We start from the raw sequence: 566,562 nt of genomic DNA, 5'->3' as shown, positions 1-566,562 counted from the left end.
TTGGGGAAAAAAATGGGTTTATTTTCGTGGCGCCACTAGGACTAATTCTAGGGATGGCACAAAATGCGGGACAGCTGCTTAGGAGTGCGGGGCGGCGTAATCCTGCGCCCTCTGTTTACCAGTGTGAAAGGAGAAGGTGGTGCGCAACGGTGATGCCAATAGGCCCTCGAGGGATTTGAATTGACCCTCAGTCCTTGTGTCTGAAATCCATCATTCTACATAGACACAGGGACTTGAGCTGAATGAATAATTAGTATGGTTTAGGGAATTCAATGCAACAAGTATTTATTGAGTGCACTGTGAACACACAGTGTTCAGGACCAGGTGCTGGAAGAGGAGGGAAAGGAGGGGGGGAGAAAACATGCAACGTTTTGTGAAATGGTTCTCGTCCCCAGAAGCTTTCAGTAGTGGAAGAGAAACGAAATACACTTAGGAAATAGTGAGAAAATAGGACAATGTCTAAATTTTAAAACCACAGACTGAATATAGATCAGACTTGTGGCCTCAGCATGGGACATGGGTCGGATGGGTACTGGAGAGGCACAGAGACCATCAAAAGGCAGCTAGCTGGCCCAGGGAGAGATGATGAGGGTCTGCGTTAGGGCTGAGGCAGAGGAAAGGACAGAACAATGACGCTGATGCAGTGCCAGCAGGGGTAGTGACTGATATGTTAAAAGCAAACTCTTACTTTGACAGTATAGATTTCTCCAGATGTTTCTGAAAACATATTTTTGTAGGAGTGAAATGCTAAGGTCCTTTTCAGTTCTAAAACAACCTGTTTGTTCTAAGCCAATTTCAATGTCACCGACTCTACCAAACGTTCTGTAAGTAAAATCAAATATAGGACTTCTCATTAGGATAGTTCCAAAATGATGGTATTATCACAGAAAATAAATTTAAATCTTCCTGACATTTATACTTAAGCTGAATACACTTATGTGTACAGAATAGAAATATGGAGAAGAATAAGAATAAAGGAGATAATATTTTAGTGATTAAATTTATCTTCTCAACATAAACCCTATTTCTAAAAAATGTTTCAGGAAAACATTACTTGTGTTTTTAGGGGTCTCCTCCTAGTCCAGATGAAAGGAAGATTATGCATTCATACTCTTTGGAAGTTGGAGACATAGGATTATCTTTGAGCTATGCTGTGAGCCAAAGTGGCCTGTGTCACTTCCAGGAGGAGGCTTTTCAGAGCGGGCACATGATTCCCCAGCCTCCCCTTCTCCTGCCACACTCACCAAGGAGACCACAAGCTCAGATGGAGCCTCCACAGCCTGGATGGTGGACGCAGCTTGTGAGGACAGTTGCTCTGAAAGTCACCCCGGAACTCAATGGATGTTGCCTGAGTAAAAAGCAACTTTTGCTGTGTTAAGTCACGAGATTTTGGGGTTGTTTGTTACCACAGTGTAGTCTATCCTATCTTGATTAGATTGGATAGGTGGTTGATTTTTCCTTCAATTTTTAATGAAAATAATTTTGAATCTGGGTTAGTTAGTTCATTGGTTAGAGAATAGTTCTAAGAAGGCCAAAGCACAGGTTAATCTTAGGCAGATCAGTTAGCTCCACGGAGAGAAAAGCTGTTTCAGGAACCTATGAGTCTCAGACCTTGTGTCCCTTCTCAGAGCCCCTTGATTGCCTGCCACACTGATGGCAGCATCACCAGCCCCAAACTGCTGGCACTCTACCAAGATCCCCAGGCATGGTTTTCACATCTCACATACCAAGACTTATTTGCACCAAGTCTCATTTTCACTTCTGGAACTTGAATGAAATGATACACCATGAAGCTTGAACTTGCTTTCTGACAGCCTCTGAGCACCTGGTGATGCCACTCAGATGCAGTGGAATGATTTCTGCATGGGGTAAATCTTGACCATTGGGCAGCAGGAGATGGCCAGAGTGAAGAAGAAACAATTTTCTCTTCCTTTCTGCCTTCAATACAATACACAGAGGCCTGGATTTTTCTTGTAACATTTCCAGAGGACATCCTACCTGAGCAGTCTGCTGTTTTCTTTATGGCTTGAAAGATTTGCACACCTTGGTGATGCATCACATCATATGACTTCTCATTTTTTTGGTCTCATCTCCTTTTTCCTCACCCTTAACACCCTGGACTTGCACCTTCCAAAAAGGTGGCAGCACCTTCATCCTTCTTTGGGCTCTATAGAGATCCAGAATGAAGATGATGAATCACAGATTTCACCCCAAACTCTGAACAACGAGTTCACAAAATTAAGGCAGGGGATCTACACAAGGGACATAAATTAGAAAAGTTGGACAGTTGAAGAAGCCCCTTATATTTTGTTTCATCTTCCATCTCTGACTTCCACTTGTATATTTTTGCTTCTTTCTGAAATGAATGCATTTCAGAAGTTTCTATAGTAAGAAGTTCTCAGGGTTTTGTTTTTTTTTTCTGGTCAGAAGAATGTCTTCATTTTTTTCTTTTTTCTTAAAAAATAATTTTTTGCTGGGTACAGTTCTAAGTTGACAGCTATTTTCTGTTAGCAGTTTGAAGATCTTGTTCTATTGTCTTCTGGTTTACATTCTTGCTGTTGGTAAGTCCTCTGACAGTCGTTAACAGGTAACCTTCTTTTAGCCTCTCACTACTTTTACATTCTTTTTGTCTTTGGTGTTCTGCAGTTTTACTACAGGGTGTCTAGGTATAGATTATTTTTTATTTATCTTGCTAAGCATTTATTAACACTTCCTTGATCTAAGGAATTTGAAAATTCGTATGTACAATCTTTTTGAGTAATACCTCTCCTCTGATAGGAGGAGATTCTTTGCTGTTTTTTTTTTTTTTTGTCTTTAAGGAGCAGAATTTTGTTGATACATTATATTGGTACATATTTATGGGGCACAGGTAAGATTTTGTTACATTCATGGAATCTGTAATGACCAAGTCAGGGTATTTAGGGTATCAGTCACCCAAGTATTTATCATTTCTATATGTTGGGTACATTTCAAGTCTTCTAGCTATTTGAAAAATACAATACACTGTTGTTAACTTTAGTCACTCTGCTATCAGAGAGATTCATTAGAATTTATTCCTTCTCTCTAACTGTATCTTTGTACCCATTAAGCAGCTTCAGGAGGAGATCCTTTGAAACCAACACTCCTGGTCTCTCTCTGTCTATTCTCTCTCCTCCCTGGGGTGAGGAGATGACCTATTCAACAGTGAGGTTGGGGAGGGTATCTGAGCATGCTCAGCTAAGTCTGCGGTCCTCTTCCTCTTTGGGAGTTGGCTGCAGGGCGTACACTTTTCTCTGTGTTCCTCTTTGCTTAAGGTTTTCAGGGCACATCCTATGGAGGATGGGAGACAGGGGATGGGGCTTCAGTTGTCAAGTGCTGCCAGTGATGGGTTGGGGAAATTTGCTGAATTCTGAAGTTCAGTGTTAGGAAGGCTACAATTAATGCCTATTTATTCACTAGTTACATCAGTAATAAACCTGGCATTTTTATCTCCATCTGCCCAAATCTAAAGTACCTTTAAAAAAATAAGCTTTTAATTTTTTTTCTGAGACAGGATCTTCCTCTGCCACCCACACTGGAGTACAGTGGCACTATCACAGCTCACTGTGGCCTTGATCTCCCGAACTCAAGCGATCCTCCCACCTCAGCCTCCCAAGTAGCTGGAACTACAGGCCTGCACCATTATGCCTGGCTAATTTTTTTTTTTTTTTTTTTTTTTTTTTTACTTTTAGTAGAGACAATGTCTTGCTATGTTGCCCAGGCTGGTCTCAAAATCCTGAGCTCAAGCAATCCTTCAGCCTCAGCTGCCCAAAGAACTGGGATTATAGACGTGAGCCACTACACCTGGCCAATGTGCATTTTTAATAGGTTCCAAACATGGTGGAGAATGGAGTGTCATTTATTGACCATCCTCATAGACTCCAGTATCCCTGAGCCCTTCCAGTCTCTTATTTTGGAATTCTAATTAAGATGTCAGACATTCTGTTTCCCATGTCTGTTAACTTCCATTTTATATCTCTCATATTTCTGTCTCTACCTTTTTTCATTCTGGGCAAATGTATTTCAGTTTCCTAAATCTCTCTTTAGCCATGTAGAATCTATTGTATAATCCTTCCTTTTTTGATGATATCTGTTTTCTTGCTCATGTTTTCCATTTCTTTTTTCCCCTTTCTTTTAACACTTTAAACTATCTGATGTTGTAGATTAGCAGTCCCCAAACTTTTTGGCACCAGGGACTGGTTTTGTGGAAGACAATCTTTCCACAGACAGGGCAGTTGGGGCGGGGTGATGGTTTCAGGATGATTCAAGTGCGTTATATTTATTGTGCACCTTATTTCTATTATTATTACATTGTAATATATAATGAAACAAATTATACATCTCATCATAATGTAGAATCAGTGGGAGCCCTGAGCTTGTTTTTCTGCAATGAGACAGTCCCATCTGGGGGTGATGGGAGACAGTGACAGATCAACAGGCATTAGATTCTTATAAGGAGCAGACAGCCTAGATCCCTCGCGTTCACAGTTCACAACAGGGCTCGCCCTCCTATGAGAATCTAATGCTACTGCTGATCTGACAGGAGGCAGAACTCAGGTGGTAATGCTCATTCACCTGCTGGTTACCTCTTGCTGTGCAGTGGCCCAAGTGTTGGGGACCCCTATCATAGGTGACCTATTTTGATTTCTTTTTTTTGAGACAGAGTCTCACTCTGTCACCCAGGCTGGAGTGCAATGGCAACATGTTGGCTCACTGCAACCTTTTTCTCCTGGGCTCAAGCAATTCTCCTGCCTCAGCCTCCTGAGTGGCTGGGATTACAGGCACCCACCACCATGCCCAGCTAATTTTTGTATTTTTAGTAGAGATGGGGTTTCACCATGTTGGCCAGGATGGTCTCAAACTCCTGACCTCAGGTGATCTGCCCACCTCGGCCTCCCAAAGTGCTGGGATTACAGGCGTGAGCCACTGCACCTGACCATTTGATTATTTTTTTATTGACTCTTGCCTAGGGATGTCTTGTTTTCTTAGGCCTTTTACAATTTCATGAGGTGATCTTAAATTTGGCTGGACTTCATTTGTGGGATTCCTGAGAGACCTGGATTAAGAATATGCCTTCTAGAGGCAATTGATGTTTGCTTCTACCTGTCACCATGCATATTACAAACCTGGAGGCACCTCAGTAAAATTTTCAGCTTATACCCTCTTGAGCTACAAAGATAATGCAAAACCCAGCCACAAATTCAGTTTTTTTTTGTTTTTTTTTTTTGTTTTTTTTTTTTTTTAGATGGTGTCTCATTCTTGTTGCCCAGGCTGGAGTGCAGTCACATGATCTCAGCTCACTGCAACCTCTGCCTCCCGGGTTCAAGTGATTCTTCTGCCTCAGCCTCCCGAGTATCTGGGATTACAGGCACCAACCACCACGCCCGGGTAATTTTTTGTATTTTTAGTAGAGACAGGGTTTCGCCATGTTGGCCAGCCTCGTCTCGAACTTCCGACCTCAGGTGATCTGCCTGCCTCAGCCTCCCAAAGTGCTGGGATTACAGGCGTAAGCCACCACGCCTGGCCCACAAATTCAGTTTTAGGGGAGACTTTTTTTCTAGACAGCTTCAATGCACACTGACAAAAATTCCCTCAATGTGTCCCTTCGCTTTGAGCAGTTTTCCTGTAGATACTCTTTCACTGAGGCTTTTTGACTATGTCAACATTATATGAGGGTCTCTGTTCCAACTCCTACCTTTCTAAGGGCCTGAGGCTTTAACTTTACTCCTTACACCATTAAACCCCAAAGTCTGGGTTACAAACATTAGAACATTTCCAAAGGATGTCTACAGCTTCAGAGTCAGCTCTTCACTAAGTTTTCCAGCTTCAGTTTCATTTTGGTATCATTTCACTACCATTTTTGTGAAGATTTTGCCTTTCAGAGGAGTTTTGACATATTTTATTCAGCATTTCTAAATGTCTTACAGTGGGATATTTTCTCAGGCTCTTTTGTTCATGATATTGCCCAAAACAGAAATCTCCTATGTGCTAAACAAATTGAACACAGAAAAATAAAATGGATTGATGTAGCACCATGGCACCTGGTATAGTGGAGTTCTGTCAGGCTTTGTGGCCACCCTGCATTGTTTCAACATCTTATGTTTGGGCCTCTTCCCACATTACGGACTTGCACTTTCCAAGTCGGAAGTCAGGATTCATTTCTCCAGATTCCAGTGCAGATGTAGGGGGCAGGCATGCCTCCTAGACTCTGCCCATCGGGTGGACCAAGTACATTAGAGCTGATGTATCCAAGCCTTATATTGATAAGACTTACATTTGGAAAGAAGCAACAGGAAGAGCAGGAACACATGGGACCCATGTTTTGGCAGACAGAGTGACAGTGTGTCTGCTTTTCTAGAGAGCAGAGGCAGAGATTCTGATGTACAGTGCCCAGCATCACCAGTGGGCTCTGCAGTGCTGCTCTGTGTGGTCTTTGCAGATTCAGTCCTATGATGAGTGATACACTTGACTGTGTAGCTTCCAGTCCTGACCTTCTGGACTTCCCAGGGAGTGTGTGATACCTAACATCCCATAGTATAGTCTCTTTCTGCTTAACCTAGCTAAGCAGGTGACTGTGTTTTCAATTATGGACTCTGACTGATAGCCTGTGGATATAGCAATGTACAGAGGTTTAATTATGACAATTAATTCCACACACTACATGCAGAAATCAGTATCATTATATATAGCCCCAGCTCACTGAAATCTGTGTGCTAATAAGGAGGTTTACAAACTCAGATTACTGAATAAATTTGGTATTATATTTAGAACAGGAAAATAATTTAGGATTCAAAAATATACGTTTCTTATCAACAATTTTGTGTGTGTGTGTGTGTGTGTGTGTGTGTGTGTGTGTGTTTCGGGTTTGGTTTGATCTCATCTGTGGTTTAGTTAAAATAAGAAATGAATATTTGGTTCCAGTTGGGATTTTATGTAAGTTCCTGCCAATGTTATTATTACAAAGGTATAAAGAGGTCAGCATTGTAGAGATAAATAATCACACTGATTTTCCACATGATATCCCATGATGCCCATGATACATAAAGACAACACATCTCATTTCCATTCCCATTTCACCTCTGCTCCCTCTGCTTGGAATTTCCTCCCCTTATGTCTCCACGAACTTAAGATTACGGCTGTCCTTTAAAGCTCCCTTTTAATGCCACTTCCTCCATCAAACCTATCTTTCATCAAAGCAGAAAGAATTAACATCTCTTTACTCTGGACTTGCAAAGCACTTCATGGGTTCTACTTAATATTTCTGTGTATGTCTGGAACTTGAGCACCACCCTCTTCTTGTGGAAGGTGGTACAGTCGAACGAGAGTGCCCCTCCAGTTGTTGATCAGTCGGCTCCCAGAGTGGCTCTCTTCATTTCCTAGGCTCTGTCATCCAGGACTGTGCTGGTGAAGGAAGGTGGGAGGTGGGGTGGAGTGGGAAGACGATCTGATCCACGTCTTCTCAGGTCAAACACACAACCAGAATCATGAAGAATATAAAAACAGCTCTTCATTTCTGCTGATCATCCAAAGCCTTCTAATCCAAATGCTTATGATCCCAGTGGTTAGTCTACTTTGTCTTTTAATTTGCTCAAGGGCACAGGCCTTGGGATCTGCCACAGAGCAACAGCTTTGAGTGGCAGGGCCCCTTCCCTGGATCTTCCTCCTCTTCCCTCCCACTACACTTATTTTAATCCTTTCTCTCCATAGCACCCACCCGAAGTCCTGATTCTTCTTGTGTCTAAACGTCGTCAGGACACCTTATCAATTACTTTCTGTTTCAACTCTTTCTCCTCTTGAAATGTGAGGTGGAGAGGAGAACTTTGGGTGCTGAAGTAGAAGAAAGGAGAAGTCCCAGGAGACTGACCATCACTTGGAATATTTAAAATTATCATAAGATCTCTCAGAAAGCAGATGTTAACCTCCTACTGATGTATCTCCTGTTATCTTATGAGAAAAGGCTGGACCTTTCCAAGACCTAGGTGTCACAACCAAAAAACCCTTCCTCTATTATTGTAGCCTTGTGAGATTTACTCTTTGGAAAGAGGAAAGGATGGTGAGCAAGAAGGAAAAAAACTCATCCTTCCATATATCACCTCTCTGGCTAGAAATTAAGCATTTTGAGAGAATGAGCTGTTTTGTACACATTTCTTAGTTCTTTGCCACAGTAGATCAACATGTATTTATTTAGTGGACAGACAAACTATAGAGGGAATCTAGCAGGAAAAATTTCATGTTCTGATGTTTGGCAGTGTATATCTGATGTCTTAGACATCAGTCCCCTGTTGTCTAGGACTTTTTTTTTTTTTTTTTTTTTTTTGAGATGGAGTCTCGCTCTGTCGCCCAGGCTGGAGTGCAGTGGCGTGATCTTGGCTCACTGCAACCTCTGCCTCCCAGGTTCACACCATTCTCCTGCCTCAGCTTCCTGAGTAGCTCAGACCACAGGCACCCGCCACCAAGCCCGGCCAATTTTTTGTATTTTTTGTAGAGACGGGGTTTCACTGTGTTAGCCAGGATGGTCTCCATCTCCTGACCTTGTGATCCACCCACCTTGGCTGGGATTACAGGCATGAGCCACCATGCCCGGCCGTCTAGGACTTTTTTTTAAGCACAGGCAAGTTCTGGCATGTCATAAATCATCAAGAACTTTACACCCACCTAAGGCACCCACTATTGTTGCCTAACAGGACACAGAAGGCCCACAACCTTTATTTGTCTGCTGCAACCCAGCAGGGCCACCCCTGGTAAGGGTGTGAAGTAAGGAAGTTTGGTCTTGGCCCTCGGGCTCCTCTGTTTGGTCCTCCAATCCCCAGGAATCTCCCCTCCCCATCTTCCCCAGTCAGCACTTTCCTATGCTCTAATATTTTTGCAAAACAGGAAAAGGTCTCATATCATATATATTTTGACTGAAATTGCTCTAGGTAAAATAACTAAATGATTCAATAAATTGTAGGTGCTTTCTTTGAGACACTGAAAAAGAGTGACAGCCTAGATGAAAGGAGATTCTAGGGCCACAGGGCTTTCTCTGAGAATGTGGAAATCGCACTGGATGCAGGAGATTCAACAGAAACTGCTTCATAAGCCCACCCAAGGCTCCCAATGCAGAGACACTGTCCCTGGTTTTCCTGCTCAGGCAACAGCAGCAGCAGGGCTGTCTGGCACATGATGGTAATGATGTGGGAAAACCTCTGCAGCTTTTGGGAGTGTTTGCCTCTAGGACTCTCAGTGGGGCTTGGAGTTTAACAACTGCTTGTGGGTGTTCAGAGTTAAATACCATTGCACTTGTCACTCATGCCCTTGTTTACCCCCAAGGCTGATAAGACTTGGGAAATCAATGTGTGTGTACACCTTAAATGAATGGTGAGTTTTCAAGGCCAGCTAGCCTAATTTTCATCCTTCTGTTTTTATTTTTTTTTATTTATTTATTTTTTTTTTTTGAGACGGAGTCTTGCTCTGTCACCCAGGCTGGAGTGCAGTGGCTTGGTCTCAGCTCACTGCAACCTCTGCCTCCTTGGTTCAAGCAATTCTCCTGCCTCAGCCTCCCAAGTAGCTGGGACTACAGGTGCATGCCACTGCACCTGGTTAATTTTTGTATTTTTAATAGAGACGGGGTTTCGCCATGCTGGACAGGCTGGTCTTGAACTCCTGATCTCAGTTGATCCACCCCCCTAGGCCTCTGAATGTGCTGGAATTACAGGCATGAGCCACCATGCCCAGCCTCATAATTTTCACCCTTCTAAAGCCAGTGCCTAACACAGTGCCTGGCACCATAGATATTTGCAGTAAAAAATGACTGAAGGAATGTATGGATGAATGAATGAGTAAATAAATAGCACATCTTAGATTTTTCTGGTCCCCTGAAAGAAGAAGTAAACAAACAAAAAATAAAGTTGAGGGGGAAGGAGGCAAGATAGCTAATGAAGAGGGCTGAAAAATTTCCTGAACACTCTAAGTGATTTTATGTGCTCATTCATGCCAACAAAAATTCAGAATTGCCTCCTACAGCCCTCTTTTCCCACATTTCAAGGTCTGGTGGTATTCGTGTGGTCCTAGGGCTTTCTCTGCACCACCTCTGTGTGTTCTGTGAGGAGGCTTTATTCCCTGGAAGCCAGCTGGGAGTGGAAGCAGATCTTAGTGAAAGATGAACACTAACTCTCTCTAATCCCATTGCAGCCCTTCCGCCATTATACATTTACTGACCAATGTCTATGGGACAGAAAGCAAATGAGTTTCTCAAAGAGCCAATAGTCTGACTCATATATGTAGCAGATCCAAGGTAGTCTTCATGATTCATGAAGATCAGGATGGATCCTAGTAAGTACAGTGAAGTGGGGGAGGCGGAGGACACATGGAATGGAAATGCAGGGGACTCGCATCTGGAATGGATTTTATAACCGTACTGTATCTAGAGAATGTACACACCCAACATAACAATACCAGTTAAGTCTCCACCTGGCCCCCTACACTGGAGTCCATTCACCAGCCTTCTCTGACTTTCTGTGCCTCAGGAAGTTGACCCCTATGGGCTGAAACACCTGCACTCCCTGACCACCTGACTTCCAGTTGGGTTGGCCAATGGGAGGCGCCAACAAGGAGGAAAGAGAAGTTGGAGTTTTCCCACACCCTTTCCTGCTCTTGTGCTCTATCTTGACTGCAGCTGTTTTTCCATGGCTGCTGCTCTCTCCAGGGGACCCCTTCTCTACAGCTGCAGCTCTCATTGGACCCCTTGTCCCTTCTGGTCTAGGAGAGCAACAGCTTCCTGCAGTTCCTAGCCTCTAGGTGCCTCAACATCCCTATTGGCTTCCTTGACCTTGCCTACACTTCCTAAGTGGTCCCTCTATTGAAGTCTCTAGTTGAGCCATCTGAGTGACATCCTGCTTCCTGCCAGTTAACCGACTGGTAGAGAGGTGAACATACAGAAGTCATGTGAAGAGTCATTTTCCACTAAAAACAAGTTCTTACATCGTACTCGTTTTTTGTTATTCAACAAGATGTTCCTGACTTTTCAAAACCTTTCTGCCCAACTTGTTTCCATGAGCTTGTTTCATGGCAGCACCAGTGCTGACATCACATAGCACATGCCTGCCTCACGGTGGATGTTCTGAGAGCTCCTGCCAGCTCAGGGGGCTCAGATCCCTGGGCTGAAGGTACAATAATTGCATTGTGCAGGGGTCCAAGCCAGGTGCTCCCACATCTCAGGGCAGCACACAGAAGAGATGGCTTATTATTAATTCCCAGCCCTTCTCAGAGCTCCAGGTTGCACTCCAGGACCAGCCACAAGCATAGTACGATTTGGGGTGCAAAGAGACGGGTTCTCTGACTGTCCTTGGCATTTTCTTTACATACTTGCTGAAATTCCTAGAAGCCACTAGATTTTTTTTTCATAAGGTTCACATGGCCTAGCAAGGGAAAGCATCAGTGTTGATGGGGCTCAGGACATGCTAGTCCAAAATATTCTAAGCTGAAGGAATTTGAGAAAACAGCATGTGCAGGAAAGTCTCTCTAACCTTCCCCAATCTTCTCCATAAAACGTAGGAAGGATTTTCTCACCTTCCCCTGAAGCAGGTCATAAAACCTTCACATGAGAGGTGAACGGTTCCCTCCCTACACCCAGGGGAAAGGAGCATCCTTGTCCCTGGAGACACAGGGACATGGAGGGGAATCTGAACAACAAGGCTTGCTAAGTTTTCCCCAGTTTTGTCACCATTAATAGTTCCCTTTTGTCCTCCTCTCATATTTCTCCACGATTGTCCGTGCTTCATCAAACCTAGCATGAAAATATTCAGGCTTACCTGTTTCCTCATTTCCTGATGAGGGCTCCTGTGTCATGTAAAATTTATGTTAAATACATTGTTTTTGACCTTTCTTTTTTTTTAATCTGTTTTTTGTTACAGGGGCCTCAGCCATGAATCTAAGTTGGGTCAAGAAAAAGATATTTTTCCTCCCTTACAGTATGAGTGTGTGTGACTGCCTTTTCAGTGAGGGTGTAAATGGTGGTATCTGATCCTGCCCTGTAAGGAAGTGGGAGCACATATGGCTCTGAGACCCTGCCAGGTGGAAAGCACATAGAGGAAAGAAAGCTCCCTTTGAGGAATGGTCCCTGTGAAGACTTCCCCTTAAGAGAAGTTACCCCTGAGGAGAATTACTCCTGAGGAGTGCTCCCTCTGAGGAGAGACTCTGTCAAAAAAGAAAAAAAAAGAAAAAAAAAAAAGAAGAAGAACTTGACGTGTGAAGCATGCAGGAGCTGTGCTGAGTACAACATCCATGTGTCTTGTTTCGGTGGCTATCTTGGGTCTCAGTCCACCTGGAACAATGGACGGGTTGTTGACTAGCTGCCTTGCGGTAATCTCAAGGAGTGCTCCTCCTAAGGAGTGTTCCCCCCTGAGGAATGCTCCCCCTGAGGAGTGCTCCCCTGAGGAGTGTTTCCCTTGAGGAGAGTTACCCCTAAGAGTGTTCCCTCTGAGGAGAGTTCCCCTGAGATGTGCTCCCGCTGAGGAGTGCTCCCCTGAGAAGTGCCCCTGAGAAGTGCTTCCCTGAAGGGTATTCCCTCTGAGGAGAGGTCCCCCTGAGAAGTGTTTCCCCTGAGGAGTGCTCCCCCAAGGAGTGCTCCCACTGATCAAGACTCCGTTAGCCTTTCCAGCACAGATTCTCCTCTGAGCTCCAGGTTGAGGAAAGAGTCCCTTCTCTGGAAGGGGGGACTTTCTGGCTTTAAAAAGGACAGATTTCTCTTCTAACATCTAGGCAGCTCTTGGAGGCTACTAGTGGAGGGCTCCATGGGATTGACAGCTACTTAGGAGGGCACCAGGCCAGCTGCCCTGCATGCCACAGCCTCATTTCCTCTGCTATGGGGCTCTAAGGCCCAGTATATTCTGAGCAGGGCTGGCCACAGGCAGAGCTGTGTACGGGGTGGGTTGCCCCAACTCCCTTCCCCACATTAATCTCCTGCCCCTTTCTACCATTTCTATGCCTTCAGCACCCTTGCCAAAATGCTCTTCCTTCCATACAAAAAGGGCTGCACTCAGCTTTATTCATAATAACCAATTCTTAAAAGCAACCAAGATATCCTTCAGTAGGTGAATGTGTAACCGAGCACGGGTCTGGCTGCTTTGCCACTTGCAAGGTCCAATGACAAGAGTGAGATATGGTAGAAAGAAAGTGACTTTATTAACCAAAACTAGTAAAGCAGAAGTGAAAGTGACCAGATCCCCATCCAAAGTAATCACTTTAAATTTCTGGGGAGAAAACAAGAGTTTAAAAAAGGGAACTTGGCCAGGCATAGAGGCTCATGCCTGTAGTCCCAGCACTTTGGGAGGCCGAGGAGGGCAGATCACAAGGTCAAGAAATCAAGACCATCCTGGCCAACATGATGAAACCCCTCTCTACTAAAAATAAAAAAATTAGCTGGGTGTGGTGGCGCTTGCTTGTAACCCCAGCTACTCGGGAGGCTGAGGCAGGAGAATCACTTGAACCCAGGAGGTGGAGGCTGCAGTGAACCAACATCACGCCACTGCACTCCAGCCTGGCGACAGAACAAATTCTGTAAAAAAAAAAAAAAAAAAAATAAGAGGAACTTGACATGTGAAGCATGCAGGAGTTGTGCTGAGTACAAGATCCATGTGTCTTGTTTGGTTGCTATCTTGGGTCTCAGTCCACCTGGAACAATGGCCGGGTTGTTGACTAGCTGCCTTGAGGTAATCTCTGGAATTTTGCAGCTGGGTCTCCAGGCTTGGTCTTTCTGTCTCAAGATTAGCCCTTGGAAGGCAGCTTTTGATAATTTTTAGATCATACTATATTAAATCCCTGTGTATTCCATAAAAAAAAGATTAGCCCCTGGAACTTCTAAGTAAGAACATATTTAGATACTAGCATACAGTTAGATAAATGCAAAAGGAGTATATGGTGGGAAAGGGTGGGACATAGAGTCTACCTTAAGCTTACAGGAAAAGGCTTCTGCAGTTTGCTTCAAGGTTGTATTTAAAGACTAGGGAGAAAAGAGAAAGGGGACATTTAAAAAAAATGCATTTTGAAGTTAAGCTATTTGGTTACAAATGGATAAATAAACTATAGTAACATCCAGACAATGGAATATTATTCAATGTTAAAAACAAATGAGCCACCGCACCATGAAAAGACATGGAGAAATATTAAATCCGTATTACTAAGCAAAAGAAGCTAATATGAAAAAGTTACATACCATATGACATTCTGGAAAAGGCTAAACTATGGAGAAGTCGAAAAGATCAGTGGTTACCTGAGGTTAGGGGGAAGGAGGGATGAACAGGCAGAGCACAGAGGATTTTCAGGGCAGTGAAACTACTCTGTATGGTCTAATAGTGGATACATCTCATTATGTATTTGTCCAAACCCACAGAATGCACATAAAGAGTGAACCCTAATGTAAACTTTGGATGACAATGATGTGTCAGTGTGGGTTCATCATTGTAACGAATGTACCACTCTGGTGGGGGATGTGGATAATTCAGGAGGCTATGACTTTATGAAGGAAGTGGGTACATAGGAAATCTCTGTATCTTCCTCTCAATTTTGCTGTGAACCTAAAACTGCTCTAAAAAATAAAGTTGTTGTTGTTGTTGTTTTTAAGCTGCACTCTTCTGTGATGATTTGCATTTTAACAGTATTCAAACTCTTAAACCAGAGGTGAGCAGCCTTCTTTGCATACCATTTATTTTCCATGAAATGAAAATGCAAGGAAAACAACATAGATTCTCAAGACTTGGAATACTTGCTTTACTGAATAAAAGAAATGTCAATGAGGAAACTGTCATGGCTTTTTAGTCACTAACAAGTTAGTATCTGGACATTCATCCTGAAAATCATTCACCAGTCTGGTGGTTCTTCCATGTAGATCTCAGTCCTCAAGTTGCTCATCACTGCTTCATGCTGAAAAACATAATGTTTTTGTTTGTTTGTTTGTTTGTTCGTGACAGGGTCTGGCTCTGTTACTCAGGCCGGAGTGTGGTGGTATAATCATGGCTCACTGCAACCTCTGCCTCCTTGGCTCAAGCAATCCTCCCACCTCAGCCTCCTGAGTAGCTGGGACCACAGGTACATGCCACTACGCCCGTCTAATATTTTTGCATTTTTAGTAGAGATGGGGTTTCACCATGTTGCCCAGGCTGGTCTTGAACTCCTGGACTCAAGTGATCTGCCCTCCTCAGTCTCCCAAAGTGCTGGGATTACAGGCATGAGCCACGGCATCCAACGCAACATGAAGCTTTAATAGTGGCATTTCGGCTGGGCGCGGTGGCTCACGCCTCAGCACTTTGGGAGGCCGAGGCAGGCGGATCATGAGGTCAGGATATCGAGACCATCCTTGCTAACACGGTGAAACCCCATCTCTACTAAAAATACAAAAAAAAAAAAAAAAATTAGCCTGGTGTTGTGGCGGGCACCTGTAGTCCCAGCTACTCGGGAGGCTGAGGCAGGAGAATGGCGTGAACCTGGGAAGCGGAGCTTGCAGTGAGTCAAGATCGCGCCACTGCACTCCAGCCTGGGTGACAGAGCAAGACTCTGTCTCAAAAAAAAAAAAAAAATAGTGGAATTTCAGGCCAGGCACAGTAGCTCATGCCTGTAATCCCAGCACTTTGGGAGGCTGAGGTGGGCAGTTCAGGAGGTCACGAGATCGAGACCTTCCTGGCTAACACGGTGAAACCCCATCTCTACTAAAAATACAAAAATTAGCCAGATGTGGTGGTGTGCGCCTATAATGCCAGCTACTCAGGAGGCTGAGGCAGGAAAATCACTTGAACCCAGGAGGCAGAGGTTACAGTGAGCCGAGATCGCGCCACTGCACTCCAGACTGGGTGGCAGAGCGAGACTCCATCTAAAAATAATAATAATAATAATAAATAAATAAATAGTGGAATTTCAGTTATCAGCCAGTGGTATGGAGCCACTTAGGGGGCAGCAGGATTTACTAATCTCTCAGAAATCACACCAGTGGGCTCTCCTTGGACCTGGTCCTGAGACACAGATCTTTGTGAAGCATAGATGGAGATTTTCTTCCACATCCCTAACTAAAGCTTCTAAGAAAATCCTGCCCCTGAGAGGTAAGTGATATGACACACTGCTGACAAGTGCACTAGTCCCTAAGTAGCAGGAATTTCTGTTCTTTTGCTCCTCCTTGCTTTCTTAGAGAAATGTGTTTTTATGGTGTAACCAACAGTCACAGCTGAATCCCTTTATCAGCTCTGCAAGGGCAGGTGATGACACAGTGACCAATCTAGGTCACAGGCACCTTGTCTCTTCCTGTCCAGGTTTGCCTCTCCTAATGGACTTATTGGTGTGGGGTTCATTTATTCATTGGAACACTCACTGGGTCTGTAACAGTCTTACCTCAGGTAACTCTGGTGGCACTGGGCTATTGCTGATGTTAGTACTCTGTTTTATTTTTTTGTTGTTGTTGTTGTTTATTTATTTTGTTTTTGTATTTGTTTTTGTTTTTTTAGACAGTCTTGCTCTGTCATCCAGGCTGAAGTACAGTAGTATGATCTTGGCTCACTACAGCCTCAACCTCCCAGGCTCAAGTAGTCTTACCACCTCAGTCTCTCAAGTAGCTGGGACTAAAGGCATGGATGCACCACCATGCCCAGCTTATTTATTTATTTGTTTATTTTTTGTAGACACCAGGTCTCACTATGTTGCCTAGGCTGGTCTTGAACTCCTGGGCTCAAGTCATCCTCCTAGCCTGGCTTCCCAAAGTGTTGGGATTATAGGCATAAGCTACCACACCAATCTTAATGTTAGTACTATTTTTTTTTTAATTTCAGTTTATTTTGTTTATTTATTTATTTCTATAGGTTTTTGGGAAACAGGCAATATTTGGTTACATAAATAAATTCTTTAGTGGTGATTTCTGAGAATTTGGTGCACATATCACCCAAGCAGTGTACACCGCACCCAATGTGTAGTCTTTTATCCCTCACCCACCTCCCACGCTTTCCCCTGAGTCCCCAAAGTCCATTGTATTTTTCCTGTGCCTTTGTGTCCTCACAGCTCAGCTCCCACATATGAGCGAGAACATACAATGTTTGGTTTTCCATTCCTGAGTTATTTTACTTAGAATAATGGTCTCCAATTCCATCCAGGTTGCTACAAATGCCATTATTTCATTCCTTTTCATGGCTGAGCAGTATTCCATGGCATACATATATCTACTCGCTGATTGATGGGCATTTGGGCTGGTTCCATATTTTTGCAATTGCAAATTATGCTGCTATAAACATGTGTGTGCAAGTATCTTTTTTGTATAATGACTTATTTTCCTCTCAGCAGATACTCAGGAGTGGGACTGCTGAATCAAATGGTAGCTCTACCTTTAGTTCTTTAAGGAATCTCCACACTGTTCTCAATAGTGGTTGTACTAGTTTATACTCCCACCAACATTGTAAAAATGTCCCCTTTTCACTACATCTATGCCAACATCTATTACTTTTGGATTTTTTTATTATGGCCATTCTTGCAGGAGTGAGATGGTATCGCATTGTGGTTTTGATTTGCATGTCCCTGATAATTAGTGATATTGAGTACTTTTTCTTGTATTTGTTGGCCATTTGTATATCTTCTTTTGAGCATTGTCTATTCATGTCCTTAGCCCACTTTTTGATGGGATTGTTTTTTTCTTGCTGATTTGTTTAAGTTCCTTGTAGATTCTGGATATTAGTCCTTTGTTGGATATATAGATTGCAAAGATTTTCTCCTACTCTGTGGATTGTCTTTTTACTCTGCTGATTATTTCTGTTGCTGTGCAGAAGCTTTTTAGTTTAGTTAAGTCTCATCTGTTTATCTTTGTTTTTGTTGTGTTTGCTTTTGGGTTCTTGGTCATGAAGTCATTGCCTAAGCCAATATCTAGAAGAGTTTTTCCAACGTTACATTTTAGAACTTTTATGGTTTCAGGTCTTAGATTTAAGTCGTTGGTCCATCTTGAGTTGATTTTTGTATAAGATGAAAGATGAGGATCCAGTTTCATTCTTCTACATGTGGCTAGCCAATTATCACAGCATCATTTGTTGAATAGGGTGTCTTTTTCTCACTTTATGTTTTTGTTTCCTTTGTTGAAGATCAGTTGACTGTAAGTATTTGGCTTTATTTCTGAGTTCTCTATTCTGTTCCATTGGTCTATATGTCTGTTTTTATACCAGTGCCATGCTGTTTTGGTGACTATGGTCTCATAGTATAGTTTGAAGTCGGGTAATGTAATGCCTCCAGATTTGTTCTTTTTGCTTAGTCTTGCTTTGGCTATGAGTCTTTTTTGGGTCATGAATTTTAGGATTTTTTTTTCTAGTTCTGCAAAGAATGATGGTGGTATCTTGATGGGAATTGCATTGAATTTGTAGATTGCTTTTGGCAGTATGGCCATTTTCTTTTTTTCTTTCTTTTTCTTTTTTTTTTTTTTTTTTTTTGAGACAGAGTCTCGCTCTGTCACCCAGGCTGGAGTGCAGTGGCGTGATCTCGGCTCACTGCAAGCTCCGCCTCCCGGGTTCATGCCATTCTCCTGCCTCAGCCTCTGGAGTAGCTGGGACTACAGGCGCCCACCACCACGCCCGGCTAATTTTTTGTATTTTTAGCAGAAACAGGGTTTCACCATGTTAGCCAGGAGGGTCTCGATCTCCTGACCTCGTGATCTGCCCGCCTCGGCCTCCCAAAGTGCTGGGATTACAGGTGTGAGCCACCACGCCCAGCCCATGAGCCACCAAGCCCGGCTGGGTCTATGATTTCTTTAAGCATTGTTTTGTAGTTTTCCTTGTAGAGGTATTTTACCTCCTTGGTTAAGTATATTCCTAAGTATTTTTTTTTTCTTCAGTTATTGTAAAAGAGATTAAGTACTTGATTTGACTTTCAGCTTGGTCGCTGTTGGTGTATAACAGGGCTACTGAGTTGTGTACATTAATTTTGTATCCAGAAACTTTACTGAATTCATTCACCAGTTCTAGAAGCTTTTTGGATGAGTCTTTAGAATTTTCTAGGTATACGATCATGTCACAATCAAACAGTAACAGTTTGACTTCCTCTTTAACAATTTGAATGCCCTTTATTTCTTTCTCTGGTCTGATTGCTCTGGCTAGGACTTCCAGTACTATGTTGAATAGAAGTGGTAAATGTGGGCATCCTTGTCTTGTTCCAGTTCCCAGGGGAAATGCTTTCAACTTTTCTCCATTCAGTATAATGTTGGCTGTGGGTCTGTCATAGATGGTTTTTATTACCTTAAGGTGTATCCCTTCTATGCTGATTTTGCTGAGGGTTTTAATCATAAAGTGATGCTGGATTTTGTCAAATGCTTTTTCTGCATCTATTGAGATTATTGTGTGAATTTTGGTTTTAATTCTGTTTATATGGTATATTACATTTATTGACTTGTGGATGTTAAATCATCCCTGTGTCCCTGTATGAAACCCACTTGATCATGGTGGATCATCTTTTTGATAGGCTGTTGGATTAGGTTAGCTAGTATTTAGTTGAGAATTTTTGCATCTATGTTCATCAGGGATATTGGTCTGTAGTTTTCTTTTTTTGTTATATCCTTTCCTGGTTTTGATATTAGGGTGATAGTGGCTTCATAGGATGATTCAGAGAGGACTCCCTCTTTCTCCATCTTTTGGAGTAGTGTCAGTAGGCTTGGTAGCAATTCTTTGAAAGTCTGATATAATTCAGCCATGAACCGGTCTGGTCCTGGACTTTTTTTTGTTGGTAACTTTTTAATTACCATTTCAATCTCACTGCTTGTGTCTGTTCAGAGTTTCTATTTCTTCCTGATTTAATCTAGGAGGATTGTATATTTCCAGGAATTTATCCATCTCCTCTAGGTTTTCTAGTTTATGCATGTAAAAGTGTTCATAGTAGCCTTGAATAATCTTGTATTTCTGTGGTATCAGTCGTAATATCTCCTGTTTTGTTTCTAATTGAGCTTATTTGGATCTTCTCTCTTCTTTTCTTGGTTAATCTCACTAACGGCCTATCAATTCTATTTATCATTTCAAAGAACCAGATTTTGTTCTATTGATCTTTTGTATTATTTCTTGTTTCAATTTCATTTAGTTCTGCTCTGATCTAGATTATTACTTTTCCTCTACTGGGTTTGGATTTGTTTTGTTCTTGTTTCTCTAGCTCCTTGAGGTGTGACCTTAGATTGTCTATTTGTGCTCTTTCAGACTTTTTGATGTAGGCATTTAATACTATGAACTTTTCTCTTAGCACTACCTTTGCTGCATCCCACAGGTTTTTATAGGTTGTGTCACTATTATTATTCAGTTCAAAGAATTTTTTAATTTCCATCTTGGTTTCGTTGTTGACCCAATGATCATTCAGGAGCTGGTTATTTAATTTCCAAGTATTTGCATGGTTTTGAGGCTTCCTTTTGGAGTTGATTTCTGATTTTATTACACTCCAGTCTGAGAGAGTACTTGCTATAATTTCTTTTTTTTTTTTAATTTGTTGAGACTTGTTTTGTGGCCTTCCATATGGTCTATCTTGGAGAATGTTCCATGTGCTGATGAATAGAATGCATTATGATGAATAGAATATATTTTGGAGTTGTTGGGTAGAATGTTCTGTAAATAATCTCTTAAGTCCATGTGTTCTAGAGTATAGTTTAAGTCCATTGTTTCTTTGTTGACTTTCTGTCTTGATGACCTGTCTAGTGCTGTCAGTGGAGTACTGAAGTTCCCCACTACTATTGTGTTGCTGTCTATCTCATTTCTTAGGTCTAGAAGTAATTGTTTTATAAATTTGGGAGTTCCAGTGTCAGGTGCATACATATTTCGGATTGTGATATTCTCCTGTTGGACTAGTACTTTTATGATTACATAATGTCCCTCTTTTTCTTTTTTAACTGCTGTTGCTTTAAAGTTTGTTTGTTTGTTTGTTTGATATAAGAATAGCTACTCCTGCTTGCTTTTGGTGTCCATTTGCATGGAATATCTTTTTCCACCCCTTTACCTTAAGTTTATGTGAGTCCTTATGTGTCAGATGAGTCTCTTGAAGACAGCAGATACATGGCTGGTGAATTCTACATCATTCTGCCATTCCGTATTTTTTAAGTGGAACATTCAGGCCACTTACATTCAATGTTAATATTGAGATGTGAAGTACTATTCTCTTCATGGTGCTATTTGTTGCCTGAATACCTTGGTGTGTGTGTGTTGTTGTTGTATTATAGGTGCTGTGAGATTTATGCTTTAAGGAGGTTCTATTTTGGTGTACTTTGAAGATTTTTTTCAAGATTTAGAGCTCCTTTTAAGCAGTTCTTGTAGTGCTGGCTTGTTAGTGGTGAATTCTCTCAGCATTCGTTCATCTGAAAAAGACTGTATCTTTCCTTCATTTATGCAGCTTAGTTTCACTGGATACAAAATTCTTGGCTGATAATTGTTTTGTTTAAACAGGCTAGGAAGATAGGCTCCCAATCCCTTCTAGTTTGTAGGGTCTCTGCTAAGAAATCTGCTGTTAATCTGATAGGTTTTCTTTTATAGGTTACTTGATTCTTTCTTTTGCCTCACAGCTCTTAAGATTTTTTTCCTTCATCTTGACTTTAGATAACTTGATTACTATGTGCCTAGGCAATGATCTTTTTGTGAAGAATTTCCCAGGTGTTCTTTGAGCTTTTTGTATTTGGATGCTTAGATCTCTAGCAAGGCCAGAGAAGTTTTCATCAATTATTCCTCAAATATGTTTTCCAAACTTTTATATTTCTCTTCTTCCTCAGGAACACCAATTATTCTTAGGTTTGCACATTTAACATAATTCCAGACTTCTTGGAGGCTTTGTTCATTTTTTAAAAATTCTTCTTTTTTTTTTGGATTGGGTTAATTCAAAAGCCTTGTCTTTGAGCTCTGAAGTTCTTCCAGTTGTTTGATTCTATTGCTGAGACTTTCCAGTACATTTTGCAATTCTCTAAGTGTGTCCTTCATTTCCAGAAGCTGTGATTTTTTTTTATTTGTGCTATTTCACTGGAGATTTTCCACTCTTCTATATCTTTTTTTTTTTCCATATCTTTAAGTTGGACTTCACCTTTCTTTGATGCCTCCTTGATTGTCTAAATAGTCAACCTTCTGAATTCTTTTTTTGGCAATTCAGAGGTTTCGTCTTGGTTTGGATCCATTGCTGGTGAGCTGATATGATCTTTTGGCAGTGTTAAAGAACCTTGTTTTGTCATTTACCAGAATTGTTTTTCTGGTTCCTTCTCATTTGGGTAGACTATGTCAGAGGGAAGATTAGAGACTCAAGGGCCGTTGTTCAGATTCTTTTGTCCCACAGGGTGCTCCCTTGATGCAATGCTCTCCCCTTTCCCCTAGGGATGGGGTTTCCTGAGAGCTGAACTGCAGTGACTATTTTTCTTCTGGACCTAGCCACTCAGTGGAGTTACCAGGCTCCAGGCTGGGGAGTGTCTGCAAAGAGTCCTGTGATGTGATCCATCTTCAGGTCTCTCAGCTGTGGATACCAGCACCTACTCTGGTGGAGGTAGCAGGGGAGTAAAGTGTACTCTGTGAGGGTCCTTGGTTGTACTTTTGTTAAGTGCGCTGGTTTTGTGTTGGTTGGCTTCCAGCTAGGAGGTGGAGATTTCAACAACACATCAGCTGCGGTTTTATAGGGAGGATACAAGCTTGCCCTAGGGTCAGGTGGTGGGCAGGGCCATAGAGCTACCAAGGGATTATGTCCTTTGTCTTTGGCTACCAGGGCAGGCACAGAAAGACCATCAGATGAGGGCAGGGTTAGGTGTCTGAGCTCAGACTCTCCTTGGACAAGGCTTGCTGTGACTGCTGTAGGGGATGGGGATGTGATTTTCAGCCAATGGAGTTATGTTCCCAGGGGGATTATTGCTGCCTCTGCTACGTCACACAGGTCTCCAGGGAAGTGGGGAAAAACCAGCAGCCACAGGCCTTACCCAGCTCCCATGCAGCCCACAGCTTAAAAGGCTGGTCTTACTCCCACCGTGCCCCACGACAGCACAAGTTTATTTCCAGGCAGCCAGTGAGTAAGGCTGAGAACTTGCCCCAGGCTACAAGCCTCTCAGTTAAGAAAGCAAGAAGATTCACTGTTCCTAGGCTGTCCCATGGAGGCTGCAGCGGCAATCCACCTCTTTTTAAGGGTCTGTGGATTCTCTCATCTTTGCTGGTATGTTTCTGTGGCAGTTCTTGGAACAAAATTCAGGATGTGGGCTTCCATACGCTGCTCTGTTCATCAGTGTGGGATCTACAAGTTAGTCCTGCCTCCTATACGCCATTTGCCTTGGTTTTCCCCAATGTCAGTACTCTTAAAGCTAGCTTTGCTTCCAAGGCATCCTATAACATTAACCTTGATGCCCTTGACCTTGAGACAGGAGTAAATGAAGCAGCTAGTCTCTGTGGACTGCTCTCTCTGACAGGAGGAAACCCACTTCTTGAAAGCTCCTCCTCCTCCTCCTTCTTTTTGAGATGGAGTCTTGCTCTGTCACCCAGGCTGGAGTGCAGTGGCACGATCTTGGCTCACCACAACCTCTGCCTCCTGGGTTCAAGCGATTCTCCTGCCTCAGCCTCCTGAGTAGCTGGGACTACAGGCGCGTGCCACCATGCCAGGCTAATTTTTGTATTTTTAGTACAGATGGGGTTTCACTATGTTGGCCAGGCTGGTCTTGAACTCCTGACCTCATGATCCACCCCCCTCGGCCTCCCAAAGTGCTGGGATTACAGGCATAAGCCACCGCGCCCAGCCTCTTCTTAAGCCCCCTGAAGGTTAATGGGCAGCCTGCTAATGGTGAGGGTGGAAGAAGATTCAAACATTCAAAGTGATGTCTTTTTTTTTCTGGGAATTGTTTCTCTATTTTCTCCAAGCCACTTCATGCAGCGATCATGTAGTGTGAGTGGGGAACCTGCCTCAGGTCCCTGGGCTGTTTTCTGGCTGCTATCTGCCCTGCTTCTCATGGATGGTCCCAGTCATCAGCTTCCCAGCACATACAACCCTGTGCCAGTTCTCAGATGAGTCCTGACCAGCCCCATTTTCATACTTCAGCTCAGGGATCTGGTTCCTAAGGCAGACCCCTTGCTCCCAACCAGTCACACCCAGGCAAATATATTGTTTAAAAATATTTATTCAGCATCTACTATGTTTCAGGCACCATGCTAAGTACTGGCAATTCTGAAGCGAACAAGACAGACCTAGGACATAGCCCAACCTAGAAGGCAGGCACTAGGCAAGTAACTGCTCTGAAATGTCAGGATGGTTGTAAAAGGGGCCAGACATCAGGGTGCTATGGGGAATTCAGGAATCAGCCCAGCTAGTGCTCTATTCTAAGTGTTAGGAAGATGTTGAGGGTTTTAAGTAAAAAGAATGATGTTTAAGCTGAGATCTGAAGAATACATAGTAGTTAGCTAAATAAGGCAGTAAGGATGGCATGGGCATAGGGCCAGAAAGAGAGAAAGTGGCATATTTAAAGAACCAAATAAAGTTGACTATGCCTGGAACTTAGACATGGGGGTAGGCATGCAGAGCGCTGCCACAGGAGAGGCATGCAGGGGCCAGGCTGGAAGTGCTTCAAACGATGGCAGTAAAAAGTTGGTCCTTTTTCTTTGGAGAAATAGAAATAAGACGGATTTTAAGCAATGCTGTGTTTTTTTTTTAATAAGTTTTTTTTTTATTAAAGACAAGTGTTTCTTCACTGCTATAATAGAGAGCAGAAGATACCTTGTTGTGATGTTACAGAAATTCCTGAGCACCAAGCTCTTCACAGTCACATTCTTATAAGCCAAATATCAACTTCATGCCACACAAATATACCATAAAATTCGTGATCAGGAAATGAAATTAAGAGAACAAAAATCTAAGTATTGTTTTTAGTGATAACCCTCATGTTCTTTTTCCTAGTTCTGCCATTATTGCAAGACTCTGGTTCTATAATATTTGTATGGATGGTTTTTGCTTACTTTTGGCTTCTCCTTCTAATTGTCTGCAGAATGTCTAATTTGTCCTGGAATAGTCAATAGACTTACCCACCCAATTACACACTCCAAGGAAGTTACAAAAATCGAACCTGGAGTCTAGTGGACCCTTAACCCAGATTTCTCCAACAGTGGTAACTTATTTACCAGCATTACAATATCAAAACCAGGAAATAGGTATTGGTGCAATACTATTAACTAAATCACAAATTTTAATTTGGTTTTCACATGAACTGCCCTCTCTCTCTATCTCTCTCTCTCTCTTTGTGTGTGTGTGTGTGTGTAGTTCTATGCAATTTAATCCCACATATACATTCATGTAACCACCACAATCAAGATACTGAACTGGTCCATCACCATAAAGGAGCTCCCGCATGCTACTCCTTTCTATTTGCTTTCCCTTGGCAACTACTGATTAGCAGTATTGTTTTTAAGGTGTCTTCTTGTTGCTGGGTACTCTTTTAATCTGTTGTCTCTAGTTGCTAATAAAATTCCATGTAAATGGCTGGGCGCGGTGGTTCATGCCTGTAATCCCAGCACTTTGGGAGGCCAGGGCGGGCGGATCATGAGGTCAGGAGATCGAGACCATCCTGGCTAACACCGTGAAACCCTGTCTCTTGCAGTGACCTGAGATTGCACCACTGCACTCCAGCCTGGGCAACAGAGCGAGACTCCGCCTCAAAACAACAACAACAACAACAACAACAACAACAACAACAAAACATTCCATGCAAGTACCAAATTTTACTTATCCATTCTCCTGGTCATGACCTAGAGTACCTACAATTCTTTACAAGAACAGACATTATGGGTCCGTGTGGGTACTTCTCTAAGATGTGTTAATGTATAGCCAGGAGTGAATTTTTTGATGCCAAATGCTGTACGATTTGTTCATTTGACTCAGCAGTGCCAGATGCTCAAAATGTATCCCTTTGACCAGAGTCTATTTAATACATAGCAAGAGTGGATGGGGCCAGGCACAATAACTCAGTTCTATAATCCCAGTACTTTTGGGAAGCTAAGGCAGAGGATCGCTCGAGCCCAGAAGGTTGAGACCAGCCTGGCGACATAGGGAGACCCCGTCTCTACAAATAATGATAATTTAAAAATTAGCCAGATGTGGCATGCACCTGTGGTCCCAGCTACTTGGGAGGCTGAGGTGGGAGGATCACCTGAGCTGAGGAGGTCGAGGCTGCAGTGATTGTGCCACTGTGCTCCAGCCTGGGTGACACAGCAAACCTCAGTTTCAAAAAAAAAAAAAAAAAAAAAGAGTGGATGGAAAACGTAGTCTTAACTTCACAACCATGTGTCCAGGTAAACTTTCATCATTAGAAGGGGGCCTGTTAGCAATGATGGCAAGAGCTTCTATTCCTAGCCTGTTAAGGCTTTTGAGTAAATATTTGGTTTTACCCCTTCCATCCATGCATACGTTAATATAATCATGATTTTTCTCCTTTAGACTATTAATGTTGTAATTTTATTGGTAGGTTATTTTTATGTTGCCATTTCCTTACATTGCTGGGATAAACTCCACTTCATCATGATATGTTTTTAAAAATATAGTGTTGAATTTGTTTGTTAATATTTCATCTAGAATTTTTGCATCTACATTTATATGTCAGAAGGGCTTGTACTTTTATTTTATTTATTTATTTATTTTTTTGAGACGGAGTCTCCCTCTATCCCCCAGGCTGGATTGCAGTGGCACGATCTCGGCTCACTGCAAGCTTCACCTCCTGGGTTCATGCCATTCTCTTGCCTCAGCCTCCCGAGTAGCTGGGACTACAGCGGCCCACCACCATGCCAGGCTAATTTTTTGTACTTTGTTTTTTTTAGTAGAGACAGGGTTTCACCGTGTTAGCCAGGATAGTCTCGATCTCCTGACCTCGTGATCTGCCCGCCTCAACCTCCCAAAGTGCTGGGGATTATAGGCGTGAGCCATCGCTCCCAGCCAGTACTTTTAAAAATGTATTAATTTATTACATTTTAATTATTAATTAAATTTGTATTGTATAATTATTACAATATTAATTATTAATTTTAAAACCTCTGCTGTGTCTGTGGTTATTTCCCCATTTGCATTCAGTTTTTAAATTTGTACTTTCTACCTCTTTTTTTTTCACTTTAGTAGCCTTGTCACATCTATCTTATTAATCTTTCTGAAACACCAGTTTAAGGTTTTATTAATCTTCTCTGTTTTGTTGTTGTTTTTCTCTAGGTCATTGATATCTGTTCTATCTTTGTTATTATTTCTTTCTTTCTGTTTCTTTGCTTGTCCCTTCCCTGTATTCTTGAGTATTACTCTTTGTTTTCAATCTGTCTTATATCTTGATAAATGTAATTAAAGCTATACATCTGTCTCTAAAACCTACTGTAGATGTGGTCTTCAAATTTTGAAGTGTTTTCATTACCAGTTTTATATATTTATTAGCTTCATTTGTTATTATTATTTTATTATCAGAACTTTCATTTTACTGTTAGACCAACTATTAATAATTGTTTTCTGGGTTTTCTAGAAATAATGCATTTCTAGAAAAAAATTCTATTTCTAGAAATAACATAGTTTTGGAAAAATGTTCTCTAGTAATCTAACAGTTTTTTCACTATGCTTTTGAAAAATATTTTATAATTTTAATTCATTATGATTGAAAAATATATTCTTGATAACATTCATTCATTAGACTTTCTTGTAACTTTCTTTGTGGATTAATATATGATTAATTTTTAAAATTGTTTCATATATGCCCAAAAAGATTGTGTGTTTTCTGTTGGATATAAATAAAGCTTATTAATTAAAATACTCAGATTTCTATATCACTGCTTTTTCTCTGCTAAACCTATTCATTTCTGAAGACTCCATTTCCTCCTCAATAATTTTTTTGTGTTAAAACTTCCAATTAAAATGATTAATTTATTTATTTGCTATGAAGTTCTGTCGATTACCTTATTTTTTTGTTGCAATATTGTCAGGTGCATATGTGTTTGCTCTACTATTCTTTCAACAAGTATGGTTTCCTTTTTTGTCCTTTGAATTTTTCTATTAGATATTAAGATTGTTGCTTCAGCTTTCTTTTGGATCATATTTTCTTTATTTTCAAACTTTTTGTATTCTTTTGTTGTAAAGTTGTCTTCTGTAAACAGTATATTGTTGGATCTTTCAAAATGCTCAATTTGAGATGTTCTCTTTTGATTGGTTGTTTAACCTATTTACATTTCTCATAATCACTTTATATTATTACTTATTTCTTCCATTTTATTTCATGTTTTTCATTACTGATACTTTTTTTTCTTTTCTAATTTTACTCTTCACTGAGTAGATACGATTTTCTTTTGCTGGTTTAAAAGAACGTATTTTATTTTTGTTTTTATGGTCTTTGCTCTTAAGACATATTTGTTTATTTATTCATCCTGACTTACTAAACTTATAAATACCTATTTCTTTCCTCCAATAAGGCAAGTAGTTTAGCATGTTCTCTTATGTCTCTGGACTCTTCTTTCTCTCTCCCCCACCAATACATATAACAACAACAACAATAACACACACACAACTGATATGGTCTAGACAGAATTTAGTTCTGGGTTTTTATGAATATGGTTTTTAATTTGTGTTTTCATCACACTTTGATTTTTTAAGATAACAATTAATTTGCCAAATTATTTAATCACCCTAACTTCACATTTCTATACAACATCTGTTGTATTTATTTTCCTCTAATTTGAATATTTCTTCCAAGGGTTTTTCAAAGTAAGTTTTTGTATGACATAGGTTCTGAGATTTTGTATACCAGAAACTATGGTTGTTAAGTCCAGAATTTTTAAATTGTATCTTCATGTTTCATGTCAATTTGTCTGTATGTAAAATTCAATGTACAGTAGACCCTTTGAAAACTTGAGTGTGAACTGCAGGGGTCCACTTATATGCAGATTTTTTTCAACCAAATTAGATAAAAAATATGGTATTTGTGGGATATGAAACCCACACATACAGGCAGCCGACTTTTCATATACATGGGTGGGTTCTACAGGGCCAACTGCAGGACTTGAGCATGTGCAGACGTGGATATATATATGGGGGTTCTGGAACCAATCCCCCACATAAACCTAGGGATGACTGCACAACACTTTAAAAATATTACTTCTTTGTCTTCTTGCATCCAGCATTGTTACTGAGAGGTCTCAGGTCAATCTAATGCTTGTTCTTTTGTATGTTTTTCTCTCTGAAAACATTCTAAAAATTTCTTGCAGTCTTTGATGATTCTAATTCTCAGTAAAATGTCTAATTTTGGGGTTTTCTCTCTCTCTCTCTTTGGCTCTATATTATAGGCTCAATTTTCAACTTTATGTTTTTCTCCCTATGGAATCTCTATTATCTGAATACTGATATTTTTATCCTTCATATCCCTATTGTTTCTTTTCTTTTTTTAAAGAAAAGCTGTTTTACTTTCCCCTGCATTCTTGCATAGGTCTTTGCAATGATCTTGCAGGTTCCTAATTCAGTCCTTAGCTGTATCTATCCTGATTCATACTTCAGCTATTATGCATTTTGTTTCAACAGTTATATTTTTCATACCTGATATTTCTTCTTGGTTGTTCTTGCATCATATTGCTAACATCCTCCCTGATCAAGTTTTTGACAAGCCAATGAACCAGCTTGTACTGCTGGTACCTTCCTCCACAACTGTAAACTACAGAACTATAGCAGAGAAAAGCTACAAAAGAGAAATAATCATGGACATGATAAACTAACATATAATTGAGAACCCTCTGAGAAGACTGAAGGCTCTTTTGAACCAGAATGTGAGCAAGCACATGTTGGGGGATGGGTGTCTGCAAACTGGGGCAGAGAAGGAAAGGACAGGGGAGAGCTGGTAAACTCTCTACTTGTTCACTCCCGTCCTGCCTCATCACCACAGCAATCATCAGCAACAGTGTAGTTGGTCCAGTGGTGGAAAAGGGGATATGAGAAGAGGTAATCTGAAGACAGTGCAAAAAGAAAGAAAAGGAAAAGTCTATACAGCCGATTCTCACTATTCATGGTAGTTATGCTCTGTAAAGTTATTGCAAACACTGACTTAGCAAACTGAAACATTGCTCCCAGGGGAAATACAGGGTTAGATTCCTGTGAGCCTTAACACTGAGTGAGTAAACAGTGAGTCAACTGATCAATACAAAACCTAATTTTATGTGTGTTTCTGTTTAAAGACATCTTATTTGAGATATATTGTTGATGCATTAACATTGAACTCATGGCCACCAGCACTATGACTCATGCCTCAGAAAAGCTTGTATAACACATGTTTTCTCTATAAGCCACATGCATAGTTGATAGTTTGCCTAGAATACTAAGCTGAAAATTCCCCAGAATTTGAAAGCATCGCTTTGTTGTCTTCTAGCTTCCAGTATAGTTGTTGAGAAATCCAGTGCTATTCTAATTCTTTCTAATTCTTGATACTTGGTATGGTGTCTCTCTCTGTCTCTCTCTCCACTGCCTTTTTTCTTCTTCCTTCCCCTTACCCCTTTTCCTCTCTCCCCTTCTAATCTTTGTCCCAGTGTTCTGAAGTTTTACAATCATATATCTTGGTGTGAATACATTTTCTTTCATGGTGCTAGGTCCTTGGTAAGCACTTTAAAAAAATAGACTTTATTTTTCAGAACAGTTTTAGATTTACAGCATAATTCAGAGGAAGTTATAGAAATTTCCCATATCCCCCCTATCTCCGCCAACACACATAGCCTTCCCCATTATCAACATCCCCAACCAAGACTGGTGCATTTTTTAACAATCGATAAGTCTACATTGACAAATCATTATCACCTAAAGCCCATAGTTTACAATAAGGTTCACTCTTGACGTACATTCTGAGTTTGAACAAATGTGTAAAGGCAAGTATCCACCATTATAGTATCAATCAAAGTATTCTCAAATCTCTGAAAAGTATCTGTCTCCTGCTATGTATCCCTTCCTGCCATCTGACACCTAGCGACCACTAATCTTTTTACCGTTGCCACAGTTTTGCCTTTTCCAGAGTGTCATATAGTTGGAATCATATGGTATGTGTAGACATTTTAGATTGGCTCCTTTCACTTAGTAATATGCATCTAAGTCTTCCATGTCTTTTCATGGCTTGATAGCTAACTTTTTTTTTTTTTTTTTTTGAGATGGAGTCTCACTCTGTCATCCAGGCTGGAGTGCAGTAGTGCAATCTCGGCTCACTGCAATCTCTACCTCCTGGGTTCAAGTGATTCTCCTGTCTCAGCCTCCCGAGTAGCTGGGACTAAGGTGCATGCCACCATGCCTGGCTAATTTTTGCATTTTTAGAAGAGAGACGGTTTCACCATGTTGGCCAGGCTGGTCTGGAACTCCTGACCTCAAGTGATCCACCTGCCTCGGCCTGCCAAAGTGCTAGGCTTACAGGTGTGAGCCACCATGCCTGGCCGATAGCTCACTTTTTTCACACTGACTAATATTTCGTTGTTTGGATGTACCACAGTTTATTTATCCGTTCACTTACTGAAGGACACCTTGGTTGCTTCCAAGTGGTGTCATTATAAATAAAGGTGCTCTGGGCATGTGTGGGCAGTCTTTTGTAGGAACAAGTTTTCAACTTCTTTCGGTAAATACCAAGGAATATGACTGCTGGATTGTATGGGGAAAGTATGTACAGTTTTATAAGAAACTGCCAAACTGTCTTTAAAAGTGGCTGTACCATTTGCATTCCCACCAGCAATGTTTGAGAGTTCCTGTTGCTCCACATCCTCACTGGCATTTAGTGTTGTCAGTATTCTGGACTTTGGCCATTCTAATAGGTATGTAGCGGTATTCTCATTGTTGTTTTAATTTGCATTTTTCCTGATGACATATGATATAGAGCATCTCTTTGTGTGCTTAGGTGTTTGCCATCTGTATATCTCCTTTGGTGAGGTGTCTGTCAAGGTCTTTGGTCATTTTTAATCTGGTTGCTTGTTTTCTTATTGTTGAGTTTTAAGAGTTCTTTGTATATTTTGAATAATAATCCTTTAACTGGCATGTCTTTTGCAAATAATTTCTCATAGCCTGTGGCTTGTCTTTTCATTTTCTTGACTGTCTTTCACAGAGCAAAAAAATGTTAATTTAATTTAATTTAATTTAATTTAATTTTCAGACAAGGTCTTGCTCTGTCGCCCAGGTTGGAGTGCAGTGGCATGATCACGGCTCATGGCAACCTCTGCCTCCCTAGCTGAGGTGGTCCTCCTACCACAGCCTCCCTAGTAGCTGGGACTACAGGTGTGTACCACCCTGCTGGGCTAGTTTTTTAAGAAAATTTTTATAGAAACAGGGTCTTACTATATTGCCCAGGCTGGTATCAAACTCCTAGGCTCAAACAATCTTCCCGCCTTGACCTCCCAAAGTGCTGGGATTACAGGCGTGATCCACTAAACCTACCCAAGAAAATTTTAACCTTAATGACGTCTAGCTTATTAATTTTTTCTTTCATGGATCTTGCCTTAGATGTTGTATCTAAAGAGTCACTGCCAAGACCAAGGTCCTCCAGGTTTTCTCCGATTATCTTCTAGGCATTTTATAATTTTGCATCTAATATTTAGGTCTGGAGATGTTCTTCGCCGACAGTCACCGCGGTTTCCTGCTTCACCTGTGCTTGGAGGGAACTGGCGCTTTTCCCGTGCCCCAGCGGCTGGCGGCTCAGAGCCAGAGCTTCCACCTCCTCACCGTGCGCTGGGACCGCCCTGAGGCCCCCGGTCAACCTGGCGCTCCAGCCTCCTCCATCTACCTGTCCACATCTGATGCTTTCACCGCCATAACGTAGCTTTGAGGAATTTTGCCAAAAACTTATTTCTTCACTAATCTCATGAGGAGAGGGAGCCCGCTGAGAAACCGATGAAGCTGCAGAAACAACGAAGGGGCGGAGTCTTCCTTCAGGAGTCAAGACACCAGGCGGAGAACCGGCTGAATGCGATGGAGTGTGTCTTACACTTGGAAAACACGTGAATCGGTCACTATTGGAACTGCGTAAAAACGGCTCCCGCTTGTGTCACCTTATTGAGACACATTACCTCAATGAACCAGTGAAATCCATCAAAGAATTGGGTGTCCACGTGACCAACTTGTGCAGGACGAGAGCCGGGCATCTGGCCTGGCAGAATCTCTGGGAGAGAGGGATAATGACAGCTAAGCCTTAGGCTCGTTTCCTGTAGCCACGGGGTGACCTCTCTGGACCGAAGCAGTGCCTGCACGGTGGGGTTTCCTTTACCTTTTCTGTAAGTTATGCCAAAACATCCACTTAAGTTCTTTGATTTGTACTATTCCTTAAAATAAATAAATTTAGTATCCAGGCCACCAAATTTAGGTCTGTAATTAATTTGAGTTGATTTTTATGAAGGCTGTTAAATCTGTGTCTAGATTCATTTTTCTCTTTGTGTATGTGGATGTCAAGTTGTTCCAGCATTATTTGTTGAAGAGACCATTCTTTCTCCATTGTTTGGCTTTTGCTCCTTTGTCAAATCAGGGGTGTCCAATCCTTTGGCTTCCCTGGGCCACACTGGAAGAAGAAGAATGGGGTCACACATAAAATACACTAACACTAACAACAGTTGATGAGTACAGAAAAAAAATCTCATAATGTTTTAAGAAAGTTGGCAAATTTGTGTCGGGCCACATTCAAAGCCATCCTGAGCTGCATGGTGCCCGCGGGCTGAGGGTTGGACAAGCTTGGACAAGACGATGAAATTTATATGGGTTTCTCTGGCTCTCTATTCTGTTCCATTTGATCTATTTGTCTCTTCTTTCACCAATACCATACTATTTTGATTACTGTAGCTTTATAGTACATCTTGAAGTGGGGCAGTTTGGTTCTCCAATTTTGTTCTCCTTCAATATTATATTGGCTATTCTGGGACTTCTGCCTCTCTATATAAACTTGAGAATCACTTTAATATCCACAAAATAGTTCGCAGGGATTTTTTTTTTTTTTTTTTGAGATGGAGTCTCACTCTGTCTCCCAGGCTGGAGTGCAGTGGCACAATCTTGGCTCACTGCAGTATCCACTTCCCAGGTTCCAGCGATTCTCCTGCCTCAGCCTCCCAAGTAGCTGGGATTACAGGTGCACACCACCATGCCCGGCTAATTTTTGTACTTTTTGTAGAGACGGGGTTTCACCATGTTGGCCAGGCTGCTCTCAAACTCGTAACCTCAAGTGATCTGCCCACCTCAGCCTCCCAAAATGCTGGAATTACAGGCAAGAGCCACCAAACCCAGCCCAATTTGCTGAGATTTTGACCAGGATTACACGGAATCTACAGATTGAGTTGGGAAGAATTAATATCTTGGCAACATTGAGTCTTCCTATCCATGAACATAAAATAGCTCTCCATTTATTTGGTTCTTCCTTTATTTTGTTCATTAGAGTTTTGTAGTTTTCTTCATGTAAATCTATACCTAAGTATTTCATTTTTTGAGTGCTAATGTAAATGGTATTATGTCTTTAATTTCAAATTGCACTTGTTCATTGTTGGTATACGGGAAACTGATGGACTTTTTAATATTAACCTTGTAAGAATTATTTAATACAACCTTGCTATTAATATAATCCCTTATTAGTTCCAGTATTATTTTGTTGTTGATTCTTTCAGATTTTCTACACAAACGATCATGTCATCTACAAAGATAGTTTTATTTATTTCTTCCCAACCTGCATACATTTTATTTCCTTTTCTTGTATTATTGCACTAGCTAAGACTTCTAATATGATGTTGAGAAACAGTGGTGAGAGGAAACATCCTGATTCCTGATCTTACTGGAAAGTTTAGAGTTTCTCATTGTTAAGTAAAATGTTAGGTGCATGTCTTTTTTGTAGATTTTTTTTTAATCAAGTTGAGGAAGTTTCCCTCTCTTCCCAGTTACCAAAAGTTTTTTTGATAAACAGGTGTTGATAAACAGGAGTCAAATTCTTTTTTTGTATCTACTTATAGGATCATGTGATTTTTCTTCATTAGCTTGTGGATATGATAGATTATACTAATTGATTTACAAATGTTGAACCAGCTTTGCATACCTGAGATTAATCCCACTTGGTTGTAATGTATAGTCCTTTTTATACATTGTCAGTCAAATTTGATTTGTTAATATTTTTTGAAAAATTTTGCATCTGTATCTGTGAGAGTTGTTGGCCTGTAGTTTCTTTTTTGTAATGTCATTGTCTGGTAGGCAATTAAAAAGATCAGAATTTTCCCTTGTTTCCTCATCCTTTTGTTCTGTGTTGCTATAAATAAACCAGAAAGATGCCATGTACTTAAGTAATGTCCTGGCATTTTTTCTTCAGGAAAACCCTGCTTATGAAGCCAGGGAAGTGACAGAAGGCTGGTGACTCAATCTAGGATTTGCGAGGTGGCCTCACAGGTCTGTTCTTTAGCTTTAAATACCTCTGGTGTAGGATTTTATCATCCATTTGTTCCATGTGAGGCAACATTATGAAACTGACTCAGATGAATCAAACTCATAGCAGACTAAGTCACCTTACAGAGTGCTTATTTATCAATTTATAATGAGCTGTGTGTCTTTCCAATAACTAGCCCATTTATATGTGCCATCCAGGATATTCCTTCTTGAGTATCATGCCAGAAATAAAGCTCACAGTTTTCAGATGCATTCTGTACACAAGGATATATTTGTTACATTACATACATTATTTCCATTTAGTCCTCACTCTAACCTTGTGAGGTGTTATCCTCATTTAGCAGATGAGAAAATCAGTGTTTACAGAAGCTGAATAAATTACTCAAGCTTACAAATCCAGTGAGAGAGAGAGTCAGAACTTCCTGGCTTCGATACCTGTGAGTCTTCTACTACATTGAACTTCATGGGCACAGAACTGGACACAGAGATGGTCTCACACAAGATTCACGTTACAGTGGAGTTCAAGAGTTAGGAAAGGTCTCCCCCAGGAAATGACTTTCTGTCTGAACTCTGAAAGAAGAATGTGGACAGGTGAAGAGCCAGGTGAAAAGTGTGGGCAGTGGGAACAGCATGTATAATAGGAACAGCATGTACAGTGGTCCTGAGGTGGCAAACTTATTGGTGAACTTGAGTCACCAAGTCACTGCAACCCACTGAGCATGGGTAAGGAGCCTAACATTAGAAAATTAGCAAAGGAAAAGGAGCAGGAGGACTGAGATGAAATTTCCCAGTTTACAGTTGAGACCCTTTTGGAGCTAAGCTGGTCCAGCTGCTAGTATTAGACTATTATTTAGGGTGGGCAGATAGGCTATCAGAAACCTCTAAATTTTCTGTCTTCATATAAACCTCTGCGATGTTCCAGTGCCTTAAATTATGTGGATATTTTTTCCAACATGGTTGGCCTTCTTATTGGAGATTTGCTTGTGGGGGAATAGCTAACTGGGCTACAACTGTTTATTTTTCTTACAATACTGCATTATCTATAGTCTCCAAGGTTGTCTACAACTTGAATGCCCATTGGAATCAGCTGGAGAGGTTGTTTAAAAATATGTTTATTTGGCCCCCAACCTGACTGACAGAAGTGTCAGCATTTTTTTTTTTTTCACAAGCTCTACAAGCTATTCCTACGCAGCTGGCCTGACTACTTCTCAGAATGTCCATGCTCTGGGGCAGGTTCAGTGGGATGTCACACAGTGTCAGACAGGTGGGTGACAGCAGCACAAATCTTAAGCAAGGTTCGTGTTTCCCACCTAATGGTGGTGCAGGGCAGAGAATCTGTCTTATCTTCCCTGGATAAGGAGGACAAGCATGTTGTGTATGTTCACTTCCCTTCCTTTCATCAGGACTGGGCTCACCCATTGAATCAATTGGCTAATGATAGCTTCAATAAAGTGCTGGCAGCGATATTGAGAAATGGTCATTGTACTCAAAAAGCTTCTTTACTATGCATTTCATCAATTCTAAAATGCACTAACATAAAATAACATTTTTTCACATTTTAATATCTCAGGAATGGGATTGTGACTGAAAGTTGACTGTATCTTAGTATTTGTTACAATGCAACTGAGAAGTGTTCTTCTCTTTCTTAGTGGCATGTAAAAGAATGATGCCACTTAAAATCAATGCCATCTTCAAATTAGTTAAATATAGTTGTTAAAAAAGAAAAAGAAATACAAAAAGTTGAAAACAGTAGTTGAAAAATCAATGACATCTTCAAATCAGTTAAATACAGTAGTTGAAAAAGAAACTACATGTTTGTGTAAACAGAAAGCCAAATGAGCCTTGCTCATGCTGTTGCCTCTACATGGGTAATTCTGTACCTCTGCTTCACCAGTTCAATTAATCTATTACAACGCAACCCAAACGTCCCTCCTCTAGGAAGCCCTCTTTGTCACCCCAGTCTTACCACTCAGTCTGGGTTCAAAGTCCTTCCTCTGGGTTCATGCACTTGCCTCTGACCTATATTTATCATACTGCATTGCATTTGTCCCATGGTTGGTCCGTTTCTTGCCTACCAGGTGGTGAGCTCCTTGAAAGCAGAGATGCAATTGTACACCTCTGTTTTCCTAGTGCCTAGCACAGAGCCTGACACATAGTAGAAGTTCAATAAATGTTCGTTGAATGAATGAACGATGAAGGATTGAATAGGGTGTATGTGTTTTGTACCATATGTAATGCCACAGGAGTTCAGAAGAAAGGCAGAGCCCAGGGCTGAATAGACCAGGGAAGATTTTCTTAAGGGAATGGCGTATGAGCTGTTCTGGTGAGATAGCCAATGAAATCACTCATGGGTATCATGAAGAATGAGAAAGGGGCAGAGCTAGGACCCTCATCTCTCTCTCTCTCTCTCTCTCTCTCTCCTTTTTTTTTTTAGACGGAGTTTTGCTCTTTTGCCCAGGCTAGAGCGAAGTGACACGATCTCACCTCACTGCAACCTCCACACCCCAGGGTTCAAGCAATTATTCTGCCTCAACCTCCCGAGTAGCTGGGGTTATAGGTGCGTGCCACGATGCCCGGCTAATTTTTTTTTTTTTTTTTTTAAGTAGAGAAGGGGTTTCACCATGTTGGCCAGGCTGGTCTCAAACTCCTGACCTCAGGTGATCTACCTGCTTTGGCCTCCCAAAGTGTTAGGATTACTGGCACGAGCCACCATGCCCGGCCAGAGCCCTCATCTCTCTACTGGGTAGATCCTGTGGCAATTGTTACCTAGCTGGATTTTGTGTTTGAATTTTGGGAGGCGATGAGGTTTCATTCATCATTGCCCTTAGTAATTAACTCTGGTTGCTGGAAAAATAGACTCTCAGATTCAGAGGAAAAAGTAGTTCAATCCTCAGTGAGCTGTCACAGGAAGTCCTGAATGTACTTAGTTTTTGTGGTTTAGCCCTCAGAGCTTCCTGCCAGAGTGTAACAAGGTTTAGCAAGTCTAAGAAGCCAAGGAGAAGGCGGGCAGACAGGACCACAGACAAGGCACCAGCATTTCAAAGCAGGTGCCTTCTCACCACCTATTGTTTTAGAACTCTAACTGAAAACTATTTTTTTCTCCCCACTTCCCTCAAAGTACAGCTGCATGACTGCTAGCTGGGGATGGGGTCTGACCTTTTAATCATAGTCATTTAAGACACTTAAGATTTGATTCAACTGAGTTGTCTCTTAGCCTATCTTTTTGTATGTCATCTGATGAGTTCATGACACCTCCAGTATCCATAGATTCCCTTGTTTTGAAGGATGACAGTACAGGTCATTATGACCGTGTCTGAACAGTCAAGAAAGTAAGACCTAAAATGTTAAGTTTTCTGGTGACTCCTGTTAACGTTTGTGCATGGAGGCTTTAATTCATTATGGAAATCTACAAATAGGTTGTTGGACCCAGCTTTGCAGCTGAGACCTGGGGAGCATGTTCGGGTCATTCTGGTGAGGACTAAGGAGGTCTCAGCCGGATTGAGTTGACTGAATTTGATCCTGCTGTCACACCAGCGAGGCTCTTTCTTATTCGGCAGCTTCCTCTCCTCGACACTGGGATCCTTCACACAATGAGCAGACACGGGTCTAGTCAAAGCTTTTATTTCACTTTTACTCACAGGATGGTGGGCAAGTGTCCACCAGGGCACATAAGAAACTCCAGAGTCTCTTAAGCAGATAGGCTGCTTGTAGTGAGACCCAGGCACACCAATCACTTGATTTATCGCATCTACACATGACCTGAGAGGGGACAAGAAATCTCTAAGATTTCTGTGCTCGGTCCTCTACCATTCTTGCAATCACACTTATATTGCTTCTCCTTACTGGTGTGATGGAGCTCTCTGAGGAGACCAAAAACTCCAGATGTTGACCACATGGCTGAGTTCGAAGATGCAGAGGTGGCTGTGGCCCACAGCCTCAGGAGGTGACAATGTTCTGCACACAGAAAACACCTCATGGAAGTACGGATATGCACATCAGGAGGGCAGAAATCCACAGTGCTTTTTATTGAAAAAGACAGTTTCTATCTTTTTTAATTAGAGGAAGGGGACAATGAGTTTTCTGCTGCCCCATGGGGAGGTTTTGGCTGAACTCGAGGTCTGGGGAGGGGCGGGCCTTTCTGCTGGTGAACTTGTGTGCCCGACGGAGCAGGAGGCCTCTTCTGAGGCTGGTGCTGAACACGGTGTCCAGGAGGCGGGGGACGATGACTAGGTGCCTGGGAACGATGACCAGGTGGTGGAGGAGGATGTTGGGAAGTTGCTGGATTCTGAGGGGTTGAAGCTGGAATTTGGTGGGGCTTCCGGCCCCTTTCTTCAGTAGCTACTCTGTGGGCTCTTGTCTCCAGCTCCTCATCTGCAACAACAAAACCTCAATAGAGTTCATCTTGGCCAGGTGAAATCAATGTAAATATTGAGTACCTTTTATATGCAAGGCGCCATGCTAGCTGCTTTGGGGGATGCAATGAGGAAGCAGAAGTTGCCCCTACTATCTGAGAACTCTAAGCTTGTAGGAGAGAAAGAAGTGCTCACCATAAGGTAGAGTGAAAGCCTAGGACAAGAGAACTCAAGGAATCAGCAGGAAGAAGACACATGGGTGGAGGGCTTTGTGCCTGGGGCTCCCATGATCAGAGAGAGCACGCAGACCTGGAACCCTACCTCTGTGCTGACCTAGAAATTGTTCCCTGAGAGCAAGAACCTCATGGTTAGAGCGCATGGGAAGGGGTTATGAGCAGTCATGGAGGATATTAGTAACTACATTCCTTCTGAGGCATTTCTATGTTAGATCTGCCTTTCCCCCAATTCTACTGTCATGCAATCCACCTTCCGGCAAGAGGTTGGAACACATGCAAGGAACTTTTTGTCCTTAGAAATTTACTCGCTTCTCAGAAATTCAAGACCTATGTTCTTGGCCTTAGGAGGGAAAGAACTCCTCCTCTCCTCACCCTTCAGGATTTTCTTCTTTGTGTGACTTCAGTCCATGAAAGCAGGCCTACAGCTACTCGTAATGTAGTTTTTCCTGTACTCTTAAAATCACAGGGAATCTGTGAAGGTGCCCAGCTGCTAGAGGCCTGGAGCACCCTGCTGGCCCCTCTGGACTCCTTTAGGCTGTAAGTTAGGTATTTCAGTCCCTGCACCCAAGGCCGTCTTTGCAGTGGCTCCAGAGGGAGGTAGGAAGAGAAGTTTTTCCCTGGGGTGAAATAATTACCTCTTTTTTTTTTTTTTTTTGAGTTGAAGTTTCACTCTTGTTGCCCAGGCTAGAGTGCAATGGTGCGATCTTGGCTCACTGCAGCCTCTGCCTCCCAGGTTCAAACAATTCTCCTGCCTCGGCCTCCTGAGTAGCTGGGATTACAGGCGTTCACCACCACGCCCGGCTAATATTGTATTTTTAGTAGAGATGGCGTTTCTCCATGTTGGTCAGGCTGGTCTCGAACTCCCGACCAGGTGATCTGCCTGCCTTGGCCTCCCAAAGTGCTGGGATTACAGGTATGAGCCACCGCACCCAGCTGAAATAATTACCTCTTACATCTTTATGGAGATGTGTGGCTGGGGAAGCACAAGCCCTCTCTAAGCATCACCCTGTAACTTCCGGATGTTGATTCAAACCAGATGGCCTCCTCTGACTACATGAAATGTGAGCATCAGATGGCTTTGAGTGTAGAGTCAAAGTTAGACAATGTGATTTTGATACCTAAATGGCTCGTGTGCTCTAAGCACAAAGAGGAAAGGGCCTCCAGAAAGGACAAAACACATCCTCTATGCCATCTTCCGTGCCCTGCAGTCATTGCTTAGGTTATGTCCAGTAGACTGTGGAGAGGGCTCTAACCCCTGGCCCTAGTTCTGAATTATGGGGCAGTGGGTGGTCCTTCTTCATCTCCTATGTGGCAAGCTTGCACTGGCCATTGGTTTACTACTCTGTTCACCCACTATTTTTGTTTTTTATTTGTTTTGTTTTTTTGAGACAGGGCCTTGCTCTGTTGCCCAGACTGGAGTGCAGTGTGTGATCGTATCTCACTGCATTCTTGATCTCCCGGGCTGAAATGATTCACCCACCTCAGCCTCCTGACTAGCTGGGACTACAGGCATACACCAATGCACCCACCTAATTTTTAAGTTTTTTTTTTAAAGTAGAGACCAGGTCTCACTATATTGCCCAGGCTGGTCCCAAACTCCTGAGCTCAAATGATCCTCCTGCCTCGGCCTCCCAAAGTGCTGAGATTACAGATATGAGCCACCACACTTGGCCCATACACCATTTGGTTCATTTGTCCTTCCAACATTTATTCCTCATCTTCCAAGTGTTAAGTGTCATTGTGACTTAGACACAAATTGTCCTCAGGAAGCCTAAAATCAAGTAAGAGGCAAACAAGAACTGAAAATCGCAATGTCAATTTCTGTGAAGAGCCCAGGGCCACCAGAAAGTGTAGACAGAGGCACATGAGCTCTGGTAGGAGGAATGGGGTGTAGCCACATGGCTGAGACTGCAGGCAGGGTTGGACAGACAAGGTTGGCTACGGCTCTGTGCACCCTGCCTGGTTCAAGCAGGACAGTGGGTCCTCAGCCTACCCACTCCAGCAGCTGCAGCTGGCGCCTAAATGTGTGCTCCCAGGAATTCCTCCAGGCTCATTGTCCTTCTCCCTTGTTTGCATCTCCTGGTTACTCAACCCAGGGCATGACTGGAATGAGGCAAGCGAGGCTGACAGGCATGCAGTTTAAAGACACACCAACTTTCAGGTTGTGCAAGGGCAGGCCAGCCTCCTTAAATTCTATGCCTTAAATTCTGGGCTCCTTGCCTCGGCCTAGGCCTGAGTCAACCTACTGGCCATAGGATTTAAGGCAAATAATTGAACCTCACTGAACTTAAGCTTCCTCATCTGTGTTGTTATCTATCTCCTAAGATCACTCTGAAAGCTGGATGCACTAATAGACATAAAACACAGAGACTAACGACTTTTTTATCAGCATGAGCTAACCATCATTCTTCTCAGCCTGGTGATGGCAGAGATTGCCTTGTCTTGGGGTGACAAGTGAGGTCCACCTTGGAAGAAGATATGGTCTTTGACCATTAGTCAATGGAGAAGGAGCATGGAGAGGAGCATGGAGAACAGCCAGAGCTGGGCACAGAGGAGGATAAGCCAGGCATGCCTAAGGGCCCTGCCAGCGATTCTGCTGTGCTGTGGTGGAAAGTGTGGGACAGTCGTGGTGGGAAGAATGGGACTAAGTTCAGGATGATGTTTCGGGGCCTGGGCTGGGGGTAGTGACGTGATGGGACGTGGGGCTGAGGGACCGCAGCCTGATGGGGAGGCAGAAGGAGAACTGAGGAAGAAATCTGAGGTAAAGAAGCCAAATCCAGAGGGCACGGGGCCCAAGGCCACCGGTGCCTGGGGAAGTTTGGACCACCTCCCTGGGCAGCACTGGAAGCAGCTGGTGTGGCTGTGCCTGCCGGTTCTAGGGAGAGACCAAGTCCTGCTGTGAACGTGAATTGCAGAGAACCCCAGGGCCTGTTCCCTTGGCTGCAAGTCCCGCCAATGGCTGACACCCTCATCTGTGCCCCCCACAGTGACCCCGGGTTGGCCATTCTCTGAAGTGTTCTGCCTTGGGTGGCCTGGATGCTCCCTAAGCCGGCTCCCCACTTGCAAGCATAACCTTTTCATTGCTGATAGATTGTCAGACAGGCCTGATCTGAGGAAAAACTCTCAACCCTAACACATCCCTCGAACAGAGAATTAGCAAAGGGGGCACAGGCACCCTGCTTTAGAACAGCTGTTTTCCTGTGACTACCTGATGACCTGAATGATTTTCCCTGTGTTTCTAGGAGCTTGGTCCTGAACTCACCTTGGGCCACCCATAGATAGGACATTTATTCCTAGAAACGGTGTTTTGGAGCTAACCTTTCTGCCTATGTAGAGAAGTGTGGCTCATTCAAAAGATGTTCACATTAGCCTGTCACCAAGTAGGCCTCAGTGGTGGATTCCAATGAGGCCAACTGGATTCAGTGTCTCAAAGCTCCCACATTGTCACCACTAAGAATTTGTTTTTCAAAAATCAAGCTAACCACAAAATGAAACAAGCTATAACCGCTGACTACAACCCTGACATTCCGAAACTACCTATTTCCATCATTTTCTCTGCAGATTCAAGGTGTCATCCCCATGAGCTGTTTCATGGGGATTTTGCTGGGGCCTGCGGTGGGACAAAAGAGGGGGAGCTTACCATTTCTCCGACTCCTCTGTTTTTTCCTTTTGGTGATATAGAAAACGAGCAGTGCCACAAAGACCATCAAGAGGCTGCCTCCTCCACATATGCCAATGATGAGATAGATGTCCAGACCTTTCTCTGCAAAAGGAAGAGAAGTGGGATGGCTGGGAGGGGTCCAGGCAGAGAGCCCATTACTCTGGCCAAGGATGCTGCCTCCTGCATCAAGCAGATAGAAGAGCTTGTTGGGACCTTTCACCCCATAACTCCCAGGCTCACAGAGGGTGGTGAGTGGTGTCAACCCTGGAAGGACCCAAGGTCCTTGGGAAGCTCCCTCTGCAGGCTCTTTGGGAAACTGCTCTCAGGGGCTAGAAATGCCTGATTGTTCATGCACCAAGGCCGGCCTGCCCACTGCCCCCGTCATGGAAAGCATCACGAAATTTTAGATCCGAGGATCTTAGAGATACTCTAAATGCAACCTCTAGCTTCAAACATGAGGCCCTGAGAGGGAGAATGAGTTGCCCGAAGCCACACAATATCTGTTCCTGAGCATTTCCCTTAAGCAGCCCCTTGTCTCGGTGTTTCTGCACTGTTGATCCTGCTCTCGTCTCTGGCTACCCCCACTGCACCATGATTCCTTCTCACTGTCTCTACCAGGCAGTTTCCAAACACTCAGGGTAAATATTTCACTTGTCCAGCCCAGCACTCTGACCTCACGGCCAGCACCCTCTCACAGAGTTTCCCTGGAGCCACGAGAGAAACCCGGGTGCACAGTGCGTTAGTAACAGCAGTGGGCTTAGTCTTCAGTTGCTGGACCTTCAGTCACTGTAATGCAATGAGGAAAACAGTGACTTTGGTGTTAAGGGAAATGGGTTTGGTCTAGGCTTTTTTAGGCAGGAGCTGTGTGAACTTTGGAGAGTTACTTCACCTCTCTGAGCCTGTTTCCTTCTTTGTAAAGTGGAGATAATGAAACCTACATCATAGGGTGGCTGTTGGAAGTCAATCAGATAATGGATATGAAAGTGCTTTGTAAACTGTAAAACAACACAAATGTGAGGTCTTGCTCTTACTAGTGTTCTCGCACTGGTGTTTCTGGGAGCTGTTTCCCAGCAACAGGGGAAACAGGAGGGGTTCTAGGGCTGTCTGCCCTTTGTGAGTCAATAGCAGTTAGAAAAGCAGCAGTGGGGCTCGGGTCAGGGGACGGGGTCATCTGAAGAACAAACTGGAACTTGGCCCAGCATCACAAAAGAAATGCTTCTCCAGGCAAAAACATACCAGGGAGACACTGTTATACATGAAGCCCAGGATGGGCCCCAAGGAGAGGGTCAGAGGCTCAGAAACCAAGTTTAACAGATCATCAAACTGTGGTGGTTTATTCATCTTGGCTTTCTTTCCTCGAGTCTCTCTCTGACCCATTCTTTGCCTGCCAGTTACACAACTCTCTAAGCTCTACTGATGAAGAGGCCTCCACCAGAGAAGCAGACATAATCTTAAACCATTGAAATTGGGTCAGTAAAGGATTCAGGGCCCTTTAGGCCCTGCTGGCTTGGACGAGGGGCAGGAGATACCAGAGGCCACTTCCTGCTGAGCTTGAGAACTTTTCAGATTTGACCCGGGGTGGGGCAGGGCAGGCCTGAAATGCTTTGGGGAGCACATGGCTAAGTCATGCAGCCACCAGCTCCATCTTCCCTCCAAGTCATCGGGTAGGGTGGCCACAATTTTATCTTGGGCACATGCAGGAATGTAGGCAATGCCTTACACAGCCTGCTCTCCAGTTTGTCCAGGGTGGTGCCCTGGGGCACCTGGTAGTACTTTTGGTGGGGAATGTTCCATCATGTTTCAGAAGCAGCGGTGGCACTGTCAGTCAAAAATATGCCCTCCCAGTTCCTAAATCCAGGCATACTATCTTCCAACAGTATCTCTTGGAGATCACATGCCCATGAGTTTATGTGACAAATTATTTTTGTGCATCTGAATCTGTTCCTTCCTCCTAGTATTTTGATTTTAAGTATGTAAACACTCACCTAATCTGAGCCAAATGGTCAGACTCTGACCATTGCTCCTCTCTGCCTTGGCCTTTCAGAATAAAACTTCCAAATCCCTTTTCGGGTCTTCAAGAGCAGCTCCTCCACCCTAATCTCTCCCCAGGTATTCTTCCCATCTCCCTAGTGGTCCTTCTCGCAATGAGCTTCTGCTCTGCACCATAGAGTAAGGGACATAAGTGTTCCAGCCTTCAAACCTTGGCTGCTCCCAAGGTCCTCCCTCTCTCCCTCCTTCCATCCCTAATACACACACATATTTATACTTGTGGGCTCCAGTTAAAATAAACATGAAAAGTAGGGTTGCCAGATATAATGCAAAACACCCAGTTAAATTTGAATTTCAGATAAACAATGAAAAATTTCTTGCATAAGTATGTTCCATGCAATATCTGAAACGTACTTATGCTGTATTTTTATTTGCTATATCTGGCAACTCTAATCAAAGATCTCCCGAGGCCACTGCAGTGACTCATGCCTATAATCCCAGCACTTTGGGAGGCTGAGGTGGGAGGATAGTTTGAGCACAGGAGTTCGAGACCAGCCTGGGCAACAGAGTGAGACCTTATCTCTACAAAATTTTAAAAATTAGCTGGGTGTGGTGGCATGCTCCTGTAATCTCAGCTACTGGGGAGGCTGAGGTGGGAGGATTGCTTGAGCCTGGGAGGTGGAGGCTGCTGAGAGCTATGATCATACTACCACACTCCAGCCTTGGCAACAGAGCAAAACCCTGTCTCAAAAAAAGTTGCGAAGTCAAGGAGAGGCAACTTCACTTACTGTGCCTTAGTGATGGGGGAATGTGGGAGGATGACTGGTGGGAAAACCGGGGGTGAAGTGATGCTGGTCAAGTTGGTGATTGGCAGACTCTCAGATGCCTTCAATGACCCCTGCTTCCTGGTATTCTCACCTATGTGCAATCCCCTCTGATTGAATGTGGGCTAGACTTATTAACTTGCTTCTAATGAACAGAACACAGCAGAAGTGATTGGGATATTACTCCTGAGATTAAGTTACAAAAAGACCACGACTTTTGTCCTGGGCACTTATTCCTGCTCTTTCTTAGAGGGCTCTGAGGGAAGCTAGCTGCCATATTGTGAGGCAGCCCAACGGCCCACATGAATGAACTTGGAAGTGGATCCAAGAGCCTACTCATCTAATAGTCTGTGAACATGGTGCTTATTTTCTTTGTGGGCCAGGAAGCTGAAGCCTAGAGAGGGGAAGAAACTCTGTCAAGATTCTCTGGCTAAATTTGGACAGACCCAAACTAGAAGTCCAGACCTCTACTCCCAGGCGAGAGCTTGGGCACTATAGAAGGCTGCCTCTCAGAAATACTTCTGGAGGTCACATCAGGCTGGGACACTGGGGATCCATTATGGTCTTGGAGTTTTGAGATTTTCTGGAGCTAGTCCCCAAGCCTTGCCGTCCTGTTGTGTGCCAGGAGTGTTGCCTTGCTGTCCACAGTCCTCTTTGGCCTCAAGGGCTCCATTCCCCCATGACCCTGCCCCCCAGGGTTTCTGCAGCCTTTCTACCTTTACTCCTGATGGGAGGTGCTGACCACTAACCATCTTTAGGGGAGCAGTTGGAATCATGTCACTAACTAGCCAAGGGACCTTGGGCAAGTCAGTTTCCCTCTCTGGAAAATGGGGCTTTGCATGAGATACTCTCTACAGCTCCTCCTTCTTCAGTTTTGCAATTCTTTCTCCTAGAAGAGGATCTTTAAAATTTCTTGTGGTCAAATTGTGCTCAGTGGGAGGACTCCCAGGATGGAAAACCATAGAACACCACCTCCCCTGATGCTTCCCTTGAAGGTTTCCAGGAGGAAGAGATATGCTTTCATGCCTCATCCTGAGCCAGGGCTGCCTCCCAGCATGAGCACCTGTGACCTGGAGCAGCATGCCTCTGCCTACTGAGGGCCTGGCAGGCTGTGTTTGTGAAGTGATGCCCGCCACGCACCTGGACAGCTGACAGGCTCGACACTGGATTCCTTGCTGACTTTGTTCCCTGCTGTGCACTTGAATTTTGCACTCAGGCTGGTGGTCCACTTGTGTGTGATGACCCTCTGAGAAAGTTTTAGATGTTTCCCATCTTGATACAGGTTTAATTCGGGGTCAGTTCCATTCATTACCTCACAGGTCAGGGTTGTGTTGATACAAGTCCAGGAGATCTTTGGTTTTGAGACCCTCTCTAAAAAGAAAGTAAAGATTCAGTTCAATTTAGGCAATTTTCTGATTTTAATAAACATATCTATTTATACAGTGGGGGATGGAGTCAGTTAGGGACAAGGGAACAATGTCAAAGACCTCTAGCAACTTTTGGAAATTATTTTATTTTATTTTATTTACAAAGAGCATTCAGAAAAAAATTATTTCTGATGACATTCACAGATACATTATGCCACTAAATAGTGTATCATATGTAATGTTTATATGCTGTCTTATACCTTAAAATGCTTTCACATATATGACATCACTTAACCCTAACAGACAGGCTGATGTTTTTCTTCCCATTTACAGACAAAATGTTCAAGGCTCTGAGAGGTCCAGTAGGTGGTCTTGGGGCACCACCTAAAACATGGCAGTCAGGGTTTAGGAGTATGGGTAAGAAAGTGCCTCCAGAGTTTGAGAAAGGCAATGCTTTAACAGCAGCCAGGAACCCCATCCTGGAGGAATCACCACATTGACATGTGACTGGGGACCTTGGATACCTCTGCCCCCACCAAGTTCCTGGAGCAGTGGGCCAGGTGGGTATATGTGAGTGTGTGGGTGTCCAAGGAGCTCAAAGCTCTAGGGAAAAAGAGCACCTGCCTGGGAACCAGAGACTTGATTCTGCCTTTTCCCAGCCCAGAGCTGCTCAGTTGCTCACAGGGTCTACGCTGGCCCTCCTCAGAGCATCAGAAAAGGATCAGAAAAACATACCCTACCTGTCACAAAAGGAGCAACATGTGGCAAAGCCCTGGGCAGATCGTTAGGCACTGACATTATTAGTGGTAATTCATGCATTCGATAATCACAAACCTCTTGCCTCTCCCGCACAGAGATTGCACCACAAAAGGAAAATGCCTAGGCCTAGCATTAGATGGCTCAGGTCTACATCTTAGCCCCATCACTTCCTAGCTGTGTGAACTTTTCCTTTTCCTCGTCTTCTGTTTTTTTTTTTTCTCATTCTTTACTTTGTTCCCCCCAGACTTGCCACTTTTCCCTCTCAGTTTCTCTCCATTCATAATATAGATGGACTAGCTTATTTTTCAATGATTCCCTCCCACTCTGACTTCCAGACACCAATATTTTCCCCATGGAACACCATAGTCAAACTTCATTTATGTCCCGATATATATAGGCATGCAGAAATTAAATTAAAAGTTTTCTTCTCATCCCAAGATTCTGCGTTACTGAGAAGGAAGAAAATGGAAATTATCAACATTCAGCAACAGAGTTAGTACATAGTCTAGAGGTTGGGTCACGAAGTTTGCCCGTCTCTTCAGAATGGAAATATTTTTTTTCTACTTATAACAGCAACACAGTAACATGATTGTGGTGATGGTTGCAAAACTCTGAATATACTAAAGGCCGTTTTAGTGTATGGACAAATTGAATGATAGGTGAATTATCTCAATGAAGCTGTTTAGAAAAAAAAGAAAAGGTCATCATCCTTGCCAAAAAGACCTCTGAGTTTGAATCCTGACTTTGCTCCTGTCAAGCAATGAGACCTTGGACAAGCTGCTTCTGACTAGGTCTCTGTTTTCTTATATATAACAAGGAGATAATAACAACTAGGTCTCAGTATTGTTGGGCGCTTTAAATAAGATCATGTAAGCAAGCACTTGACCCCTAACTGGTAGCCATTATTTCCGCCGCAATGCTAAATGTGACCCAAATGTGAAAACACCAACATGGTCCCCCATGTAGGGCTCACACTCAAAACAGGACACTCGAGTTCTGTGCTGTTTGGAGTCCTGAGATCTGTGGTTTCCAGAGCCCATAATCAGAGGCTCTTTTCAGCGCCATGCTCAACCCCACTACATTTCTACAAGGTGCTCTCCACTCAAGGTTGCAGGACTAGGGTGTGGAAAGTTGTCACTTCAGGGGAGCTGACAGTGTCTGGGATTGCTGGAGTGGGCAATCTGACACTATCTGGGATTGCTGGTAGGCCCAGGTGCTGAAGATGGGGCTGGAGACAGAGAGGAAGAAGGTGGGGTCCCTGCTTCTGGCGACATTTTCTGTGTGAAGCACAGAAATGCTTATTTGCTCACTGAATGGCTGGCCTGTGCTCATGCTGGGGTTCCTGTCTTCCTCCCCAAGCCAGCTTCCTCTTTTCCCTTCTTATCACTCCCTGCCCAGCATCCGTGGGCTTTCAACTCCAATCATTGTACAAGCTGATAAAATATTTTTAAAAGTTTAAAGCAGATTAAAAATTACCCACAACGCCACCACTCAAAGTCAATAATGAATAATATTTTCATGTATATCTTTAGCAGATATTTTCTATTTATATGTATATATATAAATAATATAATATTTCAGCTGGGAGAGGTGGCTCATGCCTGTAATCCAGCACTTTGGGAGGCTAAGGTGGGCGGATCTCTTGAGGCCAGGAGTTCAAGAGTAGCCTGGCCAACATGGTGAAATACATCTCTACTAAAAATATGAAGATTAGCCAGGTGTGTTGGCATGCGCCTCTAATCCAAACTACTCAGGAGGCTGAGGCATGAGAATTGCTTGAACCCAAGAGGCAGAGGCTGCAGTGAGCCAATATTTCACCACTGCACTCCAGGCTGGACGACAGAGTGAGACCCTGTCTCTTTCTGTCTGCCTCTCTCTCTCTCTCTCTCTCTCTATATATATATATGTAATATTTTAAAAATTAAAACTAATTTATGTGATCTTACAGTCTGCCTTTTCCCCTTTATTGTGAAATTATATTATGAAGTTCTTTTCTTAATGAACATCAATAAATGCATATATGCATCTTTTTAAAGGATGCATTCTTAATTTAACTGATTAATAAGTTTCTAACTGCTGACTGTTCTAGTATTTCGCTAACATGAATAATGCAGTGATGGGCACCCTTGTGGAGTAGTACCTCCGTATACATTCACTAAGATAGCGTCTTAGAACTGATCCAACCTAAGGCCTTCCATGGATGAGAACTCCTTAATTCTGAGTTGCTGGGATTAACCCCTTCCCTACTAGCATCTGCTTCTAAGGGGCCCTCCATTGCCTCTTCAGCCTGCAGCAGCAACTCCCTCATGAAGGAAATGCAGGCACAACTACTGGAGTTTGAGAAGTTTGGAGGCCGGGTGCGTGGTTCACACCTGTAATCCCAGCACTTTGGGAGGCCGATGCAGGCGGATCCCCTGAGGTCAGGAGTTTGAGACCAGCCTGACCAACATGGCGAAACCCCGTCTCTACTAAAAATACAAAAATTAGCCGGACGTGGTGGTACATGCCTGTAATCCCAGCTACTTGGGAGGCTGAGGCAGGAGAATCGCTTGAACCTGGGAGGCAGAGGCTGCAGTGAGCTGAGATCATGCCAGTGCACTCCAGCCTGGGCAACAGAGCAAGATGCCATCTCAATTAAAAAAAAAAAAAAAAAAAGAGAAGCTTGGAGAAACAAAGAGATGTGGGAGGGCATTAGCACTGAGAAAACAGGCATTGTGCCCCAGGCACTGCAGGACACTTGTACACACCTTGTCTCACTGAATATCCCTTGAAGTTGTCATTGGAAAAGCAGACTCACAGCAGATAGGGAATTTGCCCAAGGCCATGGTCACCTTAAGTCTGGTAATAGTGACCAACTACAAGTTGAATCAAGATGTTGTATGACATTGACGTGCACACACATAAAGCAAGTCACTGTCTTTCGGCTAAAGGGTGAAGGGTTTCTTTTTGGGGCAATGAAAATGTTGATTGTGGTGATGGTTACAAAACTCTGAATATACTGAAGGCCATTTTAGTATATGGACAAATTGAATGGTAGATGAATTATCTCAATGAAGCTGCTTGGAAAAAAAAAGAAAAGGTCGTCATTCTTGCCAAAAAGACCTCTGAGTTTGAATCCTGACTTTGCTCCTGTCAAGCAATGAGACCTTGGACAAGCTGCTTCTGACTAGGTCTCTGTTTTCTTATATATAACAAGGAGATAATAACAACTAGGTCTCAGTATTGTTGGGCGCTTTAAATAAGATCATGTAAGCAAGCACTTGACCCCTAACTGGTAGCCATTATTTCCGCCGCAATGCTAAATGCGACCCAAATGTGAAAACACCAGCATGGTCCCCCGCGTAGGGCTCACACTCAAAACAGGACACTCGAGTTTTGTGCTGTTTGGAGTCCTGAGATCTGTGGTTTCCAGAGCCCATAATCAGAGGCCCTTTTCAGCGCCATGCTCAACCCCACTACATTTCTACAAGGTGCTCTCCACTCAAGGTTGCAGGACTAGGGTGTGGAAAGTTGTCACTTCAGGGGAGCTGACAGTGTCTGGGATTGCTGGAGTGGGCAATCTGACACTATCTGGGATTGCTGGTAGGCCCAGGTGCTGAAGATGGGGCTGGAGACAGAGAGGAAGAAGGTGGGGTCCCTGCTTCTGGTGATATTTTCTGTGTGAAGCACAGAAATGCTTATTTGCTCACTGAATGGCTGGCCTGTGCTCATGCTGGGGTTCCTGTCTGCCTCCCCAAGTCAAGCGCAGCTTCTTCTTTTCCCTTCTTGTCACTACTTCCCCAGCATCCCCCCGGGCTTTCAACTTCAATGGCATTTCGATTCCACTTTCTCTACCTTCTCTCCCTTGCCTAAGCCACCTTTCTCTATGCCTGACCCTTATTATCCTCATTCTTCCTATTTTAGAGGCACCCTTTGGTCTAGGCCAGTGGCGATTGACTTTGGCAGCTCATTAGAATCCCCCAGGGAGCTTTAGAACCTAATGATACCCAGGCCGCATGCAAAAAAAATCTGATTTAATTGGTCCTCACTCCACTTGGATTACAGCAGCAGCTTTCTAACTAGTCTCCCTAACCCCATCCTCAATATCCACTCCTGTCCTCCCAGTACAGGCAGAGATATACAAAGCCACACCTTGTGCATCTTCTACACATATCAGCAAAAATCACCTGCCACCTTGTATCACTCTGACAAGCAGATCCAAAATAAGGGCTGTTCATCCTTAAATATGTTGTTTCCAGCCCTTTTCTGCCATATAACTCCTCCTTCAGGGCAGCCTGGCTTGAAATGGGCTCTGTCGATGAAAGGCCCGCTGCTCTCCAGTCAGCCTCTTCTTCTCGCCCCACTCTTAGCTCGCCGATTCATCAGCAACCTGGAACAGTTGCCTTTTCCCTCGGCCTACCTGTGTCCCCCTCCCGATTAATGCCACCTTAATCCAGGTTCTTCACCCAACCCCACATTCCTGTAACCACCTGAAGACAGAGTTGTAGGCAGGTAGACTTGAGGGTCTATCAGATGTGTGGATCCCATTCCCGCATTGGACCACAGTCTCCACTGGGGCAGGAGACATGCATCTGGTTTCCTGTATAGCCCCCCTGGAGGCAGAGGTCAGCGCTGGGGAATATTAGAAATGCTATTTTCCAACTTGCCAAATAGCACCCACACTGAAATAAAGCAATTAAGGGAATGAACACTTACCTTGAATCTTCAAATCAAATATTTTTTCCAACACATTTTTTCCTTTTGTATCATATATTGATACCTTGTAGATATCCTGATCATCGGTCTTCAGATGCTTAATTTTCAGAGTTCCATTTTTAAATAGCTTATATGTATCTTTTTCCTTGAAAGTCTCTTTCTCTTTTCTGAATTGTGCAATCTTTTTCTTGTCTGAAGTTTTTTCCCATTTTATATCGTCAATATCATCACTCATTTGAAAACTAGGAATGTCCAAGTTGATGTCCTGACCCAAGGCACCCCAGGTTTCCAAGGCATTCGTAATCTCTTTGGAGACTGCACCTATAAAAAGCAAAAGAGTTACTGAGAGTCACTTTCAGGGAAAGCTGGGTTGGGACTTCTTTGACTCTTATGCTTACCTTTGGAAGAAACATTGAAAATCAGAAGGAAGCTGGCTACAAATTTACATGGAAAGCTCATCTTAGGGGTTGGTTTCCTCTTTTGATTCTGAGCTCTTCATGCAAAAGGAACTGAAGTGAGACTGGTGGAGTCCACACCCCGAGAGCTTAACCACGTGCCTCTCTTTACATCTTTTACAGTAACATAAAACATAATACACATACACAGAGAGCAAGAGCGCGCACAAGCCAGCCCTTCTGATGTGCTCCTTTGCCAAAGCAGATGTGTTTATGAGTGTGTGTTTTCTTGCTGCATTTTAATTCTCACACAAAAAAATTGGGAAGGATAGGTTTTCTCATCTCAGTGAAAGAGAAAAGGAACAGAGAGGCTAAGTAGATCACTAAGGATCACTCTTTTGTAAACAAGAAGCCAAATTCAACCACACAGCCTTTTATCCACTTAGGTATACTGTCCCTAACAAGACCACATAGAAATATAGGTAAATGTTCACAAGCCAATAGCAGAATGCAAACATTTATCCCATATGATTATATTGAAAAATGTAGACCCATAAAATGATGAGGAAATTGATTTTTTTGTTTCTCCAAAGATATTTTTCATGTTCTAAAATCGTTTTTGTGGTGAAAAGAAAGAAATTGAATATCAGCTGTAAATGCTTGCAATCCCCAAATCCTATGTTCGGCATACATTTTACAACTCTAGTGAAATTCACAGTTAGATAAATAAAAACTTATTCCAAAACAAAGAAGCATAGAGACTATGAAATATAATTAAACTACCAAAACAAAGGAGTCAAAAGCATTTAAAGTGATTAACATTATAGGTGGTTAAGAAAAAGGAGAGATTAGGAGAAAAAATAAATGAGAGGGAACAGGGAGAGAAAAAAAGAACAGAAATTTGTGACACAAGGAAACAGACAGTGATGCAGAGACGGGTGTGCCCTGAAAAGATGCCTAAAAAGAGAAATAACCATGACAGACTTCCAAAGCACATTTTCAGGGTTATAATTCTTTAGGTCACAGTGAGTAAAAATTGCAAAAGTGGTGCTCGTTTTCTTTTTCAACTTTAAGTACAAATATGGATATTATCTGTCAGAAAGTTGCCAAGGAAATGAAATTAAGTCAAAGCAGTTGTTTGCTGTTACTGGGTAAAAGAAAGCCAAATATTTACCTCATGGTTGTATGAGCGTCATCCACAATAATGAACTACAGTTGGATTAAAGTTTTAAATGCAAAAATACTATAATAATGCTAAAAGGAGGCCGGGGGTGGTGGATCACAGCTATAATCCCAGCACTCTGGGAGGTCGAGGCGGACCTCCTCACCTGAGGTCAGGAGTTCAAGACCAGCCTGGCCAACATGGTGAAACCCATCTCTACTAAAAATACAAAAATTAGCCAGGTGTGGTGATGTGCGCCTGTAATCCCAGCTACTCAGGAGGCTGAGGCAGGCAAATTGCTTGAATCTGGGAAGCGGAGGTTGCAGTGAGCCAGGATTGTGCCACTGCACTCCAGCCTGGGGAGCAGAGTGAGACTCTGTCTCAAAATAAATAACTAAATAAATAAAATAATAACAATAATGCTAAAAGGACAATATAGAAAGATATTCCTATAGTTTGAGTATGGAAGGCCTGGCTACATATAACATATAATCCAAAGTAAGAAAGAAAAGATGAACACAACTGATGATATAAAGAAGTAAGATTTACATGCAGATGAAGAAATAAGGAACAAAATGAAAAGGCGTGACAAAATATTTGCAATATATATAAAATTATTAATATTCAAAATATTCTTACCAATAATTCTTACCAATCAATACAAAGTAGTTTTTAAAATGGGCAAATGATATAAATGATCAGCTTGCAGAAGAAATATTTCGCAGAAGAAATATCAAACCTACAAGAGGAGTCTAATGTGACCAAAAATATATGTATATATCTTAGCTATAAAATACCATTTTTCACCATCAGATTGGTAAAATTAGAAAAGATGATAATTTACATTATTAACATGAGTGTGTGGAGAAATGAACCCTCATACAACATCAGAGGGAATGTAAATCAATACCTTCTGGGGAAAGGAATTTATCATTTCCACCAAACTTTAAAATTTATGTCTTTTTCTCACCTAGTGATTTTAATTTGAGAAATCTATCCCACAGAAATGATTGCACAGATGTTTTAAAATTCTGTTCAAGGACGTTTGTTGTAGCATTTTTGTAATAAAAAATTGCAAACAACTAAAATTATGGTATATCCATATTATGAAATATTGTATAACCATCAAAATAGTATAACATAGGCCTAAAAGTAAGACATGGAAAGATGCTTTTGGTAAATCACATGAAAAGAGCACATTGCAAAACAATATCTATAGGATTAGTCCTTTTTATATATGATACTATGTTTATACTATGCTATGGGTATACCAGTATACCATAGCATACTATGTTGTTATTAAGGTATGTGTTGGAAAAAAGCCTGAAAGGGTTGATGCTGAATTTTTTTACAGTGCTTGTCTTTCAGGTATTAGATTGTGAGAGAACTGAAATGAAATTTTCACTTCTTACCTTTGTAAACCAAAAAGAATTTGAGACAGATCTCAATCAATTTAGAAGTTTATTTCATCAACATTAGGGACAAAAAGGAACACAGAACCACAGGAAAAATCTGTGGTTTGTGCCTTTTTCTCAAGATTATTTCAAAACCTTCAGTTAAGGGGAAAAGCTGGCCAGAGGGGAAGGAGGGAGGGTACAGTCACATTACTGAATCCATATGTTGCAAGAGAAAAAAAGTAGGTAGGGGAATGGTCAATTTGTATTCTTCTCATGCTCAGTAAATTGGCACTTTCTTAAGATAAGGTGAACATAGAGTAGCTACCCGTGGAGACAGCAGCTTTTTATCTGTAACTCTCTGCTTAGGAACTCAAGGAAAGGCAGTTTCTTGTGTGACTCAACTTTCAGCTTAATTTTTCCTTTTGGCATAATGAATTGGGGTCCCAGGATTTTATGTTTCTTTCACATTTTATTTATTTCTGTGAAGTTTAAAATTTTGGAAATAAGCACCTTTTTTGTTAATAAAAAATGTCTTTTTAAGAAAGGATGCTTAGGGCACACGTATTTTTTCAAAAGTATCGCCAACCCAGAGGAGCAGCATGGAGCTTCCTGTTTGTGAGTGGCTGACCCACCAGCTGCCATCCAACTCCAGTGTGTCAAGGCCTGGTGGAGAGAAGGTGGCGCCAGCCATCCTCTGACCCATCTCAGCTTTGGAGGGCGCTTGTCCTCTCTTCCTCACACTTTCCTCATGGAGCATGTGAAGAGCAGCTTTCTGTTCCTCTATTTGAAACATTAATTTTGCTCCTCTAAAACTAATTCAATTCTGAGTGATGAGCATGGCTTCAAGGGCAGAAACAATGAAAAAGAAAGAGGTCAGTAGATTTGACTCTGTAAAATGTGAAAACTTTCTATGTAAAAAGCCATAAAAAAATTAAAGACAACGTACTAAAAGGAGCAAATTACTTGCAAGATACATGACAAAGGCATAACAATTTTTTTTTAATTTTAGAGACAGGGTCTTGCTCTGTTGCTCAAGATGGAGTGCAGTGGTATGACCACAGCACCACAGCATACTGCAGCCTTGACCTCCTGAGCTCAAGTGATCCTCCTGCTTCAGCCTCCTGAGTAGCTGGGACTACAGACATGTGGCACCATGCCTGGCTAATTTTTTTATTTTTTGTAGAGACGGGGGGTCTCACTATGTTGCCCAGGCTCATCTTGAACTCCTGGGCTCAAGTGATCCTCCCACCTTGGCCTCCCAAAGTGTTGGGATGACAGGTGTGGGCCACCGTGCCTGGCCAACATTAAATTTTTAGTATTAAATTTTTCTTGTAAACATAGAAAAGATAGACACCTTAAAACTAAAATGGGTCAAAGTCATAAAAGGAGCAATCCACAAAAGAAAAATTTTATTTCTATTTATTAATAAAGAAATGTCAGTTTTAACATAGATGCATTTTTCATCTTCATTTGAAAAATGAAAACATAGTGTTGATGATGGTGTAAATGGGCATTCTTGTATATGGCCAGGAGAATTGCAAGTAGGTATAGTTTCTGGTGGGCAATTTGTCAGTGTGAATTAGAGTATCAAACATTTGTGGATTTCTAACAAATCCACAAGGATGATTTTATCATAAGGAAATAATGAAGGCTATGTACTAGACTTGGCTATAAATTTATATGCTGCAGTATTTTAAAGACAAAATTGGAAACAATTTAAATGTCTAAGAGAAGGAAATTGGTTAAGTAAATCATGATATAGACAAGCTGTGGAATATGACAAAAACAGGTCCCAATTGTAGGAGAGGTGAAAAGTAATCTTTTTCCTCTTCTTGTCTTAGGTTCTCTGGCTGGAGCCCTGTAAACCAGACTGGGAAAAGACAGGTTAAGAAGGGAAAGGCACATTGAAGTTGATTAAGATGTGTATCCCTCATAAACATGGGAGCACCCAGTGGTGAGTAACCCAAAGGGATGTTAGAACTTGGACTTATAGAGTATATTAGACTAAACAAAGAAAAAGCGATTTGGGGCTTCTAGGTTGGGGAGGCAAGTTACCCAATGACCAGGAAAAGTGTGCCAAACAACAAGATGTGTTTAGTAAGGTTTGTTATGCAGATTGAAGCCAATGCCTTCTCCATTGATAAGAGTTGTTAAGAGTCCTCCTCTTCCTGATACAGGAGAGGGAGATACCTTTTACAAACGGCTATTTTCTTCAGAAATTGTAAATTTTCTTTACAAAAGAAAAATATTGTGCCATGTTTTTAAAGCTTTTACTGCCTCTGCTGGTTCATGATGGCCTTTTGCTCAAAAAAAAACCATATGTTAAAAAGGCATGTTTTAGGGTGGCACTGAAGTAGGAGGTGGAACTTGACTCTGGAGGTGGGGCTTGGACACTGGACCAAATTGAGGACTAGCTAAAACAGAGATAGGTGGAAGCAGCTTTCCATAAAACATGCTCACCAGTGTGCCATGTCAGTTTACTGTTGCCATGGCAATAACCAACTTCTACCACCTTTTTCCATGGCAATGACCTGGCGACCCAGAAGTTACCACCCTTTTCCTAGAAATTTCTGCATAATCTGCCCTTTAATTTGCATATAATTAAAATGGGTATAAATAGGACTGCAGAACTGCCTTTAAGCTGATACTCTGGGCACACTGCCTGTGGTGTATACTTGCTCTGCAAGGAGCAGTACCTCTGCTGCTGCTTCAATAAAAGTTGCTGTCAAACACCACCAGCTCGCCCTTGATTCTTTCCTGAGTGAAGCCAAGAATACTCCAGGCTAAGCCCCAATGGGGCTTACCTGTCCTACATCAGCATCTTCTGGTACCCTTCACAGTCAACAATATAGTCCCATTTTATTTCTCAAAAAGCGTGTGTTGGGTGCATCTCTTGCAGAATGTCCCCAGGGTGTTGGTCCCTGTGTGGTGGGATAATAGCTACTATTCTGCCCTCCTTGCTTGCTGTTGCTATTCTAATATATCTAAATTGAACACGTATTGTCCTTCAATTGAATTATGTTTAATTCTAAGTGGACCTGTCACTTCGGTAAATGTTCTGAGTGCTGAGGCAGGTGCAGTCCCTGCCTCTGAGTGTTTGCATTTCAGGGGACCATCTACTCGGTTGCTCATTCCAGCTCCTCCCTTGCCACTCTTGCTGCACTGTACAGGTTAGCTCTTGCTCTGTCTTCATTGATTCTTTTTCTTACCTAAACTCACACTCCTGGGGAAGTAGGCTACAGGGAAGAGAATAAGAAGCAGAGAAGGAAGAAAATATTCTTGGAGGTCTTACTTTAGGTTGACCTCTTATTCCCTGATTAGTAAAATATTGATGGTCTTGACTTCTACCTCCCTTTCCCTTTGTCAAAGGAGAGCCTTAACAAGGCTCAGGTCAAGTCAGGACTGTTAGAAATAAGTGCTCAGTGCCACAAGGAAAAACCAGCACTTAGACAGAAAATTTCTCAGCAAGGCACATTTACTTCTGCAGATGGGTGCTGCCTGTGTCCCTCTGATTGTACGAGCACACTAAGCGGGGTAGCACAGGGGTTTTTATCCCTAATGCAGTTCCTGTTTCTGTGTCCTTTCCCCACTGGCTGGAGTCAGACCGCACAGTCTAAGCTGACTCAATTGGCTAGTGTTTGAAATTGAATAAGGCCAATTAGGCAGGAAGGGAGAGGCTGTCCATTACCAACTAGGTGAAAAGAGTTGTTTAAAGAGTAAGAGGTTTGCCAGTTACAGATTAAGCAGAGAAACAAGTGCTCGTTACAGATTAAGCAGAGTACGAAGTGCTCATTACAGATTAAGAAAGACCAAGGAAGCTTAGAAGAGGAACTTATTATTTTTGGCAAATTTCCCCCTCTTGACTTTATAGTTCTCCCTCTTCACATTTCCTTAACATATCCTGACTTTGTTGCTCCTCTTAGTCATTTAGGAGTAGGAACTTATCTGAGTAGGGTGGGGGAGAATCGAGGGGTTTTCATGAGGGCTTTTTCTATAAGCCTTTGCACTAATCAACAAATACAAGGTATGATGCAGCAACCTACAAGAGTGAGTACACCTATAACAATTGCAAGAGGGGTAAAGATTGAGGTTATGAGTCTCTTCCATTTTCCAAACCATTTTCCCATGAGACCAGAGAAGGGGTCATCTATTCCAGAATTTAGCTAATTCATTTGTTAGGGTGGTAAGGCCCTGTAAGGCTTTTGTAATTGTTCCATCAGGGGCTGTGTTGTTAGGGATAAAAGTATAGCATTGGACCCCAATCATGACACAGACCCCACCTTTCTCAGTCAATATCATGTCCAGGGCTATTCTATTTTCCCGGACCATTTGGGTGGTAGGGCCTAATTGTTCAGCTATTCCTTTAATGGTATCCCTAGCATAATTGACAAACTGCTGTTGATTATAGTAAATGTAATTTATCCAGTCTACATTTTTGTTTACATTTACCCATGAGAACAATATAGATTCAAATCCTGCAGCTATTTGATTTCAAGTTTTAAATTCATTTGGCACTCTTGTGGAACTCTGATGGCATCTATATAAATGTGAGAGTCAAAGGACCCGTGGGGGGATGGTACTTCTTTTTTGCAATTGTCTTTTTTGCTTTGTTGATGAAATGTCAGGATAAAAGGGATGGCCAATTGAATTAGGGTGCAAGTGCCGATCCAGTCACTTGGCAGAGTACCTAGTAGTGGTCCACTGCAGTACTACCATACATCTGCTCTGGGATGAACAAGGGCAGAGTGATTGGTTAGCTCCTGAAAAGGCTTAGGCTTACTGCATCCCGCTAAATTCGGCATGCTTTATTGCCCCAGGCTGTGGGGTTTTGGAAGAGAGCTACCATACAGCTCATACCCTGTTGGTTGGAGGATCATCCAAGTGGAAAGGGGATAATTTGGGTCCCTGGCCTTCCCGTTGCACAAGTGTAACAATCGCTTTTGTTTAGTGTGTGAATGGAATATCTAATCAATTCTAGCCAGGCATTTGCATCTTGGTACTCCATTTCAATAGCTAGGATTTGTTTTAAATCTTTAACTTCTACAATGGCTACTTTGGTGTTGCTATTGGGTAGGGAGAGACTGGTAGTTTGATTAGAAGGTTTAGGAGAGGGAGGAGGGGATGAGGGGGTGACGAAACGCATTTCAAAAAATCCTATAGAGTCTGCCCCTGCGACCTCTGCTCCTATACCATAGAAATGACTTAATGAAGGGGAGGAATTTTGGGAAGTTGTGATAGTAATGGAAATTTGTACTGGATTACATTGGTTTTGCTGGCAGTTGGTGGGGGCTTCATTTGGTGAAAGGAATGTATGGTTTTTGGACACACAGAGAGTTGTTGGGGAGGTCCAACCATGATTTTTGGTAGTCCATAGAATTTTGGACAAGCTACGGCAGAGAAACTCTGTTTTCGGAGTACAAGATTCCCAGTTAACAGAGTTTTCTTTATAATATCCCAAGTCTAAGGGAACTGCCCAGTTAATTGAATCTGCCCAATCTGATAATTTCCAAGAATGGCAAAGATACTTTTCTGAAGTAGAGAACTGCCTTTGACTTTGCAAGTCTCCACAAGGTATAACAAGACAAGCATCAAAAGTAATGATTTGGGGTGACTTTGACCTGGTTACATTAATAATGAGATGTGGGGTAGCTAAGGGAAAGAGAAGAGGAAAAAGGGACAGTCAGATTAGGCTTTTTTCTTTAACATTACTCTGGTGGGGGTTGGTCCTGGGGTGACGGTCCATGACTTTTTTTTCTTCTAAGATTTTTGCTTTAAATCCTTCTTCTTTCACTCCTGAGATCAGGAGTTCTTCTTGTGAACAAAGTACACCAGATGGAGGATAACAAAGAGAGGAGTGAGCTGCCCCTGAGTCGATTAAAAAGGCAATGAGCTCGGGTTTGGGTCCCACCTCTAAATTTATCAATGGCTCTTGGTGGAACTCGAGATAAAAGAAACAGAGCCCCTGACCCCCCTATTCTTCCTCGAAGGCCATAGGTGGGATGACTTCCTTTTCTTTTTCCCATTCAGGACATTCCATTTCGAAGTGACCTATTCTTCCACATTTGAAACATTTGTTCTGCTCTCTTTCTCTCCTTATTTTTAAATTCCCTTGCTTTGCTTTTTCATACCCTTTATATGCCTAGCGAGTGGGGGCTTAAGTTGTTTACAGGTTTTGGCCCCTTGGGTACTTTGTTGTAGAGTGGAGAGCTGATTTTTGCCTTTTGCTTTTGCTTTTCTTCATCCGTTCTTACATATGTTTTTTTGGGCCTCCCTCAAAAGTTCCTCTATAGGCCGATCTTTCCAGTTCTCTATTTTTTTTGTAATTTCTTTGTGATACCTGGCCAACTATTAGTGACAAAATGGAGCTTTAACATCACCTGCCCAAGGGGATCCTCTATGTCTAAGCCTGCATATTTTCTCATCTGTTCCTTTAGTCTGTTTAAAAACTCCATGGGCCCTTCATCTTTCCCCTGCTGTATATTAAATGCTAGTGAAATATTTGGGGTTTGAGGCATTGATTCCCAAATCCCTTTAACTATCATCTCCCTAAGGTCTTCCATGTTTTTTCGGTGGGTTGCATTATCATTATCCCATTGGGGGTCTTGGGCTGGAAATTTTTGTTCTACTGCAGGGATATTTTGACTGGGAGGATGTGCATGCTCCCAGACTATCATAGCAGCCCTGTGGATCATGTTTATTCCCCTCCACCACCCAAAAAAGAGAATACTTAAGATGGACATTAGCCCAAGTATATACTTGTGGTCCTAAAAATTGGTCAATTTGATCCACAACCCCAAAAGGATCATCTAATGGTGATTTAAGTTCCCTCTTCAGGTTTCTGACCTCTGAACTAGTTAAGGGGGCATTTTCAGAGCCAATTCCCCTCCTCCAAGTGGTACTTCTCTTAAGGGAAAAAGGGTTGGGGCAGACTCCTTTGAGGAGGAGGGGAAAGGGAAGTTTCGAATATCCTTTTTACATTGTTCTATTTCACATTGAAGCTTTCCTAGGACAGGGCATTCAGACTGGGAATGGCCCCAAGAGTCAGGATTATAAGGGGAGGGAACAACGTGAGCAGGGGAAGGGTTTGGGGTGGTTACATCTGCTTGAGGAGGAGGCAAAGTTGGTGGTGTTTAGCAGAGGAAGGTGGTCTAAAGGATCCCATGTGTTAATGGACTGTTTGGGGTAGGGGTCTCAATTTCTTTAGGGGAGGTAGTTTCTGGCTTATTTCCTGTAGCTTTTAGAGGGTAGAAGAGGACAGGCCCCTGCCCCCAGCACAGGGCATAGTCTATTTCCTCTTGGGAGACAGGACTTTTATCATTGACATATTCTATTAAAAGTTGACAAATCCAATCCTCATTTGACCCAAACCTTGGTGAGAAAACTGAAGATTTGAGAATAGGTTTTTTTGGTCCAAATAAAGCAACAATATTTGGTCCAAATAAATCAACAATATTTATCATTTTCTGCTTCTTCTTATGTTTGGTCCTTTCATTATCCCTCCAATATTTTAACATGAGACCTAGAGGGCTATCAGAGGGAATTTTATTGTCTGTCTTGTCCTTTATATTCCCTGTCCTGCTTAGGGTATTTCCCATCCTGGAAGTTGTAGGCATTTCCCTGAGTTTCCTGACTGTGTGTGGCTCATTCTCTCTTACTAGAGATTTCTTGCACTCTTTCTCTGGAGGCTCAGCAACCCCCTCCCCCCCAACCACTGGAAGTTTCTTGAACTCCTTTGCTTTCCCTTTGTCCTTCTTTGGCTGTTTCTCTCCTGGGAATTTAGGTCCTTCTTAGCATTGATGGGTCGGTATAAACCCCTGACAGGAAAGCCACCTTAAGCCATGTGACGTGACCACAGAACAGCAAATCCAGACTCCACACTCGCTTTGCACTTAATTGTGCATCTTATTCACACACTTTCAACCTCCAGGACATCCCAACCACCAAGGAAGTACTTCACCACCCCCGCAGCTTTTCTTACCTTGGTCTATGCACAGAATTACCTGGTCACTGCAGTATCTGTAGGCCTTTTCCTCCCATGTTGCTGAGAGTCTGGGTTTATTCGTCACGCCAGGTGGGTCTCGATCCCTCACTCCTGAGGCAGCTGCAATGAGGCAGTGGGATGCGTCTCCTCACAAGAGATGATCGGAGACCCTTCCCCTGAGGAGAATGGGATCCTAGATGAGCCCCCAAGTTGTTAGAAGCAAGTGCTCAGTGCCACAAGGAAAAACCAGCACTTAGATAGAAAATTTCTCAGCAAGGCACATTTACTTTGCAGAAGGGTGCTGCCTGCATCCCTCCAATCACAAGAGCACACCAAGTCAGCTAGGGCAGGGATTTTTATCCCTAAAACAGTTCCTGTTTCTGTGTCCTTTCCCCATTGGCTGGAGTTGGGCACAGTCTAAGCTGACCTGATTGGCTAGTGTTTGAAATTGAATAAGGTCAGTTAGGCAGGAAGGGAGAGGCTGTCCATTACCAACTAGGTGGGAAGGGTTGTTTACAGAATAAGACATTTGCTCTTTACAGATTAAGCAGAGAAACAAGTGCTCATTACTGATTAAGAAAGACCATGGAAGCTTTGAAGAGGAACTTGTTATTTCTGGCAGGACTATGGTCAAAATTGCCATTTCTGTATTTCACACTTACCTGAATTTTTTGAACTGTGAGATTTTGGAAGAGAAAGAAATTCCAAATAGGATTACATCCCCTCACATTTCAGTGGAGGACTCTAAGCCCTGAGAGGTTCTGGGTTGTGCCTGTCCCCTTCCTCCACACTTTCATCACCTAATCCCTAGCCCTTTGGACCTGTGCTCCAAACTCGGAGACACTGCTTGCTTCTTCCTGAGACCTCACTGTCACTTTTTGCCTTGCACACCTCACTTGTCCTTAGTTGCAGTAATCCCTGCGTCCCACCTCACCTTCCTGCCTAACTTCCATCTCCTCTCTTTGGTGCCTCCACTTGCACCCTCATTACACCTTCCCACAGACTCAGGGTAGAAACACAAAAAAGGAGTAAAGTGTCTAGCATTTTTTTTTTTTTTGAGATGGAGTCTTGCTCTGTTGCACAGGCTGGAGTTCAGTGGCACAATCTCAGCTCACTGCAACCTCCCTCTCCTGGGTTCAAGCGATTCTCCTGCCTCAGCCTCCTGAGTGGCTGGGACTACAGGTGCACACCACCACACCCAGCTAATTTTTGTATTTTTAGTGGAGATGGGGGTTTCACCATATTGGCCAGGCTGGTCTTGAACTACTGACCTCATGATCCACCAGCCTCAGCCTTCCAAAGTGCTGGGATTACAGGCATGAGCCACCATGCCCAGCTGCATTTTTACCAAAAACTGACATTTGAGTGCCTCCCATCCCGTCCTGGCCCCAGGCACCTGCTCAGACCATGATGAGCTTTGGTGGCTCTGAGGCACTGCTGGGTGCTGAACGGCAGCAGCAGCCTCCACTACACGCTGACCCTAAAGGGCAGCACAAGCAGAAGGCGCTCGGCTGCTGGATCCTCCAGCGGGTTCCACTCATGGACACGGATGTCCATGAGCTCCATGTCAGCCTCGCCCAGCCACTTCGGGGGCGCCTGCCGCCTTGAGCACTGACTGGCTGGACACGCTGACCAATGGGATGGGAGGGCTGAGTGGTGGCGGCAGCCACAGCGCACAGTGAGAAGGAGCAGCTGCAGGTGCTGAAGGACTGCTTCACAGGCTAGAGCGACAAGGTGCGGCAACTAGACGTGCACAACTGCAGCCTGGAGGGTGAGGCGGTGGTGCTGCGATAGCAGCAGGCAGGCTGCACCACCGTGGGTGAGCTGTATGAACTCGAGGTCTGCGGGATGCGCCCCACGGTGCTGTGCCTGGGCATGGTGCGCAGTCTGCTGCGCCTGGAGCAGGAGCACCTGCTCCAGGACTTCCACATGTGCACCGGTGCCTCCATGATGAGGCCCAGCAGCACAAAGAGGTCAAGGCTTGTGCTGTTGGCGGCTTCTTGCAGGAGGCCGAGGCGGCGGGCGTGGAACTGCAGAAGAAGGCGCAGGCACTGCAAGAGGAGTGTAGCTACCTGTGGCACCGCCAGCAGGAGCAGGTGGGCGAGCTGCTCGGCCAGATGCAGGGCTGCGGCGCCTCGCAGGCGCAGGCGCAGGTGCAGGCCGCGGAGGGGACGCCCTCAAGTGTGACGTGATGTCACGGCGTCTGCACTGCATGAGATCTGCGGCAGCTTGAAGGCCATGCGGTGCAGAGCACGCTGCAGTTTGAGGAGTGGTTCCAAGTGAGGATGGACCGACTGTCTGAGGCAGCCAAGGTGAACACAGACTCCATGTGCTGAGTGCAGGAGGAGATAACTGAGTATCAGCGTCAGCTTCCGGCCGAGACCACAGAGCTGGAGGCACTGAAGAGCACCATCGACTCACTGGACAGGCAGTGTTCTGAGCTGGAGGACCGTCATCAGGCCGACATTGCCTCCTACCAGGAAGCCACTCAGCAGCTGGACGCTGGAACACCAAGTGAGAAATGGCGGCCCAGCTGCGAGAGTACTACCAGGACCTGCTCAATGTCAAGATGGCTCTGGATATAGAGATAGCCCCTTACAGAAAACTCCTGGAAGGTGAGGAATGTCAGACTGGCTTTGGCCCAATTCCTTTCTCACTTCCAGAAGGACTCCTCCAAATGCCCTCCATGTCCACTCACATAAAGGTCTAAAGCAAAGAGAAGATCAAAGTGGTAGAGAAGTCTGAGAAAGAAACTGTGATTGTGGAGGAACAGACAGAGGAGACCCAAGTGACTGAAAAAGTGACTGAAGAAGAGGAGAAAGAGGCCAAAGAGGAGGAGGTCAAGGAGGAAGAAGGGGGTGAAGAAGAGGAGGCAAAAGGGGGAGAAGAAGAAGCAAAGTCTCCCCTAGCAGAAGAGGCCACATCCCCAGAGAAGGAAGCCAAGTCCCCAGTGAAGGAAGAGGCAAAGTCACCGGCTGAGGCCAAGTCCCCAGAGAAGGAGGAAGCAAAATCCCCAGCTGAGGTGAAGTCTTCTGGGAAGGCCAAGTCCCCAACAAAGGAAGAGGCAAAGTCACTGGCTAAGGCCAAGTCCCCACAGAAAGAGGAAGCAAAATCTCCAGCTGAGATCAAGTCCCCCCGGGAAGGCCAAGTCCCCAGCAAAGGAAGAGGCAAAGTCACTGGCTGAGGCCAAGTCTCCAAAGAAGGCCAAGTCCCCAGTGAAGGAAGAAGCAAAGTCCCCTGAGAAGGCCAAGACTCTTGATGTGAAGTCTCCAGAAGCCAACACTCCAGCAAAGGAGGAAGCAAGGCCCTCTGCAGATAAATCCCCCAAAAAGGCCAAAAGCCCTGTCAAAGAGGAGGTCAAGTTCCCAGAGAAGGTGAAGTCTCCCCTGAAAGAGGATGCCAAGGCCCCCGAGAAGGAGATCCCAAAGAAGGAAGAGGTGAAGTCCCCAGTGAAGGAGGAGGAGAAGCCCCAGGACGTAAAAGTCAAAGAGCCTGCAAAGAAGGCAGAGGAAGAGAAAGCTACCGCCACGCCAAAAACAGAGAAGGAGAGCAAGAAAGAGGAGTCATCCAACAAGGAGGCTCCAAAGCCCGAGGTGGAGGAGAAGGAAGCTGCCATCGAAAAGCCCAAAGAATCCAAAGTTGAAGCCAAGAAGGAAGAGGCTGAAGATAAGAAAAAAGCAGCCACCTTAGAGAAGGAGGCTCCTGCCAAGGTGGAGGTGAAGGAAGACGCTAAACCCAAAGAGAAGACAGAGATGGCCAAGAAGGAACCAGATGATGCCAAGGCCAAGGAACCCAGAAAACCAGCAGAGAGGGAGGAGGCGGCAGCAGCAATGGAGAAAAAAGATACCAAGGAGGAGAAGGCCACTGAGTTCAAGAAGCCTGAGGAGAAACCCAAGACCCAAAGCCAAAGACGACCCTCTCAAAGGAGCTCAGTGAACCTAAGGCGGAAAAGGCTGAAAAATCCTCCAGCACAGACCAAAAAGACAGCAGGCCTCCAGAGAAGGCCACAGAAGACAAGGCTGCCAAGGGGAAGTAAGGCAGGGAGAAAGGAATGTCTGGAGCAGCCAAAGAAACTCAAAAGGGTCCTGGAGCTCAAGGATCAGAGTAATGCAATTTTTACTTTTTATGTAAGAAGAAACTGCTTAGATGACAGGGCCTCCCTCTTCAAACAGGAACTTCATTAGCAATATGTTAGCAAAAGAGGGCAATCCCAGCCTCCTGCCCCCACACCCTCCCGAGGCGATGGACAATTATGTTATGATAGCTTATGTAGCCGAATGTGATACATGCCAAATGCCATACGTAAATACTTGACTATAAAAACTGCCCCCCTCCTTTCCAAATAAGTGCATTTATTGCCTCTATGTGCAACTGACAGATGACCACAAGCAGTTAGAAACACATTATGCTTGAGATGTCTTAACCTGTTCCCAAATGCCTTCTGTTTTCCAAAGGAGTGGTCAAGCCCTTGCCCAGAGACCTCTATTCTGGAAGAGTGGTCCAGGTGGGGCCGGGCACTGGGCACTGAATTATGCCAGGGCGCACTTTCCACCTGTGTCCAGTTTCAATTGCTTCTGTGCAATAAAACAAAGTGCTTATAAAACGACAAAAAGAAAAAAAACTGATATTTGCCAGGGCTTCAGTGATGATCAGAAAGGCCACACTGTGTGTCTGTGGCCAGGTCCTATTGATGTTTATCTTGGTTGTATCTAGATGATCACAGCAGAATTTCAGTATCAGTATCAGCAGCAAAATCAGATTCCACAAACATTGTCACTGCCAGGCAAAGAGGTGAGTGTTCTCACAAAAGCAGCCTAATGTTATCGGCCACCAATGCATGCACCATGGCAGCAGATGTACTCTTTTCCAGCCAAAAAGTCTGTCTCTGAGAGCTTGTTCCTTTGTCAGGTGTTATCTCCTCCAAGGCAAAAACTGAGTTTTCTTTTCCTCTTGGGCTTCCCACCCACAAAGCAGAGAGGACAGAATCGGCCCACAGTGCCAGTTCCTGTGTGAAGCCTGGGTTCCGGATATGAAAGTCACTGACCTTGGAATTCCCCCAAGCGTTAAACACCTCTGAGAGAAGGGGTACATGCTTGTTGCTAGCTGTATAATCATGTGCTTTAAGGGAAAAGAGCTTTGAGCCACCACATGCTAGAAACACGAATTTAGGCATGTCATTTCATGTCTTTGCGTCTCGGTTTCCACATTTGTAAAAGAAGACAAATGCTTTGTTCTCAAGCCTATTGTGAGGTCAAATGAAGTGACGTGTGTCCAGGGTCTAGCACGATGCCTGGCCCTAGGAGATGCTCAACAAATGTCAGCTTTCTTCCCAGATTGCCTCTATGTTCCTGATAATGAGGCCAACTTAAGAGAATAAAAGAGACAAAATAGAGAAGTTTCACCTTCGGAAGTAAGTCAGGAGAACTCAAGCTCAGGGCTTGAAGACTTCGTAGCAGAGAAGTCGTGAACTGTAGATTGAGAAGAACTAGGAAACTTTATATGATTCCTTAGGTATGCGTTACTTTTCTCTGCTTTTTATTTTTGTTTTTGTTACCCTCCTCTTCCTAGTTATTTCTCAGGATTGCCTAAGTATAAAGCCAGCAGGGCCTGTGAGATTGTGATCTAAGAAGCTGTGATGTAGGGAGCAGGGGGAGACAGAGCCCTTTCTCAGCTGTTGGGCTTGGGATATGAGCCCCAGAACACTAAGGAGGTGGCGCCTGCTGCCCAGAGTAGAGGAAGATAGACTGAGGCCCTAGCTCTGAACAGAAAGGGTGGGAGACATCGGCTCGCCTAGGCCAGGAGAGCGGCCACCATGGCTAAGTAGTAGGAAGTCTATGCAGCTCTCCAGCAAACTGCAAGAGCCCAAAAAGTGCTGGTTGTATGAATAACTGAACAAGCAAGGTGAAAGAAGTGATGATGTAATGGAATTCAAGCTAAAAAAAGAAACCCAGGCTTAAAATGCAAATTCTAACTTTTTCCTATTTAGTATCTGTGTGATCTTCAAAGTAACCTCTTTGGGCCTCAGTTTTGTCATGTCTGAAATGGTGAGGTGCAGCCAGGTGCCGTGGCTCACGCCTGTAATCCCAACACTTTGGGAGGTCAAGGCAAGTGGATCGCTTGAGGCCAGAGTTCAAGACCAGCCTGGGCAACATAGTGAGACCCTGTCTCTATAAAAATGAAAATTTAAAAAAAAAAATGATGATCTGTGGGAAGGAGTTACAATCTGGCCTGCTCACTTATACTCAAAAGTTTGTGGTGAAGACTAGATGAGGTCACCAAGAAAACACCTACACCGAATGCCGGAAATTTCAGGACAGCATCGTGATGGTGAGGGTGGCCGTAAAAAACATCTGGGGAAAATCACTCAAGGGAAGACTTCTGGGGTTTGGTTCAGCCCTGGCCAGATCCCACTCCAGGAGAGAGGGCAATCTCTTCAGTCAGATGAGCTGATCATCTCAGGGCAACCCAGCGAATGTATCCCTTTCTGGCAGTTTCCAGGGTAGCTTTTTTCAAAGGACCGTGGGCCAAAGTCCCTGCCTGCTGCTGCCACCCTCTGGCAGCAACCTGAGCCACACTCTTGTCAATTTCACTGGTTAGAACATCTTTTACACATTCGTTTACATTTGCATAGTGTTTTCCAGTTTACACTTCTTCCCCCCTCAAGAATGATATTCTTTTATCCAAACAATATCCTTGTGGCATACACATTTTTGTAGTTGAAGAAACCAAGGCTTGGGAAAGGTAAATGGTTTGTCTAAGGAGACTTAGCAAGGAGATGAGACCAGGCTCTCTGATTCCAAGACCTGTGTTCTTTTCACTGTCATAGGGGCATGTCAGTTAGTTCTACTTCTGTTGTTGCACTTCTCAAACTCTGACAGAATCGGATATGAACATGGAGTTCTCCAGACCTCCTCTCTCACCCCATCCCTCCAACACATCCCCAAATTCTCCAGACCCCATCTGTATCTGCAGCTGCCTATGAGTGAAGGGAGGTAAGGACTACAGATATGAACAAGGCAGAGCAGCACCTGCTCTTCTCTGGGATTCAGACAGATGAAGGAGATGAGACAGATACCCAGGGACCTCAGGACCTGGGAGAAATGCACATGGAATTCACCAGAGGCCAAAGGGACTCCAGCTAGGTGGTACCTGAGCTGGTCCTGAAGAGACAAACAGGTTGTAAGTTCACAAAGAGGTAGATGCAGGACCTTCCAGGCAGAGGAAATGGCAGAAGCCAGGCTTCAGTGCACTGAACCGGGGAATACCTGCTCCGGTTGAGCAGAGGAGGGAGGCAGGTGGTGAAGCTGGAGAGGGAAGTTGGAGGAGATCTCGGCAGGATGGAATTCATACTGTTTTCTAAAGGCAACAATAAACCAGCCATCCTGCATGTCTCCCATTTATTCACTTAACAAATATTTATTGTGATAGGCATATACTCTGTTTGTTTCTCGGGATAAAAGCAAAAGCATAACTTTGTTACAGAGTATTCATTTATTTCTGCAATGGATATTGACTGCCTGCTTTCCTTGTGCCAGGTATTCTTCTAGGCCCTGGGGGATGTATTTCTGTGCATACTGAACATACACTCTAGTGGGAAAGGCATAATAAACAACAAAAATGAGTAAAATAGAAGTATTTAGATAGTGACAAGTATTCAAGAGAAAAATAAAGTAGAAAAAGAGTCATGCAAATTGGAGACATGGGTGGGGATTTGCCCTTTTGGAGAGCATGGCCACAAAGGACTGATGGAGGAGGTGGCTCTGAGTAAAGGCCTAAAGCAGCGGTTTCCAACCTTCTTGGCACTAGGGGCCAGTTTCATGGAAGACAATTTTTCCATGGACCGGGGCACTGGGGTAGAATGGCTTCAGGATGAAACTGTTCCACCTCCCATCATCAGGCATTAAACTCTCATAAGGAGCGCAACCTAGATTCTTCAAACTCACAATTTACAATAGGGCTCGCGCTCCTAGGAGAATCTAATGCTGTGGCCCAGTTCCTAACAGGCCATGGACCGGTACCAGTCTGCAGCCAGGGCTTGGGAACTCCCGGCCTAAAGGAATTGTGAATTGAGGGAGACAGCCAGGCAAATATACAAGGAGGGACAGTTCAGGCAGGGGGAACTGCAGGAACAAAGGCCCTGAGATGGGACCATATCTGGTGTGTGGGGGGCCAAAGGAGGAGACCAGCATTGCTGGGGAGTGAGTGAGGGAAGGTGGAAGGAGAGGAGGCCGGAGAGGCCCAGGAGGGACAGGGAGGTCGAGTAGGAGGTCCCAGCAGGCCTTGTTCAGAGTGGCAGCGAGTCAGTGCTGACTGCTGTAGAGTCTGGTTCTTTCTGCAGGGTTTTAACAATGGACAAGGAGTTTTTTCTGCAGTCTGGCCCTATAGATTTGATGAGGTGTGGGTGGTCCAGCCAGGAGGCCTGGAAGGTCTAGTTCTTGGAATGTACCCAGGGCCCTTTTAACGCTCAGCATTCACCTGGCTGTGTGCTGTGATTCCTCCTGCTGCAACCATCCCACACACACTCAGGGGCATGAAACGGCTGTCTTGTTACATTCACAGAACCTGTGGGCCCGGCTCTTCACTGCTCTACTGTTTCTGGAGCGATGCGGGGAAGACTTTAATGGCCCGGGTGATGCAAATGGCTGAGCGCTGGGTGGGCTGGCGCTGGGAGTGGTGCCTCCAAGAGAGTGGCCTCACTTGCATGCCTGGGGCCTGTGCCTGGAGGCTGGAGTACAGTCAACCAGAGCACCCCACAAGGCCTCTCCATGAGACTGGGCTCCTTACAATGTGGAAGCTTCCTGCTTAGGAGTATCCAGAAAAGGGGCCACAGCGAGCATCCCAAAAGCTGCAGGTGGAGTGGGCCTGGCCCCTTCTGACCCCGCCTTGGGAGGCCATAGCGTCCTCCCACAGCACTCGCTTGGTCAGAGAGGTCACAGAGCCCAGATTTTAGCAGAGGAGACGTTGACCCCACCTCTTTTTTTTTTTTTTTTTTTGAGATGGAGTCTCCCTCTGTCACCCAGGCTGGAGTGCAGTGGCTCAATCTCGGCTCACTGCAAGCTCTGCCTCCTGGGTTCAGGCCATTCTCCTGCCTCAGCCTCCTGAGTAGCTGGGACTACAGGCGCCCACCACCACGCCTGGCTATTTTTTGTATTTTTAGTAGAGACAGGGTTTCACTGTGTTAGCCAGGATGGTCTTGATCTCCTGACCTCGTGATCCGCCCGTCTCGGCCTCCCAGCGTGCTGGGATTACAGGAGTGAGCCACCATGCCCGGCCAACCCCACCTCTTGATGGGAGTGTGTAAAGGAATTGGTAGCCTCTTAAAAACACCACTACAAGCCGAGTTCACACCTGTAATCCTAACCCTTTGGGAGGCCAAGTTGCAAGGATCACTTGGGCCCAGGAGTTTGAAACCAGCTGGGGCAACAAAGCAAGATCCCATCTCTACAAAAATAAATAAATAAATAAATAAAAATAAATAAAATAGGAAGAAGACTCAAGCAACCTCTAATGCTGTGCCCACATGAAGAGGCATACTACCTGGATGTCTCTGGGCCTCAGATAAAAAAACAAGCTCTGCAGAAGGTTCCTAGAAAGGGGGCTATATCCTTGCCCCCCTTCCACAGTATGCTATGTCTGTAAACATGTAACTAATCCCCCATGGGGGACAGGGCAGTGTTGTGTGCCACACTTGTGCCAAATATGTATTAATAAACTCTGGACCATATTGGCAGCTTTGTGGTTTTCCATAGTCTTTTGCAGCCTGCAAAACATTTTCCGATTAGAAGCCCCCGCTGTTTTATCTATTACATGTGACACTGAATAAGCCTCTGCATATCCACTGGGGGTTGGTAAGTAACATCAGAGCGTGCAGCGAGGGGAAAGGAATTAAAAAGGGAGCTAATGTCATCCGTGGGGAATAGCTGAGGAAGGAAAAAACCACTCTGGAAGAGAGGGGTTGCAGAAGGATTTTTTGCAATGTATTATGACCACTCAAGGCAGGCACACACATGTGTCTGTTGTCCCAGCCCCAACATGTAAAATGAAACTCCAAAGAATGTGATACCATGGGGTAGCTGGGAGGGTGGGGGCAAGGAGGGAGATTTTTATCTCACAAAGCAGATTTTATTTTCTGAGAGCCATATGCTTGATTTTCTTTTTCCCAAAAAGCCCACAGTCTCATGTGGAAAAGATTTAGAATTTTATTGGCTTTCAGGGAAGAGGGAATTAGAAATGTTAGATAAGTAGATATCACATGGGAACAGGATTTCATAGCACTCCCCCAGGCCTGTGGGTGAATGCCACACTATGAAGCTGCAGAACTATGGACAGAAATGCAAAACTGAGATGTGGCAAGAGCTGTGGGCTGGGGACAAGATGTGGGCTCCAGTCCCTGCTTTGCTGCTTAACTCCACCAAACCACTTCACTTTTCCTGAAATATGGGGGGAAGGCAATATTTGCCCTGTTGATATTGTAAAACCAATGTAAGTATGTAAGAGGGCCCTGAATGTGGTGTCTTGGCATTCAAAAGGGACAGTCACATGTCAGGTATTGTTATCTATGAGGATGTAACCTACAACCCAACCTAAGCTAAGGTACTCATTGGTCCACTTTTTAAGCAAACATATTAATTAAATGTTGTGTGAGAATACTTTGTAAGTGGCAGAAACTCAACTGAAAATACTTCATGCAAAAATAGGAAAATGATTAGCTCATGTGTTAATTCATCCAATCAGTAAGTTGACAGCACTCTGCTGAGTACCTCACTTGCCAGCTGCTGTTCTAGGAGCTGGATATATAGCAGCAAACTAAGCAGCCCAAGGTTCTCATAGGGTGCATGTTCTAAAGGGTAGATACAGATAACAACAACCACATATACACTGAGAAATAAAAATGAAATCCCGAGTCCCCCAACCAACTGAATGGTCCCCCGCCTGGCCAAAGAGTCCTCAAAGAAACCTTAAAAACTGACTTCCCAGCCATGACAGAGTGGGAAGTCGGACACATCTCCTTACACTCCCTTCTGCTAACTACTATTAGGGTTTTTTCCCTAAGGGTTAAACAGAAACCAGCCCTGTTTCAGTACAACAACTGATCAGAGTCCCTTCCTCATTAGACACCACTGACCATGGGGTGGTTTGGGCCAGTCTACAGAGGCTGCACACAGAGGGCCTTTGTGTCCCCTGCTTCACCTTTTGACATATAGAGCCTAACTGTAATACATTTAAATGTTGAGTTTCCACCCTAGAGCGAACACGGGATGCGTGTTTTACACATTAGCCTGCTATGCATGCCCACAACTCCCCTTTGCTACTATTTATAGCTCTTCCTATAACCTGTTGATTATGTATATTTGACCACCCTCTTCAGCATAAATCCCTGTCTTAGTCTTCCCACCCTTAAGTCCTTGCTTCTGGCTTCTGGCCAGAGGCTACACTTCCAGCCTGTCAGAATGGTCACCTGCAGAGAAGTACAGCTCTCCTTTCCAAATTTATGAACCTTGTGATTCTTCAGTTGACAGTATATAATTTTTTCAGGTGGTTGTAAGTGCTACAAATAAGATAAAGCAAGGCAAGGGGATACAGAGTTATAAGAAAGTGCTATTTTAGGAAGGAGGGGTCAAGGATGGCCTAACTGAAAAGGTAGCAATAGAGCAGCACCCTGAAAGAAAGAGAGAACAAACCGTGCAGCTATCTGGTGGAAGAGCATTCCAGGGAGATAGATCAGCAAGTGCAAAGGCCCTGAAGTGGAAGCTAAAATGCTAGTGAGGATACAGTGGGCTGAGCGAGGGCTAGAGTGGTAAGAGAGGAGGACAGCGGGAGCAGCCAGGCCATGCAGGGCCTGAGAGTCATGGTGAGGATCTTGGAGTTGGATGGGGAGCTGTTAGAGGGTTCTGAGCAGAGCAGTAGTGTGATCCGACTTACGGTTTTAAAAGGATCTCCTGGGCCACTTGTGGAAGCAGTGAGACCAGTGTGAGGGCTACTGCAGTAGTCTGAGCAAGAGGACTAGGAAGGTAGCAGCAGACATAGAAGGAATTGGATTCTGAATATTCTCAAAGGCAGTGCTGGTGGGATCTGCTTATGGATTGGATGTAGAATGTGGGTGCATAACAAAGGTGTAGGAGTGGTTCAGGCACAGCTGGATCCATGCACTTGAATAATAAAATTGGGACTCTTCATCTTTCCATATCTCTTGTCTCTGCTTTCTTCTGCATTGGCTTCATTTTCAGGTAGCCTCTTCCCATACAGTGGGGAAGATGGCTTCCAGCACCTGGCTCAACTCTGGGAGTGTTCTCAGAAGAGCAAGGAAGTTTTTTGTTCCCAAAGACTTCAATAAATGTCCTCTCTAGCCTCATTGGCTTGAACTGGGTCATGTGCTCAGCCTGAACCAATGAGAATAACAGGGAGGTGGGGGAGTGGGGTGGAATTACACTGACTGGGTTAGGCATAAGCCACAGCCTTCATTCCTAGAGTTCTGGGTAGTTGGCATCCCTTAAGTAAATGAGGAGATGTGGTGATGGAAAGAAAGCCAAAGGTGGTTATTGAGAGAATGGGGCTGGGTGTAAGTTGGCCACCACAATGTCCAGTGCATCCAGAGAAAGTTTAATGAAGGGCATCTAGCGTGAATGAAAAGGAGGGTACTCATAAAAATGCAATTTGGTGACCTATTACCTGTGAAGGCTGAGGGAGAAAGGAGGCTGTAGATGGTTCCAGAATAATCTAGGCAATGATGTTAATAGAAATGGAGACTATAGGATCCAAAGTATGCGTGGGTTGCAAAGGAGTGAGATGACTTCAATTTTATGACATAAGAGAGACAGACACAGAAATGACGAACCACAAGTCAGGGCAGAGCAAAATAGGCATTAAATGAGAAGAATAAGCAAAACGCTCAGGGGAAACTATAGCTGTGGTGCCTGCAGGTCATAGATAGAGGGACGGACATTGCCTCTGGCTGTCAACAAATCAAAAGTGAAGTTTGAAGGTCTTGGACTAGGAGCACTTAATTATCCATGGCTCTCAACGCCTTGAGGTCCCTAGCATCTTTGCTGTTGTTTGCTTCACCTCCAGTCTGTGTACCAGAGCTGCTAACAGGGAGCCCATCTCACTGCATGGTTTCCCTTCTTCCTTCTTGCCCCAGGCACAGTCTTCTGTTCAAGCAGTGAAACAGCAAGGGAAAGAGTTACCTGCCGCTGAGGGGCAAAGAGCACTTTGTCTGGCTGCAGATGGAAGACTGGACAACCTGGGTGATTTGGTTTCAGGGGAGGAGCCTGTGGAAAGGAGGGGAAGCCCAGCCGAGGACTTTTTTTTTTTTTTTTTGAGACAGGGTCTCACTCTGTTGCCCAGGCTGGAGTGCAGTGGAGTGATCACAGTGCACTGCAGCCTCCACCTCCTGGGTTCAAGTGATTCTCCTGTCTCAGACTCCCGAGTTGCTGGGATTACAGGTGTGCGCCACCACGGCTGGCTAATTTTTGTATTTTTAGTAGAGACAGGGTTTCACCATGTTGGCCAGGGCTGGTCTCAAACTCTTGGCCTCAAGTGATCCGCCCACCTCAGCCTCCCAAAGTGCCGGGATTACAGGCATGAGCCACCGTGCCCGGCCCCAGCCCAGGACTCCTAAAGGAGAGGCAAAATCTAATCAGCACAACTTCTCCCAAAGACTGGTAGGAAATCTATGGAGAAAGAAATACTCTCCTGTCTGCTGAGAAAAAGGGAAAGAATTAAACGAGGATATGCTGCATCAGTTAAAGCTTCCCAGGAAAAGATAAGGGTGGCGAAAAATCAGAATTAGATCACGCCAGCCAAAGCAAATAAGGAGAATAAGATGTGCTTTTACAAATATCAGGAGGAAAGAAGATTATGGAGAGGAAATAAGACTTAATTAATGCAGAGGACCATGAAATTAATGATGACCACAAATGACTAAAATATCCAATTCATTTTTTGTTAGCCTTTAACTAGGAAAACAAAGGAAAGAAATTGAGCAATTAAAGAGTAAGGACCAAAAAAAAAAAGTAAGAACAACTTGAGAGAAGAGTTAAGTAGACGCTGGCAGGGAGGAGGTCTCTGCACCCTGTGGTCCTCAAACTCTGCAGGCAACTTCCTGGGACGCCATGGGCTCAGGGAACAGCCCAGCCCCTCATTGGCACTGGGCTGGTGGGCAGGATGCCTGAAATTCTGAGCGCAACCAATTGACAGAACTTCCCCACTTTCTGGGGAAAGACAGTGAGCGAGGAGGGGAGAATGGGAAGGAGAGCCAGGCCAGGGTCTTCAGAGAATGGTGACCTTGGAGCCATCGTGACTGCTCCAGGATAAACAGAGAGGCAGGTTCCACTGGGCTTCCGCATCACCCCTCCCTTCCCATTCCTTCTCTCTGCTTCTGCCTCCAGTGCTCACCACCCTGTGTTTGGTGCACATCTGTTGAGCTCTTCCCTATGAAAAGCACACCAACAAGATTGTCATCTTCATGAGAAATGGAAGGAAATACAGAGCATGCTGAGGGAACTAAAATGGCTTGTCCTTTTTTTGCTTGAGGGGAGATCACGTTGATTTCTGTAACTTGCAACCAAAAGTCCTTACTCATACAGCCCTGTTCTACAACAGGCACTGGGGATACAAAGATGTGAGATTCAGTGCTGCTCTCAGTGAACTCACAGCCCAGGAAGGAGACATACACACACACACACACACACACACACACACATCTTTGCAATATGGTGTGGTGCACACAATAATGGTGGATGTATGGACAAGGTGCCTTGCCAGCTCAGAGGAGGAGTGAGCAGCGCTGCTCCAGTAGGCCAGTGAAGAAGGCTTCTAAGAGTTTCTTGTGCTTGCTCCTGAAGGATGACTAGAATTTTGACAACTGGCAAAGGTGCACTCTTTAGACAGCAGGAAGCCCATGCGCAGAGGCCAAGAGGCACCAATAGCCTGTAGTATCCAGCATGTAAATCATTCCTTTTTCTTTCTAAATCTTTCCAGCTAAACCCTCTGCCTGCCTAATATTCCCTCATAATTCAGATATTTCTTGCTAGAGAGAGAGTTGTAGGAATAGGTTCAACTTTTGGCTAACATCAAGGATTAGGCCACTCTCATCTCCCTTAATTGCATTACAAAAGAAAACTGAAATGTGAGGACAGTGCTTACCCAAAGCAATAGGTAATGCTGGTGGCCTTTCTGACAGTGACTGGCTACAGGGAGTAGCTGGGGAAGTACATGGGCTCAGGGAAGGCAGGGCCAAGGAGGCCAAGTCCTATTCTCTATCTCAGCAGCAATGGGAAGCTGCTGAGAGGTCTAAGTAGCAGGTGACAGGGTAGGTTCGAATTTTTAAAAAATTACTCAGGTTTCGATGTGTATATAAATTGGAGTGGGCCATGTGATGTGAATACAGGTCCAGGTGACAGATGAGCCTGGGGCTCAGATTAGTGCAGAGGCGGTGAAGATGGAAAAGAAAATGGGCAGGATGTAGTGATGAGCTGAATATGATGGTGTGGAGTCAGGGTATGGAGAGGAAGGTATCAAAAGGGACACCTTGGGGTTTGGAATCACGTGTCTGGATGGGGATGCACTAACCAGGATGGAAAGCCCTAGAAGAGGACCCGTGGTGAGCCTTACCCAACCCTCAGCTCCCCTTGTTCTTGCATGTAGACCTGCCCAAGGGCCATTGGAGGTACCAGTGCTGCCACCATCACCCTGATTGACCCAGAAACTGATACTTTGATAATCAACAGGCCATGTCATGTCCAGCTCCCCCAATGGAGGGACGTGGCACTGTCAGACAATGTGGCCTTGGTGTTTTAACTTTGGTCATTCTGTATTGTGTTTGCTAACTTTTGGGGATGGGGGTGGGGAGGAGGAGAGGCTAACAATTAAGATAAAAGAACTGAAAGGAGCTTCGACTTGGCAAAAACATATTGAAGAGTTACATGATCAATCAATCATAAAGCGTTGAAATTGGAAGGAAACTTAGTAAAAAAAAAATCTTTTCCAGAGCAGTTTTGACAGTAGTTCAAATACCCTCTGCTTTAGTGTTTCCAATCCTAACAGCAAACTGTCTCAAAAAGCAGCCGGTTCCATTGTCAGAGGACTCTGATAGAAGGAGACAGGGTTTTCTTGTATTGAGTTGAAATTTATCTCTGAGCAACTTCCACTCATTTGTCTTGGTTCCATTCTCTGGAGGGAGAGTAGGTCAACATCCCTTTTAAAATGTGGTGCCCAGAAAGCAACATAAGACTCCAAATGTGGTCTGATTTAGTTAAAGCCCTGTAGGGAATTTAGAGGGGGAAGAAAAATAAAGCCACTGAGTTAACCAGCTTTAAAAAATGACAGTCATAGAAAGCTCCCATAAGTGGAACCTTAGAATCATAAACTAAAGAGAGCCTTTGAAAATACCCAGCTGGTTCATTTCCTTGCAGAGGAAAATCACACCTAAACCTGTCTAACCCAGAGATACTGACCTATTTTTTAAGATCTCTAAAAGCAAGTGTTCCACTGATGTTTATTGCAGAGAGATTTCTTACAAATCAATCATTATAAAATATCTTCAAATCACTGTTTTCTAGTAGACTAATTTGTTTTTACATTTTCCTCTTTCTCTTGCTATTATCTTTCCTACCACATAAATTGTCTTCCTAATGAAGCCGCTTATTGTATCATATTCTGGGAGTGCATGTTCATCTGCTCCTGTAGTGTTTCAGTTCCTACTGCATTAATTAACTGCGCTTCCTCTATTATTTTCCTCTTTTTTGCATGCGATCCATGGCATTTATCCTTATATTGTTGCATAATGCTTTGTGCGATGGATGTGTTCTCAAAATTGTGTGCGAATCTAATCTCTGTAAATTGAGTCTCTTCAATTAGAAGTGCCTTCCAAATGCATTTCAGATGTTCATTATTTAAAGTCACTCTGTGGGAGGTGGCTTGGTAGAACAGGAAACACAGGACCTTTGGGTCTTCCTCTTACAAGCTGTGTGACCTTTACTGGTGACTTTATCTACCTGAGCCCCAGTTTCTAATCCATGAAATGGGGACAAAAATGCCTTCTCTCAATATGTTGTTGTGGACAATAAGTAAGCTAAGAAAAAATTACTGCAACTTAAAAAATAGATGTCTTCTTGTCTTTAAAGCAAAGAGTCCTTTTTAAAGAAAATAATACTCTCAAAAATCTATTTTGCAAGTTCAGATGTTTTTGCATCACATGTTCTTAAAGGAGAACACAAGCATATTTTGACTTTACTGTCTGGCTGTGGCAGCTTTCTACCAAACTTCTTGGATTCATGCCTCTAGAACCGTGTCTTGTCTGGGCTGACTTTCTCATCTGCAGAGGTGAACATGTGCAGCGTTCATGGCCATCTTGCTGTGTCCCTGCTTTTATCACTATGCTTGAGTTCTTGAAGCTTAAGTTACATCCCTTCTGTTTTCATTATCATTTAAATATCTCTTTCTGAATATCCTAACCTGCTCGTTTCCATGTTATTTGGATCCTTTTTGTTTCCCCAAGAATCACCCATCTCTCCTACCTGACTCTGAGTTCCACAGGCCAGGAGTAGTGCATGAATGAATGGCTAATGACCCTCATTGAGAAATTCTTTCTATAGCCTGACACATGGAGCAATTCACTTCAACTCTCTGAGATTCCATTTTCTCATCTGTAATATTAGGATATACAATGATATCAGTGGTTTCCAGGAGGCTGGGGTACCTTCTCCTTGGGGGTCTACAATGATAGCAATGGAGCAATGTTTTTAAAAGCTCAAAAGAAAGTGCATGTGTTGCCAGTTAAGGCTATGTTGCCTAATATGAACACTGTCTCTTGCTCTGGTTGAATGATGTCAACTCTGCAGGTATCATAGATAAAATCATGTTGCTTAGCATGTGTATCCATCAAGATTCTTGGCTGCATGCAATAGAAACCAAGTCTAGTTGACTTAAGCAGAAAATAATTGCTTTGGGAAAATGTCTGCCAGCTCCAGAGCAAATGAAAAGACAGGAAGACCAGACTCTGGATATGCGCAGTAGCCAGGAAAAGCTGAGCAATGAAGAGCTCAGCCAAGGTCACACCACAGAAGCGGCATGGTTGGGATACCACTGGACACCAGACACCGACCCACTGGAACCACCAGGACATGGGATGTCACTGCCCAGTGGACTGCATTCCAAACCATGGTTGCTGCTTTGTGTTACTTGCTCCAGATGCAAAGTCCCAGGTGAGACCATCCAGTTGGCAAATTTTTTTTTTTTTTTTTTTTTTTTGAGACAGAGTTTTGCTCTTGTTGTGCAGGCTGGAGTGCAATGGCACGATCTCGGCTCACCGCAACCTCTGCCTCCCGGGTTTGAGTGATTCTCCTGCCTCAGCCTCCCGAGTAGCTGGGATTACAGGCATGCACCACCATGCCCGGCTAATTTTTTGTATTTTTAGTAGACACCGGGTTTCACTATGTTGCCCAGGCTGGTCTCAAATGCCTGACCTCGTGATCCACCCACCTTGGCCTCCCAAAGGGCTGGTATTACAGGCGTGAGCCACCGTGCCCGGCAGAGTTGGTAAATCTTAAGCCTTGTGTGCCCTTGTCCAGCTGCTGAAGGACAGGGACAACAAGTATTAGGCCATCAGAGGCTCTATTTTATTAGGAGAATTCCCCAAATATAAGAAGGAGATCAGCTGCTGGACAGCCCACAAAACGAAACAAAGCAAAATCCACTATGGTTGCTAAATGTTTATTTTTTGTTTATTTATTGATATATTTTTTTGAGACAGGGTCTTACTCTATTGCTTAGGCTGCGGTGCAGTGGTGCAATCATAGCTCACTGTAACCTCAAACTCCTGGGTCAAGCAATCCTCCTGACTCGGTCTCCCAAGTAGCTAGGATTAGGACCATAGGCATGCATCACCACACCCAGGTTATTAAATGTTTTTTATGACCAAAAACACCAACAAAACTTAACTGACGGTAGAAACACAATATTTTGGAACACGAGATCAATGGAAGAAAAAAATAATGAACAGGTTTAACGATTAAAAAAAAAAAGACTGACTGGAACAGGTATCTCTAATGTTGTTCACAGACTTAGACGCCCCCTGCAGGCAGGATGAAGGAATAAAGACTGGACTGATTTTCTCAAGCCCTTTCTTTCATTGACTATATGCCATAATAACCTGGACTTGTAGAATTAATCACTGCTTAGAAATAACTAGCTCATAGCTGCTACACATAAGAGAAAACAAAAGTAATAAACATGGTATGGAGGTCCTATGGTTTGAATGTGTCCCACAAAGTTCATGTGTTAGAAACTTAATCCCCAAACCAACATTATTGGGAGGTGGGACCTTTAAGAGGCTCTGCCCTCGTGAATAGATTAATGCTTTTCTCGCAGAAGCGTGTTCCTGGATAAAAGGATAAGTTTGGACTGCTTCCTGGTCTCTCTCGTGTCCATGCTTTCTTGCCCTTCCACCTTCCACCATGGGATGTCACGGCAAGAAGCCTTTCACCAGATGAAGGCCCCTGTACCTTGTACTTCCCAGGCTTTAGAACTGCAAGAAATAAATCTCTGTTCTTTATAAATTACCCAGTCTCAGGTATTCTGTTATAGCAGTACAAAACAGACCAAAACAAGTGGTTTCTTTTATATAAAAGAAATCTGAAGGCGGGCAGGCCCAGGTTGGTACCGTGATTTCATGGTGTCCATGAACCCAGGCCTCTTTTGTTTTTGCTCTGCCATCATTAGTAGTACAGGGCTCCCATCCTCAAAGACACTTCCTTAAGGCTGCTGGAGCTCCAGCCATCATGTCTGAATTCCACATAGGAAGTAGGAGGAAAGGTGAAGGGACAAAAGACAAGAGAGAAGATATAAACTGTCTGACCCCTCTTAAGACTTCCTGAAAGTCCTGAAATGTACATTTAGATTTAACAATGTCTGCTTGCATCTTATTGACCACCCTTAACTGTAAGATAGCCTGGGAGTTGCGGTCTTTTATTAGGGCACATGGTCACTCAAACATTGTGTGAGCAACTAGCAGTCTTCACTTCCCCAGGGAAGTCTCAAAAGTAGTGAGAAGTTTGGTTTAGAGGCCTTTGACTCTCCCTCTGCTCCAACTTTGTCCTCCCCTGAGTCAACTTTATGTGATATCACTTAGGACAAGGGAAGCTTCCAGGGAAGACACCAGCACTGAGGTCTTAGGACCACCTCTCTGCAATGTCTAGAGAGTGGTATGAGCCCTTTGAGGAGCTTCCTAGGAAATAACCAAACACTGAACATTTATTGAGCATTAACCTTCTGCCAGGCACTGTGTGAAGTGCTTTATCTCCACCCTGTTACCCCATCCTCACAACTGCTCCTCGAGGTAGGCACAATTGTGCCCATCCTGAAAATGAGGGAGCCAAGGATACGTGGCCATAACTTGCCTGATTACAGTTAGTGAGTAGGGACCAGGATGGAAACGTGTGTTTATCTGACTTCTGAGCCAGGATCTTAACCAACACGCTGCAGCTGTGCTGTCCCATACAGTGTCACTGGTCACACGTAGCTGTGTACACTTAGATTTAAATTAATTAAAGCAAAGTCAAATTTAAAATTCAGCTCTTCAACCATGCTGCCAACATTTCAAGAGCTCAGTAGTCGTGTGTGGCTAGTGGTTACCATCTTGGGCAGCAAAGCTATAGAACATTTTCAACATCACAGAAAGTTCTATTGGACAATGCTGTGCCAGAGGAATGGATCATTATTGACTTTCATTCGTCATCACAAATGGGATGATGAGAAACTTTTTTCTTGCCCTAGCCTCTTTTCCTGTTTTCCAGTTGTCTTGTCTTCATATATTATACAGCCCAGCCATACAAAGAGACAGAAGAAATTCTGAAGAAGCAAATACCAACCGAAGTTGAAAGTGGCCGCTTGTGATATTTCTACTGCGACAATACTTTCCACTCTGGGGTAGGGGACCATTGTGGAGGGCAGGGCAGGCTTGGTGGGGAGGATGTTCCCTGGTGTCTGCAGTCAGCTCAGCTCACAGGGTGAGCACTAGATGGCATGAATTCCTGAGCACAAAACCCTCTTATTTTTTAATTCTGTTGTTTAGCTTTTCTCTCCTTTCCCTACTTCGACACATGCCAAATGTGTTTCAGTTTAAACCTGCACTTTTAAAAGGTTGCAAAGCTCCCAGCTGCTGCAAAGTCAGGTTTTTCAGAACACATTTGCATCTTTTCTCAGTTGCTGCCTTAATTACACATAATAAAGGTATTTAGTTATAGACAAATAGCTGATGAGCCCGAACTATAATGAAAAGGTCTTGCCAAAAGCCATTTCCCTTGTCAAGAGAGAACTTGCTCAAAGACAGTGGGAAGCTGTGATTCATTCTTATGCCACAAGTGTTACTACAAGAAATTCAGTTCACTGGGAGTGGCTGGCACACAAACTTCAAGCAGTGACAAAGTCCAGAGTTCTCAGCTGTTTTCTGCAGCCACCACTGATGCCTTGACTAGAAATGTGTGATGAGAGAAGACCAACACCATTTGTGACTGGTTTAACAGGAGTCAGCAAACTTTGCAGCTGACCACCTATTTTTGTTAATAAAGTTTTATTGGAACACAGTCATGCTCATTCATTTACACAGTCACGCTCATGATTTATGGCTGCTTTCATGAGACAACAGTAGAGGTGAGTAGTTGCAGCAGACGCCATATGGCCTGCCAAGCCTAAAGTACTTAATAGATGACCCTTTCCAGACAAAGTTTATTGGCCCCTGGCTTAGAAGGTAGGAGTTGGACTAAATTGGAGTTCTCAGCCCTATCTCTGTAGGAGGGCTGGCACTGACCTTTCCCCTCTCACCTGGCCAAGATGACCATCTCTCCCCTGCATGACAGCCCTACCTTCTTTCTGCCTACCTGTCTACCTCCTGGCCTCCTGCATTCTATTCTCCTCAGCACAGCCAGAGCACGCCCCTTTGGAACATAAGCCATTTCATGTCACTCCCTTACTCAAAGCCCTTCAAGTGCTTCCCATTTCACAAAGAGTAAAATCCAAAGGCCTTCAAGTGGCCTGCAGGGCCCTATATCAGCTTCCCCGGCCATCCTAGCCTTCTCACTGAGCCTCAAACTGGCAGGCACTGTCTCCACTCAGAGGCAGAGGTGGCTCACTTGCCACCAAAAATGCCCATCATAGTGTGCCCTTGCTGCTGGAGGCAGCTGCCTAGCAAGATGCCTCAGCATTCAGGTGTGGCTGAGGAGTGGTTCTCCACAGCAGAACATGACGCGAAGTGGTGCTAGTCACTCCTACTGGGGGTGTGGGGAGGGGGTGTCTTAGGAACCATCTGTGCCTTCTCTACTCCCCATCTGCCCACTTACTGGGGAGGAGTTTGGGACCCTTGGAAATGCGAAAGCCACAAGATGGAAGTTGTTTGGATGTCTGGACCCAAATGAAGACTGCTGTCCATCAACCAGCAACATCATGTTGAACTGGAGCATGAGCAAGAAGTAAACATTTACTGTGCTGTGCTCTTATTGTGAAGTTTGGGGATGTGTTTGTCATGACAGTTAGTAGTACTGTAACTCACATAGGGCCTTTGTTCCTGCTGTTCCCTTTGCCTGAAATGCTCTTCTGCAAATACTTGCATGACTTTTCACTTCCTTCAGGTCTCTGTTCTGATGGCATCTTATCCGAGCAATTTCCGCAGATTACCCCATATAAAATAGAAGCTCACCCACCCCAGCATTCCTCTCTGCCTGACCCTCTTTTCCTTTTCCTTTTAGCACACATCGCTTGGCACAGACTTTACCAGCTCGTGGCTCGGTGCCTGAGTTGTTTGCTGTCTTTCTCCCTCCACTAGAATGTAAGTTCCATGAAGGCTGCCATCTGGTCAGGGTGTTTCCACATGCCCCCACCACTTAGTATGGTGGCTGTCACAGTGTGGGGGTGCCATAAATGTTTGATGGACACATAAAGAAATGAGTGAACAGACCAGCAATCTGGCTGTCTTCCTGATTATGTACACAAGGATGAATGGGGAAAATAGCAAGGTTTGGGGTAGGCGGTAGGGAGGAGAGAAGAAAGCAGAATGACACAAGTGGGGTGATTTTTTTGCAGTTTTTAATATTAGGTATTATTTGATGCCAGAGACAATACATGCACCAGCCATAGGGGGCCCCAACTGTCAAGGTGCTGCAAGTCCATGAAGGTGTGAGACTGGGAAACAGGTGGCACACACTGGGAGCATGGCTATGTGTTCTGCAGGGATCTCTGAGGCTCAGGGATGAGCATCATGATTAGCCTGTGGGTCAGGGAAAGCTAGGCAACCCCTAGGAGGAGTCGGCAAGAAGGAGAATCCAGAAGAGGCACTCCTGGCATCATGAAGAGCAGGTGAATTTCCACAGCCTGGTGAGTTGGAGGAGCCCTGAGCAGTTTGATACAGCATGAACCTAGAGGAAGGTGGCGGGGAAGGGAGGGGAGGCAGACAGGCCTGTGGGGCCCAGATCATGAACAGACTTGTTTGTTATACTAGGAAGTTTGAACTGTATGCTGAAGGCAATGGGAACCAAGCAAAAGAGGTTCAAGCAGGCCGATGGCATAATCAGATGTGCATTTTATGAGGCTCTTTCTGGCAGCAGCCTGTAAAAAAGATATGCATGGAAGTGAGATTAGAGGCCAGGTGAGGCAAATATATCAAGATGTCCTAGGGGTGGTCCAGGAACCCAGCACCAAATGGCTTTGAGACAATGCAAACCATGTGGCCTAGCTCTAGCCATGGGAGCCTGGGAAGCTGTTTTCACTTTCTTTCTCCCTGTGCCAGGTGAGGGGGTGGGTGCCATCTAGATCTAGTTTCATAAAACCTTGGGCTCCAGGAGAAGGCAAAGATTTCACGCAATGACATCTTGAAACCCTGATTGGGCTTCATGTTCTGCCTTTTTTCACCAACCAGGGGGGTTCCTATGGGGATGGTGGAGCCCTGAGGAACTGTTACCAGAAGCCAGTGCTGAGGCATAGGCCAAGGACCTTGAGGTCCAACTGAAAGGGAGGATATTTGGGAGGCCCAGGTGCCAGGTCGATCATGTTTTAAATGAAGTGTCTAGGGCCTTAGCATCTGAGGGGTGGCCAGAGAGGGGACTTTCAGGGTATGTAGACAAGGCAGCTGCATTTCAGCTGATTGGGGTTGGCATTCTCCAGGAGAATCAGCTGAAATGCAGCTGACTGGGGTGCATCCTTCCCAGGAGAGGCCAAGGAAGAGAGGGGAGATGTCAGGAATGGGTATCTGTAGCAACCCAAATGTCAACAGGAGATCTTTTTTTTTTTTTTTTTAATTTTTTTTTTTTTTATTATACTCTAAGTTTTAGGGTACATGTGCACATTGTGCAGGTTAGTTACATATGTATACATGTGCCATGCTGGTGCGCTGCACCCACTAACGTGTCATCTAGCATTAGATATATCTCCCAATGCTATCCCTCCCCCCTCCCCCGACCCCACCACAGTCCCCAGAGTGTGATATTCCCCTTCCTGTGTCCATGTGATCTCATTGTTCAATTCCCACCTATGAGTGAGAATATGCGGTGTTTGGTTTTTTGTTCTTGCGATAGTTTACTGAGAATGATGGTTTCCAATTTCATCCATGTCCCTACAAAGGACATGAACTCATCATTTTTTATGGCTGCATAGTATTCCATGGTGTATATGTGCCACATTTTCTTAATCCAGTCTATCATTGTTGGACATTTGGGTTGGTTCCAAGTCTTTGCTATTGTGAATAGTGCCGCAATAAACATACGTGTGCATGTGTCTTTATAGCAGCATGATTTATAGTCCTTTGGGTATATACCCAGTAATGGGATGGCTGGGTCAAATGGTATTTCTAGTTCTAGATCCCTGAGGAATCGCCACACTGACTTCCACAATGGTTGAACTAGTTTACAGTCCCACCAACAGTGTAAAAGTGTTCCTATTTCTCCACATCCTCTCCAGCACCTGTTGTTTCCTGACTTTTTAATGATTGCCATTCTAACTGGTGTGAGATGATATCTCATAGTGGTTTTGATTTGCATTTCTCTGATGGCCAGTGATGATGAGCATTTCTTCATGTGTTTTTTGGCTGCATAAATGTCTTCTTTTGAGAAGTGTCTGTTCATGTCCTTCGCCCACTTTTTGATGGGGTTGTTTGTTTTTTTCTTGTAAATTTGTTTGAGTTCATTGTAGATTCTGGATATTAGCCCTTTGTCAGATGAGTAGGTTGCGAAAATTTTCTCCCATGTTGTAGGTTGCCTGTTCACTCTGATGGTAGTTTCTTTTGCTGTGCAGAAGCTCTTTAGTTTAATTAGATCCCATTTGTCAATTTTGGCTTTTGTTGCCATTGCTTTTGGTGTTTTGGACATGAAGTCCTTGCCCACGCCTATGTCCTGAATGGTAATGCCTAGGTTTTCTTCTAGGGTTTTTATGGTTTTAGGTCTAACGTTTAAATCTTTAATCCATCTTGAATTGATTTTTGTATAAGGTGTAAGGAAGGGATCCAGTTTCAGCTTTCTACATATGGCTAGCCAGTTTTCCCAGCACCATTTGTTAAATAGGGAATCCTTTCCCCATTGCTTGTTTTTCTCAGGTTTGTCAAAGATCAGATAGTTGTAGATATGCGGCATTATTTCTGAGGGCTCTGTTCTGTTCCATTGATCTATATCTCTGTTTTGGTACCAGTACCATGCTGTTTTGGTTACTGTAGCCTTGTAGTATAGTTTGAAGTCAGGTAGTGTGATGCCTCCAGCTTTGTTCTTTTGGCTTAGGATTGACTTGGCGATGCGGGCTCTTTTTTGGTTCCATATGAACTTTAAAGTAGTTTTTTCCAATTCTGTGAAGAAAGTCATTGGTAGCTTGATGGGGATGGCATTGAATCTGTAAATTACCTTGGGCAGTATGGCCATTTTCACGATATTGATTCTTCCTACCCATGAGCATGGAATGTTCTTCCATTTGTTTGTGTCCTCTTTTATTTCCTTGAGCAGTGGTTTGTAGTTCTCCTTGAAGAGGTCCTTCACATCCCTTGTAAGTTGGATTCCTAGGTATTTTATTCTCTTTGAAGCAATTGTGAATGGGAGTTCACTCATGATTTGGCTCTCTGTTTGTCGTCAACAGGAGATCTTCTGAGACTCTTGGTTTGCTCCCAGATGCTTGGTAGCTTCCATGTGGCAGTGTCTACACAGCAACAGAACTCTTGATAATTTTCCCCAAGCTCACCCACCCATGTAGCATTTGTTGAGAATTCCAGGAATGGGAGAAAGGATGGAGTGGGGTCTCTCAGGGTATGTAAAACATACTTGGAGCTGAGCAGTGGGTGAACTCTAGGGGTCTGGCTTCCAACAATGAGTCATAAAAACTGGGAGAAGGTCAAGATTCAAGATAGCCCTTGTTTCTCATATGGTTTATGCAAAGCTCCTGTGCTGTGAGAGAACATTCTGCATTCAAGGAGTTTACAGACATTTAGGGTGGCTGGAGTGAGAAGTACAAGGAGGTGGGTGTATGAGCGAGGTTGAGAACAGAGGCCAAGTCAAACAGAGCTTTGTAAATCATGTCAAATATTTGAACAAATGTCTGAAACAGGTGCCCATAACTGGCTTTTACAGGTTCCCTGTGGCTCTCGTTATACATGAGTGGCATGGAGATTTCAGTTAGAAGCTTAGAAGGGCTGGGGTTCAATGTGATGCTTTGATATATGTATATATCGTGGAATGACTATATTAAGCTAATTAACGTATCTGTTGCCTGACATACTTATCATCTTGCACAATGAGAACATTTAAAGTCTACTCTTTCAGCAATTTTGAAGTTTATAATATATTATTACTAACTATGGTCACCATGCTGTGCCATGCTGAGACCATCTCAAAAACATCTTCCTCTTGTATAATTGAAACTTTGTACCCTTTGATCAACACTACTTGTTCCCCACCCCACTGCACTCCTCAGCCTTTTGTAGCCACCATTCTACTCTACTTCTAGAAATTCAACTTTTTTAGATTCCACATATAAGTGAGATCATGCTGTATGTGCTTTTCTGTGCCTGTTTTATTTCATTTAGCATTATATTATCCAGGTTCACCCATGTTGTCACAAATGACAGAATTTCCTTCTTTTCAAAGGCTGAATAGTATTCTGTTGCATATATTGTGTATGCATACCACATATTCTTTATCCATTCACTGGTTGATAGACACTTAGATTGATTCCATGTCTTGGTTATTGTGAATGATACTGCAATGAGAAGGAGAGTGCAGATATCTCTTCAACAGACTGATTTTAATTTCTTTGGATATATACCCGGAAGTTGGATGACTAGGTCATCTGTTCATTCTAATTTCCGTTTTTTGAGAAAGCTCCATACTGTTTTCCATAATGGCTGTACTATTTTACATTTCCACGGTCAGTGTACAAGGGTTCCTTTTTTTCCACATCCTCACCAACATTTCTCTTTTGTCTTTCTTATAATGGCCTGTTAGAAACAGGTGTGAAGTGATAGCACATTGTGGTTTTAATTTGCATTTCCCTGCTGTTGGCCATTTGTACATCTTCTGTTGAGAAATGTCTATTCAGGTCCTTTTTCCACTTAAAATATTGGATTGTTTTCTTGTTATTGAGTTGTTTGAGTTCCTTATATGTTTTGGATATTAACTCCTTAACAGATGAATTGTTTGCAAATATTTTCTCCCTGTTTATGTGTTGCCTCTTTATTCTGTTAGTTGGTTCCTTTGCTGTGTAGAAACTATTTAGCTTGTATTTCTGGTGCTACAGAAATACAGAGGATCATAAGAAATGACTATGAACAATTATTTGCCAAAAAATTGGATTTTTATGAAATCCAATCTAGATGAAATGGATAAATTTCTAGACACATACAACCTGCCAAAACTGAATCATGAAGAAATAGAAAATCTGAATAGATCAATAATTAGTAAGGAGATTGAATCAGTAATAAAAAGCTCCCCATCAAAAAACAGCCTAGGACTGGATGGCTTCATAGCTGAATTCTACCTAATATTTAAAGAAGAAAAATATCAATTCTTCTCAAACTCTTCCAAAAAATTGAAGCAGAGGGAATACTTTCAAATTCATTTCTCAAGCCTGCCTTTACCCTGGTATTAAATCCAGACAAGGACACTACAAGAAAATAAAATTACAGGCCAATATCCCTGATGAACATAGACGAAAAAATTGTCAACAAAATAGTAGCAAATTGGATTCAACAGCACATAAAAGGATCATGCACCATGATCAAGTGAGATTTACCCTTGGGGTGCAAAGGTGGTTCAGCATACACAAATCAATAAATGTGATACACCATATTAACAGAATGAAGGGCAAAAACCATCATCTCAATATAGAAAAAAAATTTGATAAAATTCAACATCCTTTCATGATTAAAACTCTCAACAGAAGAAATGTACCTCAACACAATAAAGGCCACATATGACAAGGCTACAGCTAACATCATACTCAGTAGTGAAAAGCTGAGAGTTTTTCTTCTAAGCTCAGGAATAAGGCAAGGACGTCACTCCTGATACTTCTGTTCAACATAGTGCTAGAAGTTCTAGCCAGAGCAATTAGGCAAGCAAAAGATACAAAAGGCATCTAAATAGGAAAGGACGATGTGAAATTGCCTCTATTGGCTGGCAATCTGGTCTTAGAGAAAATCCTAAAGACTGCCAAAAATTGTTAGAACTGATAAACAAATTTTTCAAAGTTTCAAGATACAAAATCAACATAGAAAAATCAGTAGTGTTTCTATACACTAACAACAAATTTTCTAAAAAAGCAATCAAGAGGGCCGGGAGCAGTGGCTAATGCCTGTAATCCCAGCACTTTGAGAGGTCAAGGTGGGCAGATCACAAGGTCAAGAGTTCGAGACCAGCCTGGGCAACATGGTGAAACCCCATCTCTACTAAAAATACAAAAATTAGCCTGGCATAGTGGTGGTGCATGGCTGTAATCCCAGCTACTCGGGAGGCTGAGGCAGGAGAATTGCTTGAACCCGGGAGGCGGGGGTTGCAGTGAGCGGAGATCGTGCCACTGCACTCCAGCCTGGGCGACAGAGCAAGACTCTGCCTCGGTGGGGGGGCAGTGAGGGAGGGAAGCAATTAAGAAAATCCCGGCTCTCTGCTCCTCCCATTCCACAGACAGCTGCATCTTCTCGTGTAGCGCCAGCTGCATCCCTGAGACATCATGGTGAAGGTGAAGCCTGGAGTCAATGGATTAGGCTGTATTGGGTGCGTGGTCACCAGGGCTGCTTTTAACTCTGGTAAAGTGGATATTGTCGCCATCAATGATGCCTTCAATGACCTCAACTACATGGTCTACATGTTCCAGTATGATTTCACCCATGGCGAATTCCATGGCACTGTCAAAGCTGAGAACAGGAAGCTTGTCATCAATAGAGATCCCATCACCATCTTCCAGGAGCTAGATTCCACCAGAATCAAATGGGGTGATGCTGGCACTGGGTATGTTGTGAAGTCCACTGACATCTTCATCATGGAGAAGGCTGGGGCTCATTTGCAGGGGGAGCCAAAGGGGTCATCATCTCTGCCCCCTCTGCTGATGCCCCCATGTTCATGATGGGCTTGAACCATGAGAAGTAGGACAACAGCCCCAAGATAGTCAGCAATGCTTCCTGTGCCATCAACTGCTTAGCACCCCAGGCCAAGATCATCCATGACAACTTTGGTACTGTGGAGGGACTCGTGACCACAGTCCACACCATCACTGCCACCCAGAAAACTGTGGATGGCCCCTCCAGGAAACTGTGTCATAACAGCCGCAGGGCTCTCCAGAACATCATCCTTGCCTCTACCGGCACTGCCAAGCCTGTGGGCAAGGTCATCCCTGAGCTGAATGGGAAGCTCACTGGCATGGCCTTCTGAGTCCCCACTGACAATGTGTTGGCCAGGAACCTGACCTGCTGTCTGGAAAAACCTGCCACATATGATGACATCAAGAAGGTGGTGAAGCAGCATCAGAGGGCCCCCTCAAGGGCATCCTGGCCTACACTGAGCACCAGGCTGTCTCCTCCGACTTCAACAGTGACACCCACTCCTCCACCTTTGATACTGGGGCTGGCATTGCCCTCAATGACCACTTTGTCAAGCTTATTTCCTGTTATGACAATGAATTTGGCTACAGCAACAGGGTGGTGGACTTCATGGCCCACATGGCCTCCAAGGAGTAAGACCCCCAGACCACCAGCCCCAGTGACAGCATGAGAGGAAGAGAGAGGCCCTCACTGCTGGGGAGTTTCTGCTGCACTCAGTCCCCCATTGCACTGAGAATCTCCCCTCTTCACAATTTCCATGCAGATCCTCTGAAGAGGGAGGGGCCTAGGGAGCCCCATCTTGTCACGTACTATCAATAAAGTCCCCTGTGCTCAGGAAAAAAAAAAAATCCCATTTACAATAGCATTGAAAAGAAAAGTTCATTTCTGCTCCTGTTGTCAGCAGCTGTGGCTCTGCTCTGCATGTCTTCTTGTTCCAGGATCCAGCTGTAAAGCAGACCCATCCTGGACACACCGTTTTGTGGCCGAGGGAGAAGAGGGCCCGCAGACCCACGTGGTGCTTCTTCAAGCCACTGCTCACCAGGTGGCACAGGTCACTTCTGCTTACACCCTATTAGCCAAAGCAAGGCCCCTGTCCAGGCCTGAGGGAGTGGGGAGAGGACCTACGCCTCTCCCATAGGCCACAAAGGGAGGGTAAGGGATAACTGGGGACAAGAATAGGATTTGCCACACTCCTTGTTTTTAAATGTTAGCAACTGAATTGAAAGTATCATAAATGCTGGGCAGAGCCAACTAAAACACAAGAAACCATGAGCCATGGATGTACAACCTCTAATTTAAAAAGTCAGAAATGGAGTGAAAGCCTTGTTCTCTTCCTTGAGACACACACACTACCTCAGTCTCCTGAGTTTAACAGTCCTCTCAAAAAGGAAAAGTGGTTACTTTGCCTTTAACATTATGGGTGAATCTATACTAGTTCCTAGTGTAACCCAGCACCCCTGTTTTTCTAGAGGTGATTTAATTGTTTTTTTCCTTCTCTCTCTCTTCTTTTCTCATCTCCCTGGCCCCCTTAGCCCTTCAGAAATGCAAATATAACCATTCTCCTCCCCATCACCTGGCTTTCCCTACAGGGCAAGTTTTTCTAACTGTGTGCTCCAAGACGGATCTCTCCTTGAGAGCTGGCAGTCGATTTGCAGACCAAAGCACACCCACCAAGGAATTTTCACATCCAGAGGTTGCCTCGGAACTTCCATCTTCCCAGGGTTGCCTCAGGACTTTCATCCACCAGGAGGGGAAATCGAAAGCACACCCGCTTGGCCACTTTTTCAACTTACTTCTGCCCAGGAAGCGCCAACTCATCATCAAGCTAGGAGGGAGACCCCCTGCCCTTGCTCATTTCCTCCCTTACCTTATAAAAATCCCTGCTTTCTGCTCCCAAAGTGAAGCAGCACATTTTAAGGCAGGACCCTTTGTGCCCCTTCCCCAAGCTAACTTTGGAATCAATTTGCTTTTTTTTCTATCAGACCTTGCTCTTGTTAACTGGACTCCACATACAGCGAGCAACTAACCTGCATTTTAGTTACACTGGTAATCACTACTTCCTTTTGTAGGTGCTCATAAATTCTCTTTAAACAATTTATTCATAAATATGACCAGAATCTAGGTCATTTGCCGTTCTGTAATCTCCAGAACTCAACTTCTATTTCTTGCACTTAGGACATTTGCCTGGGTCCAGTGCTATGGCACCATTTTTGCTCACTACAGTCCCACAAAGATTATTGATAGAACTGAGCAATGCATTTGCAAGATCTCTTAGCACCCAAGGGTAAAATGTTTTTGGGCCAAGAAACTTGACACCACTTCCAATTGCATGAAGCTCTTTTACACTCCCTTAACTACTTTTTTATCCTGGACCCTATCATTGTCTTTAAGAACCATATGGGTAGAATCTGGAAGAAACTGCCATTCAAACCAGCATTACTTTTTGTTCAGAAAGAAGATGGTGAATTACTCAGGGTTGTCCAGAGGGACAGAACAAATAGGATACATATATATAAGATACATATACATTTGTATATATACACATATATATACATGTATCCTATTGGTTCTGTCCCTCTGGAGAACCCTGAGTAATTGTATATGTGTGTGTATATATGTATGTGAGTTTATTAGGGAGAATTGGCTCACACAATTACAAAGGCAAAGTCCCACAATAGGGCTTGCAAGCTGGAGAATCAGAAAAACCAGTAGCTTGTCTCAGTCCAAGACCTAAGCCTCAAAACCAGGAAAGCTGACAGTGCAGCTCCCAGTCTGAGACTGAAGGGCTGACAGCACCCCAGAGGTCACTGGTACAAGTCCCAGAGTCCAAAAGCCGAAGAACCTGGAGTCAGATGCCCAAAGGCAGAAGGAGAAAAGGAGGCCTGCTCTAGAAGGGAGAGAGAAAGAGAAAGCCCCAGCAAGCTGCATATGCCCCTTCTGCCTGCTTTCTTCTGCCTGCTTTCTTCTGCCTGCTTTTTTCTGCCTGCTTTGTTCTGCTGTGCTGGCAGCCAACCAGACAGTGCCCATCCACAGTGAGGGCGGGTCTTCCTCTCCCACTCCACTTACTCATATGTCAGTCTTCTCTAGAAACACCCTCACAGACACACCCAGAAAAAGTGCTTCACCAACCATCTAGGCATCCCTCAAGCCCATCAAGTTGACACCTAATATTAACCATTACAGAATTCATCTGAACAGTCAGCCCTTGGGTCACACTTCATGGGTATTTTTGTTACACACATATGCCTGGAACAAGTGCCCAGTGTGCTCTTTGGAACAATTATAAAGTCATCATTATTCTGGATGATGATTTTAGGTTTGGATGATAAATGTTTTGTTTTGGTTGTGTATGTTTTTGGATATGGTCAAGCCTGAGCTAAGTCTCTATAATTTTCTTGCTTTCCAGGAAGGAGTGAAATATTTCTTAACTCGGTAGGAATGTAGTGAATTACAGTGTTTGCTTATCCTTGCAGAGTGGAGAGTGTTTTTTGCCAGAGCAATTGTTTGCAATACCAGCCAGCCCAGAGGACTACAGAAGGACATTCAGGCAGAATATTCACCTCTCCCTAGAAGACAGCCTATAAAAGAGAACTAAGTGTGTTCAATGGACAGTTTCTGCCCTTCAAGTGGCATTATTGAAGTATAATGACCCCAAAGCCCTTGAGACTATTGTGTTCTGATGGGGCTGTTGTACTGGGTGCCACAGGATGAGATCATAGGCCTGGAGTGAGGGCTGGGTTTCCTGGGAGAATAGATGTCCCATCATTGGTCACCAGGGAGGAGCAGGTGTTGGGCAGAAATAAGTGCAGGGAGGCAGCTTGAGAATCCCTTCCCCTTTCTGGGTCTTGGGTGGGGTGGGGCTGGGATTCTAGGCAGAGCAGACCTGATTTGAGGGCACTTGCACTGTGTGCAGTTGTGCTGGCTCATGCCACATGACAGGATAGGAGCCCTGTAGGAAGACAGTGCAGCTTTGTCCAACAGAGTGTGGCCAAGCTGTGCACCCAAGGGCTGCCCTTGCTGGGAGAAAGGCACGCCTTCTTCTTGACACAAAGGTACCACCTACTAACCGAACCCTTACCTGACAAGGACCTGCCCACCAAGTGGGATCTCTGTCTTCTAATGTATCTGCCTGCCTTGCAGGTGGGGAGAGGGGACACATTTTTCTATTTTTTTCAGCCTGGTGAAGCTTTTTCTGCCCACAAAGACATCTTCTGCATGCCAAGCCATCAGCCTGCTTAAGGTGGGTACATTTTCATCACCGGGCATTTCTAAATCTGAGTCTGAGGATCCTGAAATTCACAACATCTTTTAATTGTTGTTAGTTATTATCCGCCTTGTTCTTTCTTTCTTTAGCTTTTTAAAAATTAAAATAGCGACAGCATCTCGCTATGTTGCCCAGGCTGGTCTCGAACTCCCAGGCTCGAGCAGTCCAGTCATCCTGGTCTCCCAAGTGTTGGGATTACAGGCATGAGCCACCTTGTCCAGCCCTTTCTTTCACTTTTGAATGTTTATTATACACTTGTTAAAGAGTCAGAGATTTACTGAGCTCCTACTGCCTACCAAACCTGTTTTAGACCTTGGGGTTACATAAGTGGGGGTGTGGGTGGGGTACAAAAATTCCTGCACTTGTGCAGCTTGTGTATTAGAGAGAGGATTGTGCTCTGGGGACTCAGGGAATGCTGTGTCCTGTGCTTAGGATGGAAAGCAAAGGGAAGTCCGGCATCCCTCATCCCAGGTGCTGGCAGCAGCAGAGCTGGCTAGCTATGCCCTGCAAAGGGTCCGTATCCTGAGTGTCATTAGCATCAGGGGATGATTTGGGGTAGTGAACAAGCATTTGCAGCTCCGCACCCAGAGAGAATCTCAGAAATATCTGAGGAACCCTTTGCGAGGGCTAAATTCTGGTGGGGTATTTAATGGGTGTGTGAAGTCTGCTCAGAGCAATTTTATGTGGCTTTGTTTCCCTCTAATCAGCACTAATTCTGCCCTTTCCAGTCTGAAGATGGGTCTTCTTGACTGAGAACCAGGATGTAAAGTACAATTTGAGGAGTTCTGCCTGTGTTGTTTTGTTTTGTTTTGAGACAGAGTCTCGCTCTGTTGCCCAGGCTGGAGTGCAGTGGTGCAATGTTGGCTCACTGCAACCTCCTCCTCCTGAATTTAAGCGATTCTCCCGCCTCAGCCTCCTGAGTAGCTGGGACTACAGGCATGCATCAGCACACCTGGCTAATTTTTTTTTATTTTTAGTAGAGACAGGATTTCTCTGTGTTGGCCAGGCTGGTCTCCTGACCTCAGGTGATCCACCTGCCTCAGCCTCCCAACATTCTGGGATTACAGGTATGAGCCACCGCACACAGCCTGAATTCTGCCTTCTTGCTATCATCTGTTAACAAAATACAATTAGCCCCAATTAGCCTCCCTTTTCTCTTGAGCTGTCTTCTCATTGAGAGTCTCTTTTCTGAATACTTCTGAACTCTGCTTTCCGAATGGGTTCTGCCTGAGCCCCGGATACCACCAACTTTGCAAAAACTGGCTCCTCTTAGGGTCCCTATCACTTCCACTTCTGCAGAGCACTTAGGTACAGGGTAGCAGTCCCTCTCATTTCTTTCTTTAAACTATGAAAGATGAAATTGTCAGCATGAGGAGAATTTATCAGACACCCAGGGTCTAGAAGAAGGAGATTCCCAGCTATCCCCACTCGATCTTGCCTCCGTGCCAGCGTTGTCAAATGTGTTGTCAGAAGGCCTGCTCATGCCTTTGAGCCCCGAGGGCAGAGCCACCTGCTTGTGGACAAGCAGGAAGAAAAGCCACAGCTCAGCAGCAGACAGCCATCTGGTGAAATTCCATGCGCAACTTTGTGTCTGCTGGCTCCTGCCCCTCCGTCCATCCACCCCAGCAGACCCCTTCTGGTTTCTAGCCTCTGTTCCTAGGTCCTCCTCTACCTGTGTCTGCCCACTTTTACAACTCTCTTTCTAGATTTGACTCACCTGTGTCACCTGGTTTCTGCTCTTTGATTGACCTTGAACCCATATTTGTCTACTCTTGAGTCAATCCATTTTGCTTCCAGTCCCTGAGCCCAGATGTGCCCACTCCTGGAACTGCCTACCAGGGTCAGCCAGTTGCTGCTGCCTGACTCTTGGCTTTCTATGTCTCCAGGCCCTGATTTTCCCTGCTAGTGAGCTGCATGTGGCTCTCTGCCCCAACCCAGCATGTGGACTGTGATTCTCAGGAGCGTGGCTTCCAGGCCTTAAATCTGGCTGCACAACCTCTTGTGCAGACCACAGTCCCCCTTCCCTCTCTCTCCTTACCTTCTCCATTACTCTCTCTACTAATGGTTTGTGGGTTTTCATGCAGGAGCTCTCATGATGGTCTCCTCCACTCCATTCCCTCCTAGCTCTGTCTTTTGAGAAAGGAATGCTGTTCCATTGCTGCCATCCCAGCTGCCTGGGCTCAGAGAACCAGCACAGGCACAAGGGCTTTCCTGAGCTATGATCTCAAGGTCACTTGTATCAGTGCCTATACTCTGTTGCCTGTGGTGCAGACATCCAAGACTGCAAAGTTTTATTCTCCCTGGTTTATTTTATTTCCTGTGAATTACTGGAGATTTCCTCCATTCTTCTTGTGGTTTCTATTTCTTTTCTTTTATCAGGCTCTATAATTTTGCTGCTGTAGCCAGTGCGTTGTTTTGTACATTCTCGGTTTTAAAAAAATGATGGAAATTCAATTCCAATAAGCGCCAATGGTAGAGAGGATTTGTGGGCTCCTGTAACCAAAACAAGAAGGGCAGAAACAGGGTTGGACATCAGTGGCCACTAGAACCAGAAGCTGGAGGCTCTCGGGACACGCTCTCCTCACCCTTTTTTCCTGCGTGCTGCAGGCAGCTCTATGCTCTCTGGCTGGCTTTCCTCTCAGGCTGGAGGCATGGATGCCAGCAGTTCCCATCTCACATGTTTCCAGTTTTGCATCCAACAGGGCAGGACTTGCTTCTTGGTTCAAAACACCTTTGAAAGCACCTGGTTAGGCCAAGTACGGTGGCTCATGCCTGCAATCCCAGCACTTTGGGAGGGCAAGGAGGGTGGATCACCTGAGGTGGGGAGTTCGAGACCAGCCTGACCAACATGGAGAAACCCTGTCTCTACTAAAAAGACAAAATTAGCCAGGCGTGATGGCACATGCGTGTAATCCCAGCTACTCGGGAGGCTGAGGCAGGAGAATCGCTTGAACCTGGGAGGCAGAGGTTGCAGTGAGCTGAGATTGCACCATTGCACTCCAGCCTGGGCAACAAGAGCAAAACTCCATTTCAAAGAAAAAAAAAAGCACTTGGTTAATATCTTGGAATATTAGGTCATCTTACAGTCCAAGGGAAAATGAGAGAAGCCCTTACAGAGCCTCATCATTGGGGGGATGTTCCTAAGTGAAAGGATGTCAGTGCCAGAAAGAAGGAGTCTTGGCAGATGATAAATGTCCACTGCAGACCAAGATTAAATACATCCTGGCTCTGACCATCTCTCATCTCTTTCCCTCTAAGTGCTCTTCCCCAAGTTAGGAGAAATCTTCTTTTCCAGAAGTCTTCCTGTTTGACAACTTGGTTATGGAGAATGTGACCCCAGTACACAAAGATTTCTGTGGGTAAAATGTGGAAGGAATATATATTGACAACAATGGTGGTGAAAAGAGAGAGGGAGAGGAGGATCAGAGTACACTGTAGTTTTCACATGCCGCTCAGCAAATCTAGACCAAGTCTCTAGCAACATTTTCATTGACATAAGCTAACTCAAGCACATCTTTGGGCTTTCATTATAACTGTGAGTGGATACCTGTTATAGAGACAGGCGGTTAGCGCTAGAGCAATGGTTTTCAGAGTTTCAGATGCAGCAGAACAGTCTTTATTTATCACAAAGAAAATAGCATGAACTTTAATATGTAGAACAGATCAGACCAGTTATACTGTAATTGAAGTTTCCCTTCTGCTACCCTCCACAGGAACCTGAGCTCCACAGGACTCAATGAAAAAGCAACTGTAACAGAAGAGATAGGTAAGTTATGTTCTCTGTTTACTTTGTTTATGTCTGAATTTACTTTGAAACGCTTCAGCACTGGCAGTGTGATTTGCTGTATATGTTATTTAGATGTAATCTGCACCCAAGGGATGATAACTTACTGTAATTGGGAATGCATACTCCAGGGATGGTTAGCTAATATTTACCAAAGCAGCAGACAACAGAGAAAATGAGAGCCAAGTGAAAGGAGAAATCCCTTATAAAATCATCAGATCTTGTCAGACTTATTTACCACCATGAGAACAGTATGGGGGAAATCACCGCCATGATTCAATTATCTCCCCCCAGGTCCCTCCTACAACATGTGGGAATTATGGGAGCTGCAATTCAAGATGAGATTTGGGTAGAGACATAGCCAAAACGTATCACCTGATAACAAGGTTAAGAAGGGGAAGAGGCAACATCCTCACCTGCTCAAGGTTGGATCCAACTTTTGTGGGGCCTGAGGCTTACATACCTTCAGGGTCTTCTTTGGAAAAGAAATATTAAAAATTATAAATACAAAATTATCTATGAAAATGAATGTTTATACAGAATGAGAAAAAATGACTTCAAATTTTTTTTTTTTGAGATGGAGTCTCTGTTGCCCAGGCTGGAGTGCAATGGCATGATCTCAGCTCACTGCAACCTCCACCTCCAGGGTTCAAGATATTCTCCTGCCTCAGCCTCCCTAGTAGCTGTGATTACAGGCATGCACCACCATGCCTGGGTAATTTTTGTATTTTTAGTAGAGACGGGGTTTCACCATGTTGGCAGCTGGTCTTGAACTCCTGACCTCAGGTGATCCACCCGCCTCGCCCTCCCAAAGTGCTGGGATTACAGGCGTGAGCCACTGTGCCTGGCCGATGACTTCAAATTTTAAAAAGTTTACAAATACCACAAAAATCCCCCAAATAACACAGTATTTCTATTAACTAATGGTTGATATGGCTGTGTAATATATTTTCTTATGTTTTTTGCTGCTTCCTCTTCGATGGCCTCTTCATGTCACCAGCATGTTGTAATACTTTCTATAGAGAGAATAAAATAATTTGGTGCTTCCTCTAACTTGGTTGATCAAAATTTTTCCCATGTTAATTTTTAAGATTCATAAAACATGCAACTTCAATAGACAAGTTCACTCTTTGTAGTTCTTCCACAAGGTTGTGCACTATAAACAGAAAAATTCTGATGAATTTAGTTTTGCATAATATCTTCACAAAAGAAAACATCATGGAGTGTTTATAATTGTATACACTGCATATAGAGCACACTCCTGACAGAATGTCCTTTACTAGAAATGGATGAGAACAGAATCCTCCACTTAGAATTGTTTATGTCTTAATGGAAAGACACTTCCAGAGATTAGTTTCTGGCTTTGCACAATTAAAACCTTGTTTCTTCCCCACTCCCTGTAAGGATCCAGTGCTGGGTGCCACAGCATAGGTTCATGTTCATAGGTACTCTGGTTCTGTATCTTCCTGTTATATCACTTGGTAAGTTTGCCCCGTGGGTGGTAAGAATATTCCTGCACAGGACAGCTAGGAATAAGTTAACTATACATGGAAATGTCTGCAAACCACATAAATACCTCCCACTAAACCTCAGCTAAATGTATCACCAACTCAACTTTCCTTGACTAGATCCCCAAAATGCTTACAGTCACTCCCCACCACCTGAAAGGGGAGACTGGCTGAAAGAAATTCATAATGGAAAGAGAGAGTGCCTTATTCCATTGTGGTTCAAATCTGTCCCTTGCAAAATTTATAAAACCATCTACCATATAAACAGATGGCTGGGGACTCTCCCAGGGCCTTGGAAGTGGTCCATCGCATGAGAGCTCTGATATTTAGCTTCATTTGTTTCATAATACAATGCCTCTCCACCAAACTATAGAGGGTCACCAATATTTACCTTGGGAACAGCCAGTTGAATTAGGTGGGTTTGCAACAAAGGGAATAAACGGAAGACAGGCTTTTTCTATTTATAAGCTTCTGCTTATAATCATCAGCAAAACAGTCACACATAAAATGACTGCCAAAAACTTAACAAAACTACATGGCCAAAAGTGCAATTTAATGTAGTAGAAATGAAATACAAATTACAACAAAGGGCGGGTGAATAAAGAGGGTGGATGGATTAATCATAGGAGGTTTTCTGGAAAAGATGAGTTTGAAATAGCTTTTGTAAGGAGTGAGGCATAGAAAGAAAGGAGAAAATGCATTTGAGGAAGGCCTGAAAGGTCTAAATACACTGAAGAACATCAAATTGTATATAGGGATCAGCTGAAAATTGACTGGAAAGGTGTGTTCATGAAAAACAGCATAAAATTAAATTTTAATAAGACTGTTTATGGTCAGAACGAAGTAACTAGCGCACATCTAGTCCACCAAGTGTCAGCAACTAGAAAACTACACAAAAATATTAATATCTGAAATAGTTATTTTCAGTTATTGAACAATAGGCATTTCAGGCGTGAGATCTCAGAGAGATGAGAAACAAGTGAGGTGAGCCCTGCCATAGCCCTAGCCTTTTATTTCAATGCATTTTCTGGACCAGTTGCAGGAAAGGGGAATTCAATCAGAGTATGGCAGTCTCATTGACTCAAAAAGTCAGAGACTGGAGTTCAGGAAGGCTGAGGCAGCTGGATGGAACTTGTGAGACAGAGTAGCAGAGTGAAAGAGCAACACAGAATAAGTTCCAGAAATCTGCAGAGGATCCTCTTGAATCTTTGGCTAAATAATAAGATGTATATGTTTAAAGTGAAACTCCATAAACCCTGGGAAATAATAAATGATTAAGGAAAGATAAATTATGGGGAACTATAAACTGAGCAACTACCAGAGCTTGCACAGGATTGGGAGATACTTGAGATCAGGCCAGCCAGAAGGGAAAGACCTCATTGGGTACTTGATGCATTCAGGTGAAATCCCAGAAACAGTATGTCTTACTAGTAGGGCTAAACTAGTCCTAGAGCAAAGGATACTCTAGACTCTTTCTAAAAAAGCCTCAAAGGGATAAAGCTGATCTGAAATTAATTTATTGCAAGAACAAAAATCAATAAGTTTTAAAGAAACACAAGAAAATTTAGGCAAACAATGGAATATTCACAATTGCCAGTATCCAGTCAAAATTATTAGACATGCCATAAGCAAGAAGTGTAACCCATAATGAAAGGGAAAATCAGACAATAGAAGCAGATCTAGAAATGACAAAGATGGAATTAGCAAACAAGGGCTTTAAAACAATGATTATAAATTTGTTCAAGCAATTAAGGGAAAACAGGAACATAATAAATAAGTAAATGGAAATCATTAAAAGAAACAGGCCAGGCACGGTGACTCACACCTGTAATCCCAGAACTTTGGAAGGTTGAGGCAGGTGGATCACCTAAGATCAGGTGTTCAAGGCCAGCCTGGCCAACATGGTAAAACCCGTCTCTACTAAAAACAGAAAAAATTAGCTGGGTGTGGTGGCAGGCCCCTGTAATCCCAGCTACTTGGGAGGCTGAGGCAGGAGAATCGCTGGAACCTGGGAGGCAGAGGTTGCAGTGAGCTGAGATTGCGCCATTGCACTCCAACCTGGGCAGTAACAGTGAAACTCCATCTCAAAAAAAAAAAAAAAAAAAAAAGAAAAAGAAACAAATCAGCCATCTAAAGCTAAAAAATACCCCAATATCTAAAATAAAAAGCCCACTAGGCAGATTTAAAAGCAGATTCTACATTATAGAAGAAAAAAATTAATAAAAGACACATTATATAAACCCTAGAGCAAACTATTAAAAAGGTTATAGCTAATAAGACAATAGTGAAAATAAAATGAAAAAATAAACTTTTTAACTCAAAAGAAGGGAGAGAGAAAGGAAAACAAAACAAAGAAAAAAATGAAACCAATAAGTCAATAGTTAACTGATTTAACACAGCCATATCAAGAATTGTATTAGGTAAAAATGGACCAAAATCATCTATTAAAAGGTATTATTATACTTGGTAGAAAAGTATAGTAGGACCAAAATCATCTATTAAGAGATACTATTATACTTGGTAGAAAAGCAACATCCAACTATATGTTTTCTACAAGGCTTAGTTTTTTAATACAAAGATACATACAGGTAAAAGTTAAAGAACAGAAGATATACCTGGCAAATATTAATTATAAAGCTAGAGTGGCCACTTTGAAATCTGACAAAGTAGACTTCATAAGAAATATTTCCAGGCTGGGCGCGGTGGCTCACGCCTGTAATCCCAGCACTTTGGGAGGCCGAGGTGGGCAGATCAGGAGGTCAGGAGATTGAGACCATCCTGGCTAACACGGTGAAACCCCGTCTCTACTAAAAATACAAAAAATTAGCTGGGCATGGTGGTGGGTGCCTGTAGTCCCAGCTACTCGGGAGGCTGAGGCAGGAGAATGGCGTGAACCCGGGAGGCAGAGCTTGCAGTGAGCTGAGATCGCGCCACTGCACTCCAGCCTGGGCGACAAAGCAAGACTCCATCTCAAAAAAAAAAAAAAAAAAAAAAAAAAGAAATACTTCCAGATTAAAGGGAAATATTTCATCATGAAAAAAGGGTCAATTGATCAAGAATACTTACAATATTCAATGTATGAGCACCTAACAACAAAGTTTGAACATACACAAAGAAAAAACTGGCAGAACTGAAAGAAAAAACACACAAATACAAAAGTATAGTTTGAGATTTTTAATAACCCCCTCTCAGTAGTTGATAGAACAAAATTTAAAACAAGAAAGTAAAAACTATCTTCTGATTTTTGTAGTCCCTCCCCAACCAAACTCCCAATACTATGCCAGTCATCAATTCCAAGCTAATGTTTGATGAATGAAAAAAATCCTCAAAATAAGCTTTGTTTTCCATTAAAGAGAAAACAACCCCTAAAAATAAAAAATAAACTTCTACTAGCAAGATGGATAAAGAAAGAAAAAGCAAAAACACAAAAATAAATATTAATAATAAAAGAAGGGACATCATTATAAGTCTTATAGACATTAAAAAATAAAAAGGGGATATTATGAACCACTTATGCCAACAAATTAAAAAGTTTAGTTGAAATGGATAATTCCTTTGAAAACATGAATAACTCAAATTGACACTAGAAGAAATAGAAAATTTCAACAATTCTATGTTAAGCCTAAATAAATTGGATTTATAACTTAAAATCTTCTGACAAAGTGGACTCTGGGCCTAGATAGATTAAATAATGAATTCTATCAAACATTTAAAAAGGAAATAATACCAATCTTAAGCAAAATCTTTCAGAAAATAGAGGGGGAAGAAATACTTCCCAACTCATTTTATGAAGTCACCATTATTCTAATAACAAAACCAGACAAAGACATTAAAAGAAAATTATAGTCTAATTCCTTATGAACATAGCATAGATAAAAAATTCTTAACAAACTATTAGCAACTAGAATCCAGAAATACAATTAAAATGATAATACATCATGACTGAATGGAGTTTATTCCAGGCATGCAAGGTTATTTAACATTTGAAAATCAATCATTGTCATTCATCACATTAATAGAATAAAAAAGAAAAATCCTATGATCATTTACAACAATGCAGAAAAATCATCTGATGAAATTCAGTGCCTTGTTATGATTTTTAAAACTCAGTAAACTAGGAATAAAAGACAACCATCTTAACCTAATAAAGGAATCAATGAGAAACCTGAGCAAATACTGTAAATTAATATTGGAAGACTCAACATTTTCCCATTGATATTGAGATCCAGGCAAGAATGTTTGTTTTTTCTCTTCTATTCAACATTAATATTGGTGTCCCACCAGTAAAATAAGACCAAAAAAAAAAAAAAATCTTACAGATTAGAAAAACAGAAGTTAAACTTTTTTTATTCACATAGTACACAATTTTCTTTTCTTTTCTTTTTTCTTTTCTTCTTTTAGTTAATAGAGATGAGGTCTTGCTGTGTTGCCCAGGTTGGTCTCAAACTCATGGCCTCAAGCAGTCCTCCCACCTCAGCCTACCAAAGAGCTAAGATTACAAGCATGAGCCACCATGCCCAGCCATGTACATAATTTTCTATCTAGAAAATACAAGTCTACCCTGAATGGCTACTACATTAATAAGTGAATTTAGTAAGGTTGTAGAATACAAAGTCAACATAAAAAATAAATTGTATTTCTGTATACAAGCAACAAATAAGTGAGACATTAAAATGTAAAACATCATTTACAATAGCATCAGAAATAGATAATATTTTGGAATTAATTTAACTAAGCATGTATAGGACCTATGCTAAAAACTACAAAAAAACTACTGAAAGAAATTAAAGACATTTAAAAAATGGAGACACATAACTGTTTGTGAATTGGAAAACTCAATATTGTTATGCTGTCCATTCTCATCACATTGATATATAGATTATATGCAACCCCAATCAAAATCCCAGCAGGCATTTTTTCTTTAAGCAATTGTAATACTGAACCTAAAATTTGTAAGAAATTAAAATAGCCTATGTTAGCCAAAACAATTTTGAAAAAGAAGTTCAAAACTGAAGGACTTAATTTGATTTCAAGACTTACTTTAAAGCTACAGTAATCAAGAAGTATTGCCTCTGGCTGCTTCCTCATTATGATGGTAGAGTTGAGTAGTTGTAACAGGAACCATATGGCCCAGAAGGCCTAAAATCCTATCTGGCCTTTCACAGAAAGAGTTTGCTGACCTCTGTGATACATGATGCTCATGTGTAAGACACTCCTATCTATAATTCCTGGCCTACCTGGTATTATTCCACCACTTTCTCTGTTACTCATTATAGCATATTAAAGTGCAGATGAGGGAAAATAATTTTAGAAATAATATTTAATCCCTTCTAATTTATTTAAAATCAAAATTGTTCATAGATTTTGGCACTTTATGGTTAATAATATGTTATTTGCAATATCCCTTACAACTGTATACAAAGCCATAGTGGAAAACCAGTCCTACCAGGATGAAGATAATTACACATTAAATTTGTATTCTATGTAAATATGTATATGAGGCATTATAAGCATTATTTGACCCATTTTTTAAATGAGGAGGCTGACTGGCAAATGCATCTATTAGAGCCTGCAGAAAGTGAGGAAGGCATGGTTAGGAAAAACAGACCAATTGGACAGTGGAATTAATAGGTTCAAATTGGTGATAGATTGGACATAGGTAATGAAGACAAGAAAGTATTGGAAAAGTAATTTTGAGAGTTGTTGTGAATCTGGGTTTTTAGACAGGGTTGCCATTGACCTGGTAGGAAAATTGTGAAAAAACATTTATTTCGCCACTGAGAGCAGGTTGATTATGAGTTCCATTTCTAATTGCTTAAAGTGGTGCTTTCCAAATTAATGGATTTACAAAGTACCTGGTCATCTTGTTAGAATGCAGATTCTGATTCAGTAGTTTTGTGACAAGGCCCAAGATTCTGCATTTCCAATAAGCTTCCAGGTGATTCTGATGTGACTGGTTCAGGAACCACACTTTTTTAGAAAGGCATTAAATGTGACTAAAGGAAATCCAAGTGTAGATTTCTTCTGGAAGGTAAGAGGAGGGTCCTGACAGGGAATACTGTTTATGCAGTTGGAAAGAACCTATTTGTCTTCTCTAGAGGCAAGATACATAACTAAGGGCCTGTAATCTTGAGGAGATTCTCAGTGCAGAGAAGAGAAGGATCCAGAACAATCAAGGAGACAGAATAAGAGCTATCAGAAAACTAGAAGAACCAGGAGCATTTAGCATCATTAAGGAATCCTATGGAATATTGAATTTCAAGGAGTCAATCAATGAATTCCAACATGCAACTCATTCATCACACAATCTTTCCTGGCCCCCTTTCTTTGCCTCCTTTGGTCTTTTTTCCAGCGCTCTCTAGAATGTAGTAGATGCTTACTGGACTGTCTGTCCAAAGCTTCCCCACTCCTTTTTTTTTTTTTAGGAAAGCCTCCCATCATCAATATGACTACCATAAGAGCTGCCATGTTTTTATGTGACTCTCTGTCCTCTTCCTACAGTTGATTGGTCCAGGCATGGACACCTGATCCCAGCTCAACCAATCATAAATTTCTTCTCTGGGATTATTCAAACTAGGATTCTACAGAGACAAAAGTTGTCAGGTGCAAAACAGTCTTTATAATAGGAAAAGTCGTTTGGCACAAAATCTACTAGTCCTAATATGCAGCCATGTTAGGAGCCAATAGAGAGAAAAAGTAAAGACAGGTGATGGAAGACAGTCCTAGAAGTGTTCCAGTTTTTGTTCCAACTGTTCCCAAGCCCAATTACTTTCGTTCCTTTCCCATGATTTGGTTATTCAATGTTCCCTTCAGTGACCCAGAAAACTCCCCCTGTTGCCTAAGTGAGTTTGAGTCACTTGCAACAGAATCCTGACTAATACATGGCAAACTTTATCCCCACTCATTTTGTCTTATACACCATCTTCCTTTGGGCCCCTGCACCCTGTTGACTGCAGCTTTCCCAGGTTTTTCCTCAGAATGACACCAGGCCAAAACCAGCTGCTGGGCAAGGACCATAAACCCCACTGTCGGTCTTGGTGGATGTTAATGTGTCACTGAACACCAATGTACCAAATCGATGTATTCATGGCAACAGCCGAAAAGAGCCCACAAAAGTCTAATCTTTGGCACACTGGGGGCTTCACTGGCAGATTGTTAAGACCCTGGGGGCAAAACTTAATTTGCATAAGTATTTGCAATGCACAATTTCCTTTTTATTCATTTACACTAAATTAAATTCATTTTGGAATCCCCAAAGTTATTGCTGTTGACTTCTCTCCCCTTACTTTATGTTCTAGGTATATTTCCCCAAAACTGAAAGCCATTTTCATCTCTTGTTTTCTGGATGCCTCAGATCCCAAGTGAGGTTTTATCCCTCCACAGTTCTTTAAGATTAGCAAATTAAATTAACTCCTTAACTGCTGGGAAATTTAAAAAACAAAAAAACTGCTGTTTTGCAAAAATGCAAATATTATTAGAACGCCCTACTCTCTTCCCTACCCCCAACACACACACACACACACACACACACACACACACACACACACACTGGCACGCACACAGGCCTGGCTGCGCTCGAGAAGCCCACTTCCACCACCCCTTCTGCAGACAGAAATGCTGGCATTCGTAAGCTGTCACACTGAGGAAGACAGCAGCTGTGTTATTCCATGATTTATAGAACAGATTTGCATTTCCTTGCCTTTGAAGCTTGCCTATAATCTGACACATAAATATTTGAAAGACAGGATGGTGGAAACAGACCTAAGCAGCTTAATCGAACACTCGGCAGGTAGAGGACTTGGGCTGGTGTTCATTTCAAACACCCCCTTGCCCTGAGGCCTCTTGGTGTGTGTGTACAAAATTGAAATTCGGTGTTCAAACCCAAACCTACAGTCACAATTCCACTTGAAGGAAAAGTCAGAAGAATGCCCCTCTGAAAGCAGGTTTTGTTTCGTCTGGTCTCCTGAGGCAAAAGCCCAGTAGTCTTCCTTAAATTCTGCTCCAGGAAGCAGGAAGCAGGGAGTATAAGTGTCTCAACCACTCCAGAAGCCCCAAGTGTGCTCATGCAGGGACAGGAGCTCTGCCCTGCCTCACAGAGGCCCTGAGGCCACAGAGAGGCACTTTCACCAGTGAGGAGGCACATTCCTGTCCTGGAGACCAGTCATAGCTCTGGCTGCCCCAGAGAACCAGGATTCCCTGGAAGGGGATCAGGCAAGCCTTCGATTTTCCATGCATCCACCTTCATGCAGCTTTTCCCAAAATATCGTACGGAGAACACTTTTTGAAGTTCATGTTAAATGGCCACAGTCACACTGCTTTTTTTTTTTTTTTTTTGAGACAGAGTCTCGCTCTGTCACCCAGGCTGGAGTGCAGTGGGGCGATCTCAGCTCACTGCAAGCTCCGCCTCCCGGGTTCATGCCATTCTCCTGCCTCAGCCTCCTGAGTAGCTGGGACTACAGGCACCTGCTACCACGCCCAGCTAATTTTTTGTATTTTTTTTTTTTAGTAGAGACAGGGTTTCACCGTGTTAGCAAGGATGGTTTCGATCTCCTGACTTCGTGATCCGCCCCGCTCAGCCTCCCAAAATGCTGGGATTACAAGCATGAGCCACCACACCCGGCCAACAGTCACAGTGCTTTTTTAGCCCATTATAAGCTGTAAGTCCTGCAGGAAAAATAACAGTCTAAGTTGATTTAATCTGATTATTTAAATGAAAAATACGCACTTTCATTTTCACAGTAGTTCTATTAATATACTATTGGAGAATTAAAAAAAAGAAAATTGGCCAGGCATGGTGGCTCATGCCTGTAATCCCAGCACTTTGGGAGGCTGAAGTGGGCAGATCACCTGAGGTCGGAAGTTTGAAACCAGCCTGACCAACATGGAGAAACCCATCTCTACTAAGAATACAAAATTAGCTGGGCGTGGTGGCAGGCACCTGTAATCCCAGCTACTCGGGAGGCTGAGGCAGTAGAATTGCTTGAACCCGGGAGGCAGAGGTTGTGGTGAGCCGAGATTGCGCCATCGCCCTCCAGTCTGGGCAAAAGGAGCAAAACTCCATCTCACAAAAAAAAAGGAAAATTATGCCCTAGTCTGATTCAATAAATATGTGTTGATCCCGCATATGTGCTCAAGGAGGCTAGCCACAAAGGTGTCTTCACACTCAAGACAGCCCAAGAATGCCACTCATGGCCTAGGTGTCTTATCAGAAGTTCTACAAGGTAGAGGGTGGGCAGGGGAACAGAAAGAAGAGGCTCTTGAATGTAAAGGACCTTTTATAAAATTCAAAAGGGACAAGGGCAGAAGGCACATTGAATGGAGACCCAGACTGAAAGTCAGGAAACAGGGTCAGTCTAGCTCTGCCATGAGGTGCATGTTCTTGGTCCAACCACTTCACCTCTCTGGGCCTCTGTTTTCTCATCTGCAAAATGAAGCAGTTGACCTAATAGCCTCCAAAGTTTCTTTCATGCTGATATTCTATAGCAGGCTGGGGCTAAATTTAGATTTAGATTTGTCCAAATGATGGAATGACCTCTTTTCCCATCACTTCCCAGATGTCTACCTGGATTCTGGAGCTCCAGGAAAGAACCCCCCTGTGTTCACAATGGCGGTCCCTGGTGCCTGCAGAACTTAGGACAGGGAATTGGGGAGGTGGGGTGGTTAGGGACAAAACCCAAATATGGACTCCTTAAGAGAAATTTCAACCTTAAAAAGAAAGGAATCTGTCCCAGGCAGCAGCACAGTTGCAATTCAGAGGAAGCTGCGGTTCCGAGTGTAGGGTGGTGGACTCTACTGTAATCAGCCCACCCTAATCAGCCACCCTGAAGTCAAGCAGACATCTGGGGTGTCTCACCAATCTCCCAGCCCCTAGAATGCCAAACAACCCTGCTCTGAGGCCCTGTAATATTATCACATGGGGGTCAGGGAGCTACTCTCCTTCAATACTTCCAAGCAAACTGCCTAGAGCCAAAAGTCCAGGAAGACTAAGCACTTTGCAGATTTGAGTGAGAAATCCCCAGGGACTTCCATAGAAACTGGGAGTCTCAGAAATACCTACCAGGTTGGTTTCCTGAGGCAGTGAGCCAGGGAAGGAGGACTGATGGTGATGTTGCCTCATTTGGATACTCCATGAGCCTACGCAAGTTTCACAAAAGCTTCAAAGGAAAACAAAATATCAAATGAATCCAGTAACAACATTCTGGGGAAAAGGCTACCTGGAAGAGGGACAAAAAGGGATGAGTTTCCAGAGGAAGCCTAGGGAGGATGCCTGATGTCACTGCTGACAGAGGAAGCAGGAGGACTCAGCGCTCTCTGGACTGACCAGGCTGTGATGGGTGTGGCAGGCCAGAACTGGACAGGATCATTAAAACCCTCGGAGAGGTTTTCACTGCAAGAAAGAAGAGCTACCAGGCCTGGAGGGGAATAAGATTGGGGACCCAGGCTGCCAGTGAACTTATGCCCACCCAGAAACTCAGCCGCAGAAAAGTGGTAGGGATTATTACACCAAACTGAGAATTACAGTCTCTGCCTCCTCAGCCCCTGGCAGAGCTGCCACACATGGCAGCAGCACTGTCCTGCCTCCAGGTGAAATAGGAGCCACTGGGATCACCCACCACGCTGCAGGAGCTATGAGGCGTACAGGAGCATGGGGAAGGGATATCAACACACATAAACAAAGTAGTTCCATCCTTGCCTTATGTCTGTCTTTTTTATACCTCCGTAGATGTGGCCAACAAAATTGCTCCATAAATTGGACACTGCCCAAAGAAGTCTTTAACGCCATTCCTGGGTTCTTTGTCAAAACCATGGTGGCTTTTCCTGTCTTCACAGAGCTAAGCCCATTGTTTTGTGGTCCCTGCAGCTGTACCTCTGACCTGGGTGGAGCTGCATGTCTAGGCAGGAGAGGCTTGGGAAGCTAGAGTTGTTGCTGGTGATCTGTTTTCAGCTTGGGGCAGGAGCCAGGCTGGGTGCCAGAAGCAACTTTTGATTAGTCATTAGGCACAGACTTTGCTTCAGCCACACAGCCACCTCATTCCTGCCTCAGGGCCTTTGCACTTGCTGTTGGCTCTGCTTGGAGTCCTCTCTCTTGATCTGCACTGGACTTGTTGCTCCCTACTTCATCAAATGTTACCTTCTCAGAGGACCTTCCATGTCCGCCTCCAGTGCAGGCCCTGTTCACACTCTGTCCACTGCTCTGCTGATTTCCTTATGATAGTTACGGCACTCTACAAGGATCTTGTTTATTTGTTTACATGGCCACCGTCTCTTTCCCTACGGGAACGTCTGGAACCTTAGCTCCACCAGGGTCATCTGAAGGCTCCCAGGGTGACCCACACAGACCAGACCCCAGCCTGCACCCCAGGAGGCTCCTGCTCCCCACATACACAGAGCTCACCTCAGCCTTACCTCGCAGATGAGGAAGACTTTGGTGCCCACACAAATGCCCATGTGTGCCACGGCCCAGACAGCAGTGTTCATGCCTGCGAGAGGTCAGGGCAAGCCTATCAGTCCCATGCTGAGATGCGAGGCCCTGGACGCCTCCCCACCTCAGAGGGTGAAGGGGGGAGGCCTGGACACCCTCTCCATCTCAAAGGGCAGGGGGTGAGGGGAAGGTCTGGCAGGGGAGGGATCTTGTCTCTCATGTTCACTACTGTCCACAACCTCCAGCACAATGCTGGGTATATGATAGATAATATCTGTTGAATGAATAAATGAATAAATGCACACAGCAGCAAGCTGTGTGGCTGCTTATCCAATATAACTGTATCCCTGCGCTTCTCCCTTCCTAACATAACTTCAGTCTGCTTGGCAACATGTCCTATTCATGACCACGTGTTTGCCCTAAGCTGTTCATAGTATTCCCTCTTTCCCTGTGCTAATAACTGATTTTTCAAAAGGACCCATGACTTAGTTCTGACCAAAACCATGAGCAGAAGTCTACTAGGTAGGGCCGGGGGTTCTAAAAGAGGTTTTCCCCTTTGTAAAAAGAGAAGCAGGCACTGTCATATTATCTGGATTAGATCTGCTTAGTACAGCTGTGCCTCACTTCTCACTCTGAGGAGAGTTACCGTGAGGAAAAGTGCAACCCGATGAAGATAGCTAGGGTGCGAGCTGGAAGAAACTGGGTCTTCTATGACATTACTGAAGAACTAAATTAACCATCTCTGGAGCTTGCATACCTCTGGATTTCTTGTTATGGAGCATAATAAATTTTCCTATTATTAAGCCATTGTGAGTTGCATCTTTTGTTACTTACAGCCAAAGGCATTTGAACGATAGAGACTATGGCATACACTGTCCCTTAGTCCTGGTGGCTGCCACTGGCCTGTAGAATAGAGCCACGGCTTTTATCCACCAGATATACTGTAGGTAAACATGAATTAATGAATTAGTTTTTTCTTTACTTCATTCATACACCCAACAAACTTCATTGAAAACTTATGTGTGCGGGCACTGCACTAGGAGGAGAGATCAGAAAGGCAAGCTGCCAACCCCGAAGAAGCTCAGAGTCCAGTGGGAGGAAGACTTATCAACAGAGAATGACAATCTAGCATGGACACATTACAACAGAGGCATGCAGAGGTGCCACAGCAGCGGCGAAGAGCAGCAGGGACATGGCTTGAAAGAGGACAGGCAGGAGGGTAGCTAAGTTGGTTTCACAAGAGGTTGTGTCTGAGCTGAGTCTTGAATGAAAAGCAGGAGACGCCCAGGAGGACCAGCTAGCCAAGAGTCTCTCAGGCAGCAGGAACAACAATATCCCACATCGCAGAGTAGGCAAGACCACTTTTTACAATGGGCCAGGCACTGTGCTAAGTGATTACACAGACACTGCGCCCTCAGATCCTTAACAATATGCACACAAGGTAAATATGGTTATCCCATTTTATAATATGGAAACGGAGGCTTCAAAGGGTCAAGGAACTTGTCCAAGGTCACATAGCCAGAAAGTGGCAGAGCCAGGCTTTGAACCTAGATCATTCAGAGCCCACATTCTGTTTACCACCCTAGCACTCCTCCTACACTAGTGGACCCTGTTAGGGAGGTGCAGTCTGTAGAGCAACCCAGTGTCCTGCCCATAAAAGAAAGCACACCTCCGTAGGCAGGTGAGAGAAGAGACTGAGCACACAGGTAGGAAAAGGTGTACTCTGAGAGGGCTAGTGTTTAGGTGGGTGGGCAATGGAGAGAGCAGGCAGAAAAGAGAGAATGTGGGTGGTCTGAAAACACCCGTTTCTCTTCTGTTCTGTTTATTTTAACTTGAATGGCTTTACTCAGTGTCACCATCTTCTAACCTTTCTCCTTCAAATCACTCTTACAGTTAAATTAGCCTGAAAATTTACCAGCCCACAAATTTTTGTTAACCAGCCTGCCACAAATATTATACAGATAGCAGAATAAATAAAATTCATTGGTAGTTGCTACTAGCCTCCCTGAAATGGTAACTGGCCCCGGGCCCACAGGGACTCAGCTTTGAGAAGACTGCCTTAAATAATGAACAGGCAGATGAAACAAACAGTCAGTCTCTGGGCACTGCATGGCACTGCAAGTTGGCACCCCAGGTCCTGCAGACACCCTCGGTTTGCAGGCTGTCTTTTTCATGAAACAAAGGGGGTATCACAGACACCCATCATCACCATAAAATAATGGCACCAGCTAATTTCCTGAGGCTTCAAGCTCAGCAGGGAAGGATATAATATTGCAAGCCAGCAGAAGCCAAGCAAGTGGTGATACAGTAGTTCTGTTTTACATTACATTAAATGTTACTATTTCTGAAGGGAATATCTGCGGAGCACTGGTGTAACCCATAGCAACCAGCTAATAAATTGTAACTTACACTGGCTCAGCTTATTGTAGGGGTGGAGAACAGCAAGAAAAAAACGACTAAAAAAAAAGGCAAATGCTGGCAAAAATGCCACATTTTTTTCCCTCTTACTACCTCCTCTACACACACACACAAACATGCATACACACACACACACATACACACACACACACCACAAATACAGGCTGCATCAGCATTCTCTAGCAAAATTACTTAAGGTGAAGTGGGACAATTAGCAGTCAGGATTTTAGAATTCTTGACCTTCTTGTTGATCTATACATACAATGTCTCTTTTAAAGCTCAGAAGTTGTACTTTAAGTGTTGCCAGCACTGGGCCCTGCCCTCCACCAGCGTGACCCTTGGCATCATTTTGCAGCCTGTATTGAGGATGACAGTCCTCTGCATCCAGCCTGCACGTGGAACTAAGCCTAAGCCATTTAGTTCACTGTTTTTCCTTCTGTCTACAAATAGCTCATGCCTAATTGCCCCCCTACTTCAAATTCACAGCAGGGTGGTGAGCCTGGCTCTCTGCTACATTGAGCCTACTCTTTGACCTCAACCATGATAGATTCCTTCCATCCATTAATTCTTGTTCCCTGAGCCATTCAGTCTTTTACACATTCAATCAGTCTCTCTGAAGTGTGGGCATTGGATGTGTATTTACAGGGAATTATTCATGGGGCACTTTGTGGCCTTCAGACAGTATGTTCATCTATTTGGGTTGATTGCACATGCACACCTACTATCTGTCCATGTGAATAGTGCTAAACTTAATGAAAGTGCCCTGTATCCTGAAATGCACACCACTTAGCCACCAAGGGGGAAGTGACCAGCACTCAGAGCACCTGAGTAAGCGTTACTGGGCATCTTCCTTCTGTTTAGCCATCTCTGAACTGTGTACAGAAGAGGAGAGCCAGGGAGTCCATCAAGACTTAGACAACAGGGGCTCTTCCTGTCTCTTCCCCGAGGACACAAGTGAGGGACTTAGAATCAAGCACCCATGATCAAGAACCATCTCGGGCATTTGCTAGCTGAGTGTCATTTGGCAAAATCATTTTACTTCTGGGGACTTTGTTTCCTCATCTGCAATGTGAGAACATTGAGAGTATCAGTTAGGATGCACTTGGCTGCAGGAAACAGAAAACCCAACTCACAGTGCTTTAAAAAGGAGAGAAATAGAGTTTCTCATGTGACAGTGGATAGGGCAGGCTGGAGCCTCAGTTTCTATTTCTCTATGCTTCTCTTTTCAGCTGGTTCCTTTCATCCCCATGTTCTCTACCCCAGAGCTTGTCTTACCACTGCAGTGACACTGTTTGGGAAGAGATTGCCTGTTGGTCTCTCCACCTAGATCTGATCCCTTCATTCATTTATGAAAGCCCTGGCTTCTGGACCAGTGGCTGGCATGTGGTCTGGATGAAAGGATGGGTGAATGAACAAGTGAATGATTCTAAGCAGTCTTACTTCTTGGACAATGAAAAGGAAATTTGGGGAAAATCAAAAGCTGCAACATGTGCAAAAATGCTCTATAAACTGTAAAATGCTACTAGACATTAGGAAATGTTATGATTATTAACGATTACAATCATGAATCTTCATGCTATGAGAGCAGCCTCTTGGATGCTCCTGTCAGCCATAAGCACACCATACTGGCAGTGGGGTTTTTGATGAGACAATGGAAGAAAGATGGTTTTTCCAGGAAAAATAGATGACTTTTGCCCCTAAAAACAGTTTTAACATCCACAGTGTGACTATTAATTACAAAGGTCAAAAGGTATCTTTACAATGGAGAGATCTGATGGATATCTCCTTAACCAAATAACTGAGCATCATAAACATGAAGGGCCTCCTGATATGTGCAGCAGGAAGCACACAGTAACGCCTGCAGAGTGTTCTTGCCTCAAGCATTTAGCCTAAATATCATCACGAGGAAACCATCAGCAAAATCTAGATTGTGTGATGTTCAACAAGACAACCAGTGAGCTCTAATAATGCCAGTGTTGTTTGGGCGTGGTGGCTCATGCCTGTAATCCTAGCACTTTGGGAGGCTGAGGCAGGAGGATTGCTTGAGCTCAGGAGTTCAAGACCAGCCTGGGCAACATAATGAGACCCTGTCTCTAGAGAAAACAAAGAAATTAGCTGGGCATGGTGGTGTGGGCCTGCGGTCCCAGCTATTCGGGAAGCTGAGGTGGGAGAACTGCTTGAGTCCAGGAGGTCAAGGCTGCAGCGCACTCCAGCCTGAGCAACAGGGTCTCAAAATAAAAAAAAAAATTAAATTAAAGTACATGCCAGTATCCTTAACACAAAATAAATAGTAAATAGAGGCAGGAAGATTCTTTTAGGTTGAGGGAAACTAAGAAGATATAACAATCAATTTTCAATGAGTAAAGTTGAGTGGATCCTGGATTATTAAAATGCTATAAAACAGATATTTTGAGATAGCTGGACTATATATCAAAGAATGCTATTGCATTAATGCTAAATTATTTTAGCGTGATAATATTTTAGAAGTGTGTTATTTTTATTTATTTATTTATTTTGAGACAGAGTCTCAATCTGTCGCCCAGGCTGGAGTGCAGTGGCGTGATCTCAGCTCACTTCAACCTACGCCTCCCAGGCTCAAGTGATTCTCCTGCCTTAGCCTCCTGAGTAGCTGGGATTACAGGCACGCGCCACCACGCCCGGCTAATTTTTGTATTTTTAGTAGGGATGGGGTTTCACCATGTTGCCCAGGCTGTTCTCGAACTCTTGACCTCAAATGATCCACCCGCCACAGCCTCCCAAAGTGCTGGGATTACAGGCGCGAGCCACCAAGCCTGGCCTTGTTTTGCTTTTTGAGACAGAGTCTTGCTCTGTCTCCCAGGCTGGAGTGCAGTGGCGTGACCTTGGCTCACTGCAACCTCCACCTCCTGGGTTCAAGCGATTCTCCTGCCTCAGCCTCCTGAGTAGCTGGGATTACAGGCACCCATTACAACGATCAGCTAGTAATTTTTGTATTTTTTGTAGAGACGGGGTTCTACCATGTTGGCCAGGCTGGTCTTGAACTCCTGATCTCAAGTGATCCATCTGCCTCAGCCTCCCAAAGTCCTGGGATTACAGGTATGAGCCACCGTGCCCAGCCTGCATTTGTTTTTCGACTTCTACCTAGGCCAAACTGGGGAGCCTAGGATAACATATCAGAGTACACATATTTGTCAGGATTGCATCATTCTTTCAAAAACATTAACTGGTCCCCTGCTGTGTGTTCCTACTGTGTCTCCTCCCTCTCCCCCTTTCCTTCTCCCTCCCAGTCTTCTTTTCTCTCTTCACTGTCTTCCCACCAGTGATCTCAAAGGCCCCCGCATTTAAATGACTGTTGTCCCTGCCCTCCAGCCCTGCATATCCTAGATAAGACATCCTTTGAGCAGAAAGAAGGAGAAGAAATGCCGGTTATTTCTTCCCTATCATGTGAACATCACATACACACACACACACACACACACACACACACACACACACACACCTGAGGCTTGGACAAAAAAGGACAGATTAAAGTTAAGCCTTAGTGAATCAAGTCCACATTAGAGGCAGTATTTGGGACAGGGTCCCAAGGGGCTCTGAATTATGAAAGGCTGGTTCTGGCCCTGGCTGATAAAATGCAGAGCAGAACAAGCCTGGGATGCTAGGCCATCTGGCAGAGTTTCCAGACAGGGCAGGTCCCTGCTGCTTCCTGTCCCTGGGGCTGGATGTGGCCAGCAGGACCTGCCAGCCATTGGCAAGTGGCCCTTCACCCCCTGGAGTGTCTAGTCCTGACTGTGCTCATCTCCAGATGTGCACACCTCTGTGGTATTTGGCCATCTTGTGAATTCATTCCTCAAGCATTTATTCCTCTAATATGATCCTTGTTCCCCAAGCAGGGCCAGACTTCTCCACAGGCAGAATGGGGAGGGGATTATGGTGATAAGGAAGACTTTTTGGACCCCACCCTACTGCACGCTGCCTAAAGTTTAGAACGGGCATGTCTTAGGCACACAACACTTTTAGGGGTCCAGAAAAAGGTTTTACTTGTTTTAATGTCAGAAGAAAAATAATAAACTTTTGGAGGTCAAAGATTATAGTCTTCCTTATACCAATGTAGTCATAAACTAGAATCTTTAGTATTTTTTATGGAGAAAGTCCTGCTCACTCCTGGTACTCCCCAGGACACAGTGCCTAGGGCCGAGGAAGATCATGTGACCCTGGGGACAGGTTGTTGGTTCTGCTTCCCCAAACCCAGAGTGGCTAGAACCTCAGCCCCAGGGAAAAAATGAAGACCAGATGCCTAAGGACCTCTGCCCATGTCCCTTTACTCTGCTCGTGGCAACTTCTCCAGCTTCTCTCCCTGAAACAAGACAAATAAAGACAATGTAATGAGTTCTTCACAAAACTAAATTCATACCAATTGAAGGACACTTCATTTTTGCCTGATATTATGTCCATTTTATTTATTTTTTTCTTTTTGGTTTGAAAATGTCCTTTCTTCTATAAAATTATAATGATGGTGGATGATATTCTCAATAAACATTATTTCACAAATGTAACAGTTGATAACCTTCTCTTAGTCCTGGCAACCCCGACCGCCAATTCCACAGACAATTTGCTGCTCTACGAAACCCCACACTCTGAGAAGCACTGGCTTAGATACTTTGAGTCTATCTTCCAGGCTTACCGCTAACAGTTGTGGAAACCTAGCATGTTGGGAGGCCGACCCAGGAGGATTGCTTGAGCCCGGGAGTTTTGAGGTTACAGTGAGCTATGATCGCACTACTGCACTCTAGCCTGAGTAACAGAGTGAGACACTGCCTCTCAGAAAAAAAACTTACCTCTTATGACATCCTCTCTGAAGCCCTCTCTAACCCCAGAGCTCTGGAGGGCCCTGCATCACTTCCACCTTAATACTCACTTTCTGTTTGCTCGTTAGCATTTCTTGGCTGTCTCCCCTCCTAGACATCTCTGGAAGACAGGACTGTACCTTACTTCTTCGTGTCGCCTCTCCTTAGCATGGTGCCTGCCACACAGTAGCTGCTCAATCAATCTTTGTTGAATGAATAAATATACTAATTCCCAGAAAAATTAAGTTAATGGATAGAGTATCTTCAGCTTTTAGTTTTCTCTCTCTAAATTTTTATTAAATCTTTGGCACCTGTTATTCCTTGTCCACTGGCCAGTGCTAGCAGATGACAGAATTAGCAAGTAACAAATGAATATTAATGGACACAGACATAGCCAACAGTGCTTAGTTTGACAGTTTTTTTCTATGGACAGGTGTTTGGGCTTACGGTTGTGGTTTTATATTATGTGTTAGTGTCTGTAAGTTTAATTAAATTTAACTTTTCTTTCCCCCCGAGACAGAGTCTTGCTCTGTTGCCCAGGCTGGAGTGCAGTGGCACAGTCTCGGCTCACTGCAACCTCTGCCTCCTGGGTTCAAGCAATTCTCCTGCCTCAGCCTCCCAACTGGCTGGGATTATAGGCATGTGCCACCAAGCCTGGCTAATTTTTGTATTCTTAGTAGTGACAGGGTTTCACCATGTTGGCCAGGCTGGTCTCAAACTCTTGACCTCATGATCTGCCAGCCTCGGCCTCCCAGAGTGCTGGGATTACAGGCGTGAGCCACCATGCCTGGCCCAAATTTAACATTTTTAAGCAATTTAAGCACAAAGTAGCTAAATATGTAATTTTGTGCTAATTCATAGGCAGTATTTTGGATTTAAATACATCAGTATTTCACGATGTTCTGCAAAGGGTACCATCACTGATTGGAGGAGTCCCACTGTATGAAAATGTTGAAGGTCTGAGTGTGGTGGTTCAGGCCTGTAATCTCAGCACTTAGGGAGGCCCAGGTGGGAGGATTGCTGGAGCACAGGAGTTCGAGACCAGCCTGGGCAATATAGCAAGACCTTGTCTCAACCAAAAAAATAAATTAAAAGAAAATTAGCCAAGTATGGTGGAATGCATCTGTAATCCCAGATACTCCTGAGGCTGAGGTGGGAGGATCGCCTGAGCTGAGATTGAGGCTGCAGTGAGTTATGATTTGCACCACTGCACTCCAGCATGGGCAGCAGAGCAAGACCATGTCTCCAAAAAAAAAAAAAAAAAAAGTGTTGGAGACCAGAGAAATAGAACTACTGTCCTCGTGCAAATTTGGACTCTGGGGGAAGATTTAAATTGGAATGAGGGCTCTCTGAAGTTCCAGGGAGCCTAAATGAAGTGGGTGGGACACAGAGAAAAGGGCTGAAGAGGCTTGCCTGAGGCCAAGGCAGATTCTCTGTCTTGATGCTGCCTCTCATTCCTTGGGTCTAAGAATGTAATTCTCTCGTGTTTATTCTTGCTGAGGCTTCAGATGTGTTCATATTAAACATCTGCATATACTGAGGGTGTGGTAAATGACTAAAATGATTAGTTATTGTTGGATAAAAAAGAAATGCCTTCAGTCCCCCTGCTAAAGATGACTTTTCCCAGACTCAGCTCTGGCCATGTTACTTTCCTATTAAAATAAATAAATAAATAAATCTCTAGGGGCTGCCATTTCCAACCTAAGCAAACCTACATTTCTTGGCCTACCATTTAAGGCCTCTCAAATCCTGACCCAATGTAACTTTCCAACATTATTTTCATTACCCCCCTCCGCACTCTGTAAGTCAGCCAAACCAATCTTACCACGAAGTTTTCCAGACCAGTCCACTTTCTTGCCTGTATGTTTATTATTATTGTTCCTTATTTATTTATTTTCTTTCTTTTTTTTTTTTTTTTCTGGAGACAGAGTCTCACTTTGTCACCTAGGCTGGAGTGCCGTGGCATGATCTCAGCTCACTGCAACCTCCACCTCCCGGATTCAAGTGATTCTCGTGCCTCAGCCTCCTTAGTAGCTGAGATTACAGGCGTGCACCACCACATCTGGCTAATTTTTGTATTTTTAGTAGAGACGGGGTTTCACCATGTTGTCCAGGCTGGTCTCGAACTCCAGGCCTCAAGTGATTCACCTGTCTCAGCCTCCCAAAATGCTGGGATTACAGGCATGAGCCACCTTGCCAGGCCTACTGTTCCCTATTTTCTAGTCCTTACTTCCTTGATCGACACTACCCCAGTTTCTCCAAATGGATGTTATCACTATCTTCTTTGACTTCCTATATCTCTTTCAAGGCACTAAACATATTCTGCTTTCTAAAATAGTAATTTTGATATTTTTATTATCCCCAGTTTACAATGCACACACATATATATTTGTCATAAGATATTCATGGTGAGGAAGTTTTATTCTTCTGTGTCTAATACTGTGCCTGGTACATTGTTCCCATTGTGTCTATATTGCACTGAATTGAATTTGTGTTCTCAATGGTCCCAAGCTGAATTCTGCATCCATTTTGCTGATGATCTATGCATCACATTTATTCCCACTGTAAATCACAGATGAACCAACAAAAAAAGGCATAGTCAATAAGGAAAATATATAACAATATTTCTTTTTTTTTTTTTTTTTTTTTTTTTGAGATAGAGTCTTGCTCTGTCGCCCAGGCCAGAGTGCAGTGGCGCAATCTCGGCTCACTGCAAGCTCCGCCTCCAGGGTTCACGCCATTCTCCTGCCTCAGCCTCTCCGAGTAGCTGGGACTACAGGCGTCCGCCACCACTCCTGGCTAATTTTTTGTATTTTTAGTAGAGACGGGGTTTCACCATGGTCTGGATCTCCTGACCTCGTGATCCGCCTGCCTCGGCCTTCCAAAGTGCTGGGATTACAACCGTGAGCCACCGCGACCGGCCTACAATATTTCACGTATTAAGAAGTCTGCAGGCAGGCAGGCTCCAGGATTGAATTCAGTGGTTCAGGGACTCATTACAGAACTGCCTTCTTCAGCCTGTGGGCCACGCTTAGTCCTGGTAAAACATGGCTGCTGCAGATCCAGTTTCAACACATAGAGCAAAGAAAAGAAACAGAAGAAACATTCCTTCCATGATTCTGTTGTTATCAGAAAGGAAAATCTTTTCTAAGAGACAACCGGCAGATGTCCTGTCACATATTATTGGTCAGAATTGTAACACAGGTTTGTACCTAAAAGAATTGCTGGCCAAGAAAATAAAACTATCTTGATTGGCTCACACTAACCAAGATTAACAGCCTTGGTCAGGGAAAAGACTCAGATTCCCCTAAGCACATGACCACCACATGAACAAAAGAGAAAGTAAGAAATGGCTTTGTTTAGGCATAATAGTGCCAGCCAAGATCTCATGACATTACAGGCTATATCAAGCCTGGGCCCATCAGAACAGGAGTCTTGAGCTCTTGGATGTAATGAGTAAGTTGGGAGCCCTTGCCTCCTACAGGAAGATAATAACAATGGATACTGTTCATTTCTAGACGAGAATTTCTTATCTTCTTTCTCCTCAACGTTCCAACAACCCTCCCCCATCCTCAAGCTCAGCCAATGACCTTGCTGAGAAAACATAAGCAAAAAAATTTTATATTCTTCTATCTACATGTGCCCACCAACTTATGTCAGTGCCCACATATTCTGCCTTTCCTCTCACATTATATAAGATTCATCCTTGCTCCCAGCTAAAGCCAATGCCTTCAACAGGTCCCATTCCCACTCATCTATTCAAGGATATCATCCAGCAAATCTTTGTTCTGTATTCTTCATCACTTGATTTTCCTCTCTCTACTAGATCTTTCATATCTATAAATAATATGCTCTCAATCTTAAAACCTGTCTCTTAACCACAGATGCTTTTACCACTGTGGACCCATTTCCCCATTTTTCTTTATATGAGAATTCCTTAAAAGGGTTATCTATAGCCCTGGCTTTAATTCTTCTCCTCTCATTCTTTAACTCCTCCTAAGCGGGCTTCCACACTTCGGACTCTAGTAAAATTGTTTCTCTCAATGTAACCAAAGACATGCCTCGACTAAATCCAATGATTAATTCTCAGTCCTCATCTTAGTTGATTAGGTAGCAGTATCCAACACAATTGCTTACTCGTTCCTCCCAGAAACACATTCTGTACTTCGTTTCCAGGACACCAAACATGCCTGGTTTTCCTTCTGTTGCACTGGCTCGTCCTTTTTCACTTTTAGGGATTCCTCTTCCTTTCTAAATGTTATGCTTCCCCAGGGCTCAGTCCTTAAACTTCTCTACCTTTACTCACTTCCTTGCTGTTTTTATCAGTCTCATGACTTTATCATCTATATGCTCATAATTCCTGAACTGTCTTTTCAGCCTGGACATCTTCCCTAGATTCTAGACTCAGGCATCCAACAGCCTACTTGACATCCTAATCTGAATGTGCACAAGGCATCTCAAATTTAACATGATTGTACCAGTTACATATTGCTACATAATTAAACTCTGAAGTTTAGTGGCAATTTAGTCTGAGCTCAGCTAGGTGGCTCTTCTGTTCTTGCCTTGGGTCATTCACGTCACTGAAGTCTTTTGGAGCTTTACTGGATGGTTTAAGATGTCCTTGCTTATGTGTCTAGATATTAGTTGAGGCTATTGACCAGGGCATTTTGGCTGTCCTCCATATGGTTCTTCAGTAGGATTCCTTTTAAGGCCAAGGCAGCATTCTAAGAGGGCAAGCCCCAGTATATAAGGCCCAGTACATGACTCACTGGGGGCTATTAAGGTAATAATCTCTCACAATGTCCAAAACATAATTCATAACATCTACCACCCACTCCATCTCATCCCCACCCCCAAATTTGCTCCACTTACAGTTTTCCTCATCTTAGCAAATAGCCACTCCATCCTTTCCATTGCTCAGGCCAAAAACCTCAGAGACATTTTTGAACTCCTCTCTAATTTTCACACTTCCTGTTAAATCCATCACCAAACTCTGACAGCTCTTCCTTAAAAATTATATCCTGAATCCAACCCCTTATCACTACCTCCTTCTCCACTACCTAGTCCAAGCCACCACCATCTTTCACCTGGCTTATTGCACTGACCTTTAACTGGTTTCCCTACTGACACTCTTGATCCCCATAGCCTATTTGCAGCACAGCAGCCAGAGCAATCCTCTGAAAACATGAATCAGATTCTATCATTCCTCTCCTTAAAACTCCCCAGAGTTTTCAATGGCTAACAAGTTCCTACATGATTGCACTCCGTGCTGCACTTCCCCTCCTGTGCGCACGCACCATTGCCTTTCCTGCCCCACTTCCTACTGCTCTCCCTCCCTCACTGAGCTCCAGCCCACCAACCTCCTAGATATTTCTCAATCTTGCTGGGTGTACTCCTGGCTCAGGGCCTTGCAACTTGCAGTTCCCTCTGCCCAGAATGCTCTTCCCTTCAACATTTGCGTGCTTGGCTCCTTCACCTCCTTTAGGTCTTTAATCAAAAAATCACATTTGCAGGGAGTCTGTGCTGCTCTGTTTAAAACTGCAACCCCTCTTCTCCTAGCACTCCTTTATCCCCTTTCTGGCTTTATTTTCCTCCTTTCACTTTTCATCATCTGATGTGCTATATATTTATTTACTTGTTTATTGTCTGTCTCCCCCTACTAGAATGTTAACTCCATGAGGGCAAGATTTTCTTCTTGTCTCTTTTGTTCACTCAGCACCTGGAATACAGCCTGGCATGTAGTAGGTGTATAATTCACTGAGCATTTACTATGTGCTATATATTTCACCTAGTGTATTATTCCTGTATTCCTCACACTAACCCCAATATCTACAATATGGGGAAAAAGCACTACTATATCTCCTTATATAAAGCAGGTGCTATTATCTTCATTTTGCCAATGAGGAAACCAAGGCTGGCTATGTCACCCAGGCTGGAGTGCAGTGGCATGATCATAGCTCACTGAAGCCTTGACTTCCTGGGCTCAAGCCATCCGACTAGCTAGGATGATAGGCACATGCCACTAACTTTAAATTTTTGGGAAGGATGAGTTCTCACTATGTTGCTGAGACTGGTCTTGAACTCTTGAGCTCAAGGGATTCTCTTGCCTCGGCCTCCCAAAGTGCTAGAATTACAGTCATGAGGCACCACACCCTGCCTGAGCTCTAAACTAGTAAGCTGAACTATCATTTGTCTTTTTTACATTATCTTTTGCCCCAGAGGAAGGGCTGGCAGCTCTGTGGCCTTCTGATCAGCATCTTTGTGTGGTGCGACTTCTGACCGCCTTTCTGTGGTTCCATTGCTGACTTGAGTCAACAGTTATGAAAGAAAAGGAGGAGAAGGAGGAGGAAAAAGAAGGGGAAGAGATAGAGAAGAAAGAACTGGAAGAGAAAGATGGAAGAGGTGGTGGGGTGATGGGGTCAGGAACCATCAGCTGCCTCTCGTTCTATGGTACAGTACTGGACTGCACGGCCAGTACCCAGGGAAGGGGGACTCTGTGTGCCCCCCTCCTTGTCCCCAGCTCACAGTGCTCCTTTCAAATCCCACTATTATGTCTGTCCTTTTATTCTCTCATGCTAAAGACTGGATTCCCAGGCAGAAAACAAGCTTTTTAATAAGCAGCAGTTGCTGAACTTTTGGAAGAAATATAACTCCATCCCAGCTCCACTCCTAGGTGGCTTTGTTCCTTCCCTTCCCCCACAGCTGTCCTCAGGCAAGATTAGGCCCCACTCAGATCTGGAGTGGGGCTCAGAAAGGGCTGCAAACCCCCATCCCTACACAGGCTGAAATGGCTCTGCGGTGGGTGAGGATGAAAGGGAACCACTGACTGTCTGACATCTGGTGGCCAGAAGCAGGCTGGGGGAACCACTGCTGAATCTCACAAGTCGGCCATTGTTGCAATGGAGGCTACTTTGGTTCTGTGGCTGAAGCATACGCACACACATGTTTAAAGAAAAAAAAATGTTTTTAAACAGTCTAGGACCAAGACAGATGGCTGTGGCTGATAGTTTCTGGAGAAAAATAGCAACTCCTGTGTTTGGGTTATCATATGATAGGTCACAAAGAAAAGGGGCTTTGTTCTATGATTGGTTTCTCTAGTCAATTAAATGTTTAATATCGGCCACGAGGTTCCTGCTGTTTAAGTAGAGATACTTCAGATAAATTTCACAGACGTGTGTGGATGCTTAAAGTTCTCTCTTTGTTCTTTCTCTCTTTACTTCTGTTCCTTCCTTCTTTCTACTCCCTTTATTTTCCTCTCTCTTCCCCTTATTCTCCTTTATTTTTTCTTTCTCTTTTCTCTCTCTCTCCTTTGTTCTCTCTTCTCTCCTTTCTCTCTTCCTTCTTTCTTTTTTCCTTTCTTTCCCTTCTGGTCCTCCCTTTATTCCTTCCTTTCCCCAATTTTTCTTCTCTGGTTCATCCTCTCTCTTCCTAGCTGTCTCATTTTTATGTTCCTCTGTATTCCTTCTTCTATAAATAGCATATTATAAGTGAGGGGAAAAGGGGGAAGATGCGGGGGTCATGGACTATAGTAGAAATTACACATGACTATGAAAGATAAGTGTTAACATTCATGTGTGATAATTTGTGCTGTGAACTTAAGGTACATCTGTGGGACCCTAAATACTGTCAGCATCACCCAAGCTAGGAGGAAATGCTGCTTCAGGGTAAGTCCTAAGGGCTGGGCATGGGATTTGTGTATGGCACAAAAGAGGGTAATCAGTAACTAAGGCTCTTGGGTACAAGTAGCTACAAAAATTTTGAACTCTTACTTTTTGTGTGAACCATCCATCTAAAGCAGCTAGAGAGCGAGGCAGATGCCATGGCTAGAGTCACCCAAATGAAAGCTCATGAAATGTCCCCAACACTGGTTGCTATAGCTTTCCTCTAGGGGCTGGAGATCTGCTCTGTGAGATTGAGTGTATAGTCTGGTGTATTTGTTCATTTGACGACTCCTTCATCCATTCCATAAAGCTTTAGTTGAGGCTAGGTGCAATGGCTCATGCTTATAATCCCAACTCTTTGGGAGGCCAAGGTGAGAGGATTGCTTGAGCCCAGGAGTTCAAGACCAGCCCTAGCAACATAGTGAGACACTATCTCTACAAAAAAATTTAAAAATTAACTGGGTTTTGTGGTGCATGCCTGTAGTTGCAGCTACTTGGGAGTCTGAGGTAGGAGGATCACTTGAGCCCAGGAGGTTGAGGCTGCAGTGAGATCACACCCCATGTCCAATCCAATCCACTGCACTCCACTCCTGGGTAACAGAGCAAGACCCTGTCTCCAAAAAAAAAAAAAAAAAAAGCTTTAGTTGAGTGCCTGCTATGTGCCAGGCATAGTGTAGGGAGCAGAAGACATAGTCATATCAGGCAGCCTCTGACCTCAAGAAACTCAGTAGGTAAAACATACATTAAAAAAAAACCTAAGTAAAAAATAACCTAAGTGGAAAAGTGCTACCCTGGAGGGAGGTCTATACTAAACACAGAGCTTTCATAGATGATTAACTCAATTCTGGAAGGACAGGAGGAGGGATACTTCTTAGAGAAACTTATGCTTCAGTTGTTCCTACAAGAAGGGTGGGAGTTTGCCAAGTTGACGGGCAGCAGAAGGAGGAAGGGCATACTGGCAAACTACCTAGCACATGCAAAGGCACGTCCAGGAAGCCATAGATAACTGGTAAGAGCAGGATATAGTAGGATCAAAAGCATAGAGAAAATGGAGAAAGATCAAGAGGGGTTGGAAGGCCCTTGTAACCCATTTTAAGGAGTCTGAACCTTCTTTAAGCAATTGGCAGCCCCAGAAGTGTCACCTCTACACTTTAGTAAGATGCATACTTTAGACTAACAGATGGGCAGGGACTGAGATCATCACCTGGGAGACAGGTGGGAGACTATGACAATAGTCTAGAGAGAGGTGATGAAGGTTTGATCTAGGGCAGAAGCCATGAAAATAGAAAGAAACTGACAGCTTCCAAAGAAGTTAGGGAGGTAGAATTGCCAGTCCCTAGTTACCAATTGAATGTGGAAGTGAGAAGTCTAAAATTGATCCAAAGGCTTTGGCTTATATGATTGAGTGAAAAGTGGTATCATCAACTAAGATAGGAAATTGAGGAGGAAAAAAACAGTTTAGAGGGGAAAATAATAAGCTGAGTTTGGGGCATGTTCAGTATAAGGTCTGGTGACATTGAGGTGGAACATTTCAGAAGGCAGTTGGCTCTGTAGATGTAAAACACAGAAAAAAGGCTTGGGCTGAAAATGCCAACTAAAGAGCTGTCTACTGATAGAAGGAAAAACCATGTGGGTTGGGGGAGAATGGGGTCATACGGAAAGTACATGGAGGTGAAGAGCTATGCCAAGCTTTCTGTCACACCCCGTGTCTAGTTCAATTCACTGTATATTCTGAATTCATTTCCCACCACCTCCATCATCACCACCTTACTCTAAGCCTCCATCATCTCTCACTTGGACCATTCAGTAACCTATTAATTGGTTTCCTTGCTTCTATTTTTGCTTCCTTACAGCCTATTTTCTATACAAAAGCCAAACTGACTTTTATAAAATTAAGTAAATTAAGTCATACCACTTCACTGCTCCAATGGCTTCCCTTGACACACAGACTACAACCTAAAATCCCTTGAGACCCACATGATCTGACCTTCACCTTTACCTTCCTCTCGGAACTCACCTCCCACCTCTAACTCTTGCTCCCTCTGCTCCTGCCAGAGAGTTTCTATCTTTTTAGCATGCCAAGCTTATTCCTGCCCCAGGGCCTTTGTACTTGCTCTCTTCTTGGCCTGGAATGTTCTTGCCCCAGATCTTAATATGATTTTGAGTTTCTGCACAAATTTTCAAGTCTGAATTTTATGTCTTTGAAGAGGCAGCCTCTGACCTCAAGAAACAAGCAAGCCTAGTTGTTTTATTGGCTGCGTTGGATAATGTCAATATCTCAGGGTTTTGTGGGCCTTCCTGGTTATACGTGGCTACATGCTAGAAATTCCATTTAGAAATAATTTGCAGCTCAGAGTGATAGGGTTTTCCTCTTGATTCTGCCAGGTACCTGGCACTGCTTCTTGTCTAGAACCACTTTAACCCAAGTTCTAGGCTCAAGGTCTCTTGTACTATCCAGGTGACTTGAATCAAGTTGCAAGTCTGAGTAAGAACTGGTTTATTTCTGCTTCACATTTACCCAGAAGATGCAGCTCCTAAGGGGCCCCAGCTTCAAGTACAGAGTCCCCATCTTCTTCCTGGGCTTTGAGGTTCATTCCCCTTGACTTATGACGTCAAAAGACAGCTTGGTTTTGCAGATATTTATTCCAATTCATGGACGTCCGCATGGCAACAGTGGCTTTAAGTGATGGTCCTCCCCTTCTCCTAGTTTTTGCCTGGCAATTCCTCACCACTTTAATAACTATTTTTTCACATTATTTAAATTTTTTCTAGGTATTTTAGTTGATCTCAGAGGGAACATCAGTATAAATGTCCTGGGCTGATATTAAAAGCAGGAGTTGGCCGGGCGCAGTGGCTCACGCCTGTAATCCCAGCACTTTGGGAGGTCGAGGTGGGTGGATCATAAGGTCAGGCATTTGAGAACGGCCTGGCCAACATAGCGAAACCCTGTCTCTACTAAAAATACAAAAAAATTAGCTGGGCATGGTGGCGGGCACCTGTAATCCCAGCTACTGGGGAGGCTGAGGCAGGAGAATCACTTGAACCTGGGAGGCAGAGGTTGCAGTGAGCCGAGATCACACCACTACACTCCAGCCTGGGCGACAGTGCGAGACTCTGTCTCAAAAAAAAAAAAAAATAAAACAAGACTCCTTCTTCCCTCTTCTCTCAGATCTTCCATGATTCTTTCTTTCATTCAGATCTCTGTGCAAGTAGTATTTCTTCAGAGATGCCATTCTGACCACCCCATCAAAAATAGCCACCTCCAAAATTAGCCAGGTGTGGTGGTGTCAGCATAGCACAGTTACTTGGGAAGCTAAGGCAGGAGGATCACTTGAGTCCAGGAGTTCTAGGCTGCAGTGAACTACGATTGTACCACTGCATTCCAGCCTGGGCGGCAAAGCAAGACCCTAGCTTTAAAAAAACAAAAACAAAAAAAACCCCAGCCACCTCCATTCCTATGATCTCTGCTTCATTTTTCTTCATAGCATTTATCACATCTGCAAATGATTGCATATTTGTCTGCTTACTTGTTTATTGTCTTTCCAACTAGAACGTATTCATTCAACAAATATTTGTTGATCACATCCTATGTGCTAGGCATTATTCTAGGCATTGGACCAACACCAGAGAACAAGACAGACCAGATTCCAGCCCACAGACAGCTTACATACCCAGGGGAAGATGACCATAAACAGAGAAACTAATAAAGAATGTAAACTCATGAGGATAGGAAACTTGCCTGCTTTCTTTACCACCCCAGGGCATAGAACAGTGCTATATGTTAACTGAATTTATTAAGCTTTTGTCCTGACGTTATTTTTCAGTATTATTGAATCCCTGGTATTTTGACTGTATTGTTGGTATACTGCTTTTTCCCTCTGAAATATGTAGCATTTCAAGCATGTTAAGGGTTAAACACACTTGCATGTCAGCCTGGAAATATAATCACCATTTATTATATTACTGTTATGGGAAAATATGTTCTGAGTTCCAAATAATTAACTTCCAAGTGAACTTTTGGAAACTGACAGCCAAATTCATATATATTTGGGTGAGATTTGCCAATGTCTTTGCACTCTTTTACAGGGAGAGGCAACATGCCAGCCAGATCAGGCCAGACAGCCCTGGCGACTAGTGGGGTAACAGATGTCTCAGAAAAAACATCCCATCTACAAGGCTCCATTCTGCTGTAATATCATGGTTGTTTGGATTCTTAGAATCTCAGATATATGGTGACACACTTTTCCTTGTGCAAGGACAGACGCTCTGTGATCAAACTAACATCTTTTCATTGGAGAGGCCAAGTCAAATTCTTAGAGTCCTCCACCTGGACCACAGCATGGTTGAAAGTGGCAGCCAGCCCAGGCAGACAGCCCAGCTGCCCTGGGACGTTGAGAGAGAAAGATTGGGGGTCAGCCAATCTAATTCAGAAAAGCTACTCCAACGTGACAAGCGTCATGGCTTTCAGCCTACCCACAGGTTTGGGTTCTTTAAATTCTTTAGCAAAGGGAGGGAGGCCATACAGGGAAGAGCATGGGCCAAGAGCCAGAGCTGGATGTAAGGAGATGCAGATGCAAGGCTATTGAGTTAAGAAAAAAATCAGGATTTGCTGAGATTTTGGAAAAGACGAATGGAGAGTCATTAAATGCTCAAGGTTTGGGGCTGGGAAAGATCGGGAGCCTGTTGACCGTGGTGAGAACTAAGTTCAGAATGGAATACTGGTAGAAGAGATGAGCTCCTCTGATTCTTTTGATCTGGGGTCAAGCTATGCAGTTGAGGGAATTCTCAATCCCAATCAAAAATGGACTTGGACAGAGGGGATGGGATCATGAATCTGTGAAAATCCATCATAAAATTTTGACCTGAAAGATCCCTTTTAAAAGTCTTCTTAGACTAGTCTCAGACATATGTTCAGAAATAGGATCTTCTAAATGGGGCCTGGGAATCTGCACTTTAAATGCTTTGTGAGTAACTCATGCACAGCCAGTTTGGGACTTTCTCACTAGTCTAATCAACCTCTTTTCTTTTCTTTTTTTTCGAGACAGAGTTTCGCTCTTGTCACCCAGGCTGGAGTACAATGGCGCAATCTCGGCTCACTGCAACCTCCGCCTCCTGGGTTCAAGCGATTTTCCTGCCTCAGCCTCCCAAGTAGCTGGGATTGCAGGTGCCTGCCACCATGCTCAGCTAATTTTTTGTATTTTTAGTAGAGACAGGGTTTCACCATGTTGGCCAGGCTGGTCTCGAACTCCTGACCTCAGGTGATCCACCCGCCTCAGCCTCCCAAAGTGCTGGAATTACCGGCATGAGCCACCGTGCCTGGTCATCATCCTCATTTTACAGAAGAAACTTAGGTCCAGAGAGGTCAAAACACAGCATAAGCAGCAACTGGAAGCTAGAATTTCTGACTCCTGGTTTCCTCTCCTTAGACCATGTAAAGTACATGATTAGTGAAGAGAATAGCTAATGAACACTGAGAACTAAATACCAGGCATTTTGCTAAGTTCTTTCCATATGTCAACTTATTTAATCCTTCCAGCCTCCCTTCGAGGGCAGGTGGTATTTGTTATCCCCTTTTACAAATGAGGAACCCAGAGTAAGAGAGGTTAAGTAACTTGACTGGGGAGTTAGGTGTCAATAAGTGCAGATCTGGGACACAAGCCCAGGCGTTCTTCTTCAGATTCGCTCTTCGCCGTCATCCAAGAAAATAAGCTAACACAGCACAGGGGTTTTGTGAGGAAAGAAGAACGTTAGCTGAATACAATCTTATTTCCCCCTGTGGGATAAAGTCATCTTCGAAGCTCCATCGGGGGCGGGGGCGCAAATCCAGACCCTTCTCTAACGCTAGATGGCGCATCTCAGGTTCTGAACACCCACCTGTGGATAAAGCCTTTGGGGACTACCCACTGGCTACCCTGATCTCAAGATATCATAGTCAATTCTCTCTCTCTCTCTCTCTCTCTTTTTTTAAAGACAGATGGTGGGGGCTGGGCGCTGTGGCTCACACCTGTAATCCCAGCACTTTGGGAGGCCGAGGTGGGTGGATCACCTGAGGTCAGGAGTTCGAGACCAGCCTGACCAACACGGTGAAACCCCATCTCTACTAAAAATACAAAAAAAAATTAGCCAGGCATGGTGGTGAGTGCCTGTAATCCCAGCTATTCAGGAGGCTGAGGCAGGAGAATCACTTGAACCCGGGAGGTGGAGATTGCAGTGAGCCGAGATTGCACCACTGGACTCCAGTCTGGGTGACAGAGTGAGACTCCGTCTCAAAAAAAAAAAAAAAAAAGACAGATGGTGTCCTGTGTAAATTATTCCTAGTCTTCGGCTCTGGGGATCCTTGCCTGTGTAGGAGGGTAATCACCCAGAAGAAAGCTGGCTCTCGGGAGAATTGTTGAGTGGGACACTTTTAGCTCCAACTTGGCTGTTTTGTGAGGTAGGGAGGTTTGCTCTTTTCATTTGGCATTTTGAAGTACATTAAGTACAATTAACATCAGTTGCTTGTGAGTACACAGTATCAGCCTATCCTTAGACAAAATGCCTTGGCTTCAATCTTCTTTCAAGTGATGAAGGATAACTTGGCTAACACCCTTCATTTTTTTCCCCTTAAAACATGTAACTCTATGCCATTTGTGGTTTTATATTAGCCTTTTGGTTATAGCTATTGGTAGGTCTAGAAACCTCAAACTGATATAACCACTTGGCCATATCTTATCCACGAAAAAATTTTGTGTTGGCCCCCCCAAAGTGTTTAATTAGTTAATTAATTAGTTAATTTGTTTGCCCTCTCAACCCAGCTTTTCCTCACTCTAGGAAGAACTAGAAAGAGAGGGATTAATTTATTTTTGAAACACTAGTTTCCAATGAGCAAAATTAAGAATAATTTTTTTTTAATGTGGATTTCCTGATTCTCTTAAAAAGTAGGAAAATCAGGCAACACCACACCTTCCTTCCCAGCAGCAACACTTTGCTGAAGCTGTGCGTGCTCTTTCAGGCTGTGCTCTGGGTGCACAGGCCCCAGTACTCCCTGGCACTGTGCTTCAGCTCGGCTTCTGCAGGCTTCTGCATTTAACTCCCTGATGGACAAGATCAAGGAGTCTTCCAAAATGTCCAAAATAAACAACTGATTCCAGGCCGGTGCAGTAGAGGTTTCAAAATTCAAATGCAGAATGTTTTGAAGCAAGCTGGAATGTTCAGCCCGGGCACCAGACATTGCTGACTGGGGACTTCGGTGCACTCCTCTCCTTTGACATCTCTCCTTCCCTTAGGACTCTCTCTTTCTCTCTCTCTCTCTCTCTTTCTTTCTTTCTTTCTCTCTCTCTTTCTTTCTTTTCTTTCTTTCTCCTTCCTTCCTTCCTTCCTTCCTTCCTTCCTTCCTTCCTTCCTTCCTTCCTTCCTTCTCTCCCTCCCTCCCTTCCTTCCTTCCTTTCTTTCTCTCTGTCTTTCTTTCTGACAGAGTTTCGCTCTTGTTGCCCAGGCTGGAGCTTGTTGCCCAGGCTGGAGTGCAATGGCACGATCTTGGCTCACTGCAACCTCTTCCTCCCGGGTTCAAGAGACTCTCCTGCCTCAGCCTCCTGAGTAGCTGGGATTACAGGCATGCACCACCATGGCCGGCTAATTTTTTGTATTTTTAGTACAGACAGGGTTTCTCTATGTTGGTCAGGCTGGTCTTGAACTCCCAATCTCAGGTGATCTGCCCACCTCAGCTACCCAAAGTGCTGGGATTATAGGGGTGAGCCACTGTACCCAGCCTCCAATTCACTTCTCTGCCTGCTGATGAACTCCTGAAGGGGCCACCATCACATCACTGTTCAGGACTCATTTAATCGTTTCTATGTCTGGAGGGCAGAGGCATTCTTTTAAATTATACTTTTGTCTCCCCATCCAACACTTTGCACAGTTCTTTGCATATCGTAGATGTGGAAATTAGAAAGAATGCCATGCTGGGAATCAGCCATAACACATCTGGGTGGTGATGGAAGTCAAGGGTTGAAAGATCATCCAGAAGGATGCAAGGGGCCAAGTAGTATGAAGAGGGGCAGGTTGAGATTGAAAGAACGAGTAATAGAGAAGGGATAATTGAGTATAGGGGTTCAAGGATGAAGGCCTAGGCAGAGGCCTCAGAAAGTACAGTCTTGCACCTTGATGGGGGTACACCTTGGTGGGGGTCAGAGAGTTCCAAAGCAGGCTGAGATGCCCCTTCTGGAAGATTCCTTGACTCTTCTCTTTCTCTCCCCCTCCATATTCAGTTCTTCAGAGAATTTCATTGACTCTGCTTTCTAAATGCTTTCAGACTCCACCCATTTCCACAACCTGCATCAGCACCACCCTAGTTTAAGCTGTGATCATCTCTCACCTGCGCAATGGAAAGAACCTCCCATCCAGTGTCCCTTGTCCACCCCTACCATCTGATGCTCTATTCTTACCCAGCAGCCAGAGTGAGCCAAGCTCCTCAGGTTAGAAGGTCCTACTAGATTTGGCCTCTTTGACCTCTCTGATCACATTCCTCCTTCTCCTTCTGTTTTATGCCATTTCAGACACACTAACACACCTTTAATTTTCTGAACATGTTATGGGGCTTTGCACTTGCTGTTCCCTGCACTTGGAATCTTCTTACTCCAGAAATCTCCAGCGCTCACACACTCCCTGTAATCAGGTCTCGCTCAAATGTCACTTCCTCTGAGGGGTCTTTTCTGACCACCTCACCTAGCAAAGAGTCCTTCTTCCCACTGGAACCCCCAAACATACACACTATTTCTTTTCCTTTCTGTTTTTTATTTGTTTGTTTGTTTGTTTTGGAGATACTCTCGCTCTGTTGCCCAGGCTGGACTGCAGTGGTGTGATCTCAGCTCGTTGCAACCTCTGCCTCCCAGGTTCAAGCGATTCTCATGCCTCAGCCTCCCAAGTAGCTGGGACCACAAGTGTGCACCACCACGGCTGGCTAATTTTTGTATTTTTTGTAGAGACAGGGTTTCGCCATGTTGGCCAGGCTGGTCTCGAACTCCTGACATCAAGTGATCCCCCTGCCTTGGCCTCCCAAGGTGCTGGGATTATAGGCATGAGCCACTGTGCCCGCCCACACATTTCTATACTCCACTTTTCTTCAGAACACGTTACATTATATTATATACTTGTTTCATTGTCTGTGTTTCCCACCAGAATGTAAGCTTCATGAGAGCAGAGACTTTTCTTAACACGTAGTAGGTGCTCAATAAATAAATGAAGGAGTCTAGCAAATGGGAACTGAGAGCTGCCAGAGTCACGGGTGTCTCTGGGAAAGAGGTAATAATTAACACACAAGGAAAGATTCCTGGTTGGGCACAGTAGCTCATGCCTGTAATCTCTGCACTTTGGGAGGCTGAGGCGGGCAGATCACCAGGTCAGGAGTTCAACACCAGGCTGCCCAACATGGTGAAACACTGTCTCTACTAAAAGTACAAAAATTATCCGGGTGTGGTGGTGCACGCCTGTAGTCCCAGTGACTCAGGAGGCTGAGGCAGGAGAATCACTTGAACCCGGGAGGTGGAGGTTGCAGTGAGACAAGATTACACCACTGCATTCCAGCCTGGGTCACAGAGTGAGAACCTGTCTCTTAAAATAAAATGAAAAATAAAACGTATATCTGATAACCATAGTCCCTTACTCAACACCTTCAGTGGCTTCCCAATGGTCCCAACCCCTTAACACACCATACAATGCCCTCTAGGTTCTGGCACTCGATTTCTTCTCAGCTCATTTCTTGTCACTTCTCTCCTACAGTCAAGTTTGGGCCCAGCAGACTGTCCTGGTCCTCTAACTGGGCTCCTTTCTGGGCCTGCAGAGGTGCTGTTTCTTCAGTCTGCGATTCCTTACCTCCCCTCTGTCTCTTCCTCTGCTGCTGCCTTCTGTTCTTTGGCATTCAACCGAGTTTTCCTTTCCTCTGAGAAGCCTGGGACCTACCCCGACCAAAGCTCCCTCCTCCTTGCCCCTCCCCCAATAACACAGGGTTGGGGTCTCTGCATTTGCTTCCTCAACACTGTACTTTTCTTGTCATGTCTATTTTATGGTCTGTGTCCCCACTAGACTGCAAGTTGCATGAGGGCAGGGCGGTCTATTCTGCTTTGGTCGCCTCGTGACGGTGTCTACCCAGCAAGTTGTGTGTGTTGGGTAAGTAGTGAGAAAACGAAAAAGCACTTGCTTTACAGGGCGGTTGGTCATAAAATAATAATAGCTTATATTTACTGACCACTTGTGATGTATCAGGCACCATTCTAAATGCTTTACAAGTATGTCACAGATTTCTCCCATAACCCTCTTAAGTAAGGGTTATTTCCTCCACATAGCAGATGGGGAAATTGAGGCACAGAGAGGTTAAGTAACTTGCCAAGGGCCACAGCGAGGAAGTGGAGGAACCGGCGTTAGAACCCAGGCTGTTTCCAGAGTCCAAATTCTATCCAAGAGTGAAGTGCAATATGGGGTTCCACTTCGTGAACAGATTCAAGTCTCCAAAGGGCTTTGTTTTTGTTTCCAGGAGGAAGGACGAGCTTCTGTGCCGCCGGCTTCCCAGGTTATGGGTGGCCAGCTGGGCTTTGGGAAGGGCCTGTACATCTCGCCGGCGGCCCCGGAGTCTGGGTGTGAAGCCCTGATTAACTTGCCGGGCTGCTCGGCCCACACGCCAGCCCTGCCCAGGTCCTCCGGTGCCCCGGGCCACCCTCATGCCCCCGCCAGGCCCGGGGCCGGGACTCGCGTCTCCAGGGGCGGGGCCGGGGGCGGGGCCGGGCCTCTCTTCGAGGCCGCCGCCCTGGCCCCGCGCTCGCCTCGCCGAGTGCGGCGGGCCGGGCTGGAGCTGGAGGGGCGGGGACTCGGGAGGGGCCGCAGCGCGGCTGCTGGTGCCGTTGCGGGAGAAGAGGAAGCGGCGCGTCCCCTGAGGCGTGCGCCTGGATGGACTGAAGGACGGTCCGACGCGCGCGGAGGGAGAGGGCCAGGGGCGAGGTCAGGCTCGGCGGGGGCGCGGGCGGCGCCCGGAGGGGGCCCCGGGGAGGGAGGCGGGGAGGCGTGGAGCGGGGAGCGGGGAGCGGGGAGTGGGGAGCGGGCCCGCGCCGGCTGAGCTCCGGGTCGGGCCCGAGACCCCTCCCCTGGCTGGGCGGGCGCGCTGCGAGCGCGCTCCGGCAGCTGAAAGCGGAGCTCCGGACTCCCTTCTTCCCCGGTTTCTTTTCTTTCCAATCAGCGAGATATAAACACCCTGCAAGGTAAAACAATAGCGGGGCCACCTGGGACGCGTCGCGCGCAGAGCTCCCACGGTTGGGGCGGGGGCCGGGAGTCGCGGCCCCACCGCGGAGCCCCTTCCCGATTTGCCCTGGCGGAGGGTGGGGCTACCTGCGGCGCCCGGGCTCGGTAGGAGGTGACGGGAATTCCCAGGAGTGAAGCATTTGGTGGAAGTATTTCAGGAACAATCGGGCTTCCCACTGTTGCCCTGCTCTGGGCAGGGAAACTGAGGCGGAGGGAAAGACAGAGACTTGCCCAAGGTCAGAATGCAGAGGTTGACTGTCCTGGTCCAGGAACCGGACCCAGGTGTCCGGACCAGCTCAGCGCTCAGCCCCAGTGGGTTTTGCAGCTTTGCCTTTGATAAAAATCTCTGTTGTGTTTGTTTTAGAAATCTGCTCGCGCTGGGGTACCGCTTCAGGGCTGCCGAACGCCAACTTGCTTCGTGTGCCCTAGGCAGGCGTGGGGCAGGTGGCGCCTCCGTGACCTACCACCATGGATGGAAACGGACTTTTTGGTGAAGAAACCCAAACGGTTGATGCCAGGCAGGGTGATTTGGCCGTCAAAGGTTTTGACGAAACCTGCCCTGTTCTCTCTGGGGAATCCGAATGAGGGAGATCACAGACACCTTCACTGAGAAGCCAAGGACATTTCTGTATAATCAGTGGATGAAAGGATTTTCTCAGACCCTTTTTTCCGTGCTTCTGGAGGATTAATCCACTACAGTCTGCAATTTCAGTGGAAACTGCAAGGCACACGATGTGGCAGGAGCCGGGAGCGACTTCCGAATTGTTGTGGACCCTTCCTGTAGCATAGGGGAGTTTTCACACTTGCCTCCACTCCTCCCCTTCCCCCCAACTCCCTCCTTCTGATCTCTTCTTTTTAATCTGTTCCCATTTTCCGAGTTAAGTTCTATTTCCAAAACTGTTCTCTGGAGCTATAAGTGGATTGCCAGAAATGAGAGATTAGGAGCTGGGAGAAGAGGAAGCGCCTTGTGTTGTGTCTCCTGGAGGCTGCCGACATGAAGTGCTTTTTCCCGGTGCTGAGCTGTCTGGCTGTGCTGGGTAAGTGGCTCTGCTTATCAGTGCAATCGATGTGAAAGTTTAACCTGCTCTTGGTTCCTGTAATTTCTCGTGGTTCTTTTTCATCAACACTAGGATTTGGGGGACACCAGGAGGCGGTCGGTGTGTGTCACAGGTTGGAGTAGAGTACGAAGAGGCCCGTTTCTAACCCAAGAGCAACGGTGGAATATCATTTGTTATCTATAAGAAGGAACATTTGCTGTTCTTAAAGTGTCTGTCTTGGCCCCTGGGGTGAGGTCCTGCATCTGCACATCTGTGGTTTAGGGACTTCACATGGCTGGTGGGCTGCTGTCTTGTAGCATGTCAAACATGGATGCTCTGGTGTTTTCACTTCTTTGTTGGGCTGCATTGATTCCTAATTGGGAGTGGGAACATCATTCCCCTCTGTCTCGAAAGTTGGTTTGGGTGATAATGATGGTGCCTTTTTTGAGGTGGAAATGGGAGTAAGTGGGATGGGGGTTGAAGGGATGCTTTGCCTACCTGAGTGGTCTGAAGGCTAAAAATGTGAGGGCACTAGTCCTGTGTCTCCTCACCAAGGAAGCTTAGATCGTAGTTCTGGGAGAAGGAGAGCCTGAAGAAAAGGAAGCTGCCTGGTAGGGGAGATTTTAGGATTGGCTTTTGTGCTCCCACAAATCAGAATGCCTAGAGTGGGAAGAAGAAACTATGGCCCTGAGAGGTGAACCTTTGACACCCCTCTTAAGGTGCAGATGCAGGACCTTCACCCCAGTGAAGAGGCCCCTCTGCTCAACAATTGCCTATTCTTTTTATGCCATTGAGCACTGTCTTCAGCGTGCTGTCTTAGAACACATCTCAGGTCTAGGATAAACTTCATTGCCAGGATTTGGTGCCATTCTCTTTCCCCATCTCAGACCTCATACATGAGCACACCCCCTGCCCTCTCTGTAAGGCTCGGTCCTCTGCATTCAGAAGGGATTATGATTGTTGCCTACAGGGTTCACGTCTCCAAATCTAGGTGTCTTGCACGTAGGGAACTTAGGGTGATCTGTTGGCAGTGGAGATTGCTTCCATGCATTGTCTACACCCTTGCAGTAGGTAACAGGTGTGTGGGAAGAGAATGGACTTTAGAATTAGAGGACCTGAGTTCCTATCCCAGCTTCACCATGATTGACATCTGAATGTCAATAAAACAGAAACAATAAAACAAGGGAAGGTGTGATAACTAAAGGATATAAGGTGTCCTAAATGCCTTGACTGCCTTAAATAATGTCTGAAACTCATAATAGATTTGTGCAATCAGTGGTTCTCAAACTCTCGTGTGCATGTTGGAATCACTGGGGAAGCTTTTAAAAATTCTGATTTCAGGCAACAACCCCAGATCAGTGAAACCAAACTCGCTTAGGGAGTGGGACCCAGGTCTCAGCCTTTGAGCTATCTCAGGTAATTCCATGCATGGTTCAGTAGAGAACCAGTGGGTGAGTTCACTAGCGCCAGTGCCCTACCACCCAACGCATGCAGACACCCTGCTGGTAGTTTAGTTAGTCTTCTGTTCAGCTGTGGGCTGGGATACAGGCAGTGTCTCCATGTCACCTGTATGCTCAGGCAGAGTCAAGAAGGCAGGGAGCCCTTCATTTGCCAGTCTCTTCATATTGGATCTGTATTTGTTGTACTGTATGTGTCATTCGCTTAGTGTCTGGGTTTAAATCAGCAATTAGTGATTCATGTGGATTCAACAGGACACAAACAAGGAAAGCCCTTGGGGAGGTTTGGATGTGGGGTGGGGTGTGTGGCTAAGGCGGGAAAGAGGGCTGAGTGGCAGGGTGGGGCCCAGGGCAGGAGAAGTAACCATCAATGGGAAAACAAGGCAATGTGACATTTGTGCCTTTTGTTTCTTCTGGCTGCTCAAGTAATGTAAGGCTGCATGCTGGTCCCCCTGCTGTTCGCTCTCTGGGCCACTCTGTGGAGTGGAGCTCGGGCCCTGGCACCTGGCAGGTGCTGTCATTTTCCCTCCACCCTCATCTTCATGTGTAAACAGGTGCCATGGAGGAAAATGAGCATCAAGGTGGCTTTAAAGGGGCACAGTGGCAGACATCCAGATGCAGGCTGAAGTGGGAAGGTTTGGAACTGTAGGCATGCATGTGGATCTCTGCCTGATTTGGAGCCCCACTGGTGGAACCTCATCTTTCTCTTCACCTGATGGCTCTCAGTATGGCAGGAAGGAGGCCTGGCTACTACTTTACTAATCTGGGAGAGGTAGAAGGCGTTTGGGGAGGGAGCAAAACCCATGTTGGGGTCTTATTTCCTGCTTGTCTTCTGATGTGGTCTGGTTCATGTGTCAGCATTCTTGCTGCATAATGTGAATTAATGTGTAGTATGAATTTAAAACAGCGAAGAATCCCAAGGTTTTAAGCCCATATAGGTCACATGCCTGGAATAAAATTTTGTTTAAAAAAGTTGGATAAGGCTAAGTGCTCTGAAAGTGAGACCGATGCAGGTACCAGCCTCTAGAAATGGCAATTTTAGTTAGAAAACCCTGGACAGTATGTGAGGGGTATACAGGGTAAATCTCGGAGACGCTTTCATCTCCCTCAACATGACAGACCTGTGCTTTTCTGCACCTGTCCTTTGCCAGTGTCTGGGATTGGAATCAGATTCCTCTTTTCTGTCTGTTGGGATACTGATTCCTGCTTATGTCTTTGTCCTACCCTTTGTCTTTGTACCTACCCCCTTGACCTCTGTGTGTTGTTTCCTTCTGTCCTAACCCTAGGTGCCTCACCCAATAAGGGTTGTGGTGGCAGTGCATGGCTCTGCCACCACAACCCTTGGTTCCAATTACAAAGCCATTTAAGCCTGGCTCTGGTTGAACCATGAGGGTAGTAAAGTCTCTATTTGAGGATAGATGTGGCCAGAGGGGCAGAAGATTAGAGAGAGAATAGAGGCTGGTACAGTGGTAGGAAGGGAAGGGTGACTGGAAAAGTGCCTCTGTCTGGGAGCAGCCTGCATGAGTGACAGTGACATGGGAAGATGACAGCAATGTGGGAAAGAGAGCATAGGATTTGTGTCTGTAAGAACAGGAAGGAAATTCTCAGGAAAGATGAATATAAGCTTTAGACACATACAGCACATTTTGATTTTGTGTAGCCAGGAAGAGTTATATACCTCCCAGACCAGTGCTGATGTTGCAAACAAGATTAAATAGCTTTAAAAGTGTTAGCAATGAAAAATGTAGGAGATTGGGACATCTGAGAACCTGTAGATGGCAAATGATCATTTGTGTTCTGCTCCAGAGGGAGAGAAGTTCATTTGTAGAGTTTGGGAAGTCTCTTCTTTGAATACGGTAAGGCTGAGGAAGCCATCTCTTACTTCCCAGTTAGTTAGAAAAGGCTTCTGAAAGGGATTGAAAGAAACTTTGAAGTACTATGGGTGTGACCTCAGAGGCAGGGCTGGAGTGATCAAAGGCAGAGGAGAAAGAGGAGGCAGAGAAAAGTGAGATGGTTTGGAGCAATCAGGAGAAGGGTTCTGAAAGAAGGGGATGAGGATTGTGATTTATGGATGAACAAACACCACTGTCCTAATAGTTGTCCCAGAGGTAGTGCACTTCCCTTTCCTGGGGACCATTTGACAAGGGTGCAGGAGAAGGAAATTCTTGTCAGGAGGACTTGGCCTACTAGGATGCCTTTCAGCTGTGAGAATCATTGAGCTACCTCCAGGTACCCAGGGCTGTGTTAAGATGTTGCCATCTTCTACGGTTTTCATGGCAGCAAGACTGCTGGTACTTCCATAATGGCAGTAATACCAGCTCTCCTAACTCTAGCCCTTACTGTGACCCAACTATATCAATCAGTCTTCAAAACAACCCTGTAAGATAGATACCTTGCATTATCACATTTTTATAGATGGGGAGATTGAAGCTTAGGGAGGTTAAGTAACTTGCCTAAGCTGGGCATGGTGGCTCATGCTTGTAACCGCAGCACTTTGGGAGGCTGAGGCGGGTGGATCACTTGAGGTCAGGAGTTTGAGACCAGCCTGGCCAACATGGTGAAACACCGTCTGTACTAAAAATACAAAAATTAGCCGAGCATGGTGGCACATTCCTGTAATCCCAGCTACTCGGGAGGCTGAGGCAGGAGAATCGCTTGAACCCAGGAGGCAGAGGTTGCAGTGAGCCGAGATCGCGCCGTTGCACTCCAGCCTGGGCAATGAGCAAAACTCTGTCTCAAAAAAAAAAAAAGAGTCACTTGCCTAAGATAGATTGCTGACAGTGTTAGGGCTCCAAGCTCCTGCTGTCTTGCTCCATGTGCATGCTCTCTATTCCCAAGATGACTTCATGGTCCAAGATGACTCTTCTAGCCGCAGCCATCAGGAAGGAAGAAAAGGCTAGTGAAGGGTAGGACCTCTTAATGTAAGGATACTTCCTGGAAGTTATATACATCACTTCCACTAACATTCTCATTGGCTAGAACCTAGTCATGTGACCATATTTAGCTGCAAAGAAGGCTGGAAAATATGCTTATCCTGAGGGTCCATGTGTCCTGAGAAAAACTTGGGATTCTATGACTGTAGGGAAAGGAGAGAACAGATTTTGGGGGACAGCTGCCCATCTCTGCCATAGTCACAAAGCTAAAAAGTGGCAGAGTAGGGTTTTGAAGCCAGGACCATTTGGTTCCAAATCCTGTGTTCTTACATCTAATAAGCTATTCCGTTTGACTCTGAAGCCGAGCCTCTGGCTTCTAAGAAGGCTTGTTAGGAAGGCATGAGTTAGATGAACCAACGTTTGTTTCATAGGAAGCAACCTAAATCAGCATATAATTAAACACTACATTTTGTGGTTTTATCAGTGAGTATTAAAGTGTTTATAGAGTGCTTATGTGCCAGTCACTGTGCTAAACACTTTACATAGCATGACCTTCTGTATAAAATTCTTGAAGACCATCTGTCATGTTCATTACTGTAGTCCCAGAACTCAGCCTTGTGCCATGCAAAGTAAGCAGGTGTTCAGTTATTTTATTTTTTTTGAGATGGAGTCTCACACTGTTGCTCAGGCTGGAGTGCAGTGGCACGATCTTGGCTCACCGTAACCTCCGCCTGCTGGGTTCACGCGATTCTCCTGCCTCAGCCTCCCGAGTAGCTGGGATTACAGGCACACACCACCACACCCGGCTAATTTTTTTGTATTTTTAGTAGAGATGGGCCTTCACTATGTTGGCCACACTGGTCTCAAACTCCTGACCTCGTGATCCGCCTGCCTTGGCCTCCCAAAATGCTGAAATTACAGGCGTGAGCTACCACACCTGGCCCAGTTAATTTTTTGATGAGTGAATGGTTTCACAAGGTAGGTGTTGTTTCTGTGTTGGCTTCCTTGATCAAGATAAGGAAATTCATGACACTTTTCCCTTGAAAACAATTATGTTCAAAGGAAAAGAGCTGGAATTTGGCAGAATCTGAATTTGAATTCACATTTGTCTGATTATAGAGCTTCTTAACCTTTTTTGTGTTATGGATCCTTTTGGCAGTCTGGTGAAGCCTATAGACCCCATCTGAGCATAACATTTTAAAATGCATACGTGGCCGGGTATGGTGGCTTACGCCTGTAATCCCAGCACTTTGGGAGGCCAAGGTGGGTGGATCACCTGAGGTCAGGAGTTTGAGACCAGCCTGGCCAATTAGCTGGGCGTGATGGTGTGTGCCTGTAATCCCAGCACCTCGGAAGGCTGAGGCAGGAAAATCCCTTGAACCTGGAGGTTGCCATGAGCTGAGATTGCGCCACTGCACTGCAGACTGGGCCACAGAGCAAGACTCTGTCTCAAAAAAAAAAAAAAAAAAAAAAAGAAAAGCATACATAGGCCAGGTGTGGTGGCTCACTGCTGTAATCCTAGCACTTTGGGAGGCAGAAGCAGGGAGATCACTTGAGCTCAGCAGTTCAAGACCAGCTAGGCAACATAGTGAGACCGCATCTCTATCTACAGTTTCCTGCAGAGATCGAAGTAAAGTTCAGTGTAGGTGGTTGTTGCTGGGGAAGACACTCAGGAAGAGGACATGGGCTGAGTGTTCAGAAATGGTCAGGATTTGATGGGGAGGGCATTCTACTCCCAATTAAGTCCTGATAATGCAAAGGCCTCAGCAGGCCTTTTACAGATTGGAGAAATGACTGTCAGTGGTTTTAAGGACCAGTTCAGGTGGGATGATGCTGGACACAGAAAATTGGTTTGAATTATAATGAGTTTGGGATTTAGGCTTAAAGTAAGTCCCCAGAGCCCAGGCCACTGCTGCTGAGCCCCAGCCTGGGAACTGGAGGAAGCAGTCCCAGTTGCTGACCTCTCGTGGTCCCTGGCTTTGGGTGTGCAGTGCATCCTTAGTTATGACTCCTTGATTAATATTTTTAGCTTCTGGCCGGGCATGGTGGCTCATGCCGATAATCCTAGCACTTTGGGAGGCTGAGGCAGGAGGATCACTTGAGCTCAGGAGTTTGAGACCAACCAGCCTGGGCAATATAACAAGACCTCATCTTACTAAAAATCAAAAACATTAGCTGGGCATGGTGGTACACACCTGTAGTCTCAGCTGCTTCAGAAGTTGAGGTGGGAAGAATTGGTTGAGCCCAGAAGGTTGAGGCTACAGTGAGCTGTAATTGCACTACTGCACTCTAGCCTGGGTGGCCCCCATCTCACACACACACAAAAAGAGCGAGACCCCGTCTCAAAAAAAAAAAGGGAGTTCCTCATTTGCCATGAGTGGACACCTGCTTCTTTACTGCTTCAAAGTGAACACAGCTATTCCTTGTAAAGGGTTGGTTTTTACTTTAAGGAAATCTAGAACACCTGTGTGTGAATGCCCCCTGATTTTCAAAGAAATGAGTGGTTGCATCAAAATCAAGCTTATATTTGTGGAAAATCACATGTTGCCAAATTCTCTCATCAAGAACCCTTTATTAACTGACTAATTGTGGGCCATGGTGGCAGGCACTTAACAAAGACCATGGCAGCAGACCTCCCTCAACTGGAACCCTCAGTTAAGTGGGATTTTGTTTTTATTTTTGAACTCCACCTTCAGAAGGGCAAAAATCACAAGATGTGGTAGCAAGGGTTTATTCTAGAAATTAGCTTCCAAGCAGTCGTCAGCCCAGTCTGTATGTCTTCCGCATCTATAATTATAGTAGCAGAAGAGAATGGTGAGCCTGGGGCACTGCAAGATCCTAAATCAAAGATTAAGGCATATTAACTCTACCCTGCCTGGAAAGTGGTCAGTTGTATTTTAAAAAGCTTTACAATAGGCTTTCTAATAACGAGAGTTGAAGCAAAGTTTCCACCTAACCCTGTAATTAAATTCACCAGAAGACCCCATTTCCCATTATCCAGACGACCAAGGCTTTGCCGAACACCACCCGTCCCTGCCCTCTAGGAGAGGTCATCCAAGGCCAGCAATGAAACAGTCAATCAATTTGCAAATGGACAGGAGGACACTGACAGGATGTGTTCACTGAGGGTAGGTGTCTACTGGGGGAGAGAGGCCAGGCAAGTCTGTCCTTGTTTTCAGTTTAGCAGGAGGAGTGAAGGGGAGGCCAGAGTAACTCCTGAGTGGTCAATCTGGAAAGGCCTTTTGGAAGGGCTGGAATTTTAGGCATTTTTCTTAAGTAAGAGGAGAGTGACGTCCTGTTGGAATTGTGGGGTAGAGGATATTCTGGGCACTTCTAAAGGGGTGGAGAAACCTGAATGTCCTGGGATGGGAACCCTAAGGGTGTAGATTTGTAAAAATTGCTGCAGTCAGTTGCCATGAGGACTGGGTATCTGGGCTAGAGACAGGTGGGCGACATCAGAAAGCTGTGAGTGGATATCCTGGAAGACCACTGAGAGGAGGAGCCAGGAATGGCACCAGACATTTCTGAAGGTGGGGGGCCCAGAGGTCGAAGCAAAGGGGGGCCTGTTTCTGTACCAAAGCAAGAGCTTCTGTATATCCATCAAAACATAATCAGGCCAGGCGTGGTGGCTCATGCCTGTAATTCCAGCACTTTGGGAGGCCGAGGCGGGTGGATCGCTTGAGGTCAAGAGTTCAAGACCAGCCTGACCAACATGGTGAAACCCCATCTCTACTAAAAACACAAAAAAGCCAGATGTGGTAGCGGGTGCCTGTAATCCTGGCTACTTGGGAGGCTGAGGCAGGAGAATCTCTTGAACCTGGGAGGCGGAGTTTGCGATGAGCCGAGATTGCACCATTGCACTCCAGCCAGGGCAACAAAAGCAAACAAAACAAAACAAAACAAAAAACTCCATTTCAAAAAAAAAAAAACCATAATCAGAGCAAAGACATTCTAACAAAACTGTGAACTCGGAGAAATGAGTAATGCCTGCTTCCCGTCAACTTTCAGGTGTCCAGGCCTTCTCTTTATTAAAACAGAAAAAAAAATCTGATACCAGTTGTGTGTTCTTTCTTTGATGTAGTGCAGTTTGCCCAGGCTTGCCTTAAGTTGGTGCTATTTTTGTGTATTTAATTCTGTTTTTGCATGTGACCCATTGTCTGATGCTTCAGAATGCAGTCTGCGGCCTCCTTTTTGATAGCAACTCTGAGAACACTGTCTCTGCTCTCGGCAGGGCACTGGGTACACCTGTGGCATCGCTGGTGCCATGGCATGAGGCAGGCTTCCCACTTCACTTCTCAAGGACCCATTTTATTAACTCTCCTTCCCCCAGGAGCTCCGTATTTTGAAATCTTTGGTTTCCCAGACCATTAGGGAGTAATTAAACCTTTTTTCCCACATGATAACCAGTATGATCGTTCACACTTGATATAGTCCAGTTCTAAAGCAAAATTAGTCTAGTGGTCTGGGTTGCGGATGACCAAAGCACACATGTTTGATCCATTAGGTTGCTTAGCCCTGTGGTTAGGGAAAGTGGGGTTATTGTTAGGTGATTTTGAAATCTCTAAGGTCGTCAGCTTCCCAACCCCATGTGCTGCTTTGGGCCTTAGGAACCTTGGATAACCTGGGTGGTGTTTGCCCACTACTTCTTTGCATTGGTGACCTTGATTGACCTTGCTAGGTGGCACTTTTCATCAGGGAGAGGAAAGGAGATGCAGAGTTGAGCAGCCATCATTTGCTGTGGGTCAGATCACACCTACCCTATCCCAGCCAGATACAATCTATTCCTTTTTAAAAAGACTTTCAGAGAATGAAATTTTACAGTCTTTTTTGTATAACGCCCCCAAAAGGAAATCTTGATTTTCACTTAAGATTTGATTTGAAGTAAGTCATGATTTAGAACAGCAGACAAAATGTATTGGGGTAAAGTATTATGTAAACGTAAGATGAAGAGATACTGGTTTCTACTTCAGGAGGTAGCTTATATTTGTTTGCTTTAATTAATTAATTAATTCATTCATTCATTTTTGAGATGGAGTCTCGCTCTGTTACCCAGGCTGGAGTGCAGTGGCACAATCTTGGCTCACTGCAACCTCCGCCTCCCGGGTTTGAGTGATTCTCCTGCCTTAGCCTCCCGAGTAGCTGGGATTACAGGTGCCCTCCACCACGCCCGGCTAATTTTTGTATTTTTAGTAGAGATGGGGTTTCACCATGTTGGCCAGTCAGGCTGCTCTCCAACTCCTGACCTCAGGTGATCTGCTGCTCCAGACTCCCAAAGTGCTGGGATTACAGGCGTGAGCCACTGTGCCTGGCCTAATTTTTGAATTTTAATTTTTTGATGGAGGTAACAGTGACTATAATTCTGTTACAAGAATGTAGAAAGTCACGCCTGTAATCCCAGCACTTTGGGAGGCTGAGGTGGGCAGATCACAAGGTCAGCAGATTGAGACCATCCTGGCTAACACAGTGAAACCCCAAATACAAAAAAATTAGCTGGGTGTGGTGGCGGGCACCTGTAGTTGCAGCTACCCGGGAGGCGGAGGCAGGAGAATGGTGTGAACCCGGGAGGCGGAGCTTGCAGTGAGCCGAGATTGCGCCACTGCACTCCAGCCTGGGCAACAGAGTGAGACTCCGTCAAAAAAAAAAAAAAAAAAAAAAAAAAAGAATGTAGAAAGTAAAATGTGAAAGTTCCCCTCCTTGTCTATGCTCCTTATTGACTTTGATATAGATTCTTTATAGTTTGGTATATGTTCTTCCAGACCCTTTTCTATGTATATACTTACACAAATATATTTTTTCTGATATAAATGGAATCATGCGGAACATATTGTTCAACAACTTGATTTTAAAGGGATGATTTACTTCACTATTTTTTCAGGCTTAATTTTATGGCTATATCAGAACTGATTTGGTTATTTTATAGCTGGTTGAAGCTGTAATTTGTGAAATCATTGGGGAGTAGTGAGCCTCCTTCAATAACTATATAACAATAAATTTTGCTGTATCAGGAGAGCAAGTCATAATAAAAATATTACCCTTAAATTTTAATGTATTTAGTGAGAATAATTGACTTGTTTATTCTGCATATTTTCTTCAAAAAATACATAAATTCATCAAATTAAGCACGTTCGTATTTTATTGACTATTTTGCTATAATTTTGAAATTATGTTAAATTAAAATGAAGCCTGTTTGAAACCTGTTAAGATGACAACCATAAATACTTAGTTTTGTGTCTAATTCAGTTAAGTGTTCTTGTTTGTTCATGGACCAGAAAAAAAGTTTTCGTGTGTTTTCAATTCCCAAGTGACTCCTCCAGATAGAATGAACTGGACCCGAGTAGCCTTTAAGGTTGCTGGCTACGGGCTCAGCATTTAAGACTTTAACCCAAAGGAAGAGAACTTTTTTTTCTCAACCCCTGCAGCAACAGTTATTGCTGTAAAAAGATTATCATTTCACAGCGTTGGGTTACTTCTCAACGTTCACGGGAATGACTTTCTTTAAAACCTCTGGGAGCAAGAGCAGTTTCTTGGATGGCTCACCTTTAGACCTGATTTTTAAAATAGTTGTTCTTTTGGAGAGATGGCTGTGGGATTCATGTGTCATAGTCATCCCTTCTTAAACATCAGTGTTTGACTTTCTATCCCTTGTCCTGAGACCTCTGGGGGTAGCCCCTGTTCTAGTAGAATCTACTTCTAATACTTTTCCTAAGAAGGCTTTCCCAAGAAGTTCATTCAACAAATAACCGAGTGCCTGCTACAAGCATTCATTGTTCTGTTATCTCCGGTGCCACAGAATTCACAGTTAAAATCATGACTAACATTTTAAGTTGTCACCTGATATGTATTTTTAATCTTTAATAAATAGAAGGATTAATTAAATACACTGTGACATTGGGGAACTCTTTTTTATTCCTAAGGTACATCTTTTTTCTTGCCATTACTTAACCTCTTTTCTTCCTGTTTTGTTCTCAGCTCTCCTTTACAGCCATGAGTTACCAATGCCCGGTGCCACCAGGAAGAGGGGGTATCTGTAGGAGTAAGATGATGAATAGCAGTGATAAGGGGAGAGCGAGGAGAAGGGAGGGGGCTCTGAGGAGGCTAAAGGGCAAACTTTTATTCTTGAAAATACACAAATATCCCAAGTCCTGGGTGTGTGGAACGTCCTTATTACTGCTGGGGATGTTGCTTGTGTGTGGGAATTGGGAATTTCACACCTAGCTCTGAATTTCTAGGAAGCCCAAACAAAAGAGAAATAGAAATAGAGAAATCACATACTTCCCACCAGAGAGGAGACACCGTCCATACCAGAGGAGCCTCGTATGGGGGGTGGTGAGTATAAGGCCAATCCATCTTCCCCACCTCATACTTTGCCTCCTGCAGTGTGGCCTCCCTGAGGGCGCCCTGGCAAGGGAGGGTGAGGGACCCTCATCAGTATGGCTCTTACAAATTCCCAGAAGCTGCTGTAGCAGCTCGATGAAGGGCAGGCTCTTCCAGGTCTGTTCCTTGCCAGATGCCCTCTCCCAACCTGGGGTTAACCCTAAGGAGGCATTGATCTGCACTTTTCTCAGAGACACTGGTGACCTCCTGGGTAGCCAAGAGCTTCCCCCTTCTCCGTGAGCCCTCTGAGACTGCAGGTCCCAGACGGTTGTAAATTCTGCCTGGTGGAAATTGCCAAGGTGCCAAAGCAGGTGCCTGCTGCCCTCAGGAGCCTCTGTGCAGGGCCATTCTTCTCCCTACAAGCAGCACTTCTCAGAGACCTTTCTGGTTTTCCTCTTCAGCTTTGTTTGGCAGTGGTTTGGTGTTGGTTTGGAGATGGTGGTGTGTTGGGAATTCTGCTTCACATAGATGGACATGTTTGTTAGTGTGAGGAATGATGGTGCAGATATTCATTCCGGGCTTACCCCAAACTAGGTAACCCTTTATGACATTGTTTAGAGATGATTTGCTGAACAGTTTCATAATGCCTTCTGATGTTTCAGTACAAAAAATAGCTTGCTGAACAACGTTACAATCTGTCTTCTGATATTTCGTTACAAAGAAGCAAGAGCACATTCTGAGCACGCTGCCCAGTGCTTTCGCCTTCTCTCTGTTGGAGCAGGTGATTGGTTCCAGTTCTGCGTTTCGGCACCTCTGTGGCTGGGCATCCCTCTGAACTGTGCACTTCTAGAAGGGAGCAACAAGATAGAGAACTAATATGCCTCTAGGCCTGAGTTCATTTTAGAAAAATCTTTGTAGATTTCTTGCCCAGTCCTCTTATTTTAAAGGTGAATTGTCCTAGAGGGAAGAAAAAGACCATGGTGACCTGGGTGGGTAGAGGGTGGAAGGAGTACTGGAAAATGCCCCTAACAGGAGATGAGAAAGAGACTCTGATGCACGTCATCTTTGTTTTAAATTAAAACATTATGCAATACAAACATTCGCCTTCCCACTCTTCCCCCTACCACAGAGGAGCTGTAATTTCCCATATTTGGAATTTGGGGAGAGCTGGGCCTCATTTGAAGATAAGGCCAGATTCAGTCTCTGATTTGGGGGGAAGTAAGTAACTGAGAGAGCCTTGAGGACTGTGGTATTTATGGTGAATATATCAGAACTATATGTGCCTCCTTGTCATCATTTATTCAACACCTCTGATGTCCTAGAGCTGGTGCTATGCCCATCAGTAATCTGACTCTTGTTTTCTTCTGCATATTTTCCCTTTTGCAAATGTATAGGCATTCAGCTTTAATCAAGTAGGCTTTTTACTCTGTGATCTGTAACGGGGATGACTGAAGTCATGTGGAGGATTTTAAGTAACTAATCTCTTAAGACATTCAGAGCATAATCTTCCCTAGCCCATGATCATCCTGCCTGCATCCGAGAGATTTGTGAGGCTCTGCAAAGGAGGCTGGATGGGGACTTTGGCATCCTTTGGAGAGACTGGGTGTCTTCCTTGCTGGGGACAGGTTTTTGTTTGCTTTTGGCATGGGGACAGAGCCTGCTGTTCATTTACCATGTCAAGAGAGTTCAAGATGCCCCATGAATGTGACCAGTGTGTTACTAAATCTCCGTACGGGTACAGAGAACAATGGCAGGCCAAACACACATGAAGACACTGTCTAGGCTCATTGATGTTTATGCAGTTTGTGTCCAGGGCTGGTTCTCAGGGAGAAAAATGGATAAGATCTGCAAAATAGATAAGAGAGGACTGCTGGTCAGTGGTGTTCCCTGACATTTTTCCTTGAATGATACCAGGTTAATCAAAAGATAAGGATCTAAAATTTTTTTGTGCTCTGCTTATAATTTGAATGTGACTTCATATGTGTGTCATCTGTTGGACTAAATTGGATTGCAGTTGCTCTTCAAATTGTCATTCCTTTATTTTCTATTTCTACCTACCTCCTGATGTTAGCCCAGGTTCCTGCTACCAAGGTGTCTTGCAAAAGAATTTGGTGACTGTTACTCTAAGTGAAGCTTTTGATACTTTCTCTTAATATAATGGTTCAACCTCTAACAATGTAGACTAATGAGGAAGATTAGTTTGAATTAGTAAAATGTCTGAATTACCAAATATTTTTCAAGAACTTCACTGTTATTACTTTTAAGTAAATACTGTAACTCAAACTAGGCTAATAGAATGCCTAATAAAGATCCTTAGGGGATACTGCTTTAGGAGAGAAATAAGAATGATTTGCAATTAGTGCACCAATTGTTTATGTAAATGGAATTTCTGAAATACTAGACTGAGCTTGAAAACCGTTTGTTCTCTTAAGTATTTTAAATAGTCCCTATGAAACCCCTGTGCATGCTGGTAGTTGTTTATATGCTGTATAGAGACCTGTTTCATGAAGACCTAACTCAACCTTATATCATCAGTATCAGAAATTCCAAGTTAGTGACGTCCAGGATCCTCACCTTCCAAGATTAGATTAGATCTCTCTGCCAAATGCTTCCATAGCACATGCAATTGTCTGTTGTAACACTAATCAATACATTTAACAAATATATGATGTGTTCTGCTATATGCTTGGCCAGTGTGTGAAATGGAGGAGACATAATCCTCATCTTTGTGTAGTTTATAGGCTAGCAAAGAAGTCAGGCAGTAAACAAATAAATGCATTTATAATTAATTACAATCCTGAAGTTGGATTGTACTTTTGTGAGTAATGGTTTAATAAACTAGATTTTAAGTTCCATTAAGATAGGGGTTACTTCTGTGTTGTTTGTCATGGTGTCCCAAATCCTTCCTTAGCCTACTGCTTGGAATAGAGTAAATATTAAGTTGAGCTTTATTGCCATTTTGATAGGTCAGAAGCAGTCGAATGTCAATAATGTCACATAGTTCAACCTAATAGTTGCTCAGTCAATATGTATTGAATGTTGAATGCATGTTGTAATCAACGATCCTATGGTAGGCTGCATTTAACACAGTTTTCTCTAGCCAAAGAAATGCTAGCTATGGTATTTGAAAAGGAATTCTAAAACTTCAAACAGCTAAAACTGGTGATCTGTGATATAGACTGTGGGACTGGATATCTGTGAGACTGGAGTGCCTTTTGTCCAGTATATTTTCTATGCAGTTCTTGGTACATTTCCCAGCCTCAGGTGGGAGCATGTGTATTTGGGTCTGGAGTGCTTGTCAGTAGCCCAAAGAACCTGGGAAGAGTATGCTGGAAAGCTAAGATGGAAGGCAGGGATAGGAGCCATTTGGCCTGAAGAAGAAAGAGGCAGGAAAGAGATACTGGCATAGCCAAAGAAGCCTTCCCTTTAAGTCTTAGTGTAGGGAGACTTACTTTTCCAGACCAGAGCTCATGAGATCATGCACTCATTCCACAGATTTGTGTGAGTCTGTGATGTGCTCAGTTATGGCTAGGCATGGGCGTTCCTTATTGTGAGCTTCCTTTTTGTGCCTGGAACTTCTGTCTGAAGGGTTGTGGGCTGGACTGTAGACCACTGGTCCTCAGAGGCAAGGGTTGAACTGAGGAGAAGGCCCCAGCTGGATCCCGCTGGGAGAAGCCCAGCACTCTGGCCTGGGGCCTGCTCCCTATCTGTGGAACTGGGAGTAGGGCCCAGGCTAGGGCTTAGATCAGAGCTTCCCAAACCTTCTGTGTTAAGAACGTTTTTGCATCTGTTTGGATTTCATGGCTCTTTTTCCATTTTCTGTGCACACATGTCCAATTGTAGCACCCTATTATAATGCACACTCTTTTCTCACACCCACAGGATAATTTGTAGTTCCACAGCTATTTGTTGAGCATCCTTATCTGCCAGCACAGGATGGGGGTGGCAAGTGAGGGGAAACACAGATATGTGGTATTGGTCCCTGCCTGTGGTAGACGTGATTGGTTACCTACAGTGGCTCTTCTTTTCTCTTCCTGTTGGCAGGACCCAGTTGGGTTGGATGCCACACCTCTCCCACATGCCACTCAAGGAAAGGTGACCCTGCCTCCAGCTCTAGGGTACGTGCTGATTGAGCTGAGCCCATCCTGGAGGCCCGTAATTTAGACATGGGCGTGTGACATGGTTTTGGCCACTGAGGTATGAGAAGTCTGCTGGGAGATTCTGGGAAAGATGTTTTTCATTGTAAAAGGAAATGCAGAAGGGACAGCTTCTTTCACTAGATTCTCGGACATGAAGCAGCCATCTTGTTGCAATGAGGAAAGCAGGTTTGTTGAGGCCAGCAGACGGGAAGAGATGGGAAAAACCCTGAGGGCCAAGCCCCTGAAGACTGAACAGTCCAATCTCCATACATTTTGTCCTCACTGTTGAAGCCAGTTGAGTTGGAATTTTCTACTACTTATAGTGTCTAACCTATGTTAGACACTCCCTCAAAGGAGCATGAAACAGGATTTCTTCTTGTACCATTCAGATTATCATCAAAAAGCACATTATTCAGAGACAGAGCTTAGCTTTGTGGTAAGGCAGAAAGGAGAGGGGAAAGCAAGTTGGTAGGAAAGAGTTGAGTGAGGAGATTGTATTTGAAATGGATCCTGAGGTAGGATTAGGATTTGTGTGGGAGGAGCAGAAGGGCGTTCTGGGGAAAGGAATGGTGGCATGAGCAAACCTGTGAAGACAGGTGTGGATGTGGCGCTGCCAAAAAACAGGGAGATTATGTCCTGACTAATTCCACGGACAGATTCTAGAGCACCTCAAATTGTGAGTTTATATGGTGACACGTGACTTATGCAGCCGGAAAAGTATTACAGGCTTATGAACAGGGGAGAAAGGAATGAAAGTGGGCCTTGGGAAGAAGGATAAGGATTAAGTAGCTGGGTACCAGGTTCTTTGGAAGGGGAAGAAAGTAAAAGGCCAGTGACAAGTTCAAGCTACTGGAATAACTCACATTTGAGTTGATAGCAGTGCGGGGAGGGAGTGAAGCTGTCAAAGGAAGATTGTAATAAATTAACTGGTGAAGAAGGGTAAGATGGATATCTAGGGGAGGAAGATGGAAGAGGAAGATTTTAGGAAGAGGAAGATTTTAGGAAGATGCTGTTTGCCTTTTGCCACTATGGCTTTGAGGTAATGAGGAAAGATCTAAGTAATGAGGCGTTGAATTCATTTGAAAATAGGGCTAGACTTTGGGAATGAGAGGCCAAGGGTTAAGAGGATGTGGTAGAGGCAACTCACTAGACATGCACATACTCCAGATTTTCCAGCCTCCCTCACAGTTCAGTTGGGGCCATGTGACTAGCGTTAGTCAATGAAGTGGGAGAGGAAGGAACCAGGGAAGAGCCATGTATTCCTCCATTGATTCCTTCCATGCCACAGCAGCCTTGGGCTAGGGCCAGAAAGTGTGGCTGCCAAGACGGGGAGGGCTGTCCTTCCAGGACCAGACTTTGACGGTTCTTGCTCAGCTGGGAAATCCTGGTAGAAGCGAGATCTGAAGCTGTAATGGGTGGCAGTGCTGACAGCTATTTGTGTTGGGTCTGGGTGGTATGTGGTCTTCATGGTACAGTTGTCTACCTTCTCCTGACTTGATTTGCTCAGGGGTCTGCTGTCAATGGGCTGGAGCTTGCTGGCTGACTCATTCTACCTCTAGGACTCTCAGTGTTTCTGGGGGCAGGTTTACATCTTGGCTGTCCAGGGAAGGGCATCCTTGTTCATGAGCTGTGCTGGTGAGAAGGCTGCTCTCTCCACAGGCACCAGAATGCCAAGTGCCTTGCAGAGGAGAATGTTTGGGTGGCTGGGGTCCAGTGGTGACCAGGTGGAGTGTCTCAATTATCTGGCTAAACATGGAGCTTCAGGAAGAAGTTCCAGATCTCCAGACCTGAATAGGAATAAGGTGCAAATCCCATCTTTCAAATCTTTCCCACTCTCAGAAGAGTCAAAATGTGCCTTTTCTGCAAGCAGTCCGGAGCTAGGCACTTTGCACACGCTTTGTTACAGTGTTGCATCAATCTTGCCTGGCTGAATCATGGTGTTTTCCTAAGGGCAAAGGGCCTTGTGAGTGCTGGGAGGCCTTTGGCTTTGGCATCTGGTTTTCGTCAGGCAGCAGGTAAAAGTGCAGATGGCGGGTCTGACTGTGCTTTAAACAAAGCAGAGTTAGACACGTGGGAAAGGCATTTGAGAGGCACCTCTTACTCTGTGTGTGATCTCCCGTGCATCCTGTTTCTTCTCTAACCGAACACCTCAACTCCTAATACCCAGAGGAAAACCCTTCAGACTTGGGAGACAGCCGGCATTGCTGGCATTGTCCTCTCTGGAGCTTTTCTTGATAAGTTTGAAAATTTAAAGACAGTGGTGGCACTGTTTCTCTGTTGAATGGAGAGTTGACATTCTTATTTTTCCTTCCTCTTCTACAAAACTGGGGTGTCATCAGATCAGTGTTTGCTGCTGCTGTTGCGTTCTTGGGTAGCCACTCTTTTTTTTCTTTTTTTGAGAGGGAGTCTTGCTGTGTCGCCCAGGCTGGAGTGCAGTGGCCCAATCTCAGCTTATCGCAACCTCTGCCTCCCAGGTTCAAGCGATTCTCCTGCCTCAGCCTCCCGAGTAACTAGGATTACAGGCGTGTGCCATCACACCCAGCTAATTTTTGTATTTGTAGTAGAGATGGGGTTTCTTCATGTTGGCCAGGCTGGTCTTGAACTCCTGACCTCAGGTGATCCGCCCGCCTTGGCCTCCCAAAGTGCTTGGATTACAGGCGTGAGCCACCGTGCCCAGTCAGCTGCTCTTATTTTACACACTGCTTCTGGCTGATAGGCCTACAAGGTCTAAGCTTAATCCCAGAAAAAGTGCTACCCGAGTGGTCTGTCAGTCGGCCTTTCGTTTGTTTGTCTTGTTCCGGTCATCCTTGCCTCTGTCCGCCCAGACAACATTCAATCAACATTTGTTATGGAGCCAGCAGTATGATTTTGCAAGTTACTTTTCTAAACTCTCATTTCCTCATCTGTAAAATAATAGGAAATACTCATTAGGGTGATTTTAAGAGTTAAATGGAAACATCTGAGGAAAGCACTTAGCATCGGTCTGGCACATAGTAAGGGCTCAATAAATGGTGGTTGTCATTATTGTTGAGCAGAGCCAGGGGTTGCCACCCCGGTCAGCTGATTGGCTGTAGACATGGTGTGACCATTTGGAGCTGGAATTTGGGCCACACTCAGCACATAGTTGCGAGCCATAAAGGCACGACCTTTGGACCCCATTGTCACCTCCCTTGGAATATCTTGGTGTTCTTGTTTCAGTCTGATAAGGCCATTGTAGCTGGGTTCTAGGTATCTCTGAGCATGGAGCACTCACGCCAGCCTCAGACATCGCTGTCAAGGGCATCGGCAGCAGTGAGGTGATTCCTCAGCCGGTCATTTGGGCATCGCTGCCTGGGTCTCTCCTGACCTTCAGCCTCATCTTTTTTGTCACCTGCCATACCTTTGCCTCTAAGTGTCCCCCAGTTTTTATTGCTGCCCTCTCCATCTGCACCAGTGCCTCTCTCTGCCAGTTCCACTGTTCTCTCGCCTGCTCTTTAGGATTTCCTTTGTTTTGCCTCCTTGCCTGGTGCTTTCAGCAAGCAGCGCTGACGTCATCTCAGGAACTGTGCTGCGTCTGAGAGAAGAACCTGCATTAGCCGTTTAAGTGTGCGGTGCTGGCAGAGTACCTCCCTGAAGGTGTCCTGGGGAAAGTGAGTGATTGCTCACTGGGTGGTGAGCCAGGGGCAGGGTTTGGGGAGACATCTGCATTAGCAAGTTAGCATCACTTGAAACACAGGCATGTAACAGGCAAGGACGTGCTCTTCAGCTACCAGGCTGTCCTGGCTGTAGCCGGTGGCCACAGACCTGAGGGACCCCGGCTTTGTTCCCTTAGCTGGCTTTGTTCCCTTAAGCTGCCTTTGTTGTCTCAGTGTAGCTCTCTCTACCTCCTCTGTATTTCACCGCTGACAACTCACTCGATTCTCCCTCTGGCAATCTTAGTTACCTATGAATACTCTTTAACGCCATCTTCTGCCTTCTCAATGAATTAAGGAGATTCTCTCCTTGACTGTTTGTGAGCCAAAACCTAACCTTCTCTTGGCTGATAAGTATTAATATATTGTGCTGAGAGGAACTTTTGGAGTAAAATTAGACATCAAAAAGAACTGGCACAATTAGTTTCCAAGGCTTTTAAGGTTCCTGGAAGTCTTCTGAATCCATCCTCTTTGTGTGGACCCCCCCCAATTCTCCATCTTCCTCCTAAAAATAACGATAATGGCGTTTCACCAGAAGCCGGACAAAAGAAGGCTCTGTCTGTTTCGCCTGTGGGAAGTGACAGGAACTGCTGAAACTTGTGTTCCGTGTCACAGAGCCAAGGGTTCACACGGTGCAGAAACAAATCACAGTGTGTCACGGAGACTTTTTCTGTCTCCGGCCCCACTCTGTATTTGAGCCCAAATGTGGAGGGAGATGCTGCAGTTGTGGGAAGGCACTTCTATGACCCCTCATTAGGGTAGAGGAAGTGAGAGGCCTGAGGCCACAGCCAGGCTGGCCTTTTGCAAAATGGTCAAATCAGCAGCAATTCGGCCCTGGCTCCCACTTTGTGCCCCACCCACCAACTCCTGCTACCTCCCATCCCCACTCCCAGCGCAGTCGCGTCCATGGCTTCCAGGGCCCCACCAGGCTGCCCTCCCTGTCTGGCTGTGCTCAGCCGCTGTCCTGGTTCTCCCCAGCATTTCAGTACTTTCCTGAGTCCTCCTGCTGGTCCTTGACTTGGCTGGTTGGAAGGTTTGTGGATCATTAGAGCCACTTACTCACACTGAGGAAAGAAAACAGAAGTGGATATTTGGGGAAGGCCTATGTGTTGCTTGCTCTGTGTGTTCACTCACATTTTCTGATTTCCTCCCTACAGTTCCCCTGCCCGGGGAGTGTTATGCAGCCACCTGTACAAATGAAGCAGTTGAGACCCAGTAAGCTTATGTGATTTCTCCAAGTCATAGCCAGCATGGGCCACTACTTTGAGCTCTAGATAAGGAAAAGGAACCTAGTGTTTTAAAGATTTGCTTCATTGTGGTATAATTTGCTTACATACAACGGAACTCACCAGTTTAAAATATGTAATTCTTTGTTGACAAACATGAGCAGCCACATAATCACCACCTATCAAATATGGACCATTCCTCTGTCCCCAAAAAGTTCCCTTGTGCCTTCTTGCTACCAGCCCCTTTCCTGCCTCCAGGACCCCAGCCTCAGGGGACCTGAATCCTGCCACTACAGTTTTGCACTGTACAGAATGTGATGCACATGGCATCCTACAGTGTGTAGCCCTTTGAATCTGGCTTCTCTCACTCAGCACAGTGCTTTTGAGATCCCTCCATGTTCTTGTGTATATCTAGTTCACGCCTTTTTATTGCTGAGTAGTGTTCCGTTTTATGGATATACCACATTTTGTCCATCTCTTCACAAACTGATGGGCATTTGGGTTGTTTCCAGTTTGGGGCTACTATGAATACAGCTATTAGGATGTGTACAAGTCTTTGTGTGGACACAGGTTTTATTTCTCTTGGGTAAATACTTAGGAGTGGGATTGCTGGGTCATTTGGTAACTTTGAAAGAAACTACCAGACTGTTTTCCAAAGTGGCTGCACCATCCTACCTCCCCACCAGCCATGTATGAAGGGGACCGGGTACTTTTGATGCCTAATCTAGGTTCTTTTCCCTATATCGTAGTGTCACTGGCTGCTGAGGTGGGAATTGCTGACTATCACATTCACATGCCCTGAGCCTGTCCTTTTCACAGGAATTTCTTGGGAAGTCTGACCATTTGGAGCCAGTTGCTGGTGGGGAGGTTTCCTGAGGAGGTCCTTTCATCACACAGGGCCGCCTCCTCTGATGGCTGATCGCCACACACACCCTCCTTTGCTGCCCATCCTCTCTGCTGTCACCTTGGTTCATAATTAAGATTCACCTGTGGGTGACGTGGGACCCACTTGCAGCCCATGGACACTGGAACAGTCCATTCTGTGCAGTTCGCTTCCTGGCTTTCACGGCACCTACTATGCTGGCTCCTGGCCAGAGATGGAGTTAGAGGTGTCCTGTCCCAAATGAACCTGCATGCAGAAGCCACTGGGGCAGTGGGGACACTGCCTCAGCATCATCACGGCTGCCAGAGGCTGAATTCCTGCTGTGCAGGGCTGTGTGGAACTGCTGCTGTTATATGGCGCATCTCCCGTCTGGAGCTTGCTGCTCAGGGCTCTCCTTAACAAGCGGCCAAATGACTGCAGTTTTCTGCATTGTTTTCCTGTGAGGTCCCTGATGTTTTGAAAGAGCCAAAACCAGACAGGGATGCTATCAGGTTGCAGTTCTGCTCTGCTGTGGTGTTTCTGTGAAATGGAGAGGAGGATTTTGAGGAATGTGTAGTTGGGTTTACTTTTGTCTTTATTTGTGGGCACGTTTCCTGAGTGGGGACCACTGATAATTAGGTGTTCTTTGGTGTAGGGGCCCAGATGGACAGCGTGGGACCCCTTTCTAAGGGATTGTCACAGTGAGAGGGCTGAGCACTGAAGTTTATCTTGCAGCATGCGTGCTGGGAGCAGCCCCTCCAAATTGGTGCACGTGTTTGGGGAGGGCAGAGACCAGGGCATAGACTGGCTGGCAAACTCGCCTGCTGGGCTGAAGAGTCCTGACCTTGCAACTGGAAGCTCTGCTTTCCTGCCCTTTCCCTGATTCCTGCTAATTTTATGACCTTTCATCAGTCACCTGACCTTTCTGGACTTCAGCATCCTCACTGTAGAATAGAAACAATGATCCCTCTTTCACAGGGATCGGAGGATCTGTCGCATGTCAAAGCCCTTTCTACACCTGTGACAACACAAGACGTGCCCGTAGACACCTGAGCATGGGCGTGGCAGAAGGCCAAGCTCACACCCAGGAAGCCACCTGCCCTTCTGCTCCTCATCCTTGTCAGTCGCTGTGCCTGCATCCCCAGGAGGACCTCACGGGACTGGGAGGGCCTGGGACAGGCTGGCCACAGGCTGGCCTCAGATCACCAGGCATTGAGACCTCCTGCTAGCCTCAGGCTGACAGTAATAAATGTACAAAGGAGGACAGAGCTGCTGAGGAGCAGCTGGGAGTCCAGACACAAACGACTGTCGGAGGAGTGAGTCAGGGCCTCTGAAGGTCACTTGAGGAGTGTCCGCCCTGAATCATTGACCTGCGGCATGAATGGAGAAGTAGCTGGGATACCAGCCCTGGGGCAGTTCCGTTGGGTGGATCTTTAGAAGAGAGAGGTGGCGTGGGAGGGGTAAGAGCACTGATTTGGGAATCAGAGACCTGGGTTCTTTAAGTCACTTTATCCAGGACTAGCTGTGTGGCCTCAGACAGGTTGATAGCAGTTTCCTTTCTGTGAAATGATCAACTCCAGAACTATTGATACCTGTCACATTGTGTTTGGGGAATGAGACTCAACAGCGGAGCCTGCACCATGACCCTGGTGCCTCTCCCCCATCCCCCTGCGCCTTTTGGACCAAGAAGTGCAGGCATAGATAGAGCTTTGCAGCCTCTTTTGTTCCTGGATGGTGGATCCCTGTGGTTAATGAATAATTGCTTTAGGGGCAGAGGTGAGGGGAGTGAGTATTGCAAGTGAAGATGGGTGGGACAGGGAGGTTCCAGGTGGTGAAATATTTTCAGGCAACAATCTGCAGAGAAACCTGACCATGACTCAGCTAAGCAGTGGGCTCACTGGCAGGTGGCCCTGGTGGCCCCCTGCTGACATCTGCTACTACTGTGTGCTTCCAAGTCCCAGCGAGCAGCAGCGGTGATTGATGATACTACAGCGCATCCCAGGAGCTGGTATCCCAGGGCAGCGCTGCACCTGCTGGCAGCCAAGCTCTTCAGGGCAGGACACCGGCCCACAGCCTCGGAGCGCCCAGTTCCAACCATCAATTTTAATTCTTGTGAGGCTTTTCTTTTTCACATTTGGTTACCCTGTTGAACCAATCTGCTTCTTCCCACCACTATGACAGTTTTTAGCTCCGTTCTAGGCCAAATTTTGCTCTGGCCCGAGTCCCACTGTTTGTTTCTTTCATGTGTATCTTTTACATTCTGGGAGCCCTGACCGACTCCCAGTGCCTGAGCCCCTTCCCCTAAGCGTGGGGACTCCCGCCTCAGGTCTGCCCTGTTCCAGCTGCTGGAAGGCATCCAGAATTCTAATGTTATTCATCATAGTTCCAGTTTCACTACAAAGCATATGATTTGACCTCTTATCCTTACTAAGTCATTTCAGACTTAGGGAAAAAATACCCACTTAAGGATAATTCTTTTACCAAAAAATTTCGTGTTTTTTTTTCTAATAAGAGGTAATCCATGCACATGTTAAAAATCAAAAATCAGATGCGAGGTGTGTGGGAAAAAAATGAAATGTTCTATATTTCAAAGTAAAACTTTGGGTGACAAAAACTTCAGTGATTTTTAATGGTGATAATAATATCAGTAGTACTTTTGAAATCTGATGTTGGGCTGGGGCACAGTGGCTCATGCTTGTAATCCTAGCACTTTGGGAGGCTGAGGTGGGAGGATCACTGGAGCCCAGGAGTTCGAGACACTGTCTCTCCAAACAAACAAACAAACAAACCAAAAAAACTCAGGAGTTTGAAGCTGCAGTGAGCTATTATTATACCCCTGCACTCCAGCCTGGGCTACAGAATCAGACCCAGTCTCAAAAAAAAAAAAAAGAAAGAAATCTGATAACACTTTATTAGGTGCTACAGTGTTGTAAAGGATCATCAGACACACGAATTTGATAATTAAATAATGTTCCTAAGTCTTCTGATTGAAATAATAACACAGTGCAAAATCTCTTTTCCTGGCTTCCCTTCCTGGTCTTCCTTTTGTTCTCTCTTCCTGCCAGCTCTGCTCTCTGCCTGTTCTGAACGGCTGTCTGCTGCAGTGATCAGTGCTCTTCTTTGGATGTTCTTTGCTCCTGATGCTTTATGGCATTTCCTTCTTTTAATTTTCTTTCTTTCCTTCTTTCTTTTTCTTTCTTTCTTTTCTTTTCTTTCTTCTTCTTTTTTTTTTTTTTTTTTTTTTTTGAGACAGAGTCTTGCCCTGTTGCCCATGCTAGAGTGCAGTGGCACAATCTTGGCTCACTGCAACCTCTGCCTCCTGGGTCCAAGCGATTCTCATGCCTCAGCCTCCTCAGTAGCTGGGATTACAGGTACACGCCACCATACCCGGCTAATTTTTGTATTTTTAGTAGAGGTGGGTTTTCCCCATGTTGACCAGCTGGTCTTTAATTCCTGACCTCAAGTGATCCTCTGCCATGGCCTTCCAAAGTGCTGGAATTACAGGCGTGAGCCACCACGCCCCGTTCTTCTTTTAATTTTCTATTGTGAAAAGTTTCAAATATGTACCGAAGTGGAGAGAACAGGATAATTAACCCCCATACACTCACCACCTAGTTCCAACAATTATCAGCTCATGTCCAATCTTATCTGTACCATCACTCCCCTACCCTCCCTGTAGAATTTTCAAGAAAATCCGAGGAACACCTGGTGTATTCCCACGTGTTAATGAAAACTCTTGTTGATTAAGCTGCACTTACTAGTAATTTATTTTCCCATTTAAAATTAATTTTCAGAATACCAAGAAGGCACCATTTCATCCTTATATCTGATTGGTGAAAAGTGTAATAGTCAAATAGTACCAAGGTTGACAAAGGCATCAAAGAATAGAAACACTTAAACATTGATCTTGGCAATGTAAATTGGTGCACTGATGTTGCAGAGCAATTTGGGCAATGCCTAGTGTGGTTGAAGATACCCTTGGATGAAGATTTACAAGAATATTTATTGCAATAAAAAGTTGGAAACCACTTAAAAATTTATCAGTAGGAAAATGAATACATTGTGCTATAGATAATGATTATTCAGACAGTGGACCATGGTATAAAGCAGTTGAAATGAATGCCCTGGAGTGACATATGTCAACAAGGATTACCCTCAAAAATGTTTTGTCAATAAAAAAAGATGCAAAAGGGTGCATACAGTGTGATGCCATTTTAAACAGTTTTAAAGCATCCAAAAACTCTGTATATTGTTTATGGCTACATACATAGGTAGTAAAAGCATAAAAATGTGCAAGAGTGATAAATACCAAATTTGGGATGTTGTCATTTCTGGGATGGGTGGAATAGTGGGGCTTGAAAGGGGGTGAAATAGGGATTGAAGCACAGCCTGTAATGCTTTCTTTCTTGAAAGGAAAATAAAAAAACTAAACCAGGTGTGGCAAAATGTTAAGATTTGACAAGTCCTGGATGTGCACAGGCATTTGTTATACATGTGTCTGTGTAAATGGTTCCTTATTCAGAAATGAAAAATCTGTAATTGTCCATCTTCTGATAAACTTGCAATGGCTGCTGTTGTCATGTGATGTCATTTTCTTGACTGGAGCTAAGAAACTTGGCATTTTTTGTTATTTAATCCTGAGAAAATGCATATTTTCTTCTTCCTTCCTTTCTTTCTTTCTTTCTTTTTTTTTTTTTTTTTTTTGAGATAGAGTCACGCTGTTGCTCAGGCTGGAGTGCCGCGGTGCCATCTCGGCTCATTGCAACCTCTGTCTCCTGGGTAAGGGTTCAAGTGATTCTCCTGCCTCAGCCTCCTGAGTAGCTGGGGTTACAGGTGCCTGCCACCAAGCCCAGCTAATTTTTGTGTTTTCAGTAGAGACGGGGTTTCACCGTGTTGGCCAGATTGGTCTTGAACTCCTGACCTCAAGTGATTCGCCCAACTTGGCCTCCCAAAGAAAGTGCATATTTTCTTTGTCATCTTATGATAGTAGATCATGGAGCTCCTTTAACTTAATGGATTCCTAGAGGCCAGTGACTCCTGATATTTTCCAGACACTTATAGCTAGAAAAAGCCAAGTAATGAAGCTCTAATGCTTTGACTTGCTTTGACTTAACAAGCTTAGGGAAGAAGCAATGGCACTGTATTTTCTTTCTTTTTGAGAGAAGGTAAGAAGAGCATGAAAGGAGAAGGCAGAGGAGGAGGATCCCTTCTTGCCTCTGTGTAGACTGATCCCAGATGCAGCTTCCTTCTGTCATCTGCAGGTGGTTGGGACCTGTCTCCACACCTGTGGTTTGCTTAGGAGTAGGGAGGACAGGCCTGAAAGGAAAAAGGACTTGAGCTGGGCTTTGCAAAGGCACAGTAGAATTTAGGTAGAAAATGAGGAGTGGTTGAATAGATGTTTCACGGAATTAAGGGTCCATCTTTAGCAAGACACAAACCCTTTAAGACCTGGTCCTGCCTGTCCATCTTCACTTCTTAGTACCCATCTCTGTCCACCCTCCCCTTCCAGCCAGACCCAGTATTGGCCCTATTGGCGAGCTCACCTTTGTCCTCTGGCCTTGGCTTTGCACGTGCCCTGACTTCTCACATGGAAGGGAATGAGTGCCTGTGCCTCACCTGTCCCTGGGCTGCCTGCCAGGCTCCTGCATACTCCCAGACTCTGATTGTGGCAGTCTCCCAAGGAATGCCCTCCTGATTTTCCAGGCTGACCACCCTTCCATAGCACCTGGTACAGTTAGTTGCTTTGTTCTTAATTCTATGCTTGTCTTCCTACCTGTGACTTTTTTCCTGGGCAGTGGCGCAGCTGGAATGGTTCAGCATGCATGCAGACTTTGCACGTGACCCTGGGCAGATACTTAACCTTGGGGTGCCATACTCATCTGCAGGTGGGGATGGAATGGTACCCACCTCCTGTTGTAGTTGTGAGGGTTAAACATTGTAACACATATAGAGCAATTAGGGGAGGGCCTGGCAAGACTCTGCTGTAGGAGTTAGCTGGTCCTATTGCTGTTTTCCCCATTTCTTCCCTTTCTCTTTTTCTCTCTTCCTCTTCTCTTTTCTTTTCCATCTTGTTTTTAGCTCACCAACACAAGAGATGGAAAACGATGTAAGCATAGCCTTTAGGTGTGAATGACTCCTGGTCGACTTGGGGGAAATGGCAAAATCCAGTAAGACGTACCGGGGATGTTTGGAGGGAGTGGTGGGTGTCAGACTGAGTAGGTGGAATGGGGCCAGACTTTTGAAGCCTTGGATACCAAGACACGGAGTTTGGACTTGATGTGATTGGCAAAGTGGAATCTCTGGCCATTTGTTTATCTGGTGAGAAACTGCTGTGGGAGACCTGTATGGCAGTAGTTTACTGAGTGGACTGGCAAGAGTAGGGAAAAGAGTAGCAGTAGGAGACTAATTTTAAAATATGCTGAAGACCTTTAAAATTGAAGAACAGCGTGGCTGGATTAGGCAGTTGACAAGTGGCAGTGACACAGGAGAGACTAGGGAGAGAGGAGCAGGAGTCCCTGGCTTGATGAAAGAACAAAAGAGAGGGAGCTACAATCTTTGGCTTTGAGATTTGTAGCTAGTTAGACTGCAGGAAACCACAAAAAGAGTGAGGGTAGCTGGAATAACACATTTTTGGTTTATTTTTAAGATGTGTGGGATGGCATGGGATTTGGCATCAAAGTTGGTGTGTTTATTGAGTATAGTTACTGTGGATGCCAGCAAGAAGGAGAGCGATCCGATATACTTATAGGCAGGACAAGAGCAGTCCCCATCCCTAAGCAGGAAAACAGTGTGGCCAAGTATTGTTTTCAGACTTCTTTGGCTTCATTAGCATGCTGGAGGGTTCTGTCCTTGACCTTTCTGAATTGACTGTTGTGTTTGGTGAAAGTAGAGGTCACACTCATCTGAATCATCGAAAGTCATCTGTATGACTTTAAGGCAAGAAGGAACAGCAAGTGTGTAGGTTGGCAAGTAAGATAAAAAACAGTCTGGATGAGATAGACTGATGGTCTGGCCCTGTTGATGGAACAAGGGTGAATGCAAGGTTTTGAATCCAGCTGCAAAGTGTAGGAGGGGGAGGCCGTGGGAAGGATGGAGGGTTTTAGTTGGCAGGTGTCTGCCATGTGATGTGGCCTCTAAACAGCCATCTTGTCTGCACTGAAAGAAGGTCGTCTGCTTGCTTCATCCTTGTCCACAAGCTGGTCAGGCCACTTGTGGAGAAAAGCATGCAGTTCTAGGCAGTACACTCTGAAGGACGGAAACAAACTGGAACCTGTTTGTAAGACACAGGGAAAGGAAATGAACCCATAGAACATGAGCTCCTTCAGGGTAAAGATTGTTCATCTGCATCTCTCTGAAGCTTTAGTGCCTACCTACATCAGTGTCCAGGCCTAGTATGTGCTCACCTGTTGTCCATTGAATAAATAAGAGATTGGGGTTGTCCTGTATCCAGGACCCCTGAGCCCAATTTCAGTTCAAAGTAAAGAAGAACTTTCGAATAGTGCTTTCCCCTGGCTGCCATTAGTGGGAATGTGCATCTATCTGCACGCAGGATGTCCACAGGCACAGGGGAGTCAAGCTTAGGTGAGTGGTTAGACCAGTGGGCCTCAAGATTCCATCACTCTCTGCATGCGCTGGACTCGTTGATGGGAGAGAGTAAGGGAGCGTGAGTAAAAGTCTGTGATCAGTGAGGGTGGCCAGGAACAAGTCGATTTGTAAATGAATCTGCTGGCAAACTTCCTTACAAATGTACTCCCCCAACAATTTTTTATAATTTCTAGATAAAATGCCCTGATTTGAAAGAATGTCAAGTAGAATTTGAGTTAATAGTGTGAATTGCAGTCCCATCTGCTCAGCTCCATGGCCCGGTAGATCTGTGGAGCCATTTGTCACAATTTGTTTTAAAGCCAGGAAGAAAAACACTCCTGGACACTGCCCAACACTTCTCGCGGAGATGCTGTCTTTGGAGTGTGGAAGGGGTGGGGTGGGTGGTGAGAAAGCTGGGTGGGACAGAAGGAGGGCCCTGTGCTTCGAGGCAAAAGACAGGGTTCCAGCCCCTCTTCACTGGCTTGCTCGTGACCTTGGGTGAGTCATGCAGCTTTTCAGGCCTCGCTCCTGGTGTAGAAGGGCTAGACAGATCACAGCTTCTCCAAGTCTGGGCCAGATGACTGTTCATTCTTTCCTCCACTCAACTAATATTTTTGAGGTCTGTTCAGGTGCCACACACCATTCTAGGAGCTGGGGATCCAGCAGTGCCAATACTTTTTCTAGTTTTAAGACTGGATGCTAAGAACATCATTGTCTACTTCATGCTATTGGAGAGCAGCAGTTCTTCCAGGCATAAGAACCTGGAAGAACCAGTTTGCATGAAAACTGTCCTAAGCTCAGGAAAGGTTGTCACCAGCCTTCCTCGTGATGTGCTTGAGGCCAAAAAGGGGAGATAGGGCCAACTCAGAGTGCATGAAAACCAAGCCGTGAAGAGTGGATAGCTGAACAGATGCCTGTGAAAGCAACTTTGATCAGGGAAGGAATGGTAGACTCGGTATGGGGAATTCTTCTTGGGAAGGTGATTGTGGAGCGGCTCTCAGGAGACAAGAGGCTTTGTTTGATGACTGGCAAAGGCCTTTTGAGAGGGTGTGGTCGGGGTGATGGCTGGCACCTGTGAGGAAGACAGTTGTTCTGGCGAGTGGAGGTGTACTGGGAAAGGGTGTTCAGGAGAATAACCGGTTGATTCATCCCACAAACACTTATTGGGCACCTACTGTCTGAAATGCAAGGGGACACACAAAGATGAGTTAAGGATTTGACTTAAGGCACTCACACAACACAAGGCAGGAATGGTTGCCTGCATAAGGCACTGAGGAAGGTTCCCTAGCAGAGATGACGGATGAGCTGGGCCTTAAAGTATGAGTGGGCATTGGCTGGGTGTGGGGTGGAGAAAAGGCCTTTCCAGATGAAGGGCTTTGAAATGCTTTATGAGTTTGCCTTGGCAGAGACCAGAGACCCCATAACCAGATGTTGTTCATTTGATTCTTGGAATCATGGGAATACTTCAGTGTCCCAACAAGAAGATGCCATTACAATGTTTGAAGATGACATTCTTTGTGCTTAAGCTGCCTTAAGCCTTTTCTTAAACAGCCTGGATGTGCAGCAAAAAAGAGTCCTGTCTGCCCCGTGTTGTAGGGCATTGGAAAGGATGATGTACTGGGAGGTGGCTGATGCAGCCTCCAGTGCAGAGGCCTGGAAAAGTGGACAATCTGTGGCTACAGGAGGGAGAGGTTAGGGTGGGTGAAGAAGTATTATGAATGAGCAGAATCTAGGGACACTCCATGGGTGAGGGTCATATTAAGAAATGAGAGAAGGGCACGGACTACTCTATGCCAGGAAGAGAACTGGGGAAGGCCAACTATAACAGGGATTGTTTTGGAGGAATAGACAGTGTGGACCGTCACAGTGAATTTGTTTAAACAGATATCTGGAATTGGTGACTCAAGGGCTTGGTCAAGCTCAGTGGCAAAAAATCAGTGAGAATAGGAACATGAAGTAAGTTACAGATGGGGCCTAGACATTTGGGATTCTACTGTTTAGAAGCAGGTGTTGCAGTTATCCAGTGCTGCATAACAGATCATCCCGAATCATAGTGGCTTAAAGCAAAAATTAGTTTATTCTCTTTCATGAAGTCTGTATGTCAACATCAGGAAGGGCTGGGCTCGTGGTTCTGGCTCAGTCTTTCATGGGGTTACAGTCAGATGGTGGTTGGGGCTGGGACACTAGACAACTGGAGCAGTGGAGACTGGCATCTCATTCTCTTCACCTTGTCTCTCCTGTGGGGTAGCTTGGGCTTCCTTATAGTGTGGCGGGCTCGGAGCAGGCAGATGGCTTACACCGCAACTCAGGCTCCAAATGTGTGTCCCAGGAGAGCTGGCAGAAGCTGCGTTCCCTGTTTGTGACCTAGCCTTAAGGTCACAGAGTGTCACTTCTACCAGAGCTGTAGCCCACCTAGATTCAGGGAGAGGAAACACAGGTTCTGCCCTCTCGATGGAAGGAGTGTCAAAGCCATGGGTAAGCAGAGCAGGCACGGGAGATGTCATTGCAAGCCAACTTTGGGAAATACATTTTGTCTCAGGTGGGGAAATTGCATGAACAAATGAACTCCCTCATAGCAGGGAATGGAGAGTGCCACCTGAGATTTGATGGGCAAACTGAGAACTGGGAGAGAAGCAAGAGAGGAGGCAGCGAGTGACTGAGGAGATGTGGGCAGGGAGAGAGGAGGAAAGCCAGGTGATGTTCTGGGCATGAAGCCAGGCTTGCTGTGGGTGCTCCAAGGCAGATGTGAACGAGTGAGGATGGGAAAGAAGTGGGGTTGGCCAGGACCATGGGAACACGTGGCTCTTGTTTTTTAGTTGTTCTCTCCGCTAGCTGGAGCCTACCCTTTTTTCCTCTTAGATTTTTAAACAGCGTTTTATTAGGAGAAATTTAAAATTATCCTTGTCTTTTTTATACTGTCTCCTCATTTTGCCTTGTCGTGGCATGTGTTTTTACTCATTTGTTTTTCGAATAGGTAATACATTCACATGTGTTCAATTAAAAAGGATACCGAAGGATGTACACAGTGCAAATTAAGTCTGCTTCTGACCTAATTCTTCCAGAGACCATCACCGTTACTGGTTTCATGTGTGTCTTTCAGAAAATATTCTCTACCATTGTTACCTCTTTGATGCTGACTGTACACATTAGCAGGGCTGATTTGCTCCTGCTTTGGTTTTAGCCTCGATGGCATAGAGGCCCTTCCATAGCATGAACAGCCCTCTCCAGACCCATCTACTCACCTTTGTGAGAGGGCAGAGCCTACAGACTCAGGGCTGACCTCAGCCCTGGATTCTGTTCAAGCTTTTTCTGAACCTGTAATTTTAAGTGCTGCTTCTAATTCAAGTCAGACTTTTTCTATGTTGGCTTTTCATTTTTGCTTTCTATGGTTTCTCAGTGTTCTTTCACCCCTAAGATCATGATTTTGAATTTTTATTTTTTATTTTTGGTTCTAAGGCACAGAGAGTTTAGTAGACAAGAAGGAAGGGAGAAGACAGAAGGAAAAAGCTGCCCCATACAGAGACAGAGGGAAGGGGGCTCCAAAGCTGAAAGAAGAGGTCCCCATGATTGTGAAATTTTTTGTTCTCTCACTTACATGCACCTTTCCATGGCATAGGGGAATATATAGTTAGGGAAATGCAGGGGCTTTCAATACTGGTATCACAGAATTACACAGTCTTGGAGCTGAAAGGGGATTTTAAGGATTGTCTAGGTGTTTTTCTTCTTTAAAAAAAATTTTAAAATTTTGCTTATAGGGAATCAGCCTTAGAGAAAAAGTTAAAAGATTATGTAAGGTCTCTTCTTCCACCCAACTCAAAAAACACCCCCAAACCAAAACCAACTCTGCTGGACTTCCTGGAATGGTTGATGACCTACTGAGATCTGATTTCCCAGAGCAGGAGGTGGGAAGTGCTTGATCCGGCAGTGGGTGGGAATGGTTGAACCCAGGACATCCCAAATGGCTGGAATGTAGGACAGTGGTACCATGCCCAGGCTGGGACCAACTTCTTAGCTGGCCTTCAAAGGGACAGATGGCAGCTGAACTCTGCATAAAGCCCAAATACAGCTCACAGAACCCAAAGACTGTGTCTCTGCAGCGTGCAGCATTGGTCTATATAGCATTTGAAGCTATTTTTTTCTCTGTAAGTGTCCACAAAATTCGTCACTTTACAATGAGCCTGGCAGGATAGCTGCAGTGAAGAAACTCTCCACACAGGTCCCAGTGTCTCTTCTGGAATTTTGCCTGAGCAAGTAAATCAAATGCTTGGTAAACACACTGATGTCACTGTCCCTAGCCATGGAGATTTAGAACTTTTTCAAAACCCCTTTCTCTCTGTGGCCCCACTTGTTTCTCGCTGCAGCCTTTTATTTTTCTGGAGTTGGCTGTGGTTCTCCCTCATGCTCCAGGCCAGGCTCTGTGGGCTGGACAGGTATGGCTAGTTAATCCTGCCAGACGAGGTCAGCTCTGAGTTAATGAGTACAGCCTCTCTTTCTCCCCTCCAGAGCATGGATTTCCTTTAATGCTTTTCTTAAGTTTGAGGAGACAAAAATATATGCCTGAAAAAGGATTACTGGGAAGAATTAAACACGAGTCCTTCAGCACGCACGTGTCCATTTGTTGCCTTCCAGGTTTGCTTTCTTCTCTGCCTGCGAGGCTTCTCATTCAGTATGCTGCGTTGTGTGGTTAGCTGTTCCATAGTTATGTTGAAAGTGGCTTCTCAGATGCTGCTTGAGTCCTGGGGAATGTCACCATCCAATGACAGTCTAGCTGAGAGATGCTAGCACGCCCACCCCTTCTTCCCCCCACAGATCCATATCTCATCTGGCTGTGCACAAAAAGCAACTGATAACTCCTGTTATCAGCACTAGGTGGGGTGGGAGGTTTTGGGGGATGGTCAGCATTTTCTGGTTTCGATTACCATGCAAGTATTTTAAATCTGCAGCTCTGGCAAACTGATAACCTCCACAACTATATCATCAGAGCCCTCATTAATGGAATCATTTTCTAATTTGAACATCTTGTTTGTCCTTCCTCTCATTTCTTAGTGAACTTGTCAGTCTTCCCCAGCCCTTCACTGGTTGAGTTGTGCAAGTTTGGAGTCTTTTGCTTTTCAGGAATAGGCTCTGCTCTCAGTGACCGTTTCTGTGTCTTGAACTTTGTGGCGAGTGGAGCTTATTTGGGAGTTATAGGGTCTGCAGTTGATGGAGACGTTGAGGAGGATTGAATGCCAGGTATTTTAAAGTGGCCTTGAATTAACTGTTTTCTGGCATCTTTCTCAAATCGATCCATGGGTTATCATGGCCTTTGGAGGCACCTCCCATCTGAATGCTTGCCATCCATCAGCTGAGTGACTGTTGACCTTTGCTCCCTATGTCCTCCTGTGGGCTGGCTGGGGAAGATCACTTCTCAGAGGCACATGGCAGGATGGTCTAGAGAGTTGGTTGGGCCCAGGGAATAGATTCTCTGTCCAGTGATGACCTCATCAACTTCTCCCCAGTAGTTGCCTAAGACCTGGGAATTGTGGACAGCTACCTGGATATCCCCACATTCTCTTGCCTGTTAACTACATCTCTTTACTATCTCTCTGGCCAGACCACCCCCTTTCACTCCCAGTGGAGGTCCAGTGATCTGATTTGGTTGGGGTCCTCAGCAGCTCTCACCTGGATCACCGCAGGACCATGAAGGAATCTTCTGCCAGGGCCCCTTTCCCATCACTTCTGCCAGAACAATCTTCCCAAGGCAGGATTTGGAATATCTGTTTCCTTATTTACACCCCCAGTGGCTCTCCACTGCTCATAGTTCAAAGCCCATGCTCTTTTTTTTTTTTTTTTTTTTTTTTGAGACAGCGTCTGGCTCTGTCGCCCAGGCTGGAGTGCAGTGGTGCGATCTCGGCTCACTGCAAGCTCCGCCTCCTGGGTTCACGCCATTCTCCTGCCTCAGCCTCTCAAGTAGCTGGGACTACAGGAGCCCGCCACCGCTCCCGGCTAATTTTTTGTATTTTTAGTAGAGACGGGGTTTCACTGTGTTAGCCAGGATGGTCTCGATCTCCTGACCTCATGATCCACCCGCCTCGGCCTCCCAAAGTGCTGGGATTACAGGCGTGAGCCACCATGCCCGGCCAAGCCCATGCTCTTTAGTAGAGCACCCTATCCCTGCCCTGGCCTGGCCCCTGTCTGCTGCTTCCTCTTGGTCTTCCTCTACTTTCATGGACCCTACCACCCATCAATGTCAAACTGCTGCAGTACTCTGGACCTCCAGCTCCTCATGCAGCTCTGCATAGATTCGAGCTGCTCTCTGCTGAGGTCCTATGTCAAGTCCTCCCCACCCCACCATGATCTAGCAGAAATACCTACTCATCCTAATTAAAACTGGGCACAAGCCACCTCTCTTGTGTGAAGCCTTTCCTGACGCCCATGGAACACCTAGCTCAGTGCATCTTTCACAGTGCCACGCTTTGCCGCCTCTGTTTACTTATCTATCTCTGCCTCCTAGACTGTAAAGATTGGGTCTTGTAGCTCATCAGCCCAGTACAGTGTCCAGCAAAGAGGAGACACCATATATATTTTTGGAATGAATGAAACAGAAGCTTAGAGTCAGAGATTGTGGGTTTGGATGCCAACTCTGTATCCCACTGACAATTTTTCCGAGCCTCAGTTTGCTCATCTCATCAGTAAAATGGGGAATGTACACTTCCCTCACAGGGTGGCTGTGAGATTAAAGTAAGAAGACACCTTTGGAAATGCTAGTTTGCTGCAGATTTGGCTAGTACCTGGAATTCAGCAGGCACTCAGTCCTTATTTCCTGTTTCAGGTGATAACCAGAGAGAAAGCCTCTACTTCAGGAGACTACATCTCATTGTGCCTTTTGTCTTCTTCCAAAGAGGCTTCTCTGATCTTGCCCCTAATTAGGAGGGCGTGCCTGGAGAGCCCCTTAACAGCATCTGGGCAGGGCTTGCCACCAGGGGGCAGAGGCTTTTGAACCATCACTGCTTTGTCAGAGCCTGTAGCGAATGTTCAAAGCCCAAATCTTGTTCCAAATCCCATTCCCTCCAGGACCCTTGCCTTCAGTGGGGATTTAGAAATGGCCCCATGCTGTATGTCACGTCCTTGGCTCTGTGTAAGTCAGCGACAGCCTGCATGTTAATGCCTAAACTTCTGCTTTCTCAAGATTCCTCAAACCATCTGTCATTCAGGTGCCTTCCTTGTACCCTGAAAGGATGATTTTCATCAGGGCTCACAGTCTCTGTTAATGCCTCATGAAGGCATCCAATTGGAAGAAGCAAGAGAAGAGATGCGTTAGAAGGCTTGGAAGGGATCAACATGGAATGGAAAGTTTAATAACTCAGAAAATAGGAGTTTTTAGGAAAGCGGCTAAACAGCTTTAAGAAAAAGTAAATGAGGTCAAACCTGTTCAACCAGGCCCTTGTGCATTAAGTAGCTCAAATAGAGGGCAACTGATTAACCATTTGACACTTCACACACCTGCAAAGTTGACCTGACCAGGCTGGCTCCAGCCAATTTTGCAATCATTTTCTCGCCACCCATTCCCTATTTCACATCAGCCCCCCTCCCCCACTTCAGGCTCCTTGGCCACCTCCCTCCTCTCCACTTACACAACCTGAATTCATCTGTACCAAAATATTCACCCCTCTCTGACTTCTTTTTTTGGGTTTTATGAGGCAGGTGGTCTGAGAAATTGCTTATGACTGTTGGTCCTAATTATGAAGCTAATTCATTCAGACTATGGAATACTTAGAAAACACAAAGTGCAAAGAAAAAACAATCCCTTATTACCCCACCTCCCTTTAGCGTTTTTTAAATATACTAGCCCAGTCCTTTTTCCACACATATATAGAGGTGTGTGGGTGTTTATCTTTACGAAAATACTTTCAAATCCTTTTATAGCCTTTCTCCCCTTTTACTTAGTAGTGTGCTTTCAGCATTTTTAGGTGTTCATAAATATTGTTCTCTGCAGTTTTTAAATGGTTGCATACTATTTCACCACATGGGGAGAGTGCTGTAATTGACTGATGGATTCTTTGTTTGGGGACCTTTTCCTGCTTTTGTGACCCACCCCCCTATGGTATAGTGCTCATTCTTGTACCTTCTTTTGGAAGTCCCTGAACTCTCCAGCTTGGTCTTGTGTATCTGCGAGGGCCCTGTTTCCCAGTTGTCTTCTCTGGGCTGCTGCAGAATTAGTCTCTACTTCCACAGTTCTGTTATTTTTGCATCTGTGATGCTGGCTTATCTGTGCCTCCCTAGAAAGAATGAGCAGGGCCCACTGCCTACTGCCTGGTCATAGTTATGCTCAAGAACATGGTCCTTGAATTGAATAGGGAAAATGTCCAATCCAGGGCTACCCACTGATGAGAGCCAAGCACAGGAGCCTGAGCCACCAGCAATGAAAGTCAAAGCTGAGGGGGAAGGAGCGGCCATCCATTATTATCATACGTAACACGTGCTTGGGAAAACCCCCAGAAGCAGTGTCAGTGCTCTCAGTATTTATTTTTAGTTACGTGTAGATGTTCATGCTTTATGAGTATGCTAGACATATTTCAGGGTGCCTGCCACCCACACTCTTGGTGGGGAATGGTTTGGGGGCCCTTCACAGTCCCTGTTGCCCAAAGTGGTTATATGCTGGGTAATGGAATACAGATGCCCATCTGGTCAAGGTCACCTAGATCTGAGTGTGTTGGGGAAATGCACATTGTAAATGACCCCAAAATCTACAACTCTGGGGGCCTGGTTAAAAAAAAAAGTCTCCCAGCCAGTCAGATTGCTTTCTGGGGAATTTGCGCTGAGAACCACAGTGGGGAGTGCAGCAGCAACAGGCATGTGTAAGCTGAGTATTTGGAGCACAGAAACTATGGCTGAGTAAAGGAACTTTGTCCCTGAAGAGTGGCGGGAGCTGTCCTGAGGAGGGTGGTCTAAGTCACAAAGGTTTTCCAGTTCTGGTCCTTGCAAGGCATAGCTGTGCTGTGATCCTCACTCATGGGTTGCCCTGAAATCCCACAGTGTCTTTTTGTATCCTTTCTCCATCCTCTCCACTTCTGCCCACACACTGGAGCTAGTTATTGGGGCTCTGCTTATTGCGATTATCCAGCTATCATCCAAGAGGATGGCACATTGGCTAGTGCTTCCACTGCTGAGAGGGTCACAGCAGTGCCTTGGGCAGAGTCAGGAGAAGAGGAATATTCCTGTTTTGTACCGGAGTGCTTTCCAGGGTGAAGAGCTGAAGGGGCTGCTCTGAGTAGGACACGGCTCTGAGGTTCCTTTGGAGACCCCAATTCACTGCCTGGGCATTCCTAGCTAGGCAGCCCCATTTTCTAGTTTTGTGTCTCCATGGCCTAGTGTTGGGAGACAGAAGGTGGGGACACTGTGTTGAAGGACACAGCAGACTGACTTATCATGGGCTTCCTGAAGCCAGGGCCACCCCTTTGTATCCAGGTCTAGTTCTGATGCCACTTGAAAAAGCCCCCCAAGTGCTTTTGCTGTTGGCGCCCCGCATCCCTCTGCTGCCTGGTAGCTGACATCCTGACGCTGCCTGCAGATGCGCTCCCGGCCTGTTGTCAGCAGGGCCCTGGGCTTAGCAGTCCTCTTCCTGAAGCTGTGAGAGCATTGAGAGGCGCACTGCTGGGGCCCTGCCAGCTCCAGGAGGAGGTGCAGGCAGTGCTGAGTGTGGCAGGAGCTGTGGAAGTTATTCCAGTCCTCTTTAGGAGAGGGTGGTGGTGGCGGCCAGTAGAGGGACTGTTTGAAATCCAGCAGACACCTTTCTCCCAGACTGAAAATCTGGGGACCAGACTGAGAGTCTGGAGAAACTGGGGTATCCTAGGTCCAGAAATGAAGCGTAAAATAATAGCAACAGTAATTGCTGTGAAATGTATGCTGTGAGAAGGAATGAGGCACTTACTGGTTCGAGTGATGGTCCTTTTACTGGAACTCACTCTAAGCTGCGGTTCACTGAGCCTCTGGACTTCTCAGAGGGAGTGTTGCCACGAAGCTGCCCTCTTTAAAAAAAAATGCCCAACACTCAGCCTATTTCTGTTATCTCCAAAACCGGACGGAAAGAAAGAGCGGTCAGAGTAATTACAGGGAGAACATTTACAGGCAAGTAATCTGATCTTGCCTTTTAATTTTTTTCCCCTCTAGAAAATAGAAGGCAAATACTAGCACTTATATTTACTTATAAGCATTTCTATTAGATGCTGCCTTGATTCTAGGTTGGGCTGAAAAAAGTGTCTATTCCTGTGGCTGTGGGCATGGCTGGCCTAGGGCAGGCTGCAGGGCTCCCTCGCTGCCTTTCTTTTTGGATGCTGCTTCTGTGCTGTCTTTCGCATGAGAGTGAGGGGGAATGCAGGTGAGAGGGTGGCAGGACTCAGGTGCTATCCCTACCTTTTCTGGGAGGAGTGGAGGATGGAGTCAAAGAAATGAGCGATAGGAGAGGAGGAGCAGAATAGAAGGGCGGGAAGTGGGGTCTTTTGGGCTTTCCTGGTTCCAAGCATGGCATAGGGTGAAATAGCCATGGACATCCTGAAAGTGATAAGGTCTTCCCTGGGGTTTCAATGGTCATGGATAAGAGAAGCTGGGGATTGTACAAATTCAGGTGGGGAAAGGATAAGCAGTAGAAGGCATGGGCTTGTTGGTTATAGAAAAAAAAAGTATAAATAACCTAAATATTCATTAATATTGGAATAAATAAAATGTGGTGTAATCCTATGATGGAATACTGTGCAGCTATATAAAGAGGAAAAATGGGAACTATATTTGATCTCAAAAACTTTGAGGAGGAAAACTGAGGATCATAACTCAATGAAAGGGACGATAATGTTTATGTAAAAAATGCTGAAAAATAATGTGTATTTTTCAGTGGTTACATATATCTGGATATAAAAGCATTTTTTTTTTAAGTCTGGAGAGCTCTATCCTTAAATCACAGTAGTGCTAATCTCTGGAAAAATGAGGGGAAGCAGGGTTAGTGGTAGTAGTCAGAAGAGATAAAAGACTTAAAATACTGTAATTTTTAAAATATTTAAGTAAATATTCTAATCTAAGTAAATAGTAGCATGTTTAAAATATTTTTGAGTTATGGTTTAGCAGTCCTCTAAGGAAGCAGCTTCAACATTTAGTAATGAGGGAATTAGGCAGCAGCTTAGAAGCAGCCACCCATCCCTGGGGCTCAGTAGCTAAATGTCTCAACCTAGGACAATCAGGCAGTCTAGTGACACAGCAGTGCAGACATCAGAGAGATCAGTCAGGTTGGGATGAAATGAATTACTGGGTTTGCAGTCCTTTTGGATGGTTCTGTAGCTGGCAGTTACATCTTCTTAGAAGTAGTATCAATAATTTAACATTCATTAATCATCATCTTTAGACCAGCTCTATTTTAGGTACCACTGGGGATTCAGATAAGAGAAAGAATGAAAGAGTGAATGAATGATATTTTTGTCCTTGGATTTAAAACCAGGCCAGGCCCTCATCTTGTCGCATTTGACTGTGAATTTGGTCTGTCTGCTTCCAGTCCTGCCCTCTGCTCTGTCCTCCACCTGCCACCAGAGTGATAATTCGAAAGCGTAAATCTGATCCGTCTTCTTCCTTACCTCTGTTAGGCTCTTTCTCAACTTCCCCAGTCCCAGAGGAGGTGTTTGACTTTATTAATGTGCCTTTCGGTGCCCTTTTCCGCCTGGCACTGATGTGCCCTCCAGTCATGTGACAAAACGACCTCCGCAAACTTCTTGCTAATCCTGGAATGCACTGCAGTGTTTTCACGTGGTATATATTTCCCTTGTGCTTTGGGACCCAATTCAGATGTCACTGCTTTTTTGAAGGCTTTTTGAATGCTTTCACTTTCTGAAAGGGCTTAACCTTGCACTTTGCACCTCACTGCTATTGTATACCATTAAAATGATTAGTTATGTGTATTTATTTTAGGATTGTCAGCTTAGGACAACTTGTCAACTATGTCTTATCAATCTCTCCCTCACAGTTTCTGTCCTAGTATCCATCATAATAGGTACTGAAAAAAATGTTGATTGAAGCCATAGCATATGTTCTTGTTACCTTTCTATGTAACAAATGTTTCCAAACCTCAGTGGCTTAAAACAACAATTTTGTTATGCTCACAGAATCTGTGGGTCGAGAATTTAGAGGCACAGCAGGCATGGCTGGAAGTTCCAAGGCTGGGGGCAGCTCACAGTGGAGGCTTGTTCACTCACATGGTGGCAGGTGGAGCTGGGTGCTGATTGGCTCATTCACTCACATTGTGGCAGGTGGACCTGGCTGGAGCCAGCTCTGGACTGGAGCACCTGCCCAGGGCCTCTCCATGTGCCTTGGGCCCCCTCACAGCATGGCCTCAGGACCGTTGGCTGTCTTATGTGGTGGTTCAGGACACCCTGAGTGAAATGGAAGCTACATCACTTTCCATGACCTAGGATTGGAAGCCACACAGTGACTTCCTGCCCAGATACACAGAGAAGGGAATTATTCTAAACTCCACCTCTTGATGGGAGTGTGTGGCATGGTCACATTGCAAAAGAGCATGTGGGAAGGAGATATTGTTACTGCTGTGTCTGGAGAATACAACCTGCCACGGTGTGTGGGAGAAATTAGTTCCACAGCTAGAGTTAATATCACTACTATTGCTACTACTGCAACTAGTGGCTAAACATTTATTGAGCACTTATTGTGTGCCAGGAATTAAGTTTTAAATGTAGCAACTCATTTAATCCTTCCATAACGCTGTGACAATTATACCACTTTACAGATGAGGAAACTGAGGTGCAGAGAGGTTAAGTAACCAGCCCAAGATCTCACAGCTACTGCCCATGCTGTGGGAAGTCAGTGAAGGCGAAGACTTAGGAATTCGATCCAAACTTTAGGTTTGCTGCTGGATTGTGACAGTGCATTTATCACATGGGAATTGATGGCTGTTTCAAGAGCCATTTTTTTTTTTTTTTTGAGACAAGATCTCGCTCTGTCACCCAGGCTGGAGTGCAGTGGCACAATCATTGTTCACGGCAGCCTCGGCCTCCCAGGCTCGAGGGATCCTCAGGGACCTTTTTTTTGTTTTTTTTTTAGATAGAGTCTTTCTCTGTTGCCCAGCCCACAGTGCAATGACATGATCTCGGCTCACTGCAACCTCCACCTGCTGGGTTCAAGCGATTCTCCTGCCTCAGCCTCCGGAGTAGCTGGGATTACAGGCGCACATCACCATGCTGGGCTAAATTTTTGTATTTTCAGTAGGGACAGGGTTTCACCATATTGGCCAGGCTGGTCTCGAACTCCTGACCTCAGGTGATCCACCTGCCTCGCCCTCCCAAAGTGCTGGGATTATAGGCATGAGCCACTGTGCCTGGCCTCAAGGGACATTTTTGATGAAAGTATGGATCCAGATAAGGTCCTTGCACCTGTGGGCTTGGGAAGCTGAACCTCGAGCTGTCCTGGTTTTATGGTTCCACTTGTGCCATCTGGACCTTGGTTAGACTGTCCCTTGATGGCAGTGACATTGACCGAATGGGCTGGAGTGCAGTGGTGCGATCTCGGCTTGCTGCAACCTCCATCTCCCAGGTTCAAGCAATTCTCCTGCCTCAGCCTCCTGATAGCGTGTGCCATCACACCCGGCTAATTTTTGTATTTTTAGTAGAGCTGGGGATTCACCATGTTGGCCAGGCTGGTCTCGAACCCCTAACCTCAAGTGATCCATCTGCCTTGGCCTCCCAAAGTGCTGGGATTACAGGCATGAGCCACCGTGCCTGGCCAGTGCAAGTGTGTTTAGCCAGCTTCATTTACTCCCTAACTCCTTGCCTCAGATTCTGCATCCGTAAAGTGAGGTCACTAGGAGTATTGACCTCAGAGGGCTGTTGCAAGGTTAAAGCTGGTTATACAAGCAGAGTACTTGGAACAGTGTCAGTTACCTGGCTGGGGCTCAGTAAGTGCTGGCTGTCCTTATTGGAAAGGTTCAAGTGTTGTGTTTTCCTGTCACCTGATCTGGAAAGAGGTCAAACAAAGGATCTTTTAGCCCATGCCACTTCCTGTCCTTCCTTGGCCGAAGGCTGACAGGTAAGAATCCCCAGAAGTTGTCACCGATGTGCCTGTGGAAGTGGCCTTCCCGATTGCTTTCTCTCTGGAGCCTTTAAGTTCCATGAAGCACTTAGTTGGCCTGGACTCCACCAATTCAGCATGCTGTGGCAGCTCAGTTCAGTTCCCATTTTTAACTTGGGACTGCATAGATTCCCCATCATTTCCTTTAGGACCAGGTGGGCAAGAAGATCCAGTCAGTGCTTTATTACTTCTCACTGATATTCACAGAGCACATTTAGTGTGAGCCATGGAATAAGAAAACTCTTAGTCACATTCTGTGTCATGAGAAGTTTACTTAACCTTGAAAACCATTTCCTTGTCTGGTAAATGTGGCTGTAATGAAATCGACCCCATTCACTGTTGTGAGGATTAAATGAGATGATGTATGCAGAGAAACTAGGACAGTGCCTGGGAAAGTGCTACTCATTATGATCATTTGTCTTCAGTTTAGAACAATATATACTTGCTTATTTAAAAAAAGGAGATAATAGAGAAAAGGTATTGAGAAAAATAGGAGAGGAGAAAATCACTCAAATTCTCACCATTCAGCGATTCAGCCCAGTATCATCAATGTTTTGTTTGGTTGTTTTTGTAGGTGTAGGATTTTTTTTTTTTAATGTAATTTTACTGCATATGCAGTTTTGCATTTTTTACCCAAACTTAATGTTCTTTTTAATGTTCTTGTACTTACAAAGATTTATCCTGTTTATATATTGATATCTCACCTTGGCAGAAATGAGATAAAATTTTAAAATATTCATTTGGTGGCTTTCACAGTATTATTTGATCTCTAGGGTCTCCTGTGAGTTTGCTACATGGTATGTTGTATTACTTTCATCTTATAGATGAAGAAAGATACTAGTGTGGCTGAGTCGCATGCAGAATTTGGAGGAGCATGGTGCTGAATGAGCTTTGATGATTGTAGAGGCCATAACTGGAAAAGTAGATGTAAAATGGTGAGGTCGATCCCTCTGACACTTTCACATGCTCAGTCACGCATCTTGAACATATAAGTTGGATCCTGTGCCTAGAGAGGTAGGTTTCTGAGCCAAGGCATATTCCAAAAATTGCATGAGAAGCTGGCTTTCCCAGACACAGTGACCCCTCCCTGCTCACTAACTCCTGAGTCATACCTCCTGCCCCTAGCCAGGTTTATCTAGGACTTGAGCACAAAGAAAAAGTGGGAGCATCTTTGAACAAGAAATATCTTGAAAAACTAGTTAAGTGGTATCATGTATTTGTGGGATGGGTGATTTCAAAACCCAATCTAAAAGGACAGGACCTTGCTCATTGACAATTTATTGTCTGATGCAATGTTTCTTAATCTTTTTGGGTCTTGAATTCCTTTGAGAATCTTTTGAAGTTTATGGACTCTTTTCCCAGAAGAACACACTCATGTGTATGTAACACAATTTTGCATTCAATCTTAGGGACTGCAGGTGTCTACATTAGTTATATATTGATGTAAAAAAAAAAGCCCCAAACTTAAGGCTTAAAGGAACAATAGATGTTTATTATCTCACAGTTTCTGTGGTTCAGAAAGTCAGTAACATCTTAACTGGATACTTCTGACTCGGAGTCTCCCAGGAGGTTGCAGTCAAGATGTTGTTGGGGGGAAAGGGGCAGGTTCAGTGGCTCATGCCTGTGATCCCTACACTCTGGGAAGCAAAGCCAGGAGGATTACTTGAGCCCAGGAGTTTGAGACCAGCCTGGGCAACACAGTGAGACCCTATGTATTAGTCAGTTCTCACATTGCTATAAATACATGAGACTGGAGAATTTATAAAGAAAAGAGGTTTAATTGTCTCACAGTTCCACAGGCTGTTCAGGGAGCATAATGCTGGCATCTGCTCGGCTTCTGGGGCAACCACAGGAAACTTTCAATCATGGTGGAAGGTGAAGGGGAAGCAGGCGCGCCTTACGTGGCCAAAGCAGGAGCAAGAGAGAGAGGGGGGAGGTGCCACACACTTTTAAACAATTAGATACTGTGAGAACTCTAACAAGCACAGCACCAAAAGGGTGAAGCTAAATCATTCATGAAAGATCCATTCCTGTGATCCGGTCACCTCCCACCAGGCCCCACCTCTAACATTGGGGATTATAATTGAACATGAGATTTAGGTGGGTACAGAGACCCCAACCATATCATCCCGTCTCTATAAGAAATAAAAAATTTAGCCAGGCATGGTGGTGTGTGCTGGTGGTCCCAGATACTCAGGAGGCTGATGTGGGAGGATCACTTGAGCCTCGGAGGTCAAGGCTGCAGTGAGCTATGATTGCACCACTGCACTCTAGCCTGGGTGACAGAGTGAGACCCTGTCTCAACAACAACAAAAAGATGCCTGGGGTTGACATTATCTGAAGGCTTGACTGAGTTGACTGTGGCTGGAGAATCTACTTCCAGTCACATGCTAGCAAGTTAGTGCTAGCTGTTGGCAGGAGGCCTCATGTGGTCTTCCCCATATGGCTGCTTTGATGTCCTCATAACATCATGCTTGTCTTTTTATGACCTAGCCCTGGAAGTCACATTCCACCATTTGTGCATTTCCTATTGGTCACGTAGGTCAGTCCTATTTAGTGCATAGGGCAAGGTCTGAGAGGGGAGTAGTGCTGACTGCCCATGCCCTCTCCTGGTGCACGCCGCTTCCAGCACCCAGAAGCTCTCCTAACTCCATTATTTAGGGTTTTCATATGGGATTTCATTACATGGGTATGACTGATCAAATCACTGACCAATGCTGATTGGATCAATCTGCAGTCCCCTTCTTGTCCTTGGAGGTCTAAGGCTGGGGCGGAAAACTCCACAACTCTAAGCGTGGCCAGCTCCTTCCTTGAAACTGCCTCCGTGCTCACCTTCAGTCACCTCGTTAGCATAAACTCTGGGATGGCCAAAAGGGGCTTCTTATAAATAACAAAAGGTACTCCCATTGCTTAGGAAGTTCCAAGGGGTTTAGGAGCTCAGTGCCAGGAACTGGGGACAAAGACCAAATATGTATATATATATAAATACTACAGTAGTGAATTTTATATAGCAAACATGCATTATTTTTATTTTTGGCTAAAATTTTTTTCTAGTTATAAAACTGGTACATACTCATTGCAGAGGACTGGGGGAAGGAGTAAAATATTAAGAAAAAAATAAAAATCACTTGCCATCCTGTCACCTAGTATTTTCTTTCTAGTTCTTTTCATGCAGTTATATATAACATTTTGATCTTTCTTTCTATGTTACAGAAGTCATATTTGCTTATTGCAGAGTAATCCAAAGAGTACAGAATGTCTAAAGTTAAAAAAGTTATTTAAAAAAAAAAGATCCTTGCCTGGGAGGAACTTTCTATTGTAGGTTGGGAGGGGAGAGAGAGGGGCTGTGGGTCAGAGGATGCCCTGGTCAGGTTTGGGAGCCTGTGTCTCTTTGGAGGCAGCAGAGGTCTGCACAGCAGGGTATTACTATTATAGGGGAATGGTGGGGTGGGATGTGTGGAAGGGGAATTAAACTGCCAAGAAGAAAACAATTATTTTTATGTTGAGAAGCATTATTTTCAGGGGTCAGAAGCCCTTTGTGGGGCAGAGGGAAATTAAGGAGGTATTTAATAAACAGGTGCAGCTGAATGTGTGTGGTTAAAGTGCAATCCAGTAGTTATTTGTCTGGATTGTTTATAACCTGCTTCCAGCCTAGACAAGTTGATTTGACCCTGCTGTCCTGGCTCATTCAGGCCACTTAACACTGTTTACCATTGGGTGGGGAGGACGTGCATGATCCGCTGGCCGAGTGCCTTTGTAAGGTCTGTAAATAGGATGCATTCTGGTTAAACTCGTTATTGCCTCACAAATGCTAGTATCTGATGGGTCTCAGATGTTTTCTTTTGCACTGGGGAAGACTGGAGGAGAATGAAGCTTTCTTGAACCAGTGATTGGGTCTCTACCAAAGAGAGAAACTTAAAGCTAGTGAGAGCCTTAAGATATTTCATTTGAGCACTTGGCTGGCACCATGTAGGTAGAGACACTTTAAAGTAACAGTGCTTTGCTACACCTGATTTGAATCATCTGTGGAGCTTCAAAAAAAAATCCTAATTAATCCTAAGACCAGTTATGTCAGGTGGGGTCCAGGCACTGTTAGTTCTTTAAAGCTCCCCAGGTGATTCCAGTGTAGGTCCAGGATTGAGAAGCAGTCCTTAAAGATGCTGGTGTACCCTGACTTGCCTCTAGCCTTCTTTGCAGGAGATGTATGGGGGTTGGTTGTAGTTGCGCTGTCATAGAACACCGCAATTCAAAGGATACCTAATGTTATGAATGTAGTTAAATTGTTTGCAAAATGTTCTGTGTTTCAGGAATACTGCAATCATTTGATTAAAATGTCACCATATTTGTGTGTGTATACAGTCATGGGTCACTTAATGATGGGGACATGTTTTAAGAAGTGCATCATTCGGCAATTTCATTCTTGTGTGGACATCATAGGGTGTACTTCAACAAACCTAGATGGGATATATATTTTCATTTATATATTTTATTATGGAAAATGAAATGTCCCAGCACTGTTACTGAATATCAGTCATTTCCCCTACTTGATCTGCCATGCCAACATTAAGTGCCATATATTAGATCTCTATATATGCTCCATTATAATCTTACAGGATCACTGTTGCACATGTGTTTCCTCATTGATTGAAATGTTATTCAGTGCATGACTGTACATATAGTAAAAATGTTATGCATCATATTTTAACATACTGATATTACTAATGAGTTGTCCTCATGGTTACTTTAAATATCATAATTAATGCCATCAACCAGAATATATCAAATAAATTCAGATACCACTTGTTCTGTTTATTTCCTTCCCCTGCCAATTTTGTATTTTTCCTGATTCTGCTGAAGCCAAGATGGGGTTCTGTGTAAGATTTTGTTTGTGAGGAAAGGTTCTGCATGAATTAAAGTTTTGCAAGCCATGGGCATTTCATTGTATGGGCCGTTTTTGAGGTCTGTCATCTTGCAGATTAGATTAGCTTACACTGAGGCACAGTCCCCTGCTGGGCTGGGCAGAGAGCTGCACTCCACTAGTATTGAGCTGTCCCGGCTGTTCACCAGCTGGATCCACTTCAGATAGGCATAGCCGGGGCAGCCGCCATTCCCATTTGTGGGGGAAAAGGGAAGCTATCACAAGAATGGGCTGCAGCTGTGGGAGGAGGTGGGCAGCCCAGCGATGGTGTCATTGTCAAGGGGCCATTGAAATGTCCTTAAGCAGTCATTGGCCAAATCCTGTCCTCTATGGATCCAGAGCCACAGAATGTTCCAGCAGAAATATGTCTTAGCCAGCAGCTCTTTATTGAGGACTGATTGTGGGCTAGGCTCTGTGGTAGGGTCTTTACAGATGTTATTAAATCTTCTCAATAACCCTATGAGACAGGCATTATTATCCCCATCTTACTGATGAGAAAACCAAGGCTTAGAGAGGTTAAGCAGCTTATCCAAGATCACAGTTAATAAGTGACAAAGCCAGCATCGGAACCCATGCTAGTCCTCTCCAAGGCCTTCTTAGAAATCATGTGATAGATGAGAAGATCAAGGTCTGGAGAAGAAAAGCAAGTTGTCTGAGATGACACAACCAGCTCTAATTGGTGGCAAAGCTGCGCCTGTAACTCACCTGCGCTTTTCACAACCTGCAGTACGTGACCACTGCCGAAATGAAGAGGCAGGGTTGTGCCCCCTCCCGCCTTCTGAGTGGCTCAGGCACAATCAGTGTTGAGTTGGCGTGAAATGAGAAATTAAACTCACCATGCCACTTTAAGAAGAACATGGAGAAGGCAGGCAGAAGTGACCTTGGAGAACAGTATCTGAGCCAGAAGGCAGGAGGTCAGCGGGGGAGTCTTGAGTGGGAAACTCAAGGGTAGCCTGACTGTCCTTGTCACAGGTTTAGCTGGGCACTGTTAGTTCCCCCCTTTGTCAGTTTGTGGGAATCTGGGCATCAGGGATCTGTTTCAGCCCTTCACATTTGTGTTTGGGTGTGCTCAGCTTAAAACGATAGCAGCCTGCAGGAGCTTAGCTCTGCCTCCATTTATGGAGGGAAGAGAAACTAAGGAATGCCCCTTGGGGTGGTGTTGGGGAGCAGCTACATGGGAAATTGAAGGGTGCAGCACCAGTAAAAAGGTGCTCCCAGGACTCCCTCCCACCAGCGCTCAGACCAAGGAAGAAGCATTTAATTTCAGCCAGATTTCTAGATGGTTGCTTTTATTTGTTTTCATCTGAATTTGTGCCAAGGATTCAACTTTTCCTGCTCATTTTATTAAAAACTTCATACACAGCATTAATAAATAGATATAAAACTGCCATATAAATGACAAACAGAGGGGCTAAATGAAATTCCCAAGGGTCAGCTGTTGAATAAGTAACAAAAGCACATCTTGGCATGATCAAATTCCCATATATGCAAATTAGGGACAGTGCTTTACCACAGAGTGTTTTAATTAATATTTATAAATCACAAAGCGCCTTTGAAAGGGCCAGTAAGCTGTTTATATTATTATCATGTCACACAAATAACAAACCCTTTGGAGATTGCTGGCTACTTTGCATTTTGGTCTGAGAAGTAAGTAAGCATGTTGTGTGTGTTTCTCTCCCTCGTAGGTGTGGTGTCAGCACAGCGGCAGGTCACCGTTCAGGAAGGACCCTTGTACCGCACGGAGGGCTCCCACATCACTATCTGGTGCAATGTGAGTGGCTACCAGGGACCTTCTGAGCAGAATTTCCAGTGGTCCATTTACCTGCCTTCGTCGCCAGAGCGAGAGGTGCAGATCGTCAGCACCATGGACTCTTCCTTCCCCTATGCCATCTACACCCAGCGCGTCCGCGGAGGGAAGATCTTCATAGAAAGAGTCCAGGGGAACTCAACCCTATTGCACATCACAGATCTTCAGGCCCGGGATGCCGGGGAGTATGAATGCCACACACCCAGCACTGATAAGCAATACTTTGGGAGTTACAGTGCAAAGATGAACCTAGTGGGTAAGGAGAAGCTGTCTTCACGTTGCCAGCGTCTGGCCTGACTCAGTTCTTTAGTAGCGTAATTTTGCTTTATGCCATGCATTTGACTTTAAAAAAAATCCCAAAACTCCCAACATATTTTAGGGGTCAACAGATAGCACAAGGAAACTAAATTTCTGTGTTCACTTCTAAATAATAGGTGGTTGAGGGTGAAACTTTAAAAAGGTCTAATGCAGATGTTAAGAATTTCATAAGTTAACTAACCCTGTAACTGGTGAAAAGGGATATGAAAATATAAGGCAAGGATGTTTGTGGTTGATGATCTGAATGACAAGGAAGATGAGACGTATGACATCAGTTGGAAGAGAGGAGAAACCTCTCAGAAGGATAGGCCTTTGGGCAGCTCTGAGACCCACGGGGCACTGCTGAAGCAGGAAGCACATGTGGCTGTGGGTCCTTGCTCAGACCTTGTACATTGAAGGTCCTTTGGCTCCATGCGTAAGGAACTATGAACTGGCTGTCTCCCTTGTTGCTCCTTAATGCTGAAGGAAACATGAGGAAGAGGGATGCAGGAGCTTCCATTGTGGGCAGCACTGGTCATAGTGTTTGCCAGTGTCAAAGGGTTAACCATTATCAAGGCTGTTCTGTTTTTCTGCCTATCTTAATGTCCAGTTTTTATTATCACAACTAAGCAGTGGGTGTTGCTAGTTCTTTTATTAATACACATACTATCATTTGTTTATTTTTACTTTCTCTAACTAGTCTGTGTCCCAGCAGGAGACCTTTTTTTTTTCGTGTGTGTGTGTGTGTGTGTATGTGTGTATGTGTGATGGAGCTTCGCTCTTGTTGCCCAGGCTGGAGTGCAATGGTGCGATCTTGGCTCACTGCAACCTCCACCTCCCGGGTTCAAGCAATTCTTCTGCCTCAGCCTCCCGAGTAGCTGGGATTACAGGCATGCACTACCATGCCTGGCTAATTTTGTATTTTTAGTAGAGACGGGGTTTCTCCATGTTGGTCAGGCTGGTCTCGAACTCCCGACCTCAGGTGATCCGCCTCCCTCACCCTCCCAAAGTGTTGGGATTATAGGTGTGAGCCACCGCACTTGGCCGTTCCCAGCAGGAGACCCGTAAGACCCAAGCCTTGGGTGAGAACAGGGAGAAAACACATACTAGTTGTGACTAGGGTACTCTCATCAGACAGAAAGGTGGTGCTATTTAATCTCCAGAAAGGTGCAAGCAAGGATCAGGGTATGATTCTGACCAAGGGATCACGGAGAAAATCTCTTCTCTTGCCTGAATCTCTCCAGACTGTGGCTTCCTTCCAGTGAGGACCCCTTTGATCGATGAATTATGCGAAAATTAAACCCACTAAAAATAGGGTATGATGATTATTTTTTCTACCAAAAATGGTTTTTTAAAAAAATCATCTTCCTAGGGCTGCATTGCTGAAGTAAGTTACAGGATGGGGATGTGGGAAGGAAAGAAAGGATGTTGTATAGAAATGTAAAACTAAAAGTTCCAGGAGGCATTTCCATTACAGGATCAGTCAGAAGTGAAGTTAAAGTATCTCAGAGAAGTGCCAGAATCAACAGCAAATGTTATTTGACCTATAAGACAATTGTTTAAAGACAGTATTTTCAGGGAGTTTATTTATTATGTAATATGAAATACACCCCATGTTTTATCCAAGTGTTATTAAAATACCAGACAGGTAAGTGTAAGCACCAAAATAATGCATTTCCAAATCCAAACAGAAAACTTTCTGTTTATGTGCATTTGGGGCTGTCTGTGGCCTTGAATCGATGGTTCAAGGATGACTGTTAGGGGCGCAGTGCAGTGACGCCTGCGTGGAATGGGAGCTTAGCCCTGGGAGTCTCAGATTCTGTGGCTTTGTGACTGCACTCTCAGGACATTTCTGTGTTGCAGTGATCCCAGACTCCCTGCAGACCACTGCCATGCCCCAGACTCTGCACAGAGTGGAGCAGGACCCGCTGGAGCTCACTTGTGAGGTGGCCTCAGAGACCATTCAGCACAGCCACCTGTCTGTGGCCTGGCTCCGGCAGAAAGTTGGCGAGAAGCCCGTGGAGGTCATCTCCCTGAGCCGAGATTTCATGCTTCACTCCAGCAGCGAATATGCCCAGAGGCAGAGCCTGGGGGAGGTGCGGCTGGACAAGCTGGGGAGGACCACCTTCCGCCTCACCATCTTCCACCTGCAGCCTTCTGACCAGGGCGAATTCTACTGCGAGGCCGCCGAGTGGATCCAGGATCCGGATGGGTCGTGGTATGCTATGACCCGAAAGCGTTCCGAGGGAGCCGTGGTCAACGTCCAGCCAACTGGTCAGTCCCTCTGAGCCTCTTGTCCTGTCCTTTACTTGGTGGTGAAGGCTGTCAGATACTGGGAGAATGTGGAGACTCCTTCTTTGGGCACCTCTACCAGGACAGCAGGTTTTCATGTGAAGTTAAAGCCGGTCTTGTGTGCGGCTGGAGGGAGCTGAGGGATGTGTGGGACATAGGTATCCTAAGACCTGAGTCACAGGCAGGTGCCACACAGACTGAGTCCTGCTTAGAGACATGCTTTCTTTGACCTACATGGTGTTTATACTTTTTTGAATTAGAAACTCATTTTAAAAATTGGGAGATTTCTGAGAAACCATTTGTATCTTAAAAGTCTGGGCTTTCATTCCCATTAGGCACAGTTGCTGCCCCGTTTAATGATGTTGCCTTCCTCAGGTACCCATCTGGTTTCATTTGCAGAAGCCATTTGAGATAATGAGACTTCCATCCAAGGTCTAACATTATGAACTAGAGAAATTTTGGCTTAAATTATTATTTTTTATCTAATAATAGTCTTTGGTGATATTTTTTAATTTCCAAAATGCTTTATCACATATTACTTCACCATCCCCCAGACGTTCTGTGAGGTGAGTAGGTGGTAGTACTCCTATTTTGCAGGTGAAGATGCTGAATGCAGATTACTTTATGTTGGGGCTCAAGAGGAGTCATAGGGCATGTTGATGAGGCCAGTCTGAGAGTACCAAGTTCCACTGTAGATGTTTTCTTAAGTGAAGGCCTGGAAGGGGTCCTGAGGAGGTTGCATGATGTCTTTAGAGCTGAGGCAAAATGATGGTGGCACAGCCAGCTGAAACCCTCCCTGGCTTCTCTTGGTATCTCCTGTGGCCCCAGACTCTACTCCCCAGTCTCCTGAGCCCACCAGGCTCCAGGCCAGAGCTGACAGCTGTTGCTGGCTGCCTCTGCTGGGCTGAGGGCAGGTTCTCACATGGGCCTTCAGATCCCCCAGCTTTGGTTGGAGCATGGTTGTTGTGCCATCACTAAGTTGGCGATGAGTGGCCTGAAAGCCTTTCCTTGTGCGGAAGCTCACTTCTGGTGAGGACTGTGGTGGTTCTGGTGAGTGAGTGTGGCTTGTGGGAAATGACCTGGTGAGTTGCAGTACAGGTGGGGTCCTTCGTCAGGACCTGTCTCTTGGGCTCCCTGTTCCATTTGCTGCAGTCAGTTGTCTGGGTCTTTGCATACTTTCTCTGCCATTCTAGAGTAATGCTTCAGACTCAGCTAACAGTATACATTTTGGGGCTTCGTCCCAGAAGTCTTCAATTGGAGGCTCCTGGGATGGGACCTGGGAAGCTGGATTTCCGGCACGCTTCCCAGGTGATTCTTCTGCTATCTACATTTTTTTCAAGCAAAGCTTCTAGGGCAGAAGCAATTCTCTGGACATCACTTTAATAAGTCATCTAATGGATGTGAAATCTTTTACCGTAGGGGTTGGTAGGGATAGGGAGCACTTTATCTGCTCTGTAGGACATTTAGCAGCTTCTGGATCTTTCAATATTAAAAAATCTATCCAAGGGGCTTTATTTTATATTTATCCTTTCCCTTCCTGGATAGTTTTAAGATCAACTTCAAAAATTTGGGCCAAATTTTGAGTCTTAATGCTTTTAAATTAGGTTGCATCAGTTAATCTTCTTTATTTTAATCTTACCAATTTGGAATTAGAACTTTTTGAATTTACCCTGAAAATGTATCTAGACTAAGCCAGCAAAAGGAAAACTAAGTGAAAAAAAAGTTGATGACTTCACCCTGCATTCCTGTGCTGTTTAGGTTCAGCAGTTGCATCTCCAACTCTACCCTTCTTAGTTTATTTCAGTAAACATGTAGCCAGTCTCCACAGCATTGAAGGTGTGATGGTGATAGGCATTAAGGGCTTCAAAGATGACTAGCACTGGTCCCTGCACTTAGGCAGACCTGAGAGCCAATGGACAAGTAAAATGTGCTAAGTGCATTGATAGCATTTGTATAGAGTGCTCTGGGAATACCGGAAATAGGAAGTGTTCTTGCAACCACAGTTATCTCTGAATGGGATGGTTGATAAGACAAATCCAGGAACACCAATAAGTTTCTTGAGTTGAACTGAGTCTGGAAGCTTGAGGAGTCAGCAGGAGGAGAAGCATAAAAGTGCAAAAGTGTTTGATATGTTTGCCAAGCAGAAAGGAGTCAAGTATGACTAGTTCCGGATGTTGAGTTCCAGATGTGTGTGATGAGAGAGGAAAGGGACCCCGAAGCCCCAAATGCAGTGATATAGAGCCGGGGCTTGACTCTGTGAGCCAAGAGTTTTCAAGCTGTTCTTGGAACCCTGGAAGCCCCTCAAAGGTGCCTAGGAGGTTAGACATGGGTGTGTGTTGGTGTTCATGTGCACGTATGTGCACCCAGGAGTGCAGGGAGAAGGCATGCGAGGGCCTGGGTGGTCCCCTCTTGCTTCAACTATGTTGGGCAGCAGAAGATTTTGTATGAATAAAAAGTCCCCTTCCTTTGTCCTCTTCTTAATAAAGTTTGAAAACCTCTGCTGCAGACAGTTGGAGAGGAGGTAGAGATTTTTAAGCAGGGAGTAACACAATCAGATCAGGGTTTCAGAAAGAAAAACCCATGGAGGCCACCTGGAGGTTGATTAAATCTGTTGAGTCTGAAGCCAAGAGACCAGGTAGAAAAGAGCTAATAAGAGCTAAGGCTAGGTCAGTGGGTGCCAGAGGCAAAAGAATAAAGAGCAAGTGGAAGGAGGGGTCCAACTGTCTAGAAGTCCAGGGGCTAGGACTGGGGCTCTGGGGGTTCCTTGAACTGTGGGAGGGAAGGAACAATAATGAGGACATGCGGGACTTTTGCATTTGTGGCAGCATTGGCTGCCTTTTGTTTTTGTAAATTCTAATGAAAGAGCCCATCCATCAGGTAGACTCTGATAGAGATGCTCAGTATGCGAAACACCCAGTGGGTCCTCAGACACAGGGGTCTGGGGCTCAGAGACCGAGCCTGAGAGTGATCAGGGCCCTGGAAGAGCCCATGGGGTAAAAATGGGAAAGGACCTGGGAGAACAGCAGCAGTAAGAGGTGACCAGAGAAGCAGGTGAGAGAGTGGAACAGAGTGGGCAGGCCAGCAAGAAGAAGAGCAGGAGAGAAGGGATCATGGAGCAGGCTCAGAGGCCTCAACCTGCTTGAGGAAAGCCTTTGGTTAGGATGGGGGTAGGGGTAGGGTGGATCATTTGTGACATTTGCTAAGTCAGTGAAGCCTAATTTCAGTGAGATGAAGTGGAAGGGGTATTGGAAAAAGCACAGGTCAGTTTCTAGAGATGTAATTGACTGGGCATAACCAAGGGCAGAAACGGGGGTGATGTGGGTAAATCTTGTGTCTTCAACCTGGGAACATGAAGGTGTCACCAAGGCATGGGGGGATTCCCTTGAGATGAGAAGAGTCTTTGGCCGCCGAAAGAAGAAAGCCAGAGTTACAGCCAGGCTAACCTGGAGCAACGGAAAGGTCTGAGGTCTAGGGTACCCCTTGCACAGCTCCAGTGGTGTTTATGTGGAAGGAGTGCTTTTCTGTCATTGATGTTGGGTTATAAATGACTAACTGGGTTGACCTGAGAGATAATATCCAGCAGATAACACGGGGACTGTCCCATATGGGTGTGTTCATCCAGGCAGATGGTGGCAGAGTGAAATGTGCTTCCTTCAATCCATGCCTCTTAAGACTGGTCTCTTGGGAGCTAGAAGCTGTGACAGCAGCTACTTCATTGGAGGGGAGGCCCTGGAGTTGATGATGTGGTTTTCCCTGTCAGGAAGTTTGGCTGCTAGAGGAAGTAGTTAGGTCACTGGAAAGAAGGGGTATTTGCAGCAGGACACTGGCCTATATCGGGGGGAGGGGCTGGAGAGCCTGAGGAGCGGGAGGGGTAAAGCTGAGCTGGGGCTGGAAAAGAAGAATGTGGATGCTGCTTATGCATGATTCTTATGTTTTCTTGGGGAAACAGAAACCTCATCTGCTTGAAGAGTGCCTAGGACGGGATGAATGGGCAAGATCTTGAAGATAGTGGGAAAGGCTAGACATGCCAGTCTAGGGAAGGCAGGCAAGGTCAGAGCTAATGAATCTACATGGAATTCAAACGTCTCTGCCATGGGATTTTTTCCACCTCGGTGTTCTTTTTAGAGGAACAGAGCTAGAACTGGGCAGTGGTCACAGCTCCAGTCTCTAACCCTTAACTCCGTTTTCTTCCCCCTGACTTCTGCCGTGGGTGCCTATGAGATACGATAGCTGTCTAATGAGATTAATAGCCACTGTACACTGGTACACAGGTTGTGATGATGCTGTTAGTGGTAATGAGCCCCTCTTTGGTCACCCCCTCATGCCTGGTTAAGCACCCAACTCAACAAAAATTAGCTGGATATGGTGGCTACTCCGGAGGCTGAGGTGGGAGGATGGCTGGAGCCTGGGAAGTCGAGGCTGCAGTGAGCCACGATCATGCCACTACACTCCAGCCTGGGCAACAGAACGAGACCCTGTCACAGTAAATAAGTAAATAAATAAAAATTAAAAAAACACCTAGATCTTAGGAGGCTGCTTGGGTTTAGTAATCATTTCAGAGGCTGTCTGGCTTTCAGCAGAAGTAGGTACTTTTCCTACTAAAGTACCTACTAAGTACTTACTCAGTGGGAAAGTACCTACTAAGGTTTAACCAGGCGTGAGTACTTAGTAGGTACTTTCCCACTAAAGTAGGTACTTTCCTACTAAAGTAAGTACTTAGTAGGTACTTCACTGGGAAAGTACCTACTTCCATTGAAATCTGACTAGAGATTTGATCTGACAGGTGGTAAACTAGTGAACAGACATTAGTTTTTATTTTTTCTATGTAATTCTGTTAGGGTTTGTCATACCTACATCTTATTTCTAGTATTCACATGGCGGGGGGTAGAGAGGGAATTTTAATATAGTCATCTTTGAGCATTTGTTAGGATTGGGCCAGCACCTAGGCCACTCTGTAATTTTTTCCCACAGACCTCAGTGGGGTAAGTCTTACAATATCTGCTGAAAATGTTTATAATGCTGTTGCTTAAATAGAGTTCTGGGTGCATATATCAAGGCTAGATATTTGTAATCTACCATTTGAGTGATATTAGTAGCTTCTCACTGACCTGGGGGTCTCATCTAAGACATCTAAAGCTTCAGACTGAGCCCCATTGGTCTTAACTGGGGTAACAGTTTGCTTAGACCGTCTGGGCTGAAGTAGTTTTGAATTCTCTCTGTGATATTCAGGCGTTTCTCTGGACCTTAGATAACCTGGGTCTGAGTTGGATTTTACTCTCAAGCTAAGTGCTGTGGTCCTCCCCGCAGTTAGTATTGTAAAGAAGAGGAAGGATAGTGGGAATGTGCTAATGTGGTTTAGTTGGCTGGGGCCCTCATTCACCCAGGATGTGTCTCTTTTCTTACTTGTTCTCTCAGACAAAGAATTCACTGTTCGGCTGGAGACAGAGAAGCGGCTGCACACGGTGGGCGAGCCGGTGGAGTTCAGATGCATCCTGGAGGCTCAGAATGTTCCCGACCGTTACTTTGCTGTCTCCTGGGCCTTCAACAGCTCGCTCATCGCCACCATGGGTCCTAACGCTGTGCCTGTCCTCAACAGCGAATTTGCTCACCGGGAAGCCAGGGGACAGCTTAAGGTGGCCAAAGAGAGCGACAGTGTCTTTGTGCTGAAGATCTACCACCTCCGCCAGGAAGATAGCGGGAAATACAACTGCCGGGTGACTGAGCGAGAGAAAACCGTGACCGGGGAATTCATTGATAAGGAGAGCAAGCGTCCCAAGAACATCCCCATCATAGTCCTCCCCCTCAGTAAGTAGAGAGATGTGCTGCTTTCTTCTCCTTTGGCTCAGCATCATTTAGGAGAGGTAGGGGGAGAGAGAATAGCGTGGTGAAGGTGAGGGGAGGCAGATGGAACCCTCGAGGTTAATGCAGAGCTGGGGGAAAAACCATTGAGCCTCTCTTCCCTGTTGTAGCCCACCTGCATACATGTAGCAGGCTCCCCATAGCAGAGGATCAGGATCAGGGGTGTCCAGAATCAGGGCAGTCTAGGGCTGGGCATAGGCCTATCTGATTGCTAGCAGCCCTGTGCATACACAAGCAGTGCCAGCTCAGCTTGGAGGGAAACCAGGAATCCCAGAAAGCTGTTTGCTCTTGTGTGGGAATCAAGTCCCAGAAGAAGTGGGTAGATGCCTGCCTTGAAATCTCACTTAAGGAGAGTTGGTCTTTTATGGGAGGATTTTAAATCATAAAGTGCATTATTAAGGATTTGCCATCTGGGTTTTTCAGGTATAAAGGCTGGCATTTCCCTAAATGGCTTTTCCCTGTTGAAATTGTGTTTCTAAAAGTCGGTGGATGGGACCTCTCACATCTTCCTGGAGCATAGCCTTTTAAGCTTAGCTGATTTCTGAGGCTGCCTCAGTGGGCTCCCCAGCCTTCATGTAGACTGGCCTTGTGTGGGTGGGTAGTGGCCATTGCTAGGGATTCCAGAAACTACTGGTGTTTGCTTGTGTTGTGTTTAAACATTCATAGTATCAAGATATTCTTATTAATCTCATTCTCCCATAGTTCTGTTTTTAGTAAAGAGAATAAAAACCTATAATGCTCTGATTTTAAACAAGTGGTAAAGTTTTAAGACTAACCTTTAACCTTGTCTCAGCTGCTCAAACTATTCTTTCTCTGAGCCTTGTAATAATTTCCTTTACTTTTTATTTATATGTTTTAATATTTAAAATATTTCTCTTCAAGTGTGATATTTCTCTTCAAGTAGCCACAGCGGTCCTCTTGTCAGTCTTTTCTTCTTTTCTCATCAACTGGATTATTTTCTTTTTATGCTTATTATTATTTTGTTAAAAACCATGCACACACATACCTAATTATCTTGAAATTCTTTTGTTTCTTAGCTTTTTCCGCCCTGCAATGCCTAGCATGGTGCTTTGCATAGAGTAGGTGCTCGCTGAATACTGTACAACTGAAATTATTGAATTGAATGCCCACTGTCTTTACTATTTTCCTGTCAGTCTGTGCTTGCCTTAACCACGGACTCTACTTTTAAATCTGCAACTAATTCCTCATTGTTTTCTAAGGATCAAGTGAAGGGCAGCCACGCTGTTTACTTCCTATATTTTTTGTACTAAGATTTCCCCCAACCCCTTCTGAGAACTTGTTTGATGATCTGTGGCCTGCTATATTGCTTTTCCAGCAGATAACTGGGTAGTTAAAGTCCCCCAGCACCACCAGCTCCTGTCCCAAGGCCACTTGGGTAAGTCTGCCGAAGAACAACAACAATCACATCGGTAATGGTGACAATGCCTTGGATTTTAATGGCGCTTTTCCTCCTAAGAGACCAAAGTGCTTCTGCATATATCATCTCCTTCTCCGCTCCCACCTCTCAAATCCTCGTAGAGGCCAATATGATATCCATCTAATGAATGAAGAAATCAGAGCACCACACAGGAAGTGACAGAGCTGATTGTTCAGTTAGTGGTTGAGCTTGCATTGCATTAGGAAATATTTGCTTCTAACTCCACACCCACCGCCCTGCGCTTAGCCTGTGCTACACCGTCAACTTCCTGATTTGAAATTTCATTTGTGAATGTGTACTCAGATTTTTATTAGTTCTGTCCTAGTTTTCACTTAATCCAGAGAGTTTAAAATTGTCGGCTGCCTTTTCTCAGGCCTGGAAATTCTTGTAAATAGTGTTAGTGGGCAGTGAGGCACCAGGTCTGTAGTTGCCTTTGCCTCAGCTGCTATAATAAAATAGCATTTCTTCTTGTAGCCCCACATTCTAACTATGTGGGTTTCCAGGCTTGCTCAAGCAACAGACACCACCAAACAGTAGCCCTTTCAATAAATGAGCCAGGACTTGGATAAGCGTCCACTGGGATGACAGTAGGGGATGAGAGTGAGGTCCTGCAAGTCATTCTTCTGCTTAATACAAGTGAAAGGATTTTCTTCCTTGATGCTGCAGTTGCCCTTTTAATCCCTTATTTTGAATTGATAACAGTGGGGATGAGTCTTTAATCTAAAGAGGAATATTGTTGTTATTAATGATGATGAAAAATAAGTACCTCATCTGATCCTCTCAATGTCATGCCCTAAGAAGTAGGCACTATTAGTATCTCCATTTTGCACATGAGAAATTGGAGCTTTGGTAGGTTAAGGAAGAACCACAGGATTACAGAGTTAGGAAGTCTCCAAATCCATCCCCTTAACCATTAGTGCTATAGATGGTGACTGTTCAGGAGCCTGATCATCTCTATGAATCATCCTGGTATGAGTCCTGGGGGAGGTTGCCCTCCTAGGAAAATTGCTATTCCCTGCCCCATCCAGACCTTTTATTTTTCACATAAAACAAGCAAATCCAGAATGGATAGCAGGCATCCTCACTATAATAAGAGCTACATGTGGAGGCTCAGTGCTCGTCTTTGTTTCTGCTTGTTGGGGAAATAAAGGAGAGAAAAGATTTGATTCAAATGCATTGTTATGTGTATGTGTGTGTTTTCTCTTGGTAATTGGGTGTGCCTCTTAAAATCTGGGATTTGATTTAATTAATTGGTTTAAAATTATTGCATGTATTTAATGTGGGTGGTACCCAAAAATTGGAGCCAAATTAGTTACTTTGTGTTCTTTAATACTTACAGACCTTCTGAACTCAATATAGATAATTATACAAAATACTACATGTATAATTAAAACATATTAGGCTATCTGTGATGTTTATAAAAACAAAGAGTTATGTGGAATAGTAAAATTAATCATGATCATGATGACCAGTTTTTGAAAACCTACTATGTGTTAGGTGAATCTATATGCATCATCTCATTTACTTTTTAATATTTAAAGAATTCTACAGTTAAAGGTGGCTCTCTACCTGTCTTACAGAAGAAGAGGCTGAGGCATGTCGAGTTTAAATAATTTGATTGAGTGAATTCAGATAGTTAAGTGAGCAGCAGAGGCTAGATGAGACAGGGAAGGGAGTGGAATCCTTATCCCAAACTTTTGATTGGCCAAATGTTTCTAGAAAGAGAGCAAAGGAGCCCCAGGGCTGACTGGACAGGCGGGAGAGTGGTGGATGACGAGCTGCTGGCTTTGTTTTGTTCCTGTGTGTTAATGAAAGAATGAAAGCCCGCTCCTCACACACTCTGCAAAACTAGACCATCTGTGCTCCCTTATTACCCACACTTAAGCACACGTTATCGTCCCAATACTTACTGTTGGTTTTTTTCCCAGTATTTCCTAAATTGTCCTGAAGGACTCAAATGGCACATTATGGATATTCAGCTTTTATTTGACTGCTGTAGTACCGAATGGTAGGAAGAGTGAAGTGAAGTAGGATTTTGGAGTTACTCTTCTTGCTGAAAATTCAACTTGAAAAACCCTGAACTCCAGCTGAATAGATTACCCAATAAATTGTTTTATGCCCTAAACATCATGCCACTATGTTGTATTTCTTAGGTTCTTATTCAGGCTCAGGTCTTAGAACCTCGTTATCACAGTTCTCTGCACATGGCAAAGAACATCCTAGATTATCAGATCTAAAACCACAGGGAGCAAAGCCCAGAACCAGCCAGGGCTTGCAGCAACTAGGGTCAGAGTGTTTTTGACCCTCTGAGGCTCACCGTACCTGAATATGATTCCATTTGCACCCCTTCTCCTGTTTCCTCTGTGGGGAGGGCGCTGTGGAGACCATAAAGCCTCCAGGGTGTTTCTCTCTCCCTCTTCCTAGAGAGCAGCATCTCCGTGGAGGTGGCCAGCAATGCCAGCGTCATCCTTGAGGGCGAGGACCTGCGCTTCTCCTGCAGTGTCCGCACGGCAGGCAGGCCGCAGGGTCGCTTCTCTGTCATCTGGCAGCTTGTGGACAGGCAGAACCGCCGCAGCAATATCATGTGGCTAGACCGGGATGGCACCGTGCAGCCAGGCTCGTCCTACTGGGAGCGCAGCAGCTTTGGGGGCGTCCAGATGGAGCAGGTGCAGCCCAACTCGTTCAGCCTGGGCATCTTCAACAGCAGGAAGGAGGACGAGGGCCAGTATGAATGCCATGTGACTGAATGGGTGCGGGCAGTGGATGGCGAGTGGCAGATTGTTGGGGAGCGCCGGGCCAGCACTCCCATCTCCATCACAGCTCTTGGTGAGTGAGCGGTGGGACTGGCAGTGGGTCTGGCATGGAGACAGCTTCAGTGTCAAACACCTTATCCTGACTTTTCTCAGTCAGAGTTTTAGCAGGAAACTATGGCCAGTCTTTTACCTATAGAGTTTGAAGTACTTTCCTTTATGTCTATTTTATTTCTTATAAGGGTTTAATTAATTAAGATAGTGCTAGCAGGGACTGAGGGACCCACAGTGGATGATGGGGCTCCTGAGGGATAGCAATAGCTGGGAGCTGTGACTACTCCTAGTCTGGCTGGGAGAGAGTGATGTTATCAGAACTCTATCCAGGTTAGTGAAGCCACCCAGCCATAGTGGTGGCCCCAGGTGGAGGAGCATGGCCACTGCCAGCCTGGCCTTAAAGAGAGCAGAGTGGCTGAGCACTGTGTGGCATGTCTTTCCTGCCCTGCTGCCCAGGGGCCAGCCTTCCTGAAAGAGAGCAGAGAAGGGTATAAAATCATCTGTTGTCATTTATTTAGCATTTACTATGTTCCTGCCTGATCCTTAACACTTAAGCTTAGTTGTCCCATTGAATCCCCACCTAGCCAAGTGACAGACACTTTCATTTTATGGAGGAAACTGAGACTGAGACACATTAAATACTTTGCCTAAGGCTAGAAGTTTCTACTACCTGACGGGGCCCATACCTAACAAAGCTATTCCCTCATTAGCGTGGAATGAAAAGATACCTTGAGATTTGCTAAAACCAAGGAAGATTAGATTTGCTTCTCATGGGGTAAAGAGGCTTCTATCAACATTTATCTGCCTGGATATAATCAGTCTATTAGATTTTAAACGACCAGTCTGTGACTTTGCTGGGAAAGAAACTTGTTATATCAGGTCTTCCTGTTTATCAGGAGACATCGGTTGTCCTCAGCAACTTTATGTCCCACTCCCTGGGACTGTGTCACCACCTTCCTTGCAGGTTGGGATGGTGGTGCTTTTGGATACTTCCAGTAAAGATGGCAGCCCCAAGTGGTTTTTGTCCTTAACAGAGTCCTCCATTTTCTTACCCCTCTGAGATTAGAATTACATTTATTTTCTAAAGCTTAATCCTAAAGATTGACCTGCTTTTTGCAGTAATTATACAGCTCAGATTTCTGTCTTAGAAACTTCCTCCAGTGATTGCGTTTCCTGATCAGCTCAGTTCCTGTATCCATACTCAGCACCTGTGTGAACCCAGTGAGATGGAACTTGGGGGACAACTTTTGGATGTCCAGTACTGGTGTGTTTTTTTTTTTTTTAACCATCCTGGAAGGTTAGGAATGTCCAATGAGTGATTAGAGTTAGTGAGGATTGTTTCTCTAGAAGTAATTTATGTTATCAGGTTATCCCCTGAGTTTTTTCTTACTCACCATATGTCTGGTGGTTCTCACAGCCAGGGGCACTGAGGGGCTCTGCCCTGGGATCTGGAGGCCAGCACTGTTCACCTGATCTCCACCACTGAGATACCTCTGGCTAGAGCCATAATCAGGTGGCCCAAAGGACTGAACAAGGAAGAATGGGAGGGCACTCTAGACTAATTAAGGTTGTCTTTTCAGTCTAAAGTTAACAATGACACACATGAATTTTCATATCAGTATAATTAGATGCGGGTCCCATCTAATTACAGTGGGTCATTATGGCTGTTCGGTTAGAGCAGCTTGGGTGCTCTGTGACCATGGCATGTGCCCGTGTCAGGACTAGACAAAGTCATTTGCTTGGGGAAGCTCTCTCCCCTTCAGGTGTGAGGCCAGGAGCACCTGGTGTGGGTCCTGTCCCTGAGGTTCTGTCCTACACCACCCTCATGCAACACCTACTACACACAGGTGCACAGCGACTGTCACAGGCGCTTCATGTTTAAGGATGGGCCTCCGTGTCATAAACTTTTTTAAAGGGTATATAGAGATAGCTTATGAAATCCAAATCAAAGGTCCAGAGTTTTCAGCAAATTGTACCTACCTATTTGCCAACTTAACCTCACCATAGAAAGCCAAAAGATTCATCCTGTGGCCAGTCTTTCACATTACAGAGTTTAAAGTACTTTTTTTAAATTTCTATTTTATTTTTAACAAAATATTTAACAAAATATAGTATATCTCATGTGCCAGGTACTATTTGTAATATTTATAAACACTGATTTATTTAATCTTCACAGAGACTCATTTTACAGATTGGAAAACAGAGGCAGAGAGAAGTTAAGTAACTTTAATGTCACTCAGCTGGGAAGTATCAAAGTCTTGGCTGCTGGCTCCAGAGTCTAGACCTTTAACCACTGTGTTATGCTTTCCATGGGTAAAGCAACCTAAAAAGGCCCCTGGAATCAGTTACATGTGGTTGGAGACTAACTCTGTCATTGACTTACTAAATGCTTGATATTGGGCAATTTATCTAACCTCTCTCTGCATCAGTTTCTACATCTGCAGGAAGAGATGACAAGCCTGCCTGTTCTACAAGGTTGTTTTGGGGATTCAGTGGAGCATGATGAGAGCAAAGCAGTTGGCACCATGCTTGCACCTAGATAGTGCTCAATAAATACTGGCTACTGTTAGCTTTATGATTGTGATCAATGTATGAATATTAAACAGTATTTCCAGGCTGAAGGAGCTCTGAGGTACTCATATTGAGGAGTCAGTATTAGGGCTTAGCAGTGCTGCCCATTCAATAAGGAATATTGAGAGACCCACAGCCGCTGAGCCTGCAGAACCCTGCATTTAGGATAATTGTCCCACCCCACTGGAGGTCCCCACCTGCTCTGTTTTTGGATTTCATGAGGGACGTGAGAAAGGGACTGGAGGCCGACTCCATCTGCTTCCCTTCTCGGCACCAGTGCGCTAAGGGACCAGGAAAAGTGGTGTTGGGGCTGTGTGGTTGTGTTTTCCTCCTGTGCAATGGAGGAAATTGGCTTTGGGGTTTTCTTTTCCTGTTCTCTCATGGAATCTCAAGATTTCTAGGAGCAACCCTGCCTACATGCAATCAGTCCCTGAGAGGATTGTGATGTCTAATTCCAGGGGAGGAGCAAATGCACGAGGATCTCACTGGGAAGGGTTAGGCTAGTGCTGCTCAGGGGGAATTGTGGTGGGCCTTTCTTTGGAGTCTTGGAAACTCTTGGACTGGGCCTCAGCAGGATACTAAAAGCAACACTAGCCTGAGAGCTCAAAAGGGGCTCCGAGAGCCTCTGTCCCACACTGCTTGCTTTGCCAGCTGCCCCATTGCTGATGTCATACTGCCCTGAGAAAGCCACATGCCTCCTCTGGTTGAATCTCTCTGCTTTCTCTCCAGAAATGGGCTTCGCAGTCACAGCCATCTCCCGGACACCGGGGGTGACCTACAGCGACTCCTTTGACTTGCAGTGTATCATCAAACCCCACTACCCTGCCTGGGTCCCCGTGTCGGTGACATGGCGGTTCCAGCCGGTGGGCACGGTGGAGTTCCATGACTTGGTGACCTTCACCCGGGACGGAGGGGTCCAGTGGGGGGACAGGTCCTCCAGCTTCCGAACCCGAACTGCCATCGAGAAGGCTGAGTCCAGCAACAACGTCCGCCTAAGCATCAGCCGAGCCAGTGACACGGAAGCAGGCAAGTACCAGTGTGTGGCAGAGCTGTGGCGGAAGAACTACAACAACACCTGGACGCGACTGGCGGAGAGGACCTCCAACCTGCTGGAGATCAGGGTGCTGCAGCCAGGTGAGTGCTGCGGACCTGTGGGCTATGTGCCCATGCTGCCTGAGCAGACGTGAGGGAAAAAGAAAGGTGTGCGTGGAGCCCTTAGCGTCACTTCCCCCTTTCCCAGCTCTTCATTTAGACACATTGCAAATCAATAGGAAGTTTTAAGAATCGTGCAGTGGACACTTGTATTTCCTTTCCTTGATAGCCAGTTGTTGTCTGACGGCATTTGTTTTCTTCCTCTGTGTGTATGTTTGTTGTTGTTTTTGAGCCATTGGAGGGAAAGCTGTGGACATTGGGACACTTCCCCCTAAGTACTTCAGCATGTAACTCCTAAGAACCTACCCACCCACTGCACCATCATCACACCCTTGGGGTTTTACGTTAGTGTAGTCCTACCACCTACATTTCCCCAGTTGTCCCAGTCATGCCCTTTATTTTTCCCTTTCAGATTAGGATCCAACCAGGGATCACACATCACATTTGTTATCCTGTCTCTTTAGACTCCTTTAATCTAGAACAATTCCCTAACCTGTGTGTTTGTGTGTGTGTGTGTGTGTGTGTGTGTGTATATGTATGTGTCTGTAGACATGGACATTTGTGAAATGCACAGGCCAATTGTTTTAAAGAAAGCCCTTTTCTTTACTTAACCTCATCTCCTATAATCCTCATACAATTATGTGGAAGTGATATCATTGTCTCCTGTTCATAGACAAGGAAATTCTGAGTAAAGAGGGAGGGTAATAGGCACCTATTGAGCATCTTCTTTGCATGAGGCGCTGAAGGTCAGTTACTTTATTAGAATTGCACAACAACCCCAGGAAAGATTTAAGTGACTAGCTTAAGGTCACTAGGCTCCACCTAGTGAATGGTGGAGCCAGGATTTGAACCCCGGTTGTCTTTCTCCCACAATGTTGCCTGCACCCAGGCCCTGTCCAGTTGTATGGGCCCTGAATTTGAGCTCCTTTCTCTATGGAGGCTGAGTCTGTCTCAAAGCGGATCATAAGGATGCATTAATTTGGGGAGCATTAGTCAGTGGGGCTTTCTGCAAACACTCTCGCCTTCATCAGGCTCTTCAGCTGACACGTGGGAGGAGTTAAGTACATGCAGCTCTTATGGTTTTCCTGCATCTGTCCTTGTCTCCTGCCAGGTTAGAAGCTGGTGGAGGGTGGAGCCCAGGCAGTAGGCTCCCGTGTTCCTTCCCTCGCCCAGCCCATGCCTCGGCTGGAACAGACACCTGTGCAGGCAAGGGCAAGGGTTTGACTTTGCAAAGATGGCTGGAACGCCTTGCCAAAGGGATTTTTCTGCCCACTAACAGCCATGGTTAGTGCCTGACCTAGTCTGCCTGACTGCTTTAGGTGGCCACAGTGTCGTTTTCAGCAACGTGAGGTTAAATAATGGTAACCTTTGGGTTTCTCCTTCACCTCTTCTAACCCCATAACAGAGTTCTGTTCTGTACCAGATTTGGAACAAGTGAGTTGTATAAATGACGAGACTGTTCCCTTGGCCAATGACAGCCTAAACTTCGACTGACAAGAGGCTCAGGGAAGAGGCTGTTTTGCTTAAATGGATTTTCAGGTTAATGGAAGGTTAAGCAGAGACCCCATTTTATGTGAACCCTTGTTGTGGAAAATGTCGAGGTACCCACTTGCCTGCATTATTGAGTGGGACATTAGGATTGTAATTGCACCTTTTTTTTTTGTCCCCTCTGGCTCTCAAGGTCAGTTTTCTGAGCAGCATTGCCCATCACATGGTTCTGCAGCTGTAGAAGGTAGAGGAGTTGCTGACCTCAAGACCTTGTCTGACATTGCCTTTTTGAATACATCCCTAGTATTTGCCTGTTTCTGGTACTACTTGGAATCTAAGACTGGAGTGCCTAAGGGAAGAATACAGAATTAGTTCATTGAAGGTTCTAATTATTTGGATTAGTTTATGGTGTTACTAAAGGCAGACAGGGAAAAATATGTATGAAGTACCTCTTGGATGCCAGGTTTCTGCTTAGTGCTTTACTCATGTTTTCTTTTTAAATTTATCCAACAACCTAATAATGTAGGTGTTTGTATCCCTATTTTGCTAATGAGGAAACCAAGGCTCAAAGTGGTTGGGAATCTTGATGGAGGCAAGCCAGCTGGTTAAGTGGCAAAACTGAGATTTGAACTGAGATTGGAGCCCAGGTATCTCTGACTTCCATAGAGCAAATGTTTTCCTTTATACCATAATTGCCTCCTGGGTAAAGTAGCTGGAGGGTTGGGAGACCCCAGATCTGCTCTGAGGTCGTCTTTGTGTCTTGGGTGTCTTGAGTTGGTTTCTGTTGTGTTTTCACTGTAAAGTGAGAATGAACAGTGGTTGGCAGAGGAGACTTATGAGTATCACTGTACTTGGGCTGTTAAGAGGCCTCTACTTAAAGGTGCACAGTAATATACTTTTATGGCCCTTTGGAGGCTAGGAAGAGCAAAGGTGGGTGCTTGAGGCCGTGCAGGACTCCCAGAGGGCAGCTGAGGCACCAGGAGAGTGCATCCCCTTAAGTGTTACTGTCTCTCCTCTATTAAATATTTATGCATTTAGCACTTAATATTTTCCAGAGAGCTTCATATGAGTTTTTACTCTTTCCTATATACTTTGGTGCTGGTGCATTCATTTTGGGGAAATAGAAGTGGAAAAATACATGAGAGCTGACTGTGCGCTGGAGACTGTTGGACACTTGGTGTATATTACCTCACTTAATCTTCACTGCAACCCTGGGAGGAACATATTGCTTTCCCATTTTATAAATGAAGTAACAGAGGCTCTGAGAGATTCTCACTTCCTCAAATTAAACACCTAGTGAATGGGGGAAGTTGGGATTTGAATCCAGGTGTGCCTTGTTAAAGAGTAATTGCGGTAGGGAGACTTTGACCTTTTAAAGGCTATGTAATCAGAGATTATTCTTTCAGCATTCAGTTAATCGTGTCCTTTACAGAAGAATTTTCTCCTTGTAGATTGATGATGTGGAGGAGTTATAGCACTAGTGTTACTGGTAGTAACAACAGTAGCAGCTAATATTCACTGAGCATTTCTTGTAAACCACTGTGAATGCTTTGGTTCCTCGTTTCTTAATCCATGCAGTGCTGTGAGGGGGACCGTTTTACCCAACTTCACAGATGAGGACACTGACACAGAAGTTACATAAATTGCCCAGTGTGCCATAGTAAGTGGCAGAGCCAGGATTCAAGTCCAGACAGGCAGTTTGGCTCCAGAGTCCAAGTTCCTAATTTTATTATTATATGTTCTAGACAAGTGTTTTTCTTCTCAGGAATCCTCTTTGGTACTGTATACTTGTATTTAATGTTTCCTCTCTCTGGTTAACCACCCCTGATTTCCTAATCCCCTTTAGCAAATCCTTAAATTTGTTTTTTGGAAGTTGGGGTCATAAGACATTGGTAGAGGTTCCTCAAGACACAGTTTGCTGATGGTGTAGAAGTTTTATCTTGTGCCTCTTTTAACTCCTGATTCTTCCAGCTTCTGCCACAAGGTGGCTCTAAGACTTGCGGATACCAGAGCTCCGAACCAGCGCTGTCCTCTCTTCTTTTGCTCTCCCTGCGTACCTTGCCCCTCAAAACATAGATTCTTAGCCCTGCTCTGGTGTCTTCCATAGAAATGTCCCCTGCTACCCCCGTTTTAAAGAATATTGTGTTAAATATTCTTATTCCATCAGAATCAAATAGGAACCCAGGGACTGTTGACTCACTCATGCTGGTCTGTTTACCATCAGCCTTCCACTGCTGTGATATCATTTATCGCAGCAAGCTTCTTTGTGGTCTGTGCCCCAGACTCGTCCCTGCTGGAGCCACCTGCTGATCCTGCCCCCATATCAGTATTCATCAGAATCTCTGGTTGGATGGCACAGTTGACTTGTGGATCTGTTATTTGACCATTCCCTGTGTGTGCTTCCTGTTGCATATGCATATCCCCAACAGAATCTTCAAGGAATGCCATCACTGTCAACGTTGCCATTGATCTAGCTTAGTCTGATCCCCATTGATCACATAGTGTGACCCCTCAAGGGGTGCTTAGGCAAGACTTTCAGCCAGTTCACATGTTTGATTATTAGCTCTTAATCAGTTCTTTTCTCTTTTAATTGTGAAGCATAATTGCCTTGCTTCCTTCTGATTTTCTTTAGCTCAAAACACCCTCCAATTACATATCCTTAAATACAGAAGCAGTAAGGGAAATGTTAGCACTCATTTTCCAAATGTTTATGACAATATCTTGGTTTGGCTATTAAATATTGTACATTAAAATTGACAAAGCCATAAACAAGCTTCCATGAGGACAGCCTCTAGTGGTGGAAAGCCGACTTGTCAGAGGGTGTATTCTGCTGGGATTTTACTGATGGGCAGTCAGGATGAATATTTAATACCCTCTGGATGTTGCCAAATCGGTTTTCTTCTATTTCTTATTGCTGACCCGGCAGATTGGGATAGCAGAGGGCTTTTCTTTGACTTCCATGAGTCCAGAGCATGTGAACACTGGCTCTCCTTTCACATTCTGAGGGATGGCTGCCCCATCCCTCAGAGGACTGGCCTCTGCCTTCTTTCAGGGGAGTCTGGGGTTCTCCTTCTTCCATCCCAGGTGGCTTCTGCCTGTTGTCTGTGCCAAGATAGAATGGGTGTCAGTGCAAGAGCCCTAAGAGGAGAGCTCAGCCCCTCCCAGATCCCTCAGGCCTGTTGTCATGGTAACACCGGGGCACTTGTTATTGGCATCAAGGAGCCAGGGTCACTGCCCTACCTGCAGACAGGTAAGGCAGGGTAGGGCACATCTGGGTAACCTTCATTAGCTATTTCCACCTGCAGACTCTTGCTGCTTTCCCCTTGCCCCTCCCTCCCTGTCTCTCTGCATGCATTGAGCACCTACTAAGTGCCAGGTTGCCATGCTGGTGAGGCTGCTGAGATGGGTGTGTCACGTTCCTGCCTTGCGGGCTCTGTGGGAGGCAGCAGGCCTAGGGACAAAGGAGAGCAGAAAAGCGTTACAGGTGTGGAGGCAGAGCCAGCACAGGGCATGAACGGGGGCAGGGGGCGTGAGGAGGGAATGGGGTAGGGGTGAGGGTGGGAGGTTGGGAAGGAGGAGTGGAGCATTTCAGGCTCAGAGAAGAGTGTGAATAAATATAGTCACGGAGGGTGGGAGCAGCATGCTTATCTTGAGATGACTAAAGCATGGGGTCTGGGGAGGGTTCACCCCCAGGCAAGCTGGCAGGGATCAAGAAGTCCCTTTTGTACATGGGAGCATGGGGTGAGGGTGGGCATATGTAATAGCTAAAAGCAAGGACAGACCAGACGGCCTGGGTTTGAATTCCAGCTCTACCACTAAGCCAGCTGTGTGACCTTGGGCAAGTGTCTTTATAAAATTGGGAATAATATTTATTTCATAGGATTGGTGAGGACCAAATAGTTAATATTTATAAAGTGCTTAGAATAGTGCTGAGCACATAGGACCAGATGAAAGTTTGCTAAATAAATGAGAATATCCTAAACTCAGAAATTAGGACTTTAGCTCATACCCAGATCATATACTCCATTTTTGTAATAATTTATAATGTTCCCTTTACCCAGAAATGAAATTCATATACAATATAACATTCCTAATCATATCTTTAAAATTTGCTATATTGTCCTAGTTGTGGGATAAAGAAAGTTTTTTTTAAAAAAAGTAGTTCATAGTAAAATAATGAGTTTCAGTGCGTAAATGCTCAGGACAGCTATGCTAGGAGGCACAGTCACAGTCAACGCTGTCTCTAAATGCACACTGACAGTCACTGTATCAGACTTGGCACCATGAGCAGGACTGCCATCCTGACAGGGTTTCTGAAGTCCTGAGTAACTCTTGCTACAATTCTGAACAAAACAAAGGAAAATCCTCTCTTGACTGACCTGGCATATTTTAAAACCATGCAAAATAAAAGTATTGTGATTATAGTAAAACGAAAGTAGGTTCTAGGCCCAGAGGCATAATTTTTGCCCATATGAATGTCATTCGAAAGTCACACAGGACACGAGGCAGAGTTTTGTTGCATGGAGTTGTCCCAGATACAATTTTACATCTTTAATGGCTTTATTCCATTGAATATATACCCCTCCCCAAATCAATATGGCAACCAGAGACCTGCTTGCAATTAGCTGCCTTATTGAGAACTGCTGTCACGGGCTGTGGGGTGGGCAGCCGTGGGCAGTAGCATGCCCCATTTGCCATTTAGGGAAATCCCCTGGCTGTGGCTAGGCTGAGAGGGAGGGAGTGTCATATGCAGGCCAATTACAAGAGCCTGAGAAAGAGATCATTGAGGGCCCAAATAGGGAATGGTCATGTGGAGAGAGCAGGGAGCCAAGGGGTGTTAAGGACAGAGGGACTCAGGGGTAGTAACAGTTTGACTGGCAGGCGCCTGTGCCACTGGCTTCCCATGCAGCTCACCCTGCATTCTTTCCTTGTCTCTCATCTGACTTGCTTCTCTCCACTTGAAACATCTCCTGCCGCAGCCACTGGCCGCCTCTATCTCTAGCATTACTGTCTGTTGTCTTTAATAAAGAGCAGTGTCTTCCTCCCTCAGTGCCCATCTCTTTGCACGTGCCACTCTGGCTGCTGCTCACAGCACTGCACAGAAACCACCTTCTCCAGACTTACCGGCAACCACCTCAGCAGCACGGCTGTTGCTTCTCAAACTTGAATGTGCATCAGAATCAATTGGAGGGCTCATGAGACTGCAGGTTGCTGAGCCTTACTCGCAGTTTTTCTGACTTAGCAGGGGCTGGCAGATTCCCAGGTGATGCTGATCTGCAGATCCATGGCGTGCACCCTGAGGGCCACAGGTGGTCAGGATCAAGTACAAGCTGCAGGCCCCTTGCAGTGTGGCCGAAGCTTACCTTTCTAACCTCATCCACTACACCTGAGCACTTGCTCCTCCTTGAATAGAGTGCACAGGGTAGTTGTCATCTTTTTCCTCTTGTCCCCTCTCTCTGGCGTGCCCTTTGATTCTCCTTCTCTGCTTGTTTCTCAGGGCCTAGCTCAGGGGCCATATACCTTTTGAAATGTTCTCTTTTCTATCAAAATCAGAATTGCCCCTCCTTTTGAAAAGTAACCACATTTATTCAACCATTCATTGATTAGTTTAACAATGATTGGGTCAGAGTCCCTGCCCTGCATATGCTTAGAATTTTGTAAGAAAGAGAAGATTTTAAGAATTACCTTCGTTGTAAGGCAGCAGTAACACAGCTATAGTAGAGCGTAAGGGAATCCTTTATTGAAGAAATAAATGAGTTTTGAGTGAGAAGAGCACGCACAGAGTGGAATCCGAAGGGAGGGTAGGCTGGCTGAGAAAGCTGCTGCTGGTCTCCGCTGCGAAGTTCTTCCCTCTTCCTGATGTCTCACCTTGAAACCACCCTATCCTGGCCTGTAACAAACACAACAGCCTCTCCTACCATACAAAACACAGATCTTCCAAGTTTTAATCACAAGCCTGGGAAGGAAACTCTCCAGTTGCAGAAAGAAAGGGCCACTCCCTCAAAGCAGGGCCTGGCCTCTGGGGGCTGCTGTGAAGGCAGCTGCTGGCGTGAGCTGGAGCAACTCTCGGACCCTCTTCCTGTCTCTTGCTGGATTCTTTCTTCCTCCTGCCAATTCACTGTTGGGGGTTAACCAAGCCTCACTCTTTTCTTTCACGTCTGCATTTATGGCCTCTCAAAGCCCATTCACTCACACGGCCAAGTCCAGGGTTTCTCAGGCTTGAAGCTACTTGTGAATCACCTGGGGATCTTGTTAAAGTGCAGATTCTGACTTACTGGGTCTGGGGTGGGGCCTGAGAGTCTGCATTTCTAACAAGCTCCCAGTGCTGCTGGTCCGAGAACAGCACTTTGAGCAGGAAGATTGCCACTTATGCTTGACAACTCCCATTCTAAGTGTTGAACTTTGAACTTGGGACAAGGCACAGAAACCAAAAAGGAATGAGAATAGCTAAAATTCACTGGGTGTTTGTTATATCCCAGGTTCTGTGCTAAACTCTTTTTATAGACCATTGCTTTTAGTCTGCACAAAACTCCTAATGGAGATAGAGACATTGTTCTTATTTTGCAGATGAAAACACCTGTGGTCTCTAAGTGGGCAGGGCTCTCCTAGCTCTGTGGAGGAAGGTGGTGCACGCAAGCTGTACACCGCCCAGGGCAGGGCTCTGGCAGGACATGGGAGGGCTCCCTAATTATATGTGGAGATTCCAGTCTCCCCTGTGCCTCAGGAAAGGTCCTACCTGCCCTGGAGATGTGGGAGGAAATCCAGAGCATAGAATAGGAGCTGACCCCTTGCCCACCTGTCAGACGTGCACCAAATTTAAAAAATGCCTCTCTTTCAAGCTTCTCAACACTTCACAATATTTTGACATGGGAAGGAAAAAAAATGGAAATGCTTTGAAACATTTCTCTTCCTTGAATTCATGTTCTCAGACCATGTGACTGAATAGAAGTTTAGTCATAGGATTCCAGTTTAACATATGCAGTTACTATAGCAATTGAGGTTTCCTTAGTAACAGTTGCAAAAATAATCCGGCCCCAATTAATAATACATTTTAAAGCTCTTTCTACTCCATGCTGAACAACCCAGTTTTTTTGGCCAAGAACCAGATAATTCAGGTGGTGTCATTTGCACTGATATAGATATCATTTGCATGCGGTGAATTGGGTTGGAAAGGAATGAAAAGGGAGCCGGTTGTTTCAAGTATTATAGGAATCCAATCTGAAAAGTCGACTGGCAAGCGAATGCAAATCTAGTTTCCAGAGCTTGGGAGCTTAATGGTAAACCCTGTCCTGGATTCCTAGTGTGCCCTAGAGGACTTTCTGCATTTGAAGAAGGGAGAAGGCAGAAGATTGGACTTGCTAACAAAAAAGATGAACCCGGGAGGGTGGGGCCGTGGCACACAGGATTTCTCTCTAAGTGGTGCCTGGTGTGTTCTTGATGGCGTGAGAAGGTCTGTGGGTTTGTGAATTCAACAAGTCTTCCTGGAGAGAATGTCCGATTTACTGCGGGAGATGCTCCGCAGTGTTGCTCAGTCATGGCATTGGGAATTGGACTTTGCCACACCTTGGCTTGCTAAATCCTTCCATCCATTCAGAACATTTGTCTGTGTGTTACAGGGAGACCAAGTGGCAGTCTGTGGCTTTCACAAGTTTTGGTTCTGTGATGCATGGGACTCAATCAACCCTTGATGCTGCCAAACCAAGCTTAAGCCAGCTGGCAGGCCAGGGTCATGACCAGTGGGCTGGGTCCTGGGTCTGGATGCAGTTCCTGGGGTTGAGCTGGACTAAAGAGACAAGAGTCTGACCAGTAGAGTGCTGGAGCCTGGCCAGGCATCCCTGCCCTGCCCCTGCCCCTGCCCTCCACACAAGCTCGGTTGGAGGAGGCCTAGGTTGCTGTCCCTGGGTGGAATCTGCACCTTGCCCCTGCTTTCTTTCTCAGCTGGGAAGTGGTTTGGTCCCTGTGGCGGAAAAACTAAGTGTGAAGAGAGTGGTGGAGGTGGAACAATTCTTGTACTATTAGTTCCCTAAGAGGAACTTAGAATTGTTTTTTTGTTTTTTTTTTTTCATTTTTAGTAGCGGGAAAGGCTTGGGTAGGGGAATGCAGAGCCGAGGTTAATGATGATGGGGTGGGTGAGATCTCAAATCACCTTCCTAAGATGGATTTCATTAGACCTTGGCTTCTTGCCACTGGCAAGGTGAACATCGTCATTAATTAGCTGCTGGGGAGGCGCTCCACAGGCTGCCCTCTTGTCTGTTTTTGGAGCAGGACAGTGAGGAGAAGGGAGGATTGTAGTTGGCTTTGCCTTGTCCCGTGGTTTACTGTCTTCTCAGCCTTCTCTCTCACTCCCCCAGAGGAAGCCCCCTCTCCCCCCGCCCGCAGCATCCTCTAATTACCTGTTGCCGTGTTTCTCCAACGTGCTCTCATTCGCTCACCCACTCGTTCACCTATTTCAGCAAACACTGATCAAATGCTTTCCTGGCCCAGGTGCTGTGCTAGGCTCTGGGGGTGCAGCGATAAGAATGTCCGCTAGGCAGTCCACCCCATGAGGGCTGGGACTCCGGCTTACTCTTCAGGGCATCCCCAGCACTTAGCATCCTGTGGGAAACCGAGTGGGCACTCCGTAAATACTGGCTGATTGAGTGGAAGGAGTTTGATCCCTGCCCTGGGGGAGCTCACCATCTAGGATATGGGAGAGAGATGTGAGGACACACAGCCCAGAGATATATAGAGGGTGCTGAGGAAGGGTATGGAGCCCAGGGGGACGGGAATGAGGGATAAGTGGAGAGAAGGGTCAGGGTGGGAGGTGGCAGAAGGAGACAGGCAGAGAGGACAGCAAGGGCAAAGGCCAGGGCTCAGGGAAACTGCACCAGGGGCATGCGCCTGTGGAGGGTGCCTGAGGGTGAGTCGTGAGAGATGAGTCAGGACACTTGGGTGAAGGCCAGATCCTGAAGGGACTTTGTGCTGTGAAAAGGAATTGTTTCTCTCTGGCCCGTAGGTAGTTCAGAGCCATTAAACTTTTCAAGCAGAGACCTGATATAGCTAGATTTGTATTTCAGCAGGATCACCCTTGGAGGCCCTGTGATGGTGGGCTGTGCAGGCAGTGGATAGGGGAGAGATGGTGAAGGCCTAAGCCAGGCGCATGGCAAGGAGGAGACAGGGAAGGATGTTTAGCGGTGGCCTGGGCTCCGTGCTGCCTTCCTCACACTGAAGCCAGTCGGTGTTAAATCCCCCAGGAACTGTGCTGGAGGAAACCTGGCTCAGAGCCTGGAGGTGGATGGGCCACGTTTCTGGGAGTCTGTGGTGATTCCTGTGTTCCCCTTTCCTTTGCAGTGACAAAGCTGCAGGTGAGCAAATCGAAGAGGACCCTCACCCTGGTGGAAAACAAGCCCATTCAGTTGAACTGCTCAGTCAAGTCTCAGACTAGCCAGAACTCCCACTTTGCGGTGCTCTGGTATGTCCACAAGCCCTCGGATGCCGATGGCAAGCTTATCCTGAAGACCACCCACAACTCCGCCTTTGAATACGGTACTTACGCCGAGGAGGAGGGCCTGAGAGCCAGGCTCCAGTTTGAGAGGCATGTGTCGGGGGGCCTGTTCAGCCTCACCGTCCAGAGAGCCGAGGTCAGCGACAGCGGCAGCTACTACTGCCACGTGGAGGAGTGGCTGCTGAGCCCCAACTACGCCTGGTACAAGCTGGCAGAGGAGGTTTCTGGGCGCACAGAAGTCACTGTGAAACAGCCAGGTAAGGCCGCAGGGCACGGCTGTCCTGGGCCAGTGGGTTTAGTGCAGAGACTGCCTGGGGGTGGGTGGGGATCTGTGGGGCTGGTGTGGAGAGACTGTCTGCAAGGTGCATGCTGAGTATGGGTGCAGGTACACGGACCATCACCCTAGCACACTGCAATCCCATCCATTTTACCTGCAGTGGGTCCTGATGCTGACGGCAGACTCATGGAAGCATCCTTGACTCTGCTTCTGTGGATACCATCTTCACCAAGGAGCAGGGCAGCTGTGGTTAGCAAAATGTGGCAAGGCAGGGTTCATGGCAGCTCCTGAATCTTCTTCTGGGTTTGCAGTTTGCACCCTGAATCTTGGGCTGACACCAGCTCCACACCCAGAGTTCCTACCTAGAAGGCATTTTCTGGTTTTATGCATCTGCATCCCCCTTCTTCCTTAGCTCCCAGCCCGCCCAGACAAGCCTTTCCTATCTCCAAACTGAATCATTCCTCCTCTGGCCCTTCCTTGATCCCATGGTGTAGCCCTTATTCCTCTCCCTCACAGGTGGCACTCAACCTCTGCCAGAATGCTTCCAGGGAGGGAGAGCTATTCAGTCCGCAAGCCTCAGTTCCATTTTTGGGCAGCTCTGATTGTTAAAAAGTTCACTTTCCTGTAATTTCCCTTTTTAGATCTGCCCCTGGAACAACCAAAGAGAAGTCTGCGTCATTTCCTTTCAAATACATGAAATGTATGCCCCTTCTCTGTTAAAGATCTCTAGTCCTTTCAACTTCTCACATAGTGTAGCCTGAAGGGCCTCTCCACCCCTCATTCTCACATCCCTGCAATTCGTTGTTGTCACTGCCTGTCCTTCTTGATGGGCCATGGGGGGTGCTGTGTTGCCACCCAGAGCCTCATCTCCGTGCCTTCGCTTGTGCTGCCCTCATTGTCTGAAATGTGTTTTTCCTGCTGCTTCTCCCTTGTCTTCACTCCATCCCTAAGACTTCATTCAGCACCACCTCCAAGAAGCCTACCCTGATTTCTCCCATACCAGTAGGGGTCCCTTCTAAAACACATAGCCTAATAATGGTTTGCATTTCTTCTGTACTACTCTGTAAGCATGTTGAGGACAGGGCTGTGTCTTATATCTTCAGCCACTGGCATGGTACTTTTAGTAAATATTGGTTGAATAAGGAATAAATGGTTGCTTTCCTTGATCACCCTAAGGCCTTTGTACTTATTGTTCTGTCAGCCTGGAACATGTTGGCCATAGATATTCATTTGTCTTGCTCTTCCGTGAAGGGGGATTCCTAGCTCATTTTAACTTAAATGTAGCCCCCTCATCACTCTAGATTTCCTTTCCCCGGCCCTTTCACAACACATATCACCACCTGACATTCTGTTAATTTACTTATTCATATATAAGTAATTATGAAGTATTTACTTATAATTGACTTATCAGTTACTATGTCTTATTATTTTTATACTAGAATACATATATATATACACACACACACATTTGTTTTCTATCTCTTCTACTAGAATTGAAGCCTCCTGAGTAAGCATAGGGACTTGGTTTTCTTCACTATTGCTTGTCTCCTAAGGAGGCCTATTCAGTAAGCCAGTGGAACCCGATACCAAACTCCACATGTGGCCTGTGCCCTGCTGAATGCAGTGAGTCTGTTCCCCTCCTTTGCCTGAGGTTATTATATTTCCAGAGATTCTCACTGGCCTCTCGGTGGCATTTTCTGCTAACCTCTGCTGGTGCATTAAACAGGAAGCTCTGGTCTGAAGTGATTCCCATTGGCATTTTCGGTGACATATGTCCTGACTTCAGGCCAGTCCCTGGGGCTTTTGAACATTGAAGGTTGTCATTAGGCCCACCAGTGTTCTTTTGGTTCCTATTTTTCATCTGTTTTCAGTTCTGATTATTTTCTCTACTGAAAGAACATGATCACCCCCACCACTCTGCATTTCCACTCTAGTCATCACCATTTTTTCCTTTCCTCATTTGTACTGAAACCAAGAGATTCTTGGAGGATCCTAAATTTATTGAGGGGATTTCCCTCTCTGAGACTACAATCAAGCTAAGTGGGACAGTGCGGAAGGACTAGAAGGACCCCCCTCAACACATTTAGTGAAGTCTCTGTTACAGTGAACTTTAACACCGTAAACATGGAACTCAGAGGACACCGAGTAAAACAGCTTTCCTCGTTTCTTTCTTTGTGTTGTTTTCTTTCTTCTTTTTTCTCTGCTTCTAGTTCTTTCCTTTTCCCTGCTGAGAAAGCCTACACTTACAGAGCTTTTGGAAAATACATACACACACACACACACAAAAATCCCCCCCAAAAAAACAAAACTCAACAAAGAAAATAACCTTTCAACCCTGAGACAACCAGAGTCAATATCTTCTTTTACATATGTATTTTTTGGATGGGGAGGGAGAAAGGGAGAATGGTTATTTAAAATATATTTTGTTATTTTATATTTTCTGACTTTTTAATTACAAAAGTAATCATGAATGTTGTAAAACATTCAGGCAGTATTGAAGTGTGTAGAAAGTAATGAGTGAAAGTGCCCAACCTCCCCTCCTCTGATGTCACTCAGAAGTCTCATTCCTGAGGTGCTATTGTGCATTCATAGTGTCACAGCTTCTAGATACCTCTGGTCCTGATAGACTCATTTGGGCCCTTGTGAAATTACAAGCATGCCATCGGGGCATGCTGTCATTAAAGACATTTTTCTACTGGAGGAGACTCTGCTTGGCTGAGTTTTCAAAGCACCCAGTTCCATCAGTAGCAATCTTTTCTTTTTCTTTTTCTTTTTCTTTTTTTTGAGACAGTCTCACTCTGTTGCACAGGCTGGAGTGTGCAATGGCACGATCTTAGCTCACTGCAACCTTCACCTCCCGAGTAGCTGGGATTACAGGCGCACACCACCACACCTGGCTAATTTTTGTATTTTTAGTAGAGATGGGGTTTCATTGTGTTGGCCAGGCTGGTCTCAAACTCCTGGCCTCAAGCGATCCACCCACCTCGGCGTCCCAAAGTGCTGGGATTACAGGCGTGAGCCACCTTGTCTGGCAGTCTTTTCTTTACTGATGTCATATCAGTTCCATTCCCAACCTGAGAAGGAACCTGTGTGGGTTTTTGTAAGGATGTTGGACTACAATTCGTAGGGCTAACACATGAACAGATTAAACTGGCTTTCCCCTGCAGTTCTTTTGTAGTTGGTGGCCCAGCATTTTCTAGCCACCATATGATCAGTTTTAAAAGTTTACTCTTGCTTTTCAGAGGTTTCTCACCATCCCCTTCCCCCGCCCTTCCCAGCCACCTGCCCCGGCCAGCGACATGTTTTGTGGTCCGTTGTCATTTGGATGTGCAGTCTCTACAGCTTGTGCTTGTCCTCCTGTGAGCATCAGAACTGATGAGGGCTACGACTTTGGGACAGCTGTTATTGTAACATTGAGCTCCTTGAAACCCAGGCATTCCGACACACGATCAAGGAACTCAGAATGTTTAGGGAGCCACATCTGAGAAACGTTTCTCCTAATGGAGTGTGTGCTGCCGTCCTTCTGTATTTGGAAGGCATCCATTCACCTACCCTGGGAAAGGGTGCGTACGAATTGCTTGTTGTCCTTTTGTCGCTGACGTCTCTTCCTTACTGTTCCAGACAGCCGCCTGAGGCTCAGCCAAGCCCAGGGGAACCTGTCGGTTCTGGAGACCCGGCAGGTACAGCTGGAGTGTGTGGTTCTCAACCGCACCAGCATAACCTCCCAGCTCATGGTGGAATGGTTTGTATGGAAGCCCAACCACCCTGAGCGGGAGACTGTGGCCCGCTTGAGCCGTGACGCCACCTTCCACTATGGAGAGCAGGCAGCCAAGAACAATCTGAAGGGGCGGCTGCATTTGGAGAGTCCTTCCCCCGGCGTGTACCGTCTCTTCATCCAGAACGTGGCTGTGCAGGACAGCGGGACCTACAGCTGCCATGTGGAGGAGTGGCTGCCCAGCCCCAGTGGCATGTGGTATAAGCGGGCAGAGGACACCGCTGGGCAGACAGCTCTGACAGTCATGCGACCAGGTGAGGGTCCACGTCCCCAAGCTTCCACTCCCTCTGGTGTTTCCCATTTAAGTATACTGTTTTATGCACTGGATAAAATTAGTTTATTAATAAATTATTTGCAGTTAAATATATGAGTGTCTACATGTATATGCATTTATATTCAAAATTGCCTGAATTTTTTTTCTTGTGAATGGAAAATTGCACGTCTGGCTTTGGCCTAAGGTGATTTGATTTCTTAAATAGAATAAAATCTGGCCATTAATTATTCCAGGTCATAGAATATTTCCTTTTTCCAGATTTGGAACAAAGGGCAGATATGACAAAAATCTTGAAACAATAACCATGTTGTTGAGAAAATTCAGCTTGTGGATTTTCAGTGGAAAGTAATCGATTTACATGCTTTAAATAGAAAACAATGAATTGTGTGCAGCCTTCACTCTGTCACTTCCCAATACTTTTTTTTTTTTGAAACGGAGTCTCACTCTGTCACCCAGGCTGGAGTGCAGAGTGCAGTGGTGCGATCTCGGCTCACTGCAACCTCCGCCTCCCAGATTCAAGTGATTCTCCTGCCTCAGTCTCCCAAGTAGCTGGGACTACAGGCTCATGCCACCACACCCGGCTAATTTGTGTATTTTTAGTAGAGACGGGGTTTCATCATGTTGGCCAAGCTGGTCTCGATCTCCTGACCTCGTGACCCCCACCACCGCCTCGGCTTTTCAAAGTGGTGGGATTACAGGTGTGAGCTACTGTGCCTGGTCCCAATAATTTTATTAGTACTAATAACTATTCTGTGTGGCCTTTTGTTTTTCTTGTCTTTATTGCTGTTTCTAAATATCTAAATGCATGTAATTACTAGGTATAATTGTTGTTGCACATTTAAACACATAATCAAAGCTACGATGTGCAGGATTCCCATGTCCTTTGCAACATCACAGCATCATCCATTCATATTAGAATGAAAAGTCGATGGTTCCTGTAAGGACCTGGAGGAGAAGTGAATTCGTGACCCCATCAGTATCTTGTTTGTTTTCTGAGCATCCTGACATTCACATTTGTGGCCTTGGGCACTACTGGAAGTTTTCACCATGTCTTCATGTCTGAGTAGAGCAGCTCATTTCGTTGGTGGAATATTGCATCTCCAGGGTGGTGCCAGGTCTCTTATGTCATGGAACATGCTTCAGGGAGGCACTGCAGCCTTGGTTATAGGAAATGGGCAGTATCTCACTCGCCTGTGTCTTGCCTAAACTGCAGGGAACATTGCCTCCACTTTGAGTTAACTCCTATTTTTCCGTGAGCTTTTACTTATTTATATTTTTTGCTTTTTACCTTGCCTAGAAATGGCTGCATGTCTTTTCCCGAAGGTGAAATTGTAGAGAATGGCAGCTGAGTGCCCCCACTCCCTCAACTCCCTCCCATTCTGCAGGTCAGCACACTGAGGCTCCCAGATGGAGTGGGAGGAGACAGATGTTTATTGAGTACAGCTACATCCCAGCCACAGTTAGGAGACTTATGTTCAGTCTTCACAATAACTCTGAGTGGTAGGTTTTACTCATGAGGGACCAAAGCATGGAGCGAATCACCACCCAGCCAGCAGGTGCAGGCAGAGTGACCACCCAGGCTTCCCTCCTGCCACACTGTGTGCTTCCAACATGGACCTGAACCGTTAGCCTTGTGTCTGCCTCCTGTTCAACCCTGTGAGCAAGCCTGGATCAATCTGCCTTCCCGTCCCTTTGTCCATCTGTCCCTGATTGCATAAGTTGATTGTACTAATTACAAAACATTGGAAAACAGAAAAGTATAATTTTGAAAAGAAAGGTTAGCCATAATCTCACGGCCTACAAATATCTACTATTAATAATTTGGTGTATATTTTTTGGTCTTTGCCTCATGTCTTCATATTTCCTCTGTCTGTAAACAAACTCAGGATCTTACTGTTTTATGTGATCTTTTTTCCCACTCAACTTTCTTTTATGAGCGTTTTCCCATGTCTGTGAAAGCATTTCATAGCCACCATTTTTACTGGTTTCATAACATTCATTGTGCAGACGTACTTCAAAGATTTTTTTCGGAGGGATACGTTAAACACATGGAAGACTTGAAATAATATAGCTCTAAAAGTATTGTTAGGAAAATAATCACCTTCCACTGCTGAGAGTTGACATTCACAATAATCTGAAATACATGGAATGAAGGGCTCCCATCCTCACTAAGATTGCAGATGAGTCGATTAGTAGTTGTGTTGGGCTCACACAACTGGGGAAGGGAGAAAACCACAATCATCACACACAGGCCAGGAATTGGCGGTCACAGTGAGATCCAGGGGAGCTGTTAGTGTCACGCAGACAGCAGGGGCAGAGGTCGGCATCTTTCCATGGCTTATACTTGGAAAAGAAGAGAGTATTTAAGTCCAAACAGGGAGGAGGGTTGGCATATTCTAGAAGGGGGCAGATTCAGGGAACTAAATTGGTAGAGAAACATGTTAAGGGGAGAGAGATTGTGGGAAGGTGGAAATTAATTTCTGTCGAAAAACTTGTATTGAGTCATTTATGCAGACAAGGCATTTGAAGGGGCCAAGAAAAATGTTAAGCGGTTAGAAGACAAGAAAGCAAAGGGAGATTGAAGAGGGAGGAGGTGTTTCTGAGGAGCTCAACTGATGGTCTCTGGCCATCTTGCCCCTGGCCATGATAAGTTCCACTGCACATCGCCCAGGGCCACCTCCCTTGACACCTTAGCCAGTCACCAGGAGCGTGGGGATACTATGTTAGACTCTGGAGGAGAAAAGCATGGGGTGGGGGGCTCCCCTTGGTCTCTAGTAGGGCTCTCTAATGGCCTTGGAGTTACAACTGAGGAGTTGAGTGAGTTTGAGTTACCTGTGAACTGATTGAATAGTCCCCACCCGGCCATATTCTGTTCTCAAGCATGTTCTTGTCCCTGAGAGAGCTGGGCCTGCCACCTGTAGCTGGTTACTGAGCCCTCCTGTGCCAGCAGTGCACACTGAGATTCCAGATGGGTGCAGGAGGTGGGTGCAGAGGGGCTTGGCAGAGCCCCCACAAGAGCAATGGGAAGCCCAGCCTTGTGTTAACCTGTGAGCGACATGTTCACCTGTGAGCGACACTAAGCCAATTCATTGAAAGCCCAGGACAATACTTGGAAAGTGCTCCTATTTGGTCTTCATCCAAGTAGGATCTGATTTGGTATCTCTACTTCAGTTTACATTACATTGGCACCTTTCATGAACATTTCATAAGCAGAGCCAAAGGGAGGCCTTTTAGGAGTTAGGGAGTGAATTATTTGTTTAGAACATATTACAGTGAGCCAAAAAAAAAAAAAAAAAAAAAAAAAGACAGCAAAACAGATTCAAGTCTGTTGGCATCTGTGAGATGTGACTCACCTGCTTGGGGTCCCTCTCTGTGGTTACTCTGTGTCTCCCGCCTAAGCAGGGAGGACACTTTGCGTACATCCTCCTGAGACATCTGTGCTCACAGGGAAGGGCCCTTTCAGCCTTGTCGTCTGTTATCTGGCTTTAATCCTTGGAGAGATACTGATCTCCTTGGGTTCTCTGTGTTTTAGGCAATAAGCTACATGCACACAGTTTAAATTTAAGTTACTGCATGGGTGTTTTAAATTCCCAGGGCTACCATAACAAATTAGTATAAACTTGATTGTTTAAAACAAAAGAAATTTATTCTCTTACAGTTCTGCAGGCCAGAAGTCCAAAGTCAGGATGTCATCATAGCCATGCTCCCCATGAAGGCTCTAGGGAAGAATGCTTCCTGGCCTTTGCCAGTTCCTTGTGGCCACAGACATTCCCTGGTTGTGGCTGCTTCACTCCTGTTTGGGCCTCCATCATCATATGGCCACTTTCTCTCTGTCTTCTCTCCTGTGCTCATAAGGACACTAGTTATCTTAGTCTGCTCAGTTGCCATAACAAAATACTATAGACTGGGTGGCTTAAACAACATAAATGTATTTTCCTACAGTCCTAGAGGCTGGAAGTCTGAGGTCAGGGCACCAGCATGGCTAAGTTCTGGTAAGAGCTCTTCTGGCCCGCAGACGGCGCCTTCTTGCTGTGTCCTTGAATAGTCTTTCCTCGGTGCATGCACCTGGAGAGAGATCTCTCTTCTTCTTCTTATAAGACACCAATCTTACTGGATTAGGGTCTCACTCAGCCTTATGACCTCATTTAACTTTAATTACCTCCTAAAAGTCCTACCTCCAAATGTAGTCACATCGTGGGTTATGAATTCAGCATATTAATTTGGAGGGGGACCAATTCAGTTCATAGCACCAGCCACTGGATTTAGGGCCCACCCCAATCCAGCAAGACCTCCTCTTTGCTAATTACGTCTGCAAAGTTGCTATTTCCAAATAATCACATTCTGAGGTTCCAGGTGGACATGCATTTTGGAGGGACACTATTCAGCCACTACAAGGGGTTACAGTGAAAATAAACACCTCTTCCCCCCGGGATTCCCATAAGGAACCACACTACCAGCTTCTTATGAATTCTTCCACAGATATTTTATGCAGATATAAACAGATATGTATGTCAAAATAAAATATGTTTTCTGCATACAATGACATGGACAGTAACATTGTTCTGTACTCTTAACAATTTTTCTTGGATCAACTTCCACCTGTAGCACTGCCTATGCCTTTTCAATAGGTGCATAATATCTTATAGTATGGATGTTACTATCATGTGTTTAATGATGGACATTTAGTTTATTTTGAGCAAATAAATTTAAACAACCCCTTCCCTGTTTGTCCCTTGTCATTCCCCAGATGCTTCCCTGCAGGTGGACACAGTGGTCCCCAATGCCACGGTCTCTGAGAAGGCAGCTTTCCAGCTGGACTGTAGCATCGTGTCCCGCTCCAGCCAGGACTCCCGCTTCGCTGTGGCCTGGTATTCCCTGAGGACTAAAGCTGGGGGGAAAAGGAGCAGCCCTGGCCTGGAAGAACAGGAAGAGGAAAGGGAGGAGGAGGAGGAGGAGGACGACGACGACGACGACGACCCAACAGAGCGGACGGCCCTGCTGAGCGTGGGCCCAGATGCTGTCTTTGGCCCAGAGGGCAGTCCTTGGGAGGGCAGGCTTCGCTTCCAGAGGCTCTCCCCGGTGCTCTACCGGCTCACAGTGCTGCAGGCAAGCCCCCAAGATACAGGCAATTACTCCTGCCATGTGGAGGAGTGGCTGCCCAGCCCTCAGAAGGAATGGTACCGGCTGACGGAGGAGGAGTCAGCCCCCATCGGCATCCGTGTTCTAGATACAAGTGAGTTTCCCAAGTACAGAGGGAGGATGTCACTGTTGGTTCCAACTGTGTCTGGAAGATAAATTTGAGCTTGATTATGGGTTAATAAACAGTTTTCTTAACTGTCATGGGCATTTATTAGTAGGATTTGAGATATGGTGGGATTGGACATATTAGTTCATATAATTGACCCTTGATTACCCATGCAAAAATAGGGATAGAAATTAAAGTGATAACATACCATATAATCTTTATAATAAACTCGATGTTCTACCAGATTCAATTTTAGTAATATTTCATTATACTAGTATATTGTTAGGTGTTACTTTGTTATTTTTTAGAATATTGGAACTAGTCTTTAGCGAATTAGCAAGCGTTTCAGACTCACAAGGGAAAGGGAAAAAAATGAAGGCTGACTACCTCACTGTCATTATTTCTTTTTGTCCAGTTTCTGCGTTATTGTTATTTTGGAGGGTGCCTTGGAGGTTGAGGTGGATCTTGTATGGTTGGGAGGACCAGCCTAGAAGGGCTGTGATATTAGAGGAGAGCTGAGAGGGGATGGATTTGCAGCTGCCCAGAATGCAGTTTCCATGATCCTGAGGGACTTCCACTATGAACAGAGACTGGGGGAAGTATTGCTGGCCTGAATTATTTGTTGTAACAATGCACTCTTGGTTGGCTTGCCATCAAAATGTGGACTACATTAGACTAAAAATGGTGTTATAGTAGAATTAGCCTAGAATACAGAAAGAAAAAAAAGATTGCTGGAATTTTTAACTTCTTTTTAGTCAAAACATTTTTCAACATCATCTTGATTTGAGTTTTTAAAGTTTGGGCCACTATTTTTTTGCCTTGATCACCCCGTGCTCACATTGTGTTAGAACCATATGAAATTGGAGTTTTGCAGGTCAACAATGGTGGACTATCAGCAGTTTCATACACTTTGGAAATTGAATAACAGGCAGATTAAATGTTCTTAATAATACTGATGAGCAACAGCTATTCAGTAAAAGGGAAAGCAGGCTGCATCATACATAGACCACCCTGTGATCCACTGAATAACCCACTGCCTCAAAGCGAAAACAAAGCAGTCTAGGCAACATTTTACCTGTCCATTGTGGATGTCCCTAATTATTAAGCTTCATCGAGCACAGAGGTCACCCAGCAGCCTTATTTTACAGAGAAAACAGGGGCTCCCAGAGGCTAGGCTCCTGCCAAGGTCTAATGACTTATAGAGCAGCCCTCAACCTGTCTTGGGGCGCCTGGTTTATTCTCTTCCATATCCAGCTATAACTAATACTGTGTTCTTTGTGGCCACGGACACACTGTGGACGTTTGTAAGTGGTCCATAATGACATTTAATTGATAACATTAATCAGGTAAGTGTCATTTCTGGTAAAACTGCTCTCAGAAGCTGGCAGGAAGGGATTGTGTCATAATCCCAGAGAAGGAAGTCTGTAGCAGAACTAAGTGCAAAGGGGCATGTAAAATCCAACCATGCAGGAGGCTCCGACTGAACCAGAGCAGCTTCTTCACCATTCTAGATGCAGTTGAGTTCACAATCAATAAATTATGTTTCATTATGTGGCTTTCCAAGCAGCAATAATGGCTCTCAATGGAAAACAGAAGCATTGCTTTGTTGGAACATACAGCCGTAAATTAGGAGAGGTGTTGCGAGAAAAAGAATATAAGGGTCATCTTCCACCATTAATGGTAGCAGGGGAAAGACAAGGTGGTGTGGGAGTGTCACCGAGGAGCTTCCACTGGGTCAGGTGAGGTCTTCAAAAGGAAATGTGAGCAGTCCAGGTTCTCAGCCCTCATTGTCTTGTCTCTCTCATGATTCTTTTCAGGTCCCACCCTCCAGTCCATCATCTGCTCCAACGACGCACTCTTCTACTTCGTCTTCTTCTACCCTTTCCCCATCTTTGGCATTCTTATCATCACCATCCTTCTGGTGCGTTTCAAGAGCCGGAACTCCAGCAAGAACTCTGATGGGAAGAATGGGGTGCCTCTGCTGTGGATCAAAGAGCCACACCTCAACTACTCCCCTACTTGCCTGGAGCCCCCTGTTCTCAGTATCCATCCAGGGGCCATAGACTAAGCGGGTGATGCCCCAGCGGATGTTGGCCACGGAGGAGCTGAGGCTCTCCCTTTCTCTGTGATTGGACAGTTGACAGCACCCAAACTCTGGGGTGCATGTGTGTGGAAAGTTGTCAGACTTGAAAAGTGTTCCAAGTTCCCAGTCAGTCACAGAGACAGACTGCCTCTCGGTGGCAGTCTTGGTTGGTTAGCTATTTGCGCGCAAATGTTGTGATCCTGCCATTATAGATTTCTTGTTTCTGTTTTTAGTAATGTAGTGAGTAGCTCCAGGTGCCACATCTACTCACAGATTTATCTAGTATTCTCAGATAGATGTTACAGGGCTTCTTATTCTTTGTAATGTACTCTTTTTAAATCCCTTTAGTTTACCCTTTTTGGATTCCTTAATGTGGACGAATTTCTCTTACGTACAACTGACAGCAAAAGGAAGGGCGAACTTTCTAGTGACAAGGAATCTCTTCCAAGACTTTGTTTTTGCACATTTGAAAATGCCACCCATGGATCAAAATATACCCAAACGTTTTTTACTTTCTTAACAAGACTTAAGAATTGTGTGTAGTGTGGGCAAAATTTGTATGTTGTCTTTTCCCTCAGCTGGAGTTATTGGAACCACTTTGTAGTCAAGACGAAAGCACTGAATTTTGCTTCAAAGAACTGTGTATGTACAAGAGAAATCCTGCATAACCCCATTAGGAGTAGATGGTGCCCGGCCTATCTGTCAGGGAGGCAAAAAAGGCTTCATCCCATCCTTGCCAAAAAATAAGAAAACTGTCTTGGAGAATGGGTCAGAAGCCCCAAACGGCACACACTTTCCAAATTAAAGTGGGCAGGGGCTGCTTTTAGCAGCTGCTGACCTGCAGATTTGTCAAAGCCAGTGACTAGAGAAGGAAGGGAGAAAGGCTGGCTGTTGGCTTGCTCTGAGCTGCAAGGATGGTCTCTAACTGATTAACTGTGAGCAGGTGGGCCTGTGTCTTCAGGTGCTTTGCCAAACTCTTAAAAGAAAGTGTCCAGTGAACTTGGAAGTGGGCCCCTGAGCTGAGCACAGGGCCAAAGCAGCCATGGCAGACACCTGACGGAGGGCACGGGGCTGGCTGACACTAAGTTTGGTGGGACAGTGAGGGGTGGGAGGGGGGTTTCCAGGGCCTGGTGTTGGAGAGTGCAGAGAAATATCTACCTCCCTGGAGGTGTGAAGACTAGGTTTTTCTTCTTCCTTCCAATTAGATTTTCCTTAATTATAGTGATGTCTTCCTTATTCATTTTTCTCTCCCTGCCTCTCACTGCCATAAGAATATCAGCCTGGGGGCAGTCCAGACGCAGCCCTTTGTCATCCTTTCTGTTTGCCTAGTCTCAGCAGACTGTGATCACAAGGCATTGTCTGTGGGATTTTTCCTTTCCCTTTCTTGATCTCTCTTGTGGTTCTAGGTTGTTTGGTTGTTCATTGTTATGGTGGCTTTTTATTTTAACGCCCCTTGAGCCCCATGATGGCTGGTGTCACCCTGTTCTTTTACACTGTTGGGCCAGGTGCTGCTTGTCCTTCTTAGGGCATCATCAATTGCAAATATTTCCTTTTGCTCCCTTTATGAAGATGTTCTTATACCCTTGCTTTCCCATATTTTTCTGGCCAAGCATGCCATCTCCTTTACTCTGGGAACTTACATCCTGAATCCCAAGAGGGGGTCACAGTTTGGAAAAAGTCATCAGGGATTCTGGAACTAAGTCTGATAAAAGATTCCAGTGAAGCCCTGTTCTGAGAACGAGCAGACTGCAGGGGAGGCCATGGGATTCCCCAGGCCAGTGTCTGTGCTGATCCTTCAAGGGTCTGCAGGTATGCAGGTGGCCTGGGCTGCTCGGCAGATACTTTGCTGATTCCCAGCTGAGGGGAGCATGGTGGCGATTGCTCAGCCATTTTCTGACAGACACACAGACCTGCCTTTTCTCCCCCAAGTATACCGTACCCTCCTGTGAGACAGTGTGTGCAGGCACCACCACCTTAATCCTGCTGTTGCCTGACATGCTGATTCTCATTTATTATGCTGCATCAACACATTAGAGGTACAGGAGCGGCTCAGTCATGAAAAAAGAAGGTCTTTTGCCCCATTTCTTTATTTCAGAGATGTGGGCTTTCAGTGGGAATTTGCTGACTCCTACTTTATAGGCTGAGTCAATGAGGGAAGATGACTGGCGTTTCCTCTGTCTAAATGGGAGGTTGCCAGAGCGCTGGCTGGGACTAGGATGTGTAACTAAGATTTCAGTTTGAAATCTTAGATTTCAGTTCACGGCGATAAAGAAGTAGGTGCTGCACACAAATATGTAAAGCAATTGTAGGAAATTTGAAAGGAAAAAAAGAAACCGAAGCCAGTATTTTAATAATTGCTTTTTCTGTGTATTTTGTATTGGGCTGGGGGATAGCATCAAAGGTTGAACTTTTTGAGCTTTCTATGAAAAACCCCAGGACCTTCTTTCTTTGGCCATTTCTATGGAAATGCGATGTCAGATGGATGGTAATGGTGCCCTCCAGTGGCTGTGAGACCTCATTGCGCATTGTCTACTGGAGCTTTAGTCTTCTGAGACGGAGGAAAACTGCTGAATACTCTGGATTCATCTATGTCTACAATGTTGCATTTATGAAAAACTACACTGTGCTAGGCGCATTCTAGGACATGAATATGACCACACCCTCTTTCACCGGGTGTTTCTGTAGCAAGTTTTCATATTCTTTTCAAACAATGGTTTCTCTGCGTTAATTATTGAGGAAAAAAAAAGATGGGGTAAGAAAACTACCCATGCATGATGTAGAGAGCTGTTGATTTGTTTCTGTTTTTTTAAAGGAAAACTATTTGTAAGATGTTGCACTAAAACATTTTATATACACTTCAGAGACCTGTAGTAAATTATGTTGAAAATACGGCTGTTTACATTTACTGCAGTCTTCTATCCTTCTTTCCCCTTACTAACCAGCCCCCTTCCTCTGTGGAACTGTGCTGTGGGAGCCTACAGTTCTGCCCTTGGCATTGGCCTGCTAGGCTCAAGGTCTGTGAATTGCAGTCTTTATTATTACACCCCATAACCTTCAAATGATAAAAACACCTCTTCCTCAAGACACTTCACTGCCATCTGCTGCAACATATAGTAAATAGACACCTCCACCCCGATGATCAAGGCTATGCTACCTCTAGAGCTGTGCAACACACAACACACCTAGCCCCTGAAAGCCAGGTTCAGAATGTAGATCTTATAACCTGTAGCGTTTTTGTTGGGGGGTGGGGTGGGGGTAGAAGCCGGATGAGAAGGAGAGCAGGAACACAGGATGGCCTTCTCTAGGGCCTCTGCGGCAAGTCCACACCATCCTTTTCCAACTATGAAGTGCTGCCCTGGCCATGAAATGCAGCGGGGATTTCCCAGAATGGTGATAAAAGCAGGAGTTGTGCATTCTAGTTAAGTGAGACTGCACAGCGCACTGGTCTCTGTTTCCTCTTCCAGTGTTGGGAGGGGTTTACATCTGCAAATTGAGAAGAATGTTAGAATGATTAAAACCATAGCAGTGATACGTGATTAGTCAGAACCCATCTATAATTCTTTAAAATTCATAGAATATGCAAAAAGGAACTAGATAGTAAGAAGCAGAGGGAGACACTTCTTTTTTTCTTCTTTTTCTAAATCCAAGACTTTCAAAAGCTTTCGTGTGTGCTTTCCTCTGCTCCCAGAACCATTGGCTGCATCCTTATCAACTCCTTGCAGCTGCTGGCTTGGCCAGGAGTTGAAAATGTGACTGCCTCTCCCTTGGGTACCCATAATGGTTCCATGTTAAGTCTTATGTATAATTTTTCCTAATTTTTTTCTAATGTTCTTTTTCTGCCAGGGTATGTTTTAAAAAGGGAAATAGAGTATTATGGAATAAGATTACCCTTCTATGTCCTTCGTGCAAATCCAACCAGTATTTATATAAATGAATGTATGTTCCCTCATGAGGCATGCAATGAAAATGACAATTTGCATTTATGCAGGATTGAGCAGTGTTTTGCTCACTACATTCTGGGATTCCTAAGCTTTGTGGGAGTAGTTCCAAAGGTTTGGCAGAAACGAGAGTCAAGACACCAGAGAGTGGCATGCTAGGAAGAACAGCCCCGGCCTCTTCAGCTGCCCTCTTTTCTTACTTTCTCATCCATGATTATCTACAGTGACAAGAAGATAAAACTGGACCTTGCAATACTAGTCACAGCATGAAAAATACATCCACCCCTCCTTTTGATAGCAGGTTCTCAGTATGTAAAGGGAATCTTTTTGGCTGCCTGCTTAACGCATTGCAGGTCCAGCATTCCTGAGCTGCTTTTGATTCATAAAATTAACCAGGCATTTGAGGGCTTCTAAAAGTGCTTGATGGACAGCATTTCTCTCAATGAAAGAGCAGGCACTGCTCCTTGGTCAAAGGAGAGTCCAACCAAGGAAGCCTAATGAGTTATTCCTCACCCAATACCTGGAGACCATGACCTGGGGGTGAGGGGCTTCCCCAGCCCCATGTGACTGGGCTGTTCTTTCCTCAGCCCTGCTCTTAAGGGGCTTAACAGCTCTTGCTGGCAGTCCAAATGGCTGCATAGCTGTCAGTCCAAAAGTCCCATTATCATATCCCGTTCCTGTATGAAGGGATAAGAGTAGAGGCATTGGACATGGCCTCAGCTGGACTCCAAGTTCTGCCCTTTACTGTGTGCCCTGAGTAATTTACCTTCCCCAGGCATCAGTTTCCTCATTTGCAAAAACAACAGCAGCAGTAAGACTAAGTTAATCCAAGCAATGCACTTCACACAGGGCCTGCTCAATAGATGTTTGCTGTCATATCACTTCCCAGCTCAAAAACTTTCTGTGGCTCCCCAGTGTCTGAAGGTCTAACCCCATCCTGCCTTTCTAAGTTGGCCTGAGTTCCTACCAGCCCAGGGCAGAGAACACTTGATTTCCTCATATTTTATGTTACACACTGCCCCTGCCTTGTGTTCCCAGTATCTACAGATGGTAGGGAATATCTCGAGATAGCAGGTTTGTGGTAGAGGGCATTGGTCCCAGAAGTTTCACTGATAGAGATACCTTTTAAGATTTTATGGCTAACTTAAGAAATAATTCATGTCTCTTTGCAATATGGTTCAAGTGTCTTGAGTGACTTCGAGTCCCCACCTGGGGATAATGGAGGTGAAGCAGCAAGAAAGCACATTCCCACTCAGTTTCACAACCTGCACCATGTATGTGTTGGTGGTTATTTGGGCAGCAGGGAGTCCTGTTCATGGAAATGGATTCCTGCTCACATAATAACTAAGAGTTCTGTGAACTCCCTCAGCTGGGCAGGGGCAACTCTGGTGCTTCTGTCTGCAAGAAAGGGGACAGACAGGGAGGCTGATGTGAGGAGCTGGTTCTGGGAATAGGGTCATTTGTTCTGGGATATAGGGATGTGAGGGGAGGGCCAGCTCAATCCAGACTGATGAAGAGCGGGGAGAGTGATGAGTGCCTGCCTCAGCTTGGGCTGGATGGATGTGGGGAGGCTGGGCAGTGAGGGAGATGTGGATCTGACATCTCAGCCTGAGGGAAAGTCCCGGTTGAGATGGGGGAAGACAGAAAAAGAGGAATCTGAGAAGGGAGAAACCAAAGGCTGGAAATCCCAGCTCCGGGGATAAGGGAGTATGGGGACGGGGGAGGCCTGCCTCAGGTAACCCTACGCCTAACAGTTGTCTAAAATGCTCCCTTTCCTTGTCATGTTTGAGGAAAAGTGGTTCAAAGAGGCCGTCTGATGCGGGATCACACAGCGCTGAAGGGATGAGGGGCCCCGGGTGCTCCCGCCCGTCCTGCTGCCTCCTCCGGTGGCTCTCTGGGAGCCACAGCCCCGTCTAGCCACGGAGGGGCCTACAGCACGCCCCAAACGCTAAGGGGAAGCGCGGGAGGTGCGGTAGGAAGGCAGAGAAACCTGGTTTTTAAAACCAAGCCATTTTCAAGGAAAGAATTTCTTACTTTAAAACCTTGGTTTTTAAAACCAAGCCATTTTCAAGGAAAGAATTTCTTACTTAAAAATAGCGTATGGAATGGCGGCGGAATGACGGGAGGGACCGAGCTGGGGGACTGGACGGCGCCCCGGGGACACAGGAAGGAGGCGCGCAGAGCCGAGGCCAGAGGCGCGCCCGGGGAGTGGAAGCGCGAAGACAAACGCGGCGCCGCGGAGGGTGGGGGAGGAAGGGCCGGGGCGGGCCGCCGGCTGCCAGCCCAGGGCGGGGCGGAGCCCTACTTCTGGCCGACCGCGTAGGCGGTGCTTGAACTTAGGGCTGCTTGTGGCTGGGCACTCGCGCAGAGGCCGGCCCGACGAGCCATGGTTGCTGGGAGCGACGCGGGGCGGGCCCTGGGGGTCCTCAGCGTGGTCTGCCTGCTGCACTGCTTTGGTGAGTGAAGCCTGCCCCAGGGGCCCCGCGCCGGCCGGCGGGTACTGGGCAGCACCCAGGCTGGGTGGACGCGCCGGGCTCGAGGCGGTTGCCGATCAGAGACGGGTGGGGACGGGTCGCTGTGGGCCGGGAACAACTCAGCCGTGGGAGCCTTTTCAGGAAGAGAAAGTTGTTATTTCATCGCCAGTGTCCCTCATGGAGTCAGCAAGGAACTGTGTGGCCTTAGGGAAGGACGGGCTCCGGCCCGCTAGCCTCTCCTGCGGGGCCTGCGCCCCCCCGCCGGCCCCCTCCCGAGCTCCAGTGACCAAGTTCCTTCCTGGGCTTCCCCAGTAACGTCGCTGAGCGCTTCAGCGGACTGCAAAATTTTTCCCAGCCGTGAACGCGCCCGGGACGGGGAGCGGGCGCGGATGCCACCTGCTCGAGGGCGACGCCTGCTGCCCTCCCCGCGCGGTGCCGTCCCCGCCCGCGCGGCGTCCGCCGTATCAGCAGAGAGGACTTTTCAGAATCGCCCCACAGCGAGGAGCGGGTAGGCAACTAGGAAGCCCAGTCGGCAGCGGCCTCACGTTGGGATTCCTAAGTGGTGCGACTCCTGCTCCTTTTTCCTCCCCTCAAATCCTAAAAACTAGTATCAGAACTGGTTCCATCCTCTCCGTGTGTTGTCAGCCAAGTCGTCACAACAACCTCAGGAAATAGGTCCCCTTCTTCCCATTTTGCCTCCCCATCCTCCTTCACCCTCCACACATTGGCCCCAGTCAGGCCATAGCAAAACCCCGGGAGTACAGCAGTAACCTCCCAGCGAGTTCAACTGTACTTGAGGGGTTCTCATGGCTGGCTCCTGCACCCCACTGCCAGCCCTCCAGCCCGTCCGTCCGTTTGCTCAGCGTCCGCTGCCTGCCCGGGAGGTGCGCGTGTGCATCTATGGAAGACAGCCAAGGGGGAGGGGTTGAGATAGACTCAAAAGTACCCGCACGATCAGATAAGTCAGTGTTGTAAGAGGCCTGGGCTGGGCGTGGTGGCTTACACCTGTCATCCTAGCACTTTGGGAGGCTGAGGCAGGTGGATCACTTGAGGCCAGGAATCGGAGACCAGCAGGGCCAACACGGTGAAAGATCGGCTCTACAAAAAATACAAAAATTAGCTGAGCGTGGTGGCGCATACCTATAGTCCCAGCTACTCGGAAGGCTGAGGTGGGAGAATCACCTGAGTCCCGGAGGCAGAGGATGCAGTGAGCTGTGATTGTGCCACTGAACTCCAGCCTGGGTGACAGAATATGACCTGTCTCAAAAAAAAAAAAAAAAAAAAAAGGTGAGCTGTGAGGGTACAGAGGGAAGAAGAAGGCAGTCTCTTTTGTGAAATCAAGTGTCTTTTGTGAAGCAGTCTTCATGGGAGGGAGGATATTTGAGCCCAGCCTTCAAGGACTGGTGATGTGTGGACATGTGATAATGTGGGAAAAGATTGCTGAGTGTCCCCTTAGGGAGTCTGGATTCTCTGAGCTGAGAGAGCTTCTCCTGGGCCTTACAGGATCAGGACCATGCGCCTGGGAAGAAGAATCTGTTAGCAACAAAGAGGAAGGCTGCAGTCAGGAGGAATTGGAGGCAGGGAGGCCAGAAGGCCAGGGTGGACTACCATCACAGGGCCCAAATAGCTCTGGGGAGTTCATGTGCGGGTGGCTGGGGAAAAGAAGAGATACAAACAGGGATTAATTGAATGGATGGGGTAACTCTCCTCCAGGCAAGCTGGTCCCTCATTCCCTGGCACCTTGGGTCACTGCTGCCTGTACCTGTGTTCTCCCTTCCACTGCAAACCCAGTTTGCCCAAGCTCCACCTCCAACAGATTATTTGAACTGTCCCTTCCTGGTGATCTCTCTCACCTAATTCATGTATTCATTCAGAAGTCATTTGATTCAGCAAACATGTATTTATAAACTGCTCTGCATAGGCCTTAAACTAAAGACAAGACTGAATGGGTATATCCCCTTTTGGGGACCCAAGCCTGCCTCATTAGGGAAGCTGCAAATGCAGTGATTAACAGCATCAGCTCTGGGGTCAGATGCCTAGCTTTGGATCCTGGCCCCACTCCTCACCTGAGTCATGAACTTGTGTGAGTTCCCTAACTTCTCTTCACTTCAGTACCTTCACTTTTGAAGAGAGTACCACTCACATGAGGGAAAGGAGAATAATAAACCCACTTCATAGAATTACTGGGAACATCAGTCATGCAATAAATATTTACTGAGTGTCAATTATATGTTAAGCACTGCACAATGGACGGGGGATACAGCAAGCTATGCACAGTTCCCTGCCTTTGTGAAGCTCACCTTATAGTGAGGGAGAGAGACAGTAAGTAAATGAGTAAAAACATGGATGCTGGATGGTGATAAAGTAAACATTTACTAGTACAGAGATGAGTAAAGCAAAGAAAGGGGTGATGGAAGTCGTTAATACTTCAGTTTAGGGTTTTTTTTGAAATTTTAGAACAATTAAAATCTTTAGGACAGTTGCAAAATTAGTACAGTGAACATTTGCGTACTTTCTCCTTGAATCACCAGTTAACTGTCACATTAGTTTTCTTTGTTATTTTTGCCATCTGTTATTTTTGCCAAACCATTTGAGAGTTTCAGATCTCATGACACCTCACCTGTAATTCTTTATCATATGTCTCATAAGAACAAGAGCATTCTCCAACAAGTCACAGAATCATCATAATCTGGAAATGTGGCATTGATACAATACTGTTTCCTGGTAGAGAACCCAGAAGCCAGTCCTGCACCACATACTTCATTTGATAATCATGCCTTTTTAACCCCCTTTAACCTAAAACTGTTGCTTTTTTTTTTTTTTTTTTTTGGTACTTTAAGACATCATCATTTTTGAAGTGTCTGGGCTAGTTGCTTTACCGAATGTCCCTTTGGATGTGGATTGCCTGCTTGTTTCCTCATGATCAGATTCTGGTTGTAACTCTTTGTAGCAGGAATACTTCATAGCTATGTTGGGTCCTTCTCAGTGTGTCACATCAGGAAGATGTGGTCTGTTTGTCACATTATTGGAGATGTTAACTTTGACATTTGGTTAAAGTGAAGTTTACCAGATTTCTCCATTGTAGAGGCACCATTTTACCTTTGTAAGTAATAAATGATGTGTTAAGTGATGTTTTGAGGTTGAGTGAATATCCTGTTCTCCAGCCATTGTTCATTCAGTGGTTTTAGTATCCTATGGTGATTCTTCCCAGAATCCATTATCACTAAAATATTTTATTTTATTTTTTGAGACAGGGTCTCACTGTGTCACCCAGGCTGGAGTACAGGGGTGCTATCACAGCTAACTCCAGCCTCGACCTCTGAGGCTCAAGCAATTCTGCCACCTCAGCCTTCTGAGTAGCCAGGACTACAGGTGCATGCCACCATGCTTGGCTAATTTTTTTTTAGTTTTTGTAGAAACAGGGTTTCCCTATGTTGCCCAGACTGGTCTTAAACTCCTGGGCTCAAGTGATCCTCCCTCCTTGGCCTACCGAAGTGTTGGGATTACAGGCATGAACCACCACATCCAGCCACTAAAATATTTTCAAATGGTAATTTTCTTCCCCCACCCTTGTCCCTTTCTTCTCCCTCCCTCCCTTCCTTCCATCCTTCCTCTCTCCCCTCCCCTCCCTCCCTCCCCTCCCCTCCCTTTCCCTCCCCTCCCCCTCCCTTCCTGTCCCTTCCCTTCCCTTCCCTTCCCTTCCCTTCTTTCCTTCTTTGTTTCATTGCCTTTTCTCTTTTCTTTTGAGACACAGTCTCACTCTGTTGCCCAGGCTAGAGTATAGTGACACAATTATGGCTCACTGCAGCCTTGATCTCCCAGACTCAAGCGATCCTCCCACCTCAGTTTCCAAATAGCTGGGACTACAGGGACATGCCTTCACGTCCACCTAATTTTTTTGTATTTTTTATAGAGACGGGGTTTTGCCATGTTGCCCAGGCTGGTCTTGAACTCCTGGGCTCAAGCAATCCTCCCAAGTCAGTTTCCCAAAGTGTCGGGATTATAGGCATGAGCCACCCAGCAATTTTCTCTTCTGTTTCTCTCTATATATATATTTATTAGTTTACATTGTTCAGTAATGGATAGCTTTTGCACACACATCCTCCCTTTTTTTCTTTTATTTTAGAAGGTTATGTGGACTCATGGATTCTTTTTTAAATATGGCATTCCTGTCATCCATTTTGATGCTCGGCAACCCCACATTTGACAAGTGGGAACACCTTCAAGCTTCAGAGTCCTTTTGCTCTGTTTGTTCCTGTTTGATTTTAAACACTTCCTTACTTTCTGGCACAGAAAGATGTTCTGGACTCATCTTGTAGTGTTCCTGCCTCAGCCTTCGAATCATTAGGTTCCCTGGTTTCTTTTAGTGAGAGATGGTATTTAGAAATCAAGTTCTGGGTGCAAAGTGTGCCCACAGGTACCAGAGTCATTGCTTCTCAGCCTTGTCAGTTTTCAAAGTTAAGAAATAGAGTTTTTACAAAGTCAGGAGTTCACCCTGATACTTCTAACACTAATAATCTTGCTGCTTAGTTCTTCTGCCTCTTCTGCTCTTCCATATTTGCATCTCCTTACTCCCACAGTGAGAACTCTGTTCTTAGTAGCATCAGTATATTTTCCTAATCTACATTAAACCCCAAATCATTTTACAGTTGCTATACCAATCTACTACCAACTACAAACTTACTAAATACAGTTAAAGATTTCTTTACAGTTCCTTTTATTTTTCATTACAGTCTCCAACTTAGCAATGGTTCGACTTAAGATTTTTCAACTCTACAATGAGTTTTTCAAGATATAACTCCATAATAAGAAATATCTGTATATCCCAGTGAATATGCAATACTATATTCAAAAGTTACTTGGATTCTGGCCGGGTGCAGTGACTCATGACTGTAATCCCAGCACTTTGGGAGGCCAAGGCGGGCGGATCACAAGGTCAGGAGATTGAGACCATCCTGGCTAACGCAGTGAAACCCTGTCTCTACTAAAACAAAAAATTAGCTGGGCATGGTGGCACACGCCTGTAATTCCAGCTACCTAGGAGGCTGAGGCAGGAGAATGGCCTGAACCAGGAGGCAGAGACTGCAGTGAGCCAAGATTACAACACTGCACTCCAGCCTGGGTGACGGAGTGAGACTCTGTCTCAAAAAAAAAAAACAAAAAAACAAAACAAAACAAAAAAAAGTTATTTGGATTCTTTTTTTTTTTTCTAACTACCCTTCTTAAACAAGGTAACACTCTATGTATTTTTTTGTATCTCATTTTTGTCACTTAACCATACATCTGGAAAATCATTCCCTATCACTTCATAGAGATCCACCTCATTCTTTTTCACAGCTGTACAGTCCCTCATAGGGTGGCTATATGGTAGTTCATTCAGCTACCCTCTGCTGGTTAGTATTACATAGTGTGGTCAGGGAGGGTCTCTTTAATAGGGTGACAATTGATCATACACTTAAGGAAGTGAGAGATAGGCCACAAGGCTATCTGGGGGAGTGATATTCCAGGTCTACTACTCAGGACCCTGAGATAGGCTTCAAGCGTTTAAGAAACTTCAAGGATACCATTGTGGTGGAGAGTGGTAGAAAATGAAGTTATAAAAGTAGTCAGGGTTGGATCCTGTAGATAAAGTTTTTAGGGCCTTTTAAATATTTTGGCCTTTTTGCTTTCAGTGACTGGAAAGTTTTGAAGGATTTTGAACAGGAGTGAAATTATGATGACTTGGATGTTTAAAAGAATTATTCTGGCTGCTGGATGAATAGTCTGTAGAGGAGAGAAAAGGAAGAGCAGGGAGGTTGGTTAGGCTGCAGGGGCAATGCAGGAAAGGAATCACTGGGGGTGGGAGATATCTGGATGTGTTTTGAAGGTGGAGCTGGCAGGATTTGGTGTGGGCTTGCATTAGTGGAATGACATGTGGATAGGGCCTGGATAGTGCTGGGCAAGTAGCAAGAACTCAAAAGTATGAACTTGGCTGAGAGTGGTGGTGCATGCCTGTAATCCTAGCACTGAGAGGCTGAGGTGGGCAGATCTTTTGAGCCCAGGAGTTCGAGACCATCCTAAGCAACATGCTGAAACCCCATGATATGGTTTGGCTCTGTGTTCCCACCCAAATCTTACGTTGAATTGTAATAATCCCCATATGTCAAGGGCAGGGCTAGGTGGAGATAATTGAATCATAAGGGCAGTTTCCCCCATACTGTTCTCAGATAGTGAATAAGTCTCACAATATTTGATGATTTTATAAATGGGGATTCCCCTGCACAAGCTCTCTCTTGCCTACTGCCATGTAAGATGTGCCTTACTTCTCCTTTGCATTCTGCCATGATTGTGGGGCCTCCCTGGCCAGGTGGAACTGTGAGTTCATTGAACTTCTTTCCTTTATAAATTACCCAGTCTTGGGTATGTCTTTATTAGCAGCATGAGAATGGACTAATATAGTAAATTGGTACTGGGTAGTGGGGCACTGCTGCAAAGATACCTGAAAATGTGGAAGCAACTTTGGAACTGGGTAACAGGCAGGGATTGGAATAGTTTGGAAGACTCAGAAGAAGACAGGAAGATGTGGGAAAGTTTGGAACTTCCTAGAGACTTGTTGAATGGCTTTGACCAAATGCTGCTCATCTCAGATGGAGATGAGGAACAATTGTTGGGAACTGGAATAAAGGTGACTCTTAATATGTTTTAGCAAAGAGACTGGCAGCATTTTGCCTGTGCCCTAAAGATACGTGGAACTTTGAACTTGAGAGAAATTATTTAGGGCATCTGGTGGAAGAAATTTCTAAGCAGCAAAGCATTCAAGAGGTGGCTTGGTTGCTGTTAAAAGCATTCAGTTTTATATGTTCACAAAGATGTGGTTTGGAATTGGAACTTATGTTTAAAAGGATAGCAGGGCATAAAAGTTCAAAAAATTTGCAGCCCAATGATGCAATAGAAAAGAAAAACCCCTTTTCTGAGGAAAAATTCAAGCCAGCTGCAGAAATTTGCATTAAGTAATGAGGAGCCAAATGTTAATCACGAAGACAATGGGGAAAATGTCTCCAGGGCATATCAGAAACCTTCATGGCAGCCCCTCCTATCACAGGCCTGGAGGCCTTGGAGGGAAAAATTGTTTCATGGGCTGGACCCAGGGCCCCCCTGCTCTTTGCAGCCTCCAAACATGGAGCCCTGCATGCCAGCTGTTTTAGCTCCAGCCATGGCTAAAAGGGGCCAACATACCACTCAGGCTGTTGCTTCAGAGGGTAAGCCTTGGTGGCTTACATGTGGTGTTGGGCCTGTGGATGCACAGAAGTCAAGAATTGAGGTTTGAGAACCTCTGCCTAGATTTCAGAGGATGTATGGAAATGCCTGGATGTCCAGGCAGAAGTTTGCTGCAGGAGTGGGACCCTCATGGAGAACCTCTGCTAGGGCAGTGTGGAAGGGAAATGTGGAGTTGGAGCCCCCACACAGAGTCCCCACTGGGGCACCGCCTAGTGGAGCTGTGAGAAGAGGGCCATCATCCACCAGACCCCGGAATGGTAGATCCACCGAGAGCTTGCACCGTGTACCTGGAAAAGCCACAGACACTTAATGCCAGCTCATGAAAGCAGCCAGGAGGATGGCTGTACCCTGCAAAGCCACAGGGGAAGAGCTGCCCAAGGTTGTGGGAGCCCATCTCTTGCGTCACCTGGATGTGAGGCATGGAGTCAAAGGAGATCATTTTGGAACTTTAAGGTTTAAGACTGCCCTATTGGATTTAGGACTTGCATGGGGCCTGTAGCCCTTTTGTTTTGGACAATTTCTCCCATTTGGAATGGATATATTTACTCAGCACCTGTACCCCCATTGTATCTAGGAAGTAACTAACTTGCCTTTGATTTTACAGGCTCATAGGTGGAAGGTACTTGCCTTATCTCCGATGAGACTTTGGATTTAGACTTTTGGATTAATGCTGGAATAAGTTAAGATTTTGAGGGACTGTTGGAAGGGCATTATTGTGTTTTGAAATGTGAGGACATGAGATTTGGGAGGGGCCGGGGTGGAATGATATGGTTTGGCTGTGTCCCCACCCAAATCTCACCTTGAATTGTAATAATCCCCGTGTGTCAAGGGCAGGGCCAGGTGGAGATAATTGAATCATGAGGGCAGTTTCCTCTATACTGTTCTTGTGATAGTGAATAAGTCTCACAAGATCTGATGGTTTCATAAAGGGGAGTTCCCCTGCACACGCTCTCTCTTGCCTGCCACCATTAAGACATGACTTTGCTTCTCCTTTGCCTTCTGCCATGATTGTGAGGTTTCCCTGGCCATGTGGAACTGTGAGTCCATTGAGCCTCTTTCCTTGATAAATTACCCAGTCTCATGTATGTCATTATTAGCAGTGCGAGAATGGACTAATACACCCCATCTCTACAAAAAGTTAGCCAGGTGTGGTGGTGCACGCCTGTAGTCCCAGCTACTCAGGAGGCTGAGATGAGCCTGGCAATTGCTTGAGTCTGGGAATTTGAGGCTGCAGTGAGCCATGATGACACAACTGCATTCCAGCCTGGGTAACAGAGCAAAAAAATAAAAAATAAAAAGGTAGGAACTATTTTATTATTAACAGAGTCTGTCTTATTCTGCTGTTGTTGACATTTTACAGATCCTTTATTGCCAACTATCTGCATAACTAGATTTTAAGTTCCTTGTATGCAGAAGTCATGTATTATTTTTTAAAATTTTCCTTATATTGATCTGTTTTTTTTTAATAGTAAAGATTGTTGAATCTGAACATTAGATGACAATGTATTTGTCCAGCATTTCTCCATTTGAAATTATCTCACATTATTATGTGAGACTTGTTCATGTGCTTTGCTGGAGTTGAGACTTAGACAGTCTGTGTTTTTTTATTTAGCAAAGATAATCCAAGTTAAAATAGTGTTGTGTGTTCCTATAGGAAAACTAGGCCCAGTGTTATAACAGAGTGTAAGTAATAATAGCCACTAGGAGGTAAGTACCTGCTCTGTGCCAGGAGCTATGCTTCAGATTTGAGATGTTTTTATTTAATTGTCACACTGATTTTATTACATAGGGAACATTTAATAGGAGAACAAAGCTTAGGTAGGTTCAGTAATGTGTCCAAGTTCACACAGCAAATAAGTGGCAGAGTGAACTTGAACTTTGATTCTCTCTGAATCAGAACCTATTCCTTTATATGCTCTGTTGTATCCCTAGCCTGAGATCCACTAAGCAACTTTTTGAAGATGAGTACTACTGATTTCTTATATCCAACATGTATACATTGTCCAATGAAATTCTGCTAAAACATGGGAAATATAGGTCAGCACAATTACCAGTCATGCAAAATTGTATTTAATATCATAATTTGTAATGGTGAGGGGTGCTTCTTTGGGACATAGAATTTACAATGGCAATTTATTGACATATTTATTATTAACATTATTATATTTACATTCTCTAGGTACCCACATTTCACTCCTAGACACTTTTGCATAATCTCAATAACATCATAACATCTATAAATATTAACACTAATCCTGTAACATCACCTAACTTTTACCCGTATTCAGATTTCCCCACTTGTCACAAGAGTGTCTTTTGTTAAAAAACCCGGATCTAATCAAGTTTCACTCATTGTATTCGTTGCTATGTTTTTTTGTTTTAATTTTGATGGGCATCTTTCAGAAGTTTTAAAATAGTCTTAGAACCTCTTTTTAAGAACCAGATTTGAATAATTTATTTTATTGACCTCCTTGTCACTCTAACATTTCTTTAGTAAATACAGGCTTTGAGGGTAGGTATTGGTTTCTCTGTTTAAAAGTAGAAACTTTGCATAAATCAGCCCTTATATGTGTAAGTTTTCTGCCTTTTGGTTTCTTCTCATGCTGTTTCTGCACAAGTGCCTAAGCTTTTTTGAAGCTTTACTTGAGGGGTGACCAGAAGGTTTTACTTAAGGACACAGACCCTTAAATTCTGCAATGACAAATCTCAACTTCCATCTCAGGGTTGTAAGTGAAACCAGGATGCAGCCGTTTCTCTTTTCTCAGATAAGTTCAGGTTTGAATATAAAGTGTGACTATAAGATACAGAGACTGTCCCTAGAAAAGGAGGGGAAAACATTTTAGCAGTTCCTCTTTGGAGATAACTTTCAGTGCCTGCCCATCAGCCTCCAAGGAAAATGCTTTTTGGTTACTTTATAGGTTCTAGTGAACTTTGCTTACTTTACAATGTTCCCCAAAATGTCTGTTGAGATTAGTGCCTGAATTTCCACTGGGCTGACCAGTCTGTAGTTTCTTGAACATTTTCTTCCTATGCCAGTTAAAAATTAGAAGAAAATTGAAGTTTAACATACACATTCAGAAAAAAATAAAAAATCAGATTAATAAGAAACTAATGAGGCTGTGCCATTGTAAACTACTTGCAATAGAGTTTCCCAACGATGAACTGAGTATCTAGAAAATAACAAGGATTCTCAAGGAATTTTAGTGAAATGATCAGTACTGTATTGAAATACCTTGAATCAGACTTTGGAGAATAGATTTAAAAACACTCACAGCCTTAACCGATCTAGTAAGAACCTTATTCCCTAAAGCATACTGTGGATCTCAGCTGTATCCTATCTAAGGTGAGAACAGTCAAAGACAAATGTGGCCTTTGAGAAAGGTGGGATGTGAGTGTCTTGAAACAACAGGCTAAAGAAGTGCTCTCAAATAGAAGTATAATATGGAACATGTGAAATTAATTTTAATAATATATTTTAGTTAACCTAATATATCCATAATATTTTCATTTCGACATGTATTAGGTTGGTGCAAAAGTTATTGTGGTTTTTGCTATTTTTTTTTAATGGCAAAAACCGGCAATTACTTTTGCACTAACCTAGTAGTTACTACAAAAAAATATTAACAAGAGATTTTATGTTCCACTTTTTAATACCAGGTCTTCAGATTCTGGTGTGTATTTGATACTCAGAACACATCTCCATTTGAACTAACCATATTTCAGGTTCTCACTAGCCACTTGTAGCTGGTAGCTACTTTGATGGATTGCATAGGTCTAAAGGGAAACATCTTGAGAAAGAAGAAATAGGTTAAGTGCAAGAACAAGAATTAAAAAGGAAACTATTTTAGCATCATATTAGAAGGAAAGTACAGAAAGAAGTTGATTTAGAGAACCAACATCTTAATTCTTGATGAACTTATCGAGGAGGCAGATTGACAGCTGAGAGCAAGGTCCGGGAACCTTGCTCTGGCCTTGGGGACCGAGGGTTTGTAACCGTTGGGAGACAGGTGGCTGCAGTTTCAGTATGAAGTAGATGAGGGCAGGGAAACTGGTGGTGGTGTGGCTGAAATCAGTAAATCTCTGTCTTAAGGAAATAAGAGAAGTCACTAACTGGGACCGGCTAAGGGTGGAATCGATCAGGAAAAAAGAGGAATGGCCCCAACCAAGGCATCTGATGTTCTGGCCAACAGTGCAGGCTCTGGGGCCGACTGCCTGTGTCTGGACACCAGCTCTGCCCCTTGCTAGCTGAGTGAATGCAGTCAGCTGACCCTCTCAGTCCATTTCTTCATCTGTAGCCTGGTGCTTCGGAATCTTTGACCTTCTCTATCAACCAAGTGTCCAGCGGAGCAAACCACCTTACTTTGATAGGCGTGTTCTCAAGAAATAACTCCTTTCTCACTCTCACCCCAGATGTTCTTAGGCTCGCTCCCCTGCTTTTCTGGACTCTGCTCAGATGCCAACTTATGACTGCCCCCCATGCCATCCAACTCCTTTCCTTACCAGTACTCCTCAGCCCCCACACTCTGCTTTATTTTTCTCTATAGCACTTAACATCATCCAACATCATCCAAATAAAAGATATTTACTTTTTCATTTATTATGTTCTTCCCTCCACTGAAAAATAGACTCCAAGAGGGCTGGGATTTTGTCTGTTTTGTTCATTGCTATATCCTGCCTGCTTATTTCAGTGTCTGGCACATAGGCAGGACTCCATGAACATTTGATGAACAAATAAATGAATAATAAGAACTACCTCAGAGTTGAGTTGAGGATTAAATGAGTTAATACACAAACAGCTCTTGGAACAAGTGCTTGTCACATAGTAAGCCTGCAGTGAATCTTCGTGCTGCTGCTACTGTTAAATATTATTACTGAGGCTGAGCTGGCCTAGGGCTCCTTGGATTGGACTTGCTAAGAGCTAGGCAAGAGTCACAACTGTATGAAACTTGATTGAGTTAAAACAAACAGTGCTACTCCTCTTTATTATCTCCATGCCTGGTAAGCACATTTTCTACCCCCAAAATTGGGACTGACTAATATGAGAATATTTATGGCCTTAATAGGACAGGTTATTTGATACAATTACTAGCCTAGACATTTTAGGAGATTGGCCGCTCCTCAATACTATAAATGCATATATGGGTGTGTAGATAGAGATGTTGCTTCCCAGATTGCCACACATCCTGATACTGCAAGTAGGCATCAACTGAAAATGTGCCGTGATGTGAAGACCAAACGCAGAGAAGTGAGAGGGACAAGGCTGTGCTCAGTGACCCATATCCAGATGAGAAATCCATCTGCTCACTTGGGAGCAAAAATGCCCCAAGACCCTGCTATCTCTGGGCTTGCACGAGGCTTTAAATGAATCACCATTATGATGTCTTATATTCAGAGGGAAATACCAATATTCATATATTCAGGTACTGAAACTTTTAAGGGAATTTTTCTTTTTTCTTTCTTTTTTTTTTTTTTTTGGTCAAATGAACTTTTACTTTACCTGCTAAAATCTGCAGGCAGTGTGAGCCTTAAAATATTTTAGAGAGAGAGAGAGAAGTATCTTAAAATTACATTGTTTATTTCTAAGAACAAACTCAAGAAAACCCTTTCCTTCAAATCCCGGAAGAGTGATTAGCTTGTCTCTAAGGTATGGCATTGGCTGGGCATGGTGGCTCATGCTTGTAATCTCAGCACTTCAGAAGGCCCAGGGAGGAGGATCACTTGAGCCCACGAGTTTGAGATCAGCCTGAGCAACATAGTGAGACCTTGTTTCTACAAAAAATATAAAAATTAGCTGGGCGTGGTGGCATGCAACTGTAGTTCTAGCTACTTGGGAGGCTGAGGCAGAAGGATCACTTGAGCCCAGGAGGTTGAAGCTACAGTGAGCCACGATTGCACCACTGCACACCAACCTGGGTGACAGAATGAGACCCTGTCTCCAAAAAGAAAAAGGAAGGAAGGAAGGAAGGGGAGGGAAGGAGGGAGAGAGAGAGGGAAAGAAAGAGAAAAATAAAAAGAAAGAAAAGAAAGAAATGACATCAGTGAACCTCCTCAAACCATAGCGAGGCTGTTAAGTTTGATTGGGGCTGACATCCATGAGTGGGTACAAGTTTATCTGGTGTGGTGCCCTGCATCCTATAACACTTAGTTGGTAAAATCTACTTAAACTTGAGAGGGAACATCTCAAAAGGGACAGCTGTGGAGTTGGGAAGGTGGAGCCCGCAGGTCCTCCCATCTTGCTTTGGTGATGAGGCAGAAAGTGGGGCTGAAAAACTGAGTCTGTTTTGGTTGTATATGAGGGCTCCTGAGCCATTTTATTTTTAAGCTCCAGTTAAACTTCTTTCTCCATCTCTCCTTACGAAGTCCTCCTTCTTCAGCCAGGTTCCACAGCAATTTGGGATTTCACAAAGCCCAGGGTTTGGGGTGACTGTCAAATTTTGCTATTCTGTCAGGAAGCCTTATCTTTTGAACTACATTTAAGTTGTATTTTAATCATTTTAGTTAATTCATTCAACAGATATTTATTGAAAGTCCATATGCCAGACATATGGGGATACAGCCAAAAACAGGAACACCTTTGTCCTTGTCCTGATAGGGCTAGCCTGGCTGGGGTTACCCCTAAGCTCAGATTTGAATTAGTTGCCAACTTTCAAGAACAGGAATTTTCACACAAAATGTGAATATCTGGCTTTTTTTGAAAAATTGGGAACCTGGCAATGGTGGGCCTCTGTTTCCACATGGCAGGAGCTGAGGCACAGCTCCTGTTTCCACATGGCAGGCCCCTCCCTGTAGGCTCACTGGTGCGCAAGTCCTCACCAGTCCCTTCTGACTCACACTTGGCCCGCTGGTATCTCCTCTGTGGGTGGAATTGCTGGTCTTCGTCTAATGCGTCATTTGCCACAGTTCTGTTTCTTTGTGACTCCTTTGTTTGCTCGTTTTCTTTTTATTGTTTCTGGTCTGGCTTTTTCTTCCTTGACTGGAGTCTTGCTCTCTGAGGCCCTCTTCAGCTCTAGCATTCGATGATTTGGAAACCACAGAGCTTAGTGCCTCACCTGTAGGTTTGGAGGTGTGCTTAACTCAGTTTGACTTTCTCATTTGCAACATCTGCTGTTCCAATGCTGTCTATAGATTGTATCCTGAGAAACCCTGCATCATGTCACTATCTTTAAGAGCCTTATGCCATGTAGCAAGCTAAATAAGAAACAATGGTTAAGAGCACTGATTCTGCAGTCAGATTGTCCAGGTTCAAATCTGGCTTCATTACTTAACATTGTTGTGCCTCAGTTTCCTCACCTGCAAAATAATAAGGTTAGAAATAAAACCTTCTTAATATGTTTTTAGGATTCTGATTTTTTTTTTTTTTTTTTTTTTTTTTCTGAGATGGAGTCTTGCTCTGTCACCCAGGCTGGAGTGCAGTGGCACAGTCTTGGCCACTGCAACCTCCACCTCCCGGGTTCAAGCGATTCTCCTGCCTCAGCCTCCCATGTAACTGGGATTACAGGCGAGTGCCACCACGCCCAGCTAATTTTGTATTTTTAGTAGAGACGGGGTTTCACCATGTTGGCCAGGCTGGTCTGGAACTCCTGACCTCAAGTGATCCACCTGCCTTGGCCTCCCAAAGTGCTGGGATTACAGGCATGAGCCACTGCTCCCAGTGGTGAGTACCTATTTATAGAGCCCTTGCAACAGTGCCTGGCACAGAGCCAGGGCCATACAAGTGTTAGATTAAGTAAAAAAAAAAAGTACCAGTCAATCTGAATCTCAGGCCCTGAGTAATAATTTGCAGAGGAATTTGTGCTGGGGGTTGAGAGTTCCTTTTCATTAACCCATAGTTAACGGTGACCAGATTTTCTAAATAAGAAATCAGGATACTTCATCTATAAAACTTGGGTTCCAGTTACAACTTCAGGCCATACAAAAAGAACTATTAAAATTGAGGTGTTGATGTTTTGTAGAAACACTGCAACAGAATATTTGAGATCAGACCTGTTTTTAGATATGTGATCACTCTATACATGTAGTGCTGATTAGGTATTAGGTACCCTCATATCTTTATTTAAAAAAAATTCAAAATTCTTCAAAACAAAAAAACCTTCAAAAATTATCTGGCTAGCATAGAAAATCTTTTTAGGCGATCACTGATAAAATTTTTTCCCTCCCTCCATCTCTCTTTGCTTTTAAACAGCAAAAACTCACCCCATGCCCAGTTCTCACCCAGTTAATTCAGACAGTGTGAATACCTTGATGTTGACCTAACTCATTAAAAGAAAAAGAGAGAAAACCTTTGAAAGCCTATTCCATGTCAACCAGTGTAAAAAGACTCTCAATTTTATTCAAACCTGAAAACAATCTTTTATGGTGGGCATTATGATTTCTACTTCACAGCTGAGGAGATCTAGTGTGGGGAGGCCTTTGGGAGTTCACCCTGGGCCTTGCTGGCTTCAAAATCTGGGCACTCTCTGTTCTGCACTCTGGCATGGTTATTAGCGTCCCTACAGTCCCTTTTCTGACCACTCAGTGGTATCAGCAAAGCAACAAACTCACTGTTGACACCATTCCTTTGCTCCTATTTGTGTATTCATTCATTCATTCATTCATTCGTTCATCCATGGTTTGTGACCTTTGAGAAAAAACTCACTCCCCTTTCTTCTATTGTTCTTTTGTTCATTAGAAATTATCTTAGCAACTTACTTTAGTGTTGGCCTTGGAAGTGCAACAGAAAAGACTTTACTGTAGGAAGGAAATAATAGATATACCCATGCACACAAAGTAGAGGTAGATATTAGTTTTAGAGACAGTTCTTAACAACTCCTCCTCTTGGTTGAATAATTCTATTTAAAAAAAATTTACATAGTTTTAATATTATAATAGTAATAGGATATTTGTCTTCAAAAGTAACATATTTTTCAATGTGACCTGTATTAAGTAATAAGTAATAAATTGAAATCTCACCATCACCACAATCTCTAAAGTAACCGTGGTTACTTTAAAAACAACCACTGTTAATCATTTAGGGTGTCTCTTTCCAGTCTAAAAAAAGAGCAAGTGAGAATGCATGTACACATGTATTCATGTCTTTTTATAGTTAAAATATATATATATTTTTTGGTAGAGACAGGGTCTCACTACATTGCCCAGGCTGGTATCAAACTCCTGGGCTCAAGTGATCCTTCCACTTTGGCCTACCAAAGTGCTAGAATTGTAGGCATGAGCCACCACATCTGGCCTCTTTATTGTTTTTAAAAAGAGGAATATTCTGCATATATATTTCTATAACTTTTTATTTTTAATATTAAGAAATTTTCCAAATTCCCAATAATAAAAGGAGAATATCCTGTTTCCTTTTTTAAAATAACCACATAGTAAGCCATGGCATAATACTAAATTGTTTAACTATTAGACTAGATTATTATTTACTAGTATAGATAACTTTAAAATGAATATCATTATGCATATCTCTTTATGTAGGTTATACTATTGTTTTATTTGTTAACATCCTGAATAAATATCACCCAGATCCCAGTATTCAGTGAAACTACAGGTTCTTTTAGAGCATAAGCAAAAATAAATTGTATGCATGTGTTTTTGTATGTGTGTTTAATTCTGCTTACATTTGAATTTTCTTCCATCTTTTTCCTACTATCTGAGTAATATCACTAGTGCCTTTTATTCAGTCAAGTCTCCACATGTTGACTCTTGTCTTGGAGTTATGATGCCATCCCCCTCCTGGCCTTTCTTCTACTTCCCAGGTCTCTCTCAGTCTCCTTAGCCAGTGTTTTCCCCTCTAGCCAAGCTTTAAAGCACAGGTCCAAGCTGCCTTTTCCCACTTCATACGCTCTCCCAAGGTGATGGTCCTAATGGCCTCCATTGGAGCCACTAGAAATGTGATGACTCCCAAATCTGTATCCTTTCCTGTGAGTCCCAGACCTGTGTACTTAGCAGCTACTGGGCATCTTTGCTTGGATGTCTCACAGACCCCTCACACTGAACAGTGTCAAACTGAAAGCATGATGTTCCAGGCCAGTCTTAGTCTTCCTGCTGTGTTTCCTTTCTTAGGGAAAGACACCACAACCCACCTAGGAGGAAGTAAGAGCTGTGATTCATCCTGGCCCTCCTGGCACCTCCTCTCCTCCTCCTTTACCCCATATGCTGTCAATCATCTAGTTCTCCCAGTTTTACCTCCCTAATGTCTCTTGAACCACTTTGCCTAGCACAATGCTGCCTCTTGACCAGTCTGAAATTGCTGTCTGATGGATCTCTTGCTATCTAGTCTTACCCCTCCCATCAGTCTTCCACACCATAGCCAGAAAAGATAAACACTTTCATTATGTAAAAATATAGAAACTTTGTATGGAAGATATTCATTTAGTAAATTCAATAGGCAAAGGCTGTATTTGAAAAAAAACTATAATACAGATAAAAATATATAACATATAAGGAGCCTTTAAACTTTGAGAAGAAAAAAACAAACAATCTAATACAAAAAAAGAGGATGTGAAAAGACATTTCTCAGAAAAAGAAATCCAAATCAACAAGCAGAAGAGATGCTTAAATTTTTAAAGGTTGGGAAAATGCAAATTCAAGTATCAATGAAATGTCACTATTTGCCCAAAAATTAAACATAAAAAAAAAATTACCTAATGCTGTCAGGAGTCCAAGGAAAGGGCAACTCAGGCATTACTGATGGAGATGTAAATTGCCAAAGTCTTTTTTGTAAACAATGCAGCAACTTCTATTAAAATAAAAAAAATCTATTTACCTTTTGATGTAGCAACTCCCAGCTCCACTCTACTCCCACATAAATATGAAACCATAAATACATCAGGACATATGTACAGGATAGTTATTGCGGTGTAACTGCAATAGACAAAGCTAGCCACAAAAGGAGTGTTCATCAGTGGTGGATGGCAGATTAATTATGGTTCCCTCATGCTCTGGAATATTATGTAGTTATTAAAAAGAATAAAGTATAGCTATACCAGTTGATTTCAAGGAGATTTTATGACATATTAATGGAAAGGCGGGATGTAGAGAAGTGTGCATAAGACCATTTTTATTAAAGAATGGTAAATCCCTCAGGCACACCTCCTTTTATTGCATTTCACTTTATTGCACTTCACAGATAATGTGCTTTTTACAAATTGAAGGTTCGTGACAACCCAGCTTTAAGCAAGTCCATCAGTGCCTAACTTTATGTTTTGTCTCTCTGTTACATTTTAGTAATTCCCACAATATTTAACGCTTTTTCATTATCATATCTGTTATGGTGATCTGTGATCAGTGATCTTTGATGTTACTGTTGTCATTGTTTTGGGATGCCAAGAACCATGCGTATAAGACGGTGAACTTAATTGATAAATGCTATGTGTGTTCTGACTGCTCCACTGACTGGCTGTTCTCCCCATCTTTCTCCTTCTCCTGGCCTCCCTTGTCACCTGAGACAATGATACTGAAATTAGGCCAATTTAATAACCCTGCAATGGCTTCTAAGTGCTCAAGTGAAAAGAAGAGTTGCACTGTCTCTCACTTTAAATTAAAAACTAGAAATGATTAAGCTTAGTGAGGAAGGCATGTGAAAAGCCATGACAGGTGGCCGGGCGTGGTGGCTCACAACTGTAATCCCAGCACTTTGGGAGGCCAAGGTGGGTGGATCACCTGAGGTCAGAAGTTTGAGACCAACCTGGCCAACATGGCGAAACCCCGTCTCTACTAAAAATACAAAAATTAGCTGGGTGTGGTGGTGGGCACCTGTAATCCCAGCTGGTTGGGAGGCTGAGGCAGGAGAATCGCTTGAACCTGAAAGGCAGATGTTGCAGTGAGCCAAGATGGCACTATTGCACTCCAGTCTGGGCTACAAGAATGAAACTCTGTCTGAAGAAAAAAAAAAAAAAAGAAAGAAAGAAAAAAAAAAAGCCACGATGGGCTGAAAACTAGGCCTTTTATGCCAAAGAGTTAGTGAAGTTGTGAATTCAAAGGAAAAGTTCTTGAAGGAAATTAAAAGTGCTACTTCAGTGAACACATAAATAAGAAAGTGAAACAGCGTTATTGCAGATGGAGAAAGTTCGAGTAGTCTGCATAGAAGATCAAGCCAGCTACAACATTCCCTTAATCCAAAGCCTAATCCAGAGCAAGACCCTAACTCTCTTTAGTTCTGTGAAGGCTGAGAGAGGTGAGAAAGCTGCAGGAGAAAAGTTTGAAGCTATCAGAGGTTAGTTCATGAGATCTTAGGAAGAAAGCCATCTCCATAACATAAAACTGTGAAGTAAAGCAGCAAGTGTTGATGTAGAAGCTGCAAGAAATTATCCAGAAGATCTAAGATTACTGGTGCAGGATACATGAAACAACAGATTTTCAATGTAGACAAAACAACCTTCTACTGGAAGAAGATGCCATCTAGGACTTCCATAGCTAGACAGGAGAAGTCAACTTCAGGCTTGAAAGGACAGCTGACTCTCTTGTTGTGTGGGCTAATGCAGCTGATGACTTTAAGTTGAAGCCAGTGCTCATTTACCACTCTGAAAATTTTTAGGGCCCTTAAGAATTAGGCTAAATCTATTCTGCTTGTGCTCTATAAAATGGAACAACAGGCTGGATGACAGCACATCTGTTTACAGCATGGTTTACTGAATATTGTAAGCCCACTGTTAATACTTACTGCTTAGAAAAAAAAGATTCATTTCAGTATATTATTGCTTGTTGACAATGCACCTAATCACCCAAGAGCTCTGATGGAGATGTACAAGGAGATGAGTGTTGTTTTCATGCTTGCTAATACAACATCCATTCTGCAGCCCATGGATCAAGGAGTAATTTTGCCTTTGAAGTCTTATTATGTAGGAATACACTTGGTAAGGCTATAGCTGCCATAGATAATTATTCTTCTGATGAATCTGGGCAAAGTAAATTGACAACCTTCTGAAAGGATTCAGCATTCTAGATGTCATTAAGAATATTTGTGGTTCATGGGAGAAGATCAAAATATCAACATTAACAGGAGTTTGGAAGAATTTGATTCCAATCGTCAGGTCAAAATATCAATATTAACAGGAGTTTGGAAGAATTTGATTCCGATCCTCATGGATGACTTTGAAGGGTGGAAATAGCAAGAAAAATAGAAGTGGAGCCTGAATATGTCACTCAGTTGCCACAATCTCATGATGAAAATTGAGCCAATGAGGAGTTGCTTCTTATGGATGAGCAAAGAAAGTGGTTTCTTCAGATGGCATCTATACTCCTGGTGAAGATGCTGTGAACATTGTTTAAATGACAACAAAGGGTTAAGAGTATTACATAAATTTAGTTGATAAAGCAGCAGCAGGATTTGAGAAAATTTACTCTAATTTTGAAAGCAGTTTTACTGTGAGTAAAATTCTATCAAACAGCATTGGATGCCTCTGAGAAATATTTTGTGAAAGGAAGGGTCCATTGATGCAGCAAAACTCATCATTGTCTTCTTTTAAGAAATTGCCACAGCCATTGCAGCCTTTAGCAACCAACACCCTGATCAGTCAGCAGCCATCAACATTGAGGCAAGACCTTTCACCAGCAAAAATATTAGGACTTGCTGAAGGCTCAAATGATTGTTAGCATGTTTTTTTTTTCAGCAATAAAGTATTTTTTAATTAAATATGTACATTGTGTTTTTAGACATAATGCTATTGAACACTTTAATAGACTACAGTATAGTGTAAACATAACATTTATATGCCCTGGGAAACCAGAAAATTTGTGTGACACACTTTACTCTGATATTTACATGATTGCTGTTGTCTGGGACCAAACCCACGGTATCTTCAAGCTATACCTGTGTGTATCCATTATATGTGATACATGTTTGTATCTATTTGACTATATGAGAGAAAAATATTGAAAGATGTATTCTGATTTGTTAATGTAGATTATAGAACTGGAGATTGTTATGGGGTTAAGAGAGTGGGTAAGGCACCCAGATAAGAGGACTGAAAAAATACTTATATGATCGTTTTTCATTAGTGTAAAGTTGTATGTATGTGTCTATGTATAATTTATGTTTTAAAATACATTTTTTAAAGAAAGAGTTACTCTTATTTTGTCCCCATCCTGTTTGAAACTCTTCTATGGCTTTCTTTACTTCAATACTAGAATTGTGTTTGTTTGATGCCTTGCAAGGGCTGGCTGTGCTTGTGTATGCAGCTCGGCTTATGCTACTTTTCTCATGCCATTGCTCCTGCTTCAAGGTCTGCATAATTGTTCTCTTAATGGGGACCTGCCCTGCTCTCCTGGGCATAGTTAACTGCTGCTTGTGCCTCAGAACTTCTTTTAGGGAAGGGAACTGCCTTCCCTAACCCCTTGTTAGTTCCCTAAGTAAATGTTCTTATTGACACCTGATGCTTTTACTTAGCAGCAATTATCACAGTTGCAGTTGGGCATTGTCTAATTATTTGTGTAAATTCTGCCTCCCCTAATAGAATGTCAACTCTAAGAAGGAAGGGACGGTGTCTGTCTTGTTCTCAAGGATCTTATATAGAATAGATGCCCAATGAATATTTCCTGAGTGAATGAATAAATGAATCCCATCCTGAATGTGGGACCACGCTGTTCTGAAAGGGCACTGACCAAGGAGTCAGACAATGTGTGTTCTGGTCATTGTGCCGCCATAAACTTGCTGAGAGACATGGAGCAAGGTGATATGCCTCTTGGAGCCTGCTTTCCTACCTGTAAATGGGGTTAATAACACCTACTGCAGGTAGACATGGAGAGGGATAAAAAGGAATACAAGACAATGTGAACATATAACCAGCAGAGAGTAAGCATTCAATAAAATTGCCTTATATTTTTCTTGGTGTCTTGTCACTTCACCAGTGAAATGGGAGTAATTTGACTAAATAATTTTTAGAGTTTCTTCTAGTTCAAAATTATAGTTGACCCTTGAACAACATGGCAATTAGGGGCACCAACCCCTTGAGCAGTCAAAAATTTATGTATAACTCTTGACTCCCAAAAACTTAACTGCTAATAGCCTACCAGAAGCCTTACCAATAACATAAACAACACATATTTTCTATGTTATATGCATTGCATGTTGTATTCTTACACTAAATTAAGCTAGAGAAAAGAACTTATTAGGAAAAGCATAAGGTGTAGAAGAATGAAACTGGATCCTCATCTTTCACCTTATATAAAAATCAACTCAAGGTGGATCAAAAACTTAAATCTAAGACCTGAAGCCATAAAAATTCTAGAAGATAACATCAGAAAAACTCTTCTAGACTTTGGCTTAGGCAAAAGGTCATGACCAAGAACCCAAAAACAAATGCAACAAAAACAAAGATAAATAGATGGGGCTTAAATTAAAAAGCTTCTGTACAGCAATATAAACAATCAGCAGAGTAAACACACAACCCACAAAGTGGGAGAAAATATTCACAAACTATGTATCTGACAAAGGACCAATATCCAGAATCTATAAGGAAGTCAAACAAATCAGCAAGAAAAAAGCAAACAATCCCATCAAAAAGTGGGCCAAGGACATGAATAGACAGTTCTCAAAGGAGGATATACAAATGGCCAACAAACATATGAAAAAATGCTCAACATTACTAATTATCAGGGAAATGCAAATTGAAACCACAATGCAATACCACCTTACTCCTGCAAGAATGGCCGTAATTTAAAAATCAAAAAATAATAGATGTTGGCATGGGTGTGGTGGGAAAAGGGAACACCTGTACACTGCTGGTGGGAATGTAAACTAGTACAACCACTATGGAGATTTCTTAAGCAACTAAAAGTAGAACTACCATTTGATCCAGCAATCCCATTACTGGGTATCTACCCAGAGGAAAACAAGTCATTTTATGAAAAAGACAACACACAACATGTTGCACACAACATCTTTATAGTGGCACAACTCGCAATTGCAAAAATATGGAATCAGCATAAATGCCCATCAATCAATGAGTGGATAAAGAAAATGTGGGAGATATATATATATATGAATATGCCATAAAAAGGAACATAATAGGCCAGGCGCGGTGGCTCGTGTCTGTAATCCCAGCACTTTGGGAGGCCAAGGCGGGCAGATCACGAGGTCAGGAGATCGAGACCATCCTGGCTAACATGGTGAAACCCCGTCTTTACTAAAAATACAAAAAAAAAATTAGCCGGGCATGGTGGTGGGCGCCTGTAGTCCCAGCTACTCAGGAGGCTGAGGCAGGAGAATGGCGTGAGCCTGGGAGGTGGAACTTTTAGTGAGCCGAGATCACGCCACTGCACTCCAGCCTGGGGACAGAGCGAGACTCTGTCTCAAAAGAAAAAAAAAAAAAAAAGAACAAAATAATGGCATTCACAGCAACCTGGATGGAACTGGAGACCATTATTCTAAGTGAAGTAACTCAGGAATGGAAAACCAAACATATGTTCTAACTTACAAGTGGGAGCTAAGCTATGTAAGAATGATACAGTGAACTTTGGGGACTTGTGGAGAAGGGTGGGATGGGGATGAGGGATAAAAGACTACACACTGGGTACAGTGTACACCAGAATCTCAGAAATCACACCCAAATAACTAAAAAAAAAAAAAAAACTTATCCATGTAACCAAACATCACCTGTTCCCCCAAAACTATTGAGATAATAGTAATAAAAAAATTTAAAAAAGAAAAAAAAGCATAAGGAAGAAAATATACTTACTAAGTGAAAGTGGATCATCAAAGGTCTTCATCCTCATTATCTTCACGTTAAAGCAGGCTAAGTGGGAGGAGGGGTTGGTCTTGCTATCTCAGGGATGGCAGAGGCGGAAGAAAATCCACATGTAAGTGGACCCACACAGCTCAAACCCATGTTGTTCAAGGGTCAACTGTACTTTGATTTCTTCTGAGCTGCAGTCTCCCCTTTCTCTACCCTCACTTCCCTCCACCACTAGCTCCATTCCTGACTACTTTCTTCTACTGTTCTCAAGCCCAGGATACATCAGCTCTCCCTGGGAAAGACAAAAGACATCTTCATGCCGCCAGGGTATGGCAGTTTATCTCATACCTACTCTTTCACCACCACCCTGCCCTCTATCACTCATTGTTTCATTTACATTTATAAGACATTTTTGAGTTTCCACTATTGTGTGTGGTAGACTCTCACCCCTTGAATTCTGTACTTTTTCTTGTGCCTTCCCACATACTCTGTTGAGTGGAGGAAATAATGCATAATCGGCAAAGCAATGGAAAGATGCTGGTGTGTTTTTGAGGGCAGTTCCCCTTAATTAAGGGAGATGGGTTCTAAAAAGTCCTTGTAGATAAACAAATGGGTGATATTTGCTTCTTATCTGAAATTACTAACACAGTTGTCTACAACTGGTCATTCAGTGTTCTTGATTTCCCCTGTATTATTTCAATTACCCTAATTGCTACTAGGCAAAAACTTCAGTCAAATTTTAATTGCTCTTTAATGTTAACTTAAAATAGCTGCAGTTTTTTGTTTGTTTGTTGAGACAGGTCATGCTCTGTCACCCAGGCTGGAGTGCAGTGGCACAATCATGGCTGACTGCAATCTCTGCCTCATGGCTTCAAGTAATCCTCTTCAGCCTCCCAAGTAGCTGGGGACCACAGGTGTGTGCCATGCCCAGCTAATTTTTTGTACTTTTCGTAAAGATGGGGTTTCGCCATTTTACCCAGGTTGGTCTTGAACTCCTGAACTCAAGCAATCCAACCACCTTGGCCTCCCAAAATGCTGGACTTACAGGCATGAACCACAGGACCCAGCTGCTGTTCTCTCTTAACAAGAGACAAGTCCTAGAGCAAGATGCATTTAAACCCACTTTGGGGTATCAAAAATATCCCAATCTTGTGGTTCTAATAAATGTTTAACAACTAGGTTGGTATGGAGGTTCTGATGTGAAGCATTAGTCAGTTTCTGTGCTGTTACTAGATGTTCCCTAATAGGGCTGGGCAGAGATGCTAACAATTGGCTCATGAGGGCAGGTGGACCTGGCTCCAACCCACCACTGCACCCAATCCCTGAGTTCTTAATCTTCATCACACCCTCGACTTGCTTCCCAGCCATTGTTTCTGATCTCAGTTAATGATGCCTCTCAGTCAGCCAAGGAGACCTGACAGTCCCATCCACTTCCCCCACCCTCATCACTGAATCCTGTTGACTTCTCTCTCCAGCATCTCCTGAGTCTGTCCGCTTGTCTGTCCCCACTACAAACACCCTGCTCTGGTCTGTCCTGTCCATGGACTTCATTGCTACAGCATTGACTTTCATTATAATTTCCCTGCCTCTGTGCTGGCCCCTGTCAGCCGCTCTCTACTCTAAAGACAGTCAGCCTGCTGACACTTAAATTATGTTAGGCCAGTCTTGTTAAAAACCTTTCTGTGGCTTCCTCTCCATTAGGATCAGTCCAAACCCTTAGCGTTCCTTACTTTAGCACACATAGGCTGTGGGCTGGCCTTTGTCTGTCTTGTTCCCCACCAGCCACCCCTTGCCCTCCTCATTCTAGCTGTTAGGAATCACGTGTGTATCCTCAAGCACACCATGCTCTTTCTCCATTCAGGGCCTTCCTTTGGGGGTGCTGCTTCCTATATATCTGTATGATCATCTCTTCTTCCACTCCCCACCCACTCACCTACCCAGCCCTGCGGCCTAACTGCCTTTTATCCTTCAGTGATTTGCACGTTATGTCAGTTCCAGCATGACTTCCTTGGGGAGGCCCTAGACCAGGCAGCTCCCCTCATGCAGCCCCTGATGTAGAGCCTGCTCCCTGTCTTCTCCACACGTGAGGCTCCTGGAGGGCCTGGAACAACCCCATATTCCCAGCCCAGCCCGTACTACCTGGCAGATGGTTGGTGCTCCATGAATGTCGGGTCCATTTCTTGGATTTATGCAGGTCCCAGTTTTCTATTAAAGAGTAAGCTCCACATGGTCAAACATGTTCTTACTTCCTGTATTTTGTGTCAGCAGTTTGTCAGCTTAGCACAAAAAGTACCTGATGAATAATTTCTGCCACCAAAGTCATGTTGTTTTTTCTAACCAATTTTTTTTTCTCTCCTAGGTTTCATCAGCTGTTTTTCCCAACAAATATATGGTGTTGTGTATGGGAATGTAACTTTCCATGTACCAAGCAATGTGCCTTTAAAAGAGGTCCTATGGAAAAAACAAAAGGATAAAGTTGCAGAACTGGAAAATTCTGAATTCAGAGCTTTCTCATCTTTTAAAAATAGGGTTTATTTAGACACTGTGTCAGGTAGCCTCACTATCTACAACTTAACATCATCAGATGAAGATGAGTATGAAATGGAATCGCCAAATATTACTGATACCATGAAGTTCTTTCTTTATGTGCTTGGTGAGTATTCCATAAGTTGATTTGTTTAAAATGGCAAATTTCCATTTTTTTAGTCTGTTTTCAGAGACTAGCACAAATTAATGGTCTATGAGAAAAGAATTAGATGTTACCTGTTGTCAGGGTTTTCTCCTTTTCTGGTATAGAGGAGCTAGCTACTTTCAATTCCTTTGTCATTCCTCTGGGTGAGGAGAGAATCTAACCAAGGTGGGGAGAACAGTATCAGTTGTCTTACTAGGAATGTTTTGGAAAGAGATGTAGTGACAGCAGTTAGCTTAGAACTCTTTGGGCTCCACTGATAGATGTTACTCTATAAAGTTCCTGCTTCCCCACACAGCGGGGAGATTGTTTTTCCTCCTGCACCATTTTATTTAATTAATTTATTTATTTTGAGAAGGAGTCTCACTCTGTTACCAAGGCCAGAGTGCAGTGGCACAATCTTGGCTGACTGCAACCTCTGCCTCCCAGGTTCAAAGTGATTTTACTGTCTCAGCCTCCCAAGTAGCTGGGACTACAGGCCCGCACCACCATGCCCAGCTAATTTTTGTATTTTAGTAGAGATGGTGTTTCACTGTGTTGGCCAGGCTGGTCTCAAACTCCTGAGCTCAGGTGATCCACCCGCCTCAGCCTCCCAAAGTGCTGGGATTACACTCATGAGCCACCACACCCAGCTCCTGCACCATTTTAAACTGAAACTAGAGAGAGGGGACACATTTCTCCCTGCTTCTCACTGACACTCCTCCCTGGTCTCTAAAGCCCCTTTTGTGTTGCAGTCTTGTATAGGCCCCTGCCTCACATGCCAGTGTTTCTTGGTCATTTTAAGGCCTGCCTCATTTTCATTGTTTCTGACATTCCTGGTGTCTTGGTGGTTGCAATATTTAAATTAAAATTCTTTCAATATTGTCCTTGATCGCCTCTCCTGTAAGGATCTTTTCCTCTACGTTACCCACTACCCATGGATGTAACCGAGAACTCATCATTACCTCAATGTCAGGTGTCTCACTCTGACCACCATGCCCTGTCCTTGATGATGCTGATGCTGACAGTCCTTCACACACCTGATGTCCCTGCTGCCCTCCCTACTCAGCCTGAGTGCTGTTGTCACTCACTAGACTCAGTCCGTTGCAGACACACTTAGCTTCCTTGCTCCTTTGCTGGCTTGTCATACTCGCATGGCCAGATTACAGCTAGATTAAGTCCGCTGCTTTGCCTATTCTGTGCTCACACCCATGTGGTTGCAGAAAAATACACCACCCTACAAAGTCCTGCACTTTTAATTTCTCTAATCACTTACCTCAATTAAGTTGGTATTTCCTAGCCTGTTCACTTACCCACTCTCCTAGCAGTTACTTTTTCTCTCCTCAAATCTTGAATACCTCCTTCTCTAGACTGACTCTTCAGCTGAAGGCTTTGCTTCTTATTTCACTAAGGAGAATAAGCAATCAGAGGGCAATTTCCACAAGCTCTCACCACCTGCCTACCTTCCTACCCATACCTGAGCCTGTAGGCCCTGCTTTCTCTCCTGATATGAATGGACTTTCTGAGTTCTCACCTGAAGTTAAACTTTCCACGTGTGCCCTGGATCCCACCTCCTCTTGCCGTCCTCGGGAATATCACCCTAGTGCTTCTACCCACTCTCTCCTGATGAGAATTTCCCCCATAAGTTGATGGTTCATTTTAAGTGGCATACATATATACTGTCATTAAAACTTTCTCATGATCCCTGTACCCCTCCAGCCACCACCACCTGCTGTCTTCACTTTATAGAAAATCTCCTTGAAGAAGTTGTCCATATTCACTTATTCTGATCCCTTATATTCACTTTTAACCCACTCCAAATAGGCTTTCATCTGCACTGCTATGCCAAAACTCCTCTAGACCTCCTTGTTAATAAATCCAGTGGTTCATTCTCAGTCCATGTCATTCTTGACTTCTCAGCAGCTTTTGACATAGCTGATCACTCCCTCCTCCAAGTACTGTCTTCACTTGACATCCAGGATACCACCCTATTCATGTTTCTTTCTCTTTTTTCCTTGAGAGGGGGTTTCGCCCTTGTTGCCCAGGCTGGAATGCAATGGCGCGATCTCAGCTCACTGCAACCTATGCCTCCCGGGTTCAAGTGAATCTTCTGCCTCAGCCTCCTGAACAGTTGAGATTACAGGCATGCACCACCATGCCTGGCTAATTTTGTATTTTTAGTAGAGATGGGGTTTCACCATGTTGGTCAGGCTGGTCTTGAACTCCTGACCTCAGGTGATCCACCTGCCTTGGCCTCCCAAAGTGTTGGGATTACAGGTGTGAGCCACTGTGCCTGGCTTCACATTTCTTTCTAACACACTGACTATTCCTTTTCAGCTTCTTTTGCTAGTTTCCTTGTTTCCCCAACCTCTTAACACTGGAAACATCAAGGCTTAAGCCTTAGGTCTCTTTCCTTTTCTGTCTGCGTTCATAGCCAGTGGGTGAGCTCATCCCATGTCAGGGCTTTAAATATCATCTCAATGCTAATAATGTACAGATCTAGAGCTCTAGCCCAGAGTACCCCGCCGAGCTCCTTATGTGTATACCTGACTGCCCAGTGTACCTCTCCAGTCAGACATCTAATTGGCCTTTCAAATATCACAAGTCCAAAAGTAAGCTCATTATCTTCCCCTTAAAACCTGCTGCTCCTCCCCAAATCTTTTCCCTTTTGGTTAATGGCAGCCCCATCCTTTCAGCTGGTCAGTCTGAAACCGGGATGTCATCCTTGATACCTCTCTTTTTCTTGAATACCACATTCACTCTACCAGGAAGTTGTATTGGTTCTACCAGAATGATCTTTTTAAAACAGAAGTCAGATCATGTCACTCATCTGTGTGGAACTTTCTAATGGCCCCATCTAACTCTGTTAAAGCTAAAATGTGTAAAGCGACTTGCAAGGCTATGTGAGGTCTGACCCCTGTGGACTCTATTTAGACAAATACAGCTTGCTAAGATGTCAAAGTATCCTCTTAGAAGATTTCCTTGAAAAAGTAGAATCTTTGAAACATGGACATTGGGGATCTGATAATTTATAGATAGGGCCAACAAACAAGAGGATTGAGTCAGAATTTAGATCACACATTTTAAGAGCCCTTTTTATAGAGTTTGTAAAACTAATTCAAAACATTTGAATAAATTTCTCCTCTTAAACTTGATGAACTGTTTTAAAATAATTTAAAATATTCTAGGCCGGGCATTGTGGCTCAAGGCTATAATCCCAGCACTTTGTGAGGCTGAGGAGGGAGGGTTGCTTAAGCCCAGTAGTTCAAGACCATCCTAGGCAACATAGCAAGACTCCATCTCTACAAAAATAAAATAATTAACCAGGCATGGTGGTGCATGCCTGTAGTCCCAGCTACTCAAGAGGCTGAGGTGGGAGGATCCCTTGAGCCCAGGAGGCTGAGGCTGCAGTGAGCCATGATTGCACCTCTGCACTCCAGTCTGGGTGACAGACCAAGACCCTGCCTCAAAATAACTAGCTAAATAAATTAATTAAATAAAATATTCTATGGCACCTCAGCAAAGGTATGGTTTTGTTAGTCAGACCAACTGGATAGACCTTAGGAAGCCTGCAGAGGAGTAAAGTACAGGGGAGGTGAGTTTTGATCAGGAGGCAGTGATATTGATAGTATTGAGTGTGGGACTTAAAGTCCTGGTTTGAGAGTCTGGACATCAGCTTGTAGCAGTGGGGAGCCATTGTGTCCTATACTGGAGCAAGGAAGTGACTTGATAAAATACATTTTTGGAAGATTAATGTGATGGTGCATACTTATGATGGATTAAAGAGAGGAGATGTCAAGTTAGAAGCTACTATCATCCAGGTAGATAGAGGGTCCAAGAAAGAGTCTGCAAGATGTAGGTTTTGGTTGTAAAAAGACATAAGATGACTCTAGGTTTCACATCTGCATGATAAAATGATTGGTCATACTATTTTTTTTTTTTTTTAAGAAAAGAGGAAGTCATACTTCCTTGAGGTAATGTTAACACTTGTTTTAGTAACCTGGTAATCTTCTAGAGACACCAGACCTAATAGGAGACTTCCAGTGAGCATATTTTGGACAGGGGGATTTCCTGGCACTTCCTAAATTCAGGGCATCCACTTCCTTCTGTGTGTACATTGAGATCTGGCTTTCCTCCATACCCAAAAGTCCCCTTAAAATTTCTACTTCTGAGGTTTATTAGTCCTTTCCCATCTTTTTATGGACCTTCATCACATCTCAGATGATGATTTTTATGTAAGTAGAATTAACTGCCCTGTCCTTAACTGGGCTGGATTGATACTTGACCTTTACTAAAATTCGTGAAAATATACACATATTTCTATAAAATGTCATCAGATATGTGTAAGAAATTCTCATTTTTTACACAGCAGTGAACTCAATTCATTAATTATAAATTGACTAATTGTCTTAGGGAGGAAGTAGGCACATTTCTTGCCAGTTTAATGCTGCTTAAAGTAGAGGTATAACGAATATTTGTTAGATACAGCTGTGGTAAGTCCCACGGGCAGCAAGAAAATATGAAAGATTTATAGAAGGAAAAGATCTGAGGTGTAGAAACTGTGATCTAGGTGCTGCAGAAAGGCTTGCACACTTTTAGATGAGTTGGATAGGCACTTCTACCTTTGCCATCTGGCAACTGTTGTGTAATGAGATAGCCAGAAAGAGCTTCTACCTAGTCAAGGGAGTTCTAGCAACTTAGAAGATAATACTAACACTTCTTCATGTTTCCCCTGAAATTACTTTCATATTCTGTTTTTTTTCTTTTCTTTTCTTTTCTTTTCTTTTTTACAAACCCTGCATGTGGCACTCAGTCATATTCTGTTTGACCTTTACAGTGACCTGATACAGCATTCCCTTTCACAGATGAAAATAAGACAGTTTAGGAGTCCGTTTCTCTGTAAGTAGAACAAGAGACCTGGATGGATGCTTTCTTAAAACTCTTCCAGCTCCTAAAAGGACTGTGGCCCCAGGTCACACAGCAGGCCAAGGCTAAGGCTTGATCAAACCTCCCAACTCCTACTCAGTGACTCTTCTCATCATATCACATACCCTCCGGGGAGCCTCGGCTTCCTGGAGTTGGAAACTCACAGCCAATGGCCGTGTGCTCTATTACAGCTAGCATTTGTTAAGTACTTACTCTGTGCAGGCACTACATGTTAATTCATATGTTGATTATTATCTGTGTTAACTCATTTAATCTCATTACAGTCTGATAGAGTAAGTACTATTTGTGTCCTTATTGTAGAGAGGAGGAAACCTAGACACAAGGTGATTTAAGTAACTTGCCCAATGTCAAATGGCTCTTAGTCATGAAGCTGGGATATGCACTCAGGCAGCTGGGCTTCTGAGTCCATGCTAAACACCATACTGTACCTCTTTGGAGATAGCGGGTAGAAGAATTTACATTTTATTTGAAGACTGTCTCTCTGAATCTATCCTTCTATCCATCTGTCTCCCCATCTGTCCTGTACTGCTTGTGAGGAGCCATCTGTGTGCCTTGCATTATGTCATGTGCTGTGGTTGAAAGGTGAGTCATACCTAGTCTTTGCCCTCCAAAGATACACAGTCTCTGGGGCTGATGATGCACCTCTGTTCAGTTCAGAAAGTGCTGGATGAAAGACTAGACATTGGCAGAGCTAGATCAATACATTAGAATCTGCAACAGAACAAACAGGCCACATACATCAGAAGCACCTGGGATGGTGGGGCTCAGGAATCTGTATTTTTAACAAGCACCCTTGGTGATTCTTAGGCACCTTAAAATTTGAGAAATGCTTCAAAGGACCATTTCTAAGGAGGTAGAAAGCTTGGTTTTCTGCCCCTGAGAAATGCCCAGCCTAGTTACAGAGGCAGGCATAAGTATATGAAATACTGAGAACAGGCATTTTTGAACTATTCTGGGGATGCATGTTCCTTGGAAGTCCCCTGAGGGCTGCTATGGGGTGGGGTGGGCAAAAGGGACCAGAGGAAGTTAGGAGAGCAGGGCTCTAGGCTTTCAATTTTGAGTCAACTAGAGCAACTTCTTATCCATTGGATTGGATTGCCACTGAAGATTTAATTCTGAGAAATTCCACTGCTTAAAAGATGATTAAAAGTCTTTTTAATTAAAGAAAATCTTAAGGAAGTATGTAAGGACTTGTGTGAGCTAGATTAAACTTAAAAACTAGGAAGCCCCAAGTAGAAAGGGAAGTCAGTGTGTGACTCTGGTTTCTACCAAGGCAGGCTGGGTACTTTATTTAACTGAGCGAGAAGGAATTCAGGAGGAGGAGAAGATGGGGGAACCATTAAATGCTTTTATTTTTCAGATTATAATTGGAGCATAAGCATTAACTTGTCTTAGAAAACATCATTTTAAATGACAACATAGTATTCCATTATCTTGGTGAACCTAAATTTACTTAAATGCTCTTTTTAGTAGACGTTTATAATGTATCAATACTTTATTATCCCAGTGCTACCATGACCATTGTTGTATATTACATATGTTTTTGCATGTTTCCTCAGGCCTCTTATGATTAATTGCTGGAGGGTAGCTGAGACGCAAGAAGGCATATGAATTAACAAATAAATGACTCATAGGACAAAGTAATTAGCCTTGAGGCTTTTAAAGGGCAACAATGGCAGAATGTGACATGTTAGTGTCTTAACTCATCCTTGTAGGTCCATGCTGCCTTAGCCAATAGGAGGCACTTCCTAGAAGAAGGGTGGGAGTGAGGCCTCTGGACAGGCAGGTCTGTGACACATGCTGCTCCCTGCACTGCCTATTAACAGGTCCAGCCCAACCAATAGGCAGGGCCCGACAAGGCTCTGTGTAGCTCCACCTTTCACAAAATGTATTGAGTCAGATGTATTATGGACTTTCCTTTCACAAAATGCTTTGAGTCAGACGTGTTATGGAATTAAAATTTTTTTTTACATTTTGGAAAGGTAATACAAAGTATTTCCTCTGCATATTAAGCACCCCACTTAATTATGGGGAGCACCCTATGGGTCAAGCATAGGAACAAGTATTTACTTCATTCCTATATATTTAAAGACAAGGTCTCAGTCTGATGCAATCATAGCCCACTGTGTGTAGTGAGCTAGAGTGCACTGGCACAATTATAACTCACTGTAGCTTCAGATTCCTTGGTTCAAGCAGTTGCAAGTAGCTGAGACTACAGGCAGGAGCCATCATGGCTGGCTAATCTTTAAACTTTTTATAAAGACAGGGTCTTGCTATGTTGCCCAGGCTGGTCTTGAACTCCTGGCCTCAAGCCATCCTCCTGCCTCAGCCTCCCAAAGTGCTGGGAGTATAGCCATGAGCCACTGTGTCCTGCCAAGCACAGGAATATTTTTGTGGTGAAACGATAATGAATATTTGAAGTGAGTGAGAAAGACTCAAATCCTTGTGTTAATTCAGGTCAGGTCAGGATTTGCAGCTAAACGATTTTGCTACCAACTTGCGAAGACTCTTTTGGCTTCAGAGATTTTTTGATTTAAGAATTGAGGATAAGGGATTTGGGGCCTGTATTGGTCTGTTTTCACACTGCTATAAAGAACTACCTGAAACTGGGTAATTTATAAAGAAAAGAGGTTTAATTGACTCACAGTTCCACATGGCTGGGGAGGCCTCGGGAAACTTACAATCATGGCAGAAGGCGAAGGAGAAGCAAGCACTTTTTTCACAAGGCAGCAGGAGAGAGAGAGAACTGCCACACACTTTTAAACCAACAGATGTCATGAGAACTCACTCTCTATCACTAGAATAGCATGGGGAAACCATCCCCCATGGTACAATCACCTCCCACCAGGTCCCTCTCTCGACACATGGGAATTACAATTCAAGATGAGATTTGGGTGAGGACCCAGAGCCAAACCATATCAGGGTCTGAATTTATTCTGTTAAATTTGAACAGGTAGATCTGACCTAGCAAAAGAAAGAATTCTCGCTCCTTGATGCTCAAGGAGTTTGTCTGCTCATCCTTTCAAGCTTGTAAGGAGGTTGCGAGCTCTTCATAAATTTGCAGATGATAAGTCTAAATATTACTATTTTCTGTACTAAATATTATACTTTTTTTTCCAGAGTCTCTTCCATCTCCCACACTAACTTGTGCATTGACTAATGGAAGCATTGAAGTCCAATGCATGATACCAGAGCATTACAACAGCCATCGAGGACTTATAATGTACTCATGGGATTGTCCTATGGAGCAATGTAAACGTAACTCAACCAGTATATATTTTAAGATGGAAAATGATCTTCCACAAAAAATACAGTGTACTCTTAGCAATCCATTATTTAATACAACATCATCAATCATTTTGACAACCTGTATCCCAAGCAGCGGTGAGTAAATAACTAAATGTGTCATGGAGGCTTTCAGACCACAGATGTGGTGACTAACACAAGGTTCACAATTTTGAAATGTAAAACAAGTTACAATTTTTTTTTTTTTTTTTTTTTTTTTTTTGAGACAGAGTCTCGCTCTGTCGCCCAGGCTGGAGTGCAGTGGCGCGATCTCGGCTCACTGCAAGCTCCGCCTCCTGGGTTCACGCCATTCTCCTGCCTCAGCCTCCCGAGTAGCTGGGACTACAGGCGCCCGCCACCACGCCCGGCTAATTTTTTGTATTTTTAGTAGAGACGGGGTTTCACCGTGTTAGCCAGGATGGTCTCGATCTCCTGACCTCGTGATCCGCCCGCCTCGGCCTCCCAAAGTGCTGGGATTACAGGCGTGAGCCACCGCGCCCGGCCAACAAGTTACAATTTTTAACAGAAACCCCATTATAGATACAAAGCTAACATTATTTAGCACTTTCTGTGTTGAGCACCATTCTAATACATATGTTAATTAATTCAATCTTCACATCAATCCTCATACAACCTATAAGTTGTGTACTAGTACTTATCCCTGTTTCCTGGTGAGAAACCAACAGAGAGAGAGTTTAAGTTGTTTGCTCAAGGTAACAGCTAGTAAGTGGCAGAACCTGGCTTTGAGTAGAGGCTATCTGGCTCTAGAGCCCATGGTTTTAACTATTCACAATGCTGCTTTATAATATTGTTATAATATCATTATGTTCTGAAAGGTTACATATCTACTACAGGAACATGCATTTGATATGTTTCCTTAGGCCTAACACTAAGTTAATATCATGACAATCTGTCTTGGCTATGATTTTCTAATGTTGTTTTAGTATTATTTACATTTGTAATTTTTATTATCTGTTTTTTACATTATATCCCCAGTTTAACAAACAAAAAGGTCAGTGACTTGAAAGTGGTTTATTAAAATATAAAAGAGACGAAAATAGTAAATACTATTATTCAGAATAATATAATTGTAAATAGTGAACAGGATTCCAGGGCAAATAGAGAATATGAGTCTCTAGGGCTGGGATAAGGTGAGTCTATGAATGAAATTTTTCTGAACAAGCAGCTGAAACAGATAAGGGAAATTAGCAAATACAAGAAATATATGAAACTTGGATTTTAACTGGTGAGCCATTCTAAGTCTCCCATTTATTGTCTTTTCTGAACCCTTTCAAACAATAACTTAAAGCCATTAAAGTTATATTATTTTCAGACAAAGCAGAGTCACTTTTGGGAAAGGAAAGACATTTTTCAAGAAAAAGTAGACGTCCTCGTCAGGGTGGGCAGCGCCGCCGCGGCGGGCCTGGGGCTTGGGGCCTGGAGCGGCCCCTCCCAGCACCCGGTGCGCCCCTGCCCTGCCGCCCACTGCCCTGAAGGTCAAGTCGCTTTGTTCTGCGCTGCGGGCGGCTTCCTCGCCGGCGGCCCAGCGGAGGAGGCGTAGAGGGCGGCGAGTGGGGGCTGGCAGCTCAAATCTCCCGCTAGCCCAGCCAGCCCCGCGTACCCGGAGGGCCGCGGCGCACCCGGAGGAGCATTCAGGCTTCCCGTTTTTAAGGTGGAGACGTCCAGGACCTCTTTATTAGATGTTTAGGAATTTGAGTTTTTCCGTAGGGCGATGGTCATCGTGAGCATCTGTGGGGTCAGGCTGGGCTAACTGGGGTTTTGATTGTAAGTTTCGTGTGGACGAGGGCATGTCTGATGGGGAAGAAAGTCCTTGGCATTGCATCTCAGCTGTTGGGAGCTGTGCGGTGCGAGCCAGATGGGCGGCGTGTGCTCCCCGAGGACTGGCCTGAGTGCCTTAGCCTAGTTACTCACGGGACTTGGTTTACCAGACAAGGGGATAAAAACATTCAGATGGCAGATAACAGTTTTTCAGATGGGGTTCCTTCAGATTTCGTGGAAGCTGCTAAAAATGCAAGTAAGACGGAAAAGCTCACGGATCAGGTGATGCAGAATCCTGGAGTTTTGGCAGCTTTACAGGAGCGACTTGACAATGCCCCTCACACCCCTTCCAGCTACATCGAAACTTTACCTAAAGCAGTAAAAAGAAGAATTAATGCATTGAAACAAATTCAGGTGAGATGCGCTCATATAGAAGCCAAGTTCTATGAAGAAGTTCATGACTTGGAAAGAAAATATGCAGCATTATACCAGCCTCTCTTTGACGAGAGAAGAGAATTTATCACCGGTGATGTTGAACCAACATCTGATATGGAATCAGAATGGCACCGTGAAAATGAAGAGGAGGAGAAATTGGCTGGAGACAGGAAAAATAAAGTAGTCATAACAGAAAAAGCAGCAGCAACAGCTGAAGAGCCAAATCCCAAAGGAATTCCAGAGTTCTGGTTTACCATCTTTAGAAATGTAGATATGCTAAGTGAATTAGTCCAGGAATATGATGAACCAATCTTGAAATACCTGCAGGATATTAAAGTGAAGTTTTCTGACCCTGGACAGCCTATGTCTTTCATATTAAGAGTTCCACTTTCAACCCAATGACTGCTTTGCCAACTCAGTCCTGACAAAAACCTGCAAGATGAAATCAGAACCAGATAAGGCTGATCCCTTTTCATTTGCAGGTCCTGAGATCATGGACTGCGATGGGTGTACTATTGACTGGAAGAAAGGAAAGAATGTTACTGTCAAAACCATCAAGAAAAAGCAGAAGCGTAAGGGTCCAGGCACTGTTAGAACAATTACCAAACAAGTATCCAATGAGTCATTTTTCAACTTCTTCAATCCACTGAAAGCATCTGGGGACGGAGAATCACTGGATAAAGATTCTGAATTCGTATTAGCCTCTGATTTTGAAATTGGACACTTTTTCCGTGAGCGGACCACAGGCTGTGCTGTACTTCGCTGGGGAGGCCTTAAAGGATGATGACAATTTTGACGAAGGTGAAGAAGAAGAGGACGAATTAGAAGGTGATGAGGAGGGAGAAGATGAGGATGAGGTGGAAATTAATCCCAACAAGGAACCCAGCCAGCCGGCGGAATGCAAGCAGCAGTAGGAAGTGGAGGTGGGCGCCTGGCAGACCGGCTGTCGCGACTCCGGGCCTGTAGCGGGAGGCCTCAGTCTTTGCCGCATGCGGCACAATCCCGTCGACAGCGCTTACTCCATCTAATCGTTTTCAAGTGCATGATTTTCACTTTCACTTTTCCTTTTTCCTTATTATTTTGCTTAATGTGTACAGTGGCAACTGAAATGCATTTCAGAAATAGGAGGTTTTGTCCAATACCCTCTGCAGCCTTGGTGCCTGTAGCTCTGGACTTGCCTGGACCCTTCCCTGCGGGAGGGCCCCATAGACCCCATTGGGGTGGGGTGGGATGGGGTGGGGATCACTTGGCTAAAAGGGCCGAGGTCTGGTGATGAGGTTCCAGGGATCTAGAACCTCTCCTACCACTCCTGCAGTTGGACTGAATTCTTTCCTTTCATTTGAAGAAACCCACTCGCTGTTTTCAGCTGCTTAATCTGCTGAGTGTGCAGCCTGCATCACCTGCTGTATGCTAATCATCTCAGAAGGGCCGTGTAGAGTAGGGCCGTATTCTCCTTAGGATGTTGCTTTTTGATCTTCTTTTTTAAGGGTTGGGTCAGGGTTGTGGCACACCAGCTCAGGCGAGAGCTGCCACGGGTCACCTCATATTTATTTATCCCTTCTTGCCTGTGAGGACTGCGGCCTTTTGCTGTCGCTCGTCCTTGCCATTTCTGAACCACCCTGGTGACCTGAGCAGGAAGATGTGCCACTTCCTAGCAGGAGCAAGGGCTGTGCGGAAGAAACACTGCTTCCTGCCACCAGGGCTGAAGACGCGAGCCTGTCCTCGTGACACAGGCACCGCCCTGCTGCCGGAGTTGGGATTCGGCAGTGTTCTCCAGTGAGGGGCTGGGCTGGGAAGTCCTGCGTTTCATTTGAGCATATGAGCGTCAAGTCCTGCTTTCTCAGTAGTCCCATTGCTGGGCCCCACCATTCATCCTGTCTGAAGGTCCTGGTTGGTGTGACCGGTTGGTGGCTGGTGAGTGGGGTTTCCAAGTGGGTGACAGCGCTCTGTGGCAGCCGGGGATGGCCTTGTCCGCGCTGACCAGGCCTGTAGAGAGTGCTCAGCCTAACCTTAGAACACATTTATAACTGAATACAGTGTTTTCAATTTGTACATAATAGTTAGAATATTCTATTAAAGTTATGAAACACGGAGAAAAAAAAGAAAAAGTGCAAATGAGTCCCAATTTATAACTGATAGATTTGATTTTTGAAGACAGAGAAAAGATCAAACCCACAGAGGTGTCACTCAAAGGAGCACTGTTTGTACAAGTCACACAATTGCAAGAAGTTTTTAAAACGAGCTGCAAAGTTAAAATAGTTAAGCTTGGAGCAAACATTCCTTTATTAATTCCACCTTTTGAGTGTTACATAATACCCAAGGCATACGATATGGAAATGCAATTTGTTGTAAAAGCAGATAGTTGCTTTATAATGGGAACAACAAAAAATAAAACCAGTGTGCTTTTGCCTTTTGGTATATGTGTGCTGCATCTAACTGACAAGGGGGAAGAAGATGACCACATATAGACAGAGCAAGCAAGTTGAAATCTTGAAAAGTTTTAAGTGTTCCAAGAGACAAAATACTTGAAGGAAATAATTTCTGAGTAAGATCCCTCTATAGAATTACATGGAATATTTTAGGGGATTTTTAAAGGTTTTGCCCTTGCAAAACTTTATGTTTAACTTTATGTTTGCCATTAGAATTTGAAGACACAAAGTAAAATTACTCTTACTGAAAGTAAGATTACTTTCCCTGTAAATAGTCTGGTAAAAGATCATAAGAGGAATGATATTCCTCTTATTGATTTGAAATAAGTACTATTAATTTGAAAAAATTCTTTTAATTATTAAATAATGGTGATTTATCCTTCTTTTACATTTTCTTCCAAATTGATAGTTCACATATATACAACAGATTTTGAAAGTTTGAGGAATGTTGCTTGATAGGTCTTAGGTTTAAATCCTGGAGTAGTGTTGACATCTGAGACATATGTCTGGGCTTCTGACCCTGGTTTCTGTTAACCAAATATTGGAGGACCTTCTCCTTTTAAAATGCAAACCAGGAGCTGAACTTAATGATCTTAATGGTTCTTTTGAACAGTAACAGTCTAGGATCTTTTTTTTTCTGAGATGATTTTTGAATGCTTTTGTGTGGAACCACATGCATCATAATAGATACAAATCCATGAAAGTATAACAGTTAAATACTAGATCTTACTTTTTCAGGTTTTGATTTCTCATCTAAACTTTCCAATGCTTTATCAGTGAAGCAAACTAACTCACATTGACTAGCCTGCTCTCCTTTAGCAAACCCTTCAAATAAATGCCTCATTTGCTCCTCACCACTATCATTTTAGATTGGCCAGACAGTTGTTACTTACCTTTTAAGAATGAGGAGACAGGTAGCCGGGTGCGGTGGCTCACACCTGTAATCCCAACACTTTGGGAGGCTGAGGCGGGTGGATCACGAGGTCAGGAGATCAAGACCATCCTGGCTAACACGGTGAAACCCCGTCTGTACTAAAAATACAAAAAATTAGTCAGGTGTGTTGGTGGGCACCTGTAGTCCCAGCTACTTGGGAGGCTGAGGCAGGAGAATGGCATGAACCCGGGAGGCGGAGCTGGCAGTGAGCTGAGACCACACCACTGCACTCCAGCCTGGGTGACAGAGTGAGATTCCGTCTCAAAAAAAAAAAAAAGAATGAGGAGACAGGGTCAACCAGGTGGGGTGACTTGCCCAGGGTCACTTAAGTATTGGAGATAGAATTAAAATTTAGGTCTTTGAATTCCAGAGTGTTTTTGTATGATACCATCCTGACTCTCTATACGTTTCAAAATAAATCAAATTTTAAAGTTTTCTTTGATTTATTCATATGAATGAGCTAGAGAAACCCATACTATATAGATATACATAGTAGATATTGGTCAAATGTAACTTAATTTTTTACCTCATTATCTCATGTTTCTTGTAACATTTTGTCTAGTAGGACCTTTTTGTGGTTTGTCATCATTTTAGTCATGACATCTACTGTCATACCGTCACTGCAACCCAGAAATGGGGCGATGGGGTTACTAACTAGTTAAACACAATCTAAAGGAGAATTTTAGAGACAGTTAAGATTGAGGACAGAGTTCTTGTCCAACTCGTATTGTACTGGGGGAATGAACTAATACTTACTGAAGGCCTGCTCCACAACAAACTCCTGTAAATGATTTACATAAATGTGTCACATTTAATCCACACAACAACCCAGTGGTGTGGGTATTTATAAAGGAGGAATCTGAGGCACAGTGAGGTTAAATAACTTGACCAAATATACACATTTATTAAGAGCAAAGCCAGGATTTGACATCCAACTCCATCTGAACTCAAAGCACTGTGTCTTCCCCACTGTACTGGGAAGTAAAAGTAAGAAGATGACTCAGAGATGGAGAATTATAATCTGGAATTTGGAATTTACTTCCATTGGTTAACCGTTTGAAAATTGCAGCTCCAAGGCATTGGGAGATGGAAAGAAAGCTAGTGAGCAATTATTTCTTGCCTTTGTGTCATGCTCCTACATTTTGCTCCTCCTTATCTCCTTATCTGCGGTCAGAGTAGATAGCATGGAGGTTTTATGCCCATGCTACAGATGTTCAGAGATCTCAAGGTCAGAAAGCTGGTTTATGGCAGCACGTGAATATAGACAGACTTATACAGATTAGAAAATTGAGAAGTTGAGGGCAGGAGAAAATTCTGGATAGAAGAGAACATGGGATTGGGAGCAAGAAAACCTAGGTCCTAGACCTGATTTCATTGCTTACTGGCAGTGTGAATGTGGGGGATAATAATACTTACTTTACAAGGGCTGAGGAAATTAAATAAAATAGCATGTGGGAAAGAGTATTGATGGTTAGTCACTATAAAACTGCTAGTTGTTATTCAGGATACAGGAAGAGTTTCAAGAGAGGACATTTGGTATAACATTATATACAGCCAATGGTTTAAGGAGGACAATGTAGAAGAGGTTGTGGATTTGGCACTTAGGAGGTCATTGTTGACAGACCTTGTGAATAGATGAGGGTAGGAACCAGATTCCTGGGCTTTAAGTAAGAAGAGGGGTAGTCCAATAGGCCAGTTATATATTTGGCTGTGAAAGAGGAAAATAAAATCTGAGTACCTTTGAGAGTCAAAGGCTATTTCCAGGTAAAGAAACCCAGTGCACTTCACCATTCTCTTTTAGATAACTGCTGGGAAGAAGTAGGATGATTGTAACACCCTCCACATTGACACAGAACTCTAAATGGGAGCCTAGGGAAAGGGCACATTTTTTGAAGGGGTAGGCAAGAGGATATTCTCTAGAGTACCAGTTTCCAACTGTTGTACACATTTATGGACCAAGAACATAAAAGAAACATTGTTCAGTTCCGACCTGAAGTTATGTAGAACAAACATTGTTCTGAGTTCAACTAGATGATCTTTCTTTCATAGCTGTGTGGACATTATGTTACCTGCAGGGAGTAAGTCACTGAAGGTAGAGCCTCAAAAAAACACCCTTTGATCTTACTCCTAAGAAAAAAGAGAGAAATTGGAAAAATTCATCATAGAAACACAAAAATATGCGGAAATAGGAAAAAGGAGAAGAAGGAAAGAAATGCAACATAGGAAATAATATTATGTAGACTGAGATAAAGAATGTTAAGAATATTTGAACAAAGTTTGAACCAGATGAAATGTAACAGGCAGAAACAGAAGTAGGAGGATTTTTGGACTGATTTAAGTTGGTCTCTTGTGACTTTTATGACTTTCCACTGGGAAGAATAGTGATTAAGAATGTTCACTCTGCTTTTAAAAATTGAGAAAGAACGCTGCGTGCAGTGGCTTATGCCTATAATCCCAACACTTTGTGAGGCCAAGACGGGAGGATTGCTTGAGGCTGAGAGTTCGAGACCAGCCTGGGCAACATAGGGAGACCCTATCTCTACTAAAAATTAAAAAGTTACTGAGGTGTTGTGGCATGTGTCTGTAGTCCTAGCTACTTGGGAGACTGAGGTGGGAGGATCACTTCAGCCTGGCAGTTTAAATAAATCAGATCAGTAATTAATAATCTTCCAAAACAGAAAGCACCAGGTTCAGATGGGTTCATTGGTGAATTCTACCAGATATTTAAGGAAGAAATACTAATTCTCTATAATCTCTTTTAGAAGATAGAAGCAGAGGGCATACTTTCCAATTCATTTTATGAGGCCAGCATTATTCTTGTGCTAAAACCAAAGAACAATACAAGAAAAGAAAATTAAGACAAATATTTCTCATGAACATACATGTAGAAACCTTAAACAAAATATTAGCAAATTGGATCCAACAGCATATAGAAAGAATTATACATCATGACTAAGTGGTATTTATCTCAGGTGTGCAAGGCAGGTTCAACATATGAAAATCAATTAATGTAATCCATCACATTGACAGACTATGAAAGAAAAATCACATGATCATACCAATAGATACAGAAAAAGCATTTGACAAAATCCAACATCAATTTATGATAAAAACTCTCAGTAAACTAGGAATAGAGGGGAAACTTTTTCAACTTGTTAACAAATGCCTACAAAAAACCCTGCAGCTAACATCATCTGTAATGGTGAGAAACTTGAAGCTTTCCAACTAAGACCAAGAATAAGGAAATAATGTTCTTCTCACCACTCCTTTTCAGTATTGTACTATAAGCACTAACTAATGCCATAAGACAAGAAAAGGAAATAAAAGTTATACAGATGAGAAGAAAGAAAGAAAATTGTTTTAGTTCTCAGATGACATGAATATCTATGTATACAATCCAAACGAATTGACCAAAAACCTCCTGGAACTAATAAAAAACTATAGCACATTTGTAGGATACAAAGTTAATATACAAAAGTCAATCACTTTTCTATAACAGCAATGAACAAGTGGAATTTGAAGTTTAAAACACAACACCATTTACCTTAGCACCCCAAAAATGCAATACTTAGGTACAATAACAAAATATGTCCCAGATTTATATGAGAAAATCAACAAAACTGATGAACAAAATCAAAGAAGAACTAAATAAATGGAGAGATATTCTATGTTCATAGATAGGAAGACTCCTTATTGTGAAGATGTCAGTTATTTCCAATTTACTCTATAAATTCAGTGCAATCCCAAGCAAAATATCAGAAGTCATTTGTGGATATCAGCAAACTGATTTTAAGGTTAAATGGGCAGGCAAAAGACCAGAATAGCCAGCAAAATATTGAAGGAGAACAAAATTGTAGGACTGATACTACTCAACTTCAAGACTTACTATAAAGCTACAGTAGTCAACATAGTGTGGTACTGGTGGAAAAATAAAAGACAAATAGATCAGTGAATCGGAATAGAGAGCCCAGAAATAAACCAACATAAATATGGTCAACTGATCTTTGACAAAGGAGCAAAGGCAATACAATGGAGCAAAGATGATCTTTTCAACAAATAGTGCTGTAACAACTGGACATCCACATGCAAAAAAATGAATCTAAACACAGACCTTATGCCCTTCACAAAATTTTACTCAAAATGGACCATAGATCTAAATGTAAAATGCAAAACCATAAGACTCCTAAAACATAAGAGAAAACCTAGATAACTTTGGATATGATGACTTTTTAGATACAACACCAAAGACATGATTCATGAAAGAAAGAATTGGTAAGCTGTACTTCATTAAAATTAAAAACATTGCTCTATGAAAGACAATTTCAAGAGAATGAGAAGCCAAGCCACAGACTGGGAGAAAATATTTGCAAAAGACACATCTGATAAAAGACTGTTATCCAAAATATACAAAAAACTTTTAAAACTCAACAAGAAAAACACAAACAACCCAATTAAAAAATGAGTCAAAGATCTCATCACACACTTCTCCAAGGAAGGTATACAGATGGCAAATAGGGATATAAAAAGATACTCCTGGGCCGGGTGCGGTGGCTCACACCTGTAATCCCAGCACTTTGGGAGGCCGAGGCAGGCGGATCACCTGAGGTCAGGAGTTCAAGACCAGCCTGGCCAACATGGGGAAACCCCATTTCTACTATTTTCTATTTTGTAAAAATACAAAAATTAGCTAGGCATGTCCTATGTCAACAGGCAACAGGGAAATGGAAACTAAGACAACAATGAAATACCACTTCACGCCTATCACACTGGCCAAAATCTAGAACACTGACAGCACCAAATGCCAGTGAGGATGTGGAGCAACTCTCATTCATTGCAGGTGGGAATGCAAAATGGTACAGCCACTTTGGAAGACAGTTTGGCAGTTTCTTACAAAACTGTATGTACTCTTACCATTCAACACAACTGTCATGCTTCTTGCTATTTACCCGAAGGCATTAAAAACTTATGTTGACATAAAAACCTTCACATGGATGGTTATAGCATCTTTATTAATAATTGTCAAAACTTGGAAGCAACCAAGATGTCCTTCAGTAAGTGAATGGACAAATAAACTGTGGTACATACAGACAATAGAATATTATTCAGCACTGAAAAGAACTATCAAGCCATGAAAAGACATGGAGGAAACTTAAATGCATATTATAAGTCAAAGAATCCAATCTGAACAGGCTACATGCTATGCAAATTTTACCTATGTGACATTCTGGAAAAGGCAAAACTGTGGAGACTGTAAAAAGATTAGTAGTTGGCAGGGGATATGAATAGGTGGAACACAGAGGAGTTTGGGGGCAGTGAAAATACTCTGTATGATACTGTAACGATGTTATTATACATTTGTCCAAACCCACAGAATGTACAACTGAATGCTAATGTAAAGTGTGGATTTTTTAATGATAATGATGTATCAGAATGGTTTCATTAATTCTAAAAAATGTACCACTCTGGTGAGGGATATTGATAATGGGGAGGCTATGCATGTGTAGGGGCAGGATGTATGTACAAACTTTCTGTAACTTCTGCTCAGTTTTGTTGTGAACCTGAAACTCAAAATATTTAAAGCCAAGTGAAGCTAACTTACTAAGCCATGAATCAAGTTTGTGGAATAACCCCAAATAGAGGAACCATTCCAAGTGTTTTCAAAACATAGTAATTTGGGTGCATATTTCAAGGGGCTGCATTCTAAGGATAAAAAGAACTATAAAGAAAAAAATTGTAATGTTTTAAGTAATTATGTAGTTAGCAGTAATGCTGGTATTTGGTTACTGTTGAGTATGTATTGCAGGAAAATGCAAATGAATATTTATATTGTTGTTATTGAATATTGGGATGTTTGGCATGAAAGAAAGGAGATTCAGCTGTAAATTGATTAGGTTAAGTAAACATTGTAGCCCTGGATTTATTTAAAGGTATTAATTTGAACCATATGAAATTGCTGTTTCTCTAGTCAAAAACCATTGAATCTTGGCAGCTTAATAGGGTTCAGCATAATGCCAGCATGACCCATTAATGTATTTTGTCTCTTAGAAAATTGTGTATTTCCTGGTTCTGTCCATTGAAATGTTCTAGAAACAAGAGCCAGTCCTGTAGCAATTTGCATGCTTCTTGGTTCTTGGACCCAGATTTGAGTGACCAGTGTTACCTGGTGTGCCCAGACTTCCCAGTTTCAGCACCCGAATTTCATATCCCAGGAAACTCTTCAGTTTCAGGAAAACCAGGATGATTGGCCACCTTCACCCAGATTATGGTACCTAATTATCATTTCCCATGAAAATGAACTAGGGCCTTTGGGACAGTTGGCTGATTCCATACCTGGGGCATGGAATGCATTAAAATAAGCCTTGAGTATCTTATTTTACCACAGAACAAGAAAGCTATCAAAAAGACTTAACATGATGGTACGAACAGGACTCAGGAGCCACTCTGAAGAGGTTCCCTCTGGCCAAAAATAAGACAATTGGAACATCAATAAGAATAACAACTTCAGTAGATTGAAACACATCAGTTGTGCTCAGTTCATGCGTTCATAATGTACTAAAAACAAATTTAAAAACTCACTGGTCATCTCTAGAGAATGCTTGGGAGCTAACTCATTATTTTGAAAAACGATAAAGAAAGAGAAGAATCAAATGCTGCTTTTCCTATATAAATTGAACCTCAGAGTAACCACATTGTTGATGAGGGGCAGTTTATCTTTATGTGAAGATTGTAGTTAGTAAAGAAGGAATGATAGACTAAACCACTTTGCAAACCCTTGATGAACTTATGGCTCTAGACAATGATCTTCAGTGGCACTGACATCATGAAAAGAAAAGCAACCAGGCATCGTATGCCACCTAAGGGAAGTATACAAACACTACTTGGGGAGTATTATTGCCAAGGAATATCTGAATTTTGCTACTAAAGAAGGGAAAATGATGTTCGGGGGCACCTAGCAGTTTCTGGCCAGGGTCTTCTCAAATCTGACCAATAGGTGACTGCCTATTTGCTCCAACACACCTGTGTTCCTAATAAAAGGAAAGTGTGATCATATCCTTATTCTCATTTATTCATTCATTTTCTCTCTCTCTTCCTCCTCTCCCTTCCTTTCCCTTCCTTTCCCATATCCATGTCACATTTGTTCTTAGTGACCCCTCCCCAATCCTTTAGCAGTGCATTGTGTACTCTGATTTTGGATTTTCAATAGCTGGATAGAGTTTACCTTGTGAACATACCACAGTTTTTTGTGAAAACAAGGAGCTGCTGTGAAAACAACTTAGGTTGTTTTTGCCTTATGGTATATTAAGTAAGGCTGCAGTAAATATCTTTGTGCCTTTTTGCGGGGAGTAGAAGGGCACATCATTGATATTTTCCCCAGGATAACATCTTAGAAATGGAATTGCAGAGTCACAAGATATTAATAGAGATACCAATAACATCTACTCAATAGGTTAATGACAGTATATAACAGCTGTTCTTAAATGCAACTACCCTATGAGATAAGTATATTTATTAGTCTCGAGTATAGTTACCCTGTGAGAAAATGGAGGCACTGAGAGGTTAAGGCACTTGCCCAACATTGTAATGACTTAGTGAGACTATAGGCACATGACTTAGTGCAATGTCTAGATGCTTCATGATAAATATTTTTAAGGCTTATTATATACAACTGCCAGAATTGCCCTACCAAACACAATGCCAAGTTCTGCTTCCACTGGCAGTATGAGATGGTCAGAAACAAACCTTCTAGTGGAACACTTGCTTCTTTTATTAAATAACACAGGGTCTGGAATGTATCAAGCTTGTGCATATAAGTTTGTTTAGAAATAGTCGAATCTTGTTATTCATATTAGTTCTACAGAGTCAAGTTAACAGTGAAATAGCAAGTAGTGAAGTAATGTTCCTGGGGGAAATACAGGGGTAGGTTCCTGTGAGCCTCTAGTCATAAGATTTTTGTTAATGATCTGTTTATAACCTTGTTTTATGTGTGTCTCTGTTTAAATAAACCTTAATATATAGTGTTGATTTATTGACCTTGAACTCATAGCCAACAGCACTGTAACTCATGCCTAAGTGAAGCTTATCTAATACACCTATTTTCTCTGCAAGGCACATCGCAGCCTTCTTGCACTTAGGAACTCTTGTCAGCCCTTCAACACTATACTTTGGGACCACTTAAAATAGTGAAATCACCAACAAAAAAGCACAAAAATGCAAAATCATGGCACTAAATAGACTGCAAATAGGACACTTGTTAACAGTGTAAGAACTTGAAACAAGAAGGCAGAGCTTTACCTTTTTCCACCTCTGCTGGGAATCTGCTTATTGGGTGACTCAAAGTTTTCATCACTGTTCTTATGTCTGAGAATGACTGCTTTGGGTATTGATTTGTGGATTACAAATAAATTTCAGTAAATAAGCAAACCGCAAGGTGGAATCTGCAAATAATGAGGATCCATTTTGATCAGTTCAACTAGTTGAATTTCTTTTCTTTTCTTTTTTATAGGTCATTCAAGACACAGATATGCACTTATACCCATACCATTAGCAGTAATTACAACATGTATTGTGCTGTATATGAATGGTATGTATGCTTTTTAAAACAAAATAGTTTGAAAACTTGCATTGTTTTCCAAAGGTCAGAAAATAGTTTAAGGATGAAAATAAAGTTTGAAATTTTAGACATTTGAAAAGAAACAAAAACTTTTTTGCTTTACGTGTGTGGGACTGCTGAGCATGCTAGGTTCCTCCAAAGATCCACATTATCTCAAGGTAGAATGAATCCTTAGGCCACAGAGAGCTTTACAGGCCTGGGAACACAGCCTGGACCTGTTGCATAGCCTCCTTTTACCTGTGATCTGCTTCAAAATATAGTTAAACTTCTGGTCTCCAAGTCAGAGTTTGCTAAAGACCTCTTTAGGCTGCCACCTCTGTAATTTTCATGTCATATAACACGAATGGGGCTCCCAGGTAGGAAGGGAGTTTTGGTTGAGTTAAGTGACTTACGTAATACAAGTAATTGTGCTTGTATTACTTCCTGAGCCTTCTCAGTCCCCTAGCAATCTTGGGCAGTCATACAGCTTGGAGAACTGATGACTTGGAGAATTTGTTCCCAGCCTGTTCATTCCTGGTAATGAGTAATCCCTCTCAAATCCCAAAGGACAGGGAGCAGGCTGTAATTCTGAAGAGTGGATATTCTTGATGCCACAGCAGTTTCCATACCAGCCTTCACCAAAAGGAAATATGCCAGACAGGGAATGCCGAAGAGTAAACTTTCTACAAGTGATAGTATCTAGGATCCATTGTGTCATGAATCAAGTTTATAAACTAGATTTCAGTTTCCTTAGACCTGCACTGTTTAGTATAGTAGCCAATTAGCCACATATGATTATTTAAATATATCATTTAAAATGAAATACCATTAAATTTAAGATTCATTCCTCAGTTACACTAACCACCTTTCAAGTGCTCAATACCTACATCTGGCTAGTGGCTACCATACTGGATAGCCCAGATAAGGAATAATCCTATCATTGCAGAAAGTTTTCTTGGTCAGTGCAGAACTAGACTATTTTGCGATATCAGTGCTAAATATAATTTCCTGATGATAACATTTTCATATTATAAGTTGTAAATACCATGAAAATCCATCCCTAAGTAATAGATTATCAGTCAGTTGACTCTCCACTAAACAGTATTATAACGATCAGCTGAAGAAAGTTTTCAGCTATTGCCCAATGCATAAAATATTTTGGGAGCTCAAATTTTTTAAAAATCTATTTTAATCCCCAAATAGCAGTATAATAGTTAATCATCTCCTGAACAGGTTGGTTCCCAGAAACCAAAATCATTTTCCACTCAGTGTTGTTGTAGATCTCAATTAAAGAACTAACCCAGGATACCTGAACTAAAGAGAGGTGGCACTGAGTTTCCATAGAACTTCAAAACAATTGGTTGATTTCACTTAAAAAAAAAAAAAAAAGTCATTCAATATACAGAAAATTACTCCCCTGGTCAGTACTGTTAGCCCCAGATAATCTGAAAAAATTTGTTCTTAAAAAAAAAAAACAATTTGGAGGCCAGGCATGGTGGCTCATGCCTGTAATCCCAGCACATTGAGAGGTCGAGTTGTGTGCATCACTTGAGCCCAGGAGTTTGAGACCAGCCTGGACAACATGGTGAAACACTATCTCTACAAAAAAATACAAAAATTAGCCAGGCATGGTGGTGCATGCCTGTAGTCCCAGCTACTCAGGAGGCTGAGGCGGGAGGGAGGCAGATGTTGCAGTGAGCTGAGATTGTGCCACTGCACTCCAGCCTGGGTGATGGAGTGAGACCCTGTCTCAAAAAACAAACAAACAAAAAAACTCAGCAAGCATCTCAACCTTTAAGCAACCTTAAAGTCATTAATTGGGAAATAGTGAGATGTTTGGCATGGAATCTTCAGAAGAGGAAAGAGTTGAATGGAAACAGCTCCAGCTGCCTAGTTGTAGTTGACAGACAACTTTATAAGCTCTAGTCAACCCTATTGACTAAGCTTCTGAACCACTAGCATAGTTCTAGGGTCAGGCGGATGCCTACTGTGGGCAGGAAAGTGATGCATGCATGTGTGGGAGCAGTGTCTTAATGTCTGAAATAGTAGCCATGAGCTACATGTGGCTATGGAGCACTTGAAATGTGGGAGTCCAAATTATCATGTGCTGTGAGTGTAAAATAATATGTTTCTAAGACCGTGTGTGAAAGAATATAAAATATCTCATTAAAAAATGTTTATATTGAGTACATGTTGAAATAATTTTATATTTGTGACACATTGTGTTAAATAAAATATTAAAATTTACATTTTTTTTTACTTTGTAATGTGGATACCAAAAATTTTAAATTACTTATGTGGCTTGCATTATATTTCTATTGGACAGCACTGGTCCAAACTATTCTAGCCTTCCCTGCATCTTCAGCCTTATGCACGAGGTAAAATTAGCCATTTTGTCAACAGTTTTTGCATTTGGTTTTCTATCATGTTCTGACCAATTTTTGAACAACTCTTTGGACCAGCTCTGTAGCCGATTTGATTTAAAGCATATAGGATAGCAGGAAATCCCAGGGTGATGGGGCTCTGGCTTAGTTTTCCATATTTAGGCCTCTAATAGGCAGTCAGTAACTCCACATTTCACCTTTTCTTTTCAGTTCTTTAATTGAGAAGACAATTTCTTCATTTTTAGGTATTCTGAAATGTGACAGAAAACCAGACAGAACCAAGTAAGTACACTGCAGGCTGTGCACTCTGTGCCAGAACAACAGCAGCCCTGCTGTAGATGCCCATTACTTGGGAAGCCAGATTGTACTCATCTGTTGGTTGCCTTGTACAGTAATAAGAAGTAACATCAGCAGATATACTAACCATAGTGTATTAAGTACCAACTGTGTGCCATGCACTGCACTAGCCACTCTCTGCATATCGTTTCCTGGAACCCTCTCAATGAGCCTTGCAGGAGGAGTATCATACCCCTTGCTTAGAGACAGCGCATATGAGATTCATAGAAGTCAAGTGAGATATCAAAGTCACGTTGCTAGTAAGTGATGGGCTGGGATTTAAATCTAGGTCTTTGGACTCCAAGAGTTATACTGTTAACCACTACAATACACTCCCTCCACCTCCCATCCCAGAAAAAGTTGGATCAGGGATAGGGTTCACTTCAGGAGCCAGGGTCAGAGCTGGGCCTGTAGTCACATATAAAAGATAGGACACAAACACAATTAGCAGCAGTGTTGGTTTAATAAACCGCCGTAGGGTGCTCCAAGAGGCCCCCTCCTGGCAGATCCCACTGGTGGTCAGGAGGCAGAGGCATGAGCTGGGTGTTGAGGGATGAGGGGAAGAGTTAAGGCCCAGGGTGTGAAGGGCAGGACAAGAAGTAGCAAGCCATCCTCTTTGGAGCAGAGAGTGTTGAGGCATTAGAGAAAGATGGGGCTGGGCTGGCAGGTTGGGCCAGGCTGAGACTTTGAGAGAGGCTTTGGGTCATTCTTTAGGGAGAACCGCAGAGTTTTCTAGCAGAACTATGCTTTAGTAAGATCACTCTGCTGGCAAAGCATGGGACTAATTAATAGGAGATGAGATGAGGACACTGGTTAGTGGAGTAATGAAATAATCCAGCCAAGCAGAGAAGAGGGCCTGAGTCAAGGTGATGGTGGCAGAACTGAATATGCAGAGCTAGGTTTGAGAGAAACAGCAGAGGTCCTGTTAGCAAAACTTTCATCTGGCAGTGTAGGCTCTGATGCCAAACTCCCTGGTTCAAATGCCAGCTCCATTTCTCACAGGCCTTGGACAAGTCACTTAAACTCTCTGTGCTTTGGTTGTCTTCTGTGGAAAATGGGCATAATGATAATATAGAAATGACAATGATAGCATAGATAATCACATAGAAATAACTGTGTCAAAATATATTAATATAAGTACAATGCTTACAATAGTGGCTGGCTCATAATAGTTTTCAATAAATGTTAGCCATTATGACTATTGTTACTATTATTTTTCAAGAAAAATAAAAGCGACAGGACCAAGTGTCACAGAGGAGTCACACAGGAATCTTGGTTGGGAAGGAAAATTATGAATTTTTGCTTTGACAGGTTGATTTTGGGGTGCTGGTGTATTACCTGGCTAGTGATGTCCATGCACAGAATTGGAGCGTGGGCTTCACGCTAGAGTTACGGATTGGGGCGCCTCTTCATCTGGACAGTAATTGATGCCGTGAGCACCTGAGGTCACTAAGAAAGAAAAGCTAGATGCCCTAGGGTGATGGGAAGAGGCAGAGGAGGCGGGACTGGGGAAGCAAAGTCCAGGATCAGAGCCAGGGTAGCCCCGGGTTAGAGACTCGAGGGAGGAGGCTACATGTTAAAGCTGCAGAGACAAGGAGGTAGGCGAGGGGTTAAGACCTTTGGTTTTGTGGAGTCGGTTGCTGTGGTCAGTGCAGGGATGAAGTGAGGGTGGCTAAGCAGCAGCAAGGGCCTAGGTGAGGTGGGATCGATGGATGGGCCACAGGTGTCCTTTCTCCTCAGCTGCCAGGTGGAACAGTGCAGGAGAAACAAGCTGTGGCAGGAGGCCTGGGGGCAAGGAAGTACAAGGGGCAGCTCAGCCGGCCACAGACCCAAGCTGGGAGGACCCAAGGCCATGAGGGGTTGATGGGCCAGGAGGCTGGGCAGAGAGGAGCCAAGTAGCTGGAGATGAGGTGAGGTGGGAGAGGTAGGGACCTCCAGGCTTGTGGTCAGAGGAAGGCATTTCAGATCTGAGCAATATGCGTGAGCCCCAGGTGAGTGTGAGAGCCAAGTCAGGTCTCTGCTGAGATCTAGGTGGTTACAGTGGAGGGGAACTCTGAGTGGATGGGGGAGGCATAGCCATCACTACCAATGATGGGGGTAGGGGGGCATCATCCAGGGCCACGGGGAAAGGGGATGGGCATTCTGGAACTCATCCCTTCCTCTGTTCCTTTCATCACAACAAACGTTATGGAGATTATGCGATACCAGGCACTGTGCTAGCTGATAGGGTGGGGGTCAGAGTACCCAGCGAGGCTAGACATTGTGTGGGATTCAGAGAAAGCATATAATAGGGCTCCTCCCACAAGAAGCTTGTGGCCACACCAGGGAGAGAGAATGGATGCACATGAGCATACGAAACTCTTAGAAGGACTTAGGCAGGAAGCACAGGTGATAGGCAGAATGTGTGATATGAGGGTAAGGGCTGAGCAACCAACGCAGAGGAATTGGAGAGGCCAGAATAATCAGAAAAGCTTTGGAGGGGGTAGGATGTGACCTACATTTTCAGAACAAGAGTGGAGTAGAAAAGGCATTCCAGGTGGGATAAACAGCGGAGGCAAATACATGAGAGGGAATTAAATCTGTTGTGATTTATTTGATAGTAAGATTGACCTGCCTGGCATCGAGTTGAAGTAGAGGCAAAAGACACTGAATATTTGCAAGGAGGTCCTTAGAATGGAGTGATATGGAAATAAGCAGCCATTATAGGTTCTTGAGCAGGAACATTTTGCATGAAAAGCACTGCTTTGGAATGATGAGTCTAGAAAGGTAACACTGACCTCTCTAAGGTGGCATTCTAGGGAGAGACCTGAGTATTTGGGGCTGAGATTGAGAGAGGAGCTTACTTTTCTTGGTATATTTTTATTTACTATTCAAGTTCTGCATCATGTGTGTTTACTGCCTATTTAATAATTATTTTTAAATTTAAAGAACCCATTGTGGCAGCAGGGGGAATTCTCTAAGCTCAGTTACTAAAGGGTTATGAAGCTGGGTATGGTAGCACACACCTGTAGTCTCAGCTACTTGGGAGGCTGAGGTGCGAGGATCGCTTGAGTTTAGGAGTTAGTGGGAGGATTTCTTGAGCCCAGGAGTTAAGAGACCAGCCTGGGCATCAAAAAAATTAAGTTAAATTAAAATGTTAAAAGGTTCTGTATATGGTGGAGATGGAGGAGATCGGGGGAGGAGATGAGAAAGGGGCAAGCATAAGTAGGAACAAATGCAATATTTCCCCAGCTGCGCGAGGGCAGGAGCAGGAAGAACTAAACCCAATTAGGAACAACAGAGGACAGATGAGTAGATAGCAGACATCTGACGGGAAATGGCCACGCCACACTTCTCACCCAGGCAGTTCAACGTAGGCAATTTCTGAGTGCCCTGGTATTTTTTGTGTAAGTGTCTAGAAAACAGATCACAAAGTTAGCCAAATTAAAAAGGAAGCAGGGAGTCCTATTTCTCCGAGAAGAAAGATTTACAGGTGGGATCTCAGGCAGGAGCCAAGCTGGAGAAGCAGGCTTGATTCCTTGTAGTGGGTGAGGAGACTGCTGGGAGAGGGCAGGGAAGCAGAGACCGGCAAAAAGCTGCCCCAACAAGAATCCTGTGCCTGCCAACCTGGTTTACAAACATTTCCCACTTTATCCCCCTCAGAAAGTCACAGCACCCATTTCATGTTCTGTGAGGCTCCCAAGGAGGGAAACTTCTAGTTTGCTGTCCTTTACCTCACCCCTGTGACCACAGCACTAATTTCTCATGAATTCTTGTTACCAATGAGATACAAATGTTTGGGGAGCTCTGGCCTGGTCTGATTTTGAGCTCTGTGGAAATACGCAGACCACGGGGGAGGAGGCCGGGAAATGGACTCGGTTTGAGGGCTTGCTCAAGGATGCGGTTTTGTTTTTCGGCTGATTTACTCCAAGACAGCCAGAGATTGTTCTGTCGTTGCCACAGAGGTGACTAAACAGGAAGGTAAGTTTGAGGTAGGAAGAAAACCATCCCCAGGAGTTTCATGTAGCAAAGAAGGAAGTAGCTGTTACAAATGGGTGACAGTTTACATGTGGGTCTAACAGTCTCAGCTCTGTTGTTCAATCTTTCAGTTATACTCAGAGAGTAAGCGGGAGGAGCCTTGGGGCTGCTATTGAGTGCAGCATCCTGAAGGCTGTTCTTCAAGTGTTACTCAGACTACTATCCCAAGAGCACTCAAGGCAGTTCTTCCTCCATCCCTGCTCCCTAGCTCCCTTGGCTTTGATGAGTTTATTACAAAAGGGCTATTCACTTTAGAATAGGAGGGTAATTAAGACTCCTGGTCTGCAGCCCAGATTTACTGCATTTTACAAGTTAATAATATGATTTTTTTTTGTAGCTCCAATTGATTGGTAACAGAAGATGAAGACAACAGCATAACTAAATTATTTTAAAAACTAAAAAGCCATCTGATTTCTCATTTGAGTATTACAATTTTTGAACAACTGTTGGAAATGTAACTTGAAGCAGCTGCTTTAAGAAGAAATACCCACTAACAAAGAACAAGCATTAGTTTTGGCTGTCATCAACTTATTATATGACTAGGTGCTTGCTTTTTTTGTCAGTAAATTGTTTTTACTGATGATGTAGATACTTTTGTAAATAAATGTAAATATGTACACAAGTGACTAGGTGGTTTGGCTACTGTTTTCCTAAGATAGAAAAATAAGGGTCACATACCCTTTTAAAATCTATACTCTTTCTCCCTTGCTTTAGGGGAAAAATAATTCATTGTAGGGTCATTCATGGAGTGAGGGAGAAAAGTACTGTCCCTCACTGGGTTCCACTGCTGTCAGTACGAGGCAAGTGAACACATGGGTCTTTACTTCTAGCTGCTTTTGAAAAGAGCAGATCACCACCATCCAGTGCAGTTGTATAACACAGGTGGGGCAGGGAGACTTCTCTCGCTGCCATTAATTAGCCTACTTAGTTTGTTGCATTGGTTAGCTGTCACATTGGGAGGTCAACAGCAGACAGTAGCTGGAAAACCGTAGTCATAACAAATACAGAGTGGCAGCCACTCCTGAAGTGGTGGACGGTGCCAGTTGCCTCTGGCAGCCATGTAAACCCAAGTCAATACATAGACGCTTTAGCTTGTGCCTGCACTGTCCCTGGAATTCCTGTCACATGAGAGTCTCCAGGCTGAAGGAAGAAATCAATATTTCTTGACTCCAAGATGGGCCTGTCAAGGTGGGTGGATCACAAGGTCAGGAGATCGAGACCATCCTGGCTAACACAATGAAACCCCATCTCTACTAAAAATAAAAAAAGTTAGCCAGGTGTGGTGGCGGGCTCCTGTAGTCCCAGGTACTCGGGAGGCTGAGGCAGGAGAATGGCGTGAACCCAGGAGGCGGCGCTTGCAGTGAGCCAAGATCAGGCCACTGCACTCCAGCCTGGGGGACAGAGCGAGACTCCATCTCAAAAAAAACCCCTCAGGCTACATGTGTTCTCTCTAGAACAGCCTGCATCTGAGCTCCCACAGGCCTCAGCAAGAGTGGGAAAGGAGCCCAGAGTGCTTCTGGGAAGACCCACATCTCCCCAGCTCCCCCCATCTCCATGTGGCATGGATTCCTATCCTGTCTCAGACTAATCTTGTCAAACCCTTTATCCCAGACCCTGTAGGAAGCCCATGACTCCCCTGGAGACTTCTGTCCCATGCAGCTCTGTAATGCCCCACTTTCTGCCCCCATCCATCAGCAGCGACATCCCTGATGTCCTCTTCTGTGAATGCCTCCTTTGCTTCGCTGTTCTAATCGAAACCCAGCTCTCCCTGGGGATGCTGCCTCCCACAGCCTCTCAAGGGGTAGCTGTGTTCTTTCCTGCATCCCTTGTATTCAGGGCCTAGGGGAAAGAAGACGTCCTCCTTGCTCTTCTCTGCCTGCAGACCAGTGCTCCTTCCTCGGCTTTGATGCTCATGCCAGCTAATCATCACCACCTGACATCCCTTGTTCTGGTTATCTTTGTTATTCCCTATCCCTTGGAGGTTTTAGCACTATGTCAAAGTCTTCTCCCTGACATCACTTCTTCCAGATTTTGAATGCTTTCAAAATCTACAAATCTAATACCCTCGCATGGTCTTTTCTTCTCCCTTTTTCAGCTAGCCACCCCATAGCCATACTGCTGACCTATAACTGCAGCATCCCCGAATAGTCTCTGTAACAAGCATCTCACTTCGCTAGTCCCTACTTCGCATCTTCCGCATCACCCCCTTGGGGGCTCCAGCGCCAAACATTCTTCAACCCCACTAGAACCTACAAGCCAGTGACCTTGCTACCTGTTCCCTGGCCCTGAACCCCTTCAAGTTCTCACTCTTCCTCTTACCTGGCTTAGATTCCCATTGTTCATCATTACAATTACTCCTTTTTCTTTTCTTTTCTTTTCTTTTTTTTTTTTTTTTTTTTGAGATGGAGTTTCACTCTTGTTGCCCAGGCTGGAGTGCAGTGGCACGATCTCGCCTCACTGCAACCTCCACCTCCCGGGTTCAGCCTTCCAAGTAGCTGGGATTGCAGGTGTGCGCCACCACGCCTGGCTAATTTTTTTTTTTTTTTTTTTTAGTCGGAGTCTTGCTCTGTCACCCAGGCTGGAGTGCAGTGGTGTGATCTCGGCTCACTGCAAGCTCCACCTCCCGGGTTCACACCATTCTCCTGCCTCAGCCTCCCAAGTAGCTGGGACTACAGGCAGCTGCCACCACGCCCAGCTAATTTTTTGTATTTTTCAGTAGAGACGGGGTTTCACCATGTTAGCTAGGATGGTCTTGATCTCCTGACCTCGTGATTTGCCTGCTTCAGCCTCCCAAAGTGCTGGGATTACAAGCGTGAGCCACCGTGCCCGGCCTATGCCTGGCTAATTTTTTTTTGTATTTTTAGTAGAGATGGGGTTTCACCATTTTGGCCAGGTTAGTCTTGAACTCCTGACCTCAGGTGATTTGCCCACCTTGGCCTCCCAAAGTGCTGGGATTACAGGCATGAGCCACTGTGCCTGGCCTACAATTACTCCTTTACTATCACTCTTTTCCTCTCTCGCTTTGCCATTCTCATTTTGCCAAGTCCCAACCATGGTTATAGTTACCTCTACCAGTTTCCTCTCTGCATCCAAACTGCTGAACATGCCTGGAGAAAAATCTAACACCAAGCTGATTAGTTTCTCTTTAATTACTTCAAACATTTGGCAGATTTGTAGTGTTTCTCAAATGTCCTCATTACATTGCTTTGTCACTGTCTCCTCACTTCTCTTCCTAGATCTTCAATCCTGTGTCCTCACTCTCAACTGATCACTTTGCTTCTCAACTTTCTGAAAAAAATAGCATTCAGAAGATACCTCCCTCACACTTCCATCACACCTACACACCCAGCTCTCTCAGCACCACTGCACTTTGCCTCTCCTCCTGTTAATCCAGGATACACTCTCCTTGCTCCTCCTAAAACCAGTCTCTTCATTTGTATTAGTCTGTTTGGATGGTGCTGGCTGTCTTAAACAGATGTTTACTTCTCATAGTTCTAGAGGCTGGAAAGTCCAAGAACAAGGTGCTGGCCAATTCAGTTCCTGGTGAGGGCTCTCTTCTTCGCTTGCAGACAGCCACCTTATCACGCTATTCTCAGTTCTTTGTTTTGCAAATGAAGAGATGGACAGAGACTTGCCTCAGGTCAGTTATAAGTGGCAGAGCCAGGATTCAACCCCAGGCAGTGTAGCCCCAGAAGCCTCTTAACCATCAAGCTATAATGTAAGAAGATAAATGTGTGCAGTCAATCTTCCACATATAGTAGGGAGCCCTCCGAAAGTCTTCTCCAAGTTTTGTTTTGTGTTTCCTCCAAGAAAGAGTCTATCTTTAATTTAGGTATTCTCTAAAGAGGTCATTCGCTTTTAACCACTTACGTTGAGCATGTAGCAAATACATCAAATACTAAGCTGAACTCTGCCTCTAGACTCTTAAAGCTAGATGGGTCCTCAGAGGCCTCGTCAGACAGACAAGAAAACTTGGACTGTGATAGGGAAGGTAATTGGACCAAGGTCTTATAGCTAGTTCGTGGCAGGAGCCCCAATACCCTGGTCTCCACTCCAGTGCTTTTCCACAACACCAGGGTGCCTCCCAACAACCACTCCTAGTGTAGAGTGGCACCAGCCTGGGGAAGATGGCACTGGCTTCTGGGCTATGCAGCTGGAGCCTAGCTGCAGCCCAGCACCTGGTGAGGGCTTGTGGTGCTGGGCGTTTTGGGAGGCACCTCTGGGTCAGAGCGGGAGTGGTGGATAATGGCAGAAGTAAATTCAATGTGAACAAATGTGTGGATTGCCCAAGCCACCTGTGTTGACATCTGATACCTAGAAAATGAGGTACAGTCCTTCCTGTCTCCCCAAGCCTTTCCTCTTCTTGATCTCAACAATTCTTTTTCTTTTTCAAGATCCTTCCATGCAAAGGAAAAACTAGTCCTCATTGGAGTAGGCCCACATGGCTTGATTTGGGGATGACTGAGAAGCACCCCCAAAGAGGCAGTCTCCCTCAACAGGCTCCTGAAATCCCACACCTCTCACTGCTGTAGATGAAAGCAATTCAGGCTGTGAACATTACAGCGGTTGGCTTGGGAGGGATGGCTCATGATACCGCTTCATCAGCATGCATCTGCTGAGAACCATTGCCCCGGCAACCCACATGTAGCCTGGAGCAAAAGAAAAACGTGGGCCTCTGTGGTACAGGTCTTGATGCATTTCCCTTTTTAAATTTTTTTTTTTTACTTTAAAAAAATATAAAAACAGGTTCTTGTTATGTTGCCCAGGCTAGCCTTGAATCCTGGGCTCAAGAGATACTCCCGCCTCGGCCTCCCAAAGTGCCTCGGATTACAGGTGTGAAACATACACCTGGCCTTGATGTATTTTAATCGGTTAATTTTTTCCAGAACATTGAGGTAGCATAAAAAAAGTTGGAAAGTTGAAAAGTAGGTACATTAAAACTTTATATTAAGTTTAAATTATTTTACTTATACCAAACAAACAAACAAACAAAGCCCAAGAATTTATTAGAATGTTACTTTCCTGGCTTTGATGGAAGAACACTCATTAGTAAAACCTTCAAAGTCTACTTCTTGTTTTGTTTTCAGTTGAGAACATTGTCATGTTTGAGAATTTTTTCTTGAACAAGTGATGATTTTAAATATTTTTAAATTAACTTTAGCTCACTTGCAACTTCTTTTGGATGTGCCTTTATTTAAAAATTTGATAGTTTGTTTATCACAGATTTTTTGCACTGTGACTAAAAAAAATTGCATTAAAATATTATTGATCTTGATTACTGAGGTTTTTGATGTTGCCCTTGCAATTTCTGCCTAAGGTGAGTGTCTCATTTCACGATGAAGTCATCCATCCATCCACCCATTCATTCAACACATAGTTCTTGACTGCCTACTTGGGGCTTGCATTCTAGTGGATAGAGATAGACATTAACCAGGGTAAATAAGGAAACCACAGCACTAAGAGCCATAGAGAAGAATAAAACAGGGAAGGGGGTGGGGAGTGTAGGAAGGGACAAGGAAAGACCTCACTGAGGGACCCTCCAGCAGAGCTGTCAAGGGGTCACAGATGGGATCCCAGGATGGGGATTCCCAGTAGAGGCCCTGAAGTGAGAGCAGGCCCTGCACATTCGCAGACCAGTGAAGAGGCTCATGTGCCCAGTCAGCCCACAGGCATGTTTTTTTTGGCTCTCACAGTATTAAACTTAAAAAAAAAATGATATGCCTTTAGATGGGCATCTCTCTGCAGTTCACAAGCTCTACTCCTCCCTATTTTCTTGCACTCATTTGTTTCCTGCCTCTGAACTCAAGCTGTGGGGATAATTGTGTGCTTTGAACATGTCCTGGGAGCAAGAGAGACACAGGACAGGAAGACAGGGCAAAGCACATCTGGCCTTAAGCTGTGTAGATTGAAGATCAAGGGCAAATCCCCACCCTACTTCATAATGTGAAGTCATAGTCCACAGTGCAAGGGCAGCGGGCTCCCCAGAAAAGGGTGGGGTTTAAATTCTTCACCAACCAAGAGAAATGGGAACTTAGAATCAGAAATAAGTTGAGTCATAGAAACTAGAGGGCATTATTTTTTTTCAGATCTTAGTTTGTGGACTGAGTCATACCTACAAGGATAAAATCTATTCCACCTCTCCTGTGTTCCAGACACCTTTGATCCCATAACCTCTATTTAATCCTCACCACAATAGCTCAAGCTAGATGGAATTTTCCTACTATTATTCCTGGGTGACACAACTAAAATTCAGTGAGATTAAGTGAGTTGCCCAAGGATGTGCAATGGGCTGCTGGTGAAAGCAGTATCCAGATCTCCTCTGCCTACCTCCAAAGAGTAGGCTCTTCCCCAGGAACCTTGCTGCTTGTCATAGAAATGGAGTCCCTCACTCCATCTCATTGCTACAAGTGTACACAGGGTGTGTAGGTATGAAAGCAACTCTGATGGCCCTGTCATTGTGGCAAATACTTTAAAAAATGTTTATCTTATTTGAGTCTCAAAACATCTTGGTGAATCAGATAGCATCACCCCATTTTGAAGACAAGAGAACAGATGTACTGAGTTGAGACGACATGCCCACAGTCACCTAGCAGTGACTAGGAGATATGAATCTGGGTCATAGTCCTGTCCCAGCACTGCCTTGCTGCTCCCAAGACAGGATTGTAGTATGCTGTCTACCCTACCCAAGCCATGCCACTCATCACAAACTTTGCCACATTAGCAAAATGCTACACAACGTATTTGAAAAAGGAGGATGTAATCCTCCATGCCTCCCAGCCCATGCCCACACGCAACCCTAGATATTTTCATCATAGAATAACAGTAAAATCAGAGAGCTGGGTATATCCTGACAGGCTAGTTACCCACTCATCAACTCATGGCACATGAGGATTTTCAGTGCTGCTACTAGGAACTGACTCAGCAGGTTACATGACCCGGGGCTCACTGAATGCTCAGGCCAGAAGGATGCCCATGCCTTCCAGGATGCCACAGACAATGGTGGCTACCTGCTGACATGAATGTTGCCTACAATGAGATGTGTTTGTTCCCAAGAATCTATTCTATTAGGTATACTTTAACATTGTCACGTAAGCTGGTGAAGTGTGAATGCAAAAGAAAGTTATTGTTTTTATAAGAAACAAGTTGACAGTTTTACAAAGACTTAATAAAGGAGAGATGCTAAAATGAGATTAGTGGATTGAGTACAAGCAAGACAGCTGAAAAGATAGTGGGAAAAGTACCACATCTATAAGGTTTCTGTACTAAAATTGCTTTGCAAGTATCTAAGCTCTCGCTCCACTCCACAGAAACTGAAATTAGAAATTGTAGACAATGCATTAAGGGCGTGATTTTTGTATGAAAGAATAAGGAAGAACTCTGAAAAATATACTTAGTTTCAATGAAAAGACTTTGACTATGTCAAAACCTTAGTGAAGCAATGTGTATTTCTATGTTTTAGGTTAACAAAAATATTTAAGATATATATACATAATTTAAAATTTTTCTTACATCTGCTCACAATAATATACTTTTACATTAATACATAACACATAAGTGTAAAAGTATGTGTATGAGTAGATGTAAGTAGAAAATATATATTAATATATAATCATTTTTTAAATATATAATATATAATTACTATGTAATTAGTAATTACATACAACCATGCCCGGCTATTTTTTTTTTTTTTTGTATTTTTAGTAGAGACGGGGTCTTGCCATGTTCCCCAGACTGGTTTTAAACTCCTGAGCTCAAATGATCCATCTGCCTCAGCCTCTCCAAAGTGCTGGAATTACAGGCATGTTCCACTGCATCCAGCCTCCAATTTATTTTTTAATGGCTGCAGCATATTTCTTGGCAAGTCTAAATATATTCAACCATTCTTCTTTTGAAGAACGTTTGCTTTGCTTCTAGGTTTTGTTTGTTTTCTACCATAAACGGTAATTTATTATACATCCTCGTTTATATAGCCACACATTTAGGTATTCCTATGGGGTAGATTCCCATGAATAGAAATGCTAAGTCAAAAAGTGTATGTATTTTTAATTTAATTTTCTTTTTTTCAGAGACAGGGTCTCACTATGTTGCCCATAGGCTGGAGTGTAATGGCTATTCATAAACGCAATCATACCTCACTGGAGCCTTGAACTCCTGTGCTCAATGATCCCCTTGCCTCAGTCTCCCCAGTAGCTGGGACTAAAGGCACATGGCCACCACTTCCGGAAACTTCAATTTTAATAGATCGTGTTAGGCTATTCTTGCTTTGTTATAAAGAAATACCTGAGGCTGGGTAATTTATAAAGAAAACAGGTTTAATTGGCTCATGGTTCTGCAGGCTGTACAAGCAAGGTGCGGGCATCTGCTTGTCCTCAGGGAGCTTTTACTTTTGACGAGGCCTCAGGGAGTTTTACTCATGGCAGAAGGTGAAGCAGTAGCAGACATGTCACCCAGCAAGAGCAGGAGCATGTCGGGGGAGGGTGCCACACACTTTTAAACAACCAGATTTTGGGAGAACTCTCTCACTATCGTGAAGACAGCACTGAGGGGATGGTGCTAAACCATTTATAAGAAATCCACCCCCATGATCCAGTCACCTCCCACGAGGCCCCACCTCTAATGCTGAGGATTACATTTCAACATGAGATTTAGAGAGGACACATATCCAAACTATATAATAGATATTGCCAGATTGCTTTCCAAAAAGGCTATAATACCTGCTATGGTTTAAATGTGTGTCTCCTATGAAACTCATGTTGAAACTTAATCCCCACTGTAACAGTATTAAGAGGTGGAGCCTTTAAGAGGTGATTGGGTCATGACAGCTTTGCTCTTATGAATGGATTACTGGGCTAATGTGTTATCACAGGAGTGGGTTAGTCATTGCAGGAGTGGCTCTGTTATAAAAGCCTGTTTGGCTCTCTCTTGGGCCCCCTCACTGTGTGATGCTCTGTGCCACCTCAGGACTCTACAGAGTTCCCACCAGCAGGAAAGCTCTCACCAACTGGCCACTTGACCTTGGACTTCCCAGCCTCCAATATATGAGAAATTATTTTTTTTCTTTATAAATTACCCAGTCTCAGGTATTTAGTTATAGCAACAGAAAATGAACTAAGACAACATCCAAGAACAATTATTAAAGTAACTTTTTCCCTACATTCCCATTAGCAATAGATATTCGTCTTTCTAAATCTTGATCATTCTGATAGAAGTAAAGAAATATCTCATTGCTACTTAAATTTAAACATTACTCTGATTACTAATCTAAAATCTTTTCATACGTTTTTGATCATATGAACTTGTTCTATGAATTGCCTATTTGCACCTTTTCCCCATTTTTGTGTTTAAAAAAATAATTCATTGCTTTAATTAATTTTTGCAGCTAGCCTGTCAGCTTCCATTCCCTGTCCTGTTGGGTAAGACAGAAAAATGTTACAAATATTGACATTTTGCTGTCATAAATCACTTAACAGAGTAAATGAAAGTTTCAAAGTACAATTAAAAATTGTCCAGAAGCCAGGTGCGGTGGCTCACACCTGTAATCCCAGCACTTTGGGAGGCCAAGGTGGGCAGATCATGAAGTCAGGAGATGGAGACCATCCTGGCTAACAGTGTGAAACCCTGCCTCTACTAAAAATACAAAAAATTAGCCAGGCGTGGTGGCAGGCTCCTGTAGTCCCAGCTACTCGGGAGGCTGAGGCAGGAGAATTGCTTGAACCCTGGAGGCTGAGGTTGCAGTGAGCTGAGATCACACCACTGCACTCCTGCCTGGGTGACAAAGCGAGACTCTGTCTCAAAAAAAAAAAAAAAAAAAAGTCCAGAAAAAAGAAGCTAGAAAGCCAAAAACAAAAGAAAGGATGAAAAGAAACCAGGATGCTTGAGAAGATAGAAATGATGTGAGCCATGTGGTCTGTAATTGGTATATGGTGGAAAAATATAGCAAAGAAAAGTAAAATGCTCAGGAGGAACACACACACACACACACACTTTCATTGAGCAATTTCTTTTTTTCTTTTATGACAGAGTCTCACTATGTTGCTCAGGCTGGTCTTGAACTCCTGGACTCAAGTGATCTGACCGCCTCAGCCTCCCAAAGTGCTGGAATTACCACTGAGCATTTACTATGTTCCAGGCCCTGTGCTAAGTGCATTGCCTGCTGCGTCTCACCCTTCAGTGGGAGTAGGTAAGTAGTATTAGTCCCACTATATAGATGGAAAAACAGAAGCTCATAGAAGTGTAGTAGTAACATGGTTAAGGTTACATTGCTAGTCAGTGGTAGAACCAGGATTTCCATCCAGGTCTGCCTGACTGCAGGCACTGGGTTGGTATATGGCTGGGCCTGAGAACTATCCAGGAGTAAACAGCGTGGACAAAGCTGGCATGGAAAGAGCTCTGGCTGAGATACAGATTCTAAACTGGGCCTCAAAAGGGGTTAAAGGGAAGTAAGGCGATGTCAGTAGAGCTGAAGCTGGGGTTGAGAGGCTTCCTGAGGAACTGGTGTGGTCAGGGGAGCCTTTCAGAAAGTCCCAGCCCTGCTAGACTGTTAGGGCCCTGAGCTGGGGCAGGGGAGGGTGGTGGATGCAACAGAACATCGCCCCGGATGTAAGACCCAGCCAGACAAAGTGACTCATCACCCTGATGTCACCCCACAGCCTCAGCTGCTAATCATGGTGAAATAAATGTCACTGCAAGTTTAAGGAAGACTATGCACTATTACCACTGAGCATTTACTATGTTCCAGGCCCTGTGCTAAGCGCATTGCCTGCTGCGTCTCACCCTTCAGTAGGAGTAGGTAAGTAGTATTAGTCCCACTATACAGATGGAAAAACAGAAGCTCATGGAAGTGTAGTAGTAACATGGTTAAGGTTACATTGCTAGTCAGTGGTGGAACCAGGATTTCCATCCAGGTCTGCCTGTCACTATTACAACTGTCACTATCAGTTGCTGACAGAGAGAGAATGGGTGACCTTGTTATCACTGAATTCCCAAGTGCTTTCTCACTGCCACCCCACCCCCCTGTTCTTCATCAGCCTTTGGGTGACACAAACCCACTGAGAGGCCTGCCGGAGCCACACTGTTGAGACCCAGTGGCTGGTGAAGGGCGTCTTCTGCAGTGGCAGGCGCCATGAGTGCAGAGTCCTGGGCTGCCCACACGGGCCCTGCTGTGGGGCCTCCATCAAGTGATGGAAGCTCCCTGAGCCTGCTCTGAGCCTGCTCCCAACCTCAACATGAGGAAAATAATGCTGTCTCCACTCACCTAACAGGAGTGAGTGAAATCATTGTGAAACACTGAGGCACAAAATAAGCATGAACGCTTTGATGAATTGGAGTGGTCATGATATAAAAGACTTGACAAACCACAGGAGGAAGTTGAGAGATCCCCTTGCATAGGGAGACAGTGATGCTGGTTCCATTTCAGCTAGAATGAAGGGTGAGAAGGCCCTGGCACCAGGGCTGCCTAAGAACATGGGGGTGGATCATGTCTGATTGCATAAACCAGTAGGGCTTTCTGGAGCAACTCCCAAGCAGAAGCCTCTCCCAGTGGATTCTCCGCCACCGCATCTGCCCCTGATGTGTAGCTTTCAGTCTGTGACAAGAGTATTTGGGGTTGGATTCAGTAGACTGGACTGAGTTTCAAATCTCAGTTCTATTTATGACCTGAAGACAACCCTGACCTTCAGTTTCCTCATCGGTATAACAGAATAGCAATACCTGGTCCATGTGATTGTTGTGAATATTATATATGAAAGAACTGGACAAATCACATTTGAGCACTTACTATACTCTTGAAGAATTTGAACTAGTTTAACTCTATTCTCCAGTTCGGGTGCTCCCCTCCGCAGTAGGAGGAGAAGAGGTTTGAGGGAAGGAGGACAGATGACATTTGCAGGAATTTGGCCAGGCATTGTGCTATGTGTTCTCTGTACAGAGACTCATCTGACCCTTCCACAGCTGCCCTGTGAGCCATGTACTCTTATCCTTACTCTACACTTGCACGCCTGGTGCTCAGAGAGGGGAAGCTATCTACCTCAGTGAACCTAGGCCTGACACCAAAAATCTATATCTTTTATAGACACCCACAATCGATTATAACACCCACAATCTATCAAAACTACAATTTATTTTTTTCTGGCTGACAATGCAAGAAAATCTCAAGGTGGAAATTCATGCAGATGAGATAAGTTTCAAACACAATCTCCTATTATTCAATTACCCTGTTATCCCCCATTAAGCCATCTCTTAGATGACCCCTGGTTACCACTGTCCTTCTTATCTCAGTCTACCTCCCACCCAGGCTTATGCTGGAGAAGCACAAAAGTACAAGAGACCTTAGAGATCGTTTGATCCAGCTCCTGCTCTAAGAGCAAGGAAACTGAAGCCCAGAATGAGTTCCAAAGCCGCCCAGTAGAAGCCTGCTCCTGAGGGTTGTCCCCTGCCCCCTGCCCCACTCTTGCCCTGGGAAACCCGTGCTTCCTCCCCTCTTGCCCCTTTCTCAGAAGCAGGCGGCAGAGACACAACACAAAGGACAGAGCGCATCACTATATTTTCCTTTGAACTGTACAGCTGGTTCATTTTACCCACTTTTTTCTTCTAGATCTAGGATATCTGATTTTGAAGAAATGAATGTTTTCATAGAAAGTGGAAATAATAACTCCTTTTGCTAAAAAGAATGCAGAGGGAGGGGATGACCCAAGAATTGATGGTGCATTGCATTTTGTGTAACGTTCTAAACAAGTAAGCGAGGTCCTTTCCTGCCCGGGCCTGAGCTTCTTCTGCACCTGCCTCAGTCAGCTGCGGTGCTGTTCTGGCTGCATCCCTTCTTCCTATGGCTCCAGCCAACCCTTCTTCCTTGGGTCCTGGGCCTTGCTCCCAGGGCCAGCAACCTTCTACTGAACCTCCAGCCATGATGGTTCATTCCAGCTCCCTCTCATTCTTTCTACTTCTTGGGTTATTTCTCACATTCTATATGAGGTAGTTGAGCATTCTGTTCTATTTTGAGGCTGCGCTCCATCACAGAATAAAAATTGCTCAAAATCAGACACATCTGCATTTCAAAGCTAATTCCTCCATGACTACTGACAGTTGTGTGACTCTGGGCAACTCGGTCTCCAGACCTCAGTTTCATCATCTGTAAAATGGGGGAAATAGTATCTCTTTAGAAGGTCTTATGTCAGAATCAACCAAATAGTGTCATTAAAGAGTTTTGCATATGATAAGGGCACAATAGATGGTTGCTTTTCTTCTTCTAGCAGGCTGATTATCCTAAATCTTATACTCCTGCTAAGTCTAGTTGTGGCGCCCCCAGGAATCCACCTGGATAGCGCCAAGTCGAAGTCATCTTTATGTCACCCAGAGATCTGTCAGGGTATGCCTAGCATCATTCTGCCCTACATGTGGCTAAGTGACACTGCTGCAGCTCCATGATATTGCATGCACCACCTTGTCTGGAGCCAGACCGGGCATGCCTCCAATGTCATAATAATCTTCAGGGTGTGATTATCACAGCACACAGAGGCCTGCCAAGGCCCTAGAAGAAAGTTATGATAGGGTGGAAAAGAAACGTGCCTTGGAAACTTGGGTTCAGTGTCCTGCTGTGTCACTTACTATCTCTGTGTCCTTGGGAAAGTTCTTTAGATTCTCTCCATTTTAACTGTAGAAAGCGATAGAAATTTCTTCCTCCCTCCTCCTCTACCCTACCCCATTTCCCTTCAACAAATATGAATTAGGCATCTAGGCACTGGGGAAGCAAAAGCGACTAGAAACAGATAAAATCCCTCCACGATGACATCATGGAGCTCATTGTCTGATGAGGTAGAGGTATGTTCATCAAATAAATAAATGCAAGACTGCAGCCCTCAGGACACTTTATCTGATAGGTTCATGGTGCCAGTGCATGTCTCATGGTGCAATTTGAACCTGTCAGTGAGGTCATGGAATGCATTTTGATGAAGTTGTGACTTCATAGCAACCTGAAAGACAAAAAAGCAGTTACCAGCTAAGAGGGGTGAAAGAGCTTTCCAGGCCAAGGACGGGGTTAGTGTAAAGTCTTAGTAGATGGAGACAAGGGATGCTGGAGGAACTAGAAGGCTGGGGGAGTGCTGGGCAGAGACGATGGCTGGAGGGGCCAGCAGACACAGTGTCTCACAAGCCTTTTAGGCCTTATGAAGGATTTTGGTCATTAGTCTCTTAGGAGCAATTGGTAGCCCTCATATGGTTTTAAGAGGAGGGGATAGACATTCAATAAGTAATTTTTAGAAGAATAAATGAGTCTGTTAATCACTTATCTCCCAAATCACTTATCAAATTAAGTAGTTAGTCACTTATCAAGAGCTTGAATGTACGGGACACAGCAAAGGATGTTTTGGTAGAAAAAAGGGATGGGAAAAATCCGGAAGGTGAGGTGCTGTCTTAGAGTTGAGGCCCAGACACTGTGTCACAGTGGGGTCCCTGGGCCCTGCGGGAAGATCTGAGTACTGCGCACTTGGCATGGGTGTGTGGTTCAAGACAGATATGCTGAGGAAGAAAGGGGAGGATATTCCAGTGTCTTTAACATCAAAGACGCTTTGCTTACTTCATGACTTGAGATCAGGGTTAACCATTCTTGAATATGTTGCAGGTGGAAAAAGAGGAAAACCTAGTGATTATTTGAGGCCTTTACTGAGCCAGTCACATCTCCTAAACCAGTTAGAGGAGTTCATTATCTGACATGGTAAAATGCAGATGTCCAAACTGAAATGCAATTCAACCCTTATAAAGACATTTTCTGATCCTGACATTTACTGACCCTGACTTTCTATGTCTGTAAATTGGGAATAATGATACCTATCTCACTGGGTTAAATGAGAACATGTACATACTGTGCTCAGCATAGTGTCTGGGATCTGTGGCAGCAGCTATTTTCATGGCAATTATTCTGTATGTATGACATAACTTTAAAACTTCTCTAGGGACCAACAAGGCAATGCAATCAAACACCAGCACAGCCAATAAGGGGCAATACGGAGTGGTGGGGACTGTGGCAAACTGGAGAATCCTTACCTGTCCAAAGAGGGCAACAGCTCCTCTTTAGTTTCAGCTATTAGCTACTGAGCAAGAACTCAAAACAAGTGCTTTCTGACTTTTCCAGAAATGCTGGAAATCCTAATGCATAATTTTGTTATCCAATTCAAATAAAAAACTGCAAACAATAACAACCACCAGAATTAGCAACACTATGGAACACAAAAAACAGGTTCTGGAGCAAAGCTAGGCTGAAAGCAGCTAAAACAAAGTTTTACAAAGACCAAGCTGTTCTGGGAAGTCAGATCTGCCTCACAGAAAAGACTCTAAAAGCATGTGAAAGGTCATAATAAAATCAGGTGCAGGCCAAGCGCAGTGGCTCATGCCTGTAATCCCAGCACTTTGGGAGGCCGAGGCGGGCAGATTACCCGAGGTTGGGAGTTCGAGACCAGCCTAAACAACATGGAGAAACCCTGTCTCTAGTGAAAATACAAAATTAGCTGGGCACGGTGGCACATGCCTATAATCTCAGCTACTCAGGAGGCTGAGGCAGGAGAATCGGTTGAACCCAGGAGGCAGAGGTTGTGGTGAGCCGAGATCGTACCATTGCACTCCAGCCTGGGCAACAAGAGCAAAACTCCGTCTCACAAAAAAAAAAAAAAAAAAGAAAAAGAAAAAGAAAAAGAAAAAAAAATCAGGTTTGAAGGAAGCGTTCCAAATACATTCTGTGAAATGGCAGCATTGTTAGAACATGCAGGCACCAACCTCCCTCGGGAAGGATTTTGAAGAGGACAATGCTCATTGGGTTTTAGGTACTGGGGCAATTACTCAAATGTAATAATCTTGAACACACCCAGCTTCTGGGAGCCTGGAAGGTGTTTGCCGAGCTGCTTTTAGGGACAGTGATACCAGCAATATCCACTGGGGGTCTCTCTCATACAAATAATGGCATAGCTGTTCCCAGCAGTTAGAGGAAATGGCAGCCCTGGGACCTGGGGGGATCCAAGGGCAGTCCACGTCTCCATGGGAAGATGGCAGCAGCTCTGTGGCTCTTCACAGTGAAGTGACGACCTGTTGTTAAATGTTTAACAGAAGCCAAACTTGGCTTTTAGGGGACAGCTCTCCTGCCAGCCAGCCAGCTTGCCAAAGGAATCTTTCCTGTGCACAGAGAGCACACTGGGCTTGGAGACATTCTCTGCACAGTGGGATTTGGTGAGAATCTTAAGAGTTTCTGTTCAAGGTCAGTTTGTCTCTCTCAGACCGTGGCACCAAGGAACCTGCTGCTACCCTACTTGATGGGGCTGAACAGGAGATATATTCCACGCTTCACAATTGCCACCTTTCGGGAGCGGCTTCACCAGGTGAAGAAGCCCTGGTTTAGAGATGAGATCTGGGTTTGGGTTCTGGTTCTGCCCCTCATTAGCCATGTGACCTTGAGCAAGCCTTATCCTTTCTCGTTCTCGGTTTCTTCATCTGTAAGATTAGGAATACTCATCTCTAATACTAATCTCAAAAATTGTTTTGAGTGTTAAATAGGAACGAATGCATATGAAACTTTAGAGAAGGGCTTGGCAGATGTTTTCTATGAAGGGACAGATAGAAACTATTTTTGGCTTTATTGACCTTACAGGCTCTGTCTCAACTACAGAATTCCACGATTGTAGTAGCGTGGAAGCAGCCATAGGCAATTCATCAAGAGATCAGCAGGGCTGTGTCCACTAAAACTTTATTTTACAAAAACAGGCAGTGGGCTGGGTCTTGCTCATGGGCTGTACTTTGCCTATCCTCACAGCCTGTTTCTGTGAAGCCCGTGAGCTCAGGATGGTTTTATGTTTCTAAAGGGTTGTAAGGAAAAAACAAAGAAAAGGTGACAGTGCCCAGAGCGAGTATTTACCACCGGCTTCTTGGAGAAGCTGGCTGGCTCCGCTCTAGAGCATTGCAGGAAAGTCAGCCCAGGAGGCAGGCAGCTGTGTCCCTGAGTATCAGGGGGCCTGCCTGGTAAGTCACAATGAAACAGACAGTGGCCAGATGACCCCTGGGCCCTATCCAGCTCCAGGGGCTAGGGTCCACATGACTCTGATGACCGAGCTCAGGGGCTAGAGGAGGGAAGGGAAATGGCCCCCTAGTTCTCTTTTCAGTTGTCTATTTCAGATGGTCCTTATGAAAGAGGATCAGCAAAGCTTCCATCAGAAAATGAACCAATAATCAAGTGAATGGGGCTTTCGTTTCCTGAATTGTCTCTAGCCTGTGAGGCTGTGCTTCCATATGGAACTTCTGAGTTCTCTACGAACTCGAACAATGAGTCATGGGCGAGCCCAGGACTCCCACCCACTTGGAGTCATGGGGCTCTGACATGGAGACAAGACCACAGGGTTTCTGTCAGGCCAGAGCCCTGACCCCTCAGCTAAGATGTTTCTTCTTTGTTCTAGATTCAGTCATATAAGCAGAGGCAGCAGGTACTAGGCCTCAGAGTAATAGTCCCTGAAGAAAATAAAGAGAAAGTCTGTCTGAGAAAAGCCAGTTGTGCCAGTTAAAGAATGACCTATGGCCACAATGCCTTACTGGAGGGTGCTTGGGAGCCCATGTCCTCATGTCTGTTGTATCGGGTTAGGGAGATCCTGGTGCATTTCAGTGGGGAGGGGGTTGCTGCTGGTCGTGTTTTCACTCCTTCTCTCTCCTTCCCCAGTGACCCCAAGACAAAATGCTGTTAGGTAAGTGGGGTCTGCTTAGCCCCACTAAGTTCCCCCATCCACCATTAGGAATCAGTGGTATTGTTATAGTCTACCAGGACCGACCTGGTGCTGCTCAGAACCAGGGGCTCAAGGCAGGGCCTCCCTTCATCTTCTTAAATTATTCTCTAGCAGCTCTGAGTCTCCCAAAGATTGGTCCTAGAGAAAAGACTATGTCATTTACTGCTTTTTCTGATGGTAAAAACATGCATATTTACTGCAGAAAATTTGAAAAATAGAGAAATGTGTAAAGAAGAAAACGTACAAAATAACTTTAGACTCAAAACCAATCTGATTAAATCAGGAAATCATTATTTATTGAGCACCTACTATGTGCCAGCCACTGTTGTTCTTGGTGCTGGGGACATAGCAGTGAAAAAAAAACAAAGTCCTCCCCTTCGTGGAGCCTATATTTCAGTAGGGACAGTCAGTACAGTACAGGAAGGGGCTGGGCTGATGGAACAGGATGCCTTTTTTGATAGGGTGGTCAGGACAAGAGGAAGCAAGGGATGCAGCTATTTGGGGAAGAGTGTTTCCAGCAGAAGGAAGAAGACCTGCCCAGGTGTCGGATAAGAGCCTGCTTGGTGCATTCAGGGATACGAAGGAGGCCAGCGTGGCTGAGATGAGGTAGGGGCAGCCGGGGTGAGAACAGGTGGGACTTGCCGGCCATGAAGAGGACCTTGGATTGCTGTTGAGTGAAATGGAAAGCCAAATGTAGGGTCTTGAACAGAAGAGGGACATGATGAGCCTTATGTTTTGAAATGATCATTCTGGACACCAGATGGAAAATAGACAGGGGCTGGGGGTGGGGTTGGCAAGGGGAGAAGCTTGGAAGCCATTTGGTTATTGCGAAAGTCACACAAAGCTGTGAAAGCAGAGCTGGCCTGGTTGAAGGAAGGGTGGAGGTGGGGGGAGGGCCGGCATTTCCTCCCACTGAGCCTCTGCCCTTCCCTTTTCCTGCTCTCTGAGGTTCCACCATGGGACCCCAGGGTACCTAGGATTACAATTTGAAAGCTATTGGACTAGAGGTTCTCTAAGGGCCCTTCCAGCTTTGCCTCCTGTGCTCTTGTGTTTCAGGACCATGCTGATTCTGTGGGACCAGGCCCGGGCTCTACCAGCCAGGCCTCTGAACATGTCAACTTGAGAACTGAACAGGTTCAGGGTCTAGGAAGGGGAGACATTTCAAAATTTTAATTAAAAAATATTTTTAACGTTTAAATTTTTGTAGAGACAGGGTCTTCCCATGTTGCCCAGGCTGGTCTCAAATTTCTGGGCTCAGGTGATCCTCCCGCCTTGGCCTCCCAAAATATTGGGATTACAGACATGAGCCATGAGATTTGGAAACTTAATTCAGCTCCCACATACTAAACGTGGCCAGCCCTGTGTGGGGATTGTAAGAGGGGATAAGTAAGAGGAAATGTCTGCTCCAAGAAACTCACTGGCTGGGATGGGAACTAGGGAATCACACAAATGGCCCAGCCCAAAGTCTGAGAGGCCCCGGCCCCTCCCTGCCTGGCCTTTTTTCCATGTGGCCCCTGAGCCAGTGGTTCCCAAACTGGGCAGGTCATGGGGTCATCGAGGAACTTCAGAATATGCAGATGCCCAGACTGTGCCCTCAAAGATTCAAATTCAGTTAGTCGAGGGTGGGTGGGGCCTGGGAATCTGTTCAGACAAAGGCCTGGCCTGAAGCCTGGGCTGGAGGGTTCAGTCCAGACAGAAGAACAGAGACTGATGAGAGGGCTTCTGCCAGCTTCACCAAGCCCGTGCTAGGCAGGATGTGGAAATCAAGCCTGTCTTCCAGTGGGGCACGGGGGTGGGGAGCTGGAGGAGGGGGTGGCAGCTCCTTTATCAGCTGTCCCCATCAGAGGCCCTTCTCCCAGGAAGGAATGTTTAAAAAACTCCCAGGAAGGAATTGCTGGGTTTGGAGACTATGAGAATTCCCCATCTCCCCCAATCTCCTCAGCCACCTCAAATCAACCAGCCCGTCTCCCCATGTTTGGGTTAACTCCTTATTGGCTCGGAATGTCTCGCCTGGGTTGACTACTGATCTGTGAGATCGCTTAGTGGCCTGAAATATTTCCAGAATACAAGCAACACTGACAAAAATATTCTTGTAGGGCCCCACAAATCTCACTGAGAAAGAACCCCTACAGGTGGAGAGGAGTGTGGGGTATGCAGACTGGAAGGTGGGACCCTGATTCATTCCAGAACTGGAAGGAAATCAGACATTTCCAAACAGGAGAGAGATGGGAAGCCGGAGGAAGGAGCAGGAGGAGGGAAGAGAATGAATCTTATGTGAATGAATGGTAATTTTCTCTCAGTTACTGGGAAGAAAAAAAAATAACAAAATCAGACCTTGGTCTGGTCCACTAAAAAGAATTCTCTGAGTCAGACTTCTTTCATGGAAGTTGTGAACTTTATCCTCTGGCAGCCATTTATCTAATATTAAACCCCTTAACCTTCCTAATTGTTCTCTTTCAGTATCAGCTGGTTTCATATTAACCTTTCAGTCTTTCCCATAATGCAGTTACCTCCAACTCCCGCCAGACCCAATTCAGAGCTGCCATCAGGTCAGACCTTTGCCTGCTCTTGGCAACACGTCCCCCTGTCCTGCTCCTCTGCAACCTGCCCCTCTTTTTCTTCATGTGCTGTGAAGGCACCATGTGGATGGGTGTTCAACTTCTGGATTGGGGATGCACAGAGCCTGAGGGACACACTTTGCAAACCTGCACCTTGCACTTTTGGGTTCTGGCCTGCAAGGTCTCCTTTATTCTTTTGGACCAAGGCTGTCCCTGGGAGAGGGCAGCCGCCGGCCTGTCAGAGCAAATCAGCCTCAGGCGGTTTCTGCGGCTCTGGTATTTGAGCTTTGTTTTCCCTCTCTCCCGGGAAGAACTCATTGAAATAGTTTCTCTGGGAAAGACAAAGCGTCTCGCCCAGATGCTGAAGGATCACTTGGTAACTGCCTGTCTTGGTTTCCCGTTGTGCCCATGAAGGCGCCATCAGCTCTAAAGCTGACCTGTGGTTCCGTCTCCAAACAGCTAACCCAGACGTCACCCCCTTGCAGCCAGCCGCACAGCCTGAGTTGGAGTTCTGGCCTCTCCTAGCAGTGAGTGACAGTGTTGGAGGGGCCTTGGACACCTTGGGTAATTGCTAACTAAATATGAGCAGTAGGGGAAGGTCTTCTGGTCCACGGCAGAGCCAACGGGGCACTTCCTCTTCTCTTTTCTAGTCAGGGTAGAAAGCTAGAAAGAATCCTAAAAATCACTATCCAAGTCCCCATTGTGTGGGGACAGAGGCCTGGCCTGAAGCCTAGGCTGGAGGGTTCAGTCGGAAGCAGAAGCCGGGAGACTGCATGAGAGGGTTCCTTCCAGCTTCACCAAGCCCGTGCTGCGCGGGATGAAGAAAGTCAAGCCTGTCTTCCAGTGGGGCCCTGAGGTGGGGGAGCTGGAGGATAGGGTGGCAGCTTTTTTATCAGCTGTCCCCAAAAGAGGCCCTTCTCCCAGTTGCCACGGACCAAAGCTCCTCCTGGGAGCTCCAGCCTGTCTGTTCAATGTTTGCCTTGCGCCTTTTCCTGGTGAGGCCACCCCCGGCACCATCTCAGGCCTCAGAAGGACGACCTCACTGAAACAGCCCTTAGGTTGGGAAAGAAGCAAGCCCTCCGCGCCCCGTCCAAGTCTCTCAACTGGGCACGAGCACACACAGACGCCCAGGCCCTGTCCCTGCGCCAGAATGGCCGCTCGCGTTTCCAGGCACGATGCCCCTTTCCATGAGTGCACAGAGCCCTGGGCTGAGCTGGGGGCCGAGCTCCACGCTCTCTGAGCAGCTCTGAGCGGCACGCCAAAGAAGGTCTTTCAGATGGGCTCTGGGATGTGGAACCATGGCGTCCAGCCCTAGCGTCGACTCCACACTAGAGGCACCCTGACTTTCGCCCCCTTCTTACCTGAGTATCAGCTTACTTCCATCTGGGGACTGAATATGGGGCAGATTCCAGAAAAAGGAGGTTGGGGCACCAAAACCAACACCAACTCTGCCAACGGAGCCAGCACAGCTATTTGTCTCCAACCACAGGCCGCAAGGGAAGTTCACGGGCTCGGCACCCCCAGGTCCCGGATGTAAGGATATTGCCCGTTAGACAAAGGAAAGGCCCCAAGTCCACAACTCATGTTTGTGAGCTTAACCTTGTCCTATAAAGCACTTTGGAACAGGCCCAGGTTCTCCCACCATGTACAGCTGCCATTGACCTGGACAGTCCCGCAAGGTCCTTCAGTGGAAACCCAGAAGGGAGAGTCACTGCATGTGAACCCTAAGGGTTCTGGAGGTCAAAGTTGCTGTGGGTGACAGGCAACCAAGACTAAGGGCAAACTTGAAACATAAATGAGTTAAAACCCACAAAAATAAGACAGTTTTAAATAACTAAACTGTTTTCTCATTCTTCCTTTTTCATCTGAGGACGTTTTAGGCAAATGAAGCTTTAGAGTTTTTCTCCTTTCATTGGGTTGACAGTGTTTAAAATTATATCCAGAGCTGTCTAATTTGCCTATTGCTCTAGGCATACTGATCCTCAGGAGGTAAGATTGGATGGGTTAAAGTGGACAGGCTCAGGGGCTGAGACTGTCCATCTCTCTGAGAGTCGGGGGCAGCATTTATCAGGGGCCTGTGGTCAGCCAAGCTTGGCTTGGGCTCTGTGGGAAGATAAAACCAACTGGCCCAGATGGACTTCTGTGGGGCCTGGATACTGTTGGGAAGATAAAGCACATAAGCCCGGTAAGAAAAAAAAAAAAAAAAAAAAAAAAAAGCCCAGGAGAAGGAATGCAAGTGATTCCAATGCAATTGAATTAAGTACAAACTCACTAGGAATGGGGGGGGGGGTTTGATTGGCGAAGGGGTTAGTCAGGGGTGGTTAACCACAGAAGATTGAGGAGGTGAACTTTAAGTTGGACTTGGAGGTAGAAGAGAGAAGTTAGGGGAAGCATTTGTTTTATATTTGGGTGGGGTGCGTGGGAGTGTGGATAAGTGAAGTGTCACACACACACACACACACAACTTTGAGTAGGAAGAGGGTCAAGATGACCAGGTTGGCCTAGACAAGTCAGTACTAGCTTAAAAAGTCACACTCAGGATTCCTGCAGCACCTCCCCCATACCCACCCCCACCCCAATGGGCACAGCACTCCCTCTTCTCTCCAACGCAGGCCTCCTGTCTGGGGTGCTATGATCATTTCCATAGCAACCAATTGCTCTGTGACAGAGACATAATTCTGACTCCAGGTAGGTTATGAACAGAAGAAACATATGAAACCAGTAAGTGACAGAGATCTAGTTTTCCAGTAAGTGCCCTGCTAATAAAGAAGAGAAAATGCACAAACTAAAAGATAAATGGAACAGGAATGAGCAAATGCTAAATTTTCTATGAGGCATCAGCTGTTTGTTTGCTAAAAACAATAGCAACCTAATAGTTTCAACAAGAATGGTGCTGGCAAGGACAGCTCAGAACAGCCTCTGTCAGTCTGCAGAGTAGGGGCGATGGCAGAGCCCGGGTATGCACAGTGTCAGGGTTGTGAGGCAGAAAGATGCCTTAAACGCATCACCTCAATCCTGCACACATCCCTAGTGCCTTTATTGGAAAAGCTGCACTGCTGCTGCTGTGAATCCAGCATGACCTCGCCTTCATTCATTCATTCACTTATACATGCATGCATGCATGCATATATTCAAGAACTCATCAGTGCTAGGTAGGTTACTAATTAGAAATAATTGGGAGAAAAGTCTGAATTACTAGGTATTTTAGAAGCAAAGCTTTCTTACTCTGAAAGCATGGCTGAGATGGTGCCTTCAGCAGGGACTCAGAGAGTCTGATCCAGTCTGGGTCTGCCACTCACACTCTGTATAACCTTGTGCAAGCCACTTACCAGTCTTGGTCTTCATCTTGTAGATGAGGTGATTGGTGATCTATGTGATGCTTCCAGATCTGTCTAGTTCAGAGGCCTGCTTTAAGTGTCTAAACGGTTAATGTCAGAGTGAGTTGATGTGTTCGGTATTTTCATAGAGCAGAACCAAGACTGTTTACTCATTTACCATTTATTTCCACCTTCTGTTGATATTGATTGACCACTTACTATGTGACAGTCACAGATCTAGGCATCAGAAATAAAGGTAAGACGTGATGGTGGCTTCAGGGCCCTCATGGCCAGGTTGGGGGACAGGCAGGCCCAGGCTCAGACCCATAGGGCACAAGCTGGTCTCCAAGTGTGGACAGAGCTCATCAGGTGTGGGGAAGGGCACCTCCACCTGTGGTCAAGAGCTCTCTCCACACCCTGGATGGGGCTGGAAGGAAAGGCAGGAGGCAGACTCAGAGAGGAGGAGCTGCATGGAGAGGGGGTGCTGAGGAAGCCCCACATGACCCAGGAATCTTGCGGGGAGCGGAGAGTAGAGAGATGCAGACAGGCCATGCCAAGGCCCGTGCTCTGACATCATGGTCATCCTTCTCAAAGATCTGGAGATTAACAGACCACATAGAAGAAGGGGCAATAAGTTAAGGAGAAAGAAAATAAGCAGAATCCCAGGAGAGAAGAGCATAAGGTCTGGGCTTTGTGCAGGCATATTTGCCTCCAGGGGAGATACCAGTTGCTGCCTAGTGCTGTCATCACTAAGGCCTGGGGTGAGGCTAAGAGGTGGACACCTGGGGAGGAGCTGGGAGTGAGTGCCCAGACTGGGAAAAGACTAAGGGAACATACTAGGCTGCCAGAAAGCCTGGAGCTTTCTGAACTCACCTGAACCTTCTGAGCTTTGGGCAGGGTGCTTTAGTCTGCCCTAAAACCGGCAGAGGGCTTAACGCATGGTTTCAGTGCAGAGCAATGTCCATCTTCTCTAAAACACCCAGAAAGATTTGGTGAGTGAATTACAGACTGTGGTGCTAAGGGGAGTCTTAGCCAAAGAGACAACTACTTGCCTTTGAGTTTTCCATGCTTGTCTACTTAACAGAATCATGAGGACTCCCATATCCTCTCCTAAAAATTAACCAGTTAATTATTCAACACGCATTTTGCAGCAGCTAGTTGGTATTATTCGTTATGCTACAAATTCTCAGGGCTCAACAGAGGCATTGTTCATGTCCTTGAGGAGTTTATAGTACAGCTGGGAGTTTGCGTATGCAAGTGAAAGTTTATATGCACTAAGTTATATCTATTAAGGGCTAAACCAGGAGTGCAAGCAGAGAGGATTACAGAGGTAGAAGAGAGAGAGCGCGTGTGAGACTGTACATAGTCTCTTGGGACGGGCTGATCAGGAAGTCTTCATGGAGAAGGTGGAATTTGTGTGGGTTTTGAGGACAGCTAGATGGAAAGAGGTCAGAACAGAGATGTGTTTGGGAGAGACAATGCTCTGCAGTAGCATTTAGCAGCTGCTACTTGTCTGAGAGGAAACCTGGGCACTAGCATGGAAAGAGGACATTTTCTGACATTGGAAATACACTTCAATGTCAACCTCGATCCAAGTTTGAATCCTGTGTCTGCCACTTAGTAGCAGATAGGCCTGGGCAAATTCCTTAACTTGCCTTATCTAAATTGCCCCATTTATACATTGAGAGTGGGGATAATGTTGATCTCAAAAAGCTATTGGGAGGATAGAATTAATGTGACAACAGGTAAAACACTTCCAGGAATACTTATCCCTTCTCCCTTTCCTGGCCCATCAGGAAAGCTGCATTTAAGACCAAAAGGAATAATTATTCCAGAAGTCCTCTGAGTGCCCTTGTAGAAGTAGATAAACAGATTGATCAGTGAGAAAAAAAATATGTTCTCATCCAGCCTGTGGGGTGAGTTAACCATGCATGCTTTTCTCCGGATGTTTGACTTCCTGAATCTTTCCTGAACAATGCCATCTCTGTCCTGGCACCCCTGGCAAGCAGTCCCATGTGAGACAGGTTCTTGTCACATGTCCTTTTCCTGAAATGAGTCACTAGAGAGTGGGCTGTAGTCATAACCTTCACCAGTTAAGGGAGGTGAATGTGGATTGGAATGAACACAAACACGGTACTACTTGGTGCTTAATGTTCCTTTCCATCAACATTTTGCCCCAGGCCTTAACCTTGCAACTCAAAAAAGTAGGGTCGCATAATGAATGGGATAAACTGAATGACCGCTTGTAATCCACAAACAAAGGGCCTTTCAACAGCCTATGGTCGGAGGCCTTATCTATTCCAATCAAATCTAGCCAGTTGCAAACTGGAGAAAAAAATGGGTGATCCCAGTGAGAATTAGTCCCAGAAGAAAATTGAAAAAGACATTTTGTTACCTCCTCAGGAAAAGTGATAATGAGCAGAGAAGGGAAAAATCTAAATAACTGATGCAAAGACAAAGAACTGAAACTGAGAGAATTGGATGCATGTCTTCCCCCTTTAGTTGTATAAGCATAAACTGGTTTTATGACGGCAAGCATAAAATTAAGATCAGCAGTGCACAAATCTCTGTGTAACCTTCAAGACCTTTTATTTCCCCAAATTAGAAGTGACCTTAAGAACTGATGGTGTCTTCACCCTGGGCAGCTATGGTGGTGGAGCAGAAAATAGTAGACTGGGATTGGGACAGGCTAAGTCCCACCCTTCACCCTGGCTGGGTGACCTTGGGCATACTCACCCTTGCTTTTCTGGGACTGAGGGTCTTCATCTGAGAAATGAATCATTTTTCTTGATAATTTACAGTTTTCTTTCAAATCCCTCCACACCCCCACCCCCACCAAGGTTTTTATTTTTATGGCAACTCAGATCTTGAACCTTAAAAAAAAAAATAAAGTAGAGAGGACAGCAATCCTTACCAGTGTCACTCTATCACCCTATACAGCTCCTCAAACACAAGCCCAGAAGGGGCTTCATTTTGGTGGAAGTCCTGGGCCTACATTTGTATATTTAAGTGGAACCCGAATACTTGCTCCCAGAGTGGTGTCAGTGGTCACCCCAACTTTCCAAATTCTGGCAGGCACAGCAGGTCATTCTGTGAGCTGTTCTCATTCACATCCTATTTCCAACTGGTTCTGTTCCACGGAGCCCCAGCTGTACTCTGCAATTCAGTTCTACCAACGCTCATTGCATGTTGCTGATATGGCAGGCACTAATGTGAGATGCTGTGAGCAAGCAAGCATAGCCCAGCCCCACTCTAGTAGGGAACACAGAAATACTTGTAATGTGAGCCGAATGGAAGCATAATGCCCTGTGGCAACACTTAGGAGGGTGACGGTCATTCTAGCTTGGGCAAAGCTTCATGGGGGAGGAGGCCTTTGTCCTGAGCTTTGTGAGATGGGTAGGATTTAGGCAGGCTGAGACAAAGGAAGAGCATGCCAAGCAGAAAGAAGAGCAGGAAGGAAGGCATGGAGGCAGAAGTGTTCAAGTCATATTTAAGGAGTGGCACTTGCTGGATCTCCAAGTGTCTTCAGAGTGATGAGCTTAGGAATTCAGGGAAAGGCCTTGTCATAGAAAGCCTTCAGGATTCTAAGGAATTTAGACTTTAGGGCAGAAAATGGGAAACCATGGACATTCTTGAGCAGGGATATATCATGGTGGGACTTGTGCCTCAGGAAGAGCAATCCATCAGCAGAAAGGCTTGGAGAGTGAGTAGAGGCAGAAGAACAATGAGGGCATTATTGCAAAAGTCCAGACCAGTGGTCACGGAGGTCTGAAGTTTAGTGATGAGACCAAAATTGGAAAGGAGGGAACTTTGGACAGGTGCTGTAGCAGCAACAGAATGGAGGCTCTGGGGCTTATGGGGTATGGGGATTAAATTCACACTGAGGCAGGAGAGTGTTGAGAGGGAATCCAGCCATCTTCTCTTCCTGGGCTCACAGGGTGGTTTATCCTGGGGGTTGTTGTGCAGCAGTTCTCTGATGTCAAAAATGAGCAGGCTTAGGGAAATTGATCTACTTTGGTAGAGATTGTGGGCTGTCCACCAATATCTAGCTACCTTACTTTATTAAAAATAGAATCCTTAATTTTTAGCTAGGCAAATGCCTCCTACCCCTAGTTGGAATAAAGACATTTTTCAGTTTTCTTGCATCAGAATGGGTTTGCATGAGTACACCTGGGCAGTGATTTGTCAGACTTTGGGAAAATATGATTTTTTTGTTGGCAAGAAAGCAGCCTGGATGGAGCTCCAGTGACCATCTTAAACCACTAGACAAAAACTCATGTTGAAGATAATGGAGCTATAAGATAGTGACTGATGATGACTGTAGAGTTGCCATACTTGTCCCAGGCTGCCAACATCTGGATTTCATTGACATGGGAGAGAAATAAATGTACATTTTATTTATGCTACTGTTTTGTCTGTTTTATGCAACCAAATCTAACCTAATCTTTGTCCATATAACAAAAGTCAAAAGAGTATAATGCAAACTCATTTATAACTTTTTAACAATGGAAATATATGTATCTCATCTAAGGACACATCTTCCAAGGATTTTAGCACCCAAGAAGCCAAAGTATTCATTCAAAGATTGAGGGGTGACCAGAGTCTTGGATGGGGCAAGTCCATCAGGTCAGTTCTTGGGCTTTAGTCCATCAGGCTCTATAGAAACTTCACCAACTCTCTTTACTGCACAACCAAGCCCTCCACTCTCATGAGAGGGGAGCTCATGTCCTCTAAGCCCCATGTCTCTTTCCACTGAAAGAGCACTGCTCTCAGATTCCCATTTTCCCCAATTCTATTCAATTTGTGTCTTGTTAACATAATCTTCCTTTAAATCAGATGCAATACAACTGAGGATGACTCAGGTCTTGGAGTTGGAATCGGATCTGAGTCCTGCCCTTTCTATACTTGACCTCTTAACTGGCCAGTGACTCATTTACACAAAATATTTTGGGTTGGTTTGGCAAGTGTTCACTGCTTAGATACTTTACATTCAGGATGTACTTTATCATATTAAGAGTATAGGGGATACATTTTCTTACATACTAACTGTAGGGGACAAGTACAAATGAATAGCCCAAACCGAGGCTGATGTTAAAGGTTAGCTGCCGGGGAGGATGGAAGAACCAGTCTTCATTCCCCAACCCTGTAAAAGACATCTAGAGGTGAAACTGGTTTTACCAGGAAGATGTCAAGATCAGTTTAAGCCTGCTGAAGTGGAGGTTCTAATCAATATCTGATAATATCTAAGATGTATTGAGCACTTGCTTTCTGCCTGGCAATGTTCTAAGCACTTAGATTCATCAAACGCATCACCTCACAACTACATGAGGCAACTACTCCCAATACCCCCACTTGCAGACAGGGAAACTGGAAGCTAGAGATGAAGCAATTTGACCAGCATCATTCAGTTAGCAAGTAGAAGAGCTGCTACTTGAATCCATGTGTTTCTCATCGCAGAGCCCTTAACTATTACCTTAGTTGTTCTTAGGGAGCTTAACAAAATTTCCTTCCTCACAATCTCCCTCTTATCAGAATGTATTTCTTCTCTATGATGCCAATTCCATACTTGATGCTTTATCTGAGAAACCTTTACAAACAGGCTGGTACTTGCCCCTTCTCAGGTGACAACATTTTAAGTTTGATAGAGGTTTTGCAAAGGTGTACTGATAAATCCACTGGAGGAAGAGTTACGGGTGGAGAAAACTCTTAATCTGTAGCCTTTGCCAATTTCCATGGTGTAAATACTCCCACCATGACCAGTGCAGCTGGTAAATTTCCTGAATATTTGATGATTGCCTCCTGCCCAGCAGCTCCAGCACACCACTGGGCCGAGGGTTCTATTATAGCTAAGAGTGCCCACGCTGGCTGGGAATTCTGGGAATCCATGGCCAGCCTGAGAGAGTTCTGGCATGAGAGAGCCTTGCAGTCCCCTTCAAGGCATACCTGTTAGGGGGGTCCCCAGCTTCTTTTCTTCAGCTATCTGGCCCAGGGCATGCTGGGAGGTGGTGCTGTGGCCCACAGAGAGGCTACAGACCTGGGCTCATGGCCCAGTCTCCCTCCTGAGGCTCCAGCTCCCCTTCTGGAAGCAGCGCTGTGACCAGCAGGTGGCAGCACTCTCACGTTCAAGAGTCTGTGCCTCAGCAAAATGAGGGGCCTTTGTTCTGAGCCAGAGGCTGTGTCACCAAGAGAAAGGCCCTGAGGGGCCAGCTAATCAGCCTGTCCTTAGCTGACCTCCATCAATGTGAGCCAAGTGGACAGTCTCTGGCAGCGTGATACCATGAGAACAACCTTAGCAAACAGCAGAGACAGCACAGTCTCAACCCACCCCTGCCCATCCTGAGGGCTTGGCCTGGGGAGGCCTCATAAAAACAGGTGGGGCTCCATTCAGGAAGGGAGGTAAATGCCAAGAGTGGCGCTTCCAGTGCTAAGGAGGAAAAGACTCCTGCTTGCTCCCACCACCAGCTATGCTGTGGTGCCGCCTTCCTTCTCTGCTGACTCCATGGGTGCTCAGTTCCCACCAGGTGACCAGCTGTTCCAGCTTGCCCAGGACTGTCCTGGTTTTAGTACTGAAAGTCTCAGGTCCTGGGAAACCCCCTGTCCCCAGACAGCAGGCCAGCTGGCCATCTGAACTCCCAGTCCCTGTCCATGTGCAACGCCTGCCTAGCACACAGTAAGCACTTTCGAAGGCGTTGCTGTTGCAGGAGAAGGCAAAGCAGAATTCAGGTGGGACTATAAGAGCTGACTGACCCCGATAGACAGGTTGGTTAGTTAGTTAATTGGTATTGATTGATTGATTTAATTTATTTAGAGGCAGGGTCTCACTCTGTCACCCAGGCTAGAGTGCAGTGTCACGATCATGGCTTGCTGTAGCCTTGACCTCCTGGGCTCAAGAGATCCTCAAACCTCAGCCTCCAAGTAGCTAGTACCACAGGCACATGCCACCATGCCTGCCAATTAAAAAAAAAATTTTGTAGAGATGGGGTCTCGCTATCTTGCCCAGGCTGGTTTTGAACTCCTGAGCTCAACTGATCCTCTTACCTTGGCCTCCCCAAAGTGCTAGGATTATGGGTGTAAGCCAACACACCCTGGCCTCATTCCATTGGTAAAAGCTGCTCCCTTTGCTTTCGGTCAGAGGTAGGAGCCAGAATGTGTGAGGGGAAATCCTCAAAACAGTCCGTTTCTTCTCCAGCTCACCTTGTATCTTTGACCTCCCTCCCTCTTCCTTCCCTCTCATGCTCGCCCGCCTGCCTCAACAATCTCACCCTCCCCAGAGTCCAGAGGCAGAGAACTCCGTGTTCCAAGGAAGGGTGGAGCCTCTTAGAGTGGGCAGGTGGCAGGGCTGGTAAACAGGACAGGCCAGAGGAGGGGTTGAGGCAGGCCAGGAGGCGCTTCAGCCACCTAGACATGGAGCAGCGGGATTTAGGCAGCCCAAAGAATCTGTGCGAGGTTTCCTGGAGCCCTCCCCCTCCTGCCCCCACATCCAAGCAGGGATGTGCACATTCCTCTTTCCTCCTCTAGCTCAATGTGCTGTGGCTTATCTGCTCACGTCACTGTTGACCCCTCCAGATGGTTCACTTGGACTCCCAGTGCCTAGCTTGGGGAGTCAGGCACGGCAAACGCCACCCTGTGCTATGGCTTGAAGGAGGCCAGCAAGCTTTGCTTAAGCCAAGGCATGTGTGAGAAACTTGCAAATCCTTCTTCCCTGCTCTGGACATGGGGAGAAAAGGCAGACTTCTTGCCATGGCCCTCAGGTTCTGCACAGACCGGCCCTTGTCAATTCTCCAGGCTTATCTTGTGCTGTGTTTCCCAGCACTCAGTGTGGCCATCATCCTGGCCTTCTGCCAGGCCCTGCTAATGCCATGCTCACTCCTGCCTCAGAGTCTTCACTCAGGCTGTTCTCTCTGTCTGGTCAAGAATAGCAGGCAGGGTCTGGTTTAGACATGGTCGTCCAAGAAGCCACTGTGAGCAGGGGAAAGTGAAGCTTTGATCTGGAGGATGTGAAGGGTCATGGTGTCCACCTGGGGAGGAGGTCTGCTCTGACAAGCACACTCCCTGTGGTGGCACCAGCTCTCTGTCACCCTGTTAGGAAGGAGTTAATGGGCATTTCCAAAGGCAAACTTCTCATGGGCTTTCTGTTTTAAATTTTCTATATAACTGACCACTCCTCATATCAAACTATCATACTCAGCGGGTTTGTATTTTCATTCCACTGGTGACAAATTAATGCAGGCATAGCCCTATTCTGGATAAAAATTGACCATCTCAGTGAAATCCTGCTGACTCCTGTCTCCCAGCCAGCACTTGGATTTGGTGGAGCCTGCATTAACCCCAGGGTCTCAATAGAGATTCTTAGGTCTTGGAGATTTCTACTAAAAGGCCCACTCTTCCACCTTACAGAATATAGGTCAGAAGTTTGGGCTACTTCAGCTGCCAGATCATAGTAAATAAATATTGAGTTTATTGAAGAAATACTGATTTTATGACATAGAGTTTGCCAAGTAAGCCAAATCCTAGATACAGTGCACAGCAACTCTGGTTATTAAGATATAGATGGAAACCCAGGCTGGCAACTATAGTCCCAGCTACTCAGGAGGCTGAGGCAGGAAAATTGCTTGAACCCAGGAGTTCAAGACCAGTCTGAGCAACACAGCAAGACCCCATCTCTAAAAAACAAAACAGTTCAAAGCTTTGAGGAGGTGGTGAAAGCCTTTATTGGTGTTAAATACTCCATCTCAAGAGCTATAGAAAGATCTTAACTCTTCCAGAGAGGCCATAGCCTCTGTGTAAAGCACACTGTGTAAGCTCCATGAAGGACACCCAGGAGGCACGCATGCCCAGAGAGGAGCGGCACCTGCTCCTCCCCTACCCTGGAAAGAGCCAGGCCATGATTCCTGTGGAAAGTGCTGCACCTCACCCAGCTGTGAGCAACCTCTTCCTGGGTCCTTGGGGGTGGGGAAACCAAATCCCTGGGTTTGAGTAGTATTTGGTCTTTTCCAAGAGCCTGTGTCTATGTCTGCTTGCTTTTTGGGTTAGCTCCAGCCAATCCCTGTTATCTTTCACAGAGGAAGAAGTATCCAGCTGTTGGGGAAAGTCCCAGGATCTGGGGCCCCGGGCCAGTTACAGGGATGTTGGGTTATGGCTGCTCTTTTCTTTCACCTATTTGTCTAGAAATGCAAACTATTCAGGTTGCCCATAGCAAAGAGGCCAAGGTTGGGAAGCTAAGGCATGGATGTGGTGAAGGAGAGTTGGAGGAAAAGGCTCAAAGAACCTCTGTTGGTTTTTGGGGGGTGTGACTTCAATCTTGTTCCTTCATTCCTACGTGGCCGAAGAGTCCCCTTGAGTGACCTCACCTTCACCCAACCCCCACCCAACCTGCTTATTCACCTACACTGACACCTGCCCTTCAGTAAGAAGCCCCACCCTCCCCAGAACACAAAGTTCTCCCTAGAGTCTGGGAGGAAGATCTGGGGTGTGAAGGGATGAGGGGAGGGCAGTCAGGGCTGGAAGTGAGAGGAAGAAAGGGATGGTTTTATTGCTCCTCTCTCGTACTCTGGCTCCTGCCAGAGCTAAGGTAGCAGGTTTTAAAAATGAAATGAAAGCAGCTCTTGCTTGTTAGAGTTGGTCATCCTCTGTAGGCCCCTTTGACTCGCCTCTCTCCTTCAATAACACCAACTCCTGCGGCAACATTTATTGTGTGCTCACGGGGGCCAGGCATTTTGTGAGGCTCGGGGCTGGGAGTTGATGCTGTGTTGGGGTCAACAGTCAAGGGGACAGCTAAATTCCAGCACAGTGAGGTTTGGGCCACAGTGAGTGGTGGAAATATAAAAGCTCCCCTCTGAGAATTGGAAAGCATCATATTTTTAAACAACTGTTGCTGGAGTTTACCTTCCTTCTTAAAGGAACCCCAGCTGCCTGTTCCCATGATGCCACTGCTGGAGTCTCAGCCCTGAGGTTGGGCAAGCCGGGGGTTGAGACTGTACCTTCTCTGTTTACTGAAGGTGTTCCTGTCTATCTTACTGCCTATGCACTGTGGTCCCCACAGCTGAAAGTCAGTAGGCAGAACAGCTGGCCCGGTAGGACCCATTTCTTCAATGAAACAGCCTATGGCCCAGACAAAAGCCCCTGCATGGGTGGGTGGAGGCTAGGATGCTCTGGTGAGCCCCTTGGACGCCATTCCTGTAGTGGTCACATTGGAATCAAGTCCATTCACCGATGGTCTTAATGTGGACAGAAAATTGAATTTATTAATGGTAGATGTAAAAATATAATCAAACATTTCCATCCATATCATTGAGTCCTATCCAACAATAAAAAGGAATAAACTATTGATACATGCAACAACGTGGGTGGATCTCGAGGCAGTTATGTGGTGAACAAAGCCTATCTCAAAAGGTTACATACTGTATGACTTCATTTTGTAACATTTTTTAAGTGAAACAATTATAGAGATGAGGCACAGGTTAGTTGTCAGGAAGGAGCAAGTGTGGCCACAGAGGACAGCACAAAGAGTGGCTTGTGATGAAACAGCGCCACACAGGTGATAAAATTGCATAGAGCTACACACACACACACACACATACACACGCACACACGCGCACACACACGAGTACTTGTGAAGTCTGAATGAGTCTGGGTTGTACCAATGTCAGTTCCCTGGTTTTGATAATGTATTATAGTCATGCAAGCTGTTACACTGGATTGGCCTAGTGAAGTGTCTGTGGGACTTTCTTGTCAATTTTTGATTGTGGTAAAATATACATAACATAAAATGTACCATTGTAACTATTTTTACAGGCGCAGTTTGTTGGCTTTAAATATATTCACATTATTATGCAACAAACACCACCATCCATCTCCAGAGGACTTTTTATATCTTCCCATACTGAAAGTTCATACCAATGAAACAACTCCTCATTCCCCTCACCTCCCAGCCCCTGACAGACACCATTCAAATTTTCGTCTCTTTGAATTTGACTACTCGTATAAGTGCCTCATCTAAGTGGAATCACAGAGTTTTTATCTTTGTGTAACTGGCTTATTTCTCTTAGCATAGTGTCTTCAGGGTTCATCCATGTCATAGAAACATATCAGAATTTCCTTCCTTTTTAAGGCTGAATACTATTCCATTATCTGTATGTATAGTAGCCCATCCCTGCTTATCCACAATTTTACTTTCCTTAGTTTCAATTACCCACAGTCAACAGCAATACAAAAATATTAAATGAAAAATTCCAGAAATAAACAATTCATACCTTTTGAACTGTGAGTAGTTCTGAGAGGTATAATAAAATCTTGCTGAATCCTGCTAAGGGCATGAACCCTCCCTTTGCCCATCGTGTCCACTCTGTCTACACTCTCCACCCAGTAGTGACTTAATAGCCATCTTTGTTGCCAGGTTGTCTGCCCCAGTATCGCAGTGCTTGTGTTCAAGTAACCCTTATTTTACTTAATAATGGCCCCAAAGCACAAGTGTAGTGATGCTGGCAACTCAAATATACCAAAGAGAAACCATAAAGTGCTTCCTTTAAGTGAAAAGGTGAAAATTCTCGGCTTCAGGAAAGAAAAAAAATGATATGCTGAGGCTGCTAAGATCTATAGTTAGGAATGAATCTTCTATCTGTGAAATTGTGAAGGGAAAAAAGAAATTCGTGCTAGTTTTGCTGTCACACCTCAAACCGCAAGTTACGACCACAATACTGGTAAGTGTTTAGTTAAGCTGGAAAAGGCGTTAAATTGTAGGTGGAATATGTGAACAGAAATGTGTTCCCACTGACAGCAGTTGGGTTCGGTACTATCCACAGTTTCAGGTATCCACTGGGGGATCCTGGAATGTATCCCCCCAGGATAAGGGGGGACCACTGTACCACATTTATCCATTTATCCATCGATGGACATTTGAGTTGTTTCCACCTTTTAGCAACCTTCTGTGGATTTATAATTCTTTGAAAATAAAATGTTAAAAAATACAATCAGAAATGAAATCTATGAATTGGCTCACTCTTTCACCTACTGAGTATGTAAACTAGTGTTTGTTGTTGACCTGTTGACTTTTGTACAGTTCCCATCACAGAGACGATTTAAGCTTGGTAGGCCATATAGAACCTGATTTTTTCTTTCCTGCTTTTAAAGAAGCAACACGTATGATTGTTCAGAGGATAGTATGTGATATTCAGTGAGCTTTAATTAACCTGGCCCATGACACTATATACATGCTTAGATCAAGAAATAAGAAAGGAAATTCAGAGGTCTCTTGCACTGACAGGTGATTTCAGGAGAGACAATGACATTAACATTGAGCCAGCTCCTGACTATACAGAATATGAAGCCATTCTTTTTTTTTTTTTGAGATGGAGTCTCACTCTGTCACCAGGCTGCAGTGCAATGGCGCGATCTTGGCTCACTGCAACCTCTGCCTCCTGGGTTCAAGTGATTCTCCTGCCTCAGCCTCCCGAGTAGCTGGGACTACAGGCGTGTGCCACTATGCCTGACTAATTTTTGTACTTTTAGAAGAGACGGGGTTTCACCATGTTGGCCAGGATTTCTAATGCAACCAGGTAAAAGTAATTAGCAGGAGAGGGGAATGCTTGGCTTTGGAGGACTCATTTGCATTGCAAAGTATTTCCCATTGGTGGCTTGGCCAGGCATTCCTTTGTCCAGCCGTGTAATGGTCTCAAGACTGCGGAGCATGTTCACGCACAGCATGGACACCACTTCATGTAGGGGCACTGGACTGCCTAGAGTTGGAGGAAGGGACCCTGTGAGTAAGCATGACCTCATCCTGGGAGCTGCATGGCGGTGGGCCTGCAGGTGGGGAGGAGAGGGTGGGCGCTCACAGGGCAAGACAGAGGCTCAGCAAACAGAATGTGTATTGTGGCTGACGCCATTGTCATCTTTCCAAACTTGTTTCTGAAAGGCATCACATGGAGAGGGGATGCTGACAGGGATGACACAGTCCCAGCTCCAGAAACACCGTCAGCTGAACCCAGGGTTTTTTCATTTTTGTGTTTTCTCATGGAGGTTTAGGGGCTTAGTAAACCCCTTTATGTGTATTTTTTTTCTAGGGATAAACCCCATACCTTTCCTCAAATCTTCAAGGTCCATGACCTCCCGACATGTAGAACCTTATGCTAATAACTGCTCCTGGGAGACCTCTCCTCAGGAACTGACTTGACCCACCTTCCTACCAATGTGGCAGGAGGAAGTCCCTAAATGTGCTCGAGCCTGTTTGATCCAACCCCTGTGGGAGTCCGTGTTCCTCTCTCCCCACTTTGCCCTGTCCTTCCCTTGTTCTTCTCTTCCTTCCCTGTCCTTCTTTGGCTTTGCTACCTCTCTTCCCTTCCCATTGTTTTTCCTCCCCCCTCCTAGGTTCTCACATCGCTTTCCTGTTTCCCTCTCCTGCAATATGGATTTGACATATTAATCATTACAGCAACTGCTAAAATTCCACTGTGCTTCATTAATCCGGAGGAAAATACCATGTCAGCTGGTAAGTGCTGTAGGGTATGCTCATATGTTTTTCCTGGGGTCCATGGTAGTGGAAATTTCTCCATTTCTATGAGTAACAAAACAGGAGGCCATATGGAAGGCCACGGTGAGCACGGGTGGTGGATGGACACAGGGAGGGTGGGAATGTGGGTGGGCACCAGTCCCTGAAGGCATTAAGTCACCCATCACGGACCCTGACAGACCCTGGGCTGTTCAAGGACTCTAGTCAGAGAGGTTGAGTTGTAAAATCCTATTATGGTTGCCAAGACCAGAACAGTGTGACTTTAATAAGGTTAAAGTTTGGCATTTTTACAGCTTTCATTATGATAAGGTTTTCAGTCACATGACGGGGAAAGAGCTAGAGAGGGTCCATCCAAACACAGCCGGTCAGACCTCAAGGTCTCCTGCCAGCTCCCCAGGGGTTCCTCATGCTGCAGGGCCGGCTTTCTAGCTGCAGTTTCTGCCCTGCTGGTGGAGAAAGCCTGCTCCTATCTTTGGCCTCTGGGACTAATTGGGGAAATGAATTCAGGCAGCTATTTTCAGACAGAAAGAGCCCTTGGCTGACTTAGAAGCAAATGCCCCATTCTTTGGCCAAAGGTGTCACCCTGACCTTGGTCAGCAATCAAGCCACCAGCTACAGTGAGAGCAGAGGAGACTGTTCTCCTCCCAAAGAACTGAGGGGGTTCCATGCTTTGGTTAATACCCTCCAGCCTAGAATACATACTCTATTGTCCATCTGGATTTGTCCATCCTTCAAACATCTGCTCCTCTGGGAGGCCTTTCCTGATTTCATCCTCCCTTCCTGGCCCCAGGAAGAATTCATCCCTTCTCACTCCCATGGAGCTTAGGCCATACTTCTCAAGCAGCAGCTATTTCAGTGCCATGAGTTCCTTGAGAAAGTGCCTTCAGCCCCACTAGACCCGTAGCTCTCCATTTACGATTCACCTGTGCCTAGTTTTTCTTTGAATACTCAGCCCATAGTACAGTGCCTAACACACAGTAGGTGCCCATAAATGTTGACTGAGAGAAAAATTTAGCTGAAGGCACATCCCTTACACTGGGAAGAAGGCTTAAATGTCATGTCCTCCATGCTTGGATCATCTTTGCCCATGAAGAACAGGAGAAGGTATAATTTCGAAATAGGTTACTAGTTTCTCAAAGTTGGAATTTGCATGGGTTCCTGTATCTATAGCATCTACCATCATGTGTCCACTAGTGTAAATTTCAAATGCATTAATGGTCTCATCTATATCCATTGTGTCATAATGTCGACTCATTTAGAAAATTCTTTATTCAAACTGGACAATTCAAATCAACACCATCAATTATATAACTACCCTGTGTCACAGCCAGCACTAGGCCATTCAGAAATACAGAATTAAGAAGTCCCTGTCCAAAGGAGTAGAGTCTAGTCGCCAAAGAGATATAGTCAAGTGTTAAGTGCATATGAGGTCATGGTTTGCATGCTGGCTGTGTGCTGTCATGCAGGCACACAAAGATAAGGGCACAGCATGTTCCCTTGAGAAGTTTATGGTCCAGCTGAGGAGCTAAGCCATTCACTAATAAAAAACACCAAACCGCAGCTGAGCATACTCAGGTATACAGAGATCCCTTAGACCACAGCTCCCAGGATCATGGCGGGTAGCCCCTCTCTGGACCCACAGGTGTGTGAGAACTACCAATGGGAGAAGAGCTTGGCCCTTCCTAATGCTTGGAGTCTGATGGACTCCAAAGGCCACTGTGTTTTGGTGCAGAACTGGAGTTTTTCTCATGGGCCTGGGACTGACCTGAACCATCAGTGCTGCTATGGAGCGGAACTGACTCTTCGGCTAGGCCCTGAGAGACCCCCCCATCAGGGCTCCTTGGATGAGGGATGCCCAGGCCTGGGCTTGACCTCCCAAGGTTATTTTGGACCATAATGAGCCCTGCTTCCGGCACACCCTCGGCTCAGAACCAGCCCAGAACTTCACTGGATGCTACAGGAGGCAGGAGCATTGGTGGATGACCTTCAGAAGTGGGCAGTGCTGCTTAAGGGGGAGGGATCACCCCCACTTCACCTCCACAGCACGTAAGCTTTGCAATTAGAGACCAGGGACCAGTAGAACTTGGAGGATGGCAGCGTGACACTAGAACTGGCCTCCCACGCTGCTCTGACTGGCTTTCCCCGAGTACTGGAGATGTGAGAAGATAGTCAAAGCCACCGGCAAGGGGTTGGGGGCTGAGAATTGTCCCCTTTGCTTGACCAAGGGCCAAGGGACAAAGTAGCAGGGTCCAAGGAGGCACCTCTCTCACATGGAGGGGAATCAGGCTCTATCACTACAGAATAAGTGTCCTCAGTTGGAGGCCCTCCCTGCCCGGGGGAGGGAGATATCCTTGGCAGTGCCGCTCCTGGCCCCCACAGTTCTCTCAGCTGAGCCGAGAAGCAATTCTCCTTTGCCCCTGGCCACTCCTCACTCGTGAGTGGGGAGCGTGACTCACATCTGTGGGGAGGGCAGGCACAGTTAGGTGAGCCTCATTCAAATGCCAGGCAGACGCAAATAGCACGCTTTCCTATGAATAGCTTCCCCAGCTGTTCTGCGGGAGGCTGAGCGCGTCCTTATCCAAAGTACATTTGCCCTGTTCTTATTTATGAGCCGAATCGGGAACCATGGGCTGCTTACCTTTGGCCCCTCAAGGCCAGCTTTGTGTTCTTTGTTCTCTAAAGTCTCACCCAAGTGAAATATTAACTGGTGGTGGGACAAAAGGGCCTGGTGCCTCTGAAGGCAGGGCTGGTGGAGAAGGATGCCTGGAGGGTGTGTTGTTCCCTGACCTGGAATTTTCCATTCCTCTTGTGCTCACATGACCAGGGCAGTGCTTTCTTCAAGTCACAAAATGAAGATGGCTGCCAGGGTGGCTGGTGCTAAAAAACCAGATAGTGGTGGCCATGGCTGTTAATGGCACCATCATCACTGATGATGATAATCTCAGTGGTACAGCCTGATGGAAGCTGTTAGGCCTGAGTGCCAGGAGGCCAGGGCCGTGGCCATGGCTCTGCCTCCACAGCAGCCTGGAGAACCTTGGGGAAGCCACTAGATGCCTTGGCCCTCTACTCCTCAGCTGTAACACGGGGAGGCTGGGAGCACAGAGGTCCTTTCCTGCTCTGATGATCTCTGCATTTATGAACTGCATTGATAGCTGGTCGCAGTAGCTGTATTGCTTTATCTGTGAGGAGTTATTAGGGTGCATCCTCCACTACCTTTGTACCTCTCTTTCCCTTCTCTCCATCTGCCTCACTGTTTCTTGGCCTCATTCCCTTTATCTCATTTCCTTCATCTTTATCTTCAGGCCGAGGACTTCTAAGCTAGACTACACATTGATTCAGTGTCTTTTGAATCAAGAGGGCCCACCTCTGCCACTTTCTAGTTCTGCCACTTCCTAGCTATGTGACCTAAGCCAAATTATTTTGTTTCTCTGCATATCAATTTCTTCATCTATAAAAAGGCAATCGGGTTAGGGCTTTTGTAAATATCGCACATAGTGTCTTGTATGTGAAGGCTCCACGGATAGAAGGCATGGCATGTTTAACATGTGAAAATTGGCATACATAAAGAACTCATCTTTCTTCCCGCAGACCTCCTTCTGTCTCTGTTTCTGTTACCAGGGATACTCTCCTCCGAATTATTGGGGTTTGGGGTTGATGTCAGCTTGCCTTTTTTGTCCCCTTGTTCCCTCCAGTATGTGTCTCCAGAAGCCTTCCTTTCCATTCCTGTGGGGTCTGACAGTTGTTGGAAGAAGGCCTGCAGGTCCAGGGCCGAGCAGGGGCCTCCACCGTCTGCTGAGGTGGGGATACTATCTTTGGGAATCACTGGAAGTTTTACTTACACAGGGACTTTGCCTGGGGGTGGTGAAGGGATTGGTTTAAATCATTGTTGACTGGCCAGGATTTCCTGAAGGTGAATGTGGACCTCATTGACTGGGGCCAAACAGACCTGAGTACACTTTCTTGGACTTGCTGCTGACCTCCTTACTGTCCAGAGTCTACCTGGTGCGTTCATGTTCCCTACACACTGCAGGTTGTGCATGAGGATGTCTTTCAGGGTGACACTGGCTTGAAAAGTTAAGGGAGGCAGCCAGGTGCAGTGGCTCATGCCTGTAATCCCAGCACTTTGAGAGACCAAGGCAGGCAGATCCCTTGAGGCCAGGAGTTCTAGACCAGCCTGGCCAACATGGTGAAATCCCATTTCTATGGGTGTGGGAGCCTGCACTTATAATCCCAGCTACTTGGGAGGCTGAGGCATGAGAATTGCTTGAACTCAGGAAGTGGAAGTTGCAGTGGGCTGAGATTGCGTGACTGCCCTCCAGCCTGGATGACAGAGCGAGACTCGTCTCAAAAAAAAAAAAAAAAAAAAAAGAAAAAGAAAAGAAAAAAGAAAGAAAGAAAAGTTAAGGGAGGCAGGTACTTCCAGAATAGCCCATATTACTCTTTGGGAAAAAATTTTTTAAATTGCTTCCTCTAGAAGATGTCGCTCTGTGGGCACATAGCTTAGTGGAATATAAGCTGGGTTTCAGTACCCACTTGCCCCCTTAGTGCAGAGCCTTTGTGCAAGATACAACCTGCCCAGTCTTAAGTGAGTCCTTAACTCCCATTCCAGACCCTGGCACTCACTCATTAGATTCCAAGTTCCATGAGGACAGGGTCCATGTCTCCTTCATCAGTGAGGTCCCAGGGCCTAGCAAAGGGCCTGGCACGATGCAGATGCTCAAGAAATATTGCTGGATGTTGAATGAATGGATGAATGAATGAACAATGCCTTGTAGCTAGGAATGCCTGGTGTAATTGGTACCAAAGAGCTCTGAGGGCAATAAAGTGGGGCAGTTAAGAGCAGGTGCTTTGGAATCAGAAAAGACTGAGTCTGGATTTTGCCCTACCTCTTAATAGATGTATGATCTTAACTGAGTCTGACTTCCTTCATCTTTAAAATAGGGGTGTAATAACACCTAACCCATTAGTGTTATAATGAGGCTTCGATGAGATGATATATGTAAAGCACATATATTAGTGTTTGGCCAATGGTGAAGTTGTAAATGATGCTTCCTGGAGAGCACTAAGGATAGCATTTCCCCGGGGGCCTCCCCATCCTAACTGCTTTAGGGTTCCCATACCAAGTAGCCTTCCCAGTCATTCTCAGTATGCATCTCGGATATGGAGTGAGGCAGCTTGTGGCTGCAGTGATTTGTTTGCTCTTGGCACCCATCCACATAAACTTACTGAGGCTTCAAAACCCATTAGGCACTCAAGCATTCAGTGCTTCATGCATTTCCCAGAGAATGCTTGATTTTTGTTGCTTAGATTACAAATATGTCCTACGATTTACTGCTTCCCATTACTGTACCCCTACTTACTCTTTTTCTTGGTCTTGGATACCTGCCACCATCATTTAGCTGATCTCATGCTATCAGCAAAGGCAAGGAAAACAATAGCTTCTCTACAGGACTTTGCCCTCCCACAGCCTCAGGGGCCACAGATCCTACATGCTGGGCTAGAAAACACATGTCCCCAGCTTCTGAAGATGTTCACTTGAGAAATATAATACAGGCACACACTCACTGCTGCTGCATCTGTTTTTTTGAAGCCCACAGCAGCAGTCCAGCTGAGAGCACATCAGGATGTCTATCCTTCAGCAGTGCTGCAAGTGGGAATTTGTGAAAGGCTCTGCTGAGGAGCTGAAGAAAAGTTGCTAAGTCAATTCAGACTGGAGGGGGAGAAGTGGGAGAGGATTTTTCTATCACTGGTTGCATATGTCCTTGGGGACTTAAAGATGATCTTGACTTTTTTCAGCCTGAAAATTTGCTATTTTAAAACATCAATGTTGGCTCATGCTAATTCACCAAGAGATCAAGTGACTTTGCAGGGGTGGGCAGGTGAGGGGGAAGTAGGGTGTGGTAGAGGGGAATGTTTATGGAATAATGAAATGGACACAGGATGGGGGGTGGTGGGGGGTCAAAAATATAGGTTTAATCTCTGTTTTGTCAATGAGTGGTTATGTGATCAGTTGATGCGACTTATCAGCCAGGGCCTTTGTGCCTCTATCTGTCCTATGGGAGCAACACAGGGATGTGCAGAAATTATTACAGGCCATAGATTTGAGTGTGTTTGCAGCACACACGGGGTGTGAAGCCACTGCCCCCACAGTTGGCCAGTGCAGGCAGTATTGGTTCTACAGCCTCTGCGGTGTCCAGGGGATACTTCTGAGGAAGGGAAACAGAAAAGAGAGCTGTAGAAGATTCAGAGCCTTATTCCAGGCAGGTGCTCTCCTCTTGATGATTCAGCCAGGGAGCTTGCCCTTCCTGTCCAGATGACAGGATTTCATGGCAGGCATTAAAACGCTTCTTCCATTATAAAGCAAGTCAGTTGTGGGTAGAAGGGAAGGGAAGGATGGAGCAGGCTCTGGAGAACATGCAGCCCTAGTGTGGATGTTGGGTGAGATGGCATTGAAGCACAGGGAGGGGGAGGTGCAGAATGCTCAGACTGCTAGAGGAAGAAGGGAAGGCAAAACTGGAAAGGGAGGTGAATCAGGCAAGCAGAGTGAGCCCTCGGGATACGCAGCTGAGCCCTGGTGATAACTGACATCCAGCTCCTGCAGAGGGAGTCTGAGTTTCCCCTGTAATCTGTGTATCAGGAAGGCAGAGCTCACGGGGTGGGGGCCCCCAGGTCCGGGAGCTGTGGGGGCAGAGTGAAAAAACTCAGCAATCAAAATAATTGATATTTTAATAAATAAAAATTAATGCAATTAATCATGATGCACTAAAAAAGTTAAATAAAGACAAAATGTGATCCTGTAACTTGTATGACTTGGTCTCACTCATCTCACCCTAGTCTGAGCCCTGTTGGCTTTTACCTCAGCAACTGAGCAGCATTTTGATGAAAACTTTTCTATTCAACTCATATTTCTCAGAGACCCTGCCCATGGTGTCTTAGTCCATTTTGTGTTGCTAGAACAGAAGAGCACAGAGTGGGTAATTTATTTAAAAAAAAAAAAGAAATTTATTTCTCACAATTCTGGAGGCTGGAAAGTCCACTCTCAAGGTGCTGGCATCTTGTGAGGGCCTTCTTGCTGTATCACCCCCATGGCAGACAGTGGAAGAGCAAGAGGGTGTGAGAGAGGGAGAGGAAGGGGGCGGAACTCATCCTTTAATGAGGAACCCATTCCTGCAATAACTCATCCACTTCCCCAATAACAGCATTAGTCCATTCATGAGGGCAGAGCCCTAATGACCTAATCATCTCTCAAAAGTTCTACATCTCAACACTGTTGCATTGGAGATTAAATTTCCAACACATGAATTTTGGAGGACACATTCAAACCATAGCATACAGTAACTTCAAAATGATTTACTCTTTACCGGGGTAGTACCATTAGTGACTCCAAGTAATCCTCTGATACTTTTCTTGTTAAAGAAATTAAGTATACATAACATTTACACCCATTTTATCCCTGTTGGGGGCAGTCCACGACCCCCAGGAATATGCATGCTGGGTAAAAAAGGTGCACTGTAAATATTGGAAAAAGAATGCTACCTGATTTGATGCATTGAAATATTGACTTGTAGCTAATTGTTTGCAAATGGTTTTATTTGTATATGTTCAGTTTCCTGCCTCCTCATCAACCAGATATTAAAGGTTAGGGTCATTCATTCATTTGTGCATTCAGCAAACATTTATTAAGCCTCTATTATGTGCCAAGCATTTGCTTGGTGCAGGGAATACAGAGGTAAATGACACAGGCCCTGATCGCCCTGATCTAGGAGTGCCCAAAGACTGATGGGGGAGATACTTGAAGGACAGTGAGGTTGATGAGGATGATGTTCAAGGATTTTCACAGGATGTCGCAGTACACAGGGGTCGAATATATAACAATACAGAGAGGGCTCCCTAGCCTGTAGGGATGTGTGGGTACTAGAACTTAGCTAAGGGAGGAGAGGAAGAAAATATTTCAGGCAAAGGCAACTAAATGTGTAGGGCAATGACTTCCTAGCACCCTCAGGGTGCCAAGGGATAAAGTGGCCAGGGGCCATGCCCTCAGCACACCCCCTACAGGCCACTCCCAATAAATCTACATCCATTTAAAAATACTAGGCCTAATATGCTGGCTGGCTGGATGCCCCTTGTTAGTGTATGTGCAGCACCCTGCCTTTCCCACAGCATTTATCCCACTGCCTGTGGCTGCCAGCATCCTTGTCAGTGTCCCCCATTGGACTATTAGCTCATGATGTAGGGATGATTCTGTCTTGCCCAATATTGTAATACCAGTGCCCAGCACAGTGTGCCGTTCCAGTAAGTGCTCAATAAAACATGTGTTCAATGAATGAATGAATGAATGAAAATAAATAAATAAATAAATAAATAAATAAATAAATGGAGGTAAAAGCAACAAGTTCAAGGACTCCCAAGTCACTTAGCACCTGGATTCATTTATATTCCTTTTATGTTCTTTTAATATTATCTAATGTGTAGACTCTGGATATAGCCAGTGTCCAATATACAATTTTAATGAATTATGATCCATCGACTGGGAACACCAGACCCATGGCCTAGGCCTTAACTAAGAGCTGGGAGACCTCTCATCTTCCCTCTCCTGCCAACAGGGTCCATATGACAATCATTACTTGTGGGATGAACCTATGAGGTTAATAATTATATTCTTCTCAACATGACAAACTGCCATTGTCTTTTATGTTTAGCTTTCAAAATAAAACTTAGAGGAATTAAGAACAATATTATACAATCATGGATAACATCAATGCAGTAATTAAAGGGTAGGTTAAAAATTCTCTACTTCAATATTTTCTACCCATTCCAAGCAGCTAACTAATAGATATTTTAATGAAGTAAATATATTATTTATTAGTTTGTAACATTCAGACTATAGGGTTGATAATACCACAGTCTAGAGAAGTGCAACCTTAAGGCAGAGATGATGAAAGATTCCATAATTGTTAAATCCTAGGACTTCCATTTACTTTTTGTAAATCCCTGGGCAAGTTACTTATTCTCTCTGAGCATTTCTTCATTTGTAAAATGGAAACAGTAATACCTCACCTACTTACCTTAACCAGAGCTATTCTGGAGATCAGATGACACAATGAAAGTCAAGACATTTTATGAACCACAAAGTGCTATACTAGTATGAAGAATTATTATTAGTTATTTGCTGGATCATATTCTTACAAAAAAGAAATGTGAATAGTAATACAGGATTCAAAATTGCTAGATTTCTAGAGACACGGCGTGGTAGATAAAGTGCCCTTCTGCAACCCTTCTTCTACCAACCCAGACCTAAAGACTAAAGAGATGGGAAAATTGATAGCCTTCTAGAAACTTCGCTTAGCCATCTGCAGCAGTAAACCAAGACAGTGTAACTATTTGACTGAAGGCTTGGAAACACTCAAAACTCTGTCAAGGTAATTTTGCTATAATCTTAAGCAAACAGGTCTGAATGTAATGCCCCATTAGAAAGCAGGAACCAATGTCTTCTGTTTTGCTTTCCCAAGTCAACTGTGAGGTGGCACTGTGCCTCAAGTGTGTTCTACAGGGAATTCACACCAAAATTACCTGTAAATTGGGTAGAGGATATTGTATGTGGGGGAGAGGGGAAGGAGGGTGCTGTTAAGATGCACATTCCTGGGCCCCACACCCCAGAACCATGAATCAGAATCACTGGTGATGAGGGCTAGAAGTCTGAACTTTTAATATATACCCCAGGTTTCACAACAACTACTTTTTAGAGTCTGTCTGATAACAATCCACTTGGGGGCATCTCTTCATCTTAAGGCTAAAACAACTTTGGAAAGATTTCAGAGAGGAAATAAATAATTTAGGGGAAAAGGACTTCTTCATAAAAAAATTAAATATGTATAGGATTGGCTGTATGAAGTCATGATTATGGTTTATAAATATTTGAAAGGCACAAATTCAAAAGATAGAATCTAAATGTTTTAATTCAGGTACCAGACGGCATAAGTAGGAGTAATGATGAAATGACATAAGCAAAGAGAACTAGGGCCAGATATCAAGGAAAACATCCTGACAGCGTAAAAAAAAAAAGTTATAGAATCATTTTAAATGGTCAAGTTAACCAAAATATTAATCCATTTAGTGGAAAAAACCAGCTGGGCAGCAGTTGAAAAAACAACCAACTGAGTGGTTAAATTCTCTCTCTCTCTCTTTTAAACTATTGTTTTGATGTTTGAAGCTTTCTGATCCTAAGTCATAGAAATCTAATTTTTACTTAATAAGTAAATAGGTGACTCATGAAAAATGTTTTGGGTAGGAAGTGCCTGCTAGTCCTAGCTAATATCTAGGTTTAGGAGAAGCAGAAAGTAAGCATAAAACTGCCGGGAGCGTCATTACCTCCCCTTCTGGGAAGAGTGTGACATTCATTGAGAACTACGTGCCATGCTCTGTCTCATTTAATTTGCCCAGCCTTGTCAAGTAGATGTCATTTCCATTTCACGGATGAGGAAAGTCAGGCTTAAAGAGGACAAGTTAGTAGGAAATGAAAAGCCTGAAATTTGAACCCTCATCCGTATAACACCAAAATCCCTGCTTTTTCTCCTCAAGCAAGTACTGGGTAAAAAGCACAGTAGTCACCACTGGTATCTTCTTTCTGTATCTAAAGATTGCCAAGGTGAGCTAACAAGTAATGACTCATACACATGATCAAACTCTCTCCAAGCAATCTTCATACTGGGAAGCTCTGTGAGAAATTACTGTGTTTTTCTCATTTTGGATCCTGCTATTGTCTACAAAAACTTGATGTTTTTGAATGCTAGCAAGGCCAGAGTTAATGGGGTAGCCTATGGAAGGGAATCCACTTTGGGCAATCTTCCAGGCTAAGAGTCAGTCACAGACCTAGGATCATGATAATGGAAATATGTCCCTCCCCATTACCACTCCTCCCTCCTTTTCTCTTCACCATCATCTTCCTCTTCTTCCTCCACTAACAGTCTTATCCCCATCATCTCAACACTACCTCTATCATCACAACCACTGTCAATTGTCACCGTCATCACCATTATCATCAGCACTACTATCATTACTGTCATCACCATCACCACCATCATTACCACCATCTTACCATCATGACTGCTACCACTAGTACCACCATCACCATCATTGATTTATGGAGAAAAATTGAGTTTTCTGTATTTGATATTGCTCATGAATACTACTCACCACCACTTCCATCCCAAAGACCCCAAATAATACTCTGTGCTAGATAGTCTTTTTTAACACCAGCCACACTTTGTGGAGCAGGAACTAGACCAATTATACTAACATAAAAACAAAACTGAGCCATAAGTCCTCACCACAATCTTAGCAAAACACAACCATGTACCAAATTATTAAGACTTCAAAACTCCTTTAAAAAGAAAGCGGATAATAAACAGATATAAAGGAAACTCAGCTGTCTTCATACACCCCTAGGGCAGCCCCTGAAGCAACATAGTCATTAGGTTGAAAGAAAGAAGCATCTGATAAACCCCAGACATCCTGGTGCCAATTTGCGTCTCTCCCTTTCTGGCCTGTGCAGAGCTCAGAGACAGCGTCTAAGAGGGCGGCTGACAATCTGCCTCAAACACAAACACATGACAAATATAGTTCTGCAGTGAAGACTTTAGCCCCACGGGGAAAGCTGAGACTCAGGAGCCTGATGGCATAAACAAGGCGAAAGGCTTGGTAGCAAATCAGAAGACTTGTTTTTGGAAGCTGAAAACTTACTTCGGCAACAACAGTCCTCCATGGCTCCCTGTTTGTGCTCTTGCTGGCCAGGCCTGGGAAGCCCTCTTGGGGCCTCTGAGGCTTGTAACCAGCCCTGCTTAGGTAAGTACACTGTGCAAATAAGCCCTCTGGGGCTTACAGACATGTAAACAGCTCTCCAGCTGACCTTCAGACACAAACTCGGGATTTAAAACACTAATTTCAGACCCATGAGTCCAGAGAGGGTCTGGGCTGGAGGAATGGGGGCGCCAGAGAAGGGGTCCCAAAATGATTGGTCAGTGGGCCGAAGGGCAAGCCATAGGAAAGAGGGGAGGCAAATGAGCCAACAGGTGTGAAACCAGCTCCCACAGGACCTGGAAAGAAATGGATAATCAATACAAAGGCAGTGATTGTTCCAGGAAACACAAGTGTTGCTGACAAAGTAAAAGGAGAGCAAAAGGGAAAGGGATGATTGAGAGGGAGGGAGAAGGAAGGAACGAACAGGCAAGGTTCAGAAGGGAGCCACGTAAGTTAAGTATTTTTCAAGAAACTTGTTGTTATAAGGGGCAAGGGGTGAAATTTCTTTTTTGCCTGCCCTGTCCAAAATCACAATGCAAAATGAAGTAGCGTTGCACAATGTCATCGATGTTAACACTGCTGAACTGTAAATTTAGAAATGGTGAAGATGGTAAATTTCATGTTATGTGTATTTTATCACAATAAAAAAGTAGGAAAAAAAAAACTAAGTAGGATTAGGTGACAATCCCAAAGTACTGGGATATTCTTATCAATAAAAAAAATGGAAGGTAAAGTCTTACTGAGAACATGCATACTGAAAGCACTTGGCTGTGTCTCCCCATTCTGACATTTTAGACAACTATCCAAGGCATTGGGGAGGAAAGCGTTTTCAGTATGGATTGGCAAAATCTCTCTTTTCTATGGATTGTTTTGGCTTTATGTCTTGACCTCCCCTTCCAGGCATGGTTGGCACGACACTGGCTCCTGCGTCTTCCCCAAAAGTCCCCCATGCATTAAATCCTGCAAGAAATGACACTGAGTCATGTTCTCCCCACAACATGGTTTCCTTCAAAGGAGGAATTCTTCCTTCCTGGGTGATGCCCCAACTAAGAGCCTTTTTATTGCTATAAAAAGAGGCATTGACTTTTCAGGGTTGTCCTTCCTCCGAAAGCTCTCTTTTTCCAGCATGGCAGCCTCCCTGCCCACCATTTTATTTCCTATTCTAACCAGTGAAGCCCACAGGGGAAAGAGCAGCAGGCTTTTGGGGTTCAGTTTAAACAAATGAGGTGGTACAGTGAGGATGACTGGGACAAGAAAGAAGCTGGTAAGTAATCTGTAGTTACCATCTAACTTCCTGCCAGTTTTCCAAAAGGATTATGTATTTTTATTTTAAAATTTTACAATTATCTGTTATTTTATGCAAAATAGGCATATCAGCCAGGTAGACAATAAAATGAGTTTCTAAAATGCAAAATCCATTTCTTCACTGACTTCATCATGAGACTGCAGATGAGTTCCTACAGGAAAAAAAAAATTCCCCAATTATTGGAGATAAAAATTTATCACAAGAAGAGGTTAAGTTGATGTCAGTTCTGTGGCAAACATAGTAATCTGTTATTCTAGCAAGATTCTTACCTGCCTGGAGTCAAATGGTGAGGAATAGTGTGATATGGTTAAAGGATCACAGGATTTGGAGTTAAGCAGGTTTGGATCCTAGCTCTGCCTCTCACAGGTATAATATTAGGTCAACTAAACGCTGAGCTTTGGTTTCTATTCCCATGAAAAGATAATAATCATATCTATTTTTGTAGGATCTTCAATGAGGCTTAAATGAGACAGTGTTGCTGGGCACAGTGGCTCACACCTGTAATTCCAGCAGTTTGGGAGGCTGAGGCAGGCAGATTGCTTGAGCCCAAGAGTTCAAAACCAGCCTGGGCAACATGGCGAAACCCCATCTCCACAAAAAATACAAAAAAATTAGCCAGGCATGGTGGCATGTACCTGTAGTCACAGCTACTCAGGAGGCTGAGGCGGGAGGATCTCTTGAGTTGGGGAGGTTGAGGTTTCAATAAGCCACGATCATGCCACTGCACTCCAGCCTGGGCAACAAAGTGAGACTCTATCCAAAAAAAAAAAAAAGACAATGTGGCAAAGTGCTTGATATATATGATAGGTGCTCATAAATGATGGCCACTCTTACCTAACAGCTCTCTTTCTTTTAGAGATAAGAACCAATTTATATTAAGGGCTTATTGTTTGCCGCTCGTTGGCTATAGGCCCTCTACATACCAATAGTGACTGCTATTTCCTGCATACAGGAAATGTGACAGACATTTATGTGATTTATGACTTCACAGATAATCCTTACAGCAGCAGCTCTGCACAGTATCATTCTCCCCTGTACAAATGAAGAGACGGAAGCTCGAATTCTCACACGACACCCTTGCAGCACTTGAACCACTCCAGGATTCTCTTCTGCTGGTCACCCAACTATTCTCCCAGGTCACCGGGGTTACTTACAATCTTGGATTTAGGGTTGCCAGATTTAGCAAATAAAAATACAGCATGCCTGGTTAAATTTGAATTTCAGGTAAACAGATAAAATTTTAGTATAAGTATGTCCCATGCAATATTTGGGACATACATTCAAAAGACAATTCATTCTCCTGTATTTCATCTGGCAATCCTACTTGAATTCCATTTGTAGAGTTCTCCCTGTTCCATTAGAAATGATCACACTTGGAAACATTGGATGGTTCTATCCCATTTCCTGACAAATGGTGCTCCCCGCACATTCTCTAAATCAGAGGCATCAAGTATTCGCCAGGGTGTGTTTGAAATAGCACTATGTGCATCCTCCTTAAAAATGAGAATCTATGCATTTATTTCAGCTTAGATCTGTAAATATTTTATTTGCTGCTGCTACTGAGTTAAAACCCCCAGTTTCATCATGTTCTGACTGGCAAGTGTTTGAAGTGTCTGATTTTAAAACAGCTCTAGTTCTCTTTTAATTAGATATTTAATTTAACTGGCTGCTGATCAATAGTTTCAGGATATTTGTTTTCAGCTTGATGGGAATGGCAAAGGACCATTTGTGCATAAAATAGCCCACTAGTTATCCTTGTTTTCAGTGACACCGTTGCTCTTACTGTTCTTTCTTAATGTCACAACTGTTGGCTCCTCAGCAAGTTAAATATCAGCCCTGGTAGAAGCTGATCTGATGAGTCCCCTTCTATATTGAAAATGCTGGTAGAAACACTGAAGCCAGGAAAGCAGAGGAATAAAGGAGGGCAGGGCATTGAGGAAATGAGGCCAAGGGTAGAGCGATCATACTTGAACCTGCCAATCGTGAAGCAGGAATCTGTGCTGCCTTGGGAATGGAGAGGCTGGGGAGGAGTCTCGAGCCAGCCCTTTGGCTGTGGCCAGGGATGGGTCATGGGGAGTCTTAGCCCAGCTCACTCCAACACGATACCCTCATGATCCCAGATGCTCCCATTTGCTTTCTTCCCTGAATAAAAAGAGAAAGGGATTTCTATATCCAATCCCCTACCAAGCTGTGTACTTAGGTAGAGCAAATCCATTGCATTCATGAAGCTTCCATCAGACCTGGGGAAATTCTTAAAATGGTAAAGACTTCTATAGCATATCATTTCGGTCAGGTCTCCTCTTCTCTTTACACGTTCTCATACCTCAAGTTCCCATCCTTTCAGATTTCACACAGTTTTCCAGACAAATATCTGTAGAAATTCACAAACCACTTATTCTGAGGTTTTGCATAGAGCTTATGGTAGACGTGATCATGACACAGATCTGGGTCACTGCCAATCCCATGTTCCACTCTTCTTCAACTTGTTTAAGACTCCCATTTTGAAGAATGAATGACCATTTTTTTATATCTCTTTGCTTCCATCATCAGCACCAGCAGTTATCATTCTTGTGGCATCCATTTTCCATAAAGAAACATGAGTTTTTGTCATTCACAAATTTCTACATGAAAAGCAGCAACAGAGGGTAATAAAGCTATGACGTGATGCAGATGTGTCACAGGTGGCTCAGCCCATTCACTGACAACAAGATCAGTGCTCAGAAACCAGATTCTGAATCCAATACATGACTCAGATTTATGCCTCTGGAAAATTAGAAATCATGATCAGTTATAGGTCTTTAGACAAACCAACTAATATTAAATGCAGGAGTGCAAAAGGTCATGTATGTGGAATCACTTTGTATCATCCTGTATCCCTGACTTGACTAGAACCAGCCATTTACCAAAGAAGCTTGTTCCCGGGCATTTTTCCAGTGTTACACAGTGAAAAGGTAGCTGAGTTGAAGCTGGGTAAAATAATAATGCTAATCCTCCTATCATTGCCCAGTACCTGTTGCATACCAAGTGCTTTACATCAGATTTTGCATCGCGATTAGGGCTGAGCATCCTGGGTTTGAATCCTGGCTCTGCTACTCCCTAGCTGAATGACCTCGGAAAATTTACTTCATCTCTCTGTGACTCAATGTCCTCATCTATAAAATAAGGACATGAATATTGTCTACCTCACAGGGTCATTACGAGGATGAAAGGAGCTACTATTTGTGAAGTGTGTAAATCAGAGCCTGGTATGTAGTAAGCACTAAGTGTCTGTATTTCATATATATATAAATCTCTTATATATAATAAATATATATACACACACTTATACATTCAAATATACACCCATACTTATATTTATTTATATTGCTATGTATGTGTATTTGAATGTATATATGTGTGTATATAGTCACATACATGTATGTGTGTATACATGTGTGTGTGAAAATTTATGTGTTTGGTTTCTGGTTCACAGCCAGTTCAGCTGTCAAGGGTGAGACTCTTTGGGTGGGTTGCCTATAGAGAAAAGGCAGGAGAGACTTAACAGGACATCTCTCTTGCAGGCGCTCTTAGCAACTCTGCATTACTTTCTCCTCTTTCCCCAAGCAGATGGTAATCATAGGGACCCACAAGCCAAGTTAGATCTTCAGTGGAGTAAGTGATCTTTAGCAACTGTATCAGACTTGGCTAAAGTTTATTATTCACTGAGGGTAATCAGCAGAACCTGGGCCAGGCCAGTCACGCAGAAGTTCATAGGTCAGATTCCCTAGGTCTGTTTGAGGCTAGATGTCTCTGAATCTCTGAAATGCAACCAGTTCTAATGTGGAACAGAGAGAGAGACACAAGCAGGGCGGGAAGGTGAATGCTGAGGAACTAGGAGGCCAAAGGGAGCCCCTTGCCCTGAAAGCAATCTGGCAGGTGTGATGACAGAGGCAGGGAGCCGCTGCCATCACTGACACCCAGTTATTTCACTGCAGAGATGATTCCAGATTGGCCCCTGATCTTAAAGCCTCTGGGTCTGAAGGTCCAGGACTCTGCTCTGTGCAGAGGTCAGGAAGCCCATCTCTCCAGGCTTGGCTTCTGCAGCGGCCAGTGCTCTCCCTCTACCTTGTAGGGTGGGGACCTAGCATTCAACATCTCAGTGCACAGGTGTCTTCTCAAAAAGACCTGGAGGGCAGGCTCTTTCTGCCTCTTCTGGGAGGAGCATAAGGGGGAGTTGCACTGTAGGAGTGGAGATGCTGTCCTTCACTGCTAGAGAATAAAGCAAGGAGTTTTGTGGGTTGAGCTAAGATCATTTAAGAAGCCCCAAAGGCTAGAATTTGGGGATTTTCCAAGTCAAAGGAGCCAGATGATAAAGGATCCTGGGCACAGAAGCAAGAATCTGAGAACCGGGAGAGAAAAGCAAACACCAAGTGGATTGACAGTCAAAAGAGGGTTTGCTTTTCTAGACTGGGATGGCTCCTGGGTGGGGCAGCTGAGCTCTCCATGAAGAGCTTAAGGACACAGAAAGCCAGCAATCAATCTCCTGAGATCAACACATCAGCTCCCATGCTTCACTCTTCTATCCACATGGCCAAGTCATTGAAAGGAAATGATGTATCTGAGCTTTAGATCTCAACTGTAGCTACTAGAACCCTCAAGACAGGTCTGGATCCCCTAAAGTCACAATAGTGCCTGAAGGAATGAGGATTTTTTTTTCACTGACTTCTCCAGGCTACTTCAAATGTGGTCATACCTTAGAGTTAACCCTACTTCCCTCGAGTTTCTCCTTACTGTTAGGCCCTGTCCCGAGGCCCTCATCTGTCCTGGTTTCCTTCACTTTTGTCTTATGATCTCTTTGTAGACTCACCCTCTTTTTTGATAAATCACGCACTTATTTTAAACTCATTGTTGCATTAATCCTTAAAGCAAGTGTACATTTTAAATGACTGTTGGCATAAACCTTTTTTAAAAAATTTATTTTTTTTAATTTTATTTTTTGTGGCAGGGTGTGGTGGCTCATGCCTGTAATCCTACCACTTTGGGAGGCCAAGGAGGGTGGATCACTTGAGGTCAGGAGTTCAAAACCAGCCAGGCCAATATGGTGAAACCCCATCTCCAGTAAAAAATTCAAAAATTAGCCAGGCATGGTGGTGTATGCCAGTAGTCCCAGCTACTCAGGAGCCTAAGGCAGGAGAATCGCTTGAACTCAGGAGGCAGAGGTTGCAGTGAGCCGAGATCACACCACTGCACTGCAACCTGGGTGACAGAGCCAAACTCCATCTCCAGAAAAAAAAAATTATTTTTTAATGGTATAAATATACATAACATAAAATTTACCACTTTAACAATTTTAAGTGGCATCAAGTACATTGATATTGTTGTGCAACCATCACCATCATCTATTTCCATAACTTTTTCATCTTCCCAATCCAAAACTCCATACCTGTTAAAAAAAACTCCCCATTTTCTCCTCTCCCAGCCCCAACAACCACCATTCTACTTCTATCTCTTTGAATTTTACTACTCTAGGTACTTCATGTAAGTAGAATCATATAGTTTTTATCTTTTTGTGTCTGGCTTATTTCACTCCAGTTTCATCTATGTTGTAACATGTATCAGAATTTCCTTCCTTTTTAAGGCTGAATAATATGCCATTGTATGCATAGACCATATTTTGTTTATCCATTCCTCTGTTGATGGACACAGGTTGCTGTCATCTTTTGGCTATTGTGAATAATGCTGCTATGAATGTGGGTGTACAGATGAGGAGTGGGAGATTTAAAAGCACCCTCTTCTTCCTAGGCTGTAGCCACAGTCACATTTGGTAGAGGCTGTATCATTGTTAGGCCATGTTCAGATGCAGGGATGGTTTCTTTAAATCCTTTCCTGTCCAGGACAAGCTGAAGTCCTCCCTAATTATTTCTCCTTAAGCTTCAAGCAAAGCAACCCAAGCAACGCTGCAATGAATCTGGAGTCAGGACTAGGAGCAGCCAGAGACGAGGGCCCCTTGGCTTTTCTTTCGAGCCGCAGACAGATTGCAAATGCTCGAGTGCAGGGAGAGAGGGCTGGCTGCTAAGTTAAGAAGGGCAGAGAAGAACAAAGCCCCTGACGGCCTGGAACAATTACAAAGAAATGAGTGTGTGGGGTATGGGGAGGGGGGAGGGATAGCATTAGGAGATATACCTAATGTAAATGACGAGTTAATGGGTGCAGCACACCAACATGGCACATGTACACATAGGTAACAAACCTGCACTTTGTGCACACGTACCCTAGAACTTAAAGTAAAAGAAAAAAAAAAGAAAAAAGAAATGAGTGTGATCCTAATCATTTAAAAACAATAATATTGACCTGGAAATAATAGAATCAGTGACAAAATGTGGACATAAAATTTGTCCTCCAAGTTTTCCAAGTGGAGAGGCAAATTTGAAATGTACTTGCTCTCAGTTTCTGATGGGTCTATTTCACATGCCTCTGTGCTGGAGTGGGAATGTGTTGCTCCCAGCTGTACTGTGTGGTGTAAAAGCTTTAAAAAGAGCCTTATGTTGCTGCACACTCTGGAAGGACTGAGGTACCTGCTGGGGATGCCCAGCGTTGCCTGCACTGCCTCATGGTACAGTCTCTTTGGTCATGGAATGGTTCTTTATTCTCTCAGGAGCATTTGGGGTGACCTCTGAGGGCTGTCCTGTTGTCAAGCTATTCCTGAGAAGGGATGAGGTTTCCTTCCTAACAGAGGGTTGGGATTCCACTGGCCCTGCCCCAGCTGCACCCTGAATGCCGTCAGCTCAAGTACACCAGCGCGCTGACGGAGCTGGCAGGTGACGTGCAGCTGTGAAGCATTTGTTGTAGGAAGAGAGTCACAGATGGCAACATGGCCCGTCCTGCTGCATTGTTCTCTTTACACCATTTTCACAAGGGAGGGGTGGGCTGGGGAGGGGGTCATATTTATAGTTTGTGCTATAAATAAGCTAAGTCCTGGGAAGCTGCTGTCCAACTTACTGACCTTATAGTTTTGAGTGTGAACACACACTGAGAGGGTGGACAGGATCTCTCCCTGAAGAGCTGAGGCCCTTTTCTTCTGGCCCTGGGGTCTGGAGGCCCCAGTGGGCATGAGGCACATCGAGCACAGCTACCTGCAATTCCAGTACTCCTCTGTTCCATCTGATCTTTCAGATTATTATTAAGCTGATAATAATTATCTTTCAGATCATTATTGATGTTACATTGTTACTAATCATCTCCCAACTCAGAGATAGATCCTCAAAGCCTGTTGACTCCAGGCAGCCTTGGATGGCAGTAGTTTAGCAATGCCCCTGTAATCTAGGTGTCTCCACCTCAGGGCCCTTCCCAACCCGCCACTGTGTGATTCTGTGATTCTCCCTCTTCTCAGAGTGTTCCCTAGATACTGGCCACTCTGGAGGTGGTTGTGGGCCACACTTTATGGGCAGTGCATGAAGCAGCAGCAGGTGGCGGGAGAGGCTGGTATTAAGAGAGGCCTCAGCTACAACCCCCATGGAAAGGAATTTGGCAATATCTAACAGAATTACGTATGTATTGACCCTTTGGCAATCCCACAGCTAGTAATCCATCCAAAAGATTTGATGGCACAAATATTAAGAAGATGACACTCCAAGTCATTCACTGGATTATTGTTTAGCAGTAAAAGATTAGAAAGTAATGAAATGTTCATCAACAGGGAAATAGTTGAATAAACAATGGTATATCCACATAATGGAATATTATGCAGCTATAAAAAGAAATGAGGAATAATTATATATACTGCTATAAGCTATCTAGAGGCTATATTAACTCAAGTTGGAAAACAAGTATAGTATTTTATTTTTATTTAAGAAAAGGGGGATATAAATACATATAGTTGCTTGTTTTTGATGAAAGCATAAATAATAAAATTTAAGGATTACTGATGAGGGAGGAAGTGCACAGGGTAGAGGCGAACTGACTGTGAAAGTGATAGTCTAAACTTCAGGGCCCCTTACTCATATAGATCTTTTTCAAGGCCCTAAGAAAAGCCCCTAGTAAATTTTGTGTAATTTTTCTTAGAGGCATCGCAATTTAGATAAGATTTCTTCTTTAGACACCTTCAATTGTGCCTCACTTGCAGGAGGTGCCCCCCAAAAATCTGTTGAATGAATGCCTGAAATCAAATATGTTCATGATAGATCAGCCCCACCACATTTTCACTTTTTGATCCTACTCCTTTTTTTATTTTTTAAAATAATTTTTAAAAAATAGAGTCAGGGTCTTACTCACTATGTTGCCCAGGCTGATCTTGAACTGCTGTGTTCAAGGGATCCTCCAGCCTCAGCTTCCCAAAGTGTTGGGATTACAGATGTGAGCCACCCCGCCTGGCCTGATCCTAGTTCTCATGGAGAGAACAGGAATTAGAACCTCTTCCTCTTCCACACACCCTTACCCAGCTTTCAAATATTTGGACACAGAATGTTCTGTTCTCTAACAGTATCAACAATAATTCTTCCTGATATATCAATGTGGGCTCCTTTTAATGCTGATATTTTCCTCTGAACAGGCTTCAGTTTGTTGTTTTTTGGTTTATTTTTAAAGAGACAAGATCTTGCTCTGTTGCCCAGGCTGGTGTGCAGTGGCACGATCACCGCTCACTGCAACCTCAACCTCCTGGGCTCAAGTGATCCTCCCACCTCAGCCTCTCAAGTAGCTGGGACTAAAGGCACATACCACCATGCCTGGTTAATTAAAAAAATTTTTTTTTGTAGAGGTGGAATCTCACTATATTGCCCAGGCTATTCTCGAACGCCTAGGCTCAAGCAATCCTCCCAGCTTGGCCTCCCAAAGTGCTGGGATTACAGGCATGAGCCACTGTACCCAGCCCAAGCCCACTTTTTAAGAACTGGTAAGGAAGACACAAACTAAAATAGGACCATTGCTTCAGAATTGTCCTTAGCATACAAATACATAAGGATGTTATCTGAGAAGACTAACATCTTCATTTATCATCATCAAGGTTCATTTCAACATATGCATTGTCTCTTATTCATTCATTTATTCATCTATTCGTTAATTCAACATTGAGGTTCTACCTCTTACCTACTGAGCAGTAGGCCAGCTCTAGGGCATACAAAGTTGAATAAAGTCCATCCCCGTCTAACTTAGTTTAGACTTCAGAAAAATGTTAAAAATTGGACTAGCTGAGTGAAAAAAAAATACTTTGAGATATTGGCACTGGTGCTTTTTGCTGTGTGATCTTGGGTGTAGTATTTAACCTCTCTGAGCTTTAGGTTCCTCCTGACACAACTCCCCAAAGAGCTGCTGTAAGGACTGAAGATAGAACACTTGTAAAGCTATTCCAATGTCCGGAGTCTAGTGGGAGCTCAGCTAGTTAATATTATTTCCCCTCTGGAAACTCCCAGTTGGGCTCAGGGAAGCTTGGGTTAATTTTGGTGGGAATGGTTAGGGGCTTGAAAAGGTTGGCGCCCATGGGAGGCAGTGTGGGGTGGAGGGATCTCAGGCAGCCAGGTCCCCATGTGGGTTTCGGACCCACGCCAGCATGCCAGCACACCAGCACGGAGGTGGAGAGGGAGGGTGTATCTGTATGCTGAGGGTGGGCGGGAGGGAAGGAGGCCTTCTCAAGACCAGGCCTTGTCCTGTGGGTAGTAAACAAGGATTGTTTGTTTTGATGAAAATAACTAGCTCCTGGAGCTCTGAGTGCTGTTCTGTACGTGTTCCCATCACTTCAGGAACTTACTGTGTCTCTGTTTGATTGAGCCTGGGCATGAGATAAAACACGAGGTCATCTGCAATGGCACTGGTGCTGTGGCTGTATCAGCATGGCTCTGATGTCCCTTCGGGGCAGGCAACAGTTCAGGGAGGACTTACAAGCAAGCTCTGGTAAGTGGTAAGTGGGGCTGCACCCAGGAAGGCACCTCTGCATGCATTCCTGCAGAATGGATAAGGAGGGCTAAAGCATCCTTCTCATTCAGCACAGGGAGGAAGGAATCAGGTGCCCACTTGTGACTCTGCTTTTGAGCTGGCCCAGGTGGACTGCTCTGAGGAGGGAAGGGGGCAGGAACAGGAAGGGACAGTGAGACAACCTGCTCCGTCCCACTCAGGATACAGGCCTGTCCAGCCCCAGGTTCCACTGGAGGAGTCTCTCAGGGAAAGTTTCTGTCTCAACCTCCTTCTGCCTCTCCACCCTCCCCTCACCCAGGCTGCTGCATGTCATCCCCCTACCCACTGCCTTGAATCTTGGCTTGAGCCTCGTGTCCTTCCCTGTCTACACCTGGTGCTTTGGTCCAGGCCTTCTAGTTTCAGTTCTGACTGTATTAACATCTCACCCCTCTGGAACTGCGGGAGTTTCCACCCCAAGACCAGGCCTACGTGTCCTCATGTCCAGCTTGGGCCTCAGAGATACATGGCGGGGGCCTGTTCTCTTGCCCTGTCTGGGCAGGGAGACTGGACATCAACATGTGGCTTCTGTTTTTTCTGCCTGACCTCCCTTCCCTTCTGCACCCCTTCCAAAGTCCTTTCCTTCCCTCCTTCCCTTTCTTCTTCTTCCCCTTCCTTCCGCTTCTTCTTTTCTCCCTCTCTCACCCTCCATATCTCCTACACTGTTTGACCACACTGAGGCTTTAGCCCTAGCAAGCAGCCAAGCAGAGTGAGCTCAGAGGCCTTGACTGAGACAGGGCTCCTTCTGGGAGTGGTGGGTGGTTGCCCCTGGGCAGCCTGGGCTGAGAGGTCAGCAGGATAAGGCCTCACCATAGAGCCATGTGGAATCTCAGGAATCTGCTGCGGAGTGAGTCTGTCCTGAGGGAAGAGAGCCTGCTCTGGCCTGAAAGCACTGCGTGGGGCTCCTCAGTCTGCACTGCTGTGGTGCACCCCACTCCTAGGTGGGAGGAAACTGTTCAGCCTTCCTTCTCTTCCATTCCGATCTCCCACTACCATCACCACACCAGGGGGAGGGGTCCGAATTCAGCTCATCTCAAAGCAATTTGGAAAGACAGGTGCAGGCTGCCTGTGGTGAGTTTCCAGAAACCAGCTTCCTTCCACTGGCTGTTAGCGTTGGCATCGAGTGGGCTGCATAAGCAACATTTACAGAATTAATGGGCTCTGAGTCTCAAGTGAATACAGCAGAAACAAGAGGGGCCATGCCACTTTACATTATAAGACTCAGAACGTGGAATTTCAATCTCTCTTGATCTGATCTGTTTACTCACTTGTAAAGTAGGGGAAGTTCTAGAGCAGGACAAACAGGTTAAATGAGATGAGGGTTGAATGCTGAGCATAGCTAGCAACTGCTCAATAAATGTGGCTCCTGGAATGACAATTACTATTATTGCCTGCTGCCAGGGTAGCAGCGGGCAATGGCATCAGTGAAGGGCTGGAACCTGTAAGCTTCAAGCTTTGGTTTTTCTCTGTTCTTACTCTGGTAAAAGTCCCAGGAAGAGGGTAAGGAAATGAGAGACTTCAGGACTCTGTTCTTTATGGCCTAGGAAAGTGACACTGGTTCAGAATGGGCCATCTTCTTGCCTCTGTTTTTAAAATCAAAACTAGCCCAGAAGAAGATTTAGCTCTGGGTCCAAATCTGGCCTCTGCCTCTAATTGTGTAACTTTGGGAAAATTACTTACCTCTCTAACTCTTTATTTATCTGTGAAATTCCTATCTCATAGGAATGTTGTGAGGATTACATGAGTTAATACCTATGGAGAAGTTAACACAGGGCTTGTGGGGCACAGAGCATGCACTCAATAAATGGTCATTATAATTATACTTAATTGCCATTTTAGGAACTTGAAGTCTCAAGAGATGACAAATAGTCAATTCTCAAAAAATGAAGAAAAGAAAAACTTGTTTCTTCATGTTTGCTAACCCTATCTATATCTATGGTTTTGGCCAATAAATTCACTGTGTTTAAATCCTCATTGCGCTGATTTCTGTCTTTTGGAAAATGACTTCACAGTGTTTACATCTCTGAACCATCCTGTCAGAGATCTTATTACTCCTATTTTTTTTTTCTTTTAAGATGGAGTCTCGCTCTGTCGCCCAGGCTGGAGTGCAGTGGTGTGATCTCGGCTCACTGAACTTCCCCTCCCCAGTTCAAGCGATTCTCCTGCCTCAGCCTCCCTAGTAGCTGGGATTACAGGCCCCCACCACCATGCCTGGCTAATTTTTAAATATTTTTAGTGGAGATGGGGTTTCACCATGTTGGCCAGGATGGTCTTGAGCTCCTGACCTCAAGGGATCCACCCGCCTCGGCCTCCCAAAGCACTGGGATTACAGGTATAAGCCACCGCGTCCGGCCTACTCCCACTTTGTTTCCAAGGATAGTCAAGTGAAGGAGTGGGAGTGGAGAAGGAACAAATAAATCTGTAACTGCTTGTGATCAATTAGTTGTTAATGTCAATACCACTGCACTGAGAAGGCTGAGGTTCACAAAGGTGAAGTGATTTATCTAAGGTTTTATGTCTGGTTTGTAGAGAGCCAGGACCCAAATCCAGACCTTCCCCTACAGACCCTGACCCTTCCTCTGCCTTGTGCCGATGCCTTGAGGGGACCCTTCCCAAGGTCCCCTGGGCCACACCCTGCTCCCCTGACCCACAGGGCTGCTGAGGTCACCTCTTTCAAAGGGTCTGCTTTGGTTCCACTTTGCCATTAGAATAAAGCTTTGCAAATCTCAAAACTGCAAGTCCCAGACATGATTATGAAACATCACAGAGTGCCCCTGGGATTTTATTGTATTAAGTCAACAGGCTGCTTCTATTTGTACAACAGAGAAACTGTCAACTGCTGGGCACTTCTATGTCTCTTGACAAAATTCCCGATGCTGCTATGTGTTTCACTCCTTCCCCTTTTTGCTGTCTTGTACTTCTCTCTATTCAATTTCCTATGCAGAGCAAAAGAAGCCCCCAGATTGATAAGATCCTCATTTAATAGAAGGTAGAAAATATTAGTCACAACAGGGCTCAGAACTGAACCAATTTTTCTGCAACCTGAGCCTCCTGCCTAAGATCCCTTGGGGGTTATTAGCTTAGCCTGTAAGATGCAGGTTTTGCAAAGTGATGTGGCATGTTGATGATGCTGGAAGATCAATGCTTGGCCTGCATTCAATAGAGAGAGGAAGAGCTCAGAATGCTGCAAGGAATCAGGCCAGCTCTGCTAAGGTCAGAGCCCATCACAGGGCCTCAGGTGGGGGTCTGTGGTGGGCAGAGGTGGTGCAGAAGTGGAGTGGGCCAAGATGAGGCTGCTTTGCAGAGCATGTCTGGGAGCCAGTATTTCACCAGTAGCCAAGCGCTCACCAGCTCCATCAGCCTTCATTTACCAGCATCTTATTGAGTGTTTTCTCTATGCCGGGAAACTGCTCCTCCCGCTGAGCTTTCACAGCAATTCACTTGCAGCTCATCTGGAGTATGTATTTTGTTCTTCCTAATATTATTGTCAGCTTTTTTATACTCTTCCATTAGATTTTGAGTTTCTTTAGATCAGGGACTGTCTCTTAATCATCTCTGGCCTTTGAGCCTTGCAGAAGTAAGTGCCCAGTATGCATTTGTTGAATAACTACATTTATGAATCAATGAATCAGTCAACTGCTCAATAAACATTTATGAACTATATGCTCTAGTAGGGTCTTGGCAGGATGACTGCTTTTCTGAGACAGAAGCTCCATAATGGAGGCCTTCTTATAAAGAAACTCTCCTTCTTTGTTACTTGACTGTCCCCTAAAGTAATTGAAACTTACAGGCCACAAGTATGGAAATGGCTGATGCAAAATGATTATAATTTGGTAGGTGGGATTAGGTGCCTATGCTGTGGTTGAAATATAAGAGTTCAGTTCTCTTTTAGCGAGATGATTTTAGAAGTTTGGGGGGTTACCTATGCATGGGGAGCCCAGTCCCTGAATGACCGGTCATTCTCATTAAGAATCAAGATGATACCAGGTGGCCCCATAAGAGATAGCCAATGTGGCTATTTCTCAGGATTGGCTGCAACTTTAGAATGTCTCTTTACTTGGTGTGGGTGGCTTAGACTGGGACCATCTTTGGAAGTTCTGTTCTTCCCCCACTTGGGAGGATCTGATTTGCTTAGGTGAGAATGACAGGCTATCAGAATGCACCCCTATAGATACTTTTTACCTTCAGCTTGTACCATGACCTAAATGAAGTGATAAGAAACGACATTCTTTAATCCACGTTTTGCCTAGATGTCCCCGCTTCCTTTGCTAACAGATATTTGGAGGATGAAAATGGAATTTAACTTATGCTTATGTTCATTTGGGTCCTTATGTAAAGGGCCACTTACTAGAAAGTTAGTTCTGAAGCACAATATTAAAACAGCTACCATTTAGTGAGTTTTTACCTGCCAGTCACTGGTAAGCACTCTGCATGCATCATCTTTCTTTCATTCACGAAGTACCACTATGAGGTGGGCATTTTAATTACTATTGTATAATTGAGGAAACTGAGTTGGTGGCACCTGACTCTAACTTTTCCAAGGGTCACCAGGTCCCATGCTGAGTAAATGACAGAGCCAGGATTCCATCCCAAGCCCATCAAACAGCAATGCCATTCTCATTGCCACCATGTTGCTGGGTGCTTTGTCAGTGGCTGTGAGCATCTGAGGATGAATATCTTCTGCTTCCCCTTTAGACGCTCTGGGAACAAACTTGCTAACATCACAGGAATGTGTTTCAGCCCTCTCTCCGTCAGATATTCCTATGCAATTGCACTACAGTTTCACCTAGGATTCCTTGGGCATATACACCCTTAAAGGTTAACTCAAAGGGAAGCTCAAAATAGCCTGTGTTAAGACTTAGATTAGATACTAGGAATTTTTGTTTTTTCCCTTTGATGAGCTGAAGGCCCTTAGCTGTCAATGGCCTCCCCAAACTCACTTTTACCATTTGAATCCAATGACATGGCATGTTGACAGATGAAGGTGTGTTTTACTACCCATCTGATTTGGCTTCTGCACCTGTGTGTGTGAAGGTGTGTGCAGGGAATTTTAGCAGTTCTTTAGAGGAGCAGCAGGCATGGGTGGGCCATCAGTGTTGGCCACTGAGGCTGGAGCTTCAACTATGTCTTGGAGAATAGCCACTACATAGTGAAGGGCTCCTCTGACCTTAGGGACAGGCTTGTTGAAAACCAGTGAGACAGGATGCTCAGGATGTGGAAATACAGCTCCCTAAAGGAGGTGAATGACCTTCCACATACTTCTATTTCCTTTTGTCTTGGAGTGCTCTTATCAGAAAGTCATCTGACCCACAATTTCTCCCCACCTCAGTCAATGATGTTGGAAATTCCTTCAGGATGTGAGATTTAAAGTGCAACTACCCCTTGAAAAGGTGCCCTTCCATCCATGTGACCTGTAATACTATTCATATTTGCATGGAAGTTTACAGCAGTATGGAAGTATTTGCGCTTCCCCATCTCACTGTGAATGCTCCTAGCAATCCATAGGCGATATACCCTGTTTATGTCTTGGTTTATATAAAAGGAGAGCAAGGTCAAGAGAGTTGGAGTGACTTGCTCCAAGGCAGTAGGTGACAGTGATAGAACTGAGACCTGGAGTTTATGGTTCCAAGCCCAGAGCTCTTTTCACCACACCAGAGCTACTTCAGACTTAGTTATATTCGTGTACACTGAGTTATAGGTGGCCATTGTCCCAGCAGCTGGTCTTGCTAGTTAGAAAGAGAGGGAAAAAGCCTGGGGTACCTGCAGGAAGTGGGACCTGAGGCGACACAGGGAGGACTGAAGGTAGAGGAGGATGCAGGTAGGGAGTGGCATTCCAGTTGCCAAGTGGTGAGTCTGCTTTTAGCTCTGAAGTGGCCACAGGAACCCCTCCTAGTCCTATAAGCCCTTAAAAAATTTTTTTGTTATTGTTATGATTCGCCTGGAGCAGTGAAATGTTTTCTCCAGCTAAGCAATAATAGAAGACAGTGAGGAGATGCCAACTCGGTGATCCCATGGGAAGCCTTCTGGACTGTGGCGTTTACACAAGAGATGAGATCAGAGGAGCGGCTACCGGCTTGGTGGACTGAGAGCCCAGCTGAGCACCCCAGGAGCTGCAGAGGCCAGATCCCCAGCTGTGGGGGCACAGGCAATCCTTCTCAGGCACAAGAGGGACAGTAAGGGAGACTGTTTACATTTCTTGCCCTGGTTGGTTAAAAACAGCTCAGTAGCACCATATCGTGTATTCTTGATAAGAAGAAAGATAAAAGGAGCAAGTGCCATTGCACCCAAGCTCATGCTTTCTTCCTCTCTTTGCTCCTTCATTCAGTCCTTCTCATCTATTGAGCATGTGGGAGAATGCTGGCAGGTGCTGGGGATTCTCAGATCCTGTACTCAAGTAGCTCCCAGTTTAGATGGAGAGGCAGACATGTCAATAAAGGAATTGTAATTCAGAGTGTTAAATACCCGAAAAGAAGATAGAACTAGGCAGAGCAGCAACAGGAAAGGAGCAGAATTAACTCTAAGGGAGGTATCCACAAAGGCTTCCTGGAGGAAGTGTCATCTGAACTGGTTGTACAAAAACTGCACATGTCATGAGTGCACAGTTGATCAATTTTCAAAAACTGGAGTAAAACTGTGTAACTAGCACCCAGATCAAGAAACATGACTAGCACCTGCCACCCTCATCAAGGGGTAACCATTCTCCTGACTACTAAAGCATAGGTTAGTTTTGCCTGTTTTGAACTTTATATAAGTGGAAAAATTCTGCAAAAACTCTTTGGTGTCTGAGCTGGAGCTGAAAGGACAAATGGGAATTTTTCAGGGGATAAGTTAGAAGAGGCCATTGTGGGAAGAAGGGGAAGTATAGTTACATGTTGCTTAATGATGGGACACATTCTGAGAAATACGTCATTAGGCGATTTTATCATTGTGTGAACATCATAGAATACACTTAGACAAACTTCGACGGTATAGCCTTCTACACACCTAGGCTACCCACAAATACTTAACCACTGTGCTACAATTGCCTACAGTATTTGGTATCATAACACAACAGTATTCTGAAAGGTACAACTTGAGTCTGTGAGCATTGCCATGCTGAATACTGTAGGCAATTGTAATGCAATGGGATTTGTGTAGCTAAACATACCTAAACAAAGAAAATGTACAGTAAGAATATGGTATAAAAGATAAAAAATGGTGCCCTTACATAGAGCACTTACCATGAATGGAGCTTGCAGGACTGGAAGTTGCCGTGGGCAGGTCAGTGAGTGTGTGGTGTGTGAATGTGAAGACCTAGGACATTACAGTACTGTAGACTTTATAAACACTGTACACTTAGGCTCCACTACATTTATTTAAGAAATATTTTTTCTTCAATAATAAATTAACCTTAGCTTACTGTTATGTTTTACTTTATAAACTTTTACATTTTTAAAAAACCTTGACTCTTTTGTAGTAACACTTAGCCTTAAAACACGAATACATTGTACAGCTATATAAAAATATTTTCTTTCTTTATATCCTTATTGCATAAGTTTTTCTATTAATTTTTTTAACTTTTTAAACCCTTTTATCAAAAGTATAGACGCAGCACACATATTAGCCTAGGCCTAGACAGGGTCAGGATCATCAATATCACTCTCTCCCACCTCCACATCTTGTCCCACTGGAAGGTATTCAGGGGCAATAACAGGCCTGGAGCCGTCATCTCCTATAAGGCAATGCCTTCTTCTGCAATCCCTCCTGAAGGACCTGCCTGGGGCTGTTTTACAGTTAACCTTCTTTTTTTTAAATAAATAGAAGGAATACACTCTAACAATAAAACATACAGTATTGTAAATACATAAACTAGTAACATAATCATTTTTATCATTATCAAGTATTATGCACTCTATGTAGTTATATGGACTATTCTTCTATACAACTGGCAATGTGGTATGCTTGTTTATACCCTATAAAGGTTAACTCAAAGGGAAGCTCAAAATATCCTGTGTTAAGACTTAGATACTAGGAATTTTTGTTTTTTCCCTTTGATGAGCTGACGGCCCTTAGCTGTCAATGGCCTCCCCAAACTCACTTTTACCATTTGAACCCAATGACATGGCATGTTGTGTCATGCATCATGCATCACCACAAACATATGAGTAATGCATTGAACTTAGCATGGCTATGTCATCGCTAGGGGATAGGAATTTTTCTATCTATTATAATCTTATGGGACCCCCATCGTATATATGTTCCATCATTGACCCAAACATCATGTGATGCATGACTGTATCTTAAAGCAGAGAGGTGAAATAACATCATGTGTGTGAACACTGTTGGCTTTCAGCACTGTTGGGCCACAAAATTCCATAAACTGTTAGGAAAGAGGCATGAAATGAAATAGGATTGGAAGGCAGGGGGAGCAGGATCACGGAGAGCCTTCTATGCCAGGTAAAGGAGTTGGGCTGTGAGCCTGGAAACCTGTGATTTCCAAACCTGGCCGGCCATTGAAGTCACCTGGGCATCTGTTAAGGCCTACAGGTCCCAGGACCTACTGTCCGCAATTTGAGATTTCCAAAGTTCCTCCAAGTTTATGCCCAAGAACCCAAAAGCAAATGCAACAAAAACAAAAATAAATAGATGGGACCCAATTAAACTAAAAAGCTTCTTCACAGCAAAAGAAATAACCAGCAGAGTAAACAGACAACCCACAGAGTGGGAGAAATTATTTGTAAACTATGCATCCAACAAAGGACTAATATCCAGAATCTATAAGGAACTCAAACAAATCAGCAAGAAAAAAACAGATAATCCCATCAAAAAGTGGGCAAAAGATGTGAATAGACAGTTCTCAAAAGATGTACAAATGGCCAAAAAGCATATAAAAAATGCTCAACATCACTAATTATCAGGGAAATGCAAATTAAAACCACAATGAGAGGGCAATCTTAAGGATAAATAAAAAGTAAAAATCAGGCACACAACTAATTAATAAGATTCAAACTGGATCATGTGTCTCACTGCAAACCAAAATTTAGAGAGATAAGTTTCCTCATCTTCATATGAAGAAACTGAGGCTATGAGTAGTTTGGACCCAAGATTGAATAGCAATCAAATGTCAAAATTCAGATGGATAGAAATTGGCCTTTTTCTGCAGCTCTGTTCTGTGACTATGCACAGCCAGCCACTGAAGGAAGCCCAGCATGTTTTGACTATGACCTGTGGCTCCATATGTACTTGTTGGGATTGGGCTGGAGGTCACGCCCAGGGTCAGGTGCAGCTAGGGGTATTGCTTTGATGAAGAGTCTTCTACAGGTCACAACAGGGCAGGGGAGGACTGGCTATTCTTTCTAGAACTTTTGCCCACATACACATCAGGCTGTTAGGGGTGCAGCCTTGAGCTTGGATACTGGCTTAATCTTCTCATGTGTTGAGTTGGTCTGGGGAAAAAAAATCTAGAAATGGAGTAAGAAAAAGCTAGCACAGATTCCTTTAGCAATGTGTGGCCAGCAAGTTAAGCAGATGTGCTTTGAGACAGAAGAGATGTCAAAGAAGAAACTAGATCCGCCTGACACTCAGAGGAATCTTTAGCCTGCCCCTCTCTCAGTTTGCTCGTTTTATGGCCCTCAGAACACTGAAAGAATTACTTGGGCATCTGGAACACAAGGTTTCCCAAAGGAACTTATTACAGGGTTTTTGGAGCATGTATTAAAGATGAGACAAGTGACTGGATTAACCAAAGCAAAGGGATTGAGGTCAGGTAGGATGGCAGGCACACAGGGCAACTTTTAATAACCATAGTGCCAACCTCCCGCTTCCAAAAGGGCCAGGTCTCCTAGTCCAAACTCAAAGGCTGGGGCCACCTTGTAGAGGAACAGGAGGGCATGATGGCCCCACATGCCCCGTCCCAGGGTGCCCTTTCTTGCCTCTGCCTGCTTCTGGGTAAGGCCTTCTCTTGGTCACATTACAGCAGGTCACGGAGGACACACTGAACCCTCTTGCTCTCCAACCCTCATCTCAACTGACTCCTGAAAAAATGATTTCTCTCAGCACACTCTGAGCAGTTAGGATGTGTAAAGGGAGTGTAAGTCCTGAAGAAAAGCCCAATCGAATGACTTGAAGCCAAAAGGATGGCAGTCCAAATGTCTACATCATCTGAACTGGACAAGTCTGACATCAAGCCCAGAGTTGGGACCGCTGTAGCTTCCGCTTTGAAGTGGTTATTGCTGAGCAGTGACTCAGGGAGGCAACGGAGAGTGGAGGGAGAAAGAGGCAAGGCAGCCAGGATCTGGTCTCCCTTGTCCTCACAAATCCAGCACCAAAGTGACATCAGTGGGGCTGGGGCTGGGCTGGGCCTGGGTTGGGCCTAAGACTGTGGCTGACTGCACACCCCTACGCACTAGGGATGAGCTTCCACTCACATTCTCCGGCTGTGCATTGGCCAAATGGGTCTCATCCACATGAGTTGCATCCTCTGGCTCCATCACTTCCCTCCTAGTACTTTCTGGTAGAAGCCCCAGGTTCTTCTGAGCAAGGCTGCCCTTGTTCTATCTGGACTGAGGTGTGAGGAGGCGGTAGGGGAACCCAGTTTGAGTCTCATCTTGGACTTCCACATCCCCTGGTCCTTCCGGGGGACCCACGTCAAACTATGTCCCCAACTTCATCACATGGAGGTGAGTGGCAGGGGAAGGTCTTCATGTGTTTCCTAGTTCATCAACATCATTTTTACTATAAGCACAAGGCATCTTTTTATACTCTCCATCCATCTTGTTATTGGACAAATAGGACCAGTGGATGAAGCTCTTGTGGGAGCTTTCACTCTGAGATGCACAAAGCTGATGTGCATCTCAAGAAAGAAATGACAAAATAAACATTGAATTCTACATGTATCTCATAAAGAATAAAAATAATTCACCGACATTCTGCACATTTTTCAAAGCAAAGGGCTACCCTGAGGACACACATGACCTGCACTGTCGGGTTGCTCCTGTGTGCACTGAGTGGCTTTCCGCAGAGAAAAGCAGAGGGCCCTTGTGTGTGGGCTTCTAGTGGCATGTGAGAAACTGTCCAGAATTCACAGAGAAGAAAGAGAATGGGCAGCGGGATACATCAATAATATAATAGCTGAGAATTGTTCAGTACTGAACAAAAATAAGTAAAGTGATTGAGAAAAAGAATAGTTGTTTTTGTCTATTTCTCGTTGCAATTAAATAGAGAAAATAATAATAATAATAATAAAAGGATGGGTAGACTGAGGTATAAAGGACAATTATGAGTGCTAAATGGCTGAGGGCTTCCTTGCTTGGAAGAAAATGGGCAGAGAATGGTGCGCCTGCTGTAGTAAGTAACCTCCGAGATGTGGCTGGCAACAGGACATCCACTTCCAGGAGTCTCATAAGCAGAGCTCCAGCTGGAACACAAGTACAACAGAAGGTACCTTTGGAGACAGGGAAATATGAATGCCATTGAAACACAATCAAGCCCATGAGCATGGGTGACATTCCTGTGTCCCTGGGAGTCCAGTGGCACTGGGTTTGCCTCAGAACTAGCAGGAGACATTTTTCTCCCCAGGAGCCAGGAGCAGAAAAAGCTGGTGCTAAAAGGAATACTACCAAGCATGTGAATTTTCTTGGGGAGCTTTTTTATTCATCAGTTGTTCCCTCTCTAGACCCTCATCCCCTGGCTCTTCTACACATCTGATGGGGGCCAAATTCATGCTGGACTTCATTCCTCCTGGTTACCTGTCAGAGTTGTACATCAATCTGATAAATGAAAACCTCCAGGAGTCAGCTGATCATGGTCCTTGAGCATACTGCAGTAGAGGGAGAGAGACAGAACTGGTTCTAAGTGCAGAGAAGTGGAAGAAATGGATACAATACAGCAAACAGGGCCAGGTGTGGTGGCTCATGACTATAATCCCCGGACTTTGGGAGACTGAAGAGGGCAGATCCCTTGAGGATCAAGAATCAGAAAGTTGGCTGGGCGTGGTAGCTCACGCCTGTAATCCCAGCACTTTGAGAGGCCAAGGTGGGCAGATCACTTGAGGTCAGGAGTTTGAGAAAAGCCTGGTCGACATGGTGAAACCCTGTCTGTACTAAAAATACAAAAATTAACCGGGTGTGGTAATGCGCCCCTGTAATCCCAGCTACTGGGGAGGCTGAGGCAGGAGAATCCCTTGAACCTAGGAGGCAGAGGTTACTGTGAGATCCCTCCACTGCACTCCAGCCTGGGCAACAGAGTGAGAACTCTGTCTCAAAAAAAAAAAAAAAAAAAAAGAAAAAGAAAAGAAAAAAGAAAGAAAAGAAAAAAAAGGGCAAAAGACTCAAATGGACACTTCCCCAAAGAGGACATATAGATGGCAATTAAGCACATGAAAAGCTGTTAAACGGAATTAGCTATTAGGGAAATGCAAATTAAACCACAATGAAATACTATTACACATTTGTTAATACGGATAAAATAAAAATAAAATGAAAATACGAAATATAAGCAAGGATGTGGAGTAACAGAAAATGTCATATGCTGCTAGTGGGAATGAAAAATGATGTAGCCATTCTGGAAAACAGTTTAGCAGTTTCTTATAAAGTTTAAGCATAAATTTATTGTACAAGTCAGTAATTCTGCTGCTGGGTATTTACTTTAGAGAAATGAAAATTTGTGTTCCTACAAAAACCTGTACAAAAATATTTATAGCAGTTCTATTCATAGTCTCCCAAACTGGAAACAACCAAAATTTCCTTCAACAGATGCACATATAAACAAACTGGAATATACAGTGGACTACTCAGCAGTAAAAAGGAATAAACTATTAATACATGCAACAACATAGATGAATCTCAAATGCATTATGCTGAGTGCAAGAAACCAGTCTCAAAGGCTGCATAGTGACTCTGTTTCCAGGAAGAAAAAGATATGCTTTTCTCCACTCCTCAAGATAAGTAGCCTAGAAATCATATATAAAACAAGCATAAGAAAACTGAGGGGTTCAAAGAGCTAAAAGCAGAACTACCATTCAACCCAGCAATCCCATTACTGGGTATATACCCAGAGAAATATAAAGCATTCTACCATAAAAACTCATGCTCGCAAATGTTCATTGCAGTAATATTCATAATAGCAGAGACATGGAATCAACCTAAATGCCCGTCAATGACAGATTGGATAAAGCAAATGTGATACATATCCACCATGGAATACTGTGCAGCCATAAAAAAGAACAAGATGATGTCTTTTGTGGGAACATGGACGGAGTTGGAGGCCATTATCCTTAGCAAACTAATGCAGGAACAGAAAAACAGAAAACCAAATGCCACATGTTCTCATTTATAAGTGAAAGCTAAATGATTAGAACTCATGAACGCAAACAAGGGAACAGCAAACACTGGGGTCTATTTGAGGGTAGAAGGTGGGAGGAGCAGAAATGATAACTATTGGGTATTGGGCTTAATACCTCAATGATAAAGTAATCTGTACAACAAACCCCTGTGACACTAGTTCACCTATGTAACAAACCTTCGCATGTAACCCCAAACCTAAAACAAAAGTTAAGAAAAAAGAAAGAAAAGAAAATCGAGGGTTGAGAGAAGAAGGCAGACCAGCTAGCGACCTTAGGATTTGAGGAACAACAAGGGGTTGAACTTCCTGTGGTATTTTTTTGTTTTATGTTGTTGTTGTTGTTTGCCTTATATACCCAAAAATGGGTGCTCAAGAAACTGGCAATCTGGAAATGCTGATGAATGCAGACAAAAAAAAGCTCCAACAAAAGTCTTTTCTCTCTAGCCAGACAACTAAGGAAAGGGCATCTTGACCAAACAGAAACATTTTAGAAATTAACTGCTTTACTGGTGACAACCATTGTGAAAAAAAAAAACAAAAAAGCAAAAAACTTGTAACCTCCATACCAGCAATGATCAAATGTGGAACCTAAACATTTAACAGGCTGCAAGAAGTTGCCTGTCCTGCTCCCCATTGGGGTAGCGTCAGGACTCACAGAGAGTCAGGGCTTTTCATCATTACACAGAGTAAAGAGCCATTCACCCCCATGGTGCCTGTGGTGGCCATGTGGAGATCAGTAAGAAGCAACCCTACCTCACCGAGCCAGGAGGTTGTCAGTGGAGGCACAGTGGAGACTTAGAACTCCCATCCCGGCCCAGCAGTGATAAGGAGCCCCAATCTCAGGTGTCAGTGGAGGCCAAGTGAAGAGCCTGGTCTTCCATCTCCACCTCGCTGTAATAAAATAGTGTCTCTCTCCCATTTTCCTGCCCCAGCAGTGTCAGAGAAAGTCTGTTAAAATAGAAGACTTAAGTAAGATCCTGAATCTCATAACTTATACCCCAAATGTCCGGGTTTCAATAGAAAATTATTTATCATACCAAGAACCATGAAGATCTCAAACTGAATAAAAAGAAAATGATCATCGGATGCCAACACCAAGATGACAGAAATGTTAGAATTATCTAACCAGGATTTTAAAGGAGCCATCATTAAAAAGCAATTATGAACATTCTTAAAACAAATGAAAACAGAAAGTAGTAAAGAAATAGAAAGTATAAAGAAGAACCAAATGAAAATTTGAGAATGAAAAAATACAATAATGAAAGTAACAAGCTCAATGGGCTCAATAAGAAAATGAAGGAAAAAGAGGAAAAAATCATCGAATCTGAAGATAGAGCAATTACCCAAATTACCATCAATGTGAACAACAGAGAGAAAAAACACTGAGAAAAAAATGAATAGTCTCTGCACTTGTGGGGCCATAACAAAAAAAAAACACATTTTGTCATTGGAGTGAAGAAGAGATAAAGGGCAGAGCTGAAAAAGCACTGAAAAAACAATAGTTGAAAATTTCCCAAATTTGGCAAAATACCAAAAAAACCCTATAGATTTTTAAAGCAGATTCTAAAAGTTTTATCCAAATAGGATAAAACCAGAGAAACTTATGTCAAGACATATGTTGAGCAAACTTCAGAAAATTAAAAACAAAGAAAAAAGTCTTCAATGCAAAGAGAAAAATAATACTTTACTCATAAGAGAAAATAATTCAAATAACAGTGGATTTCTTATCGGAAACCATGGAGGCAAAAGGAAGTGGCACAACATTTTTCAAGTGTTGAAACATGTTAACTCAGAATCCTATATCCAAGGAAAACATCCTCAGGAATGAAGGGGAAATGAAAACATGCTCAGTGAACATGAAGTCAAACTAAGAAAAGTTATCACTAGCAGACCTACTCTAACAGAATGGCTAGACAAAGTTTTCTAACAGAAGGAAATGATAAAAGACAGAATCTTGGAATGGCAGGAAGAACAAAAAAAACATGGTAATCAAAAATATGGGTAAAGATTCCTCGAGTATTTTAGATTTTGTTTGATAATTGAAGTAAAAATTATAATACTGTCTTAGGTGGTTCTAAATGTGAAAAGGAAATATTTAAGAAAATTATAATAAGGAGAGGATAAAAAGGCATAAAGGGAGGCTAAGGTTTCTACACCTCATATGTACTGATAAAATGATGGTGTGTCACAGGAGTAGAATTTTTAAAAAGTGATGGCAGCAGTAGACTATGATGTGGACATATAACACAATACCAAAAGAAACTATTGAAAAAGCTATATAAGGAGATATAGACTGGGCACGGTGCCTCATGCCTATAATCCCAGCACTTTGGGAGGCCGAGGAGGGTGGATCACTTGAGGTCAGGAGTTTGAGACCAGCCTGGCCAACATGATGAAACCCTGCCTCTACTAAAAATACAAAAATTAGCCAGGTGTGGTGGACTCCTGTAATCCCAGCTACTCAGGAGCCTAAGACAGGAGAATCACTTGAACCCAAGAGGTGGAGGCTGCAGTGAGCCGAGATCATGCTACTGTACTCCAGCCTGGGTGACAAAGCAACACTCCATCTAAAAAACAAACACACAAACAAACAAAACAAAACAAAAACACAAAGATCTAATCAGCATTTATAGAATACTGTGCCTAACAACAGCAGAATATGCATACGTTTTTTCAATTTTCAGTGTAACATATCCCAAAATAGATCAGATCCAGGGCCATAAAATAAACTTCAACAAATTTAAAAGAAATCATACAGAGTGTGTTCTCCTGACCACAATAAACTCAAGTTAGTGATCAATAACAGAAAGAAAATGGAAAAAATGACCAAACACTTAGAAACTAAATAACTTCTAAATAATACATAAATCAAAGAGAAAGTCTCAGAGAAATTAAAAATTACATTGAACTAAATGTAAATGAAAATGCAACAAAATTTTTGTGGGACACAGCTAAAGCAGTGCTGAGAGTAAAATGTATAGCACTAAATGCATACTCTAGAAAAAGGAGGAAAGTGTCAAAACAATAATCTAAACTCCCGTCTCAGGAACATAGAGAAGAAGAAAAAAATTAGCCCAAAGCAAGCAGAAGGAAGAAAATCATAAAATTAACCACAGAAATAATGAAATTTAAAACAGAAAAACAGTAGAGGAAATCAATGAAACAAAAAGTTGATCCTTTGAAAGATCAATAAAATCAACAAACCTCTCTAGCAAGACTGACAAAAAAGGAGTGAAGACACAAATTATTAATATCAGGTATGAAACAGGGCATATCACTACAGACCATGGAGGCATCAAATGGTTAATAAAAAAAGATAGTATGAACAACTCTACACACACAAATTTGACAAGTTACATGAAATGGACAAATCTATTCAAAAATACAAACTACTACAACTCACCCAATATGAAATAGATCATTTGCATAGCCCAAAGCTACTAAATAAATGGAATTAATTGGTAGTGAAAAAACGCCTAACAAAGAAATCTTCAGGCTTAAATGGTGTCTTTGGAGAATAAAAAAGAATAAAGAAGAATTTACTTCAATTCTACAAAATATTTTCCAGAAAATAAAATAGGAAGGAACCCACCCCAATTTATTTCATCAAGCTGGTATTACCTGCATACCAAAACCAGACAAAGACAGTACAAAAAAAGAATATTACAGAACAATATCTTTCATGAATACAGATGCAAAATTTCTAAGAAAATAGGAAATAGAACTTAGCAATATATAAAAAGAAGTATTCTGTTGCTAAATAGAATTTAGCAATATATAAAAAGTCACCAATTAGAGTTCATTCCCGAAATATAAGGCTGGCGCAATCAATGTAATTCACTATGTTAACAGACTAAAAAAGAAGGAGAAAAATTAGATGATCATATCAACTGATGTAAAAGAAAAAGCATTCAACAAAATTAAATGCCTATTCATGATAAAAAGTTTTTTTGAAAAACAATAATAGAAAGAAACTTCAACTTGATAAAAAGCATCTACGAAAAACTTGCAGCTAACATTATACCTAATTGTAAAGACTGAATACTTTGTTCCTAATATCAGCAACAAAACAAGGATGTGTGCTCTCATCACTCTTATTCAACATAGTGCTGGAAGTTCTGGCCAGTTTAATCAGGCAAGAAAAGAGAATAAAAGGCATATAGATCAGAAAGGAATAAATAAAACTGTTTCTATTTCAGATGAAATGCTTATTTGCCTAGAAATGACATGGCATCCACAAAAAAACATCCAAAACTAATCAATTAATTCAGCAATGTAACGGTACGAGACAAACATACAAAAATCAGTCATACATCTATATACTAGCAGTGAAGACTTGAACACTACAATTAAAAATACAATATCATGTACAATAGCCTTAAAAAAATAAATACTTAGGTAAGTCTAACAAAATGTACAAAACTTAAATTCAGAAAATCACATGACGTTGATGAAAGAAATCATCTAAATAAATGCAGAGACATGCCATGTTCATGAATTGGAAATTTTGTATATATATATATATATATATATATATATATATATATATATATATAAATATAAAATATACATTTCCTATATATATGTATTTCCTATATATATTTCTAATATATATATATTTCCTATATATATATTTCTAATATATATATATTTCCTATATATATATTTCTAATATATATATATTTCCTATATATATATTTCTAATATATATATATTTCCTATATATATTTCTAATATATATATATTTCCTATATATATTTCCTACATATATATTCAGAAAACCCATCTCCTGCACAACATGAATTGGAAAATTTAACAAAGATGTCAATTTCTCCCAAATTGATATACACTTATTGCGATACAATTATCTCTCGATATTTTCAGGAAATTGGCTCCAGGACACCCTCCTCCATACCAAAATCCTTGGATGCTCAAGTCCCTCAATAAAAAGGCATGGTATTTGCATAAAACCTAAGCACAGCCTCCCATATACTTTAAATCATCTTTAGATTACTTATAATACCTAATACAATTAAATGTATGTAAATAGTTGATATGTTGTATTGTTATTTGTATTTTTTATTGTTGCATTGTTATTTTTTATTTAAAAAATATTTTGATCCTTGGTTGGTTGAATCTACAGATGTGAAACCAATTGATACAGAGGATCGGCAGTACCTATCCAAACCCTGATAAGATTTTTGCAGACATGGATAGAATCATTCTAAGATCTATGTGAAAAGGCAAAGGAACTAGACTAGCTAAAATATTTTGGAAAAAATAAATAAAGTGAAAGGAAACCATCTGCCACATTTTAAGACTTACTGTACTGCTACAGTGATCAAGTCTTTGTGGTATTGGCAAAGTAATAGACACATAGACCGATTGAATGGAATACAGAAACCAGAAATAGACCCACACAAATATGCCAAACTGATTTCTTTTGGTCACAGCTTTACTGGGATATAGTTCACACACCATACAACTCACCTACTTAAAATGTAAAACCCAGTGGTTTTTAATATATTCAGAGTCATGCTACCATCACCACAATCAATATTAGACCACTTTTATTACCCCCCAAAGAACTTTGTACCCTTTATCAGTGACCCATACTTTTCTGCAACTTCCCCCATAGCCCTAGACCAACCACTAGTCTATTTTCTGCCTCAATAAATGTGCCTATTCTGGACATTTTATGCCCAACTGACTTTAACAAGAGTCAAGAGCAACTGCATAGAGAAAGGAAAGCCTTTCAACAAATGATGCTGTCACCAATGGACACCTATAGGCACCTATAATCAATCAATCAACCAACCAACCAACCAACCAACTAAATAACCAATATTGGCCTAAGTCTCACACCCTTAAGCAAAAGTTAACTCAAAATAGATCATGGACTTAAATGTAAAACACAAAAATATAAAACTTTTACCCCAAAACTAGGAGAAAATCTTTGAGGTCTACAGCTAGGCAAAGAGTTTTCAGACTTAATACCAAAAACATAATCATGAAAGAAAAAATGATAAGTTGGACTTAATGAAAATTTAAAATTTTTGTTCTATAAAAGCTCCTGTTAAAACGATGAAAAGACAAGCTACAGAATGGAGGAAAATATTTACAAATCACATATGCAGCAAATGATTAGTATCTAGAATATATAAAGAACTCTCAAAACTCAACAATAAAAAAGCAAATAATCCAATTAGATCATGGGCAAAAGACATAAACAGACATTTCACTGAAAAAGATATACAAATGGTAAATAGCACATCAAAAGTTGTTCAACATCATCAGCCATTAGGGAAAAGAAAATTAAGATGACAATTTTATCACCACACACCTATCAGAATGGCTAAAAACAAATCGTGGTAACATTAAATGCTGATGATGATGTAGAGAAACTGGACTACTCACATATTGCTGGCAGGAAAGTAAAAAATGTTACAACCAATCTGAAAATGATTTGTCAGTTTCTTTAAAAACTAAACATGTAACTACCGTATGACCCAGCAATTACACTCCTGGGCAATTATCCCAGAGAAATGAAGACAAATGTTCATACAAAATCCTGTAGACTAATGTTTACAATAGCTTTATTCATGGTAGCCAAAACCTGGAAACAGCCCAGATATCCTTCAATGGGTGAATGGTTAAACAAACTCTGGTACATCCACACTGCAGAATAATACTCAGCAGGAAAAAGGAATGACCGATAATACAGACAATAATCTAGATGCATTTCCAGAGAATTATGCTGAGTGAAAAAATCCTATCACAAAAGGTTACATACAGTATGATTCCTTAAATATGGCATTCTCGAAATGACAAGACTTTAGAAATGGAGACTAGATTAGTGATTGCCAGGGATTAAGGAGTCGGTGGGGGTGGAAAGGAAGTGAGTGTGGGAATAAAAGGACAATGAGGAATCCTTGTGCTGTTGGAAATATTCTATATCTCAACCTTATAGTTTTGCAATATCATTAAGGGAAATTGGGTAAAGTGCGCATAGAATCTCTGTATTATTCTTTACCACTGCATAACCTACATTTATCTCAAAATTAAAAGTTGAAGGTAAAAAAAGATTACATACTGAATTATTCCATTTATAGGACATTCTTGAAAAAAATAAAACTATGGAGATGGAGAACAGATCAGTGGTTATTAGGGGTTAGGAGAGCTTCTTTTCTATGATTTTGCAGTCTGAAGTTGCCATACCTGGAAGCAGAACCCAAGTCTTCTAATTTCTGAGAGCATGATCTCAAAAAGCCAGGGAAGATGGCCGTTTTAGTATCCAAGGGACATTTTTGTCCATCTAGAGAAAGAAGCATTTCACAAGGTAACTGATCATTCGGGAGTCCCACAGTGTGGTTAAGCAGGACAGCAATAAACATCCTTGGGTGTTTCCTGTCTCCTGCTTTTGGCTTGGGCAAGGAAAGCCATTTGCTTTGGAAACCAGTCAGAATCAAGCCTAGTGAGAATTAAGTCTACCTTCATCAAGAACCCATCTCCCTCAGGCTTCTCCAGGAGGTGATCTAGGTCCTTTGGTGGGGGCTGATGTAACTGCCAGACTGTGGGGCAGCTTAACGCTCCTACCAGATGACACTGCTGTCAGGGGCAGGAGCCCTGGGTCCCAGTGATGGCCCTATCGCTTACTCCATCACCTCTCCAATAAAAAGCAGGGGACAGACTTGCTCTTGGGCCCTTTCAGCTCCTGTGTTCTGAGATTCTGACAGCTGAGATCTCTGAGGCCTGCAGCTACCTGGGGCCCACTGTAAGCACCCCAAGGGCAGGGCTGGGGCTGGCCCCCCACTCTGTGCTCAGAGACAAGTGAAGGCACAGCTACAGCAAAGAGTGGGTAACAGGGAATGCCGTGTCATCTGATCCTTAGCTGATTAATCCTTTGAAAACGCACTCTGAGGACATGTTCGTGAAGGACGTCACTGAGGTGGGGGAAGAATGCAGCCTGTTGTCTGGGCCCAGGACACAAAGGCCTGTCTGTTTGCACGTGGGCACTCCTGATCCAGGCCGGATCAGCTGCTCTTGTTTCCTCCTTCGCCATCACAATACAACTACAGAGTTACAGTCTGCCCTTCAACCCCCGCCCCAGGAGAACTGGGCAATGGGATTTCTGCCCACTGGGTGCCCGCTGAGCACAGCCAGTAATACCAGCCTCCCGGCCCACTTGGCTCCTAGTGAGTGTAGAATTTCAATAGCCTGCTGCTCCCTGCCCTCATTTACTGCCCTCTCTTATCTTCCCTTTCTCTCACCCTCCCAGACACACGTGTGAGTGGCAGATCCAGGGTGATCTGGACCCTGCTGATCATCAGTGAGCCAAGCCTGGAAGCCTGAGCCATCACCAGCTGGGTGGTAGCCAGCTGTGGCTCAGGGCCACTCTAGAAACACTTGCCTTGGGCTGCAGCTGCCCTGGGCTACTACCCTGATCCCTAGGAAACGGGGCATGGGGCATTTTCCTGAACAGAGCCCTTGCCAATGCCCAGCAAGAAACCAGTGTGGCACTGGGATTGGAAAGCCTGGAGTGTGAATATGGACTCTGATGTGCCAACTTACAGAAGAAGCATAGGCAAGATTCTTAGTCTCTGTGAGTCTTGGTTTCCTTGTTTACGTAAGATGAAGATAATCATTATTGCCCCATAGGATTGTTAAGAGGTTTCCATGGGCATTCAAGCAGTGCTTAGCATGGGGTAGACATAGAGTAAGCACTGAAATCACACACACACACACACACCTCACACACACATCAGCCACTCAAGACCATTCATTTGTTCATCAGTTGAGTGCCTTTTAAGTGTCAAACACTGTGCAAGACACTTGAGAGGAATCAGTGATCAAAACAGACAAAAATTCCTAGCATCATGTCATGCAACTTCCAATGCAGTGAGACAGACAAGAAACAATAAACGTGACAAACAAGGAGAGTATAATAGTATAGTATGTCAGAGGGGCTGGGGCTGTCAGGAAAAAGAACAGAGCAGGGTAAGAGGAACCAGAAGGTGGGAGTAGGGGAAGGTCCAATGTTTAACAAAGTGGTCAAGAAAAGCCTTATTAAGAACGTGACATTGATGTAAAGATCTGAAGGAGGTGTAGGAGGGAGTCAGGCAGGTTTGGGGAGAAGGAAGTTCCAGGCAGAGGGAACAGCCCTGAAAAGTGCCCAAAGTGGAGGTGTGCCTAGTGTCTCCATACACTAGGAGGAGGTCGGCTGTGCTAGGAGAGTGAATGAGGGGCAATACTGAGAGCTGAGGAGAGGGATGAAAGCAGGCTAGATGCAGGAGGACCTTTGCATTGTCTGCTGGGGCCGCCTACCGAAGTTCCACAAACTGAGTGGCTTAAACAACAGAAAAGTACCAAGTTCCGGTGACCAGAAGTCCTTATAAGGTATCGTGTCCCTGGATTTCCCAACAGGTTTCTTCTTCTTATTCCTCTGCAGAAAGGTGTAATTTGGGGACCCTTCCTTTTATCACCTCTCCTGCCAGGCAACACGGGCTGGGCTTCTGTGAGCTTTTCTTGCCTGCCACTGGTCCTTTCTTTCTTCCTTGAACAAACTATTCAGGCCTCAGAAGTCTCTCATTCTTATCTGGGTTTATCTGCAGCATTCCTGATGCGGGGTCAGTGTGCATCTTATGGCTCCACTCCTTCCTGCTGTGAGCACCTGAGAATGGTCATATCCTTGCTAGTTTTCTTATCAGTCTTCCCTGACCTGAGAGGCCCTTTCCTGCCTTCAGTTCCATTCTAGTTGGGTTGGTTGGCCCTACCCTGTATCCAGCTAAACTCAGCCCACTGCTTCTCTGGATAGGTATTTGTAGAAGGATCAACCCTAAAAATCAATCCAATTATTATAAATAAAAATCAATAATAATACCCAGTGTGGCCGGGCATGATGGCTCATGCCTGTAATCCTAGCACTTTGGGAGGCTGAGTTGGGTGGATCACCTGAGGCCAGGAGTTCGAGACCAGCCTAGCTAACATGGTGAAACCCTATCTTTACTAAAAATATAAAAATTTGTTGGGCGTGGCGGCATACACCTGTAATCCCAGCTACTCGGGGCGTTGAGGCAGGAGAATCGCTTGAACCCGGGGTGTGAAGGGTTGCAGTCATTGCACTCCAGCCTGGGTGACAGAGCAAGACTCTATCTCAAAAAAGAAAAAAAAAAAAAAGAACCAGTGCTAGTGATGGTTCCCTTGTGGCTGGTCATGGCATATATCATTATAATGATTTAGGAAAGTAATTTGATAATATGTGTGAACTATCATGAGATCTAAGGGTGCTTGTACCCTTTCATTCAGGTATCTCACTTTTGCAAATTTAGCTAAAGAAAATAAACCTGAAGAGGAAAATACTTCATGTAAATAAAAATATACATCACAGAAATTTATAACATGGAAGACTTGGAAAAAACAGCAATGACTAATATTTATTAAGTATTTATTATATACCAGGCATCATTAAGTTCTTAATATATTATTTCACCTAATCCTCACTACATCTTCATAAGATGGGAACAACGAGATAGAACCTGCAATGACCATGTAACTCCTGTAATTTCCTCAGGCACCTACCAAGTGCTGTAGTTTAGTCTACTGGCCTTGAGGACTGCCCTACAGCTACATTAATCTTGATCTTGTACCCAATCCTTTCCTGCCCCTGCCCCCTCCCTCTAATAATTAGACTACCACAGGGTAAGTGCTGTGACATAGCCAATTAATGACAAGAATCACTACTGATTCTTGCAAGCTCTCCTCCCCCCTCTGTATAAAGTTAGATTAATGACTCTGACAGGACGTTAAGTGAATTGGTTTGATTTTTGTAATTGAAAAAATTGGGGGTAGGGCATTACTTTAATTCCAGCTCCTCCTTCAAACCTTCAAGATCTTCTGGATCCCAACTCTTTTGTTTAATATAGTAACTATCTCTCTCAAATTTTTCACTGTAGATCCCATAGCACATGCGCAGTGCCAAGAGACCCTCTCTAGGTTCAGATAATAGTGCTGAAACTCTTCCTTTCCTACCACCTTTAAAAAAAAAAAATTAGGCTGTGTGCAGTGGCTCATGCCTGTAATCCCAGCACTTTGGGAGGCTGAGATGGGAGGATTGCTTGAGCCCAGGAGTTTGAGACCAGGCTGGGCAGCATGGTGAGACCCCCATCTCTACAAAAAAACAAATTAGTTGGGAGTGGTGGTGTACACCACGCCTATAGTTCTAGCTACTTGGGAGGCTGAGGTGGAAGGACTGCCTGGGCCTGGAAGGTCGAGGCTGCAGTGAGCCATGATCACACCAGTGCACTCCAGCTTGGGTGACAGAGGAAGACTCCATCTCAAAAGAAAGAGGAAGAAGGAAGGAAGGAAGGGGAAAGAAAGAAGGAAGGAAGGAAGGAAAGAAAGAAGGAGAAAGAAAGAGAGAGAAAGAAAAAGAAAGAGGAAGGAAGGAAAGAAGGAAAGAAGGAAGGAAGGAAGGGAAAGAAAGAGAGATTAAAGTACTTATGAACTCCTCACATAGTAAGCCCAAAATAGAGCTTTTATCAGCTATCTGGTAGGTCCAAACCATGGGTTGAGTACTGGGTTAGTTCTTTGGCAAACTGCCTGAGTTCTCTGACCTTGAATAGGCATGACCATCCACTTCACAGAATTGCTGTGCAGATGATGAAGAAGTAGGTGACAGTGCCTGCTACAGTACTTGGTACATCACACACATCCTCAACACACATCCATTCATTCATTCACTCACTCATTAATTCAAGCTGGCTTCTCCTCCATCGTTCACTCAACATATGTTGCTAGGAATGTAGATGCAGAGCAGAACTGGTCCTGAGCAGGTCCCTACGCCTGACAGCTGCTGGTGAGTGTAAGGTCCTGGCCCGGAGGCAGAGCCCAGGTCTGATTCAGCGCTTGTAGCCCCACCATTTCTATTAGGAGAGGCTGGCTTCCTTGCACCCTGTCCCACCGCAGCTGGCTGCCTTTTCTCCAGAGGTGCAGAGAGGAAGGGAGGCATGAAGTGGGAAGTGCTGTCTTGGCAGAAAGACTGCTTTGGCCTGTATGGGGCCATATACACTTGAAGAATTAAGCTTTTCTGGTTTGGAGTCAGTCTATTCATCTTTTTTTTTTTTGAGTGGAAACATTATGTTTATTGAGTATATGTTCTTCAAAAGCAAGGAGTGTTTTTCAATCTAAAATTAACACTCCCTTTTAGGAATGCTTATTGCCCACAGAGATTCCATGCTAAAATCTCAATCCCTTTAGTGGTTATATTTTTTGAAAAAAGGAGTGGGTCAAGTTTCCTAAAGGAAGTTGCTGTTGAGTTCATGCAAGTTAATTATTTTTCCACTGGCATCCCCTCCTTGCCCATCCTCTTGTCACCCACTGACAACCCTAACTTGTCACCCTTATTCCAGACATCAAGCTGAGTCCTTGAAGTGGTCGGAGGGACAAAACAGAATTCCTGGAGACAGTGTCCTAAGGGAGTGCCAGAGGCACTCATTTGTTTGACAACTAATTTTGGAGGCAGGTGCTCTTCCTTGTCTTAGGATCTTCCAGTCAACAAGGCTGAAAATCTCCCTGCCTCCTGGAGCTTGCTTCTGTGGAAGAAGGCAGTCAGCAAACACATGAACAAAGACAAGTTCAGGGAGCTGAAGGTGCTGGAAAGAGGAGGAAACAAGGGTTTGTGGGTAAAATAATGTGCCCAATGTCGTGCACTTTGTAGGGGACAGAGGACTCAATACGACTTGGATCTGACACTGGAATTCACCTGACTGTGCTACACAGGCTCTCCTGCATAGCTAGTGCTTCCACCAGCAGGGGTGACAATTAGACCTTACCTTTGCCTAGTATTTTATACACTTCCAAGCGATTTCCAGCACATCACCTCATTTCACCTTGGAACATGATTATTTCCACCTTTTCCTCTGAGGCCTGCCACGAATGTAAAGGAAAATGGTAGGAGCCGATCCTCTAGCAACGGAGCCAATTAAGCTTCCTGCAAATGTAGAGCAGTTAAATCCCCATGACATGAAGGACCAATAAAAGCTTTGAATTGGCCATGTCTAGAGCAGAACCTTGTGGGCCGGAATTTAAATAGGCAAAGGTCTTTGCTTTCTCCTCCTGTGACTTACAGAAACTAGTTCTTATTCAGCCTCTGCAATGTGGAAAAGAGTCGCTGATAGCAGCTCCTGTATTCTTAGGTGCTGTGGGGATACTGCAGCAGCTCTCTGTCCTTCCAGTGTCTCCAGGGAAGAACATCTTCCTCTCAAGTGAACAGTGCTTACCGCTTCAAGCATCCAGTCTCAGCAATAAGGTCAGCGTTTGACTGTTGACAAAGTATTTTGGCATACTTGATCATGTTTGATGCTCACATAATCCCACTGTGTAGCTTCTCATAATCTTTGTAACTTTTGGATGGGGAAACTGAGGGTCAGGCTGAAGGCACCCGATGGGTATGTTTCTGTGGGAATGGCAGACCAGCTGGGCCTTGAGACTCAGGATTCCTGACACCAAGATTCCTCCTCGCTCTGCCACTGAAAGGACGCTTGCTTTTGTGCTGGCTTTGGAAGGAACACTTTCTAAAATGTGTTATATATTTGCCTGCCTCTTACAGCAGAGGACACTGGGGGTAGGGAGTGTGTGGGACGGTGTAACATTTTCTTGACAAATATAGGTATTTTTATGAACACATGGCTCTCCATTCTGCATAGCATTGTGCCTGGGTATTACTTTTTCTTACTCCACCTTTTGATACCACTGGGCCTGCTCAGCCCTTGTCCTCTCTTAATTTTGAGGATTCCAATCAGAAGATGCTTATTACAAATTGTTGTAGGCAAATTCAGTAAGAGCGTAGATCGCTATAACTCATCTGAGGGGCAATTAGGCAATGAGTTTAAGAAGCTTTAAAAATATTTGGCCAGGTACAGTGGCTCACGCCTATAGTCCTAGAAGTTTGGGAGGCTGAGGTGGGAGGATTGCTTGAGGCCAGGAGATTGAGACCAGCCTGGGTAACATAAAGAGACCCTGTCTCTATTTTAAAGGAAATTAAAAAAATATTTAAAGAAGTTTATAATTTTTGATCCCATAATATCCTAAAAGAATATTCAGAAGTGTGCAAAATTATTTCTGTATAAGATTATTCATCATGGCATTATTTATAAATTTTGAAATGGAAAGCAATCAATATAAGGAACAATTAAACACTGATTAAATAAAACACATGACATCCACGTGATAGAATATTACATAGCCATTAAAATTGCAAAAAAAATCCAATCAAATAGAAGTATGATCTATTCATAATGTTTGTTGTAAAACAGCACGCACATTTGAATCACAGTTTTGAAAAAAGTAATAAATAAACACAAATAGAAAAATAATAGGAGCATACACGCCAACATTTTATAGGAGGTGCTTCTGCATGTGGGGTGTTGGGTAGTGTTTTTTTTTAATGCTTTTGTATTTTCTATGTTGAACACGTGCTCCTTTTGACATTTTAAAAAAATGACTGAAATATTATTTAGGCACGAAATATTGGCTACATGCTACATGAACCACCGAGGCACTGAGTAAGGGCCAGGTCAATGGGTATGACTATCAGACATGAAAGTGGCTTGATGAGGCTGAGAAAATGTTTTTGCTGATTTCTGAACTTGGGGCTCTGTTCTGAAGGTCTCAAAAAAGCTGTTATGGAAGGAGAACTATTATTTGCCTTAAGGATTTTAGTCTTGCTGGAGAGAAAATAGCCCATCAAACTATGAGAGAGCACAGGAAGGAGGGGGTGTCCATGTGGGCCCCACAATGACAAGAGGCAGGAGCTGTGTGTGGGCAGCTGGGCCTCGAAGGGCAGATGGAAAGTCAATAGGGGGAGGAAAGGGGGCGGCAGAGCCCTGCCTCGGTGGCAGGAGGGGTTTCCTTCTGCTCCTTCCCTAGAAATCCAAGTCGCTTGTTGTAGCTCTGCTTGGACCAATGAATCCCAGAAGCTGTGTGCTGGGTCAGAGCATGTGTTGCCAGACCATCTGTGAGGAGCCTGACCCAGCCTGGCATGCCATAGGGATGCCCGTGGAAGGGCATGGCCCTACCCAGCACCAGCTGGGAGGGAACCTGCCTAGCCGCCCATTGCCCTGAATAAATCTGGGTTACAGCTGCCAAAGCAGTTTGCCCGGTGCTTGTGCTGTCCTGCCGAGCAGCCCGGTGCCAGCCGGGCAGGAGTGTGGAGGGTGCACGAGGTATGGGCTGAGGCCTCACCATGGCATCTGCTGTCTGAATAAGAATTCCAAGTCTCCATGTGGCCCTTTATTACTGATAATATGCCTTGGGTTGTGGGTAGCAGCATATTCATAGGAATACTAAGTGTATACAGGTGCATGTGCCCCAGGCCACCACCCCTACCTCCCCACATACACACACACCAGGCCCTGAGCATCTTTAGATTGGTGGGTCGGTGGGAATGCAGCCCCTGTCCCTTCTTGTCCTCATCCCACAGCCCAGCATGGAGGTGCCATCCTTGTGAAGCCCCATCGCGGCTGACTGGGCTCCTGGCAGCTCCATCTTCTGGAGTGAGTCAGCCAGATTCTGGGGCCTTCGCTGCTCTGAGAACCTGCCAGAGTTGGGACAAGCCTCTGTCTTCCTGGGTGATTTGGGGAGGTCCACGCTCACTCTGCTCACCCACCCCAGCTTCCTCAGCTTCACAAGAAGGATCAGGCAGGTGAGAGGAGTCCCTGGCTTACCTCAACCTAAATAAGCCACAAAGGGAAGTGTGACAAGGCTTAACTGCCAATTGTAGTTGTTAATGCTGGTGTGTGTTGTAGTTAACTGCCAAAAAATCTTCTAAGAAGATGAGATGCCTTTTATTCATTCATTCAACAGATATTTATTCATTTAATAGATATGCATGTTAAGTGCTAGAAGAAATGGGAATGGAGAAGAAAAGACCCAGCAATTCCACTTTCATATATATGCACCCAAGATAATTAAAAATATATGTCCACACAAAACTTGTACACAACTGGTCATAGCAGAATTATTCATAATGGCCAAAAAGCAAAACAACCCAAATATCCATCAACTGATGAATGGATTAATAAAATGTGATGTATCCATAGTGAAATATTATTTGGCCATAAAAAAGGAATAAAATACTGATAGATGCTGCAGCATGGATAAACCTTGAAAGCATTCTGTTAAGTGAAACAAACCAGATGCAAAAGGTGTTATTGCATGATCCCACTTACATGGGATGCTCAGAATAGACAAATCTCTATAGATTTTTATAGACAGAAAGTAGATTAGTGGTTGCCTAGGTTTGAGGAGGTGGTAGATAGAACCGAGGGGCCAAGAGGAATAGGATTTCTTTTTGGGGTGTTGAAAATGTTCTAACTGTAGTGTGGGGCTTACCTCTGTGAATTCAACTCCAGGTTGAGGGGTGGATGAGCATCACTCAGTTGGCTGGGCTCTGCCCTCATTGCTCCCTTTGGCTGGTATCCCTGGGGGTGTCTTGATTCCAAGTGGGCTTGTTGCAGTGGCTGCTAGACTACAATAAAGCCTTGGTTTCTGTAGATGAAGGCTAAGGCATGAGGTCAGACTGTGTGCAGGGCAGTGATTCCTGTAACTGCTAGAAAATCAGGCTATCATAGGCATTTACTCCTCCCTCTTCTGAGCCCGTGAAGGGTGGATTGGTGGCAAAGACATATGGTGTGACCTGATAGGATACCCCCCTGATCCACAGCCTCCCAGTTTCCTCAGTCCTGCCAGACAACATTTGGGCAAACCAGCACAATCCAGCCTCTTTTTTATCCACCACTATCACCCCAAGTAACTCACTCTTGCTCTAAACACCCCTGCATTTTCCTGCCATCATCTCTTCTGTTCATACAGTGTCTTCTGCCCTAAATGAACTTTCTTCATCATTCCCTGTTAAAATTCTACTCTTCTGTTAAGATGTGGACCGAACACCGTCTCCATTCCTCCCACCATCCAGCATCAGGATGCATCTCTCCCTCTTCTGTGACTCCCATCACACCCATTACCCTTTGTGACTGGGTGACAACACTGTTGCTCTGCTCATCTTCCTATTGTGGATATTTCTGTCCCTCCCATGGACGGTGAGCTCCCTGGGGGCAGGTATGCTCTACAATATCAATATGTATCCTCCATGGTGCCCCATTCAATGCCGTGCACGTGGTATATTTTCAGAAAATGTCTGCTGAATTATGGTGTAGGCATTTTTCTAACCAGATGGGCTATGTTCTGCAGAAACTCAGCATACAGGAATACACCATTAATGAGTTTGAAACAAGGGGAACTGATTTTACAAATGGTACCTGTTTGCAAGATTTTTAGCTCTCTCAGTCCATTTGCTCACTTAGGGCTGCATTCAGTGGTCAACTTCTACATCTCTATATCTCCCTGTACCTTCCCTCAGATCAGCTAGCGCATTGCTAAATGCCAGTAGCTTCTGCAAGATAACCTAAGTACAGGGTTTGCACCACTACTGGGAGTGCTTTAAGGGCTGAAGAGGGATCTGCTAAAATTGAGAGATTTTTCAGTTCATTATGTTCTGTTCAGTTAAGCCATCAGTGATGTTTCTTCTTTAGACCTTTATCTTTTCTGCCAAACATAAAAATATTCCAACCATTTGCACCCATATTGGTGAATTGCAGGCAGTGACATGATGAATTTTTTAGCAGAAAACTGTTGTTTTTCCTCTGTGTGATTTGTAAGGGCTGTTGTCCTTTTGCAGAGAATTTTATTATATGTTAGTGCCAATTTGTTTTCCAGAGGAGCACATCTCCAAATTTATAATGAAAGACAAGCAAAGTGGGACTTCATGGCCTTGGCTGGACACCAAGTGATAGCTAATTTTTGCAGCAGGGAAGACGAAATAACAAGTCCCTGGATTGCAATTTTGGTTTCTCCTTCTGTTCTCAAACAAAAAATTGTTTAAATAATAAACTCTTGTCTTCATCATAATTATTAGTTAATGAATGCATGTCTGTATTTCAAAAGTATATTTTATTTTTTAGATCTTAAATGTCATCCTAGGATTGGCAAATACCTTTGGGCTGCTGACCTTTGATTAAGGCAGAAGATGCTGGTGAAATGAATTAATAGTTCATTTAGCTAAATGGACTGGAAGGACAAACAAAAGTCTAGTTGACCAACTGTTACTCGCGAAGTCTCATGTTAGCTACCATCTGATCTTTAGCCAGTACAGAGAAATGATGAGTATGTCCATTTGGTAGAATGAATGAGTTACATTTAAAACTGTATATTTTATATTTACTTGATTAACTTGATTTGCTTGATTATAGACTCTGAAATAAGGAATGTCATTGTAACATAACTCTAGCAACCATTTTGGAATCTCATTTGCTGCCAAGAACAAATGAGGATCTTAATTTATTCAATTTCTTATGTCAGAATATAAACTTTACACAATCCAAAAAACCTTTGCCATGTATCCAAATGAGGATCTTAATTTATTCAATCTCTATGTCAGAATATAAGCTCCACACAGCCCAAGAAAGCTTTCCCATGTCTCCCTCCCTTCCCTGTCATGCTTGTTCTTGTCTGCTGAGATCCCTGCTAGTGCGGAGACTCTACCTTGCACACATGCACACTCACACATGCACACACACTCCTATCTCCATTTTTTGAGGACTCTGATCTGCTTCAGCCTTCAAAGGTGCTAATAGGTTAATTTATTTCTCATCCACCCAAGTCACATACCGTATTTCTTCAAATCTAAAATGACATCGATTGCAAGATGCTACATTTATTTATGTACCATTAAAAAAATTATAACTGCAAGAGTCCAGAGATTTGTTAGGCCCTGATTTTAAAGATGTTTAGAAATGATACAGTGTGAGCCTTGCAATCAATGAAATGTATTTAAATTTTGAAGGGAGCCTTTTGTAGGCAATTCCTTAGAGACTCCAATGGTAGAGTGTCAGGCATCTTGGCGGACTGCTGGGGGAGAGGTTTGGAGTCAGATGATGACTGTGTTGTCACACAGTCACATCATGTAGTAAGCTGTTTATTTCACATCTCCAGTGGGACTGGCTCTAGGTGTGAAGATCCAGTGTATAACAAAGTGCAACATACACAAGAAACATGTAAGAAGAGGTGTAGATCTGTCTATAGGAAATTCACAGATGTCCCGTGATGCTGCATAAATCTCATTGACCACAGAAGGCTGTCCCACAAGTGTTCTGAGAACAGCCTATAGTCAATCTTTTTGCCTAGGCACCAGGCTGAGGTAGAGACTTGAGTTCTAACTTTTGTTTTGCTGTTCTCCAGTCCAGGGGCCAAGTGTCCTAGGTGGATGGTTTTTGTCCTTCGTCCTCAGTTCCTCAGGGGAGGCGAAAGACCATGGGCCTTGGGCTTCAATCAGGATAGCTCCACTTTTATGTCTTGGATATTGTTTGTCTGTGATTCTCTATTTTTAAAAAATGTTCCTCTGCTAAATGAAAGCTTGAAAGCCATTGATACAGATGAACTTTATCCTTTTGTCCACTGCTAAAATTCTCAGATTTATTATTTCACTTTAAAGAGGTAGATTATGGAGAAATATTAGATGCTTTCTTCTTTCATGGTAGCATCAAGACAGGAGGGCCAAGAGTTATTCATGTGAGAGGTTGTTCTGTTCCAACTGCTTCCTCCTCACTGTTTCTGCTGCGGCCTCGCCTATAAGTGAGCCCTTGGGAAGGAAGCAGATTTGCCCAGTGTCTTGGTCTCCTATTGCTGCCGTAACAAATCACTACAAACTAAATGGCTTAAAACAACATAAATGTATTATTTTACAGTTTTTTAGGCTAGAAATCTGACATGGGCTAGAATAAAGGTGTTGGCAGGGCCGCACTTTTTTCTGGAGGCTCTAGGGAAGAATCCATTTTCTTGCCTTTCACACTTTCTGGAGGCCACATTTATTCCTTGGTTTGTGACCCCCTTCTTCCATCTCCTCCAGCAATGGCGAGTGAGTAATTTTCACATCTCCCTGATTCTCTTCCATAGTCACATCTCACTCTCTTCTGCCTCCCTCTTCCACGTCTAAGGATCCTTGTGATTACATCGAGCCTGTTAAATTCAGTACAATCTTCCTATTTTAAGATCACTTGATTATCAACCTTAATTCCATCTGCAATCCTGATTTCCCTATGCCATGTAAGTCGTCTTCGGGGCCATTATTCTGTCTTCCACACCTAGAAATAGGAGTTGTAGTGTGACAGAGCTCGTGAGAATCAGAAAAAAAAGTGACACAAAACAAGCTGCAAAGCTATAAGCTAGTCTATTTTGAGTTGTGACCTTATCCCCATGTTATTGCTAGATAATGTTTATTAAACAAGGGACTCATGGAGTAGCACATAAATATTTCATGTGGGATTGGTGTCACAGGTTGAGCTTCCCAGAAGCTGACCCAGAGATGGAAACTTCCATGAGGGACATTTATTAGGAATACTCTTGGGATTAACACCTTTGGAATAGAAGGAAAATGAGAAACAATTTGTGCAGAGAGATAAGTTAGGCTGCAAAGCAGTCTCAACAAAGGTCTCTGCTGACCCCATAGGGAACTTTGAAGGTGGGGTGAGGGTGCCAGACAAGTATACCTCATTGGATGTGGGCTGCTCCAGGAAGGGGGGTGGGGTGTGACCTTGAGTGAGGATCTCTCTTCAGCTAAGGCACTTCCTGGAGAGGTCTGTCTGCCAGCAAATCCCCAGCAGCTTGAGGGAATAAGTTCACCAGTTCTAAAGAGAAATCTGGGTGGTGCACCCCAATGCCCACTACAAAAGGACTCTAGTGTAGGGAGCTTGTCAATGAACTGGGGGCAACTCTCCAAGGCTTAGGTCCTAGAGCAGAGAAAGTGTGGATAGGAAACGTAGGGGTTTGCCCAGACAGGCAAAGAGCTGATTCAGAAAGGATATTTTTTTCATCTTCTACCTATACCCCAGTCCCTGCAGAACTCTGAGGCTCCCTACCCATAGGGAGACAGTCTGCCTGCTGGTCACCTCCTACTCATCACTGGGAATCACAGACAGAACAAGTGGTGGCAACACCGGCCTGAAGATTCTGGACAGTGAGTAGATTTACACAGAGTAAACAAGAAGCTGGACTGAGTTTGGTTTAATCTGTCACTCCAGAAACCCACAAGCTGACAGCAGAGTCAATTCCACAGTATTTATGTGCCTTGGTGGCTGCTGCTCATGGTGGCTATTTCCCATGATCACATCTCATTATTCTTTATTACCTTGTCATCTGGAGGAGGAAGGATATCATCATCAATATTCTGTGAATTCCTAAATTATTTCACTTCTTCCAAATGAACTCTGTCTCACTAGCCTTGTGACCCTGGTGTCCCTCAGAACTCTACGCAGGGCCGGGAGTCTAGTTTAGCCTTAAGTGAAGGCAGAATAAGTGGCTCCCCCACTCAGGGTCACCAGAAAAATCCTAACCCGTGAGAATCTTCCTACCCTGTTTTCTGATGTCTGAAGTCCCAGGGCACAAAATTTTCAACTTCAAGCTCTGATCCCAATTAAATGTAGACACTCTCAGAAAGGGTCACTATCTCTTAATGAAACTGCATTTTAGCCGGGCGCGGTGGCTCACGCCTGTAATCCCAGCACTTTGGGAGGCCGAGGCGGGCGGATCACAAGGTCAGAGATCCAGACCATCCTGGCTAACACGGTGAAACCCCGTCTCTACTAAAAACACAAAAATTAGCCGGGCGTGGTGGCGGGCGCCTGTAGTCCCAGCTACTCAGGAGGCTGAGGCAGGAGAATGGCGTGAACCTGGGAGGCGGAGCTTGCAGTGAACGGAGATCGCGCCACTGCACTCCAGCCTGGGCGACAGAGCGAGATACCGTCTCACAAAAAAAAAAAAAAAAAAAAAAAAAGTGCACTTTAGATGTTTTCCTGGTGGGGGGGGGGGGGAGTGGGATATAAGTAGCAGTGTTCCAAGTACCAAAACCTCCCTGAGTCATCTGTGAAAAGCCATTTGGCAATAATACTGAAAGCTTTTAAATGCTCACATTCTGACTTAGCAGTTTCACTCCTGTGAATATAACCTAAGGAAACTGATCTCAATACTGAAAGGACTTTATACACAAGAATGGGCTGGGCAGCAAAGTGCTGTAATCCCAGCACTTTGGGAGGCCGAGGCCGGGTCGAGGGAGAAGCACCTGAGGTCAGAAGTTCGAGACCAGCCTGGCCAACATGATGAAACCCCGTCTCTACTGAAAGTACAAAAATTAGGTGGGCGTGGTGGCAGATGCCCGTAATCTCAGCTACTCAGGAGGCTGAGGCAGGAGAATCTCTTGAACCTGGAAGGCGAAGGTTGCAGTGAGCTGAGATCGCGCCACTGCACTCCAGCCTGGGCGACAAGAGCGAGACATCGTCTCAAAAAACAAACAAACAAACAAACAAACAACCAAACAAAACAAAAAAGAATGAATAATTTATAATCGTGAAGCTTTGGAAGCCACTTGAATGTTGAACATTTGCGAGATGCTCAGAGAAGTGACAGCGTATCAACCCAATTTTTTAAAGTCCTGCCATTAAAAATTATAGGTAGGAAGCGTCAGTACTAACACGGTGAAAATGTTCATGTTACAAAGTGGAAAACAACCCTGGATTCAGTTTAGTATGTGCGTTTTACCACAGCTATGTAGAAACAAATCCATACACATGGAAATCGAATGAAGTGAAACGCATGCAAATGGTAATGATGCTGTGCTTGGAGGCAGAATTGGAAGCAGTGTTAAAGTTATTTATCATCATTCGTGTTTTTAAAATGCCGTGTGATGGCCGCAATACTTCTGTAACGAATGATGTTTAAGCACGGAGCCCTTCACTGGCCGACGCGCGGGTGGGAGATAGGAGCCGCGCCCAAGCTCAGGTGGCGGCTGCGGGCAGGGCCGCCTGGGGCCGCAGCCGGGCGCGCTCCCGGCGGGGACCCTCTGCTCTCCTTGCAGACGGAGGCCGCGCCGGGTTTGGAGGCATCCCACAGCCTCAGGCCGAGGACCCGCCGCGAAGCGCCGCCTCCGCGGGTTGACCCTCTGCAGCCGCCGTAGCGCAGAGACGAATCCGCGCTCCCCCAGGCTGTCGCGCGAGCTCCCCGGAAGCTCCCACCTGAGCGGCGCATCCTCAGGGCCTGGGCCTGGCCTCCTTGCCTGTGAGATGGCACTGTGACGGTGCCCACCTCGTGGGGTGTGTGAGGGCCGAGTGAAATCGTGCATTTGCGGTAAGAAAGTGCTTATCACGGTGCCCAGTCCTAATATGGGCTGCCAGCCTAAGTACAGAGTCCCAATCCCAGCCCAAAGGCCAGTTTCCAGGTGAACCCTTGTCGGGGAGACCACCAGACGGAACAGTCCCAGTCTACACTCCTGCACCGAGCAGGGGACAGTGTGGACCGCAGAGAGGTCCGAAGTCCCTTTAGAATAAGGATGGTGCTTCAGGGTTGTTAAAAGGATTAAATGAGATGATATCTAAAGGGATTAGCACAGTGGCTGGTGCTAAAATAAATCATTTTCTCTACTGCCACTGCTCTTACAACCAGACGCCTGGAACAGCCTGCTGGTTCGTCTCCTCATTTGTAAGCTGGAGTTAGTAGGTGTGTTGTGAAGGTTGAGAGAATATGCATAGGCAGAACCTGGCGTTTAATATTTGGGAAGTGGCAGCAATTCTTTCTTCATTAATCTACAAGCTGCACTGTGGTAGGCACATACCCTTAGCACCGATTCTTATAAGTGCAGGTAAGAGAGAGAGAAGATATATTGTGTAAGTCGAAGGAGCCAGCCGTGTCCAGGCCACCGCAAAACCTCGACAGTACTGTACCAGGGCCCTCTTCAGTGAATGAATCTCCTCTTTGGCCTGTTTGCTGTCTGTTTGCATTTGCTGCACCCATCAGTTCCCAAACCTGGTCTCTAAAGTCAGGAGCTCAAGGAAGCTTGTCCCAATCCTAGAAAACAAGTACAGCACACACCAACAGCAGCATCCCTAAAAGCCAGCCCTACTGGCAATGCGGGCCCTGCAACCCGTAGGTAAGTGGGACACTCTAAGCTTCTTGGAAACAGCTAACTCAGGGCCTGATTAGCTTACTCCCGCCTCCTGTCTTCAGGAAATCAGACTGTGTAAAATAAGAGAGAAAAGAAAATTGACATAAGTCTATTCCACTGTCTAATGAAATGTGTTTCACTTGTGTTTAAAGTGAATTGTGGGCTGGCGTGGTGGCTCATTTGCCTATAATCCCAACACTTTAGGAGGCCAAGGCAGGCAGATGGCTTGAGCTCAGAAGTTTGAAATCAGCCTGGCAACATGCAAAAACCCCATCTCTACAAAAAATATAAAAATTAGCAGGATGTGGTGGCGCATGCCTGTAGTCCCAGTTACTCTGGAGGCTGAGGTGGGAGGATGGCTTGAGCCTGGCAGGTCGAGGCTGCAGTGAGCTGTAATCATGCCAGTGCACTCCAGCCTGGGTGACAGTCAGGTCCTGTCTCAAAAAAAAAAAAGTGAATTGTAGTACCAGCTACATTTGTAGAGCCCTTTCTCTTTACAGTCATGGTGCTAAATTCTCTGATCTCATTTAATCCTCCCAACCACCCTCACAATGCTGTGTCCATTTTACATATTGGAAAGCTAAGACTCAGGTTAAGAGAGACTTGTTGAAGGTCACAGCTAGTAAGCTGCAGAGAACCAGAAAGTGAATCTGGGTTGATCTTGACTCTAAACAGTTTGCTTTTAACAACTATACTCCTTTGAACATATTTACCCTATTTTCTTCATTAAGTAAAATGTTTTCTGTATCTTAATTTTCAGAACCTCTAATACAACATTTTGCAGAACGTATTTTCTAAGTATCCCCGATCCCCGCAATCCAGGCTGCCTTCTGTAACCTTTTAGTCATTGCAAACACATAGTAGATGCATGCTGAATTTGTGAGCTTGGCACCACACATGACAGGCTTTGGTTAGGGAATTCAGCTGCAAGCAACCAAACCCTCAGAGCCAAAGCCAGGGGTGCTAGGACCTCTGGCCCTGCAGTGGCCCTGATATGGCCTTTGTGTCCTGCCTCAGAGGCCTTTCTATCCCCACAGTTACTGGGACAAAATGTCCTATGCTTTCACCCTTATGTGGCTCCAGATGTAGGATTTAATTTTTTAGAAATCTGCAATACTGCAGCAGAAATGTAGTTATGAGTCAGGGATGTGTATGTGTGTGTGTCTGTGTGTGAAAGCCAGTCTCTCAGCACCAGCTAAAAATGTGAAGCAGCAAGTCTGTGCTGGGAATTGAGGACACCATATGCTTGCATTTCTAGGTCTTCCTAAGAGTTATATAACTGCCCCTAAAGCCAGGGGGCAGGAGCAGGGCCAGCCGTGGGAGACGTTTCCAAAGAGGAATGCTGAGGAAGGACTGACCTTGAGGAGACAGGGAGTTTGCCAGGCTGTGGAATGTTCCCAGCCTTGGGGCTTAAACAAAAACTGTATTCAGAGGGTGAGTGCTCTGTTGAGAACAAACCCTATCTGTCTCCTGCTTTGTCTCCGGAGCTTATCAAGGTGAGCCCTTTCTCTGCAGGTTCTGGATATTGAATTTAGAGGTGGGCACAGCTGCCAGAGCAAGGCCCTAGTAATCCTCCCAGCCATCTCTAATTAGCCGACTTCAGGGCCCTCCCCCCCCCCAACCCTTCTGTGTCCTGAGGGTCAGGCAGAGGGGAGATAAGAGCTCTCATCTATTCATAGAATAAGGTTGCAGAAAGGCACCCTGGGAGGAGAGCTGTGGGAGGGAACACAACCAATCAACAAAGGTTTATCAAGGGCTCACTCTGTGGTCACACTTGGGGGAGGGAGGTATCTGATTGGCCCCATCCTGCTGAGGGCCTCTGTACAGTATTCTTTCCTAGAAAACACCCTCCCCACCATCCTCGCTCCCCACTGCAGATCTTACTTGACTAAAGCCCATTATTCTTACAGGCCTCAGTTCAGAGGCCTGAGACCTAGAGCAATGTTTTTCAAACTGTGGGTCATGACCCATTAGTAGCTTGTGTAATTAATTTAGTAGGTTACATTGAGCATTACCGTCCCCCACACCCTCCAGAAAAACAAAGACAAAAAGATTAAAGGAAATAGAAAAGAGGCTATCTGAGCACATTAGACACCATGAAGTTAAGTGCTGTTTGTTATGTGGATGCGGGATCATGATATAAAAAGCCAAATTCTTACTGGTGATTGCGATTAAAAAAAAAAAAAAGATTCAAAAACCCCTGGCTTAGAGGCTGCATCTGTCCATATCCTTCTCACTGCAAGTGTCAGAAATCCTGGCTCAATCTAACTTAGATGAGGAGGACATTTATTATCTCACTTAAAGGGAAGACTAGAGGTGATGCAGGCCCCAAGGTGGTTAATACAGTGGCTTAACTCTGCCACCAACAGTACCATGCCTTCATGGTGGGTTTTATCCTCAAACTGGTAGTAAGATGGTTACAGAAGCTCCATGTCATATCCAGAGAACACTCAGCGGGAGGAGAGACAGAGACTAGATCTTCTTGTGTCTCTGAGGAGTGAAGAAATTTTTCTTGGAAGCCCTCTGGCTGAATTCACTATGTTGTAGAGAATTGGTCACAACTGTATTCCTAAATCCATCACTGGCAAGGGGGTATAGGAGTCTCATGAGTAGATGAGACTGAGCAGGAGATCCCCCTGGAGCTGAAGGTGGGAGAGAAAGGCGGATACAAAAGTGATCAAAAAGTAGGACCAAATGACAGAATGGGAAAAGATGCTTGCAGTGTCTAAAACTGACTAATATCTAGAATACACAAGGAATTCCTACAAATCAGGAAAAAGACAGCAACCCCATAGAAAAATGAGTAAAAGATATGAACATGCCATTTATGGAAGAATTAACCCTAAAATCTTACAAAATATGATAAAATGCTCAAAATCATTGTTAATCATCAAAAATATGAATTTAAATGAGACTTTACATAGACTGAAAACAATTATTAATAGAAACCTGCGAGGTCTGAGAAAATTAAAAAAAAAGAAAAAAAGCCAGCTGGACAATTCCAGTGATTGGCAGGGTGTGCAGACATGGGAACCTCACGCTGCTGGTGAGACTGTGGACTGGTGCAGCCATTCTGGAGGGCAGTCTGGTCTTCTTGGTGAAATTATGTAAATGAATATATCATGTGACCCACAGTTCTGTCCCAGGAGAAATTCTCACAAAGGCCAGGAGAAGACCTGTGTGAGGATGCTCCTGCAGTCTTATTAGTGGTGGAAGGGAGTTGCCCACCAACTGAGTGTCAATTATTGTGAAAAATAATAGGTCACATGTGGGGCGTGCACACAAAAAGCACTGTGTAGCAGTTAGAAGCAACTGGAGTATCATAGGAAGGATCAGGAGTACTCATAGCAAAAAAAAAAAAAAAAGAAAAAAAGAATCTACTTGGTGGTTATGAGTTTTTTGGAAAAGTCATTTTCTGTTGAACATGCATACTGAGATGTATAATGGGTGAAACCATGTCTGGGATTGTCTTAAAATACTTCTGAAAGAAAGAAGTAGGGATGGAGAGGAGAGACTAGATAAAACACAATTGGCAAAATGTTGGTAAAATTGTTCAAACTACATGATGGCTACATGGAAGTTTGTGATATTATCTTCTCTACTTTTGTGTACCTTAGAGAATTTTCATGATAAAAGTTTAAAAGTACATACACACACACAAAACAATACCCATGTTGCAAGAACACATTGAAATAAGAAGATAAACATTAAAATGGTTGGTTACCTTTTAGGAGAAGAAAGGAAGGAGAGCTGAGTGTGGTGAAAAAAGTGAAGAGTGCTGGCTTTGGAAGCATGTATGCTAAAATTGGAACCACACAGAGATGACCATGACCCCTGTGCAAGGATGCTGTGCAAATTCATGAAGCATTCCGTATTTTTATAAGTAAATAAATGGAAAAAAGTGTAAAGAAAAAAGATCCAGAAAAATTGGGATACCCCAGTGGAGCATGGGATGGGTAAAGACCAAGGGGAGGGCATGTACATTTGGCAGGCAACCAGCAGGGCCTGCCCGGAGCCCATCCTTATTTTCCCCAGGAGCCTCCTCCCAACCCCTGAGGCTTGGTTAGGCTCCACCTGTGGTTTTCTGTGGTACCAGGGGATTTTCCTCTTCTGGCACTTACCACACATCCTCTTAAGACCTGCTCATTGCACTGTCTTCCCCACCAGACTGTAACAGGGAGTGGGCCTATGTGTTTGTTTTGCTCAATTCCATTCCCCCAGCATGTGGCACATGGTCCACCATTCTGGGTGTGCTCTAAAATCCGTTGAGTGAAAAACAGTAGCCAGTGTTTGTTGAGTATTATCTCACTTTATTCTCAGAACTCTATGAAGTAGGAAATAGTATTTTCACCCGTTTGATTAACAAGGAAATGGAGGAGGCTCAGAGAGGTTAAGTGACTTGCCTAAAGTCAGAGCTAAAGTATGGCAGAGCAAGATCCAGGCAGACCAGCTGCCATTAGAACCAGTGTTCTCAATCCCTGCACCATACTATCTTGAAGAGGGATGGAGGCCAGTGGTGTCGAGGAGAGAAGCTAACACACTTGAAATATTTTTCAGTCAACATCAGACACTCCCAAACCAAGAGCTAATGTGGTACAGACTCTGGGAGCTGTGTGGTAGAGAACGGAGTGGAGTGATCAGAGAGATAGGGAACATTGGAAAAGAGATTAATAGAATGTGATAGAAAGTGATTACAGTTGAATCCAAAAGCATCTTCCCTAAATTGTCATGGGGTTGAGATGGTAGGCTGAGGCCCAGCCCACCCCTATGGGGGTGTCTCTTGCCTTCTAGGTAGTTCTTAATTAGTGGTTCTCAACTGGGGGTGATTTTGCCTCCAGCGGACGGACATTTGATAGTATCTGAAGACACTTTTCCTTGTCACAACTGGAGGGAGAAGGGTGGCTAATGACATCTAGTGGGTAGAGCCCAGGGAGGCTGCTAAACCTACTAAAATGCACAAGGTACAGGATACCGTCCCCCAAAAAGATTCATCTGATCAAAAGCTTAACAGTGCCACAGTTGAGAAACCCCACCAGTTCTTAACCTGAATGATAGTTTTGACCATTCACCCACTCTGCTTCCACAGTCTTTCTCTCTCAGCTTCCAGAATCTCTAAATACAAGGACATGGCAAAGACACAGTGTTGTCAAGAGAAGCCTGCGTGTGGGCTGGGCCTAGAGAGCCTCACATGATGGCATTTCCTTTGATGGTTCATTACAGCCCAGGGCCACTGTACCATCATCCCACCTTTCTACTCTCTGATGCTTAGTCCCAGTGGTGTGCTGGTTAATGTTTAACAACCAGCTCTCTGGGAAAACAAGTCCTGGTTTGTAGCATTTGACAATTTCCATGGTGTAACTATTCCAACCTTGGCCAATTTAATGTTGCCAATGAGAAGTCACCTTGTTTGCAAAATTCCTGAAAATTTAACAAATGAGCTGGTGTGAGCCAGCTCCTGCACACCACTGCTTAGACCCCACCTTCCAATCTTCCATGTTCTCTCATAAGCCACATAAATGCGTACCCACTGAGTCAATGGCTTAACACAATGAAAGTGGGTTTCTCACACAATAGTCTGATATGGGTGTTCCTGATTGAGTTGTTCTCTCACATGGCCCTCCTCCAAGCAGCGACTCAGGGCCAGGCTCCTTCTGTCTTGTGGCTTACTTCCTCTAGAAGTTCTCAAACTTCAGTATGCATCAGAGTCATCTGGAGAGCTTAAAATGCAATTCCCCAGAGTTTCTGACTCAGTAGGTCTGGGATGGGGCTTGTGGATGTGCATTTTATAAACAGTTCCCAGGCATTGCTGGTCTTGCTGGTCTTGCTGGTTGGGGGACACATTTTGAGAATCATTGCTCTGAGGCAATGATTTGATTTTTTTTTTCTTTTTTCTCTTTTTTTTTTTTGAGACGGAGTCTCGCTCTTTTTGCCCAGCCTGGAATGCAATGATGCGATCTCGGCTCACTGCACTGCAACCTCTGCCTCCTGGGTTCAAGCAATTCTCCTGCCTCAGCCTCCTGAGTAGGTAGGATTACAGGTGCCCGCCACCACGCCCAGCTAATTTTTTGTATTTTTAGTAGAGATGGGGTTTCACTATGTTGGCCAGGCTGGTCTTGAGCTCCTGACCTCAGGCGATCCATCTGCCTTGGCCTCCCAAAGTGCCCAGCCTGAGGCAATGATTTTCTACCTTGGCAGCACACTGGAATCACCTGGGAAGCTTTGTTAAATCCTGATGCCTGGTTCCACTTCCAGAGTGTCTGTTTTAATTGGTCTAGGATGCAGCCTGACAATGGCGATATTTAAAGCTCTCATGTGATTTCAATCAACAGCTAACGATGAGAACCACTGCTTGAGGGCCTTCCTATTTCTTCCACCATGCATCTGGTAGGTATAGAAAGAGAATGCTTTTTTGTGGAAGGGCTTATGGGCCAGGCCTGCAAGTGATAGGTACATCAGGTGAACTCCTGTTCCGTTGCCTAGAACAGTCACATGGCTGTACCTCCACAAGGTGGGGTGAGAAATGTGTTCAAGGTGGGTGCTTAGGAAGAAGAAGGGGTATGGTTTGTTGAACAACTAATAAGTTTCTGCCATGCCTACCTACTAGCTACTTCTTTGGAATAAGTATACCTAGCTAGCTGCTCAAGTATATGGACCCACAAGAATCTGATGAGTCCACCTTAGTATATGGGAGTCTCTGGCTTTAGGGTATGTTGAGGTAAAAACCACCAGTGGCAACACAGGATTCTTTTATGTCCCTAATGGGAAGCAGCTTGATCTAATGGAAAGATTAAGGCTTATAGATATGTGTTCAAACACATTCTTAACCACTTCTTACAGGCTACTAACCTCTCAATTTCCCCTCTGCAAAGTGGGGATTATATTTACCTCTAGCTACTTCATAGGATGAAATGAAATAAAAAGCCCCCAAAATAGTGCTGTAGGCAGTAGTACATGTTCGATAAATGTTGGTTTCCCTTCCCTTAGAAAACATTGCCTTGTTGGCACCAGTGATAAGGGAGCTGGATTGGGTGACCTGCAAGGACTCTGGGCTTCTCTCCTGGCACATGCACATGGGGTGAAGAGCTGGCTGTGAGCATTTTGCTGTCCCTTCTTTGGGAGAGAACCCATACGCAGAAGACTTTTATAGTAAAGGATGAATGTTTGTTTCTGGGACAATATATAGTTGGCAATAATGTCTTCATATGCCTGTCATTTTAGCAAAACTTTAAAAACTTGCAACCAGGTGGGCGCTGTGGCTTATACCTATAATCCCAGCACTTTGGGAGGCCAAGTCAGGAGGATCTCTTGAGCCCAGCCTGGGCAACATAGTGAGTGAGACCACATCTCTAAAACAAACAAACAAACAAAAAAACACCACCAACAAAAACTTACAAGCAGTTTTATATAGAGCAATAATTTATACTACAAAGACATTCTCTGCATTTACCGAATAACCTCTTCAAACAGCTCTTCTTTCCTGTGCACAGATTAACTGTACTGCGTCAGAGTCCTAAATGGGGAAGGGAAGAGATGAGAAGGGATGAGATCACTGCTTATACAAGACAGGGCCAGGAGGGACAGTATTAAAACTTCTGTCAGCTGAAGGACAATCATGAACGCAGAGGAGGCCTCTCTGCAGCCCACAGGAGGCAAGGGACACATCCCCGTACGCAGACAGCCGCAGCCTGGGAAGCAGATCTGCCCATTCACCTAACAGGAGAGGCAGTGCCGAGCTTGCCGAGGATTAGAGCCTCCCACCTTCTTGCTCCCGTTATGCAAGTTGCAGCTTGATCACCCAGCAGCTCCTGGGGGCAAATCCATTTGAGTAACTGTTCAACAGCATGTGCTTAATTTCCAAGAAACTTTCCATGATCTTATGTTTTAACACCAACTCTAACCTTCCCTGTTCTTTGTTTTTCATAAAAACACTGCCCTTCTCCTGTTCTTGGTCCCTGCTAGTGCTTTCTGCCACCACAGCCAACACTTCCCTAGCATGTTGGGAGCCCAGGATTCGAGCCCGTCTGGGTTCAAGGCAGATTCACCCAACTCTGCCACTTTGTGGCTGTGTGACTTCAGGCAAGTTACTTCACTTCTCTGAGGCTCTGTTGTTTCACTTTTGAAATGTTGATAGTTTAGGACATTGCCTGGCATGTAACAACCACTATACAGTAAGTAGCTACTTCCATTAGGTGGGAACAGCAATGCGTTCCCCTGTGTTTATCTTCAGGAGACACCTGGAGCACAGTTTGGGGTGGAGATGTGTGTGTGGGCGGGTGTAGGAGGTGAGTGACCTTTTATTGAACTATGATGAAGGGCCAGTCACTGTACTAAACCCTTTCCACATTTTCCTTCACTTAGTCTTCACGATAGCCTCATGAGGTAGGAACGGGGGTCACCTCCCATTTTACAGACAGAGGCTTGGAGAGACCACATGACTTGCCCACATTGTCCACCTAAAATGCCCAGGATCCAGGCTTCCCAACCCACTGCTGAGACTTACACTGTCTCCGGGCACATGGGTGAGGTGGTGGGGCTGAAAAGGAAACCCAGCACTTGAAAGTCTGTGGGCACAAATCCCGTGCAGTCCCACCGGCAAGCCTGAGCCCAGCCAGGAGATGCCTCCCACTGTGAGCGCCCGAACATCTGTGCAGTCAGGTTTGCATCTAGGAGGACGGCACACAGCGTAGCTGGTGGGAAGTGTGAGACCCACCCATTCCAGTCTTGTTCCAGCCTTGCCTCCTTTTCTTAAACACAGGACACCATGGACAAGTCCCTTTGCCTCTATGCCCTCCTCCTTCAGTAGGGAGTGTTGACCCCCTGTGCTAAGTGTTCAGTTTTCTTTGTGAGGCACTGAGCTGAGCACCAGGGATAAAATGGAAAGAACAGATTGGCTTTATGACCTCATAAAGCTTAGCAGGAAAAAAAGGGATATTAAATTAATAATTACATAACTGAGTAATATAGATAATTAATTAGAATTGTGAGTTCTTTGAAGAAATAGAGAGTACTCATCAACTATCTGATGGGAGATTTCAATCTAGTTTGGGGAAGGGAGGGGTTTGTGAGAGCATTAGAGGCCCAGGACAGGGACTAAAAAGCTCTGGAACCAGGCAGGTCCAGGGCTGATGTTCCTTTTGGTGTCTCTGTCTTTGTGGATCTCTTCTTTACCTAGTACCTTTGCTTGCCATGGGTCCCCACTCAACTTTCTAACACCCTAATTCCATGCATGACTCATTCTTACACTCTCTAACTTCAAAGTCTTGAGAGAGGAGAGGCCTTAACTCACAGACAGGTGGCAAGCCGGGACATGGATTTCCCTTGGGTAAGGTGTCAGCCCTAAGCCAAGAAGCGGACTCAAAGTGACAGTGAAATGTTAAAATGATGGCTGTTTGGGCAACAGAAAAATGTGCATGCATCCATTCATTCAATAAACATCCATAGCATTAGATGCTGGGGAGGGTATAGCCTGGTCCATGTCATCTAGGAACTCATAATCTATCCGGGAACAGGCAAATCAACAGAAGTGGAAGTGCTACACTAAGGTGTGCAAAAGTGAGGATCCAGACCTAATGGGTATTCACAGGGTGAGTGGATTTGCCAAGTGAATGAAGGTCGGGGGGAAGGTGGGTGGGTTGGGAGAATGCCAAAGGGACTTATAGGATGGCAGAAGAAAGGGTGTATGGCACATTAGGGGACTGCACAGGAGTTTGAATGGCTGAGCAGAGATGGGTTTATGTGTTGGGGTCCAGTGTGAAGATGGATGGTGGAGAGGGGCAGCCATATGGGCTTGGAGGATGGATTAGAGCATTAGTTCTTAGATTTTGCTGTGCATCAGAATCACCTGGAAAGCTACTTCTAACAGATTGCTGGGTTTCACCTCCAGTTTCTGATTCAATAGGTCTGCATCAGAATTTGCATTTCTAACAAGCTCCCAGGTGATACTGATGCTGCTGGTCCAGAAACACTTTGAGAACTACCGGAATAGAGAAAGGCAAAAATTAGGGATACCACCAAAAAGCCGCTTCCAGCACCCAGATGTAAAGGACACCGGCAGTAGAGAGAATGAACTATTGAACAGCAGCCACTATGAGACTCCCTTTTATGCATAATTTCACTTAATCCTTTTAACAGCTCTGAAATATTCTAGAGTAAAGGAAGCACAAAGAGGCTAAATTATGTGCCCTTCATCAGCCAGTGATGGGACACTGTCTGTGTCTGTTAAAAGACGCAAAGTCCATGTTCTCTACCACAACATTGGAATCCACAGTAATTGGGTGGGGGGCAGAGCAGGAAAAGAGAGGGCTCACCCACCTTTCCGGTTTCTCGCTTGGGCAGTAGGGTGCCAAATGTCATCACTGCCTAAAGCATATTTATTTGTGGAACCTCAAACTTAGGCTCGCCATTGGTACTAAGACTCAAGTGTGCCATGCTCTTTCTGAACAAATGCAGATGTCTAGGACACACTGGATTTGTACATCTGGGGCTCAGGAGAGGACCAGATCAGAGCTGGAAATCATGCCAGGAAGAGTATGAAGCAGGGAGAGAAGGTGTGGAGGCCTCCCTGAGGAAACGAGGGGTCGAGCAGGTGAAGAGGGGGCTGAGAGCTAAGGAGTGCACAGAGACAATGACAGAAAGACGGGAGGTCTGGTTTCAGGAAGGGTGTGATGGACAGAAGAGATGCAGCAGAGGTCAAGGAAGGACCAAGATGCATCAGGAGGTCAGTATGGCCTCAACCAGGCAATTTTGGTGGACTGGTGTTCATGGGAGCTGGAAGAGGCAGAGGGATGACTGGGAGGTGAACAATTAGGAGGAGTGGCAGTGACTCTTCTACAAGTTTGTCCATGAGGGAGGGTGACAGCTAGAGAAAGGGGTAGGGGTCAGGATGTGAGAGGGATAAGACCGCAATTTAAATGCTGAGAAGGACCTTAAGAAGTTGAACATATCAGTGAGGACCCATATACTGAAAAAGGTATGTGGTCAGAAGTGTTTGTTAGGAAGGCATTTGAAAGGGGGGTCAGAGACAGAGATCTGTAGGGAATCGACAGTGCTGAGGGCCATTGTGAGAAGCTGCTTGTGATGGCTCTGGAGTGATTTTAGCTCCTAGTGACAGGGCCAGCAGGAGAGTTTGAGCGTAGAGGTAGAAATGAGAGCCCAAGCACTCCTGCTTTTAGAAAGTTGGGAAAGCTCTAACCCACAGCAGGCCTGACTTTGGTGCCAGCTTTACCCATGAAGAGCAGCTCACTTACCTGCTCTTCCTAAATCAAATGTTTGGCTGTAGAACTTTCTATTCAAAGGATTGTCACACAGAAAAGGGCAGAAATGTTCTGGTGGAAAATCAGGTGTGAAGTTCAGAGCCTTCCTTTTGCCTTGCTCCCTCCAGGGTTTCCCAGAAGACCAGGGCTTCTTAGAGCTGTCAGAGAAACACTGGCTTAACGTTCTCTGGGGTCCCCTTGTCAAAAGCTAAAGTCTCAGAGTGTTTCAAATCTTTTGCATCAGGAAATGCCCATGACCTTCATCGCAGCAGCGTATGTGCGTTGGTCTTCTCCAGGGATGCCGAAAGTAGACATACAGGGAGTCGCAGTACGGATACCACCAGTGCCAGCCTGACCTCACAAGAGACGTCTTGTGTGACTGGCCCTGCCGTCACAGCTGGGCCAGTAAAGTACCTTCCAGGAGGCTCCAGTTGCTACCTGACTCACAACCTTCTAATCCCATGATCTTTTAGTTCTAGTTTCCTTATCTTGGTCTGAGCAAATGGCTCATTTTAAAGATGACTTGCAGACAAATGTAGAGATCATCCCAGGGGAAAGTGCCCCAAGAAAGGAGAGTCCAAGACCACCTGCCCCTCCCAGTTCTGCGGCTGGAGTGGGTGGGTGCAGCAACCACAGCCCCAGTGTACAGGAGTCACCACTGTCTCCTCCCGCATTGGCCCAGCTTGGAAGTGCACAGCAACCAAGCATGAGGACTGAGTTAAGCTTTTCGGAGAAAAAAGACACTATGATCATCTGGCAGATCACGATCACTGTTTGGTGCCAGAGGTAAGGAGTTTGCTTGTTGTGTTTGCTTGGAGGCGACAGTTGGCAATGACAGCCTGGGAGAAGCACCGGCAGTTAACAGCACTCTGCACCACTCATGGCTGAGACTGAGGGGAGCCTTTTACAGCAGCTCTGAAAGCAGGAGGTGTTCTCAGACTTGACCCTGAAGTAAACACATCTCTTTCACCTTTTTCTTAAGTGCTTGCTGGCACATAACCACTTGCTGAAATTGTGTCATTGATGCTAAATTAGGAACACATTATATGGAAGGAAGGGAACCACTTCTCAGCACACATGCCCAGGCAGACTGTGTGGGATAGATTTCTGCTTCTCAGATAAGCCCTGGGCTAGAGACACTTGAGATGTGGTGGTGATCTCTGGAGGGAAAGCAGGAAGGCTTCAGGTCTCTTTTAGACTGAAAGAGAAGGGCCTCATCTGCAGTTTAGTATACTCTGAGGGTCTGGAAATCCTTTAGGCGAGGTGCTCTTCCATCAAAAAGCCAGATGCTAAGGCAGCAGGTGGAGTTACAGCCCTATCACCCCAGGCAGCAGCCAGAAAAAATGGGTCAGGTAAACTCACCTACTCCAACTAAAAGAGCACGGGCAGAATGCTTCCTCTTAGCCAGTGGTTTCCAAACTTGAATGTAAATCAAAATCACCTGAGGGCTTATTAAGCCACATTGCTGATGCATTTCTGACTCAGTGGGTCTGGGCCCGCCTTCCTAGCAAGCAACCAGGTGATGCTGATAAACTGCTGGTCAGGGACTCATGTTGAAAACCACAGCTCCAGATCACATAGACATCTGTACCAAAGAAGCGACGAGGGCACAGACAAATTCCATTATAATAGCCATCTTTATTTGTAAAAATCCAGATATAAAATGTATTCTTTCAGTCTTTCCGGGTGTTCCTTTTTTACAAAAACAAAAAGGCACATAAAAACCTTCCCCGCTGTCATTTCCACAGATGGATGGTTTTCAGGCAGCCCTCCCCCCTCCCCCCATAGAGCTACATGCTTCATTCCAGGACGTCTTGCTTCCCCACATGCTGCGGTGCTTTCCTACCAGGGTAGAGTTCCAAACTCCAAGACTGAAGTACACAAAGAGGGGGTGGGTGTCGGATGCAGAGTGTGTGGCCTGATGCTCCACGGCGTGCAGGACGGGGGGCTAATAGTAGGTTTCCTTCTCCACCCAGCCTGTGGGTGGCAAAGAGACAGACAAGACACACTACAGTGAGTCTTCCTCGCTCCAGCATTACAGAGGGAAACAGGGATGAAAACCAACCGGAGGATGATGGGGGTCGGGTGTGTTAAAATCCAAACATGGGACCTCAACTGTACTTATTTACATGTTTTTAGGAATACCAAGTTACCTGGAAAGATGGTTTAGATTCTGACAAGTTTTCACTAAATCATACTTGGTTTGTATTTTAAAGTCTAAAACATGACCAGTCCTCAAACTGTAACTGAGATCTACATTCTGAAGATGTGACTATGGTCAGTTTGCTGGTCCAGTCACCTTAGCTAATCAGACTGACCACTGAGGGAGCCTAGACACCTTGAGGGAAACAAAAAACCAATAGAACTATAGCCCCTCCCACTCCTCCTCCAACCAAAGTCAGAATGCCCATAATTACCGCCAGGGCGTCGCCTGATGATGAGTTTTCTGACTTCGTCATATACGAAGATGAGAAGAGAGTAGGGGAAGGCACAGAACCACCAGGTAGGTCTGGAAATAGAGTAAGGTACCAATTTATATGCACACGAACACAGTTCAAATAAAGAAAGAGAAATTGCACATCACCAGTGACAATGAAATAATCAGCCTGAAAGGAGAAGCCAAGTACAGTCACAGTTAACTACTGAGTCATTAACAGAACAAATAAAAATGTCTTAAAACAGATTGCTACTCCATGTGCCCAGGGCCTAGAGACGCAGAGGAAATCAGTCTGCAGACTTTGTAATGGAATCCCTACTCATCTTCAGTTTGGATTTCATAAGACTTGGTTTATAGGATGAGCAGAGTACTTTTCTGTTAACCATCCCAGAGCAACTGAACATTTTCTTTCTTTCATTTCTAAAGTGTTTAAGAAGCTTTTTAAGACCATCTGCCTAATATCCCAGCATTTTGAAGATAAAGACCTGCCAGTGTGGGTCAAAACCAGTTTATGCATTCCCCAAATTTGATCTCTGACAACAGCATTTGGGATATCAGCTCTGTGTTCTGAGGCCTGGTCCTGGGGACTGAAAAAAGCTGAGCCCGAAGGCTTCCAAGGGGCCTGGAGGCTGAGCCACACAGTCTCTAGCCTGCTGACAGGCTCCAGGCAGCCTCCGTGATCACCAGCTCCCTGCTATGGTGTGAGAAAGGCTGTCCCTGGGCAGGACTCCGGTGGTCTCCTCTTCTTCCTGTGTGTCTGACAAGGCAGCTAAGAGAGATGATCTCATTTGACTCAGTCACCGAATAACTGAACCACCTTCCAAAATTGGGCAGAACCTGTCAGAACAATCTCTTTGGTGGTGGCAAAAAAACCAGGGAAGGACCCAGAAGATGGAAATGCCCCCTTTTCAGTGTAATTTTCCACCAGCCTTTTTGGAAAGCTCTGTGACCTCTCCAAGCCCCATCTTGATACATAATGGCCCAAGCTGACAGAATTCAATTTGGAGATGGCTGGCCCCTGCTGTACACCAGCTTTGTGTAGGGAGCTGGGGATGCACAGAGAAGAAAGACACTGTGGCCCATGCCTTCTAGATTAAAACCTAGCAGGGAGGTGAAATGACAAGCAACAAGTAATGCCAGAGAAGAGGTGCAAGTGCACAGGCCCTGGAGGGACAAGCTCCAAGGAAACCGGCCCTGAAGGGACTATCAGGATTGGCAGGGTAAGAGGGAACAGAAGGAGGGATGTGGGGAGGAAGGATCTTACCAAACACAAAGGCAGAGGAAGAAAGCCGAATTCACCTAACATGAGCTTGGATGGGTAAGGGGTACAAGAGAAAGCTATAAAGACAGGTTGGGACAATGAGACTGACTCTGGATGCCAGTCTCATCTTGCACCACAGACGATGTCTGCACATAACCCACAGGAAGTGAATGAGGCTGATGGGTTTTGGTTACTTTAGGGATAAGATGAGCTGAAGGAAGTGCTGGCAACAGGGGATTGAGAGATGGTCCAGACGGGTCTGAGCAAGGATGAGGACAGCAGGAATTCAAAGGAGACTAATGCTTTAAATCAAAAGCTTCAAAGGAACTTGTAAATGGGTCCCACAATCTGTGGCTTTGCACGTTTTAATCAAGTTGCAGTTGCTTAACCTCAACCAGGTATCACCAAACATACTCAATGTTGCAAAAAACTAACGGAGTTTGTGATAAACCCTCTTTGAAAATTCAAGTTTATCTGAAATGCAGAGTCATTCACTGTGTTTAAGGCCAAAGACTAGCAGTATGCTTCCTTTGATCAACTCTACCCATGACTGATTATAAAGTAAAAGGGACCTCAGATCTGTTTCTCCAACCTTCTTTCTTTGAGAGCAGAGTATTCAGAGTCTCAGAAAGGTGGATGACTTGTAATGGGACAGTGACTAAGCAAGCAAATCAAGATTTGAGCCTGGGCGCCTACGCTCCAGCATACCCCCAGTTGGCCTCTAAAGACAACTGGACTACAGCTGTGGCAGACCTGAGTGCTCAATGCAGTTCGCTGTTGAGCAGTTCCATGGAGCTAGAGCCTGTGTGGCTTTATCTTATCTTGGGCCAAATCCTAAACACTAGCTGCTATCATGGAAGCCTCAGGATTTGTTAGTCTGATTTACTGACATGTCAAGCTTTCACAGTTTTCCAACCCATAGGAATTTTTGTACATACCACTCAAAATTCTGAAAATAACAACTATTACCACAAGTAATGGGGGGAAAAGCCACACATACTATTTCATACTTTTTGGAGCTACCAGAGGATCAACTTACTTGAGGGGATACATCCTAAGAGCAACACCCATTCCAGGGCAGTAGGAAAGGAAAGCAGCCAGGGCTGTCTCTTCAAAGAGGCCAAATATCAAGATCTTGTTCCTAAAATCAAAGTAGGGGAGAAAAAACTTAAAAGGTGCAAATAAAGGTTTATCTTCTAATGCTATGCATTAAAATGGCAGATCAACATCTTTATGTATTAGCTGTACTTGAAAACTTGGAGGTCAGATGAAAAAACTAGAAAGCTACATTTCTTGCTTCCTAAATTTGCTCTATAAACTAGAGATTCCAGAAACCTGGCTATATGTGTCATATGTTTAGTTTTTGGCAAAGGGTTTACAAATCACCAGTCCCCTTCTTTGAGCCAAGGCCTTGACATGTCCTTCATTACTTACTTCATCCCCTGCTGGAAGACCGAATTCCTCCTGGTCTTACAGATGACCAAGTCGGCCCACTGCACCACCACGATACTGACGAAGAAGGCTGTGTGGCAGGTGAACTCCACGATTTTCCTCTGCTCATAGGTCTGAAATGCAGAAGACAGAAGATGAGCTCTGGCTCTTCACCTGCATGGCTGGTGGCAGTGTGGCCTCAGTCTTCTGGGGCTTGAGGAGCTCTGACACTGGTCAGGTCAGAGGTGCCCACTCACCCACTGCTGCCCGTAGCTGTCTTCCACATCGTTGATCCAGCGGTCATCCCAGTCCACTCGGAGGCCCAACAGGTGAATTGGGAGGAAGCCGTTCTCAGCCAGAATCACAAAGTAAGTAAAGAAGCCTCCCAGGGCCTGGATCATTCCTAAGTTGGGAAAACAACCCAATTACTAGAACCTCACACACAAGGGTACCTGTATAGCCTTCAGCTGATTACTGCAGCAGGCCTGGGAGAGCACATATGGAGGAGTGTTTCCCCCTGGTTGATAAAAGCACAGGAAAGAATTGCCTGGTCACTCACAGGCTATGAGGGATGGGATGGAGGACCCCAGGCATACACTCCAATCTCAGGGCCCTCTGCTTTTTGAGTCACTTTTTGGAGCCTACACAAAGACACATGTGCCTTGCTCTCAAAATGCCCACCTGTTACTTGACCAGCTGCTTCTAAGGGTATGACCTTTAGGGGAAATCCACTTCCCTACTTTTTAATCTCTGACAAATGATAACTTCTTTTCCATCTTTCAAAATTCCTACATGCTGCCATTTTTCTAGCCACTGTGGCACTTTCTGACTCTCCTCCCCACCTTCAGGACCCTCCTCCCCCTGGCATCCAATTTAACCACGCTGCTCCAAGTTCCTCAGGGCAGGGTTTCATCCTAAACCACCAGAGACCTAGTCTTCCTTCCTCTCAAAAGCAGGCCTCCTTGGAGAAGGTCAGGATGGGCCACCAGCCAATTACTTTGTTGCCAACAACTGTCTAATGAATCTTTGCCATAATTTCCACAATATTCTATCTAATCTGTTCTTCTTTATCCAAGCGTTCACAGTTATGTGACCCATTAATCCAGGAGAATAAGACATCCATGGTGGCTTTGCCAGGTTCTCTTGAAGGAACCCTAGGCAGAGGATTTAAAAACAAATGGCATGCTGATTGCCCACCACCTGGATCACCTGTTAGCTAGTCATGCTGCACTGTGGGGGCAGAAGTCCAGTGTGAGGTGGATGGAGGATCACCCTTTGGTGGTGACCTACCAGCCAAACTCTCAAACACATATACTTTCTCCAATGCCTAACTCCATCCAAGTGAGTGACAGATAAGTGTGTATCTCCAGGGAAAGCAGCCTGTGCGTCAGTACACACAATTCCTTAGAACCATGCCTCCTGTTCCGCAAGGCTCAGTGAGGAAGGACATCCTCATTTCTCAGGCAGAGTTGAGCCCAGTTCCAAGGTGCTCAGTATAGAAAACCAGTTTCCACAAAAGGTAACTGGGCAAACAGCAACAGATGTATTCTCACATGGAAGAGAGTTCAGAGAAACTCCACAGGCTCACTCCGTTAGGGCTCATCCTAGACCTGAAAGTCGCCTGGATTTGCAGTCTCTGAAATCAACCTCAACCTGAGGTGGACACCATCACCTCAGATGCCTTAGATGTGCCAGCTTCCCACTCCAGGCTGCAGCTTACCAATCTGCCCATAGGCCATGCTGATCAGCCGCTCATTCACAAGTTTGTCTGTTTTGGGATTTCTGGGCTGTCTCTTCATGATGTCACTCTCAGCCTGCTCATAAGCCAGGGAGATGGCAGGAACCTGGGAAGGGGTGGGGAGAAGGAATTTAGTTACTAAAAATAAGGAAGCTAATATTGTGAACCTTTTGTTATAAAATTCTTGCCCTCCCATTTAAAAATCTTTTAGGTGAAGTATACAAAAATAAAGATTCCCATCTGATAAACAAATGTTAACTGCTGCCTTGAAGAGTGGTAATACTGATTCTGTGAAGCCGGGATTGGGACACACACTGGATACTGGTCCTGAGAATTTCTTTTCCCAACGCCAGCCTCATGGATGCTGGGAGCATAGTGCCAGTGAATGAAGACACAGCTCACACCTCACTACTATCGATCTGTGACTGTTGTGACACTCACCATGTCAGTGCCCAAGTCAATGCAGAGGATGGTGACAGTCCCCAGTGGTAGTGGAATGTTTGCAATAATAAATATCAGGAACGGGGTGATCTCGGGAATGTTACTGGTTAAGGTATAAGCAATGGATTTCTTCAAGTTATCAAAGATCAGACGACCTATGAAAACCAAGATTTTTTACTGTTAGCTTATGAGACAAGCACACTGGAAACTGAACATATCCAAGAAGTATACAGAAATGGATGCTAATGGGCAGTATCTGAATAAGATCTTGGTGTACACCTTAAATAGCTCTCACCTTCCTCTACTCCAGTCACAATTGAGGCAAAGTTGTCATCCAGAAGAATCATGTCAGCAGCTTGCTTGGACACATCTGAGCCAGCAATCCCCATAGCAACCCCAATGTCTGCTTTCTTCAAAGCTGGAGAGTCATTCACACCGTCACCAGTCACAGCCACGATAGCACCCTACCCCAGAAAAGGGAAAACGGGTTAATACCAATCACTTTTCCTAGCGATGGAAATAGTGCGATGCATGCCCCCACTGAGCACTCATTACAGACACTGCTCCTTTCCTATTGAGACTATTTATGAAGCCTGAGAACCGTCACAGGCAAGTATTCACACAGGCCCTACACCAAATAACAGAACTGAGAAGTGACAACAAACATAGCCCCCAGCATTAACAAGAGCTACTCAAAGTAATGACTCTGGTGGGTGGCACTCCAGAAAATGCCATTCCTGTATGCACGCCCTGTAGTCTGACCACTCACATCTCTATTGCAAATACTAGGACCCCATATCAGATGACTCCACGGAGCGGTCAGGCTCTGGGACACAGTGGACACCTGGACTTTAAAGTGCTTCTGTCACTGCTAAACCATTAACAAGTCACCCTCTCTATGCCTATGAGCTTCCTACTGGCCTATTTATACTGAGTCTAATACAGCGAGGTATGCATCCATCCATCACCGTTGCTCTGTTTCCACTGGAACTCCAATCCCTAAAGCCAATAGTGCCCAAAGCAGCCTGATCCTTGTGCTGGCTGACCTGTCTTTGGCAGCCTTCCACAATGATGAGCTTCTGCTGAGGGGAGGTCCTGGCAAACACTATCTCAGTGTGGTACTTCAAAATGTCATCCAGCTGCTCGGAGGTCATGTCCTTTAGATCACTGCCGTGTACTACGCAGGCCTTGGCATCCCTAGAATTAGGACAAAAAAAAAAAAAAAGTCACGCATCACATCACCAGCATGTGTCCATCACCTCAAGAGGGGATATTCTTATGCAGATCACTTTGTAAACAAAACAAAGAAGGAATTTTCCCCAGCACATAAAAGCTATTAAGTGTTCAGTACTTTACAGGTTACAGAGCATTTTCATATATTTTATCTCATTTGAGGCTCATGATGATCTCTAAGGCAGGCCTGTCTGTATTCTTCCTTTCCCTATCTTTATTAGACATGCTGAAATATAACCAAGTTTTAGCTGGGTGTGTGGCTCATGCCTGTAATCCCAGCACTTTGGGAGGCTGAGGTGAGTGGATCACTTGAGGTCAGGAGTTCGAGACCAGCTTGCCAAAATGGTGGTCTAAAAATTCAAAAATTAGCCGGGCATGGTGGTTGGGGCCTGTAATCCCAGCTACTTGGGAGGCTGAGGCAGGAGAATCACTTGAACTCAGGAGGTGGAGGTTGCAGTGAGCCAAGATCATGACACTGCACTCCAACCGGGATGACAGAGCGAGACTCCATCAAAGAAAAAAAGAAATATAACCAAGTTTTAGAAAGTGGCAGAGCTGATACAAGACCAAACCCTCCTCTAACCGTAACATAGGGTGAAAGGGCCCTAAACCTTAAAACAAAACCAATTTGCTATTATCTGTTTTACTTCATTGCCAAATGTCTCCTGTGTTTGCCTGAATGGCCTAAGTAATTGTCCCTTCCTTATTTTATTTTGTTAGTGTGGACCTGGAAAGTGTCAAGATGCTAGGTGCTAGGCAGTAGAGCTCAGTGGTTAACAGCATGAAATCAGAAGCTAGACTGCTGAATTTACTGCATGATTTCACCAGTTCTGAGGTACTTCAAAAGCCTCTTGAATCCTTACCTTCCCTGCTCTGCAAATAATAGGTCACCATATCAAGCTCTTAGAACAGTAAATACCATCTAAGTGCTAATTATTATGACTTGCTCTTACTTAAAACCCTTCTTAGGAATGACAAGGTTGCTTTCTGGCAGTGCAGGTACATTTCCTACTCAGAGCAAGCCTAGATGCAAACCATTATAGAACCACGCTGAAGATTTTAAACCATCACTATTTGCTTGTTCACAGCAGACTGTGATTTGAGCTTCCTGCCTTACCTGGGGTTCACCTGGCTGACTGGGATGTTGAGGCGGGCAGCAATGTCTTCCACGGTCTCATTGCCTTCTGAGATGATGCCCACACCTTTGGCAATAGCTTTAGCTGTGATTGGATGGTCTCCTGTGACCATGATGACCTGTAATAAACAAGACAATGTGTTGAATGCAACTGCCAAGTAAATGACCTTAAAGTCTTATATCCAGTAGGCAAGAGTAAATACTAAGGATGATTCGGCTTAGACTATCAAAAGGAAAGGAATGCAAATATAAAACTAATAAACATCGATTAGCCAAAAATATAAACATATATATCCACAGAAAGGAAACACAAAGGCAATACTCAGGTTTTATCTTGGTATACAATCACTAGCATACACAATGTCTATTTTTCCTTCTACAGAGTTACATAAAAATACTTGAAAATTACTAAAACCAGCAAAAAAAAAAAAAAAAAAAAAGGATAAAAATCTGATGCTGGTGGGACTGTGAAGACACCACATGCTACTGGCTAGCATTCTCAAATTGGCACAACTTGGAGGAAAAGCAACATGTGACAAGAATTCAAAATTGTTATTTTTTGATGCAGTGATTATACTTAGAATATACTTTAAAAAGAAGCAGTCGGAATGGTGAGGAAATAACTTCTACAAAGCTTTTCAGGGCAGTATTAATCCTGAGAGTAGGCCGGGTGTGGTGGCTCACGCTTGTAACCCCAGCACTTTGGGAGGCTGAGGTGGGCAGATCACCTGAGGTCAGGAGTTTGAGACCAGCCTGGCCAACGTGGCGAAACCCTATCTTTACTTAAAAATACAAAAATTAGCTGGGCGTGGTAGCGGGTGCCTGTAATTCCAGCTACTTGGGAGGCTGGGGCAGGAGAATTGCTTGAACCTGGGAGGCGGAGGTTGCAGTGAGCCGAGATCGTGCTATGACATTCCAGCCTGGGCAATAGAGCAAGACTCTGTCTCAAAAAATAAATAAAATAAAATCCTGAGAGTAAAAAACAGAAACCAAATACCCAGCAACAGGATATTAGTGCACTTGAGTAATATTCAGCTACTTAAAAAAAGACAGATACACAGAGGACACCAAACACTCATTAACAAACAGTTAACTGAAAACACAGAAGATATGCCATTCATTGCATAAGGTACATTAACTTAGAATAATGCAAGTATTTTAAAACTTCAAGTCTTTTGCTGTTTTTACTTTGCTTACATTTCTTTTTTACACAATTGCTTTCCAAAAAATTTTTAATTCCTCGTGTGTTTACACCATCATATTTTAATACTATCTGGTCTTTTCTGGGTGGAAGTAAAGCTTTGGAGATGAGAAATTAATACTCCAGGTGAGATAGAACAGCTGGCCATCTGGACCTCAAAAGGCAACATTCACTGAGTAGGGTGTCCCAAGGCACTAAGAGATGAAGCCAAGGAGGCGCCTGGGCACTACCTTAATTCCAGCACTTCGACATTTGCCCACGGCATCAGGAACGGCCGCCCGTGGAGGGTCAATCATGGAGATGAGCCCAACAAAGCACAGATTATCGATAGGGAAATTCACATCGTCAGTGTCAAACTGGAACCCTTCAGGAAACTGTTCATCTGGCAGAAAGAGGTGGCAGAAACCTGCGAGGAGGACAGGAGCCTTTGAAAATTTCAGTGACGCTGGGCAGTAAGAAGGACAACAGCAGCCTATTCAGCCCGCCTACCTTTCTCTGGAGTGTTTACTTTGGAAAATTTTTAAAGTCTATATTTTTATAACAGAGTGAGGGTTTTATTTAACATTTATGAACGATAGAGTCACTGAAAGAAAAAAAGCATTTGAAAGACAGAATCCATCACACCAGGCCTCAAAGGAATTGGAAATTGTTTAATGTGGAGAAGACTGAATTGATAACACTAATTTTGAGCACCAGGATATTAGGGTTCTAGACTTGCCCACTGATGATGACATTAAGTTATTTGGATTTGGCAAATCATGGAATTATCTGCCTCAGCTGCCTTCTCTGGAAACATCAAGGCCATACCTCTGCTCTCTTGTTCATTTAACTGAAACATATTACTGAGCACCAATGTGGGACATCATGCTAGCTACTTTTGAGGATAAGTACAGATCAGATGCATTCTGCCCAGGGGGTTTATCATCTAGTATAGTAAATACAAGAATCAAGATAATGTAAGACATTCTTTTCAATGTTGTATGACGTTACAATGATCTTTAACGTGCCATGTGGACTCAAAAGAAGAGAGACTGCTTCCACTTTGGGGTGGTGGAAGTAGGGAAGTGAAAAACACTTAAAGAGAAGATAGCAATCCTTCGGTTGGATAGACACATACGAAAGATACCATGAGTTAGATTTACCCAAGTTAAGAAGAATAGGAAGCATTATATAAATAATGAATGTAGTATCTGTCAACCTACAAAGTATTATAAATGCCACTTTCCCAAATACATTAGACAATGGGTAAAGTGAACTTCTCAGCCTCAGTAGCTGTCAGGGTAGAAAAAAATAGGTAGCATCTTAGACTAAAAGTTTACCGTTAGTCTAGTTTCTAAGCTGAGCACATAAGTGCTCATGTAAATTCACACCCATTCCAAGGCAGTCAGGAAATAGTATGTCTAACTTAGACACACTAAGAATTAATTAACTTTAATTAGGCTTATAAGTCATGTCCACAGCAACAAAGGTTAGATAAGAAAGATATTCTTCCACCATTTTTTTTTTTAAACAAACAGAACTGACTAGCATGAGACCAAAGGTCTAAGTACAAGTCAGAAGCAAACCATCAGGACGTTGTTTCTCACAGCCCAATACGCTGAACATTTCTTCAGCACTTATTGTTTTCAAAATAATAGGGGGCAAATAAACAAATAGGAGGATTGCCCCTAAAAGATGTAGAGGAAGGTCAACAAGACATAGAGGTTCATAGGATCACTTGTTAACTGTCTACCAGACTAGGTTACTGGATAAAAACGTGCCCAGGCACTCTGTTACCAGGTTATCTGCATACCTAGGACTCGTTCTCCGAGGCCCCCCAGCTCCAAATAGGCGTTCTGAAAGGCGTCTTTCAGCTCCTCATCCAGGGGCTGCTCCTTGCCGTGGAGGAGGATAGAGCTGCAACGGTCTAGGATCCTTTCTGGGGCGCCCTTCATCACCAACAGGTGTTGGGGCTCCGATGTGTTGGGGTTCTTATGAATAGACAACTGTGAAGGATTGTTGAGACATAAACATTGGATGGTTGGATGTGTGGCAGTCCATGGTGGAAAACAAAGCTTCACTTACTATTTAGTATTTGCTATAAAAGACCCAAGATCCCTTCTTTCTGAACTCTGAAGTATCTTACACCTGTAACATACTTTGAATGCTACAGAAAAAAAAAAAAATGAGCACTATGATATATTCATAAATTCCTGACATTTGTTCACATTAAAAAAGAACATACGAAATTTCAGAACACAGGGATTGGGGAACACTTGTGTACACATACCTCCAGCCACCTCCCCACATGCCCACACCCACCCCAAACCACAAGTATTCAAAAGGGCTCAACAGTGTTTTGCAAGAGGCTTCATTTATCCTGCTGATATTCAACTAAATTATGGCATTCTATGGTAATCAAGGGCAAAATTTAAAGCTAAAGCTTATAAAACTCCAAAGGGAGAATATTTCCTCTTCCTGCTCATGTACCTCCCCTCTTTGTCCCCCAGCTTGCCCTCGCCCTCCGTGTACCCATCGATCTTCAGACCTGGTACTTGTTGGTGGAGTTGAAGGGTATCTCGACGATTTTGGCGTATCTTTCTCTCATCTCCTTCACGGAACCACAGCACAGCTCTATGCACTTTAAGAGTGCTGACTCAGAGGCATCTCCTGCAACTGCCCGCTGTGAACAGAGACATCATCTGTAAATTATCTCCAAAAAATTTCACTGAGGCATCACTAAAAAACAGGAAAAATAACTCAAGACACATTCCAATCTTGTCAGAGGTAGCAGAGGATGGGCAAGAAGGAAGCAGCGGTGTTAAGTGGGACAGGAGTCCCTCTAGCCCCGACCACTGCTGTTCACAGTGCTTCAGACTCAAACCCCAACGTCCTTCCCCACCCCACAGCAGCTTCTAGTGAAAGAAGGGTGTGGGAAGGTGTCACCTTCCCTAGAAGAGGTATTAACACACCCTTCCAACCTACTGCAGTCTATTTCTATCTTCCCCTGGCCTACTGAAAAGTCTCAAAGCCAATGCTATTCCCAACTACCTACTTCTGGTTACTTATCTGAAAATACCAAGTGAGAGATTAAACATTTATAGCACCTTTCATTACCGTAGAATTCGTAAGAAAATGCTTAAGGTCTCAGGACTGGGGACAAGCTGCCTGTGTCAAGGGCAAAGTAGAAGACTGTGCATTCTAATCATAACTGTGCAAAATTAACTGGGCCTGAAGGATGTGAACTGAAAGCTATTACCAACTCCAACAGTAATAAAATCGAACCACGTAACATTTTAGTTAAAGCCCATGCTTCAGTGACACACATATTTTCTATGATACATGATGACACACTTATATTTTGACATACTGAAAGCATTTTCAGTTGTAAACAAATTTTATATAGGTAAACCTTTTAGAACCTTAACATGTAAGGCTGCATATGCAGATGAACAGATCAATGCTCAGAAGTATAGCAGCTCCACAGAGCAAGAAAGTTGGCTGGGTTTGGAAAGAAACACAAAATAAGTGGGGGACATTTTAAATAAAAGCCACTTATTTTAATAAAAGCCATTTTTAATAAAAGCAGAATAGGGCTGCTTCTCCCTCCCCGCTTTTTAGTAATAATGCCATCAACATGGCCGAACTCCAGAAATACTTGGAATACAGCTTCTGCTACCTTTCTGGGGTTTTTTAATCAGGAAAGATTTGATACTTGTGGGACCTGATGCTCAAAGCCTAGAACATTTCCACTTTGAGGTAAAGAAAAACATGAAACATTTATCTCAAGTTTTATCCTCAAGATACACAACATTATCCTCAAATCAACATCAATTCAATGCCAAGAAAATCTCCTTTGCAGAATAAATGAACCCTATCCTCATCACAGAAGGCATCTGAGTTACATCCAAGCCATATTCCCTTTGGCAACTTAGTTTATACCCACAACTACTACAGGCAGCTTCACAGAGAATGTGGGACCCAGAGAGCCTCACATAGCTTTCTTCTCCTACAGGACTTTGTACAATTCATGATCCTTCTGAGACTGCATCTTCACTTGGGCAGCATAGTAAAATCTCAATCATTTCAAACTGCATCAGAATTCCACAGGCTAAGGCTGGGCTTATTTTGGCCTGGAGCTTATTTTTACATCATTAGTAAACAAGCTAAGAACCAATAAGATAAGATAAGCTGAGCTATTTCAGGAAAATAAATGGCTTAAAGGAGTTACTGGAATCTACTGTATCCTAATATGCAAATACGATTATGGAGTCACTGCAGCCCTCAGCTCTCACTGTCCACTAGGTTAGGTGATAACATATAAACTCAAGAGTAGTAAAAGCAGATGAATTAGGTTTTTCACCAATAAAGACTGTCTTCCGTCTCCTCCCCTCCCACTTTGGTCAGATTTTTACTGCATCTTCCCTTTTTAATCAACCTATATGGAGCAGGGGGTCCTATAATACATCAGGATCTACAGGCAACACAATGTAAGTTACACACAGCAAAGTACTGCACAGACCACTCCAGGTGTTCTACAGTGAACAGTCACACAGACCACAAAGGTAATTTGCTACTTTTAACACTCAAATGGCAGTTCTCATGTGCTGTCTACATCCCTCCATTAGTTAACTCTTGAGCATACCTTAAGAATAGGTAGGTTTTCCTGGTTAGCCTGAAACACTGCCCTGTTACAAAGACCTGCAATTCTGGACAGAGCAAGCCAGGTAGCTGAAGTCTTGTCAAAAGAGACACCTGATGGAGGCAAGAAAACACAACAGAACAACAATGCATTAACTTCAAAGGCTGTGTTCTCAGTTCTCCTATTAAAGTCCCATAGAAATCTGCAGTGATACATCTCATTTCCCAATTAATGAAACCAATCACATTTTAGGCATTCTTCAGTCACGTTTGTAGGGCAATTTAAAGTTTCTACTGACATGCAAAAAATCAATATCCCATACCCTTGACTCTTCACTAAATGATAAAAAAAAAAAAAACAAAAAAGAAAGAAAAAGCTGCCATGAGCTTAAAAAAAAAAAAGAAATTTCATGCAATTTCTTAAAAGAAAAAAAACCAAGCGAAGTCAGCAGGTGGCTGAGGTGTGTGGTAACCCTGGCCTTACCACTCTGATTCTCTGTCGTATCAGCTTCATGGATTTGATTGTCAAACCACATGTGGGCCACTGTCATCCGGTTCTGAGTCAGAGTTCCAGTTTTATCAGAGCAGATGGTGGACGTGGACCCCAAGGTCTCCACAGCTTCTAAGTTCTTCACTAAGCAGTTTTTCCTTGCCATGCGTTTGGCAGTAAGTGTCAGACAGACCTAAAAAATATTAGGAAGATTATTACTTCACTCAACCAGGCTGGAATTCTATACAGATTCTTGCTATATCCTAATGTGGAAGAAATTTGTCTAAAATTAAATCTCTCCAACCTTCTTCTGAAGTTTGAAGAAATAATAAGGGGAACCCATACATGAGGCTTCCCCTTCCTTCCAGAAAAGCAATCTATTAAGAAAAATAATAACAGGATTCTACCATATTCTATCCCCCTACTTGATCCCAAGTTCTTCTCCTTTCTCCACTGCACTGTTCAGGACCACGTGATAATTTAAAAGCAAAATGTATGCTTTGGGGTTATCTTACGTATAAACAAATGCTGAGGTTTTCTCACTGTCAAAATTCACCACGTGATGTGGCTCTCAAGAAGAACTATATCAAACATCCAGAATAAAACATAAGTTGGCAATACCTTAGAATAGGATAGCGGAAGAGTGTAACATTCGTGCAAGCTGATCTGAGTCAGGGTGACCATCACCTGCCTCTTACCGTGACAGTGGCCAGCAAACCTTCCGGCACATTGGCTACGATGATACCGATGAGGAAGATGACAGCCTCAAGCCAGGTGTACTCAAGGATGAGAGAAAGGATGAAGAAAGACACACCCAGGAACACAGCCACACCCGTGATGATGTGGATAAAATGTTCAATTTCTGCAGCAATGGGGGTCTGGCCTCCTTCCAGCCCAGAAGCAAGTGTGGCAATTCTTCCCATCACAGTGCGATCCCCAGTGTAGACAACAATACCACGTGCGGTGCCTTAAAAAGAAGGGGAGGGAGAACTGTACCTAATTGTATCTAACCTGAAGGAAGCCACGGATTTTACACAATTACATAGGATGACTAAAAAAACAAAAAGAGTTGATAAAAGCACTTTTTAAGGGCCAGCTCTTTGGCTGTACATGCTGTTTGGCAAAGGGACTTCTCTCCAGTAGCAGGACAGCAGCTCCAACACCCATGCCAGACTGGTGTTGTTGACAGAAGAGGCAGGGTGGAGGTGGAGGGAAGGGAAACTGCCACAAGGTTTCCTGCCAGCTAGGAAAACACCTCTGCTCTGTGCTTGACACAAGTTCTCAGAAATGGAGCCAATAAAACAAGAGATTGTGCCTATGGTTTTGATTTTGTTAATGCCCAAGAGAAATACCACGCCATGCTCAAAGTGCCCAAAAATGGCCTACCTTCAACACAATTGGTTGAAAAGAAGGCAATGTTCCTCGTCTCCAGGGGGTTTTCATTTGTGAAATCTGGAGACCTAGTCTGGGGTTCTGATTCACCAGTGAGCGAGGAGTTATCCACCTATATGTGAGGAAAAGAAGAAAAATGTCATGTGAATACACCAGCCTTATCATGGGCTACTGTACCCCTCAAATCAAGCTGCCCGAACAGCAGAGCTAGCTATGAGGTTTGTTAAAATAAAAGAGCTACCTTGCAGCCATTTGCAGATATGATTCTGAGGTCAGCAGGAATTCGGTCTCCTCCTTTTACTTCCACCAGATCCCCAACCACAACTTCCTCCGCATTTATGCTCATTTTCTCACCATTTCGAATCACAAGGGCTTGCTTTGGAAAAGAAACAATTTACACCGTTAGTATACCAACAAAGAGAAGGTAGTGTCCAAAACAAGAAAATAAAAATAGTCATAATCCTAATTACCTGAATACAAAACAAAGATATTATTCACTTTTTTATTTACACAAGTTACAAAAGCTTGCTCGCCAGTTTAAGAGATATTGCTGTTACATGGTGTGCCTGTATTCAGAGTTTACATTCAAAAGAAAGGCTACCACTTTTTGGATAGAAGGAAAATAGGTTGGTTTTGGGTGGGGTAGAAGACATCCATCTCTCTGATGAGTCATGTAATACTTGGAAAACCTTAACTTCACACTAATTCACAGGCTGACATGCTTGGGGCTGTCAAGTCATCCACTGGGGAAGGACAAAGCGTCTGGTACCTGAGGGACCATGTTTTTGAAGGATTCCATGATCTTTGAACTTTTAGCTTCTTGATAGTAGGAGAAGCAACCAGTTATGATTACAACGGCTGATAGCACCACACCCAGGTACAGCTGGAAGGGAAAAGACAAGTTAGGGCCCGTGGCTCTACACAATAATTAGGGACATTCAATTAATTTTTTGACTGAATAAAAAACAGATTTTTAATAGAGAAACCAAGATTTCAGAAATATAGAACTCATGTTTTCTTATTTATCCTTCTAAAGACCACACAGGAAGGGTCAGAAATGGAGTCAGGCACACCAACACTTGATCACTAACTGGACGTTTGGAAAGGTTCTAGATGCATCAGTTTCTCCTGCTTTATAAAACAAAGATTGTTTTTCAACCAACTTGTGGATTTTGAAGAATGGCCACCAAGCATTTCTGGACAGGTGGATGTGCCAACATGAATCGCTGTGCTCTGCCATCCAGTGGGTGGCGGCCGGGGCCTGAGCAGAGCTGCCTGCTCACAGCAGCACATGCAGGTGGGCATCCCACTTGTAAGAGCATCTACAACGTGGGTGGTAGAGAGAGGAAATGGAAACGAAGGAAGAATGGATGAGCCTTGAAGGCAACAGCTGTTCATAACCATTAAGTAATGAGTTCATAACCATTAAGTAATGAGTGGTAATTGAGAAGAAGTGGGAGACAAAGACGGAGAAGATATCTGATGTGTACTACAAATCCATATGCTGAATTACAGAACTCACATTATCGTTTTGAGGTTCCTCTTCTGTAGCAGCTTGGATGCTATAAGCCAAGAAACAAAGAATCGCTCCAATCCACAGTAACATTGAGAACCCCCCAAAGAGCTGCCGACAAAACTTGATCCATTCAGGAGTAGTGGGAGGGGGAGTGAGGGCGTTGGGACCATCTCGCGCCAGGATCTCAGCTGCACGAGCAGATGTTAATCCCTGAGAAGCAGTGGAATATAAATAAGGCAAACTGTACCAGCACTTACAAGGCAATATACCTACCTGGTAGCTGGACGGTTGCAATAAGGATTTAAGGAAGAAACAAAATGTCCCAAGCTAGAGAGCCAAGGTAAAACCTAGCAAATTCCTCCATGAATAATTCTGCTGATGAGCCAGTCCCCACAGGGTTCAGGCAAACAATAGGCCCAAGGAACTCATAACACCCAGATTAAAACTCTTTAAATTGATCCATCAATAAATTTGAATTCAGCCTGGTTTCTTCTAAGTTTTAGATCAAGGGATTAATGCCAAATTGCATTTCTGCCAAAAAGGTATCTATTTTCACAAATCCATTCAGTTTTGCAAATTAAGAGCTTTGGGTTTTCTGTGTATTGATTTTGTCGGGAGGGGAAAAAAAACCCCTCTACAAACATCAAAGGAGAAAAAAACTTCCTGTAGAAATCCTTTGGGTTAACAGCCAAGTTTTAAATATACAGCTTGATTCTTTGCTTGTCTGGCAGGGAAGGGCTCACCTCCATGTGCATTTTAGCCACCTCCCAATAAACCTGTTGACTGAAAAGTACTCACTGGAAAAAACCACTCTACTAAAGCCTGCTATTTTTCTAATGGGCCTTAAACCCAAGATTCACTGACAGCAGGCAATTACATATAAGCTCTCATTAAGAGAGGAAAATATGATCACTTTTATACTCTCAAAATAACAAGTCAAAAAAAAAATAAAATATTTTTGTCTAAAGTATCTATTTATCTGTGTTTTGTGCTCATGTTACCAAACATTTGAGTGCTATCTACATGCCAGGAACTGAATTCAGTGCTTTAATTAACTTGTTTAATTCTCATGACAATCCTTTTTTAGGCATTATTAACCTCATTTTATAAGTAAAGAAATAGACCCGCAGCATTTGAGTAATGGGCATAGGTCGGAGAGAGCACACTTCATTAAGACTCTAATAAAAACTTAAGTGAGATGTGAAGTGGCTAGAGACTGCCTGGCACAAAGTAAGCACAGAGTCACTGTTGGCATGTTGTTCTGAGCTGACTCGAGGCCTCCTCTTGGAGCTTAAAGTGCTTGTGTCAAGAAAAACGCTCTCAACCTTGTTCTTCTCTCCTTTTTTTTTTTTTTTTTTTTTTTTTTTTTTTGAGATGGAGTTTCACTCTTGTTGTCCAGGCTGGAGTGCAATGGCACAACCTTGGCTCACTGCAACCTCCACCTCCCAGGTTTAAGCAGTTCTCCTGCCTCAGCCTCCCGAGTAGCTGGGATTACAGGCATGCACCACCATGCCAGGCTAATTTTGTATTTTTAGTAGAGACGGGGTTTCTCCATGTTGGTCAGGCTGGTGTCGAACTCCTGACCTCAGGTGATCCACCAGTCTCAGCCTCCCAAAGTGCTGAGATTACAGGCATGAGCCACCGCACCCGGCCTCTTCTCTACTCTTACACCCCAACAATCAACACAGAAGATGACTTCTGTGAGCAAAGGTGTGGCGGTTTCTCCCCACCACCAAGGTTTCCTCCAATTCAATTCCAACACTATCTACCTGGAAAATCAGAAAAGTGGAACAAGATTAGAGTCCTGCCTTGCGACAGGTGAAAAGGAGGGCAGGAGAGAGATCCTGTTTCTTGAAGCCTGCCACTGAGGTCTAACACACCCAACATTATAACAAACGACTGTAATAAGGGCTATGGGAGTTATGAACCAGGAACTGTGGACAAAAACCAATATATATCAGAATACCACAGTACCCATGTCTCTTGATGCCTTACTGAAAAAATGCTACATATTGGCTTGCTATTCAAGTTATTCCCAGACATTTCAGTGATTATCTGGAAATAAGACATCCCTAGACTATTTACTTTTATAACATTTGTTACACATTTAATATCAAAATCCTCTACATAACAAGGATACATAACGCCTATTTTATGAAAAGGTTTCTTTAATTTTTGTACAAAACAATTTCCAACTAAATGATAGAATAACTAAACAAATGATAGTATAACCATAACACACTGCAATGGGCTAGCTGGGAAAAGTGCAAAAATGGGAATTGTTGAAGATTCAACTAGGTGAAAGATTCAACTCTATTTAACAAATGTAGAAAAATAAAGGGAAAATTTATCATCAAAAGGTCAAGGCATAAGCATGGCTTTGAAGCCAACTGCAAGTCCTGGTGTTCCCACTTACTGGCTCTCAACTGCTATAAAATAGGGAAAAGAAAATAACATCTACTTTCAAAAAGTTTCAGGGAAAAGAAACGGTAGCATATAAATGCCCAAATTCTGTGCATGTCACATGGTAGATACGCAGATGGTGTCTGTCATTTTCTTACTAGAGCCCCTGAGGTTAGACCTGTATGTAATACAGGGGAAAATATAATACGGAAAACTAGGATTTTGTACAACAGCTTTCAAACTAGAACATACCCGGCTCAAGTCTGTTCCATATTTACGATGAAGTTCATCAAGGCTAAGTTTATGATCATCCTAAGGGAAAACAGAAACAAAGAAAATAGTTAAACAGTGTAGTATAAAAAAATGACAGAAAAAATAGCATTATTCATTACTATCATTAAGCTTATTAAACAAAGTGCAGATGTTTTCTTCAGTGCATAAGTTGGTACAATTTTCACCATCGCTTTGTGGCTTTGCAACCACACAGTTATCATTGACAGCTCTTCACTGGAGAATGGCTAAAGCTGAGTGACCGTGGCCCATTACTATTTGCCATAACACTTCAGAGAAACCCAGCAGCTCTCAGGGATCTAGTAAAACCTTATCTGCCTTCTCTGATGACCAGGTCGATTCTAGACAGGTTAAGTCTATGGAAGCTTCCATCGCCTGGAGAGGCTGAATTTCCCAATGTTTGATATAATACAGAGAAAAGCAAAGACTCATGGTATCAACCTAAGTTCCTTCTGTTATCTCTGGTTATGCCAGAGTGACTGAATAACTTTTCCTACCCTCTAACAGCTTTTAAAAAGTATATGTTCAACATTAACCTCTACGACTAGATGAGATCTGTACAGCTGCTATGATCTCTTTTAATATATAGCAGTTCTTTGAAGAATACAGTGAGGCCTGGGGGATTAAAAATCATGGATTTTTAATAAGGATGGAATACAATATTCCTCCTAGTACTTACCATAGAAACTTCTTTCTTCAGTTCATCCATGTCCCTGTCTTTTTTGCCCTTTTTGCCCTTTTTATCACCTTGTTCTGAAACAGCTGCAGGCTCATACTTATCACGTCCAACCTGTAGGAGAATGTGGGAAAAGTGAGGCCATGAATTATGAACCTCATCTGAAACTGAAAATTCTGGAGCAGGGGATTTTGGTAGTTTTTAAGGTAGTCATAATTTGGAATAGTCATTAAGATAATAGTCAGGAAAATGTATACCCATATATTGCCTACTACATAAGCAAAGCAATCTACTATTAATACATTGGCTCAAGATACATTCTCTCCATCCAAGAGCATTAAGAACAATACTGAAGCTACCGGTAGGCTTCAGAATGGCCCTGCCAGTGCCACTTCCTTTTGGGGTTAATGAGGAGATTTTTGCTATCAAAATCCCTATTCTGCAGCCTTCCATCTTCCCTACTGAAAGAATGAAACTAACTTTACATTATTAACTTAGAGTGCAATATTGTGCTTATGAGTCCGCATTCTCAATCAGACAGCCTTGAGTTAAAATCCTGGGCTTTACCACTTACCAGCAGTGTATCCTTAGGCAAGTTACTAACTTCTACATTTCAATTTCCTCTTCCACAGCGTGGAGATAAAGAATAGTGCCAACCTCATTTCATGTTTTTAAGGATTAAATGATACAATACATCTAAATGCTAGTACTTTTATACTGTTTATATTCTTTGCTTTGCAAAGACATTATTACATATCAAATTTAAATATCTTTAGTGCTCACATAAGAACACTGACCTTTACCAGCTTCCCATATTAAAAAGTCAGCCTAAGACTCCTTAAAATTCTTTGCATAAGAGATAAAAAAGGGAGCGCCCAGCCCATTCTGTAGCCTGAAAATAAAACCTCCAAAATGAAAGTCTCTGGAAATGTTTTGACATAAGCAGGATGTAGGAAAAGCGTGTGCATTATCACATAATTCACAGGATCCACCTACGCCTCTTGAAAACTGGAACAATTTTTAAAGAAAATGTTGATTCTATAGTTTAAATTTAGATTGTTCCACTCCCCCACCCCTGTTGAAAAATCCTTGAGCTTATCTACACAAAGCCTGAACTTGGTGCTCCAAAGCTTAGCGGAGCAGAAGAGCCCCTTGTTCCAGACACCTCCCCCTGAAGCAGCCTCCCACAACTACAACTTAAGGCCAAAAAGTAGACATTAGCAATTTTCTTAAAATGCATGACATATGGTGCTATTACTATTATTTTGTGGTTCTCCTTTACTCATTTCTAACTTTCCTAAGTGCATTACCAGCTACTAAAGCAATAATTAGGAACTCGTGTCCAGATTATAATTTCACTGTGCTGAAATGAAAAAAGAAAATCAAAACGTATTATGTGTGTTTCAGTCATAACTAATAGTTGCAAATAAAATACATTGTTCACTTAAATTTAAAAATATCCTCTTAAGACTCCAAGGAGAAATCCTTCTCCAAATTCACTGGAGTGGGCCACATGTAGAGACACATTATTTACCTTTTTAACTTCTGTGGTCACGTGTGCAGCACTACTTGACTAATAACTTCTTCCAACTGGGTGGGTTCTTTAGTTTCTATCTTATCTATTAATGAAGCAGGTCTAAAGATAGTCAACATTCTTGACATTCTCTCCATTATGGAGCAACCACATTTGTTGGTGCCTCTTTCGGTACAGCTCTTGGTGCCAGAGTTTAAATGAAAAATAGTAACACATACAAGTGGACAAATAAAACAAAAAGGAAAAGGCAGGTCATCTACCAGAAAGGAACCACAGCTAAAGTGGTATATCTTTAGCTTTAATTAAAGGTATATCATACCTTTAATGAGAAAGCACAACACTTAAAAAACATTTTAAAGACATTGACTAAGGATCTCTAAAAGATTTATGTGACCACTTTGTATTAATTTTCTTTTTTTTGGGGATGGAGTCTCACTCTGTCGCCCAGGCTGGAGTGCAGTGGCGCAATCTAAGCTCACTGCAACCTCCGCCCAAGGGTTCAAGCAATTCCCTGCTTCAGCCTCCTGAGTAGCTGGGATTATAGGCGCTCGCCACCACGCCTGGCTAATTTTTGTATTTTTAGTAGAGACGGGGTTTCACCATCTTGGCCAGGCTGGTCTTGAACTCCTTACCTCATGATCCACCCACCTCGGCCTCCCAAAGTGCTGGGATTACAGGCGTGAGCCACCGTGCCCAGCCTGTATTGATTTTTAAAATACAGCTCACGGATTCTCTCTGAGCAAGTTGAATATCATTGAAATATATTTCAATAAATGAAATAGTTATAACCCCTCAGCTTCATAATCTGCATGCTTTGCTTATTCTCAGACTTCCAATATCTTCCACTCCAGAAGAGGAGAGAGGATTACTAGAGCAGCTAGGCTTTGAACACGTTCCAAAGTTTTACCCCCACTTACAAAATAAATGTCTTGCCCATAGCTTCACCACTATCAGTGCTAAAGTTAGTTGGGAATTTAGATTCCCTAATAACTCTCCTTTTTCTTTATCCATTCATGCTAGGTAAGGCAAAGTTTTAAATGAGGCTATTTGTGGGTGAGACACATGGCAAGTATTAACAAGTAAAACTGCTTTTTCTTCAAAATTTTAATTTTTTCACTAGGCAATGTGTGTCTAGAAGAACCAGGCAGCTTATACAATTTAGTTCTTCTCCACAAGTAAAATAATAACTTAATATTAGCTTATTCTTGTGGGAACCAAATATCCTTAAATCCCTATCAGTCTCAATTACCTCAGTCTCAAAGCTGCAAAATTCAGAGTCAGGGAGTGCACACTGCGTGAGATGAACAGTGGTAGAATCAGGTAGGACAATGTTTCCTTATTATTTTTTAAGGCATTAGGGAAAAACAAAGGTCATGGGAAGGGTGAATGATAAATACGGCATTTCCTCAATCAACTACAGTAATCTTCCCACTCATCTGGGCATTGGGCACACACTTCCTACTTTTTCAATTAGAAAGTTCAGGTCACTTCCCCCCTCCCAGAGGACTGGGAGTGATTAATCCTCACTCTCATCATGTTCCATGTAAGGGCACCCCCGCCCCTTTGAGCATCTCTGAGGAAAGGTACAATGGAAACTCAACGGATTACACTATTTTCTAAAGGGCCACTCATAAAAATGAAGTTGGGTTATGGTTTTTTTTTTTCCCCCTTCCATTCTAATTTAGGAAGTGGAAAGTCACAGCAAGGGCAGGGGCTTACCCACGGTGACACAGCTTAGCACAGCGTCATCATTTCATCCTGTGCTTCCCATGGATTCTATCCTCTCAAAGATTAACTAAGCATTTTGCTATTTGATCTGGGTAGAGGGAAAAGGTGCCCAAGACATGAGAAGATAAAATTCTTGACAGGAGGAACCAAGGTTAAAACATGTAACAAGGTTCACTCACTTAAAAATATATACCGAATCCTCACAGTCCTCACAATGAGTGAGACATCCCCGAGACTTGCTAGAGCTGAAGATGTTGCTTCCTCTTTTTTGGCAATTAGCCATTTAATGGGGACAGGGTTGGGGATAGATATGACAGATTTAGAAATTATCCCAAAATAAGCAGGATCTTCCATCCCAGAGGTATATTGCTTCAGGTCTGCATAAGCTATAGCCACCGCCAAAGGCCTTCATACCCATCCCAAACACCAGCCTCCAACAGGGCAGGATGCGAAGGCTTTCTCAACCTGCATTTTTCCCACCATATCAGCACAATGTCCCATGGCCAGCAGGGAGCTCAGAATTCTTGAGACTTCTGAAATTCCTGCTGAAAAAGTTTAGAGGGTACTTGAAAGTTCAAGACCCACCATTCCCTCCAGACAGGTCTGCTAATGGTGTTGAGTCTGCCAATTTATTCTAGTGTTGCCACATGCTGGCTACATGACCTTTGCCTGTCAGCCTTAGTTTCTTCATTCCTAAAATGGGAATAACACTTGGTATAACTATTAAAGAACCTAGAGAAGGCATTTTCATAGTCTGATTAGTCAAGAAACCATTAACTCTGAAAAATAAAACACCTTAAAAACTGGACTATTTCCAAAGCCCACAGACAAAAGCTTTTGACGGGCAAGAAGGGCCAGAAGGATGGCAAAAGGAAGTGCCCCAAATGCAGCCCATTTCGGAGTTGCCAAGAAGATTGTAGAAACAACACCTCTGGACATGATTTGGCAAATACCACTTTAGCAGGAAAGTTGTGTGATGGACTCTGACCTTGCTGGTTCCCTAGAGGCTGCCAAGTCTGGGCTACCTTCAATGTAAAAGGTAAGGGGGAGGGGTGCTTTCTCATTTTCCTGGTCGATACATTATTAAATCATCCAACACAATTGTGTATGTAAAAGTATTCTCAAAGCACTACACAAAGGCTATTATTATAACTTGGTCTTAATTAACATATACATTACTGCCATTTTTCGCTTTCTATGAAAATTCTTTTCAAACCTTTGAAGAAAAAACTCCTTTGGCATTATTTTTCATTTGATCTTAACAGTGAAAACTTAAAGAAAATAACAGTCAAGAAATGATCTAGCCCAGTTTATTACATCTCCATTTGCTCCTAAATGACTAAGTAGTTTAGTTTATGTGCAAGGAATTGTCTAGCCAGGGACTGGAGGGCTAAGGGATGGCCGGGGTTGAGGGAGGACACTGTCATAGTACCATGGCTGCTATCCAGCCCCAGCAGCAGCACATCACTGCAGGAGCAGCAGTTCTCTGCAGAGGAGGTGAGCCTGAGGGGCCACCATGCCTTCATATTCCTTCTCTTGCCCACCCAAATATGCATCCTGGAGAATATAATTTACCAAGGCCAAAGCAGTAGATCCCTTTGTGAGCCCAGTTTAGTATATCCAAACTTGGGCAGCCCAGCAGCCAGCAAGGGTCAAAGAACAGCGACAGTTCTAGCCAGCAGGTTCCCTCAACCCAAAAGAACATGACTTAACCTTCCTCCCCAATCTGCCTGCATGTCAATTCTTAATGAGCCTGACAGCCTACCCTACCTGCAGTAGTGTACATCCATGATCATTCAAAAAATAAAAATTCTAAAAGGTGTAAAGAATCAGTGCACTTTAGATATATTTTTGCTTTTACAGTTATTAAGAACAATCAGACAAAAACTTCAGTTTCTTCAATGGAAAATTCTACCTCTACATTAGGTGCATGGGTTATGAAGGGTTAAAACTTTCTACTTATTCCTTAACTCCCCCTTTCTGCTGACCACCTTACCCTCCTTTTTTTCATTTTACCAGATTGCTCTGGTTAGAGACAACTGATTAATAATCAGCATATGCGTTATGAGAGGACCAGATCAACTCCCAGTAAGTCCTGATCACTCCTCAATTAGTACCCTGAAGCCTAGGCTAGGAAGGAAAATGACTGCCAGGCTGAAGAGGATAAAGGCTGTCCAAGGCCCTAAAGAAATGTCACATGAATTGAAATAATAAAACAAATATGGTGCCATGGAAGCATCATGTGGAAGATAAAAGAAACACACAAGAGGATAACCCCAAAGTGCATTAGGGACCTGCCCCTACATGGTAACAGACTAGAAAGAGCAATCACAGCTCACCGATCTACACAGCAAGGCCCACTGAGTCACAAAATCTTACACTGATTATCAGGCTCCCAAACAATACAAGTCCCAAGGACAAAGCACGAACTATCATGAATCAACTTATCAAATCACTGAGACAGCCAATAGTCATTACTAAATAGGGTTTGAATAAAACTGGAAAGAGATCACGTGCAGATATATTTCATCATAACTCACAAAGGAACTAGTAAGTGAGGTCTAAAACCAGATAAAGAGATTCACTGTAAAGTCACAAAGGAACAAAGGAATGAGGTCTATTGATCAAAAATCCCTTTGCTCAGGATGCAAATAAAAACCAAACCAAAGAGAAAGTGTAGGGTGAAGGGTACTTCTTTCGTAACAGAATCTGCTATCCGAAACACAAAATAAATATGAAGAACTTCTTGTGGATTCCTGACAACAGATTTCAGCACAACTAATGAGGTGAGTCATATGCTAAGAACAGTCTCTCTATGACTCCAGCCAAAGAATACACACTTCCTCTCATACACTCAATTCATAGCAACGTGAGAAAGTTCAGACCTGACTAGGTTCCACATCCCTCCCCCAAAATATATAAATGGAGAGTTTTAAAATGAGTGAGTAGGTTTTACAGTTCTCTCTACTGCACATTATCATGTACTGGACATGTACTTTCAGTGTAATCTAGAATTGGACAGCTCTGGCAGGGATGGGAAACATTTTGCCTGGTGCTTTGCCGTCCAAACCCAGCCACTCTGATTACTGTGAGCCCATCTGATCTGACACTCGGGTTTCTTCTTCTAGCCTGTTGGCTGGCAGAGAGCCCTCGGCAGCTAGAAGAAGTCAGCACAGCACAAATGTTCAGGCTCCCTCTCATCACAGAAGGCCGAAAAGCCCATTTTATTTTGCAAGACTTCAAAAACGTAAAAATGATCATCAACCGCGAACAAAGTCCTTCACCTGAGAAGTGAAAGTAGACAGAAAGATGCTATTAAACAGGAGATTTGCTTGTTGAGCGAAGATAACAGTTGCAATAATGTCAATTGACACCTCTACTTGACTTTCCTATGAAGGGCAATTAACAGTATTTCCCATTATTTTCAAACCTTAATATGTTCTCATGGTGAAAGAAAAACTGCTCTCTAATTTTGCAAGGGCTAATGACTTACTGACGAACAACAAACCCAGTCTGTAAAGATTTGATCTTCTCTTGGCTCTAATTACTGTACCTATGTAAGCCCAATAACAATAGCCACAACTCAGGCTGGCACAGCACTCCTTCCATAAACAGAACATAGATTACTTCACTTGATCCCCAGGATGAGCATTCTATCCAAAAGCCAGATGAGAAACTGAAGCTTCAGGGCTTTTATTTTATTTTACTTTTAAACCTGTTTGTTTTTAAGTGAAGAAACCAATTTTACTTTACCATACAAAATCCTTCAAAGCTATTTTAGTTAAAGCCTTTCTTATTCTTAAGTTTAGATATATTTAAAAGAACATAGCCTGATTTGAATGGAAAGTCACTTATCTGTTCATTTGTTGCTAAAATAATCCGAAAACAATGACTGAGGGTACTGGCATGGAGCATGGATGAGTGCCAAGCCTATTGTGCTATAAGATGTTGAGTTCACTTTTATTTTTGAATGCAATTTAGGAATAACATTCCCAGGAATCTGTATATTTTAAGTGTTAGCCCTCATCTGGGCAAACATCTAACTGAATTTTTAAAGGCATCTTTTTTTTTGTTTTTTTGTTTTGGTTTGTTTTTTGGGCTCTCAGGTTTACCACTCTCTCCCCATCTTCCCAGGTTTAGGAGGCAGGCCTCTCCCTTTCCTACCCTCCCACCCGAAGGTGAGTCACTAGAGTGTTACAAGCTTACTGGCAGGGAACACTACAAATTAACAAACAGTAAGTTACCAAAAGGGGATACACCCTTATAAAAGGGTACAGAAAGAACCTAAGAAGCAGGGAACTGTTACACGCTGAACAACTGACAGGCAAAGGGTGAGGCACAAGTGCTCTCTCCACCCCCCAGCTCTAGGCACTAGTTCTTCCTGTAACTTGCTCCACTAGCTCCCGGCCAGGCCCGGGCAACTTTCCACTCTGAGGCATCTGCCTTACAATGCTTTAAGTCTAAAGTACTAGCTTTATAGCAGCCAGAGGAGCTTTAGTCACACTTTCAAGCTGAGCTCCAAAAGGGCAGCTGATAACATTACCATACAACCAGGATTTCTGCTGACATGTGCATCCCCCCTGCCACCTTCACTGGAACCTTTTTTCCCTGCCCTTCCTTAAATCACTACTCATAAGCTATGATTTATTTTTTCGGTAAATAATATTCAAACTAAATCCGGAATGCAGTGAAAGACCTGGTGAGACCCCCCCTCCTCATCTTTTACACACTTGAGAAGACAAACTTTCCCACATTTCTAAACAGTTATGGCGTGTACCTTTGGTGAGTGAAACAGTTGCCGGTGGTAGGCCTAGCTGACGGTTTAAGCCAAGTCACTGGCAATAAAACCCAGAAAGAAAAAAAGGGACAAAATCCTATTTCATCCAGGAATGATTCAGCAAGAGCTGTTCTTTCATTTTCTTACCAAATGCTTAGGAACTAGACTTTTAAGGACATATAAAATCACCTGAAATATCATCAAAAGCTAGGCCACAAAGGGTACTGAGGAGAGGAGGGGAAGAAATTTACAATGACCTTAAAAATTAGCTGCCGGCACAGGCTTCCTTGTTAGCCAATTATCAGCAGGGCTTTAGTCACTCTCCACCCACATTTTAATCCCCATGTGGAAAAATCCCAACATGAAATATTCTTCTGAACATTTGGACGCTCACAATAAGTCACAGGACAAACACACACACAAACACACACACAAGTAAACTAATGTTTAATGTATCAGAATACTCAAAATGCTAACTACCACCCAGCAGCCAAGCAGCTCATCATCCCAGTGTTCGCAGCTGTAATTTAATCTTGTGTTTGCTAGCCACTATACATTTTGTTGTAAGACATCTGGGTTTAAGCTCTACTAACTATTCAGGTGGGTTACCACCGCATCACTACTGTGCATGTGTGCCTGTGTGTGGTTATAAAGGAGACATCTAGATAAATGGACATAACTTAGTTACCCAAACCATCTCCATGGCCTATTAATTCAACATCACAAATACCCCGTTTCATCCGAAGTTCTGAGTTCTGTATAAAGAACTCAATGTTAAAGAGTAAATGCATGTTCAGGCTTGAGGCCACAGGCTGTTCAAGAATCAGGGACGCCTAGTCTGTCACTAGCCAACCGTTTGACCTTGAGCAAGTCACTTCACCTTCCTAGGCTTGGGGCACACATCTGTGATGTCTAAACCCCCCAAAATTAGCTCAGGAAGTAAACTTTTTTCTTTTTCTTTTAAGGCAGGAGAGACAAAGAATGAGCTTTAAAGTGCATGTTTACAGAAATGATCAAGGGTTTGACGGTGTGGTAAAAGCACAGGCCACTAACCCAGACTCCATCAGGGGAATGGAGAGGCCCTGTACTCCGCTCTTTGATGCCACCTGACCTGGACCAGCCCTCCACGCTGCATGCTTTTAAAAGCGAGGCGAGTTGTGCATTTCCACTTGTGCCTGTTCTCCCCACCAGGTCCAAGCCTTTCAATTACCTCCTTTAAAACTCCCTTAGAGTCCCCAAGGAGTGCAGCCTCCCTCTGCTCCCGACACTCTGTCTACACCCAGAAGCCTCAGGGCCTTCAAAGACCTACTCAGTGTCTGCACTGTGCTAAACCCTGGAGACAACGAAGTGGATTCTCTCCCATTTGTATTCTCATGACATGGTCACTTTCACCCCATGAACTCCGAGGTTATTCTGTGTAAATTTTTCTCAACTAGACTTTGGCTCATTTGGGGTCCAGGGCCCAGTCTCCTGCACGGGTAATAGCTAGGGGTAATCAAGTCTTCGCTACAGAAATGTAGGACAGCGGCGTTGTGACGATATTCCCACCACGCTCCGCGCCGCTCTCCAGCCCCAAGACCCCTCGTTTCCTTCAGGGACCGCCCTTTGGTGCTTCCGCGACGCTGGAAACCGGCAGAGATTCCTACCACCGTATTGCCTGCAGCCTCCAGTCCTTTTTCGGGTTTCTTGTACCCTGAGGCCCTGGTGGGTCTGCCTATCCTCCTTCAGGGCTCGTCCCTTCAAAAAAAATCTGCACGCCTCTCCCCACCATCGGATGACAACTCCAGTTGCCATCGGTGCATCCTGTGTTTACGGAAAGTGGCCCAAGAAAGCCCTCAAAAGTATACCTTAAAGGCCATCTTAGGGCAGTGAAGACACACCCTTTCTGGCACCAGCCCGCCCAGCCGGCTTCGCACTTAGAAGCAGCCAGTTTTTTCTTTGGGGGAGGGCGGCCGCCTCTGCGCGGAGCAAGCTAAGCCCCAGCGTCCCCAGGAGAAGGAGCCCCGAACCCGGAGGCTGCCCCCGCCGGAACCGGGGCCGCGGCGGGAACGGAGGCCCGGGAGGAGGCCCCGGCGGAGCGCCCCAGGGGAAGGGGAGGAGCGCGCCTTTCCTCAGGGCACGGAGGGCGGAGGGAAAAGGAAGGAGAAGGAGGTGACGGCGGTCGCAGGGAGGGGAGCCAGGCTCAGGGATGCCGGCTCAGTCCCGGGGCCGCCCCCGCTGCTGCAAGCCCCCTCCTCCCGGCCCCGAGGCTTCCCAAGCACCGCCTCTCGGAGCCCCCGGCCCGCTCGGCCTCCGGGGCGCGCAGCCCCCGCCCAGGGTCCGCCCACCCCCCTAAGCAATGCCGCGCTCCAGCCCCTCGGCGCTCCCTTCCCCCGCCCCCCGTTACTGCGCTCCCTCCATTTCCAAACTGCGTCGTCTTTTAAGCCGCGCGGCTCTGCCAGCCCACTCCACGCGGCGCCGCTTCCTCCTCCGCCGCCTCCCGCTGGCCGCGGTCGCCCTCCCGACTTCCTCCTCTTCCCCTCGAGGGCTCCCCGAGCCCCCTCCCCGGGCGCGCCGGACACTCACCCCCTTCCCCATGGTGGCGGTGCTCAGTGCCCGGCGCCGGGTCCTGTCGCTGGAGAATCAGAGAGAAAAGCACAGAGCAGCTCCCGGCCGAGCGAGCGGGACCAGGGGAGCCAAGTGGAGGGAGCTAGGGCTGCCGCGGGGCGGGAGGGTGGGAGGGCGGCCGGCGGCTCGGGCCGATGCCGCCGCCGCTGTTGCTGCCGCCGCCCGGGCTGCTACCGCTGTTGCCACGTGTCCGCCTCCTCCCGCCGCTGCTCTGCGCCCCAGACCCCGCCGCAGCTCCAGCCCGCGCCTCCTCCTCACTTCCTAAAATATGCAACCTGCGTGCTGGCCCCGCCCACGCCGCGAAACGTCACCGTTACCGGAGCAACCTGACACCGGCCGTGGGCCTGGCTCCGCCCCCTCCCGAAACCCCGCCCACGGGCCCGGACAGCGCCTGCTGCGGCCAGTCCTGGCTCCCGGCAGGAGGGCGCCCAGGTCTGGGACAAGCGTGTCCACCGTGTCCCGGGAGGGCTGCGGGGCGCTCCTGCTGGCTGAACAGCGGGGACTCGGCGGCCTTGGCCCTCCCACGCCCCTCCTCCCGCTGCCCTGCATGACCCGCCTACTATGTAGGGCCCAGGAGGTCCGCAGTGGGTGCGGTACGGTCTCGGAACTGGGCTCCCCCAGTCGCCGCCGACCCGGCACCAGAAGTCGTGGGCGGAACGGCTTTTCCAGCGCTTCGGCGATCTCCTCTGGGACTCAGGGATGCTGGAGGGGGCTGGCGCTCGGGTGTGATTGCAGCCAGCGCCTGACTGAGGGACTCCGCCCCTCTGTGGAATCCAGGCCCCGCGCCCACCTGCGGATGGCCTCCCCGGGCGCTTGGTGCTCTCAGAGTGCCTCCTGTGACTTGGGGTCCTCTTTATCCACTTCCCGCTCCGTCATAGCTGGAATCGATCTGAACTGGCATCGCCAGAAGTTTCAAGCGCCCTCCTCCCACCACCTCTCTTTCTTCGAGATTCCAAAATGAGAATCTGAAGGGCGACCAGCGAATTCATTCACGCTATTGTGTGAATGTAACCTGCTTGTCCAGTTTGGGGATTCTCTTTTTAGGGAAGAAAAACCTGAAACCCAAAGGAATGCGTATCCTTAGCTAGAGGAGCTAAATCAAGGGGGAGGCGTTTGAGGACTTGCCAGGTGCCTCTCCACGCCTCCACCTGTCACGGCAGCATCTCCAGCACAGCCTTGGGTTCTCTGGGGGGGCCCAGGAAACCACCACTCTCCCCGGAGATCCCTGGTTCCACTGCACTTTGGGGCTTCTCTGTCATTATAGCTTTTGCTTCTTAGCAAGAGGCTGCAATGGCTGAAGTTCTCCAACATTTTAAAAAACAAAGTATTATTAACAAGGTTTGCAGGAAGTCAAGTACTCTGGGAAAGGCCAGGATATTGACTTTCTAAGCAAAGGTTCCTAAGTTAAAGCCAACTCTATCAACTTCAAGTATTCATGTAGCATGAACAAACAAGGATATGAAACTGGAAAAAATGGAGAAGGAAGGAAAGAAAGGAAAAACTAGAAACTGTGTTGTCAGTTACATCATTAGGGTAATTCTCATCCCTTCTTACAAGATAGTTTCTTACACGAGTCTCTTCTCCTCAAGAATGTATTGTTAAAGGTTGATGTCTCCTACAGTGATCTAGAGACTTGGTTCAATCATTCTAGGCCATAGAGAGCAGAGGAATTGTAAATAGAATTCAAAACCCTGACTGCCTGGAGAAGAGCCCCCAAATTCAGAACAGAATTCCTTAGACTGTTAACAGAGGGTTACAGAGTGTTCGGGGATCCATCTCTAAGCTTCTAGAAAATGCTTTCTTTACATGCTTGATAGCCTCAGTTACTGTACTTTGTAAGATGCTTTTGCTTGCTAAAGATAGCTTGTTTAAGATTAATTACTCCTGGGCCAGGCACTGTGGCTCACGCCTGTAATCCCAGCACTTTGGGAGGCCGAAGCGGGCGGATCATGAGGTCAGGAGATCAAGACCATCCTGGCCAACCTGGTGAAACCCCGTCTCCACTAAAAATACAAAAAAAAACTAGCTGGGCGTAGTGGCACATGCCTGTAATCCCAGCTACTCGGGAGACTGAGGCGGGAGATTCGCTTGAACCACAGAATCGGAGGTTGCAGTGAGCTGAGATGGCGCCACTGCACTCCAGCCTGGTGACAGAGTGAGGATCCATCTCAAAAAAATAAATAAATAAAAATAAAAACAAAGATTAATTACTCCTTGGGCCCTGGTCTGAATGGGAAAAGTGCCGCGGCAACAACTAAATATATAAAGCACGGGTCGGAACAACGTAGATTTCTCCTGCCAGCTGATCTCCTTTTTCTCCCCTCATAAGTAAAATTCTCATTCATTCACTCAACAAAATAACCCTGATAGATCAAGGCACTTCCCTTTGTATCTAGAGCTATTTATTTGGCAACTGAAAATTGCTGAAGGTCCTTTCAGGAGGATCCCAGAGTTCTAGCTGTGTTCCGGTGTGAAGAAAGGGCAAAAAATATAAGAAACATTATCTTAAATCTGTATTTTGCTTTTGATGCCACACAGTAATTTCAGATGCACAGTGCCCTTGAATTCTCACAAGTCTTTGAGGTAAAGAAAAAGGTAAGGCATGACCAAGTCTGAGGCGCAGAAGGAAATCTCAGATATGAGAGAGACACCTTGGAAAATGGGTAAGCAAAGGAGGAAAAGTCCTTTTTTTTTTTTTTTTTTAAGAAAAAGCCTTCTTTTCTTCCCTTGGAAGAGTGGCTTCTGAATGAAATGAAACCTTATAGATGAAACATCAAGCTCCCTCATTTTATGATGAAGAAACTGAGGCCCAGGGAGTAATTGGTATTGAATATTCCAAGAATAGTGGCAAGACTTTCAGGTAGCTTTTCTAACTCCAGTGCAGGGGACAAATTTGGATTCTAGAAGAGAGGGTGAAGAAAGCAAAGGCTCTCTATTCTGTCTGCTGCTTATCCTATCAACTCTTTTCAAGCTTCTAACTTGGGGCACAGTTAAACTGATTGGCCTGGAGACTCAGCATTTATAGACCTTAAGGCTGCCAAGTATGGATAGCTTCGAGGAGAATTTGATCACAACTGTGGATGGTTGCTCCAGTCATTGTGAATAGAGTCAGCAGATGTATGAAAAATATGATGCAAGTCAGTTTTTTGAGCCAAGAACGCTAGCACTTTGAGTATTTGCTGAATTGAATAAACACATCATTGCAATTAAAGGCTTTAAAATATGAGTTGGAGCCCACACCAACTTAGCATTTTCCATAGGACACAAAAATTTTGGGGATCTATGAGCTAGAGATCTGGAAGGACAGAATTTTCTTTGGCTTTGTGTGCTCCCGAGTTAGCATGGAAACAGTCATAAGCATGCATCTTTATCCTTTACCTATTTCCCACATTATCCAGAATTTTCCACGTTACCCAGAAAGCCACTCTTGCTGCTTTAAAGTCAACTGTCTTCATCATTCAAAGTTCCCCCTAGCCATTATCTGTGCCTCCATTGCAAATCTCTGTGCCTCCATTGCAAATCTATTTCCTTTTCTTCTGTTCAGCAGCAGACATATCACCTGTCTTTAAAAGCACAGTTCTGGGTGCATTGCTGACTATCAAAATCTGTCAGCAAATAATTCTGACTCCTATAACTTTTCCTCCCAGACTCTCCATTCTTACCTTTTTTTTGGTTTGTTTTTTTTGAGATGGAGTCTTACTCTTTTGTCCAGGCTGAAGTGCGGTGGTGTAATCTCGGCTCGCTACAACCTCTGCCTCTCGGGTTCAAGGAATTCTTGTACCTCAGCCTCCTGAGTAGCTTGGATTACAGGCACGCACCACCGTGCCAGGCTAATTTTTGTATTTTTAGTAGAGACAGGGTTTCACTATGTTGGCCAGGCTGTTCTCGAATTCCTGACATCAAGTGATCTGCCTGCCTCAGCCTCCCAAAGTGCTGGGATTACAGGTGTGAGCCACCACGCCGAGCCATTTCTTTCTTTCTTTTTTTTTTTCTTTGTTTTGAGACGGAGTCTCGCTCTATCGCCCCAGAATGGAGCGCAGCCGAGCCATTTCTTTCTTTCTTTTTTTTTTTCTTTGTTTTGAGACGGAGTCTCGCTCTATCGCCCCAGAATGGAGTGCAGTGGCGCGATCTCGGCTCACTGCAAACTCCGCCTCCTGGTTCAAGCGATTCTCCTGCCTCAGCTTCCTTAGTAGCTGGGACTACAGGCGCCTGCCACCACACCTGGCTAATTTTTTGTATTTTTAGTAGAGACTGGGTTTCACCGTGTTAGCCAGGATGGTCTCGATCTGCTGACCTCGTGACCTGCCCGCCTCTGCCTCCCAAAGTGCTGGGATTGCAGGTGTGAGCCACCGCGCCCGGCCCCCGAGCCATTTCTTAATCCTTTTGAAAGCTCCTTAGTATTCTTTTAAACATATTTTCTCCTGTTAGTGGTGGTTGAAGACTTCAGGTTGTGCCTCTGGGAAACTGGGAAATTTGAAAGAGTCTGCATTTACTTGGTAACTATTGTAGGTTATCACCAACCACAACAGAATCAAGTCCTTGGTGTTTTACTCAGCATCCTTTTAACCCAGCTGCCCTTTAAATAATTTGCTGTTATTAATAGCGGTCTTCGTAAATAAAGCAGTAATAAAGGATTCTTTAGTTGTTTCCTGTGTGTTTTATACCAGATCCTGAGCCAGGATTCTGCCTTCTCCTTTAGCACTCTCTGCCAATACAGTTCTACTCCCCTTACCCTAGTTCACAACACTATGTGATGTTACAATATCCTACATTTAAAAACTCACCAATTGTTTTCTGCAAATCAACAACTACCGAGGCATTGCAACAAAAAAAAAAAAAAAAAAAAAAGAAAATCAAATGGTAACAAAGAAGGGATCTGGACTGAAAAATATTCCACTGCCAGAGTCCCATCTTCATCCAACCAGCAGAGACACAGCTTCAGGCAGCCTTACAGCTCAGAAAGGGCAAGCCCAAAGCTGGGAAGAGGTGGCGGGAGGTAACTGGCATCTAACCCTTCCTGCTCTCCAGGGGGCACAACCACAAGCACTAAGGAAATAAGTGCCATCATCGTGGTGGATAGATTTGCTATTCTTGGCCTTAAACTCTTCCATGGAAAAACAATTGAGAGAGTTCTTTGGAAGTTGGTCCTACTGGGAATAATACTCTTCCATAGATGCCTTTGCATTAAAGCTGGGTTTCAGAGACTGTGCAGATTTTTGTTTCAGTAAAAAGCTACCTTAAGAGGAGAGAATACAAAACCATCAAAAAGTGGTTTGGTTCATTTATAAGAATGGAAGTTTTTGCAACAGCAGAAGTAACCAAAAAGTAGGTCAGGTGCAAAAATAGTAACCAGCTCAATTCATTTTTAACAGCTTATGTTTTACTCTGGAGGCTTCCATTTTGGCGATGGTGACCTCTACATGTGGACTCTTACAAATAAGCCCCTAAGAAGGGTTCCCCCTTTTTTCCCCCTCTTATAAAGAGCATACTCCAATCCTTAACTCTGGTAGTGTATAGTATTTAACAGAAGTAAGAACTAGTTCATGCAAAAAATCAGAATAAACATTATTGAATATCTACTCTGAGCCTAGCACAGTGCTTGTTGCTGTTGTATAAAGATAACTAAGACACATTCTCTACCCTCAAATAGCTCACCATCTGGCATAAAAAAAAGACATGCAAAGAGATATTAGTAACACAGTGAGAGGTGCTGCATATATGCAGGCCTTCATGGGGGCATGAAGGAGGAAGTGGCCAGCTCTGTCTGCAGAGTGGGAAAGGCTTCCCTGGCTGGGATTGTGAAAGATGGTTAGGAGTTCACGGAATGGCAGCATGTTAGGCAGGACCAGGAGGATGCAAGCAAAAGTAGCACATGGGTAAGGTCTTCAGGACAGAAACAAACTGAGTGTTGGAGGACTGGCCAGAAGATTAAAATGGCGAGAGCCTAGGTTGTGAGAGGAATGGCGGCAGGAAGTAAGCTTGGAGAGGTGAGCAGAGTCCAGATTGTGGAGGACTTGGATGCCATCAAAGGGCTTGGACTTTATCCTATGGGCCATAGGGAGACACTGTGGGGTTCTAAGCAGGGGCAGGGCATGATCAGATTTGTGCTTTGGAAAGATTTCTCCAGTAGATATGCCTTCATAGCCAGCACATTTATGAAAGCTTCTCTGATCACATTATTGAATTCAGAATCTCAAGATACCTATATCTCCTTGTATATTTTTGTCATAGTATGCTAATTTTATTTTCTTCCTTTTCTTGTGCACACACAGGCAGCATGCCTTAACTCCCATTACCATCCCTATTATCTACTACTTCTCTTGAACAGAAGCTTTTGAATTGCTGGATATGATGAAAAACTGGAATTAGGACATAATTTTAACAATTGGTCAACATACAACTCCCTAGCCCTCAGAAGATAGTTCAATTTGCGGGGATGGCTCAGGCATTTTATCTGATTTCCTAGTGTTTTTTGCTAAGGTGAATTCCAAATAGGCCAAGGACTTTGTTGGTTTCCAGTTCTCTCAGAGTCCAGTGCTTGATGCAACTCCACTGACTAAAGAAATGTTAAGCTGCCTGGTAAGCAATCTCACATTTGAAGACCGAAATTATAGAAGATAAAGAAAAGAAGGAAGAAACCAAGTTAATGAAAAATTTAGCTTCAATTGTCCAAATACTGAGGTGAGAGGGTCACTTGAGACCAATGATTCAAGACCAGCCTGAGTGATATAGTGGGACCTACCTCAAAAAAAAAAAAAAAAAAAAAAAAAAAAAAGTTGTCCAAATAGCTCAAGTTAAAGATGTCCCTGCCTAACACATCTCAGCTTTTTGCTTTTTTGACAAGTCCCTGTTAACATTTGACGTCTGGTCATGGACACAGTGTTAAGAGTTAACAGTGGAGACAGAGATGGTGGTGGTGGTAATGAAAGTGATGGTAGGAGGTAATGGGATGGTGGTGATGGAGGTGGTGGACCCAAAATAGCTGATCACATGACAGGATTCTAACCAAATACCTTCTTCAAACAATGTATGTAAGCATGAAGCTTTTTATCTAGAAAAACTATCTAACTTAGTAACTCTACCAGTGGGCTGCTATGAGAAACAATTGACATGATATACTTAAAGCACTAGAACATTGCCTGCCATGTAGTAACTGTTCAAAGAGGGTAAGCAATTATCTCGTCTTGATTCCAAATTCCTACTTAGCCTGGGAGATATAAGGTCCAAGGAAGAATGAAGGCAGCTACAAAATTTGTCTACAGGAGGAGAGAATGAGAACAGAATTTACTTTATGCTGGCTCACCTTTTCCCACGTCAATCTCCTTTATCCAACAAAGAACCAGTCTACTGAGACACAGCCAGCCAAGTGCACCCAGTTGGGTGGTAGAGGTCAGTCAGCACTCCACCTGTCTGAACTGGTCTGGTTATTACCAAACTTCAGGCGAGGACCAGGAAAATAAGTCCACTAAAACGTCAGAGCCGTAGCCCAGCTGATTGATTTTCACCTTCAGAATAAGAAGCCTGAATATCCAGGATCTAGACTGCACGGGCTTCCTCAGGAGAAAGAAAGCATTGTCTCTAAATGCAATTTAAAACCTTTAAAACCTTTTCTTCTTTTTCCTTTTTACTTAAAAAAAAAAAAAAGATACCATCTGCTAATGCAATCACTAATTAGTGAGAGAGAGTTATTCTAGCTTCCTAAGAACAAACCCAAGAGGAGGCTGAGTTTCAGGACCGTCACTCCTGCTCCAGGAATAAGCAGCCGAGTCAGGCAGATACAGTGCTGCAGGCTGGAGCTGCAGGGAGCTGGCAGAGGCCAGGGACCCAGTTCCCTCCCCTGCCTCTAATCTCATAAACCAGAAGTGCTCAAGCTCAATGTATTCTTTTTCCCCTCTCATTTTTCATAATGGAAAAAAAAACGCTGTTAAAGTTTTGAATTAAGAAACAGTTGCCATCTGGGTAATTGAATTCTGCTTGAAGCAGGCCACCTGGTTCACATCAGCGGCTCTTGGCAGGTATGGAAGTGTCAGCTAAGGCCCTGCATTGACTTCTAAACACAGGCTCACATTCCATGAGCAGTGGAGAAACCTTAATTTCAAAATAGTGAAAGCGGTTTTATATCAGGTTACCTCAATGCATGGTAGATTTCTTAGGCTGGAGACATGTCAAATTATAGCAGTAATGATTGGTCATGTCCATTCCTAGCCACATGCTGCCTTAAAAAAACTGCAAAGCCAGTTCCCTTTGGCTTCCTGTTTGGACATTCATGTCACAGAAATATGTGTGACTTAAATCACCTTGCTCTCCTAGAGGACTCAGGAGGCTGAGAGTTTCCAGCTCCTCCAATAGTGGAGAGAGGAGTGGGCAGCCTGGGAGAGATGTCAAGGATCTACCTCAGGTTTGGATGCCAAATCCTACCCTTCTCTGCTGCTTTCTTCATTGCCAGTTTACTCCTGTTCCTCCAGGGGAGGCATAATCATGCAGCATGAACGGTTTGTGGAAGTGCCGTCCTGTTCCCCCACCTCAGACTCTCATTTATTAAGTCAAATATGCACCTCCCCAGCCAGAGCGGTCTGGGCCAATGATGCTGTCCATCTATGTGCACAGACAGAGCTGATGTCAAGAGAAAGGGTTGGCTAGGACAAGATATAGCATAAAACAGAACTGCTATGAACTTGGGTGGTCTTGAGCAAGTCCTCTGAGTCCATTTCCCATGTGTCTGAAATGTCTGCAACAGAATTGAGCGCAAGTGGGAGCTTTGCTCAGGCAACATTGGATTCGTGAATTGAGAGGGTAGATATGCATAGGATAGAGCTCTTGTTCACAAGTAGGTTGGGTTTTACAAACAGCACTGAGCTTATGGAATGAGAATTCTATGCCAGAAATTTCCCCTCCTCTTTTACAGGGTGGGATTGATGCTGAGTGGGTACATGTGCTTTCTCCAGGGTCACAGAGCTGCTGCTTAATGTCAAAGTGAGATCCCCAGCCCCTTCTCTTTCCACTGCACCATGCTGTTTCCTTAGCGTTAGGGGCCACTAGAAAAGAATCAATTCTGAGAGCAGAAATATTTTGCTTCTAAACAAAAAAAATGAGGCTTATCCAAAACATGTAATTTAAAAGACCAGCTCCTTTAAAACAGAATTTTCCATGATGCCCTGTGTACTTATGTGTCACACAAACACACACACACAGACAGACACACACAAACTGTTTTCAAGTTGAGAGAATCCACGGAAGCATCTTCCTTTTAACAAAATTGAGTCACGGTAAAATTATTGTTATTATTATTATTTTATTATTATTATTTTTTTTGAGACAGAGTCTTGCCCTATCACCCAGGCTGGAGTGCAATGGCCTGATCTCGGCTTGTGCCTCAGCCTCCCGAGTAGCTGGGATTACAGGCATGTGCCACCACACCTAGCTAATGTTTGTATTTTTAGTAGAGATGGGGTTTTGCCATGTTGGCCAGGCTGGTCTCAAACTCGTGGCCTCAAGTGATCTGCCCGCCTCGGCTTCCCAAAGTGCTGGGATTACAGGTGTGAGCCACCGTGCCCGGTCTTGTCAAGGTAAGGTTAAATTAAAATTTTTTTACAGGGTTCCCAGGCTCAGGATTAGCTCCCTCAGCTTCTTTCCTGGGAAGCCACTTCTCCTTCCAATGACAGTCCCCTGGACCCTGCATCACACCTGCACAGGGGCTCCTCAGGCTGCTGGGTGATGTTGCTCAGCTCCACTCCATGGCCATCTTGGCTCCCGTAGAAGCTAAGGAGAACAGGAGGATCCTACAGAAAAATTCTGATGAGGACAGGGAGGGCAGCTGCTTGGGGGCCTGGGCCTGGTGTGCAGGTGGAGCAGGCCTGAGCAGATACTGGGGATGGGGAGTGAGGCTAACGCAGCCTCACGTAGCCTGGACCAACTCCCAGCAGGCTCACTCAGCCTCATGATCTCCTTTCTTAATCCAATAAATGACCACTTGCCTAAATTTGAAAAGGTGCCATAATATTATTTTATCCACAATATCCTGTCCTCAGGCATTTAAGTTCATGAACTTCCTCCTCAAAACTAATTTCTGTCCAATAAGACTCTTCCAATATCGATCTTGAATCACTAACATTTTAAGCCTCTGAGACGTTATTGTCTCTTCATTCTCCTCCTTCTTGCCAAATGGACATTATCTCAACTCTCTTGGTTCCTTGGCCCACTCTTGCTTCTCTCACTGATGCCATGGCATCCATCTATCCACATCTCTGCCTTTATGTAGAATAGTCTCTTCTCCTGGCTTTAATCAGGTAAGACTCCATCTTCTCACATCTGAATCTTTGCTTAGAGTTCAAAAAAATCAGATTCCTCGTGCTTTGGAATAGAGCAGTGGTGGGGAAAGTACTGATTCTAGGTCCCCTTGCTGGATAGGGATGCAGGGAAGCTGGAGGGACCTGGAGTCCCAGTACCCTAGGGACAGGGGCTGTTGTCTTAGCAGCACAACTCCCCTCTTTCAACATAGGCATCAGAGATTCCTTGGGTAACTTCATTTTCCTTGTTCAGGCTACTCTTCTTACCATGTCTCACTGATAATAAAAGATTAGGCTTTTGTAGGAGACCCATATTGTGATTTTTTCTTGGGCACTCCCACAATCTCTACAAACATCAAGGAAACAGGTCTCTCCTAGGTACTTTTTTTGAGGGTATTGGAGCATCGGCCAAGTATAAAATATCCAACAATACTGCAGTACATTTCTGGAAACCACATGGAAAATCCTAAAACTGGTCTTACCCGTGGGATCTGTGTTATAATTGGATGTTGCATTCTTGACCAAAGACTTGGCATCAGATAAATCACAGATACTAAATATGTCATAGAGGCAAAGATTCACAAAGATTCACAGTTTAAATCAGTAGTTCTCAACCCTGGCTGAGCCTTAGGATCGTCAAAAAATATTTTTTCAAATACCAATGCCTGCACATCATTTGGGACCAGTTAAAGCCAAATCTCTATGGGTGGGGACAAATAACCAATTTTTTTGTTGTTGTTTATTAAGAGCCAGGACCAAAAGAAAGACATAGTTGTCATTTGGCACTTTAAAAAATTAAAAGAGCCACTTGAAAGTAAGTGAAAAGATTTACTGATTCTCCAGATGGAAATTCAGAGATCCCACATTTGATGAACGCGCCATCTCATATGGTGGTGAGACAGGGCATGTGGCACGTGCTGTCCACCAGCACATGAACTAGTGCCCCTGGGTGCAATGTTCGAAGGCTAATGACCAGTGAGTTAATACATATTTACAAAGATTTCATGATGAGCATAATGTCTCTGTACTGGGGACTGGTTTAGGAGTCTTTGGAAAAAAATAGGCATAGTCCCTGTTCTCAAGCATTGTTCAGGGAGACAAGAACACAGTGATTCTGAAGTTAGGCTTCCAGCAATTTAGCAACATAGAAACATTGCCCTTTGCTGACAGTAGCATTTGTATCTGAAATTATCTCAACCAGATAGATCCAATTGTTTAAAAGTTTTGAAAATCTGCAGCTATATTCCAGGATTCCTCCCTTCCCTTAGTAGAAGGTTGGAGAGAGCCGATCCACGGAAGGAAAGCCTTGGGCTCACTCACACACTGGGCCTCCTCTAGAGACACCCAGTGCAGAGAGGAAGGCAGTCCCGCAGGGCCAGCCACCCAGAGGCCCCAGGGAAAGACTGTCCCTGCACATTTCTCACCAGGTTTATGTAAGTAAAGAGGAGGATAAATCCTGCCAATCCAGGAGGTTGGTTTCTATTTCTGATTCCAGTTCTTTGCCATGAATTATATGATTAGAAGCAGGGCATTTCATGATGCCTCAGTATTTCCATTTAAAAAAGAAGAATAGTGTCTATTCTTTACCTATAGAAACAAATACCTTACAGATAAATTAAATTCTGTTCAAAGGTATCTGAGCATTATTATGAATTTTTTTTCTGATTTTTAGTCTGACATGTTTACTAAAGAGAACTCAGAAATTACAGAGAAATAGTTATATATGAAAACAAAACTCACTCATAATCACACTCATAATTCCATAATAATTTTAAACACAAGAAAACACAAAGACATTCTCTATGTGTGGTTTTATACCTGTTTATACAATGATTAAGATTATATAATGAACATTCCTGTGTATCTTAAAATAGTGCTTAAAACAGATTATTTCATGACTGTGTGACAGCCTGCTTTATGGCACTGCCATGATTTGTTTATTGATTGTGAGATACACAACATAAATATTTTTTAAATTTAAGGGAAGGTTAATAATCTAAGAAATTTTGATTAACTATTATTTATAATAATCCATTTGGAGATTTTAAAAGTATATGGACATCAGTTGGAAATAATCTCAGAAGCACAGAAAATGAGATTTAAAAAACAATCAAGAGCAATTTTATTTTTAAAGGTCAATTCACTTATAAGAGACTCAGAGAACATGCAATAATTGCCTGTAACTACATTTCCATTGACTTCTGAGTGGTAATTTTATCTTTAACACCCCCTGCTGGTTTGCCTTATGGTTTTAGTGTTATCACTTTCTTTTTTTTTTAATTGTAATTTCATTAGAAGTCTGACATTTTTCCCGTCCTATTCTCTTTGTTCTCTCCCTCAAAAAATAAAGTGAGAGGGGTATGAGCAAAGGAAAAACAGAACAATCGATTATTACTTTATAGAAATTCACCCCTCACAACTCCAGCCACCATATGTAAAGGAAATAGGCTAGAGAAGCACAAAAGAATGAGGAGATATACTCAGGCTTTCTTTTAAGAACTTTATAACTTGTTGCATTACTCATTTATTCAAGGCCATTGCCATAGACTCTATGTCTCATATTACTCCACAGTAATTATCTGAAAGATAAACCCAGGAATGTGTAGATTCACAGGTCAGGGCCAATGTATGGTCATCCTTTTTTTTTTTCCTAGGGTTACAGGCAGATCAATTCAAAGCACTGCTTGAGATGGCACTTACCTGAACAGTTGTTTGTTCCACAAAAGCACCTTATAGTAAGTTTCTATCCTCTCATTTTACTTCCTACCACAAAGATCCTCTAATGCCCATGTGTGATGTAAAAAAATCAAGAAACAGCTATTACCTCATTTCTGATAGATCTGGACTCCCTTTTTGCATTCAAATAGCATTTATTGAATGTCCATTCTGTGCTTAGCACTGATCGAGGCACATGAACAAGATAGGCCATGTCCCTGTTCCTCCAGAGTTTCCAGCCTAGTGGAAGAAATAAATAACAGCAAAGGAAACAAACAAACAAACAAATAAGCAAGATAATACAACATAGTTATCAGCTCAAAGAGAACCATGAAGCAGGTGGTGGTGGTATGATAGAGTAACTAGGGAGGAGGTGGGGCTGTGTGGGGAATATTTTTGTTAGTGTGGTCAGTGAGGGCTGCTATTGAAGAGGTGCCCAGTCATTTACCTTCAGTCTTTCAACAAGAGTGCTGCAAGCTTCATTCTTCAAATCCTCTTCCTGCCATGACTCTCATGGCTTAGTCTAATGCCTTTCCTCTATCCTTTCTGCTTTCGGATCCTGGGAAGTGTTTGCAAGGGCTCCACACCCCCAGCATTTCTCATGATAGCCTACTTCTCACAAATCTACATTCACTTTATAATCATCTTTAATCCCAGTATCTCCATTATGGAAACATGAGATGAGATTGGAAATAAAAGGGATTCCTATTTGTTTCAACTATATTTTAAAATGTGCTTATTTGCATATGAATACAGATAATTCTATTGTGCTATTTGGGATTCTGCTAAAATCATCTCTTTGCAGAGGAAAAGTATTGCAACACCCACAGTAGCTTTCACTCTCACACAAAAGACCAGATTTCCAGAGAAAATGTTTCTTGGGCTGCTTTAGGAAGTCCAGGGCCAGTGATGGTCTTCAGGGTGGTGGGAACTTTTCTTTTCAGCCGCAACTGATGAACGTACATGTTATCTGGAGACAAGATTATAAATTTTCTTTGATGTCTTTGACTGAAGTAACTTTGGTAATAATGTTTAACCACTGGAAAACAGTTTTTGAAGTTATAATGCTTTCCTGCCATTACTCTTCTTTGGCTGTAGCTGATTTAAGCATTTCTTGCCTTTAGATTCAAATAGCAGGGCATTGGTTCCACATGTCAAATTCTGTGCATGATAAATCTATTTTCTCTTTGAATTTTTGTGACAACCTCATTAATCATGTGTTAGGAATGAGGAAGCTGAGATTCAGAGGGATTATGGCCTGGCTCAGAGTCAGAGGTACAGAAAAGATTTCACTCAAGTCTTTTGATTTCAGTTCAGCTGTGTACCTCTCAGGCTATAGCTGTCTCCTGTCTATGTGTATATAGCACTGAACTAAGTCTTTAGGAAAGTAATATGAAATTTAGTATTCAGGTAATCATCTTAATGAAGATTCCAGTTTTATTGGGACCACTAGTTACCAATGGAACAAGATGTTGAATATGTGCATGAATATATAGATATTAAATATGATTACAAACAAGAGGGCATATCCCTCAGGTGTTGGCTCCCTCTTCTCATATGCAGCCCTGAAGACACCACAGGGTACAAATATCAAATATAGCATGAATTTATAAAATTATATATAAAGATATAATTTACTGAAGCAACAAGAGTGTCTGGTATTATAGTAATAAAGAATGTATGAATTTTTACTGAGAAAAACATTTTAGCTCTATTGCTCTATTAAAAGAAAAAAGAAAAGACCTAAATAAATGACTAGGGCAATTTATTGTTGCTATTATGTCATTTGTCTCCAGATTGTTTTATGTATTTCATGACAATTCCAATCAAAATCACAGTAGGAATTTCTGAAATTATGGTAAACTGATTTTAAATTTTATAAGAAAGCATAAAGGCTCTTGAGTAACTAAGCAATTTTGAAAAAGAACAAAAGAATAGAACCATTTTACTAGAAAATGAGATTTGAGAAAGACATAGTAACTGATGTTATAAAGTTTAGGTGCAGAATAAGCAAAGAGACGAAAGGGAAAAATGAAAAGTCCCCAAATCAAACTGTGCATCTGTGAAAAATAAGTAATGATGGGGACAGCTTGACAAGTGCATAGCAAAAGAAAAGGCCAATTTAGAAAATACTTCAGAGAAAAGTATTACTATAGGGAGAAAAATACAGTTGAATCCCTATATTGACCCATTTAAAAAAAAAGCTCAAAATGGAGTAATTTCAAAATGTGAAAGGAAACCTGTAAAGTGAATAGAAGAAAATGTAGGGGAATATCTGTTTGCCCTTGGGTGGTAGAAAAATTATTAAATAAAGCCTCATATGCTCAAGCTGTCAAGAAATAAATTGACGAATTGTACACTAATCAAAAATGAAAGACTTGTGTTCAATGAAGGGCATCGTGAACAAAGTTAACAGTGACAAGTGACTGGTGACATTCTAGAAGTCTTTGCAATGCCTAAAACTTTAAAGGTATCAATAGCTAGAATGTACCAGAGATTAATGCAGGTCAGCAATAATAAAGATAGAAAAAAGTGATAGAAAAAAAGACGATGCGGATAGGCAATTCACAGAAGGGGAATCCTGAGTGGTTTATAATCTCCTGAAGACATAGATACTCAACCTAACCATCAATCAGAGAACAGCACAACAGAGCACTATTGAGATGGTACTTCAAATCCATCAGATTGGCAAAATCTACACAATCAGACAACACCAAGGGCTATTGAGTATAAGTTGGAACAAAACCTTTGCCCTGCTGGTGTGGGAAGGTAAATTACTATAGCTCTTCCAGAAAGCAATATAGCAATTTTTATAGAAATCTTGTATGCATGATCCTATGACTCAGCAATCTCCTTTCTGAGTACATGCCTCAGAGAAACTGTCCATAGTGGAAACTGAGGTGGATGGATCACTTGAGGCCAGGAGACCAGCCTGGCCAACATGGCGAAACACTGTCACTACTAGAATAGAAACAACTAGCTGGACATGGTGGCACATGCCTGTAGTCCCAGCTACTTGGGAGGCTGAGGTGGGAGAATAGCTTAAACCTGGGAGGCAGAGGTGGCAGTGAGCCAAGATCACACCGCTGTGCTCCAGCCTGGGTGACAGAGCAAGACCCTGTCTCAAAAAAAGAAAAGAAAATTTCTCTCTATGGACAGTTTCCCTGATCCTCATATAAAACAGTAAGTACAGTAAATTTGCAAGGAGGTTCATGAAAGAGTTTTTCAGGATGAGGGTCCATCCTGAAGTACATAGATGATGTTTGGTGTGTGCATTTGACAGAAAAGGGTGCAGCAGGCAGAAGTATTAAATTAGATCGACATGTAACACACAGATATCTCTCAAAAACACGATGTTGAAGGAATTAAAGTTAGAAATCAAGTAAGATTTCTAGCACAATGTAATTTATGTAATTTAAAAGCAAAGACATATAAAGACTTTCTTATGGTATACATTTATCTAAACAAACATTTGCAATTTGGACTGGAAGGACACACATTAAATACAGTAGAGTGGGTGCTGGAGAAGGGAGAGAAGTGAGAACTGAGGCTGTAGGGTGAAAAGGAGAAAATAAAACAAAAAGGGGCCCTGCACAAAATAGGAAGGATATGACGTGGACCTAAGAGAATGAGTGATTCAGTACTGCATGGAAACTTCCCAGGAGGGGAAAGGTCAGAGTGGTTTGGGAATATCCAAAAGGCTTTTCAAAAAAGAGTTGGAATATGAATAGTTATGGGTAAAGTAATTAGTACATAAAGATGATGGTTAATAACGTCCAGAATGTCCAGAATAAATGTCTCACTGAGAGTGAAATTAGAAAGAATCAAAATGCAATAGAAAATCCTACATAGACATGTCTACATTTTTCAGTAACATTGTATATACTTTCTTTTCTCATCAATCTTGTTCTTTTAAAACAGAAATCTATTAAAAGTGGCTACTACTATGATGCAAAGCTGAGTGGCAGTGCTTACTTTTAAGAACTTTTCATGTGTGTATTAGAGATACATATGTTGATTATGAAAAATGAAAATATAGTCTTATAAGTCTTCTACTTTAGTTTTATTCTTGACGTGCTTATTTTTAACAACCTTCCTTCCTTCCTCCCTCCCTCCCTCCCTCTCTCTCTCTCTCTGTCTTTCCTTCCTTCCTTCCTTCCTTCCTTCCTTCCTTCCTTCCTTCCTTCCTTCCTTCCTTCCTTCCTTCCTTCCTTTCTTTCTTTCGAGACAGAGTCTCACGCTGTAGCCCAGGCTGGAGTGTAGCAATGATATTGGCTCACTACAACCTCCACCTCCCAGGCCCAGGTGATCCTCCCACCTCAGCCTCTCAGGAAGGTGGGATTATAGGCATGCTCCACCATACCCAGCTAATTTTTTGCGTATTTTGTAGAGATGGGGTTTTGCCATGTTGCCCAGGTTAGTCTCAAACTCCTGGGCTCAAGCTATCCACCTGCCTCACCTTCCCAAAGTGCTAAAATTATAGGCATGAGCCACTGTGCCTAGCCATGAACAAACTCATGCATTGTAATTGAGTCCTTGTGTTGCTTATGGAAAAGTATACATTCATTTTGATTCAGAAAACACACAAGGCTGAGTGTGGTGGCTCACACCTGTAATTCCAGCACTTTGGGAGGCAGAGGTTGGCAGATCACTTGAGCTCAGGTGTTCAAGACCAGCTTGGGCAACATAGCGAAACCCCGTCTCTACAAAAAATATAAAAATTAGCTGGACATGGTGGTGTGCATCTGTAGTCCCTGCTACTTGGGAGGCTGAAGCGGGAGGATTGCTTGGGCCCAGGAGGTCGTGGCTGAAGTGAGCTGTGTTTGTGCCACTGCACTTCAGCCTAGGTGACAGAGTAACACTCTGTCTCAAAAAATAAAACAAAACAAAATAAAATAAACAGAAAACTAAAAATATAATGGTTAAAAATCCACCTTCTTAGTTATTTTGACATCCAAAAGGAAGTTTCAAGGTAGGTAAAATGAGATGACAGAATTAAGATAAAATATTACTTGTACAGATGACAATATGGACCTAAAGTGACAAGATAAAATTCGACAGGGATAAATATTAGCTCCAGCATTTAAATTCAATAAAATCAATAGCCCAAATAGAGAATGAGAGAATTCTGGCTCTACAATTGTCAGTGAGAAAAGGATCCGGGGTGTTTAGTTGACTGCAGGCTTAAGTTGAGCCAATGGTATGTGTCTGCTAAAAAAATTAGCTCAGTATTTCGGCTGCATCAGTGGAAGTGCAGAGAGCAAATCACAGGCAACCACATTTAACTGTACTCTGTGCTGGTCGAGTGTCATCTGGATTATAAGTCCAATAGTAGACATCAAAATCTGTTCAAAAATAATCGTTTTGGTTATAAAAATAACACATGTTGAAAAAGATACACAAATGACCAATAAGCACATGAAAAGATGCTCAATATCATTGGTTATTAGGAAATGCAAATCAAAACCTTAATGAAATACCACTTCACACCCAGTAGAATAAACATAATAAGAAAGATGGGTAATAACAAGCGTCGCCAACAATGTGAAGCAATGGAAAGATACATACCTTGCTGGTGGAACTGTAAAATGGTGCAGCCACTTTGGAAAAACAATTTGGCAGGTTCTTGAAAAATTGAACATAGACTTACCATATGGCTCAGCAATCTTAGCCTCCTAGGTATCTAAGAAATGAAAACACGTTCACACAAAAACTTGCAGCATTATTTACAACACCCCCAAAATGGAAACAACTCAATGCCCATCAACTGACGAATGAATAAATAATGTATATATCCACACAACAGGATACTATTTGACAATAAAAAGGAACAGAGTGCTGATACATGTACTATAATATGGGTGAATTTCAAAAGCAATCTATTCAGTGTAATAAGCTAGACACAAAATGCCGCATGTTGCATTATTTCATTTATATCAAATGTCCAAAATAGGAAAGTATGTGGACACAGAAAGTAGACAAGTGTTTGCCTAGGGCTGGGGTAGGAAAGGGAAGTAATTGAAATGGGAGCAAAGTATCTTTTTAGGGTGATGGAAATGTCTGAAGTTAGATTGTAGTGATAGTTGCACAGCTGTCAATATACTAAAATTCATTGAACCATACACTTGAAATGAGTGAATTTTATGGTATATAAATTATATCTTAATAAAGACGTTAGAAAAAAATAGCACATGTTCATCATAAAAACTCAAGCAACATAAAAAGTTAAGCAAAGAAAACAAACAAAAAAAACAAAGGAAATATAAACAAACAAAATGCCCCAAATTCTATTACCCAGAAATAGCCATGATCAATATCAATATTTAAGGAATATCTATATATCTATGTGTCTCTCTCTATATATATATATCTTTTTAATTTTTTAAATTATTATTATTTTTTTTAAAGATCAAGTCTCACTCTGCTACCCAGGTTGGAGTGCAGTGGTGTGATCTCAGCTCACTGCAACCTCTGTCTCCCAGGTTCAAGCAATTCTCCTGCCTCAGCCTCCCGAGTAGCTGGGATTACAGGTGTCTGTCACCACGCCCAGCTAATTTTTGTATTTTTAGTAGAGATGGGGCTTCACCATGTTGGCCCAGGCTGATGTCAATCTCCTGACCTCTGGTGATCCACTCGCCTCAGGCTCCCAAAGTGCTGGGATTACAGGCATGAGCCACCACACCTGGACATTCTAGATATTTTTAAAATGCACATTGACAGGCACAAACAGAGAGGTAATGAGAGAGAAATGATTTTGCACAATGGTATCATACAATATGTGTTTTTTTCTATTAAATTATTAAAACAAACTTTTCTTGAATTTAATGGAATAGGTGTGTTTTTTTAGGAGATGACTAAGAAAGAAGGCTCCGAAACCAGACTCTTTGTGTTTGTATTCTGGCTCTGCCACTCATTAGCTGTAAGATCGTGGCAAGTTCTTTTACCACTCTATGCCTCAGTTTCCTCATCTACACATAATGCAGTTAATAACATCTATCTCACGGGTTTGTTATAATAATTAATGAAACAATTTATGTACAAAGGTTGGCACGGTGCTTGACACAGAGCAAGCATTCAGTAAGTATTTATTACTGTCATACAGTGATTACTATTGCATCATCTTTAAGGCGGGGAGAGTAGGAAGTCCAGGATGATGAAAATTTAAAATCATGTCATTCAAAGAAATAGTTAATGGTCACTGGAATGGTTCACCTGGAAAGAAGGATAAGGGGAAATATCATGACTTTTTATATTCGAAGGCCAGGCCGGGCATAGTGGCCTGTAATCCCAGCACTTTGGGAGGCCGAGGAGGGCGGATCACCTGAGGTCAGGAGTTTGAGACCAGCCTGACCAACATAGTGAAACCCTGTCTCTACTAAAAATACAAAATTAGCTGGGCATGGTGGTGCATGCCTATAATCCCAGCTACTCGGGAGGCTGAGGCAGGAAAATCTCTCGAACCAGAGAGGCAGAGGTAGCAGTGAGCCGAGATCATGCCATTGCACTCCAGCCTAGGCGACAAAAGTGAAACTCTGTGTCAAAAAAAAAAAAAAAAAAAACTACCATAGTAACCATTAAAACATTTTTTTTTCTTTAATTAATGAGACAGGGTCTTTCTTGGTTGCTCAGGCTGGAAAACAGTGGTAAGATCACAGCTCACTGCAGCCTGGATCTCCCAGGCTGAAGCAATCCTCCCACTTCAGACTCCCAAGTAGCTGACACTACAGGTGTGTACCACCACATCCAGCTGGGTTTTTCTTTTTGTAGAGACACAGTCTCACTGTGTTATCCAGGCTGGTAACGCTTTTTAAGTGAATGGTTAGGTGTTGTTAAGCACATTCACATTGTTGTGCAGCCGTCACCAACATCCATCTTGCAAAACTCTTCATCTTGCAAAACTGAAACTTCATATCTATTAAACAATAACTCCTCATTCTCTCTCTCCCACAGGCGCCTGGCAACATGATTCTACTTTCTGTTTCTACTATTTTGACTACTTTAAATATCACATTTAAATGAAATCATAAAGTATTTGTCTTTTTGTGACTGAGTTACTCAGCAAAATAACCTCAAGTTTCATTCATGCTGTAGCATGTGTCAGACTTGCCTTCCTTTTTAAAGTTGAAAAATATCTCATTGTATGTATATACCACATTTTACTTTTCTATCGATGGACACTTGGGTTGCTTCCACGTTTTAGCTATTGTGAGTAAATCAGCTGTTACATGGATGTACGAATGTCTCTTTCAGACCCTGCTTTCAGTTCTCTTGGATATATAGCCAGAAGTGAAATTAACGAATCATATAGTAATTCTATTTTTAATTTTCTGTGGAACTGCCATACTGTTTTCCACAGTGCTGTATCATCATTTTATATTCCTACCAATAGTGCACATAATTTCCAGTTTCTCCATATCTTTACCAACACTTGTTACTTTTTGTTTCTTTTAATAGTAGTCATCATAATGGATGTGAGGTGGTATCTCACTGTAGTTTTGATTTACTTTTTCCTGATAATTAGTGATTTGAGCATCTTTTCATATGATTATTATCCATTTGTATATGAAATGCTTATATAAGTCCTTTGCCTAATTTTGGTTGAGTTTTTTACTATATTTGTCATATTTTTGTTGTTATTGAGTTTTAGGAGTTTTCTGAATATTAAACCCTTATCAGATACACAATTTGCAAATATTTTCTCCCATTCTGTGGCTTTCCTTTTCACCCTGTTGATATTCTCTTTTGAGTATAAATTTTAAAAAATTTTATGAAGTTCTATTTGTCTATTTTTTCTTCTGTTATTTGTGCCTTTGGTGTCATATTCAAGAATTCATTGCCAAATCCAATGTTGTGAAGTTTTGCCATTTGTGTTTTCTAAGAGTTTTATAGTTTTAGGTCTTAAATTTAGGTCTTTGATCCACTTTGAATTAACTTTTTGATATGATGTCAAGTAATGGTCCAGTTTCTTTTCTTTTCTTTTCTTTTTTGTATTTGGATATCCAGTTTCCCTGGCAGCATTTGTTGAAAAGACTGTACTTTCCCCATTGAATGGTCTTGGCATTGTCAAAAGTAATTTAACCATTTATTCAAGAGTTTATTTCTGGGCTCTTTATTTTTTTTCATTGGTCTATATGTCTGTCTTGTGTCAATATCACGTTGCTTTGATTACTGTAGCTTTGTAGTAGTTTTGAAATCAGAAAGTATGATTCCTCCAGCTCTGTTCTTTTTCCTTAAGATTGTTTCAGCTATTCATGGTCCCTTGAGATGCCATATGAGTTTTTACATGGGGTTTTCCTATTTCTGCAAAAAACATCATTGATATTTTGACAGGGATTGCATTCAATCTGTACATTGCTTTGGGTGATATTGATACCTTAACAATTTTCAATTGCATTGAATCTGTACATTGCTTTGGGTAGTATTGACACCTTAATAATTTTCAATAGCATTGAATTTGTACATTGCTTTGGGTGGTATTGACATCTTTTAATCCATGAACATGAGATGTGTTTCCATTTTTTTATGTCTCCTTTAACTTCTTAATGTTTTGTAGTTTTTATTGTATTAGGCTTTTGTCTTTTTGGTTAAGTTAGTTATTAAGTATTTTATTCTTTTTGATGTTATTATAAATGAAATTATTTTTATAATTTCTTTCTCAGATTATCCATTGTTAGTGTATAAAAATGCAACTAATTTTTATGTGTTGAATTTGTATTTTGCTACTTTGCAAAACACAAATGAATTCATTTATTAGCTCTAACAGTTTGTTTGAATTTTAAGGGTTTTCTACATATAAGGTCATATCATCTGCAAACAGAGATAATTTGACTTCTTCCTTTCCAACTTGGATGTGTATTTCTTTTTCTTGCCTAACTTCTCTGGTTACAACATCCAGTATTATACCCAAAAGTGAGCATCCTTGTCTTGTCTCTGATCTTAGAGGAAAAGCTTTCAGTCTTTCACCATTAAGTGTGATGTTTGTTGCAGGTTTCTCATGTATGGTTTTAACTATGTGGACATAATTTCCTTCTATGCTTAGTTTGTTCAGTGTTTTTATCATGAAAGAATGTTGAATTTTGTCAAATGCATTTTCTGCCTCAATTGAGATAATGATGTGGTTTTTTTTTCACTTCATTATGTTAATGTGGTGTATTGCATTGATTGATTGTTTATGCTGAATCATCCTTGCATTCCAGGAATAAATCCTACTTGGCAATGATCTATTATATGCTTTTAATATGTCTGTTAAATTTAATTTGCTAGTATTTTGTTGAAAATTTTTGCATCAGTGTTCATAAGGAATATTGGTTCATCGTTTTCTTTTCTTGTGGCATCTTTGTCTGGCTTTTGTATTAGCGTAATGCTGGCCTCATAAAATGGGCTAGGAAATGTTCCCTGCTCTTCAGTTTTTTTTTTTTTTCTTTTCGGAAAAGTTTGAAATGAATTGCTACTAGTTCTCTTTAAATGTGTAGTATAATTCACTAGTGAAGTCATTAGGCCCAGGGCTTTCTTGGTCAGAAGATTTTTTGATTACTGATTCGATCTCTTTACCTAGTTATACCTAGTTATAGGTCTACTCTGATTTTCTCTTCCTTTGTGAATTAGCTTTGGTAGGTGCTGTGGTTTGAAACAAACTATAGAAATGATTCCTGAAAGTACAGTTTTTGGGTGCTATGCTTTGAATGTTTGTGTCTCTACCAAAATTCGTGTTGAAACTTAATCCACAAGGGTACAGTACCAAGAGGTGGGGCCTTTAAGAGGTGATTAGGCCATGAGGGCCCTGTCTTCATGGATGGGGTCAGTGCCTTATAGAAGGGATTGAGGAAGCAAGTTCACCATTCTCATACCCTTTTGCTCTTCTAGTCTTCTGCCATGTGAAGACACAGCATTCAAGGTGCCAACTTGAAAGCAAAGACCAGGGCCCTCACCAGACACTGAACCTGCCAGAGCCATGATAGATTTTCCAGCCTCTAATACTGTGAGAAAATAAATTTCTGTTATTTATAAATTACCCAGTCTCAAGTATTTTATTATACAATACAAATGGATGGAGTAGGTTTTGTGTTTCTAAGAATTCATTTTATCTAGGTTGTCCAATTTGTTGGCATACAATTATTTATAATTTTCTCTTATAATCCTTTTCATTTCTATAGAATTGGTAGTAATGTCTCCATTTTTATTTCTGATTTTAGAAATTTGAATCTTCTTTCTTTTTTCTTGGTCTATCTGGTTTGTCAATTTTGTTAATCTTTTCAAAAACCAACTTTTGTTTTTGTTAATTTTCTCTGTTTTTTATTCTCTATTTTATTAATCTCTGTTCTAATATTTATTATTTCCTTCTACTAGCTTTGGGGTTTAGTTTATTCCTTTTTTTTTTTAAGCTCCTTAAGTTGTAAAGTTAGGTTATTGATTTGAATTCCTTCCTTCCTTCCTTCCTTCCTTCCTTCTTCCCTCCCTCTCTCAATCTCTTCCTTCTTTCTCTCTTTCTTTCTCTTTCTTTCTTCTTTCCTCCCTTCCTTCCTTCCTTCCCTTCCCCTTCCTTCCTTCCTTCCCTCCTTCCTCCCTCCTTCCCTTCCCCTTCCTTTCTTCCTTCTTTCCTTCCTTCCTTCTTTCTTTCTTTCTTTCTCTTTATTTCCTTTCTTCAACAGAATCACATTCTTTTGACCAGGCTGCTGTGCAATGGTGCAATTAGAGCTCACTGCAGCCCCAAATTTCTGGCCTCAAGCAACTGTCCTGCCTTAGTCTCCCAAGTAACTAGGACTAAAGGTGTGTGCCACTATACCATACCTGGCTCATTTTATTGTAAGCATTTATAGCTATCAATAGCACTACTTTTGCAGTGTTGTGTAAGTTTTGGTATAGTATGTTTTCATTGTCATTTGTCTCTATTTTCTAATTTCCTTTGTGATTACAGAAGGACATTTTATAATAAAAATGAGTCAATCCATCAGGAAAACATAACAATCATAATAATGTATGCGCATAACAACAGAGCCCCAAAATATATAAAGCAAAAACCAACAGAATTGAAAAGAGAAATAGGCAATCAAACAGAAATAGCTGGAAACTTTAATACTTCACTTTCAGTAATAGATAGAACAGCTAGGCAGACAATAAACAAGATACGTATGACTTTAACATTATAAACCAACTAAATGTAAGAGATTGCTGCACCAAACAAGTGCAAAATACACAGAATACACATTCTTCTCAAGAGCACATGAAATATTCTCTACGATAGACTAAATGCTGAACCATAAAACAAGCCATAATAAATTTAAAAGAACTGAGATTATACAAAGTATGTTCTCCAGCCACATGGAATAAAATTAGAGATTAATAGAAAGCTCTCTTTACATGAGCAAATATATCATCACGTAGAAGTGGATGATCATCTGTTAGGAATATCAGCCTTTGCTTTCCACATGCACACAGTTCTGCTGCTGGCTACACAGCCCTTTCATCCAAAGAAACCTCTCACTCAAAGCAGGTGTGGCCAGGATATTTCCAGCCTCAGTTAGGGCTCTAGAAACTTAATCTCACTGGAGAATTCTAGAAGATTGCATAGACTGTGCCTCAGAGTTATTTTCGCAGGAGATGGGTTATTTATAGGTTAACTCCCTGTCAATCACTGTTTGAGGTTGCTTCTAGGCATTAAGTCTCTGGAGATTCCAGCTTGTCCTGTACTTAATCCAAATCTATTCCTGAGGCCAGGACAAGGCAGGGAGTTGCAGTTGTTCACATAAGCAGACTTGGAATAGAGAGTGAATGTCAGCCGCCAGCATCTGCCACAACACCCCAGGTCTTTGTTCTGGGTATTAGGCCCATAAAAACAACTAATCAATCACTAGACTTATCTACTTGTATCTAATTAATTCCACAAATATTTATTTAATACAGAAGAAGTGTCAGGTTTTATACTAGGAGATGAGACTTTAGTGGGGAGTAAAGCAGTCTTGGTCTCTGCCTTTTACTCCCCAGAGGCATTTCAAACGAATCTGCCTAACACTGGGCCCATTGTCTCCTCCTCCAACTTATTCCTCTTTCTTTATTTTCTGTCTATGTAGATGATCACCCAGGCCCAAACTCAGAAATCTTTCTTGACTCTTTTTTAACCTCAATATCCAATCCATCACTACACTTGCCAGCGTCATCTCTTACCTCTTTGGCCCTTTCTCAGTATGTGGTGTTTTAAACATGTATTATTTGTTCAGGTGATAATACAACTAAGCAAGAAAAGGGTTTCAATGATTTCCTTAGTGGTTGCCAAGCCGAGTTTTTGTGGCTCAGTGATTGTAGGTTTCTGCTTTGTTTTTTTCTGCAGTTAGGCTCGAAGCCTTTGAGTACAGGTGCCACACCTTACTTTTTTTCTTACCCCACAATTCTGGGCACAGAGCATTGTGCTTTCCTTAAGCCACAGCATTCCTTACCCCACAGTTCTGAGCATTGGCTGAGCACCAATGTCTGAATAACATTTGCTGTGTGCTGACATACCCTCAGCAGGGCCATCTTATCCACTGGGCACAGTAGGCTTGGACCTACAATACTCTCAAGGGTGCATAAATATATTTTAGTTTCTTTGTTTTTTTTAAAATCAGGAAAAATGAATATTACATAATGAAAATAATAAATATATATATAAATGAATACAGTCTGGATTATAGTTGTCTTTATACCAGCACAGTCATAAAAAATAATTTTTAATATTTTTTCTTTCTTTTTATGGAGGAATGGGCCCATGAAGGCAAAATTGCCTAGGGTCCATGAAAGCGATAATGTAGCCCTGGCTCTCAGTTCAGCATCACCTTCTCGCCATGAAGTCAGAAGCTCTGGACTGGGTTGGGGGCTCCACTACTGTTGTACCCTTTCAGTTATGCTTGAAGAACTAAGAGAACTGTGTATTCTGCCTTGTTCTGCCTCTCTTTAAGATTCCAGGACAAATATATCCCTAAGGCCTTTTGGACTGGTTGAACTGAAGATAACTTTAAATTTAAGAGGCTCTAACTTCCAACATGGGAGATAAGATGAAAAAAGAAATCCAGACAGCCTGCTTTAATTCTATCCCAATCAAACTTTTATTTTAAAGAACTATTTAAAGGACCTGACATATGTGAAAAACAAAACTCTTTTTTTAAACCTTTAGCGATATGACAAAGCTCCTGAAATGAGACCCCCTCCTTCCTGCAGCATTAGATACCCTGTGAGTGCCAAGGTATGGGCTATGCAGGGTGGATAGCTCTGTTTTGCCTGTCCCAGGGCCATCTGTGATACAAATCGTGTGCTTCCTGGACTCCCTGCAAGCTGCAAGCTACAAGCCTTTGCCTAGCAAATCAGGTTAAGATGAACAAAGGCAGCCATGAAGGGGGATGTCTCAGAAGGGCATTGCAGGCCAAGGGGTGTGCATAATGTGTTGGGTAAGGATGGAGTGAAGCAGGTTGGGGAGGCAGAAAGATGTTGCTAGGCAACCAGCCCCGGTGCCTTTGTATATGTAGATATATTTTGTTTGAAGCAGCAGCTGGCAGCCACCACCTTTTTTTCTCTCCCTCCTCCTCCTACCCATGCCCAGAACACAGACCTGGGCTACAGCTCTCAGAGAGGTCCTGGGAGGATAAAGTTGGGAGCCTGGTTCATGCTATGGAAAAAAACATGTGTATGAAAAGGCAAATAACTTTACAAGACAGCATTGACCTGGTGAAATCTGGACATTACATTTACTAACCAAGATCTTGGGCAAGTTGATTGACTCTCTGTGACATTCAGGTTCCTTGGCTGTAAAATTGGGGACATAACTTTCTTATAGGAATATTGTAAAGATTAGAGAAAATGTATGCAGATGACCCAGGCTGGTATCTGGGACATAGAGGATGCCCAATAATCTGTAACAGAGTGGTAAGAGTGTGTGCTCAGGCACCAGGTTTCTTTCATCCTCATCTCAGCTCTGCCTCTTAACTGCAGTGTGGGGATAATGATAGTACTTACCTAACAGGGTTATTTTGAAGAGGAAATGCATTAATAATGCAAAATGCTTAGAATAGTGCCTGGCACATAGTAAGCACTCAATACATGTTAATGATTATTTATGATATCATGTGTAGCATGTCTGCGTGCATCTGCAGAACAGGTGAGTGGGTGCTAGAGCTGCTGATGTGCATGAGCTCATTTTTAAAGGGCTTTCCATTTTGACTGGCCAAGACAGGGTAGAAACTTGTGACTTTGGTGCTGTGTTGATTGAGCAAGGACTTTTGTGGAATCTGGATTCTTCAGTGAACCTTGGGCAAGTTACCTAAACCTTTATTTATAAGAGACCTCTTTGTAAACTGGGTATAATAAGGGCACTTACTTTGGCTGTTAAATAAACAGATTAAATAAAGTGACTTGTAAGGTGCTTAACATAATTCCTGGCCCAGAGAAAGCAGTCAAGACCTGGTGGCTGATACCATTTCTGGAAATAAACAAAGAAGAGAGATTGGTAGCAGCATGGGGGTCTGTGTCCATTCCAACTAAGCCACATCAGGAAGGGCAACAGGTGGAAATGGAAGAAGCTCTGTCTTTTGGATGAGGATAAAGGAGCTGAGCAGAAGCAAAGCTGCTTCAGCCTCCAGGTGCCCAAAAGTGACCTGGACTAGGAGAAATGTCCTTTTTTTTCTGCATGGATGACCACATCTGTCCACTCTGCAACTGGAAGGTTGAAGGCTCAGGGCATCACGCCCTGGCATTCTCACAGTGAGAGGGGGGTACATGGATGGGGGCAAAGTATCCCAAGAGGAGGCCCTCAGTGAGGAGGGCTTAGTAGAAGTTGATGGTGATGGGGTCTACAAAGTAAGGTGGGAACCAAAGTCGTAAACGTTCTAAATATAGTGACTACTATTAGGGCTCCATCTGGTGAAACCTGAGGCCATCTGGGTAACATGTGCTTAGTTTTATACTCTAGGAGTTAAGAGGAAGAAACCTCACCAAGAACTAGGGCAATTTTGCATAAGCTCAGGAATCAATTTGAACTTTATTAAAGAATGAACTCAAACACATGGAGAAGAAATGGCAAGAAAGTACAGATAAGGGAAGTCTAAGCGAAGGTCCAATTGGAGGAATGAGCTGGAATGATGAGCTTAAATCTTTTGGAGTAGAGCGGCTTTGCGGAAAACTTCAAATCCTCAGCTAGAAAGTTTGAACATGCTCCAGAGACAAGGGCGTATGTTAAATATTTTTGAGCAAAAGGATGACAGAAAAGAAGTCCTGGTTCAGGAGAATATGGGGGAAATCATGCGATGTGGCACTGGAAGGCCTGGGTTTCAATCTTGACTCTTCCTTGCCTTGTGACCATGGACAAACCATGAACTCTTCTGAGACATACAATGAGGATAATAGTCCATTTTTCCAGGCTAGTGTTAGGATTCAAGGTGTCATGGGAAAGCAGCCTGTCGACTGTAGACTTCCGGACCTATCTTCTGTCCTTTTTTATTTCTTGACTCAGCTTCATGAGGTGTGTCTTTCTCTGGGCTTCCCTAGCACCTTTACAGAGTGGTGCCAATTAGCTGCTGTGGTATGCCAAAACCAGCTATCCCTTAAACTATCTTGAACAATAAGGAAATTAATAGGCTCCTATAACCAGAAGTCTATAGGTAGAGTAGACTTCAGGATTGGCTTCAGCCAGGGGCCAGAGGCCCAGGTCCCTGCAATACTCTTGGCTGTGTACTCTTTTGTGTATTGGCTCCACCCTCAAGCTGGGTTTGACATGGCTGCAGCAGTGCTAGGACTGAAATCTGTGCATCAGAACATCTGGAGAAAGAGAAACAGGGTGACTTCCAGTAGCATACCCTGAAGAGTAAGGAAGGTTTTCTCAGAAATCCCAGTGAAACCTCTTTTGACAGCTCTATTTCCCAAAGTGATCACATACCTATTCCTGAACCAATCATCAGCAAGGTAATGAGTTACCTTTGGATCAATGGTTCCCAACGGGGGATGTTTTTGCTTCCTGCCTCTATTTGCCCCGAACCTGGTATATTTGGCAATATCTGGAGACAGTTTGTTTTTCACAGCAGGGGAACAGAGAAAAGGTATGTCACTAGCTCTAGAGGATAGGGGCCGGGGACACTTCTAAGCATCCTACAGTGCACTGTACAGGACATCCCTCCACAACAAAGAATTATCCAGGTCAAAATATCAATAGTGCCAAAGCTGAGAAGCCCTGTTTTGGACTAATTAGTCCTGCACTCATATGGGAGTACAGCTCGTGGCCATGAATATATGAGTGAGGAGCAGCTACCTGAGCAAAATCGAAACTTGCCTAGGAGAGTGGCACTAGATTCTGAAACATCAACCAACAATGTACACTGCAACTTTGCTCCATCGTAGCCATTTATCTCCTTGTATGGCCACTGCTTATTCATCCCTTTTATTAGCTTTCTACTACTGTGTAATAAATTGCCACAAACTTCATGCTGTGAAACAACACAGAGTTACTATCCCACAATTTCTGTAGGTTAGAAGTCTGGGCATAGTGTGGCTGGATGCTCTGCTAGCATCTTGCTAGACTGAAATCAAGGTGTTGGCTGGGGATGCAGTTCTCATCTGAGGCTTGTGGTCTTCTTACATGCTCATTCTTTTATTTTTTGAGTCAAGATCTCACTCTGTCACCCAGGCTGGAGTGCAGTAGTGTGGTCATGGTTCACTGCAGCCTTGACCTCCTGGGCTCAAGTGATCCTCCCACCTCAGCCTCCCGAGTAGCTGGGACCACAGGGATGTGCCACTACACCCAGCTAATTTCTTTTTTTTTTTTTTTTTGTCTTTTAGAGATGAGGTCTAGGCTGGTCTCAAACTTTGGGATCAAGCAGTTATGCTGCGTCAGCCTCCCAAAGTGCTGGGATTACAGGTGTGAGCCATCACACCTGGCCCAGGCTCATTCTTGTTATTGGCAGAATTTATTTCTTGTGGTGATAGGACTGAGGTCTCTGTTTCCTTGTAAGCTATCAACTGGGGCCACTCTCAGCTCCTGCAGTGCCTGCATTCCTTACCCCATGGCTCCCTCCATCTTCAAGCCAGCAATGATGCATTGAATCCTTCTCATGCTATGAACCTCTGACTTTCTCAACTGTTGCCAGAAAACTCTGCTTTTAAAGAGTTCATGTGATAAGGTTAGGTCCATCCAGATAATCTCCTTATTTCAAGGTCAACTAACCTGGAACCCCATTCCATTGACAAAATTATTCACAGCAGCACTAATATTTGTGTTTGGCTGAATAAGTGGGAGAAAATATATGTACACCAAGGCTGAGAATCTTGAAAGGCCATCTGAGAATTCTGCCTACCACATCCTCTATACTTCTTGTCTTAGCCCATTCAGACTGCTATAACAGGCTATTTTAGACTGGATAATTTATAAACAACAGAAATTTATTTGCATAGTTCCGGAAGCTGGGAAGTCCGAGTCAAGACACCAGTAGATTCGGTGTCTGGCGAGTGCCTGCTCTCTGCTTTATAGATGGCACCTTCTCCCTGAGTCTTTACATGGCAGAAGGGATGAGTGAGCTCCCTTAGGCCTCTTTTAGATGGGCACTGATCCCATTTGTGAGGGTGGAGCTCTCACAACCTAATCACCTCCTGAAGGCCCTATCTCTTAATACTATTGCATTGGGGGTTTAACATGAATTTCGGGGAACTCATTCAGACCATAGCGTCCTTATTCCCCAGACTCTAACCCTCAGGGTCTGTGTCCCAGTCATCTTTGTGTCCCTAGATTCCAGAATAGTAACTGGCTCACTTTTTTTTCCTGATAAATATTGCTTGAATGCATACAAAAATAATAAAACAAACTCATTTTTTTTTGATAAAATTACTAGATTGGTCACAAAGAGGACTGTTATAAGCAGAGGATGGTAGAATCTTGGTGTTAGAAGGTACATATGGTCATAGAGGAACCTCTCAGTCATTCTAGGAAGCCACATATTTAGTGTGGGGTTCATCACAACTAGATATCCCTGATTCTAAGCACTATATTCATCACAACGCAGACTAAAGTTTTGCATTGCCTTTTTGGCAGGCTTGGCGAACTGCTGACATATTAAATTTTTGGTTAACTTCAAGCTTTTCTGCATCAACTAGGTCTCTCCCATTTTGTACAGGATTTTATGCTGCTTCTTACTCATTTTCAGGGGTTCTGACCTATAATTTCAGCCTGTTGGAGACCTTTGGAGGGATTCTGATTTTATTGTTCAGCTTCTTTACTTTCCTGACTATATAATACTTGAAAATCTAATGAGTGCATTTTCTTTGTCTTTGTCCAAATAGTTTATAAAAATTTTCAATGAAACAAGGCCAAATTCAAAGCCCTGAGGTATATTATCTCTTTCAAGCTGACAACAATGAGTCAATCAACACTCTTTGCATAGATTGCTCAACCTATGATGAATCGACTCTTACTTGTATTTCTCCAACATACCTACAGGCATATTATGAAAGCCTTAATCAAATGCTTGGCTGAACCTAAGGTATACAGTATAACACTGTGTTATACTCCCAGTTAGATGACACATATCTTTTGCAATCAGGTGCATTCACATGTCAGGATAGTTTCTTCCAAATGCTCAGTTATACCCTACCTTTGAGTACTTCATATTGTTTTAGTGCAGAGGCATAGGTATCCTTTAACCCTCAGTTTTTATTTGTTGCCTTCTAACATTTTCTAAGTAACAGATGATTCTAGTAGCCTTTATTGTTGATGTGTGAGCTGGCAAGCATTTCTACTTTGTCTGCATGGCTTATGGGAAATTCCACTTAGGAGAAGAGATGCCTGTCCTGACTTGTGAGGATTAAAGGTGGGGCTGCAGGGTAGGTGTGAATGACGTGACCCCCTATTGAAGGGATTCTCATTGAGGCACCTGGTTATTCCCTATGTTTTTCTCTTTGGTCAATTATTTACACTTGTACTTTTCCCTACCCTCCATCATCACACTATAGGAAAATCAAAATACCCTTGTTCATGGAGAAAGGTTGGAGCTACACAAACTGGAGTTCCTTATTAGTCCATAAGGTTTTCTTTTGATGAAAGATTGAATGCTCTAGGACCCCTAAACGAATCAGTGATACTGTATGGATAGAGTTGTTTTTAGAACATCTGCGAACTTCAAAAGGGAGAAGAGAAAGAGAGTGGAGAAAAATTTAGTTGTAGCATCTTTGAAATGGCCCTCAATGATCCCTGTCTTCTGGTATTCACACTCTTGTGTAGTCCCCTCCTGCACTTTACTAAGGCCAGCCTGTGTGACCAATAGACCATAGCAGAAGTGATGGTATGTCATTTCCAAGATTAGGTGATAGAAATCATCGCAGCTTCCATCTTGATTGCTCTACCTCTTTTTTTGACCAGTCACTCTAAAGGAAGGCAGCTGCCTTATGAGCATTCTGGAGAGAGGCCCATGTAGTGAGGAGCTAAGGCCTCTGACCACTAGCCAGCAAGAAACAGAGGCCTCATGCTAACAGCTGTGTGAGGAACTTGGTGGTGGATCTTCCAATCTGGTCCAGCCTTCAGATGACTGCAGCCTCGGCCAACATTTTGACTGAACCTCATAAGAAACCCTGACCCGAGCACCCCACTAAGTCACTCTTGGTGTCCTGACCCCCAGAAATGACATGAGATAATATATTTCTATTGTTGTGGCTGGTAAATCCTGAGATAATTGGTTACACAGTAAAATATCATATATACTAGGAGATGCTGAATGAGATGGTTGGATTTCCTAAAGGGAAGTGAATAAAATGCTAAGGTCCCAGAAAACAGTGAAAGACTAGTGAATTTCTAAACTCAGAACACTGAAGGACAATGTTATCAAACTTACATAGATAGGTCTTTTACCATTTTTCAAAAGTGTCAAAAATAATACTGTTCTTTGTAAAAAATACACACACAGATATATAAGATAGAAAGAGCAAGTACCTTTCTTCTCTTCTGGTCTGACTACTCAGAAGCAACTGCTCTATTACTTTGGGTTTTATCCTTCCAGATCTTTTCCCCATCAATTATAATCACACACACACACACAATTATAAAATTTGACGTGTGGGTGTGCTGTTTGACAATTTTTTTTCATTTAACAATATATCATAACTCCTTCCCATGCCAGTAGACTTGACTCCAATGTAATTGTTTTAAAGGTACATTATATCTCATACTGTGGTGCTCCATAATTTATTTATATATTACCTTACCTGTAATAATTCATAATGTTTTACTAATTAATATATTTATTTGCCATTATACACAATGCACAGTCAAGCATCTTTGAGCACATGTACAAATATTTCTTTAGGATAAATTCCTAAAAGTGGAATTGAGGGTGAGAGGTGTGTAGATTTAAAATTTTGATAGATACAAGGTGGGCAGATCACGTGAGGTCAGGAGTTCAAGACCAGCCTGGCCAACATGGCAAAACCCCATCTCTACTAAAAATACAAAAATTATCTGGGCATGGTGGCGGATGCCTGTAATTCCAGCTATCCAGGAGGCTGAGGCAGGAGAATCGCTTTAACCCGGGAGGCGGAGGTTGCAGTGAGCTGAGATTGCACCATTGCACTCTAGCCTGGGTGATAGAGCAAGACTCTGTCTCAAAATAATAATAATAAAATAAAATTTTGATAGGTAATGACTAATTGCCCTTCACAAATGTTCTGATTTGTCTTCCCAGCAACATTCTCATATCCTGACACCAGATAGTAAGAATTTTAAATTGCTGATTTGATGGGCAAAGATTTTCAATTTGTCTATATTTGCGTATTTTTGATTTCTGATGAGCAATCTACAGATATTTGAATTATTCTCCTATAAGTAGTATGTCAACTTTCTGGCTACTTTCCAAAGTTTTGTTCATCCTAGTTTCTAGCATTTGGATTACAGCATGACTGGGCATAATTTTTTGGGTTTATCCTGTTTGTAGCTCACTGAGCTTCTTGAATCCATAGGTTTATGTCTTTTGCCAGATTTGGGAAGTTTTTAGCCATGATTTTTCCAGTATTTTTCCTCTGCTCTGGGACCCTAATGACACAACTGTTCGAGATTTTGATATTGATTCACTCACTGGTCCCTGAGGATTTGTTCATTTTTTTTCCCCCAATTCTATTTTTCTTTGTTGTTTATATTGGATAATTTCTACTGGTTAATCTAGTAAGTTTAAAAATTTTAGGTTTTATGTTTTTAGTTCTAAAATGTACATTTGGATCTTCTTTATACCTTCTGCTTCTCTACTGAGACTTTCTATCTTTCCATTAATCTCAAGAGTCCTCTTCCTTACTTCTTAGATTTTTTTTATAATAGCCCCTTTAAAGTCTGTCAGAAAATTCCCACATCTGCATCACCTCAGCATTGGCATCTGTTGGTTGTCTTTTTTCATGTGGGTTGAGATTTGATGGTTCATTTTATTTTGAGGGCTGTAGGCAGAATAAAGTCTCATCAAAGATGTCCATGTCTTACTTCCTCAAACCTGTGAATATGCTATGTTACATGACATAAAGGATTTCAGGTTGCAACGCATTAAGGTTGCAAATGCAATTATGGTTGCTTGTCTACCGACCTTGAGGAGAGGAGAGTATACTGGATTATCCAGGTAGGCCAAATATAATCACAAGCATCCTTAAACGCAGAAAACATTTCCTGGCTGTGTTTAGAAAGGGTTGTGACAGCAGAAGAAAGATCAGAGAGATGTTACATTGCTGACTTTGAAGACGAAGAAAGGGGTCCATAAGCCAAGGAATGTGGGCAGCCCCTAGAAGCAGAAAAGGGAAGGGACAGATTCTCCCTGAGTGCCTCCAGAGGGAACCTGCCCTGCTGACACCTGAACTTAGTCCAGTGAGACTGATTTTGGACTTTCGACCAGCAGAACTTTAACATTTAAAACGCTGTGTTGTTTGAAGCCACTAACTGGCTTAAAACGTAAACGACCACTAAGTTTGTGGTCATTTGTTTCAGCAATAGAAAACTAACGTGCCGAGTAACTTTGCATTGTATCCTGGCTGTTATGTTATGAGACTATTGGTTTTGTTTATGTACTTTGTGACTATTGATATTAATGTTTTAACAAGCAATTCAACCTAGGTGGATTCAGGTGGAACATTTTGCCAGCCTTCTGTGGGTTGTAGTTCAATGTCAATTCTGTTGTTCAAGCCTTTGTAGCTACTCAGATCTTTCTCCTGTTTTTGCCAAAGTCATTCCTCATAGCCTTTGGTGTGCTGTTTAGGATCAGATCGACACATACCCAGTACAGGATTGAGCCCAGGAGTTTATAAACAACTGTATGTGGCCACTTTCCTGAGTTATTCCCTTTTTGGGTTCTCGCTAGTACCTTTCAGTTCTCTGTGGCTCCTCTTTAATATCCTCTGGCCAGGAAGCCAGTGCTCTGTTTACCCTGCTGGGCTGCATGCTTCCTATGAACGTGGCCACATTTGGGCCAAGTAGTACGAGAACAAAGAGAGAGGGAAAAGAAAGGAATGGGGGTTCCCCATCCCCTTGACACCAGAGCTCCTCCAATCAGAGTGGAACGGTTCTCTGTGGGACCCCACCACTGCTGCTGTCACTGCCACTGCTGTGGGTGCCACAGGATTGCCTGGGGTGGAGTGTGAAAGAATGAAGAAGAGAAAGAAAAGACGGAAAGATGGGATTTCCCCCACACTCACTCAGCATTACCTGCACCTTGAGCCAGAACAAGATGGCACCCTTTCTATCCACACCTGGTGCTCACTTCTGAATTTTGGGCTACCGCAAACCCAGGCTAGGGGCTACGGAGCAGAAAGGGAACACTCACTGTTGATTCACTGACAGTTTGAGTTCTGGTCTTCTTTCTTAATCCATCTGCTACCATTTACTTTTCAGAGTCCTCAGATAGGCACGCCATGTGTTCTGTTCAGATTTTATTGTTGCAATGAGGGTGGAATGTGCTTGCCCCTGCCTCTCCTCTTAGTGGCTGCTAACACATTTTCCCTTAGGGGTTCTGTTCTATCAGGGCAGGCTGTGTCATGGCCTCACCACAGCTCCCTCTTTTCTTGCTGCCCTTAAATGAACTTAAACAGGCCACAGCCCAACATAAATCAATCGTGACAGAGCAGCACTCTTTATCAGTGCCACTTACCTGTTCCTGCCTACCTTGTGTTCTAGGACTTTTATTGGAAAAGCCACATAGAGGTCAAACTCTGTCTAGCTATCCGTCTATAAAGAAATCCAGACAGCGTAATGCAGCATTTTATGAACAACAAGTGGATCTTCTGGGAATGACAGAATCCTCCCTACGAATTAGAAGCATGGAAGGATTCGTTACACTTTAACATGTAAGCATGTTACCTACAACAAACTGTTGCCTTTCTAATATAAACTAGTTCCTCCTCACTGAAGAGTGGTGGAAATCTTTTGATGGTGTGGCTAAGAGAATGGAGTTTGCTCAGGTGTGAGCTTGTCCTCTTGTTCACGTCTCCGTGTGTGCCTGAACTTTGAGAAAGCGTTCTTATACGAGGAGGTTCCTTATTGTTTTTTGGGAACGCTGTAAGTCACTGCTCATGTTCAAAGTCCATCTATTGTATTGCAAGGACAGCTTTTCATCTTTTCCTTTATACTCTCAGAAGTGCTGATCCTTATTTTACATATTTTTCCCTTAATGTTTTTCCCTGTTTGCTTAATATTGCTGCTTGGTTTCCTAACCTGAGCAGTGTGTTGTCTGACCATCTGCCTCTGTTTTCTGCCCTTTTGTTTATGATTGGTCTATGCCAAAAATAATGGGTTTTTAAACTCCTTTTATTAAGAAAAACAGATAACCCTCATTGGGCAGAGAAAAAGGAGGCCAGGATGCTTCTGTGCTACCAGTAAACATTCCTGCTTAATTATTTCTTACCCAATTGTCATGTAGGCCAGTGCTTATCAAACATTAATATGCATATGGAATCATCTGAGGATTTTATTAAAATGCACTCTGATTTAGTTAGTCTGGGTTGGGAACTGAAGGTCTGCATTTCAGATACACTCACCCGTGATATTGATGCTGCTAAGCCTGCTGTCAGCACATTCAGGAGCTAGGACAGAGGCTATACAAGAGCATTTATCATTTGTATTTTAAGAGCTTTACTGATAGTGGCAGTGGTTTAAAAGAGAATACAAAAAACAAACCTGGGAATGTTACGTTGTTTAAGAAATGTTACTAAGCTCTTCTGATCATTGTCTCAGGTTGGTTCCCTGGGAAGCTTACTCTGAGATGGAGATTAGCACGTGGGGACGTATTAGGTAGAGTTCTTCTCTGTGAAAGAGGCAGAGGAAGCCGTGGAACTGTGATGCAGTCTCTGAAGGAGGGATGCCGCCTTAGAGTTTTCCTGAGCTCAGGGGAAGAGGGCTGAGCCTTTATAACAAACTCTGCCCAGTCATTGGATGCAGGCTGCCCCAGGAAGGGGCTGTGACCTTGAGCAAGGGGACTCTCATCACTGAGGCACTTCCTGTCCAGAGCAGGCAGCTACGACTGTTAGTAACAGGGCTTTCAGTACCAGAGGGACCATGTGGTGAAACATCCTGGCACACACGCAGTGTGGACCCCGGTCTTTCCTCTAGCAGATGAGCTAGTTTGAGCCCTCCTCTTCATTCTTATGCTGAAATTAACACCCTCAAACATAATTCCTTCTCACTACCTGGGCCTGAAAAGCCAACTGCAGTTGTCAACTAGCGTCAGTTCAAGCCCCTTGGTGGATACATTTTTTAAAATTTCTAGGCTAGATTTTTCAACATTGGGAAGATTCCTTTTAACATTTCTTCATAGCTTCCTTCTAAATCAGAGGTTCTGATGGTCATAAGAAAATCTCTATCTGAGACTGAGGGAGTGATTTGAAGCCTAAAAAGAAATGGTCTCTCTTCCTTGCAGAGAACAAAGGCCTTGAGTTATACATAGGCTGAATTAAAAAGAGAAGCGTTAGGACTGAAAAAGTCCATTTGTAGAGGAGTGAGGACAGAAAGAGCATAGGACAGGCTGTTTAATGATTTAAACTTATGCCTTATTGCATAATGTGAACTTTAACCTCTGCTAAGTATAGTTTGTGCCCTGAGAATCCTTCACACTTTAGTAAAAATAGTTGCACACTTGAATGGTGCCTGTGTGTGATGACTGCAGGGAAAAGGGCTGGGAGGTGCTGGGAGAGGAAGGAAGAGAAGCCAGGAACCCCTGGGGCAGGGTATCTTGAGTCATCTTGCCATTTAAATGCTCTAGGCAGCAATGGAGGGAGTTGTCCAACAGAAACAGCAGCAGGAGGCAGCTGGAGGCAGCTGGATGGTGGCCTGGAAGTTCCCTAGGCAACTGTGTAATGAAGCTGTGGGCTGCACCAAAGTACACCACTGCCTCCATACACCTTGCTTCTGTTGGTACCTCCTACTGGAGCTGAACTGTGACATGTAGGGGACAAAGCTTCCTGCGCAAGGTAGATTCTTGCAGCCCGAACATTGGGAAATCTAGTCCTCCAGTGTGAGAAATGTAGTCATTGAAGAGTGTGGGTCATGGAAAAGAGCCAGATACCAGGGAGCGGGAGCTCACTCAGGGCCTGGGCAGGAGCTCTACACAAAGGAAAGCACAAGAGCAGAGGGCCACACATGCCCTACAGTGGACTGGAGACCCCCTTGACTGGGAGGGATCCCTGTGTCACCACTGGACACAGACTGATGCCCGAGATCAGGGCCAGGGTTGGGAATTCTGAGTTCAACTCCGATGCATGGGCTAAAGAAAATACAAGAGGAATAAAGAAAAAGCAAATCTGGTTTTGCTTTTTTCACTGGGGTGACTGTAGGCACCAAAGGCATCAATTGTTGCTATTTACTTACTCCAGCTCCATGCCCTGATCCCTGTGGCACCAGAATTTTCCATATGCTTTCTGTACAGAGATGAGAATGGAAATGGTATCTGATGCCCCTGGGAAGGACTGTGTTGACTTATTTGTGCAATCATCTGAGGCATTTTATGAGGGCTAGGTTGTCAGAGAATCATGTCATGCAGGTAGAAGTAACGCAAGGTATGTCTGACAGAGAGCAGAGATGTCTCTGCCAGCCTTCACCCTATTCCCTAAGAGATTCTTCTGATGGCTTGATGCACATAGGAAAAACTTTATACAAATGAAGGCACACAGAAACTTCTCAACCGAACAAAATGATGCAAAACATTGAACAGATAGAACCACATCCTGGGGGATTATGGGTGCCCAGCCATTGATTTACATGAATATTTATTCCAGCAAGAAGGGAGAGAGCAGAAGCCAGGAAGGATTCAGTTGTATGGATCCTGTACTAAACACTTTTTCACAAATACCATAATTATCTTTCCTTTTATTCTTCCTTCACTAGATGACTTCAGGCTACTTCTTTGCTATTGCCACCTAAATGTAGGAAGAAGAGTTAAACTTATTGAGAAACTGCTATATACTTCATATGCTAATCTACAATAACCCAATGGGATAAAAAAATTTTTTAAAAACACATGAAGGAAACTCAGAGAGAATAGGTGTATGTGTCAGGGTTGGGGATTTTAAGCCCAGTTCTGATACCAAAACCTTGCTCTTATCAAACCCAGTTCTGATACCAAAACCTTGCTTTTATCAAACCCAGTTCTGATACCTAAACCTTGAGATAAGGTGATTCTCAACCCTATCTGCCTATGCACATCACCAAAGGAAGCTTGGAAAACACCAGTGCTCTGGACCCACCCCAGGCCAAATAAATAAAAAACTCTGGCTATGTAGGTTGGCACTGTACTGTAAAAATACCTCTCTGAATGATTCTAATGGATCCAGGCTTGAGAATCACGAGGCTCACTATACTTCCTCCTTCCCATTACCGGCAGGAGAAGCCCTGTGTTCCAGCCATCTGCACACTCTTTGGCTTTTCAGAAACATCCCAATCCTTCCAGCTTGTCCACAGAGCCCCAACAAATGAAAGACACATTTGAAGGTCTAAAGGTCATTCTCTTTATAACAAATGTGTGCAAGACATAACTGATGCAGGCATTCTTGTTAGCGGCATATAAATGAGTCTGATGAACACAATTTGAATTGCGCTGGAAGCAAAACAGCAGCTCTGAGAGATGTTTACTAATTGTTCTGCATTTGTTACATGATGTAGTAGGAAAAGCACTGCATTTGGAGCCATAAACACAAGATTCTTGTTTCTGTCTGCCTGCTAGCTAGCTTTAGTGTATGAAGAAAATTTCTTTACCCACCTGGACCTCAATTCGCTTACTTGTAGAATGTGGGTGTAGGATTTGAGGATATCTGAAATTACTTCCACCATCTGCCATGTGGATCAGGACATCACTGCTGTCTCAAAACCTTACAATATTCATCTAGAAGAAGGCTGTGTCATCTAGTCAGTGAGAGTTTACCTTAAATTTTTAAATCTTTTTATGTAAGCAAAAGTTATGAAATCACAAAAAGCTGTTTTCCCAAATAAAAATTAGGCCAAGATCTCTCTGTCTCTCTTAATACCCTTTAAAGAACAGTCTGAGGTAATTTAGAGAGTCTAATACTTATGCTTAAATGTTCATTACAGGTTTCTTCAGTGACATGTGCGACCTTGACTTTTAATTATTCAAGAGTGGCAAGTATGGAACCTAAAGTGGATTGTTGACACAAGATGCCTGGAAATAAGGTAACCCTTCTCTCTTTTTCTCAAAGTAGTTTTTGATGGAAGTATTAAAGATGCATTCGTTCTAGAGAAGATTAATTTAGCCCAGTGGTAATTCTGAAATTTAGGCATTATTCATATTTGCTGACAATGAATATTAGAGGAAGTCCAAGGACATAGCCCAGTGAGGCTTTTACTAGCTTAGGGCTTGTACAATGCAGATGCCCAGAGACCCAATGGTAGGCCTGTCCTGGAATGGGAACTGCCAATTTCCTAAAGGGCTGATTTGCAGCCTTCTACCAACGCCTTTCTAAGGCACCACGGAGCAGTAGATGTGCTCTGACAAATCGGCTGAAGCGTGCAAGGCTCTGCTGAGAAGTCGGCCACTTAATTGTAGGTGCAAATGGGAGCTGGGAGTAGACACTTAGTGATATTGATTAATTCTGTGTTTCCAAACTGAGCTCAAAGGTGTCCAGGGTCTTGCAAGATGTCCCAGAGGAGGACTCAGAAGGAGCAGGAGATGCTGAGCAGGGAAGGTCACTAGAACCGCCTTCTGATGCAGCCTGAGAGGCTGTAATTTTCTGCATTGCACCTCTCTAGGTTTTCTTGGGGAAAATGTCCTTTGGCAAACAAATAAAACCTTGACTTGAACTTCATTGGAAATTGCTCTTTCTTAAAAGCTATTCTCCAGAATTCTATCCTTAGGTCTTCTCTCACACTACATCAGCAAGCACTTTTCCTTCTAACACCCTATGACCTGTTGGTGATGTTTCCTTGTATTGCTTCTACTAAACAACTCTTCCAACCCCATGGAAGTGCATTCTCACCTGACTCAGCCAAGAAATATTTAACCAGCATCTACTCCTGAGGAGAGCAACACCTTTTTCACTTCCATAAGCAGGACCTACAGGACCTCATAAAAGGAATCCTCCCCTCTGTGAAGATTTATATTTTTTAAATAGCACAAGTTAAAGAAGAGTTTCTTACCATTTGCCTGGGCCCTGAAGTTCAGCCTTTGATTGGCAGATGGGTGATCATGCTCACCCAAGTCACTTCAGGGGCCAGCAATGAGCTTGGAGGGGCAGGATTCAGCTTGAACTCCTATCCCACTCCCTCCCACCCTCTCCAGAGCTCACAGGCCAGTTAGGCTTTTCTCTCCCTTCTTTTTTAATGGGACACTACCTTGGGAGATGGCCTGTATAGGTCCAGAGTGAAAGGCTTCACATTCCAAGGAGTAATCACAAACTGGAACAAATCCCTCTAGAAAGTTCACAGGTGCAGACTGTGAGAATAGTATGTTCCAGTCTGAGGTACTTACGAGCCTGAATACCACGGCTCCCAGCTGGCACAGGTGTTTACCGAGAGCTGGACAACCCATTTTTGTCTTGAGGCAGGCTTTTTGCCCCATTAACAGTTCTGTTTCAACAGTCTGGTGGTTTTAGATTCACTTCTCCCCTCCCCACACCGCTTAGCCATAATAAAGATAGGCTATGGAGATCAGATTTCTCTTTGTACACTGTGTTTTCATTCCTTCTGATTAAACATTTCCTGTGTTTTCCTAGCCTGTGACAATCCTGTCAAAGCCTCGGTCCGGTTCTCAAGCCTCCAGCCCTTAGCCCCAATTCTTGTGAAATCAGGATAGGGGCTACGTTCTCTCAAGGCTTAGGGCCCAGGTTTTCTTCCTAAGAAAACATCTTTGAAGATAACAACGGATTGTTAATTACTTGGAGATCCCCAGGCCCAGATGCAGGTGTGCCTCATCTTTTGCATGATATACTCCCTGAAATGAGAAAGTATTTTCATGCATGAGTGCATAAATTCATTCTTTAAGGGGAGGAAAAAAACTACTTTTGAAATTGCTCCCTAATTAATCTGTAGGTTTGGATTTTTATAAACATTGAGTTTCCTTCTGGTCTAATCGTGACGCCCCCAACTCACCACCCCTGAAGGCAGAGCATTTCCTTCTCCCTGTGAATGCCCCCATTGCTCCTCTCTTGTCCTGTCCCACAGAGAATGAGCCCAGACTCCCTTCTACTTTTCTGCCATTGTTTGTCTTACTCTACCCCGGGCTCACACAGCCTGCTTCTGAATGGTGCCCTTGTGGGTGAGATGCTTCTGAAGCCTGTGGCAGGAACAGCGAGTGCCCTGGGGCTGCCTGGTGTGGGATCCTGCTTGTTTGTGGTGGTTTGGCCAAACACAGATGATAGCCTTGGCAGTATGAACAGGATCCATGTCAGTGCCATGTCAGTGTCTTGTTTATCCTAAGGAAGAGGAAAGTGGACAGCATTTAGTTTTTGATGACTTGTGGCGGATGATGTCTTTCTTCCTGTGGATTATTTCTGAGCTATGATAAATCTTGGGATCTCACTCATGCAAAAATTAATGAAGAGACTCTCTCTACAAGATGAGCAATCGGGGTAATTGCTTTGGGACTCCCTCATCTAGGAACTGTGGCAACTGAGGAATTTGGAGGGGCAGTGCTGGGGATCACACTCACCCCCAATTATTACCGGCAAGCATATTCCTGTCTATGGCCTATTAGTGATGTTTCCTTGCATTGCTTCTACCACCTAAGTGTTGTGTTGGATTTTGTGAGTACCACTGACCAAGGCTGACCTTGATGTCCATTTAAACCAGAATTCACTGTGTGTAGATATTATCAGACTGGTAAACAGGGGGACCTGCCCTCTGTCATGAACCTTGACTTCAACTCCATTGGAAATTGCTCTTAAACGTTGTCCTCCAGAGTTCTGTCCTTAAGGCGTCTCTCGTACTACATCCTCCATGGGCGATTTCATCTATTCCTGTGGATGTAACTTCCACCTATATGCTGAGGTCTTCTAGACTCAGGCTTCAAGATTTCTCTAAGACATATAGATTCACATGTCTCACTACCCCTTGTTAGCTCTATGTGGGTGTCTTCTAGGTGCCTTGAATTAGACATCGAGAATTTAACTCATTACCTTCTTCCCCAACTAGGTTTTTCTTCTGTGGCACTTCTTCTGGTGGGTTGCATCATCATCATCATCACATACATGTAAACTCAAGACAGAAACTTAGGCATCAGCCTAGAGCCCTTCCTCTTCCTTTGTCCCCATTTCATGTTACTGACCTGTTTAAAAAACGTCAACCATTCCTATCTCCTTCAGAATTGAATTGAAACTTTTTAGCATGGCACAAAGGGCCCTTGTCATCAAGACCCTGAGTATGTTCATATGATCCATGCACTTGCTTCAGCCAAGGGTAGCTTTGGCAGCTTTCTGAGTTAGCTATTTTTTTTTGTACACACAGCCTCTGCATACGGTTTTGTTTTGTTTTTTTAAATTCTGGGAACACCCTTCGCTTTCTTCTCTTTTACTAATTTCCATTGCTTCAAGACTGCTCTCGTGTCCTCTTTAATGCTTTCTCTGACATATCCCCTTCTCTCTCTAACGATGTCCCATCATGGGAATTAATAGTTATTGCATTTCTGCTGGGGACTTAGTATTTTGAATATATTTACATATCTTATCTTTTTCTCATCTGCTCATTAATCCTGTAAAAAAGGTATCATTATCCTGGTTTAATAATAAGGAAACTGGGCTCATAGAGGTAAAGAAACCAGGGAGCTTATTAAAAATGCAAATTTTCAGGCCTTCTCCCAGGCCTCTGAATGAGAATCTCTGTGGGTTCCTCCAGCAATCTGAATGGTTTCTCCAGGTGATTCTGAGGCACACTGAAGTTTGGGGGGCATTGTATCACACAGCTTGAAGAAACTGCATGGAGCATGAAGAGAGCAATTTTGGAATGGTGGTCCTCAGGAAAGGACTTTTCTCTCAAGTGCTTGAAAACCAACTTAATGTCACTTAGAGATAGTCAAGATATGATTTTAAGATGGAATTTAGTTGAAGAATGAACTGGTATATATGGGTTATATAGGCACAGGCAAATTATAACCAAATACACCACTGAACTTTAGGAAAATCCTCTTTGAGACCATGACTATAGACAAGGTATGATCTTGTTTGGCAAACAATTACATCTCCTTAAAGTGTCCTCTGGGAAAAGAGTGAATTGGGGGCAGATTGTCCCAAGTATATATCATCTTTTTTATTTTAAAGCCATTCATCTTTTCTCCTGGGTTAGCAAATATTTCACTTTCCAACTTAGGACTATGTGGGGTGTGACTAGGGTTTAGGGTGATTGTCAGGAATTCTTATTTTTTATTAGGGGTCTCTTGCAATTGAAAGTCTTTCATTACCAAAGCTATGCATTCTTTTCTAAAGATAAAATTTCAGGCCAATATGGGACATTTGGGGAGTAAAAATCCTCAAAAGGATGACCTCCTACTGAGTCAACTTACAGAACTGACCCTGCTAATAACCAAGAAGTGACACAGAGTATGTTACAGGATATTTATGGGGTATCCTTAACTACTAACACTGCTGCTGAAAATAATAATAATAATACCTGCCATCTATTGAGCATCATTTTACAGGTAAGGATATTGAAACTTAGAGAAGCAAAGTAGTTTGTCCCAAGTTATAATATGGGGTTATTAACAGGTCTTTGCAGAGAATTCAGGATGATACAAGATGAAAAAAATCTTTTTTTCTTCCACCTACCTCTAACAACATCATACACTCTAAGTATCTTGAAATATCATTTACACTCAGTATTACATCAACATTTTGGTACTTATTAAACCTGCCTCTAAATCTTATTACTTAATGCACCAATAATGAGGTAGAAATATTACTATAGCACAATTTTTATAAGTGTTCTGATAGCTTTTAACATTATTATATCTCAATAAAAATTATCTACTCTGTAATCTTATACACTTTATTTTATGCATTTAAAAGCCTCATACTGGGAAATGGTCCATACGCTTCAATCTCAGTTGCTAAAGGGATTTACAATATTAGAAAAAAAAAAAAAAAAAGGGTAAGATCCCCTATGGGTGGTTGGGCTTGAATTCAAACCCAGCTCTGACTGATCATAATACCCATTTTTTTTTTTTCATGCTACCTGTCTGCTTGGTGTATTTTGGCCCAAGGTTAGCAGTACATTGATGATGCTCTTTGTCAATACTCAGAGCTGTAGCCAACCAGAACTATTCAGGCACAAAGGGAGAGCAGCTGGGAATAGGGAGTGCCTCTCCCGGTTGTAAGTCACACTCTGGGTTAATCCTTCAACTGAATCCAAAATACTTTGGCTTTGAGAATGAACCTGTGTGCCCTGTGACAGAGGAAATTTCAAAATTATTGGCAGCATTAATAATGTTTATTGTGTGCCAATATGTGTTGGTTTCTATCCTGGCACCTTAAGAGAAGCTTAGTAAATATTTATGGGGCAGACACAATGCACAGGCATTGTGATAGGCAGTGTGAAGAAAGAAGGGAAAAGACTGAGTTTCTCTTTCAGACTAAGCAGTCCAACAGGGCAAAAACAAGCAAACTATTTATCAAATTATTTATCAGAAGTTGGGGATGGAGAAGCCCAAGGAAGAGAAGGAACTGGCTAGAGCCACGAAGGGTAGGCAGGGTGGGTGGATTTGGGGGTAGAGGAGGGCCTGGAGCCATACAGGAAAAGGCAGAGTGTTTTTGGCAGAACCATGATTGACTGTGTGACTGTCACACTCTTGGGCAATGGCTTACCAGTCCCTACGCAACCTGGAGCCCCACCACCTCTCCCAGGACAGCTGCTCTTCTTTGAACAGCTCAGGCCTGCTCCTGACTCAGTGCCTTTGCGTTTGATATTCCTTTCCCAGAAACACTCTTCCCTTGATATTTTGGAGGCCCACTTCCTCATCTTGATGTTTTCAAGCAGGTGTTACCTTTGAAGTAAGGCTTTTCTGATCACCCTGTTGAAAGCCACAATCTGTCTCCTCACCCCAGCACTCCACCCATTTCCTGCTTTAGTTCTCTCCAAAATAGTGATTATCACTGACACTGTATCAGTGTTTCTTAAACCTGAGTACTTATCAGAATCACCTAGAGGGCTTATTAAAACAGTCTGCTGAGCCCATCCCCAGATTTCTGATTCAGTAGATCTAGGGTTAGGCCCAAGAATTTGCATTTCTAAAAAGTTCCCAGGTGATTCTGATGCTGCTGGTCTGGGAACTCACTTTGAGAACCAGTGTATTATAAATTTTATGTCTATTGCCTGTCTCTTTCCACTAGAAGGTAAGCTGTTTACAGCAGGGATTTTTTGTGCTTTGTTCACTGTTGTACTTCCAGTGTCGGAATAGAGCCTAGCACATTGAGAATGCTATCTGTTGAGCAGAGAGGCAGATGTGGGATGCTGGTGTGCAGTGTGAGCTAAGTTTAAAAAAGAAAGATCAGACCATATCCTCGCTAAATTATTATAGAAATAATACTATATTATTATGAATATAACATTTATTTTAACAAAAGCAATTACCAATTACTGAATGTTTCTACTGTGTCAGGCCATTTAACAATGAGGTTGGGAGATACTGTATGCTTTGCTTTGCCTCAGACCACACAGTACGTGTAGTAGGTGACTTAGGTCTGCCTGACTCCAAAAAGATGGCCTTAACCACTGTGCTACAAAGCTGTCTAATGATGGACTTTTGAACTTTTTATTTCAAAATAGTTGTAGATTGACAGAAACGTTGCAAAGATGATACAGAAAGTTTTCATATACTCTTCATTCAGCTTCCTCTAATGTTAACAACTTACATAACTATGGTACATTTATCAAAACTAGGAGATCAATGCTGGCACAATACTATTAACTAAACTTCAGATTTTATTCAGATTTTACCTGTTTTTCCACAAGAATGTCCTTCATCTGTTCCTGGATTCAATCCAAGATGCCATTGTCTAGCAATTTTTAGAGACTTACTACTTGAGAAACTTAAATGTGGGCCTCATGAAATCCTGATGATACAAAGATGAGGAAAACGCAGTACAGCCCTTGAGGTGCATATGACAGGAAACAGATCCAGGAGTAAAGGGGTTCTCCTGGGACAGAGGGAAGCTCAGGGTGTTCTAAGGGCCAGAGCAAAGTGGAAAGGCAGGCCAGCCTTGGAGTTTGAGAAGGCTTCCTGGCAGTCAGGCAGGAAGAGCAATGTGAATAGGTATTGAAAGTCACTGAATTTCAGCAGAAGGAAAGGCCAGAGCGTGATGGTGGTTCAGGAGAAGCAATAGGAAGAGACTGGTCAGGAAACACCAAGAACTGAGACATTATCCATTGGTGCTGGGGACTAATGAGGCTCTCTTCCAGGGTGCCAACATAGTGAGCTATTTGTTTGTATTGGACTCTTCTGGCTGGAGTGTGTAGGCTAAATGCTTATCTTTTGATAATAAACCTAATTGTTTATATAAGCCTTCCAATATCTTTTTTTTTTTATGTAGAGACTGAGTCTCGCTCTGTCACCAGACTAGTGCGCAGTGGCACCATCTCAGCTCACTGCAACCTCTGCCTCCTGGGCTCAAGCAATTCTCCTGCCTCAGCCTCCCGAGTAGTTGGGATTACAGGCGTGCCACCATGCCCAGCTAATTTCTTTTGTATTTTAGTAGAAACGGGGTTTTGCCATGTTGCCCAGGCTGGTCTGAAACTCCTGAGCTCAGGCAATCTGCTTGCCTCAGCCTCCTAAAGTCCAGTGTCATTTTATTATACAGTCATGCACTATATATATATATGTGTGTGTGTGTGTATATATATACATATATGTATATATATACACATATATACATATACACACACACACACACACACACACACACACATATATATATATATATATATATATATGATGGTCCCATAAGATTATAAGGGAGCATATGTAGAAATCTGATATATGGGACTTGATACTGGCATTGCAGCTCAAGCAGGGGAAATGACTGATATTCAGCAATTGTGCTGGGACATTTGGTTTTCCATATGAAAACATATATAAATAAAAACATATATACCATCTATGTTTGTGTAAGTACACTCTATGATGTTTGTTCAAGGACTAAATTGCTTCAGTACACATTTCTCAGAATGTATCCCCAGCGTTAAGTGACATATGACTGTACTTATATATGGGAGGCAGTATAAGATAGCAGTTAACAGCACAGGCTCTGAAAAGAAGCCTCCTGGGTTGAAATTCCACCTGACTCCACCTTTTCCCACTGTATGACTTGGAGAGTTACTTATCTTTCCATGCCTTGCTTTTTCCCACTTGTGAAATGGGAATAACACCAATACCTATCCCACAGTGTTGAAAGGATGAAATGAAATGGTGACTGTAGGCACTTAGCACAGCGTCTGTACACAGTAAACAGTCAATGTCAACATCAGCTATTATTGTACAAGTATGTGTCTATTTCACACCATGTCTGTATTTAGTAGATGAAAGCCAAGATACCTGAATAGCCTGAATACCATTTTCTAAGAGCTTTCATATATATAGTCTCATCATACCTTCAGCATGATTATTGTACCTGTTTTATAGACAAGGAAAGTAGAACATAGCAAAGTTAAATGACAAACCTACAATCAAGGAAAAGGGCCAAGTCTTTTATTTACATTCCCAGATTTTTTATGCCACTACTGGAACATTGACCAAGGTTCATTAACATAAAGGAACAGTTAGAAAAATAATGAACTGTCTGTTCTTTGGGTCCTATCTAGAAGATAAGCCTTTATCAGCAGTTTTACTGCATAAAATATTTTATGAGTCTGCCTTCTGTGGTGAAATGTCGGACTTGTGAACATTTGAGCAACCTGCAAATGCAGACTGATTTCGCTTGCAAAGGGCCAAAGAACCCCCAGGGTTTGACAAATTGTTAGTTGTCATAAACACAGCTCACAGATTTGGCCCTTGGAGATAAGTCTTAGGGGTTGAGCAGACAAGAATTAACTCCCTGTGTAACTTCAGGTGAATTGCTTAACCTTTAGGATTCTCAGTTTATTCATCTGGGAAGTGGGCATTCTAATATTGGAGGTATAAAAGACACATGCATTGTACAGACCCTGGCATTCAGACAGCATTCATTAAGCGGGAGTCATCTCTTCCTACTCCATCCCTTTCTCATAGTTGTAAATTATCTTTGGCAAAGGGCATGAAATAGCATAGATGTGCAAGGAACTCTAAACAATATAATTTTACCAGAGGTGTTAAATGTAAGGCAGGAAGAGACTTTAAAAATCAGTTTTCGGGCAGATAATAAAACCAAGATGTGTTTTTCTCCATTAAAATCTCTGAGAAGTCAGAATCAGCAATTGGATGCTGTAGTTTTCACTTTAACTACATTTGAATTTTATTGTGCTAATGAGGACTGAAATTTTGATTGCACTGGTGACTTCAAGTGTCTCTGGTGGTCTGGTGTCGTTGTGGAGGACAGTGTGGACTGCTATGCTGGACAGACCTCATCAGCAAGGGAGTCCTGACCATAGCAGGCCTCAGCTGACATATACTTGGGCTCAGAGCTGAATGCCATGTCACCTTATGTCTAAAATGTGTTCTGGATGTTTCTCTCAGTGAGGTTTCAAACATATTTATGTGTGCGTGTATATATACGTGAGCATATGTGTATATCTGTGTATGTATATATGCATATGAAAGGAAAATATATCTGAAATAAATATATAAAAGAAAAGAAATAAATATGTATATGAAAGGAAATAGCTGGCAAATATTGCAAGACAGCTAGTCACCAAATTCATATTCAAGGATCTTATACAACATCTGTGAGCTGTCCTACCTTCCAAGCTGAATTCTCAAAGTGACAGTTCTTAGAAACACCACTCCTTTTCTGGTTAAGTGGGTCCGTGTTTCAGAAGGAGCTCCCATTTCCAGCGCCTGTGACAAAGCTGCTTTTGATCAATATTTGAACAGGCTCCTGCGCAGGCAGGGACACACTGAGAGGCACAGGTGCGGATGTGCATGTGGCCTCTTCCCATGGCCCCTCTGGCCTCTCTAACTATACTTGGAATAAACTGCCCAATAGCAAACATTCATTGGAGAACAGATCAGTGTGGCTGAGGCGACACTAGCCAGCCAGTCTTTGCCTAGATGTGTTATCTGTGCTCCATAGTCTCTGGGCTAGCTGGTGGTTACTAGTCACTCAGCAAGCACATTTAGCTGTGCACTGAAGCTGGCAGGAGCTGACAGGACCAGGTTTCATTTTCCTGCAGGGACTGGCCACTCTCAATTGGCTTTCTTTTAATATTGAACATGAATTTCAGATCTGTTCCCAGCAATGGCTGAATGGGGTCCTCATCTTTCCTGTGCGTTATGCTCCCACCTATTTCCCCATTTCATGTAGTCCTAGGGCTTTAGCTAATATTTGCCAGTAACTGGTGATAACCAGAGTGTTCACCTTTCCATGCTAGACACATTTCTATATGCTGACCTTCATAGTGGGAGTGGGCATCTGAAGACCCATATTCCAATTGTTTTTGTTTCTACCCAACTAAAACTCATAGAAAACTCATTTAACGCTTTTTCATCTGTTTTGAAATCCATTAAATAGAGATTATTATCCCTGCTCCATTTACCGCCTAAGAATGTGGTGGAGATAAAATAGGATCACATATATAATAAGGTAGCTCAAAAATTAAGAGGCATGCAGAAATGAAGGTGGTGGTACAGTTGTAACAGGGAAGCTTAATTGCTTTGGATTCCACTGCTGCAGAGTTCCCGACTACTTAGAGGAAGCAGCACAAAAGTGTACCTTTGCCCTGTTATGAAAAAAAGGATTTGTTAAATAATTGAATGATGTGAAATAATATATGAGGAATATGTATAACCTACTTATGAGAATGATAGGGTTTCATAAACTTAGCAGCAGTCATTTACAAATTAAAAATTCATGAGTCATTCTTCTGTGTTCTCCATAGTAAGTAATGGAATACCTTGACATAGCAACACTTAGCTGTGAAAATAAAAAACATAGCACTAAAAGGGAACTTTCAGTTCATCTAACCCCAAAACCTCGTTTTACCAGTGATGAGACTGATTTTCAAGGATAAATAACTTGTCCAAGTTCTCTCAATCTGCTGGAAAAACAAAAAAAAACCAAAAATTCGTGTCTGCCACCATTCAGGCTGACTCCTTTGTTGGCTTGATTAAAGATCAGTTTTTCAGTTCTGAAGGACTAATTCCTGTTTCCTTGTAACGGGAACTTCTACAGAAACACAGACTCACCAGTTATGAGAACTTGAATATTGCCTCCCTTTCTCCCTCGACCAACAGTGGATCCAGGTTTTATTGGGGGCCTGAAGCTTTTTAAATTTGGAGTTTCCTCTGTCAAAAAAAGAACCAAAATTATAAGTTAAGAATTAGGTACAAATATGAATGTTTATCTGTTTTAATTTTTTTTTTTTAAGAGACGGTCTCCTTCTGTCTCCCAGGTTCGAGTGCAGTAGCACAATCAGAGCTCACTGCAGCCTCAAATTCCTGGGCTCAACGGATCCTACACTTCAGCCTTCCAAGATGCTGAGTCCACAGGCATGTGCCACCATGCTTTGCTAATTTTAAATGTTTTTGTAGAGACAGGGTCTTGCTATGTTGCCCAGGCTTGTCTTGAACTCCTGGCCTCAAGCAATTCTCCTGCCTCAGCCTCCCAAAGTGCTGGGATTATGGGTATTGAGCCACCATATCTGGCCTTATTAGATTGAGAGAATCACAAGAAATTAAAAATTTTAACGTGTTGGCACAAATATCACAAATCCAGAAAAATAGCGAAATATTTTTATTAGCTCCCTGCCACTGCTCCAAAAACCTTTTTAAAAAACATCTTTGGGTTGCAAACTCTTTGATTACTTCTTTATTATAATTTTGAGATGTCACTACCTAAAGAGAAGAGAAAGATAATTTAACATTTTCTCTGGAATGGTTGATCACAAATTTTTTTTATTACTGATACTTCTAAAAAATTGTCTTTTAGCTTTCCAACTTGTAATTGGGAATGTCATGAAAAAAATTTTTTTTTTTTTTTTTTGGGACGGAGTCTCGCTCTGTCCCCCAGGCTGGAGTGCAGTGGCGCGATCTCGGCTCACTGCAAGCTCCGCCTCCCGGGTTCACACCATTCTCCTGCCTCAGCCTCCAGAGTAGCTGGGACTACAGGCGCCCGCCACCACGCCTGGCTAATTTTTTTGTATTTTTAGTAGAGACGGGGTTTCACCGTGTTAGCCAGGATGGTCTCCATCTCCTGACCTTGTGATCCGCCCGCCTCGGCCTCCCAAAGTGCTGGGATTACAGGCGTGAGCCACCGCGCCTGGCCGAAAATTTTTATGATTGTTTTCAAATTTGAAAAAAAGTCTATCATTTTTGTCATATATTAACTGTTCCATATATGTAGGTACACAGGTTTATAGGGCATGTACTCTGCCATTCTGCTCAGAGCACATGTGCTACAAACGTAGGAATTCTCATAAACTATTTCTCAAAACTCTCATTCAAAATAACAGCAAAAGGGGCTAATTTTTTTGTAATTGTATACACTACATTTTCAGGCATCTTTATGATAAGAGAGAGTTTGCAGTCTGATGAGGTGTTGTGAGAACTGAATCTTCCACTTACAACTTTCCACATCTGCTGTTTGAAAGAATTCTCTATATACAATCTTTGGCTTGATACATTTCAGACTTTATTTCTCCTCCACTTTCCATCTGTAACCGGTGCTGGGAGCTGAAGGACACGTTCTCATTTCCCCATGACCTCCAGCCTCGCATCTGATACTAAGCAGTGGGTGCGTCAGCACAGCGGTGACAGGGAGTATTTCAGAAAGCCATTTGTGCTCTGGAATGGCTGGCAGTAACATAACTATGCGTAGAGGTGGCTGTGACCTACACAAATATATATCTTCATGAACACAAGCTAAACTTGTCACTCATTCATCTTTCCCTTAACTGCATTCCAGAAATGCCTGCAGCCCCCTCCAATGCTGCCCCACCCAAAGAGTTATGTGAGGGAGTGGGAATCCGAGTGAAAGAGGCCGCATTCTAAATCGCAAAGCCTTATCAGCTTTGCAAATTTTACAGTGACAGGTGACCATGTAAACACATTGGCAAGACTCCTCCAGGGCCCTGGAAGGGGCCAATGCAAGGGACAGGTCCTGAGGTTAAGCTTCATTGACCTCATGGTGAAAGGGAGGTCTCTAGTCCATGGAAGAGAAAGAGCTATAGCTCTCAACATTCTGGACAGAATGTAGCATGCAACTGCAAGGGCAGAGTTGAGGCTGTTGTCTGGATAAACTGAGAAGCAAGAAGTCTCAGGTGCTTAGTCCAGGTCAGGTCAGTGGTTTCACCAGCAGTTTCCAGCAGAGGTAACTGCAGTAGCGTGCACTAGAGTAGGCGTCCTGCTACATTGGACTGCCTGGGAGAGAGGGCCTTGTGGTGCTAACTGGGTGTCATCATGTCTTCTGTCCACTGAAGCTCATCCTTCATGGGCCAAGACACCAATGAAAAACCAAGTTACCAATTCCTTGAAATGATGTCACTAAAAAGCAATCACTTTGTTACAATTTAAACATAATATTTGCATCTAAATTTGGACTATTGCATCCTAACAAATATTTATGTTCTGTACACATCAACTAATATTAGAGACAGTCTGGTGAACAAAGAGAGAACATCTTATTAAAAGTAAAATTCTCAGCCAGATGTGGTGGCTCACACCTGTAATCCCAGCACTTTGGGAGGCCGAGGTGGACTTCAAGACCAGCCTGGCCAACATAGTGAAACCCCATCTCTACTAAAAATACAAAAATGTGTCAGGCATAGTGGTGCGTGTCTGTAATCTCAGCTACTCAGGAGGCTGAGGCAGGAGAATCACTTGAATCCGGGAGGCAGAGGTTGCAGTGACCTGAGATGGTGCCACTGAGCACTAGCCTGGTGACAGAGCGAGACTCCATCTCAAAAATAAATAAATAAATACAAATAAAAGTAAAATTCTCATGGTGGTTCAGATCCCACACGGACAGCCATTGTCCTGGGGTCCCGTTTCCAATTTATCCTAATGGTGTGTTTTACGATATGAGCTTGAAGAAAAGTAATAAAAAGTTTTTTTTTAAGTATTCTGAAATCTGATTTTTTAATCAAGTCAGTTCGGTGTTTGACTCTCTATAGAACTCAGACTCTTAGGGCAATGAGTCCCATCTGTGTCTCCTGCTTTCCATTCTTTCTTCAGTCTCCATATTTGCATTTCTGCCCTATTACAACAGCCTTTTAATCAAGCTCTCAGAATCCGGATCTCGCTCCCCTAGTCCACCCTATACTTTGTTGCCACTTAAATCCTCTGAACTGGCCTTGATTAGGTTCTCCCTTCCTTGCCAGCTTCACTGGCTCTCCCCTGACCACTGCAGGCTAGCGGTGGTGCCCAGGACGCTGTGTCCATCCTGCAGTCTTGAGGGGAGCACACTGAGGACAATGCTGCCACAATGAGGATGGCAGAGAGGAAAAATGGAAAGAGCCTCAATCACGGAGACTCAGTCAACCCTGGAGCTGCTCTACCTTGGGACTTCTTAACGTGTGTAAAATGACATTTTCCTCATTGTCGAAGCCATTTTGATCATTTTCATTTGTAAATGAAAATTTACATTTTCTGTAAATTGTAGCCAAAAGCATTGAAAATTACAGAGCTATTTTGCTAACTTGGGCAGGAAGAAGGAGCAGGATATACCATGTCCACTTGGTATTTTTAGACATCACATAGAGATAGTACATAATGATGGAAGAAATACATGCAAAAAAGAAGCAGTTATGAAATCAGTCCCTATGGAGCTAAAGTAGGAGCTTTTCTAAGGCAAAAGTCTGGGTTTATGAGAGGTGTTGCTGAGTAAAAAGCAACAAGAACTCTGCAGAGGTTATCTGTGGCTTTGTTCTATTGAGGACTTCTTTTGCTCTTCCTTTTTGCTCTGTTCTACGGGGCATCATTCCTTGTGATTCAGGTAAGGCTGAACCTGTCACAGGAGTGGGCTGGAGAGGGAGGCCTGGCCAGCAGGACGTGGCACCCCTCAAGCCACAGTGATTGGTTGAGAAATAGGCATGTGGATTTTCACTAAGATTTGATATGGTTAAAATAGACCCTGGGAGAAAGAAAGGGTGCTCCTCTCCCTACCCCCGGGGTCATGGGTCGTAAGGTTTCTATCCAGAGGAGAGAGCCCTGTGAAATTAAAGCCAGTCAGAACTCAGAGGAAAGTTGCACTGAAAGATGGGGAAGATAGAGCCCCTGAGTGCAGCCAAGCCTGAGGCCAAAGTCTACCTTTAGACTTGTCATGACCATGAACACATTTTGTCCTTGGTGTGCGTGAGTCAGTTTGCACTGATTTTCTGTCAGTGGAAGAGGGAGGCCCTGGATCTGCCATTGTGATCAGAGTGAGACCAGGTGGAGAAAAATGTGCAGGAGATAAGAAACCGTGAAGGCATCATGAGGCCTGCTGCAGTAGTCACAGCCTGATAAGTAGACAAGCACAGGTTTGGAACTGATTTGAGTTTTAATACCAATTTTGTTACTTACCACATTGATGAATCTGAGAAGGCCACTTACACATTCTGAGTCTCAGTTTTTTCATCTATAATATGGGAAGACACTACTACTTGCCTTACAAATTTGTTGTTAGAATTAAGACAACATATGTAAAATACCTAGTACAGAAGCAGGCAGATAATGCTCGCTTAAGAGATGTTAGTTCCCAGCATCATAGAAAACACGTATCAAAGTTACTGCAATAAAAATGTTGAAATTTACTACAAACGTTCTTCGGATTTTCCTTTCTCCTTACCACCTTTTGCTTTTATCTCTTTCTCTGGCTATTTAATCCTAGTAGTTTCCATTGAAAATAATAGCTCCCATTATTAGAACATGTACTTTGTTCTAGTACTTTACATACATTATCTCTAATTTTGACAGTTATGAATCAAAGCAGGTAGCAACCATTTTACAGGTTGGGAGACGTGTGTTCAGAGAGATTAGTGACTGGTCTACCCTGTTAGTATAAGACAAAGCCAGGACAGCATTTTGATGCAGCTGGTGGGGGAGGAGAAACCCCAGTGGCGTTGTTTACTGTTGGAATTTTTCTTTCTCAGGAGAATTATGAAAGACATACTGTTGTTTTAAATTTCAAACCACAGTTACCTGTGTAACTAAAGAACCTGTAAGTCCCTCAATAGGAAAAAGTGGAAACTGACCCAGAGGATGCCAGACAGAAGGATATATCCAATTGCAGTTCTTACCAGCATACAGGTAAGAGAATGTTCTTGAACTTCACATAGGTTAATCCAAAATTGAGATTTTTAGATGAAATTAATTCCAATTAAATTAAAAAAATACTTTAGAATTATGGAGGTAGAAGGTGAGATGCAAGCTAAGTGGACTTTTCTTTCATTATTATAAAAATGTGCAAAGCCCAAATATCTACCATTATCTTCACGAACCCCTTTCTCCCTTCCCACTGCAATCTGTTTTTTCTTTTTTTAATATAGGTGATCCAATTCTGATCTGCTTCACTGTCTTCATTAGGGCATAATGAAACTATTTTTGTTCCTATGGAAACATAAAAGCTGCAAAGACATGTCCGAGGATGTTGGTTGCAGTCTGTTTATAATAACAAAAAAGTGCCTGTCTTTATTGCTGATGTCCAGCAATAATGGGAGTATTTCCCTAAGTGGAATGCTATGCTCCAGCTAAAAGAAGAGATAGGGCTATAGGTACTAACATAGGATGATGTTGACAATATATTCATATGTTTCAAAAGTTAAGTTGCAGGATGATACTTAGGATATAACCTTATTTTTATATAAAAATAAAGAGAAAAGAATTTTTATAAAGGAAAAACCTAGAAGGAAGAACACCAACCTATTACTAGTGGTTATTGAATTATCATTTGGAGTGGTATCACAAAGGACTTTTTTTGCTTTAAACATTTCTATATAATTGTGAGATTAGGGCCTTTTTTTTTTAAACAACGAGCCAGTTTTATTTCTATATTCAGAAAATAAAATTAAGATTTTTTAAAGTTGAAATTCACATCAAATTGATCAGTACTCAAGAGGGTATGATAAGCTATTAATTGATATTGTTGTGAATATTAGTCTCTGTATTCTATATACTTTGTCCTGTGTTTGTTTCCACAGCCCAGAATCATTTTTCTAATTATTGACTGTGTGTGAAGTTTTCCCCCTTGCGTAACAGCCTGCTGGCCTTGGAACCCAGCCACTCTGTCTCCTGATGTACTGGCGCTTCCTTTGTCTTAACTTGGAAAGATCCCACCCAGGGTATTACAGCCACTTTGTTCTTCTATCTGTAAGATATCAATATCACATCTATGGTTCCCAAGTACAATTAAAGCAAGATTAAGTTTTTAAAAAATTGGCCAGGTACTGCGGGTCGTGCTTGTAATCCCAGCACTTTGGGATCACCTGGGGTCAGGAGTTTGAGAACAGCCTGGGCAATATAGCAAGACCCCATCTCTATTAAAAATAATAATCATAAGTTTTTTTCTCCCTGAATATTTAGATCAGATACTTACTTTACCTTCATTCTCTAACATGTATTCTGCACCTGCCTCTTGCCAAGCACTTGATAGGTGAGGCACAGTCTTTGTGCCAAGGTGCGGAAAGCATCCTGGTAGAGACAGACAGGTGGGCAGCAAGAGTGACAACACAAGGTGACACCTGTATTGTTACATATGCTGTCTTAGAACCCAAATGTGTGTCTGTATTAGATGCTGGAAGGGCAAAGATGAGTAAGATATGATCCCTGACCTCTAGAGGCTTATAGTCTAAGCAGATATCCAATAGAAATATGATACAAACCATACAGGTAATTTACATTTTTCTAGTAGTCACATTAAAAAAAGAAATAGAAGAAATTAATTTTAATCATATATTTAACTCAATATTTCTCTAATATTATCTTGTTTAATTTTTATTTTTTCTGTTTCTCTTTTTTAAATTTTTAAAAATATGTATTTATTTATTTATTTGCTTATTTTGGGGACAGCGTCTCACTCTGTTACCCAGGTTGGAGTGCAGTGGCTCAGTCATCGTTCACTGCAGCCTCAACCTTCTGGGCTCAGGCAATCCTCCTGCCTCAGCCTCCTGAGGAGCTAGGACTATAGGCACCTGCCATGATGCCCAGCTAATTAAAAAAAATTTTTTTTAGATACAGGGTCTCCTTGTGTTGCGCCAGGCTGGTCTCAAACTCCAAGTGATCCTCCTGCACCTAGGCCTCCCAAAGTGCTATCATAACAGGTGTGAGCCACCACACCCAGCCTATAATATTATTCCACCATATGATCAAGAGAAACATGATCATTGAGGTATTTTATATTATCTCTTTCATACTATTTCACATGTAGTATGTATCTGATATTTACAACACATCCCTATTCAGACTAGACACAGTTCAAGTGCTCAGTAGGCATGCGTGGTCAGTGGCTACCACATTGAACAGGGCAGATCTAAGGGGAAGATGAACTTATAAATAGATCATTTTGCAACAACATATTCAGAGCTCCCATAGGGCATGCCTAGCCTAGGTTGCGGTGGGGGATAGTCCTCACTTACTGGGGTGGGATGTGTGGGGGAGGGGGGAAGGGTCAGGGAAGGCTTCCTGGAGGAAGTGGCATGTGATCAGAGGTAGCCAGATGCACTATGGGAAGACCATGTTTAGAGGTGAAATAGACCTGAAGATGTGCTCAGTGGCTTCAAACACTGCAGTGCATGAAGGGCTCATCACTACTTTGGTGGTTATAGCTTAAAAAGTAAAACAGAAAAACATAATTTTTTTTTAAGGGACGCTTTTAGAAGATAGGACAGGAATGAGGTAGAAGGGGAAGTGCAGAGGAAGGCCAGTAAAGAGGGAAGCTTTACTACTCAAGGGTAAACTTGACCTGAGACCAGAAACATGAGGAGCATTTTGCCTGGGCAGTGCCCAGTTAGTGGAGGGCAGGCCGGATTTCAGCCCCTGGTGGGCCCCGCAGCCAGGCCTTTTATGGATTCCATGGGCTGCACAAACTTCTATGGTGGCATTCATTCTGCTGTTCTGTTATGCTGCTCCCTCTTAGGCTGGGCTGTTTCTCCACATTTGCATGAAAATAAGTGTACTGGAGCTGGTTAGAGAATGTGACTCTGATTACTTTTTTCTGGGGTTTGTCTGTAGGTATAAGTTTCTAAGTGTGCTTGAACCTTGCTGAAGTGTCCCATAAGGACCAGGGAAAAATACAGTCCATGCCTTCTGGGGGCCTGTCTTTCCAAACACTAGCCTTAAACTGGCACTGCCATTTGAAGGGCATCTGTGCTTACAGACCTGGAGAAGGAATGCCACGTGTGCTCAGCATGTGTCTAGGCTGCGGTTATCTGAGCAGGACACCAATCCACTGTGCAACCTTCGACCAGTCACCTTGCCTCTGTGCGTTTCCTCTCCTCCTCTGTGAAAGTTGAGGTTGGGATAGATGACAAAGCTCACGGTGTTGTGACTAGGAATCTGTAACTAACTGGAGCAAACTTGCCCTTAGCAAACAATGCCCTAGGCTGTCCCCAGTCTACGGCCCCCAACCATGACACACACAAAGCTGAACATTTGGTCCTCCCAACCTCTCCTGAACAAGTGCTTGCTGAAACCCAGGGAAATCCGGTTTCAGAAATTTCCTTATGCAACAGTTTTTCCTCACTTTACGCTGCTGGTGCTTTAAGAAACACAATATTGGCAAAATGGATTATGCTCAGAATAATTCCTAAGAACTGGATGGACCAGTTTGGTGAGAAGCCCAGGGCACCTTCAATTAGGGACTGGCATCTCTGTCCTCCCCCAGTGCTCCCCTCTCACTGGGGTGTAATGGGATGACAACCAGGAGTCAGGCTAGGTCACAGGATGAGAAGTATGCACTGGCTGAAGCCGCCTGGGACAGCTGTAGAGTACCCTCGCCTTGGCCTCGGCTCACTGAGGCTTTAATAATGCAATAATAACCAGCTTCTAAAGCACACAAGGCTTTTAGAAAGAAGGACATAAAAGCAACTTTGTTCTGTTCTTGCCCAGAACAGCACACATCCACAGGTGTTCCCACAGAAGCTGGCCACGTGGCTGCGGCTGTTGTTGGATTTCCCCCCTTCTCCCTTACTGAGGCGCTATAGATAGCTTAGAATGAAAACGGCACCCAGAAGAGACACTTTAAAAAGAGAGGAGAAGGCCGGGCGTGGTGGCTCATGCCTGTAATCCCAGCACTTTGGGAGGCCAAGGCAGGCGGATCATGAGGTCAGCAGTTCAAGACCAGCCTGGCCAACATAGTGAAACCCCATGTTTACTAAAAATACAAAAATTAGCCGGGTGTGGTGTCACACACCTGTAATCCCAGCTACTTGGGAGGTTGAGGCAGGAGAATTACTTGAACCTGGGAGGCAGAGGTTGCAGTGAGCCCAGATGGGGTTTGAGGGTGGGGAGAGAAAGAAAGCAGAAGAGGGAAGAGCAGACTGGTGAGCTGGATGTGCTTTCTGCTGAGCGCTTCTCTTCCAAAGACTGCTGGCCCCTGCAGGGTGCTGCGTCCACTCCATCAAAAAGTCATCATCAGCCCGGTGTGACCCTTACTGCAGTCAGAGCGTGGGTGGCTGCACAGACAAAACCATTTCTCCTCCATGCTCTGCATTCGGCAGGCCTCATCACTGCGTATCCCGCGGAGGGGCAGCCAGTGCTCAGCTCACCCTCCCTGCCACTGGGACCCTGCCCCGCCTCCCTCCTCTCCAGCTTCCCCACCCCCACTTGCCCAAATGCCTAGGTTATATAGTGGCTTCTTCATCCCTAGTTCTTTCATTTTGTTCTTTGCAGAAGGAAAACCCCTCTGCTTAGGGTGGAAACCACTCTCCACTATGTAAAGTCCAAATTGAGAACTGGATGGTGGATGGGATTAACCCAAATGGACCCACTTCTGCCTCTTGTGTTACAGAATGAGAAACAGAGGCCAGAGAGCAAAGTGATGGGGCCAAGGAGACATAGCTGGGGCCATGTTGGGAGCTATTAAGCCCTATGTTTATTGCTATGTGTGTGCAAAAACAACAAGGTGCTTTATTTATAACCTCAATTGTCATCGTAAGGAGTGTGGGCCCTATAAACTGTGCTGGGGGAGGAGTGGGCCTTTATTTAAACTGTATTGTGGGTTGATAAAGAAACACTTGGTGGCTGTCCAGCAGTGGAGGAATTTGCAGAACATGTATGTCTAGTAGGTCTTTTTTTTTTCTTTAATTATTTGCTGTGGAGTCCTTCTTCTCTCTCCCTCATGAAACTGTCAGGAGATTCTCCACTGTTCATTAATGTTCTATGAGTGGATCTTGGCGAGGCATTCAAAGAGTTGCTGAGATCTGTGTCCAAGTTGACATGCCATGAACAGACAGCTACTACAAATGCCTGGTGGAGAGAATGAGGAGTCAGCTGTCACATGTCTACATGTGACATCTGGGTGCTACATGGAAGTCCATAGGGGGCTGACAGCCCTTGTCATAATGGCCTATTTAGAACTGATTTTGAGTTTGCACGTGGTCTTATAGCTGTTTCCAGACAGTCAGAAAGAGTTGCAGCATTTCCCACAGCTGCATGCTAGGCGAGATATCTTTGGCTGTCTTTCTCAGCTTCTGGGCTGTCTGGACGGAAGCCTCCCTCAGGCCATTCTAATTTGCAGTTCCATTTACCAGTGGGCTGCTTTCATGTTCCTCTCTCGGCCAAACATTACTCCTACATGCTCACTCCATCATTGTGGGGCTGGGACAACGCATGCTTCAGCATTGGAAAATGGAATGTCTTTCAAAAAATTCATTATTTTAAAAATACTATATTGATGGCTCCTGCTTCCTGTTCCAAACTGCTGTGGTTTCCTATTGCCTATGATATCAAGTCTGAAGTCTCAATCCTGTTATTTAAAGTTGTTTACTTTTTGGCTTTAACTCACATGCATTCATTTATTCATTCATTCACCAAATACCACTTTGGCCTACAAATTTAAGGTGCTCCAGTAGCTTTTGTCTCCTACTTAAAATAATTTCCTTTCTACCCTTCCCTGAGGAGTCCATGAGAAATTTCATCTTTATGCTGCCATCCATACTAACCTGGGCTCCTGGATTTCTCTTTCCCTCTGCTCTGCCTAGTCGAATCCATTTCCTTTAGCTCTTAGCTAGCAAGGAATAGCACTCAAACAGTCACCTGGAAAAGAAGTTCAATGAGTGGCTGTAAGGCTATACCTGGATTTAGACCAGAGCTGGCAAGATATCAAGTTGCAAGGCAGATCCAGGGACTAGCTGCTCCACCTCTCTTGTTTTGGCTGAATGGTCTCTATTTTTCTCATGCTATTGTCACTTATGTGGAGTGTTTGCTCCTCTATTGACCAGCTCGTTCTATCTACTCATGACTTTGGCTTACTTATGGTTTTGGCTTGCCCTGGACTCTCTGGTTCCTCCGTTACCTTAAGGTAATACTGGAGGCAAGTCTTTTAGCATCTGCCTGTGCTGCCAGCTCTCTCATTTTGGTTTTTCAATTTCAGATTCCAGAAGGGAATCTGGTTGATGCAGATTATCTTTTTATGTGGGTCCAAGTTGTAGGTCTCAGGCTGCCCAAGTATGAACCACACCCTTGGATCAGACGCTCTCTCTGGTTACTCAATCTTGGCTGGTGGACAAGGATCCAACTCTCTCAGTGGGGACCGGAATTGGGATATTTCCATATGGGTAGCTTCAGGCATGAGCTGGCACACACCTTGATTACAATGGCCTTGAAAGCCTAGCTCATGTAATTGCTGGGCATAGTGGCTTATGCCTGTAATCCTAGCACTTTGGGAGCCTGAGGCGAGCCGATCACCTGAGGTCAGAAGTTCAAGACCAGCCTGGCCAACATGGTGAAACCCCATCTCTATTAAAAATACAAAAATTAGCCGGGTATGGTGGTGCATGCCTGTAATCCCAGCTACTCGGGAGGCTGAGGCACAAGAATCACTTGAACCTGGGAGGTGGAGGTTGCAGAAAGCTGAGATCATGCCACTGCACTCCATCCTGGGTGACAGAGTGAGACTCTGTCTCAAAAAAAAAACAAAAAACAAAAAACAAAAGCCTAGCTCAGGTCATATGTCCTCTGTATTTCTCTTCTCAATTACCTCTTCACTTATTTAGTATTTATAATATTGTATTTTTAGTTATTCATGTCCATGCATTTGTCTTTTGTAACCTAGATGATTAATAACTTAAGTTCTGAAACTTAGAAGCCCAAGAACCATAAAACCAAGGCTAAATGACCTCCTAACCTGAATTCTTAGTGGCATTATGATTTCAAATATTCTCTAGTACTGTCCCTGGAAATTGTTGAAATATTTCAAGAATTCCAATGTTTTTGAACTTTTGTCTGCTTCTCAGAATATCTCATATGTGGAAGTGACACAAAAATTTTATGTCTCAATTTTTGAGGTTGAAAACATGGCTGCTGTATTTCCTAAATGTGGTGATGGAGGGTAGTTGACACTGGAGAGAGAATAAAGAAGCAGAATGTTTGGTTGGGTAACTCATTGACTATAGGGGAAGAGGAAGAGTATAAACTTTATTAATAGAATTACCCATGTTTTCAGCTTGGGTGCTTAGATGGAAAATGGGAAGAGAATTCTAAAATCATAAAAAGGGGGGAAGGTTGAATGTGATCCATATTTTATAGACCTTCAATATTACATTGATAATATTTATTTAGTGCTCACTCTTCATCATGCACTGGGCTAGGGCAGTTGATACCAACATGAATAAGACAGAGTACCTGCCATTGAAGTGTTCTGTCCAGAGGGGGAGATATTTAGAAAAACAAAAGATTATAATTTAATATAATGTGCTAAGTACCATAATGAAAAGAGACTCGTGCAAGATATAGTGGTAGGCCAAAAAGAGGAATAATCTAGACCTCTTGGGAAGATCATAGGAAATTTAAGAGGAGAAGACACTTAAGAAGAGCTGGGAAGGATGATCAGGTGATTGGGGAGGGCATTCTTGACATCAGAAATATCTTTTGAAAGGTCGAGATAACACTCAGAGGACTGATAGGAAATGAAGCTGAGATCAGATCCTAGAGAACCTTAAAAGGCAAGCTAGTGAGGCTGGGTTTTATTCTCCAGAAGAACGGGAGCCATTGAAGAGTTTTAAGCATGATAGTAAGGTGGGCAGATTTGCAGTTATAAAATGATCACTCAGGTAGCAGTGTGAAGGATGAATTAGATGGGGATGAGACAGAAGGCAGAGAGCATGGTTAGGAGGTTGCTGCAATAGTTCACCAGAGAGATTAAGAAAGTTGGATCTGAGGGAGCTGCAGTAGTGAGAGAAGAGAAGAGAAGGCTGGAGAGATGTTACAGAAATAGAACGCATAAGACTTGGCAACTGACTAGATGGAAGGATGGGAAAGGAGTCCTGTGTAATTGGGCAGATGGTGATAATAATATCTAGAACCAAAAATACAGAAGTTGGTTTTGGACAAACTAATGTTCTCCATCAGATTGCTGTTTCCCTGAGAACAGGGACTGTGTTTTATTCACTTTTACATTACCTGTACCTAGTACAGTGTATGGAATGCCTACTGATTAGAGTTTTGAGCATGTGGATTTAAAACATCTGAGGGATATCCGGGTAGACACATCTAGTACTCAGCTTTGAAATTCAAGTGAGAGAGAGATCTGAGCTGGAGAGGCACATTTGGGAATCATCATATATAATGATGAGTGAGCTCACTAAGGGAGTAAGACCAAAGGATGGTTGGGTAGAAGACCTTGAGTAATAGCAATATTTAAGGGGCAGGAAAAAGAAGAGGAACCATTTGCAAAAATGAGAACATGGTGTCATGGCGTCATGGAAGCCAAAGTGCAGACAGTATGCAGAACATGGAAGAGGTAAACAGGATCAAAGGTCACTAAGAGGTCATAGCTCCCAGGAAGTATCAACGCAGTTAACTGGCTGGGCTCTGGCCTCAGAATAATAGATTGCCATTCTAGCAAACCCAGTCCACGTAGACAGTCTCAGGCCCACGGCCTCACTTTCCTCATTCAAGAAGCCATAGCATCAGAAGACTAAATCTGTCCTGCTTTTCACACAATGCTCTTGTAAGGGTTGAATGAGATAATATGGTAGCAGCTCATAAAATTTTTGGCTTCAGGACTACTTTATACTCTTAACTTATCAATAACACAAACAAGCTTTGGTTTGCATATATCTGTCAAGATTTTCCATATTATAAATTAAAATAAGAAATTTTAAAAAGTCAACTCATTTAAAATTAGCAATAATAAACCATTCTATGTTAACATAAATATTTCATGAAGTATCACTATATTCTCAAAAACAACTTAGAGAAAAGAGTGGCATTGTTTTATAGTTTTGTAAATTTCTGGAATGCCTGGCTTATTAGAAACAGCACTTTCTCCTACCTGCATCTGCATTCACTCTGTTATGATATCACATGTCATGTAACCTCTAGAAAATCCTATTGTACTCTTATGAGAGAATAAAAGCCACAAAGGGCAAATAACAACTTGGTATTCTTATAAAAATGGTTTTATTCTTAAGGATCACCTGAAAACATCTCAGTGATGCTCAGATATTCCCAGACCACAGTTTGAGAATTGCTGATGTATGTGAATTCACGTTGGAAGCTAGAAAGTTCACAAAATGGTGTTTTGATCACCCTGAAAACCTATACCCTGGGAATCAAAAAGGAATCTCTCTCACGTGGCTACAGTTTGCCCCCAGAAGAACATTGTATATGAATAACATTGTTCCAAACAGGCCAAGATAGAGTTTCTAGTGCAGATTTCTTACTTTCTCCTTCCTGGCAATTAAATGAAAAATGTAAATGAGAATGTGCTATAAAAAGGCAGGCTGTTAATCCAAACTGTAAGTTAAGATCTTGTTATTTCCAGGCCAACCACAAAGAAAATAACTCTCTCTCTCTAAATATACATATATATCTCCTTGCTCTCTCTCTCTCTCTCTCTCTCTCTCTATATATATATATACGTATATATATATATAGCGGCAGCAGCAAAGAAATATTTTGTGCTAGAAAATATCTATTTAACACAAAAGAAAACAGAGAATCAGTAATGAAGGAATAAAGGAACAAAAAAATACGCAAGGTATATGGAAAAATAAACAGCAAAAGCACAAATTAAATTCTACCTTGTCAGTAATTACTTAAATGTAAATGAACTAAACTTCAAGAAAAAAGCAGAAGTTGGCAAAATGGATTTTAAAAATCCTTAATTCAATTATATGCTGTCTAGAGGAGACACACTTTAGATTCAAAGACACACATAGGTTGAAAATAGAAAGGTAGGAAAAAATATAACATGCAAACAGTACCCAAAAGAGAGAGAAAGCAGACAGAAAAGAAAGTAGTAAAACTGTCTTTATTTGCAGATGACATGATCTTGTATAAAAAGAAATCCTAAGGAATCCCACTAAAAATTATTAGAACTAATAAACAAGTTCAGAAATGTTTCAGGATACAAGATCAATATACCAAAATCAATTGTATTTTTATACACTAGCAATGAACAATCCAAAAATGAAATTAAGAAAGTAATTCCATGCACAATAGAATCAAAAAGAATAAAATATTTAGGACTAAATTTAATAAAATTAATGCACTACTTGTACACTGAGAAATGCAAAACATCATTGAAAAAAGTAATAGAAGTTTTAAATGAATGGAAAGATGTACTGTGCTCATGGATTAGAAGGCTAATATTAAGATAGTAATATTCCCAAAATTGATCTTCAGGTTCAGTGCAATCTCACTCAAAGTCCCAGCTGCCTGTTTTTTGTTTTTTTTTTTAAAAAAAACATATATAGACAAGCGAATTCCTCAACTTCATATGGAAGTTCAAGAGACCCAGAATAGTCAATGCAATCTTGAGAAATAAGAACAAAGTTGTAGGACTCATATGTCCTGATTTCAAAACGTACTACAAAGCTATAGTAATGAAGACAGTATGGTACTAAAATAAGCATAGACACATAGATTAATGGAATAGAATTCACAGTCCAAAAAAAAGTCCCTTACATTTATGGTCAATTGATTTTTGGCCTGGCTGAAAAGCCAGTTCAGTGGGGGAAATAATATTCTTTTTAACAAATATGCTGGGACAACTGGATATTCACACACAAAAGAATAAAGTTGGGTCCCTACCTCACACCATATAAAAGTTGATTAAAAATGGATCATATACCTAATGTTAGAGCTAAAAGTATAAAACTCTTAGAAGGAAACATATTTGTAATCTTTGTGATCTTAAATTAGGTGATTTGTTTTTAGATATGAAATCAAAAGTACAAGCAACAAAAGAAAAATAAGTAAATAAGTTAAAAATGTTGGTGCTTAAAAGAACACTTTTAAAAAAGTAAAAAGTTCACTCACTAAATTTGCAAATTATATCTTTGATAAGGGACTTAGTTCTAGAATATATAAAGAACTCTTACAACTCAACAATGAAAAGACAATCTAATTAAATGAGCAAAGGATACAAACAGACATTTCTTCAAAGAAGATATGCAAAAGGCAATAAGCACATGAAAAGATACTCAATATCATTCACTACCAGAGAAATGTAAATCAAAACCACAATGGAATACTGCTTCATACCCATAGGATAGCTATAATTAGTGTTGGAAAGATGTGAAGAAATGGGAACCCACATATTACTGGTGCGGATGTTATATAGTACAATCACTTTGAAAATAGAACAGATAGAATAGTAAAGAATAAAGGGATATGTAGAATAAAGAACTCTTCTTTCTGGCAGTTCCTCAAAAAGCTAATCATAGAATTACTGTATGACCCAGCAATTCCACTTCTGGGCATATAGCAAAGGGAAATGAAAGCATGTGTTCATACAAAAAATGTACCTGAATGCTCATAGCAGCATTATTTATAATAGCCAAAATGTAGAAAGAGCCTGATTTTCCATTAACTGATATACAGATAAATAAAATATGACACATCCACACAATAGAATATTATTTGGCTATAAGGAAAACGAAGTACTGATACATACTACAATGTTAATCAACCTTGAAAACAGTATGATGTAAGTGAAAGAAGCCAGACACCAAAGACACTTATTGAATGTATTCATATGAAATGTCTAGAATAGGCAAATCCATAGAAACAGAGTAGATTAGTGGGTGCTAGGGCTGCAGTGGGTAATTACTGCAATGACTGTGATTTCTTTCTGTGGTGATAGAAATGTTATGGAATTAGACAGTGTGATGGTTGTAAAACTTTGTGAATATATGAAAAGACACCAAATTGTACCATTTAAAAGGGTGAATTTTACTGTATGTGAATTTTATCTCAATAAAGCCATTTTTTTTTTTAACGCTAGGTGTTTTTGCACTTATCAGCAGTGTTACTTTTGTCTTCTTCCAGCCCATCCTCTATCTTTGTTGCCATAATCTATACAGTTCCCAGGAGTCTAGAAGTTTGCTTCCAAGGAGTCCAAATCTGAGTTCTTTCTAATTTGGACTGTGGATGAAGATGCCGGTGGAGGTGGAAAAGGGATCAGAGGATGGAGTTTACATTGTGATTCTCTCCTTGAGCTTTGGCAAGTCACCTTGTTTCTCTGAACTTCAGGTTTCTGTTCTGAGAATAAAAATGACCCTGGCCCTATGCACCTTTCAGGGTTGTAAGTGACAGCAGATACCCTGTGAGCAATCTACTTACTAATTAATCCTTACTAAACTGTAAGCACTTCACAAATATTAGTCTTCATGATCAGGATTTCCATAGCTTGATGCCAGGGTTTAAGGATTATGAGGGGAGATATAACCATCATCCCAGGCCTCTTTAATCACAAAACCCTAAGGAAGAACTGCTGGATCTCAAGTTTTACTATTGTTGCCCTGAGCTGCCTGGGAAAAATGGTGATACTCTCTAGCGCCTGAGAGATGGCTGTTATTATTTTAAGTGTTTATTTAGATTATCTTTCTTTTGAGGATTTTCACTTATTCAACCCACTGCTTTGCTTTTTTTTGTTTATTTATTTTTGGTGTTTAAAAGCATTGTTTATGAAAGCAAGGCATTCTTGAGCTTTGATCAAACGTTGATACATGTGGATCATGGATTAAAGATTTACTCAACAGAATGATTCCTGACTGCCTTTCTAGAAGGAACACAATGGGTAGCATAGATTTTAATGTCAGCCTGGGTTTAAATTCCAGTTCCACGACTTTCTAGCTTTAAGACCTTGAGCAAATTTCATTATTTAACATCTGTGAGCCTCAGTTTCCTTATCTATAAAACAAAGATTTCCAACTTCATTGGATTTTTGTGAGGATGAAAAAAGACGATACTTAGCCCAGGGTGCAGAATGCAGTAAGAAGTTAATAAATCTAGCTGTTATTACTGGGCCTGGACAATGAGTGATCAAGGTCAGAGTCTCAGCTTAGGAAAGAGGGTGGCAGGGCTGGCTTTGGCAAACTGGAAGGAAGAGGATTTGACAGTTATCAATTGCCTACTTTGTGCCAAGTACTTTTCCATATGCTCTGTCCCTTGATCTTCACAACTCTGAAATAGAGCTATTAATTCATATTTACATGTGACAAAACAGAGGCTCAGAGAGATTAAATAATTTGTGTAAAGTCACACACATTATTAGTTGTCTATTTGAGTCCAAGCCTGACTGATTCCCAAGTCCAGGGTCTTTCTTTTATTCTGTGTGACCCCAACCCTTTCATGTTGCCTTGCATGGGCCCCATAACTAAACTGGACTGCCCATTCCCAAGTACCTTCACCTGTCACATCTCTCTCCTCCTCTTGCCTCCACCCCCAACCCAGCCAACCTCTGGATGCATGCCTCGCTTTCAGGTGTTTCAGGCAGAGCAGGACTTGCATGTGATGGGATGCTGTAGAGCTGGCCAAGGGCTGAATGAAGGGTTGAACCAGATTAACAAAGGTCTCTCCAACCTTATTCATCTTTCAAGACTCCTATCAAATGCCTTCTCTGAATCCTCCAGGGGGAATTAGTTCTTCTTTCCTTTGTTCTCCCATAGTATCTTATCTAGACCTCTGTTAATATATTTACCATTTTATTTATTTATTAATTTTTTGAGACAGAGTCTCACTCTGGTTGCCCAGGCTGGAGTGCAGTGGCTTAATCTTGGTTCATGGCAGACTCGACCTCCCTGGCTCAGGTGATTCTCCCACCTCAGCCTCCCGAGTAGCTGGGATTACAGGCATGCACTACCATATCCGGCTTTTTTTTTTTTTTTTCTTTTTTTTTTCTTTGTATGTTTAGTAGAGACAGGGTTTTGCTACTTGCCCAGGCTGGTCTCAAACTCCTGGACTCAAGCAATCCACCTACCTTGGCCTCCCAGAGTGTTGGGATCAGAGGCATGAGCCACCGCGCCTGGCCATAATATTTAAACCATCTGTTTATTTGTCTTTCAAGCTGAGTAGAGTCTGTATCTTTCCCACCTCCTAATCTGCACCCTCAATTAAGAAGTATTTAATGGAGGCTAGATATGGTGACTCACACCTGTAACCATAGCAGTTTGGGAGGCCAAGATGGGAGGATTGCTTGAGACCAGGAGTTCAAGGCTGCAGTGAGCTATGATCACATCACTGCACTCCAGCCTGGGCAACAAAGTGAAACTATGTTTCTAAAAAAAACACAAAAAACAAAAAACAAAACAAAACAAAAAACAAGAATTATCTAATGGAGAGCTTCTAAACATTTTTCCAAAAAGTGAAAACAATCCAAGTGTTGATCAACTTATAAATAAATAAGTAAAATGTTGTATATTGATACAATGGTGTATTGTTTGGTAATAAAAAGGAATGAATTACTGATAGATGCTGAAAACATTATGCTAAGTGCAAGAAGTCAATCAAGAAAAGGCTGCATATCATATGGTTCCATTTATGTGAAATGTCCAGAACAGGCAAATCTATAGAGACAGTAAATAGTTTACTAGTTGCCTAGGGCTGAGGAGGTTGGGAAGAAATAGAGAGTGACTGATATGGGTACTGAGTTTTTATTAGGGGTGATGAGACTTCTAAAATTGGTTGTGGTGATGGTTGCACAATTCTATGAATATAACATAAACCTTTGAATTGTACACTAAATAGGTGAATTGTCTAGTGTGTGAATTATATTCCAAAAATACGGTTTTATATATATCTTATATAAAATATATGTAATTCATTACATATAATATGTATTTTATATATATAATAAACTGAGTAGAGTCTATATGTTTCCCATCTCTTAATCTACAGCCTCAATTAAGAATTATTTAATAGAGGCCAGGTGCGATGGCTCATGCCTGTACCCAGACTTTGGGAGGCTGAGGCAGGCGGATCACCTGAGGGCAGGAGTTTGAGACAAGCCAGGCTAACATGATGAAACCCCCGTCTCTACTAAAAGTCCAAAAATTAGTTGGGTGTGGTGGTGGGCACCTATAATTCCAGCTACTTGGGAGGCTGAGGAAGAAGAATTGTTTGAGCCTGGGAGGTGCAGGTTACAGTGAGCTGAGATCGCGCGACTGTACTCTGGCCTGGATGACAGAGTGAAACTCTGTCTCAAAAAAAAAAAAAAGATGTGGTGGCCTCCATTTTATATATATATATATATATATATATATATATATATATATATATATACACACACACACACACACACATATAAAATGTAATATATTAAATGGTCTCCATATATGTATAATATATATTATATATAGTGTATGTATATTTGTATACTATATATAAAATACATATTATATATTATATATAAAAATAGTATTATGTTATAGTAGTATATGTTATATATGTACTGTTATATATATAACAGAATACAACAGTATTATTGGAATATAATTCATATACTAGACAATTTATATATATATATATATAAAGCTAAATAAAGGGGAGAGAGAGCACATAGTTTATTCAGCAAAGGAAGGAAGTTCTTCATGGCTGGATCATTGAGCACAAGGAGAGGAGTTTGAGAAATGAAGCTGAGAGAAAGGAAGGGGCTGGGTCTCAAACGGCCTTGTTGAGCATGTTAAGGAGTTTTGATTGATTCCAATCCGAGGCCATGGAAAGATTTGCAAGGGTTTAAATAGAGGGATGACATACTCAGATGCACAGTTTAGAAAGATCTCTAGGGATGTGGGTGAAGGCAGGTCTGGGGAAAGTCAGCCTGGAGGCAGGGAGACAGACATAGGGGCCTTGTCACAGGCACCTGGGTGAAAGTCAACAGTGGAAGGAATCAGGGACAGTGTAAGTAGAAGCCATAGGTCTTGAGTGTGGTTGGCTGTAGGAGATGAGGATTGATGAGGGGAATGAAAGCTGTGTTTCAGCAAGGAGGAGTGGTTTAAAGTGTGGAGTTTCAGGTGCAGCCTTGGCAGGCTAACTGGCAGTGGCACAGATTAATATGAATCTCAGGACAGAGAACTGTGTTCTTGGCAGTGAAGTGAAGTCCTTGACAAGTGAGACAGAACAGAGGAGGAGGAGTTGAGTAAGGTAAGGAGACAAGAAGGGCTGGTCCCGTCTAAAGTGTTCCTATTGTTCTTCTCAGGATGGTTCTTTGAGGAGTTTGGTTTTCAAGGAATGGTTGGTTACAAAAAATAATAATAATAATACAAATTAAAAAAATAAAGGGAAGGACTTGGCTGATCTTTCCACTTTTTGTGGCTTACAGATTTCTTTCAAGTGTTGGCTCTGAATTTCATAACTTTTCTTTGGAGCCTGGGTTTCTTTCTTTCCCTTCCTTGAATCCTTTCTCTTTCTTTCTTTGCTTTCTCTTGTTCTCTTTGGTTTTTAAATTTAATCATTGACGGTGGCTAGGACCCTCTTGTGGGGAAAGTCTTTTGGTATTTGATCTGAAGCAGAGTTTTGGGATATCAAGTCCTGTGTTCTTCCAGGAAGGTTCCTGGAGTGCTCAGCTCAAGTGACTGCTGAAACGCTAGAAAGTTTTCTGCCTCACGGTTCATTAACCAGAAACATCCATTTCTTGCCTATCTCCAGGAGCCTGTTACTTCACTCAGTGTAAAAGACTTTGAAGTTTAGAAGTGGTAGTGCAATCCTTAACATAAGTCCTTTGAAAACCACTTTGGAAATCTGTTGGGCAGTATGCACCACGGCTGAACATGTGCATTCCCTGTAACCCAGCAAAGTCACTCCTAAGTATAGGCCCCACAGAAACCTGGACATATACTCATCAAAAGACAAGACTTGTAGTTGCACTATGGGTAATAACTATAAGCTGGAGAAAAACCAAATACCTATTGATAGTTGAATGGAGGAATAGATTGTGGTCTCTTCACACAATAGAATACTATACAATAGTAAAAATGAACCATCTACAACCACACACAAAGATATTGAGAGGTGACAACGTGCTAGCAGCCCTCGCTCACTCTCTGTGCCTCCTTGGCCTCGGTGTCCACTCTGGCAGCGCTTGAGGAGCCCTTCAGCCCGCCGCTGCACTGTGGGAGCCCCTCTCTGGGCTGGCCGAGGCTGGAGCTGGCTCCCTCTGCTTGTGGGGAGGTGTGGAGGGAGAGGCACTGGCAGGAACCGGGGCTGCGCACAGCGCTCGCGGGCCAGAGCAAGTTCCGGGTGGGTGGGTGCAGGCTTGGTAGGCCCCGCACTCGGAGAGGCCAGCCCATGCCACTGGCCCCAGGCAATGAGGGGCTTAGCACCCAGGCCAGCAGCTGCAGAGGGTGCGCCAGGTCTCCCAGCACTACTGGCCTACCTGCACAGTTCTTGAATTCTCGCTGGGCCTCAGCCGCCTCCCTAAAGGGCACGGCTCGGGACCTGCAGCCCGCCATACCCAAGTGCTCTGCCATGCCCAAGCGCTCCCCCTTCTCCCCCAAGTTCCCACGCAGCCCCAGCCTCCCCGACCGGCCCCACCCCCTGCTCCGGGCACCCAGTCCCACTGACCCTGGCATGGCCCTGGCATGGGATCCACCAGGTGAAGCCAGCTATGCTCCGGAGTCAGCTGGGGTCTTGGAGAACTTTTAAGTCTAGCTGGAAGACTCTACATGCACCAATCAGCACTCTGTGTCTAGCTAATCTGGTGGGGACCTGGAGAACTTTTATGTCTAGCTAGAGGATTGTAAATGCACCAATCAGCACTTTGTGTCTAGCTAGAGGATTGTAAATGCACCAATCAGCACCCTGTCAAAATGGACCAATCAGCCCTTTGTAAAATGGACCAATCAGCTTTCTGTAAAATGGACCAGTCAGCAGGATGTGGGTGGGGCCAGATAAGGCAATAAAAGCAGGCTTCCCAAGTGAGCAGTGTGCAGGCAACCCACTCAGATTTTTTTCCGTGGTGTGGAAGCTTGTTCTTTCATTCTTGGCAATAAATCTCGCTGTTGTTCGCTCTTTGGGTCCGCGCTGCCCTTATGAGCTGTAACACTCACCGTGAAGGTCTGCAGCTTCACCTCTGAAGCCAGCAAGACCACAAACTCACTGGAAAGAACAAACAACTCTGGATGTACTGCCTTTAAGAGCTGTAACACTCACTGCAGAGGTCTGCAGCTTCACTCCTGAAATCAGCAAGACCACGAACCCACCAGAAGGAAGAAACTCTGGACACATGTGAGTATCTGAAGGAACAAACTCCGGACACGCCATCTTTAAGAACTGCAACACTCACCACGAGGGTCAGCGGCTTCATTCTTGAAGTCAGCGAGACCAGGAACCCACCAATTCTGGACACAATATGGATGAATCTCAGAAACATGATGTTCAGCAAAAGAAGCCAGACATATAGGGCGCTTGCTGTACAAATTTTATTTACAAAAACAGGTGAAAGTGGTAGTGACCAGAAGTTGGCATGAGGGGGCTTTTGGGTGCTGGCCGTGTTCGTTTGAGTTCTGTTCACGTAAGTGTGGAGTTTCAGCAGGCTATACTGTATATGTGCTTTTATAAAATGTGCATCGTACTTTAATAAAATGTTTTTTCTATTTTAATTTTTTTGAATTCAGACTTTTGCTGTTATCTAACAAAGCGTATTGATTTTATATGTAGAATCCAAAAGGTGTTAATGTAGGTGTGGTTATAACAGTGCCAAATAATTCTGATTGTCACCTTTTGGCACCAATATGTAATCCAGTGCTTACCCAGGACTGGTGGTGAAAGTGGACTGTCCGAGGCACAGCCAGGAGTGCGTTGTCTGTGGGAATTTTTTTTTTGGGTGAAGTGTCATTTTGTTGTCTAAGCTGATGTGATATCTGCTCACTGCAACCTCCACCTCCTGGATTCAAGCGATTCTCCTGCCTCAGCCTCGTGAGTAGCTGGAACTACAGGCACGCGCCACCATGCCTGGCTAATTTTTTTTTTTTTTTTGAGACAGTGTCTTGCTCTGTAACCCAGGCTGGAGTGCAGTGGCGTGATCTTGGCTCACTGCAACCTCTGCCTCCCAGGTTCTAAGCCATTCTCCTGCCTCAGCTTCCTGAGTAGCTGGGACTACAGGCGCATGCCACCTCACCTGGCTAATTTTTTGTATTTTTAGTAGAGACGGGGTTTCACTATGTTGGCCAGGCTGGTCTTGAACTTCTGACCTCGTGATCCACCCGCCTCAGCCTTTGGAAGTGCTGGGGTTACAGGCATGAGCCACCGTGCCAGGCTGTGTGCAGTGAATTTAAAACAATAATAAAATGGACTAAGAGTGAGTTTGCTTTTTAATTATTACTATGCACTGGCAATTCTTAACAATATCAGTGATAAAATACACCCCTCTCCCCAGTAAATAATTTGCTAATCTAAGTTCTAAACAACTGCTGTGACTACTGTTGAGCTGAACTGGCTGTTCCCACTGCCCTGCCCTTAGTAGGCCAACGACGGGAGTAGTAGCTGTCATTATAGGTGTAGGTATTTGTAGGTATGTGCATTGTATCAGAGACTGAACTTGGTCCTTTTTGTACATAAGTTTCATTTTTCCTAAGATATCTCTGTCACCCAGGCAGGAGTGCAGTGACACAATCATGGTTCACTACAGCCTTGCCTCCACCTCGCTGGGTTCAAGACATCCTTCCACTTCAGCCTCCAGACTAGCTGGGACTACAGGCTCCCGCCACCAAGCCCAGCTAAGTTGTGCATTTTTTGTGGAGACAGGGGTTTCATTCACCATGTTGCCCAGGCTGGTCTCAAACTCCTGGGCTCAGGAGATCACCTGCCTCTGCCTCCCAAACTGCTGGGATTACAGGTGTGAGCCACTATGCCTGGGCAGTATATAAGTCTTTCTTACACCTCAGAGCTGTATGCATTAGGTATTATCATTCCCATTTTACAGACGAGAAAATTGAGGGTTGTAGAAGTTAAGGGACTTGCTCAAATTCACTCAGCTAGTAAAGATAAGAGGGAGGGAGGATGTATCTAAGTCTCCTGAGTCAAAGCCCACTTTTCCACTGGGCTTTTTAGTCCCTGGGTACCAACTGCCACACAGAAGGCCCTTGATATGTATTCGCTGAATAAAAGGGTAAGTGGATGAAAACTTGATCGTTTTTTAAATTAGTTACTTTTTTATTTTTTAAAATGTCAATTTTTATTTTAGATTTGGGGTACATGTGCAGGTTTGTTACATGCATATAACAAACTCATTAAAAGATGTAGTTGCACTATTGATAGTAAGTATAAATTGGAGACAACCCAAATACCTATTGATAGTTGAATGGAGGAATAGGTTGTGGTTTTGTCACACAATGGAATACCTCAATGTGTGATGCTGAGGTTTGGGAAACGATTGATCCCGTCACCCAGGTACTGAGCATAGTGCCCAATAGTTAGTATATGAACCCTTGGCCCCACTCTCTCCCTCCCTTTTTAGTAGTCCGTAGTGTCTATTGTTGATATCTCTATGTCCATGAGTGCTGCAGGTTTAGCTCCCACTTGTAAGTAAGAGCATGTAGTATTTGATTTTCAATTCCTGCATTAATTCGCTTAGGATAATGGTCTCCAGCTGCATCCATATTGCTGTAAAGGATATGACTTCATTGTTTTTGTGGCTGCATAGTATTCCTATGGTGCATATGTACCACATATTTTTAAATCCAGTCCACCATTGATGGGCACCTGGTTGATTCCATGTTTTGGCTATTGTGAATATGGCTGCAATGAACATATGAGTATATGTGTCTTTTTGGTAGAACAATTTATTTTCTTTTGGGTATATACCTAGTAATAGGGTTGTGGGTTGAATGGTAATTCCGTTTTTAGCTCTTTGAGAAATCTCCAAACTGCTTTCCACAGTGGCTAAAATAATTTACACTCCCACCAACAGTGTGTAAGCATTCCCGTTTCTCTGCAGCCTCACCAGCATCTTTTGTTTTTTGGCTTTTTGATAGTAGCCATTCTGACTGGTGTGAGATGGTATCTCATTGTGGTACTGAATTGCATTTCTCTAATGTTGATCATTATTTTATTTCAAGGAGGAGGTTCCATATGAATATAACTTCTTGCCTAAGTTGGTTTAGGTAAGAAGACTCTTCATGTGCCTGTTTCCTTCAAATTTTAAGGGTAAGTCTCTTGAAAAGTATAGTTATTTATCTGCTTATGTTTCATATATGTAATCTACATCTCACAAATATTTTAAGTAGTTTTTATGACTCTCATCTTACAGATGAGGGAACTTTGGCTTGAGCACTCAAGTAATGAAGCAATGGTCATGCAGCTAGTATGAGTGTAGGAATTAAGAGTGGTTACTAAAATGAACTTTGAGGTCTAGAAGACCAGTGTTGGCTTTACCTCTTAGCAATGTGACTTCAAAAATATTAGTGACATTTTTTGAATCTCAGGCTTATAAATCAAACAGGACTTCTATAAATAGGAATTATACTAGTGTTTTCCTAAGAGGCTGCAAACTCAAATGCCTGCAGGAGCCAGGAGTAGGGAGCTCTGCAATGTTGGTCAATCACTTGGCTCTTGCCTGGTACAATACTGAGGGAGGCAGTGCTGGGAATGGAGGCTGGGTTGGACTTCACTTTTCAGGCCTGTGCTCATTCATTCCAGCATTCTCTCAGTCAGTATTTCTGAAGCACACAGGATGTTTAATATGGGTCTAAGCTCTGGAAATGCAAATTTGAATAAGGCTTACACCTTTTCTGCTTTTGAGGGAAACAAACTTGGAGACAACCAGTGAAAACATAGATTATATCTTTAAGTTCTGGGAATCTCATCACAGCAATTCTAAGACTAAAGAGGCTGTGGACAGCTCTTGGAGCACATCTTCTATTTTTTAGTAGGACAATACCAAAATGATTCCAGCCTGGCAAAGAACTCTGTTTCAGTAAAGCCCTGGAGAAAGTGCATTTTATCATATTCCTCTGGAATTCACTGGGCACTTACAGACACTCAAGGCTGGGAGTCAAGTCATTGAGTCAGTCAACAAACCTGTAAGCACAGTGCTGCTCACCCGCAATAGGCTCTTTGGGCCTGATGAAGCATGGGACAGCAATGGATGTGGGCCCAGTCCTGTCCTCTAGAGGTTCACAGCCTAAGACAGGCAAGCACATTCAGATAGACACCTACAGACCAGAATAATAACATCAACCAAGCAGCACACTCCTGGGGTCTCTGCACACCACACAGTATCTCTCATACCTCCTAGATCCCCCCTCATCCACCCACTTTTGTCTCTCCTGTGCGCGCTCACCTCTGCCCTCATTCACTCTCTTTCCTGGAAAACCCAGGCCAGGAGCCTTCTCATCCACTGTTCAAAATGGACCTATGTATACCAATATGTTTATCTTTGGGCTTCCTGAACAAATACTTCAGTCTATTCGTGGACACACACCTCATTCAGCTCTTATCACTGCAGATCGCTGATGTGGGCCTCCAGCTGCTTGTTTATGTGTGTTCTTGGTTGTTTGAGGGTCACTTGTGTTTATCTGTGTGGATGGGAGCAGAACAAGATATGTGAGTAGTTGTGAGTAAGATCCATCTTAGGCCAGACATGGTGGCTCAGGCCTGTAATTGAAACACTTTGGAAGGCTGAGGTGGGAGGATCAACATGATGCTGGGAGTTGGAGATTCACCTGGGCAACATAGCAAGAGCCTGTCTCTAAAATAAATAAATAAGTAAATAAATAAATAAATGAATGACTCATCTAGTTTCAGAAAGGACTCCAGTGGCCTATTTGGATAATAAAAAAATAAAGCAGTATAAGTTTAAAGTAGTGAGAAAAGAATAAGAAAATTAGAGGTCAGGGCTAAGCGGAACAGGAGTCAGGCAAAAAGAAAACCTGCATTCCTTAGTGACCTCTCACTCACTGGGTGAATAATGTGTGCATATGAATGTGTGGGTTTTAAGCTAAGAGTATTCCAGATACTTGTACATCTATTTCTTGTCCTCCCAGGGTTGACTGAGTTCTCTGTCCCAGTTCCCCTCAGTCTTACTTGGTGGGGGACGAAGCGGGAGAGATTCATTCCTCTCCCTTCCCAGCAATCTTATCGTCTCCTTCCTCACTCCACCAACTGGTCATTTTTGCTGTTTTGGCTTTTTGTTCAGGTGTGTTTTGGGAGTCGAGACTGAAAGATTAGCCAGGGTAGAGGAGGGAGAAAATACTACCTCTCTTCTCATCTGCCCAGGAAAGCCTAAGGGAAGAGGAGGTATTGCAGGAGATGGTGGGAAAATGGAAGAAGGATGCTTGGCAGAAGGCAGGAGCAGAGGGTCACTCTAGTGACTTGGAAGAAGTGTTGGAGGTGAGCATGGGATAGGAAAGATCAAATCATTGGAGGAAAGATGAGAGAGACCTTTGGAACAGAGAAAAGCTCCAGGCCATAGCCCAGAATGCCAGTAGGGAGCCTGAGGTGGGCTCCACAAGGAGGGCTGCTGGTGGGTGTGCCCTTGTTGGCTCCAGGGTGAGGACACCAAGGGAAGGCAGGGAGGAAGAGCTCCATTCCATGAAGAATGAGGCCAGTGTCTTGGCTGAGGCAGTGATGGGGGAGGCTGACCAGATTTGGATCAGAAATTACTTTACTTAAGCTAAGCAGAGCCAAACATCCAGATTCATGGGTATAGTTATTCCATAGCAGCCTGGCGATAGCCAGGGCCCTGGAAGATGAAGAGACCAGTTCTGAAGTCCTGGACTGTGTTATCTACAGAAAGACTCTGTTGATTTCTTGAGGTTTTGTGCAAAATAATACAATGAAACCTCAATAGAACCTTGCGATTCCATCCATTAGTGTTGTTAACTAAACCCATTAGAATTGCATAGGGGCCTTCCACTTCCTGAGGAAAAGCCACCTTCTTGTTGAAGGATAATGAGGCCCATGGCCCTACCTGTATTGAGATGGTCCAAAGGTGACCAAGAGTGAATAGAGTTGAGGGAAGGAGCCAATCCTTGCCCGAAGTCTCCCTTGTCTCTCTTTACTGGAAAAATACCATCTACTTTGTTATTGCATTGCAGGAAACTCAGGACTTATTAGAGGGTCACCCATGAGTTTGGCTAGTTCACTGTAATAGCATAAGATACTTCTAAGTTTAATTGCTTGAGAGAAAAGCATGTGTTCTGTGTGAGGCCGGAAAGGGTCATGGAAGGAGAATAAGATGGATTATGAGTTCATGCATGAGCATGGAAGCTGGAACCACTCCAGACCTTCTCACTCAAAGCTCCTTCTATGTTCCCACCACCTGCCAAGCTCCCATACTTTTCAAGGATTTTTCCTCATATGATCTGGAATGGGTCTACGGTTGTTTATGGAAGCCTTTGGATCAAGTGTTGTGCCTTTTACAAGGGTGTAGCAACTGTTTCAGTTTCAAGTGGGACACACAAATTTTGTCACTGTTTTGGAATGTGCTTGGTGGGAGGTGGCAATCAGGTTATTGGATGATAGCTGATGTTTATGGATTGAAGGTTAGAGGAGAGTGACCTAGGTAGGAACTTTAGAGACAGAAAACCCTGTGTTTTTCTCTGCATGTAAATTGTAATTGACTTACAGGAGAGGGATTCCAGTGTTCTGGATCCTGATATATAAGAAGATATAAACATGAATAAATAAAAATCTGGGTTATACCTCTTCAGTTTTCCTTTTTATTAAACCTCTATGTCTTGGAAGAAATACAGCAGATTCTCACACTCTGTAGATATCCATAATTAAGTTCTACATGTTGAAGATGAACAGTTCTTAATGGAATCTGTGATTTGAGGGCTCTGGGGTGGGGCTCGACACATGTGAACGAAGGAGAGGAGTGAGCTTCCAGGTGTTTTTCCTCACATGTGAAATTGCACTTGCCAGCATACTCTAAAGAATTCTGGAAATTACCACGCTTTCCTCAATGTTACTGAGAAAAATTGGTATGCTGGAAACAGGCATGCAGGGTAATTTGCAGAATCTCAGAATCAGGGAAGCTATAAACATGGGCATTTGCAGTCCTAAGTTGCAACATGTTTCTGACTCAGTCTCCTGCCAGTGTGGATTTATACTTGCCCGTGATTTATTGTTTCTGGCTTACCCTGGGGCACTGGAGGGTTTGGAGACTTCTGCCAGAACACCTAGGATATGTAAAGAATTCCTGCCAGAAAACAATAAAAACACTACCAACCTAACACAAAGGGGCTATGCTTGCACTGTTTGAGAAAACACTACCCTCTTGGAGAACTCCATTGTCAGCTGGTGAGAGGGCAAGGTCAGTCCCTCTATGACCAGGTAGCTTCTGAGGGTTCCCATGACCTTGGGCTGTCCAGCCCTGACACCCAGACAGCTGTTTGCAGTTGGTTATCAGGGGAATATGTGAGAAAATATAGATGAATTACTAGTTTTCACTACTAGAAAACACCCGAACATCTATAACCAATGAAATCTTGCCTCTTTATACACTATCTTAAAGATAATCATATGTAAATTATCTACCTAGTAGCTTTCCACAAATTTAAATGTTGAGCTGCTTAATTACAATCTCTGAATTTGCCCTTTCTCCTGCTTCTACAGAGAGCTCTTGCATGGTGGTAGAACCGAGGACAGCCTAGACCTTCTGATTGTCAACTCCTTGTTCCATTGTGTCCAAACCTACATGTCTGAACTCCTCTCATCAAAGACTTCTCAAAGTTATTAATAACTGGGGATCACGTATTCAGTAATTACACACATCAGGCTCCATGCTTTCTGTGCAGTATGTAAATTGATTCATTGTCATACTAATTATAAATGGCTAGTATTATTGCTGCTTTACAAATGAGGCATATGACACACAGGGAGCTAAATAATTTGCCTAAGGTCACCCCACTTGTAAATGATGAAGCCAGGACTCAAGGCCAGGTCTGGCCACCCCTGAATTTAATAGCTTTATCCTCTATATCTCTGTTTTCTCCCAGACCAAGGTGTCTGTACCTCTCTGCCAACAGAGAAAAGGGTTCATTCATTCATCAAATGTTTGTTGAGCATCTATTGTGACTCAGGCAATATCCTAGATCAAGGATTGTCAAACTTTTTCTATAAAGGACAAGAGAGCAAACATTTTAGGTCTCCTGGGTCATACGGTCAGTCACTGTGATTCAACTCTGCTGTTGTAGTACAAGATTGTGAAAGCAGCCATAGATGATATGTCAATGAATGAGCATGGTTGTGTTCCAATAAAATGTCACTTGCGAAAGCAGGCTGTGGGCTGGGTTTGGGCCAAGAGTTCTATCCCTGCTCTAGGCACTGGAGTTACAATAGCAAAAAATTAAAATAAAGTAAAATAAAAACACAAAAATGCCTGCCTTTGTGGTGCTTCCATTCCAGAATGGGGAAGTAATTGTATTTCTGTCCCGTTTATCATGTAAAAATTGTCATAGGATCTTGGAGTTGCTGAGCACCTAGAGGTGATCTGTTCAGCATTTTCCTCCCAGGGCAGCTCTCCACTCAGAACTCTCTTGGCTGGTGAGGGTTCATTCTGTGTGCCCGGATCTAGTGTCACCTCACCTTCCAGGGGACCCATCCTTGTCACATAGTCCTTGCTTATCTGTCTTCCTGACAATTTAACTCACATCCTACCCTGTTTGGGCAGAGGGCCCCACATTTTAGCATATCATAATCACTTTTGGGGCTTGAAACACTTTGATGGGCTCCACTCTCGAGATTCTGATTCAATAGGTCTGGAGTGAGGCCCAAGATTTTCCCTTTCTGACAAATTCCCAGGTAATTCCAATGCTGCTGGTTCCTGGACCACACTTTGAGAACCAGTGTTCTGTAGCAGCAACAAGTGAGCCTAACAACTCCTCTTTCAGTTTTTTCAGATATTTGATCATCTGTTCTGCCTAAGTCTTCTTCCGGCAAACCTCCAAAGCCCTTTGACTTCTCTGCCTATGATAAGTAACTTAGAAATAAACTCTGCCACCACCAGTTGGGTTGAATACCTGGGATACAATGCTGGTAGCCACCAAGGTCACTGCAATTATACACAAACAATGAAAAACAGTGAAACCATGTCTCAGGGACAAAGGGGTAAGAACCAGTGCAATGCTGAGACTGTGGAAAAGAACACTGTGACAGCTGTCAGCAAAAGCATTTCAGTTCCCCTTCTGCATGTGAGTTTGGGCCAGTCATTTCCCCTCCCTGCCTGTCAGATTTCTCATCTGCAACGTGAAAGTTGTCTGAGGTCTTTCCAGCAGTGGGACTGCTGATATTCTTTAGTAGGTGGGGAAATCTAATAGACATCCCTGGTACCTCCCTCCTGGGGATATCTTAGGGGAACACTTACGCAGGTTGCTCTCCACTGCCAGCAGTATGCAAGATTTGCCTGTATGTCAACTGTACATTCAGTTCTATTTTCTCCCATGAGTTGCTTTGCACTCACTGAGTTTGTGTTCAAGCCTGATGTGTTATCATCACTGGCTTATGTCAATTAAGGTCCTTTCCTTTGTTCTAGATCTATGAGCAGAATGTTGTTTTGGGACCTCAGGTCAGCATTTTGTAAATGCACAGTGGTAACCTCCTGTTCCTGCCCCTTGGCCCTGTGAAGTAATTCTGTTGGCTTCCAGGACTTTTGCAGGGCCTAACAGTTCGGCAGCTCCAGGACCATCTAAGGTGACTTAAGACTCTTCTTCCATCCTGAGGTTCAGATCTCAGCCACAAAGAAAGAGATCCATGGTTCCTGGCACCTGGCTTCTGGAAAGTTAAACTGTCGTCTACCTCATTGTCTGATCAAGCAGCTCAGTAGCCCTTCAGTTTAAATAACAACTACAAAACAAATATCACAGAGGGCTCTTGGCAAGGTTTCTTTAGCCCAGGAAAATGTAACATTCAAATTCTGGGCAATATTGTCACGTGGGCTCAGTTTCCTTCCTGTGAAAAGCTTCCCACAACAATTCCCATAAAGAGAATTAATCTGGCATAAGGAGTTTGGACAAAGAAGGCTGCTAGGTGGGTCAGCCATCCAGCCATCCTCAAAAGTTGCGTAGCAGGAATCTGGTGAGCAACTGAGTTAGTGGCTGCTGGTAGGAAGTTCTGAGGGCATTGGAAAATAAACCTGGTGAGGGAGGAGAACGTACTGCTTAGACCAGCAGCAAATTTGATATGCTTGGTTCATGCAAGAGTTACTTATTCTTTCTAAGCCACCTATAATTATTTCCAGAAAAGGCAATAAATCTCAGTAAAGTATTCAGATTCTGGAGTCAGACCACCATGGGTTTTTAATCTTGGCCCTGTGCTTTTCTCACTGTGTGCCCTTGATCAGGTTTCTTGATCTCTTGAAGCCTTTGTTTTTTCTCTTTGTAAATGAGGAAGATAATACCTACCTTTCCAGAACTGAGGGTTATGGGAGATGATATACATGACAGTGTTCAACCTATAGATGTTAATACTATCACAACCTAGTTCTGGAATATTAGCCCAATTGCTTAATGTGCAATAAGCCTTCAATAAATGTCTTGTGATTAAGTTAGATACTATGGGTAGACATCCCAATTATTGTTTACAAAATATGTGGTAAGAAGTAAAAAATGTATTTGTTGGAGTTCTTCATTCAACAGACCCTTTTATCTCTGAGTAATCTACAGTGCTTTTAGAAGTTTAGAGACCAAGAACATGTGTGAAGTTTAGAATTCCATAAAGAACATTCATACAGAAGGAATCTCAGATGTTGTATACTGAGTCTAACCCACAGCCTACCCAAGGTCATGCAGCAGATTGCTGGCAGAGCACGGATTAGGTACCATCTGACTGGAATTGCTCCAGTGCATGTGTTTTCACTGTTGCTTTACAGACCACTTTTGGGCCACATCATTAAAACCACTCAGGCTAATGGTGCCAAAGCCACAGTGACCTTCATGCTTCAGAGGCCAGGGCCAGAACAGACACAGGAGGGAGTTGGGGGTAGGGTGGGGAGTAACTCAAGGAAGTGGAGAGGCAGTCCTGCAGGCCTTTCTCAACTCAACCCCCAGCCCCCCACACCTTATCTTTGGCCCATCCTCCTCCCATAGCAGCTGTTCATAAGTACAGATATTTGAAGACCTCAGCCTCCTTGCTCATTCAATCGTATGTCATCTGCTTTCCCTTCATGGGAGAACAACTGCCAGAAAAACACTGTAAGGGCAGCCATAAAACTTTCATTGACTCTACTATTTTTGCATCTTTGGTGTTAAAACTTTTGACTCTATCCTGATCAGCTCTCCCTCTCCCTCTCTCAGGTGGTTGCCTTCCCTGGAAATCCATCTGTTCCCAAAGATTCGCTGCAGCAGCATTTGCTAGTTCCCTTGTAACCTCCCAACACTCCCCCAGTGCCCCTCAGGCATTCCCACTGGCCTCGGGTTTCAATCATCAGGTACAACTGGATTTTGATTTGGAGACCTGGAGGCTTTCAGTTCTATAATGGGCCATAATTTTTTTCTCTCTATTTATACCACAATTTATTTTCTTCCCTTAACTCTCTTTTGCAATAAAACTAGGTCCTTGAGGGCAAGAACATAGGCTTGTTCTCTTTGTGACCCGCCACTGCCTCCTTGCCTGGAGCAGTGTCTGTCATGTAGCAAATGTCAGTACATGGGTGAATAAACCCCGGAATGGTTCTCTCTTCTAATACTTCATTCCTTTGCTAGGGCTGCTCTGGGTGGGCTTGGAAAGAGAAGCAAGGAAGGCTCAGAAATAGACTGTTCAATGTAGGGGTGCTACAATATAGGGTTTTTTTTTTTTGGTGCTGGAGTCAATTATTCCTGAAGGGTTGCTAGTGGGGAAGCAGCTCTCTTTAGTCAATACCAAGCTTTGTAAGTAGTTCCTTTTTTTTTTTTGAGACAGAATCTCTCTGTGTTGTCCCGGTTGGAGTGTAGTGGCATGATCTCAGTTCACTGCAATCTCTGCCTCCCAGGTTCAAGTGATTCTCCTACCTCCGCCTCCCAAGTATCTAGGATTACAGGTGCCCACCACCATGCCTGGCTAATTTCTGTATTTTTAGTAGACACAGGGTTTCACCATGTTGGCCAAGCTGGTCTCTAACTCCTGACCTCAAGTGATCTGCCTGCCTCAGCCTCCCAAAATGCTGGGATTACAGGCGTGAGCCACTGCGCCCAGCCAAGTAGTTTGTTTTATGTAGGAATACTAGTATCAGTCATCAAAGGGTTTAAGAAAGTGTTTTTTTCATAATTTTTCAGATAATATATTTTTTCCTCTGATCCATCTATCTAACATTTATTGAAAGCCTTTTACATAAGAAGCACCATGCTGACAGTTTAAACTGCAAAGATGAGTGAAGCACAGACCTGCGCTAAGGATCACTTACAGCTGTCACCTTCCCAATACATCAATTCAAAGACAATGGAGTGTAAGGAGAGAGAAGTGTGCAGAGTATTATGGGGACGCTGCAGTGGTCACTAGACTAGCTTGGCAGTACCGGATGGGAGTAAGACCTTAAATAACAGGGAGAGTGGAGAGAGGAGAACACTGAAAGCAGAGGAGCCAAACAGCAAGAGCGAAGGCCTGGGAAGAGGGCCATGGTGGCAGGTGCATAGGAACTGCCAGCTCATCAGCACTGCCAGGGCATGAAGTAAGAGGCAGGCGGTGGCCAGAGGAGACAGAGAGGTATACAGGGGAGATCTTGGAGAGCCTGATCAGCTACTAGACAACAAAATGCATTTGTTTATTTGTATTTTAAAATACAATCAATATAGGTATACTCCCCCACAAACAAATTTTAAGAAGAAAAATTTCAACTAAAAACCTATTAATATAAAATGAATCTAAAATTCTCTCTTTGACCACCTCCCTGTCCCCAGTTCTTTTTTTACAAAGGAAATAAAAACAACTTCTAAGTCATCTTTGCAGGAAAGAAAAATGCAATACTAGAATATTTGAATATTTATATGTATATATTTTTTATTGACACTAATGATCATGTACAATGTTTATTATTCTGCACTTTGATGTTTTAGGTGTTTTCTTTTTACCTTATGTATTAGAAGTCTTCTTAACTTATCAATAATAACCTTGAATGTAAATGAACTATATTTTCCATTTAGAAGCTAGAGACTGGCTGAATGGATAAAAACAACAAGACCCAACTATATGCTACCTCCAAGAAACTCACTTCACCTGTAAAAACACTCAGCTGAAAGTGAAAGGCTGGAAAAAAGATATTCCATGCAAATGGAAACCAAAAGTAAGCAGGAATAGCTATACTTATATTACACAAAATAGACTTCAAGTTAATAGCTGTATGAAAAGACGAAGAACATATATAATAATGAGACCAATTTAGCAAAAGAATATACAAATTATAAATATATATGCACCCAACAGAGAAGTACCCAGATACATAAAGCAAATATTAGATCTAAAGAAAGAGATAGACCCCCATTACAATAATAGTTGGGGATGTCAACACCCCACTGTCAGCATTGGACATACCATCTAGACAGAAAATCAACAAAGAAACATCAGATTCAGACCACACCATAGACCAAATGGACCTAACAGACATTTCCAGAACATTTCACCCAACAGCTGCAGAATACACATTATTTTCATCGGTACATGGAACACTCTCCAGGGCTGACCATATGGTAATACACAAAACAAGTCTCAAAAATTTTTTAAAAATCAAACTCATATCACGCATTTCATCTGACCATAATGAAGTAAAATGACGTCAATAACAAGAGGAACACTTAAAAGTATACAAATACATGGAAATTAAACAACATACTCTTGAATAACCCATGGGTGAAGGAAGAATTTAAGTATAAAATTAAAAAATTCCTTGAAACAAATGAAAATAGGAACACAGCATACCAAAATCTATGAAACATAGCAAAAGCAGTATTGAGATAAGTTTATAGCAATAAATGCCTACATCAAAAAACTAGAAAGATTTCAAATAAACAACCTAAAAACTTCAAGGAACTAGAAAAACAAGAACAAGCCAAGCCCAAAATTAGCAGAAAAAAAGAAATAATAAGGATCTTAACATTAATAACAAAATTAAGACTAAAAAAAGGACAATAAAACAAAAATGTTTTTTAAATATTAAAAAATACACAAACCGTTAGCTAGACTAATAAAGAAAAAAGAGAGAAGATCCAAATAAATACAATTAGAAACAAAGAGAGACATCACAATGGATACCAAATAAATACAAAGAATCACTAGAGACAAATATGAACAAATATACACCAATAAATTTGGAAACCTAGAGGAAATGGATAAATCCCTGCATACATATGCCCTACCAATATTGAACCAAGAAGAAATAGAAAAACTGAATAGATCAATAACAAGTAACGAGATTGAACCAGTAATGAAAAGTCTTCCAATAAAAAAGTTCAAGATTGGATGAATTCTACTGAACTTGTAAAGAAGAATTAATACTAATTCTTCTCAAGCTATTTCAAAATATTGAAGCAGAGGGAATTCTTCCTCTCTCATTCTATGAGGCCAGCATTATTCTGATGCCCAAACCAACAAGGACACAACAAAAAGAGAAAACTGCAACATCCCTGACAAACATAGACACAACAATTCTCAACAAAATACTATCAAACTAAGCCTAACAACACATCAAAAACATAATTCACCATGATTAAGTGGGATTTATCCCGGGAATGCGAGGACTGTTCAACATACACAAATCAGTAAATGTCATACATCACATCAATAAAATGAAGGACAAAAGCAATATAATCATCTCAACAGATGCAGGAAAACCTTTTGATAAAATTCAACCTCCCTTCATGATAAAAACTCTTTTTTCTTTTTCTTTCTTTTTTTGAGACAGGGTCTTGCTTTGTCACCTAGGCTTGAGTGCAGTGGCATAATCATGGCTCACTGCAGTCTCAACCTCCTGGGCTCAAGCAATCCTCCTGCCTCAGCCTTCTGAGTAGCTGAGACTACAGGTGGAAGGTACTATGCCTGGCTAATTTTTTTTTTAATTCTTTATACAGACAAGGTAAAAACTCTTAATAAATTTGGTATAGAAAAAGTACCTGAACATAATAAAGGCCATATATGAAAAACTCACAGCTAACATCTTACTGAATGAGGAAAAGCTTTCAGAATTAGAACAAAAAAAAGGATGACAATGCTCATCACTATTAGTCAACATAGTACTAGAAGCCTTAGCCAGAGCAATTAGGCAAGATAAAGAAATAAAGGACATCCAAATTGGAAAAGAGGAAGTCAAATTGTCTCTCTTTACAGATGACATGATTATATAAACCTAAAGACTCTCAAAAAAACCTCAGAACTGATAAATGAATTTAGTAAAGTTGCAGGATACAAAATTAATATACAAAAATCACTGGCATTTTTATACATGAACAATGAGCTAGCTCAAAAAGAAATCAAGAAGACAATCTCATTTATGATAGCTACAAAAAATAAAATACCTACAAATAAGTTTAACCAAGGACTTGAAAAATCTCTACAAGGAAGACATTAAAACATGGATGAAAGAAATTTAAGAAGATACGAACAATAGAAAGACATCCCATCCTCATGAATTGGAAGACTTAATATTGTTAAAATGACAATACTACCCAGACAACAGATTCAACACCATCCCTATCAAAATACCAAGGACATTGTTCACAGAAATAGAAAAAAAATTTTTTTTTTTAAATTTGCATGGAAACACAAAGGACTCGGAAAGGATAGCTAAAGCAAACCCGGGCTAAAAGAATAAAGCCAGAGGTATCACTACCAGACCTCAAAATATACTTTAGGTCAGGTGCAGTGGCTCATGCCTGTACTTTCAATACTTTGGGAGGCCAAGGCAGGGGGATCATTTGATCCTAAGAGTTTGAGACCATCCTGGGCAACATAGTGTGACCCTGTCTCTATTACAAAAAATTTTTAAATTAGTTTTTAAAAACAAAACAAAATATACTACAAAGCTGTAGTAACCAGAATAGCATAGTACTGGCACAAAAACAAGTACACAGACCAATGGAATACAGAGAATCCAGAAATTAATTTACATGTATCAAGCAACTGATTTTTGACAAAGGTGCCAAGAACAATCATTGCAGAAAGGACAGTCTCTTCAATAAGCAGTGCTGGGAAAACTGGATATCCACACGCAGAAGGATAAAACTACACCCCCACCTCTCACCCTATAGAAAAATTAACTCAAAATAGATCAAAGACCTAAATGTAAGACCTGAAACAATAAAACTTCTAGAAAGAAACACAGGGGAAGTGTTTCAGGTTATTGGTCTGGGAAAATATTTTATGAATAAGACCTCAAAAGCACAAGCAACACAAGGAAAAATAAATGAAATTATACTAAATGAAAAAGCTTCTACACAGCAAAGGAAACAATCAACAGAGTAAGAAGACAACCTACAGAATATGAGAAAATATATGCAAACTACTCATCCAACAGGGGATTAACATCCAGAATATGCAAGGAACTCAATCATCTCAACAGGAAAAAAATAAACCATCAAATTGAAAAATGGGTGAAAAATTTGAATAGACATTTCTCAAAAGAAGACATACAATTGGCCAACAAATACATGGAAAATGCTCAACATCATTAATTATCAGGGAAATGCAAATCAAAACCACAATGAGATATCACCTTACCCCAGATGGGATATCTATTATCAAAAAGATAAAAAATAACAACTGCTGGTGGGGATACAGAGAAAAGGGAACTCCTATACATTGTTGGTGGGAATGTAAACTAGTACAGCCACCATGGAGAACAGTATGGAGGTTCCTTAAAAAACTACAAATAGAACTGCCACATGATCCAACAATCCCATTAAAGGAAAAAATAAAATAAAATCCAAATAAAAGAAAATCATGATATTGAATATGTACAATTATTATTTGTCAATCTAAAAAATTTAAAAACAAAACAACAATAACAAAAGAAGTCTTCTTAAATCAGAATATACAGATATATGATATTGGTCGCAACAGCTACAGAATTCTCCATAGTATGAGTGTGCAAGATTTATTTAAAATCTCCCCTGTTGCTGGACATTCAGGTTGTTTTTTGTTTTTGTCTATTACCAACATTGCTACAATGAACATTTTGGTTAATTTATTTATAAAACAACTATTTATTGAGCAATCGCTATGTGCCAGGCACAGTTTTAGAACCCTAGAATATAGTATGACATATATTGACATATATTCTTTTGTGAGGATATCAATAAACAGAAGGAGAATTGCTGCATTTGAGGAAATGTGCATTTCTGGTTTTGATAAATATTTCCAAAATGCTTGCTGAAAGGGCTGCAGAAATCTATACTTTCTTCAAGAGTATATGCAAATGGTTAATTTCTCCATTGCCAACACTGGGTATCATCAAACTTTAAAACTTTTGCCAATCTGATACGCAAAAAAAAATGGCTTCTTGTTACTATTTTGACTTGCATAATTATGAGTGAAATTAAGCATCTTTTCTTGCTTATTGGCCACTTGTATTTCTTTCTCGGTGAACTGCATGTTCCTGACAGCTGGGCGGTTTTCTATTGAACTCTTGTCTTCCTACAGATTTGTACTTGTTCCCCATAAATTAAGGAAACCAGTCAGTCCTTTGTCATATGTATTGCAAACCTCTTTTCCAGGTAATCTTTTGTCTTTTGACTTTGTTTGTGGTAATTTTTGCAATGCTTCTTGGTAGAGATAACGTTCAAGTTGAGTCTTGAAGGGTGAGTGATGATACTAATTATTAACTCTTGTCTAATCCTTCTAAGTGCTAAGTGTGCTTCTAAGTGCTTTAATATGTGATAACTCATTTAATTTTTACAACAACCCTAGGAGGTAAAACTGTTGTCATCCCCACTTTAAGAGGAGGAAACAGAGGCATAGAGGCAGTTAAGTAACTTTTCCAGGACCTCATAGCTGGTGAGGGGCAGAGACAAAAATCAAAACCCTGAGGAGCTATTTGCAAGGTAGTCTGGGAACAGTAGCAAAGGCACAGAGGTGAAAACAATACAAAATATCAGAGGAATTACAAGGAATTCCCGTGCATTTGGCATAAAGATAGGCTGCTTAATAGGGAAGGAAGGGAGACAAAGTATCGAGGCATCGGGGCAGGTTGTGTCTTGGTAAGAGGAGTCTTGTCTCCTGAGTTGGGGCATAGTTTCCTTGAGCTCAGGGTCCACATCCAGACCCCATATTACATAGCATCCTGCAGAACATATCCCAGCAGATGGGAGAAAATTGAAATATCTGTTATTGTGTGTGATACAAGGCATTTTATAGGGCTTAGCTCATGACTCAATAATATTTTCTGGGTTCCCTGACTTGATTCATGGATCCCCAAACATGGAGTGGTCAGACCTTCTATACACAGCTCATACTCTATTCTGGACAAAATGGAGTCTCTGCTTTATGTATCACTGGCAGCAAATGTTTCCTTCAGCTGCTGTCTTCAGTCCCACCATCACAAAGCACATGTCAAGGCTGTCTTCCCCGCTCTCAGTGTGAACTCTGAGAGGATAACATAACCCCAAGTAAACATAGTTATTGAGATAACTCTGCCACTCTAGGTCATGTGATGCTTCCAAAAACAGATATAAATAATTTTGGATTATCTGTTCCCCTACACTTAATATATTGGTGTCCTTCCTACACAAAGGTGATACTAAGCCCTGAGTCATGGGCAAAGGATTCTGGAATGACCAAATGTGCATTCAGTTTCTTTCTTTCTTCTTTTTAAATGTTGAAACAGGAATCACTCAGGCTGCATCTTCTCTCCCTTCTACTCTCCCTGAGATGAGAGAAGAACGATCACCAATGGCAAATGCAGTTGTAGCGAAGTAAAACCAAGAGCTGGCCTCACGCGCCACAGAGAATGCTGCGTCTCCTCCTCATGGTTTCTGGGGCTCCTCACGCTGAGAAACTTCTGTAGCCACAAATCATATAAATGATCCCTGAAAGTATAGTCTTTCCATTTCTTACTAATGAAGTCATGCTCTGCTCACCTCCAACTTGACAGTGTTTGGTAGCTTTGTCATAGGCTTCTCATTGCTGAGGCAGGAACCATAGGAATATTGGCCTCAGAAACAGTAAGGTGAGGGACAAAGAGTCTAAGATAAGGAACCTAATATTGCATCATTGCCTAGTGGCAGGGATGGCAGAACGCTGTCATTCCCCACCCTGTGCCGGTGGCAGACATTGCTAATCAATCATGCACTCTTATCTACTGAACCTGAGGAGCCTCAGACTCCTCAAAATGGTGGCCCTGAGTCACATCCCAGTTAACTGCACTTGGCTGTTGAAACGAAATGTATTTGTTATCCTCAACCTAATTATTAAAAAGCTGTAGTTTTGGAGTCACACAAATCTGAGCTTAAATTTCGCCTGTGTCATCTGAGCAACTTAGCCTCTTTAAGCTTCTGCTCCCACCATCATCACATCCCTCAGAGTGTGTGGGAAGGGCAAATGGGGCAGTGTGTCTTAAGTTTCTTGAAAACAATGCAAAACCCAGTTCCAGTGTCAAATCCGAGGAGTTATTTAGAATCTCTGGACTGCTCCCAGTTTCCTTCCAGGAAAAATTAGGGTTGTGAAAGTTGTCAAAATCAAAATGGAGTCACTAATGTTAAAAAAAGAAAGAAAGAACCCTGACAAATGGAGCTGGGAAAGGCCATGAAGAGAGAGTTCTCATACGTGTAAGCCTGATAACAAAAACTGTCACACAAGACTCTGTAAAAACCATGACCTCGCACAAAGGCCGTTGCAGCCTTACACAAAAAAGACTTCTGCAAAGACATCTGCCCAGCCACTGCCTATCCAAGCCTAGACTGGCATCACCCTTGTTATTGATCTTTGGAGCCAAGGATAATTATGTCAAAACAAATATGTAATCCTTCTCTTTCTTTCTTTAAAAATCTGTCTTCCTTTACCTCCCTGAACATGTACATAGTTTACTATGATATGCATATTCCCAATACAATGCTCTATTCCCAGGTAAATATCTTTTTCTTTTAAAGAGACTCTCCTTGTTTGCTATTTATGTTAACAGAGAAAAAGATTAGACTGTCTCTGAAGTCTGTCTCTTCCAGCTCATTTGACAGGACTGGGCTGCTTCCCTCTCATGCAATTCATTCAATGACTTTGCCTAAGTGCCACTTCAGCTTGGACAGGCACTGTTCTAGGCTCTGGGGCAGGAGCCCCACCTTCCAGGAGCATATATTCTAGTGGGAAGATAGACAATAAACAAATTGTCAAATCTGTTTTATGGCACATTGCATGTCGGGCAACATCAGCAGATGGAAGTACCGCAGAGAAAAATAAAAGTGGGTGGCTGAAGAGGGGAGCCTGGGCAGATTCCGGGGCTGCTGATTCTGCAGTGAGAAGGAACTAAGTGCCCTGCAGAGAGACTTGAGGCTGGAGGTTAGCTCTTTGTTCTAGCAAAACACTTGGGAGTTATGAGAAGATTGCGTTGACTGCCACCCCCGTTCCCACCCTCTCCTTCTGAAAGAAACTTGTGTGGCTGCATCCATACCACAGGCCTATGTGCAGCATTCCTCCCTGGCTGGGCCTAGGGGCCTCACAGTTCATTTCCTGTTCTTTGGGATGGGGTGAGGAGTGGTCTACCTGGCCTCCACCTATGCAGCCAGGGGCTTCCGCTCACTGTTGCTTGGTAGCTTCTGGGTTGGGGAGGAGCAGAGTTCTCTGGGTCCACTCCATTGCCCGTTTTATCCTGGCATCTCCAGCATGGGACTGCGATGGGTGGCATCTTCACCTGGGAATGGCTAGGGAAAGTCATGAGGGCCAGGTGTGATGAACAGGCAGCCCCTGGAGGCCCAAGCAGGAGGTGGCGAGAGTGGCAAATGGAAATGCCCAGGAGGAGAGGCGAGCAGTGGGCGTAGGTGAAGAGCTGGGTGTAGGTGCATACCTTCATTGTGCAGGGAGACAGAAGTGTGGCAGAGCTGACTGTTGGCGTGCAGGATTCCTGGAATTTGAAGGCAGCAGAGAAGTCTGTAGACAATCAGATGGAGCATCAGGACAAGAACACACTGGCATGGACTCCGAGAACACTGGCCTAGGTGTCAGCACACCCTGAGTTGACATCCAGGCCGCCTACAATGGCAAGAAATGTCTCATCACTGTAATGTTACTATTCATGCAGGGCCTGCCTGGGTGATGACCAGGATGAAGATGCTCAGACCATCATCTTCCTCCAGGATGAGTGCCACACAAGCACGCCATGAGGCACCTTAGGGACATGGTTGGCATCGACACCATTACAGGGATGTCCAGATTGGAGACATAATGACAGGTGGTAAGGGCCAGCTCCTGAGCAAGAAAGACCATCTGTTGCTTCTACATGCTGAGGGGTCAAGGCTGCTGGCACCGAGAAGCACTTTCAGAAATTCAAGCCCCGAGAGACCTCCATTCCCTTAATAATGTTTTCCTACCACATGGCTCAATTTAAAAATTTATAAATTTATAAAATACATCTGTAGACTGGGATGAACTGCTACTGAGCTGATATTTCTACAGAAATCAATCTGAAAGTGAGGCAGTGCTGGGCTTTAGACTCTAGCCTGGGCTGGCTTGGAGCAGAATTGGGAAGCAAGGTGTGGTGGGTTGAATATGTCTCCCCAAAATTCATGACCACCCAAAACCTCAAATGTGACCTATTTGGAAATAGGGTAGTTGCAGATGTCATCAGTTAAGATGAGATTATACTAGATTAGAGAGGGACCTAAATCCAATGGTGTCCTTACAAGAAAAGGAGAGGACACATGGGGAAACACCCTGGGAAGAAGGCCGCGTGACAATGAAGGCAGAGATTGGAGTGATGCAGCTGCAAGCTCAGAAACGGGAAGGATTATTGGAGCCACCAGAAGCTAGTGAGAGGCAAGGAGCATTCTTCCCTGGAGGCTTCAGAGGGAGCACAGTCCTTCATTTTGAGTTTCTAGCCTCCAGAATGTGAGGGGATACATTGCTGTTGTTTCCAGCCTCCCAGTTTGTGGTAATTCATTACTGCATCTCTAGGAACCTAATACACACACAAAAAGATTTGTTTTAAATCTAGCTCTTCAGCTGGGCACAGTGACTCATGTTTGTAATCCCAGCACTTTGGGAGGCTGAGGTGGGCAGATCACTTGAGGTCAGAAGTTCAAGACCAGCCTGGCCAACATGGTGAAATCCATCTCTACTAAAAATAATTTTTTGAAAATTAGCCGAGTGTGGTGCTGCGCACCTGTAATCCCAGCTACTTGGGAGGCTGAGGCAGGAGAATCCCTTGAACCTGGGAGGCGGAGGCTGCAGTGAGCCAAGATTGTGTCACTGCACTCCAGCCTTGGCAACACAGGAAGACTGTCAAAAAAAAAACAAAAAACAAAAAAAAACAAACAAAAAACTGCCTCTTCTCTATGAAAGAAGGAAAGAAAGAAAAGAACAAAAAGAAAGAAAGAAAAGAAGAAGAAAAAGAAAGAAAGAAAAGAAAGAAAAAGAAAGAAGAAAGAAAAAAGAAAGAAAGATAAAGAAAGAAAGCATCAACCCTATTTATAGTTATTTCTGGGTTTTTTTTTTCTATATTCCTCCTGCTGGGTAGCCTTGTCATGTGGAGGGTAAGAGCCACACAGCCTGGATTTGACTCCTACCTCTGCAACTCACCAACTCTGGGGGCTGGCTAAATCTCTCTGAGCCTTTGTGTCCTCATCTCTATGGGGCCTATTGAAGAGTAAGTGAGAGAGCATGAGAAAGCTCAGGTATAGGCCTGGGCTGATGTGGGTCCTCAGTGAGTGCTGGCTGCCTTTCCTCCGTGGTGAATGCCACACAAGCACACTATGAGGCACACCTGGGCCCCCTCTAGCCAGCCCGAGCATCATGCCAATCACTAGGCATTCCTGAGTGCTGTCTTCTTCAGACAGTATCCTCTGTGTCAGCAAGATGTTTTTGTCCCGCTAACAGCCCACCCATATCTAGTACTTTAGTGTGATGTTCCAAGCCAGCAACATTTTCATCTATCAAGAATTAAGAGCCTGCAAGAAGAGATGGGATGGAGAGCAGGATGATCAAGCTATAGAGAGTCAGGCTGTGCTGCCGTGTTGCACAATTCAAGAAGGTCACCGTTTATCATGCAAACCATACAAATAGTTTCCCCTAGAGTTGGGTATTATGGTGACCCTGAGGTGGGCTTAAAAGTATGGAGGAGTGAGGAGATGGGAGAAGAAAGGAATCTCCTCCTCTTCCTCCTCCTCCTTCTTCTTCTTATTGTTGTTCTTCTTCTTCTTGTTCTTCTTCTCCTTCTCCTCCGCCTCCTCCTCCTCCTCCTCATTCTCATTCTCCTTCTTCAGAGACAGGCTGTCACTCTGTCGCCCAGCCAGGAGTGCAGTGGCACAATCTTGGCTCACTGCAGCCTTGATCTCCTGTGCGCAAGCGTTTCTTCAACTTCAACCTCCCAAGTAGCTAGGACCACAGGTGCATGCCACCACACCTGGCTAATTTTTGTATTTTTTATGGGGACAGAGTTTCATCATGTTGCCCAGGCTGGTCTCAAACTTTTAGGCTCAAGTGATGTACCTGCCTCAGCCTCCCAAAGTACTGGGATTACAGGCAGGAGCCACTGCACGTGGCCCTTTCTCTTTTTTTGGATAACATAATTACACACATTGTTATGTCTGGAGAAAGGTATGTGTATTGCAGATTAGGGAATTTGGAGAGGAAAAATGCTCAGATACTGAATCCATTTATATGAAAAAAATTTGCAAGGGAAGAGGTGGGGAAATAACCCACTGAATCCTAATACTAGAGAGAGAGAGGGAGAGAGGGAGAGAGTGACTGGGGAGTGGCGGGGGGGGAGAGAGAGAGAGAGGACAAAGTTATGTTTCCCTCTTATGAAATCTCAGTGCAGTCACCCCAGGGCTGGCTGACAACAGGCCTAGGCCAACAAAGGCAGATTACACAGTGCCTCCCCGTAGCAGGCCGGCTGCCGGCAGCTGTCACTAATCCTTCAGGGGGCTGGCTGCAGGCACCTGCCAGGAAGAGCTTTAAAACCTGACAGAAGGGATGGCAGGGAAGCCCAAAAAATGCCATCAAAATGCTAAAACCACAAATAACCAAAGTGAGGAAGGCAAAGAGAAGGCTCTAGATCCTCATGTGAACTGGTGACGATCCCGAGGGAGTCCTGCATAGCTGGAGAGGGGTGCACCTGCCAGCAGTCATCAGAAGAGGCCAAAGGAGAACAAAATGTGTGAGAGCTAAAAGAAACCCTTCATCTCATGGAGGTGGGGAGTAGAGTGGTGGTTACTAGAGGTTGTGGGTGGGGAGAAGAGAGGTCGGTTATTGGGTACAAAAGTACAGTTAGATCAGACTAATAAGTTCTGTAGGCCAAGCACGGTGGCTCACACCTGTAATCCCAGGACTTTGGGAGACCAAGGCAGGAGGACTGCTTGAGCCCTGGAGTTTGAGATCAGCCTGGCAACATGGTGAAACCCCTGTTTCTACAAAAAATACAAAAATCAGCTGGGCATGGTGGTGTGTGCCTGTAGTCCCAGTTACTTGGGAGGGTGAGGTGGGAGGATCACCTGAGCCTGGGAGGTAGAGGTTGCAGTGAGCTGAGACTGCACCACTGCACTCCAGCCTGGGTAACAGAGTGGGACTCTGCTCAAAAAAAGAAAAAAAAAGTTCTAGCTTTGACAGTATAGTAGGGCAACTATAATTAACAAGAATTTACAGTAGATTTCAAAATAGCTAGAAGAGAGGACTTGAAATGTTCCCAACACAAAGAAGTGATTTATGTTTGAGGTGATAGATATCCTAATGACCCTGAATTAATCATTACACATTGTATTCATGTATGAAAATATCACATGTATCCCATAAATATGTACAGATATTGTGTATCAATTTAAAAATACATAAACACTGCAGGAGGTTTGGACGCAGTAACCAGAAAAGGAGGGAAAGTAGTGTTAACTGAGAAAAATAAGCACTAAATAGTTCAATTGGGGTTTATAGTTTATATTTACTGAGCATTTATTACCTGCCAGGAACCATTCTAAGTAACTTAGGTTTATTATCTGATTTAATTTCAACATCAGCTATGTAAGGTATGGGAGGTTATTATCTCCATTTTACAGATAAGATAATTAAGGCATTGGTGATTTAAATAACTGGCCCAGGGCCTTTCAGCTAATAAATGGCAGAGCCAATGCTCAATAAATACTAGATAATTTAATGAATAAAAGAATAACAAACCAACCTCTTCCCCCTAAAATATTTTAACAGAGTAATACATCTTTGGACATGTTTTATAGGAAATATGTCACAGTATTTGACAAAATCTCTCATAAATTGTTGTAGAATTGGAGAACTGAGGGTGGAGTGATAGTACAGTTTGGTGGGATTTGTTAACTAAGAAGGCTCAGTCCAGAATGTCTCCAGTGGCATTTTCTATTCCTGTTCCTGTTTTGTCCATTTTTTTTTAAGTCTCTGACTTGATAAATACATGCCTGTCAAATTTGAAGATGCTCTACCCTGGGAGAGATAACTGGGGTATAGAACGATATAATAAAAATTCCCAGTAATTGGGCAATAAACTAAAATGAACAGCGTGAAATTTAACAAGGATAAAGGTAAAGTCCTGCCCCAGAGGCTCAAAAAGTTAACTATTCTGTTATAACCTGGGAGAGACTCAACAGACATGGATGAAGAAGACCTTAGCATGGAAGATGGCTCCAACCTCAATCTGAGTTGTCAGTGGAATGTGACTCCTTAAGTACCAAATGCAGTCTGAGTTGTGCTGACAGTTTTATACACCCACAGTGAAGACATCCCATAATATTTTACACTGGTTAGATCACTTTTGTTTTTTGCGATGGAGTCTTGCTCTGTCACCCAGGCTGGAGTGCAGTGGTGCGATCTCGGCTCACAGCAACCTCTGCCTCCTGGGTTCAAGTAATTCTCCTGGCTCAGCCTCCCAAGTAACTGGGATTACAGATGCATGCCTCCATGCTCAGCTAATTTTTTTTGTATTTTAATAGAGATGGGATTTCACCATGTTGCCCAGGCTGGTCTTGAACTCCTGAGCTCAGGCAATCCACCCGCCTTGGCCTCCCAAAGTGCTAGGATTACAGGCGTGAGGCACCTGCCTGGCCCAGAGTGGGTTTTAAGCACATTTTAAGAGGCATACTTCTGCATGCCCAGAGAAGGGCATCTGGTGAAATCTCTGTAAACCACTTTACATTCAGAATGTAAGAAGGTATATGGATGCTTACCTTAGAAGACTGAAGCCCTAGGAGATATGTTGTAGCTGTCTGAAATTATTTGAAGAGTTATCCAAATAACTCCAAAAGGCCAAAGTATAAGATCAATGGGTAAAAATTACAGAATGGCAGACCTTCACAATGCAGAGGTATACCATGAGGATTTTTGTCCTCAAAATACCCAAGTTACTTAATTTCTCCTGCTCTTAGTTTCCTCTTCTGTAAAGCAGGGCTAATAACAGTAACTCTTTTCACAGGAATATTGTAAAATGAAGTTGAAATAAGACATGTAAAGTGTACAGCCCAGTGTCTAACATGTAGGAGTCAATTTTAGATGGTTAGTATTTACTTTACTTTATAATAACTTTAAAAACACATAGAGATGCCTAATAATGGAAGAGATTGCTTTTGAAGGCAGTGAGCAAACATCCTGCCACCGAGCATTTCTAAGTGTTTGCAGAGGAGCTGTGGAAGGGACTCAACCACTAGGTGGGGGATTGGAGTCAGTGGTCCTCAGGGTCTCAGCCATTGAATGATTCCATGATTCTATATATCTACTGACCACTGTCAAAGGTGAAAAAGTCTCAGTGTTCTCCTAATCACAGCTGAGGATTCAAAAGCCAATTGAACCACAGGTTCACCCAAAGCGTGACTTGTTCCCAAGCATTGTCACACCAGTCCCAGGTAAGGACCTTATAGGTAGACATCTTTTGTCTTTGCCTACAGTCTCCCTTCTTCCACATTCATTTTACTAAGTAATTCACTCTTAATATCAGTTCATACAATTAGGGGGAAGCTGATTCCATCTCCCAGACCCAGAGGTTGGCCAAATGCCCAGGCTTGGCCAGTGCATCCCCTTCTCCTGGCCATGAAGATTTGTTCAGAGATATACATGTGACCCACTCAGTCCAATAAAAGCTTCAGGATGGTGCTGAGGCCACTGGGAGAGATGTTTTCTTTTTCCCAAGGTTGTTAATCTTAAGCCTGGAGCACTTGGTGGCATTATTTGAGAAAGAACCTAATAGAGGAAAAAAATAATTTGAGAGATGGAAAGAAACAAATTCCTAATAAGATTATTTTAACAGCTAGATCTAGGTACTCCTGAAGTATTCCTGAAGTTACCTAAGCCAGTAAATTCATCTTTTCCTTTAAGTCAGTTTGAGTTAGGTATGTCTCTTGTGACCCAAACACTAACGGCCAATCCTCCATCCTCCTGTCTTCAGGAGAATAATAGCTACAGGAGGCTGGGGGAAAGTTACAAATTACTTTGGGAAATTCCATTTGAAACAAGAGCCCGCATATGACTGCAATGACATGGGAGACCCCAAGTGAGAACCACTCAGCTGAGTCCAGTCAACCCACAGAAGGATGAGAGATAATGTTGCTTTATTGTAGAGCTACAGTAGGTAAGTGAAACACACATTCAATAATGGAATCTCTGAGAAAATCCTAGCACATACAGTAAAAGCATAGAGCGCATGGTTAAACCTCCATTTCTTTTCTGAGCTGCTTGGTGGCTCTCACTGATGTATGATGAGTCTATAGATGCAACATGTCACTAACTCATGAACGACAAAGTCCCTCTAGGGTGAACAACCAAGTTATAGAGAATAAGAGGCCTTTTAAGCCCTTTTGTCCACCTTTCTTCATATCAGTGGTTAAGATGACAGTCCTTTGTAAATTCTAAAGAATTTTCTTTATTCTTCCTCATCCAATCCACCTCTCTCTTATTCACCCAATCTGTATTCATACCCAGTTAATCTTGTTTTTGGTCATAAAGGGACTCTGTTACAATGTCAGGTAAATCCTTTTCACCTTCCTTCAAGGGAGGAATTAAGTCAGGGAAACTGTTTTGCTCCTTGGAGTAGTTGTTCTTTAAAATGAAGTTATTGATTAGGCAATGTCTATAAAATTAAGATGTATGTACTTAAGAATCCCAATGGTAAGACTTTATTCTACGGACATTCACAAGAGTTTGCTAATATATTTGTACAAGGATGCTAATTGGAGTGTTCTTATAATTGAGGAAGGAGGAAATGAATTGTCTACCCACAGGGGACTGGTTGAAGAAATGATGGTACATCCAAATGATAGAATCTATGAAACCAGATGTTTAAAAGAAAATGAGATAGATCCGTATGTATTGATCTGAAAAGAGCTCCAGGATATACTATGATGTGGAAACAGCACTCCTACCACACTGTGCGGCTCTGGTGGGCACCATTCACACTGTGTGCTATGGGAATATTGCCCCTGTTCAAGACACCCTAAAGTACAATGTGGTTGGTGTTCCATGAAGTTGTGCAAACCTGAGGCGGTTTTGGTACACTAAAGATGTTTAAGGACAAATGGAAATGTAGGGGTATACATACATTGTTTTCCCATGGGAAAGAAAGAAAAAGCACGTAAAAATGTGCGTTTAAGAGAGGGATAAGTCAGGGGATGGGAGCTTTCACTTTTTATTTTGTACATATATATTATCTAATCAAGTACTTCTACAATTATCTGAGGTTGGGGGAGAGGAGATTATGGGCCATTTTTTTTGTTTTATTCTTTGTATATCTTTTATTTGCAAATATTAATGTGTAGCTCTTTTTAAAGAATCCACTAAGCTTTTCCAAACACCAAACATAATTTTTGAAGATCATTCAAGTCAAGTTATCCACTTTTCTCAGGGAAAGCATATTTCTCATGTTGCAACCTTCCCTGTTATGATATACTTGTTTCTACTTGTGGCCCTGAAATTCTTGGGTAGGCACATATTTTCTGTCCCTGGTGCTGTTAGAAGAATGTGGGATTGGGGTGGCAGGTGGCTGCTGCTCCTCGCCTCCCCTTGGTCAGTCCCTGCCAGGTGGCCCACGCCATCAGACTCCTTGGTGCTGCTTCCTGCATGCCAACTCTCAGAGCTTGTTTAGAAGAGAGAGATGAGTCAGCAGATTTGCCTGATGCAAGACTGGCCTGGTGCCAGCATGATGCCCTGACTGGTTTCAGCCACCCAACTTCAGCAATAACTGGGAAGAGAGGGTCAGAGCCACCTCTTGGGTTCTGGAAATGAGCTCATCTTCTTTGGCTGCCCTGAGGAGACAGACAGCCTGGCCAAGGCTGAGGAGGAGGGTTTGAAGACTCTGAACCGAGTGCCTCCAAGCCAGCACAATGAGTGGTGGGGACGGCACTGGGAAGTATGAGGAACGCCAACACCACAATAATTGCAGGCGGGAGCGCCAGTTGACAATAACTTCTTCCTCCCCCATATTTCTCAGGAACACCCTCTGTTCCATTTCCTCTGTCTCTTCTTGGCTGAGGACCACAACTATCAAAAGCCAAAGACAGGAAGAACCAAACAATAATTCAGGTACATTGATAAAGTTGGGGACTTCCTCACTGCCAGCCCTGAATCACCGTCTCTTTTCAGCGTTTTCTCCTATTGGTCAGTTGGACTGAAGGAGCCCGAACTCTGAACCTGGTACACATACTCATGCCCCATCACCTCTTCTGACAGGTGCTGTCTCCATTCCAGGCTCTTCATGAATCAACCACTCTTCATTCGCTGGGCGGGGGCCAGGTGCTCTGTTTGACTGGGTGCTCCTGCTGACTGAGGAAAGCACCACCTTATCTCGATTTTCATGGTACGGTCTTCACAGCAGCCTAAGGGTCCCCTGATCTTTTGTTGCTTTCCATGGTTTTACCTGCCTTGTACTTGAGTCGCTCCTTTTCCGAGGCAAAGGTCTATCCCCATTGTCCTTCAAGGCAAAAGCCCCAAAGACATCAAACATTAGGAGTCCTCTTGCCTTCCATGCAACAACAGTACAATTCAACAGATGGTTTTATGCCAACAGTAGCTCCTGCCTGGGGACTCTGCTTTGGAAGAGAACAGTCTCCCCTGTCAGGAGACTGCAAATGCAGCTACCACTGGGTATATAAGGGGAAGACAAGTTTACTGACTGTCATGCTTGACATTGTAAGAATTTTGATCACCTATATTCCTCCTAACAATTCTGAGTGGCAAACATTTTTCCCTCTTTTTTCATAGAAGGGGAAACTGAAGTGTGGAGGGATTCAGTCATTTGCCAGGGGAAATCAGCTTAGATAGAGTCCCAGTCTGTCTCCTGCAAATCTCTGATGGCCTCCTTCTGGGTCAATGAGTTGACCCCACATGCTAAAGAAGTACAGTAAACAACTCTTTTGCTAGTGAACTTGCAGATTGTGTGTTCAGATAGACCCAACTTGCTACCCGCACAAATGCAAAGTGAATGTGACCCAGCCTATGGTTCACTCACAATGGGGCTTGGTGCCAACCTGGCCAAGAGATGGCAAGTCGCTACCTGTGGCAAATACCGTCCCTGCCTTAATCTTAATTCCATGAAACTCTCTCATGTAAGATTGAAGGAAAAACAAAGGAAGCTGCGAAATCCTCCCAAGCTCCAAAATTCAGGGCCTTTAAGCCAGTGGCCCAGTTAACATGTTCCTTCTTGTGATGGCAACCCCAATTGATATAAGCCATTGTCCTTCCAGGCTACGTAGGCCTGGCCTCAGAGCCTTTCCCTACTCATAATAATATGGCTGAAAGACTGCTTAGGGACTGCTGGCCCCGGGAGACACCTTCCTTTGGGTGACGATAGCAGCAGCTGTTCCATTTAGAAAAGCACTGTGCAGGCCTGGCTTTTGGCCCCATGGTTGTTATCATGAGGCTAGAAGGGAGCCTCTTGGGCCCCAGCTCTGGCCAAACCATTATAAAAGTCAAATTTCAAACAGAGTCAGCTCTCAATTATTCAGACTAATGGTTCAGTTTGTAGATGTTCTTCCCCTTCTTCACTCTGTCTCTAGCCTTCTCTTTGCCAGCTGCCTTTAGGCTCTCATCATTAATACACCCACCAGAGGAGGATTAGGCAGAGGACATAAGATCAATCAATGTTAGAGCCTGTGGGTGATTACAGTAAAGGATTTGTTTAAGAAGCAGGTGGAGTGTGGATTTTACGTATTCTTGCTAATCCCATTCCCACCTATTATGGACAATAGAAAACTGCCTTGAGTTCTTTGAGCCCCTCTGATTTGCTGTCTTGCCAGGAGAAAACAATAGAAAGACCAAAATCTACATGCCCAGAGCCAGGGGGTCCCAGGCTGAGACTAACTGGGCTGAGAAGGCAGCCACACCTGGCACCAGACCATCCTGCAGGCCCAGGGTGCAGTGCCTATCTACCCGGAAGCTTTAGGGTGTCCAAGGGCGAGAATACAGTCATGGGTTCTTAGTTTCTGTTTCTGGTTGGACCAGTAAAGCTCCTTCCTCATCCTTCTTATCTGCTTATTACTAGAGACAGAAACTAAAAACCATGGCTTCAGGCTGCTAAAAGCCTAAAACAAAACAAAACAAAACAGAACAACAAAAACAACAAAATAAGGCCAGTTGGACAAAGTTGTCTCTTACGGTGGACAGCAGACATTGGGTTTGCGATAAATAAAACACTCAGGGCTTTTCTCCCTTGAATGGTTGAAATTGTGTGTTTCCAGACCAAATAAATTAAGAAATAAAACATGAAAACTAATTCTAAAAGCATAATTCACAACTGTAGCAGTAGGCCCGTCTTTCTCAGCAAAAAAGACTTGCAAGGTTTAGGATGGGTTGCACGCCCAACATAAAGAGCAAAAAAGGAGACTATGACTTTCCTTTATTTTATTAATAATAATAAAAGCTCATATATTTATACCTAAGCGCCAGATGCTAGGCTTACTGAGATATATGAACTGTCTTATTTAATCTTTACAACAACCTTGGGAGGTAAAAACAGCAAATGAGACTTAGAGAAATTCAGTGACTTGCTCCAGGTAGCAGGTTGGAGTAGGTTGTCCCATCCAGTTGGTCGACCCCACGGCCCTTTGATCTACCACATTGTTCCACCTTTTCTACAGTGTGATCCAAGCTACATGTTTTAGCCTCTTCTCTTGACCAAAACTAGAATAAGCACGATTACTACCATCATCACCACAAAAACCCCAGTAGCATAGTTGTGAATTCCCACTCCCCCCACTTTCTGTTCCCTCCATATGGCCTCTCTCATGTTTTTTTTTTTTAAATACTCACCATTCTCATTTATTTTTATTTAATTAATTAATTTTAGTTATTTAGAGACAGAGTCTTGCTGTTGCCTGGGTTGGAGTGCAGTGGCACCATCATAGCTTGCTGCAGCCTCAAACCACTGGGCTGAATGTCCTCCCACCTCAGCCTCCTGTGTAGCTGGGATGACAGGCACATACCACCACACCCAGCTAATTAAAAAAAATTTTTTTTGTAGAGACACGGTCTTGCTATGTTGCCAGGCTGGGCTGGAACTCCTGGGCTCAAGCAATCCCCACTCCCACCCTCAGCCTCCAGGCTCCCATATGGCCTCTTGATTTCCACATTTCTAGCCTGAGGTCTCCTGTATTCTGCTAGACAAGCCATTCCATTTAGCAGAGGACTGTGTGCATCGCACGCTTCTTGTATTTGTGCTTTCAGCATTGTTAGTTGTTCTTATATTGTTATTTCACTTTTTCTGTGTGTTTGTTTAATCTCCCCAGAGTGAATCCATGGGAGGGAACCTTGTCATGCGTCATGCATGTTTTAATTTGTCACTGTTTCTAGCTTGATGCCAGGTATACAGGAAGTCTATAATACCCATTTTCTGATTACTTGGTTAATTGGGAATAAAAACCACGTAGAACATACCTCTGTTGAGCTTGCCGTGTTGATTAACACAGCACTGGGCGTATATAGCAGATACTCAGAAAATGTTTGTTAAGTATTTGAGTATCTGACTACCTGGAAGAGGAATGAGTCCAACAGTTACCAGCAGGTATATGCACTTTATATATATTATCTACTTTAAATCTCATGATAATTCTGTGTGGTAAGTGTTTTCTTTCTTTTCTTATTGTTTATTTCTCCAAGAAAAAATGAGGTAGATATTATTTCTACTTTTCATATAGCTGTGGGAGAAAAAAGAAAAGAACATTTTTATCTGAGGAATATGAACCCCTTTATCAGGTCCAGAGAGGCACTGGAATGAAAGGGCTGTCAGGTCACTCCCCCTTGAGTGAAATAATTGTCGTGAAGCCACTTGCTATGCAAGTGCTAGACTAACTGAAGGCAAGTGGCCATAACATGCCATACATACTGTAGTTCACAAGGTATAGATAATCACGAACCAATGTTATTTCTGCAAACCAATGAGAATTCCTGATGAACAACAACATTTGTAATCTCCCCCTCCTGATTTGTCCTTTTTCTCTTTAAACACTGGAGCCTCTCTTTTGTTCTCCAGAGCACTCCCCAAGGCAACTCGAAAGTGTGTCCCGGGCTGGAGGCCTCAACCTTGGCCCAAATAAACCTTTTTTTTTGAGACGGAGTCTCGCTCTGTCGCCCAGGCTGAAGTGCAGTGGCACAATCATAGCTCACTACAGCCTCAAACTCCTGGGCTCAAACAATCCACTAACCTCAGCCTCCTGAGTAGCTGGACTACAGATGCGTGCCACCACACCCAGTTGATTTTTGTATTTTTAGTAAAGACAGGGTTTCACCATGTTGGCCAGGCTGGTCTCAAACTCCTGACCTCAAGTGATCCGCCCACACTCGACCTCCCAAAGCCTGGGATTACAGGCATGAGACACTATGCCTCGCCCCAAATAAACTCTCCATTAATTTTGCCTCAGGTTCTACCTTTAGGTCTATACAGCCCCACATCCTCCCCTGGTGATACTGAAGCTAGGATTCACATGCAGGGCTCTTGGCAGCAGGGGGAGGAGGACAAGGGCGCCAACTAGGATGTCAGCCTGGGACCAGCAAGGATTGCCCCTGGAGACATCCTGGGTTGGTCATAAGGTTAGGAAAGCAAGGATCTAGGATCTGACAGGCCAGGACCTAGGGGCAACTGAGAGGTAGGCCTCGGTGTCTCCAACAGCAGCCCCCAGGAACAGCCTGTGGGGAGTTTCTGTTGACCTAGACCCTGGACCTAGTTCTGCCACCAGGCTCTACCCATATTAAGACTTGCTCTTTGGGCAAATGACAGCAACCACTCCAGCCTATGACTTTCCAATTGTTCCTGGACCTAAGCTGGTTCCAGTTGGATAAATCTGCATCAGAACAGAGAGGGATCCCTGGGAGTCTGTGGGAACTTGGGGGAATGGCAAGATAAGAGACAGCCGGATTAAAAGATTTAACAAAGAAAGCATTGCTTTCCATGGGACAATGCCCAGAGAGCTGGTTTTGAAGCTTTTGTGGAGTGGGATTTGTTTAGCCCAGGAACAAGAGGGTTTATATTTACCTAAGCCTCCACTGCTAGTCTGCTTGTCTTTTGGGAGACTGGGACTGTTCTAGGGTTCCTGGTCCATCCCACCCATGCTTTCCTCACAGCTTCCAGTCCCTGCCTGCTCCCATTTCAAGTTTGAAAATTTCTCTTTACGGGAAGGCTGTTAGGGGAGACAGACTTCCACAGCATGTGGGTGTGAGGGAGGATGAAAGACAGTGTGGTTCCCCAAGCCCCACCCCAACCAGCCCTAGCATGCACGTGGACACACACAGCTTCCATTCTGCCAGAAGAGATGGGTGCTGTCTTTCCCTGGGCTGCAAGACAGAGGCAGCCAGACTGGCCTACACAGGTTCCTTCCTGTCCTCTTTTCAGGAGTCTAGGCTTCTCAATTGGGACCTCATCTCCCCGCTGCCTGTGCACAGTGAGGTAGATTATAAACTCTAGGAGGGCAGATAGCATGACTGCCTTATTCACCAATGCTGGCGTATGAATTTAGTTGAATAAATGATTTGACGGTGTTTCAGGTATATCTATTAACCTGGCCCTCTCTGCAGTGCTGTGGTCCAGTGATTATACAAATATGCAGGCAGCGTGGGGGACTGGGGAAGTGGGGGGAACTGTGAATCTGCTACACAGGTCTGAGTGCTCATCAGTTCTCAGAGTGTGGAGTATGCGCTGGCTCTTCCAGCCTCCTTCACCTTACAGATGAGGAGCCAGGCCCGGGGAGGGAGGGAACCTCACCTCAGATGCAATCTCCACATGCCTCTTCACTCCCCTTCATGAGCCTGTAATTACTCTCCATGGCCTACCAAGTCCTACCTCCTTAGCCTGACACCCAAGGCCCCCACCAAACACCAACTTCATTCTCTAGTCTCAATTCTCCCCACATAAAAACCCCTTCTCTCAACTGTCCATGACATCTGGTACTTCAAGCACTAGGTAGTTCCTCGATCTCCATTGCCCTTTCTTTCTCCTCTTCATTTGAGAAACTTCTTTGCACTTTGGGTTCCATAGCCATCACCTCCTCTAAGATGTCTTCCTGGGATGCTTCCAGGTGGGCTCAGAGGAGACCCAGCCTTGAGTCTCAGAGTACCCTGTATCCTCTTCTGTGGTATACTTATCACATGCAATTGCGATGTAATTGTATTGCTTGGCTTCCTCCCTCATCTTCCTGCAGATCTTTGAGAGGAAGGCTCTTCTCTTTCACCCCCTAACACAGTGGCTGCCTGCCACACAATAGAAGCTCAAGGAATGTTGTTGAATGATAACAGTCACAATTTAATCAAACCAGGTACTTGTTAAAAGGTCTTTCCCTATATTAACCTATATTTTTTAGAGTATGTATTATTATAATCATCATGACCACCCCATTCTTGTGGAGAGGGAAGGGAAGCACAAGCAGCAGGCAGTGGGGCCAGGAGCAGAATGAGGCAGTCTGGCCTGAGGGCACAGGGACGCTAGCACCTCACCATCTCCTCCTGCCGGAGCCTCTTCTCTGGTCCATTGTCAGTCATGCTCTCAGCCATGCTCGGTCCCGCCTTCTCAGGAATCCTCCCCCTCTCCACTGCCTTTTAAAATTATAACGGTCTCTCTAGACCTAGTCACATTTTCCATGACCACTTTCTTTGCCCTCCAGCCCAAACAGCTCAATCTTGACCTCCCACAGCATTAAAATCAACATGTAGTTAACTACGTACTTTGATTCCTCCCTTAATTGTGTTGTAACATCGCATTCTTTCCAACACAAAGGCTGCTATGTGCTCCTTCAGGCAAGGGTCTGTGTCTCATGTCTTTTGTGTCTTCCCTCCCTTGTGCCCAGTGGACTGTCAGGAGCATGATAGTGCTCAGGAAATGCTTATCAATATTTGACAAAACACCTCAAAGTTGCATTGCATCTTTGCAGATGATTATGGCTATTTGATAGCCGTCATCATGTTGAAACATTGGCTTCCCCTCCACTTTTGGATGTGTGTTTGTCGGTGTTCTGATCTCAGGGTACATAGACAGCAGACTGGATTTGGGAGATTTTATGTAATGTACGATTCTTTGTCCTGTTCTCTGCAGATCAGAACTTTATTTGCAAATCTCTGAGTAACTCGATTCTTCTTTGTCCCACTCTCCCTTCGATTTCCTCACTTGACCCCTAGAGAGAAGGAAGGAGGTTCATACAGAACAGCTGTGGAGCTGAACTAGGAAGAGATAAGAAATAAAACAGAAAGGTGTGTCCAGGAAGGAGGCCTATAGCTCAGCTGGGGACAGGCATCAGATCTCATGTGCCCTATCTCCTTTTCTGGGGACACCCTTAATGGCCGGCTATTTTGCCACCCTGTTTGAAGGATCATATTGGAAGACATAAAAAGAGAATTGAAAGACCACTTAGTACCTGACTTGGGGAGTCTCTCTCTGGGTTTCAGGTTTTTTGCTTGAAAAATGGTAATAATAATGTCTAGCCTACTTACCTCATTGTAGCTTGTTGTGTGGGTTAAGTGAGAAAAGAATGTGAGAGCAACTCTGTGGACTAAAGTACATCCATTCATTCATTCATTTAATAAATATTTATTGAGCACTCACTATATGCCAGACACTGAGTTAGGCAATGGGGATGCAATGGAGGGCATTTTACCAACAAATGTAGTTTCTGCTCTCATGAACCCTACAGTCGGGTGGGGAAAAATGGCTTTAATCAGATAATCACACTACTGGGTAAATACTTGAGATATTAGGAAAGGGACATGGTTCCTTGCAACAGTGTGACAAAGGAACAGGTCACATGATATGCCTTGTTGCTGTTATAACCTAGGCAGTGGTTCTCACATTAAGACTTGCAAAAGTTACCTGGGAAGAATGTTTAACATTCAGATTCCTGGGCCACAAGCTCAGGGAATCTGATTTAGTAGATCAAGAATCCCCTCCAGAAATTTACATTCTTAATGCACTCCTCTGCCCCACTTCTCTAAATAATTCTCACATAAATGGTCTTTGGGGAAATTTAAAGAAAATGTGACCTAAAGTTAGGGTGGGGTCTTGAGGACCGATGTCTATGAAGTCTCTGTTGACAGTGTGTGTTTCTAAGCTGGTTCCACTCCAGGCTGTTCCTGAAATGTGTTTGATAAGCCAGATTTTTGTCCTCTTGCTTAAGCTAGTTTGAGTTAGGTTTCTGTCACTTAAATCGACCACATCCTGACCAACTTAGGTCCTTGATGATCTCAGTGACCATCTATTGTAATCTCTGCTAGCTGTGTGGGTCTGCAGCAGTGAAGTTATAATTTACTGTTGCCATGGTTACTGGCTCTGAGCAGGAACATAGAGAAGCCCTCCCACCTTTACAGCTCCTCATACTTTTTGGTAGACAAAAAGTCTACCAGCTTTTTGTAAGCATCTGTGATAAGTGTTATGCACAAAACACAAATATCAGCAACTATTCTCAAAATATTAATTTCTGACCGAACAAGGTTGCTCATCATGTCTATGACCAAGCACAAAAAATTTTGGTTAAATAATAAAGACTCATGTTTGTGATCACCCCACAGAGTCAGAGTTGGGTGTTAGGGCTCTGGAGTCCACATTCTGAATTTGCATCCTGGCTCTGCTACTCTCTGGCTCTGCGATGTTGGACTAAATCGCTTCACTTCTCTGAGTCTGTTTCCTCATCTATACAGTGAGTGCAATGAATAAGATTTACCTCATTGGGTTGTTGTGAGGATTGAATGCATTATGTATGTAAAGAGTTTGGAACAGTACCTGCCACACAAGCCGGGCTCAATAAGTATTAGCTATTATTACCTGGACTTGAATGTGCTTCCAATTGCAATCCCTACATTGGCTTTCCCAGCCTGATGACCTTTTACCCACATACCCACATTAGGAAATCTTGTTTGTAATTGCACTTCACTTTTTTCCTGCTAATAAATAATATTTTCCGTCTAAATCTACTGTTTACCTTCTGTCCCCCAGAATTTAGGCCCTTCAACACTTCCCCCTTTTCAGCCAATTCAGTGCTTGCTTCTTTTTATGAACTCCCAAGTCTCGGTGATTCCACCTTCCTGTGCCCTCAAGGCTCCAGTTTGAGCCTTTCTCACTGCGTATGTCTTCTCAATATGACCAAGAGTTTCCAGAGACCACAAAGAAGCTTCAAGTACATGTATGCCCCCAGAGCCTAGTACACACCGTCATGACCACTGAAGCCCTGTACCAGGAAGTAGCTGGCTAATGCCATAACTCATTCCATTCTTACCCAACCCCTGAACCATAGTTTCCTAATGTTAACTGGGGATGATGCTACCTACTTAACTGGATTGCTATAAAAATTGGAGGTGATGATATGGGCAAAGCCAGGTTAATGCTCAATAGCATTTACTATAGTATTATTATTTTCTACACCTGTAGAGGAAATAAAACAAATGAAAGTGCCTGCACTGGTTGAAGACTCCTTCAACTGTCACTTCCATTGTGCTCTACAATTCTCTTTCTCTCTTATTGTGGTAAAATACACATATCCTTAAATTTACCATTTTAACCATAGTTCACTTATGTTAAGCACATTGACATCATGGTGCGCACCATCTCTACAACTCTTTTCATTTTGCAAAACTAAAACTCTGTACCCGTTAAACAGCAACTCCTCCTCCCTCCTCCCCCTAACCCCCAACAACCACCATTCTACTTTCTGTCTCTGTGACTTTGAGCACTGTAGTTACTTTGAATGAGTGCGTACAGTCCTGTATGAGTACGGTACTTGTTCTTTCATGCCTATTTTATTTCACTTAGTGTAATGTCCTCAAAGTTCCTCCATGTTGTAGCATATGTCAAAATTTCCTCCCTTTTTAAGGCTGAACTATACTCCACATTGTTTTCATCCATTCATCCATTAACGGGCCCTTGGGTTGCTTCCATGTTGTAGCTATTGTGAATAGCGCTGCTATGAACATGGACATACAAATATCTCCTTGAGTTTCTGCTTTTACTTCTTTTGTGTAAATACCCAGAAGTGGAATTGCTGGATCATATGGTAGCTTTATTTTTAATTTTTTGAGGAACTTCCACAAAGGTTGCACCATCATACGTTCCCATCAACAGTGCACAAGGTTTCCAATTTCTCCACATCCTCACTGACACTTGTTATTTTCTAGGTTTTTCTTTTCTTTCTTTCTTTTTTATTTTTTAATAAGCACTATCCTAGTGGGTTGAAGTGGTCCATAATTGTCTTTTAACCCTTAGGGGGCTTCTCTGACCAAGGACAAGCTTCAGGGGCAGATTTCTCGATCACAGCCCCAGGGAGTGAGTGGATTTTGACAGAGGGAACACAGGCCCCAGAACCACACTCCCTGACTCATTTACTCATCAGAATTACCCTAAATTCTAGCATCTTAGTTTCACAAGTGAGAAAACAGACTCAGTGTGGTTAAATGGTCTTTCCACGACACACAGCTGGTATTCGAACTGGGCCCCACACCACATAGGTGTGGAAGAACTGCGGTGTATGTCAGCATTCACACTGTACAACCTGAGTTCAAGGTAAGGACATTTTCTCTCTGATTCTCCCTGAGCAATACAACCCTGGGCAGAAGCTTCCACCACCCCTAGCCCACAGCTGTTCAGGCACCTGAAGGACTGGGTGAATAGGCAACAAAGCTGACTGCATTTATTATTTAAGCAAGCATCCCAGTGCACCTGTTGTGGTATTATGTTCTATTTATGATTACAATAAAATGTGTAGTCCCAGCATTAGAAGGTTTATGAGAGTTTCCTCAACTCTAAAACTCAGAGGGAGGGAGGGGCAGGTGCCAGCCAGCTGGGGTCCCTTCAAATGTGACTTGGTTGCAGTGACGGGCATAAAATTGATGCATTGGGCTTGGTTTTGCCTGATTTTTGTCCAAACAGCAGCAGTTAGGGAACTCTCCCTCTGGCACAGCTGGGTGGGGTCACTGAGATATGAATGCTTGGTACAGAGTGGTGAACCAGGAGATAAGGCAGGGAAAGGCTCCCCAGGATCCCAGCCGGAGAGGACTGGTCCCATCCAACCCAGCCTAGCAGTCGGCTGGCCTGTTCTACTTGGAAGTCTTTGTCCCAGACACAGGTATCTTAACTGCACCCTAAGGGATTACTGGTCATTCAACCTGCAGCCCTGGTAGAAGCCTTGGGAACCTTTTAAAAGTGAACACATAATTACTTCATTATGTCTCTCAGCCACAGGTTAGCTAGACTCCACTGTCTTCATGCCTGTTCTATTTATTTCAGAAATGACCATCACTGTTGTGACGTAGGTGTGGAGGGGCTAGAGGCCAGCCCAGTGGGAACTGTACCCTCAAGGAAGGCTAGGACAGGGACCAAGGGGTTCTGGCAAGCCCAGCTTTCAACAGCAACATGGAGCAGATGACAGTGGAGGAAGGGCCTGAGGCTTTACCTGAAAGGAAGCCCAGGAAAGGTCTAAGTGATAAAGGAATCTTTATGGATGGGGTCCATAGTTGCTGTGGCTTTGACACAAATTGTGCAAATATCACAATCCATGAGCTTGAAAACCAAATGGGGAAAATGAAAAGGTATGTGGACAGCTGGGGATGCAGAGGGATCTGTCACGGGCCTCTAATCAAAAGGAATGCCAGGGCAGAATGTGTGGTCAGTTATCAAAACATTACAGTATACTTTGGGAGGCTGAGACGAGAGGATCACTTGAGCTCAGGGGTTCCAGACCAGCCTGGGTTACACAGTAAGACCTTGTCTATACTAAAAATTAAAATTAAAAAAATTAGCTGGGCATGGTGGCACACACCTGTTTTCACAGCTACTTGGGAGGCTGAGGCAGGAGAATCGCTTTGGAAAAGGGAAGCTAGGTGAATTGAAAGAAAGAACAAGGCACCTGCATTTTGCTGTCAAGACACTCTCCCCCAGGCTCAGGTTTCTTCATGCTCAGCTCCTATTTTAGGCTTGGTGACTCAATAGCATCTTAGTCCTGGGAAGGACTTAGGGGCCAACTGGTCCAGCTGCACCATTTCACGATGGCTCACAAAAGGAAGGTAACTTGCCTAGTGTTACATAGATAGCTAGTGACAAAGTTCAGACTAAAACCTTGATTTCTTCACTCTCATTGCAGTGTTATTTCCATCACTTCATATGGTTTCAAAATTGCGCATTTCCCAGATCCCTCCTGTAAGACTTTGTCCCAGGACCCAGCACTGTAGACCCTTTGGACAGAAGCCAGCACCTCAAGGAGAGGCAGGAGAGGAGCACCTGGGGAGGCTGGGGGATGGGTCTGCCCTGCAAGTTAATTTTATTCACTTCAATGGGACCGAATGGAATCAGAGCATTAACGTGGTGAGTGTGTCTCAGAGCTGTCTAAACCAGTCCTGAATACTAACCAGGGAGCTTAGATGGAGCTAAAAATAACTGGCTAATCACCACCAGGAAGAATTAACAAGGATTCTGAAGAAAGGAAAATGTCTTAATATTCCATCTCTCTAGCAGCTGGGCTCCAGCTGGGACTGAAGTCTCCTCCTGGCTTCCACAGGGCAGGTAATTAGGCAGTGCAGAAGCTCCCGCACTTAGAGGAGCTGAAGTGTGGCTGGGGGGTGGGGGGCGGCCCAGCCTTCAGGAGGGTAAACGGAACAGGGTTATTTGGGGTGATGTGAGTTGGAAAACTGTGAACACAAAAGCAATGTGCTGTGGCAGGAGGCAGGTTTTGAAGAATAAAGTAGTTGTTGCAGTTTACAGCCCTTCTCCAAGAAAGCAAAATCCTTAATTAAAGGAAAATATCATTGTATTTTGCTCTGCAAAATCCTGAGAGTCTTCCCTTCCCTAGTGCATAAAGACCTGGGTCTGAAGGCACCACTGAGGTTCACGCACTGGGGACCATGTTGAAATGGGGTCCCCCTAGCAATTTCCCTCTTTGGACAAGGATCAAGGCAGACCCACAATAGACTGAGCACTGTGATAGAGCAGAGCATGTGAAACCACGAAAGGCACAGCTAGAATGATTCATTCACATAACTTGAAAGAGTAGGATTAGGAACAATGATTACATGTTGTAAAAGGTCAGTTGAAAAGAAATAAAGAAATATTATTTTGTAAAGGGCAGGGTAATGTTCAAAGTTTACTTCCTCTATAAAGTTGTAAACTATAAAGTATATGGGACAGGTTTCAATCAATTTAGAAGTTTATTTTGTCAAGGTTAAGGATTATGACCTGTGGCACAGCCCCAAGAGCTCCTGAGAGCATGTGCCCAAGGTGGTTGGGTTACAGCTTGATTGTGTATGTTTTAGGGAGACACAAGACATCAATCAATACATGTGAGGTAAGCATTTGTTGGGTCCAGAAAGGCAGGACGTCTCTAAGCAGTGGATGCGGGGGCTTTCCAGGCCATAGGTGGATTCAAAGATTTTCTGATTGGCAATTGGTTGTAAGAGTTACTACCTAAAGGCCTGTAATCAATAGAAAAAAGTTGTGGAGACTGAGGTTCTTAGTACATAGAGGAAGTTTCATAGGTGGCCACTCTTACAGGCAATAGATGGCCATGTTTCCTATTCAGACCTTTAAAAGGTGCTAGACTCTCAGCTAATCTCTTCAAGATCAGAAAAAGACCTGGAAAGGGAAGGGGATTCTCTACAGAATGTGAATTTCTTCCACAAAAGACAGCTTTGCAGGACCATTTCAAAGTAATGTCAAAGAAATATATTTTGGGATACAATATTTTGATTTCTTTCAAGTCCTGCTATCTGCCATGTGATGCTACACTAGAGTCAGGTTGGAATTTGGTATCTTATTGCTACAAAGAGTCTGTGTTGTCAGTCTTAAGATCTCTCTTTTAATGTTACTGCTGGTCAGTTGTGCTTGAACTCCAAAGGGAGGAGAGTTCAATGAGGCATGTCTGACACTCCCTTCCCATCATGGTCTAAACTAGTTTCTCAGGTTTCTTTGGAATCCCCTTAGCCAAGATGGGGGTCCATTCAGTTGGTTGGGGGCTTAGAATTTTATTTTTGGCTTACAAGGTATAAATGGATTTAAATAAATAAGTATACTTTGGTGAAAGCAGCAGTCACCAACCTTTTTGACACCAGGGACCCGTTTTGTGGAAGATAATTTTTCCATGGATGGGGCAAGGGTGATGATTTTAATGTTCCAACTCAGAGCATCAGGCATTAGATTCTATAAGGAGCGTACAACCTAGATCCCTCACATGCAGAGTTCACAACAGGGTTTGCACTCCTATGAGAATCTAATCAGGAGTTAATGCTCGCTTACCTGTGGCTCACCTCCCCGGACCTGGGGGAGGTGGGTTGAGGACCCCTGGGTTAAAGGACTCATGAATGACAAATGCATTATTAAAAACAACTGCCAGTGAGAAACTGTGTGGGAGCACATCTCTAACTATTCAATTTCACATCGTGACAACATAATATTGGTTGTGATGCATCCCCCAGTCCCTGTACTTGGTGAGTTCAGGGGCTGCATCTGCTGGGATCTAAAAAAAAAAAAAAAAAAAAGGGCAGAGTGATGTAAGGGAAAAAATTGTGGATTTTAAAAAGAAGAAGAATATGGACTTTGGATGCAGAAGACAGATTCAAGTCCTGCTTCACCAATTTTTAGCTGGATGTCCTTGGCAAAATAACTTTCCTCTCTGGGCCTTTATTTTCTCACTTGCAAATGTAGATGGTAGGAATATCAGTTTCTCTAGGTTGGAGTGAGGATCAAACCACCTAACACAGGTAAGAACACTTCATTCATTGTAACAAGTGGTACAGATATTAATGACTCTTATCCTGTGGCAAGAGACTGACATGAGCTGGTCAGGACTGGGCAATCTTTCTAATCCACAGATCAGGACAAAAAAGCATTTAATGCTCAGTCTCCATCTCTACACCTACTTCCCACCACAGTCCTCCTTGGTTAGGAGGGTCTCATCATCCTACTTTCTTTTTTTGCTGTGTATTCTGACCCCAGGACTCTAGTGACTGGGTCCACCACCACCATGGCCTATGGGAAGGGTGCTATTGGTGAGTTGCAAGGAGGCCAATTTCTGGACCCCATTGAGTCTCTTGTGTTGTTTTCTCACAGGCAGAGAGGCCCCCACCTGCTGCATGAGTCACATTTAATCCCTAGGGAAAAGAGGGTAGTCTCAATTTTAGAAGAGAAAGCCTTCAGAGGATTCTTCCTGGGGTGCTAGAGAAAGCTGGATTTGGAGTTATAAAAGATCCACTGGTCTTGTATTGCTTCTCATCCCAAATCACTAAATTTTTTTTTTGTCTGTCTGACATTATTCAAAACTCCTAGATGGCATAATGGCATTAAAAGAGAAAAGAGTAGAAATCAGAAAACCTGGTTAAAATTGCAGCTGTGTCACTCCCTAGTTGTATGATATTGGGAAATAATTTAAGAACACTGAGCTTCATCTGGTAAGAGGAGAAAGAGGTTCTTCTTGTTATCTCATAGGGCTGCTGTGGGGTTCAATTGAGGTAATACATAGGTGACAGTTATGAACTATATTATCTCATTCAGATGTGAGGGTAATTCATTTTTTTCAGCTGTTAGGTAGATGATAATTCATTAACAGCTTGCATTAGCATGGCACCTTTTCTTTTATGGTCGAGTTTATTAAGGCATAAATTATTGCATGAAGTTTGCCCTTTTAAGAGTTTTGACAGAAACCCAGTTGTGCAAGCACCAATACAGGGGCAATCACTGATTTGTTTTCTGCCTTTATAGTTTTACTTTTTTCAGAATGTCATATAAATTGAATCATACAGCAGGAAGCCTTTTGAGTCTGGCTTTTTTTCACTTAGCATAATGCATTGAGGTTCATCCAGGTTAATGTATATATCCAGGAATTCATTCCTTTTTATTGCTGAGTAATATTTCATTCTAGGGATGTACTATACTTTCTTTATCCATTTGGGTTGTTTCCATGAATAAACCACTATTAACATTTGTCTACAGGTTTTTGTGTGATCATAATTTTTTACTTTTTTGGGCAAATACCTAGGAGTGGAATTGCTGGGTCACGTGGTAGGTGTTTGTTTAACTTTATAAGAAACTGACAAGGTTTTTAAAGAGTGGTTGTAGCATTTTGCATTCTAGCACAGCACTTTAAAAAATCCTAAAAAATTCAAAACACTGATGTATTTAATTTAATTTTATCCTCCAATAAGCTCTGTGAGATAGGGCAGGTAAATATTTCTATTCTTTTGCAATAGGTGGGAGCTTGAGGGCTAAAGAGGAGAAATGGCTGGCCAAAGGTCAATGTGGCAGAGCTGCTACTGTTCCCAATATATTATCCTCTCTCCTTCTTCCTTTGAGCAAAGGGTCCCTTGATCCCCACTGAGTTTTGGCTAAGCACAGAGTACCCATACAGAATCTACATTTCCCTGCTTCCCTTGCATACAGGAGTGGGCCATAAGACTAGAATTTGGGATATGAGTAGGAGTGATACTCCAATTTGCTTCCTACAGGCTTTCTTTTTTGTTTTGTTTTTAATTTTTTTTTTAATTTTTGAGATAGAGTTTTGCTCTGTTGCCCAGGCTGGAGTGCAGTGGTGTGATCTCGGCTCACTACAACCTACGCCTCCAGGGTTCAAGCGATTATCTTACCTCAGCCTTTTGAGTAGCTGGGGTTATAGGCATGCACCACCACGCCCTGCTAATTTTTTTTTTTTGAGACAGAGTCTCGCTCTGACGCCCAGGCTGGAGTGCAGTGGCATGATCTCGGCTCACTGCAACCTCTGCCTCTTGGGTTCAAGAGATTCTCTTGCCTCAGCCTCCTGAGTAGCTGAGACTACAGGTGTGTGCCACCATGCCTGGCTAATTTTTTGTATTTTTAGTAGAGACAGGGTTTTACTGTGTTAGCCAGGATGGTCTCGATCTCCTGACCTCGTGATCCATCCACCTTGGCCTCCCAAAGTGCTGGGATTACAGACGTGAGCCACCGCACCTGGCCAATTTTGGTATTTTTTTTTAGTAGAGATGGGGTTTCACCATGTTGACCAGGCTGGTCTCGAACTCCTGACCTCAAGTGATCTGCCGGCCTCAGCTTCCCAAAATGCTGGGATTACATATGTGAGTCACTGTGCCTGGCCCATGCTGACTTTCTATACTAATTTTTCATATTCTCTTTTCTCTTTCCTGCTAGCTGGAATGTGGTTGTGGCTGCAACTTAACTTGGATTTGCAGATGGAGACAGTACAAAGTGGAAGAAACCTAGATCCTCGATTGATCTCATAGAACAGAGCTTCTCTGTCAGCCAGGGCCACCAGACTGTTATGTGTCTTTTACTTACTCCAATGTAATTTTGGGGTCTCTTTGTTATTGCAGCTTAACATTTACCCTGGCTAATACAGTCCCATATCACATTAGTGGAAACACATTATAGCCGGTTCACACAACTTCATCCATCTTATTCAAAATATTATTAAGAAAAAAATTGGCTTTGCTAAAATATAGATATGCCATGTCTATATCAATCCCCTGATCTAACAGTTTGATAACCCCTATCAAAGACAACAGTGAGTCCAGGAAGTGGTATTAATATAATGAATGTATTTTCCATGAACCCTTATTAGCTCCTACTGATCACATCTTCTAATCTTCCCAACCAACCATTTGCATTTCTCTAGGTGCATACCTTTTCCAACCTCATGAATGTCTGGCCTACTGGTCTATGATGAGAGGCATTTATTTTATTCATAGAGATGTTCATCTGGAGGACTAGCAAGAAATGAGGTTGTTAGAGGTGAGAATGGTTACTCAAAGTCTGTAGAGGTAAAATGGAATCACTTGGACTTCATGGGTTAAGCAGGAGGCAGAAGGGGACCGAGAAGATAAAAATGTAGTTTAAAGAAGATACTCTGGCAGTTGTGTAGTGAGTAGATTGGAGGAAAAGGGTCCAAGAGTAGGAGGCCCACTCAGGAGGTGTCTAAGTCCATTTGGGCTACTATAACAAAAATACCAGAGACTGGGTGGCTTTAAAAAACCCAGGCATTTATTCTCAGAGTCCTGGAGGCTGGGAAGTCTAACATGAAGGTGCCAGCAGATCTGGCGTCTGGTGAGGGCCCCCCTCCTTGACCATAGCCAGCTGTCTTCTCACTGTGTCCTCACATGGCGGAAGGGCTGAGGGAGTTCTCTGGGGTCTCTTTTATAACAGCACTAACCCCATACATGAAAGCTGAGCCCTCATGACCAGTCACCTTCCAAAGGCCACACTTCTTCATGCCATTGTCTTGGTGGTGAGGATGTCAACCTATGAATTTTGGGAGGACACAAACATTCAGTCCACACCAGGAAAAAATTGTGATAGATAGCTATGGGGAGCTGGAGAGTGTGAAGGAAGAGCTCGGTGACTGTACATCGTGTGAGAGAACAAGGAGCCAGCACTGAGGAGGAAGTGGATGGGCTAGCCTTCGCTTACAGGGCCCCTGAACCAGGCTGTTAAAAGCCTCTCCCAGGGCCACCCACAGCCCCCACGCATTCCCTGTCCTGCTTTCCTGGTGAGTACTTACTAGCAACTCCATATTTGTTCAGTCTTCAAATCACGGAACAAGAGCCAAATAGGGCCTGACCTATCCTCTAGTAACACAAAATATGCCAACCAGGACTCCTGAATACGAGAGCAGCAGGTGAAGGACAGGGGAGGTTCCGATAGGTCATGGGGAGCACTTCGGGCCTAAAGATGAGTATGTCTTACTGAAGGTGGTATTTGAATTAGTAGAGTAAATCCCACCAAATAATCACATATAAAGAAGTGATTCGATTTATTCGGGTTATTGGATTAATTCAATTTGTCTAGGACCTAAATGCAGTCTTGTAGAGGGGAAGTAAAGCTGCTTGAAGCCTATGGATAAAGATAAGAAGTGAAGGGTAAGAAGGGGTAAGTGAAGAAGAGAGGACATCTCAGAGTACACGAGGATTAATTTCTATACCCCTACTTAGAATTTTATACTTTTGGAACTAGATGGAATCTTTAAAAACACCAAGAAAAAAAGATATAGCAGAATGGGAGGGTTTTGACTGGCACTCAGGAAACTGGGTACAAGCCCTAACTCTACCACTAACTTGCTCTGGGACCTTGGGCCAGCCGCTTACCCACTCTGGACCCCAGATGGACAAACCATGCTTATGATCCCTACAACTGCCAACATTCTATCTGTCAAATGCAATCAAACAACACGTAAATCAAACATGAACACATCACCTATATTGTTGATTGTACACTGGTGGGCTTGCAAATACCAAAGCATTAATTTTTAGATCTATGTTTCTCGAACAAGGTACAAGTTCCTCTGGAAGTGCTCAGCAGTGTCCCAAGGGGTATGAGGAGCCACATGACAAATATGGGCATCTTCCTGGAAGGTCAAGTTTATTTGCTAATAAGTGGTTTAAAATTTATTTATGTGATATCGGCTGAGCACGGTGCCTCATGCCTGTAATCCCAGCACTTTGGGAGGCTGAGGTAGGTGGATCACCTGAGGTCAGGAGTTGGAGACCAGCCTGGTCAACATGGTGAAACCCGTCTCTACTAAAAATACAAAAAAAAAAAAACAAAAAACAAAATAGCCGGGCATAGTGGCAGGCACCTGTAATCCCAGCTACTTAGGAGGCTGAGGTGGGAGAATCGCTTGAATCTGAGAGGCAGAGGTTGCAGTGAGCCAAGATTGTGCCATTGCACTCCAGCCTGGGTGACAAGAGAAAAACTCCATCTTAAAAAATAATAAAGATAATAAAAATAAAAAATATATTTATATGATATAAAAAACAAATATATTATGGAAAAGAGCACAACATTCCAATAAATTTTAAAAATATAACACAGAACTTAAAACAATCTTTGAGCACAGAGAGGGCTGTTTAAAATTATGCCCAAAGAGATTCCCAGAGTGTGTATATGTGTGTGGGGGATGAGGTGGGGGGTTGGGTGTGTGCATTAGTGTGCAGGTATGTGTCCCAGCTCAATAAATATGAGCAGACAGAAATCCAGGAAATTCATATTTTAGAATTGCACTCAGGTTACAGTGGGATTAATCCAAGTTGGGAGAAAGGCATGGAGATGATGTAGAAGTACAGATCTGGTGAGAGAAACTCACTAGGCGACCTAGAGATATGGAATTGGATGAAATTGCACAATGAGCCAGGGCTATAGCAAAGGCCAGGGGCAGGGAAGGATGGAGTGGGCCTTGAAGAGAAGGTTTGGCCTGTTGTCACCCCAGTGGTCCTCTCAGCCACCTCCTTTGTCCCTGTTTAACCAAGTGGTTAAGCTGCTGCTGATAGCAGGTTCTGGCAGGGAGGAAATGGTGAGGGACACAGAGGCAGGACTAGGGAGATCCCAGAGGCCTGAGGAAATGTGCACATGTGAGTTGCTGTCCTGGACCCGCTCCTTTCAATAAGCAGTGCCCAATCCCAGCATGTCTGCCCCTTCTCGGAGACTTCCGAGGCCACCAGCATCCTCCCACCTACAGATGTATCCACATCTGATCCCATTTCCTCCAGACTCTAAGGCCAAGAGGTCCTTCCTGCTATCCAGGCCAAGTGTCTCCTGGACCCTCCAACTCCCCACGTCCTGTGGCATGGATGTGGCTTCAGAGTCACTGCTTCTCTCTCACCAGTGTTTTCCATCTGACCCTCTTGATCTGCTTTTCCCCTTAGCCTATGAGCATAACCGAGTTTCTTCCCCCCAACACAATGTCCCCTCATCCTCCAACCCTCCTCTCCCTTCTCCTCCCCCCTCACTTGAGCTTCTGGGTTGCCCTGATTGTCCTCACTTCTCCATGGCCCCTTTACTCTGCAAGCCCTTGCAACCAGCACTATGCTAAACAAGGGCATTTTGAAGAAAAAATAATGAGCCTACATATGGATGTGTGTATGCACATACACATACACATATATTAAAACATATGTTTAAATTGATGACATCTTGGGAAAAAGTAGAATTCTGTTGGACTTTATTACAACCATAAGTTAGCATTGATTTTATTTTGAAATACACATGGTGGGGACAACGTAATCTTAGTGCTTAGGACCTCTAAAGACCTGCTCTTGCCCTGGAAATTAGGACTTCACTCCCATCATCCACAAACACCACTCTTACCAGGGCCATCAGTAAACAGCTATTTATCAACTCCAGTGGATACTTGGGACCCTTTCTTGGACTCCTCTCCTACATTCACACTGTTGACCACTCTCCCCTTAAAACTCTCTGCTCTCAAAAAATAAATAAATAAAATAAACATGTATACCTATGTAACAAACCTCCACGATTTGCACATGTACCCCAGAACTTAAAATATAATAATTAAAAAAAAAAAACCTCTTTGCTCTCTTGGCCTCTGTGACTTGGTGCTTTCCTGGCTCTCCCCTGACCTCTCTGACCACTTTTCTCTGCCTCCTTCATGGCCTCTTCCCTGATTTCATCCATCAAACATGGTGTATCTCTGTGCTGTGTGCTTGGTTCATTTCTCTTCCTTCTCTGTTTATTGTCTTTGGACCACCTCCTTAACCTCGTAGTTTTAACTGTTATCTCTGGCTCTTGAATCCACATCTGCCAAAGTGTCTGCTGAACTCATACACAAAGATGGGTCTCCAACAAGAAATCTGTATTAGTTTCCTGCAGCTGCCGGAACAAATTACCACATACAGGGTGGCCTAAGACAACAGAAATTTGTTCTCTCACAGTTCTGGAGGGCAGATGTCTAAGCCCCAGGTGTCAGTGGAGCTGAATTTCCTTAGGAGGCTCCTGGGGAGAATGCTTCCTTCTCCGTCCAGCCTCTAGTGGCTGCCAGCAATCCTTGGCTTTCCTGGCTTGTGGTTGTATCACTCCGACCTCTGCTTCCATTTTCACATGGCTTTCTCCTCTGTGTGTCTCAAGTCTTCCTCTATGTGTCTTTCATAAGGGCAACCATCACTGGATTTAGAACCCACCCAGATAATCCAGGATTATCTTTCATCTCAAGACTCTTAATTATATCTGCAAAGCCCTTTTTTTCCAGATAAGGTAAGTTTCATAGGTTCTGGGAATTAGGACTTGGATGATCTTTTGGGAGACCACCATTCAACCCACTACAAGTTCATTATCTTCCCCTAAAATCTGCTTTTCATCGCCACTAAAGCCACTGCCCTCTCCAGAGCTTCAGTGACTTGGCCTACACACTTCAAAAGCATCTGAGACTCTGTCTCACTTATTTCCTACTCCAATGAGCCACTGAATGGTGATTATTTTTTCTTTAACCCTGTGTCTCAAACCTGTGCCTCCTTACTGCCTGGCCTGGTCCATGCCCTCCCCATTTCGGACCACTGGAAACATCCCGGCAATGTTCCCTGCCTCTGGTTTGACCGCTTGAAGGTCTATCTTCCACTGCAACCAAGTAATATCACACAATTTCTCTGCTTGAAACTCTTCATGCATTCCTATCTTGTATGGCTTAAAGGGACTTCTCCTGGCTTAAAGCCCTTCTCCTGGCTTAAAGGGACTTCTAGAACATTCTGCTAGTACTTCATTAGACTCTTCCTCTGTAACATTCCACGTATCAATTCTGGATTGCTTCCTGGTGGTTGCTTTAATAAGCCACAGTTTTCTGTCTCTGTGCCTTTGTTTATGTTGCTGCCTCTTTTTGGAATTTTTTCGCACCTTACTTATGGCATCACCTTCTCCCTGAAACCTTCCTTTAACTCCCAGGAGGAGTGCCCACTCTTGGCACCCAAGATTTGTGGACATTTCTGTCATTACAACCTACCTGTTGCACCCAAAGTATTTGTTTCTGTGTATCTTCCCAAACAAATTCTATCTCATTCCCCTTTGTAACCCCAGTCCTCAGTCCAGGGCCTTATATAGTAGGTGCTTAGTCACTTTTGATATAAGTGTAAGTTGAATTGGACAGGAATTCAGCTAAATGTTTTTACTGAGCTAGCAGACTGGGTGTGAGAAGGCAGGACCCAAGGCTTGCATGGGTGAAAGAGGACGGGCTGGGGGAAGGTGCAGGATAGGAAGGGTTGAGTGACAGAGGGGAATGGGTACGAGGACACGCCATGGGGAAACTGTGTGTGTGTGTGTGTGTGTGTGTGTGTGTCTGTGTGCATGCGCACACACGCATGCCCGGGCAGGCTCTGGAGAGAGACGGAGACGGAGAAGGGAAGGTTATAAAATATAAAGAAAGGCCTGGCACGGTGGCTCAGACCTGTAATCCCAGCACTTTGGGAGGCTGAGGCGGGTGAATCACAAGGTCAGGAATTCAAGACCAGCCTGACCAACATGGTGAAACTCCGTCTGTACTAAAAATACAAAAATTAGATGGGCATGGTGGCACACACCTATAATCCCAGCTACTCAGGAGGCTAAGGCAGGAGAATTGCTTGAACCTGGGAGGCGGAGGTTGCAGTGAGCTGAGATCGCACCACTGCATTCCAGCCTGGGTGACACAGCAAGACTCCATCTCAAAAAAAAAAAAAAAAATATATATATATATATTTTATATTTTTATATTTTTATGTTTATATATATTTATATATAATTATATAATAAATATATAACATATAATATAAAAATGTATATTATATATAATATGTATAATATAGATATATAATATATAATATATTTATATATATAAAGAAAGAGTAAAGGGAGATAGGAGTGGTGAAGAAAGGGAGGGAAGAGACAGCTGGAAAGAAAGGAGTGAAGGATGGGAAAAATACCCTAGATGAGTTCTGTGGCTATTCACAGAAAGCAGATAGCTACTAATAAGAGAAGCAACAAGGTAGAATTTCCGCATTTGGCCTTGCTTGGGATTGGAGCTGGCTTGGGAGATGACGAGGACCTATAAACTCTAGAGGTTTTATTTTTCTTTCTGGAGTTCAGGATTACTATTTTCTTGCCTCTGGACCCTTTCAGGTAAGACTCTTTTATTGCCCTGACAGAATAAAACATAGCTGTTTTCAAAAGTGTCCTTCCACTCGGGGAACACCTCCTCCCTGTTTCTCCTGTAAGGTGTTTTCTTTCCCCAGAGAAATCAGCCTCGGCTGAGAGTCCACAGGCCTATGGGAGGCATAATTTGCTAAAGGAGGTCGAATAAATAAACCACCCAGAGTAGAGCCGTGAAGCCTGGAGAGTCCGTCATGTTCAGAAGCCTGCTGGCTGAAGAGCCCTCTCTCTCCCAAGTGGCATCTTAAGGGGCCCAAACAGGAAAACCCCAACAATTGGAGGAACACAGAGCCTTGCCTGGCATTGGCAATTGGAACTAGTCTAACTAGTTGCTCTTTGGCAGCTGAAGGGAAGGAAAAGGCCAAGCTTCTGACCTGCTCAGCCTGGCCTCAGCCTGTCACTGCTGTGCCCCCAGCCCCCACAGGCATGCAGAAGGAACTAGCAGGGTGCTGGGGGCACACTGGCCACTGGAGTCAGCCTCGCTCCTGCTCATGTTTCATTTACTCTAAGAAGCTTGATTTTGAGGGCCAACCCCGTGCAGGGACTGTGCAAGGCACCCAAATACAAACATGCATAATACTCAGTTCTTGCCCTTGAGAAGGGCACAGGATGGTGGAGGAAACAGATTGCCTGTCATATTTGCAGAGATAAGTGCTTCATGTGAAATACACTCAGGATGCTATGGTGCCTGCGAGGAGCACCTGCTCCAGCTTCCACCACACAGTCTCAACAGAGCATTTCAGGCCAAACAGACCCAGCGGGGACAGAGGCCCAAACAAGTGTGAGCTGCTGGAAGAAATCAGGTGCCACTCAAGGATGAGATGAAAGAAGTGGACGACATCCTGAGAGGATGTTCATAACTTCTTAGCCACAGCAGTTTACTTTCTTCTGAACTTTCTCTTCTACTCTGAGCTTTGAAAGATATGAGTTTGAGGGGTAGAGAAGAATGATGAGAGGGAAGAGTTCTTCCCTAGGCCTTGCTGTCCGAGTCCCCGGTCACTGCCATTGCAAGGCCTTTGAAAGAGGATGGTGCCCTCTGGGAGCTCAGAGAGGCAGACTGGGCACCAGAACATGAGGCGCTATGTGAGGTGCCCTGGCAGACGTGGGGACAGAGGGTTGGCCAAGGTGCACAGGAGGCTCACAGCTCCGGGGGAGGGCGGGAGGCAGTCTCACTTCATTCTCAACTTCCAGCTGACCAAGCCGATATAAAATTATTTACTTTCCCTCCCGCGATTGCTGCTTCCTTCAAACATATTGGTTGTTTTATCTCCTGGGTGTAGCAGAGTTGGAACATTCTGTCTTGGCAGGATGCCTCTTTTTGGAGAGAGTTCAGAAGGAGCTGCCCTTTTTGGCCTAGAGCAAGCTGAACCAGAAGTGGGTGCTGTCAAAGTCCAGGTACTTTCTGGTTGCCACCACCTTCAGAGGGAGGCTGGACTGGTGGAGATCAGAGAAGAACCAGCAGTCACAGGTCCTGAAGAAGGGAAACACAAATTCTGCTTTGGACTTGACAAAATTGGATATTTAAGATGAGTTGTTTGCAGGTTCTTATTGAAAAACAGTTTCCACATATCAGGTCCCTTCATACAGGTGTTTAAAAGTATAGATGAGTTGCTTTATCACAATAAAAGAAATTGCACCACCAGGCATGTTGTTTGTCTTGCTTCTGGGTATTAATGGTAGGATTTTTCAGGCCTCTGAGAAGGGGGTTAGACCTCAGAGAGTGAGTCTTACAACTCAGCAGTGGTTCCCTTCAACTTTCAGAATAAATTTCAACTCCCCTACTTTTCCCAACCCCCTGGCACCACATATGGCCTGTGTCTGTAAATCCACTAAAAAAGATTTTTTTTTAACAAAAATCACGAGACTTCATTTCAGGAAACAGTTTGTAAACCAAGGAGAAGAAGTCTTTGGTACAAAACGAAAGTGCATTAAAAGAGATAAAAAAGAGGGGTTATCTATTATAAAAAAAGTTTTTGCCCAGGTTCCCATTCTGGTTCGCTTATGCAAAAGAAGGATGCAAACTTGCTTAGTTTTGATTGGCTGATGCCTGCTGAGTTCGATTGATCAACACTTGTTGAATTCTGATTGGTCAATTCAGGTCTGTTGGTTGATCCGGGTGACCATGAACGGAGACAGACAGTTATGAAAGCCCCAAAGTTAAGTGAGTCTGGGAGTTTTCTGATAATGCAGACTACATATGTGACCTCTAGTCAGCAAATGGCCACTTGGCTCTATTTTGAATTTAGGCTCAGTTAGCCACTGAGGCATCATCTTGAAGGATTGACTCTTTCAGGATTCCCACCTGCTTTTCATTTTTAGGGAGAAAAACGGTTATCCAAAATTAAGCCATGGACGAACTGCATTTCCCATCTTTGCAGCTTGAATGAAACAAATCATGAGGTATGACTTGTTTCAAGTGAGAACTTGAAGCCCAGCCCTGACCCTCCCCTCATATTCATGCCCTGTGGGTGTCCTAACAGTCACCCCTACCTCCTGCTCATCTGTCAGCTGGCCCCATCCCATGCAACCTGGCCTTCCAAAAGCAGACAGAAATGAATCCTTAT

General features: G+C 43.7%; 4 protein-coding genes, 10 long non-coding RNA genes, 3 other non-coding genes and 5 pseudogenes across 39 annotated transcripts in view, besides 76 other annotated features; 13 read left to right on the top strand and 9 right to left on the bottom strand.

Moving 5' to 3' along the window:
• On the top strand, nucleotides 32,599–33,088 carry FTH1P22 (ferritin heavy chain 1 pseudogene 22; annotated as a pseudogene).
• Nucleotides 33,340–38,912: a locus control region, noted in NCBI's record as "5.5 kb BamHI-XbaI fragment". NCBI's record gives its function as "lymphocyte-specific developmental regulation of the CD2 gene" and the evidence as "EXISTENCE:transgenic organism evidence [ECO:0001131][PMID:2564317, PMID:7665895]".
• Nucleotides 33,340–38,949: a biological region, named in NCBI's record as "CD2 locus control region". NCBI's record gives its function as "regulatory_interactions: CD2 | LOC107161156".
• Nucleotides 36,828–38,949: a locus control region, noted in NCBI's record as "2.1 kb HindIII fragment". NCBI's record gives its function as "lymphocyte-specific developmental regulation of the CD2 gene" and the evidence as "EXISTENCE:transgenic organism evidence [ECO:0001131][PMID:1682894, PMID:8599090]".
• Nucleotides 37,150–37,549: a DNaseI hypersensitive site, noted in NCBI's record as "HSS3; the nucleotide coordinates are approximate for this feature". NCBI's record gives its function as "required for prevention of position effect variegation" and the evidence as "EXISTENCE:in vivo cleavage assay evidence [ECO:0001075][PMID:8599090]".
• Nucleotides 37,450–38,949: an enhancer, noted in NCBI's record as "1.5 kb exonuclease III-digested HindIII fragment with partial exclusion of HSS3; 3' coordinate approximate". NCBI's record gives its function as "CD2 enhancer that confers copy number-dependent but mosaic expression in transgenes" and the evidence as "EXISTENCE:transgenic organism evidence [ECO:0001131][PMID:1682894, PMID:8599090]".
• Nucleotides 37,510–37,521: a protein binding site, noted in NCBI's record as "HBP1-binding site". NCBI's record gives its function as "necessary to protect transgenes integrated in heterochromatic regions from position effect variegation" and the evidence as "EXISTENCE:protein binding evidence [ECO:0000024][PMID:10562551]".
• Nucleotides 37,600–37,949: a DNaseI hypersensitive site, noted in NCBI's record as "HSS2; the nucleotide coordinates are approximate for this feature". NCBI's record gives the evidence for it as "EXISTENCE:in vivo cleavage assay evidence [ECO:0001075][PMID:8599090]".
• Nucleotides 37,650–38,949: an enhancer, noted in NCBI's record as "1.3 kb exonuclease III-digested HindIII fragment with exclusion of HSS3; 3' coordinate approximate". NCBI's record gives its function as "CD2 enhancer that confers mosaic expression in transgenes" and the evidence as "EXISTENCE:transgenic organism evidence [ECO:0001131][PMID:8599090, PMID:10581035]".
• Nucleotides 37,850–38,949: an enhancer, noted in NCBI's record as "1.1 kb exonuclease III-digested HindIII fragment with partial/complete exclusion of HSS2 and HSS3; 3' coordinate approximate". NCBI's record gives its function as "CD2 enhancer that lacks copy number-dependent and position-indpendent function in transgenes" and the evidence as "EXISTENCE:transgenic organism evidence [ECO:0001131][PMID:1682894]".
• Nucleotides 37,950–38,549: a DNaseI hypersensitive site, noted in NCBI's record as "HSS1; the nucleotide coordinates are approximate for this feature". NCBI's record gives its function as "LCR enhancer region" and the evidence as "EXISTENCE:in vivo cleavage assay evidence [ECO:0001075][PMID:8599090]".
• Nucleotides 37,988–38,517: an enhancer, noted in NCBI's record as "550 bp AflII-MstII fragment". NCBI's record gives its function as "minimal CD2 enhancer" and the evidence as "EXISTENCE:reporter gene assay evidence [ECO:0000049][PMID:2209539]".
• Nucleotides 38,188–38,219: a transcriptional cis regulatory region, noted in NCBI's record as "CD2E4 sequence". NCBI's record gives its function as "necessary for full enhancer activity" and the evidence as "EXISTENCE:reporter gene assay evidence [ECO:0000049][PMID:7706298]".
• Nucleotides 38,188–38,219: a protein binding site, noted in NCBI's record as "CD2E4 Elf1-binding site; cannot confer transcriptional inducibility on a reporter gene". NCBI's record gives the evidence for it as "EXISTENCE:protein binding evidence [ECO:0000024][PMID:7706298]".
• Nucleotides 38,294–38,316: a transcriptional cis regulatory region, noted in NCBI's record as "CD2E3 sequence". NCBI's record gives its function as "necessary for full enhancer activity" and the evidence as "EXISTENCE:reporter gene assay evidence [ECO:0000049][PMID:7706298]".
• Nucleotides 38,391–38,414: a transcriptional cis regulatory region, noted in NCBI's record as "CD2E2 sequence". NCBI's record gives its function as "necessary for full enhancer activity" and the evidence as "EXISTENCE:reporter gene assay evidence [ECO:0000049][PMID:7706298]".
• Nucleotides 38,391–38,414: a protein binding site, noted in NCBI's record as "CD2E2 SOX4-binding site". NCBI's record gives its function as "reporter gene transactivation" and the evidence as "EXISTENCE:protein binding evidence [ECO:0000024][PMID:7706298]".
• Nucleotides 38,482–38,502: a transcriptional cis regulatory region, noted in NCBI's record as "CD2E1 sequence". NCBI's record gives its function as "necessary for full enhancer activity" and the evidence as "EXISTENCE:reporter gene assay evidence [ECO:0000049][PMID:7706298]".
• CD2 (CD2 molecule) lies at nucleotides 38,937–53,736 on the bottom strand. 2 transcript variants are annotated; one of them, NM_001328609.2, is made up of 5 exons: nucleotides 53,613–53,736; nucleotides 53,215–53,535; nucleotides 47,534–47,764; nucleotides 43,560–43,760; nucleotides 38,937–39,702 (listed from the first exon to the last, which is right to left on the bottom strand). In NM_001328609.2, exons 1-5 carry the CDS (start codon nucleotides 53,671–53,673, stop codon nucleotides 39,383–39,385), a joined length of 1,134 nt encoding a protein of 377 aa, NP_001315538.1. In that variant the 5' UTR covers nucleotides 53,674–53,736; the 3' UTR covers nucleotides 38,937–39,382. The 2 variants fall into 2 exon arrangements, with proteins under 2 accessions (NP_001315538.1, NP_001758.2); NM_001767.5 differs by having other exon boundaries at nucleotides 43,560–43,682.
• Nucleotides 53,619–54,061: a promoter, noted in NCBI's record as "CM0.5 AccI to +55 minimal promoter fragment; includes DHS2 only". NCBI's record gives its function as "CD2 T cell-specific gene expression" and the evidence as "EXISTENCE:reporter gene assay evidence [ECO:0000049][PMID:7929376, PMID:11181063]".
• Nucleotides 53,619–56,216: a promoter, noted in NCBI's record as "CM2.5 BglII to +55 full-length promoter fragment; includes DHS1 and DHS2". NCBI's record gives its function as "CD2 T cell-specific gene expression" and the evidence as "EXISTENCE:reporter gene assay evidence [ECO:0000049][PMID:7929376, PMID:11181063]".
• Nucleotides 53,642–54,041: a DNaseI hypersensitive site, noted in NCBI's record as "DHS2; the nucleotide coordinates are approximate for this feature". NCBI's record gives the evidence for it as "EXISTENCE:in vivo cleavage assay evidence [ECO:0001075][PMID:2567000]".
• Nucleotides 53,753–53,782: a protein binding site, noted in NCBI's record as "USF-binding E box motif". NCBI's record gives its function as "required for CD2 basal transcriptional activity" and the evidence as "EXISTENCE:protein binding evidence [ECO:0000024][PMID:7929376]".
• Nucleotides 54,983–55,486: a silencer, noted in NCBI's record as "0.5 kb silencer PCR fragment". NCBI's record gives its function as "CD2 transcriptional repression" and the evidence as "EXISTENCE:reporter gene assay evidence [ECO:0000049][PMID:11181063]".
• Nucleotides 54,983–55,986: a DNaseI hypersensitive site, noted in NCBI's record as "DHS1; 1 kb PCR fragment from PMID:11181063; includes activator and silencer regions; the nucleotide coordinates are approximate for this feature". NCBI's record gives the evidence for it as "EXISTENCE:in vivo cleavage assay evidence [ECO:0001075][PMID:2567000]".
• Nucleotides 55,120–55,149: a transcriptional cis regulatory region, noted in NCBI's record as "AP2-binding site probe; binds an unidentified factor but not AP2". NCBI's record gives its function as "required for repressor activity" and the evidence as "EXISTENCE:reporter gene assay evidence [ECO:0000049][PMID:11181063]".
• Nucleotides 55,487–55,986: a transcriptional cis regulatory region, noted in NCBI's record as "0.5 kb activator PCR fragment". NCBI's record gives its function as "CD2 transcriptional activation" and the evidence as "EXISTENCE:reporter gene assay evidence [ECO:0000049][PMID:11181063]".
• NEFHP1 (NEFH pseudogene 1) lies at nucleotides 65,514–68,382 on the top strand (annotated as a pseudogene).
• Nucleotides 69,082–69,291: an enhancer, noted in NCBI's record as "active region_1574". NCBI's record gives its function as "activates an Ori minimal core promoter by ATAC-STARR-seq in GM12878 lymphoblastoid cells {active_cell/tissue: GM12878}" and the evidence as "EXISTENCE:reporter gene assay evidence [ECO:0000049][PMID:35858748]".
• Nucleotides 69,760–70,059: an enhancer, noted in NCBI's record as "active region_1573". NCBI's record gives its function as "activates an Ori minimal core promoter by ATAC-STARR-seq in GM12878 lymphoblastoid cells {active_cell/tissue: GM12878}" and the evidence as "EXISTENCE:reporter gene assay evidence [ECO:0000049][PMID:35858748]".
• Nucleotides 93,260–94,531, top strand: GAPDHP64 (glyceraldehyde-3-phosphate dehydrogenase pseudogene 64; annotated as a pseudogene).
• Nucleotides 97,677–101,758, top strand: LOC105378926 (uncharacterized). The gene is made up of 3 exons (XR_947741.3): nucleotides 97,677–97,749; nucleotides 97,874–97,937; nucleotides 101,675–101,758. It is a non-coding gene; the product is annotated as an uncharacterized LOC105378926 (long non-coding RNA).
• LINC02868 (long intergenic non-protein coding RNA 2868) lies at nucleotides 101,563–114,054 on the bottom strand. The gene is made up of 4 exons (NR_149353.1): nucleotides 113,969–114,054; nucleotides 113,311–113,407; nucleotides 102,162–102,217; nucleotides 101,563–101,709 (listed from the first exon to the last, which is right to left on the bottom strand). It is a non-coding gene; the product is annotated as a long intergenic non-protein coding RNA 2868 (long non-coding RNA).
• Nucleotides 119,388–120,340: an enhancer, noted in NCBI's record as "H3K27ac-H3K4me1 hESC enhancer chr1:117230448-117231400 (GRCh37/hg19 assembly coordinates)". NCBI's record gives its function as "activates a minimal SCP1, AML or CMV promoter by ChIP-STARR-seq in primed H9 embryonic stem cells {active_cell/tissue: H9 hESC(primed)}" and the evidence as "EXISTENCE:reporter gene assay evidence [ECO:0000049][PMID:30033119]".
• Nucleotides 119,388–121,004: a biological region, named in NCBI's record as "CRISPRi-validated cis-regulatory element chr1.8052". NCBI's record gives its function as "regulatory_interactions: IGSF3 | TTF2".
• Nucleotides 120,133–121,004: a transcriptional cis regulatory region, noted in NCBI's record as "candidate enhancer chr1.8052 targeted for multiplex CRISPR interference". NCBI's record gives its function as "positively regulates expression of the IGSF3 gene with high confidence and the TTF2 gene with lower confidence in K562 cells {active_cell/tissue: K562}" and the evidence as "EXISTENCE:mutant phenotype evidence [ECO:0000015][PMID:30612741]".
• On the bottom strand, nucleotides 136,349–136,420 carry MIR320B1 (microRNA 320b-1). The gene has a single exon (NR_031564.2). It is a non-coding gene; the product is annotated as a microRNA 320b-1 (primary transcript).
• Nucleotides 140,199–140,588: a silencer, noted in NCBI's record as "silent region_1235". NCBI's record gives its function as "represses an Ori minimal core promoter by ATAC-STARR-seq in GM12878 lymphoblastoid cells {active_cell/tissue: GM12878}" and the evidence as "EXISTENCE:reporter gene assay evidence [ECO:0000049][PMID:35858748]".
• On the top strand, nucleotides 140,411–233,768 carry IGSF3 (immunoglobulin superfamily member 3). 9 transcript variants are annotated; one of them, XM_047419052.1, is made up of 12 exons: nucleotides 140,411–140,548; nucleotides 141,210–141,882; nucleotides 191,709–192,086; nucleotides 193,991–194,401; nucleotides 199,835–200,224; nucleotides 201,618–201,674; nucleotides 204,141–204,542; nucleotides 207,821–208,225; nucleotides 219,062–219,472; nucleotides 223,114–223,521; nucleotides 228,289–228,774; nucleotides 230,604–233,768. In XM_047419052.1, the coding sequence occupies exons 2-12, from the start codon at nucleotides 141,840–141,842 to the stop codon at nucleotides 230,852–230,854; spliced, it is 3,642 nt and encodes a 1,213-aa protein (XP_047275008.1). In that variant the 5' UTR covers nucleotides 140,411–140,548; nucleotides 141,210–141,839; the 3' UTR covers nucleotides 230,855–233,768. The 9 variants fall into 9 exon arrangements, with proteins under 9 accessions (XP_047275008.1, NP_001533.2, NP_001007238.1 ...); NM_001542.4 differs by having other exon boundaries at nucleotides 201,615–201,674; XM_047419042.1 differs by lacking the exon at nucleotides 140,411–140,548 and adding an exon at nucleotides 140,698–140,805.
• Nucleotides 160,515–161,245: an enhancer, noted in NCBI's record as "NANOG-H3K27ac-H3K4me1 hESC enhancer chr1:117189543-117190273 (GRCh37/hg19 assembly coordinates)". NCBI's record gives its function as "activates a minimal SCP1, AML or CMV promoter by ChIP-STARR-seq in primed H9 embryonic stem cells {active_cell/tissue: H9 hESC(primed)}" and the evidence as "EXISTENCE:reporter gene assay evidence [ECO:0000049][PMID:30033119]".
• Nucleotides 161,246–161,976: an enhancer, noted in NCBI's record as "NANOG-H3K27ac-H3K4me1 hESC enhancer chr1:117188812-117189542 (GRCh37/hg19 assembly coordinates)". NCBI's record gives its function as "activates a minimal SCP1, AML or CMV promoter by ChIP-STARR-seq in primed H9 embryonic stem cells {active_cell/tissue: H9 hESC(primed)}" and the evidence as "EXISTENCE:reporter gene assay evidence [ECO:0000049][PMID:30033119]".
• Nucleotides 161,977–162,708: an enhancer, noted in NCBI's record as "H3K27ac-H3K4me1 hESC enhancer chr1:117188080-117188811 (GRCh37/hg19 assembly coordinates)". NCBI's record gives its function as "activates a minimal SCP1, AML or CMV promoter by ChIP-STARR-seq in naive H9 embryonic stem cells {active_cell/tissue: H9 hESC(naive)}" and the evidence as "EXISTENCE:reporter gene assay evidence [ECO:0000049][PMID:30033119]".
• Nucleotides 164,598–165,281: an enhancer, noted in NCBI's record as "NANOG-H3K27ac-H3K4me1 hESC enhancer chr1:117185507-117186190 (GRCh37/hg19 assembly coordinates)". NCBI's record gives its function as "activates a minimal SCP1, AML or CMV promoter by ChIP-STARR-seq in naive H9 embryonic stem cells {active_cell/tissue: H9 hESC(naive)}" and the evidence as "EXISTENCE:reporter gene assay evidence [ECO:0000049][PMID:30033119]".
• Nucleotides 165,282–165,967: an enhancer, noted in NCBI's record as "NANOG-H3K4me1 hESC enhancer chr1:117184821-117185506 (GRCh37/hg19 assembly coordinates)". NCBI's record gives its function as "activates a minimal SCP1, AML or CMV promoter by ChIP-STARR-seq in primed H9 embryonic stem cells {active_cell/tissue: H9 hESC(primed)}" and the evidence as "EXISTENCE:reporter gene assay evidence [ECO:0000049][PMID:30033119]".
• Nucleotides 188,556–189,063: an enhancer, noted in NCBI's record as "OCT4-NANOG hESC enhancer chr1:117161725-117162232 (GRCh37/hg19 assembly coordinates)". NCBI's record gives its function as "activates a minimal SCP1, AML or CMV promoter by ChIP-STARR-seq in primed H9 embryonic stem cells {active_cell/tissue: H9 hESC(primed)}" and the evidence as "EXISTENCE:reporter gene assay evidence [ECO:0000049][PMID:30033119]".
• Nucleotides 193,519–194,089: an enhancer, noted in NCBI's record as "H3K27ac-H3K4me1 hESC enhancer chr1:117156699-117157269 (GRCh37/hg19 assembly coordinates)". NCBI's record gives its function as "activates a minimal SCP1, AML or CMV promoter by ChIP-STARR-seq in primed H9 embryonic stem cells {active_cell/tissue: H9 hESC(primed)}" and the evidence as "EXISTENCE:reporter gene assay evidence [ECO:0000049][PMID:30033119]".
• Nucleotides 199,454–199,953: an enhancer, noted in NCBI's record as "H3K4me1 hESC enhancer chr1:117150835-117151334 (GRCh37/hg19 assembly coordinates)". NCBI's record gives its function as "activates a minimal SCP1, AML or CMV promoter by ChIP-STARR-seq in naive H9 embryonic stem cells {active_cell/tissue: H9 hESC(naive)}" and the evidence as "EXISTENCE:reporter gene assay evidence [ECO:0000049][PMID:30033119]".
• Nucleotides 208,080–208,581: an enhancer, noted in NCBI's record as "H3K4me1 hESC enhancer chr1:117142207-117142708 (GRCh37/hg19 assembly coordinates)". NCBI's record gives its function as "activates a minimal SCP1, AML or CMV promoter by ChIP-STARR-seq in primed H9 embryonic stem cells {active_cell/tissue: H9 hESC(primed)}" and the evidence as "EXISTENCE:reporter gene assay evidence [ECO:0000049][PMID:30033119]".
• Nucleotides 211,243–211,302: a silencer, noted in NCBI's record as "silent region_1234". NCBI's record gives its function as "represses an Ori minimal core promoter by ATAC-STARR-seq in GM12878 lymphoblastoid cells {active_cell/tissue: GM12878}" and the evidence as "EXISTENCE:reporter gene assay evidence [ECO:0000049][PMID:35858748]".
• Nucleotides 212,425–215,015, bottom strand: LOC105378924 (uncharacterized). Its single transcript, XR_947737.3, has 3 exons — nucleotides 214,856–215,015; nucleotides 213,098–213,182; nucleotides 212,425–212,833 (listed from the first exon to the last, which is right to left on the bottom strand). It is a non-coding gene; the product is annotated as an uncharacterized LOC105378924 (long non-coding RNA).
• On the bottom strand, nucleotides 233,416–237,191 carry LOC124904385 (uncharacterized). Of its 2 annotated transcripts, none has more exons than XR_007066497.1 (2): nucleotides 237,113–237,191; nucleotides 233,416–234,352 (listed from the first exon to the last, which is right to left on the bottom strand). It is a non-coding gene; the product is annotated as an uncharacterized LOC124904385 (long non-coding RNA). The 2 variants fall into 2 exon arrangements; XR_007066498.1 differs by lacking the exon at nucleotides 237,113–237,191 and adding an exon at nucleotides 236,895–237,031.
• Nucleotides 233,836–234,125: an enhancer, noted in NCBI's record as "active region_1572". NCBI's record gives its function as "activates an Ori minimal core promoter by ATAC-STARR-seq in GM12878 lymphoblastoid cells {active_cell/tissue: GM12878}" and the evidence as "EXISTENCE:reporter gene assay evidence [ECO:0000049][PMID:35858748]".
• Nucleotides 236,939–237,398: a silencer, noted in NCBI's record as "silent region_1233". NCBI's record gives its function as "represses an Ori minimal core promoter by ATAC-STARR-seq in GM12878 lymphoblastoid cells {active_cell/tissue: GM12878}" and the evidence as "EXISTENCE:reporter gene assay evidence [ECO:0000049][PMID:35858748]".
• CD58 (CD58 molecule) lies at nucleotides 237,140–293,632 on the top strand. 3 transcript variants are annotated; one of them, NR_026665.2, is made up of 6 exons: nucleotides 237,140–237,263; nucleotides 263,562–263,855; nucleotides 271,938–272,201; nucleotides 286,183–286,260; nucleotides 288,864–288,935; nucleotides 293,344–293,632. NR_026665.2 is itself a non-coding variant. In NM_001779.3 (6 exons), the coding sequence occupies exons 1-6, from the start codon at nucleotides 237,194–237,196 to the stop codon at nucleotides 293,351–293,353; spliced, it is 753 nt and encodes a 250-aa protein (NP_001770.1). In that variant the 5' UTR covers nucleotides 237,140–237,193; the 3' UTR covers nucleotides 293,354–293,632. The 3 variants fall into 3 exon arrangements, 2 of the variants coding, with proteins under 2 accessions (NP_001770.1, NP_001138294.1); NM_001779.3 differs by having other exon boundaries at nucleotides 288,899–288,935; NM_001144822.2 differs by lacking the exon at nucleotides 293,344–293,632 and having other exon boundaries at nucleotides 288,899–289,466.
• Nucleotides 237,469–237,538: a silencer, noted in NCBI's record as "silent region_1232". NCBI's record gives its function as "represses an Ori minimal core promoter by ATAC-STARR-seq in GM12878 lymphoblastoid cells {active_cell/tissue: GM12878}" and the evidence as "EXISTENCE:reporter gene assay evidence [ECO:0000049][PMID:35858748]".
• Nucleotides 238,009–238,068: an enhancer, noted in NCBI's record as "active region_1571". NCBI's record gives its function as "activates an Ori minimal core promoter by ATAC-STARR-seq in GM12878 lymphoblastoid cells {active_cell/tissue: GM12878}" and the evidence as "EXISTENCE:reporter gene assay evidence [ECO:0000049][PMID:35858748]".
• Nucleotides 245,499–245,648: an enhancer, noted in NCBI's record as "active region_1570". NCBI's record gives its function as "activates an Ori minimal core promoter by ATAC-STARR-seq in GM12878 lymphoblastoid cells {active_cell/tissue: GM12878}" and the evidence as "EXISTENCE:reporter gene assay evidence [ECO:0000049][PMID:35858748]".
• Nucleotides 246,979–263,465, bottom strand: LOC105378925 (uncharacterized). The gene is made up of 3 exons (XR_947739.2): nucleotides 263,342–263,465; nucleotides 261,206–261,288; nucleotides 246,979–257,781 (listed from the first exon to the last, which is right to left on the bottom strand). It is a non-coding gene; the product is annotated as an uncharacterized LOC105378925 (long non-coding RNA).
• Nucleotides 248,055–248,142, top strand: MIR548AC (microRNA 548ac). The gene has a single exon (NR_039621.1). It is a non-coding gene; the product is annotated as a microRNA 548ac (primary transcript).
• Nucleotides 248,248–248,487: an enhancer, noted in NCBI's record as "active region_1569". NCBI's record gives its function as "activates an Ori minimal core promoter by ATAC-STARR-seq in GM12878 lymphoblastoid cells {active_cell/tissue: GM12878}" and the evidence as "EXISTENCE:reporter gene assay evidence [ECO:0000049][PMID:35858748]".
• Nucleotides 249,539–249,588: an enhancer, noted in NCBI's record as "active region_1568". NCBI's record gives its function as "activates an Ori minimal core promoter by ATAC-STARR-seq in GM12878 lymphoblastoid cells {active_cell/tissue: GM12878}" and the evidence as "EXISTENCE:reporter gene assay evidence [ECO:0000049][PMID:35858748]".
• Nucleotides 251,265–251,559: an enhancer, noted in NCBI's record as "tiled region #4262; K562 Activating DNase matched - State 5:Enh". NCBI's record gives its function as "activates a minimal TATA promoter and a strong SV40 promoter by Sharpr-MPRA in K562 cells {active_cell/tissue: K562}" and the evidence as "EXISTENCE:reporter gene assay evidence [ECO:0000049][PMID:27701403]".
• Nucleotides 251,265–251,582: a biological region, named in NCBI's record as "Sharpr-MPRA regulatory region 4262".
• Nucleotides 251,333–251,582: an enhancer, noted in NCBI's record as "active region_1567". NCBI's record gives its function as "activates an Ori minimal core promoter by ATAC-STARR-seq in GM12878 lymphoblastoid cells {active_cell/tissue: GM12878}" and the evidence as "EXISTENCE:reporter gene assay evidence [ECO:0000049][PMID:35858748]".
• Nucleotides 263,224–263,453: an enhancer, noted in NCBI's record as "active region_1566". NCBI's record gives its function as "activates an Ori minimal core promoter by ATAC-STARR-seq in GM12878 lymphoblastoid cells {active_cell/tissue: GM12878}" and the evidence as "EXISTENCE:reporter gene assay evidence [ECO:0000049][PMID:35858748]".
• Nucleotides 269,511–269,580: an enhancer, noted in NCBI's record as "active region_1565". NCBI's record gives its function as "activates an Ori minimal core promoter by ATAC-STARR-seq in GM12878 lymphoblastoid cells {active_cell/tissue: GM12878}" and the evidence as "EXISTENCE:reporter gene assay evidence [ECO:0000049][PMID:35858748]".
• NAP1L4P1 (nucleosome assembly protein 1 like 4 pseudogene 1) lies at nucleotides 274,055–276,405 on the top strand (annotated as a pseudogene).
• Nucleotides 298,658–298,717: an enhancer, noted in NCBI's record as "active region_1564". NCBI's record gives its function as "activates an Ori minimal core promoter by ATAC-STARR-seq in GM12878 lymphoblastoid cells {active_cell/tissue: GM12878}" and the evidence as "EXISTENCE:reporter gene assay evidence [ECO:0000049][PMID:35858748]".
• Nucleotides 303,244–304,225: a transcriptional cis regulatory region, noted in NCBI's record as "candidate enhancer chr1.8039 targeted for multiplex CRISPR interference". NCBI's record gives its function as "positively regulates CD58 gene expression with high confidence in K562 cells {active_cell/tissue: K562}" and the evidence as "EXISTENCE:mutant phenotype evidence [ECO:0000015][PMID:30612741]".
• Nucleotides 303,445–303,739: an enhancer, noted in NCBI's record as "tiled region #12485; HepG2 Activating DNase unmatched - State 14:Gen5', and K562 Activating DNase matched - State 5:Enh". NCBI's record gives its function as "activates a minimal TATA promoter and a strong SV40 promoter by Sharpr-MPRA in HepG2 and K562 cells {active_cell/tissue: HepG2 | K562}" and the evidence as "EXISTENCE:reporter gene assay evidence [ECO:0000049][PMID:27701403]".
• Nucleotides 303,578–303,847: an enhancer, noted in NCBI's record as "active region_1563". NCBI's record gives its function as "activates an Ori minimal core promoter by ATAC-STARR-seq in GM12878 lymphoblastoid cells {active_cell/tissue: GM12878}" and the evidence as "EXISTENCE:reporter gene assay evidence [ECO:0000049][PMID:35858748]".
• Nucleotides 304,954–305,006: a transcriptional cis regulatory region, noted in NCBI's record as "candidate enhancer chr1.8038 targeted for multiplex CRISPR interference". NCBI's record gives its function as "positively regulates CD58 gene expression with high confidence in K562 cells {active_cell/tissue: K562}" and the evidence as "EXISTENCE:mutant phenotype evidence [ECO:0000015][PMID:30612741]".
• On the bottom strand, nucleotides 305,529–328,944 carry LOC112268235 (uncharacterized). Its single transcript, XR_002958352.2, has 2 exons — nucleotides 314,673–328,944; nucleotides 305,529–306,973 (listed from the first exon to the last, which is right to left on the bottom strand). It is a non-coding gene; the product is annotated as an uncharacterized LOC112268235 (long non-coding RNA).
• Nucleotides 309,032–309,131: an enhancer, noted in NCBI's record as "active region_1562". NCBI's record gives its function as "activates an Ori minimal core promoter by ATAC-STARR-seq in GM12878 lymphoblastoid cells {active_cell/tissue: GM12878}" and the evidence as "EXISTENCE:reporter gene assay evidence [ECO:0000049][PMID:35858748]".
• Nucleotides 324,318–324,818: an enhancer, noted in NCBI's record as "H3K27ac hESC enhancer chr1:117025970-117026470 (GRCh37/hg19 assembly coordinates)". NCBI's record gives its function as "activates a minimal SCP1, AML or CMV promoter by ChIP-STARR-seq in naive H9 embryonic stem cells {active_cell/tissue: H9 hESC(naive)}" and the evidence as "EXISTENCE:reporter gene assay evidence [ECO:0000049][PMID:30033119]".
• Nucleotides 329,336–329,895: an enhancer, noted in NCBI's record as "H3K27ac-H3K4me1 hESC enhancer chr1:117020893-117021452 (GRCh37/hg19 assembly coordinates)". NCBI's record gives its function as "activates a minimal SCP1, AML or CMV promoter by ChIP-STARR-seq in primed H9 embryonic stem cells {active_cell/tissue: H9 hESC(primed)}" and the evidence as "EXISTENCE:reporter gene assay evidence [ECO:0000049][PMID:30033119]".
• LINC01762 (long intergenic non-protein coding RNA 1762) lies at nucleotides 329,340–384,442 on the top strand. 2 transcript variants are annotated; one of them, NR_125972.1, is made up of 4 exons: nucleotides 329,340–329,385; nucleotides 329,994–330,114; nucleotides 379,672–379,784; nucleotides 384,251–384,442. It is a non-coding gene; the product is annotated as a long intergenic non-protein coding RNA 1762 (long non-coding RNA). The 2 variants fall into 2 exon arrangements; NR_125973.1 differs by lacking the exons at nucleotides 329,994–330,114; nucleotides 379,672–379,784; nucleotides 384,251–384,442 and adding exons at nucleotides 333,828–333,932; nucleotides 352,951–353,101; nucleotides 354,998–355,132.
• Nucleotides 332,762–332,906: an enhancer, noted in NCBI's record as "145 bp enhancer 99 fragment used in the MPRA reporter construct; PK_construct_245". NCBI's record gives its function as "activates an SV40 promoter by MPRA in HepG2 cells {active_cell/tissue: HepG2}" and the evidence as "EXISTENCE:reporter gene assay evidence [ECO:0000049][PMID:23512712]".
• Nucleotides 332,828–332,841: a transcriptional cis regulatory region, noted in NCBI's record as "HNF1 motif; enhancer activity is reduced when this motif is scrambled". NCBI's record gives its function as "necessary for full MPRA enhancer 99 activity {active_cell/tissue: HepG2}" and the evidence as "EXISTENCE:site-directed mutagenesis evidence [ECO:0005528][PMID:23512712]".
• Nucleotides 336,616–336,851: a silencer, noted in NCBI's record as "fragment chr1:117013937-117014172 (GRCh37/hg19 assembly coordinates)". NCBI's record gives its function as "represses an EF-1alpha promoter that drives an FKBP-Casp9 reporter gene in an ReSE screen in HepG2 liver carcinoma cells {active_cell/tissue: HepG2}" and the evidence as "EXISTENCE:reporter gene assay evidence [ECO:0000049][PMID:32094911]".
• Nucleotides 364,997–365,198: a silencer, noted in NCBI's record as "fragment chr1:116985590-116985791 (GRCh37/hg19 assembly coordinates)". NCBI's record gives its function as "represses an EF-1alpha promoter that drives an FKBP-Casp9 reporter gene in an ReSE screen in K562 erythroleukemia cells {active_cell/tissue: K562}" and the evidence as "EXISTENCE:reporter gene assay evidence [ECO:0000049][PMID:32094911]".
• Nucleotides 381,092–381,591: an enhancer, noted in NCBI's record as "H3K4me1 hESC enhancer chr1:116969197-116969696 (GRCh37/hg19 assembly coordinates)". NCBI's record gives its function as "activates a minimal SCP1, AML or CMV promoter by ChIP-STARR-seq in primed H9 embryonic stem cells {active_cell/tissue: H9 hESC(primed)}" and the evidence as "EXISTENCE:reporter gene assay evidence [ECO:0000049][PMID:30033119]".
• Nucleotides 381,592–382,093: an enhancer, noted in NCBI's record as "H3K4me1 hESC enhancer chr1:116968695-116969196 (GRCh37/hg19 assembly coordinates)". NCBI's record gives its function as "activates a minimal SCP1, AML or CMV promoter by ChIP-STARR-seq in primed H9 embryonic stem cells {active_cell/tissue: H9 hESC(primed)}" and the evidence as "EXISTENCE:reporter gene assay evidence [ECO:0000049][PMID:30033119]".
• Nucleotides 389,336–389,465: a silencer, noted in NCBI's record as "silent region_1231". NCBI's record gives its function as "represses an Ori minimal core promoter by ATAC-STARR-seq in GM12878 lymphoblastoid cells {active_cell/tissue: GM12878}" and the evidence as "EXISTENCE:reporter gene assay evidence [ECO:0000049][PMID:35858748]".
• Nucleotides 389,336–389,719: a biological region, named in NCBI's record as "Sharpr-MPRA regulatory region 13778".
• Nucleotides 389,425–389,719: an enhancer, noted in NCBI's record as "tiled region #13778; HepG2 Activating DNase unmatched - State 1:Tss, and K562 Activating DNase unmatched - State 1:Tss". NCBI's record gives its function as "activates a minimal TATA promoter and a strong SV40 promoter by Sharpr-MPRA in HepG2 and K562 cells {active_cell/tissue: HepG2 | K562}" and the evidence as "EXISTENCE:reporter gene assay evidence [ECO:0000049][PMID:27701403]".
• ATP1A1-AS1 (ATP1A1 antisense RNA 1) lies at nucleotides 389,544–415,301 on the top strand. 5 transcript variants are annotated; one of them, NR_027646.1, is made up of 3 exons: nucleotides 389,544–389,707; nucleotides 407,035–407,270; nucleotides 415,140–415,301. It is a non-coding gene; the product is annotated as an ATP1A1 antisense RNA 1 (long non-coding RNA). The 5 variants fall into 5 exon arrangements; NR_024125.2 differs by lacking the exons at nucleotides 407,035–407,270; nucleotides 415,140–415,301 and adding exons at nucleotides 400,971–401,238; nucleotides 402,018–403,452 and having other exon boundaries at nucleotides 389,583–389,707; NR_027645.1 differs by lacking the exon at nucleotides 415,140–415,301 and adding an exon at nucleotides 408,852–409,166 and having other exon boundaries at nucleotides 389,591–389,707.
• Nucleotides 391,901–392,402: an enhancer, noted in NCBI's record as "NANOG hESC enhancer chr1:116958386-116958887 (GRCh37/hg19 assembly coordinates)". NCBI's record gives its function as "activates a minimal SCP1, AML or CMV promoter by ChIP-STARR-seq in primed H9 embryonic stem cells {active_cell/tissue: H9 hESC(primed)}" and the evidence as "EXISTENCE:reporter gene assay evidence [ECO:0000049][PMID:30033119]".
• On the top strand, nucleotides 394,297–394,400 carry RNU6-817P (RNA, U6 small nuclear 817, pseudogene; annotated as a pseudogene).
• Nucleotides 403,392–434,922, bottom strand: ATP1A1 (ATPase Na+/K+ transporting subunit alpha 1). 3 transcript variants are annotated; one of them, NM_000701.8, is made up of 23 exons: nucleotides 434,643–434,922; nucleotides 424,042–424,152; nucleotides 423,324–423,383; nucleotides 420,675–420,878; nucleotides 419,922–420,035; nucleotides 419,394–419,528; nucleotides 419,147–419,264; nucleotides 418,459–418,727; nucleotides 417,755–417,953; nucleotides 417,275–417,384; nucleotides 415,178–415,312; nucleotides 414,443–414,635; nucleotides 412,881–413,056; nucleotides 411,432–411,568; nucleotides 410,128–410,278; nucleotides 409,377–409,545; nucleotides 409,082–409,236; nucleotides 408,623–408,746; nucleotides 407,160–407,305; nucleotides 406,906–407,036; nucleotides 406,511–406,612; nucleotides 404,191–404,282; nucleotides 403,392–403,750 (listed from the first exon to the last, which is right to left on the bottom strand). In NM_000701.8, exons 1-23 carry the CDS (start codon nucleotides 434,652–434,654, stop codon nucleotides 403,722–403,724), a joined length of 3,072 nt encoding a protein of 1,023 aa, NP_000692.2. In that variant the 5' UTR covers nucleotides 434,655–434,922; the 3' UTR covers nucleotides 403,392–403,721. The 3 variants fall into 3 exon arrangements, with proteins under 3 accessions (NP_000692.2, NP_001153705.1, NP_001153706.1); NM_001160233.2 differs by lacking the exon at nucleotides 434,643–434,922 and adding an exon at nucleotides 433,925–434,299; NM_001160234.2 differs by lacking the exon at nucleotides 434,643–434,922 and adding an exon at nucleotides 424,613–424,796.
• Nucleotides 417,881–417,940: an enhancer, noted in NCBI's record as "active region_1561". NCBI's record gives its function as "activates an Ori minimal core promoter by ATAC-STARR-seq in GM12878 lymphoblastoid cells {active_cell/tissue: GM12878}" and the evidence as "EXISTENCE:reporter gene assay evidence [ECO:0000049][PMID:35858748]".
• Nucleotides 430,294–430,343: an enhancer, noted in NCBI's record as "active region_1560". NCBI's record gives its function as "activates an Ori minimal core promoter by ATAC-STARR-seq in GM12878 lymphoblastoid cells {active_cell/tissue: GM12878}" and the evidence as "EXISTENCE:reporter gene assay evidence [ECO:0000049][PMID:35858748]".
• Nucleotides 433,546–433,665: an enhancer, noted in NCBI's record as "active region_1559". NCBI's record gives its function as "activates an Ori minimal core promoter by ATAC-STARR-seq in GM12878 lymphoblastoid cells {active_cell/tissue: GM12878}" and the evidence as "EXISTENCE:reporter gene assay evidence [ECO:0000049][PMID:35858748]".
• Nucleotides 434,036–434,335: a silencer, noted in NCBI's record as "silent region_1230". NCBI's record gives its function as "represses an Ori minimal core promoter by ATAC-STARR-seq in GM12878 lymphoblastoid cells {active_cell/tissue: GM12878}" and the evidence as "EXISTENCE:reporter gene assay evidence [ECO:0000049][PMID:35858748]".
• Nucleotides 434,766–435,295: a silencer, noted in NCBI's record as "silent region_1229". NCBI's record gives its function as "represses an Ori minimal core promoter by ATAC-STARR-seq in GM12878 lymphoblastoid cells {active_cell/tissue: GM12878}" and the evidence as "EXISTENCE:reporter gene assay evidence [ECO:0000049][PMID:35858748]".
• LOC105378920 (uncharacterized) lies at nucleotides 471,848–530,232 on the top strand. Of its 4 annotated transcripts, XR_947729.3 has the most exons (6): nucleotides 471,848–471,988; nucleotides 476,220–476,318; nucleotides 492,327–492,483; nucleotides 513,675–513,762; nucleotides 515,833–515,946; nucleotides 518,176–518,895. It is a non-coding gene; the product is annotated as an uncharacterized LOC105378920 (long non-coding RNA). The 4 variants fall into 4 exon arrangements; XR_001738197.2 differs by lacking the exons at nucleotides 515,833–515,946; nucleotides 518,176–518,895 and adding an exon at nucleotides 529,343–530,232; XR_947728.3 differs by lacking the exon at nucleotides 515,833–515,946 and having other exon boundaries at nucleotides 518,176–518,938.
• LOC124904669 (small nucleolar RNA U3) lies at nucleotides 529,345–529,560 on the bottom strand. The gene has a single exon (XR_007067183.1). It is a non-coding gene; the product is annotated as a small nucleolar RNA U3 (small nucleolar RNA).
• Nucleotides 530,233–566,088: 35,856 nt separating the features above from the next.
• Nucleotides 566,089–566,562, top strand: part of LOC105378919 (uncharacterized) — a 1,114-nt gene continuing 640 nt past the window's right edge. Inside the window, exons 1-2 of the long non-coding RNA XR_947727.1 lie at nucleotides 566,089–566,159; nucleotides 566,318–566,398. This is a non-coding gene — a long non-coding RNA (uncharacterized LOC105378919). The remainder of the gene's footprint in view (nucleotides 566,160–566,317; nucleotides 566,399–566,562) is intronic.

The sequence above is a fragment of the Homo sapiens genome, chromosome 1, assembly GCF_000001405.40.
Source record: "Homo sapiens chromosome 1, GRCh38.p14 Primary Assembly".
Taxonomy (NCBI): Eukaryota; Metazoa; Chordata; class Mammalia; order Primates; family Hominidae; genus Homo; species Homo sapiens.
Note: the sequence above shows the minus strand (reverse complement) of the source record. Positions and strands in the feature narration are given on the sequence as shown.

Excerpts from the sequence above, each read along its gene's own strand:
- CD2 (NM_001328609.2), bottom strand. The coding sequence starts at position 53,673 with ATGAGCTTTCCATGTAAATTTGTAGCCAGCTTCCTTCTGATTTTCAAT. Across the intron at positions 53,536-53,612 it reads TTTCAATGTTTCTTCCAAAG|GTGCAGTCTCCAAAGAGATT; the intron begins GTAAGCATAAGA and ends TGCTTTTTATAG. Across the intron at positions 39,703-43,559 it reads ACAGAGGAGTCGGAGAAATG|ATGAGGAGCTGGAGACAAGA; the intron begins GTAAGCTCCCCC and ends TTGTTGTTGCAG.
- IGSF3 (XM_006710593.4), top strand. The coding sequence starts at position 190,880 with ATGGAGAAGGCAGGCAGAAGTGACCTTGGAGAACAGTATCTGAGCCAG. Across the intron at positions 190,938-191,708 it reads TCTGAGCCAGAAGGCAGGAG|GTGTGGTGTCAGCACAGCGG; the intron begins GTCAGCGGGGGA and ends TCTCCCTCGTAG. Across the intron at positions 200,225-201,614 it reads CATCATAGTCCTCCCCCTCA|CAGATAACTGGGTAGTTAAA; the intron begins GTAAGTAGAGAG and ends TTGCTTTTCCAG.
- CD58 (NM_001779.3), top strand. The coding sequence starts at position 237,194 with ATGGTTGCTGGGAGCGACGCGGGGCGGGCCCTGGGGGTCCTCAGCGTG. Across the intron at positions 263,856-271,937 it reads GTTCTTTCTTTATGTGCTTG|AGTCTCTTCCATCTCCCACA; the intron begins GTGAGTATTCCA and ends TTTTTTTTCCAG. Across the intron at positions 272,202-286,182 it reads AACCTGTATCCCAAGCAGCG|GTCATTCAAGACACAGATAT; the intron begins GTGAGTAAATAA and ends TCTTTTTTATAG.
- ATP1A1 (NM_000701.8), bottom strand. Across the intron at positions 406,613-406,905 it reads GTCTTCCAGCAGGGGATGAA|GAACAAGATCTTGATATTTG; the intron begins GTAAGTAATGAA and ends CTTTGATTTTAG. Across the intron at positions 404,283-406,510 it reads CTTAGGATGTATCCCCTCAA|ACCTACCTGGTGGTTCTGTG; the intron begins GTAAGTTGATCC and ends CTCTATTTCCAG.